The sequence below is a fragment of the Equus asinus genome, chromosome 11, assembly GCF_041296235.1.
Source record: "Equus asinus isolate D_3611 breed Donkey chromosome 11, EquAss-T2T_v2, whole genome shotgun sequence".
NCBI lineage: Eukaryota > Metazoa > Chordata > Mammalia > Perissodactyla > Equidae > Equus > Equus asinus.
Genome location: NC_091800.1, coordinates 3,482,329 through 3,982,726, shown reverse-complemented (window position 1 = coordinate 3,982,726; position 500,398 = coordinate 3,482,329). Strand labels below are relative to the sequence as shown.

Sequence of the window (500,398 nt, the reverse complement as noted above, 5' to 3'; positions counted from 1 at the left end):
CAGAGATTAGGGTGGGATGGCCGTGGCAGGTGAGCATGAGCATAAGAGAGAGATCTCTGGGGTGCTGGAACTGTCCCGTGTCTTGATTGTGCATTGGTTACACAAATCTACACGTGACAGCATTCCATAGAACTGAATACACACCCACTGATGAGTGCCTGTGAAACTGGGGAGCTCTGCGTGAGGTCTGCCCCAGTGTCCGTTTCCCCGCTGTGACAGTGCACCATGGTTGTGTAAGATGTCACCATTGGGGCAGCTCGGTAAAGGAGACACGAGACCTCTCTCTAGTATTTTTGCAATTCCCTGTGAATCCACCATCATTTCAAAATAAAAACTTGTAAAATATTAACCGCCTCTCTCTGGGAAAGGCTTTTACTTCCCCACCTGGTATGACTTGCTTCGGCTAACAAAACAGGAAAGGAAGTGACACTCGGCACTTCTATCAGAGCTTTATTTTCCCTCTGAGTCTGTAATCTGCAGTGTTCCAGACAAGCTGCTTTGGCCGTCCAGGTCCCAGCTTGGAGCAGGGCCACAGCCGACCTGCCGCGGACGTGGAGGAGGAGGGGAGCAAACCTCAGAGGGGGGCTGTTGCGCCCTGCGCAGACCCCGAGGGCCCCAGGGGCGCACACTCCAGCTGGTGCTCAGGAGGCGCCTGGGGCTTGCGCGTGTTTGTTCTTCCTCAGACCTCAGTTGTCATCCTTAGGGATAATTTTTAATTTAATTAAAAAGTCACTCTATTTTTATGAGACATTTATATTCTTATCAGTGTACCAGCACCTGGCACATTAAGTATTCAATAAATGTTTGTTCTGTTAAAAATAACCCCCACCATATTATTTCCTTATGAATCAGTTTGCTAAGAATTACCTAGGGCAGTAATAAATTTTAGTAACAAATCATGCATAGAAATGTAATGTGTAACTTAGGAATTGTGGGCCGTAGCAGCCTAGAAATAACATAATTTCAGTTGTCCTTAAAATCTAGCCTTTAGATGAGAGAAACTTTGTTTCTTCATGGAGATGAGGGAGGAAAGGGGCAAAGCTTGACTCAATTAAAAATTTAATTACAGGGGCCAGCCGGTGGCCCAGTGGTTCCAGTTCCCTGCGCTGGCTGTGCTGGCCCAGGGTGGTGGCTGGATCCTGGTTGCAGACTTACTTTGCTTATCAGTCATGCTGTGGTGACATCCCACATACAAAAAATAGAGGAAGATTGGCACAGATGTTAGCCCGGGGCAAATCTTCCTCACCAAAAAAAAAAAAAAAAAAAAAAAAAAAAAAAAATTGTTTAATAAGCAGCCAATAGGTGTTCTATAACTTTGGACCCCCATACATGATTTCAGTTTTAGCAAACCTATATTCAGCTGTGATCCACTTCTGGATTTCAGAAAAGATCTGCAGCTACACCTCTGCCACCTTCAAAAACACAAATTAGGCCTGGCGTGTTCCCCAGTGTCTGTCTCAGCAGCAGAAGGCACAGCGAGCACCCTGCCAGCTCGGGCGGAGGAAGGCTGGGGCGGTGCTCTCCAGTCGGCAGGTCTGTGCACAGTGAATGGTGGATTAAAATAAGCTTCATGGATTCTGACGAGGCACCTCACCTCTTACACTTTACCTAAGAACCTCAGTAGCCAAAAAGGATATGTTAGTAGACATCTTTGTAAGCCCTTCCTATTTTGAAGGTCTGCACTGAGAGACGAGACAACCAAGATCTGAGTGGAGAGGAAGATGATAATTCTAGTTTTACTGACAGTTCAAAATTTCCTGCTTAGCTCCTCAGCTGTGTGTTTGGGGGTGATGGCGCGCCTGGACAGCAAGAACAAGTGAAATGCATGGGTGACTTTAAAACCCCATTCCAGGTAGGAATTTCATGCTCTTTCCCCTTCCGCTCCTTTCTAAGATCAGAGCTGGAACCACTTACTAAAGCAGCCCCTTTCTCCCCTTTGCCTTGCCAAAAGAGAGGCAGTAAAATGAGAAGTTTGGTAATTGGCCCCTGAATGGGGAGCTGTGTGTGCGAATGTTTTTTGATCCGTTTTTATGAAACAAGCATGCAATAAAAATACTGTAGTCAGTTGGTTGGAAAAAATCTTCAATAACCAGCAAGGTACCTCCATTCCAAGGGTTGTGCCATAAGCCTCGAGATAGAATTCCTGAAGGAAACACGTGCCCCGTGGCACTTTTTTGAGAGGCGTGGAAGAAGCTATCAAATTTACCGTAATAAAGTGTTGCTACTCTGCAAAGCTTAGGAATTTTAGTGCCCGGGTCAATGGGCTGCCACTATGTTAAGTGCCACTGAACTTTGGCTGGCATCCTTTCTCCCCTATTTGTTTGATAAAACGTAATACTGACCCCGTCCTCCTCTAGAAAAAACTTTAGTTGTTTTAACAAGAGGACAAAATTCTGTCCCATAAATTGTTAGTCACTGACATAGTATCTCTGGATCACCACCCTCTAATTTGCCTAGTCGTATTTAATTTTAAACTTATCTTTTGTACAAACAGTCACTTTTAAGTGATATACACTTGCTAAAGCAATAAACATACCATGAAGAAAGAATAGCTTGATCTTTATTTTAAACGTAGCGTGTAGATCACTGGGGCCAGTATGTCGTGGTGCCTCCCGGGCCGGGCGCTGGGCGGGGCCCTCTACGCCACACACACACACACACACACCCCCGTGCTACCTTTTAACAAAGTTCGGTTAAACTAATAATACAATCAATCATGGTACTTCCCCCATGCCAATAGTTTACTCTTCTTATTCTCCTCTGATGTTTGCACTATTTATATTTGAGGAGTGACTGGAAAATGTTACACAACAGTGGCGATGATTGAAACCATGATCCAAATCACTGGTTTGAAAGGCAACTTTAATTTATGGACTTGCTGTTGAGGTGAAGGCAGCAAAAGGTAGCTGTGAGCCTTCTGTTGTCTGGACGGAGGTATTCCACAGACCTTCCTGACCTTCCTTCCCCCACAGGTTGAACGGAGAACCAAAATCTCCCAAACTGTACAGAATGACGCACAGCCATGATTTCAATTTTGAATTTATTTAGAAAATCCGGATTTTGCTCAGTGATGTTTCTTCACGCACAGCGTCTGTCAGTATCTGGCAGAAGTTTCGAGTTCCCTCGGCGAGCCCCCCGCCCAGCACAGCAAGGCCGGGTCTGTCCCAGCGCGGCTCACGGCAGCTGGAGCCGGACGGACGGACGGACGTGCAGAAAGGCGGCTTCCTGGCTGCGCCGGGCGTCTCACGAGCACAGACACTGCCTTCGCACGACTAGCTGCTCTTTCTAAAACCAAATCAAATCTTAGTTTAGACTTCAACCGTAAAATCACGATAAAGGGAACTCGGTTGACATAGCTTCCTGTCACAGTCAGGCCATCAAGACCCAGCGCGCAGCGGCGTGGGCCGGCCCCTTCCCCGCACGTTCTAATCCGTTAGGGGGAACTTCTCGCTTCCACAAACGGCCGTGTTCAGGGCCAGACCGACCTCACCCTGCTGTGAGCAGGAAAAGAGGCCCCGGGCACTCATCTCCGCACGCCGGGAGCTGGCCTCGTCTCACACTGGGCTCCCTCCTGAAGCTCTGGACACTGGGCCAGACTCGGATGCTTCCTGGGAACTGGCAGAGGTCGCGTGCCTCGCCTTGCCTTATAGCACCACCTCTTACCCACAAATTGGCCCACTGCCTCTCAGAAGTAAAAAAAACTTAATTGTGTAAATCTGCAGCCATTTACATCCTCATGAATCCAGCCCGCGTGAGCGTCCAGGAAGCCCGACGCCGCCCTTTGACTCCCGGCGCCTCTGGCGAGCTCGGCGGAGGGGGCAGGTCCCACTCAGCCCGGGCCGTTTGTCATCGCCAGCAATTAGCAACGGGCTGCGTTCAGAGGCCCAGGCCGCAGCGCCAGCGACAAAGACCTTATCTAGCCCCCCACCCTCCCCAGTGGTTGAGTCCGGCCCCGCTGCAGCGGCCCAGGGTTTCGCTGGTTCGGATCCTGGGCACAGACACGGCGCCGGACGTCAGGCCACGCTGAGGCGGCGTCCCACATGCCACAGCCAGAAGGACCCACAACTAGGATACGCAGCTATGTACTGGGGGGCTTTGGGGGGAAGGAGGAAAAAATTTTAAAAACCAAGTTTCTCTGAGGGGCTGACCGGGCGGGCAGAGGCGGAGCGGCCCGCTCTCCGGTGGCTGCTCCGCTCCCCGCGGGCGCCGCCCCTGCCCCGCCGGCAGCCGCTGTGGGGGCGGCCCGCACACAAAACGCAGGCGGGGCGCGGGGTCGGCTCGGCCAAGCCTTCTCCCCAAAAAGACAAAGCTAACACGTTTCCGATCGTGCTTCTACAACATCCTACCGGAGGAGGGGAAACCGAGTGTTTATACAGCAAGCACAACTTTTAAATTGCTAATACAAAAAGTTGCTGCCCCTACTGAAAACAGTTGAGTAAAAAAGTAGGCATATACTGTACTCTTAAAGCTCTGGGCTGTTTAAAGCATCCATCAGTCACCTGGCGGAGGCTCCGCCCCTCCGGGCTGTCCCCACGCCGGCGGCCCCGGGCAGCCCCCGGCCGGGCAGGGCGGGCGGCAGAGCCCCGAGCGCGGTGCCGAGCGGCTGCAGCCCCGGGTGGCCGCCCTCGCCGCCCGCCCCGACAGCTCTGCGCCAAGCGCCGCCGCCGGGAGCCCGGCTCGACGGCCGCCCCGTCGTGCCGGCGCCTCAGGGCCGGCGCGGCTCGGCGGCGCGGGCGCGGACGCAGGTGCAGCCCACGGCGACGCTGACGTACTCCTCGGCGTAGACGGCGCGGCCCCCCGCGCAGGCCGGCGTGCGGCGCAGCACCACGGCGGGCACGTAGACCGGCGCGCTGCGGAAGCGCAGCTCCTCGGCGCCGCGGGGCCCGGTGAGGCAGCCCGCGCACAGGCAGTAGGCTTCGGGCAGGTAGCGCGGGTAGCGCGCCGGGTCGTAGGAGATCCTGCGGGGAGAGAGACAGGCTTAGCCCCGCGAGGCGCGCCGCCGGCCCGCCCACAGCCGGGCCGGTCCACCCGGCGAGCCGCGGCACCTCGTCACAGTTCAGGTGGCCAGGACAGCGTTGACAGCCACGTCCAGGCCATTCTCTAAAAAGGCTTCCCGAATCTGCGCTGATGGACGCGGAAGGGGGCACTCGCTAGTTCTGCAGGGGCACGGAGAGCGCGCGGCGGGCGCCTCTGCGCCTGGGCCGCAGCGCCTGCTCCCAGGGCCACCTCGGCCACCAGCCCAGAGCAGTGGCTCCCGAGGCCTCAGAACTGCCTCCCCTCCAGCCCACCAGGCTCTGCAGCCCCAGACCGGGGCCACATCCACCAGGGCGGCTACCCACCCTGGTCCCCAGGACAGGGCCACCGCCCCACGGAGCCCTGCATGAGGCTAGCTGGCCTTGGTGCCAGCCGGTGCGGACCCTGGCCACCCGGCCGCTGACAGAGCCACAAGCAAAGGAAGCTTCGAGGCACCTGTCCAGAAGGCCGCGAGGTAGGCCTTGTGTCCCGTCTGTCTGTCAGGGTCCATGTGTCCTCCTCTGTGAAGGGAACGAAGCCACACCAGGGTAGGGCAGGACTGGCCAGGCTGGGACGTTTGAAAACTGAGTGATGGTTTAAACCTGATCGTTTTCATCCTCCTCCACGTCCCCCTATTGTCTGGTCTGATGCCAGGAACCGAGTGTCGCACCTACACAACAGCCTGTGGCCGCCGGTGCAGGAACAAAAGCACCCCCGGGCCGGCTCTGCCCTCCACCACCCCTCGCCCCAAAGCAAAGAGGTCAAAGCTGTGTCTGGGCATGAATGGGGACCCAGGACTCCTCCCTGACGTCCCCTTGCAGAGGGAAGGATGGTCCCCGTTTCTCATGGGATTGCCATGACCTCAAATTCCCATGTCTGTTAATCTGCCCATTTAAAACACATACAATCCTCTTAGGAATGTTTCTCTTTCTTCTAGAGCTGAATCCTCGGGACCCCAAATCTCAGAATCACAGCCATGACTTCTCTAACCTCTCAAGAAACAAGCATATCTGTACACCCACGACATGCCAAGCCCAGGAAGGCCCCCAAAGTGCTGATCCAATGGGAGCCTATGATATAAATGAAAAAAATGAGATGGGCTTAACGCCTTTTAAACCTTACAACTTGGGGTGTGTACAGTTTCTCATCTGGGTTCCTGTTAACAAGCACTCTTGACAATAGTGTGGCTACAGCAAAGACAGCTCCGTGGGAGAGACGCTGGCCTGGTTAGCCTTACCCCTCCTGGCTTGCAGAAGTTTGACGTCCTCCAGACAGACTAGTTCTGTGGACTAGTTCTCTTGTAGGTCCTCACTAATAATGGCTAAAATTCATCAACCAAGTTAAGAGATTTCCAGTTAAGAAGTATGTTCAAACCACCCAGTTAGAGAATGGGCAGAGGCAGTAGGGGGCCTAGGAGAGGTAAGGGGAGGGTGAGCCAGCAGCCCAGTGTCCTAGGAACAGAGCTGAGGGTTTCTTGCAGAAAGGGGGAGCTAGAAGGTGGACGATGCTGATGGGCCAGTTGTAGGCGTGTTGGGCGCAGGGAAACAGAAGCCTGAATGAATTTCAAGCATGAGTGTAACAAGATAAAAAAGCTATGTTGGATTGGCTAAGAGGTTTCTCCACTGAGGAGATCATGTCAATGAGGCAAGTGTTAACTCTCAGTGGCCAGATGAGAGTGGGTGGCCCCAGACATGTAAGGAAGCTACATGGGTTTCTTCCATTTGGGTCCAACATCTTTAAACACTGATGTATTAGATGATTGGGCAGGCAAGAGTCTAGAAATGGTGTCTTCGCGCAACAACAAATTTACTCACATGGTGCCAACTGTGTGCCATTTACACAGTAGGAAAGAACTAAGATGGTTTCGCCTGAAGGGAGGACCTGTGTGGGAGCGCATGTATCCCAGGGGGCTGGGCACCGCAGTGGGTGAGCCAGGTAACACCTGCCACATGTGGAAGGAAAAGAAGCTAGTGAGGCCAGGAGCTGGCAGAATCCCATAAAGAGAGTGGCGACAGTTAAACTAGAGGGCCACACCCAACCTGCCATTTGAGCATTCTAAAGCTGAAAGGACATTTCCAAGTACTTGGCCACTGTCTGAATGTGGGGGATGAGGTCAGAGGAGAAGTCAGCAGTGATTCCAAGGCTTGCAGTCGGGGTGACCAGAAGGATGGGAGTGGCAATGGGGGGAACAAGGAGGCCTCAGGCACAGGCAGCCCTGCTGGTGGTGAGTGCTCAGGCGTGGACCCCTTCAACTTCCTTCTCATGGCTGTACTACAAGGAGAGAGGGAGAGTCAAGACTCAGGAGTGAAGGCTAATAAATCCGTGATGTGCGAACAGGAGGAGCATGGGGTGGGGACTGTCTACAAAATGCAAGCTGTCTCTGCCGCCAGAACACTTACACACTGATCCCAGCCATTCCTCTTTCCCCCAACATGCACACAAATAGTTGAAAATATATTTTTTAAGCTTCTCATGACTACTTTCCCTTAGTTCTGTCATCAGGGCCTTTGTAGCATAATGAGGTTTGTCCTTGCAAGGACGGATAAAGCCGTCCACCCTGGCCTTTCTGACTTGTCCGCCCTCCTCGGGAACGCCTCACTCCTCCCCCCAGCGGGGTCTGCTGAGGCACAGGTCCCCCCAGCGCCCCTCTCATGCTGTGGGGGTTCATGTCAGGAAAAATCCAAACTTCTTCGCTCTGCCTTCACAGACCGCCCCCCCCCCACCCCGGGCTTGGTCTTTCCCTACGCACCCTTCCAGCGCTCCTCCACTGTCTTCTCCTGCATGCATCCTACACTCCAGTCAGCCCACAGGAATGCTCCTTGCATGTGTCACAGCTAAGCTTTTCCTCAAGATGTTCTCTTCCGAAAAACAGTATCAACTCAATGAAGACTTGCCATATTTTAAGGTCCAACTCATTATCTTAAGTTTTCAAATTTCCTTAGTCAAATTTAACCTCTCCTTTCCCTATATTCTCATAACACTTTGTGCCTGTCAGATAGAACTGTACTTTTTCCACATCTTTCCCTGGAAGGGAAGAGTAAGGACTGTATTTTTATTCTTTATGCCCTAACATGCCCAGCACAGTGCTTTACACAGAATAAGAGTTCAGTAGATGGTGAGCTGGTGGGATGTGTTGGTGAGTCTGGCCTGCATCAGCTTCCTGTCCTTCATACTCTGTCAATATAAGACCCTAACTCAAAAGTTGAAGGAAAGAGAATTTATAATATCGCCAGTCACTTTCAACATTTATTCAACAAACATCTGAGTGCCAGTGATGTTTCTGGCAATGGGGATATAGAAGAAACACATATCTGCTATCCAAGGACTCACCACCATCTGGGGGGTTAAATGTACAAATAATCACGTAGAGAGTTAGCCCAGCCGTGGCAGCTAGGGAAAGCTTCCTGGCAAAGGTTGTTCCTGGGTGGATTCATCCAGACGAAGAAGGGAGAAAGGGCACGTAGGCCAGAGGTCAGAGCCTAGAGTTGAGGGACCATGTCAGAGTTAGGAACTGCAGCACCGGAGAACTACAGGACGGGCTGGAGCCATCTGTGGAGGCTGACCGTGAAGGGTCTCCAGAGTAGACAAGGCAATAGGAGGGATGTTAAAGAGGGAAGTGACCCAGTCAAATGCAGTTTCAGACAGATTCCTCAGACTATGGGTGGGAGATAGTCTGGAGCCCAAGAGAGAGATCTTGGTAGAGACTTTTAATTATTAGCATATAGATGGTGGTTAAATAAGATCATTCAGGGGAGTGTATGGAGAGATACCAAATAAAAGGCAAGGAAAACCAACTTTTTAAGGGAGAAGATGTCTAATTGTGGAGATGGCCAGAAGCAGGGGTGGCATCCCCAGAGCCTAGAAGGGCAGAGGCTTGAGAAGTGGCTGGTAAAAAACTAAATATATCTGACTGAGCAAGTTTACTGGAAATATAGGGATGGAAGAACATGTTAAATGGCACCATGAGGATATGACCAACGACATATAGAATGTAGGAAACTCAGTAAAAGTTTCATCCCAAGGGGAAGAAAGTGGGAGAGAAACCTACATCTTAAAAGAGGCTTAAGAAACCATCAACAAAATGAAAAGGCAACCTCCAGAATGGGAGAAAATATTTGGAAATCATATGTCTCATAAGGGGTTAATATACAAAATATATAAAGAACTCATACAACTCAATGGCAAAAAGCCAAACAATCCTACTAAAAAATGGGCAGAGAATCTGAGTAGACATTTTTCCAAAGAAGACATACAGATGGCCAACAGGCACATGAAAAGGTGCTTGACATCACTAATCATCAGGGAAATGCAAATCAAAACCACAATGAGATAGCACCTCACAACTTAGAATCAAAAAGACAAGAAATAGCAAGTGTTAGCGAAAGAGAACCCTTGTGCGCTGTTGGTGGGGATATAAAGTGGTATAGCAAATAGTATGGAGGCTCCTCAAAACAATTAAAAATAGAATTATCATATGATCCAGCAATGCCACTTCTAGGTCTATATCCAAAGAAAATGAAAACACTAACTTGAAAAGGTCTCTGCACCACCCTGTTCATACAGCACTATTTACAATAGTGAAAACACGGAAACAACCTAAATGTCCATCAACAGATGAATGGATAAAGAAAATGTGGTGCATATATACATATATATATACACACACACACACAGTATTATTCAGCCATAAAAAAGAAGCAAATCCTGCCATTTGTGACAACACGGGTGGATCTCGAGGGCATTATGCTAAGTGAGCTAAGTCAGACAGAGAAAGACAAATACTGTATAATCTCACTTATATGTAGAATCTAAAAAAACAAAAAACAAAACCTAAACTCAAGGATACAGAAAACAGGCTGGTAGTTGCCAGAGGAAGGGGATGAGGGGTGGGCGAAATGGATGAAAGGGGACAAAAGTACAAACTTCCAGTTATAAAATAAATCCTGGGAATGTAACATATATATAATGACATATATAATGACTATAGTTAATAATACTGTATTGCATATTTGAAAGTTGGTAAGCAAGTTGATCATAAAAGTTTTCGTCACAAGAAAAAGAATTTGTAACTGTGTGGTGGTGGATGTTAATTAAGACTTAGTGTAGCGATCATTTTGCAATATAAACAAATATCAAATCATCATGTTGTACACCTGAAACTAATATAATGTTACAGGTCAATTATACCTCAATAAAAAAAAGAAAGAGCCTTGAGTGACAGAAGTCCCAGGGCATCGCTGACCTGGCTTATACCCGCTGTCGGGGGCAGTTATGAACTGAGCTCCTTTTTACTCCCAAGTGTTTCCATTTGGATGAGAAATTATATGGTTGCTTAAAAAACATATCAAACCCAAACTGAGGGACATTCCACAAAATGACTGACCAGTCCTCTTCAAATGTGTCACAGTCAGGCAAGATAAAGAACTGAGAGACTGTCACAGATTGAAGGCGACTACAGAGCCCCACCTGCCAGAGGCAATGTGTGAGGCCAGCTGGATCCTAGAGCAGAAAAGGGCGTTAGTGGGTCACTTTGAATAAGGTCCGGGGGTTAGATAACAGTATTGTATCAATGTGCATTTCCTAAGCTTGATAATTTTGTGAGTTAGGATGTTGACATTTGGGCAATCGGGGTAAGGGGTACAGGGAATTCTTGGTACTAATTTCACATTTTTTTTGTTCGTTTAAAATTATTTCAAAATTAAGAGTTAAATAAAACAAAAAATAAAGAGGATTTTTTTTTTAAGTTTTAAAAAACCGCTTATGAGACAATCAGGGAAATTTGAACCTGAGTGAATATTTGAAGATATTAAGGAAGTATTAACTCTTAGGCATGCTAATGGTATTCTGTGGTTTTGTTTAACACAGAGTCCTTGTCCTTTAGTGATACAGACCAAACACGTGAGCGTGCACACACACACTGTGACAGTGCTGGATGCTAGTGAAGTCACAAAGTGCCCTCTGAATGTGCTAAATAGCAGAACAGTAGTGACCATTCATTCAGCGGACTGTTCAAGCTCCAGAGGTGGGTGCTGGATGAGGGTACAGCCTTTCCACAAACGCACAAGCCAGTGGTCAGGACAAACCAGCGCACAGTGCACAGCCTGTTGTGAACACCTGTGGGTGGCCAAGGCTAAGGCCCAGGGAGGTCTGAGGTGAAGCGAGGGCGCAAGGGGGGCCGAGCTAAGCAGAGAAGAGGGCGAGGGGTGTGAGGCGAAGGAGCCACACCCAGCCAGCCTGGAAGGCAGAGCACCGCGCAGCGGGACCACCAAGAGGTCACTGCAGCTGGAGGTCTCTGTGCACAGGCATGTGGTGGGCACAGGTTCGCTAAGAAATGGGAGAGGTGGACAGGAGCCTTGAAGATCAGAACAAAAAGTCTGGATTTTACCCTGCAGATCATGGGAGGCCACGAAAGGGCGGAAAGCAGCAGAGACATGATGAGGTTGACATTTGAAAGATCTTTCTGATAGGTGTAGACTCAACTACAGGCCAAAACGAAGTGGGGGTAGGAAGGTCAGGCACAGCCTCTTCAGACTCAGTTTCCTCGTCTGTCACATGAGTTTGACTTGAGGGCATCAAAGATCCTTTTCAATTCTGAACACCTGGGATCTACCTTTCTGTGCGCCACAGGATGCAGGTAATGATCCCCGGGTCATCTGTTAGTTTTATAGGTAGGACTGACAGTCGTTTGGACATTGTGATGAGTCAGAAGGCTCATCTGACTAAAAATATCCACCCGATCCCCCCCAGTCGGCCCCCTGAAACTGAAATTCCCACCGTCTCAGTGACACCTCTAGGCTAAGGCGTTGCGACAAAGAGACAGCGCCTGCCCCCTGCCTGTGCCTGGGATGTGGGACATCATAAGACAGCCTAAGTACTTGTTTTCAAATTGTGGTTTTGTGACCGGGAGGTTTCTCTTAAAATAGAAATGTGCTACCAAGGGAGGGAATACAACACATACATCACACCCCTGACACCCTGTATTGTGGGTCTCGAGGCCAGCGGTTACCACAGAAAACAGAAAGCACAACACAGACACATTCTGAAGGACACTAGTTGGGGGATGGAAAAGAGGTCGGGGGAAAAGTCGGGAAGCCTCAGGGCAGCCAGGGGACAGTCACAAAGTTAAAGCCCGTCACCCCAAGCTCCTGCCTCAAGATTCTGGGAAAATTATCAGGCAGGAGTGCTTTTTGGTAGAGAAAGCTGCCATGAAAACGAAACATCAAGAAGCTCCAACAGGGGTCCCTCTCTCTCACCAAACACGGAAATGCGAGTAAGAAGCCCACACAGCTGTCTCGCCTCCATGTGAGCAATAATTCTTTTGTCTCGACATTTTCTGCATGCTGCTCTGCAGAAGCTTGGCACAGGAACACACTTGACACAAATCAAGTTTTCCTCTCTGATGGGATCCCAGAAGTGTCCCTGGGGCCACGTGTGAAGCTTGGCTTGAGTGAGTGACAGCTGGCCCGGCTTAATCCAAGAACAAAGGACAAGTCCTCCAGGGATGATTAGAGGTGATGGAAATTGAGCTTGGAGAGGAATGTGGGTGACAGCAGAGACAGAAAAAGAGCACTGCCCCTGGGCCCCTGAACTTGGTAGGAAACAATTTGAAGCCGTTCCGGGAGGACTGCCACTCGCAGAACAATGAGCACATTCCGGCAGACAGAGTCGCAGCCACCTGATGTGCTCTCTATCTGATGCCCAAGGATAGCTGTGGTGTTTATTGGCACAAACTCATTCATGTGGCTCACCCTCCTGCTTTCCAAAACAGAAAATTATTCTAGTTTTAAAACAGCAGAGGCTAAGTATGACTGTTTCTTTCACAGCAATCCCAAGACCCCAAACCCAAGATCGAAATGGGGGAAATGCCTTCTCTGGTCTAGGCTGGAAACCCCTAAGTACTGAAACATGTTAAGTGGAAACAAAATTGCCTCAGTAGTCATGGTTGGCCAGATCTCAAGGTCAATGAGTTCAACCCAATAGACTTTCTTAAAAGGGCAGGATGGAGTCTCTAAGAGTCCTGAACCTAAAATTTTGGTCCGATTTAGTTACCAACCCGTGACGATGGACGAATCATTGCCCCCAGCTTTGCAAAGTGAAGGGGATGGATTTGACCACCAGGCTACTTCCCCCAGCTTCTTGATGGCAGGACTGATAATGCAATATTTCATCAATGTTTTCTGCTTAGAAATGACACCTATAATCCACTGAATCTAAAAGATATTGGAGAATTCCCAAAATTAATCTATGAAGTCAGTGCAATTCTAACCAAAAGCCCAGTAGATTTCTCTTAGAATTTGGCAAGCTGATCCTAAAATTCCTATAGAGAGAAAAGGGCCAAGAATAGTCAAGACAGTTTTGAAGAATAAGGAGGGGACTCACTCTGCCAGGTATCAAGATGTTATAAAATTAGGGTCATATGAAGACAGCTGGCAGCCCTCTGCAAGAGCTGAGGGATAACCAATTTCCCTTTCCAAGAGCTAAGATTCCTCTGAAGAAACCCTGTCATCACCCAGGATGTGGGCAATAAAGAGAAGTCATAATGTTTCCAAAATGTGATTTTCAGACCACCCGTATCAGAACCACGTGAGGCTCTGTTAAAAATGCAGTCTCATACTTCGCCCCACACCCACTGAATCAGGAGGCCTGTGAGTTAACAAGCTGCCCTAGAGACTTGTCTTGCTCATTTAAACTGGGGACCCTCTGACAGCCAGCAGAAGCCCCTTCCTAGTCACACAGTCAGCAGCAAAGTTAGGTGACATCTCTAAAAGGTGGTGAGCCACACATACATTGATTGCAGCTGACAGCAAACAAGTGGACGATTGTGTTTTCCCAAATAAGCTAGAATTTCATGATCCTACCAGCTCAGGACTCCCTACCCTGAGGAGTCTAATTAATGCAGAAGGTCAACGTTAATCCAGCAAGTGACTGGTGTCACAGATGGGACGGCGTTGAGATCTGTTATTCTTCACAGGAGGCACACGAATGAGCTTTAAAACTCGTGGTTACTGTTCCCCTGCCCCAGAGATTCAGAATTCATGGCTCTGGAGTGGGGCCAGGGGGCCGGTATTTTTACCAGCTCCTCAGATAATTCTAACATACAGCCCCGGTGGAGGCTGTTTGGCGTCCAGTTGTAAGAGAGAATGAGTCACTGAGACAGGGGTTTGTGTCAACCTTCCCGTCTCTCTTTTTCCCCTTGGAACAAGCCCCGAGGATGGGGGGGAATGGTTATGAGACTATGGGGAAGCAGGCGAGGGGCGAGGCTCCGAGCTGCAGGGCCGGTCGTGGGAGGACTCTGTTTGCTGTCCAGGGAGTAATTGGGGACATGAAGACCACAAACAGTTTCCCTCTGTTAGAAAGCTGCAGCCAACAGTGCCATCAGCTCCACCCTCTCTCCATTCGCTGAGGCCTGAGAGAGCCAAAGATCTTCAATATGTGCTGCCAAAAAGCTCTGAAAAATGCTCTTCTGGCCCCTAGCAGAAAACATCAGTTGTGCATTTCTCATGAAAGAGGACACGGAAAAATCAGCCTTGGAGGGCAGCAAAGTCTGACCTGGCATAGATGCCCTGGAGTCAGATCCCCAGTGGGCCTCACCTGGCCCTCTGCACTGGCCAAGGAGAGCTAGGGGTCAATCCTACCCCCATGTGGGGACGGAGGCTGACTTTGGTGTGATCCTGAACTTGGCATCAAGGTCAGCCCTGAAGCTCAGCCAGTGAGGCAGGCTCCAGAACTAAGCCAGCTCCTCTGCCAAGTGCATTGGCTCTGAGCTACTAGGAGCCTGGAAGGGCTCAGCCTGTCCGCCCTCTCCCTTTACTCATGAGGAAACTGAGTTACCGAGAGGCTGAGGGGTCTGTCCAAAGCCTTCCAGCTCACCTGGCTTAGCATGATCAGCTGCCCTGCCCTGCACAGTGGGGCTGCGTGTGTCTACTCTGCACTTCGTGGACATTTAGCAATTCATCACAGGCCTGGTAAGTGGCAAAGCTACAGCCAGGCTATCCACTGAGTCCATGTAAAATCTGTTCATCTGGGAGATCAGGGAAGAGCAAAGAGAGACTAATGGCTTGGAAAAGAATTTGGAAGATAACTCAGAAAAAAAGGCTTTATGGAGAGAAAGAGGGAAAGAGAAATGAGAATGAGAGCCAGAATTTCTCAAAGGGTTTTATTCTTTGGTCATGGCAGATGCCACACATTCAGTGCAGCTGGGAAATATCTCTTCAAAGGAAAACACAGCTCATGCCCACGGGATGGCTTAACTATCTGTCCAGTGGAAGCCGCAGAATTTGGCTTCAGAGCCATCTGATGTGTCCGTCCTTGGGGCAGGCGGGTGAAGTGCCTGGATCAGGGGGAGCCCACCTGATCCAAAATGAATCAGCTGCTGCCATACATTGGTTACAAGGAATAGTTAATATCAAAACATTAGCCTAGACTCTATTTAATTCCAGAAGAGTTCTTGGTGGACTCTTTTCTCTTTGACTTCATTAACTTAGTGAGCAATGTACTCATTGCCCTCCTTCAAAATCTTCACGTGTCATTTTTGGAACACAGACCCCGTAAGGGATCCATAAGGAATTTCACTTCGTGGTCTGTGTGCTCCTGCCTGGAGCTGCCCCAATCCTTCTGTTGGCATTAAGAGTACAATCATTTTATTCAGGTGAGGAAATTTGAAGGAGGTGATGATGGAATGAAATTTTATCATCATCCTCAGCCACTATAAGAATGCTAAAGTAAAACGCAGGCAGTTACAGAAAATAACCATCAAAGCAAAATGAACATATCTACTTTCAGGACGAGAGACTTTAATCCCATGACAATACTTTTATTTTTACTCTGTGAAAGTGATAGGTGCAGCAGAGCCGCTATATTTTGAGTAACTCAGAGAAGAAAACCTGTGCGGTACTTTGGCCAATTAAAGGTCACTTATCCATAAGAATAGTTTTTGGGGAAAATACCAACATTTCTTAAACAAGCTGCTTTAAATGATGATCATCTCCTTTTCTCCAACGAGATTTGGTGAGCCGCCCCCCGCCCCGCCGTGCCCCATGCTGGAAGCCAGGCAGGGGCACTGCTTCTGTTCCTTCCTCTCTCCTCCTGTCCTCGCCCAAGCCCGTCCTTTCTTAAAGAACAGCGTGACCTCAGCCCGGCAGAAAGGCCTGTACCTGCGCTGACACCACTTACGGCTATCCCCCGGAGGCAGGAAGGCTTTCTTAGTTTGTTTCTAAGTCATCAGAATAACGCACAGGTTTGAAGTAGGGACCCAGGAAAAAAGTGAACTTGCTAAGAACAAACATGATAAAAAAGAAAGGACTTCCCAAATTCAAAGATCCCACGGATGAGCATTCCCGGAGAAGCCAGGTCTCCCGGGGAAGGGGAGCTGGCGCGGTGCTGCCCCCTGTCGGTCACAGTCGACACGGCGACTCCTTCGACGTCCCGGGACGCGGCCACCTCCCTGAGGCTCTGGTCACAGCCCGCACGCATCCCCAAGGGGCTCTGTCCATGGGGGCTTCTGTTCTGAGAGCTAGGACACAAACTTGAAAGTGCATATAGGGGGCAGGGGGCACGTGAAATGGGAATATTAAAAAGGGGGTAAGTTCCTCCCACATTACACTAACTTTTCTAACTTCCTCTACCTAATGCTACAATCCTTTCACAATTTTAAAAACGAGATAAAGAAAAAGTGATGCGAGCCGTGCTCGGGGATCTCGGAGCAAGCGTCAGGGGGTGCGCTGGGCGCGGCCTGCCGGGCAGTATCTGCGCAGGGTCGCAGCTGCTGCAGGGGAGGCGGGCGTGTCAGCTAGACTTGAGGGTTCAGCAAAAATATCCCTTTTATTTCTACCTTTCCTGACGAAGACCTTTCTAAAATGCAGCGTTGCTAAACACGTGGTAACGGTTTTATGGGAACGCGAAGGTCATCCCTGTGATTGGGCGTCGCTGGCCCAGGAGACGGTGGTGGCCTCGCCTGACCCACACGAGCTGGAAGCTGCTACCATGCTGGGCCCCTCTTCCCAACAGACCCGCTGAAAGTTCTGGTAATAGAGAGTGGCGCCAACTTGGGCTCTCCCGGGAAAACGTCCGCTTTACTGACACTTACCAACGTTGATCGGCACCTCTGCTGGTCTGGACTCTCCTTCGGGGCCCCCTGCCGAGACACCCCTGCCGCAGGCTCACCTGCCGGGGAGGACTTGGCCAGCTGAGGGTGGTCCCACTGTCCCTTCAAACTCCCTGGTGGCCCGTATTTTTAAGTCACTCGACGTCCCTGTCCCCTGTCCTCTCTCCTCTCCTTTACTCCTTTTTCTTTCCATTTATTCCCTTGCTGTTGCTGCTATCCATGGAGTTGTTTATTGCAAAAATAAATTTAGGTGTAGTCTCTTAAAGTCCTTGGAGGAAAAGAGTTATACAGAAAAGTTAACAAAGCCTAAAAATAAATTGTTGTGCATTATTCATATCCTGGAGAAAAGTTATCTCTAGATTATTACCCCAAATTGAAAAATATAAACAATTAAAAATTAGAGTATTGGTAGGTGTTTATCTTTGGGGCTTCACATAAATGAGTGATGTGTATCTTTAAACCTTAATAAATCTCAGTGTTCTTACAATAAATGTCTTACTATGTCAGTTTGGCATAAAAAAAGCTTATTGAGAAATCATGTTAATTTTATGCTTGGCATTTTTGTTTTTAAAGCTTAAGAGAAACAAACATGATACCACAAAGCAAATGAGAAGACATTTTCACATTCTGGAAGCTGAATGTTGCTCTTCTAACAGCACGTTGGTCGGGAGCACAGGCTCCATGGAATCAGAGAGGTCTGGGGTTGGATCCCGGCTCTCTCATTTCGGCCCAGCGCCCTAACCCCTCCAGGCCAGTTCCTCCTCTGCAGACCACCCAGCTGGGGGCTCAGCAGGGCTCTGCAGACTCTGTGAGGCCCTCAGTGCCTCTGCTGTAGCCCTCCAGCCCACGAGATCAGACAGGGCATTCGCACCAGTGCCCTCCATACAACAAAGGCTGTCGATACTGCTGAAGCTTCATTTCTTCAGTATCTGCTTTTTCTTCATGGTTGGTGAACTTCCTTTTCTGCTATTTATTCATGAGGAAGATCATCCCCAAGCTAACATCTGTGCCACTCTTCCTCTATTTTGTATGTGGGACACCACCACAGCATGGCTGATGAGTGGTGTGGGTCCATGCCTGGGATCTGAAGCTGCGAATCCTAGGCCGCCGAAGCGGAGCATGCTGAACCCAACCACTACACCATGGAGCCAGCTCCCTGCTCTCAGTTTGAAAATTAAGATGTTTTTGAAATAAATAATAGATGCACATGGCAGAAAATTCAGAAGACATGAAAGAGTGAAAAGCAAGTCTCCTTCCCAGCCTCCCAGGCCCTCCGGAGGCACCCTAACAACCAGGTTCCAGAGATGCCCCAAAGTGTGGTGTGCAGACACTGAAAAGACCACTTAAGAGATGGGTAGGTTATGTCACTTCTCTCTGACCACACACGGCCACACCCACCTCGTCTCCCCTCATGTTGGTGGTGACGGCTCTACTCAAGCGCACTTAGAGCTGCCCCCTTCCTCTTTACGGCTGTTCTGAGAGCATTTTATCAAACCAACTGCCTACTGGTGGACGTTTAGATGCTTCCAGTCCCTTGCTATCACCACAATGAACACCCTTGTACACACATCACTTGGCACGTGGGCAAATGTGGAATTCCAGGTGGAAGCGTGGGGTCAGAGTGTGTGAACTGAAACTTTTGACAGTTAACACCAAATTGTCCTCCACAAAAGCTGTGCCGGTTCACACCCTCTCTACTGCAGGATGCCTTTTGCTCCCCCCTTGCCAACACAGCCTGATGAGTGCTGACAAAAAAAAAGGGTTTCTCTGTGGAGTTTCATTATGCATTTCACTCACGATGCCACAGTCGAGCATCTCTTCGAGTTTCAAGTGTTTCCGTCATCTGAGTGTCCCTCCCTGGGAACTAGGGGGCCTCTGCTCATATTTTCATTAGGCCTTTTCCTTACTGGTTTGAAGAAGCTCTTTAGGAAGAGAGCCTTTGTGACAGCAGTTGCAAGCATTCTTTCCCAGTTTGTCCTTGTATTTTTCTTATCTTATTTATCTTCCCAAGAAGAAATGGCACATAAGTATGTAATTGAATTTATCAGTGTCATCTTTTATGGCTTTGGGGGTCTGTGAGCTGCTGAATAGGCCTCTCCACTCCAAGATTATAAACATAATTGACCATGTTTTTATCTGTTTTTGTGGTTTTATTTTGACATTTAAATCTGTGAATCACCTGGAATTTATTTTGATATAGGGGTGAGATCCAATTGTATTTTTTCCCAGCTGGTAACTCAGCTGTCCCAACACCATTTACTGAAGGATCCATCTCTCACATAAAGAAACGAAAAGCCACCTTATAGTCCAAATTTCTATTTTAAAACCTCTTATCCACCTGAAGCGGTCCTCTCTGTGCCTTTCGGTATTTCTAACTTGCAGCCTATTTCCTTATTCATCTTTCTTAAGAGCTTCTCTGACTGTTTTTAGCCTTAAATACCACTTCTGAATCTGGGCTTAAGGTGGCACAGGTGAGCACCCTCTTCCACTCAGGTGACCAGGCCCCGCAGTGACTGCTAAGAAACCTTCCTGTCCTTCCACACACCTCTCTCAGAAGAGGCTCTGGGCTTCCATGTGTACTGCTTTTTCCAATCTTCACAATAACTCAGGAGGTGGTAAGGAGAAGTGACCACGGGTCAGAAGCACAGAGAGACAGGAAAGGCAGGGCCAACTTCAGCATCCAGCGACCTGGGACACTGGCCTGATGCCTGTCCCTAGAAGGCTGTCCTTCCTTCAGAGAGTGTAAGCCATCAGGCCTCCAGGTGCTCACCAAGGGAGCAATTTCATCAGTGTTGCTAAATAATACGAAAAATAATGCCGATGATACCGTAAGCCACCTGACACAGATGTGGCTACCGCTCGCAGGCTCCACACAGCACAAAGGCCCCAGGGGCAGGTCCAGCAGCCTAGTCCAGGAGCGCTCAACACTCTGTGTTCTTCTTGTCCCTATCAACCCTTAGGCATTCCCTCCTGCCTGCCACTCTTGGATCTTACGTGGGGAGACAACAGGCATTCAGTCCCCAGGAAAGGCAGCAAGGGCAACTCCACTTAAGTTACTATGTGCAGAATTCTAGGGCTGACAACTCCCAATCTGTACTCCAGTCCTGCCCTGTCTCCTGAGACCACACCTCCATGGCCAACTGGTCATTTATTTACACCTGTGTAGCTCTCAGGCACGTAAAACTCAACTAGAACTCAAAAGGTCTAGTACTGAACGCATTTCCCTCCCAAAACTTGCTTCTCATTCTGTTTCCCCATTTTGCTTAAACACCATCAAGCCAAGCCAGAACGTGGAAGACATGTCCAACGGGACTGCTGTATGTTACTCTTCTGCCTTCTGGCCCGAAGGGCCCTCAACATAGGGGGGGAGGGAGGGGGTATCTATTTGACTAGAGAGAGGAGGGTTTGTTACAGAAAATCGCAGAGGTGGCAGCTTCTGTCTGGAGGAGCCAAGCTACTGTCTTGAGAGATTTTCCAAGTTTCTTTAAAGCTATTTAGCATATCAAAGGTATAACATGAGGCTGGAGAAAGAAGGATAATATAATAGCTCACTCTTTGGGCCCTGGGAATGGTGGAAACAAAGAGGAAAAGCAAGAGAATGGAGCCACCAGGACGAATGGTTCCACATGTGTGTCCTTGAGGGCGGCAGAAAACCCAGAGGGGCAGGGCTGGCAGGAGGGGTCTGGGCCGGCCCTGCATGTGGGTGGGGGTGGGGTGGGGTTCAGTCACAAGTGAACTCGGTCTTCTGCAGAGAAGCCAGGAGGGGGAGGCCCACCAACTAGCAGGGAGAGGCTCAGGGAAGCCAGGATAGATTTTAAACAAAATCATGACATGTTCTCCGCACGTCTCCATAGTGGTGTGGACTGCAGCCTTGCCCCACGACACATTTCACAGCCTCTCCTTCTTCACTCCTACAACCATCACTCACTGAATCCTGTCACTTCCACTTCTTTAAGTCATTCTTTCAAACTGATCCTAGCCTCACCCCTTCCACGGCCACTGCCTGGGTAGTAATGGCCTGTTGCTGGAAGCGCTGCAGTGCGTTTGTCGAGCATCTGCCCTCCATTCCATCCCTCGTTAGGGACTCCTTCCTAAAACACACAGCGGCCATATGGTTTCCTTGATCGAAAAGCAACCCACAGGAAAAATGTCAAACTTGCAGCACTGCTTACAGGGCCGCAACCTGGCTCCTGCCCCCTCGCCAGCTCACCTCAGCCACTCCCGACCTCACGCGCACAGCCCCCTGCACTTTAGAGCTGCGGTGCTCGCGAGTCCTCACTCCCTTCCTCCCGCCCTGGCACTAAGCTCCTTCCCTCTGGGCCTCACTCGCTCCTCTCGCTCTTTCCCTGAAGCCTTTCTAGGAGGCCAGCGGCAGTGTGAGGGCCCCTCCAGGCGGTGACACTTGGCAGTAAGGGCAGGGAAGGGGGCAGGCACAAGTTGCGCTGAGGACCCTCTAGCCACACCGTTCCCTGCACACGCCCCAACCCCCTTTCTGCAGGCTGGTTCTTTCTTCCGCGACGACCTCTTCAACAGGCCAGACTCGGAACGACGCCTGCTCTCAAAGTGCAGTTCGAACGCCATCTGAACCCTCCAAGCCCCATTTCACATCGTCACACACTCACACTTTCCGCGTCAAACCACGTCCTGCCTCGCACTGTGGTTTCTTTCCCAATCGCCCCACCACTCCTCCCTCGGACTCTAAGCTCAGTGGGCTCAGAGCATATGCTTCTCAGGGTCCACGGCCCAGCAGCGTCGGAACCGCCACAGGCCCTCACGCAACGTCTGGAGGACGTCCACAGCCTTCTGCGCCAATTCTGGGAAAGTTCCTCGAGCATCGCCCGGCTCGGTCTCTGGCGGAACCCACCTGATTGCGCACCTGGCACGGAGGAGCCGCTCGAGAGGCCCCGCCGCACGCGCCGCGCGGTAACGAAAGGAAGCGGAGGGAAGCGGGGGCCTCGGGGCGGGCTGGGGGCCGCGGGGAGGAGCCGCCCCCGCCCGGGCGCCCACCTGCCCGCCGCCGCTCACCTGTAGGCCCACGGCGACACGCTGCGCAGGTTGGCGGGCGGCCGGAAGCGGCGGTCGGCGGGCCTGCCCCCTGCCGGGCAGCTCGCGTTGCGCGCCTGCTCGCGCGGCCCCAGCTGCAGCGCGTGGTGGAAGGCGCCCAACACGCCGGCCGCCAGCCGCCCGTACAGCTGCTCCAGGAGCTCCTCGGGCCGGTCCGCGCAGCCCCGCGGCCGCCCGCTCGCGCGCTGGGCGCCTGCGGCCCGGCCCCGCGCCAGCGCCAGCGCCAGCAGCACGCCGGCCACGAGCGTCCAGACCTGCGAGACAGGCCGCGTCAGCGTCCGCGCCGCGCCGCCCGCCCGCCGCCGCGGCCCGCAGCCGGCCCGAGGATGGGCGCCGAGCAGGCGGGCCCCCGCGCGCCCTCCCCGCCCGCGCGCCGCCCGCGGGCGCCCCGGGGCCCTGCCCTGCGCCGGCCCGCGCGCGCCGGCCCGCCGCCACCGCCGCCGCCCCGGGCCGGGGGGCGCGCGGGGGGCGGGTGCGGCGTGCGCGTGTGCGTGTGCCTGCCGGGCTGCTGCGCCGTGGGCTGCGAGTGTCTGTGAGCCCTCACCCGCGCGCGCGCCATCCCGCGCCGCCGCCCCCGGACTCGCGCCCCCGGCCCCGCCCCGGCCGGCCCGCCGCCCACGCCTGCGCCGCCCCGCCGCTGGAGAGCGCCGCGCCGCCCGCTCAGGTCGCCGCCCGCGTCCGCGGCCGAGCCGCGTCTGCGCCCTGTGCCTGCGGGCGCCGAGAGCCCCGGGGCAGCCTCGACGCGTCCTCGCCGGTGTCCCAGCGTCTCCGCCGAAAATATTCTCCGATGTGTTACGAGAAAGCCGCGCGAATTGAGGGCCCGCCAGCCACGTGGATTCGGAGCGGGCGATGTCGTGGGTTCCGACCTGGATGTCGCCGAGCCTGCTGTGACGGCGTGCTGTGCTGCGGACAAGGAGAGAGCTGGCGTGCTGTGCCCGTGGACTGGCGCCTGCGGCCTGGCTGAAGAAGGCCTAGAAGTCTCCAGAGCTTGGAAGTGGGCCAACTGTGTGAAGTTAGGGGACACAGATTTTGGCTCAGGGTAGAAAGACTTTTCTAGCAAGAAAAGCTTGTCCAAGAATAGAACAGGCCACCTGGAGAAAGAATGAGCTCAAAACCTAGAAGGATTCTCTTCTTTAGGACAACTTCTTCTTCTGAGAGTGCGTTTCAGAGAGATGTATACATCAGAGGTTTAAAAACTCTCTTTAATAGAGAGGAGGCCCTTTCTGCTTTCCCCTGAACATCCATAAAATCCTTCTGTGCCTCTGGATCAATTCTAACATCAAAGTACTAAATCTTTCTCCCAACTTGTATTTTTATGGCTGTAAGTGGGCATCACTTGGTCTGTTACAATGTTGGAGAATTTCTGCTCTATTAACTAAATTGTAAGTGCAGGCAGTCATGTAAAATATGCCTAATATTCTGTGAATAAATTAAAGGAAATATTCTGTTTGTTTGCTTGTTTTTAAAGGTTTTATTTTTCCTTTTTCTCCCCAAAGCCCCCTGGTACATAGTTGCGTATTTTTAGTTGTGGGTTCTTTGAGTTGTGGCATGTGGGATGCCACCTCAACATGGTCTGATGAGAGGTGCCATGTCAGGGCTCAGGATCTGAACCAGCAAAACCCTGGGCCTCTGAAGCGGAGCGCGCAAACTTAACCACTGGGCCACAGGGCCTGCCCCAGGAAATATTCTTAAATGAAGGAACTATATTATACTTCAAGAGCTCAAGAAAACTTGATTGATTTATTCTACAAATTAATGCTTTTTAGGTGGCATGCTAATGAATGTGGTCATTTCATAGCAGTCATACTTCAAAAATAAAAAGATTGATACCAACTGACAGGTTTTCGAAAGCGTAGATATTCGTAATTTATGGCTCCCTAAGTGGTTTGCAGCTTTGCTATTTGCCTTGTGAACCACTGGTTAAACTCCATTTTGGATATGCTGTGTAGGAAAAGAACACTTCTATATGCCTCGAATATTCTATAACTGACGAGTTTAGGAATTTATTTACTGCTAAAAATCCCACTGAAATCTCCAATTTAAGTGATTTAAGCAATTTATAGCTCTTGGTGAGGAAACATTTGAGGTTATAAAACACTTTTTTTCTGACTACTAGATAAATTGTTTGTGTTGTTTCCTTTCTGGTAAAATGGAAATAAAGATCAATACTCAAAAATACTGCTTATTTTTTCCTTGATTTAAAAAAAGTGTGGGAGTCCTTTAGGAGAGAGAGACTGTCATCACAGTATTTGCATAGGAATGCTCATTACAGGATCCTTTCATGTGTAAGGTGACACAGTGCCAGACTGTTAATTCTGTATATCATTCAACAAAATACCTTCCACTGTCTTATCAGACAATTTCTCTCTTCTCCTTGATTATCTTGGAAGTGGAAAAGGAAATAATCATTTTCCAACAGTTTCGTTCTGTGAAAGATCACGAACTACTGAAAATGCTCACCTATTTGATAGAACGTAAAATTCATCTTTGTGAGACTAAACAGAGTTGAGAAGATGTCTTATAAACAGGTACAAAACGTTTTAGTTGCCTAATTTGTAATCAATTCTCTTCAAATGTGAACATATTTATGAGCCTGTGAAATGAATGTTATAATTAAATCCAAATTTAAGACATACACGTGAGTAAAAGGCAACTAAATACCCCAAACCAAGCTTATCATGTTCCCTTAGACATTGATATGTCTCCAGTGTTCTCTGCTGAAGATGTTACTGTCCTTGAGGTCACAAAAGCTTGATTTTAAGTCATCTTCAGTTCCTCCCTCTCACCCCCTGGTTCACTCAGCCACCCAAATACTGGTCACAGCTGTAAGACTCCTTATTATGGACCAACTGTTCGAAAAATCTTTTAGGCACCATCACCCCAAAAGCTAATGTGTCGTTGGCTACTTTCAGACTTATCTTCTTGGGCTACCAATGTACACATCTACCCAAACCTCTCTCCCGCCTTTAAAGCACTGTCAGATTTTCCCACCAATAGTTCTCTTCATTGCTGTCATCTTGGTGGGCACCTGGATCCACCACTACTCCTGTTCATGATTCCCGGTGCCTTTAACCTCCACACACATGATTCTTCAATACCCTGGCCTCTAAATGACTGCCTTAGCTCCAACTGTCTTTTCTCCCATCACATGTGAATTATCAAGTCATCTGGTCATACCCGATACTATCGTTACTAGTAACTGCACCACCTCCAAACGTGAGGTTTCAAATACCTTCTTCCCTGACACAATCAATTCTATCCTTACCCACTCCTGTAATTCCCTAATCTTGTCAAGTCTTCTAATCTTACTACTTTTTTGTGGTGAGGAAGGCTGGCCCTGAGCTAACATCCATGCCCATCTGCCTCTACTTTATATGTGGGATGCCTGCCACAGCATGGCTTGATAAGCAGTGCGTAGGTCTGCACCTGGGATTGGAACCGGTGAACCCTGGGCCTCTGAAGTGGAGTGTGCAAACTTAACTGCTGCGCCACTGGGCTGGCCCCTATCTTCCTCTTTTTAATGTGGGACACCGCCACAGTGTGGCTTGAGGAGCTGTGCTAGGTGTGCGTCCAGGATCTGAACCTGCGACCCCCAGGCTGTTGAAGCAGAGTGCGCCAAGTTAACCACTATGCCACAGGGTGGCCTCTAATCCTACCACTTTTTAACTAACTATCCCACTCGAGTCCTTACTTCCTTTCTTGCCTAGTTTAGAGTTTATGGTTGAACACTATTACCACACCCTTGCCAACACCCTTAATCCCCTGTTCCTTTTTCCTCTGCATATTTGCCTGGAATAATCCCAGCTCTGTTAAAATCATACAACTGAGCTGACTAGACTCAATTCTAATTTGTGACCACGAATCTTGGATAAACATTCAACACACATATCTAGTATCTCTCTCAGTTATGTTCCCTTTTTCCAAGATCACTAGTGACATTTCCCCTCTCCTCAAATCTCTGCTCCCGTTTCCCTCCCCGCCTCCTGTTCCCCACGCACAGATGAGAGCCGTGACTTCTTTCTTTTTAACCACCTATCTGCATTCAATTTCCTATATCCGGCCTTCTTTCCTGATATATTTGATAAACCCTCTCTTGACTCCAGGTCCGACTTTATCTACCATCTAATTCCTCTGTCCCCTTTTATAGCAAAAGGTTATGTGTTGTCTTTATTCTCTGGCTCTAAAACCTCAATTCCCAGTCTCTGCTCAACCTATTCCAATTGGGTATTTACCCCAAACACTTCATTGCAATAACATAAAAGGTTGAAATTATGTAATTACTGCCAAAGTCAATCGTCTATCTTATTCGATTTTTATGTATCATTTGACACAGTTGATCACTCCCTTATTCCTTTTGATTAATGTTTGTATAGTGTATCTTTTCCCACCTTTTCATTTTTTCAACCTATCTGTGCCCTTATATTTAAATGTCTCTTGTAAGTAACATATTTAGTCTTACTTTTTAATACAGTCCGATAATCTTTGTCATTAAATTGGAATATTTAATCTTTTTATATTTACTCTATTTACTAATGTAGCATAATTACTAATATCATTAGTATTTACTACTTATGTAATTACTGATCTAATTCGGTTTACTTTTTTATAATTACTAATGTAGTATAATTACTAATATAACTGGGTTTAACTCCTACCATCCTGTTACTTGTTTTCTGTTTGTCCATCTGGTCTTTGTTCCTTTATCTGCCTTTCCTTGGATTAACCAAGTATTTTTTATCATATTTAATCTTCCATTAGCTTTTTTTTTTTTTTTAAGATTTTATTTTTCCTTTTTCTCCCCAAAGCCCCCTGGTACATAGTTGTATATATATATATATTTTTAGTTGTGGCATGTGGGATGCCACCTCAGCATGGCCTTATGAGCGTTGCCCTGTCTGCGCCCAGGATCCAAACTGGCGAAACCCTGGGCCCCCGAAGTGGAGTGCGTGAACTTAACCACTCGGCCATGGGGCGGGTCCCTCCATTAGCTTTTTAAAAAAATTTTAATTTTGAATCAATTTCAGACTTATGGAAAAGTTGTAAGAATAATACAGAGAACTCTATATACCCTTCACTCAGATCCATTAATTGTTAACATTTTTCAACATTTGCTTTATCATTGTATTTTTTCTTGAACTATTGAGTTGCAGACATCAGGACCCTTTGTCTCAAAATGCTTTAGTAAGGTATTTCCTAGGAACAAGGGCACTCACTTATGTAACCATAGTGCAATTAACAAAATTAGAAAATTTTATAGATATACTCCTACTATCTAATATACAGACCTGTTCACATTTAATCAGCTGTCCCCAGACTTTTATAAAGAGCAAATTTCCCCTGAGTCCAGGATCTGAGCCGGGATCCTGCATTGCATTTTGTTGACATGTCGCTTTAGTCTCCTTTAATCTGGAGCAGCTCCTCTTTGTCTTTTATGATCTTGACATTTTTGAAAAGTTCAGGCAAGTTATTTTGTAGGATGTTCCTCAGGTTGGGACGCTTCCTTTGAGTAGGTTCAGGTTAGATGTTTTTGGCAGGAATATCACCTAAGAAATTTTGTTCATCACATCAGAGGCACATGGTTTTGGTTTGTCCCATTATTGGTCATGTTAACTTCAATCACTTGTTATGGTGGTGTCCACCAAGTTTCTTCAATATAAAATTAGTATTGTTCCTCTTGTAATTAATAAGTAATTTGCAGGGAAACACTTTGAGGCTATGTAAACATACTGTTCTCATCAGACTTCCCCTGCTTGCTTTAGCCATCCACCGGTTCTTGCCTGAACCAATTACTACCGCGATGGTTGCAAGATGGGGATTTTCTAACTATCGTTTCTGTATGTATTAGTTGTTCTATTAGATTTTTAATCATATATTCCTTTATTTCAGTTGTTACTCTAGAGACTTCAATATGTATCCTTGACTTATTACATCTGCCACTATCTGAACAATACAACAACCTACAGCAGTTTAATACAGCCTCTCAATCTTTGGGCTAGTATTGTCATATGTTTTATTTCTATATATGTTAAAACCCCACAAGGAATTATTATTAGTTGTTGTTTTAAATAATCACTCTTCTATTATGTATCCCCCTACCTCTTTGGTGCTTTTCACTAATTCTGACATTCTATGCTTCTTTCTAGGATGACTGTGGTTTTTAACAACTTGAACATGTCTAGGCTGCAGTTTTCTTTGTATCTATTCTTGCTGGTGTTCACTGAGCTTCCTGAATCTGTGGGTTGATGTCTTTCATCAATTTGGGATAATTTGAGACACTATCTCTTCAAATGTTATTTCTACTCCATTCCTTTTCTTCTGAGATTCCTATTATACTTATTTAAACTCTTGACCATGTCCCAAATATCTATCTTCTTCTTTCTTTCCATTCTTATTTCTGTTTCAATTTTGATATTTTCTAATAACCTGTTCACTAATCGTGACTTCTTCTGTGTCCAGTACATTGTTAAATCGATCCTAATAAGTTAGTTTCAAATATTGTATCTTTTAGTTCTAGGTCATCCATTTGACTCTTGCTCATCATTGCAGCACTCTGTGGAAATTCTCTATCTTTTCATCCATTTTGTCCATCTTTTCTCTATTTTATTTAATATACTAATCATTGTTATTTTAAAGCCCTTGTCGGTTAGATCCATTATCTGAATTATCTAAGGGTCTGCTTCTATTTTTCTGCTGATTATTGGCCATTTTCTTGCCTCTTTTTTATTGTATGCCAGACTTCGCACATACAAGAACCAGAGGCTACAAGTGATATTGTTATCAGAGAAAGTACCTCTTTCTTCTGCTAGTCAGAGAAGATTTGGGACTAAGAACCTCAGTGCAATCAAGGATTGAGCTGGGTTGGGGCTGGGCTGTAGTTTTTTTAAGAGTCAATCCATACCTGGTTCATGTCTGTCCTTCCAAGCTTTTGATGGAGCAAGCCTGGCAGATCTGTCTCCTCAGCTCTGAAAGATGTCAAGAGAGCCAAGTTGGCCCCTGAAAGTTTTGAATTTACATCATTAGCTCCTGCCCCACCAGCCTCATGAAATAGCAAATGTCTTGAGGGTAGACTAATTGTATATTTGTGGAAAGTCCTTTCTCTACCAGGACTTTGTCTCCTAAGGAGATTTAACTTTAAATCTTCTTAGGCTTTTAAAACTTTAAAAGCCTGCAGCCCAATTCTCCAGCCTCCAGCACCATCTCTACCCTCAGCAAACACCCATGGTGGAAAAGCGATCAGAGGTTTGGGGCTTCTCTAAATTTCTGGTTTGTTGTGCCAACCCCACATGACCACCAAAAGCTCTGCTAGCTTTTCCTTTCTCTAAAAGAGACTTTTTCCCTGGGCCAAGCCCAATTCTCAGCCCACGCACAAAATTGGCAAATGTCTCCAGAGAGGAAAATAGGCAGGATCATCAGCTCACCTAGAAATAACTCTTTCCTCTGAGGAATTTTGGTCTTGTTGCTTCCACAGCTCTCTGGCCACTTTCAACGTATGGTTTTTGCAATAATTTATTTGTTGCGTTTTCCCCTAGTTGTTATAATAGGAGCATTGGCCTGACATGACCTTTTGCATCCTCCTTAGAACTGGAAATCTCACTCCCTCAAAATCTGAAACCTCCTACATCACTTGTTGCTCTTTTCAGTCTTTTTTTGCTAAGTTATCCTCTTTTTCTTGATCTCCAGGCTCACTGCTTAGACTCTCTTCTTCGTCCTAAGTGGTCTCATCCAATTCCACGGCATTAAATACTACACGCACACTGAGGTCTCAGATCTCCATCTCCAACCCTTACCTCTTATCTCCACATTTGTAACTCTAACTGCATTCTTTGGATCTCCAGTTGGATAGTGAAGAGATATCTGAAATTTTAATATGGCTAAACCACGACTGCTGATTTCCCCCCAAATCCACTCCTATCTCAGTAAAAGGCAACACTAGCCACTCAGTTCCTCATCCTTTCTTCTCTTTTCCTCACAATCTATATCCAATCCATTAGTAAATACTCTGAGCTTTACCTCCAGAATGTATGCTGAATCTGACCAATTCTCATAGCTTCCATTGCTAAAAAGCTGGTCTCAGTCACCTTCAACTCTTATCTAGGCTACTGCTAGCAGTTCCAACCCTTCCCCTCCCCTCAACCTGCCCACCTCAATCAATTCATCTTCATGGCAACCAGTGTGATCGCTGGTTTCTGAAGGTTAAATCAAATCATATCACTCACCTCTCTTGCATAAAACCTTCTAAGGGCTTTTCTATTTTCTTCTTTTTAAAGATTGGCACCTGTGCTAACATCTGTTGCTGATCTTCTTTCTTTCCCTTCTTCTCCCTGAAGCCCCCCAGCAAATAGCTGTATATTTCAGTTGTAGGTCCTTCTGGCTCTGCCATGTGGGATGCTGCCCCAGCATGGCCCAATGTGCGGTGCCATGTCCGCACCCAGGATCCGAACCAGTTAAACCCAGAGCCGCTGAAGCAGAGTGCATGAACTCAATCACTCGGCCACAGGGCCAGCCCCTCTAAGGGCTTTTCTATTGCTACTAGAATAAGACCCAAACTCTGTTTATATACTCTACATGATCTGGCCCCTGCCTACCTCTTGGACCTCACCTCCTTTCACTTTCCTGGATATATTGTACACTGCCACCCCCGCTAGACCCCAAACCCTCTAACTCATTATCACTCTAATTCAATAACACTCTAACCCATCCAGATCATTACCATTTTAGTGTGTTTACACTCGCTATTGCTTCTGCTTAGGACATTGTGTTCTTCATTTCATCATTCTGGTGTTAATACAAATGCCGCCTCCTGGAGAGATCTTCCCTGCCTCTCCTATCTAAGCTAAGCCCTTCCTCCACCACCATCACTCCCTATTACACTACTCCATTTTACTTTCTTAACTGCACTTAACAATATCTAAAGTCCTTTAAAACATATATTTATTGTCTGTCATCCCCACCAGAATTTAACCTCTTCGAGGACAAGCTCTTGTCCTGTCTTGCTCACTACTGTATCCGCAGAGCCTTGCACATACTAGATGATTAATGTCTTGGTTGAATGCCACCCCCATTAGGTCATTGCCTATCTTGGGAGGGGGGAATACGATCTAATTTTGGTTTTCCTCTTCCTGTGCCTAACAGTAGCATGTACTTTGTAGAGACAATGTTAAGTAAGATGGAGGGGCCTATCCTCTCTAGTGAACTGTTAACGATGAGCAACTTCTTTTGAGTGCCCCATCATTACAAATTCTCTGGACAGTGTTGATCAGCCAAACACAGTGCTGAAGAAACATGCAGGCAGTCCTGGCCTCCATTTCATACCCTAAGTTACAAATGGGAAAAACCTTCTTAGAGTTGTTACTGCTCAGTGCTACTGGAACACACCACCAGGCTGAAGGTAGAAAGGAACCACAGAAAAGAGCAATAGGGTTATAGTTTGGTATACACTATACTTTGTACTCACTACAGTACACTACACTACGTTGCACTACACTATACTATACTATGCTTTGCACTGCTTCCAAAACATAATTGTTTTAATGGTATTATAATCCCCATGAGACAAAACTTCTACAGACGTATAGGTTCCAAACTCCATGAGATTTAGCTTGAATAAAGATTCATCAAGGACATGTCCTAGCAAAGTATTTTCCAAGCTGCAAACAATGAAATTAATGTGGTGTTGTCATTACTAACACTTTGTTTTAATGAAAGTATAAAAAATATCAGCATGCACTGCAGCAATAAGGGTACATTTTTGTGAACACACACACTTATACGTGTATGTAGGTACTAGGTAGTGCTAAGAAAACATTTCTTATTGTGGGTCAATGTTTTCAAAAGGGTAAAGGAAGTCACGGGCCTAAAATATTAGTTTCACATGTTTTTATTCCAGTAAAAACAAAATAAAACTTAAACCCATACTCATAGAACAGAATACACTTACTTAAAGTTTTGACAGTGTACAAAATTAAAATTTGTATATTTAATCCAGAGTTTAACAATAAACAATACATTAAAGTGTATGTTATTCTGGAAGCAAATCATCTCCTAACTCTTCGTCAGCAAAATCATCTTCGTCGATCCTTTTTTTGGCTGCAGTTTTTGGTCTTTCTATTTGAGGGCCAAGTGGATCCACATAGGAGGCATCTACATTTTAAAACAGATTGTTACATTAGAGTAATACAGAAAAACAAAACAAATATGAAACCAATTAGTCCCATAATCAAAACCAGACAACTCAGAGTGAACAGAAATGCTCTTCCAAGTCATTCAAAACTGTGTCTGTATATGTAAAATTCTTCATAATGCCCAATTATACATTTTTGCCATCTCACCAATCTTCTTCAGACCTGTTCTGCCTGTAGGAACTGGGTGGGGAGTGCCAGCACTTGCCTATTTCTTTGTTGCTGCTACTTTCATAAGGCTCATTTGTCCCGGGTAAAGCTCTGAGTCTGGCACCTAGTCGTTCACCTTTACTACTGGCACTACAGTTCTGGCCACTGTCTGCAAACACAGAAACAAAAATGCATTTGTTTAACATGCTGAGAAAACATAACACTACATTATGAATCTTAAAGAATACTTAATTGCCAAGAAACAAGCAAGCTGTTTCATTGGGAAGCCAAAAATCCAAGGGATTTAATTCTTGTTTTCTGAAAGTTAAAAGAAATCTCTGGCTGAGAATCTATAATATACATAAAACATCACTTAGAGTAGTCTTTATACATATTCTTTCAAATGTGTGCTTAGGTACAGGCTTCAGTTTTATAGATTCACTTGCGAGAAGTTAGAGACCACTTTGATGAGCATAATCTAGCAAAGGACAAAGAGCAGCTGAAGAAAGAACAAACAGGAAGTCGTAAGATCAGTCTGAGCTGTATCATCCACCACGTATCAAGCCTGGGGAGGGGCGAGAAAACACATCAAATGAAGAACAGAAGAGGCTGGGTAAGTCTAGCTGAGGTGGCAGAGAACCTAGATCATACAACCAACTTTCTTCAAACATCTCAAGAATGTTCATACAGAAGAGGATTAGATTTACACGGTATAGTAGGATAGATTTTGGCTCAACTCAAGGAAAAACCTGAAAAGGATTATAGTGTTTAAATACAGAATGGCTGCCATGGGAAATAATGCAATGCATATCACTGAAGATTTTCAGATAGGGTTGAATATTCACATTAGTAGGAAACATTATTAGTGCATTTTAACCCTGAATTTCTATTATATTTTCTAAAGAACCACTCCTCTAGTCCCACAGTTTGTATTTCTTCCGCTTAAAATTCTTATAATGTTATATTTTTTTCTATTATGGAAGCTTCAATTTTAATGAAAGTAGTCCACCAATATATACTGACCATTTCTTTTCTTAGTATACTTTATATTTTAGTTTACTGATAATGTCTCTGGGAATAAGTCAAAACAAGATGGTCTTTAAAATCCCTACATTTTAAGTTGGTCAAGTGAATCAAAACTGTAAGTCTTCTCTGGGTTCTTATCAAAAACATTACGATTCCCTCCACTGTTGATATCATTGGAAAATAAAGTGCCTTAGTTTAATGTTTTGGATGTGTCTACACATTTTGGTATGTTTCTTATTATGTTGTTCCCCTCTAATTTTTTGTTACAGTTAAGTCAATTTTTTCCATCTACAAGTGTAAATAGGTGTCTGTCAAAGTGCCTAAGTAAGCTCAGGTCAAGAAAGTCTGAACACCATTGCTCTAGGCAATATTTATTTCACTTCACCTTTCACATAGCTACAAGTTCTCTATAGAGTCTAACAAAACCCTGACATCTCCCTCAGGCATCCAAAGCCCCCTAAAACTCCATGTACAATTCCCAGCCTGAAGGATTCCAATACCGTGGGAAGAGCAAACCTTTAAAAACTGAAAAGTGATCTCCTTAGAATACAGTTTTTAAACACTTTCTATTATAAAGACCAATGAGGGTATATTGTGAATATCTGCACTTCATCATTTTCAATCAACTTTCATGGAGTAACACTGCTATACGTGAACAGCTGCAAATGGATCAAGAAGCCTTTATAAGTCTGCAGGGGTTTAATGTCTACATAATGAAACAAATTATTATAATCACTTCACTATAGTTACAAACAACAATTGCTATTTCCTAGAGGGAAGTTAAATGACAAGTTCAGAGAATAAGAATCTGGAGATCAATTTATCTGACTTATCAATCAATTAACACTAAAACTTCCAAAAGATACTTATACTTTGTAAGAGAAAAATTTCAGAATCATAAATTTTAGAGTAAGAAAAAATCTTGAAACTTACCTATACCAGAAAAAAATAGAATACCCCTATAAAATGGACATTGTATACAAAGAGATAATTCCTAAAGTAAATAATGCAATAGGTCAATAAACACATAAAAAAATGTTTAGCCTTACTTAATCTTAGAAACATAATAAGTCAGAAAAAAACAAGTCAGAACACTACATACTGAATGATACCAGTTTTAGAAAGCTGAAAACGAAGCAAAATTAAATATATTGTTTGCATGTATGATAAAATTGTATATGAAAAGGCAAGAAACTGAAAAATATAAACCTGAATATATATAAAATATAAAACACAGTGGTTATATGTGGGGGAGGCAGGAGATGGAATGGGAAAAAGCACACAAGTAGGCGGGACAGTAATGTTCTTGTTCTAATATGTTATGATAGTTTAATTAATTTTAATTTTATTAATATGCTTCATAAGATAAGAATGCTACATAGGTTATTTTGTAGATATCAAATATTACATAAATTAAACAGTCACATAATTCTAAACGTAACATTCAACATTGCCTATTAAAATGGCCAAGATTTAAAAAATATCAGGTTAGCAAGTGAAATGAACAAATTTTCTGAGGGTAATTTGGTAGTATACATCAAAACACCTAAAATTTTGCATTCAGCAAGATAACAGAATAGGAAGCCCCAGACTTTGCTCCCTTACAAAAATACCAACTTACAAGAATATCTGGTTCAAAAGGTCTTCATAAGAACCCAGAAACCAGGTAGGTAGTCACAGTACCCCAGGCAAGCTCAAAACCAAGAACAATTGCATTGAAACAGGTGAGAAAAGCCATTTCATTTCAAATGTGTCTGCCCCTACCCAAAGTCAGCATAGCTCACAATTTGCAGAAAAAGCCCAACTTGCAGGTTCTCCTTCAGGAGGGAAAAGAGAGCAACATACATCCAATGTTTTGGTGTTTCAGGGAACTGTCTCAGAGACTGGTTTCTGTCTTGCCTAACTTGGAGTGCCGATGAGGAACCAGCATACTCTGGATGCCTGAAAGCTGCTGAGAACAAAGAGAACTCAGTGACTTGTTGCAGTGCCAGAGTACCTCCACCACTGCAGACAGAAGCTGGCACAGCTTGCTGTGATAAAGAGAAAGTGTCCAGCTTGTGGTTCTTCCATCAGCAGGAAAAGAGAGGGGAATGTACATCCAACACTCCAGCTTTTTGGGGAGCTGCCCAAGGGTCTGGTTTCTGTCTCACCTGACTCAGAGCACTGATGGGGAACTGGCATATCTTGGATGCTTGGGGACTGCAGAGAACAAAAGAGGGCTGAGGAGCTTGTTGCACTGCCAGAGATCCTGCAGTATGACAGACAGACACTAGAGGAAGCAAGAGATTACAAATTCTGAAAAAGAAACCATCAAACCTCTCTAATTAGGAAAGTACACATAGAAGCTGAGAAAAAACATGCCCCATAAAAACTCTGAGACACTGCCATAATCTCTTGGGGCTGACTGGTGATTTGGACTGGTACAAACCAGTCCAAAAAAGAAGTGGGAGAAGTGACTGTTTTTTCAAATGAAGAAAACACAACAAAAAGTAAGAAAACACACGAAGAAACAGGGAAACATGGCCCAAAGGAACAAAATAAATCTCCAGAAGTTGATCCTGAAGAAATGGAGCTCTATGTGTTACCTAACAAACAATCCAAAATAACTGTCTTAAATAAGACCAATGTGCCATAAGAGAACACAGATAGACAATAAATGAAATCAGGAAAATAAAGCATGAACAAAACAAGACTATCAACAAAGAGAAACTGTAAAAAATAACCAAATAGAAATTCTGGAGCTGAAGAACACAATAATACCATAACTGAATTGAAAAGTTCACTAGAATGGTTCAAAAACAGATAGGATCCAGCAGGATAAAGAATCTGAGAACTCAAAGATAGATCATATGAAATTATGAAGTCAGAGGAACAAAAAAATGAAGAATGAAAAATGAAGAAAAGCGAAGAAAGCCTAAGAAAATTATGGAACATCATATGCAGATCAATATACATATTATGGGAGTCCCAGAAAGAAAAGAGAGAATAGGACAGAAAGATTATTAGAAGAAACAACGGATGAAAACTTCCCAAATATGAGGAAGGAAATGAACATCCAAAGTCAAGAAGCTCAAAGAATCCCAACTAGGATGGACCCAAAGAGGCCCACACTGAGACACATTATAATCAAACTGTGAAAAGGAAAAGAGAAAGAGAGAATCTTAAAACCATCAAGAGAAAAGTGACTCAAGTGACATCAGCATCATGGCAGAGTGAGTGGTTCCCTTTGTCTCTCCTCTCTAAGTTACAAATAATCAGACACCCACTGAGCAACAGAGGATTCCCTACACAGCACAATAAGATGCATAAGAGATCCAGCATCTATACATCTGAAGGCAGCTGGACTGGACACATGGGAGGAAGTGGAATGAGGGCAGCAACTCCTTCTCCCTCCCTGGCAGCAGTGATCCAGGGTGCAGCTCCTCATGCTGGCATGAGCACCTGTGAGCAGTCATGGTGTTAGTAGAAAAATAGCTCGCTCTCTGCCCATCTCCCAGAAGATCCAGCACACACCCCCTAACCTTCCCCTGGCAGAGGACAGGTCTTTCCAATAGTGAGGTCAGTATGAAACACTCAGATTTTCCCAGCTGGGGCGGGGCACCCTGACCTGAGTTTTCAAAATACATCACTCAGTGCCGGAGATCAGAGGCTGAACGAACAAGCATCAACAACAACCTCTCCCTGCTCAGCTCCTGATCCCTGCCAGCAGTGGGAGGTGGAACCTGTAACATGAGGCTTCAGGAACCACAGCAGAACCAGTGACCCAGTCCCCGGTGGCAGTGCACCCAACAACTCCCATCAGCAGTGGGGAGTGCCTGCAAGTCCTCAGGTAGCCAGGCCACTAGCAGCAACTGTGACACCTGTGAACCTAGCACCCCTGGCAGCAGTGCAATCAGCATCCCCAGAAAACCTGGGAGCAGCAGCAACAAAGCCCATGAAGAACTCCTAGAGAGCCCAAGGAGGAAGACAAGGCCCAGGTGACCCCAGAAGCAGCACAAGTGCTCCCAGCCTGGTGACCCCAATGGCAACACCTGAGACTGAAGTGACATCATAAGCAGCAAGGCACCAGAAACCTCGGAGGCACAAGAGGCACAAGGAGGGCAGTGACAATGCCTGTAGCAGAGGCAGTGGAGGGTGGAAAGTGGAGGCTCTCAAATACAACCAGAAGCAGCTGAGAACCAAAGTAACCAAAGCCTTATCCAAATAAGAAACATGGATGCTACCACAAATGCGGCAGCAGAGGATGAGTTCTTAAAACACCACGAAGAACTATAGTAACACAGCAGAACAGATAGACAATGACAACTCTCCAGAAACCAAACTTAAAGTCACAGAGGATTACAATCTTACTGACAGAGAATTCAAAGTATCTGTCATAAAGAAACTCAAGCAGTGACACGAAAACTCAGAAAATGAGCTCATGAATAAAATTAATGAACAGAAGGAGTAATTCACCAAAGAGACTGAAACTCTAAAAAAAAAAAAAACCAAACAGAAATTTTGGAGATGGGAAACACAATTAATGAGATGAAAAATAATGTAGAAAGCATTAACGACAGGGCAGACCAGATGGAGGAGAAAATTAGTGAGCTCAAAGATAGAAATCTAGAAATGATTCAAGTGGAAGAGGAGAGAAAACTTAAGATTTTTTAAAAATGAAGAAATCCTTCAAGAAATATCCGACTCAATTAGGAAAAGAAACATAAAGACTATAGGCATCAAGAAGGAGAAGAGAGGGGCTGGCCCTGTGGCCAAGTGGTTAAGTTTGCGCACTCCACTGCAGGCAGCCCGGTGTTTCATCGGTTCGAATCCTGGGCGTGGACATGGCACTGCTCATCAAGCCACACTGAGGCGGCGTCCCACATGCCACAACTAGAAGGACCCAAAACTAAGAATATACAACTGTGTACTGGGGGACTTTGGGGAGAAAAAGGAAAAAAATAAAATATTTAAATAAAGAAAGAAAGGAGAAGAGAGAGGGAAAAGGAGCAGAGAGCTAATTCAAAGAAATAGCTGAAAACTTCCCAAACCAGGGGAAGGAACTGGACAAACAAGTGCATGAAGCTAACAGAATTCCTAATTACCTCAATGCAAAAAGACCTTCTCCAAGGCTTGTAATATTAAACTGCCAAAAGTCAACAACAAAGAAAAAATATTAAGGGCAGCAAGAGAGAAGAAAACAACCTACAAAGGTACCCCCATCAGGCTTTCAGCAAATTTATCAGCAGAAACTCTATAGGCTAGGCGAGAGTGGAATTATCTATTAAAGGACTGAAAGACAAAAACTATCAGCCAAGAATACTCTATCCAGCAAAGTTATCATTCAGATATGAAGGAGGAATAACAGCTTTCCCAGATAAACAATAGCTGAGGGATTTCATCACCACTAGACCTGCCTTACAAGAAATGCTGAAAGAATCTCTCCTACATGAAACAAAAGGAGAAAGGTTTACAAAGCTTTGAGCAAAGAGAGAAACAGACAACAGAATCAGAAAATTGCAGCTCTATATCAGAGTAGGTTAGTAAATAATTATAACATAAAGGATAAAGGGACAGAAAGTTTCAAAAATAATTATAACCACTTCAATTTGGTCACAAACTCACAACACATAAAAGAATAATTTGTGACAACAAAATCATAGACGGCGAAGAGAAAAAGGATGGAACCTGCATAGGCTAATGGAGCTAAGAGGCTATCAGAAAAACGACTATCTCATCTATGAGATCTTTTATACAAACCTCATGGTGACCACTAAACAAAAAATCAGAGAAGAGCCATAAAACATAAAAAAAGAGAAAACTGAGAAACATATCAGAGAAAACCATCAAATTTAAATGGCAAGGGGCCAACTCCATGGCTGAGTGGTTGGATTCATGCACTCTGCTTTGGTGGCCTGGGGTTCCACCAGTTTGGGTCCTGGGCACAGACATGGTGTCACTCGTTGGGCCATGTTGAAGTGACGTCCCATGTGCTGCAGCTGGAGGGACCCACAACTAAAAGAATATGCAACTATATACTGGGGGGATTTGGGGAGAAAAAAGCAAGAAAAAAAATGATTGGCAACAGTTGTTAGCTCAGGCATCAATCTAAAAAGAAAAAAAACAAAACTGAAATGGCAGACAGAAACATGAGAAAAAAGAAACAATGGAAATATATAACAACGAGAAAACAAAAGATAAAATGGCAATATTAACCCCTCATATATAAACAATCACTCTAAATATAACTGGATTGAACTCACCAACCAAAAGACACAGAGTTTCTGGATGGACTGAAAAACAAGACTCAACAATATGCTGCCTCCAGGAGACATATCTCAGCTGTAAAGACAAACGTAGGCTCACAGTGAAGGGATGGAAAATGATACTCCAAGCAAATGGCAAGCAAAAGAAAGCAGGTGTAGCCACACTTATACCAGACAAAATAGACTTTAAGACTAAAAAGATAGCAAGAGACAAAGATGGGCAGTATATAATGATAAAAGGGATATTCCACCAAGCAGACCTAACATTTGTTAGTATATAGGCAGCTAGCACAGGAGGACCAAAGTATATAAAGCAACTATTAGCAGACGTAAAGGGAGAAATCAACAGCAATACAATAATAGTAGTGGACCTTAACACCCCACTTATGTAATGGATAGATCATCTAGAAAGTCAACAAGGAAATATTGACCTTAAATGAAACACTAGACGAGATGGACTTAATAGATATATATAGAACATTCCATCCAAAAACAGCAGAGTATACATTTTTCTCAAGTGCACATGGAATATTCTCAAAGATAGACCATATTTTGGGAAACAAAGCAAGCCTCAATAAATTTAAGAAGACTGAAATAATGTCAAGCATATTTTCCAGCCACAATGGTATGAAACCATATATCAACTACAAGAAAAAAGCTATAAAAGTAAAAAATATGTGGAGACTAAACATGCTATTGAATAACTATTGGATCAATGAAGAAATCAAAGGAGAAATCAAAAAACACCTCGAGATAAATGAAAATGAAAACACAACATACCAAAACTTACGGGATGCAGCAAAAGCAGTACTAAGAGGGAAGTATACAGTAATATAGACCTGAAGGAGTAAGAAAAGTCTCAAATAAACAATCTAACACTATACCAAAAAGAACCAGAATAAGAAGAAAAAAATGAAGCCCAAAGTCAGTAGAAGGAAGGAAATAATAAAAATCAGAGTGGAAATAAATGAAAAAGAGACTAAAAAACAATAGAAAGGATCAATGAAACTAAGAGCTGGTTCTTTGAGAAGATAAACAAAATTGATAAACCCTAAACCAGATGCACTAAGGGAAAAACAGAGATGACTCAAATAATAAAATCAGAAATGAAAGAGGAGAAATTACAACAGTCGCCACAGAAATGCAAAGGATTATAAGAGAATACTCTGAAGAGCTATATGCCTCAAATTGGAAAATCTAGAACAAAAGGATAAATTCTTAGAATCATACAACCTCCCAAAACTGAATGAAGAAAGAGAATCTGAATAGACCGATCACAAGCAAAGAGATTGAAACAGTAATCATAAACCTCCCAAAACCAAAAGTCCAGGACCAGACAGCTTCTCTGGTGAATTGCACCCAACATTCAAAGAATATTTAATACCCATCCTTCTCAAACTCTTCCAAAAAACTGAAGAGGATGGGACACTTTCTAATTCATTTTGAGGCCAACATTACCCTGATATCAAAACCAGACAAGGACAACATAAAAAAGGTCAATTACGGGCCAATATCACTGATGAACACAGATGCAAAAATGCTCAACAAAATATTAGCAAATCGAATACAACAATATATTAAAAGGATCTTACACCATTATCAAGCGGGATTCATTCCAGGGATCTAGGGATGGTTCAATATCCACAAATCACTCAGTGTGATACACCACATTAACAAAGTGAAGAATAAAAATCACATGATCATCTCAATAGATGCAAAGAAAGCATGTGACAAGATCTAACATCCTTTTATGGTGAAAACTCTCAATGAAGTGGGTATAGAACAAAAGTACTTCAACATAATAAAGGCCATATGTTACAAATCCACAGCCAACATTACATTCAAGAGTGAAAAGCTGAAAGCTATTCCTCTGAGGGCAGGAATAAGACATGGGTGCCTACTTTTGCCACTCTTATTCAACATGGTACTGGAAGTTTTAGTCAGAGCAGTCAGGCAAGAAAAAGAAAGAAAAGGGATCCAAATTGGAAAGCAAGTAAAACGGTCACTATTTGTGGATGACATGATTCTCTATACAGAAAACCCGAAAGAATGCACCAAAAAACTATTAGAAATAATCAATGAATACAATAAAGTTGCAGCATAGAAAATCAACATACAAAATGAAGTTGCATTTCTATCCACTAATAACAACTGGTAGAAAGAGAAGTCAAGAATACAATCCCATTTACAATCACAACAAAAAGAATAAAATACTTAGGAATAAATTTAACCAAGAGGTGAAAGAGTTATACCCTGAAAACTATAAGATGTTATTGAAAGAAACTGAAGGAGACATAAAGAAATGGAAAGATAGTCCATCCTCATGGATTGGAAGAATAAACAAAGTTAGAATGTGCATATTACCTAAAGCAATCTACAGAGTCAATGCAATCTCAATCAGAATCCCAATGACATTCTTCACTGAAGTAGAACAAAGAATCCTAAAATTTATATGGAACAACAAAAGACTCTGAAAGCCAAAGCAATCCTGAGAAAAAAGAACAAAGTTGGAGGTATCACGTCCCTGATTTTAATACTACAAAGCTATAGTAATAAAAACAGCATGGTACTGGCAGAAAAACATACACAGATCAATGGAACAGAACTGAGAGCCCCAAAATAAAACTACATATCTACGGAGAGGTAATTTTCAACAAAGGACCCAAGTACATACAATGGAGACACCATACACAAAAATTAACTCAAAATGGATTAAACTCTTGAATGTAAGACCTGAAACCATAAAACTCCTAGAAGAAAACATAGGTAGTTTTGAATCAGTCTTAGCAGTATCTTTTTGAGTGCCATGTCTCCTCAGGCAAGGGAAATGAAAGAAAAAATAAACAAATGGGACAATATCAAACTAAAAAGCTTCTACATGGCGAAGGAAAGCATCAACAAAAGAAAACAAAAAGACAACCCACCAACTGAGAGAAAATATTTGCAAATCATATATTTGCTAAGGGGTTAATATCCAAAATATATAAAGAACTCATACAACTGAACAATAAAAAAACAAACAACCCTATCAAAAAATGGGCAGAGGATATGAACAGACATTTTTCTAAAGAAGAGATACAGATGGCTAACAGGCACATGAAAAGATGTTCAATATCACTAATCACTAGGGAAATGCAAATCAAAACTACAATGAGATATCACTTCATACCTGTCAGAATGGCTATTACTAAAAAGACGAGAAATAACAAGTGTTGGAGAAGATGTGGAGAGAAAGGAACCCTCATACACTGCTGGTGGGAATGTAAATTGGTACAGTCATTATGGAAAACAGTATGGAGATTCCTCAGAAAATTAAAAATAGAATTACCATATAATTCAGCTATCCCACTTCTGGGTATTTATCCAAGGAACATGAAAACACTAATTCGAAAAGATACGTGCACCCCTATGTTCACTGCAGCATTATTCATAATAGCCAAGACTTGGAAGCAACCTAAATGCCCATCAACAGATGAATGGATAAAGAAGATGTGGTGTATATATATATATATAGAGAGTGAGAGAGAGAGACAGATACACATACACATCCACACACCCACACACAATGGAATACTACTCAGCCATAAAAAATCCAAACATGCCATTTGTGACAACATGGATGGACCTTGAGAGTATACACTAAGTGAAGGAAGTCAGATGGAGAAAGACAATTATTGTATGATTTCACTCATATATGGAAGATACACAAACACATAGATACGGAGAACAGATTGGTGTTTACCAGGGGTAAGGGGGGAGAGGGTGAAAAGGTACATGTGTATGATGATGGACGGAAAGTTGACTTTTGGGGGTGAACATGATGCAGTCTATACAGGAGTCAAAATATAATGATGTACACCTAAAATTTACATAACATTATAAACCAATGTGACCACAATAAAATTTTTAAAAAATGCTTTTTGCATACTTATTTTCTTTCTTCTTTCCTCTTTTTTTTTTCCAATGTTCAATCCACCATTTTTAGGAGTGCCATACCTGGAGGAGTTTCCTTGAATATTCAGTCCATCTTACTGTCAGAAATAGAAGTTTGTAATAATTTCACAGTCAGCAGAAATACACAAAAATGTCATTAAGGTTAAGGTTAAAAATAAAAGGTTAAGTCTAGCCTTTTTATTTTTCAGATGAGAAAATAGGCCTAGGGAGGTAAAGTCACTTATTCGAGAACACAGAGTGGCGAGGCCAACACCAAAACCCAGGTTTCCTGATGGCCAGCCTGGTCCTTGCCAATTATCTAATAATGCCTCTTTCAGCAAAGAATCCATGTAAAGTGTGGCACTTTCATATGGATGTGAAAAGTTTATATGAATAAATGTGGCCTAGCATATAACATATTCCTATCATGTGCTATTCCAAGCTTGGCTGACTCCACGAAATGTGGCTGTCTATAACGACAGTTAAACACTAGCAAAGTAAAACACAATCTCTTCACAGTCCCTCCCATGTTTTAGCCCCTTCTTCTATCCCCAGAAGAGCCTAGAGCCTCTTCTTGCCTTATAAAGCAAGTTTGCAATCTTGGGACTTGAGAAAAGCTCTCCTGGGGGAGGCTACATCCTGCTGTGACCAATGTTTCTATGAGGCAACTCATACTAGGAAGGTGACCCATTTGTAACATTTTAGAATGTTAGTTTTTAAACAGGAGTTCTTTTTTTGTGAGAAAGTGAGGTTGATAACATAGGCTCCATTCACAAAACAAGAAGCAAACTACAAAAACTTTCACCGCATGTTCTCTTCAAATAAAATGAATTCAGTTTCCAAGAAAAGACAGTCGTTACTTATTTAGAAAGAATATGGTTAAGAGCATGAAAATCATTTACAGTTGTAGATAAACTGAAGGCAGGAAAAAAAACTGTAAAGAGAAAATAAAAAGCAATGTACTTCATTTTTGTTAATTCTTTAAACAGAATTAGATTATACCAGATTTTATCAGATTTAAATTCAATGATTTTACTGAGTACATAATATATTTACACTAGTAATGAATATAAGAAAAATACATAGATTTATCTTCAATACCATCAGGGATATTTTAAAATTCTGATGAGTACAGTACTAATTGTGCTCCAACTCAGTACCTTACGTTTTTCACACATGGCAGAGGAAAAGACGACATGGCCACTACCTTCAAGTCCTAGTCTATGGGTGACTTTTACCTTAAACCTTTACTATAAATAATTTCCATGATGCCTATAACACACCTATAAAAATCCAATAAAAATATCTGATTTTCCTGCCTTTTTATTTTACTGATTTCAGCATGCTTTTAAGTGAACATTACTTTGTTTACAGAAACATAAAAAGGGAACCATACCGTAGAATTACTATTATTCATTGTGCTTTACTTGCACATAAGATTGTTTCTCAGAAGTTATACCATCTCTAGGAGTTGTTGGTAAACGATCCAAGGCTTCGGGGCTCCCTATACCCTACACACCCCCTAAATCCCTGGAATCTGATTTTAACCTCCAACAGACTGCTTTCTTTAGGGCTACCAACACTATCGTAGTTGAAAAATCTAATGGCCTTTTTCAGTCTTCAAGGCCCAATTAGTCAATGCATATCTGACAATTCTCCAACAGCCCCCTTTCCTTGATTTAGGCAGCCTGTCAGCCCTATCAGTTTCTCTTCCTCCAAAGTGCTAATCAAAATGAAACCGTCTAACAAAGTCTTCCCACTCCTCTGAACGCCACAAACATACTGCCCTTGACTCTGTCAGATCTCTTCTTCAATGATTCTCTTTCAGTGAGCTATAAACTCCGATTTAACTATCCATTAGACATTGAAAAGAATACTTTTGGTCTACACTTAAAAAAATATTTTGGGTTTCTCTTTTCTATCCCCAAGATGATATTCAATTTAGCACCTACTTAGATGCAATCACTAAGGAAGATCTGCTTTCACTCCATAAGTATGAGGAAGTTTTTCACATCTAGAAATACTGAAGAACATCACACAGCATTTTTGAGACCTTTAGCATGAATCTATTGTCCAATTTACTTGTAGGTACTCTGTGGTCTGACTTGCAAATAACCGATCCTTTTGCTGTGAAGAAGCTCATCTTCCTTGCTCCTGCTCTTTTCCAAAGTTAAGGAGCAGCGTACCACAGCTATGGATCCAAGGCAGCCCCCCAGCCCCCATATGTAAGACAGCGATGGCGTCATCAGCTCAGATGGCATACTCATGTAACTTTACAAGCCCCATTGCTTGGACCTAATTTCAGCTCATTCTCACATTGTTACGGCTGTGATTATAAGTTCACTCCTTACTCCCTACTCCTATTGATCTAATTGTATTATTACTCAGCAAAACAGCTAACAGGCATATATCCAAATTGGAAAAGAAGACTCGGATAGCCACTGTTAATAGGCGACACTGTGAAGAGGGAGCCTGGGAAGGTAATTAGCGAAGGTGTAAGCAAGGCAGATAATTAATCTATTACACTGCTATTCGCATCCTAAAAGTACCTGGCATACAAAAAGGATCTGGGAAAAGGAGAAGCTGGAAGGGAGCTGGCATTTACCGAGTACTCACCATGGTCAGGAGTTCGATAAATGCTTATTTGTTGATAGACAGGCAGAAAGATTGGAAGGGAAAGAGGGAGGAAAAAAGAACTGATGGAATGTGTGTGTACGTATGCATGTGTGCACATGTATAGATAAAACATACATACATGTGTACACATATTTTATAGATATATGTAATATATCTACTTCACATATTTTATCAGATTTAAGTACATACATATATTTGTAAATGTTTAGACTGGATTTCTGTGCTTTTTTTGTAATTTGCTTCAGATAGAACTTCCAAAAGAGGGATTTCATGAACGTCTTGATTAACAGCAGTATTACTGGAATAAATATTCAGCTTTCCAAATTGGCAACTTTAAAAACCAACATTCATTTGTATATATAGTTTCCAGTATTTTTATTAAAAAAACCCAAAAACCTCTTTTATAAACTCTATAGTAAGACAGTGATGCATTTGTTGACATTTACCTTCATGCAAAGATAAATGTGATCCTGTAGTGGTGGGAAAAACACTGAGAATAACAAACTCAAAGGTCACACGTCAAGCAGAGGTAGGAACGTGGGCCCCACTGTACACAGACGCGGACACTAGAACTTCAGTGCCGCCCGAGTTCTCCTTTGTCAAATAGGAGTCACCTTTACGGAGTGCTCGCCTGTGTCCGGCACCGTTTTAAGTGCTTTCCATGTATTAACTCATCTCCGCCTCTCAACAACCCTATCAGGTAGGTCTTAGTTTCACTCCTATTTTATTGATGAGGAAACTGTGACAAGGAGATTAAGTAACTTGCCCAAGGTCACATAAGATGTGGTGACTTGAAAAAAGGGGTCAGTGGATGTTGAATGTACACTGGGACTGAGGAATTAATTTCAACAACCTCAAATGCAGGGCAATAGGCTAAGGGCCAGAGGAAAGGAGCATGGTCCGTTGAAGACAAAATCTCATATTCTGTTACTATGTATGTGACACATGCGGAGGTGGCTGAAATGTAAACAGCTAAGACAGCCTTAAAAGGAAGTTAGATTGATATAGAATCTTACTGTAGAAGCTCTATTTTTGGATTAGATAGCTGTAACCGGTGCTTTGATCAAAAGGGTAATTCCTAGGCCCCCACTTGTCATTACCAAGAATATCTACGGAGAGTTTGGCTTAGACTAGGAATTTGCACACTATAGTCTGTGGGCCAAACCTGGCCCATCCCTCTTCTTGTACATTTAGCAACATAAGAATGATTTATATATTCTTAAATGGTTGGGGGAAAAAAGCAAAAGAATATTTTGCGACACATGAAATTCATACGACATATAAATTTCAGTGTCCAAAGATGAAGCTTTAGAGAGCCCAGCCGCACCCATTCACTGACACACTGTCTGCCTTTGCAGCACAGTGGCAAGAGTGCATACGGCCCATACTATCTGGCCCTTTACCGAGGAAGTCTGCTGATTCCCCCCGCCACCCCCACCGGCTTAGAGAATCACTACACCAGAAAACAGGCAACACAATAGTGTTAGACCAGCAGGGTAGACTAACAGAGACAATTTTCTTCAGGATTTGTGACAAAGAGAATACTTCAGTGCTACAGCCAGTGCTGTTAACTATCTTCTAATATTTATGACTAATAAAGCTCCCTTTGTGGTATATACAAGCTTCAAAGTACTTAGACAGCTGAATATCCAGCACAATCACTCTCTAGATTTCTGGGATGAAGAGGGCGCTTCATTGGGACTGAAGCTGATAGGAGTGATACTTTTAAGAAATAGGAGACTTCAGTTCCTCTGGCTTCTCAAGGGTTTTTTTGCCCTATACACATTCACTCCCTTTCTCCCAGGAGATCAGCTACGTTTTGTTGATTTGATTCTTTGAGTTTAGGAGAATTCACACGTGCATTTTCTCCCTCACCTCCTTGGACAGCAGCCTTTTAACTCCTCCCATTTGGTGGGCACTAAGCAGGAGCTGTTCACTCGCTGCTTGTTACACCAGTGAGGCTCAGCAAAACTGGGAAAAGGCATTCTAGGCAAAGAAGTTGCTCACGCTTGGACCATTATCTTAAAATAAAACTTTGCTTTTTTAAAATAAAAGAAAATACGGTTACAATGTACTTTATAAAACACATGTTCCTCAAAAAGTTGACCTTAAAGTGAATTTCTGTTCACCGAGTCATATTGTCCTACTCATTTTCATTATAAAATTATTTTTAGTAGAGAATTAAGAGATATGTTTTCATAGGAAAATTTCACACCCAAGACATAATAAAAATTAAACTAGGGGCCAGCCCCGTCGTACAGCGGTTAAGTTTGCACACTCCGCTTTGGTGGCCAGGAGTTTGCAGGTTCAGATCCTAGGCTCAGACCTACACACCACTCATCAAGCTGTGCTGTGGCAGCATCCCACATACAAAATAGAGGAAGACTGGCACAGATGTCAGCTCAGGGCCAATCTCCCTCAGGAAAAAAAAAAAACAACTAAAAATGCAGCAAACCATTAAGTATCACATAGAGTAAACAAAATACAATTTTAAAATGAAATCTTAAAACACAGTACTCAAAATAAGTCACCAAATGCCACTATTCATGCTAAAAGAGAAGATGCTGTACAAGAAGGCATTCTTGTTTCTTGAGGACAGATACACATGAGAAGCAGATGTGTTCTGTAGATTTCCTGGCCTTTAAATGCAGCCAACACACTAGAAAGGAACATGGTTATTCCCCTTATCTAGTTTATCTACATGGACTATATAATGTTGACTATCAAGACTTTGAACTCGTAGAATATAGATCTAATCATGGAAGTTGATTTTCAGTGTGACTTGGTTTAATTTGTCTTCTGAATTGACTGACATTTTGGCACTGAGCTGCTAAAATCTTAACCCAAAATTTGCATTTAAAAAAGTAATGAGTTTTTACTTCAAGTGGTTAAGACAAGTTCATTTCATTTTAAATTAATTCTGTAAAAACAAAATAAATTACAGTCCTGCATCACTTAATGCTACGGATATGCTGAGAAACGCATCGTTAGGTGATTCCGTCGTGTGAACATCACAGAGTGCACTTAACAAATCCAGATGGTACAGCCTACTGCACACCTAGGCTGGATGTTACTAAACTTATGGGACCACCATTGTAGACGCTGTCCGTCATGGGCCAAAAAACATTGTTATGCGGTGCATGTGGTGCATGACTGTAGTGAAAATCCTGGAATGGCTATTCAAAATTCTAAACTAAGCACTATTGCTTTTTAATGTATTTTGTATTAAATAATAATAAAAACAGCTACCATTTACTCAGCATCCAGTGTGTGCCAGGCATTGTGCTGATCCCCTTCCGTGGGCTGTGCATGTAATGCTCAAACCACCTCTCAGAGTAACATACTTGGGAATCACAGAGCCAGGGCGTGAGGCAGGATGACTGCCACATACTGCGAATCTGAATGTGGCGGTAATAGCAGGGACATTTTTATATACACTATATCACATTTAACCTTGTATTTTCTCATTCAAGATACAGCAGAGGTCCTCAAAGTGTGGTCCCAGGACCAGCAGCACCAGCAACAGCTGGGACCTTATCAGAAATGCAAATCCATGGGCCCATCAGACTGATTCAGAAACGCTGAAGGTGGAGTTCGGCAGTCTGTTTTAACAAGCTTCAAGGTGATTCTGATACATGCTAAAATTTGAGAACCACTGAAGAGGAAGGGAGCTGAGGTTTATTAAATAAATTAAGAGCAAAACTAAGGCTGCAATGAGACTAGTCTGATCCACGAAAAAAGAACAATTTTCAAGGGCCCTCAAGCATTTCAAAAATACTTATTTTAAAGAAACTAATAATTCTGGGGCCAGCCCCATGGCCTAGTGGTTAAGTTCAGTGCACTTCACTTCAGCGGCCTGGGTTCAGTTCTCGGGCATGGACCTATACCACTTGTCAGCAGCCATGCTGTGGTGGTCACCCACATACAAAATAGAGGAATACTGGCAACAGGTGTTAGCTCAGGGCCAATCTTCCTCACCAAAAAAAAAAAAAAAAAGAAAAGAAAAAGAAACTCATAATTTTGGTGTATAAGTTCCCTATGGTCTTCTCTCTCAGGCAATATTTTAATATTATAGGCACTGCATTTATTTTAACACATTAAACTTAAACTAGCTTAAGGCTGGCCTCATTTGGATGCATACAAAAAACTGTCCCTTTCTCCTATCCTAGCTGTGAATCCAGACAGAAGGGCCAGATATCTCCATGTTGAGATGTAAATGTGCATCTCTAGCTTTTACAGGTTAGAGGGGAAGATGGATGAGACTGAGCTGCCTTTACATGTAGGTCTGTCTGGGGAGTTCCTGAGAGGGGCACGATGAATGGGTGAGTGACCACTGCCCACGACTGACTGGTGCTAGTGGTGTGTGGGGAGGGGAGCCGCTGGGTAAGGATGGGGTGCATCCACAGGGTGCTATAGGGTGCTCTGGGGAGGGTCCCACAAGGCAAAAGGAATGAGAAAGCAAGAGAGGTAGCCACAGCATACTTTATTTCTGACCTCAAGGCCAGGGACAGCCTTGCACCGTGGCCTGTGCCGAGAACTGGAGAAAGAAGGCAGAAAACACGGATCTTGACAAAGTGTCAGGCTAGGACCAGTGAGGTCACTGAAAGAGGCATTCAAACCCGGGCTTCAGGGCGAAACAAAGAAGTCTGGGATGCTATGTAACTCATGGTGTTAGGAAGCAAGGAACAAAGAGGCAAATGCTAGGGAAAAATCAAGCAAGCAAGTGCCCCGGCAAGGAACTGTGCACTGCTTTGAACCTGTGGCAAGAGAACTGAGCAACACGAAACCCAGCTTGTAAAAATGCTTCAATTGGGGCCGGCTCCGTGGCCGAGTGGTTAAGTTCGCGCGCTCCGCTGTGGCGGCCCAGGGTTCGGATCCTGGGCGCGGACATGGCACCACTTGTCAGGCCACGTTGAGGCGGTGTCCCACATCCCACAACTAGAAGGAGCTGCAACTAAGATATATAACTGTGTACAGGAGGGGTTTGGGGAGATAAAGCAGAAAAAAAAAAAAAGATTGGCAACAGTTGTTAGCCCAGGTGCCAATCTTTACAAAAAAAATGCTTCAATAATGCAGTTTCTACTCCAAAATTCCCTCGTGTGAGAATAAAGCTTATCTGTGCACTAGAATTGACTACTTGTGTTGGACTGAAACGGACTGGATCAGAGAAAGGAAAATTTATCAGAAAGGAAAAAGAAAAAGCAGCAGTGGGGGAAGGCCAGGACTAAGAGGGGAATTGTTAGCAGAAAGGCCTCTCCCTGCCTGCACACAGGTACCAGATCCAGGGCAGCCGCACCTTCTCCTCACCCACCAGCGTTCCTCTGTGGAGGAGGCCCGGCCCAGGGGGAGCGCCCCCGCTCTGGCCGCAGGCACACCTCGACCCTTCCTTCCGACGTTTCTGAGCAGCAGATGTTAGAGCCACCTGAGGAGACTTCCCGGGGTGGACTCTGGACACTGTCCTCCGGCTGTGGCTCGGCACCAACCTAGTTGACAGTTCTCTGGGCGCGCCCTAGCGTCTCATTAGGGGTCCTGACGCTTCTGCAGCACACTTCCAAAGTGAAGACATCCGGGTAACTCAGCTTCAGGCGTTAGTAAGCTCGGGTTTAGGGGTTAGCACTGGAGACATTCATCAGTTTATGAATTACCAGGGAAGGCTCTGAGGACTTAAGCTAAGGTTGTTGGTGTTTTGGGGAGGACCTGGTTGGTTACTCTGAAGTGTAGGATCCTTAGAGGATGGTGAATCTGGTTCTAGAATTTTAACAAATAATTAATACTTCCCTGGGGTTACTCAAGACAATTACTCCTTAAAGGGACACAATTTCAAGAGCTCATATCACAGACTGCCTGCCTCCTAAGAGTAAGGACCAGTAAGCAGCAGCAAGTCGGTCCGGTGAGACTTCCAGATTTTCTTTTAACTGGTGCACAATGCCTTGTCTGCTGACTTCTTGGCCATTAAGAATATTTTTGGTACATCCAGGTCCATGATCCCTCATCTACAATTCCAAATTCCAAAGAGCCCTGAAAGCCAAGTTTTCAGGTGGCAATGTGTACACTTCTTGAGCACAAAATCTGACTTGACCTAAAGCTATTTTTAGACATTATTTATCCCCAGTGTGAATAGTCATGCTTCACTGAATTAATACTCTTTGACGATGAGGTGTTCCCCATGGGTATTACGTGATATATGGCTAATGTACCATATGACTTTTCTAAACTCCAAAAAACCCTGAATTGCACAGCACACTGCCCCAGAGGCACTGGAGAAAGGCTGTGGCCTGTAGAGCTGGCTCTGGCTTACAGAGAATGCTGGGACAGACTCTCAGACTCAGGACCCAGCTAAATTCAACCCGACAATCAAATGCCTACAATAAAACAGGAGCTGGAGAGGGGAGGGCAGAAGTGGGGGCGATATCAAAGGGTTGCGGGACAACATGGAGACATCAGTGTCTATCACGACCATGGAAGGCTCATGAGATAGGAAATCTTGTCCTTGAAAACTCCTCAATGTGGCAGACTGCCCTTGGCACTCTTTAGACTCAGTCTCAATGCTTCTACTAATTTCTCAAGCTCTAGGTAATGGCTCCTGTGACATAAGGGTAAATAGTCCAGGATTGTGAGGTTCAGCTGGAGAAGCTGGACTGATCCTTGGAGAATCAAACCGTCTCATTAGAACTAGATGCCATTGATGATATTTAGCAAAGCAGAGCTCTGAATTCGAGAAAGCATCTTTGACCCAGTGAAAGTTTCTATCCCTAGGAAACTTAGAAAACACATGTGCAGTTCTCTATCATGGCAGTACTCTCGGCAGCATTAGAAACTTGTGTATCTTTCCAACTAGATTCTAATTTCCTTGATCACAGGGACACGTCCTTGGTACTTCACACAGTGTTTGCCTGGCACCTAGGATGCATCCAGTAAGTGTTTGTGAATGAATGAAAGCCCTACCTAAACTAAGGGTTACTTTTTTTTTTTGGTCCTGACTCCTAGATCACAGATGTAACAGAATGCAGCTGGGCAGTTACATGGACCAGGTCATATATGCATGACAGTGCTAAGTATGGAAGTGAGAGTATGTAGATGTATTTATAGATCTCAATTTAACATTTACTTTTCCAATCAATTGCTTTAAAAGCTCAAAATTTCTACTAAGTTTAACTTACACTACTCTCCTGAAGCAGAGAAAGAAGGCAGATTTTGTTGATGGGGAAAAAGGGAAGGAAAATTTAATAAACCTCCTTATTAAGTAATGACATCACAAGCAGTCACAGAGTCAAGAAATTTAGAGATGCAAAGAACTTTAGAAATCACCTAAAGCGTACAGCATTTATGTGTTGGTCCAAAGACATACGGTATCATGATCAAGCCTAGGACTAGAACCACGTCTCCGACTTCCCAGACTGGCACTATTTCTACACTAAAAGCGGGACTAAAGATTCAGAACTGTTAGCATTCTATAAGACCATCTTACTTCTCATGGTACTTCCTTAAAATGTAAATTTTTAAAACACATAGTAAAACCTCATTAGTATGGACATCAATGATAATTTATCCAACCTGAACTTGTTTATTAATCAATTATCAGAATTAGGTATGGTTATTTAAGAACTAAAATCTACTAACATTTACAAACACTCAATTTACATATCAGACCGACTGTTTACAAAATTAATTAGAATAAGTGAGGTTTTACTGTGTATAAAACAAACAAACAGATAAAGAACACCTCTGGATTATTTCAAGATGTTTCTAGAAGCCCATGTACTAGAACCTGTCACATCCAGCATTTCAAGGTAACAGGAAATACTTACCACTGCCAGCACTCCCCTCTCTTTTGCTGCGGGAACCCCCACTGCCATCTCTGCCAGATTTTATGCGCTAGAACAAGATGAGTTTAAAAGAATAAGTTATATTCCTTCAAAGCTGAATATAACTAAATGTTAATTTTTTAAATTAATGTTACTATGTAACTCTGAAGACTTACTGTTCCTACCTTCCTAAAAGCTTGGTTCAAACTGATTGCTACCTGAGAGTTGATTCAATAGGAAAGAAGACCAAGTTGTTTTGTAAGGACAGGGTTCAAAGCCTGCCCTCCAACACTTTGAGGAATCAGGCCTTCTCATGAAATACTCAAACAGCACTGACATTTACAAGTGCAGCATAACCTTTGCTTATACAAACAACTTAAAAACCAAATATTTTCTTTATGTGGAAGGTCAGGTCTTAAACATAAAAGTTTAACAGGGGTGGAAGAGGAGGAGAAGAGAATCTACAAAAAGGCTCTTTCCCACATTAGTCCTACTCTATAATGGTTGGACCTGAACTATTTCAGAGAAAAAAAGGTAAACTGGCTTTTTTTCAACTTCTATAATAAACGCACTATTAAAATCTCCCAAAATACCTAACATCTGTTCAATAGTCTACTTTCTTAGACACAAACTCACCCTTTAAAACAAAGAAATATCTCCAAGCTATGACATTCTTAGGTTTCTTTTTACATTTATTTTGTGTTTTGCCTAAGTGCTAGGGTTTTTGTATGAACACTGAGTCTGCGTTGAGTCCACTGCCAGCATATGCGTATGGCTCATTTAGATATACAGGGTAGTTAGCAAACACAGACAACTTTTGATAAAAATTTACCATACAACTGAATTAAAATTTCTTAACATAGGTTGATATCTTATTTATATCTTCAATAATATAAAATAACGTCATATTTAATTCAAAGAACAAAGTATTCATTCCCTCAAATATTCATCCTCTCACATACAACTCCCCAAGTATTTATAAATTACAGGTCATGGATGAGGTTATTGGCAATGTAGTCTGCTAGGAAGAAAAAACAATTTCTTTTCAATAATTCAAGACTTATTTCTGTAAAATGAAACACTCTCCTAAAGCTTAGGACTTTCAAACATATGTAAACACGCTCAAGTCTTTTCTATGAAAAAGAAAAGAAACCTCCCCTGAAACTCCTTCTCTCCCCTTGCTTTCACAAACAAAAGACAATCTAAAAGTGATGTAACGAAATAAAAATTTAAGCATATACAATCAGATTTTATTTCAAAACTTGGTTTTCATCTACCCATACATTAATAATCTCCAGCATATCTAAAAGACCTATACAATGCTAAAATAGTTAAACTCATAAAGACAAATGCCCATATAACTTGACATTTTTTTCAAATTAAATGTGAGAAAGTATCTTGCATCCTACTTAAGTAACCATAAGCTTAGAACAGAACAATTTAGGAAATTGAGCGCTTCCCATGGTCAATACATTCTTCACGTCCATTACACCTGTTCCTTGTTCTCATCAGAACTTTCCAATCCTTTGGCTCTCATCCCTCTTCTCCTAATTAATACCTTTAAATCTTTGCTTTTCTCCAGCCTAGAAGCAGCCTACCACTTTAAGCACATCCACATCAGGACTTCCAAGTCCCTGATGTGCCTTCTTGTCAGTTTGCTTCTTTCACCAAGAGAAACTTAAAACCTGGTTTGATTCAAGACTTTCCTTTTTCCTCTTCTCCTCCCAGGATGCTGTGCCCTGCTGGAGACAAATCATGTAAGCACATGGAATGCCAGCCTCCAGGGGCCTCCCCACTGCTGGCTCAGAGTCCTCGCCCACGCCCCACATGAGCAGTGCCTTTCTAACACACCACATTCTGTCCTCTTCACTGTGGCAACTGACTGCCCTGGTACTTTGTGAATGCAGGCAGCCTGCATCTCCTTGGATGTGCTAACCGCCTCTCTCCACAGAACTCCCTCTGTCTGCCACGCCCTTCCTCATCTTCTTCCCCGCTCTCACTTCTCCTTTAAGGCTCAGCTCCACTCATCTCCTCAGGGAGACTCCCCCGTGTGTCCCAGGTGGGTGCTTGTTGAGAGTGCTCACCAGCACCCACGCACTCCTCACACTCACGGCCCTGCCCTGCTTGCTTATCTTTCTCCTCCACCACTCTCCTTTAAGCAGAGAATGTGGGCTGTTATCCTCTTCCAACTGAATACCTATTTGCCATTGAAAATCAATCAATTCCACCAGAATGAATCTTGTGTACCAACAGCTATACTAGCTGTAGCAATGATTTCATGTGGAAGTTACAGAGACGGCAATTTCAAAAGTAAAACCAAATCATTAGTTTACAAGGTTCTAACTTCAAAGAAATATGAACAGTCAAGACTCAGTTTACTTTTCATCTCTCATATCATTTACTCTGCAGAGGTCTGATCATCAATGTTTTCAGTCATGATCTAATTTCTTCCTTAGCAGTAAAGCCCTCAAAGGACAGAGCCACTGCAAGTGGTGGTCCCACAAGGCAAAGGGCTGCCTGGTGGATAGATCAGACTCAGGTTCCATGACGTGCCTATGTATCCCACAGTTGGCCTGGGAGCTGGTGTTGTCTGTTAAGCGGGTGGTGAGAGGTAAATTGGGCCTGGGTGAAGCCCTGAAGAACTAAAGGAAACCAGGAGGTGGGGGGGGGGGGGGCGTCTGTTACAGAGGCCATAGACACGGAGTTGCTGTTAAGTCAGGCAAAGTGAAAATCAAAAAGGCCTCGTTATATTTATCAACATGGAGGTGATTAATCTTAGTGAGAGTAATTCTAGTAATGGAAAGAGTCAAGGTTACATTGATTTGAAGGGTGCCTGGGAGGTGAGAAAATAAAGATCAAGTATCGATAACTTATTGTAGATCTTTAGCCAGGAGGAAAGAGAATAATGACAGTGGGGCACATCCCACATTTTTGCAGGGCCTAAAGCTTATAGTTCAGGGGAAGAGCTGATAGGTTCAGATGAAAGAGAATATAAAACTATGAAAATAAAATGCGTGCAATAATAAAAATTTATTTACAAAGGGCCAATGCAAATGAGGGCCTGAAGCTTAAGCTCTACCCTCCACTGTAAATGCCCCGGGCCATGGCGGCTCCAGCTGTCCCCAGGGCACAGGCAGAGACCACTTTCTGTGGCTCTCTCGCCACTAGACCACAGACTCCTGGAGGACCCTGGGCCCTGTTTTACACTGACACATCTGACACACGATCCACCTCAGATCTATCACAATACCAAGAACATTTCAGGAGCACAATAAATGTTTGTCAAACACAGTCATACTGATGTTCTCATCATATGGTATATGAAGATTTTGAATAGGAGAAATACTTAATCCATCTTCTCAGAGTTTTAAGACTTAATTCATGGGAATATTACTCACTTTGGAGTGGTATGAGGTAAGGCTTGATGGAAGGTAAGAAAGGAAGCATTGAAATGAAACAATAATTGAGAAAAATGATTCTCATTACATCAACACTAAAACATAAAGGAAAGAGCCATATAATGGAATATGAAACAAAAAAATGACAGAAATCTGTATTTATTGACATGGAAAGCTGTTCATGTTATTTTGCTAAATGAGGAAGAGAAGCAGGTTCTAAGAGAGTATTTTTGCAAAAATTGCATTTTTCTAAGAAAAGTTCCATTTAAAAAATACTTGTATTGAGGTTTTGGCCAGAGCAATTCGGCAGGAAAAAGAAATAAAAGGAATCCAAATAGGTAATGAAGAAGTAAAACTCTCCCTGTTTGCAGACGACATGATCTTATATATAGAAAACCCCAAAGAATCCATAGAAAAACTATTAAAAACAATCAACAACTACAGCAAAGTAGCAGGGTATAAAATCAACATACATAAATCAGTAGCATTTCTATACATTAACAATGAACTAACAGAAAAAGAACTCAAGAACTCAATCCCATTCACAATCACAACGAAAAGAATAAAATACCTTGGGATAAACTTAACCAAGGAAGTGAAGGATTTATACAATGAAAACTACAAGACTTTCTTGAAAGAAATTGACGATGACATAAAGAGATGGAAAGACATTCCATGCACATGGATTGGAAGAATAAACATAGTTAAAATGTCCATACTACCTAAAGCAAGCTACAGATTCAATGCTATCCCAATCAGAATCCCAAGGGCATTCTTTTCAGAAATTGAACAAAGAATCCTAAAATTCACATGGGGCAACAAAAGACCGCGAATTGCTAAAGCAATCCTGAGCAAGAAAAACAAAGCCGGAGGAATCACAATCCCCGATTTCAAAGCATACTACAAAGCTACAGTGATCAAAACAGCATGGTACTGGTACAAAAACAGGTCCACAGATCAATGGAACAGCATTGAAAGCCCAGAGATAAAACCACACATCTATGGACAGCTAATTTTCGACAAAGGAGCGGAGGGCCTACAATGGAGAAAAGAAAGTCTCTTCAACAAATGGTGCTGGGAAAACTGGACAGCCACATGCAAAAGATTGAAAATTGACCATTCTTTTTCACCACACACCAAAATAAACTCAAAATGGATCAAAGACCTTAAGATTAGTCCTGAAACAATAAGTCTTCTAGAAGAAAATATAGGCAATACACTCTTTGACATCAGTTTCAAAAGAATCTTTTCGGACACTATAACTCCTCAGTTGAGGGAAACAATAGACAAAATAAACAAATGGGATTTCATCAGACTAAAGAGATTCTTCAAGGCAAGGGAAAATAGGATTGAAACAAAAAAACAGCCCACTAATTGGGAAAAAATATTTACAAGCCACTTATCCGACAAAGGCTTAATCTCCATAATATACAAAGAACTCACACAGCTTAACAACAAAAAAACAAACAACCCGATCAAAAAATGGGCAGAGGACATGAACAGACATTTCTCAAAAGAAGATATAAGTATGGCCAATAGACACATGAAAAGATGTTCATCATCACTAATCATCAGGGAAATGCAAATCAAAACTACACTAAGATATCACCTTACACCCGTCAGATTGGCAAAAACATCCAAAACCAAGAACGACAAATGTTGGAGAGGTTGTGGAGAAAAAGGAACCCTCATACACTCTTGGTGGGAATGCAAACTAGTACAGCCACTATGGAAAACAGTATGGAGATATCACAAAAAGTTAAAAATAGAAATACCTTATGACCCAGTCATCCCACTACTGGCTATCTATCCTAAGAACCTGAAATCAGAAATCCCAAGAGTCCTTTGCACCCCTATGTTCATCACAGCATTATTTACAATAGCCAAGACGTAGAACCAACCTAAATGCCCAGAAACTGATGATTGGATAAAGAAAATACGGTATATATACACAATGGAATACTACTCAGCCATAAAAAAGGACAAAATTGGTCCATTCGCAGCAACATGGATAGACCTCGAGGGTATTATGCTAAGCGAAACAAGCCAGACAGAGAAAGATGAACTATATATGACCCCACTCATAGGTGAAAGATAACATATTGACAAGGAGATCTGATCGGTGGTTACCAGGGAAAAGGGGGGGTGGGGGGAGGGCACAAAGGGGGAAGTGGTGTACCCACAACAAGACTAACAATAATGTACAACTGAAATCTCACAAGGCTGTAATCTATCATAATCTTAATAAAAAAAATACTTGTAGTAATATATGTTTCTATATATTTGTAAAAATGCCTAGGAAGATAGATACCAAAATGCTAATAGTGATCTCAAAATGATGGGATGGATGGATCATTATCACTTTTTTGTTTATATATTTTTATTTGAATTAAAATATTACTTATAAATGTAATCTACCTGAATTTTTAAAAGAACATTTTTTAATAATATCAAAAAAGATGGCATTTCTATTTTGAAAAAAATGATGCCATTCCCATTTTGGAAAAAAAAATGAGAGAAGAAGGGACATAGAAGAGCAAAGGAGATACAAATAAAATAATGAAACAAATAAGTAAGTGTGGGAGTGAGAACCATTTTTTCCCTTTACCTACTCCTCACTACGCACACACGACCATAGGTGTCATATACTCCTCTTTCGGAACTGGAGTAAACTCAGAGCCTTTGAAAGCTGGTGCATCCTTATAGATCACCTACAACAGTTCTCCTCAAGGTGTGGTCTGCAAACACGCCAGCCCACCAACAGCCACCTGCCCTGGACGAGGTGAACGCAGAACTCAAGGGCGAGAGCTTACAAACCTTCACAGCGATTTGAGATTTCTTACATCTAAGCACATGACCATTTTCCTAGAAATGTCAGTGACAGACTGAGAAAAAAAATACCTTCACCACAGACAGTTTGAGAAGCACTGATCAAGAACACTACCCTGACTTTACAGCTAATGAGGACAAGCTCCAGAAAGGAGAAGCGTCCGCCCAGGTCACAGAGCTGACCCACGGTCAAGTCAGGAGAAAAGCCAGGGCTCTGTCCACCATACCGCGCCTTGATTCCACAAGAATTAGATTTTTGTCAAACAGAACAAGGAGCAGTTACCTGTTGCCTGGTTAAGAATTCTTAAGAAAACTGGCTCTGAACTCAAGAGAAAACAGAATTTAAGACATTTCTTTGTGGCTTCCACTCCAAAGAATCCATGAACGTGGCTGCCATTTCCCGCCCTCAGACCTCTGCTCATACTTCTGCCTCTGCACACCAAACGCCAAGCATCCAGTCACACCTGCTCCGAACACCAGCTCCTCAGGAACTGCCTCTGACGCCCGCATCTTGAGCTGAACCCCTCCACCTTCCAGCCGCCATAGCTCTGGATGTTTTCCTCACATGCAAGGTTTTCTCTCTGTGCCGTGTGGCAGAGTAATTTATGTTCATCTTACTCTCCCACGTTGAGCACCTTGAGCACTGGCCAACTCTTACACATCACTGTGTCTTCCACGACGCACAGCAGATCGTAATAAATGCTTCCTGAATGGATGAACTAAGAAACTAACACAAGGCAATGCACGAAAGCACTGATACCAATGGGTTTTAACACAACAAGGGATTTGGTAATCTTGCAAAATGTAATCAATACTCAGATCAACACAAATTTGTTACAAAGATAGTCTCTTTTGTATTTTTGTTGAACTTTGTAAATGCGATAGTGCATAAAATGTGCAAGACATTCTTACAGTTTTCATTACATATATGAACTTTTAAAATTTGGCATTATTTTCTGTACAATTTTAAACTTCTGCCTTTATGAGGCTTTAATACTGAGTCTCCTTTAAAGAAATGGTTTCTGCTCAACTAGGTTGCATACTCATTTTCTTTGTTTTTTGGCAATAATTGGAAATTTGGCGATAAGTATCAACCACATTTTATATTAGTTTTGAATGTCACATGAGAGTTTGTCAATTTGGACAAAAGAAAGCATTTCTTGAAAGTGTTGATTTCTTTGGGGGAAAAACAGCAAATATTGGGACAGTATTCTTTCTTTTTTAATTGAGTTATTGATAGGTTACAATCTTGTGAAATTTCAGTTGTACATTAATGTTTGTCAGTCATGTTGTAGGTGCACCATTTCACCCTTTGTGCCCACCCCCCACCCCACCTTTCCCCTGGTGTCCACTAAACTGTTCTTAGTCCATAATTTTAAATTCCTCATATGAGTGGAGTCATACACAGATTGTCCTTCTCTCGCTGGCTTATTTCACTTAACATAATTCTCTCAAGGTCCATCCATGTTATTGCAAATGGAATGATTTTGTTCTGTTTTGCAGCTGAGTAGTATTCCATTGTATATATGTACCACATCTTCTTTATCCATTCGTCTGTTGATGAGCACTTAGGTTGCTTCCACGTCTTGGCTACTGTAAACAGTGCTGCAATAAACATTGGGGTGCATAGGACTTTTGGAATTGCTGACTTCAAGCTCTTTGGATAAATACCCAGTAGTGGGATGGCTGGATCGTATGGTAGTTCTATTTTTAATTTTTTGAGGAATCTCCATACTGTTTTCCATAGTGGCTGCACCAGTTTGCATTCCCACCAGCAGTGTATGAGGGTTCCTTTTTCTCCGCAACCTCTCCAACATTTGTTACTATTAGTCTTAGATATTTTTGTCATTCTAACGGGTGTAAGGTGATATCTTAGTGTAGTTTTGATTTGCATTTCCCTGATGATCAGCGATGATGAGCATCTTTTCATGTGCCTATTGGCCATCAATATATCTTCTTTGGAGAAATATCTGTTCATGTCTCCAGCCCATTTTTTGATTGGGTTGTTTGATGTTTTGTTGTTGAGTTGCGAGAGTTCTTTATATATTATGGATATTAAGCCTTTGTCAGATATATGACTTGCAAATATTTTTTCCCAGTTAGTGGATTGTTTTTTTGTTTCAATCCTGTTTTCATTTGCCTTGAAGAAGCTCTTTAATCTGATGAAGTCCCATTTGTTTATTCTTTCTATTGTTTCCCTTCGTCTGAGAAGGCATGGTGTCTGAAAAGATCCTTTTAGTACTGATGTCAAAGAGTGTACTGCCTACGTTTTCTTCCAGAAGCCTTATGGTTTCAGGTCTCACCTTTAGGTCTTTGATCCATTTTGAGTTTATTTCGGTGAATGGTGAAAAAGAATGGTCAATTTTCATTCTTTTATATGTGGCTTTCCAGTTTTCCCAGCACCATTTGTTGAAGAGACTTTCTTTTCTCCATTGTAGGCCCTCAGCTCCTTTGTCAAAGATAAGCTGTCCATAGATGTGTGGTTTTATTTCTGGGCTTTCAATTCTGTTCCATTGATCTGTGCACCTGCTTTTGTACCAGTACCATGCTGTTTTGATTACTGTAGCTTTGTAGTACGTTTTGAAGTCAGGGATTGTGATGCCTCCCGTTTTGTTCTTTTTTCTCAGGATTGCTTTAGAGATTTGGGGTCTTTTCTTGCCCCATATGAATTTTAGGATTCTTTGTTCTAATTCTGTAAAGAATGTCATTGGGATTCTGATTGGGATGGCCTTGAATCTGTAGATTGCTTTAGGTAGAACGGACATTTTAATTATGTTTATTCTTCCAATCCATGTACATGGAATGTCTTTCCATCTCCTTATGTCGTCATCCAATTCTCTCAGAAAGGCCTTGTAATTTTCATTATATAGGTCCTTCACTTCCTTGGTTAAATTTACCCCAAGGTATTTTATTCTTTTTGTTGCGATTGTGAATGGTATTGTATTCTTGAGTTCTTTTTCTGTTGGTTCATTACTGGAGTATAGAAATGCTACTGATTTATGCAAATTGATTTTATACCCTGCAACTTTGCTGTAGTTGTTGATTACTTCTAAAAGTTTTCCAATGGATTCTGTGGGGTTTTCTATATATAAGATCATGTCGTCTGCAAACATAGAGAGTTTCACTTCTTCCCTCCCTATTTGGATTCCTTTTATTCCTTTTTCTTGCCTGATTGCTCTGGCCAGGACCTCCAGTACTATGTTAAATAAGAGTGGGGATAGAGGGCATCCTTGTCTCATTCCTGTTTTCAGGGGGATGGCATTCAGTTTTTGCCCATTGAGTATGATGTTGGCTATGGGTTTGTCGTATATGGCCTTTATTATGTTGAGGTAGTTTCCTTCTATGCCCATTTTGTTCAGAGTTTTTATCATAAATGGCTGTTGGATCTTGTCAAATGCCTTCTCTGCATCTATTGAGATGATCATGTGGTTTTTATTCCTCAGTTTGTTGATGTGGTGTATCATGTTGATTGATTTGCGGATGTTGAACCATCCCTGTGTCCCTGGTATGAATCCCACCTGATCATGATGTATGATTCTTTTGATGAATTGCTGAATTCTGGTTGCCAAAATTTTGTTTAGAATTTTTGCATCTATGTTCATCAGTGATATTGGCCTGTAGTTCTCTTTTTTCGTGGTGTCCTTGTCAGGTTTTGGTATCAGCGTGATGTTGGCCTCATAGAATGTGTTAGGAAGTGTTCCATCTTCCCTAATTTTTTGGAATAGCTTGAAAAGGATAGGTATTAAATCCTCTCTGAAAGTTTGGTAGAATTCCCCAGGAAAGCCATCTGGTCCTGGGGTTTTATTCTTTGGGATGTTTTTGATTGCTGTTTCAATCTCTTTCCTTGTGATTGGTCTGTTCAAATTGTCTGCCTCTTCTTGAGTGAGTTTTGGGAGATTGTAGGAGTCCAAGAATTTATCCATTTCCTCTAGGTTATCCATTCTGTTGGCATATAGTTTTTGGTAGTATTCTCTTATAATCTGTTGTATTTCTGCAGAGTCTGTTGTTATTTCTCCTCGCTCATTTCTGATTTTGTTTATTTGAGCTTTCTCCCTTTTTTTCTTTGTAAGTCTGGCTAGTGGTTTGTCAATTTTATTTATCTTCTCAAAAAACCAGCTCTTTGTCTCATTGATCCTTTCTACTGCCTTTTTTGTTTCAACAGTATTTATTTCTGCTCTGATTTTTATTATTTCTCTCCTTCTGCTGACTTTGTTCTTCTTTCTCTAGTTCAGTTAGGTGTGCTTTAAGGTTGCTTATTTGGGATTTTTCTTGTTTGTTAAGATGTGCCTGTATTGCGATGAATTTTCCTCTTAATACAGCTTTTGCTGTATCCCATATGAGTTGGTATGGCATGCTATCATTTTCATTTGTTTCCAGGTATTTTTTTATTTCTTCTTTAATTTCTTCAATGATCCATTGCTTGTTCCATAGTGTGTTGTTTAGTCTCCACATCTTTGGGACTTTCTCAGCTTTTTTCTTGTAATTAATTTTTAGCCTTATAGCACTATCATCTGAGAAGATGCTTGTTATTCTTTCAATTTTTTTAAATTTGTAGAGGCTTGCCTTGTTTCCCAACATATGGTCTATCCTAGAGAATGTTCCATGTGCACTTGAGAAGAATGTGTATTCAGCTCTTTCAGGGTGAAGTGATCTATATATGTCTATTAAGTCCAATTGTTTTAGTTTTTCATTTAGCTCCACTATTTCCTTGTTGATTTTCTGTCTGGATGATCTGTCCATTGATGTGAGTGGGGTGTTGAGGTCCCCTACTATTATTGTGTTGTTTTTAACATCTTCCTTTAGGTCTGTTAATAGTTGCTTTATGAATCTTGGTGCTCCTGTGTTCGGTGCATAGATATTTATAAGCGTTATTTCTTCTTGATGAAGTGTCCCTTTGATCATTATATATTGTCCCTCTGTGTCTCTCTTTACCTGTCTTATTTTGAAATCCACTTGGTCTGATATGAGAATTGCAACACCTGCCTTTTTTTCCTTGCTATTTGCTTGAAGTATTGTCCTCCACCCCTTCACCCTGAATCTGTGTTTGTCCTTGGGGCTGAGGTGTGTTTCCTGGAGGCAACAAATTGTTGGATCATGTTCTTTAATCCATTTTGCCACTCTGTGTCTTTTTATTGGAGAGTTCAATCCATTCACATTGAGAGTGATTATTGATGCATGTGGACTTAGTGCTGTCAATCTGTCGCTCATTATCTTGTTTTCCTGCATTTCTTTTCCTGTTTGCTTTAGACTACCCATTTAATACTGCAATTTCTTATGCTGGGTTTCTTAGATTTTTCCTTATTTATGATTTGTGACTCTGTTCTGTACTTTATTTTAGTGTCTACCTTGAAGTTTGTATTTAGAATCTCATGTATAATATAGTCTATTCTCTGGTGGTCTCTTACTTACTTGACCAATACTGATTTAGACCCTTTGCTCTTCCCCTCCTAAATAATTATTTTCATTTTTCATTCCAACTTGTCTTATTAATTGGTAGTTAGAGTGCTAAGATCGTCCTTGTTTTGGTAATTTCCTTACCTTTACCCTAATGCTATAATTGAATATTTGCTATCCTGTTCTGGTTCTATCCATCAGTCTCCCTAGTCTGTGGATTGTGTCCCCTTTCTCCCTTTTTCCTTTTTTCAGGTATGAGAGCCTTCTTGAGGATTTCTTGTAGTGGAGGGCTTTTAGTTACAAATTCCCTAAACTTTTGTTTGTCTGGAAAAGATTTAATTTCTCCCTCATATCTGAAGGAAATTCTTGCTGGATAGAGTATTCTTGGCTGAAGATTTTTATCCTTTAAAGCTTTGAATATGTCACTCCATTCTCTCCTAGCTTGTAGGGTTTCTGTACAGAAATCCGCTGACAGTCTGATAGGGGCTCCTTTATAGGTTATTCTCTTTTTTTTCCTTACTTCCCTGAGTATTCTTTCCTTATTCCTTTTGGCCAACTTTACTACTATGTGCCTTGGGGTAGCTCTTTTTACATTGACAAAACTAGGAGATCTAAAACCCTCCTCTACACACATTTTTCCGTCGATCCCTAGATTTGGGAAGTTCTCTTCAATAATTTCGTTAAGCACGCTTTCTGCTCCATTTTCCTTTTCCATATTCTCGGGAATTCCTATGATCCTTATGTTCTTACTCCTCATTGAATCCATGATCTCTCGGAGATTTTCCTCATTTTTTTTAATTCTTAGTTCTCTTTCTTCCTCTGTCTGGTGCCATTCAGCCTGTCTATCTTCGATTATGCTAATTTTCTCCTCTATGTTGTCTACACGGGTATTCAGGGAATCCGTATTCTGTTTTATCTGGTCCATTGTGTTTTTCATTCTGTTTGATTTTTCTTTATGATTTCAATCTCTTTTGTGAAGTAACTCCAGAACTCGGCTTGTTTCTCTATCTTTCTCTCTACCTCATTGAGTTTTTTGATTATAGCTGCTCTGAACTCATTATCACTTAGTTTACCTAATTCCAAGTCCTCAGGACTTAATTCTATGTTTTTATTGTTTTCCTTCTGGTCTGGGGCTTTTATAAATTGCTGGATGGTAGAGGAGCGGTTTTTTCTCATGGTGGTAGAATTCAGTTGCAGTTACAGCCTGTCACCACTAGATGGGGGTCGAGAGCCGCGTGTTATGAGCTCTCCACCTTGGGGCAAGATGGCTGCGCCCACTGGCTTTGCCCGGGGGGAGGGGCTGTTACTCACACGCTCTGGTCTGGGTTCAGATCAGTTCTGATCTCTGGTTTCCCAAGGCCTTGATTTATGGGGTCCCCGTGGATGGAAGCTTCCCCCCCTGTCAGTGGGTCTTCACTGAATCAGCGACAGGAGTCCTGGATGATCCCCCGGTCACGCGGCCCCTCCCCAACTCCTTGCCGACCCGCGCCGCAGCAATCGCAGACTCTAGGGGAGTGAGCGATGTTCTCTCCTACTGTTCCAGCGCCTCCGAGGGTGTGAGCAAAGTTTATGATCTCCGCCTTCTTGGTATTGTAGGTCTCTAACGAGCTGGCATTATGTTTATTCTCTGAAATTCAGTTCTTCCAATCTTTTGTTGTATTTTGGAGGGGAGAGAATCCCAGGTCAGTTCACCCTGCCATTTTGCTCCACCCCTTCCCTCTGGGACAGCATTCTTTATTTGAGTATTTTGAAAATTTAGAAATTCAATTTTAAAAATGGTGTGAATTACTAATATACTTCTATTTTGGGACTAGCAACTAAAACTTTCTATATTTTGCAAATTATTTCTTTATCCATTTTCTTTTACCTCCTAATAGTTTCCTTTTGTCCTCTAATCATCTTTGGTATTTTGGCTAGTATTTTTCTCTTCCTCTTCATATTTAAAATACTCAGTCTGCAATTCCTGCTCTTCCCATTTTGCTCTTTTCCAGCCATACTATCAAGTTTGACAGAATTCCTTGCAGCTAATGTTTTTTGTGTTCAGTGAAGCAGAAATGCAAAATATCTCTTAAAAAACACCTTTGCTAAGGGGCTCACAGTGCCACCCAGGGACTAACTCACACTGCTCCGGGGCTCATAGTGTCCAGACATGGCAGAGTGACTCTTTCTTGCCTGGCCAAGAGCCCTGTACCTGGAACTGCTTACTGCTGGCACTAATAAATACACAATGTGCAAAGTTTTCTTTTTTTTTTTCCCTGCTTTTTCACCCCAAATTCCCCCAGTACATAGTTATGTATTTTAGTTGTGGGTCCTTCTAGTTGTGCTATGTGGGATGCCACCTGAACATGGCCTAATGAGCAGTGCCATGTCCACACCCAACCCTGGGCCATGCAAGTGGAGCACGTGAACTTAACCACTCAGCCATGGGGCCGGCTCCTGCAAAGTTTTCTAATTACTCAGGAATATAGGTCCCCTGAGCACAAAGGGGAGAACAGTATTTTTTCCCACAATAGCTCCAGAAAGAGTTTCTCTGAAAAATCTGTCCACATAAATAAACTTCCAGTTCTAATATCTTAAAATAGGAGTTAGGGGCTCAGGGAGATACATTATCCTGACCCACATAAACCTGAATTAATTTATCTTTCTTAGGTCTACACAAGTCCTTTTAAATTTTTAAACAATTTTTAAAAATCCATGGCCTGATTCATTTTACGTCTACTCCCCCACCCCCCACCCCCAACTTAAATCAGATCCCATATCCTGAGCTGGTATTTAATCATTTGCAAGGTGACTCTTCGGGAGCATAAACTCGAGTTCTTCTCAAAGTTAGTGAATATAAAAATTACCTAGAGGATTTGTTTAAAATAACAAACACAAAGGTTCTTGGACTCCATACCCAGAGATTTTAACACTAGGGGAGGGTTTGTGCAGGTCTGGAGTGTAAGTCTAAGAAGCACCAGGTGATTCTGAGGCTCCACTGGGCGACAAGCCACACTTGAATAGCACTCTTCTGACACCATAACTCCTAATCGAATCATGCTGAGCTGACGGCAAGGTCCATCTTAACCTAATTCATGGTATGAGTTACCAAGTTTTCTGGATGCAGAGTAAGTAAGGAATATACATCAACAGGTAATTATTAATTGCATCATCTTCTTTCTCTACTGTTCATAAGGTAGTATTCATAAGCACAGTAGTCAGGAGCCTGGACTTGGGAGCCAGCCTGCCTGGATCTGAATCCTAGGTCTTCTCCCAATAGCTGTGTGACTTGCAGAAAGTTACTTAGCAACTATGGGACTCAGTTTTCTCATCTGTAAAAAAGAGTAATAATAAAACCATATCCAAGACCACAGGATTCTTGCAATGATTAAATTAGTTAATTTGTGTAAAGTGCTTAGAATAGTGCCTGCACTTACCATGCAATCAATAAATGTTAGCTGTTATAATTATTAATGTCCAATTAAGCAGATGTAAGAAAGTAGAATTAATTGGAAAACTGTAACCAGAAACATGAAGACTGTCAACATCATTCAGGAACAGGTTATCCAGGCTCTTTATTTCTCCTTTTCCTTCCTGCTGTCAAACTTCTGCAATTATCAGCACTTTCAGGGGAAAGGAAGACATAAAGACTGGGGGTCGATTTTGTATTCTTTCTAATAGCTCCAGGTAAAGGCTGGATGTGATTCTCTATAAATAGCCCTCGTTTCAATAACATGGCTATTTCACAAAATGTCTCAAGTCAGCAATATGGAAGAGCTCTCCTACAAATAATCATAGAGGTCAATAGAGCTTTAGAAAGAAACACCTGCAAATTAGATCATAGAAAGTTACCAACTATAAAAAAGAAACATGACTGTCTAACAATTTGGAAATATTTAAAGAAATATACACATCTGTACAACACGGTATTATGCAGGCGTTAATGATTTTATGAGAAATTCTACTTACGTAGGAAAAATGTTAAGTTTTTTCATTGGGACAGATTCTAAACAAGAAACATACAGAAAAAGTAAGAAGTTTTAAGTTCAAATTTAGAAAAGGAGAGCATCCTTTATTCAGAAGTTTATTAATTATATTTTGTTTCATAACTAATAGTGTTTTAGGCACTACACAAGCCAGAAAACAGAATGCCCTGCCTCATGGCTTTACAATCTAAGACAGACAAACTGAAATGGGAGATGCAACAATTAACTGAGAAGTTAGCTCCCAGATATATTAGAATTCTTTCTCTTTAAGCGTCTTTTCTTCTTCTTAAGATCTTTCTTTTCCACTAACTTTTCCCCTCCACTTTGTGTTTACAAGCAAAACATAAGTGAGAAAACATCAAGAAAATGTTTCTTTGATGTAAGATTTAATGCGGAGTACTGAAGAGTAATAGAGAAATGAATTTCAATTGGAAATTGAATTGGAAAGAAAATGCTATGACTGTAAATCTAAAGAAAGATTATGGGCGCCAGCCCCATGGCCAACTGGTTGAGTCTGCTCGCTCTGCTTCTACGGCCCAGGGGTTCACTGGTGAGATCCTGGGCGCAGACATGGGACCACCAGCAATGCTGAGGCAGCATCCCACATAGAAGAACCAGACGGACCTACAACTAGAATATACAACTATGTACTGGGGGGTTTTGGGGAGAAGAAGAAAAAAAGAAAGATTAAGGAATAACAATGTTTGAGGGAAAGATATTAGGGAGAACCTAAAATAAGAAAAGATATCTAAATGACAGTGGGTTTTATACAGAGTACAATGAAAGCAGTGATAAAATATTACCAAAAGAGGCACTGCTCAAGCACAGTGAGACATTAATAACTTGGGTAAAGAGGTGAGATAAACATTGGATAATCTAAACACATCAATGGTAATTCATATGAGCTTCCTAAAGTATATCTAACCTAAGCCATCAGGGAGTTACTGTGGTGAGTACCACATAAGGATTAAAAGCAAGGTCTATGAGAGAAAGAGACAAAAGTTGACTATCTTGATGAATATATAAATATTTTAATGGAAGAGGAATTAAAAGACTGACTAGTGATTAGAAAGGAAAAGTAATCAATGACATTCATATATTCATTTATAATAGTTAAATTCATTATTCCATATGAATATTAGTCCATAGTAGTCAGATGAAAAAAAAAGAGTTTAACCATATATAGAGAGAATTTAATAAAGAAAAGAGGATAAGGAGAGCAAAATTCAAAAGGAGAGAGGAAGCAAATGTAAAAGTGAAGCCCTGTAAAGACCAAAAGGAGAGAACGATATCTGTAACGGTTCAACTAAGATACAACTTAGTAAATGGGAAAATTAAACAGTAAACTATAAGAAAAGTGTGTAAAAGTAATTCTGAATGTCTTTTAAGGGGGACTATTTTAGTCTTTAACCCTCAAGTTCATTTTCCAGGAATTCCTTGGACTCAATGTGTCCTAAAGCTTGAGTTAAGATCCCTTGTGAACTAGCTGCAAGGAAATTCCCAGGGAATCAGAAGGCCACTACTTATTGTTTAAAAGGGGTCAACCCTGGAAGTCTACCAAATCAGAGACAGTAATGCATATACCAATTTTTCTGTTTAGGGTTATAAGTTGCAAGCAGTATATTATGCATGATCCATAATTTGTATTCATTTTGTTCAGTATAAGTAACTCAAACTACTGATGCTTAAACTTATGAAGTCTTAAGAATTTAACTCTTTCCACGTGCATCCATGGTTCTATACTAGGTAACTTTACATAACTAATTTTGAGTTCCAAAGAATGTTCTTAGTTAGAAACATATACTTCTTTTTGATTCTTCTTAATGAAACAAATTTAATAGTGATTATGATGACACTTATGATAATTTAAACTACCATTTATACTAGTTTACATTTTACAAAGCTTTCACACAGGTTATCTAATTTAATTAGCAATTGGTACATGGTATTAAACTGGTCTTCACAGTAGGTTTTAACTACATGCCCTAGCGTGGTATTTAAATACCAACTTGACATTTTAAGAATTTTGAAAGTAAATATCTATGTTATATTCATAATCCTTTTATAACTGATACTTTGAAAAACAAAATCAGATCACATCTTCAAAGCAAAAGCAAGATAACCACATTTTGAAAGGAAATATGGAATTTATATTTAATTATCCAAGATAATTAAATTCTTGAAAAAGCCTAAGCTTAAAGAATATATTTTCTTTCTATGAAAGGCAGAAACTCAAAAATCATGTTTAATTTCTAAATATTCTAGGTTCAAAGTTAAGAGAAATTATTCTTTTAAAGAAGTAAAAATAAGAACATTGTTATTCTACATACTGCACAGAACACAGAAACATACTTAAAATGCCTCCAAGTATATTAATAGTATTCCCATAGCCAAGCTCTACTGTATACTGAAACAGCTTAAAGAAAAAAGTACTGTTGTTATATACAAGTAATTGCTTCTTAGGTTCCATGGGCCACAGGACTCTCCAATTAAAATCAAGTCTATAAGTTAATCTCTAAGTTATTTTGTATTGTGGAAAGTTACAATTGTTTGTCTATTAGTAACTATCCACTACAGACTATACAGAATCCATTGTGCTTCCTCCGACTGAGAACTTGTTTTTGACAGACTTTTGTCCTAAAGCTAGGATTTTAGTTATTCTTCCTTTTATGCCAGAGCAGAAAAAAATTTCAACTTTCCTTTACTGATAGAAACCCCCAACATCACTCAGTTGAACTACAGAAGGCTGACGTTTTGGAAAATAACAGACAGCAGTTTTCGGCCCATATAAGATACCTGTTCCCTTATTTCTTTCATTTTTTCCAATCTCTTGAGTTTTGTTGCATATTCTTGAACTTCTTTTAATCCAATATCTGTGCAGAGACGAACCAAGAAACGCAGACCTAAATTGTGAAAAAAATACTTAGAAAAGTATTTATGCGCAGTGTTGAAAGTACAACAAATCTATAAACTCAGTCTTTTGAGACACAGGTAGGAGTGATGCTCACAAACAGTGTTTCTCTCTTGAAAAATAACTATATTTTGTATTCTCTGCCCTGGGGGAACTGACTTCCTTGAAAGGGGCTCCACCTGCCCTGCCCTCAGGTGAGACCACACCATCTACAATCAGAGCCCTTCCCATATTCTTTATCTCCTTAACTGCTTTTCCTTTACAGCACTTATGACTACCGACATATTATATATTTGTTTATTGTCTTTCTCTTCCCACTGGAATTCAAGCTTTGTGAGACCGAGGGTTTTGTCTGTTTTGTTTTCTGCTACATCCGTAGTGCTGGAACAGTGCTGTGTACCAACACAGCAGCTGCTCTATAAGAATTTGTAAATTAATGACCAATTCATGACCATTAATGTACTGCAAAAGTAACAGTACTAAAATAATTTAAAATGTCACACATTACTATATAAATTGCCTATGTATACATCTGTCTTAATAATTCATAATAAGAAGGCAATTTATATCTTCTACAAATAATACAAAACTATTTCTCTTATATACCCATCCTTAGAAAGAGTGGCTTAGGAATATTTAATGTAAAATAAAAATCATTTTTTTCATAGATGTCCTCTGAAATTTAGCATGTCATCTGTAACTGGACAGTGCAGATCGATGTTTGATAAATGAAGAATATATTTTAAGACTAAAGTATCCTGTTGGGTTTGCCAGAAAACTACTCTGCTCAAAACCAGACATTCCACAGGTGCAAACGTTTTTTCCATGACTGTAGATTAGTCCCCTTTTATCCACAGTTTCACTTTCCACGGTTTCAGTTACCCATAGTCAACTGTGGTCAAAAATTATTAAATGGAAAATTCCAGAAATAAACAATTCATAAGTTTTAAATCGCACACTATTCTGAGTAGTGTGATGAAATCTCGCGCCATCCTACTCCATCCAACTTGAGACGTGAATCATCCCTCTGTCCAGTGATCCACGCTGTACACGCTCCCCACCCGGCAGTCATTTAGTAAGTGTCTCAGTTACCAGATCGACTGTCACGGTATCACAGTGCTTGTATTCAAGTCACCCTTACTTTACTTAATAATGGCCCCAAAGTGCAAGAGTAGTGATGCTGGCAATTCAGATATGCCAAAGAGAAGCCATAAAGTGCTTCCTTCAAGTAGAAAGGTGAAAGTTCTCAACTTAACAAGGAAAGAAAAAAATTGTACACTGAGGTTAAGATCTATGGTAAGTTTTACCAGAGTATATTGTTATAATTGTTCTATTTTATTATTAGTTATTGTTGTTAATCTGTTACTGTGCCTAATTTATAAATTAAACTTTATTATAGGTATGTATAGGAAAAAATATAGTCTATATAGGGTTCAGTACTATCCATTGTCTTAGGCATCCACTGGGGGTCTTGGAACATATCCCCCACAGATAAAGGGGGACTATTGTAGTTAATGTAGACTATTGATTACACTCATTGTGAAAATTATCCAGGCCAAAGTCATCTTAGACCTTCCTTGTGGCGTGGATTTTTAGAGAAAAATTCTCTTTAAATAAAGAAGGAAATTTGGCCTCGCTTGGAAATATTCCCTTTCCTGGTCCGATGCAGAGGAGATACGGCTACTGCAGTAGTTTCAACTGGCAGTAATTCTGGCCCCCAGGGGGCATTTGGCAATGTCTGAGGACTTTTCATAAGTGGGGAGCGGTATGCTCCCTGCATCTAGTGGGTGGAGGCCAAGGCTGCTGCTAAAACATTTTATGCACAGGATGGCCTCCCACAACGCAGAATTATCAATCCCAAATGTCAATGGTGCCGATGCCGAGAAACTTTTGCCTAGCAGACATCTGAGTTGCTTCTTTTGCAAAGAGACATATTACTGCCGTCTCTCATTTAACCTCTAAAGTACCAGTTCCCTAATGTGACCAAGATTAAGAATCACATAAAAAGCTTTTAAAAAAGAAATAGGAAATGCAAAAAGTTAGGCATCTGGGGGAAGTGCAAACCTAAATGAGATTCTCTGTAGGTAGGGCTAGAAATACGTACTTTTAAAAAAAATTGCATTCAGTGAAATGAATCGTTTTTTTTTTTTTTAAAGATTGGCACCTGAGCTAACATCTGTTGCCAATCTTCTTTTTTTGTTTTCTTTCTCCCAAAAGCCCCCTGACTACATAGGTGTATATTCTCATCGCAGGTCCTTCTGGCTGTGCTATATGGGATGCCAGCTCAGCATGGCCTGACGAGCAGTGCCATGTCCGCGCCCAGGGTCCGAACCAGCAAAACCCTGGGCAGCTGAAGTGGAGTGCGCGAACTTAACCATTCAGCCACAGGGCTGGCCCCCAAAATATGTACTTTTAAAAAGTTTTACAAGCAATTTCCAAGTAGCCTGTTCCCTGCCTGACTGGCCTTTGGAAACTACTGCTGTAAACTAACGGATCTACCTCTAATCCGCATGAGGAAACTCCTTGCTCCTAAGCTACTACCTAAGGCCATAACTCGGGGCTACCTGCTGTTGGGCTTCCACAAAAGCCAAACTGAGAAAATACCAATGAAGGACCGTGCAGCACCCCTCTAACCCCTGGACCAGGACCGTGCAGCACCCCTCTAACCCCGGGATCAGGACCATGCAGCACCCCTCTAACCCCTGGATCAGGACTGTGCAGCACCCCTCTAACCCCTGGACCAGGACCGTGCAGCACCCCTCTAACCCCTGGGCCAGGACCGTGCAGCACCCCTCTAACCCCTGGATCAGGACCATGCAGCACCCCTCTAACCCCGGGATCAGGACCATGCAGCACCCCTCTAACCCCTGGACCAGGACCGTGCAGCACCCCTCTAACCCCGGGATCAGGACCATGCAGCACCCCTCTAACCCCTGGATCAGGACTGTGCAGCACCCCTCTAACCCCTGGACCAGGACCGTGCAGCACCCCTCTAACCCCTGGGCCAGGACCGTGCAGCACCCCTCTAACCCCGGGATCAGGACCATGCAGCACCCTTCTAACCCCGGGATCAGGACCATGCAGCACCCCTCTAACCCCTGGACCAGGACCGTGCAGCACCCCTCTAACCCCAGGATCAGGACCGTGCAGCACCCCTCTAACCCTGGATCAGGCTGGGCCACTGGAAAACTTGGCTCAGAAAAAGATTATTTTTACTGAATTCAAATGTGTTGTTCTGTGTTCACTGTCACTGACGGACAAGATTAAAAACAGTCTTTTCGAATGTTATTTTATTTGCTGTAGGGATGTTTTAAAGCAAGTAGCTACTATATTTTTTAACAACCTTACCTACCATGTCTCTCAGTGTCTCAACATGAATGAATTAAAAGTTGGAAAAATTTTTCTTCTTCCCAAGGATTTTTGTTTTTTAAAGATTTTATTTTTCCTTTTTCTCCCCAAAGCCCCTGGTACATAGTTGTATATTTTTAGTTGTGGGTCCTTCTAGCTGTGGCATGTGGAATGTCACCTCAGCATTGCCTAATGAGCGGTGCCATGTCAGCATCCAGGAAACCCCCAGCAGAGCGCACGAACACAACCACTCTGCCACGGGGCTGGCCCCTGGAATTGCTTTTTATTTCTTCATAAATAGTAAAGATTATACAATGGATTGTACTTTATCTCTTTTCTTTAGCCACAAGGCTATTCAGGGCCAAATATATAGTTTAGTGGGAATATGCGACATATGAATATAGTTATTTTGTATTTTTCTTCATTCTGATTCTATTGTGGTTATTGCCATAATGCTGTATATTATAACTTTAAATTGCATCAAATTCATTGTACAAGAAGATGGGGAATAATTGAATATTTTCTACCAAGTTAACTTTACAAAAGGGAAATAAGTAACATATCAATATACTGTTTTAAAATTAAAGTAACATCAAAATTCATTTGCTATCAGTATCAGAAAGATTACTAGTATTCTATTTTCATAAACTCGAAAAGTATTTTTTCAACCTCAAAAAGTTGTATACTAAATATAGTTTAAAATGTCTTTTCTTGGGCCAGCCCGGGGGCATAGTGGTTAAGTTCAGTGCACTCTGCTTTGGTGGCCCAGGTTCACAGGTTTGGATCCAAGGCGTGGACCCATACCACTCATCAAGCCATGCTGTGGTGGCATCCTACATACTAAAGAGAGGAAGACTGACACAGCTGTTAGCTCAGGGCAAATCTTCCTCAGCAAAAAAATATAAAAAAATAAACATATGTACCACAAATTATAGGTTGGTATCTATGTATGCAATTACTGTAGCAGGGGTAATCATTATATATTAGGACATAAAATGTGAGAATCTATACCATCAAAGTTACAAAATGTAATCTCACTTACATTCAACATTTTCTGGAAATTTTCTGTGAATATCTTTGTAAGTATCTAATGCTTTTTGGTAGTTACCTATAAGTAAAAAAGAAAAAAAAAACACACTAGCAGATTATAGAATAATAAGATTCAGCAAAATATTAATTTTAATCCAAAATACTGGTACGATTTAATTGGTTTAATAGGAAGATTTTCATGTTTGCCACAAGCATATATAATCATTCTTAATACAACTTCCGGAAGAAAATGTACAGATAAAATAAATTTGAAAAGAGGTTAGAGCAGAAGAAAAGGGGTGATGGTTGAAACTTAGCTCCACTTCTTAAAATAAATATGGTAGCAGCAAAAAATTAAGATCGGTTCAATTTCCTAAAACTTAATGTTATTTCAGATGAACTGACAAATTTAAAAATTATTTAAGTGATAGACTAATATTAATTTGAATGTCATTCACTTAATTGGAACAGATAAAAAATAACTTTTTTGTAGTTTTCATTTTGAAACATTAAGAAAGTTTAAAGTGTTTTCTTTTGTAATAAAATAATTTAGCTTCACATACCAGCACAGAATAAGAAAAATGAAGTTTGGTTCAAAGATCTTTGCTAAAATCTCAGTAAACAAGTTATGAATCTCTTTGGGTCTTACTGTACAAGAGGGATGGCTATGCTAACCCTCTAAGAGTTGCTGTGAGAATTAAATGAAATAAAGATAGGAAGCATCTAGCACATAGCAGGTTCTCAATAAATGTTAGCTTCTCGTCTAACCTGCCCTTCAATAACTCAAGAAGGTTTATGTCTTTAAATTATTCAGAATATCTTGTATATATATGTACACTTTATATATGACATTGAAATGAACAGAGGCAATTCAGAACTCACACTGATGTAAATAAAATGTCTATGGTACAATTATGCTGCATATCCAGTAGGAAATACAGTAACATTACAGATCAACCCCTGAAGTGAGGACTACACTGAGTATGTATTCTGATGCCATTCTGAAGGAGCTCACAGAGGTAAAGAAACCTATAAAACTGCGTGGGAACATACTGTTAACACTTTCACAATTTGTGTTTCCTTTAGATGGAAGAATTTCTTTTCCTGGATCATTTATATGCTGTACAAGAAGGATAACAAATTTGTTAACATTTATCTCCCTGCTTTATCTCTATTTGAACAGTATCATTCATTTCACAGTCCAAAACTATTAACATCTCTATACTTAGGACAAGTGTCAGCAGTACAGGATGTAATAAAAGCAGCTATTGAAAACACAAACGAAGATATCTAATGACATTCGGTATAAAAAAAAATAGTCCCAGTTGCTCCAGTTCTGGGCTTCCACAGGCTTGTCAGGTCTGAGGTAGTCCCATGAATTTGGCAGAGCATGGAAGAACATTTAGAATTAGGTGAGCAGAAAATAGAAATATAAACCAATGTGTACAGAATGGCCATTCTTCTGTGGCTAACTTATGAAAATGACTAAATGTGAAAATGAATCTGTTTTTAACAGTGGTGTTGAAATACATAATTAAGACCTACTTTGTAAGCATAATTATTTTCTGTATGTAGTAACTATTATGTTTTTTCATACAATGCTTCAAATGTGTAGTTATAAAAAGTTAATGTTTTAATAAACAAATATGCAATTGAAACACATATGCATAATTATCTAAAAGACAGAAAGAAGCACAACATACTAAAAAACGAATAAAATTAAAGCATTTACCACTTCTTCTAAAACAACTAGCTACCATCAGCTGCCATTTAACTTGCGTAGGCCTATAAAGGAAATAAATTATATGAAATTAGAGATGAAACAAAAAAAACCCTGATAGTCAAACAGTTTTATAAAGCTATGTATCTGTACTGTCTTTCAATTACTTTTTGACCTTTGATTAGATCATCTTTATTACTGTAAATAGCACATATACAATTTCCTTCATTACTACCTGCCATATTTATATTAGGAAATTTAAATTTAAGAGTCCTTCAATCTAGTTCACGCCTTTATTTAGATGTTCTTATGACAAACACTTAAACTCTTTTGGTTGAAGACCACTGCATTCTATTTTAAACATTATCATTACTTTTGCCATAGTCTTATACTTAGGCTTAGTATCCATAGCTTAGAAATTTAGGCTCAGGCTTGCAAATTTAGTCCCAGGAGGCAATTTCTGACCTTGTGTTTGAACAATTAGGCTTCAGCTAAAGAGGGAGTAAAAAAGAATTCTATTCATCCCCCTCTTTTTCCCCCTAAAAAGACATGAATTTCTTATCTAAATAACCACAACCAAGACTTCTAAAGACTACTGTTAAAAATATCTAAGAAAGGGGGTCGGCCTGGTGGTGCAGTGGTTAACTTTGCACGTTCCGCTTCGGCAGCCCGGGGTTTGCCAGTTTGGATTCCGGGTGCAGACATGGCACCACTTGGCACGCCATGCTGTGGTAGGCGTCCCACATATAAAGTGGAGGAATATGGGCACGGATGTTAGCAGAGGGCCAGGGTTCCTCAGCAAAAAGAAGAGGATTGGCAGCAGTTAACTCAGGGCTAATCTTCCTCAAAAAAAAAAAATCTAAGAAAAATAAGATTTGAAGAAATAAGACTAGGAAATAATTTAACACTCTTTTCACTTCCTTTTAGAATCTCCTTTCAATTCACCTGATGGCTTCAAAGACAGATAGCCTTGGTTCCTACTCAGTTGGATGGCAAACTTACCAGCTTTGGAATCAGACGGACCTGGATTTAAATTCCAGCCCTGCTACTTGGGCAAGTTACTTAACCTCCAATCCACCGCCTACACAGCCAGCCACTGTGATCTAAATAAAATACATATCTAACCATATTAGTTTTCTCCTTAAAACCCATCGCCTCTCCCTCAACTACATGATAAATCTAAGATCCTAATCCAGCTCAACCACTGCAGTCATTTTCTGCCTCTCCAAGTTGTCTTCACCATGCTCTGCCTAACAGTTCACGCCATGGCAAATCCAAACAGGAGCACGGAGCTCCCTGCATTCACTACATTTTCTAGACTCCTGGTCTTTGCAGGCACCATCACTTCTACTAGGAGGCTCACTCCAACCTCTTGACACTCCACCTTGCCAGGCTGGACCAGACTGTTCTCTGTACTCTCCTAACACTCTCAATCTCTTTAGCACTGCATTTACTATACTGTATTATTATTTATGTTTCCGAAGGCCTTATTAAACTATAAATTCCCGAGAGCAGGATAGTCTTTGTACACTCAGGACCTGGCATGATGCCTGATACCTACTGGATGACTATTCATTTTTAATTCCCCTTCCTTGGTGTATTCAAATACACATCTTGATTATTTCCTTCAAGGTTGGGATTGTAATTTCTTTTTTTTTTTTTTTTGAGTAAGATTCATCCTGAGCTAACATCTGCTGACAATCCTCCTCTTTTTGCTGAGGAAGACTGGCCCTGAGCTAACCTCCATGCCCATCTTCCTCTACATTATATGTGGGACGCCTGCCACAACATGGCTTGCCAATCAGTGCTAAGTCCGCACCCGGGATCTGAACCAGCAAACCCTGGGCCACCAAAGCGGAACGTGAGAATTTAACCGCTGCGCCACCAGGCTGGCCCCAGGATTATAATTTTTAGTTTGCCAACCTATTAATTCTGTGAACCTCATAAATTACTTAAACTTATGCCTCTGTTTCCTCCTCTATAAAATGGGGATAATAATAGTGTCCACTTCAGAGGATTGTTGTGAGAATTAAATAACATGTAAACAATAAACATTAATTATTAAAACCACTTTTTTTTTCTTCAAGAAAGCCTTATTCATGAATGCCACCTATTGGGAAATTCAATAAATAGCTACTAGAGTAGTTGGTTAAGTAGTGTGCATGCATCCTTATGGTCTTTTCAATCACTAACGTAGCCCAGTGAAGAGAGGAAGAACAGAGCTCAGTGACTCAATGTTAACAAAGGGTCAGGTGACATTCTGGGTTATTAATTCTAGTTGATAATAACTACACATTATCTGTGACACTGCTTATTTCATTAGCACAGATAACTGGGCATTGATGTGATCTGTATGATCATAAAAAGATTTTATGCATTATAATAGTTGATAAACTTCCATGTATAATAAATGTAATGAAGGAACAATTTAGGACATGAGATAAATGTATTTTATTAAAGAATTAAACTGCCATGTCCCTATTGTTACATTCAGTAACTGGAGAGAGCCTAGGCATTATTAATATAGGACAAGAAAGTTCTACATCAAAGTAAATAAACAAGGCTAATTGTTTTGGATTGTCTCTTTCATTTCTGTTTTACCAACAGAATATAGTTTAGAAATAATAAACTAAATTTATTTCTTGATGGAATGCTTACTTCTCTCCTAAATTCTCACAATAAAGAAAAATACTATTTTACAGAGAGCACATTTAAGATACAGTGATTTAAAATAATGCAACAACAAAAAATTCCAGCAAATTGCTTATAAATTGCCTAGCACAGTATAACGAATACAGAACTGTACTAAAAGTTTTAAGTATTGTAAATCTGCAACTATTTAAGTTATAGAATTACGGAATTTTAGAAATAGAAGTGGCCTCAAGTAGCAATTCCTTCTACCCATTCAACTTAATGGAGAAGGAAACAAACCCAGGCAAGGTTAAGAGCTATGTCTAAGGTTATTCTCCCAACAGGATTTACTAGGGTAATATCCCGTTATAAATCCCTTATTTCACACTTCCAGAAACCAATGAAGGATGTGGTTTGAAAATTACCACAGGGAAGAATTGTTATCTCCATATGTGGAATAAGTAAGCACTAGAAAGAGAGTCATGATTTCTGGTTTTAAAATGGTAGAGTAAAGACCCCTTACCTCACAATGTCTTTTCTGGAAATTAACCCCCCAAAACCAAAAGGAATGGGACAGATAAACTCCATCTCAGATAAAACTCAAACCATATAAAACAACATACAAATGATGGATGATGAAGGAAGGAAATGGAAACTGACTTGAGCAGGGCAAAGAAAGGTGAGACTCAAGTGCTCACAAAGGGCAGACTGAAGAGAAGCACACAGATCTTCCTGAAAATCACCAGAAACGCCAAGAATCTGCATCCCCAGCAATGAGCACGGAGCGAGTAAGGCACAGAACCACACAAAGGAAGACAGACTGGGAATCCAACTGAGGAGCAGCTGGGCCCCTACTCTGTGCACCCTTGGCAGCTGCTCAGGCGCTCAGGCTGGTTCGAGGTGCTGGAATGAAAACTGAAGAACGAAATAGAGAGTCTGCTTCTGGAACAACAAGATCCTTGGCCCCAGCCCCTTCCAGCTACCAGAAACGGCAGCAGCCAGGTTGGTACTCCTGAGGCAGACCAAAAACTGCTTCCAGCCCCAGAGAAAAGACTTTAGAATTTTAAGATTAAATCTCAGTAATGAAATCATACTATTACAGTGTCCTAATGCAGCATTTGGTGGAAGGTACTATTGGCATTTTGGGTGACACAATTCACTGTACACGTCCTCTACACATTCCTGAACGCTTCCCATCCTTGGTGGCCGCCCCCCTGATGCTCATAGTGCTTCCCCATCATCATGACAATTAAAATGCCCCTCATCCTATTTTTCCAAATGGCTCCCCTCGGGGTGGGGCAGCTGCTTTTCTTTGTTCATATTGTCTTTTTCATTTAATTTTTAAATCTTTTATTGTGAAGTATAATATGTATGGAAAAGTACACAAAACATAACTATACAGCTCAACAAATTGTCATAAAGTGAACACTCGTGTAGCTACCCTGCAGTTCAAGAAACGGAACATTGCCAACCCCAGGAGCCTCCAGCACGCTCCCTTCCAACATCACCTCCTTCATCTACAAAGGCAACTACTTCCTGACTTCGAACACTGCCGATTTAGCCTGACTGTGAACTTTAATGAATGACACCATATAGCATGCATGCTTTTTTTAACAGCTTTATCGAGATATAATGTAAATAAAGAAATATTCATGTAAATAAAGAAAACATACAATTTACCTATTTAAAGTGTATAATTGAAAGGCTTTTGGTGTGTTACATTATTAATTTTTTAAAATTATGGTTAAAATAGATACAACAAAAAATTTGCCATTTTAACCATTTTTAGCTATACAATTCAGTGGCACTAATTACATTCACAATGTTGTGCAGTCATCACTGTTACCTATTTCAAAACTTTTTCATCAAGCCAAACAGAAATCCCACAACCATTAAACAATAACTCTTCACTCCCCCCAGCCCCTAGACCCTAGTAACCTCTAATATACTACCTGTCCCTTTGAATTTGCCCATTCTGGACTTTTCATATAAGTGAATCATATATTTTGTCCTTCTGTGTCTGGCCTCCTTCATTTAGCATAATGTTTTCAAGGTCTTTCTACGTTGTGGCCTGTGTCACACCGTCATTCCTTTTCATGGCTGAATAATATTCCACAGCACGTATATAACCACATTTGGCTTATCCACTCATCAGTGATAGGCACTTGGGTTGTTTCCATCTTCTGGCTGTCGTGAACAATGCTGCTATGAACACGCACGTACAAAGACCTGTTCGAGTCTCAGCTTTCAATTCCTTTGGATATATACGTAGGAGTACTACTACTGGATCATATGGTAATCCTAAGTCTAGCTTTCTGAGGAAACACCAAATGGTTTTCTGTAAAATATCACTTTACATTCCTCCCAGCAATGCACAAGGGTTACAATTTCTCCATGTACTCAATCACCACTTTGTTATTTTGTTTTAATATAACAGCTATCCTAAAAGGTGTGAAGTGGTATCTAATTGTGGTTTTGAATTGTATTTCCCTAATGACTAATGATATTGAGCATATTTCCATGGGCTTATTGATCATTCCTTTGGAGACACGTCTATTCAAAACCGTTGCCCATTTTTCAAATTCTCTTTATTGTTGTTGAGTTGCAGAAGTTCTTTATTTATTCTGGATATTAACCCCTTATCAGATATATGATTTGTAAATATTTTTCCCATTCTGTGGATTGTCTTTTCATTCTGTTGATAGAGTTCTTTCATGCCCAAAAGCTTTAAATTTTTATGAACTCTAATTTATCTACTTTTTTCTTTTATTGCTTGTGCTTTTGGTGTCATATCCAAGAAAGCACTGTCAAATCCAATGTAATGAAGGTCTCCCCCCATGTTTTCTTCTAAAAGTTTTATAGTTTTACGTCTTACAATTAGGTCTTTGATCCATTTTGAATTAATATTTGTATATGGTATAAGGTAAGGGTCCAACTTCATTCTTTTGCATGTGGATATCCAGTTTTCCAAGCACCTTTTGCTGAAAAGACTGTCCTTTCCCCATCAAATGGTCTTGGAACCTTTGCTGAAAATCAATTTACCACATACATGAGGGCTTATCTTTGAGTTCTAGATTGTATTCCATTGGTCTCTATGTTTGTCTTTATACCAGTTCCATAGTGTTTTGATTACTGTAGTTTTGTAGCAAATTTTGAAATCAGGAAGTGTGAGCCCTCCAACTTTCTTCCTCTTTGAATTGTTTTGGCTATTTGGGGTCCCTTGAGATTTCATACAAATATTAGGGTGGGTTTTTCTATTTCTGCAAAATGCCCATAGGACTTAGATAGGGATCACATTGAATTTGTAGATTTCTTTGGGTAGTATGGACATTTTAACAATATTGTCTTCCCATCTATGAACATGGGATGTCTATTTATTTGTGTTGTCTTTAATTTCTTTCAGCAATGTTGTTTTTTGTTTGTTTTGTGAAGAAGATTGGCCCTGAGCTAACATCTGTGCCAATCTTCCTCTATTTTGTATGTGGGATGCCACCACAGCATGGCTTTGGTGTGTAGGTCTGTGCCCAAGATTCGACCCTGCGAACCTGAGGCAGCTGAAGTGTAACATGCGAACTTAACCACTACACCACCAGGCTACTCCCTCAGCACTGTTTTGTAGTTTTCAACATATAAGACTCTCACTTCCTTGGTTATTTTTATTCCTAAGTATTTTATTCTTTTTGATGCTATTGTAAGTGGGACTGTTTTCTTAATATCATTTTCAGATAGTTCATCATTAGTGTATAGAAATGCAACTGATTTTTGTGTGTTGATTTTGTATCCTGTGATTTTGCCAAAGTTCTTAGTTCTGACAGTTTCTTTGTAGATTCTTTAGGGTTTTCTATAAACAAGATCATGTTATTTGTGAACAGAGATAATTTTAGTTCTTCCTTTCCTATTTGGTGGCTTTTCTTTCTTTTTCTTACCTAACTGCTCAGGCTAAAACCTCCAGTACTAGGTTGATTAGAAGTGGTAAAAGCAGGTATACTTGTCTTGTTCCTTATCTTAGGGGAAAAGTTTTCAGTATTTCACTATTAAGTACATTGTTAGCTGTGGGGTTTGCATATATGGCGTTTATCATGTTGAGGAAGATTCCTTCTATTCCTAGTTTGTTTGTTTTATCATGAAAGGGCACTGAATTTTGTCAAATGCCTTTTCTGTATTAATTGAGATGATCATATGGGTTTTGTTCCTTCATTCTATCAAATGCAAAATGCCCATAGGACTTAGATAGGGATCACATTGAATTTGTAGATTTCTTTGGGTAGTATGGACATTTTAACAATATTGTCTTCCCATCTATGAACATGGGATGTCTATTTATTTGTGTTGTCTTTAATTTCTTTGGGTAGTATGGACAGTTTAACAATATTGTATGTATTTAACAATATTGAATGTGGCATGTTATATTGATTGATACTCACATGTCAAACCAGCCTTGCATTCTGGGAATAAATCCCACTTGGTAATCCTTTTAACATGCTGCTGAATTTGGTTTGCTAGTATTCTGTTAAGGATTTTTGCATCTATATTCATCAGGGATATTGGTCTGTAGATTTCTTTTCTTGTAGTGTCTTTGCTTGGCTTTGGTATCACGATAAGGCTGGTCACATAGAATGAGAGAATGAGAGATTGATTGGCTTGTTATGACAAACTGGTTCGTGTGATTATGGAGGCTAAGAAGTCCCATAATCTGCTGTCCACAAGCTGGAGACCCCGTAAAGCTAGTGGTATAATTCAGTCCAAGTCTGAAGGCCTGATAACTAGGGGAGCTGATGGTGTAAATCCTAGTCCAAGGGCAGGAGAAGGTGAGATGAAACGTCCCAGCTCAACAGTGAGGCAGGAAAAAGGGACAAATTCCTCCTTGCTCTGCCTTTTGTTCTATCCAGTCCTTCAAGAGATGGGTGATGCCACTCACACTGGAGTGGGCAATCTACTGAGTCCACCAGACCAATTCAAATGCTCGTCTTATCAGGAAACACCCTCACAGATACACCTAGGAATAATGTTTAATGTGGGCACCCAGTGGACAGTCCAGTTGACACTAAAATTAAACATTACAGTAGAATTCACCAGTCAAGCCACTTGGTCCAGGGATCTTCTTTATTGGAATATTTTTGATTACTTAATTGAATCTCATTACTAGTTATAGGTCTATTCAGATTTTCTGTTTCTTCCTGAGTCAGTTTTGGTTGATTGTGTGTTTCAAGGAATTTGTCCACTTTATCCAGGTTATCTAATTTGTTGGCATACAACTACTCATAGTATTCTCATAATCTTTTTTATTTCTGTAAAATTGGTAGTAATGATCCTACTTCCATTTTTGATTTTAGTAATTTGTCTTTTCTCTTTTTTTCTTCATCAATCTAACAATCAAAGATTTGTCGATCTTTTCAAAGAATCAACTTTTGGTTTCATTGATTTTCCCTATTTGTTTTGCTATTCTCCATTTTATCTATCTTTACCCTAATCTTTATAATTTCCTTCCTTCTGCTAGCTGTGGGTTTAATTTGCTGTTTTTTTAAAAAATAATTCCTTAAGGAATTAGTTAGGTTATTAATGTGAGATCTTTCTTCTCTTTTAATGTGTGTATTTACAGCTATAAATTTTCCTCTTAGCACTGCTTTTGCTGCATCCCATAAGTTTTGGTATGTTATGTTCCATTTTCATTCATCTCAAGGTATTTTCTAATTTCCCTTCTGATTTCATCTCTGACCCACTGGTTAAGAGCGTCTTAATTTCCACATATTTGTGAATTTGCCAGTTTTCCTTCTTTTGTTGATTTATAGTTTCATTTCATTGTGACAGGAAAAGTTACTTTGCATGATTTCAGTCTTTTAAAATTTATTAAGACTTGTTTTGTGGCCTAATACATATAGTCTATCTTGGGGAATGTGCCATGTGCACTAGAGAAGAATGTGTGTTCTGCTCTTGTTGGGTTGAGTGTTCTGTACAAAACTGTTACATCTAATTAGTTCATAGTGCTGCTCAAGTTCTCTATTTCCCTACTGATCTTCTGTCTCACTTGTCTATCCATTATTGAAAGTAGGCTATTGAAGTCTCCAACTACTATTGTAGGACTATCTATTTCTCCCTTCAATTCTGTCCATTTTTGTTTCATATACTCTTGGTTTCCTCCTTTAGTTGTGTATCTGTTTATAATTGTTATATATTCTTGTAGTAATGAGCTTTTTATCAATATATAACATCCTTCTCTGCCTCTTATAATCTTTTGTAATTTAAAGTCCATTTCATCTGACAATAACATAGCTAGCCCAGCTCTCTTTTGGTTACTATTTGCATGGAACATCTTTTTCCACCTATCTACTTTCAACCTCTTTGTACCCTTATATCTAAAGTGAGTACCTAGTAGACAGCATACAGAAGGATCCTGATTTTCTATTCAATCTGCCAATCTGTCTTTTAATGGGAGAGTTTAATATATTTCCACTTAATGTTATTGCTGATATAAAACAATTGGCTTCTGCTATTTAGCTATTTGTTTTCTATGCCTATTACTGTTTTTTATTCCTCAATTCCCCCATTACTGCTCTTTTTTGGTATTTGGCTGATTTTTTGGTAGTGTACTATTTTGATTCACTTCATTCCTTTTCTGTGCATTCCTTTTTGTGCATTTGCCTTTAAATCATACAGGAAAAAGAGAAGTTATAAACCAAATCAAAACCACAATAATACTGGCTTTTACATTTACCTATGAAGTTATCTTTACAAGTGTTCTTTAATTGTTTCTTACATCTTAGACTTAGATTTACACTTAAAAACTTAAACATGTCTAAGTTTCTTGTAGGGTAGATGTACTAGTAATGAATTCCTCTAGCTTTTGTTTATCTGGAAATGTCTTAATTTCTCCTTCATTCTCGAAGGACAGTTTTGCTAGATATGGAATTCTTGGTTGACATTTTCTTTATTTTAGGACTTTAAATATGTTATCCCACTGCCTTCTGGCCTCCCAGGTTTCTGCTGAGAAATCTGCTGATAATCTTACTGAGGATCCCTTCTACATGATGTGTCACTTTTCTTTGCTTGCTTTCAGGATTCTCTTTGTCTTTCAGCAATTTTATTATAATGTGTCTTGTTGGGAGTCTCTTTGGGTTTTTCCTATTTGAAGTTCATTGAGCTTCTTGCATTTGTAGATCCATATCTTCCTCAAATTTGGAAAGTTTCAGTCATTATCTCTTCAAATAATCTCTCTGATCCATTCTCTTTCTTCTCCTTCCAGAACTCCTATAATGTATACATCGGTCTGCTTGATGGTATTCCATAATAATAATAATCATGATAAATACTAAAGAACATTTTCTAATGCAGCACCATAATAAAATTACATTAAATGGACCAGTTAGGACTAGGATTTCTTGAAGTTTTAAGGCATGATTTATGGATTTATGAAAACAGAAAATAACAGTAGAGGCTTAAACCAATTACCAAAATACCAGAATCATAAAGATTACTAAGAATACAGCAAGGTGAGGAGTTTCTATAGGAAAGAAACAGCAAAGATATGTAATGTAATTTAGTGCAACTATATGCCAACTATTCTGAAATATGTAAAGAACTATGTAACATAAGTACAGACCTCTGCACCACCTCCAAAGAGCTTACATTTTTATTGTAGAGGTAAAACTTACATGGCAAACAAAGACTGAGCATATAAAAAAAGGAGAAAAAGTGGAAATTAAGATGTATAGTACAGAAAATAAATGCTCAGGAGGGGTAATTAATGCATATTAAATGTCTCTGTCACTTAGGAAGAAGGAGGCAAAAACAGGTGCAAGTAAATTTATAGGAAAGCAGGAAGAGGGAAATGTTTAGGGGAGTTCCTAGGAAAGATTTCTATTTTCTGGGAAATTTAAGTGTAAAACAGGGAGAGAAGCTGAGGAGATCTGTGAGAGAAAAAGGAGGGAGAGATAATTAGAAACACTTAAGACTGATGAGCAGCGTTCACATGATACAAATGTGTATGTCATCAATTCATCTGGTCACATAATTTATGTCCAATACTGTTTCCCATTCTTGTATAAGAATGGAATGAATGGTTACATTAATTCATGAACTAAAATTTGGGGAGATGAAAGAGGCAACAAAGCAACAGAGAAAAAGTAACCAAGAGCAAGTAAGGGAATAGATATGATCAATCAAGTAGCCTAGAAAAGACAGACTCAGAACTAAAGCCAGGAGAGACTGAGACTGCAAGAGAAAGAAAGGTCAAGAAATTGGAGGTCTCAATTCTATCAAAGAAAGGCATACTGGAAAGTAGGGAGTATGGAAGCTGGAAGGAGAGAAGGTTATGTTCAGACAGCTGGATATTACAATGTAGGAATTTATTTGTATAAATGTGCTGGATGATAATCAAAATCACATAAGATCTAGGCGGCAGAATTGCAGAGGAGTAAAGATCAATAGTTAGGAAGGCCAAGATTTGTGACTACTGATAGGATAGAAAAAAACAGCATGATCTAGACTAGATAAGGGAAGGACTGTCAGGTCAACACAGGAAATTCACAAATGGGAAATTCACAAATGGGAGTCAAGGATGGAACAGTGGTGGATGAAGCCTCAAAGGAGAAAGTGTCTTACATCAGCTAACGGCTAAGGTTAGAGTTAATATTAAGCATAATAAAAAGTTTACAGTATATAACCTATCTAACTTCAGTCTCAAGCACATAAATAAACTATCCCTCTATGCTTGGTAGTCAGTTTTATAATTCACAAAATATTTACGTGAAGCAAGTGTCATAAAAACTAATTGCCTAATCTAAATTACACAGATCACTCAAATTATTAAGCATTTCTTTATCGTTTAAATGATTAAAAGTCATATTTAATGTTAAAATTCAGTTTGGCCAAACACAAAGCAAAATATGATATATTCTAGTTATTTTTGAGTCAGACATGTACAAAACATTCTGATGTAAAATTAAAGACATCTTTAAGAGTTTAATTTTTAATATACAACATGTATCACTTATAAATTGAAACCAACACAACTTCTATTAGAACGCTTTCAGAAATGAAACTTCGTCCTAGAACTGAGGTAGTCATTATTTGACGGATAAAGAAATAATATTTGTTTGCTGAGATGTGAATACATTAAAAAAAGGATCTTAAAGAAGGTATTTTTAAAACTTTTGCATATAAGGAAAATATATTTATCAAAATAAAAACAACTAAAATGGAACATAATACAAGAAAATGGAAATAATGCATAAATGTTCACTAATATTTGTTCATGAACTTAATATGTCTATAAGATTCTAATTCTAGGGATAAAATCAAATCTCAACACAAGATATTTAACTAAACATATCATCATAATAGTTACTTACTGTATAAGAGAAGCTCTTTCAAAGTACTGAATGGCTTTTTCACAAAACTGGGTGTCAATGTAATAGGCTCCAAGCCACTCAATGACTTCGATGTTAGAAGGGAAATACCTATACGACTGGAAAAAATAAGGAACATGACAATACAACTTCAGTGGCAATGTATAATTTAATTTTTGAACATTTTACCTATTGAATGGGTTAATTTACCCACTGTGAAATTTTTTAAAAAATTTTTTTTCTGCTTTCTCTCCCCAAATCCCCCCAGTATGTAGTTGTATATTTTAGTTGTGGGTCCTTCTAATTGTGGCATGTGGGACACCACCTCAACGTGGCCTGACCAGCAGTGCCATGTCTGTGCCCAGGATCTGAACCAGTGAAACCCTGGGCCGCCGAAGTGGAGCACACAAACTTAACCACTCGGCCACGAGGCTGGCCCCATATCCACTGTGAAATTTCTTAATAAAAAACTATGAGCTGTCATAAGCACTTTATGAATTTTGAAATTGTACAAGATTTAGAAAACAAAATTTGACACATTTTAAAACTATCTATATATATCTTTTTGATGTACTGATATATAATCTGAATCAAATTCAATATGTAATAGAATCAAAAAGGGATGAAAATCATGCTTCAAAAGAAAAAAAAACTGTACTTTTAATTTCAGTTTTTATTAATTTTAATCAAAACTAACTTTATATTCCACAAATGCTTTATTTTAAATCATTACTCATTTAAAAACTAATAAGCATTTCTAAATTTTAAAAATTAAAAGGCTGGTTTTTTTGGTGTGTGTGAGGAAGACTGGTCCTGAGCTTATATCTCTGCCAGTCATCCTCTATTTTGTATATGGGACACTGCCAAAGCATGGCTTGATGAATAGTGTATAGGTCCGCGCCCAGGATCCGAACCCGTGAACCCCGGGCGGCCGAAGTGGAGTACACAAATTTAATGACTACGCCACCAGGCCAGCCCCAGGAAGCTGTGTTTTTTGTTTTTTTTTTTTTTTTATAATAATTCATAAAAGCTAAAAAGTAGAAGGAAAGTAAGATTATATACCTACCTCATAATAATATTGAAATGCTTGAGATTTATCTCCTTCACTATCATATAATTCTCCTAGTTTAGATAAAGCTCTAGAATCAGTTGGAACAACACTGATCAGTTGCATTAACCATTCAATAGCTTGATTGGGATCTTCCATTAATTCATATCTTGGACAATTTCAGTTAAGGATAACACAATTTTTCTAAATTCATTGATCAATAGGGAAACCTAAAAACAACATTACAATAAAACTATCTCTTAGCCTATAGTAACGTGCTATTTAATAGTTTACTCTGTATTTCTCCAGGGATAAGGATGACAAATGGAGCAGTACTGTAAATAACGCCCTTGTATCATACATACACCTTGTTTTTCCTTTTGCTTTGTTACTGTCCACTAAGATCAACTCCCAAATTTCTAGGAGAATTAACAGTTTGCCATTTTATTCACAGCATTGTCCAAAATTTGTCCTTAATAAAAATGCCTGAATGTTGTGTTCAATTATTCTACCTCTCTTAACATGCTCAACATATTAAACATATTAAGGGAATAGTTTCCACGTGTTTTCCTATGAGTTTTCCCTAATTAGATTATAAGCCCAAAATACAGAGCTGTTTTTTTTGTAGCTTTTGTGCCTAGTAAGTCCTCTGCACATACTCAAATAATTTATTCACACCAATACTTATTGATTACTTACTATTTATTTTTATATTAGATGTTTCAATGAAATGAAAATACCCCAATCCAAAGTTTTATTGAAAAAGAGCCTTCTATTTTTAATGATGACAAATGTGATACCATAAGAAAACATAAAAACAAGGAAAGAAACTCAGCCTTAAATGTAGCAATTACTCGATTCGATCTAAAGTGATGATGAACTGGGTAGTATCAGTTCATGACACTGGCAATTTCAGAGAAATTAAATGGACAAAACAAAAAGGCTAAAAGAAATAACTACGAAGCCATCTGCCCCCAAACTAAAATTTTTAACAAAAGAATTTTTTTATCTACTCTACCCTAAGGACAGCAGATACTACTTACAATTATTAACGGTATGTCTCATAATATACTTTTTTCTAAACATATTTATATAAAATTTATATCAAGCCAATGGTAACTTAAAACCCTATATAAGATTTTAATCCTTCCCAATGTTGTTGTCAAAGTTTTTTTCTTAAATAAGGAGAGAAATTAAAGTGTTTTTCAAATAGTGTCAAAGGCATTAAAAACATTAACAAATTTATGTTTTTCCAAACAAGGGCAAGGGGGAAAAAAAACTAAAGAAAGCTAAGAGTTGTAGAAGAAACTGACACGAGAGCAGTATTTTATATTTCAACATTCCCCAGAGTTCTAAATATGATACTGGCACATATAGTACCCAGTCAATAAACGACTACTGAATGAACGAATGAGCGAATCCATACAAACTACTGTGTAATTTTGGAGGGTTAAGGCGTTCGGAGAGTTACATTCACCAAACCTACATGGTCAGCTAAAATACACAAGATAAATTATCCAAACTCAATCAGTAGTACTATCAGTAATAAACAATATTTTCCTTTTAATTAGTAAGTGACTGCTTCAAAAATACCCTGTAAGACTCAGAGCTAACACATTCTAAAGTATCTAATCCATATTCAATGAATAGCTTATGAGTATGCAACATGTCATACTCAATTGCTTCAATTATTTCCAAAATTTAATAAACAGTTTTAACCTTTAAATAATTCCTCTTATAAATGCAAACGATCTTTTAAAATAGGATCACTCAATACTTTCATCACACATTAACCTGATAGGTTTTAAAATATTATCCTCATCAATTACTTCCTTGGTTAAGCTTATTTAATAATTGGTATTCAATCACCAATTGAGTGAATTAATAACTGTCCTTAAGTTTTTCACGTAAGATACACATGTGCTATCTGGTACAGAACTTGGGCGCTGTTTCTCAGGATTGCGTGAAGTTTCAGGAAACAGTCCAAAGCTTCATCAAGCCGGTTTAGCTTCTTATAGGTAAGGCCTTAAAAAGAAGAGAAAGAAAAGCTATTAGCACTATTACTGGGAGTGAATTTTCTCAAAGTAACAGAATAAATCTTTAAATATACATAAATATTCATCCAGAAGAAAAAATAAAGATGAACAGAACTTTTTAAAGAAAAGAGCAACGTGGGTGGAGCGGGCTGGGCTTTTCACTAATGTTTGGTAGATACCAAAACATGCCATAAAGCTTTAGTGATTTTAGTGTCGTAGGGGAGCAGGAATGACAAACAGATTAACAGACAGAAAAATTGTTGAGAAACTGACTCAGTTACAGAACTCAGTTAATGGGCATTTAAAATCAATGAGGACTAAGGGACTAGGAATAAATGGTGCCAGGACAATTGACTATGATGAAGAAAAAAACATAGATTCCTATTGTGAATTTATTCACAATAGGAATAAATTCAAAATTTACTTTAAAGCTAAAAGGAAAAAACAAAGCTGTAAAAGAATGATACAAAAATATAAGAAAGTGATGTTGTAATCTTGGGGGAGGGAAGGGCTCTGCAAAGCAATAAACAAATGAAGGCACAAATTTTCAAAAAGCCAAATTTGACTATATAAAAAATCTTAAAATTCTGTTTGACAAAAGAAATTATAAAGTTAAAAGTCAAGCAATGGACTAGGGAAGGTATTTAAAACTTACAAAGAGAATAAATCGGTACGTATCTAAAGATTTTATTTTTTTCCTTTTTCTCCCCAAAGCCCCCTAGTACATAGTTGTATATTCTTCATTGTGAGTCCTTCTAGTTGTGGCATGTGGGACACTGCCTCAGCATGGTTTGATGAGTAGTGCCATGTCTGCACCCAGGATTCGAACCAATGAAACACTGGGCCGCCTGCAGCGGACCGCACAAACTTAACCACTCAGCCACGGGGCCAGCCCCAAGTACATATCTAGGCAAGCAATCTGCATTAAGGCCTTTGCTCTTCACCTCCCTCTGCCGGGAATGCTCTTTTCCCAGGTATCCAAATGGTCAGATCCTCCCTTCCTTCCAACATGACTTTAAACGTCACCTTCTCAGTGAAGCTCTCCTTGACTCCATCCAAAATTGCTAATTTCACCCTGCCTCCTCTCCTCCCAACCCAGACAGGTCTTCCTTTCTCCTCTGGCAGGAAATTAAAGAGTCTTCTCTGGAAGGAAAAGATCCAGTTGACTGACGGGCAGTGCCCCAACTAAACAGATCAGACAGATGGCCCTATGGCAGGGTGCCCGTCCACCAATCTCACTTGTGGCCCCAGAGATCCCACTCAGCTTTTAGCTGCAAACTCCTAAATATGAGGAGACAGGCCAGGACCATCAGACATCTGAGGATAAGTTGTAACATGACAGAGAGAGGATAAAACAAACAAGCAAACCAAAAAAAACCCAAAACAAACCTATGTAGGGAGAAGAAAACATCAAAAGAAACTTCATTAATAACCCAAGAGATAAGACACAGTATTGCATCAAGATGTGTCTGCAACACTGCAAACTCAGGAACAGGAAGGAATGACACTCATTTCAGGGAAGGGAAGAAAATGAGATAGTGGTGAGCCTTCAGGTTGTAGGTACATGGGTATTTATTTTTCTCGTGCAATTTTTTTATGTTTGGAACTGCTCATAATTAAAAAGGAAGAAAATGTGATTTTTTTCACCTCTCAGTTTGGCAAAAGTTGAATTATAATATTCAGTATTAGTAGGAATTTGGGAAATCAGTCATCTCATACACCACAGTGGAAACAGAAATTGGAAAAATTTTCTCAGAGGGCAATATGGCAACATCTATCCAAATTTTACATGTGTACAGCTTTTGAATCATGAATTCCATTAAAAAATAACCTATAATTGAATTTAAACATGTGGACAAAGAGGACAGACTAGTGGCTACCAGGGGAAAGGGGGGTTGTGGGGTGGCCACAAAGGGTGAAGGGTTGCACCGACAACACGACTGACAGACAATGTACAACTGAAATTTCACAAGATTGTAACCTATCATTAACTCAATAAAAAATTAAAAAAAAAATAACCTATGATCCAAGGATCTTCTTTTCAACTCTTCTCCTCCTCTTGAGTTAGAGCTCTTTGAAGGAAAAAAAAAAAGAATTGAAAAGCAAAAAGAACAAAAGAAAGCAATTCTCCCTGTTTTACTTACCAATATTATAAAGTGCTTCAGTACAAGAAGAATCATTTCTTAGAGCCTCTTTATAGAATTCAGCTGCCTTCTCATAATCACCATTTGCAAAAACTGTATTCCCTTTATTAGTAAGAGCTGATGGATTGTATCTATCAGAGTTCACAGCTAAATCTGCATAGCTGCTGGCTTGTGCAAATTCATTTTCCTAAATAAAGTACCAAACATATACAAATTATTCAAAGTTGATCAAATATCTTTTCTGTTTTGAAATTATTGATATGATAAACAGACTTTCTGAGACTACAGATAGGATGAACAGAAATATTTTACATATTTTGGTCTTGATAGGCTTATTCTACAAAAGATTTTTAATCATCAAGCTCTTTCAACTACCCAAGTTTCTTATAATTGGCTTCTCCACAGTCTCCTGGTTTGACTAACAACATTATTTATATGTAGGTAGCTCCATTTCGAGGGCCCAAATTTCATGTCATTATTACTGCAGTACTATGCTTCCCAAACCTAAAGCATTGAAATAGCTATGGAAGCATCACTATCCTTTCTGCTCCCCCCTCAAACTGGCTGCATCACTTACTAGGTCTTGCATTTCTAGCAATCATCTTCTCTTTGTCTCTGCTACCAAATGCTGGATCAGAACCTTGCCATTATTCATGCATGCCACGTGGACCTCTCAGTTCTTAAGTAGTGCAGCTGTTTGTGCCATATCAGCTTAGTTAAGCTGAGAGCCACACTTCCTAGAATCCTCTTCCCTGTATGGTTCTCTTCTAGACTTGGCCAAAAGGAACTTCTAGGACATGTAGATTGCAGACATGAAGCAGCAGCCTTTACTTTCTGAAGGTCTTTTGCTGGTCATCAGCTGCAGGACTGATGTCCATGGGTTCCAGTCTGTCCTCACTTACTTCCACTCCACGTCTGGCTCTTCTTCCTGACTGTGCTGTCTCTGCTGACCAGAGCAATCCAGATCCATGATGGTGCTTGGCTGTGGACCCACAGAGGAAGCAGCTGTACAGAGGCAATCACTTCCCATACACCTCTTCATGAAGTCCCCCGTTGGGTGGCTGCTGGACAAACCTGGCTACTTATGGGTGATCCCTTCTCAGTTCCCCAAGTCCTCCTTCCACACCTTTACCTGCATAGCTCCTCTACCACTGTATAAGTTCTAATTCCTACATCCCTTTTCCCGTAACATTCACAGTGACTGCTTCCCTGATTGAACTTTAAAAAAATTGAGAATATAATTCACATATCATTAAAAAACCCTTTAAAAACATACAATTCTGTGGCATTTAACACATTCACAAAGTCGTACAACCATCACCAGTATCCATAACATTACATTTCCCTAACATTTTTATCATCCTCGAAAGAAATCCTGCACCAATTAGCAGTCACTCCCCATTCTCCCTTCCCCCCAGCACCTGCCAACCACTAATCTGCTTTCTGTCTCCATGGATTTGTCCATTCTGGACATTTCATAATAAATATAATAATATGTGACTTTTTTTTTTTGAGGAAGATTAGCCCTGAGCTAACATCTGCTGCCAATCCTCCTCTTTTTGCTGAGGAAGCCTGGCCCTGAGCTAACGTTTGTGCCCATCTTCCTCCACTTTATATGTGGGATGCCTGCCACAGCATGGCTTGCCAAGTGGTGCCATGTCTGCACCTGGGATCTGAACAGGAGAACCCCCGTGCCGCTGAGAAGGAGAATGTGCAAACTTAACCACTGTGCCACCAGGCTGGCCCCCATATGTGACTTTTTTACGTCTGGCTTCTTTCACTTAGCATAATGTTTTTGATGTTTATTCATGTTGTACCACTTATCAGTACCTCACTCCTTTTTAGAACTGAATAATATCCCATTGTATGGATATGCCACATTTTGTTTATCCATTCATTGTTGAGACACTTGGGTTGTTTTCACCCACTTTTGGTTATTATAAATGATGCTGCTATGAACATTTATGTACAAGTATTTGTATGGACTCTGAACTTTGATATAAAAATTGGTACCTAAAAGTAGGGTGCTGCTGTCATAAAAACTAAATCATATAACATTGTCTTTTGGAGTAGGCAGCAGGTAAAATTTAGAAAAGCAGTGAAGGGTTGCTGATGGAGACTGGAGAGATGATGAACCATTAGTGGAGTTTGGAAAAGCAGTGAGCAATTGTTATTAGAGGCTTGATAAAGGGCAAGGCATGTTTTGTAGTCACGAGACAACTGTTCCTTGGCATCTACATTGACTTAGAAGATAGAAAATGTACTTAATGAACATGTACATGTGGCTAAGGAGGTTGCTGAAAGGGCCAACTAAGTTATTTTAACTGGGTGTGATAAGGTACAGTGAGAGAGAGGAGATAAGGAGAGAACTATTCAGAGTTTGCAGCTAGAATTGAGAAGAAATATGGAGGAACTAGGACTTGATGTGTTGGAAAATAAAATTATTTAATGTCTCCAGTTTCTCTTGGTGGCAAAAGATTCTCAAAGTAAGAAATGGTTGCATGGTAGAGATCAAATCAAGGGTATAGCTCTGACATCCTTTGCAAACAAGACTTAAGGCAGTGCCTAGCAGAGTAGAGCCTCTCTCTCAAGTAGAAAAAGCTTCTAAGCATCTTTAGGGCTCTATTCCACAGCATCCTTGTACACCTAAGAGAAAAAGGGGTCTGCTTTGAAAAGAATTATGGATTTGGCTTTTGGGACATGAAGGAAATCCTAATGAGATTTATAGAAATCTGCCAAGTTTTTAAGGGAGTTGTACTAACAAAAGTGTTCCCAGATTAGATTAAATTAGGGACAGACCCAGTCCAAAATGAAAAAAGGTCTCTGGGCCTAAAATTTTTCTGGGCAGAAGGCAGACTAACAAAGTTAATCAGCTGCAAACATAAGTTATTTTTTCTATAGAACAAAAGGGTTCTCAGAAGACAGAACCAAGCACTACAGAGACTAAAGGATTGGGGGATCACTCCAATCAGAGCTGGGCCCTAATCAAGGAATATTCCCTTCTCCCACATTAGGGGCACTGACACACGTGCTTAGCTGGATTTCAGAACTGTTAAGGACCAGTGACTGTTAGGTGCTTCCATTTCACCCCTTTTGAATGGGAGTGTTTATTACAGTTATCCCATTCTTATCTCACTACATCCTGTGAGATGTAGTGTATGGGGGCAGATGACATGTTTTTATTATTCCCAGAACTCTGGATCAAGAGGACCTGTGCCTGAGAAAGCCCCATCTCTATCCAGACCTGATGTAGATGACAGCCTTTGAGCCTGATACTGTAACTGCACGAGACCATGAGAGTCTTGGGAGAGGTTAAGTACATTTTGCATATGGAAAGGATGTGAATAATTTGGGCTTGAATGCAGGCAGTGATAGATTGTTAAAATAATGCCCCTAATAGATCACATCTCCCAGTATTCATGCCCTTGTATGGTTCTTTCCTATGTTTGTTTTTCCCAATATGATAACAACAAATTCAACGCACACAAAAGCCTGAGAAGCACCTGTGCACAGGGGTCTCCTCTTATGGACCCTATCCCATGTAAGAAGTCTGGGCTTGTGGCCAGCCCCATGGTCGAGTGGTTGGGTTCATGCACTCCACTTTGGCAGCCTGGGGTTTTGCTGGTTCAGATCCTGGGTACAGACATGGCACCTCTCATCAGGCCATGCTGAGGCAGTGTCCCACATGCCACAACCAGAGACACTCACAACTAGAATATACAACTATGTACTGGGGGGCTTTGGGGAGAAAAATAAAAAAAATTAAGAAAAGAAGATTGGCAACAGTTGTTAGCTCAGGTGCCAATCTTAAAAAAAAAATAAGAAATCTGGGCTCTTCCACCGGAGAAGCACTGTGAAAGAGGACTAAGACGCCTGGCCAACAGCTCAGCTAAGTGCCAGACATCAGGGAAGCATCTGAGACTCAGTCAAGCCTCAGATGATGGCAGCAGTATGAATGATCCCAGGCCGGAGCAGCATAAGGACCACTCAGGTAAACCCAGTCCCTTCAGGTAGAAGGTGAGCAAATACATAGTTATTTTAAGCCACTAAGTTTTGGGGTGGCTTATTACAGAGCAATAGAAAACTGATACAACTATATACTGGATACCAAAAACATATCTTCAACTATATATTAAATATAACTACATAAGAGACATCATTCTTCCTCAAAACAACCATTTTCCTCACAACCAGGCACAACAAATTATTGATCTGATGCTCCACTGGCTCTGCTCAGTTGACTAAATCTAACCAATCTCTTCCTTCTTTAAAAATGTTCTTGGTCTCCTCCCATACATTCACCAAGCTTGGTAAAGACTTGATCACTCATGAAACCATGTTCACAAAATTCACTCACAATTTCCTACATTCAACACGTAACGGCTGTAGTGGAGGCTGCGCCTCGCCCCGAGACCTGTCCTTCAGAGCTGCCGGGAATGGTGCTGGCCGCCAGCCTTGGCCGCCAGCCCTGTCTACGAATTACCCTGGGCCGAAGAGGCAGAGGCACCGTGCCTGAAGTCCTGCCCCTCCTGTGAGCAGGCCAGATATCCAGCGACTGGGTGACACAGGGCTACAGAGGCCCAGTCCCCTCACCCCAAGAGGGGAGAGTGCTGAGCTGCCGTCCCAGCTTCAAAGTGTCCTACGGGGTTGGCTCAGGCCTTGTGGTGACTACATCGCAGCCTCATGTCTCCCTCTGCGCAATGCTGCTTCCTACCTTTCTCCCTGCGGTGCTGATCCACAGAGCTCTCCCCAGCAAACTTCCTGCAGGTTAATCTCCATCTCGGAGTCTGCGTCTCACTGGGCGACAGCGGCCTTGTCTGAGCTTTCCTTTTCTTGTACTACCTCTCTGATTTCACTATTACATACTTCCTCTTCGTGCCTTCCTTTACTTCAAAGAAAGCATCCTATAGTTCTTCTGCTGTCTTCCCGATCTGATTCTTACTCTGGCCTCTTCAACGTATGCACACCCCAAAGTTAGTTCTCAGTTCTGTGCTATGCTCTCACCCTTGGAGATACCCTCTATTGTCTTAGCTCAGGCTGCTATAACAGAATACCACAGACTGTGTGACTTGAACAACAAATATTTATTTCTCACAGTTCTGGAGGCTGGGAGGTCCAAGATCAAGGTGTCAGCAAATTCGGGGTCTGGTGAGAGCCCAGTTCGTGGTTTGCAGATGGCCTCCTTGCTGCGTCCTCTTATGGCGGAGACAGCGCACTCTGGTCTCCTCTTCTATCAAGGGCACTAACCCCATCATGGGGGCTCCCTCCTTATGACCTCATCTAACATAACAGAGCCCCCACCTCCAAATATAGTCACACTGGGGACTAGGGCTTCAATATACGAATTTTGGGGGCACACAGACAATCAGTCCATAGCATCTATTATCAAAGGTTTAACCTTTACAGAGACGATCATCACATTTTATCTCTGACCCTGATGTCCTGTCTGAGATCAGCATCACATGCCTCCTGGACATTTCTATTTGAATGTATCACCAACAGTACAAACATTTTTAAAATATATTTAAAAACACACTCAGCATCTTTCCCCTGAACCTGAAACCTCCTCTGGACATGGACTTGGCACCACTCTCCTGCCAGTAGATTTAGAACACTGGAGTCACCTTCACCAGTGGTTTGACCTCTCTCCCATCCTAACACGTATGAGGGTGGAACACCTTCCCACCGTGATGTTAGTTCAGCAGGGCAGCAGTCCCCAATGGTGCACATGGGACTGGACATGTTCTAACTAAACACAGCAATCCTGAGGCTCATCTCCCTGCCCAGCGTTCTCGTCTCTGTGCTTTTGTTTACTCCTTTGGTCTCCCCACAAACGTTTCTTTCTCTCTTATCTATATTCTGACTTTCAAGATCCAACCTTAGGAAATCTTCCCTGAAAGTCATAAATTAAAAGGTTATTTGCCTCCTCTGAATGTCTCAAGTACTTGCTATCCACATTAATTTGTTTTCTGCCAACCTTCCTTTCTTCCTTCCTAGTCTACCCACCTGCCTTCTTTGTTCCAAATGAAGAAAGTTTCCTTTTAAACTTCTGGTATTCCCCATGACTGGCATCAGTAGATGCTCAAGTATGCTTGTTATCGATGACACTGTAACCATACATAAATCATTTCACCCAAGATGTCACTTTCTTTATTCCCAACATGGAGTTGAAATGTATCTCTAGCTCATCTCCCAGATCTACACTCTAATTCTATGATGTGATGCTTACCACCACAATTTTTTTCCCTCCTTCTCCTTCTGAAGATGGTCCTCTCACTCACTCCTGGCCCAGAACTTATCATGACCAGACCCTCTATATACTCCATTCTGCTGACATCTCCACCAGTCTTCTTTGGAGCTGCTCCTTAGGCATGCTCCTCAGGCAGAAATTTAGCAACATAAAAATATCACATTACCAAAACTCTTAATTGTGAAAAAAAAAACAGAACTTACCAAATAATACAGGAATGAGAGGTTGGTTGCAGCTGCACTTTTCACTCTACTGTCCTTTTTTTCAAACATTTTTAAGGTCTCTACAGCCTAGAAATGAAATATCTGAAAGTTATTACTACAGTAACATGACAGTATTCAGGCTTAAGATTGGGGAAAAGATCAGTCAGTGTATCTAGACTGGAAGACCAAGGAAGGGCAAAAGAGGGTAGGACTAATATCTTTAAGAAAACAAATAACAAGATGAGAATTTCATTTGAGAATTAAAATTTATAAAAAAGAATAAAATGAAACTAAAAATAAAATAACTAAAATTAAGAACACAATAGATGGGTTTAACAGCAGATTAGAAACAGCTGAAAAGAAGAGTAAATATCAAGCCTTGTGACACAGTTTAGTGTTTATCTTGCATAATGAGGTAGGGGGCAAGGTTTTATTTAAAATACATGATCAAATTTGCTATTTACAGAATAATTCTAGAATTTCCTCTTCTGGCTATCAGAGACTAGCCTATAGAAAACCATTCTCCTACAGAGAACAATTAGAAAAGCTTGATGAAGCACTAAAAATATTTTTTGAAGGCAATGGAGAGCTACTAAGGCAACCAGGATTTTAAGGTCAAGATCCCAGAAAATGTTCAGACTGAAATAAGCACTGCAAAAGAAAAGGTTAAAGCAGGGGACTGGCCCCATGGCCAAGCGGTTAAGTCTGCACACTCTGCGTCGGTGGCCCAGGGTTTCGCTGGTTTGGATCCTGGGCGTGGACCTAGCACCACTCATCAAGCCATGCTGAGGTGGCATCCCACATAGCAGAACCAGTAGGACCTACAACTAGAATACACAACTATGTACTGAAGGAGCTTTGGGGAGAAGAGGAAAAAAAGGAAAAGACTGGCAATGGATGTTAGCTCAGGTGCCAATCTTTAAAAAAAAAAAGTGAAAAAAAAAAGGTTAAAACACGTTCTTAGAAAAGAACATAAGAGGGGGCAGCCTATTGGCATAGCGGTTAAGTTCATGCGCTCGGCTTTGGTGGCCCAGGGTTCACAGGTTCAGATCCCAGGCACAGACCTAGCACCATTTGTAAAACCAAGCTGTGGTGGCATGCCACATAAAATAGAGGAAGAATGGCACAGATGTTGCTCAGTGACAATCTTCTCCAAGCAAACAGGAAGATCGGGGGCCAGCCCGGGGGCGTAGCAGTTAAGTTTGCGTGCTCTGCTTCAGCGGCCCAGGGTTTGCCAGTTCAGATCCCAGATGCAGATCTACACACTGGTTATCAAGCTGTGCCATGGCAGGTGGCCCACATATAAAACAGAGGAAGATGGGCATACAGATGTTAGCTCAGGACCCATTTTCCTAAAAAAGAAAAAGAGGAAGATTGGCAATAAATGCTAGCTCAGGGCTGATCTTTCTTACAAAAATAAAAAAAGAGGAACATAAGAGACAATATGGAAACACAGTGAAAAGGTCTAATACAAATGTAACTGGAGTTCCAAAAAGAAAAGAAAGATTAATGGCTGAGAATTTTCTAAAACTGATGACAGAATATAATTCTGGGAGTATATAAAAAAGATCTGAAATAAATCGAAATATAATTACATTTTCAAGCCATGAGAAATGAAGGTACATTTTTAACTACCTGCCAGGTCTAACCTTAAGCAAATACGACATTTGGGACAGGCAGACACCTTGCATGAAAGGCAAATGAGTACTCAACCTAGAAATTACTGAGAAATATGAGAGAAAAAAAAAGCAGAGAAAGGCAATGGGTTTCCTTCCTTTAAAATACATTTACTGGAGAGAGTGCTTGGCCTCTTGGTGCCTCCTGCTTCTGGGGAGAAGCTGCTCCAAGCAGAAATCCCACTCTAGCTTTTACAGCGGCATCAGCTATTGCTGATAGAATATGCCTGACAAATGGATACGGAAAACGCGTGAGAAGTCTTATCTTCGTGCTGTGCAAATTTCTGACCTCAAAAGAGGTACAACAAATGGAGTACCATTAAGCATGTTGACTCAGTTTTTTTACGGTAGAAGATTTTAAAACACTAGAATCGTATACCTTGGTTATAATATGAGTAAATTATTATTTTTTCAAAGGATTTTTTATTGTTTTAAAGAAAACCTTTGGAAGTTTCCAGGCCAGTAGTTTATAATTCCACAAAGTAAACTCTGGAAGAAAAACCTCCACATATCATACCCTCACATTAGAGATTCTTTTTCTCACTTATCTTGTGGAAGGATCTTCTCTAAAACTATCAAGAAGTTCCTAAAACTTACCGCAGACATTACTGCCACCTACATTGTTCATCCTGCAGAACCGACTTCATTGAATCTCATTGAATCTGTACACAACCTCCGCAGCTATCAATGCAAAAGCCACTGCTGTTTTGAATCTCTAAGCTTTATAAGCTGCATTTCACTTTGAATAAGAATTCAGATGTTTTAATCTTTACTCTTAGATTGTGTCATGATAAATGTACGTGTTAATTTAAAATATAAGGTACATGAACAGGTATAATTCACACAAACATTAAACTCTCTGAAGCCAAGTATAGAGGAAAGAAAGGCTCTTCTCTAACATTTATGTCGTCCACAAAGGACAATATCAAAAGCAGGGTAACAAACAACAACAATCACTTTTCTAAAAACAGAATGCTATAGTAGTTTATATCACTCCTTTTAGAAATAGCTATTCATATTATAGTCAAGGAAACGTATTGGATTTTTAACTTTTCATATGTGCTAATTTGTGGCTCATTAGTAACAATACTTTTAAGACTACATTTAACATGAAATTATTCTCCCCCAAAAAAGTTACTATAAATTCAAACAAGATGTAAAAAGCAATGCAATCCAAAGCTATTAAACGAAATAAAAGTATTTTGAACCTAAAACATCCATTTAAAAACATCTGAGAGAATAAAAACATACTTCATATTTTAAGTTTCTAAACTATACATTATTCTAAAAAGGCTAATTATTTGAATAAAAGGAACATTGTCAGGTATTTTTTAGCTTTGAAATAGGCTGTTTCACAACTGTTCTTTATATGTTCAATGAATGCATATCCAACATTTGTTTTTAAGAGTAAAACATAAATCAATTTATTTAAAAATAAAAGCGATAAAAGTACACAAAGTTAAATTTAGGTATAAATGGCAAAACAAATAATGACAATAAAACGTTGTGGGGCTGGTCTGGTGGCGCAGTGGTTAAGTTTGCACATTCCGCTTCTTGGCGGCCAGGGGTTTACTGGTTCGGATCCCAGGTGCGGACATGGCACCGCTTGGCAAAAGCCATGCTGTGGTAGGTGTCCCACATATAAAGTAGAGGAAGATGGGCACGGATCATAGCTCAGGGCCAGTCTTCCTCAGCAAAAAGAGGAGGATTGGCAGTAGTAACCTCAGGGCTAACCTTCCTCAAAAAAACAAAAAACAAAAAACAAAACGTTGCTTTGTTGTTTGGTTGCTTTTCCCCCCCCAAAAAACAAATAGGAAAATAGATATGTCACCATTTTAGTTTTCTTTCCTGGCTAACGCCATCTAGCTACTGGCTTCAGCATTCCATGGAGTCTGTCTGTATACTATCACTGGCCATTAGACCAAACTACTTCATTTCATCCACCTTTGGCTTTTTAGTGGAGTTCTTTCTCCATTACAAAAGTGACTACAAAATAACACTATCATGACAAGGAACCAAACTCAGATTTCAGCACCTTTTCTTTAAAAAGTATTTAGAGGGTCCGGCCCAGTGGTGCAGCGGTTAAGTTTGCATGTTCTGCTTTGGTGGCCCGGGGTTCACCAGCTCAGATCGTGGGTGCAGACCTAGGCACTGCTTGTCAAGCCATGCTGTGGCAGGCATCCCACATATAAAGCAGAGGAAGATGGGCACAGATGTTAGCTCAGGGCCAGTCTTCCTCAGCAAAAAGAGGAGGATTGGTGGCAGATATTAGCTCAGGGTTAATCTTCCTCCAAAAAAAAATTTTAAAAATACTTTTTTAAAGTATTTAAACTACCGAATTATATAAGAAAGGATATATTTTTCTTTTACCTTGAATTGTAAGTAAAGTAGTCCTCATCAAATGATCATTCTGAGTTATGTCAACCCAATCCTTTTTAACCTAATAGTGCTCTCTTCAAACTAAGATTGCATTATACCCATACTTACAATATGCAAACAAAAGAAACACAAAGTAAAAGCAGCAATGTTGAAAAGGAAGCAGAAATTACATTTTAAAAATATAGATAAGCTAATTGTTATTAAAATCTTGAAAACACAAATGGAACAAAAGATATGCTGAATGAGGATAGCTGAGAAAGCAGTAAACAATAAGATGTGGGTTAAATTAATTTTAATATGAAAAAATTAGAGAGTTTCTTCCTTAATGGGCACAGTTTTAAAACATGAACTATGGTAATACATTGTGAAATCTTTCAAACAAGACCATTTAAAAATAAAACATCAAGAGAAAATTGGCAAACATGGTTTTCTCTATTTTGTTACCTACAATAATATTTCTTACACACACAAAAATTACTCTTTTGGTCCATAGATGACTTCAGCAAGATAATAAAGACCAATTTGTCTCACTTCATTTCCACTGAAAGAGCATTACAACAGTATTAGAGAGTTATCAGTGGCATTTTTAATGACCAAGGGTGTGATAATCAAATGACAGAACAGATGTAAAGATACTTCGAAAAGTCTTTCAGTGCTTTACAAATGCTAAAATTTTTAAGCATACTAAATTCAACTACACAATGGAACAAGTCCATGGCACTCCATTATGTTAATCAATAATCACAACATGAACACTGGGGCTGCTTTATTCTACTCTCAAGTCTCAGGGTAGCTGGCGTTCTCCCCCAACTTCTAGAAAGGGGTTAGTCATTTCTATTGTCTCCTAGATAAAAGAAAGGTCCTTAAGTAGGAAGAAAAATTGAAAACAGGCTTGGGATAGGATGTAGGAAAGATATTGTGGCTTTCTCTGGCCCTGTTCTCTGAGTCTAAGCCAGGAGGAGCTAAGTTTTTTATTTGTGGGCACATATGACACTAACCATTGGCTTTATAAACTAGGATATCAAGTTTCATTCTGTTTATTCTCTTTTATTATTTTCCCCCTACCCCCACCCCTCAACGCTGTCTATTCTTATCACAACTATGTCTCATTTGAGACAGATTTCATATTGAAGGGGTATAACTGTTCCACCTCCACCCATGGTAGCAAGGTAGCAGTGGTACCAGTGAGAGATCCTGGAAGGTTCTGAAACTGCTTAGCAATGGGACCATTTTATGCCCAAAGCACCATTAATGCGTAAACTAAATATGTAAAACAGGTAACGGGAAAGCTGTTCTGGTGAAAACAGTAGATGAAGTGTCAAGCTACTATCCAGGCTCCTGGTCTTGCTTAGTCCCTACACATAATCCCTCATTCTGAAAAACCTCAGAGTTTCAGGGACAGTTCCCAAACCCCTAGGGAAAAGTTGATCTCTGGACTAGAATACGGTTCAGTAATTTAGCAACCATGCTTTACATGGAAAGTATTTATATTTTAAGAAACAAGACAAACAGGTCAAAGTTAAAATAAAGTAATACTATATTAATGGAAGTTATGTTAGGACAGAAATAAAAATATTACTCAACTTCAGAATAATCACAGATAAAAATTATTCTACAAAGGAGTTTCCCAATACTATGGCTTTGACCAATTAACATATGAAATTTCACCTAAAAATTTTTAAAACTTACTTGGTTAAAGTCCTTTTGTCTCAAGTACGTAATCGCTTTGTTTATTTCCAGATCATTTGCTAGCTCTACATATTGAGAAGCTTTCACAACTTCAACACACCTATAATGTAAAGCATAAAAACGTTACTTTATTTTGGTTTGATATATTTATGTTGTTTGTGGTTTTCTTAAATGTGACTTTCAAAAATTTTTTAAAGTGCCCCTCGGGTTTTATAAGGTTAAGCAAGCACTGATTTCTTCCAATACAGGCATTAAGTTACTGAACGCTTCAGTTTTAAACTAATTTTCTTACCCAATTTTTCATTAGCCTGTCATCACTTCTAATTATTTATGGCATTTTAAATAAAATTGGATTGAGTTCAACATTCTAATTTTTAATTAACTACTAAAACAATTTTAATTTATGACAGATAAAATTGTTTCTATTTTTTTTTTCAACTTAAATGCCCTGATGGTGAGAAAAATGTTACAGAGTTTGCAGAATATATTTAATTTTTTATGTCCAAACTTAGACTATCGTAGATCTGTTCCCCAAAGCACACAGAACATTTATTTTTAACTATTTATCAGGCACTGCACTAATTCCTTTATGAGCATTGTCACATTTAATCCTTACAACAAACCTTGAAACACAGGCATTATCTCTGTTTTTTATATAGGAAAATGGAAGATCTGAGATCACACAGGTAGAAAACGGTCAAGTGAGAGTCTGAACTGAATTTTAGTTGATATCAAATCCATTTGCACCAAGACAAATGTTTTTCAAATTGAGGTCAACTGAAATTAATTTAGTGGATCATGATTTGTATTTAAAAAAAAATTTAAAAATGTCAAAGGACATCATACATAATGAGGGCAAGGATTGTTTCATGAAACTTGTTTCAGTAAACAATGTAAAATACACTTTTTTTTCAAAGATTTTATTTTTCCTTTTTCTCCCCAAACTCCCCCCCCCCCCATACATAGTTGTGTATTTTCAGTTGTGGGTCCTTCTAGTTGTGGCATGTGGACGCCACCTCAGCACGGCCTGACGAGCATTGCCACGTCCGCGCCCAGGATCTAAACCGGCAAAACCCTGGGCCGCCAAAGCGGAGCGCGCAAACTTAACCACTCGGCCAGGGGGCTGGCCCTTAAAATACATTTCTTACTGAGGGTCTGGTTCAAAAATGTTTCAAAGCCACTGGCCTTGATCAATAATTTTAAAATATTACAGCAGGGCCAGGCCTGGTGGCCTAGTGGTTAAGTATGGCACGCTTTGCTTTGGCAGCCTGGGTTTGGTTCCTGGGCATGGACATATACCACTCATCTATCAGTGGCCAAGCTGTGGCGGCATCCTACATACGAAATAAAGGAAGACTGGCACAGATGTTAGCTCAGGGCAAATCTTCCTCAGCAGAAAGAGGAAGATTGACAACAGATGTTAGTTCAGGGTGAATCTACTTCAGGAAAATAAAAAAAAAAGCAGAAGATCCCTTTCTTCAAGCAAAATCTTTATTTTTTTAATCCCAATTTATTAAAGAGCCCCACTGCTTGAAGTGGGGAGAGAGGACTTGAAGCCCTGCCTGCTCAGTAGCCCTGTGAATGGCCCTCTGTCCCCATCCCCACCCCAGCAAAGCAGCCTGTAGACTTGTCTAACAAGACTTCAAGGACTCCAAGAAAATAATTTGAAAACTATTGATTCAGTAATACATTCAGCAAATATTTACTGAATGTCTAGTATATGTCAGACATTATGTTTGGTATAGGGACTATAAGGATAAATAAGATACAGTTCATGCCCTTGTGGAGGAAGTAGACCAGTAAATTAAGTCTTGTGTAAGAACTATTATAAAAGAATACGGGGGTGGAGACTCTAAACTAGACTGGGAAAGGTATTTCAGAAATGTCTGAGCTCAGTTTGAAGAATAAGTATGAACTGATTTGACAAAAAGGGAAAGTGCATTTCAGGAAGAGAGAATAGTATGTCCACAAATGTGGAAGACCAAGAATCAGGAAATATTTAAGAACCTGATTCATTCACCATGGTGCTGTTTAAAATCAAGTGCTTCAAAGACAAATACATCAGGCTCTCCTCTTTACCTTTCTCAAATGGGGTTCTGCGAAGGAATAACGCCCTGCAGAAAAGCATCTGAGTCACTTTTTCTCAATTTTCCTAAGGACAGTACACAGCTCTTATCATTCCAGATGCATAGGACGCCTTAGAACCTTAGGGCTTAATTACCTTGAGGAATCAATATTAGAAGGGCTGTCAATGTTTGGACCTGGGAGAACACTCTTCTCTCTACTTAGAACATCTTCCCTTCCTTCCTTCCCTTTTATCCTTGCTAATCCTTCAGGTCTCAACCCAAATGTCACTTCATCTGGGAAGCCTTCCACACAACACCAGACTACATCAGCAATTAGCAATTGCTGCTGAGCAATCTCACACCATACAATAAAACATAATTTGTTTTGTTAATATATCAGTAATAAAGTTTTGTTACTGCTAATATAATTATCTATTTAGCTCAATCATAAACTTCTTGAAGGCAGATACTTTTTTATCTTGACCTACCAAATGGCCTGCAGTAAACAAAGAATATTTATTTTTTTGTGTGGTTGTTGGCTTTCTAAGCATGATATTAAAGCAATAAACCATAAAGGAAAAGTTGATAAATTTCATTTCAGAAACTCTTGTCAACATACAAAAAATACACAGTAAGGCCTCGTTGAGATTTAAAATATTTTAGAATTTGAAATGCCTGACAAAAATTAAAAAGGTACGAGGTTGGAGGAAATGGAATTAAGGTATTCTAAAGTTCTAACACTATCAGTGAAATAGCAAAAATAATCATTTTTATCAGACTCTAATACACCAAGGATGCACGCTGTAAAACGGTGATTATACAGGGCCAGCCCCATGGCATAGTGGTTAAGTTTGGCATGTTCCACTTGGATGGCCCGGGTTCCTGCGTTTAGATCCCAGGCGCAGACCTACACCACTTATCAGCCATGCTGTGGCAGCAACCCACATACAAAATAGAGGAAGACTGGCGCAACATTAGCTCAGGGCCAGTCTTTCTCAAGCAAAAAAAGAGGAATATTGGCAAAGTATGTTAGATCAGGGCAAATCTTCCTCAGCAAAAAAAAAAAAAAAAAAAACCAAAAACAATGATTATAAGAATAGTAAAAGAACACATAATGAAGAAGTTAAGAGACAGAACTGGAATACTACTGGAATAATTTAAAATATTTAATTACCAAGAAAAGGCAAAGAAAGAGATTAAAGGAAACATATAACATGTGACAAAAAGAAAAGAAGTGAGACAGGAGAAAGGAATCTAAACATATAAGTAACTACTTTAAATGTAAAAGGACTAAATAACCCAATTAAAAGACTGAGATTTTTACAATGGATAAAACACAAAACTCAACTCTGTATTGCTTATAAGAGACACACCTTAAATTAATAACATAGAATGATCAAAAGTAAAGTGAAAAAGACAAGCCACAGACCAAAAGAAAGCAGACAAAGCAAACTTTAAGGCGAGAGACATTACTAGAAGCAATAAAGGATGTTCTGGATATGTGCCAAGCCTCAACAAATTTCAAGGGGTTTAAATAATTCAGTGTATATCCCCAGACCACAAGGAAATTCAACTAAATATCAGTAACAAGAAGATAATAGAAAATGCCCAACATTGTGGAAATTAAGCAATCTACTTCTAAATAATCCATGGTTCAAAGAAGAAATCATAGAAAAAATTGTAAAATACTTTAAAGTGAATGATAATGAAAATATGGTATATCAAAACCTGTATGAAAAGGGGGCAGAAAGCTTATTTAAAGAAATAATGGCTGAGAACTTTCCAAATCTGGGGAGAGATTTAGACATCCAAGTTCATGAGGCTAATAGGCAACTCCAAAATCTCAATGCAAAATAATCTTCTCCAACACACATTATAATAAAACTATCTCAAATCAAAGACAAAGAGAATTTTAAAATCAGCAAGAGAAAAAACTTCTCACATATAAGGAAACCCCTATACGACTATCAGCAGATTTCTTAGCAGAAAACTTGTAGGCCAGGAGAGAGTGAGATAATATATTTAAAGTGCTGAAAGAAAAAAGAAAAAACCGCCAACTGAGAATACTTTACCCAGCAAAGCTGTCTTTCAGAAATGAAAGAGAGATAGACTTTTCCAAATGAACAAAAGCTGAGGGAGTTCATCACCACTAAACCTGCCTTACAAGAAATGCTGAAAGGCGTTCTTCCAGATGAAATGAAAAGACACTAATTAGTAACAAGAAAATGTAAAAAATACTGGAAAAGGTAATTATATTGTCAAATTCAGAATACTCTAATATTATAATATGGTGGTATTTTAGTCACTTAACTATAGTATAAAGGTAAAAGGACAAAAGTATTAAAAATAACTATAGCTACAATAATTTTTTAATGGATATACAATATAAAAAGGTAAATTTTACCATCAAAAACATAAAATTATGGGGGGATAGACTTTTTGTATGCAATTAAAATTATGTTATTAGCTTAAAATAGACTGTTATAAGATGTTTTAAGTAAGCAAAAATGTACAGTAGATAAACAAAAGATAGAAAAAAGGGAATCAAAGCACATCATTATGGAAAAATCATCAATTCATAGAGAAAGACAGCAAAAGAAGAAGGAACAAGTGAACTACAAAACAGCCAAAAACAATAAGATGGCATTAGTACCAATCAAGAATTACTAATTAATAATTATCAATCAATATCCTTACCTATCAGTAATTACTTTAAATGTAAATGGATCAAATTCTCTAATCAAAAGGCACCATGTATCTGAATAAATTAAAAAACAAGTTCCAATTATATTCTGCCTACAAGAGACTCACTCCAGCTTTCAGGACATACATAGGTTCAAATGAAGGGATGGAAAACGATATTCCATGTAAATGAAAAAAACAAGAGAGAGCCAAGGTAGCTACACTTAGATCAGACAAAATAAGCCTTTAAGTCAAAAACTGTTACAAAAGACAAGAAAGATCATTATAATACAACGATAAAGAGGTCTATTCATCAAGAAAATATCACAATTGTAAATACATATGTATTCAATATCACAGCACCTATATATATCAAGCAAATACTAACAGATCTGAAAGGAAAAATACACAACAATACAATAAGAGTAGGGGATTTCAATACCCCACTTTCAACAATGGATAGACCATCCAGACAGAAAACCAATAAGGAAACATTGGACTTGAACTATACCTTAGACCAAATGGACCTAACAGAGATATACAGAACATTCCACTCAACAGCAGTAGAATACACAATCTTCTCAAGTGCACACAAAACATTCACCAAGACAGATCATATGTTAGGTCACAAAACAAACCTTAGCAAATGCAACAAGACTGAAATCATACCAAGTGTCTTTTCCTTCCACAATGGTATGAAACTAGAAACCAACAACAAGAGAAAAACAGGAAAATTCACAAATATGTAGAAATTAAAGATCACACTCTTGAACAACCAATGAGTCAGAAAGGAAATCAAAAGGGGAATCAAAAAATATCTCAAAACAAATGAAATGGAAACAAAACATACCAAAACTTACAGGATGCAGCAAAAGAAGTTCCAAGAAGGAAGTTCACAACAATAAATGCTTGTTAAGGAAAAAGAGAGATCATAAACAACTTACCTTTACAACTCAAAGAATTGAAAAAAGAACAAACTAAGCCAAAAGTTAGCAGAAAGAAGAAAATAACAAAGAGCAGAAAGAAATGAAGAGTAGAAAAACAATAGAAAAGATCAATGAAACTAAGAGCTGTTTTTTTGAAATGATAGACAAAAATGACAAATCTTTGGCTAGACTATGAAAAAAAGAGAAAACTCAAATAAATAAAATCAGAAATGAAAACCATAAAACTCCTAGAAGAAAACATACAGGAAAAGCTCCTTGACATAGGTCTTGGCAATGACTTTTTTGGATATGACACCTAAAGCACAAGCAGCAAAATAAAAAAGAAAAAAGTGGGAGTACATCAAACCAAAAAGCTTCTGCACAGCAAAAGAAATGATCAACAAAATGAAAAGACAACCTACGGAATAAGGAGAAAATATTTGCAAATCATGTATCAGGTAAGGGGTTAATATCCAAAATATATAAAGAACTCATAAAACTCAACACCAAAAAAGAAATAATACAATTAAAAAATGGGCAAAGGACCTAAATAGACACTTTCCCAAAAAAGATATTCTAATGCCCAACAGGCACTGAAAAGGTACTCAGCATCACTAATCACTAGGAAAATGCAAATCAAAACTACAATGAGATATCACTTCACATCTGTTAGAATGGCCATCATCAAAAAGACAAGAGAGAACAAATGTTGGTGAGGATATAAAGAAAGGGAACCCTTGTGCACTGTTGGGGAAAATATAAATTGGTACAGCCCCTATGGAAAACAGTATGGAGGTTCCTCAAAAAACTAAAAATAGAACTACCACATGGTCCAGCAATTCCACTTCTGGGTATACATCCAAAGGAAACAAAATCACTATGCAGAAGAGATATCCACACTCCCATATTCTTTACAGCGTTATTTAGATTTGCCAAGATAGGGAAACATCCCAAGTGTCCACTGACAGATGAATGGATAAGGAAAATGTGGTATGTGTGTATATATATAATGGAATACTATTTAGCTATAAACAAGAAGAAAATCCTGCTATTTGCAACAACATGGATGGACCTTGAGGGTATTATGCTAAGCAAAATAAGTCAGATAGAGAAAGACAAATACTGTATGATCTCACTTATATGCCGAATCTAAAAAAAATGCCAAACTCATAGAAAAAGAGATCAGATCTGTGGTTACCAGGGTTGGGGAGTTATTGGATGAAGGTGGTCACAAGGTACAGACTTTCAGTTATAACATAAATAAGTACTGGGGATGTAATATACGACATGGTAACTATAGTTAACACTGCCGTATGGTATATTTGTAAGTTGCTAAGAGAGTAAATCCTAAAAATTCTCATCACAAGGAAAAGAATTTTTTTTAACTATATGAGGTGATGCATGTTAACTAAACTTATTGCAGTAATCATTTAACAATATATGTATGTCAAGTCATAATGCTGTAAACTGTAAACTTATACATTGCTACATGTCAAGTATATCTCAATACAACTGAAAAAAAAAAGAAAAGAAAGGAGACATTACAACTGACACCACATCACAGAATAGAAAGGATTATAAGAGACTATCTGAACAATTATATGCCAAAAAATGGGACAACCTAAAAGAAATGGATAAACTCCTAGAAACACACCATACCAAGAATGAATTGTGAAGAAATATAAAATTTGAACTGACTGATAACAAGTAAAAAGAGTGAATCAGAAATCAAATACCTCCCAACAAAGAAAAGCCCAGTGTCATATGGTTTCGCTGGTGAATTCTAAGCAAATCCTTCACAAATTCTTCCAAAAAAGTGAAGCAGAAGGAACACTCCCAAACTCATTTTATGAAGCCAGCATTACCTGAACACCAAACCTAGATAAGGACACTAGAATAAAAAGAACTACAGGCCAATATCCCTGTAGAACACACACGCAAAAATTCTTAACAAAATACTAGCAAACTGAATTCAACAGCACAATAAAAGAACCACACACCATGATCAAATGGGATTTATACCTGGGATGCAAGGATGGTTCAATGTAAGCAAATCAATAAATCTGACACATCACATTAATAGAATGGAAGATAAAAATCATATGATCATCTCAAGAGACGCAAAATTCAACGTCCTTTCACGATAAAAACTCTCAAGAAACTGGGTATAGAAGGAACATACCTCAACATAATAAAGGCCATGTATGACAAACTCCCAACTAACTTCATAAGGTTGAAAACTTGAAAGTTTTCCTATTAAGACAAGGAACAAGACAGGAATGCCCACTCTCACCACTCCTATTCAACACAGTACCAGAAATCCTAGCCAGAGCAATAAGGCAAGAAAACAAAATAAAAGGCATCAAAATCAGAAAGGAAGAAGTAAAACTGTCTCTGTTTGCAGATGATATGATCTTATAGATAGAAAAACCTAAAGACTCCACCAAAAAACTATTAGAACCAATAAACAAATTCAGTAAAGTTGTAGGACACAAAATCATCATACAAAAACCAATGCATTTCTATATACTAACAATGAACTATCTGAAAAAGAAATTAAAAGAATAATCCCATTTACAATAGAATAAAAATAATAAAACACTTAGAAATAAATTTAACCCAGGAGCTAAAAGATCTGTACACTGAAAATTACAAGACACCGATGAAAGAAATTGAAGAAGACACAAATAAATGGAAAGATATCTTGTGTTCATGGATCAGAAGAACGAATATTGTTAGAATGTCCACACTACCCAAAGCCATCTATAGGTTCAAGGCAATCACTTTCAAAGTTCCAATGACATTTTCCACAAAAATAGAGAAAATTCCTATTGGAATTTTAAAATTCCTTTGGAACCACATAAGACCCCACATAGCCAAAGCAATCCTGAGAGGATGATCAAAGCTGGAAGCATCACTTTTCCTAATTTCAAACTTCATTACAAAGCTATAGTAATCAAAACTGCATGGTACTAACATAAAGGCAGACATAAAGACCAATGGAATAGAATTGAGAGGCCAGAAATGAACTCACTTATGAAGGGTCAACTAATATTTGACAAGGAAGCCAAGAATACTCAGTCTCTTCAATAAACAGTATTGGGAAAACAGGGTATTCACATGGAAAATAATGAAGTTGGACCTCTACCTTACACCACTCACAAAAATTAACATGAAATGGATTAAATACTTAACCTAAGTCCCTAATCTGTAAAACTCTTAGAAGAACATATAGGGAAAAAGTTCTTTGACACTGGTCTTGGCAAGGATCTTTTGCATATGATGCCAAAAGTGCAAGGAACAAAAGCAAAAATAAACAAGTGGTACCATATCAAACTAAAACGCTTCTGCACAGCAAAAAACACAATCAGCCAAATGAAAAGGCAACCTACAGGGAATGGGAGAAAATATCTGCAAGCCAGTTATTTAATAAGGGTTTCATATTCAAAATATATAAGGAACTCATACAACTCAATAGCAAAAAACCCACAAACAATCTGATAAAGAAAATGGGCAGAGGACTTGAATAGACATTTTTCCAAAAAAGACATAAAAATGGCCAACAGGTACATGAAAAAATACTCAACATCACTAGTCATCAGAGATGATCAAATCAAAACCACAATAAGATATCACCTCATATCTGTTAGAATGACCACTATCAAAAAACCCCCAGATAAATGTTGGAGAAAAGGGAACCCATGTGCACCGCAGGTGAGAATGTAAATTGGTGCAGCCACTATGGAAAACAGTATGAAGGTTCTTCAAAAAATTAAAAAGAAAACTACCATATGATCCAGCAATCCCACTTCTGGGTATATACTGTAGGAACTGAAATTACTAACTCAAAGAGATATTTCCACCTCCACATTCATTGCAGTATTATTCACAACAGCCAAGACACAGGAACAGTCTAAGTGTCCACTGACGGGTGAATGGATAAAGAAAATGTGAAATATATATATACACACACATAATGGAATATTATTCAGCCATAAAACAGAAAATCCTGCCTTTTGCAAAAATATAGACAGACCCTGAGGGCATTATGCTATGTGAAATAAGTCAGACAGAGAGAGACAAATACTGTATATTATCACGCTGATGTGGAATGTAAAATAGAAACAGAGTAGAATGGCAACTGCCAAGGGCTGTGACATGAAGGAAATAAGGAGATAAGAGTACAAACTTCCAGCTAAAAGATGAGTAAGATTTTGGATCTAATGTACAACATGGTGATTATAATTAACAATACTGTATTATTTACTTGAAAATGAAGAGAGGAAATCTTAAATCTTATTACCACAAAGAAAAAAAGGTAATTATGTGACGGAATGGAGGTGTTAACTAACCTTATTGTGGTAATCATTTCACAATATATATGATATCAAATCATCAACTTGTACACCTTAAACTGACATATATATCAATAATATCTCAATAAACCTGGAAAAAATAAATAAAGAGGAAAAAATGTTGAGCTGGGATAAAACAATATGTGAGGGTAAATATGGAACCCCAGTAAAAGGATGGTCTTCTACTTAGATTCCTTCTTTCATTATATCAGCATCCATACAAAAAATCTACTGAAATCTAACTTTTTAAATAAATGCTAATATGTTCATTTTCATATTTCGTAGTGGCTGTTTGTCAACATTTCCTAAGCAAACCTATCATTTTTTCAATACAAGGCTATCATTTTACAATAGAAATATATTCAAGTAAAAACATATACTTAGGTAAAAGTAAAATGATACATGAGTAGAATCATCTACTCTATCCTGATCTTGAGTCTAACATGACAAAAGCAATTAGTTTTGGCAAGTTAAAACAATAATTTAGTGGAAAATGTCAAAGTGGTTGGCATTTTGATAAATGCTCAAAATTTCCCTTACATTCCAACTGCTAGGTTGTAAAGACACAACTATAATCACATTTTTAAAAAGCTTAAAATATTTAAAAATTAAGGGCCGGCCCTGTGGCATACTGGTTGGGTTCGGCACACTCTGCTTCGGCAGCTGAGGTTCACAGGTTTGGATCCTGGGTGTGGACCTATACCACTTGTCAGCCATGCTGTGGCAGCAACCCACATATAAAATAGGGAAGACTGCCAACAGATATTAGCTCAGGGCAAATCTTCTTTAGCAAAATAAATAAATAAATATGTAAGCGCTAGTAAACATTAAGAGAATTCAGATTAGATTTAGTAATAATAAAACAAATAATACATACTACTCAACATAATTAAAGATGAACAGAGTTCATTTATCAAGGAGATCTTTGGTTACAACCAGTTTGGTATCCAGAAAAAAGGATATAATGATTCTGTTGTACTATGCATTGGTCAAAACACAAGTGGAGTAATTTGTACAGATACAGGGACAGATTTTAAGGGAATCATTCATAAACTAGGCATGCAACCAGTGAGGCAGAAAACCAGTTATTCCAGAAAAACACATCATATCTGAAATGGGTGAAGAAACTAGTTTCTAAAAAGACAAAAAACTTTGAAGAAAGCCCTTACATCACTATCAGCAGCAATAACTGGCAAAACTTCTGATTCAAAACAGTAGCACACATATACATGTCTCTCCCATTCCCTCCTCAGTGAGCAAACTAATTTCTGGAAGAATGAAAAGAGTGCTGGATTCGAAAGCAGGGACAAAGAATGCTACAACAGAGGAGGGAGTTTACTTCCGCACTGACTCGAGGTGAGACTGTGGATTCAGAGATGGCAAGTGTGAAGGGCTGAGTTGAGAAGTGGGCTGAAATCAGGGTGATTACAGGTCTGTCATGGAATCACTGACTGTTCCATCTCTGTGTGCAACAAAGCCTGCACTTCTCCTTATCCTCAACAGTGATAAAGGAACAACCAGAGAAGATCAAAGTGCTCTTGGAAATAAAAATGTAAAAATAAAATAATTAAATGGAAAAGTTGCATGAGAAAGTCAACAAAGTCTGCTAGAAAGCAAAGCAAAACTAGAGATATAATAGAAAGATAAGTGATAAGACAGTCCAAAATCTTACTGATAGATATTTATAACTAGATAAGAAGGTAAATTATCAAAAAATAATATAATAATATTTTCCCAAATTGAAAGGAAACATAAGACTACAAATTGAGGGGCCTATTGAGCACTTAGGAGGAACATAGAAAAAAAGAAACACATCACTATAAAATTTCAGAATAACAAACCAACAGAGAAAATTATAAAAATTATCAGAAAGAAAATGCAGGTCACTGACAAATAACAAGGGTGAGACTAGCATTAGACTTTTAATCAGCAACAATCCTAGTTAACAACGAAGGAATGCTTTTAAAGTTCTAAGAGAAAATAAGTTACAACTTAGAATTTTATACCTGATCAAATAAATGATCAATCAAGAATGATAATTAGATATTTACAGACATGCACAGAAAGATCTTAGGAAGTTAAATCAGGATGAAATAAAGGAAAAAATAAAGTGTCAAACAACAAGAGGATCCAAACTGGGAAAGAAATGAAGGTAAGCCCCAAACAACATTTAACACCAGGTCAAGACAGTAACCAGCTTACAGAAACTGGAGCAGGGAGAGATTCTGGGAGGGAGAACTCCAACAAAAACCTAAGTCTACAACAGAAGCAAAGCATGCAAAAAAAGATAGGCAACTAGAAATACCAGTAAAAACAATACATCATAACCAAATATGACGCCTCCAGGACAAATTAAACCAGGGAGACAACGGATTCTAAGGAATAAGAATGGGTAAGAATTTGAAAGATATTAAGGATATGGTAAAGATAGCATAAGTTACTTCTACCAAGAAGAAACATGAAAATTAGAAAACTAGAAAACAAAAAAACAAAAACAAAGAAACCCTGAGCTCACAGATACAGAGAAAAGGCTGGTGGCTGCCAACAGCGGGAGGGTGGGCAATATGGGTGAAGGGGCTGAAAAGATACAACTTCCAGTTATAAAATAAATAAGTCCTGGGGATGTAATGCACAGTATGGCGCCTGCAGTTAATAATAGTGTACTGTATATCTGAAAGTTGCTTAGAGAGTAGATCTTAAAAGTTCTCATCACAAGAAAAAAAATTTGTAATTATGTATAGTGATGGACGTTAACTAGACTTATTGTGATGATCATTTCACAATACATATGTATATCAAATCTTTATGTTATATAACTGAAACTAATATAATGCTGTATGTCAATTATATCTCATTAATAAAAAAAGAGAAAACTAGGACTGTAACTCTTTTTCTGTACTTACTTGATTTTCTAACCATGTACATGTATCTCAGATTTTAAAAATTCTAAGGTACCATATAGAAGAGATCATAGACTCACTCTATGTTTGCTTGAAGGATCACAGAAGAGTTCCACAAGGGGCAAATTTGGATTCAGGTCAAAGAAGAATTTTCTAACCCTTAAAGATGTTGAGAAATAAAACATATGATTTGAACACCAGAGGAATCCAAGCAGAGATTAAATAGCCACCTAACTAAATGGGATGTTAGATAGGGGATTCCCATACTGGGTGGAAGGAAGAAACAAATTCAACTAATCATTCAACAAATGGTCTAAGATTTTTCCAAGTTTAATACAACTCTTCACTCCTTTCTAGGAAACACATGACATCAGGAGACGAGAGCCTCCATAGGTGTGGGAGCTACTTCTCAGGACAGGAAATTTAGCACTACTGACAAACTTAAGGCAGAAAAAGGAGAAAATGAGAAAAAATTAAGCAAAATGAAAGAGGCCACAAGTTGGAATTTATACAATGGAAGCAATTATGTATCCTCATATCAAATGGTAGCACACTTGTCTTCGTACTTGATTTATGAAATGACATGAACAATAAGAAGAATACACTAGAACTTTTAGAATGGCCTACATTAATCTTACCATATAATATTTGCTTGATAAGTAGAAATTAATATTCATAATGATTTAGTCACTTTTCTAATAACATTTTTTTTTTGAGGAACATTAGCCCTGAGCTAACATCTGTGCCCATCTCCCTCTATTTTACATGTGGGACGCCACCACAGCACAACTTGATAAGCGGTGTGTAGGTTCATGCCCAGGATCTGAACTGGAAAACCCCAGGCCACCGAAGCAGAGCATGTGAACTTAACTGCTACACCACTGGGCCAGCCCCTCTAATAAAATTTCAAATCAATAAAAGTATAAATTTTGAAAAGAAAACACCATATCCATCCAGATATACTGAATTTCTCTCTTACCAATCATAACCCACAGCAAAAGATGTTTCAATTACAGGAGCAATGAGTTTTGCAGCTGTCATGATGTATTTTTCTGCCATGGCTTTCCTGTATCAAACAAACAAACAAAACTTATTTAGAAACACAGTATAAAAAGAGTATGGATTTTTCCTTAAAATTTAAGCATAAACATTATCTATTAAAGTTAACAAACCAAGTGGTGAGCAGCTACACTAGAAATCCGTTTACAAGTCAGGTTGAAAATCATGACTAGGAAAAGGGATTAGAAAGCCACGACTGCCTTCTGGGTTAACAGCTCATTTCTTTTTTTTTTTTTTAGGAAGATTAGCCCTGAGCTAACATCTGCTGCCAATCTTCCTCTTTTTGCTGAGGAAGACTGGCCCTGAGCTATTATCCATGCCCGTTTCCTCTACTTTATATGTGGGACGCCTAGCACAGCATGGCTTGCCAAGTGGTGCCATATCCGCACCCGGGATCTGAACCAGCGAACCCCGGGCCGCTGAAGCAGAACGTGCACACTTAACGGCTGCGCCACCGGGTCAGCCCCAACAGATCATTTCTTTTTGTTTTCTTGTTTTTTTTTAAAGATTTTATTTTTCCTTTTTGTCCCCAAACCACCCCCCCGGTACATAGTTGTGTATTTTTAGTTATGGGTCCTTCCAGTTGTGGCATGTGGGATGCTGCCTCAGCATGGCTTGATGAGCGGTACCATGTCTGCACCCAGGATTCGAACCAGCGAAACCCTGGACCACTGAAGCAGAGTGCGAGAACTTAACCACTTGGCCACGGAGCCGGCCCCTCTTTTTGTTTTTTGTTCTATGATACATACTGACAAACTGAAGTAAGAAATAAATACTGGAGAGACACAAGGCTCTGCAGCAGAAGTTACACAACCTGCACTGTCTGTGGACATGAAAGGAAAGCGTGAAGACGGCCATTAAAGAAATACTGTATGGTAAATAGTAAAACTGAATCACTACATGTTGCTATAGATTTGCCTAATCTGCACCTTCCATATAAATGGAATCACAGAATATGTGTTTTTTGTGACTGGTTTCTTTCACTTATCAAATGTTTTCAAGGGTCATGTGTATTGTAGGATATATCAGTACTTCATTCCTTTTCATGGCTAAATAATATTCCATTGTACGGACAGACTATACATTATTTATTCATTCTTCAGTTGTGGACATTTAGGTTGTTTCTACTTTTAAGATATTATGAATAATGCTGCTATGAACATTCATGTGTAAGTTATTGTGTGGACACATGGTCTAATTTCTTTTGGGTATATACCAAGGCAAGAAATTGCTGGGTCATATAGTAAGTCTATGTTTAATCTTTTGAGAAACTTTCAGACTGTTTTCCAAAGTGGCTGTACCATTTTACATTCCCACCATCAGCATATAAGATATAGATTTCTCCACGTCTTCACCAACACTTATTACTATCTATCTTTTTGATAATGGTTATACCAGTGGGTGTGAAGTTGTATCTCACTGCAGTTTTGAGTTGCATCTTCCTAATGAGTACTACAGAAGTTAAGCATCTTTTCGTATGCTTATTGGGCATTTGCATATCTATTTTGAAGAAATGTCTATACAGATCCTTTATACATTTTTATTTGAGTTACTGGCCTTTTTATTATTGAGTTGGAAGAGTTCTTTACATATTGTAGAAATAAGTCCCTTCTTGGATACATGGTTTGCAAATATTTTTTCCCATTTAGTGGATTATCTTTTCACTTTCTTGATGGTGCCCTTTGAAGAACAAAAGTTTTTAATTTTGATGAAGTTCAATCTACTCACTGTTTTCTTTTGATGTGTTTTTTTTCTTTCTTCTCCCCAAAGCCCCCCGGTACACAGTTGTGTATTTTTAGTTGTGGGTCCTTCTACTTGTGGCATGTGGCATGCCGCCTCAGCATGGCATGATGAGCAGTGCCATGTCTGTGCCCAGGATCCTGGGCTGCCGCAGGAGAGCATGTGAATTCAACCACTTGGCCATGGGGCCAGTTCCCTTGATATGCTTTTGGTGTCACATCTAAAAAGCCATTGCCTAACACAAGATCAATAATATTTACTTCTATGTTTTTCCCTAAGAATTCCATAGTTCTAGCTCTTACATTAGGTCTATGATCCACTTTGAAATAATTTTTGTGTATCGTGTCAGAGAGAGGTCCAACTTCATTCTTTTGCATAAGAATATCCAGTTGTCCCAGCACGATTTGTTGAAAAGACTATCTTTTCCCCACTGAATTGTCCTGACACCTTTCCTGACTATAAATTTACAGGTTTATTTCTGGACTCTCAATTCCATCCCAACGATTTATACTTCTATCTTCATGCTACTAGCATAAAGGACTAACCACACTGTCTTGATTGATGTAGCTTTGTGGTTTGAGTCCTCCAACTTTGCTCTTCTTCAACATTGTTTTGGCTATTTTGGATCCCTTATACTTCCGTATGAATTTTAGGATCAACTTGTTACTTTCTGTGAAAATAGTGCTTGGATTTTGATAGGGATTACACTGAATCTATAAAGTAATTTGAGGAGCACTGTCATCTTAATATTAAGAGCCTATCCATAAACATGTGATGTCTTCCCACTTATTCAGCATTTCTTTCAATGTCTTACAGTGTTCAGGGTATAAGTTTTACATTTCATTTGTGAAACTTATTTCTAATAATTTATTTTTTATGCTATTATAAATGCAATTGTTAATTTCATTTTTGGACAGTTCATTGATACTGTATAGTACATTTCTATAGTATACTATTGGTTCTTGTATACTGATCTTTTACTCTGCAAACTTGCTGAACTCCATTATTGCCTATAATCATTTTCTAGTGGATTCTAAAATTTTAGGAAGGATATTCTAGAGATAACATCATGTGATCTGTAAACAGAAATAGTTTTACTTATTCCTTTCCAACCTGGATGTCTCTGCCCTCCTTTTCTTGCCTAATTTCCATAGCTGGAATCTCCAGCACAGTGCTGAACAAAATTGGTGAGAGTTTGAAATCCTTCCTCCTGAACTTGGGGGGACAGCATTCAGTCTTTCACCATTAAGTATGAGTCAGACTGCATGTTTTTCATAGATATCTTTATCAGATTGAGAAACTTCCCATCTACTCCTAGCTTGAAGTGTTTTGTTTTTATCATGAAAGCATACTGGATTTTGTCCAAAAGATTTTTTATTTATACTGAGATGATCATGTGGTTTTTGTCCTTCAGTCTATTGACATCCTGTATTATATTAATTGATTTTTAGATGGTAAACCAACCTTGCATTTCTAGGATAAATCCCACTTGGTCACAGTGCATAATTCTCTTAATATTTTGTTAGTAATTTTTGGTGTGCTAGTATTTTCTTAAGAATTTCTGCATCTATATTCCTAAGATATTGGTCAACATTTTCCCTTTTTTTTTTTTTTTTACTGTCTTTGTCATATTTTGGTATCAGGGTAATACTAGCTTCATAAAAGGAACTATTTTCTGGAAGAAAATATAGTGTACAACTGATGTTAATTCTTCAAACATTTCCTAGAATTCTCTAGTAAAACCATATGGGCCTGGAGATTTCTCTTTTGGGAGTTTTTAAATTATAAATTCAATTTCTTTAATACTTATAGTGCTATTCAAATGATCTATTTCATGTTAGGTGAGTTGTGGTAGTTTTTTTTCAAGAAAGTGGTCCATTTTGTCTAAGTTGCCAAATTTATGTGTATAGGGTTGTTGTAGTCATGATCCTTTTGATGTTTGCAGGGTCTGTAGTGATAGCCCCTGTTTGTTCCTGATATTGGTAATTTGTGTCTTCTCTCTTTTTTGTCAGTTTTGTTAGAAGTTTGTCAATTTTATTGATCTAGTCAAAGAATCAGCTCTGTGTTTCATTGATGTTCTCTATTGTTTCCTTCTTTTCAATGTCAATGATTTCTGTTCTTTTATTATTTCTTTCCTTCTGCTTCCTTTGGATTGACTGCTCCTTTCTCTAGGTTTTTGAGCTAGAAGCTTAGGTTACTGATTTAAGACTTTTCAACTGTCATTCTAATTGCTTTTCCCTTACGTGTTGTTTTTTGCTGCCTCCTTTCAAGACTTCTTATTTGTCTTTAATTTTCAGAAATTAATCATGATATATCTTGCTTGGGTTTATCCTCTTTGGGGTTTGTTCCATTTCTTGTACTGTAGGTTTATTTTTCCTGCCAAATTTGGGAAGTTATCAGCCATTATCTCTTTAGCCCAATCTCTTTCTCCTCTCCTTCCCAGACAGTGATGACACAAATGTTAGATTTTTTTGTTATAGTCCCAGAGGTCCCTGAGACTCTGTTCACTCTTGTTTTTTAGTCTATTTTCTCTCTGTTGTTCAGATTGGGTAATTTCCATTTTCTATCTTCCAGTTCACTGAATCTTTCCCCTCTCCCCTTCATTTTCCTGTTGAGCCCATCCCCTCAGCTTTTATTTCAGTTATTATATTTTTCAGTTCTAAACTTTCCACTTGGTTCTTCCTTATAGCTTCTATTTCTTTGCTGAGATGCTATTTCTTTTCTGATGGTTTTTATTTTTCATTTTAAGCTTATTCATAATTGCTTGTTGAAGCATTTTTATCACAGTTGCTTTAAAATTTGTCAGATAATTCTAACATCTCTGTCGTCTCAATGTTGGCATCTCTTGATTAGCTTTTTTCACTCATTTTGAGATCTTCCTGGTTCTTGGTATGATGAGTGAATCTTGACTGAAACTTGGACCTTTTTGCATTATAGACTCTGAATTTTATTTAAATCTTCTGTTTTAGCTGGCTTTCTGACACCACTCCAGCAGGGAAAAAAGAGACACCACCTCATCACTGCCAGATAAAAGAAGTCCAGGTTCTCCACATGGACTCCTCTGACACCCAAAGTGGGAGGGAGTCCTTGTTCCTACTGGGTGGAGTAAGAGTTCCTACTTCCACCATGGTCCCTACTGACACCACAGTGGGGTGGCCTTGTTACTGCTGAGTGATGATAAAAATCCTGACTCTCCGCTGGTCTCCCCTGACACCACCCCAGGAAAGGGGGGCAGGAGTAGCTCATTACTGCTGGGTGGGGTGAAATTCCAGGCTTCCCAGGTGCTATCTGCTGACAGCACAGAGTGGGGGACTCATTAAAGGCCTTGGAGATTAAAGTCCTTGCTCCCTACTTGATCTTTTAGGGTAGAGGGTGTCTAGGCTCCCACTTGGCTTTTGCTGGCATAAGCAGGGGTGGGGATACAGTTTTTCTCTGTGGTTTTTGTCTAAAACTTTCCTGTCTTGCTAGCCTACCCCTTTCCTTGTCCTTTGGCTAAAGAAAGCAGGCTTTTTGGGTTTTTCTTTTTTTTTCTTAAATGTACTCATCAGCATTTTCTGACTGCCAGCTTCTTCAGCTGCAACTCTGGGAAACGTGAGGGGAACTCAGTGCTATGTGGTTCCTCAGGTCCGGAGGTTCCTCGCTGATCCACCCTCTTCTCTCCATCTTTCTTCTTATATTTGTTTTATATATAATTTCCAGGGTTTTTATTTATACATTTATATATTACATTATATAATAATTGCATTTTTGGGGGGAAAAACAGGGAAAAGTACGTCTACTCCATCCTCCAAGAATTACAAGTATCTTGTTTTATTTTTAATGTTAGACTAATTCCTAAAGATTAAGGGCCCTCCAAACATAGAATACTATTCAGCCTTAAAAAGGAAGCAAATTCTGTCACATGCTACAACATGGACGATCCTGAAGGACATTATGCTAAATGCAATAAGCCAGGCACAGACAAAGTACTATGACTTCATTTATATAAGGTAACTAGAACAGTCAAATTCACAGTGACAAAAGTAGAAGGGTGGTTGCCAGGGGCTGGGGGCAGGGGGCTAGAGAGCTGTTGTTCAATGGGTACAGAGTTGTAGTTTGAAGGGATGAAAAGAGTTCTGGAGACTGGTTACAACCAATGTGAATGCACTTAACACTACCAAACCATAAAGAATTATGCACCATGGTTAAGATGGTAAATTTTACATTCTGTGTATTTTATCACAATTAAAAAAAAATTAAAGGTCCTCTATCATGTGATATACTATTATACTTGTTGCATATTCAATAAACATTAGAACTTTCAAACTATACTTGCCAGAGACTAGGTACCATATCGGAGGAAGGAAGAAATGAAATAAATACAAAGAATTTTGTCTTTGGGAGTTGAAATTTAATTGGGAGGCTGGACAAAAATACATAAAGATATAATTTTTTAAAATAAAGGTAATACAAAACAAAATTCCAATATTGCACCAAATGAAGAGGGAAAGTGAATTATAAAGCAATAGTAAGAGTAACTGAGTAAGAATCATTGGGATCAGCATGAGAACTGAGGTTATTTGAAGGAGGAAAGAGAACCCAGTGAAGTATAGAAATGGTGAAACAACAGCACTATTCAAGACATACGGTGAATCTAGTAAGTTTTGAAAGAAATCATCAAAATGCACATTTAACTCTTTTATAAAAATGAAACCTACATTACTAAGTTCTAATTAAGTGCCCAAAATATTACCTTTCACGTTCCATTTGCCTTAAATGATCATTTTTTATAGCTTCAATCACTAAGTTAGTATGTGGATCATCCTGGGAAAATAAAATTGTAAAGAAAAATGAATAATTCAGAAGTAAACACCAGGAACTTGGATTTCTAGTCAACCTCACCACTAATTAGCTGTATAAAATGTAGAGTAAATTCGTCTTTCTAATTATTTTTCCTTACACAAAGTAGATCTTTTTTCTTATTTCTCCACTGAACTAACATAAATTCTAAGCAGCTGGTAAAAGGTCAGGCCGGAAAGAATATGATCAAGTACACAGAAGCTGTGTGACATTACACATTCTAAACTCAAATATAAATGCTTTAATGATCACCAATTACCTAGTATGAGCCATATCTCTACTCCCACAGATGATTTTTTCACAATATATATAATTTTTTTCTCAGCATGAAAGTAATATATAATAGTTAACATCTACCCAGCACTTACTATATTCCAGGAACTGTTTTAAGTATTTCACATGTATTACCTCATTTAATCCTCATAACTCTATAAGGTAGGTTATTATAATTAGTCCTATTTTATATATAAAGGAACTGAGGCACAAGGAGAGTCAGTACTGAGTGATGGAGTCAGCCACTATGCTGCAACACCCTTATAATCTGTGAAAAAAATCTATGAAGTTTATCTTAGGAAATTGACATTGTTACACCATTTTGATCTATAAATACGGGCAATTTCATAGGGTTTGACTTAATATAAAATAATATAGTAGTATACCAATAATGTATGTGTAAAAATATGGAAAATATTTTAAAAGCATTAAAAAAAATAATCTCATTGCCCAGAAATTACTGTTTCAATTTTGGTGTATTTTCTTCTAGTTTTGTTCATGAATGGGTGTATATCTGTGTTTTCTCACTTAACATAACATATTTCCTCAGGTCTTTGAAAGTATGACTTTTGTATTATGCTCCATTCTACGAATAAAGATAAGGAATTACTTCTTTCCATTCTTGATATATTTAGTATATTTTAGTTCCCTCTGCTCAACAACGACTGAAGAAATAGTCAAAAAAGGCTTTAGGATTACTTGGTCAAGATATTACTCTTAAAGAATGACATGCAACCTTATTTTTCATAACATTCTTCCCCCCTTTTTTTTTTTACTAAAATTGTCTGTTTTAACCATAATCCCTAGCTCTATTTCAATAGAGTCCCATTCTCAACCTAATTTAATAACAAATGAAAATTATAAAATGCATTAATTAATTAAAACATATTAACATAGGGCTGGGAGAAACCTAAGAAGTCATCCATTCCAACTTTTCATTTCTGGAAACAAAAAAGCATGGATAACTAAGATCTGACTACATAACAGTCTTCTTCATACTCACATTTGGTGAAATATATTTATCATCTTCATCAATTTCTAATGGAACAGCAATCAATTTTTGGAATGCCTTCTTCATTTTTTCTTGATCTCCAACAGCAAAGTAACTAAGAATTAGGTTGAAGCCTGCCTTCAGATTTGGTGCCATACTCATTATGTGCTCAAATGAATTAATAGCATCTGAATACTGACCAGTTTTAATAAATGTAACTCCAATGTTCTGCATAATTTTAATTCTAAAGAAAAATAAACACAGATTAGCTTTAAAAGTCTGGACTCTTTAATTGGTAGTCAAGACATTCCACAAATAGTTTCCTCCTTTTCTTTCCCACTTTATTCTTTTGTTTTGTTTTATTAAAGCTTTACTGAGGTTTAATTTACATATCATGAAATTCACTTGTTCTAAGTATATGATTCAGTGATTACTGCTGTATTTACACAGTTGTGGGACTATAACTACATTCTTACTCTAAGTCATTTCCATCACCCTAGAAAGAAAACCTGTGCCGATTAGCAGTCACTCCCCATTCTCATGTCCAGCCCTAGGCAACTGCTAATCTACTTTCTGACTCCCTGGATTTGCCTTTCCTAGACATTGCATATAATGGAGTCACACAATATGTGACATTTTGTGCTGGCTTCTTTTTATTCGGTGAGGAAGACTAGCCCTGAGCTAACATCTGTTGCCAATCTTCCTCTTTTTGCTTGAGGAGGATCATCCCTGAGCTAACATCCGTGCCAACCTTCCTCTATTTAGTATATGAGACACGGCCACAGCATGGCTTGATGAGCGGTGTGTAGGTCCTCACCCAGGATCTGAACCTGCGAACCCCAGGCCACTGAAGCAGAGCACGTGAATTTAACCACTACACCAACGGGCCAGCTCCAACTGTCTAGCTTCTTTTAATTAGCATAATCTTTTGAAGGTTCCTCCATACTGTAGCATGTGTCAGTACTTCATTCGTTTTATATAGCCAAATAATGCTCCATAGTATGAATATACCACATTTATTTATCCGTTGCCTACTTGATGGACATTTGATTGTTTCCACTTTTTGGCTATTATGAATAATGCTGCTATGAACATATGCAAACAATCCCTTGTTTTCATTTCTCTTGGGAATATATGTAGGAATGGAATTGCTGGGCGTATGGCAAATTTGTATTTAACTTTTTAAGAAACTGCCTAATTATTTTCCAAAGTGGTTGTACCATTTTATATCCCCAATGTACGAGGTTTCCAAATTTTCTACATCTTCTTCAATACCTGTTATTATCTTTTGATTAGAGTCATTCTAACGGATGTGATCTCATCTTATTTGTAACCACTCCTCAACAAAATGCCTCTGTTTCAACTAAATCTGTCTATTCATAATTGTCTGATCAGATCATAAACACTGCTATTTCCCCGACTCGTCTCGTGGCGTCCCATGTCTGGAATGTTACCCCTTCTCTCCTCTCACTTAGACTGCCTTCACAAAATCTTTCCTGACCATTCTTGTTCTCAAAAATTATTCCCTCAACTGAATTACCACAGCAACCCTTAAGTATTGATTATTAAGCACTTAACCTACACTATCTAATATTATCATCTTTGTCTAAAATGTTCAAATTCTTGGCCTCACCTGGGTTCAAAGTACCTCAACAACATTGTGTTCATAAGCTAGATATTTACTGATGATAATGAGATATCATGCATAATTCAAAAATAAATGATCACTAAAGGTGGCATTTACAAATAAATTAACTTTCACAGAGGAACTGTACTGTGTCTACGGGAAATTATGACCAGTAAACATCCTGGAAACCTTCTATGTTCCCAAGGTTATTACCAGACCATAAGGTAATTTACTGTTTCTGCTCTTTAAATATTATAGGAATAGAAAATATCTCAGCTTCACTCACCTCCCCATCCTCTAAGATTCAAAAGCAATCGCTTCCTTTCGCTATTTTTTTTTCCTCTTTTAAGGAAGATTAGCCCTGAGCTAACATCTGCTGCCAATTTTCCTCTTTTTACTGAGGAAGACTGTCCCTGAGCTAACATCCGTGCCCATCTTCCCCTACTTTATATGTGGGATGCCTACCACAGCATGGCTTGCCAAGCGGTGCCATGTCTGCACCCGGGATCCAAACCAGGGAACCTTCGGCCGCCGAAGTGGAACATGTGCACTTAACTGCTGAGCCACTGGGCTGGCCCCTCCTTTCACTATTTTACTCTCAATCTATAACAAGAACGAGGGTCTTAATTTCTAGCCTTGCTTTCCAGATTCTGGTATGTTCTAAAGGACTGTTGTTTTGATTTTGTGTTGGCAATAAGTTGTATTTGGTGTTAATGGCCTGCAGGGTTATACCCTACATAGGCCAATTAGCTTAGTTTTATGTTAACTGATCAGTTATTATGTTTTTAACCCTTAACTTGTCATTAAACAAATGTGTGCAAGCAGTTATAAGGAAAATAGACCAAAACACTACAGATATAACATAAATCTAACACTTCTCACGTACAAACACCTCAAAACGTTCAATCTCCTAACAACAGGTCAGAAGAGTTATCTTGTTTCTGAAAAATAACACAAATTTTACAAAGTTATCATTATGTAAACTTACCTCATTTCTTTATGGACACTTGGAATTTGATCTAATGCCATTCGGTAGAATTTAATGGCTTTGGAATAATTTCTTTGCTTTAAATAAATATTTCCCATATTCACTTTCAATCTTCCTAATGAAAGAAATTAATGAATTTAACATTCTATTTTTTCACTTTTTCTATATATTTTAGATGACCTTAATTCATATTCTTTGAAGCTTTTTTCCAAGTTTGAAGCTTCAGATACTACCTAAAATTCTCACTTTAAAACAGTTATACTGTTTTCATGTATCTGCACACTAATCTTCTGTGAGGAAATGTAACAAGATAGACGGATTCCTGAAAATATGGCTAGAAAACAACTAATTCACAATTTAAACAATTTTAATTAATTTACGATTTTAAACAATTTATAAAACTGGAGCTGTGTTCTTCTAAGAAAAACAAGGGATTTTAAAATTAGACTCAATAATGCCACACACATTTTAATATGACATCAAAGAAAATATTCTGATAAACTTTAATACTGCTACCAAAAAACTACACAGTATAAATGCTAAATATAAACTATGGTCTCTTGGGGATAAATTACAGAGGGGAAAGCATGTTCAAAGGGGTTCCCATGGCTCATTTCACTTGTGATGACAGAATACATTTTTTGTTCACTATTAGGCAATATACCTCACATCAACCATATTTCTTCATTAGTATTTGCATGAATTTTCATATAAATAGTATCTTTAAGCAGGACACATCTATATAAATACAAATTTGTTTAAAGAATAGATCATTTCAGGGGCCGGCCCTGTGGCCGAGTGGATAAGTTCTTGCACTCCACTTCGGCAGCCCAGGGTTTCGCCGGTTCGGATCCTGGGCGCAGACGTGACACCGCTCATCAGGCCATGCTGAGGCGGGGTCCCAAATGCCACAACTAGAAGCACGCATAACTAGAATACACATAACTATATACTGGGGGGCTTTGGGGAGAAGAAGGAAAAATAAAAATTAGAAAATTTTTTTTTAAAAAGTAGATCATTTCATTATAAGGAAGCATAAGGTGGGGAAATGTAAATTAACACTACAAAAGAACTAGACTTATTGGAAAAACTGACTATACACACATACCTGCATTGCTAAACATCTTATTTTTCACTATAACTTGATACGTGTTTAGTGCTTCAGCATACATTTCATTAGCTGAATATTGACTGGCCAAGTTGAAAAGAACCTAAGGAGAAAAATATTGCAAAAAGACAAAAAATGACCATTTTAGGCCCCTTATACCTATAATCTTTCTAGAGATTAAAATCCTACAACAAAGTTAGCTGCTTATATCAAGACACCAAGCCACTTAGGAAATGAAGTATACAGAGAAATGTCTTGCATTCCAAATGCAAGAGCACTGAGCCAAGTAGAGCTGTCCTCTAAATTTCACCTTAATTTTCTATGTGTTCTTTCTAATTTAGGCAGTATTTGCCATCCGTTAATCTAGGAAGACCTACAAAGAATAAATGTGTATTGTTAATGTTGCTAGTGATAAAAGGAATAAGCAAGACAGTGGACCAAATTCTCTTCATAAATTAAACATCATGTGGAAATATCTTAAACTTTAATTTGTATAGTATTTCTCTATATGCAAAAATATAATTTAAGTCATTAAGGTACAGTAAATTATCTTCTTCAAGGTAAAAAAATGATCATAAATTATTCCCTAATCTAAAGAGTCCATGGAATTTAAAAATATTAGTTATAAATAGTAAACATCTAAAAATTCTTATTAATCAAGTCTCAAATATCCTTTTTTCCATTTGTTTGGCATATGAAGACTTTGCCCACTGAAAATACACCCTTTTAACAGCAGTATAAGCATCAAGGAAGTGTCTTTTAAGAAGTAAAAAAATTTTCTTAGAAATTAGTTAGCTTTTTTCCCCCTACCCTCACAGAAAACTGCTTTTTTTGCCTAGTGTGAAGTTCTTGAAAATCACAGACGAGAAAGTCCACATTAGAATCTCATTAAAGTAACCACACAGAACAGAGCATAAATATTAGCAATCTTCAAGAAATAAGAGTCACTGGATGGTGGGTTTGTGAGTACTTAGTAAGTGATTAAAAACAACTTAACTAAATAAAACAAAAAACAAAAAAACTTTGCACGGACCAAAGAAGAGAGTGTCTCATGAACTCAAGATTATTATTAATCTAATTCAGGCACCTGAGGTCCAATGAGATTTAAAAAATAAACGAAAAAAGAAAAAAGACTTCTGGAATCTACAAATCCTAGCCAAAACAATTTTAGCCAACAGCATTTTCATACTTACTGAATAAGTTAAATCCAAATTGATATTTTCTGGAGTTGTAACTTGTTCTCGTTGTCTCACCAAGACTCTTTCTTTTCTTCCTGCATCTTTTGCCTTTTCTAAGGCCTGAAATCAAGTTTATACTTGGTAAACTCCTTGAGCATTACTTATGAGCACGTTATGCATTTGGAAGCTATCTGCATGATGCTTGGTTGGATACGTTATCCACCCTTGGATTCCTAGGATACCCTGCAGGACTCTTACCATCAACTCCCCTTGAACACAAAAGAGCCCAGAGTATTTGTTTAAACTGGAGCTCACCATCATAAAAACCTCATGTGTTTTCCTGGGAAAGGAGAGAAAGTACAAGGAAGAAACTGTCCAGTATATTGCCCCAAGTCAAGTTTCTTCATCACCAGACCTTCCACCACCTTTTAGGACTGACCATGCCTATTTACTTCTTTTTTCCTTGTAACTCCTGAATCTTTAGGTATTTTAATTCCTTTTCGTGAGACAGAAACCTGATGGATTTGTTTGGTTTCTGGGATGCTCAAAGGATAACTGCTACACTGTCTTATAACCGATGCTTAGTTTGGTCTCACATCCTAGTCAGAATGCCAAGAACCTTTTGTTCATTTCCACTGAGAAACTAATCAGTTTTACAGACTGATTAATTCAACATGGGATTTTTTTTTTTTAGGACAAGATAAAAAAGCGCCAGTTCTATGAGATATAAAAGTAGCTTTTTATACTGAATAATTCATTCTAATGGTATTCATTAATCTGACAATTATGTCACAGAAATTATATTTATATGGTATGACAAAGTAACATGAACAAAGAAAATTAAGAAAAAAGATTTAATAATAATAATAACAAAACAAAGTTGGATTCCTAAAAAGCAAACAACGACTCTACAGTTTACTTAAGAAAATATATTTTAGGGTAGTGAGGCTTAAATAAGAAAACAGCCCTTGGTACTGTGTGGATCAAGGAAGCTATGCCTCTCAGCAGGCTCTGAGTCTCATCCATAGCCCACCAGGCTGCACAATTCAATCAACCACGACATTAGAATCTTCTTCCCTACTGAAACGTCCAACATCAAACAGTGTAAAAGCAGCCAAATGTTTTGACATCAGAGCTTATGAAACACAGTTACAATTGCAGGTTCTCAAAATAATTGCTTCAGTGAAAACATATGGCCAGTCAATAGCAAAACAAAAATATTTAACTATACATATGCTTGTAAGTGTGCATATATTAAGGCAGAAACACACATATAACACACACTTCATAACCTTGAATTCTATTAGTTTATGAACTTACCAATTTTAAGTCTCCACAACCGTTGGCAACACAGCTTTCTTCTACCAACTCATTTACTTTCTTCTCTAACTGTCTAATCTTTTCTTCTGGGCTATTAAAGAAAAAAAGTAAGTGTACTTTGAATCATTCAACCACTAAGAATTATACCACAATCTAACTTACTTTTAGCATCACCCATTATGTGCTTTTAAACTTTAAGAATAGGTCACAGATAAGATAAATGTATAAATGGCATTAAACAGCAAACGTACTACTGTTTTTAATAATTACATTAAATAATTATTCATAATAATAGTAAAAATAGCTAAAATTTATTTAGCCCAAGTATCATTTAATACTGATCTAAATGCTTTACCTTAATTATGGCATTTAATCCTCATAATAACAACTGATACAAGTGCTATCATCATTCTCATTTTACTGATAGGGAAACAGGTTTAGGAAGTGAAGGATTATGCTCGGGATTATACAGCTAGTAAGGTACAGAGCCAGGATCTAAATCCCAGTCAGGTAGCTCTAGGATCCACACTGTTATATTTATCATCCCCAAAAGAAAGCAGATCCTTTTTTCAGATCCTATGGCAAAGGAAAACTTAATCCTATGGTTTAGGAAAACTGAAGTCCCTCCAAAAAGAGATAAGACATTATTATTTACTACCAGATAGGTACTCTAGAGAAGATTCCTAACAAGACAAAGAAGTTTAAAAATCCTGATTCCATTAGTAACAAATGGAGTATTCCCAAATCAGTCTCATATCAAAAATAACACTAATGTTATTTTGTTACCACATTCTTCCAGCAAAATACCACAGTACTCTGAATGTACATCGGTGCCTAAATAAAATTTTACTACAAACGTATCAGAATACACAGTTCTCTTAATTCTCTATAAATGGATTTTTAAAAATACTTTTATTTAATTTTTAAAAATTTTTTATTTTTCCTTCTTCTCCCCAAAGCCCCCCAGTACATAGTTGTATACTTTAGTTGTGGGTCCTTCTAGTTGTGGCATGTGGGATGCCGCCTCAGCATGGCCTGATGAGTGGTGCCATGTCCGTGCCCAGGATCCGAACTGGTGAAACTCTGGGCCACTGAAGCAGAGGGCAGAAACCTAACCACTTGGCCATGGGGATGGCCTCTATAAATGGATTTTTTAAAAGAATACAGGAATAAATGTAATAGTATAGATTTGTCTATAGAATCATATTCTTTGGTGGAACCTGACTACCAATTTAGTCAGATGGGATACAAATTTTATTAGCTTATAAAAATCCACAAAATTCTAACTGAGCAATGAGCATAATAATAGATGGTAGTTTTATAAAGGTTACAACGAAGTACAGAATTCTGTTTTCTAGTTATCTGAAACACTCTAATAAATGTCTTTAAATGTTGCTTACAGATTGTTATTATTAAACCTAAAATATAAAATTTTAAAGATAAAAATCTGTAAGGAAACTCTATGAAGATACTCAAAGTAACTATCTTGTCCCTACCAAATGCCAGAAAAATGAACTCTATATGAAAACACTGTTGGATACCTACCTATTCTTCTTCCTTGCATGCAAAATCTAAGATAGTCAAGAGTCTCATTCTCTTGCCAAATGTTTGGTTCAGTCATAGGATTGTGAAGCATTTCTGGCCAATGAGGAAAGAAGACACACCTGCTCGGGGTAGAAGGTACCTGGAAAGATTTTCTTGACTTTTTAAAAGCAACCTAGGAGAGGGGCCAGCCCAGTGGTGCAGCGGTTAAGTGCATACATTCTGCTTTGGCGGCCTGGGGTTCACCAGATCAGATCCTGGGTGAGGACATGGCACTGCTTGGCAAGCCATGCTGTGGTAGGCGTCCCACATATAAAGTAGAGGAAGATGGGCATGGATGTTAGCTCAGGGCCAGTCTTCCCCAAAAATAAATAAATAAATAAATAAAAGTAAAATAAAAGGGACCTAGGTAAGCTGCCGGTGGAGCAGTGGTTAAGTTGACGTGCTCCGCTTTGGCAGCCTGGGAGCCTGGGGTTCACTGGTTCAAATCCTGGGTGCAGACCTACACCCTGCTCATCAAGCCATGCTGTGGCAGCATACCACATACAAAATAGAGGAAGACTGGCACAGATGTTCGCTCAGGGCCAATCTTCCTCACCAAAAAAATTAAAAATAAATAAAAATAAAAGGGACCTCAGACTGAGAACTTTCTGACTCTAGGTTTTATCAACTACTTAGAGGTTTTGAACTCTCATGGCTCCCTTGGGAGCATAAGGATGGGGCAGCTTTCGAGAAAAACCAAGAGAATCAAAGAGAAGCTGAACCAGGGATGATGTTACTGAGCAGTTAAATTAACCATCCCTAGAACAGCCCTTCCTTCAGATTTCCCATTATATAATATAATAAATGTTCTTATTGTGTGTCTGTTTTTCTGATGAGTCTTGTGTTGTTAGCAAGTGAAATGATCCTAAATGACATAATATTTAAGTAAAATAACATACTTTTATTAGCAAACATGCTGCCATTAACTAGGATACAAAGTAATCTGATTTTCTATAGAAGTTCCTTGTTGGCAAAAAAGGGAAACTATGTAATTTATACAACAGCCCAAATACTGGGTTTTAAGAATTACAATTTTAAAAACATCTATTATATAGAAGCAAAATAAAACATACTGGTTAATAGCATAAGCTCTGGAAGAGACAACCTGGGTCAAATCTTAGTCCTGCCATTTATTGTGTTACCAAGATCTCCGTGCTTTACTTTCTCTCGCTATGAACTAATGATAAAAACAGCTCAGTCTTCATTTATTTACAGCACTTGCATAGTGCTTGGCACACAGCGAGTACTTGGAAACACTGGCTTCTATTACTATTTGTAAAATGTGTACATCAGTGGTACTCAGGTATCAGTACATGTATACAGCTGAATTTATACCACAGCTTTTTGGCTACTCTGTAGCCACTTGCACAAAAGTAAGTTAATTCTATAAAAAAATTAAATTTCTCAGTATTTTTCTTTTTAAAGATTTTATTTTTTTCCTTTTTTTCCCCAAAGTCCCCTGGTATATAGTTGTGTATTTTTAGTTGTGGGTCCTTCTAGTTGTGGCATGTGGGACGCCGCCTCAACATGGCCTGATGAGCAGTGCCATGTCCACACCCAGGACTCAAACCGGTGAAACCCTGGGCCATCAAAGCAGAGCATGTGAACCTAACCACTCGGGCATGGGGTCAGCCCCCCTCAATATTGATAAGATAACTAACCTTTTATTTGTTCTCTTAAATCTTTTCTTTGAAATGTCCTTTTAAAATAAGCACATCTTACTCCATTTACAATCCCATTTGGCCTTCAAGAGAATACTGGTGCTCATAAAAATTAGACATATCTTCAAGCCAAATAATATTACAATAAAACTTTACAGAACACACATAGCTGTTTTTCTTAGACTTGATTCTTTTGCTAGTTTCAAGAACTAAGGATGATGTTTTGATTACTATCCTGCTGACACAAACTTTTAAAATACTTAAGAATTATATATTTGTAAAATAAAAATACAAAACATGCAACAACAACAACAAAACAACAGCCTCAGGACTTGCATACCTATCTTCGTTTTTGGCTTCCAGAGGAGGAGCAGGGCCTCTTGACTGACCAAGGGGGTCAAACGCAGAGCCTGAGACACAATTCAAGAGTGCGCATTTAATTTGCGATGCAGCATAATTGAAGAAAAACGAAACCTTGCACAACTTACTTAATTTACCTATTTATAAAATGGCTTAGATTCCTTATTTATAAAATGGGAAGGACATTTATTATATCTAGACAAAAATTTCATATATCAAGAAATTAGTAAGATTTTTAACATACATAAATCTATGTAAACAAAACTCATGTGTTAACATGTAAAAACAAAAATGAGATACTGTCTACTAGTATTTACTTCCTCCCACGGTAATCTATCCCTATTATGAACTCTAAATTATCAATCACGTCAGTAATAACCTGGTACTGGCTTTTTAATTTTCCTTATTGGTTTAATAAACATTAATTTTTGTCATAATTTTATTTTAAAACTATTATATGTAAAATTTACATATATGTAATTTACATATATGTAAACTTATATATGTAAATATTATTTTCACCTTTAATTTTTTAAATTGAGCCATAATTATATAAAATAAAATGCACACATTTTTAATGTACAAGTCAGTACATTTTGAGAGATTGCATGCCCGTACAACTATCACCCCAACTGAGATGCAGATCATTTTCATCACCCCTTTCCTTTCTTAATGTACCTAAAATAATGGCACATCTTATAATCAATGGCATGTTAGATTTTATTTTAACTGGTAATAATATTTACACATACAAAAACAGTAAAAAGATGAAAAGATCTGAAAGAAATTACTAGTAATGATAACAAACCTCTCAAAGCTGCTTTCGTAAAACCAGCTGCTCTCACTGCTGTCATAGGTCTAGCAACTCCATCCTTAAAAGAATAAGAATCATTTAAAAAGTGTTCTTAAATAACATCTACCTCTTATTTACAGTTCTGTAGATGACACATATCTTAATACAGCTCTAATTTTTAGCGCTTATTTTTAATCACTATCTGCTTATTCCTTACTTCTGCCTCCTCCTATGTCAATCCTGTCTCTACTTTCCCTTTCCCCTATAAAATTTCAGTTCCTTGATCTAACTGGGCTTACTGTCAGTTTGAAAAAAAAAACTAATGGATTTTTATATATAGCTTGTTAGCTAGCTGCTTTCCTACTTTCCGTTGGTCTCCTATGTGCCTACGAGAGAACCCACAGAAATTTCTGTAAATGATAGCACAGGAAAAATGGGCCCCAGAGTACACCATACAAGCAAAGTGTCAGCCCCATGTCCACTACTCAATGGGATTTCATTTGAGACCCGAGTAAACAAATCCAAAGAGACTCTGCCTCCAAATATTTAGAACAATCCAACCTGTAGCCCATGACTTAAAGAATGAGGGTCATTATGTAAGTAATATGTTCAACGTTTTAAGATAATATAATAAAGAAAAAAAAACTTTGGTAATATTCGAAGTCACAAGAGAGAGCCAACATGAACAACCCCATGACAGAGATACCTGAAGAGCCCCTGTCATTGGTCTTCCCATTGATGATGCCAGGGATGTCTTGGACTAGTAAACAGAAAACTAAGTTAAAATGATTCTAAAAAACATCCACATTTAATTTTATAAACCAAGTTACAAAAGTTTTCTTCAAAACTTTTTTTCTTCATTCTACTGGCAAGTAAACCTAACATAATTGTTTCCATTTATCCCCTCAGCATATAGGATCAAACTATAAAACTCTAAAAGAGGTGTCAGCAAACCACAACCCTCAGCCTTTGTAAATAAAGTCGTATTGAAACACAGCCACACCTCATTTGTCTGCACACTGTCTCCGGCTGACTGCACTGCAAATGCAGGGTTGGGCAGCTGCAGCAGGGACTATCTGACCTGCAATCCCTAAACTGTCTGGCCCTTCACAGAAAAAGTCTGCTGTCTCCTATTCTGAAACATCACCAAAAATCAAACCCATGAGTAATACACGCTTGGGCTGATTAATAACAGCATGTTTCACAAGACACACAGTTAGATTACATATAAGGCTACTTTCTTCATTCACATATGGGGTGAGCATGAAGGCAAGTGCCCTGGACCTCCAGGTTCTGAAACCATTTTTCCGACCCCTAAGAAATATTATCATAAGGACTAGAAAAAGCTATTCTACTTCATTCTTCCATCTTTCTCCCATTCTTCTATTATTTCATGTAAGTTAAAACATCCAAATTTGAGCAAAGTTTAGAAGATTTTCCTCTATGGATTTTTATATAGCATCTTTCCTCCAATGATCTCAAATAAAAGACCCAAATACATGCCTCTGAAATTTTTCTTAAATTTTATTTTTTCATGTATTAGTTAGTAACTTTTAAAATTATACACATTGTTACATTTATATAACATATAACTTCACACAAAATATATGAATGGAATACACATGAGACTTGGTTATATTATACAGAAAATGAAAAGAAGTCAATTAACAAACACGAGATTTACCAATAAAGGGGTAATATTTTCTGATATATTTACAATCAAAATGACTAGAATATTCAAAGTTATTAATCAAATTACACTTTTATAATGTTCATAACTACCCAAAATAGAAAATATATCTGGGTCATGGACTGAAAGACAGCCAAAGTTATGTAGAATTGCCTAAAGTGAACTCATGTATGAGAAAAAGCATCTTAATATCTTCAGCTTAAGAAAACCTACCCCATATCCAGTAGCTACAGGTCTAGTAACTGCTGTGCTTGGTATTTTAGCAGTTATCTTGGGGAGGAAAAAAAACATAGTTAATAGAATCCAGATTAAGCTATATAATAGAAAAGTAGAAAAGAAATAGAAAAGAGAGACATATTTATATAATATTTAGGATAATTTCTTTTACGTTATCCTAAATATTAAGGAGCTCAGATATTTTAAGTATTGAGAAAAGGATTTATTCTAGAATTAATTTTAAAGTAGAAAAGGGACTTCAGAATGACCTGAGATGCCAATAAGAAAGATTAGCTTTTCATGGTTGCATCTATCCTTCATTACGCGTATTTATTACTGCCATCCACTAGGATCTGGAGTCAGAGAATCTGGGTTTGAATCTCAGTGCGCCCTCTACTAGCTGTGTTTCTTTTATCTCTTTGACCCTAAATTTTCTCATCTTTGAAATAAGGATACAAAGTATGCTGATCACATATTTGTAGTTAGAATCAAACAGGACCATGTAGATGAAAATGTCCTAAACATGTTAGTTATTAGGCATATTTGTTTGAAATATTTAATTAAAACATCATTAGTAGAAGAGTTCTACTTCTGGCTATGATAGACTACTATTTTAAACAACTTTATCACTAAGAACCACTAAAAAAGCTAGGGACAAAATTATTTTTGTAAAAACTCAGTCTGGTCACATGAGAGAACCATGCAGGCAGTGAAGAATTACAAGGTCTCAAGATAAGGAAAAGGGAAGGCTAGAGAGGTGATCCTGCATTTGGGCCTGCTTTTCTCCTAGAGACATCTGTTAATCCCAAAGGCATGGCTGAGAAGCTGAACATAGCTTTTTACAGACTCACAGGTCTTAAGAGAGAAACACTGGAGTTGGGGACCTGCCAAGGTGGCAGCACTGGTAATCCTCCAGGCTTTGGATTGTGATCTCAAAAGGCTACACTCTAAGACTGAAAAGTAAAGTAGAGGTAAACCAGTCCTCATAAGGACTGAAGTCCAATTTACAATCAACTCAAACTCAACTGGATCAAGGTGGTCCAGGATTCCCAGTGCCTCTAGGGCCACAAGCAAAAGTAAATTCTCTCTAGTAAAAGATGAAATCCCCTAGAGCTGTGCTATCCAATAGAACTTTTCTGCAGCTGCCCTGTCTGATAAGATAGCTGCTAGCCACATGTGGCTGCTGAGCATTTGAAATGTGGCTGGTGTAACAAGGATCTGAATATTCAAATTTTATTTAATTTTAAATAATTTAAATGTAAATACCTACAGGTGATTAGTGGTTATCATACTGGACAGCAGAGAGATATAGCCTTAAATTATCTCTAAAATTTTTCATTTACAATGTCTAGCTTTCAATAAAAAACAACCAGACAAATAGGAGGCAAGACTACCTAACCAAAAGCCAAAAGAAATAAAAGAATGGAAAGAAACCCAGAAGGGGATAACACAATGGAAATATCAGACACCGACTTTAACATAACTATGCTTAATATGTTCAATGAATTAAAAGACAAGATTGACAGTTTCAGCAGAGAACTGGAGACTATAAAAAAGGAATAGAAATGTTAGAAGTAAAAAATCGTTGAAGATAATGCAAAATTTGGCATTGTCCAAGACGTAGTAAAATACTAATATATATACTAGATTCTAATAAGTTAAAGATGAGTATCGTAATCTTTAGGAAAACATTAAAAAATAGTTAAAGAATGTAAACTCCCAAGATAACAGTGGGAGTAAATGGAATAATAAAAACAATCAAACGAAAGAAGACAAGAATAAACAGAAAATGAAACATAAAAGAGGCAGGAATAAACAAAAAGCAAATAGTAAGACAATAAATGTAGACCAAATCAGTAATTTCATTAAACGTAAATGGACTAAAATACTTCACTAAAAGAATAAGGTTATCAGACCGTATTTAAAAAACAGAACTCAATTACATGCTGTTAATAAGAAACACATCTTAAATATATGGATATGGAAAAGTTGGAAGTAAAAAGATGGGAAAGACATATCACACAAACACTACACAGAAGAGAGCTTGAATAGCTCTATCAATATACTAACATCTGACAAAATAGACAAACTATTACTAGAGATATAAGGACATTTCATAACAATGAAAAGCTCAATTTACCATGAAAATGTAACAATTTTAAATATTTTTGCTCCAAATATATAAAGCAAAAATCTAAAGAAAAGAAATAAACCCACAATCATAGTGTAAAATTTGACCATAACTGTCTCATTAATAATAGAACTAGTAGGCCCCCCAAAAAAGATAAGTAAAAATATCAAACACTTGAACAAAACCATAACAAAGTTGACCTAAGTGACAAATAACAGGTCTTAGAAAAAGCTAAAAAGAAAGGATATAGATCTCAGCAATTTTTTCCATGAAAACAAACACAAGGAAAGAGACCATTATTCTTTTTAAATACTTACTAATGACTTAATCTGTTTCTTTTGGGTCTTTTTATTCTTAGCATTGGATTGCTCTCTTCAGAAAGACTGGATACTACACTGTCTCTTCTTTCATTCACCTTACACTCTCACCCGCAATGCCTTTCCTCTCATATCTCAAGGTCAGTCTTAACTGCACACATCCTTTAACATTTAACTGTAAATTTATCTTCTAAGGCAGCCTCTTCTGATTGTTCTAACTAGTGATAAATAACCTCTCTTTGTGGTCCCATACCAATTTACACTCTTTTTTATGACAATATTACATGACGCTTTATAATATCTGTGTCCATTTTATTTTCCTTCCTAAGATTAGAAGGTCCTTTGGAGCTAGCTAGAATTTTATCCCGCTTAAGTGAGCCTAGTACCTTTCATATAAAAGCTATACAATTTTTCCCCATTTAATATAAGTAGAGTGTGATGAAAATATCATTCAACAGGGGGCCAAGAGACCTAAGCTCTAGCCCAGTACAGACAGCTGTGAGACTTCTGGCCTCTCGTGGCTTCAGTTCCCTCATCTGTAAAATGAGGATCTCGAAGTCACTTCTAAAGATCACTGAAGGGCCAGCCTGGTGAAACTTTATCACCTGATGTCTGATAACTCAAATCACTGTTAACTCAAACTGTTCACTTATTTACTAAGTCATGCAATAAAGATTTATGAAGCACCAACAGTAGTCAAAGAAAAGAACAATGAATAAAACAGTCTGCCTCTTCAAAAAGCTTATAGTCTAGTCATTAGCCTAGCAGAAGAACTCAACCTAGGATTTTTCTTTCCATAATAAAGGTAACCTTAAAATTCAAAAATGGGTTGTGGAACGTGTAGTCAAGAATTAACTTTACCTAAAGAGAGTCTGGCTTTGCCCTTGGCTACTAGGAGGTGATCTCTAAGCCCCGGAAGTGTTCTGGCTGATATATTTTTGTTTGTCCAGGGGCTTTGGCCACCAGGTAATCTAACAACATGATTTATAATGTGAGCTTTGGGACACATAATATCAGTTCCAACTTCCAGAGGTACCAGCCCAAACCTCCATGAGGTGCTGGCGACTAAGGGTCAGCCATGCAGACAATACGTGATGGAGCTCCAGTGAAAACTCTAGATACCAAAGTCATAGGTGGGCTTCTCTGGCTGGCAACCCTCTCTAAGTATTGTCATCACATAATTGCCAAGAGGAGTTAATGCCATCCAGGAATCCACAGGGAAAGGACAACCAGAAGTTACATATTTGGACCCCCTCCCCCGACTCTGCCCTATATGTGTCTTCCTTTGGTGGCTTTTAACCTGTATCCTTCCCTTGTGAATGAACCATTGAGTGTAACTGCTTTCAGTGAGATCTGTGAGCCCTTTCAGAGTATTAAACCTGAAGGTGGTTTTGGGAACCCCCTGAACTTGCAGTTGGTGTCAGAAGTGATGACAGTCTTGTGGAGAACTATGTCCTCTAACTGTTTAGTTGGCTAAACTCATTGCAGGGAACCACACTAAATTAACTTATATAAATGTGCTGGGCAAACTACTCACAAGATCCTTTCCATCTTAAGTGCTTTAATACTGATGATTTATTTTTGCTAAATACTGTGTACAGCAGGGAGGAAAGGGAGAAAGTGACAAAGTGAGGGAAGGACAGGAGGACATTTCATCCAAAGCAGAGGAGTTGCTTATATCAGAGTTTCTCAACATTGGCACCATTGACCTTTTGCTGAAAAATTCTTTATTGAGGGGGTGGGGGTTGTCCTGTGCATTCTATGATGTTTAGATTCACCCAAGTTGTGACAACCAAAAATATCTCCAGGCTAAAGGTCCCCTGGGGCGAGTGTCGGGGAGGACTGAGAACCACTGTTATACAGTAGTGGGCACCTGTGGAGAGGCAGTTTTAAAAACAGAACATTAGGAATAGACTTGCAGTACCTAGTACTAACCTTGTTTATTTTCAACTACAAAAGAAGCTTGGCATGTTTCATGCACTGTGGAAGGCAGATGTTCATGCTTTGCATGACATATACAAAAATTTATTTATTTTTCATTGACGTCACATTGGTTTATAACATTACATAGATTTCAGCTGTACATCATCATATTTCAACTTCTGTATAGACCACATCGTATTCACCACCAAAAGTCTAGTTGCCATCCATCACTGTACGTGCATCCTTTTACCCCTTTTGCCCTCCTCTCGCTCCCCTTTCCCTAGGGTAACCACCAATCTATTCTTTGTATCTATATGTGTGTTTGTTTGTTGTTGTTGTTGTTTAATCTTCCACATGCGTGAAATCATATGGTATTTGGCTTTCTCTGACTGACTGACTTCACTTAGTATAATACTTTCAAGGTCCATCCAGGCTGTTGCAAATGGTAAGTTTTCATCTTTTTTATGGCTGAGTAGTATTCCATTGATCTATTCTTGATCTATTCATCCATTGATGGGCACGTAGGTTCCTTCCAAGTCTTGGCTATTGTGAATAATGCCACAATGAACATAGGCGTGTATTTACCTTTTAAAATTAGTGTTTCCATGTTCTTTGGATAAATACCCAGGAATGGAATAGGCAGATCATATGGTAGTTCTATATTTCATTTTTTGAGGAATCTCCATATTGTTTTCCAGTACATGACATAAACAAAAATTTTAACAATACTGAGAAGAATCACTCTATCAATTTATTTACTGGTGGAAGATGAATTAATGAAGGGTCATTAATCAAGGAAGGAGTAATTTGTAAATTAAGCCCTAACATTTTGAAGTATCAATATTTATGTAACTTTAAAATTAGAAATATTTTTTTAAACAATTAGTACTTTAGATAAATATATTCCAATGCTTTACATAAATGATATTTATATTCTCGAAAGAATAAAAAAATCCTCTTATCTAAAATACTTTAAAATTCATTTACTGGATATACTAAAAACTACAAAATATTGCTGAAAGAAATTAAGGAAGACACAAATAAATGGAAAGATATCCATGTTCATGGATTGGAAAATGTAATACTGCTAAGATGCCCATACTACCTAAGGCGATCTACAGATTCAGTGCAATCCTTACCAAAATCCCAATGGCATTTTTTTAAGAAATAGAAAAATTCATCCTAAATTTTATTTGGAATCTCAAGGGACTCGGAATAGCCAAAACAACTCTGAAAATGAAGAACAAAATTGGGGGACTCACATTTCTTGATTTCAAAGCTTATTACAAAGCTACAGTAATCAAAACATTGTGGTACTGGCATAAAGACAGATTAAATAGACCAACAGACTAAAGAACACAGAAAAAACTCTCGTGTATATGGTCAAATGACCTTCAACGAGGGTGCTAAGACCACACAATGGGGAAAGGTCAGTCTCTCCAACAAATGGTGCTGGGAAAACTGGATATCCACATGCAAAAAAAATGAAGTTAGATCCTTATCTTATACTCAAAATGGATTAAAGGTCCAAACCTAAAATCTAAAACTATAAAATTCTTAGAAGAAAACAGAGAGGAAAAGTTTCATGACACTGGACTTAGCAGTGATTCTTGGATGTGACACCAAAAGCCCAGGCAACAAAAGGAAAAACTGACAAATGGGACTACATCAAACTTAAAAACTTTTGTGCATAAATCAACATAAGGGTATAATCAACAGAGTGAAAACGCAACCTATGGAATGGGAGAAAATATTTGCAAATCATATATCTGATAAGGGGTTAAAATCCAGAATTTATAAAGAACACCTACAACTCAACAAAAAAAAAATCAAATAATCCAGTTAAAAAATGGGCAAAGAACTTTAATAGACATTTCTTCAAAGATGATATACAAATGGCCGAGAAGTGTGTGAAAAGATACTCAATGTCACTAATCATCAGAGAAATGCAAATCAAAACCACAATGAGAATCACTTCATACCAATTAAAATTGCTACTACCAAAAAAAAAAAAGAAAATAACAAGTGCGCTAGTGAGGATACAGAGAAACTTGAACTCTTGTGCATCCTTAGTGAGATTGTAAAATGGTACAATCACTATAAAAACAGTATGGAGAACTTGCTGTTTGCAGACTACATGATCTTCTATATAGAAAACCCCAAAGAAACCATAGGAAAACTATTAGAAATAATCAACAGCTACAGTAAAGTAGCAGGGTATAAAATCAACATACATAAATCAGTAGCATTTCTACACTCTAACAACGAACTAACAGAAAAAGAACTCAAGAACTCAATCCCATTCACAATCGCAACAAAAAAGAATAAAATACCTTGGGGTAAATTTAACCAAGGAAGTGAAAGACCTATACAATAAAAACTACATGACTTTCCTGAAAGAAACTGATGACGACATAAAGAGATGGAAAGACATTCCATGCACATGGATTGGAACAATAAACATAGTTAAAATGTCCATACTACTACCTAAAGCAATCTACAGATTCAACGCTATCTCGATCAGAATCCCAATGACATTCTTTACAGAAATAGAACAAAGAATCCTAAAATTCATATGGGGCAAGAAAAGACCCAGAATTGCTAAAGCAATCCTGAGAAAAAAGAACAAAGCTGGAGGCATCTCAATCCCTGACCTCAAAGCATACTACAAAGCTACAGTAATCAAAACAGCATGGTACTGGTACAAAAACAGGTCCACAGATCAATGGAACAGAATTGAAAGCCCAGAGATAAAACAACACATCTATGGACAACTAATCTTGACAAAGGAGCTGAGGGCCTACAATGGAGAAAAGAAAGTCTCTTCAACAAATGGTGCTGGGAAAACTGGAAAGCCATATGTAAGAGAATGAAAATTGACCATTCTTTTTCACCATTCACCAAAATAGACTCAAAATGGATCAAAGACCTAAAGATTAGACCTGAAACAATAAGTCTTCAAGAAGAGAATATAGGCAGTACACTCTTCGACATCAGTATCAAAAGGATCTTTTCAGACACCATAACTCCTCAGTTGAGGGAAACAATAGAAAGAATAAACAAATGGGACTTCATCAGACTAAAGAGCTTCTTCAAGGCAAGGGAAAACAGGATGGAAACAAAAACCAACCCACTAGTTGGGAAAAAAATTTATAAGTTATTTATCTGACAAAGGGTTAATCTCCATAATATACAAAGAACTCACACAGCTCAACAACAAAAAATCAAACAACCTGATCAAAAAATGGGCAGGGGACATGAACAGACATTTCTCCAAAGAAGATATACGATGGCCAATAGACACATGAAAAGATGCTCATCATCACTAATCATCAGGGAAATGCAAATCAAAACTACACTAAGATGTCACCTTATACCGGTTAGAATGGCAAAGATATCCAAAACAAAAAGTGAGAAATGTTGGAGAGGTTGTGGAGAAAAAGGAACCCTCATACACTGTTGGTAGGAATGCAAACTGGTGCAGCCACTATGGAAAACAGTATGGAGATTTCCCAAAAAATTAAAAATAGAAATACCTTATGACCCAACCATCCCACTACTTGGTATCTATCCAAAGAACTTGAAATCAGCAATTCCAAAAGTCCCAAGCACCCCTATGTTCATCGCAGCATTATTTACAATAGCTAAGATGTGGAAGCAACCTAAGTGCCCATCAAATGATGACTGGATAAAGAAGATACGGTATATATATACAATGGAATACTACTCAGCCGTAAAAAAGGATAAAATTGCTCCATTTACAACAACATGGATAGACCGTGAGGGTATTATGTTAAGTGAAATAAGCCAGATAGAGAAAGATGAACTCTGTATGACTCCACTCATAGGTGGAAGTTAAACATATAGACAAAGAGAACTGATTGGTGGTTACCAGAGGAAAGGGGGGAGCACAAAGGGTGAAGTGGTGCACCTACAACATGACTAACAATAATGTATAACTGAAATTTCACAAGGTTGTAAACTATCACAATCTTAATAAAAAGTTTAAAGAAAAAAAAAACAGTATGGAGGTTCCTCAAAAAATTAAAAATAGAAATACCACAGGATGCAGCAATCCCACTTCTGGGTCCAAAGAATTGAAAACCAGGTCTTGAAGAGATATTTGCATACCCATGTTCATAGTAGCACTGTTCACAACAGCCAAGAGGTGGAAGCAACCCAAAGGTCATGAAACAAAATGTGACATACGCATCCTACGGAATATTATTCAGCCTTAAAAAGGAAGGAAATCCTGTCACGTGCTACAACATGGATGAACCTTGAGAACATTATCCTAAGTGAAATAAACCAGTCACAAAAAAAAAAACAAATAGTGTATGATTCCACTTACATGAGGTATCTAAATTAGTCAAATTCATAGAGACAGAAAGTAGAAGGGTGGCTGCCAGGGGCTGGAGGGAGGGGAGTGGGGATTCGTTGTTTAATGGGTACAGAGTTTCAGTTTGGGAAGATGAAAAAGTTCCGAAGATCTGTTTCACAACGAGAATATATTTAACACTAAGTGAAGGATACATTTAAAAATGGTTAAGATGGTAAATTTTATGTTGTGTTTTTTACCACAATAAAAAAATTTCACTTACTGGAGGTCTTCTACCATGGCTAGTTCTCACAGCTTGCTGAAAAGCTGTGTCATTCTCCAATTCCTAAAATAAAAATGCAAATTTAACATTCAACAAGAAGTGAGAATTTTTTTTTAAATGTTTAACCTCTCCTGTTTGGTATTCATGATCCTCTATAACTCATCTTACCCCATCTGTTGATTTCCAGGTCGGGGGCTCAAGGACTCCTGTCCTCAAATATACCCCCTTCACACTATCCAAAATATCAAGGCTCCTCCCTCCCCTAGGAAGAGGAGTACTGACAATGTCAGTCAATTTGTAGGACATTAGCCACTGTTTAAATGGGCACTATATTATGCCTGGTTAAAAGATCAAGTACACAAGGATATGGCCTTTCTTCTGTTTCTGTCTTCCAAGCAGCTAGAGCAGTAAGAACAAAGAAGCAAATCTCTTTCTCTCTCTCTCCTTCTTTCTGTCCATTCTCTCTCCCTCTCCTCTCTTCTTCCATACGCTGGGACCATGACTACTAGCCCTACCTGAGAAAGCCTTAGCACAGAAAAGGCCATATGTTCTCTAAGCAACGGGCAAACACTTTTCCTCTCACTGGAGAGGTAAAGTCTGAGATTCAGATTGGAGCTAACCTAGGCAAACTGAGGGCTCCACAGAGCCTAGCCTACAATGCCATTTGGAACCAAAGCCTCGGTTGAAATAAAATGTTATTATGCTTTGCTGATGCCTGACCTGTACTCATATTCTCCCTCAGGAAATCTAAGGAAAGTAACATCAGTCAAGGGCAAGATACAAGTGTTCCTGGGTTTCCTGGACAAATGTCATTTTTAAAAAGACTCTCTCGGGGCAGCCCGGTGGTGCAGCGGTTAAGTGCGCACGTTTCGCTTTGCTGGCCCGGGGTTTGCTGGTTCGGATCCCTGATGTGGGCATGGCATCGCTTGTCAAGCCATGCTGTGGCAGGCATCCCACGTATAAAATGGAGGAAGATGGGCACGGATGTTAGCTCAGGGCCAATCTTCCTGAGCAAAAAGAGGAGGATTGGCAGCAGATGTTAGCTCCGGGCTAATCTTCCTCAAAAAATAAATTAATTAAATAAATAAAAAGACTCTCTCAAAAGGACTCAGTCTTACCAACCACCAATCTAACCAGCCTTTATTTCTTACTCCTTCACCAACACAAACTCTGGCTCTAACCCCTCATAAATGTTATGCGCAATTCTCATACTTGACTCTGATTTATTTCAGTCTACTTCCCACAAAAATATACTTACTGATTATTAAAAAATAAGTACAAACAATAGATAAGAGTCAATATCAATTAACTTTTGAAACTGCAAAGTAAAATGTTTATATAACCAGGATGTTAATAACTGCACTTTAAACATTTTATTATGTACAAATGTTCTTCTTTAACTTGTGTGTGTGTGTGTGAGAGGAAGATTGGTCCTGAACTAACATCTGTTGCCAATCTTCCTCTTTTTTGCTGAGGAAGATTGTTGCTGAGCTAACATTTGTGCCAATCTTCCTCTATTTCATGTGAGATGCTGCCACAGCATGGCTTGACAAGCTGTGTTAGGTCCACGCCCACAATCCAAACCTGCGAACCCTGGGCCACCAAAGTGGAGTGCACAAATTTAACCACTACGCCACTGGGCCAGCCCCAATCTTATTTAATTTTTACTTTAAATAACCTTTCATATCAACTACATAAAATTAAATAAGTACACAATCTCAGCCATAGAAACTAGGCAATTTTCATATGAAATATAAAGCCAAAGGCAACTTTCAGCATAATTAATTATACTACTTTGGCAGATGTTTTAGGAAAAGGAAATCCTCCAATATTCCTAAACTATTAGCAAAATTTGATTAACCAGCTCAATGAATTCTAACAAACTAAAAATTGTCAACAAATTCTCCAATTACAAATACCAAACTAACACCTTTTGTAATTTTTTCTTTGTTCATAATTTAACAATTTGCCTAATCTATGCAACATCTTAGCAACTTTTCAAGTAATTCAGTTATATATTAAACTTTTTATTATTCCAATTAATTACGATAAAAGAAACCATGGGCAAACCAAATATCATTTTTATTTTACTGTATAACTTATTTTTGCATCTGATACTTTGAATGTTCACTTCAAATTAAATATGAAGCCACACTATGATGACCTGAGGGGTTAGGAAGTTTCTCTGGTGCTTTAAAAATGATCATATTCATGATCTATTAATTTCACTTCCGGGACTCTGTCCAAGGAAATGTTTGAACAAAATACCTAAAGTTATTTATGCATAAAATTGTTCATTACATTGTTATTATTTACAACATCAGAAAACTGGATGTAAATATCCTATGTTTGGAAAATAGTTATAATCAACTGTATACCTTCAGTATTATGCACTCATTAAAATTGCATTTGTTTAAATTTTTAGTATCGTGAAACTTTGCTTATGAAGTAGTTAATGTAAAAAAAGCAAACAGAAAAGTATATGGTAGTTCAATTCCAAACCCGCTAAAAGAAAACTGTAGGTATGCATGAAGGCAAGACAGCAACAAAATGTCAACAGTAGTTAATCCTGTGTGATGGGATTATGGGTAATTTTTTCAACAATGAGCATGTATATTCTTTATATACATAACTTTTATAACTAGGAGAAGGGGGACATTTCAATGGTTTTCATAATTTATACTAACTTAGGAAAATGCTTACGTTTTAATACAAATTTTTTAAAAGGGGTCTATATAATCATATTTGTGTGTGCGCGCACACACGTTTTTGTATACAGGGAGGGAAACACCTGTGTATATTAAAGACAAGGGAACACAACAAAACATCAGGTGATAATATCTAATAAAGGGGATCTTTGAGTGACAGGATTTATGTCATTTTGTTTCTACAATGATCAGCATCTCCTAGATTTTTTTTCATGTAGAATCAGTGAATGGTATCTGGTTTCTTTCCTTGTTTTCTTTCTAGGTCTCAAACTCACAGACTACCATTTTTCTCCAGAGGAAAAAACAATTCAAAAATGACTAAAAGTTATATGAAAAACTCTAGAATAGTATGAGATTTCCTAAATTAGTTTAAAGTGATATAAATGCCAATATTTGATTCTTATATACTAGCAAGTAAATTAATGCTCATAAGCCTCATCTTTACTTTTTTTCACACATGCATTCAAGATGAGTTTATAAAGAGGTTTTTTTTTTCTTGTTTGGTTTACAATTCAGAAACTATAACTCTCACAATGATGTAAAAAGACTTAAAATATTCAATTTGGTAACAATTTCATCTTTTAAATTACTATACCACTAAATATTACGCAGATATAGATTTGTCGACATAACTGGATAATTATAAAAGAGAAAAAGCAGGTTACAAAACAGTACACACAGTGTGATACCATTTTATCCAAAACATACAGATACATGTGTATATACATAGGTAATGTTTGGCACTATCAGTTAATTAACAGTTATATCTGGGTGGTAACAGTTTCTATGATTTTAATTTTCTTTATACTTATTTCTATTTCATAATTTTTCTATAAAATACTTATACAATTTGAAAGAAGAAAAATAACTCTACACATTTCAAATTTAGAGCACTGAAATAACAAAACTGACTTTAGGTACTTCAAGTGATGTAAGTATTTCAACTTACACATTCAGATAACTAGTGCTGAAGAACGCAAGTCTATAATTGATACTTATTTGTTGCCATAACTTTTCTCATGATTTTCCCTTCTGTTGCTATTATTATCATTGGTAGAAGTTAGTAGAGTCTTCAGTAGCAGCACTTTTCTAGGCTTTTAATCAGCTTACTTAATTTAAAGCATAATAAAGCAGAATCCTCAAATCCAAAGTTTTCATGAACCAGCTTTACCACAAAGGCAAACATAAAAAACAATGAGATTTTATTTATTTATTTATTTTTTTACCTCAGTATCATAGGTTGGATTGTAGTCATTATATCCAGAATAAAGATCATCTTCATCTGTCTCTGGGGCCAGGTGTACATTTTGCATCATTTGTACCTATGAAAAATTGGCAGTGTAAATATGTTCTTGAGATGAGAAATAATTCTTAATTGAAATAAAGTATAACTAAACCTTTCTGGTCAAATTTTCTCTACATATTTTTATGGCTTAAAATTTTTTTCGTGACAAATTCTCAAAAATAGGTGTCAAAATATTCACTCATTGCCCTCATTTCACATTTATTCCACACCTACTACCTTCAAGGACAGTGACAGGCACTAGACCGGGTTACAGTTGTAGCCGCCCCTGACACAGGAAGGGTTAATAATCACTGGAAAAAGCTTGCCAACAAACTGTGACCCGGAGGTGAGAAGGCCAGTTAGCCAATGAGGGGTAAGACCTCCAGGGGTAGGCAACCTAAGACAGGCATCGGCTGCCAGGGGGCACAGATGGAGACACGATATCGGGAGCAGGAGGGGCCGTTGCCTAGGAGGCCTTGCATGCTCTGAGAGAAAGTATACGAGCACAGCAATAGCATGATAATATCAAAACGGAGGCCAAGGGAGGGCTCCTTGAGAAATCACTAAGAATTCTTGGCATTCGCTAATTACTTCATCCAGAACACCTGTGTATGTTTAACAGATGTAAGCTATGTATATATTGAAATGCTGGTTATAATAAACTCAGAGTGGCCATCAGCCCTCTCCGCATCTATCCTGATGTGTAGATTGGATTGTGACACCGACAACAGTTGATTGTACTGATTTTCAAGGAACGTAGCGTCAAGTGCAGAAAAAAGGTATGTAATAGTCAATTACAATGCAAGGCAGAAAGCACTACACACCTATCGGAATGGCTAAATTAAACAGACCAACACCATAAAATGTCAGCAAGGATATGGAAAAACTGGAATCACATATATTGTTCATAATAGTGTTAAATGGTACAATTTTGGGAAAAAGTCAGGCAGTTTCACAAAATTGACATGTATCGTATGACCCAGGAATTCAACTCCAAACTATTTACCGAAGAGAAATGAAAACATATGTCTACAAAAAGATTTGTCTAAGAATGGTTTTGGAGCTTTATTTATAATAGCCAAAAACTAGAAGCAGACTAGGTGCCCATCAATAGAATGGATAAGCAAAATGCAGCATATTTATGCACTGAAGTACTATTGGGCAATAAAAAATAATGCATTGATGACACATATAACAACATGGAAGAGTCTCAATTATGCTGAGTGAAAAAAGTCCCATACAAAAACATTATGTATTGTTTCATTGATCTGAAGTTCTAGAACAGGCAAAACTATGGTAGAAACAATCAGAACAGTGGTTGCTTCTTAGGGGCTAGGGGTAGGGAATGAATGGAGAAGGGAATGATGGGATTTTTCTGGGGTGATAAATGTTCTGTATCTTGATAGCAGTTTAGGTTACACAGGAGTATGCATGTGAAAATTCAGCAAACACATATCAGCGATATCTGCTTTTCATTATTTGTAAATTTCTTCTTGAAAGAAAAAACTGTAAGCAAAAATGAACTTTAATTAATATGCATACTTAACTATTTCAAGTAAAGCTGAGTATCTGTAATTCAGTTTCAAATGTACAAAAATAAGATGGATAAATGGATATGTGGTAAAGCAAGCACAGAAGAATGTTAATGGTAGAATCTATGTAGCAGGTATGATGTTCACTGTAAAATTCTTTAAACTCTGCTATACATTTGAAAACTTTCATAATAAAATGTTGAGACAAAATGCAAGACAGAATAAAACAGATGTCAAAGAAAGTAAAGCAGAAGCATGGAAGAAACGTAATTATTGATTCCACACACTGTAAATGTAATAGTTACTAGAGAATCTGAGACGAATTCCCGGAAGAAGAATCAATCAAATTCAGTCAATATTTTTAGGCAACTAGGGAGGAGGTGGGGGCAGCTAGTTACTTAAGAAATGCAGTATTGAACTACTTTGTCCATCTTAAAATACGTATTTTCTTTAAAGCTTGTACAATTTTAAGCATGCCAGTAAATTCTTACAAACATTTCAGCTTAATCTTATTACTCAGTACATTGCCAAATATATGTGGCTGATACCAAGCAAGGGCTCGATCTGCTTGCCACAAGACAAAAGGCAATCAGTTAAGAAGCAAGGTGGTAGAGAGAAAGAATTTTATTAAGTGATGAGCTAGCTGATCAGAAGATGGCAGACTATGGTCCTTAAAAAAAACATCTTAAAGGGGAACTGATTTGGAAACAACTCACATAGGCAAACAGGGTTCAGGAATGTCAGGTGATGGATGACCAGAGACCAGTGGATGCCTCTCCACAGACAAAAAGTTTCGGATCTGCTGAATGTGACATTCCTGAGGAATCTAATAAAACATCAGGTACTTCGTTACCTGGGACAGAAAGAACAGCTTTGGGCAGAGGACGTAAGTTTTCTGCTAACAAGTTATTCTTTCTACCGGTTACTGATTATCCTTGCCTATGTGCAGTTCTAAGCATTTTTCCAAAGCACATTGTGAGAATAAGACGGGGAAAGGGAGCATGTGGCCTTAGGGGCTGAAGTTTTAAGGGTCCTCTGTATGGCTGCCACTAACTTTCATATTTCTTTATGCATCACATGTGCTAACTCAAGGCGGCTCTATGTGTTGCATGCGGTGGATTTTTAATCTGTGACATCTAAAGTTTACAATTAGTCATTTTAGTTTCCCAGTGCTGCTGCGAGATGCTTAGTCAGGCTGGGGGGAGGGCTGTCAGCAAGCTACTCTCTTATCAGCTATTGTCCTGCTATTCTGCAAAGCAAGCTTAGAAAATTTGATTACTTTATTTCTCACGTCAACCTTGTGGGTACAGGCATGGTTTCATCCTAATCCAGGGAAATTTTAACTCCTTCATCCTTGGTTTCAATGGCTATTCATAACCTTTAAAAAATTATTTTTACATAAAATAACTTTTTGAGATATAATTCACATACCATAAAATTTACCATTTTACCAAACAGAAATACTGGAAATGAAGAACACAATAGAGGAGATTTAAAAAAATCTAGATGCACTGAACAGTAGGGCCGATGATATGGAGGAAAGAATTAGCAATTTGGAAGATGGGAATATAGAAATGCTGCAGGCAGAGGAGGAGAGAGAAGTAAGACTAAAAAGAAATGAAGAAACTCTCCGCGAATTATCAGACACAATTAGAAGATGCAACATAAGGATTATAGGTATACCAGAGGGAGAAGAGAAGGAGAAAGGGGCAGAAAGCCTATTCAAAGAAATAATGGCTGAGAACTTCCCAAATCTGGTGAGAGAGATGGATCTTCAGGTGACAGAAGCCAATAGATCTCCAAACTTTATCAATGCAAGAAGACCAACCCCACGGCATATAGTAGTGAAGCTAGCAAAAGTCAACGACAAGGAGAAAATACTAAGGACAGCCAGGCAGAAGAAACTAACCCACAAAGGAACCCCCATCAGGCTATCAGCAGATTTCTCAGCAGAAACTTCACAGGCTAGAAGAGAGTGGAATGATATATTCAAAAATCTGAAGGACAAAAACCTACAGCCGAGAATTCTCTACCCAGTGAAAATATCCTTCAAATACGATGGAGAAATAAAAACTTTCCCAGATAAACAAAAATTAAGGGAGTTCATTGCCATAAAACCTCCTCTTCAGGAAATCCTCAGGAAAACCCTCATTCCTGAAAAATCAAAAAAGGAAAGGGGCTACAAAACCAAGAGCAGAGGAGATATGTAGAAGGACAACAACAGAGAGTAGCAGCTCTTCATCAGAACAGATTAAACCATGGGACGAGAAACAAAGGAAATTGAAGAAAACCGGAAAACAAGACATAAAATGGCAGTGGTAGGCCCCCACATCTCCATAATCACTCTAAATGTAAATGGATTGAACTCCCCAATCAAAAGACACAGAGTGGCAGGATGGATCAAAGAACAAGACCCAACAATATGCTGCCTCCAGGAAACACACCTCAGCCCCAAAGACAAAGACAGACTCAGAGTGAAGGGATGGAGAACAATACTCCAAGCTAATAATGAACAAAAGAAAGCAGGTGTCGCTATACTAATATCAGACAACGTAGACTTCAAAGCAAAACAGATAAAGAAAGACAAAGAGGGACAGTATATAATGATAAAAGGGACGCTCCACCAAGAAGACATAACACTTATAAATATATACACACACAACACAGGAGCACCAAAATTTGTAAAGCAACTCTTAACAGAACTAAAAGAAGACATCAACAACGATACAAAAATAGTAGGGGACCTCAACACCCCATTAACACCAATGGACAGAACATCCAGACAGAAAATCAACAAGGAAATAATAGAATTAAATGAAAAATTAGACCAGATGGACTTAATAGATATATATAGAACACTTCATCCAAAAACAGCAGGTTACACATTCTTCTCAAGTGCACATGGAACATTCTCAAGGATTGACCATATTTTGGGAAACAAAGCAAGCATCAATAAATACAAGAGAGATGAAATAATATCAAGCATCTTTTCTGATCATAATGCTATGAAACTAGAAATCAACTACAAGAAAAAAGCAGAGAAAGGTGCAAAAATGTGGAGACTAAACAACACGCTTCTGAACAAACAATGGATCCTTGAAGAAATTAAAGAAGAAATCAAATATTATCTGGAGACAAATGAAAATGAGAACACGACATACCAAATCATTTGGGATGCAGCAAAAGCAGTCCTAAGAGGGAAATTCATCGCAATACAGGCTCACCTCACTAAACAAGAAAAAGCTCACATAAGCAACCTCAAACGACACCTAACAGAACTAGAAAAAGAAGAAGAAAGCCCAGAGTCAGTAGAAGGAGGGAAATAATAAAAATAAGAGCAGAAATAAACGATATTGAAACAAAAAAGACAGTAGAAAGGATCAATGAAACAAAGAGTTGGTTCCTCGAAAAAATTAACAAAATCGACAAACCTTTAGCCAGACTCACCAAGAAAAGAAGAGAGAAATCTCAAATAAATAAAATTAGGAATGAGAAAGGAGAAATCACAACAGATACCAATGAAATACCAGGGATCATAAGAGAATACTATGAAAAACTATATGCCAACAAATTGAACAACCTAGAAGAAATGGACAACTTCCTAGACTCCTACAACCTCCCCAAACTGAATCAGGAAGAAATGGAGAATCTGAATAGGCCAATCACAAGTAAGGAAATAGAAACGGTAATCAAAAACCTCCCCAAAAATAAGAGTCCAGGACCAGACGGCTTCACTGGAGAATTCTACCAAACATTCAAAGAAGACTTAATACCTATTCTTCTCAAACTATTCCAGAAAATTGAGGAAGATGGAGTACTCCCTAACACATTCTATGAAGCCAACATCACTCTGATCCCCAAACCTGATAAGGACAACACAAAGAAGGAGAACTACAGGCTGATATCACTGATGAACATAGATGCAAAAATCCTCAACAAAATTCTGGCAAACCAAATACAGCAAGACATCAAAAAGATTATATACCATGATCGAGTGGGATTTATACCAGGGACACAGGGATGGTTCAACATCCGCAAGTCAATCAATGTGATACACTACATCAACAAAATGAAAAACAAAAACCACATGATCATCTCAATAGATGCAGAGAAAGCATTCGACAAGATCCAACACCCATTTATGATAAAAACCCTCAATAAAATGGATATAGAAGGAAAGTACCTCAACATAATAAAGGCCATATATGACAAACCCACAGCCAACATCTTACTCAATGGACAAAAACTGAAAGCCATTCCTCTGAGGACAGGAACAAGACAAGGGTGCCCACTTTCACCACTCCTATTCAACATAGTACTGGAGGTGTTGGCCAGAGCAATTCAGCAGGAAAAAGAAATAAAAGGAATCCAAATAGGTAATGAAGAAGTAAAACTCTCCCTGTTTGCAGACGACATGATCTTATATATAGAAAACCCCAAAGAATCCATAGAAAAACTATTAGAAATAATCAACAACTACAGCAAAGTAGCAGGGTATAAAATCAACATACATAAATCAGTAGCATTTCTATACACTAACAATGAACTAACAGAAAAAGAACTCAAGAACTCAATCTCATTCACAATCGCAACAAAAAGAATAAAATACCTTGGGATAAACTTAACCAAGGAAGTGAAGGATCTATACAACAAAAACTACAAGACTTTCTTGAAAGAAACTGACAACGACATAAAGAGATGGAAAGACATACCATGCACATGGATTGGAAGAATAAACATAGTTAAAATGTCCATACTACCTAAAGCAATCTACAGATTCAACGCTATCCCAATCAGAATCCCAAGAACATTCTTTACAGAAATTGAACAAAGAATCCTAAAATTCACATGGGGCAAGAAAAGACCGAGAATTGCTAAAGCAATCCTGAGCAAGAAAACAAAGCCGGAGGAATCACAATCCCCGATTTCAAAACATACTACAAAGCTACAGTGATCAAAACAGCATGGTACTGGTACAAAAACAGGTGCACAGATCAATGGAACAGAATTGAAAGCCCAGAGATAAAACAACACATCTATGGACAACTAATCTTTGACAAAGGAGCAGAGGGCCTACAATGGAGAAAAGAAAGTCTCTTCAACAAATGGTGCTGGGAAAACTGGACAGCCACATGCAAAAGATTGAAAATTGACCATTCTTTTTCACCACACACCAAAATAAACTCAAAATGGATCAAAGACCTAAAGATTAGGCCTGAAACAATAAGTCTTCTAGAAGAGAATATAGGCAGTACACTCTTTGGCATCAGTTTCAAAAGAATCTTTTCGGACACTATAACTCCTCAGTTGAGGGAAACAATAGAAAGAATAAACAAATGGGACTTCATCAGACTAAAGAGCTTCTTCAAGGCAAGGGAAAACAGGATTGAAACAAAAAAACAGCTCACTAATTGGGAAAAAATATTTACAAGCCACTTATCCGACAAAGGATTAATCTCCATAATATACAAAGAACTCACACAGCTTAACAACAAAAAAACAAACAACCTGATCAAAAAATGGGCAGAGGACATGAACAGACATTTCTCAAAAGAAGATATAAATACGGCCAATAGACACATGAAAAGATGTTCATCATCGCTAATCATCAGGGAAATGCAAATCTAAACTACACTAAGATGTCACCTTATACCGGTTAGATTGGCAAAAACATCCAAAACCAAGAGCGACAAATGTTGGAGAGGTTGTGGAGAAAAAGGAACCCTCATACACTGTTGGTGGGAATGCAAACTGGTATAGCCACTATGGAAAACAGTATGGAGATTTCTCAAAAAGTTAAAAATAGAAATACCCTATGACCCAGCCATCCCATTACTAGGTGTCTACCCTAAGAACCTGAAATCAGAAATCCCAAAAGTCCCTTGCACCCCTATGTTCATCGCAGCATTATTTACAATAGCCAAGACGTGGAACCAACCTACATGCCCAGAAACTGATGATTGGATAAAGAAGATATGGTATATATACACAATGGAATACTACTCAGCCATAAAAAAAGACAAAATTGGCCCATTCACAGCAACGTGGATGGACCTCGAGGGTACTATGTTAAGTGAAATAAGCCAGACAGAGAAAGACGAACTCTATATGACTCCACTCATAGGTGGAAGTTAACATATTGACAAGGAGATCTGATCGGTGGTTACCAGGGAAAAGGGGGGGTGGGGGGAGGGCACAAAGGGGGAAGAGGTGTACCCACAACATGACTAACAAAAATGTACAACTGAAATCTCACAAGGTTGTAATCTATCATAACATTAATAAAAACAATAAAAAATAAAATAAATAAAATTTACCATTTTAAGGTATACAATTCAGTGGTTTTTAGTATATTTACAAGGCTGTGTAACCATCACCACTAATTCCAGGATGTTTTCATCACCCCATAAAGAAACCTGGGGCCTTTTAGCAGTCACTCTCCATTCCTCCCTCTTCCCAGGCCATGGCACTAACCCACTTTCTATCTCTACGTATTTGCCAACTGTGGACATTTCATATAAAAAGAATCACCCAATATGTGACCTTTTGTGTCTGGCTTCTTTCACTTAGCATAATGTTTCCAAGGTTCATCATGTTGCAGCATGTATCCATACTTCATTCCTTTTTATGGCTGAATGATATTCCATAGTATGGATATACATTTTATCTATTCATTAATTAATGGACGCTTGAATTATTTCCACTTTCTGGATATTACGAATAATGCTGCTATGAACATTTGTGTACACGTTTTAGCATGGACATGTATTTTGATTCTATTGAGCACACACCTAGGAATGGAAGTACTATGTCATATGGAAATTCTATGTTTAACTTTTGGAGGACTGCTAAGACTGCTTTCCAAAGTGGCTGCACCGTATTACATCCCACCAGGAATGTATGAAGGTTTCAGTTTCTCCATGTCCTAGCCAACACTTCTTATTGTCCCTCTTTTTGAGTATAGTCATTCTAGTGCGTGTGAAATGCTATCTCATTATGGGTTTTTTTTCTTCTTCTCCCCAAACCCCCCTGGTACATAGTTATATATTCTACTTGTAGATCCCTCTGGGTGTGCTCACTATGGGTTTTTTTTCTTTTTTTTGAGGAAGATTAGCCTTGAGCTACCATCTGCTGCCAATCCTCCTCTTTTTGCTGAGGAAGACTGGCCCTGGGCTAACATCCATGCCCATCTTCCTCCATTTTATATGTGGGATGCCGACCACAGCATGGCTTGGTAAGTTGTGCCACGTCCACACCCGGGATCCGAACCAGCGAACCCCGGGACGCCAAAGTAGAACGTGAGCACTTAACCACTGCACCACCGGGCTGGCCCCGTGCTCATTATGGTTTTGATTTACATTTTCCTGATGACTTACGATGTTGGGCATCTTTTCATATGCTTATTAACCATTGTATATCTTTTTGCAGAAATGCCTATTCAGATGCTTTGCCCATTTAAAAAAACTGGGTTATCTGTCTTACCTGAATTATTAAGAATTCTCTAATATATTCTGGAATCTAAACCTTACCAGACATACGATTTGTAAATATTTTCTCCCATTCTGTGCACTAGCCTTTCATTTTCTTGAGTGTCTTTTAAAGCACAAACGCTTTTAATTTTGATGATGTACAATTTATCCATTTTTTTTTTCCTTTGGTTGCTGGTGCTGTTGGTGTCACATCTAAGAAACCACTGCCTAATCCAAGGTCAAGAAGATTTACACCTATGTTTTCTTTTAAGAGTTTGTGGTTTTAGCTCTTACAATTAGGTTTTTTGAATTTCTCATTACTTTTTAGAGATGAAAATTCACTACTATGAGGGCAGTGTCATTCAGATAGAAACGTTTATTCCAAAATACCTCCAAATGGTATTAAAAGTCATTGGTAGAAAATAACTGAAACATTTTAACTTAAAAGCTTTAGCTCAGATAAGGCTAACCAGTGGTTCTCAAACATTAGCATGCCTCAGAAACCTAAGGGCTTGTTAAAATATGGATTCCTACTCTGCCCCGCCAGTTTCTGATTCAGGAAGTCTTTGGGGGTGCCAGCGCCGCTCTCTCCATCCCTTAGAATGTGCATTTCTAACACGTTCCCAAGTATTGTTGATGCTGCTGGTCTGGGGACTACCCTTGAGGACTGCTGTGCTGAACAAGAACTTCCTGATTATGAGCCCTATTTTTTTTTTCTTTTTTGAGGAAGATTAGCCCTGAGCTAACTACTGCCAGTCCTCCTCTTTTTGCTGAGGAAGCCTGGCCCTGAGCTAACATCTGTGCCCATCTTCCTCTACTTTATATGTGGGACGCCTACCACAGCATGGCGTGCCAAGCAGTGCCATGTCTGCACCTGGGATCCAAACCAGTGAACCCCGGGCCGCGGAGAGGCTGAATGTGCGAACTTAACTGCTGCGCCACCGGGCCGGCCCCTATGAGCCCTATTTAAGTCAGTTTGGCTTACACTTAACGTCAGAAAAACAAGCACCTTTTAGAATTAGAGATCCTTTCTGCTGATTGCAACCAAAATGAAAACAGTTTATATCTTGGAGAGACTTTAGCTGAACAGACATCTAGTAAACACACTAACTTTAAAGACGTGGAGAGCCAGGCCAGGAAAGGTGAAGTGAAGTCCCCATTGCTAATAGCTATGAGTGGCAGCACAACTCAGGCCTTCTGGATTCTCCAGGCTATTTCAAAAGCAGTTTATACACATAATAAGCCTCTCATGTTGAAATTTTCTGAGGATGATGACACCTCAACATAAATTAAATGCCAACTATTGGTGGTGACCACGATTCAGTCTACATAGAAACTGATGTATAATGTACACCTGAAATTACACAATGTTGTAAACCAATATGACCTCAATAAAATTTTTAAAAATATACATATAAATTAAACGCCAGTAAAACGTTTTTCGAAATGATAAAGTTACTATTCTGGTACTCTTCTGCTGACTATGCTGGACAGTCTACATGCAAGATGCCTACTGTAGTTCCTCAAAAGCTCACAACCAAATTCCACCTGGGAAAAGAAAAAGTGGAATTCGAGGCCTAGAAAAAATCTTCGAAAAACAGTATTTCAAATCTTTGATTTTTTCCATCTCTGTGAGAGTATGTGCTTTACATACTCTGTTGTGTACTCTTACATGTCACTCATTAAACCCTTTATTAGACCATTTCAAAAGCTTTACGTAACACAAAAACTGAAGATGAACGATCCACGAGTCTACCGTGAAATTGAAGAGCTGGCGAAAGGGTCTAACCAGGTTTCCAACTCCCCGCGTAAGGTGTGACTACGATTGGGAGAGCATCCCACGTGGGGCAACAGTGCCCAGCCCCGGGAAGGGGAGCGACACAAACTGGCGGACGCTGGAAACCAACGTCTGAGAACGAGCGCCACGTCTCAGGAAGGGCAGGCGCGGCACCTGAGGCAGCCCTCGGCCGGGATGGAGAGAAGGAGAGGCAGGCCGGCAGGGTCCCTCCGGGGCGCCTCACTACCCACGCCCAGCCCTGCGGGCGGCGAGGGCGGAGACCGGCGAAGGGCGGCGGAGACATGGGGTAGGGCGGCGCAGAGGGAGGGCGGGCGGCCCGCGGCGGGGAGGGAGGACAGAGAGGGAGGACAGGGAGGGAGGACTAGGAGGGAGGGAAGACGGGGACGGAGGGCGGCCCAGGACGGGGAGGGAGGGCGGAGAGGGAAGACGGACAGGGAGGGCGGAGAGGCAGGGCGGGCGGCCCCCGGCGGAGAGAGGGCGGGCGGGCGGCCCGCCCCTCGGGACAGCCACCAGCCTCAGGCCCTGCACCTCGCCGCCCGCGCCAGCCCGAGGCGCCCCTCGTCCCGGGCCCTCCTCGTACCTCGCGGCGAGGGAACAGGGCGACGGTCCCGAGAATCCCCTCGGAGCCTCCGTAGGCCAGAGCGCGGCGCCCGGGTCGTTGCCACGCGCGGAAACCAAGGAAGCCGCTCCCACAGTCCTCCGCGTCAGGGGCGGGGCGCGGGCGGCGTCCCGGCGGGCGGCCACTAGGCGGCGTGGGAAGGAAGAGAACGAAGATCTTTTACATCCTGATGGAATCAGCCAGACCGCAGATTGCCAAAGGATGACGCCAGGTCCCCATAAAATACCTCCTGTAGCTCTCCGCTACGCTAATCTTGGGAGTCTTTGAGTGCCGTTTTCCGTGCATTCACCGACTCCCTTAGTCACCCGATAAGATCACTCTCCCAGGAGGTGCCTGTCTGGGCGGCCGCAGCGCCTCTCCCTCCCTCCCGTCTGCAGTCGCGTTCCCACAGGCCCTGGGCAGGGCTTTGTCAGAGCTCTTCATGTGTTGTCTGGTGAGGGCCTCAAAGGGCAGGGACTGAAACTCTGTCCCAGACGTCTAGAAGCAGCCTCGCAGTAAAGCTTAATACATGCAATATGAATGAGGAATTAAATTCATAATTAACATTATTAAAGTTTGTTTTAAATTTTAAAGATAAATGGGGAGCACGGGAAGTCTAAAGACACCAGTATTTAATGAGTTTAAAACATTAAGTACATGTTGGGATACAATTCTTATGAGTTGCTTGCTTTTGTTCTGGACTATTGTGGTTAATTTACTGTGTCAGCTGGACTAGTCCACGGTGCCTAGTTTTTTGTCAAACGTCAGTCTAGATATTGCTGTGAAGATTTTTTTTCAGGTGTTTTTTCAGCAGTCAAAACAGACTTTGGGTGGGGCCGGCCCGTGGCACAGTGGTTAAATTCCTGCGCTCCACTTTGTTGGCACAGGGTTTCTCTGGCTGGTTCCTGGGTGCTGAGAAGCACTGCTCATCAGGCCATGCTGTGGTGGCGTCCCACATGGTGGAGCTAGAGGGACTTACAAATGGAATGTGCAGCTATGTGCTGCGGGCGGGCTTTCGGGAGTAGAAGAAGAAAAAGATTGGCAACAGTTAGCTCAGGTGCCAATCTTTAAAAAACAAACAAAACAGCCTTTGGGTAAAGCAGGTTAGCCTCCGTAATATGGGTGTTCCTCATCGAATCAGTTGAAGGACTTAAAAGACTGATGTCCCCTGAGGAGGAGGGAATTCTGGCTCTAGACTGAACTGTAAATTCAGCTCTTCCCTGGGTCTCCAGTCTGTTGGCCTGCCCTGCAGATTTTGGATTTGCCAGCTCTCATCAATTGCATGAGCCAATTCATTACAATCAGTCTCTCTGTATAGATAGATAGAGAGATAGAGATATATACATATATATGAATCCTTTTGATTCTGTCTCTTTCGAGAACCCTGACTAATACAACAATTTTTTCAAAGGTGTTTGTCTAGGGAACAGCATTGGAAGATTGAGATCATCGTCCCCTTACAGTGCACAAGGCAGGTTGGCTGCTGTCCAGTATATTAATGATAATGTCTCCCTCTGGGGCAAATGCTGGGCACTTTGGCTTGAAGTCTGTTGTAAAAGATTGAGGTTCCCTAAGTTTAGGGTTCCTCAGCTGTGACACAAACATGTTGCATGTGCAGCATCCACCTGGGCTACCCCCGTGGGACTTGGGAGGCAAGGTGAACTGAAGGGAATGTGAAGCTCACTCTGCTTGCTGAACTGTGACTAGTCATGTGCTGCATAACGACATTTTGGTCAATGACGGACCGCATATATGACCGTGGTCCCATAAGGTTAGCACCATAAAGTCTAGGTGTATACTAGGCTATACCATTTAGGTTTGTGTAAGTACGCTCTATGATGTTCGCATAACAAGAAAATCACCTAACTGCATTTCTCTGAATGTATCCCTGTCGTTAATGATGCATGACTGTAATAAAAACCTTTGTCCCTGACGCAGGTACTTTCTGCCAGCGTTAACGACACCGTCAGCTTGTTAGCTCAGAGAGGGGGTAAGATGGTACGGAATTCTTGATAGTGTCTAGCTGCAGTGCCTAGCTCAAAGCAGATGTTCACTACATATTTGTTGAGTTAATTAGTGAACACTGCACAGTGCTTCTTTCAAGTCACTACACTTCAATATATAAGACAATTTTAATTATTTCTTTAGGTCTCCAGGCTATGCTCCCGCAATTTTTTTTGTGTGAGGGAAAATTGAAAACAAATTCAAGTTCCTTTAAACTTAGTTACTCATTAAGCATGATACAGTTATTTGCGTAGGGAGTGGTTAATCATCTCCTTCATTTTATTTTTCTAAATTTATTTTATTTTTTTAAAGATTGGCACCTGAGCTAACATCTGTTGCCAATCTTTTTTAAAATTTTTTTATTTTATTTTTTCTTCTTCTCCCCTAAGCTTTCCACTACCTAGTTGTATATTCTACTTGTAGGTCCTTCTGGTTGTATTACGTGGGATGCTGCCTCAGCATGGCCTGATGAGCGGTGCCATGTCCACGCCCAGGATCTGAACTGGCGAAACCCTGGGCTGCTGAAGCAGAACGCGTGAACTTAACCATTTGGCCACTGGGCCAGCTCCAATCGTCTCTTTCATTTTAAATATTGTAATGCAGCTGCTGTTTACTGAGCACACACCTATATTGCCAGACAAAATGTTAGGGCCACATAACTTGGATTACTAAAATATAAGTTCCACAGGGAACAGAGGTTTTTGTCTTTTTTGTTCTCGGCTATATCCCCAGTGCCTAAAAAAGTGCCTGAAAATAGTTGGTTCTCAATAATATTTATTGAGTAAATTGTCAGGGCTTGTAATTAATCACGTATAGAGGTGGGAGTGAATGAAAAGTAAGCAACAAGTATGAATCCCAAGTTTGGCATAAGCAGTGGAATAAAAGCTAGTGCCGTTTATTAATATGGAGAATACTAGAGGAGAAGCAGGTTTGAGAGAGAAAATAAATTTAGTTTTGAACATGTTGCGTTTCAGATGCCTGGGAAATACGGAAATAGAGATGTTGAGTAGACAATTGTATATAGTAAAGCTCGGAGAAGAGATTCCATCTGGAGATATACATTTCAGATTCGCTGGCTCCTAAAATCAGTGGACTTGAAGCCTGGGAGTGAATGAGATTGCTGTAGGAGAGGAGGGTGTCGAGGGACAAGAAAAGAGAGCTTAGAACTGAGCCTGAGAAAGCCAGTGGGCTTTGGGAAGGGTTGGCCCAGGATATGGCTGCTGACCACAATGACGTGTTCTGGGTGGTGTCCAAGGAAAACAGGGATGTGAGAAGAGGTGGCTTTAGACCTGACAGTTTCTGAGAGGGTCTGAGCACATAGGTCTAAAAGAATTCTGCTAGAGCGTGAAAGGGAGGCTCAGTGGCTCTGGTAAGAGGTACAATGTTCCCTTTATTCACACTCAACTGTTGATGGCAACTGCAGATCATCTGTAGTGGCCAGCAGCCAGGAAGAAGTAAGCAGCAGCCTTGTGGACGTTTATTTAGTGTAAGATGGTGGAGGATGGGCATGTTCAGTCTGGTTTTCTATGTTGAGTTCATGCTTTCATGGTTTCAGGGTCAGTGTTCTTAAAGGTCTTGGTTGTCTGTCATTCATCAATAATTCTATTTAGCCTGCTACATTTCCCTCCAACCATTGCACCTCTCTCCATCCCCCTACCACCTGGAGGGTCTAGGCAGCCATCTCCTCTTGTCTGACTGGTTACCATAACTTCCTAACTTTTCTCACTGCTTCCTTTTTACTCTTCCTTCTTGTTCTCATCCGGTCTGTTCTCCACACTCTAGCCAAAGTAATCATCCTTAAGTGAAAAGCTGATCACATTATTCTCTGCTCAAAACCTTTTGACGCCCCCTCTCCCTACTCTGCCTGGACCTCTGGACAAGGTCTAAACTCCATAATGTGGCTTTTAAGGCCCTTCACAGTCTCAGTACTCAGGATTCTTTGTTGCAGCCAAGAAAAACCAGTTCTTGCTAACTTAAGGAGAAAAGGAATTTTTTGAAAGATATCAAGTAACTCATTGAGTTATCAGAGAAGCTAAAGAACAAGGCTTGGAAAAACAACAGAAGCTCAGGGAGGTGAGGCACAGCCGAAATTGTACCACAGGAACTGTCTGCCTGAGTTATGGAGACCAACCCTCCCGGTTTGGTCAGGCCTGAGGGATTTCCCAGGATGTGAGATTTTCTGTTGTAAAACCAGGAAAATCCTGGGCAAACCAGGACAAATGGGTCACCCTACTTAGTCTACTGCTGTAGGTACCTGCCATCTTGATACCTCCCATCTTGCCATTGGAAACGTTGTCATACAGCTGTACTCTGTTGCTTCTGGCACTTTCTGCCTTACCACTAGACCCTAGGTACCACCATGGGCAGCATGAACCACTTCTAACCATCCTACCCTTCATCTCCCTCTCTCTTCCTGAGTCACAGTCCCAGAAAGGAACATGAGCTGGCTGTATTTAGGTCAAATGCCATGTCCTGGCTTCCAGGGAGCTCAGAGAAAGGGTATCTGTTCCCCTTAAGCTTCTTCCCACCTATTTTGAGATTCTCCTCAAGCACAAAAGGTATTCGGATGTTGAATAGCCAAAAATGACAGATGTCCATGACACCTCCCATCCTTTTACCCTCCTCTTGCACATTATGCCCCAGCCATACTTAACTTCTTTCAAGTCACTGGAAGGTATCATGATCTCTCTCACCTCTAGGCCTTCACACATGCTATTCTCTTTCCCTAAAATGATCTTTCCTACAGTCCGCTTAGCCTAGCCACCCCTTTCTCCAGCAGGCCTTCCCTAATTCTGGTGTATTAATCTGCTAGGGCTGCCATAACAAAATACCGGACTGAGGGGCTTCAACAACAGAAATTAATTTCCTCACTGTTCTGGGAGCTAGAATTCCCAGATCAAGGTGTCAGCAGGTTTGGTTTCTTCTGAGGCCTCTCTCCTTGCCTTGCAGGTGGTCCCTCTCATGCTGCCTCTTCACATGATGGTCTCTCTGTGCAGCTACCCCTTGTGTCTCTCGTGTGTCTTAATCTTCTCTTCTTACAAGGTCACCAGTTAAACTGGATTAAGACCCATCCTAAGGGTCTCATTTTAACTTAATCACCTCTTTAAGGGCCCTATCTCTGGGTGGCCTGGTGGCTCAGCGGTTAAGTGCGCACATTCTGCTATGGTGGCCTGGGGTTTGCTGGTTCAGATCCCGGGTGCAGACATGGCACCACTTGGCACATCATGCTGTGGTGGGTGTGCCACATATAAAGTAGAGGAAAATGGGCATGGATGTTAGCTCAGGGCCAGTCTTCCTCGGTGAAAAGAGGAGGATTGGCAGCAGATGTTAGCTCAGGGCTAATCTTTTCAAAAAAAATAAAATAAAATAAAAATTTTAAAAAATAATAAAAAATAAAATAAAATAAATAAAGGCTCTATCTCCAAATATAGTCACATTCTGAGGTTCTATATGTTATGGCTTCAACATATGAATTTGGGGGGACATGATTCAGGCCATAACACCTGGTTTGTGTTAAGTCCTGTATGCCTATAGCATGTTGACCTTCTGCTATCAGAGCATGTAACACAGTTTTATAATTGCTATTTATTCATAGAAGTTTACCCAAGTCAACCACATGTTACTGCTCACCACTGGATTACCACCCTGGCGCGGCAAAACTTTGTTGATCTAACAAGTAATTTATTAGGCACTATGAAAACCTTTCACCTGTTCTGCCCAGACAAATACCATGAAATGCCGTGATTGCCTGTTAAATATTTAAAATTATCGTGACATTTTTTTACCCTAAAAGTTAAAAGCAAATTAGCCTGAAAATGCAGAATGAAATTTTTTTTTCTCCTTTTTCAAACAACTGAGACCAGTTCTTTCCTGGGGCTAATAACATGACCAGTAAAACTTACAATACATTTTATACTTATTGGGAGGATAATCACCACTTGGTGTTCTGAAAATATGATCACTGGGGCTGGCATAGTGGCGCAGTGGTTAAGTTCGCACGTTCTGCTTCAACGGCCTGGGGTTCACTGGTTCGGATCCCGTGTGTGGATGTGGCACCACTTGGCAAGCCATGCTGTGGTAGGCGTACCATATATAAAGTAGAGGAAGATGGGCACGGATATTGTTACCGAACCTGAAGTGAGTTTGCTCACCCGTTGCTCAGCAAGCCAATCTCTGACACTGGGTGTGGTGGAAGAAGGTAGGAATTTTATTTTTGCACAGTGCTGAGCAAGGAGAGAGGGCAGCTAACACTCAAATCCCAAACTCCCTGAAAAGCTAAAAGGAAGGGTTTTTATTTGGGGTTTTAGGTAGGGGAAGGGGAGCATATGGCCTTGCTGGTCGGAGCTTTCCCACCAGCCTGTCTTTGGCCTTGAGACACTTGCAGAGAGGAGGGAGCCCGTGACCTTGGTGGTCAGCAGCTTTCCCACCAGCCCGGATCTCTTTGCGGGAGGAGATAGTCCAGGTGCTTGTCCTTGGCGGTGTTTGTCTCCATGGAGGACAGTGGATTCCGGAGCCAGGAAGCCAGAGAGTAAGCAGAGAATGAGTGTTTTGGTTTTAACCCCATATATGCTGGGTTTAATGTGGGGAAACTGATATCAGGGTCGATATCAATATTAGCTCAGGGCCAGTCTTCCTCAGCAAAAAGGGGAGGATTGGCAGCAGGTGTTAGCTCAGGGCTAATCTTCCTCAAAAAAAAATAAATAAATTAAAATTAAAAAAAATGAAAATATGATCACTGAAGTTCCAGACCCCTTTTTCTTTTACTGTTTACGTGACAAAGCAGAAAAAGATACTCCTACCTGGGTGTTTTATCAGGGTTTCTCTTCGTGTTGAAATGTGCAAAAACTAGGCTTAATTTTGCATATTCTACATCAAATGTTCTGTCCTCTCTTCCTTCAGAGCCATCTAAGTGAGATTCATATTTCTTAATGTGAAAAACACTGTTTTCCAACTGGCACCAATCAAGCCCAGAGAAATCCTCTTCATGGCCCTCGGGCAGGATCTTTAGATCCTAAATTGTGGACAGAGTACCCACAGTGTAACCAAAGTATCACAATTTGTGCTCAGGCTTGCAAGATTTCTTACTTGCAAGTTACAAAATAACTTTAGCTTGCCAATAATTTCAATCTGCTCTAAAATAAATGGACATTGGACTGTAAATTACCCCAGTGAAACGTCCTATGTCCATTTACACCACAAAACCCACAGGCATTAACAAGTTGAAATTAATGTGTAACATACGAGGAGGCTGGAGGGGTTTTAAGTTGTACCCACACTATCACATGCCCCAATGGTAGCATGTGAAATAAAGAAGGCAGAGTTTAAGGAATTCTAATTTATAACTAGGAAGTACTTACTAAAGTCCAGCCTCTAATCTAACAGTGTATTGCTTGCCAGAGAGGAATTAGTCAAGGTAGATAATGACTAAGCATTATCATAACTTTTGAAGGATGAAAAAGGCAAGCTCTTGACCTTCTAGTGATAAAGTAACCCAGCTCAAAGGTACACACAAAAATAAAATCAATGACATTGGCTACAAAACCACTCAAGTATGCTAGTCATTCAGTCAGTACAAGACACTCAGTTAGGGGCCAGCCTGGTGGCATAGTAGTTAAGTTCACGTACTCTGCTGTGGCAGCCTAGGGTTCATGGGTTTGGATCCTGGGCACGGACCTACACAGCACTCATCAAACCACACATTTTGCATCCCACATGCAAAATGGAGGAAGATCGGCACAGATGTTAGCTCAGGGCCAAACTTCCTCACCGAAAAAAAAAAAAAAGACAGTTGCTTTTGCCTCTTCTTTCTCTTTTGAATCCATTTTCTTGTCCTGGATCATTCTTTCCACTTTAGTTCTAAAATGCCGTAATCATGCTCTTAACCTTGGTAGCTCCTAACTTTTGGTACTCCTACCAAAAACTCTTAATGTATACAACAAAGAAGAGCCTAACTATTGATTTGTGTAAACGTCTACAATTGTTCACATATTTATCATAACTCTTCAATTTTCCATCCCCAAATGATAGTTTTTCAGTTGAAAAAAAGCCTCAGTTAACTGGAGATTTCAGACAATTGTGTTATGTTTACCACTTTCTAGGTATAAGCAAAACTTCAGTTTCTATTCCTATCAGTTTTGCCATGATTTTGTTTGTGAGGGATTGCAGACTTCAATAAAATTTTTGGACTTGCACATTCTTTCTATCCAACCCATAAAGTTTGCCAGACTGAGTGAAAACTACATTTAATAATTCAAGTTCACTTATATTGAGAATAATTAGCAATAACAACATTAGTGATTAATAATTATTACATAATAATAGATAAGAATATAATTATATATAATTACATAACCACATAGAATAGTTACATAATTATAATATTAATGATTAATATCATATACTTCTTGTGCATAGCAACCAATTTAATAATTAAAGCACATTTATGCTTAGTCTAAATTACACTTAATAATTCAACTTTTTCTCTCCAAGTTCATCTCCATCTTACGAGAAAGTTTACAAATCAAGGAACCTTTGGCTTTCAGCATAAAATTGTGCCGTCTTCCTCTCACTGGGTTAAGAAAACAGAAGCTAAAGATGGCAGTAAACAAAGACTATGACTTCCTCCCACAAGCAAAAATGCTATTTTTAAGCTTAATTTGGATAGGCGCTATCAAGAAAAGGTAGCGATAATTCAATATTTTTTTCAGCCTATGGCCTGATTTCTGCAAAGTTTCATGGACTGCTGTACTTCTCAAATATGCCTGGGGATTTGTGGCATTATGCCAGAGGTATGAAAGAAAGTGATGAATTTTTCTGAAACATCAGTTTTACTCAAATGTGTTTTGGGAGAAAAATTTAGGTAATTTAAATTGGTAAAGAATTTCAAATATTACTTTATATTAACACAAATATGGATGTACTTTAGAGTAGAATGTAAATTATTATAGATTCTTAAGAAAGCACTCTAAACTGCAATGAAATATTAAGTTTGGGAGAGGTGTCTCCTGTGCCCTGAGGAGGGAAGCGTGTTCATTCTCCTCTGCCACTGGAGTTCCTTGCTGGGAGAAACTGAGAAGCATTGGCCATGGAAAGCTTACCTTCCAAGAGTCAGAGACTCTGGCTTCTACCTCGAGCATTGCCACTGAATTGTTGTGTCACTTTGGACAAGTCCCTGCCTTCTCTAGGACTGTGTCTTGTCACAGTAAGGGTTGGCCTTGGCCTCTGGCAGCTCTAGCTGCTTCTGAGGCTTTTATCCCTCCTGACTTCTCCTCACTTGTCAGAGGGAGTACTCCACCCCAGCACTCCATTGCTTGCTCATTTGACTGTTGCCCACAATGAAAGGAATTTTAACTATTGTTAAGGGGAATTTCCTTAGTATTAATGTATATTTTAGTTCATATTCAAAAGTTACGATTCCCTTTTCCACAAATCTCTCACCTTTAAAAATCAGTAGAATGCCCACATTTAAGGTAATAAATCTGCATTCAAGCGTGAAAGGAGATTGCCGATTAAAACACGAGAGCGGGGCAGAGGAGAAAAACGAAAAGTGGAAAAATACTGAAAAATGTTCAAACAACTTTTATGGATGGAAACTAGTAAAAGGCGGCCTGTAGTCCTCTAATTGCTGCCCATGTCATCCTCCTGTGCTTGGAGCAAAGCAGGGACCTTGTGAAAGGGTTTCTTCAAAAAGCAGCACGCTCTGGCCCTTTCATGAACCTCACACGCTGTGCTGCTGTTGCGGCTGTGGCCTTCATGCCGCACCGAAGCTGATTTCTGAAAAGGGCAGTTTATGCAATATATGTGCAAAGTAAATTTCCATCACTTTGCCTTTCTTTTTTCTTCTTTCCGAAGAGCATTCTTATAAAAAGTCTTATTCCCCAATATAACATGTCAATTTTTTCTACTTGCTCGAATCGGTAGTTAATTCAGTTTCATAATAATAGATGTGAATTTAGCTTTTCAACTTGAAAATAGGATCAGTGAAGGCTGAAATGTGGTTTGAAAAAACCCCAATAACTCTTATCCAATCCAAAGTAAACTCCCAGCTGTTCATCATCCAAAAATCACCAAAAAGCAAGAATGCTCAAATAACCAAAACTTTTTTAGAATATTGTACAAAGATATTTGATGACACAAAACAGTGCAGTTAAGTGTGTTGTACTGTTTGCATTAAATATTTTTATTGATCTGCATCAGCTATATACGGTGTCTAACATAGCATGTTCATTCATTCATTCATTCATTCATAGGAGTTTCAGAAATGGATAAGCCAGAAAAAAGGCATTCCTGGCAGAGGGAAGAACATATAATAAACTGCACTGTCTAATATGGTAACCATTAGCCACAGCTGACTATTTAAAATGAAACAAATGAATTTAAATTAAATTCAGTTCCCTAGTCTCATTAGCCACATTCCAAGTGCTCAATAGCCACACGTGGCTAGTGACTACTGCATTGGAACATACACATGTACAACGTTTCCATCATCACAGGACATTCTGTTGGACAATGCTAGGAGGATAGACAGGATATTAAAGTCACCTGACTGCACCATTTAAAAGCAATTTTGAATAAGCTATGTTTGTTTGTAAGCCGCAAAGCATGGTCCAAAGAATCATTAGTGAGCTGATAGTATTTTTTAAAGATGTGTGAGATAAATTCTTCTAAATGTCTATGAAAATACAATACAGAATGTTGGGAAATGAATTAGTGTTATCTTTATGTGTGCTCTTCAAAATTCTCCTTAGGAAGAACTAGGGTCACTTCACTGAAACATTGCTAGTCTTCCCATTCATTTGGTTCATAATTGGGTGAGTATGTTTAATGCTATGGGAAAGTGGGACTGGTTTGGGAAGATGATAGCTTTTTGTCTTTTTTGAGGTGGTTTGTATATAAATTGTTGAACTGTGCTAAAAGGCAAGGAGAATCGTTCTTTTTCATTGCAAATATGTCTCTACCCAGTAATGACTTTGAAAGGGGCATCTAAGTACTTTCTCTAAAACCCCAGTAAAGAAAATCAAGGGTTACTTGAGGTAAAGATCTTCATTGTCCTATTTGTTGAAGTAAGACTACATGCTTGTTGATTTAGACTCTCATCTTCTATCTTTGCAGGTTTTTTAAATCAAGGATCTCCATCACCCATTCTCTTGCTCATCCTCCTATTACCTTGTTACTGAACCAGGTTCATTTTGTCCACTGCACGATATGCCAATCACCGAGATGACGAGTTTGCAGCAGAGAGAGGGTTTATTCTCGACTCAGCCAAGTGAGGAGACAGGAGAACAAATCTCAAATCCGCCTCCCTGAATGCAGATATGGGATATTTGTGGGACAAGGGGGCAGGCTGGGAATAGATGATTGGAGGTGAGGAGAAGTGAGGTAACGGATGATCTGTGCAAGCTTAGTCAAACCTCACATCTCTTCATAGGACACATGTTCACAAAATGGTGACATTACCATGATCTGAGGGTAGAGTTTCCAACCCCCTGACATCAGAAGGTCACCTATTGGTCATTCAAGCAGGCACTGTTGATGAGCTAGTTGTCTTAATCGGCCTGAATTGGACAAGGAGTTGCTTTCAGTTCCTGGAAAACTTAAGCACCTGTTACCATGGTGACCAAGCATCCGATGTTATCTATAGGGTGGGCTTCAGTAATGGGTTATCTAACTACTTTTTCAAACAGACAACTGAGTACAGTTAAAGCAAGTTGTGCCCTGGTTTCTACCTCCAGAATCCTGAGTCTAGACAAAGATGAAGCCCATGAATGACATCTTCTGTGAGTGAATTCAGAAACTATTTGGAAAGGAGCCACTGTAATTATAATAGTCATGAAATCTTAAGTTTCTGACAAGAGGCTACCATCTTTCTGGACATAGTTATATTCAACCACATAAATTTCCCTAGACAATATGATACTTATCACAGCCTCTGTTACATATGGTTGTATAGGTTGTGTCCTGCACAAAGGGGACACACCTAAGGAGATATTCCTCACATTACAGATATCATAGATTTGGTACTTATAACAATAATCAAAACAACTTTCCAGAAGATGGCAGTAAAATATCTTGTCCTAAAAATTCAATATAGCATGACAATCTTCTTCAGATGAGACTACAGTGTCTTGAAGAAGAGCATTTTTCTTATTTACACAAAGGCATGAAATGGCTTCTCACTTGCTCTAGGTAGTCTTTAAAATCAAAGCACTTATATTAGTGAAAGTGAATCAGTGAAGTTTAATAGGTAAAAAAAAGGAAAAAGAATTGTCAAGGATATGGATTAAAATTCTATCTTCATATGCTGACTCTGTTAAAATAATAATATCAATATATTATATGTGTTATGTAGCATAAATAATATAGTATAATGCAAGCTTCCCTAGGCCTCATGGGACCATGGGTACAAATGTGATTAATATAAATAGAGAGGAATACTTCAGTTTTGAGATACACCTTTCTATATCCCCCAAAATCTCCCCAATACATACAAACTATCTTCCGTCTTTGGTTCCCCCTAAAGAAACTATCAAAACTACTGTGATGTTAAGGAGGAAAGAATTGTACAGAAAAACAGTTCTTGGTTCGCTTGATGACATGTTTAAATCATTTTGTCTCCCTTCAGGACGATAGTCTCTCCGGCTGGGCGACTCTGTGAGTGATAGTGCATTCAGCACACTGTTTTGTGGAGCAGTTTTATTATGCTAACATTTCTCTTGTTTCACTCACTTCAGAAATTGTCATCTTACTTCCCTTTTTCTTTCCTCTCTCTCTCCCTCCCTTTCCTTTCTTTAGCAGAATAAACATAGGCAGGGAACGGATGACGAGAAAACATTTTGTGAAGTGCTGTATTAACGTACGGTGTTACTCGTGATATTTTAAAGAACGTGAAGAAGGGGAATGGAGGCTGAGGGCTGTGACCAGGGTGTTCAGACGGGCAGGAGGAGCTGTAGGGAGCGATGTGTGCACTGCTCTGTGAAACAGTTTGCTAGGAGCCGGCAGTGCCTGTGGACGCTCCTGGAGACTGTTCCTGAGGTTTAAACTACAAAACTGAAATTCAATTACAAATCTTTTGAGAACATTCTTTAAGCTTAGGATAAATATAAAATTCAGGGCATTTTAACTGAAAAGAAATTTCTGATCGGAGGTTTACTGGCCAACTGGCTGTCATGAGAACGTGGATTTTGTTTCTCTGGACACAGATGCAGCCCACGTCGGGAGGCAGAGCTGTTGGAGCCATCGGACTTGAGAGTGAGAGGACGCCCAGGCCGGGGCTCCCACAGCGAGTGGCTCTCCTTCAGTGTACCCGACATGTGCTGTACAGAGTGTTTATAGAACATGAAACAGTTAATTTCCATAAATGAATTCTGTAGTTTACAGAAAATGCTTATTGTGGGGCCTGCCCTGTGGTGCAGTGGTTAAGCGCGCACGGTCCACTTCAGCAGCCTGGCTTCGCTAGTTCGGATCCCGGGTGCGGACATGGCACCGCTTGGCACACGATGCTGTGGTGGGCATCCCACATATGGGGTAGAGGAGGATGGGTGCAGATGTTGGCTCAGGGCCCGTCTTCCTCAGCAGAAGGAGGAAGGATTGGCAGCAGATGTTAGCTCAGGGCTAATCTTCCTCAAAAAAAAAAAAAAAAGAAAAAGAAAAAGCGCTGAAAAGAAAATGCTTATTGTTATGAAAAACATCCATTTTTACAAACTTTGAGATTTCTTTTACAATAACATACCCTACATCTAAATTTTATCCAATGTAAATAATTTTTCTAATCATTTTTATATGCTGTGGTACATTAAAGTGGTATAATGTTTTGCTGATATGACTTACTTTTTGTCCCTAGGACTTTGAAGCTGGCTATACGATTTCTAAACAACTTATTCAGAAGCAACTCCTTCCTCCACATTTGAGTAGGGCTCTGAAAGACAAGTTACTGTTCACTATTTTGAATTTGATTTCTTCTCAGCTTGCGTTGGAATACAACTTTCTTTGCTCTTTTTCTGTCTTCCATCTTTCTGTTCTATATTCTACTCAGGTTTGTTGATTTGTTTTTGTATTCTGTGGGGGGGTGGGGGTACAAACGAATCTAACACTTTCAGTTGAAGCTGGAATCCATGTGCTATATTCCACTGCATATCAAACTGAAAAAACAAACAAAAGAAAACGGGAAGAAGGATGTGCTTTTTCCCTCGCTTTTGGAGATAAACAGAAGAAAGCTTTCAGAAGCATCGTTAAAGACCTATTATGTGCTTAGTAAGGAAAAATGAGGCATAGACCTTAAACTTCAGAAGTTGACTATATAGTTGAAGACTAAACATTAAGCATTTCTTAACATAGTGACTCGTACAATAAAAAACTGAGTGAATGATAATGGAATGTACCAAGTAGTGCTTACAGTAAGCTCGGGAGCTCGGAGAAAAGAGTGGTCCTCCATCACGGGGTGAAGTAGTCATAGCTTCCAAGAGGAAGTAGGGCTTGGCTATTGAAAAGACGAGGACAATTTTGGATCATTTGTGGTGAACAAAGCAAAGGATTTAGGGTTTTATTATAAATCCGTATAATTATTTGAACATTCAAAACTTCGCTTCTAGGAGAGGCCTTTCCTAACCGTTGATTTAAAAAAGCATCTCCCTCACCCACATTCATTCTTAATTTCCTTAACCTGCTTTATTTCCTACATAGCACTTATCATGACCTCAATTTTTATTTCCTTATATATTATGCCATTTATTTTTTGTCTACTTTTTATTTTCTGTGTCTTTTACTAGAATATAAATTCTATGAGACCGGAGGTCTTTATCTGTCTTGTTCATCACTCTGCCCCAGCGTCTAAAACTGAATTATCAGATACGATGGCAACTAGCTACCTGTGGCTATTTAATGTAAATTAGAATTAATTAAAATAAAATAAAATAAAAATTGAGATCCTCAGCCATGTTAGCCATATTTCAAGTATCAGTGGCTATGGGTGACTAGTGGCTACCATATCGGAAAGCACAGATATAGAACATTTCCGGGGCCGGCCCAGTGGCGCAGTGGTTAAGGGCACAGATTCCGCTTCTTGGTGGCCTGGGGTTCACTGGTTCGGATCCCGGGTGCGGACATGGCACTGCTTGGCAAGCCAGGCTGTGGTAGGCGTCTCATATGTAAAGTAGAGGAAGATGGGCTTGCATGTTAGCTCAGGGCCAGTCTTCCTCAGCAAAAAGAGGAGGATTGGTAGCAGTTAGCTCAGGGCTAATCTTTCTCAAAAAAAAAAAAAAAGAATCAGAACCTTCCCACCACCGCAGAAAGTTCTGTTGGACAGTGCTGATTCAGAATATTGATTGGTACATAAGAAATGCCCAATAAATATTTAATGAATGAGGTTAAGCAAATGAAAGTTGCTGAACTTGCCTATTTGAACGTCCTGTTTTCTCACATCTAAGATGAGGAAAACAACGATTAAAAGATTGTGAGGATCATGGGGCTGGCCCCCTGGCATAGTGGTTAAGTTCAGTGCACTCCACTTAGGCAGCTGGGGTTTGTGGGCAGTGACCCACATATAAAGTGGAGGAAGATTAGCACAGATGTTAGCTCAGGGCTAATCTTTCTTGGCAAAAAAACCCCACAAAAAAACAACAAGATTGTGAGGATCAAATGGGCTAATGAAGTGAAATAATTTCATATACTAGAAGAATGACACTAATATGAATTATTATTATTGTAATTCAAGCTTCCCTAGGCCTCCAGGAGCCATGGGTACAAGTGTGATTACGTAAATAGGGAGAACTCAAAGTTCACTGGCTCTTGTCCTTACCTACATAATACACATGGATCCTGTCATGAGGGCCCTCTTTATGTCTGCCCCTTGAGGGCAGGAGAGCCCTTTGCTGGCCACTCCTGCCAGCAACTAGCTTGACAACATTGATAACTGTGCCATGGACCTGTCTCCAGAAGTATTCAGATTCACAATTAAAAGAAATAAATCTGGGGCTGGCCCCGTGGCCTAGTGGTTAAATTCAATGCACTCTGCTTTGGTGGCCGAGGTTCGGTTCCTGGGTGCTGACCTACACCACTTGTCAGTGGCTGTGCTGTGGTGGCGTTCTACATACAAAACAGAGGAAGACTGGCATGGCTGTTAGCTCAGGGCAAATCTTCCTCAGCAGGAAAAAAAAAATCATATTCTCATAGAGGATTTCTATTCAATCTAAATCAGCACCTCTACAGCCTCCCACTGGACAGTCAGTATCTCATTACCTCTTTTTAGTTACTCAATAGTAACCACCGTTCTCTGAAATTATCTTATCCATTTACCTATTTCTTGCCAACTTCCAAATATAAGCTCTATGGGAGCAGGGCCTTGTCAATCTATTCCTTCTCTCCTAGCAAAGTGTTTAGCCTAAGGTGGGGGCGCAGTGTAAGTATTTGTTGGCTGAATGAATGAATATACAGATAGAACCACCTCACAACCTCTGTATTATTGAGTTCCAAGATTTCTTTGTGCAGTTTGAACACAAGCTTTCAACCTAATATGTGTTTTGCCGATGGTTTCTCCCAGTGTGTGGCTGGTATTTTCGTTTTTCTTAACAGTGTCTTTTGAAGAGCAGAAGTTTATAGTTTTGATGAAGTCTAATTCGTCAATTTTTGCTTTTATGAATTCATTTCTGTGTCTTATCTAAAAAACCTTTCCCTAATCAAAGGTCACAAAGGTGGTCTTTCTTCTGTTTTCTTATTCTATAAGTTTCATTGTTTTAGCTCTTATACATATGTCTAAGATTGATTTCAAGTTAATTTTTATATATGGTATGAAGTAAATTTTTTTTTGCATATGAATGTCTAGTTGTTCCAGCACTGTCTTTCAAAAAGGCTATCCTTTCTTCTTTGAATTACTTTGGCATCTTTATCAAAATCAATTGACATATATGCATGGGTCTATTTCTGGATTCTCTCTCCTGCCATACTGTCTTAATAACTGTAACTTTAGAGTAAATCTTCCAAATTCTGGGTCATTAGCATTTCCACATATAAAGTTTAAAATCAACATTTTAATTTCTATAAATAAAAACCTTATAACGGGGCCAGCTCAGTGGCATAGCAGTTGAATTCGTGTGTTCACTGTTTCACACCCCGGGCACAGACCTACGTACCGCTTATCAACCCATGCTGTGGCAGGCATCCCTTATAGTGGAGGAAGATGGGCATGGATATTAGCTCAGGGCCAATCTTCCTCAGCAAAAAAGAGGATGATTGGCAGCAGATGTTAGCTCAGGGCTAGTCTTCCTCAAAAAAGAAAGAAAAGTAAAAAAAAACACCTTATGAAAATTTGTTCAAGAATGCATTGACTCTATAGATCATTTTGAGGAGAACTGAAATCTTAATATTGAGTTTTTTGTTCTATGATGATTATATCTCTCCATTTGTTTACAACTTCTTTAATTTCTTTCAGCAAAGTTCTATAGATTTTGGATAGGTATTAGCTAAATTTTGTTAAATTTATTCATAAGCATTTAATGTTTCCTATGCTATTGTAAATTACATTGTTTTTAAATTTTGATTTCTAATTGTTCGTTGCTCTTAAGTATAATTACAATTGATTTTGGGGTATTGACTTTGTATCTACAAATGTGTTAAACTCATTTATGAGTTCTATTAGGTTTTCTAAAGATTTCCTAGCAGTTCCTAAGTATACAACCATGTCATCTGCAATTAAACAGTTTTATCTCTTCCTATTCAATCTTTATGCTATTTATTTCTTTTTCTTGCATTATTGTATTGGATAGAACTTTTAATACGATGATGAAAAGAAATGGTGAAAGTGAATATTCTTGCTTTATTCCCAATATTGAGGGACAGCATCCAGTCTTTCACTATTAAGAATGATACTAGCTATAGGTTTTCTGTAGATGCTCTTTATTAGGTTGAGGAAGTCCCCTTTCAATCCTCATTTTTTATAGTTCATTTCACATATGGACAACGAATTTTGACAGATGCTTGTTCTACAACTATTGAAATGATCATACTTTTTTCTTTTTAAGTCTGTTTATATGGCGAATTACATTTTGAATGTTTGGACAAACTTATGTTCCTAAGATAAACTTCACTTGGTTATGATGTTTTACCCTTTACCCTTTATATATATTGCTAGACTTAATCTGCTAATTTATTTATTTATTTCTTGAGGAAGATTGGCCCTGAGCTAACACTCATGCCCATCGTCCTCTACTGTATATGTGTGACGCCTGCCACAGCACATCTAGATAAGTAGTGTGGACCTCTAAGTCCATGTCCAGGATCTAAACCAGTGAACCCAGGGCTCTGAAGTGGAGTGCAAAAACTTAACTGTTATGCCACTGGACCAGCACCAATCTACTAATATTTTTAAAAGAATGTTTGCATTGTGTTCACGAGGGATATCTGTAGTTTTCTTTTCTTTTACTGTTTTTGTCAGGTTTTGATATCAGGGTAATGCTGGCCTCATAAAATAAGTTGGAAATGTTTCCCCCTCTTATACTTTCTAGAAGAGTTTGCGTACAGTTGGTGTTATTTAATCTTTAAATTCTTGGGAGAATTTACCCTTGAAGACATCTGAGCCTAGAGTTTTCTTTAGGGGAGGTCCTAAACTCCAGATTGAATTTCTCTCCTAGAGGTTATCTGCTTCTTCTGGAGCGAGGCTTGGTTGTTTGCTTCCTTCAAGGAATTTGTCCATTTCAAAAAAAAAAAGTCATATTTATTGACATAAAATTGTTCACAAATTTCTCATATTATCCTTTTATTTTCTGTAGGATCTGTAATGATGTACCTGTTTTCATTCCTGATATTGGCAATTTCTGTATTCTCTTGCTCTCCCTGTCCAATGTGGCTAAGAATTTATCTATTTTATCAATCTTTTCAAAGAACCAGCTTTTGGTTTCATTGGTTTTCTCTATTACTAACTTCCTCTATTGTTATTCAGTTTTCCATTTCATAGATTTCTATACTTTTCTATCTGATAACTTTGAGATTTATTTACTTTTCCTTTTCCAGTTTCTTAAGATGAAAGTTTCGATCATAGATTTGAGATCTTATTTAAAAATTTACATACAATTCTAAGAGTTTTGCCAAATGCATAGAGTAACTATGCACCATAATCAAGATACAAAATGGTTATATCTCCCCCACATTTTGTATTATCTCTCTTTTTTTTCCTTGAGGAAGATTCACCCTGAGCTAACATCTGTGCCAATCTTCCTCTATTTTGTATGTGGGTCACCACCACAGCATGGCTGCTGACAAGTGGTGTAGGTCTGTGCCCAGGAACCAAACCTGGGCTGCCAAAGAGGAGTGCACTGAAATTAACCACTAGGCCACAGGGCCAGCCCCCTTGTATTCTCTCTTGCTGTTCCTTTGTATTCAACCCCTCACCAAACCCCCAACTCTTGGCAACTGCTGATCTGTTCTATACCCCAATCATTTTGCCATTTACAGAATTTCATATAAATGGAATTATATAGTATATATTCTTTCAAGTCTGGCTTCTATCATCTAGCATACTTCATTTGGATTCATCCATATTGAGTGCTTCAGTAGTTCGTTCTTTCTTATTGCAGAGTTCATTCCGTTTATTGTCTGTTCTATGGATGTACCACAGATTGGTTTTCCATTTGCTGGTTGTTGGGTTGTTTCCAATCTTGGGAATGTGAGCAAGCAGACATAAACATTTACCTACAGGTTTTTAGTGTGAACTTAGTTTTCATTTGGTGTGAACTAAGTTTTCATTTCATTTGGGTAAACACTTCAGAACAGAAATTCTGGCATTTTGTGGAAGCTGATAGAAATTCTATATAGGAATTTACATACATCTTTATATATGTTTAAGGAATATTTATAGGAATTTACATATACTATATTTACGTTTAAGTTTATAACAAACAGTCAAACTGTTTTCCAAAGGGACTATACTATTTTGCATTCCCACTAGCAATGTGTGAGAGTTTCAGTTGCTCCATACCCATGCTAACACCTGGAATTGTCAGGGTTTTTAAAAAAATTTTAACCATGCTATTAGATATGTGATGATATCTCGTTATGGATTTGATTAGCATTTCCCTAATGACTAGGATGTTTGCATCTTTTCATATGCTTATTTTCTAGTCATATATCTTCTTTAAGAAATGTCTGTTTAAATCTTTTGGCCATTTTTAAAAAGTTGGGTAAAGTATATAGAATATAAAATGTATCATTTTAACCACTTTTGAGTGTACATTCAGTAGTACATTCATACTGTTGTGCAACCAATCTCTAGAACTCTTTTCATCTTGCACAACTGAAACTTTATTTCCATCAAACAACAAAAAAGTTTAAAAGCAAAAATTTTTTTACTGTGGTAAAATATACGTAACATAAAATTTACCCCACCATTTTAAAGTGTACATTTCTGTAGCATTAAGTACACTCACATTGTTGTGCAACCATCACTGCCATCTGTCTCCAAAACTTTTTCATTTTTCCAAACTGAAACTTCATACCCATTAAACCACAGTTCTCCATTCCCCACCTCCCCTCAGCCCCTGGTACCCACCATTCTACCTTCTGTCTCTAGGAATTAGTCTACTCTAGGTATCTCATATAAGTGGAATCATACAACATTTGTTCTTTTCTGACTGACATTTCACTTAGCATAATGGCTTCAAGGTTCATCCATTTTGTAGTATGTGTCAGAATTTTCTTCCATTTTAAGGCTGAACAATATTCCATCATGTGTAGATACCACATTTTGTTCACCCATTGATCTGTTGATGGACACTTGAATTACTTCCACTTTTGGCTGTGGTGAATAATACTGCTATGAACATGGGTGTACAAATATGTCTTTAAGACCTACTTTCAATCCTTTTGTGAATATACCCAGAAGTGGGATTGCTGGATCATATGATAATTCTATTTTTAAGTTTTTGAGGAACTGCCACACTGTTTTCTATAGTGGCTGCACCATTTTACATTCCCACCAGCAATGCATAAGGATTTCAATTTCTTCAGTCCTCACCAATACTTGCTATTTTCTTTTTTTTGTTATAGTAGCCATTTTAATGGGTGTGAGGTGGTATCTCATCATGCTTTTGGATTGAACTTTCCTAATGATTAGTGATATTGAGCAAGTTTTCATATGTTTGTTGGCCATTTGTATATCTTCTTTGAAGAAATGTCTAAATGTCTTGCCCATTTTTTACTTGGCTTCTTTGTTTTAGTTTTGCATATTTTTATACTGTTTTTAAAAATTATTGAGTTTGAGAATTCTTAATATATTTTGTAAACAAGTCCTGTAACAGAGTTGTAATTTGTAAATATTTTCCCCCAGTTTGTGGCTTATCTTTTCATTCTCTTAAGATTGTCTTTGAGGGGCTGGCCCAGCTGTGTAGTGGTTAAGTTCACATGCTCCGCTTTGGTGGCCTGGGATATGTGGGTTTAGATCCCAGGCGTGGACCCATGCGCTGCTCATCAAGCTATGCTGTGGTGGCATCCTATGTACAAAACAGAGGAAGACTGGCAATGGATGTTAGCTCAGGGCCAATCTTCCTCACCAAAAAAAAAAAAAAAAAAAGATTGTCTTTGAAAACCTATAAGTTCTTAATTTTGATGAAGTCTAATTTATCAACTTTTTCTTTTGCATTTTAAGCTTTTGGTGTCACATCTAAGAAATCTTTGCCCAACTCAAGGTCACAAAGATTTCTGCTATGTTTTCTTTTAGATGTTCTATGGTTTTAAGTTTTGCACTTAGGTCTATGATACATTTTGAGTTACTTTTTGTATATGATAAGAGGCTACCATTATTATTAACTGTGCATATCCAACTGTTCCAGCACCATTTGTTGGGAAGACTGTCCTTTTTCCATTGAATTGCCTTTATACCTTTGCTGAAAATCAGTAGACTGTGTATATTTATGGACTCAGGGATCACAATCCTTGGCTCCCTCTTTTCCAATATCTGAGACCATTTTTTACTCTATTTTGGGGGGTCTTCTATTTGTTTAAGGCAGGAACTTAAGTTTGATCCTGTTACTCCATCTTGGCAAGAAGCAGAAATTCCCTGTACCATAATCCTTAAAACTGTTTCTTATTGATAGATATTCATTGTGTTTTCAACATTTTTCTATTTTAATATTGCATTAATATCCTATCTAATATTTCAATTTTTTCTATTCTACTTCTATGCTGAAATAAACAACTTTGTCTACCTTTGTGTCCACTTGTGAGTATTTCTGTACAGCACATCTCTAGGATTGGAATTGCAAAGCCAACAGGCAGATACACATTACATTTTGACACGTCAAGAACTGTGAGGGGTTTGAGATTTTCACCTTATTGCATACTAACAGGTTAGCTTGCCACAGTTTTGTGGAAGCTGACAGAAGACATGAGACTCCTGGCTTAGTGATAAAAGATTACTCACAGCAAAAGCAATAGCTAGCGTGTCAGCATATTTACACCAGTTGTTGCAGCCCAGTTCTCCCAGGGTTACACAGAGGGCCAGATGACCCTGGCATTTGCAATGGGCCAAGGGACCAGCACTTTTTTAGCAAAGAACAAACATTGTAGCTACCAGCAAACAAGCCAGTCCCCCTTCCACTCTTGGAGTGTGCAGTTACAGAGTTCTCTGTGCGTGCCTTGACCTGTGTGGCTGTCTGTGTGGGCAGCTACAGAAACTGCTCAGCATCAGGAGATGGACAAACTTTACAGTCTGGTACACGCAGCAAGAACGTGCAGGAACGCTCACGGCTCATGGCTGACTGCTCTCTCAACAATATCCTGTAACGTTTCTCTCCAGAAAGGCTGTGTCAATTTAAGCCTGCCTTCAACTGTGTAGGAAAGAGTCGTATGTCTGAAAGACTTCATTGCCAGTATGGGAATAGTATCAATCTTTGTAATTTTAGCTAATTTGATTGGTGAAAGATGACTTATCTTTGTGGTGTTACTTTTCATTTCTCTTCTCTTGAGTTGAGCATCTTTTCAAGCATTTGTTGATAATTTGTGAAATCGTTCTTTAAAGCTTACCCCCCTCTGACATTCCTCTTTCCATGCTCCTCACTCAGGGGAAAGTAAAGGAAGAGCTCCATGTGTCATCTGAGTCCGTCCGCGTCCGACATGTTTTCTGCTTGAGTATTGTCTCGTCGTCTTGAAGCGCATGACTGTAGCACTTCCCTTCAGTTTGTGCTGTGTGGACCCAGACTGTCGTCATGCGATGTATGATCCCCTTTCCTCTCTGTTTATTTGTTCTTGAGCTCCAAAAAGAGCCAGGAGTCGGGTACGGGGACATTTCCTTTTTCTTATACAGAAACCGACTGTGCCTCTCTAAGGAGGACGTAAAGTTCAAGAGGCTCTTCCCTCAGTCTCCTTAGCATAATATAGTGGAATTCAAGTAAGTCCTCCAGTTTCACGGATTGATACTTTCGGAGCTTTCCTTCTCTGCTGTCCCAAAGTTCCTGAGCCTCAATCTCATCTGTGGAAAAAGGCTGCAGGTATCTTTCTAGAAACGTATTGTGGGCGTAAACTCAGCAATAACCGTCCTTAGTTTCAAGGCCTGAGCTGGCCTGTATTGAAGAGGTGCTGATATCTTCAAAAGGGAAATTCTGGTGACAGCGAGAGCGGTGGGCCGAGCCTTGCGCCCGCCTGGAGGGGCATCCTCCTATGTACGGTTTTTAGGGTGCACGGTTGAAAGCTGAAAAGGAAAAAAAGAATGACCGGACTCCGCAGCGGCCGGGCTTCGCGCTTCCCGCCCGGCGCCGCCTGGACCGTCTCTGCTCGCCGCCAGCTCCGCGCGCTCCTCCCACCCGTGGCGCCGCGGCGGCGGGGAGGCGGCTCCTCCCCCCCCGGCGCGCGCCCAATGGGGGCCGAGGCGGCGGGCCCGCCCCCGGCCCTGCCCGCAGCCTATCCGGGCCAGCGCGCCCGACGCGGCTCGAGGGGCGGCCAATGGGCGCGGGGGACGCCCGCCGGCGCGGGGACCCGGCTCAGCCCGAGGGCCCGAGGGCCGCCGCGCCGCAGCTCTCCGCGCTGGCACTGCAGTTCCTGGGCAGCCAGGCGCCGTGGCCATGGCGTCCTCAGCGGCCGGCGTGGTGGCCATCGTTGGCAGGTAAACAGCCCCGAGCCGCCGCACTCTTGCCACCGGCGCCAGGGGAGGCGTGGGGCCCGCGCGTCGAGCTTTGGGGTGGGCGCGCAGGTCGCTGTCACCTTCGGGAGAGGAAGCGGCGTGGCGGTGCGCCAGCCGCCGGCCCTCCGAGGGCTACCCTCGCCCTGGCACCCTCCACAGACCAGGGCAGACTGGGAAAAGCGCCTGTCGCGGCGTGGCTTTGCGGTTGAAGCACACTGTAGAGTGCTGTTTTGTTTCACTTCGTGTTGACCTACCAGCAGGTTCGGAGAGCCGGCCGCTCAGGCTGCGGTGGAAATGCGATTTATGGAATTAGTTGAAAGTTGCCAGACCTCCCAGCAAGTGCAAACAGATGTGCTGGGCAGTACGTATTAAGGAAATGAGATCTGGCAACCATTCTGCAGAACTGTCTTCCTTTTTTTGGTCACTTTTCTTTTTTGAGGAAGATGAGCCCTGAGCTAACATCTGCCGCCAGTCCTCCTGTTTTTGCTGAGCAGGACTGGCTCTGAGCTAACGTCCGTGCCCATCTTCCTCTACATGATAGGTGGGACTTGCGGCAGCAGGGGTAGATAAGTGGTGCTAGGCCCGGCCCGGCAAACCCCAGGCTGCTCAAACAAACGTGGAAACTTAACCGTTTTGCCACTGGGCCAGCGCATGCAGAACTGTATTGTTAACCATTTCCATTTTACGAGTGAGAAAACAGATTAAGCAGTTTACCCCAGGGCACAGTCAGTAGGTGACCGAGATGGGACTAGCCAGCAGGGAGGATCTGATGCACGCCCTCTACTAGGCTGCCTGCAGGGCGTGGGAGTGCGCCCTTCTTGAACCCAAGAGTGTAGCTGGGGGAGGGAATAGGGACACACAGGACATTCCTAATTCAGGGGAAAGGCCCAGTTTCCAGAGGGGAACTCTGGAGTCCAAACAACTTGCTGGGATGTGTCACTTTAGCAGCCTAAATTCCGTCCAAATTTTTCTGGTTTGTCCTCCCACCACCCCTTTCAAAACTCCTTCTGTTTTCATTAAAAAAAAAAAGGCATTTATGTGTACCTTTCCATTGGTAGCTATCATAGCAATCTAACGACATGTTCATACTTGCTATTGATAGAAGCACCTTTTTGGGGGTGGTTCTGTCCCTTTATGTCACTGAGGTGTTGATGAAAATAATCTATAACCAATCTATAAATGAAAATTTGGGTGAATTTATTCTGAGCCAAAATGTGAGGACCACGGTCCGGGGCCTTCCTTCTCTAAGGAGGGAAAGGCACCAAAGATGTGGGGTGTACAGAGTGGTTATATACCCTCAAAGAGGATGTTTCACGTATCATTGGAATGTCCCTTTTACATTAGTCATGAGACTGCTCTGTCGGCACAGCGATTGATGGACACAGCAGGCAGGTCTGCTGTCTGGGTGGACACAGTGGTGGATCTGTTGTCTCAAGCTGAGTGGTCACAGGTGAGCACAGCAATCAATTCCTAGCCTAGGGAGAGATGCTTATCCTTAAGGAGATGTCAATGTGGGGGACGTTGCATCTTTATCTTAAGGGCATTTTTTTCTTGTCTTTGTGACATAGCAGATGTTTAAAGCAGAGAGACAATGCGTGCTCAACGGCCACGTCAGGCCGTTTTGGAAAAACAAAGTCAGGTCGAATTAGGTTTACACCCAATGGCTTCCTGATATACTCCAATATATCCTGTTGCTTGCCATTTCTGTTTGTCAGAGGTGTTGGCCTGCGCCCCACTCCTCAGTTTACAGCCCTGTCTGGAGAGCAATTTCAATGTCAGGGTTTTGCCTTTAGAATCCACTGAAGGAAGGAATCATGATGCTCTTTTTCAGCTTTCGTTTGCTCTCAGAGCAGTGGAATGAACTGTGCTTTTGTCCTGTCCAGGCATGTGGGTGTGTATGGTTGCCCAGTGAAGGAATATAAAAATATATACAGTTGCCTCCCCTGTATGTGCGCGGGGCTACATTGCAAAATCCTCAGTGGAGGCCTGAAACAGGATAGCGCTGAACCCTCTATATAGTATGTTTTTTCTCATGTGTACATACCTATGATAAAATTTAACTTATAAATTATGCACGGTAAGAGATTAACAACAATAATAAAATAGAACAATTATAACAATATAGTGTAATAAAAGTTACCGTACATCTTAACCTCAGTATACAGTTTTTTTTCTTTCCTTAAGTCAAGAACTTTCACCTTTTCGCTTAAAGGAAGCACTTTATGGCTTCTCTTTGGCATATCTGAATTGCCAGCATCACTAGTCTTACACTTTGGGGCCGTTATTAAATAAAATAAGGGTGGCTTGAACACAAGCACTGCGATACCGGGACAGTCCTTGAGAAGGCTAGTAAGTGACTAAGGGGCGGATAGTGTATACAGTGGATATGCTGAGCAAGGGGTGGTTCACATCTCGGCTGGGATGGATTGGGACTGCCTGAGATTTCATCATGCTGCTCGGAATGGTTCATGATTTAAAACTTATGAATTGTTTATTTTTGGAATTTTCTATTTAATATTTTCGGATCTCAGTTGACCACGGGTCAGTGAAACCGCGGATGAGGAGGGACTGTGTGTGGAAGCGTACTTTGTACTGGGCATGGCGACTATGCTTGCCTTGCGTTATGTTATCCAGGGTCAAGGGCTAGAGTTTTGTATGTCTCCCACCATGCCTTGGGTGTTTTGCCTGACCTCATAAATGTTAAGTGAAGCTTTGAGTTGGCTGTACCCTTATCTGGCTCTGGTTCTTGTGGGAAGGAGCACAGTCTCTCAGGAAAGGAGCTGGCATTGGCGAGTCGGTTTCTTTCTGATTCCCTGTTGACAAGGAATTAGATGGAGCTGGCAGACTTTAATGACCACAGGAATTAGCATGGGATAGAAAGTCCTGTCCATCCCGACACTCTCAGCACCCCGGCAGACACCCATCTCTGCTTCTGGGGTGGTGCTGCTTCCATTCCTTTCGTCCCCCTCTCTCTCCTCTCCACCCTTCTTTCTCTCTTTCTCCTGGCCCCATAGGTGATTCCAAGGAACATCCATTTAAATTCGCTGAAACCTGGTTGAGTTTCATTCTTGGATTTGAACAGACCAAAAAATAACACATTTCAGTTTCAGGAACGTATTGGACCATTGTTTTTCCATCTTTTCGATTGCCAGACTCCTTCTTAAAAGTACTTGCTCTATTTAATTCTTTTCCCTTAATCTTTTCGTAAAGGCCACTCTTCCTCAGGGCCACTTAGTGTTCCTGTGAGCAACCTGTAGGGCGCACTGGTTGCTTCTTGAGTTGGCTCCAGCACTGCGTGTGGTCTGCCTGGGAAATGTCTGATAGCTTTGCCGGCAAATAACTGCATTGCCTCCTTAGATCCGGAGCGTGAGAACAGTCTTACTTCAACTTTTACCCGGTAAATAAGTAACTGTAGAATGGAAAGATAGTTTAAAAAGTCTCTAGAGTGGATTTATTCAAAGCTAAGTGTCATTAATGATAAAATTAGAATTGAACCCATTTACTTAACTTTTCTCCCCTGCTGCTTTGCTGCTGTCTAACAAAATAAATGTTCACTTGCAGCAGCCTTTTGAAGCACCAATTCAGATTTATGACTTTATACGCTTTAAAGCATAGCAGAATGGTCAGAATGGTGAAGGCCCATTTTATGGCCCCCAGGCAGCTAGGGGTTCAGAACGACTTACTGTGATGTCACAAGCTCTAAGGACAGGAAGCTAGTTGTATTTGGGCCTGAGGTAAAGTGGTACTGAGGACAGGAAGGCTGACGGAGACCAAGGCAGTGAGGCGGCGCACTGGGCTGTGCATCTGCCCTCCGCACTGGTGTGCTCCGCAGATTACCCCTGCACTTGCTTGCTTTTCCTCTCTCCCCTGCCTCTTTATTTTGCGTATTGCTGCAACCCTGATGTTATGATCTTTCAAGTCCAGTGCCTGTTACTGATTTATAATTTCCCTATTTTAGGTCTGATTTTCAGGAGAGGAAAGCTGATTGGCTGAGCTCCTCTATGCAGCCAGGCTGCAGACATCATGGGGGCTGGGAAGCCAATCGATGGCTGCTTTGCATCAGGTGTCCTCTTCAAGTCCTAGCCTCAGCGACTGCAGATTTGTGTGGGGGAAGGGATGCCAGGGGTTCCCATGGGTTTGCTTTCTGCTCATGGTCTTGCAGAGGAATATGGGCAATACAGACCATGAAACCTACACTAAAAACAAATGTTGTCTTTAATGCCTGTTTCGTGGGATATAACTATTTTCTTCCCAACATTTTGTTGTAAAAATTCTCAAACACACAGAAAAGTTGAAAATAGAGAAAAAAGATTACCCACATGCCACCTCTGTATTCAACAGTTATTAAAAATTTGCTACGGGGCTGGCCCCGTGGCCGAGTGGTTAGGTTCGCGCGCTCCGCTGCAGGCGGCCCAGTGTTTCGTTAGTTCGGATCCTGGGCGCGGACATGGCACTGCTCATCAGACCACGCTGAGGCAGCGTCCCACATGCCACAACTAGAAGAACCCACAACGAAGAATACACAACTATGTACCAGGGGGCTTTGGGGAGAAAAAGGAAAAAGTAAAATCTTTAATTAAAAAAAAAAAAAAATTTGCTATATTTGCTTCATCTGTATATAACTTATTTAGCCAATTCTGAATACTAGATGGTTAGTTTTTGCTAATATAAATTCTACTGTGAATGCATCTCTTTGTGCATTGTCCATATGAACCTCAGATAAATTCTAGAGGTAGAATTCCTGGGTGAAATGGTACAAACACTGACAGTTTTTTTTTTGAGGAAGATTAGTCCTGCCAATCCTCCTCTTTTCTCTGAGGAAGACTGGCCATGAGCTAACATCCACGCCCATCTTCCTCCACTTTATATGTGGGATGCCTACCACAGCATGGCTTGCCAGGCGGTGCCATGTCTGCACCTGGGATCCAAACTGGTGAACCCCAGGCCGCCAAAGCGGAATGTACGAACTTAACCGCTGTGCCACTGGGCTCGCCGCGGTCTCACACTTTTAAATACCATATCTGTGCAGTAAGGCCCAAATTCGTATCCTCAGACCAGAGCTTGCCCATGAATCTTAAGAGTTGTATCCAGTTGTTTACTAGATGTGCCAATTAGACATCTCAAACTTAAAGCATCCTGTATTGAACTCTGGATCTTCTCTCCCAAAATCTACTCCATTTAAAGTTTTCCCCATCAGAATTAATGACATGTCTTTCTTTCCTATTGCTGTCCAAAAGACACTTGGAGTCATCTTCAGTTCTTTTTCTCACACTCTACATGCAGCCCACCAGCAATTCTTGTTGGCTCTTCCTCAAAAATATTGTGTATTCAGAACTCAACTGACTACTTCTCATCACCACCTCTGCTTCCATTCCAGTTCAACCTACCGTCATATCTTGGAGTAGCCTCCTGACTCCTTACTGGTCTCCTTAATTCCATCTTTGCTTGTCTTTGGTATATTCTTTTTTATTTTTATTTAAAAGCATTTTGTGTGTGTGTGTGAGGAAGATTGGCCCTGAGCTAATATCTGTTGCCAATTTTCCTCGTTTTGCTTGAGGAAGATTGTCGCTGAGCTAACATCTGTGTCACTCTTCCTCTGTTTTATGTGGAATGCCACCACAGAGTGGCTTGATGAGCGGTGCTAGGATCTGAACCTGTGAACCCCAGGCCACCGAAGCAGAGCACGGGAACTCAATCACTATGCTAGTGGGCCAGTCCCCTGTTTTTGGTGTATTCTTTTTTTTTTTTTTAAAGATTTTATTTTTCCTTTTGCTCCCCAAAGCCCCCTGGTACATAGTTGTGTATTTTTAGTTGTGGGTCCTTCTAGTTGTGGTATGTGGGACGCCGCCTCAGCATGGCTCCATGAGTGGTGCCATGTCCCCACACACCAGGATTCGAACTGGCAAAACCCCTGGCTGCTGAAGCGGAGTGTGCAAACTTAACCACTTGGCCACAGGGCCGGCCCTGGTGTATTCTTAATAAACCAACTAGAACATTCATTTTAAAACTGAAATCAGATCACATCTTTCTTCTAAAACCTTGTGGCTACCCATCTCATTCAGAGTAAAAGCCAAAATGTCTATATGGCCTCTGAGGTGCCTCCCCTGCCCTCTCTGACCTCATGCCAACCATCCTCTTCCTCCATTCGAGCTGCACCAGCCTTGTTGATCTGGAACGTGCAACACTCTTTCATCTCGGGCTTTTCACCTACAGTTCCCTCTGCTGGGGACTCTCCTCTCCCAGGTATCCTCAGGGCTTGCCCCTCACCTCCTTCAACTCTTTACTAAAATGTCATCTTCCCAATGAGACAGTCTTTGGCGGTGATTTAAGATTTCTCTGCTTCCCAGTCCCCACTCCCCTACTTGCTGTCCCTCTCCCCTTCTCTGTCTTTCCCCCAGCACTTTTTACTTTTTAGTGTGCTATCTGCTTTACTTTTGTAGTTTATTGTCTTCCTGCCTGCTGTATGCTCCATGGGACAGGAATTTTTGTTTTGTTGCTGCTGCATCCCCAGTGCCTGGAACCATGCCTGGCACATAGTAGGGACTCTATTTCTTCAGTGAATGATTGTGGCCTTCATATTAACCCCATGGGAAGAAGGTTGTTGGCCGTCATCTAGTTTTTATCACTAGATAATGGAGCTTTCTTTGTTGCCAACAACTAACGTTTGTCAAGCCTCTGCAATGTGCCAGGGAGACAAAGGTGAGCAGGAGAGTTCCTGACACGTAGAGTTTGCCCGGTTGAACAAGCAAACAAGAGCAGATACGTACTGCTGATTAAGCATTGCTTTTTTTAAGCTTCACTGTACAAAATTCACTGTGTCTTTTATTCGTGTACTTAGATCTCAATGACTAAAGATCTAACAGTTTGCAGAAAACAAACGAGAAATGTAACCCCCCTAGCCCTAGCCCTCGAGATCCAGGTGTGTGTCATGTGCTTCCCTCCAGCTTCCCTCACACCCGAGTCCGTGCAGACTCGAGACTGGTGCCCGAGGGAGAGCTTTCCAGCCTTGGTCCCAGAGGAAAGACTGTCTTGAGAAGATAGAGCTTGGGTGGGCCAAGGTTACCTTTTGATATGCAGTCCCCAGGAGAACAAAGGGACAGGTGGCGAGGCTTGCAGACGCAGGGACCACTGGAGCTGAGATTGGAAGAATGTTAAAACATAAGGTGTCTTCTAGGCCCGTGAGGAAGCACCCAGTTGCTCTCTGGTGGGGTAGACAAGTCTTGCCCAAACTCAGAATCAGCCCTGCAGGATAATTTAGTGTTCATTTAAAATAATTTTTAAAAAAATTGCAGTAAGATGCCCGTGACAAATTTTGCCATCTTAACCATTTTTAAGTGTGCAGTTCAGTAGGGTTAAGTACATTCACATTGTTGTGCAACCAACCTCTAGAACTTTATCATCTTGCAAAACTGAAACTCTGTCCCCATTAAACAATTCCCCATTCCCCCCCCTCCCCTCAGCCCCTGGCAACCACCATTCTACTGTCTATCTCTGAATTTGACTACTCTAGGGACCTCATATAAATGGAATCATACCATATTTGCATTTTTGTGACTGATTTATTCCATGTAGCATAATGTCCTGAAAGTTTATCCCTGTTTTAGCATGCATCAGAATTTCCTTCCTTTTAAGCCTGAATAAGTTAGTGTTCATTTTTAAAAATGTAAGATGATGGGGCCGGCCTGGTGGCGCAGCAGTTAAGTGCACACGTTCTGCTTCGGTGGCCTGGGGTTGGATTCCGGTGTGGACATGGCACCGCTTGGCAAGCCATGCTGTGGTAGGCGTCCCACATATAAAGTAGAGGAAGACGGGCGTGGATGTTAGCTCTGGGCCAATCTTCCTCAGCAAAAAGAGGAGGATTGGCAGCAGTTAGCTCAGGGCTAACCTTCCTCAAGCAAATCAAAACAAAACAAAACGTAAGATGCTGAATGTAGATAGCTATTCTTTGCATCCAGAGTTGGGTTACTCAGAAGGCTGGGTAAATTCTCACTGGCCCAGCCACTAGTTCTGTCCCTGTGGAGAGTTATCCTTAGGGCCCCAAGAGGAGATATGTGGTAAACCCTTTGAGATTGGCCAGCTTGGAAGCTGGAGTTTGGAGTGGGAGACAGACAGGTTTGAAGAGGTTTTGTTGCATTTTACCCACGTGAACTACCTTCCTATAGCCACCTCCTCTGCAAAAATCCCTTGATAACCTGGGCCCCAGATGTGTTGTGAGAAGAGATGCCTTCCTCCCTCTCACCCCTGGCTGAACGCTCACGTACTAGTGTTACCTCCCAAGGGGGGCCGTCTGCCCCCTGCAAGACATGCTAGTAGTCAAGAGGCAAGGTGGTGGGAGAGAAAGGACTTTATTACAGCTTGCCAACAAGGGGGAAGATGGCTGACTAAGGTCCGAAAGAACCATCTTACAGAACAAAGACTACAGGCAAGTTATGTAGGGGGCTGGTCTCTGGGTGGGGGCCGACATCTGGTCTAGTTCCTGATAATCTTTTGTTTTACTGGATGTGCATCAGAGACCGGAGCAGGAGCAGCGCCCTCTACACTGACCTTTCAGTTGTCGTTGATGATGGTTTATCAGCATGGACTCTGCCCGGGGGTCGTCACATTCCCAAGGAACTTGAAAGAACAAAGTTATTGACTTATTGCAGCTGAGAGGGGCCATAGGATCTGCAGAGCATGCATACCCTGGAGAGTGCATATCCAGTTAGGTTAGTTAGTCAGAGATCATTCACAGTTATGATCGGTTTCTTTTCTACAGTGTGGCTTCCCTTATCTCTACCTTGTGCTGAGCTGGTATTGCTAGGCAAGTACCTTTTGGGAAAGAATTCTAATCATGCTTGTAGGTAACCCTCTACATTCCACCAAATATTCTGTTTGTTTCTTCTTTGCCGTTCTACTCAACCAAACTTGAGAACTTACTGAGTTATTGTTTACCTTTGTGTCGCAGAAGTTGGTTTTCAAAGCATGTTCACATACATTCATTTTTTAATAACAGATTTATTGAGATGTAATTCATATACCGTACAATTCACCCATTTAAAATGTGCAATTTAAGGGGCTGGCCCCGTGGTTTAGTGGTTAAGTTCGGCATGCTCCACTTTGGTGGCCCAGTTTTGTGGGTTTGGATCCCAGGTGTGGACCTGCTTCATTCATCAGCCATGCTGTGGCGGTGTCCAACATACAAAGTGGAGGGAGAATGGCACAGATGTTAGCTCAAGGCTCATCTTCCTCAAGCAAAAAAAGGAGGAAGATTGGCAACGGATGTTAGCTCAGGGCTAATCTTCCTTAGTGAAAAAATAAAATAAAATGTACAATTTAGTGGTTTTTAGTATATTCACAGAGTTGTACAGCCATCACCACAATATATTTTAGAATATTCTTACCAGCCCGAAAAGAAACCTTGAACCCATTATCTAACCACTCCTGTCTTTCTTCCCCTAGCCCTGGGCGATGACAAATCTACTTTCTGTCTCCATAGATTTGCCTATTCTGGACACTTTACGTAAATACTGTATGTAAACCTTTCTGACTGGCTCTCATCCATGTAGCATGTATCAGTACTTCATTCCTTTTTATGGCTGAATAACTCTGTTGTGTGGGTATACCACATTTTATTTATTCATTAGTTGATGGACTTTTGGATTGTTTCCATTTAGTTGTTATGAATAATGTTGATATAAACTTTTTTTTTTTAAAGATTTTATTTTTCCTTTTTCTCCCAAAGCCCCCCAGTACATAGTTGTGTATTTTTAGTTGTGGGTCCTTCTAGTTGTGGCATGTGGGATGCTGCCTCAACATGGCTTGATGAGCGGTGCCATGTCCGCGCCCAGGATTTGAACTGGTGAAACCCTGGGCTGCCGAAGCAGAGTGTGCGAACTTAAGTGCTTGGCCGCGGGGCCGGCCCCTGATATAAACATTTATGTAGAAGTTTTTTTTCTGACATTTGTTTTCATTCCTGTTGGGTACATACCTAGGAGTGGAATTGCTATTATACATTCTTGTTTTCTTTTTTTTTGGTGAGGAAGACGAACCCTGAGCTAACATCTGTGCCAGTCTTCTTCTCTTTTATATGTGGGACACCATCACAGCATGACTTGATAAGCCGTGTGTAGGTCTGTGCCTGGGATCTGAACTCATGAACCCTGGGCCGCCAAAGTGGAGTGCAAACTTAACTACTGTGTCATTGGGCTGGCCCCTACATTCATTTTTTAAAAAATAGCCTCTATTTTTGACAGTTCTTTTTTTTTGAGGAAGATTAGCCCTGAGCTAACTACTGCCAATCCTCCTCTTTTTGCTGAGGAAGACTGGTCCTGAGCTAACATCCATGCCCATCTTCCTCTACTTTATACGTGGGACACCTACCACAGCATGGTGTGCCAAGCGATGCCATGTCCACACCCGGGATCCAAACCAGTGAACCCCAAGCTGCTGAGAAGCAGAACATGTGAAATTAACCACTGCACTACTGGGCCAGCCCCTATTTTTGATGGTTTTGAGGAGTACTGGCCAGGTCATTTGTAGAACGTTCCTTTGTTGGGATTTGTGTGGTGTTTTTCTCACTATTAGACTGGGCGATGGGTGTTTGGGAGGAAGACCCAGAGGTGAAGTACCCTTCTTCTCACATCATATCAAGGGTACATATGCTCAACATTCTTTATCACAGTTGACATTAACATCGTTCACCTGGCTGAGGTAATGTTTGTCGGTTTTCTCTGCTGTAAAGTTAGGCTAGTTTTCCCCCTTTTCCATACGGTACTCTTTGGAAGGAAGTCACTATGCACAGCTCATGCTTCCAGGGTGGGGAGTTCGGTTACAAGGCCCTGAGGGCAGAGTATTGTAGGGGAGGTGGACATTTCCTCTCCCCAAATGGGGGTTTGTCTGGCTGGAGAACGAATTAAATTCACATGAGACAGAATAGCAAGAGAAAATTAAACAAAGCTTTATGAGGAACCATGGCCCGGGGCCTTTCTTCCCAAAGGAAGAAAGGGCACCGAAGAAGTGGGGTGCACAGAGTGGTTATATAGCCCCCAAACGGGGTGTTTCACATATGATTGAAAAGTCCCTTTTACAATAGTCACGAGGCTGCTCTGTCAGCACAGCGCTTGATGGAAACGACAGATAGGTCTGCTGTCCCAGTGAACGCCGCGGGGTGGCAGGTGTATTGCCTCAGGCTGGGGGGGGTCACTGATGAGCGCTGCAATCGGTTCCCAGCCTAAGGAAAGATGCTTAATCCTTAAGAAATGCCAACATTGGGAGGGGGAGGGAAGTCAGTTACAGGAGGTTACCAGACAGGCACAATAAAATGCAGATTTTAAGTCCTTGCCTTTGGTATTGATTAAGAGTTTTTAGAGAGAAGGTCATCTCTTTTCTTCTTCCTGGTACAGAGAGGGAGGCACCTTTTACAGATAGAGATTCACCTTACAAACGTAAATGTGTCCTAACAAAGGGCAATTTCCATTCCTCAGAGCCTCCTTGCCTGTCCCAGTTTATCAAAAGCAATCAGCCTCAAATAATCCTGATGCCAAAGAGACATATCTTGGGGTGGCCAATTTCAGGTCTCCATAGTATCTACACAAATTGTCTGGAATTCTTCTGCAAGGGAGATTTGGCTTCTCTCCCATTTGTTTATTTCTTTACTCTATTTATTTATGTCAGTATGGACTCGGATATTTATTTTATACTTTGGGTTATAATCTAGTGTGACTTTACTTTTTTGCTGACTTGCTCCAGCTGTGGCCATTGGGAGCTCTTTCAGTTAGCTCCTGTATCCGTTTGATATGCCTCATCAATAGAGGTTTTTTTCCTTTGGAGCACTTCCTTGCTTTCTGGACTACAAGTATCTCCAGGTCCAGCTTGTGTATTTCCTGGCTCAGGCCTAGAGTCAACCATTTCTCTGAGGAGCCTTGCTTCCTTTTACTGGAGAATGGTATTAGAAACCAAGTTTTGGGCTCTAGATGTGCTCCCTACATTTATTTTAACCTTTTGAACAGCTCTGTATGAGTTCTCCATGTCTTTTTTATCTTTTCCTTTTCCAATAAATAAAATAAATAATAAATCAATAAAATAAAATAAATCTGAAGCAGTGTGCAGAATGTAGTGGTAAGGACTCAAGAGTCAGTCTGTTTGGGTTCATCTCAGAGCTCCAGCACTTACAGCATGTGTAGTCTTAACCCTCTGTGCCTCAATTTTCCCATGTATAAAATGGAAATAATAATACACCTCCTTTGTAGGTTTGTTGTAACGATTAATAGAGGTAAGACACATGAAATGTTTAATGTTGCCTGGCACTGAATACATGCTGAAATGCTGGTGGTGGTAGCAGTAATTATTTATTTGAAGAGGACAGGGAAAATAACTGTTCTTCAAGTTAAGTGACTTGCCTAAGACAGTAGTCAAATGGAGGTTCCCATAGAGGTCCTTCACCTCCATGACACCCTGCCACCTCCCTACTGTTAATTTTTTGTTGCAGTGTGCGAGTGTATATTAGCTACCTGGTGTCTAGTGGGGCTCCATTCAGAATATTAACACTGGCACTAGAGTCGGGGACTCGGGAGCTCCTGTATGGAAACAGATAACATTTTAAATAAATATAGCTATCAAAATGTGTAATTTTAAGATACTAAATATTTTAAGACTAGAATGGTGTATAATTTTAAATATTTCATTCTGGGTTAGGAATGAAAAACTGTTCTATTATTAACTGGAAGCCTTTCTAATTTGCTTTCCTTTCAGTGGACTCATTGGGCAAAGCTGGGGTATGCTTTTTGCCAGTGGAGGCTTCAAAGTGAAACTCTATGATATCGAGCAACAGCAGGTCACAAAAGCCCTGGAAAACATCAGGTAAGTTGGCTGGCACCTTTGGGATGAATTGAAATAACTGTTGCTCCCATTTCATCTTGTTTATCGTGTTTCAAGGCTGTGAATGTCTGTGACTTCACTCTCTCATTTGATGGCTATTACAGCACCACTGAGCTGTTAAAAGGCCAGGGCTGCAGCATTTGAAACGTGAACTAAGACTGAAAAAGGGGCTCAAATTGTAAGGAAAGGACCCTTAGGGTTGTAAAGATGTGTGATGGGAGAGGAACTGAACGTAAATCTTAGGCTTCAAGCCTGAGGGAGTTTGTAGACTTCCCTTGCTGTGTCACACAGGGCTAGAGGTCTGGATTTCCGGCCTTCTCTCTGGGCCAATGAGCCTGTGACAGCCAGAGCTGCATGGGCATTCCATTTGAGCAGTAGAGGTCCTGAGGTTTGTTTTGACCTACTGATCTAATGATGGCAGGACCCAAACTACCTGATAACTGTAATAGTTAAGGCATGAGAGGAGATGAACTTGGCCAATGCTGAGGGCTGATCACATGGAGGGCTTATTTTAGGCAGAATCATGGGGAAGAAGAAGAATAGGAACCAAAGGGAAAAGGCCAGAAATAGGGAGGCCAAAGACAGAAGAACCAAACTAATGCGAGGCGTGCTAATTCGTGTCCACCTGAGGCGACTCTCGCTGGCCACTGTTCTGAGCATCTCAGACAGGCTTTTGTGTAGGTGGTTCTCATCCTTCCTCAGTGGCATACACATGAACATGTAACCTGAATTTGCGTTTTTGTGTAACAAAAATGTTTTATCATCTACTCTTTGAATAGACATATATAAAGGGTAAGATTTCAAACTAATAGGCATCAAGAAATATTATATATCTTAGTACCTTAAGAACCTGAAACCCAGAGCAGTCAAGTTACTTCTTACATACAGCAACATATAGCCAACCCCAAGATAAGATGTCAATCTAAAAAACATAAACAAAACAAACAAAAAGCAAAAAATGAAACAACCACTATAAAACTAAACACATCCACCTCTAATGCTTTATTTTGTACTGTAACAGACGGAAGAGGAATTGGCATAATTACCTACCATGTTCCAGGCACGTGCTGTTCACTAAGGATACAAAGATGAACAAGACATATATATAGTCTTATCCACTATGGAGCTTATAGTCTAGTAATGTTACCACATTAATTCTCATAGTAAACCTTATGAGGCAGATATGGTTGCCAGAATTTTATGAGAAAACTTGGATCTATGAATGGTCAGTACCCCCTCAAAGACACAGTAAGACACAAGATTCTAGCCCTGGTCTAACTGACATGTTAAGGGTGGGTCTGAGCATCTTTAGCATCCATGTGTACTATTTGTTTTATAGAGATGCTGCAACTATTACTTATAATATTTGATATATACAAAAGAACAAATAATTTGTACCAGTTTATGAAGAATATCATAAAATAAACATTCATGAACCTACTAGTCAACTTCAGATCTAGAACATTATCCGTATGTACACCTTTTGGATCTGATTCCCTTGCCTTCTCACCAGAAGTAACAAATATCCTTTATTTTGTATTTACCACTACCTTGCCTAAAAAATAGTTTTATCGTATATATATATATATATGTATCCCTAAACAATATGTGGATTTAGTTTTGCTTTTTTTGTGCTTTATAAAAATATTTTTGAGATTCGTCTATGTTATTGCTTGTGATTGTAGTACATCTGTTTTCATTGCTATATGATAGTCTACTGTGTGACTGCTATAATTTCTCTTTTATCCTTTTGATGAACATTATAGCTGTTTCCAGTTTGGGGCTATTGTAAACAATGCTGCCATTAATATCCTTGTGTGCATCTCCCAGTGCATAAGTGCAAGAGCGTCTACAGGGTACATTCCTAGGAGTGAGATTGCTGGTCTATTTTTCCATCTGGGATTCTGATTATAACTCATTCTAGCCTTCATATGTTTTAACTTCTCTTTCTATTTTCTGTCTGCCTGTCTCTTTGGAATACTTTCTGGAAACACTTTTTAGATCTTCCAGTTTACTAATTCTAGTTTTGGCTGTGTCTAATCTGCTACTTAAACCATCTATTGAGTTTATTTTAATAATTAAATGTTCATTTTAAAAGTTCTATTTGCTTCTTTTCCAAATAGATCTGTTCATTTCTAAGAGTTTCTCATTGTTTACTCATTCTTTATGGTTCCATTTTTCAAATCTTTGAGCATTTAATACATAATATTTTATATTGCATATCTTTTTTTTGGCTGTGTCTTTTTTTCTTGAGGAATATTAACCCTGAGCTAACATCCACTGCCAACCCTCCTCTTTTTTGCTGAGGAAGACTGGCCCTGAGCTAACATCTGTTGCCATCTTCTTCTATTTTATATGTGGGACGCCTGCCACAGCATGGCTTGACAAGTGGTGCATAGGTCCATGCCTGGGATCTGAACTGGCAACCCGGGCCACCGAAGTGGAACGTGCAAACTTAACCGCTGTGCCACCAGGCTGGCCCTATATTGTATATCTGATAATTCCAATACTTGAGGTTCCTCCGAATCAGATCCTGAGGTGAGGATTTCTTGGCCAGTGATTTATGAGACTGACATGCTGCCGACTGCACTAAGAAGGTGATTCTGGGCCAATGATTTATTAAGGAAGTACTCCCGGAACAAAGCAGTGGAGGGAGTGAGGTGACAGGATAGGAAGATGAAGCAGCCAAGTAAGGGCGTGATTTCAGGAAAAGTGCCCAGTTCAACAAGAGTCCATGGAGTTGTGGATCATAAAATAGTCTGCAGAGTTTGTCTCCTTTTAAGGCAAGAGAGCTGAGCTTTCACATTCCTGCCTCAGTCACTGACTGGGGGCCTTCCTGGTTGGAGGTGAACTCCAGGCACTTCCAGGTCTGTGGTCTGGGTAGGGCAGTACTCTGAGGAAGAGGGTAGGTGTGAACCTTTAGCGACAAAGAATTCAAAAAGTGGAGTGGGCACCCAGTGCTGGTAAAAGGGATTCAGAGAGAGCTGGGTGGAGCAACAATGGCCTCCACTATAGGAGTCGTTGAGGGGCTTTAAATAAAACAATTTTTTTTCCTGATTGACTTATTCTACTTTCATTCATTAATTACTACTGATTGAGCACCTTGTATGTGCTGGGCACACTTCAGCACGGGGGATTAAGTAGGGAACACACAAGACTAAGGTCTCTGACCTCGAGGAACTCACGTTCTACAGGGAGAGGGAAGAGTAGGGACGTAGATAATCCAAAGTGAATTGCTGAAATATACGGTCTGTCCCGGTGGGAGCTGCAAACCACCACCAGCTGGCCCAGTCCCGTCTGCAGCCTGCTTTTTTTATCCGATGAGCTAAGATTGGTTTTTACATTTTTAAGGATTATATAATTAAAAAAAAGAAGACTGTAACAGAGAATTTACGTGGCCACAAAGCCTAAAATATTACTATGTGGCCCTTTACAGAAAAAGTTTCTCAATCACTATGTTAAATAGAAGAGATTCTGATTCCAGTTCTGATGTGTGGGTTTTTCCCTCACACCGCCAGTTCTCCGACACAGGTGGGTGTCATCAACGCAAAATAACCAATAACCCTTCTATACGTGAAAAATAAGGTGAGTTTTACTTGAGCCAAAATTATAACCCTGGGAGGCCTTTGCCAGGTTGGAAGAAAGCATTCCGGAGTAACACGGTTTTCAGTACAGTCTTAAACTTTTTTAGAAAAAAACAGCTTTTTAGAACAAAGAACATACATTAAACACGACCAGGAAACATATTTATCAAAGGTTCAAAGAGGTATTTAGTTGCAAATTAGCAGGTGGTGGTGACCTTGATAACGATAACGATGGAAAGGGACCAATTCCCCCCTTATCAATAGGGCGTAGGAGGGGAGGTATGCATTCTTATCTTTTTTTTTTTTAGAGATTGGCACCTGAGCTAAAACCTGTTGGCAGTCTTCTGTTTTTTGTTTTTTTCTTCTTCTCCCTGAAGCCCCAAGTACATAGTTGTATATTCTAGTTGCAGGTTCCTCTAGTTCTGCTATGTGGGACGCCACCTCAGCATGGCCTGATGAGCAGTGCTAGGTCCGCGCCCAGAATCCGAACCAGTGAAACCTTGGGCCACCAAAGCTGAGCATCTGAACTTAACCACTAGGCCACAGGGTGGCCCCTACATTCTTAACAGAGTGCATTATTTAATGCTTAAAGCAGATGTGCAATGTGTGTTTGATAGGCCTTAAGTCAGGCTTCTTTAGTTCAAGCTGAATCAGTTTTGAACCTGTGTAGTTACTACATATACCTCAATATGTGAAGATCTCTTGTCAGTGTCCTACAATTCAACTCAATTCTGACACTCTCTACCTGGAGATACCATCAGATTCCCCAGGTTAAGGGCTCGGTTCCACAAGACTGCCCTCCTCTTCAGATACTGCTTGCAAGTCCAGGTTATTACCTGTACTTCTGACCCACTGGCTGTAAATCATAGGATCCCACAACCCCCTCCTTCAGTTCCATTAATTTGCTAGAAGGGCTCATAGGACCCAGGTAGCCAGCTTACCCACTAGATCACCAGTTTATTACAAAGGATGTAAATCAACAGCCAAACGAAGAGATATACAGGGCAAAGTGTGCTGGGGAGGCTGGGAGCTTCCCTGCTGTCTCGGCCCCACCCTCCACAAACCTCCACCCTCCACAAACCTCCACCTACTCACCAGCCTGGACACGCTCTGAACCCTGTGCTTTGGGTTTTTATGGAGGCGTCATTACACAGGCATGATTGATTAAATCATTGTCCATTGGTGATGGAGCTCAATCTCCAGGTCTTCTCCTCTTTCCTGGGGTGGGGGTGGGGGTGGGGTCCTAAGCCTCTGATCACCTGGTTGGCTCCCCTGGCAACCAGCCCCCATCCTTGGGTGCTTTCCCAAAGTCACCTAATTAACATAACAAAAGACACCTTTATTCTTCTCACTGGACATTCCAAGGGTTTTAGCTCTGTGCCAGGAATGTGGACAAAGAAGACCAAATACATATCTCATTATAAATCATAGTACCGGAATGGTGATAGGTGCTAAAAAGAAAAATAAATTTTGCAGTGGATTGTTACCTTGTGTGTTTGGTGATGTTTGTGAGCTTGTATTTGGTTGATCCTAATCTGGGGCCTAAATTGGATATGGTTTTCTCCACTGTAGGTTTTCTTTACCACCCAGTTAATTTTCTTCCTAGGTCTGGGGGTTAACTAGATATCTGACTTCACATCAGCAGTCTCCTTCACACCTGGTCCAGAGAGTCTGCAGGCACAGAGTTGCTCATGGCATTTATCCTTAGGGGATAAAGGCAGGAAACTCTGGCTTTTGCTGGTTTCAGTTCTTTTTTTTTACTTGATAAAGTTTTGTTAAAGAAACAGCTCCTTCTTTTTTAATTCCTAGGTTTTCTTTTTTTAAATAGATTTTATTTTTTAGAGCAGTTTGAGGCTCACAGCAAAATTGAGGAGAGGTATAGAAATTTCTCATTTACCCCCGTCCCCATTCTCAGCACCCCCCACCAGAGGGACACATTTGTTAAAGTTAATGAACCTACACTGACACATCGTTATCACCCGGAGTCCATAGTTTACATTATGGTTGTCTCTGTATTGTACATTCTGTGGGTTTGGACAAATGTATAATGACGTGTATCCATCATAATGATATCAGAGTAGTTTCACTGCCCTAAAAATCCCCTGTTCTCTGCTTGTTCCTCCCTCACTGACCTCTAGTGCCTGGCAACACTGATCTTTTCACTGTCTCCATAGTCCTGCCTTTTCCACAATGTGATACAGTTGTCATACAGTGTGTGGACTTTTCAGATTGGCTTCTTTTGCTTAGTGATATGCCTTTAAGATTCCTTCATATCTTTTTGTAAGTTGATAGTGCATTTCTTTTTAAAACTGAATAGTATTCCATTGTCTGGACGTACCACAGTTTGTTTATTCATTCACCTACAGAAGGATATCTTGAGTGCTTCCAAGTTTTGGCAGTTATGAATAAAACTTCTGTAAAGATCCGTGTGCAGGTTTTTGTGTGAACATAAGTTTCAGTTCTTTTGGCCAAATACCAAGGAGCTTGAATCCTGGATGATATGGTAATAGTGTGTTTAGTTTTGTAAGAAACTGCCAAACTGTGTTCCAAAGTGGCTGTACCATTTTGCATCCCCAGTGTTACCTAACCAGGTTCGTTTTTGCCCGTCGCCCAGTAAGCCAAACCACCGAGACAACGAGATTGCAGCAGAGGGAGGGTTTAATCACAAGGCAGCCACGTGAGGAAGCGAGAGCATGAGCCTCAAATTTGCTTCCCCGAAAATAGAGACTCAGGGATATTTATGCGATGGGGGCAAGGTGGTCTGAAACATGGAGCAAGGTGATTGGAGGTGAGGAGAGGTGAGGTAATTGATGATCTTCGCAAGCGTAGTCAGACTTCATGCCTCTTCATAGGACCCATGTTCACAAAATGGCGGCATTAGCACGATCTGAGGGGTGGAGTTTTTAGCCTCTTGACGTCATAAGGTCGCCTGTCGGACATCTCTGTGGACCCAGTTGATGAGTTGGTGGTCTCAACCGCCCTGAAGTGGACTAGGAGTTCTAATTCCTGAAAAACAGCTCACACCCATTACCAGGTGACCCAGCTTCCAGGGAGATCTTATCTATAGGAGCCTAGTGGGAGTCAGATAGCATATTGCCTCAGCAGCACAGTTAACAATGGGTGGGTTAAACAGCTGAAAGCTATAATGAGTAATTGTAAAAAGGTAAAAGACTTTAGTACCTAGCTACTTAATCATCAATGGCTGTTTGCCGGTTTCACCACCCGCAGTGAATGAGGCTTCCTGTTGCTCAGCATCCTCACTAGCATTTGGTATTGTCAATCTTCTGATTTTTGGCCATTCTTATAGGTGTAGAGTGGTATCTCATTGTTTTAATTTGCATTTCCTTGATGACATATGATGTAGAGCATCTTTCTGTATGCTTATTTGCCATGTTTATCTTTTTTTGAGTTCTTCTATTTTTGATTAAAAGGGGAGCCTTGAAAAATTTCCTTACTTGCTGTACTTGTTGTGACTCCCTGATGCATAAAAATTATTCTTATGCAGTATCCCATGATTTTGTAAACAGAGGCCCTTCAGAGACTCTGATCTACCATGGTGTTGGAAGTGGAAGTCTTCAAAAGTCTTTAAATAAATTTTAAGTCTCAATAAAAACAGCTCAAAAGCCATATGTTCAGGAGACGGCCTGGTTGTGTTTGAGCTACACTTCAGCAGCTTGGGGTTCGCAGGTTTGCATCCTGGGCTTGGACCTACACACCGCTCATCAAGCCATGCTGTGGCAGCATCCCACACACAAAATAGAAGATGGGCACAGATATTAGCTCAGTGACAAGCTTCCTCAAGCAAAAAGAGGAAGATTGCCAACAGATGTTAGCTCAGGGCCAATCTTCCACACACACACACACAAGCCACATGTTCTTTCATTGTAATGCAGAAGAAAGTACACCTCTTGAGAGAACATTGACTAACGATAAAGAAGGAACTGAGAGGTAAAAGAATTTCCTCAGATTGAGTCAGAGTGTTTTTAAAAGGTATGGAAATGTGGAAAATGATAGCACAAAGTACTTAATATTTGATTTAATGGAGGTGATGTAGGGAGCAATAGGAAGAAATTTACTGATAGTGAAAAACCATTCAAAGGAATACCTACCACTGTAAAGAACTTTAAGGAATTTATGATATTCCTAAATAAGTACAATTACATATACTTTGTTAGTTTATCTTTTATTTCCACATTAGGTGGTTTGTAAGGGCATAACAAGTCCCATTTTGGAAATGGTGGTCGATAATGAAGGGACAGAAAAAATTTCCCTTCTAGGTTCTTTGGCTGGCCTATTAATTAAACTGATATAAGACAGTAATAGGAGAAAGACAGACAAATTTCATATATGTAGGAGCCCCATAAAAATACGAGCCCTAAAGGGCAGCCAGGTAACTGAGGCTTCTGTACCATCCTGAGCTAAGGAGAGGGCCTGGGGGCTGGGAGTACAAAGGGGAGGAGGCCATTCACAGGAAGGCAGAGGAGATGTGTGGAAAACAGAGGCTGCCCTGTTAGGCAGATCAGTTTCTTAGGTAAAAAGGTGTCTCTGGTGGTTGCTCTCCTCCTGGTGCAGCCCCCTTCCAGTGTACGTTCAGGCAGCTGATGGGGAGGTAGAGAGCTTTTCCTGACTCTGCTGGGTTTTGATTGCCTTTAATTCAAAGTAATCCTTATGGGGCTGGCCCCGTGGCCGAGTGGTTAAGTTCGTGCGCTCCGCTGCAGGCGGCCCAGTGTTTCATTGGTTCGAGTCCTGGGTGCGGACATGGCACTGCTCATCAGGCCATGCTGAGGTAGCGTCCCACATGCCACAACTAGAAGGACCCACAATGAAGAATATACAACTATGTACTGGGGGGTGTTGGGGAGAAAAAGGAAAAAGAATAAAATCTTTAAAAAAACAAAGTAATCCTTATGCCAAAGACACATATTTTGGGAAAGCAAAATCTGCTTCCCTTCAATAGTAACAATGGCCCTCAATGATAATGCTGGCCCTCAGCAATAATGCTGGCCCTCAATGCTGGCCCTCAGTAATAATGCTGGCCCTCAATAATGCTGGCCCTCAATAATAATGCTGGCCCTCAATAATAATGCTGGCCCTCAATAATAATGTTGGCCCTCAATAATGCTGGCCCTCAATCATAATGCTGGCCCTCAATCATAATGCTGGCCCTCATACAGGTGGGATACTGACTGTTCCCAGAGATAGTGTTGGTGGTCGGTGGCTTTGGAGCTGAGAGAGATTAGCTCAGTAACTAGCCACTATTGGAGGAGAGCATGGCCTGGAGAAGAGGAGACCCTTGACCCTCTGTTTAGGTTGTGCTTCAAGCCAGCATGCCTTGGGCTGCAGCCTAGGGGTTGGCAGATTTTTTCTGTAAAGGACAGATAGTAAAGGCTTTAGGCTGCTCAGGTCATATGGTCTCCATAGCAACTACTCCTTATGGAGTGAAAGCAGCTGTAGACAATATGTAAACAAATAAGCATGGCTGTGAGCTAATAAAACTTAATGGATTAGCACTGAACTTGGGAATTCATACAGCTTTTGCACATCACAAAGTGTTATTAGCCTTTTGATTTTTTTTCAACCATATAAAAATGTAAAAACCGTTTTTATCTCACAGGCCATATAAAAACAGGTGGTGGAGCAGATTTACCCAGTGGGCTGTGGTTTACCAACCTCTACTCTCCACTTTTCAATTCTATCATCATTCCATCTTTTATTTTATAAAGCCAGTTCCAACTCAGTTGAACCAGGAAAAAACTCTAAGATTCCTAACTGAAAAGTTCTTTATTCTTTTTCTTGGGGTATTTGTATTTTAGGCCTTATTTTTTTAGGTGTATCATTAAAGGTTTTGGTCACTTTTAAAGTCCTTTCTGGCATAAGGGAGTACATGGGGAAATTGTGAGAGCGTTTTTTTTCCTCCTTCTTCTTTTAGGCCAAATTAAAGGTGTTCCTTTTATCCTACTACTTTGCTTAATTAAAAGCTACTATTTCTTAATATTATTGGTGCCCAGTTAGATTAAACTTTTAGATATCAGTCTGTAAGAGTTTTGAACCCAAAACACAATAATTTGTTACTATTAGAAGGCTTATTATAGAAAAGACAAATGTACTGAATTCTTATGTATCTAAAACTTAAAAGAGTCCACACAAACCCTTCCTCAGTAGCAGTGCCTTTATTTTTATAACACACATCCCTTGAAACTGAGTTAACTTAAACGTGCAGAACTGGTTGTGCTTCTTTGGCAGGAAGTAGGGATCTTAGGGTGCCTTGTGACTGACTACCTCTTTCTTTGCGGGTTGTTGCTAGCAAATAGCTTTGGGAAAATCAGGTTGAGTCGTGTCATGTTGCCCTCCTGGGGAGCACTGAATTTTTCATCTGTGACTTAAGTGAAGCCACCTGTTTCCATTTCTTGAATCACAAGATTTTCAAATGTGCCGTCCTGTACAGAGAGGCCAAGTTAAGCAGGATTCAGAGGAAACCTTATTTTTGTAAATAGTTTGGTTAGTGAGATGAGTTCTGAGTTTCAAAATGTTTTTAGCCAGGAAAGAATTATTACAGCTTCTTTCAGTAAGGAAACCGTGTCAACCTGAAGGTTAACAGTGTCTGTTCGCTCATGTCAACTGTAGTCCCTAGATGGTCAGGATCCCAAGATTAAAATGTCCCTGACCCCGAGTTAGGCATGAGGTGGACAGAGAGCCAACTTTATCCTTTTGCCAAGAAGTATAGACAATGTGTCTTTCTGATTGGGGTGAGTTGACTGTTGGGTCAAAATAGTTTGTGCCCAGTGGGCATCCTTTTATGACACTGTGGATTTTAAAAAATTTATTTATTTTTTTAACAATGGCATCTGATCTAACATCTGTTGCCAATCATTTTTTTTTTCTTCTTCTTCTTCTCCCCAAAGCCCACCAATACGTAGTTGTATATTCCAGTTGCAGGTCCTTCTGGCTCTGCTGTGTGGGACGCTGTCTCAGCATGGCTTGATGAGCCGTGCTATGTCCATGCCCAGGATCTGAACCGGCGAGACCCCGGGCCGTCAAAGTGGAGCACACAAACTTAACCACTCGGCCACGGGGCTGGCCCCGAGACTCTGTTTTGTGGTCTTTTTTTTTTAATCACACTAGGTTGTGAGCTTCGTGAGGACAGAGGCTGTGCGTTATACTCTCAATGCCCCTCATTATTCAAATGTTATGTGATCTCTGTGCTAGCCATCATAGGCACAGAAATAAGTAGCATGCATGTTTCTTGTCCCCAGAGCCTGGAACATAATAAGCACTTGCTCAATAATTATTTTAAGTGAGTCATGGGAAGTTTTTCTAGAATCTCAAAAGGTAGTTCTTCTGGCCGTGTTTTTCATAGATGGTGTCCTGCCACCTGTACCACCCTTGCAGTTTGGCTCACTTACCGTATTTGGTTTCTTCTGAACATTCTACAGTAGAAAATAAAATGTTGAAATTTATTACTTCTGCATGAAAACTCTATGTATGTTAGAAATATTAAACTCTAATCTTCCTAAATGGGTAGAAATGGTTCATCTTGATTCTGAACTTGTAAAAATGAACTTCAACTGGGTGAGGTTGACATTTTAAAATATTAAAACAGAAGATTAAAGAAATTATTATCACAACTCATACCATGCCAAGAGATCTTAGTGAATTAAAAAAAAAAATAAAAAAACTGTCATCCAAGACTAATCTTTTTCTATCCGGGTGGCAAAATGAGTAATTTAAAACTTAACATCTTTAAACCTCAGAAAGAGAGCTTGACCTTGGAAAATCTTATTACCAGGTGCTTCACTGCCTGGTTTCTGTTCTCCATTAGGTCTCAAGTAAGAATTTGAGAGGATGAAGGTATTTTTAAGAAGAAAAATAAAAATCAGGTAAACAAAGCTGTAATATGGACCTATAGATCAGAACTGTTTTACTGGTTGTGATTTGGATCCAATCTCATTTCCACCTAGTGAGAGGGCTGTTCTAGCCCTCACAGGACCACGACTCCCTGGCGTGGGCCATATTGACATCTCAGGGACCACCCCTACTCTGGGCAGTGAACAAGCTGTCTTGTCCAGCTGGAGTCCCAGTGTGAAATCACTGTCTTTGGGTAAACCTACTCTTCTCAGTCTCAGATCTCTCTGCCATCTGAAAATGGTCATATGTGGTACTCAAATCCACCTAAAAATGAATCTGCTTTCTAAATAGATATGGATTTAATAAACCACCAGAAGCAATCTCTGAAACTAGGTAGCTGCCCTATACTCCGTTCCCTAAGTAACTGAACTTCGGGTCCCTGAACTCAGGCATTTCTAATACCTGGGTCTCTGGACTTGTTTTTAACTTGCTGCTGACATCTCTGCACTTGCTTAAACATCTTGAACTCAGTTTTGATCTTTGTATTGGTCTGTTCTGGTTTGAAACTGATTTTTAGTTTTCCTACATACCTTTGGCTAGAATAACGGAGTATAATAGGTCACAAAATAGCCACAAATTGCTCCCATCCCTGTCTGCACAACCCTTTGCAATGTGACTTTGCTGCTCCCATCCCCTGACTCTGGGCTTGGCCACGGACTTGCACGGGTCAGTGGGACATTAGCAAACGTGCCGCAAGCAGAGGCTTGGAAAGTCCCTGTGCATGGAGAACTTGCCCTCGCTTTAGCGAGCTAGAGGCATGTGGCCCAACTGTCAGGAGCACTAGCCAACACTAGCACTAGCTCCTAGACAGATGAGTGAAGCCATCGGACTGCAGCCACATGAGTGAGCCCAGCTGAGCCTAGCCAAAATTACTAACCCCTAGGATTGAGACAATAGATGGTAGATAACTGATACACTGGGCCTTGGTCCTTGGCTGCCTGTGGTTAGAGTGCTCTCCTCTACCAATTCTAGGTTCTGGGGCTTTCTGGTTTTGTCTTTGACAGCTGTCCATGGGAATTCCACTCCTGGAGGAAGTGATGCAGAGCTGTCAGCCTGAATCCCGGTGTTAAAGGAACATACCATAAATAAAGTTTTATTGGCACACAGCCACGCTATTTGTTTGCATATTGTCTATGGCTGCTTTCCCTCTACAGCAAGCAGTTGCCACAGAGACCATATGACCTGTGAAACCTAAAATCCTTACTATTTGCCCCCACCACCCAGAAATAGATCAGTAATGTATGAGTAATAATTAACATGCCATTTGATTTTAGGAGAAGTTGAGTAGTAGCTAAGCTGATAGTGAATGCTTTACTACCAGGGGAAATTTGAAAGGGGGAAATTTGAACATAGACTGTTGGTAAAATTCCAGAGCTGGGGAAAATACATGTCATGTGGGAAAAAAGTACATGTCATGTGGAAGAAATTGTATTTCTATACTGTGACAACCCACAGTTAGAAAACACAATAAAAAATTTGCTACAATTACGAAAAAATGTATGCAATGTAGGTGTAAATATAAGGCAAGTGTAAGACATTCACGGAGAAAGTTTTTCACTTTTATTGAAAGACTATAGGGGCGGGCCTGGTGCTGCAGCAGTTAAGTGTGCACGTTCCGCTTCGGCTGCCCAGGGTTTGCTGGTTTGGATCCCGGGTGCGGACATGGCACTGATTGGCAAGCCATGCTGTGGCAGGCATCCCACATATAAAGGAGAGGAAGATGGGCACAGATGTTAGCTCAGGGCCAGTCTTCCTCAGCAAAAAGAGGAGGATTGGCAGCAGATGTTAGCTCAAGGCTAATCTTCCTCAAAAAAAAAGAGAAGACAAATAAATGGAGAGACATCCCCTATTCCTGGCAGGAACCTGTCCTGATTAGTTTAATTGAAGCTCCCCCAGAAGCAGGGTGCAGGGCAGCAGGTTGACTAAAGACAACTGGACTGAAAAATTCAGAAGTGACCTGAAGTCCTGTTGCCAAAAGTTTCCCAGTGGGTCCTGGGTTCAGCGGGTCCTTCAATCTGGCTTATCTCTGTGCTCACAGATCACGCGGTGGAGGGTGGGGCATCTTAGCTGCCAGGTTGTACTGACTGTCAGTACTCTCAGCTCCTACTCCTCGCTCAGGCCGGCTGTCCTATCTGTTGTCTGCAGAGTCTGACCTTTGCCAGGGCTTTTGGGAGACACTTTGACTTGCTTCTCATTGGCATTTTCCTTTCCCCATACTTAAATCTCAGGTTTTTCCACTCCAGAGTCATTTACCTCACCACTTTTCCATTATTTTCCATCTTCCCCAAAATTAGATCTTTTGTCCATTGTATCTTCTGATATCTCTCACTTTGTGGGCATATATATATATATATTTTTTTTTTTAACACACTCACAAACACACACATTTATATATTTTTTTTTGAGGAAGATTAGCCCTGAGCTAACTACTGCCAGTCCTCCTCTTTTTGCTGAGGAAGACTGGCCCTGAGCTAACATCCATGCCCATCTTCCTCTACTTTATTTGTGGGACACCTACCACAGTATGGCGTGCCAAGAGGTGCCATGTCCATGCCCGGGATCCAAACCCGTGAACCCCGGGCCGCAGAAGCAGAACGTGCGAACTTAACTGCTGTGCCACTGGGCTGGCCCCAATGTGGGCATATATTTTAACTTAAAAATTTTTTTTATTGCAGTATAATTGACATATAACATTATATTAGTTTCAGGTGTACAATATAATGATTCAATATTTGTATATATTGTGAAATTATCACCACAATAAGTCTAGTTAAGAAGATTCCTTTAGTCTGGTTTTGTTGAGGTTTCTGGAGGGAGCAGAGATAAATATGTTTTATCCACTATGTGGAATTGGAAGTCCAAGGCTTAGATCATTACATGAATCAATTGGAATGATAGTAGCTAAAATGATTTTCTCACTCGTTCTGCAAAATCTACAAGCAGGGCCCTAAATCAGTTTATTCCTGAACTCCAGTTCATACGGAGTTTTGTTCTTGCTTGACTTCTACCCTCTTTTACCTTCTAGATGAGTCAAGTTTAAATAAAATTTAAATGGCACTTAAGGCAACCATTCCTTTAAAAAAGAACATAGCTTGTCTTTTTTAATCTGTTATTATGGTGAAAAGCACATAACATAAAATTTACCTTGTTTAGCATTTTTAACTGCACAGTTCAATAGTGTTAAGTATATTCACACTGTTGCGCAACCGTCACCACCATCCATCTCCAGAACTTTTTCATCTTCCCAAACTAAAACCCCGTGCCCGTTGAACAGCTCCCCGTTCTCCCCTCCCCCCAGCCCCTGCACCCACCGTTCTGCTTTCTGTGTCTGTGAGTTTGTCTACTCCTGGTACCTCATATAAGTGAAATCATATAGATTTGTCTTTTGTGACTGGCTTTTTCACTTAGCATAGTGTTCTTAGCACTCATCCATGTTGTAGTGTGTGACAGGATTTCCTTCCTTTTTAAGGCTGAATACTATTCCATTGTATCTATATCCCACATTGTGTCTATCCAGTCATCCGTTGATGGACATTTGAGTTGCTTCCACGTTTGGCTATTGTGAATAATGCTGCTGTGAACACGAAGGTACAAATGCCTCTGGGAGTCCCTGCTTTCATTTCTTTTGGATATATACCAAGAAGTGGGATTGCTGGATCATATAGTGATTCTATTTATAATTTTCTGAGGAAGTGCCATATTGTTTTCCACAGTAGCTGCACCATTTTATGATCCCACCAATAGTGCACCAGGTTTCCACTTTCTCCATTGTCTTTATCTTTTTAAATTAATAAGTGCTCCTTTTGAATAAAACTTCAAAAACAGAAATAGAAAAAAAATCAGCCATATCCTACCATACACTGAAATTGTTAAGATTTCCTTTTTTCCAGTTTTAAATAAAAATTTACCTTCTCTGAATTTAGGGGGCAGGTATCTGGAGCCGTAGTGCGGGGGTGACCTCTGGAGGTAGACTGGCGTGTTGCAGCCCTGCCCACGTGCTGTAAGCTGAGTGCATTCTGACGCCCCTTCTTAGTGCGGCAACATTCTGGCTTGTGGGAGGCCACTGAGAAGCTGCTGGAGACTCATATCTTGTCCAGGTAGTTATGTGCATCTTCTGCAAAGTCTGAGGCAGAGGTTCTTCCAGAATACTTAATGAAAACGTTGCCAAATGGCTGGGTTTGGTTGTGGCAGGTAGATTTGTTGAAGAGAACATGAGGGATCTGTCTGCGTGGTCTGAGCTCCTCCAGACCTTTCGGGTAGTTTCCCCCACCCGGGCTGCCCGCACGCGGAGCCGGAGCTGGCAGCCGCCCCGCAGGCTGATGTGTCCCAAGCCTCTGCCCTCGCGCCGCGTGCTGCCAGGGGCGAAGGGCCTGGAGGCCGAATCGCTTATGTGGGTTCTTCATCCTGAGTCTCACCCGCCAGAGGCCGTGGTTGTGGCTCTGCTCCTCCCCTGCTGCGTGGCGGTGCCCTGGGGGGTTCCAGGACAGGCCTTGGCTGAGGGGCGTGGGGCTGGCTTGCGCTCCCGTGTTTCATCTGATCTGACTCGGGATGTTTGCAAGAAAGTTGAGACATTTGCTTTGGCTGCTGAAGCTGAAAGCAGGTGCTTTTGAGCACGTCAGCTACTCAGACGTGATTTCCTGGAGGACAAATGGCTAATCGTGATGTCACGAGGCTTTAGCATTTAAAACTCCATCTGAGTTCAGTAGAAAATGGTTGTGTGAGGTTGGTGGCTAGAGGAACGTTAACTTTAATTTTTTTTTTTTTTAAATGACAAGCAGCAAGTATGTCAGGATTGGTGGTGGTTAATTCTTGATGGTAGAAATATGGGGATGTTCATTATTCTTTCTATGTTTTTTGTCAAAATAAGTTAAGAAAAGAAAATAGTTCTAGAAAAGGAACCACGGGCACTATATTAAATTTCCTACTTGTTCTTCTTTGACAGCAAATACTTTTAATTGAACTGAAGTGATTTTTTGTTACCTACCAACAGCTCTTCAAGATATGAACATTTTTATTCTGCTTATATTTATGGGCGAGGTAGTTAACTTTTACCAATGTTATTGACTCCTTGGATCAGCCATTGCTGCAGATCTAGTTGCTGCAGATCTAGTTGATAGAGATCGTACAGTTCAAAACCGAGCAGTTCAGATGTAATTTCCTTCAGCCACTAGGCCCATCTAATCTCTGGACAAATGAGGCCATTTCAGGTGTAAAGGATGCAGGTACTCAGATCACACCTGTCGATGGGGAGTTATTGTGAGACTTGGGAGGGAGCGAGGAATGCAGGAAGCCATCTCTGCAGCTGTATTGTTGTTGCAGAAACGGGACATTATTCAGGGGACACCGGAGCCTCTGAGAGTCGGACAGCAGCTCTGGTAACGCACAGCAGTTCTCGGGGGGGTTGTTTCAGAGCAGGTCCTGGGCTAAGGTCCTGCCTTTCTAAGTCCACCGCTGTGGTGACTACCACTGGCCAGACGTCTGTTGCTCCTCCTGCCTTGACTGATCCACTGTGTGGGTCTTCATTTCAAATTGCCTGAGAGGGATGAGCTGAGTGACTGGCCCTGTACCATTTAGCATAGGCTCCCATTCACTTGACCTCTGGAGCCAGGCGGTAGGTCAGCCTGGGCACATCTGCCTTTGGTTCAGCCTCCCATCTAGGGTGTGGTCCATGGAAGCCACGGTATTTGGCTCACATGGGACCCAGCCTAGCACACCTATTGGTAATGAATTCCTGAAAGGAGATAGTGGATTGCCAGGTACACTGGGGCTCCCTGAGGGAAATGGGGGCCCTGTAGCCCAAGTGCAAGCTCAGCAGGCTGGGACCGGGGTGTTCACAGCAATTGTGACAAGGAAATGGATGGAAGGTCCTCTTTCTATTCTCTTCAGTGTATTGAGTACCTCGAATCTTCAGATTTTTTTTTGATTTTTCATTCTTTTTTTATTGTGGTAACAGTGATTTATACCATATAAATTTCAGGTGAACATCGTTATATATTTTGATTTCTGTGCATATTACATCATGTTCACCACCCAAAGACTAATTACAATCCACCACCACACACCTATGCCTAATCACTCCTTTTGCCCTTGTCCCTCCCCCTTCTCCTCATGTAACCACTGATCCAATCTCTGCCTCTGTGTTTATTTGTCGTTGTTTTTATCTCTGCTTTTAAGCGAGATCATATGGTATTTGACTTTCTCCCTCTGACTTATTTCACTTGGCATAATGCCCTCAACATCCATCCATGTTGTCACAAATGGCTGGATTTCATTGGTTCTTATGGCTGAGTAGTATTCCATTGTGTATAAATACCACATCTTCTTTATCCATTCTTCCCTTGATGGACATCTAGGTTGCTTCCAAGTCTTGGTTGTTGTGAATAATGCTGTGATGACATAGGAGTGCATATATCTTTATGCATTTGTATTTTCATGTTCTTTGGATAAATACCCAGCAGTGGAATAGCTGGATCATATGGTAATCTATTCTTAATTTTTTGAGGAATCTCCATACTGTTTTCCATAGTGGCTGCACCAGTTTGCACTCTCACCAGCAGTGTATGAGGGTTCCCTTCTCTCCACATCCTCTCCAACACTTGTTTCCTGTCTTGTTAATTATAGCCATTCTGACCGGAGTGAGGTGATACCTCATTGTAGTTTGACTTGCATTTCTCTGATAGTGATGTTGAACATCTTTTCGTGTGCCTGTTGGCCGTCTGTATATCTTCTTTGGAGAAATGTCTGTTCAATATTTTGCCCACTTTTTAGTTGTGTTGTTAGTTTTTTTGTTGTTGAGATATATGAGTTCTTCGTATATTCTGGATATTAACCCCTTATCAGATATATTGGTTTGCAAATATCTTCTTCCAATTGTTGGGTTGTCTTTTCGTTTTGTTGATGGTTTCCTTTGCTGTGCAGAGGCTTTGTATTTTGATGTAGTTTCATTTGTTTATTTTTTCTATTGTTTCCCTTGCCTACTTAGAGGTGGTACTTGAAAATATGCTGCTAAGACAGATGTTGAAGAGCGTACTGCTTATGTTTTCTTCTAGAAGTTTCATAGTTTCAGGTCTTAGATTCAAGTCTTTAATCCATTTTTGAGTTAATTTTTGTGTATGGTGTAAGATAGTGGCCTAGTTTCATTCTTTTGCACGTGGCTGTCCAGTTTTCCCAACACTATTTATTGAAGAGATTTACCTTTCTCCGTTGTATGTTCTTGTCTCCCTTGTGGAATATTAGCTGTCCATAGATGTGTGGGTTTGTTTCTGGGCTCTCAATTCTGTTCCGTTGATTTGTGTGTCTGTTTTTGTGCCAGTACCAGTTTTAGTTACTATAGCTTTGTAGTATATTTTTGAAGTCAGGGAGTGTAATACCTCCAGCTTTGTTCTTTTTTCTAAGGATTCCTTTGGCTAGTCACAGTCTTTTGTCGGTTCATATAAATTTTAGGATTCTTTGTTCTGTTTCTGTGAAAAATGTTGGAACTTCGATAGGGATTGCATTGAATCTGTAGATTGCTTTAGGAAGTATGGACATTTTAATTCCGTTAATTCTTCCAATCCAAGAGCAGGGAACATCTTTCCATTTCTTTGTACCTTCTTCAGTTTCTTTCAACAATGTTTTATAGTTTTCACTGTACAGATCTTTCACCTGTTTGGTTAGGTTTGTTCCTAGATATTTTATTCTTTTTGTTGCAATTGTAAATGGAATTGTAGTCTTAATTTCTCTTTCTGCTACTTGGTTGTTAGTGTATAGAAGTGCCACTGATGTGTTTTTTTTTTTGAGGAAGATTAGCCCTGAGCTAACTACTGCCAGCCCTCCTCTTTTTGCTGAGGAAGCCTGGCCCTGAGCTAACATCCGTGCCCATCTTCCTTTACTTTCTATGTGCGACGCCTACCACAGCATGGTTTTTGCCCAGCAGTGTCATGTCTGCACCCAGGATCTGAACCGGCAAACCCTGGGCCGCCGAGAAGCGGAGCATGCAAACTTAACCGCTGCACCTCTGGGCCAGCCCCTGATTTTTATATGCTGGTTTGTATCCTGAAACTTGGCCATATTCATTTATTATTTCTAAAAGTTTTTTAGTGGATTCTTTAGGGTTTTCTATATGTAAAATCATGTCATCTGCAAATAGTGACAGTTTGATTTCTTGCTTTCTAATTTGGATCCCTTTTATTTCTTTTTCTTGTGTGGTTGCTCTGGCTAGGACTTCTAATACTATGTTAAATAAGAGTGGTGAAAGTGGGCGTCCTTGTCTGTTCCTGTTCTTAGAGGGATAGCTTTCAGCTTTTCTCCATTGAGAATGGTATTAGATGTGGGTTTGTCATATATGACCTTTGTTCTGTTGAGGTACTTTTCTTCTATACCCATTTTATTTCAGTGTTTTTATCATAAATGGATGCTATATCTTCTCAAATGCTTTCTCTGCATCTATTGAGATGATCATGTGATTTTTATTCTTCATTTTGTTAATGTGGTGTATCACATTGATTGATTTTCAGATGTTTAACCATCCCTGCCTCCCTGGAATAAATCCCACTTGATCATGGTGTGTGATCCTTTTAATGTATTTTTGTATTCGATTTGCTAGTATTTTGTTGAGGATTTTTGCATCTATGCTCATCAGTCATATTGGCCTGTAATTTTCTTTTTTTGTGTTGTCCTTGTCTGGTTTTGAAATCAGTAATGTTGGCTTCGTAGAATGAGTTAGGAAGCTTCCCCTCCTCTTTACTTTTTTCGAAGAATTTGAGAAGGATAAGTATTAGGTCTTCTTTGAATGTTTGGTAGAATTCACCAGGGAAGCCATCTGGTCCTGGATTTTTATTTTTTGGGAGGTTTTTGATCTCATTACTGGTGATTGGTCTATTCAAATTCTCTATTTCTTCTTGATCCAGTTTTGGAAGGTTGTATGATTCTAAGAATTTATCCATTTCTTCTAGATTATTCAGTTTGTTGGTATATAGCTTTTTGTAGTATTCTCTTATAATCTTCTGTGTTTCTGAGGTGTCTGTTATAATTCCTCCTCTTTCATTTCTGATTTTATTTATTTGAACCTTCTCTCTTGTTTTCTTGGTGTGTCTAGCTAAAGGTTTGTCAATTTTATCTTTTCAAAGAACCAGCTCTTGGTTTCATTGATTGTTTTCTATTTTCTTTTTAGTCTCTATTTCAGTTATTTCTGGTCAGATTTATATTATTTCCTTCCATCTACTGATTTTGGGCTTGCATTGTTTTTCTTTTTCCACCTCCTTTAGGTCCACTGTTAGATTGTTTATTTGGGATTTTTCTTGTTTGTTGAGGTAGGCCTGTATTGCTATAACTTCCCTGTTAGAACCGGTTGTATTGTATCCCGTAGATTTTGGCATGTCGTATTTTCATTTTCATTTGTCTCGAGCTGTTTTTGATTTCTCCTTTGATTTCTTCATTGACCCAATAGTTGTTCAGTAGTATGTTGTTTAATCTCCACATATTTGTGGCTTTTCTGATATTCTTCCTGTAGTTGATTTCAAGTTTCATCCCTTTGTGGTCAGAAAAGATGCTTGGTATTATTTCAGTATTCTTAAATAGTCTGACTGAGACGTTGTGTGGCCTAATATGTGATCAAACTGGAAAAATGTTCCATGTGCATTGGCAAAGAATGTATATTCTGCAGTTTTTGGATGGAATGTTCTATATATATTTACTGAGGCCATCTGGTCTAATGTGTCGTTTAAGACCAATGTTTTTGTATTGATCTTCTGTTTGGTTGATCTATCCCTTGGTGTAAGTGGAGTGTTAAAGTTCCCTACTATTATTGTGTTGCTATTTCTCCTTTTATGTCTGTTAATAATTGCTTTATATATTTAGGTGCTCCTATGTTGGGTGCATAGATATTTACAAGTGTTAGATCCTCTTGTTGGATTCTTCCCTTTGTCATTAGGTAGTGCCCTTCTTTGTCTCTCTTACCGTTGTTGTTTTAAAGTGTATTTTATCTGATATAAGTATTGCTACCCCAGCTTTCTTTTCTTTGCTGTTTGTGTGGAATATCTTTTCCCATCCCTTCACTTTCAGTTTGTGACTGTCTTTTGGTCTGAAGTGTGTCACTTCTTTGCAGCATATATATGGGGCTTGTTTTTTGATCCAGTTGGCCACCCTATGCCTTTTGATTGGAGCATTTAGTCCATTGACATTTAAAATAGCTATTGATAAGTATGTACTTATTTCCATTTTGTTACTTTTTTTCTGGGTGTTTTAGTAGTTCTTCTCTGTTCCTTTCTTCTCCTTCTTCCTCTTCTTTTTTTTTTTTTGCTGAGGATGACTGGCCCTCAGCTAACATCCATGCCCATCTTCTTCTACTTTATTTGTGGGACGCCTACCACAGCATGGCTTGCTGAGTGGTGCCATGTCCACACCCGGGATCCAAACCGGCGAACCTCAGGCCGCCGAAGTGGAACGTGTGCACTTAACTGCTGCACCACTGGCCGGCTCCATGTTCTTTTCTTCTTCTCTTGCTCTCTTCTCTTGTGGTTTGATGGTTTGCTTTAGTATTATGTTTGGGTTCCTTTCTCTTAATTTGTGTATTTCTTATAGGTTTCTGGTTTGTGATTACCATGAGGTTCGTTTATAATAATGTACATATATAGCAATGTATATTGAGTTCATGGTCTCTTTAGTTTGACTTCTTTCCAAAAGCTCTACTCTTTTACTCCTCTCCTCTCACATTTTAAGGTTTTGATATCATATCTAACCTCTTATTTTGTGTATGTGTATCTGTTATCCTCTTATCATTGAAATAGGTAATTTTAGTACTTTTGTCTTTTGACCTTCACCTTATCTTCGTAGGTGGTTGATCTGCTACCTTTCCTGTATCTTTGTCTTTAGCAGTAATTTTATTGCTTGTTTGTTTTGATAATTTTCTTATTCCTATTTGTGCTCTTTTCTTTCCCACTTAAGCAAATCCCTTTAGCATTTCTTGTAAGGCTGGTTTCTTGGTGATAAGCTCATTTAGTTTTTGCTCATCTGGGAAACTCTTTATCTCTTCTTCCATTCTGAATGATAACTTGCCAGGTAGAGTATTCTTGGCTATAGGTGTTTTCCTTTCAGCTCTTTAAGTATATCATGCCACTCCCTTCTAGCCTGTAAGGTTTCTGCTGAGAAGTCAGCCGGTAGCCTTACTGGGTTTCCTTTGTATGTCCCTTGCTGCCTTTTTCTTGTCGCTTTTAGGATTCTCTCTTTATCTTTAATTTTGCACATTTTAATTATAATGTGTCTTGGTGTGGGCCTCTTTGGCTTTATCTTGTTTGGTGCTCTCTGTGTTTCCTCTACTTGGATGTCTGTTTCTTTCCTTAGGTTAGGAAAATTTTCAGCTTTGACTTCTTCAAATAGGTTCTCTGCCCCTATGTCTCTCTCTTCTGCTTTTGGGGCACCTACAATATGAATGTTAGTGCACTTGATGTTGTCCTAGAGTTCCCTTAGACTGTGCTTGTTCTTTTTAATTCTTTTTTCTTTTATTTGTTCACCTTGAGTGATTTCCTTTAGTCTTTCTTCCAGCTCGCTGGTCCGTTCTTCTGTTTCATCTTCTCTGCTGTTGAGTCTCTCTAGTCAGTTTTTCCTTTCCAGTATTGTATTCTTCACTTCCGATTTTTTAAAAATATTTTCCAGTGTTTGTTGACATTCTCACTGTGTTCATTTATTCTTCTCCCAAGATCAGTGAGCATTGTTATCACTTTTTGCTTGAACTCTTTGTCGGGTAGATTGTTTATTTCTGTTTCATTTAGTTCTTTTCCTGGGGTTTTGTCCTGTTCCCTTGCTCCGCACATATTCCTTTGCCTTCTCATTTTGCCTCTTTGTGCTTATATTTATGCATTAGGAGAGTCGGCTATGTCTCCGGATCTTGGAGAAGTGGCCTTATGTAGGAAATACCTGTTTTCAATTTTATTTTTACTTTAATTTTTTTAATTTAAATTTCCTTTTCTTTTCTTTTTCTTTTTGAGGAAGATTAACCCTGAGCCAACATTTGCCACCAAAAGAGGAGGCTCTTTTGGCTGAGGAAGACTGGCCCTGAGCTAACATCCATGCCCATCTTCCTCTCCTTTATATGTGAGACGCCTACCACAGCATGGCTTGCCAAGCAGTGCCGTATCCACATCCAGGATCCAAACTGGCAAACCCTGGGCCGCTGAAGCGGAACGTGCACACTTAACTGCTGTGCCACCAGGCCGGCCCCAGGAGATACCTTTTGAGGCCCAGTAGTGTGTTTCCCTCTAGTTCCAAATGTTCCAGGAGTGTCTCCTGTATGGGCTGTGTGTGTTCTTCTGTTGGGCAGGGTTGCTCTTGCTGCAGGTGCCCGGGGAGGCTAGACTGTCCCCCTGGCTGGCTGGTTGTGATGTTCAGCTGTATGTGGCTGCTATGGACCTTTCAGTCACTTTGTCTGGCATGAGGAGCCCCAGCACAGTTGGTTGCAAGGTCTAACAGCACATTCTTGTTGCATTTTTTCTGTTAAGTGTGTAGGCCCCTGGCGTGGCTGGCTGCCTTTTTCAGGGGCTTACACTTGCTGTAGGCCTCCAGCCTGCAAGGCTCTTGTCACCTCTCAGGATTGCTGCTGAGTGGGGCTGGCCCCAGGCTTGGGAGCACCCAATTATTTCAGGCTTTGGAAGGCAGGGCCAATCCCCTATGTGGCTGTTTGAGAAGCACACGTCTTCTGCCACTGATATGCCTCATGGCCCACAGGTCCACACACACCCACTATCAACACAGTCCTGGCCCATGCACACTTTTCGACCCTCTGGGGCAGACTCAGTCCCCTCACTACAGAGGCCCCCACCCACTCCACCAATGCCCCACACTCTCCACCCACTCCTCACATATGCCCTGCCCCACAGAGGGGGACCACTCACCTGCCTGCAGAGGATCCAGACCCCCAGTCTATGCAGGTTGAAAAGTTGCCTGAGGGCTTGCTGTTCACTGGGACAAGTCCCTAGGGTGGGCTACCTGCCTTGGCTGAGCTGGATTAAATCAGTGCTCTGGTGGGTGGGGCAGACCCTGTGCTAACAGGCCAGTAGAAGAACTCCAATGGCTTCTGCCAGTGTCTGTGTCAGCAAGTCTGTGCTGGGTCACAATAATGGCTGCCGCCAATGTCTCAGTACCTGGAGGGATCTCACCTCTCACCGAGATGCCCCCAGAGCCTATCAGGTGAGTCTCTTTTCACCAAAAGACTGTGCACCTTTCTTGTAATTCTAGGTTGCTTTCCCAAGCGGGTGAATTTGTGCTTGGGTCCTTTAAGAGCTGACTTTTTTCCGCTTATGTCCCACAGCTCTTCTGGGGGTATTCCCCGTTGTTGTTAGTATCCAGCCAAGCTGGATATTATGACACTCATCTCAGTTGTGCTGAGTCCTGAAGCTGCTCATTGTGGTAACACTGCCTCGCTCAGGCCCCCACTCCTCCAGGAGGGCTGTGTACCTTAGGATTGCTCCTGGCTGGCTGTGACACTTTGTGGCATCCCAAGGTGGCTTTTTTCTCTCCAGAAAGGAATTCTGCCTCTTCCATCTCAGTCAGGACTGTCCCTTGTTGCGCTGGTTCTTTTTATCCACTTTTCAGTTCTTTCTCAGGGGTGATTGTTCCAAAAATTGTTGTATCTTGGTTGTGTTCATGGGAGGAGATGAGTTCAGAGTCTGCCTACGCTTCCATCTTCACCCAGAGTCCTCAAATCTTCAGATTTTAAGCCAGTAAATTGTGCCAATTAATCCTATACACAAAGCCCCCGACAGAATTTTTCTTTTAATGAGATAGCATTGTGGCTTAGCAGGAAGCATAAAGAAGAGGAAGTGGTTCCTAGTAAGCATGTTTAAGAGCAAGAGTCAGAGGACTGGCTTCAGCCCCATTGTGCTGGATTCCACCAGCTTTACTTCCTTGGATGGGTTTATAACCAAGTTGGGCCTCAATTTCTGGCCCAAATTTCTTCTATTTGTATCACCAAAATGAACATGCTGGGATAAATAAAAAAGAAACATTCTTTGTGTTTTGATGCATTTCACTGAAGTATTTCTAGTTGCTTTTAAGACTGAGTTTATTGGATTCAGATATTATTTATATATCTTTTTTTTTCCCCACGTGGACAAAACTGGGAAACAAAGAGTAGGCCTTAGCAGTGATACCCCTGAAAATCAGTACTATTTCTCTTTTCTGTACGTAGAATAAGAGCCAGGATGTAATCAGTTAGTGACTGTGCGTTATGGATTTATCAGTATAGTAGAGCTCATATTCACGTTGAATAACTTATCATTACTAAATGAAGATGATGACTATTTCCCTTTTCTCATGAAATATAAAGTAATATAGTGTCTAGAAATGTTAGACTTTAAAGAAACAGTCTATAGTATAGTTTCTGGCAATAGGGCAAAGTAAGTATGCTGAAAATCCTTTTCACTTCAAATACTTAACAATATTGAGTAAATGTATATAGTTTAGAGTTTCTTTATAATGCATAGCTGAGGTAGCAACAAGTAATGTAAGTTCTCAGAGAACAAATTTGGGATCATAAATCCCAAGAGAGATGTGAAAGCTGCAGGTGCCCTAAGGGTATTGCCAGTCTTGCTGATGTGGAGCTGTGGTTCTGAGAGCCAAGCTTAGTCTGCGCAAGATGGGCATAAATCGGAGGTCCCTGTAGGAGGCCACTGCTCAAAGGGCTACATGTTTGGTGAAAAGGAGAACTAGGAACAAACTAACTAACCCATATGTGGAGGCTCCTCTGTCTCAGCCGTGACTCTGGGTAAAGGGGAGAAAGCTCTTTTCTCAGAATTTATACCCATAACCCAGCCCTCTTAAGGTTTGGAGCCCAAATTCATACTACCTGTGTGGTCTTAAAAACTCCAAGCCAAGGATTCAGATAGGTCCCTTGGTTAGTAGTGCCTCCAAGTGCCTGTCAGAAGCAAAATGCGTATCACCTCCTGAATGATGTACCTTAAACCCAAGGCTCAAAGAATTCCCACAGAGAGCCTTCAGTGAACGTCTGCTCACAACCCAAAATCACACAACACTGGAGAGACAAAGTATTATGAACATAGTGAACTGGAGGTCAGATTTGAAGATAGGATTTAGCATGTAATTCAGAAAATGAAGTGATTGAAAATGTGAAAAAGTAGTTAAGAAATATGGAGGTTAGAGAGAGAATGCCTAACACACATCTTATTAGAGGTCTGAAAGATTTAGAGAGAATAGGGAAAGAAGCAATTCATGAATATATAATGATCAAGTTCATATCAATTGAAGACATGAATCCTCATTCTGGTCTCAAGCAGGATAAATAGAAAGGATATCTACACCTGAATGCATCATAGTGAAGCCATAAAACACCAAGTAACACAAGAAAAGTCTTAAAAGCAGCCAGAGAGAGAAAAGACAGACTACCTACAAAGGAATGACAGATTGACAACAAATTTCTCAACAGGCAGTAGAATTCCAAATATGGTACAATAATATCTGCAGAACACAAAGAGCCAGTCGTAATCTAATCACTTCATTTGAAGTGGCTTTAATAGGCAAGTCCTCTCTGTTCTGTAAGCATAATTTTGAGCAGTAATTTTACAGGAGTTCTATATATATTACATATTCTATTTATTCTAAAAGTTTTTTTTAACAGATGTGGTAGGCAGAAAAATGGCTCCCCAAAGATGTCCGTGTCCTAATGCCTGGGACCTGTGAAAGTGTTACCTTATATGGCAGAGACTTTACAGAGGCGATTAAGTCAAGGATATAAAAATGGGAGAAGATCCGAATTGGCCCAATATAATGACAACGGTCCTTTGAAGGGAAAGAGAGAGAGGCAGGAGAATCAAAGGAGACACGGTGACAGAAGCAGAGGTCAGAGTGGTGAGAGTGCCGGCTCCAAAGACGGAAGAGGACCAGGGAGCCGGGGAAGGTGGTGGCCTCTAGAAGCTGGGAAGGGCAGGGAACAGATCCGCCTTTGGAGCCTCCACAAGGAACGCAGCCCTGCAGACGCTTTGATGTTGGTCTAGTTGAGATTTGCGACCTCCAGAATGTAAGATAATAAATTTGTATGGTTTAAGTCACTCAGTTTGTGGTAATTTGTCACAGAAGCAATAAGAAACAAATGTGACAGCTTTATTGTGATAGAATTTGTGTACCATCCCTTTGACTTGGTTAAAGGGTACAATTGACTGCTTTTTAGTATACTTACAGAGTTGTGTAACTCCAAACATTTTTGAAAGATGGATCAAAAACATGTGAAATGAGAAAGAAATGCTCTTCACATCAGTGGTGCTGTCCTCCCCGTGGTAACGCAAATGAGGACGCAGGCCGTGTTTGGGAGGTGGCTGGCCTACTGACGCGTGACCACAGGACCTCTAGGACTAGTAAACTTTTGTTTTTCATTTTTATCTTAGTAGAGTAGCCTTTCTTGTGACCCTTTTTGTTGTATTTCCCTTGATGGGATATAAAATATCCATTTGCTGGCACTTAACTTAAGTCAGTTCTTTCTTGATTTTAGCTCTTAAACTTATAAATCTTAAATTTCTCATCTCTTGCTAAGACACCATACGACACTCTATACAACTAACATAAACTCCTTGAGGAACTGGCGAAGAAGCAGACTTTGTTTTGTACATCGTCAGTTAACTACCTTTATAAACCTCTGCTTGAGCTCAAGGACTGTCTGTGCAGACCTCTCTGTAATGCCTGCGCATTGTGGGGTCGGGGGCATTTGGGGCCCAGCATGGAGCTGTTCTGTGTGCGGGGAGAGCTGAGGAGGAGCTTCTGTGTGTTTGTCCTTATGATCCTCCAAAATAAAGTAGCCATTTTCTGGCCCTATTTTATAGTGGTTTTTTTTAAGCTAATACATTTACAGATCTTTCAAATTATCTATATGACAAAAATCTCCCAGATTCTCCCTCTCCTTAAAAAAAAATGTAAGCCCAGGTCTCGTGTGCTGATGACCTATAATGGCTTCTTTATCCTTGCCGTCCCCGAAGCAGGAGAGGCTTTGCATCTGCCTGATCATTTGTGGACTCATTATCTTTGCCACGAAGCTTCTTTTCATTAGAAATAAAGAAATCTATTTGTGTTTCAGCATATCTCTGTATTTTTCTTTTTTTTTTACAGTAACAACAGCAAGATAGTTTATCTTCCTCAGTTTGTAGCTAAAACAACACACGAAATGCACGGCTTTAAGAAAGAGAGGACGCAGAAACCAAACCAAAGAGCAGCTCTGACCTAGAGCTGGCCTGGCGCTTGCCACTGGTCACAGTGCTCTCCAGTTGGACATAAGCAGTCTCAGGAACACCCACCTCAGACAACATCCCTCTCAGACCATGACAAAATGAGACAAAACAGGACCGTGTCATGTGTTATAAATTTCTGTAAGCGTAGACAAAAACAGGATCACTGTGCAACCTAGAAATGCTGAGCACCCCTCTCCCGGCTGAAGAGAAGGACTGCGACTTCCTTGCCCGTTCCAGCTTTGTGTTCAGTCTGGTCTCCCCTCCGTGCATGCGTGTTTACTGAGATGCCCAGTCTTCAGGTTGCCCTTGCTTTCTGACAGCATCCAAACTAGGGAACTTCAACCCTCCTCCAAACCACCCAACTAAAGCTCAAGTCCTATGGTAACAGATTCTCTCCGATGCCCTCTTACTGGCACCCGCGGTTCCTCTGGTGTGTGTTCCCCCTCCCTGTAGTAAGTAACAAACCCGACATTCCACTGCAGGTATCTTCTTTGGCTGAAGGACATTGACAGCTTGAAGATAAAAACCATGATGTGAAATGATGTAAAAGTTATTTGACTCGCTGGCAGAAAATAACAGACTTATTTGGAAATGCTCTTTGGGCAACTGTGTGTGTTTGTATATGTACTCTGCCTTGTTTATTTAATGTGTCATGAATTCTAAGCAGGACTGACCATGTAGTTTCTGAGGCTACGTGCAAATGAAAATGTGGGGCCCTTGCTCAGTATTGATTAAGAATTTTAAGACAGCGACAGCAGAGCATTAAACTTAGCACGGGCCTTCTGACACGGGGCCCTGTGCGACTGCCCAGGCCACGCACCGTGAAGCTGCTGCTCCTGCTTATAAGACGCCTTCTTTCAGCCCTTCTCCTCAGGGACTGACTGAAGGATGAAGAGGAAGACCACTGCTGTCCAATTTTTCCCCCCATGGGCCTTTTTTTAATCCTTTTTTTCAAAAAAAGTTAAAATTTTTAATTGTGGTATCATACACATAACATAAAATTTACTATCAATAATTTTTAAGTATTCAGTTCAGTGGTTTTAAGTACATTCACATTATTTTACAACTGTCCATCTTTATAACTCTCTTCATTTTGCAAAACTGAAACTATTCGCATTAAACACTTAACTCCCCATTCTCCCCTCCCCCAGCCCTGAAACCACCATTCTTCTTTCTATCTCTATGAATTTGACCACTCTAGATGACTCATATAAGTGGAATTCTGCAGTATTTGCCTTTTTGTGACTGGCTTATTTCACCTCCAGGTTCATCCATGTTGTAGCATGTCTCAGAATTTCTTTTCTTTTTAAAGCTGAATAACATTCTGTTGTATGTACATACTGTATTTTGTTTATCCATTGATCCATATACGGACATTTGGGTTGTTTACACTTTTTGGCTATTGATGAATAATGCTGCTATGAACGTGGACGTACAGACATCTGTCCGAGTCCCTGCTTTCACTTTTTTAGGGTGCATACCGAGAAGTGGGATTGCTGGATCATGTGGTAGTTCTATTTTTAACTTTTTGAGTTAAAAGCCACAGTGGCTGCATTTTTACATTCCCACCAACATTGCATAAGGGCTCCAATTTCGCCGCCTCCTCACCAACACTTGGTTTGTTTTCTCTTCTTTCGATGGTTGCCATCTTAGTGGGTGTGAAGCGGTATATCATTGTGGTTTTAGGTCTGCATTTCCCTACTGATTATTGATATTGACCTTTGCTTTTGAATACTCACAGTGATCACTCTGCTTCTTCCTAGAAAAGAGATGAAGTTGCTGGAGCAGGCAGGTTCTCTGAAAGGCTCTCTGAGTGCTGAAGAGCAGCTGTCACTCATCCGCGGTTGTGCAAGTGTTGAAGAAGCAGTAGAGGGCGCCATGCACATTCAGGTGAGCCAAGAACTTTGTACTCAAGTCTGTAGGGGCTTGAAGAGCTGTCTTCTGACCACCATGGAAGAACAGGGGAAGGTAAAGGCAGTGGGAAGGTGTGGACGTCTTGTACCCTCAAGGTCAGAAGGATGTTTTATGTGATGGGAGACATGGCCTCAAAACATCTCCTATATGGGCTCTCATGAGACTAATATGATAATGTTCTCTTTCAAAGGTGTTAGAATTTTGAGTAAAAATTGATTTTCTGGACAGCTAACACTTTTAGTTTATCTTCCTATTGGATGAGAGATTATATTCTTGTTCCCAACTATAATTGAGCAGAAGCTTAAAGAAATCACCTAAAAGAAACCCTTTCAGTTCTTGTAGCATTTGCATTTAGCTTTTCCAACAACTTCACTTAAAAAAGAGAAGCCCTCCAGGGCACTGTTTCCACAGCTGAGTGAGCTCCAGGCAGAGCTGAGGGGCAGCCTCGGGCCGCGGGCACAGCTCGATGCTCTCTGCAGGATCCGTGCTTCCTGGGGCTCCTGGCGCACCGGCAGTCCTGCCCCCAGTTAAGAACCCTGAGGTAGAAAGTTGTCTTCTAAAGTGTCACACTTACTGCCGTTGGGTTTAAGCAGATTTTAAAAGAAGCATCATTCCTGGGAGCCCTCCGTGATAGTTTGTGTTTTCTGAGACTTGTGCATTTCTGTTTATTCAGTGTTGCACATTTCATTTGGTTACTGTGATGATATTCTAGCTGAGAATTTGGGAGCAAACCAAAAAAGACTGAGTGTGTTTTGTGTTTAGGTCAGCTGCTGCTCTGAGATTCAAGCCAAATAGAGGAAGTCTAAGTTCTTGTCTTTGTAGCTCTAAAATTTCTCTGATTCATTTAACAACTGTGTGTTGGATAGAACGTAAGAAGAGGACTGTTTTTCAATTCCTTATCTCTTTCTAGCGTTTTCCTCTCTATCTGTTGTATGGGAAGGTTGTGTAAAATTGAGGAGTCTTAAAAGGGATCCCAGTGCTCCTTTAATTAGCTGTCGGATGCCGTCTGTTTAAACACTTACTGAAGTGGTGGCGGGTGCTGTTGGAGCACTTGCTTCTGAAGATCATGGAAGCTTTCCTGCCTGGTCTCAGCAGAGAGGGTTAGTTTTTGAGGAAAGTGTGTGCTTCTTATGCTGAGCCTGCTGGAGGAGGAAATACAGTTTCGATTGTGTTGCTCCTGACACTAGCAAGGACAAGTGGGATCTTCCTGCCATGGAGGCAGTGGTTGAGAACACAGATGTTAAGTCAGGCAGACTTTGCACTGAGCAGCTGTGTCACTTTGGCAAGTTTTCTTAATTTCTGAGCTCTACTTTCTCATCTGTAAAATGGGCATAATACCCACAGCACCGGGTGATTGTGAAGAGAACCATCAGTGCTCAATCTAAGATGACCCTAATGTAAGGCACGTCTCTCAATGAGAAGATTAAAAAAAAAAGTCCCTTTTTGGGGTCAGTTTGGTATATAATATTTACTTGATGGAAATTAAATATTATAATTACCTATGTGATCTGAAATATGAATATGCAGTATAGTGTTGTAATACTTCTGCTTTCACATTTCACAAAACGCTTTTGTTCAAACTCTTAACAGATAGACTCCAGTGTCTTTGTCTTCCTGGGAGTGACTTTTTGAGACTCTTTTCGGAACAGTTTTCCAGAGCGCATCATCTCTGCTTGCCTTGGAGATGTTTCTCTGCAGAGTTGTTTTAATCCATGTATGAGGACGGCATTGGAAGTTTTCTTTCCAGCCTCAACTACTCATTCTCAAACCTTTAGCTGTTTTTTTTCTCCCTGCAGTAGTATGCGTGTGGTTCCACAACTTAACAGCTTGCTGTGTTAATTTTTTTAAAGGGATCTTGATAAAGCTTATTTACAAATTTCCCAGCACTAGCAATTGTAAAGTCATGCCCCGGAATAATTAATATGTTTGTGTTAAATTTCTCTGTCTCCTGGTTCCATTTTAAACAATAGATTCTGTCAGATGATTTCTATACTAGCATGATTGATTGAATTAGTTCAGGCTAATATTTCTTCCCTGAACAGTGTATCATTTTTCAAAAAATAGAAAGCTGTCCATAATGTGAGAACTTTATAATGACTTGACTATGAGGTGAGTTCTTCTTTTATGGGATAATTTCTGGGGATTATTCTAACTCATAATGCATGTAAAGTGCTTAGCATAGTACTCAGCACATAGAAAATGCTTCATAAATTTATAAAATGTATTATTTTATAATGTGGCCATTTGTATACAGTTTTGGTAATAAATATTATGGGGCAGTATATGTTGTTCTATGTGTAGTAGGTGCTAAAAACTGCTCTTTAAGGTCTGTCTTTATTTTATTGACTAAATGAATATATTTACATGATATTTGCATGTTGAGCAGCATCTGTCATGCAGAACAACACAGAGTTAGGCAGTGTGGGGAGAGGAGAATGAGAAAGATGATGGAAGCTCTACCAGGTTTAATTTATGTAAGAGATTAAGTTCTTCAGAAACCGTTTGTACTGCTAGTATCACAAAGAGTGTGGGGAGGGGGATGGTTCTGACCCGGAGGACTTGGGCAAGTTTAGTAAAGTTAGGATTTGAGCCTGCCTTGGCCTTTGACAGTGCATTTTAGAGGACAGGGTGGGGGCAGAGCGGGGTACAGTGTCTCAGAAAGAGACGAGCAGAGGACGAGAGGTGCCTGTGTGTGTGCTCTAGGCCCCAGGCGTGGAATGGCCATGCTGAGCTGAGGGCGATTGGAGAGGTGGGAAGAGGCTGGAAGTGAAGTGGAAGCCAAGTTGGGAATGCTTTGATGCCAACATGAAAGTTACTTAGATGAAATGAATTAATATTTATAAAGTGCTTAGAGTAGTGCATGGCACTTAAGTAGTGCATTCCTTAAGTGTTCTCTTAAGGAAATAAAGGGTTTGGGTTTCATTCTGTTTCCTGATGAGACTCCTCCAAGGAAGGTGTTTAGCAGGACAGAGAAACTAATCAGAAGGAAAAATGGATAAGAAAAAAACCTTAGGCTCCATTTTTGTTTGTTGCCTTGACTGATTTTCTTGGACATGTTTACATATTTCTTGAATGACATGGGGCAAATTTGATTTTCCAAATTTTGTAACTAATGCGTATTAATTTTACCTCATGTTTACCAAACAATAAGTTAATAAAACCCCCAAATCAAAACCTACCTGATGTTGTACCTTGTGTTTGTTACATTGTATTAGGTTTCTAACAATCCAGGAATTTTAAAAATATATTTTAAAGAATAAAGAGTAAAGTTTAGGAAAATCCTGCTTAGGTCTATTATTCTAAGAATGTTGTAATATTTTTGTGTATTTGTATTTCTTTTCATTTCTCCTCTTTATTTTCTCTTTCTCTAACATACTTGACATTATACTATAAATAGAGTTTTGTATCTTGGTTTTTAATTAAAACTTAGAATATTTCTTGTTGTGATTTGCCCAGGACTCTATCAGATAGAAAAGTTTAATTCTTAGACTTAAAGAAAATTATGTTTCTCCTGTGTTGTCTAGCATGGAAGAACCTTTCATCCAAGAGTGACATTAAAGCTGAAGATGCAGAAGGCCACAGTGGTCTGTAAGGCATCTCCTCCTCACCAGGCCTCAGCGCACTTCCTTGTCTCAGTGCCCGTGACTTCCTGCTAGCTCAGCCCTCTGGTCAACTCTTATAACTCCTTTTTCTGGTTAATAAAAGGAAAAGTTGTCATTGTAGAAAAATTAATCCAGGCTATTTTGAGACATTTTTCTTATAAAAAGAAAATTATCATTACTTTAGGGAATTGTTCAAAAGCAGGAGACAGAACTTGTGAATTAAACACAACCACATTGCTTGCCAGAGCTCCTGATCTGCCCACAACGTAACTGTAGGATTTACTGACTCCCCACGGGCCCAAGGCCCAGAAAGCTGTGTGAGTCTCTGAGGTGGATTTGTCTTCTAGCCAAAGCCCAGGAGGTGGGTGCCTGGGGCAGAAAGTCTTCTAATACTCTGCTGAAAATGTGGGAGCAGACAAGGAAGGAACCCAAATTTCCAGAACTTAGTGCAATTTTGAAATCAAATCTTGCCTGGCAAGAAAATCTACTCTACTGGAAAAATAAGTTTATTCTGAAAAGCCTGTCTCCAGTGTTGACTCTTAAAGAGCATTAAGGCCCATTAGCTGTGCTGCGGAGGCTGTGTGTAATCGCTGGAGTTTAGGCCCGGAGATGCCAGGTGCTGGTTGGAGCCGTGGCAATGGTTTATAGAATTATGAAGTTTAAATGGAGTTTCCTTGCACAAAATCAGGACAACAGCTGAAATCTTCAAGTAAAAATTATATTATCCGTGTAGATGATCAGAATTTGCGTCTGAACTTTGCCTTTAAAATTTAGAAAATGCTAGTTGTTTTGATAAGGGCTTTTAGACTGTCAGTAGTTACAGGAAGCAGTGTTCATGAATACTAACACTTTTAAAATTTATACGTTTTCTTAAAGGCTGGAAGCTTCTTGAACTTATGGTCTTGGTTCACTGAGGCTCAGAATAATCCTTCCTTTGGAAGGGAGGGGGATGGGAGTGAGGATGGGGGTGGAGGTGAGGAGTGTTCAAGTAACAAAGGGCATATGGGATGGCCAGCACTGAGAACGTGCAGGAAGGCACATTGAAACTTGGATTTTGTTTTTCCTGTTCCATGTGTTTTTTTTTTTTTAATTTGTAAAATCAGGTTTACTAAGGTATAATTTACATTAAAAAAATTCACCAGTTTTTTTGTTCAGTTCTGTGTGTTTTGACACATGCATATAATCATATAACCACCACCATGTTCAAGCTTTAGAACATTTCCATCACCCGCCTAGAGTTCTCTCCTCCTCCTCTGCAGTCAGCCTCCACTCCCCTTCCCCAGGCCCTGGAAACCACTGAGCTGTTCTTTGTGCCTATAGTTTTGTCTTTTCCAGATGTTAGGTAAAATGGAATCATGTAATATGCAGCCTTTTGGGTTTGACTTCTTTCACAGAGTAAAATGAACTTTTGATTCTTATATGTTGTTGTGTTTATCAGTAATTTGTTTCTTTTTACTGATAAGTAATATTCCATAGTCTGTCTTTCTGTTTACCAGTTGAAAAACATTTGGATTGTTTTCAGTTTTTAGCAGTTGTGAATAAAGCTGGTGTAAACATTTGTGTACAGGTTTTTGTATGAACATTTGTTTTTATTTCTCTTGGGTAAATGCCTAGGAGTGGAATTGCTAGGTGTATGGTAAGTATATGTTTTTATCTTTGCAAGAAACTACAAAACTTTCCAGAGTGGCTCTACCAGTGAAACTGTCTAGGCTTCAAATTTTCTTAGTTGGAAGATTTTAAACAGGCCTTCAATTTCTTTGGTAGATATAGAACTATTAGGGTTATCTATAGGGTTAATTATAGGGTTATCCATTAGGGTTATAATTTATCCTCTTTCATTTCTAATTTCATTTGAGCCTTCTCTTTTTTTTCTTAGTGAATCTGACTAAGGGTTTGTCAATTTTGTGTATCTTCTCAAAGAACCAGCTCTTTGTTTCATTGATCCTTTTTACTGTCTTTTTTGTTTTCAATTTCATTTATTTCTGCTCTGATTTTTATTGTTTCCCTCCTGCTGCTGCCTTTGGCTTTGTTTGTTCTTCTTTTTCTAGTTGTCTTAGTATAGTTTGAGATTGCTAATTTGAGATTTTTCTTGTTTGTTAATGTGGGCCTGTATTGAAATGAATTTCCCTCATAGGACTGCTTTTGCTGCATCCCATATGAGTTGCTATGGTGTGTTTTCATTTTTGTTCCAGATATTTTTTCATTTCTCCTTTAATTTCTTCAGTGATCCATTGGTTGTTCAGTAGCATGTTGTTGGTCTCCACATATTTGTCACTTTCCCAGCTTTTTTCTTGTAGTTGATTTCTAGTTTCATAGCATTATGGTTGGTAAAGATGCTTGTTATGATTTCAGTCTTCTTAAATTTATTGAGGCTTGCCTTGTTCCCCAACATATGGTCTATCCTTGAGAACGTTCCATGTGCACTTGAGAGGAATGTGTCTTCTGTTTTTGGATGGAGTGTTCTATCTATATGTATTAAGTCCATCTGGTCTAGTTCTTCATTTAATTCCACTGTTTCCTTGTTGTCTTTCTTCTGGATGATCTATCCATTGGTGTAAATGTGGTGTTGTGGTCCCTTACTATTATTGTGTTGTTGTTAATATCTCCTTTTTGGTTTCTTTTTTCTTTTTTTTTGAGGAAGATTAGCCCTGAGCTAACATCTGCTGCCAATCCTCTTCATTTTGCTGAGGAGGACTGGCCCTGAGCTAACATCCATGCCCATCTTCCTCTATTTTATATGTGGGGTGCCCATCTTCCTCTATTTTATATGTGGATGCCTGTCACAGCATGGCTTGACAAGCGGTGCGTAGGTCCACACCCAGGATCTGAACTGGTGAACCCTGGGCTGCCAAAGTGGAGCATGTGAACCTAACCGCTGTGCCACAGGGCTGGCCCCTCCTTCTAGGTTTGTTAATAGTTGCTTTATGTACTTTGGTGCTCCAGTGTTGGGTGCATAGATATTTATAAGTGTTATTTCCTCTTGGTGGAGTGTCCCTCCGATCATTATATACCGCCCCTCTTTGTCTCTCTTTACCTGTCTTATCTTGAAGTCTGCTTTGTCTGATATAAGGATGGCAACACCTGCTTTCTTTTGTTTGCCCTTAGCTTGGAGTATCATCTTCCATCCCTTCACTCTGAGCCTGTGTTTGTGTTTAGAGCTGAGATGTGTTTCCTGGAGGCAGCACACTGTTGGGTCTTGTTCTTTAATCCATCTCTCCACTCTGTCTTTTCCTCACGGAATTCAATCCATTTACATTTAGCATGATTATTGATACATGAGGGCTTAACACTGCCATTTTATTGCTTGTTTTCTGATTTTTCTGCATTTCCTTTGTTTCTCGTCCCATGTATTTCAGACCACCAATTCAGTTAGGTAGTTTTCTATGCTGGTTTTCATAGTTTTCTTCTTTTTTATCATTTGTGTCTCTCTTCTAATTATTTGTTTAATGGTTATCATGGGGTTTGTATAAAAAATCTCATAGCTGAGATAGTCCATTTTGTGATAGTCTCTTGTTTCCTTTGACTAAGCTGATTCCATCCCTTACCTCTTCCCCTTCTGCGTTGTCATTGTCACATCTTATTCCATCTTGTATTGTGAGTTTTTGGTTAAAATGACAAGTTTATATTTATTTTTGGTGTTTTCCTTCCCTTTAATATTATAATTGTTTGCTAACCTGTTCTGATAGAGAGTTGCAATTTTTTGGTTTTGTCTTTCTATTTATCTCCTTGCTCAGAGTTTTGTAACTGCTTTCTTTTTTTTTCGGGTATGGGGGCCTTCTTGAGGATTTCTTGTAGCAGGTGTTTTGTGGTGATGAACTCCTTTAGCTTTTGTTTATCTGGAAAGTTTTTATTTCTCCATCATATATGAAGGATATTTTTGCTGATAGAGTATTCTTGTTGAAAGTTTTTGTCCTTCAGAATTTTGAATATATTATTCCATTCTCTCCCAGTCTGTAAGGTTTCTACTGAGAAGTCCACTGAAAGACTGATAAAGGTTCCTTTGTAAGTTATTTTCTTCTGCCTTGCTGCCCTTAGTATTTTTTGTTTGTCATTGACTTTTTCCAGCTTCACTACTGTATGCCTTGGAGAAGGTCTTTTTACGTTGACAAAGTTAGGAGATCTGGTGGCCTCCTTCACATGAATTTCCATCTCCTTCTCTAGGTTTGGGAAGTTCTCTGCTGTTACTTCTTTGAACAAGCTTTCTGCTCCATTCTCCTTCTCTTTTCCCTCTGGGATACCTATAATCTTTTTGTTGCGTTTCCTAATTGAGTCAGCTATTTCTTGGAGAATTTCTTCATTTCATTTTAGTCTTAGTTCTCACTCCTCCTCTATCTGGAGCATTTCAACATGTCTACCTTTGATTATGCTCATACGCTCCTCTATGATGTCCGCTCGACCCTTAAGGGAATCCATATTTGGTTTTATTTCTTCCATTGTGTCTCTTATCTCTGATATTTCTGATAGATTCTGCTTTATAGTTTCAATCTCTTTTATGAAGTAGCTCCTGAACTCGATTGTTTCTCTACATCCTTTTAACTCGTTGAGTTTTTTGATAATAGCTATTTTGAATTCTTTGTCATTTAGATTATGTATTTCTGTGTCCTCAGGACTGATTTCTGGTTGCTTGTCATTTTCTCTCTGGTCTGGAGATCTAATTTAACGTTTGATATTGCTAGAGGGAGTGGCTCTGTCTTTTTCACATCCTGGTGTTATTTGGTTGCAGTTACTGCCTATTGCCACTTGGCGGGGGTCAAGAGCTGCGTATTCTGAGCCCTCTGCCTTCAGCCGAGATCCCATGTCCTGGAGCCCTGCTGGGCAGTTTAGGGGAAGGGTGCTTTCTCCTGGGTGCTGTTGGAGTTTTCTCGCTCTGCTCTTGCCATCTGCTCTCCTGGGGTGTTGGCTTGATGAGCTCAACCCTCGTGAGAGCTTTCCCCCAAGTAGAGGGCTTCCCTCTAGGCTGCCAGGGCCCTCGGTGATCCTTGATGTTTCTGTGAACCAACGTCCCCTCTCCCCTTCCTTCCCTCTTGAAGGCCTTCTGCTGTCCCGGATCACAGTCTTTAGGGGAGGGAGTGAAGTTTTCTCTTACCCCATTCCACCTCCTCTGAGGGGGGCTCCAGGCTTTCTGCCCTCCATCATATGGCTGTGTGGGTCTCTCCAACGTTTTTTGTGTTGTGTGGACGTCCTCTTTGGGAGTATGAATGTCCTTTTCATTGTATGGTGGAGGGGAGAGATTCCTGGGGAAGCTCACTCCACCATGATGCTCTTATTTCTTGTTTTTTTTAAATCTGTGTTTATTTTTATTTATTTGCTTGTTTGTTTTGTGGTATGGGTAGCTTCAAAGGTATGATATGAGCAAGGAATGAACTATGTTATCATAAATATTTGAGGGTCAGGCAAGTTTTAATCCTTTTTTTTTTGGTGAGTAAGATTCACCCTGAGCTAACATCCATTGCCAATCTTCCTCTTTTTTCTGTTTTTTCGCTTGAGGAAGATCAGCTCTGAGCTAACATCTGTGCCAGTCTTCCTTTACTTTTCATGTGGGATACCTCCACAACATGGCTGATGAGTGGGGTAGGTCTGTACAGGGGATCCAAACCTGCAAACCTGGGCTGCTGAAGCAGAGTCCACAGAACTTTAACCACTTGGCCACAGGGCCAGCCCCAGGCAAGTTTTAATCTTAATTGAGGATTATATATTTAGCTTCTTCCTATTTACCAAATAGGACTTGAGAAAGTGATTAGTCACAACCTAAGAAGAAGACTAAAATAAAGAAACAGAAGGGGAGGCATCTTCACTGCACTTAGTCTGCTGTAGGAAAGAGTACAAGTGACCAGCCTGTTGGCCCCCACAGTGTGTGTAAAACCTCATGTGCAGGCACTGTTAATAGCTCCTCTGTCCCTATGGGGATGAGTGAGGCGGTGGCCTCAGCTGTGTCCCAGACATCGTGGGGCCTGTGAGATCCTTAGGAACATATTCCACGTGAGCTATTGTCTTGGGCTTTTAATTTCTGGGCTTGAGTATGAAGTTAAATGTGCTGGGGCAGAATGTTAAAGGTGGCAGACTTTGATCTTATCCAGGAAGTGTGGCCTAAGGTTAGTGTCAGTCTGAATTTCTGCTTTACCTTTCAATTTGGGCAGTTCAGTGTAGGAAGATGCACTTCTTGGTGACAGACTTTGGTGCCTATGACTTGTTGATGAGCAAGGTGACAATGGAAAGCATGTGGCTTAGCATTACCCAGAACTGCATCTGGGAGCAGCCCCAGCATGCCTGTCTCACTTCTGATTGCAGTACCGTAAGGGAGGGGCAGGCTGATGCTGGGAGGGACCTGGTAGGGGCCAGGCTGCCAGTGGTGTGGGCCAAAAGTTCCGTGAGAGAGCATTTGGTGAGGAGGCTGACAAACCCTCTGGAAGCTGTGGTCTGTCCCCAAGGCTGTGCAGGCCAGAGTTTTCGTTCCAGGGTGCTTTACTACAGAAGCCATCCCTTTAAAAAGTGTTAATTATAAATATTAACAATGTTTGAATACTAGAAAGGGGAAAACGTGCCCAATTTGAATATCCCAATACCCATTTGTTACATTTGTCTATATTTCCCTCCAGTCTTCTTTCATGTGTAATTTCTGTAGTGTAATTGTAGTGTGTCTTTATCTATTCATTTTCATATGCTGCTTATGTGAAACAACATCTAACATTTTTCTGCTTATTAGAGTCTGCAGTTCTTCAGGTGGCTGCATAAGAGGCTGTTGAGTGGAGGCACCAACTAAATCAAATGGTATTAATCCATTTCATTTAAAGTAACTAATGATAGGGAAGGCCTTACTATTCTTACTATTGCCATTTTGTTGTTTTCTGTATGTCCTCTAGTTGTTTTGTCTCTCTTTTGTCTTCTTGCTGCCTTCCTTTGTGTTTCATTGTTTTTTGCAGTGACATACTTTGATTCCTGTCTCATTTTCTTATGTGCATCTTCTATGTAGGTATTTTCTTGGAGTTACCATGGGGATTACATAAAATATCTTAAAGAAATCTATTTTAGACGTAACAGCTTACTTTAATCACATACAAAAAGTCTAGTGCCTTACACCTCCCTCCTACTTTATGTTATTGATGTCACAAATTACGTATTTTTGTGTTTTGTTTCTATGTAACATAGTTTTGCAGTTGTACTTATTTTTATGCTTTCATCTTTTAAATTCTATACCAGAAATAAAAATGGTGTGCACACACCCATTATAGTATTACAGGATTCTGTATTTGTTTTTATGTTTACCAGAGAGCTTTATATTTTCACGTGTTCATGTTTCTGACTAGCATTTCAACTTGAAGAGCTCCCTTCAGCAGTTCTTGTAAGACAGGTCTAGTGGTGATGGAGTCCCTCAGCTTTGGTTTCTCTTGGAAGGTCTTTATTTCCCCTTCATTTTTGAAGAGATGTAGTATTTTTGCTTGGCAGCTTTTCCTTTCAGCACTTTGAATATATCATCCCACTGCTTTCTGGCCTGTAATGTTTTTGCTGAGAAATCTGCTGATAATCTTATAAGAGCCCCCTTGTCCGTGACAGATATTTTCTCTTGCTGCTTTCAAGATTCTTTCTTCGTCTTCAACTTTTGACAGTTTGATTTCAATGTGTCTTGGTGTGGGCCTATATAGATTTATCCTGGTTGGAGTCTTTGAGCTTCTTCAATGTGGATGTACATTTCTCTCCTCAGATTTGGGAAGTTTCTGGCCATTATTTCTTCATAAGTTCTCTGCCTCATTCCCTCTTCTCCTTCTGGAGTTCCCATAATACTTATATTGGTTTGTGTAGTAGTCTCGTATAATTTCCTTAGCTGTCTTCACTTTTCTTCATTCTCTTGTTCTTTTTATTCCTCTGAGTTGATGCTTTCAAATGACTTGCCTTTGACCTCATTGATTCTTTCTTTTGCTAAGTCAAGTCTGTTGCTGATCACCTCTAGTGAATTTTTCAATTTTGTTATATTCTCCAGCTCAAGAATTTGTTTCTGTCTGTGTTAATGTTCTCATTTTGTTGATGTGTTGTTTTCCCTGATTTGTTTAGTTGTCTGTCTGTGATCTCTTAGAGCACATTGAACTTCTTAAGATGATTATTTTGAATTCTTCGTGAGATAATTCATAGATCTGTTTCTTAAAAGTTGGTTTTGAAAATTTATTTTGTTCTTTTAATTGGGTCATATTTCCTTGTTTCTTTATGTGCCTTATTATTATTATTATCTTTTCTTAGGAAGATTGGCCCTGAGCTAACATCTGTTGCCAATCTTCCTCTTTTTTTTTTTTTCTCCCCAAAGCCGCAGTACATAGCTGCATATCCTAGTTGTAAGTCATTCTAGTTCTGCTATGTGGGATGCCTCCACAGCATGGCTTGATGAGCGGTGTGTTGATCCACACCCAGGATCCAAACTGGCAAACCCCAGGCTGTGGAAGTGGAGCACACGAATTTAACCACTTGGCTACAGGGCTGGCTTCCTTTTTTTCTTTTTTTTTTTAAAAATAATTACAGAGACAAAGACTTTTTTTTTTGGTAAGGAAGATTGGCCCTGAGCTAACATCTGTTGCCAATCTTCCTCCTTTTTTTCTTCTCCCTGAAGTCCCCGTATATAGTTGTATATCCTAGTTGTAGGTCATTCTAGTTCTTCTGTGTGGGATGCTGCCACAGCATGGCTCTGTCAGCAGTGCATAGGTCCACACCCAGGATCTGAAGTGGTGAACCCCGGGCCACCAAAGTGGAGTGTGCAAAACTTAACCACTCACCCACTTGGCCAGCCCCTGCCTTATTATTTTTTATGTGTGATTTGTGCATTTCAAAAACCAGCCACCTCTCCTGGGCTTTATGGACTGGCTTCATACAGGGAAAGACTTTCACCAATCAGCCTGGCTAGAGGTTCTGAGAGCCTTTCAATCCTTTTCTGGGGACATGTCTTCTCTGGGCTTGTGCATGTAATTTCTCAGTTAGAGAGGTTTGCCGATTCTTTTCCAGGAGCTCGTCATCTCCTGCCTCCTTTGGGGTCTGAGTGGCACCACAGGTCCTCTGGCATCACAGTAAGCTGCTGAGCTCCCTTGTTCTCAGTGGCCTCCAGGCATCCAAGGTATGCCACTTCCCCGTCAGTGCTCTGAGTCACATCAGACAGAAACCATCCCTCAGACTGTCCCCCAAAGAACTGGAGTGTTAATGGACATCCCCCTCTTCTCTTTCACTCCCAGGGAAGACGCTGTGAGTTGAGCTTTTCTACCAGATTGCACTGAGCTGTGCTGGCTTGGGGGAAGGGCCGTCTCAGAGGAAATGCAGTGGCTTTTCTCACCCATTTCAATGGGTCTTCTGTGATTTCCTAACTGGTTTCTGGAGTTGTCAAAAAGGCTTTTGGACCATATACTGTTGTTAAGTTTTTGTCTCTGTGGGAGAATGAGGTCTGGGACTTCCTATTCCACCATCTTCTGATGTCACTCTAGAAAAGCTTTATAACAAAAGGACCAGATTTAGATATCAGAGTGTGTCCTTTTCTGCAGCCTAAATGAATCCGTTTTTCCATGTCCATCTCTCCTGCTCTTTCTCTCCAGAGGCTCCTGCACTGATGGAATTCAGTCAGCCTAAGCCAAATGTCATTTAGAAAACAGTGATCTTTGCTACTTCCAGCACTTTGCTATTATAAGTGAAACTTGATTGATCATCCCTGTATATCATTCTTCCATATTATGAGTTACCTTTTTAAGGGCAAGATCAATCAAAGTGGAATTACTGGGTATAAAGCCCCTTTCTGGCTCTCGATAACATATTATTGATTGGCATTGTAAACTCCCCTTACCCTTTAATTAAGAGCAAACTATGGGCCAGCCCTGTGGCCTAGTGGTTAAGTTCAGTGTGCTCTGCTTCAGTGGCTTGGGTTTAGTTCCTGGGTGTGGACCTACACCACTTTCAGCAGCCATGCTATGGTGGCAACCCACATAGAAAATAGAGGAAGGTTGGCACAGATGTTAGCTCAGGGTGAATCTTCCTCAAGCAAAAAGAAGAAGATTGACAATAGATGTTAGTTTGGAGTGAGTCTTCCTCAGCAAAAAAAAAAGAGCAACCTGTTAAGACTGTTCGATTTTAAGCTTGCAAGTATTGGGTATATTGATCTTTAAAATGCTTATTAAATTGATAAATGAAAACAGATACTTCATTATCCAAATTTGTCATAATAAACATGTCATCCCAACATTGACATTCTTAGTTTGGTTTCTAAAATAACTGTAAACTGAATGAGTGACCCTACTTTCCTCTAAAGTTAAAAAAAATAGAAACTCAAATCTGTGTTTAGAAGGATACTGCTGAGCTTTTTTTTTTTTTTAAAGATTTTATTTTTTCCTTTTTCTCCCCAAAGCCCCCCGGTACATAGTTGTGTATTCTTCGTTGTGGGTTCTTCTAGTTGTGGCATGTGGGACGCTGCCTCAGCGTGGTCTGATGAGCAGTGCCATGTCCGCGCCCAGGATTCGAACTGACGAAACACTGGGCCGCCTGCAGCGGAGCGTGTGAACTTAACCACTCGGCCACGGGGCCAGCCCCTACTTCTGAGCTTTTTTGAAAAGATGGAATGATGATATTGTAACAGAAACCTTGGAGAGTTGACGTAATATTGATTATATGTAATATAGATATAGGTAGAAACCTATATATCTATCTATGTCTAAACCTATCTTTCTATAGATAGAAACTTAATTGTCCCTTATGTCTTAGAAGTTTTAGGTTACATTAATGCCCAAAGTCAAAATAAGCAAGTGTCTAATATAAAGATTTTTATTTTATGAAATCTGTTAAATGGAATATATAAATATCAACTAAAGAAATAATTTTTTGATCTTATCACTCAGTTAAAAGCACGATCAGTCCATTTGAAAGTAGCTATGGCATGTGTACTTAATGCTTGGAAAACAAATACTTCAGCACTTACGATATTAGCCTCTAGTTATTTTCCCCAGACTGCTTTCACCTTTTGCTGTTGGTGAGTGGTCATTAGTTGCTAAGCATATTAGATATCATGCACTATACGGACACATCACGGAGTCTTGCCTTTTTAAGAAGTATATTATAAGGCATAAGAGGGAATCTGTCTGAGAATTTAATATTAATAAAAAACAAGGAACACCTGGAGTGAAACTCCATGCTGGTGAGAGTCCAGGGGACCCCAGTGTTCAGGAGTGGACGCTGTGGAGAGCATCCCACGATTGTTTGTTTGTTTTTCCTCCAGTTCTTGGGCTTCCTACTGCTCGCCTAGTGGCGTCGACCCCCTGAGATTCTTATCTGCTTACTCTGAACCGCCTTGTTTGTGTTTATTTTCATTTGAAAGTCAATATTCAGACTTGTTGCCCATATCTGTTTGAACAACTGGGGGAAAAAAATCAAAAGATTTCTTTCAAGTTGGTGACTTTTACCTTTTAGGAGTGGGATTGTGCTGTGTCAGTCCCTATCACCCACAGGAGATCCTCCTGTCCTTCAGAAGCCCTGGTCATTAGAAGCATTGGACTACACGTCTGTGTGAGGGGAAGCATCTGGGCGCTTGCGCTGGTGCTGTCCCTCTGACTAATCGCATCTGCCAGGACCCAGGGTGGGGAGGTCGTGCCCTCTGCTGCCCCGCTTCAGCACCTGTGGTGTGTCTGCTACAGGGGGCCCTGCCAGGGTGAGCTGGAGCCGCCTTCCTTGAGAATGCCTGCTTTGTTTACACCTTTCACAGTGAGAAAATTTACACGAGCCTTCCCTTTATAGGGTCTCTTCCGGCTCTTTGTTTAAGATGTTACATGGACTTGTCCTTTTACATTTTCTTGCTTAACTTACAAGTTCAAATGAATTTCTACCTATCTTGCCATGTAAGTTGGAGGGTTTGGGGGGTGGGACTTTTCGCCCTCCAAGGGTCCTGGGTTTCTCCCTGAACATTGCCAGAGCAAGCCCTCCAACATTGAGTGACCCCCCACTGGGTACCCAGGACCCCCAAGGCCAGCATGGCTCATCTTTCCACTTGGTCAATGACCCACCGCCAGCACCAAGTACCATATGTTAGTCCCTTCCCATTACCAGGTTCTGTGCCATGTGCTTCACACACGATGATCCAATTCATCCTCACAGCACCCTGTGGGGTGAGTGCTAATAGTTACTCTGCACCTTGTCTCCTCTCCCCCCTATTATTGTAACCTCCATACCTCTGGGATAATTTTGGTGGTTTTGTTTTCTGCTGATCCCCAGCACCTAAAACAGTGCCTGGCATATGGTAGGAACTTACTGGTAACATTTGCTGATGACTGAATGGAGTATCTGTTTACAAGTGAGACATTCAAGACCTTCCCCAAGAGCCCCCGGATGGTGAGGGTCGAGACAGTATTTGGATTCAGGTTCCTTGTGACCCTCCTGCTCTGCCACCCCTCCCAGGGAAGGAGGGAGCGAGGGAGTGCAGGGGCCTGGGAGGACGTGGAGAGCCTTTTCCCAGCATTCCTGGACATTTCCTTCTCGCCTCTCCCTCTTCTTGTCTGGGTCTCTGCCCTCTCTCCAGTCTCCGCCCAATGCCAGGCATCCTGGCGCCTAGACAGAACTTTCCAGAACTTTCCGCTTTGCTCCCCTGGGAAGCATTCGCAGTGAGACTTTGCTGCCTCCTGACTCTTTTATTCTGTGCATTGGAGAAGCAACAGTGAGCTCCAGGGTGAAGGAGCAGTCTCACTACCTGGCTGGTTGCACAGGCGTCCAGACGCTTGGCTGTTAAAGCTAGAGAAGACAGACCAGGAGTTCTGAGCTGGCTTGACCCTGAGGCAAGATGGCCTTATCCCTGATCCTTTCGGACCTGAATAACAAAACCCCAAAGTTCAGAGGACCAAGGTTGCCACGTTGCCTCCTTCCCTTTACTAGAAGTAAAGGACGTCGAGGCAGGCCCAGGCAGGAAGCTGTTGGTTGAGGGTGAAAGTCAGGAAAGGATTTCTCCAGAAAGTCTTTCTCGGCTGGGATATTGGCTATGAGTGGCTTGGGATGGGAGAGGAAAGTTCCATGTGTCCCCTCTGGGCACAGCTGACCAGCTACTCCTGGGTTAGGCAGTGTGGAGACCCAGCAGCCTGGGCCAGCCACATCTGAAGGGCCAGGAGCACTTGACTTCTGCCCAAGGTTTCCTCTCGGTCTTTCCTCAAGCGGACCCTTGAAATATTTGGTTTGGCTATGATAAAATATTACCAGTTACAATCACTTACATGAATGGAGTTCCATGCAATAATTATGCATATCATCAAATATGGACTGGGCTAGCTTTTGGTAAGTCTTTTGATTGTAACAGAGAAGTTTTCATGTGTGTTCAGCGTTATTAATTCATTGCTTGTGGAATATGGCCCTCTCTTCCTGACTTGGAAATTAGAGGGAAGATTACATCCCATCTGCTGTGCAGCCTGGGGAGCGGGAGTGGGGCTGTGGGCGCTGGGAGGCACTTGATGCCAAACCAGCGTGGGGCTTGAGGTGTGCTCCGAGATAACGCGTGAGAACTTCAGAGCCCGCTGTTGTGACTGAAAGTGGAAGGAAATATGAAAAATATATTGTCACTGTCTTGAAACTCTGACTATTGTCTGCCTTTAAATGGAGCAATTTTCAGGAGCTACAAGTTGAGATCCAACTGCTGTTCTTAATAGAATTCAGGACCGTGTACTCATGCTTTTCTCTTCGTGCCCAGGTATTTTTATTAAATGTCTGCTTTCTCTGTACCTGTAAATAGGGAATCCCCTTCTTTAGAGCTTGAGAAATGAAAACTGATGCCTTTCATTAATAGCTTTGTGGGTAATGCACAACTAAGTTCTCTCTTACTTAAACCCAATTAACTTGAGATGTTTTTGGTACTTTCCTGAGACGTTATTCCTGAGGTGTTAAATCAGGTGAGAGTCATTTTATTGTATAAGCACTGATAACAATGAGAAATGAAAAGTAAGTTACCTTGAGTCCTACTACCCTCACAAATTACCCATTTTGGTTTTTCCTTTTTTCTTTTGGTCCTTACGGAATTTTATGTACAATTTTATATGGTGCTTCCCCACCCCGACCTTAACCGATAGTATTGTTCTATGTTATGTTCATCCTTCTGTGATAAGAGACCGTGTTATTTCTGACAGCTGGGCAGGTGGGCGTGTGGGTCCTGGGGTGGGGACCTTGGGATTGGGTTTGGTGGTCCCCCACCCACTTTCACAGTGGGGTCCTGTGAGGTAACAAGGACTCCTCCACTCTTCTAGCTTAAGGCCAGTTCAGAGGCCTAGGCTGGGACCCAAGGGCTGAAACTTGGCCACATGCAGTTTTAAAAACAAATTTTTTGTGGGGCCGGCCTGGTGGCACAGCGGTTAAGTGCTCACGTTCTGTTTTGGTGGCCCAGGGTTCACCGGTTCGGATCCCGGGTGCGGACATGGCACCACTTGGCATGCCATGCTGTGGTAGGCATCCCACATATAAAGTAGAGGAAGATGGGCACGGATGTTAGCTCAGGGCCAGTCTTCCTCAGCAAAAAGAGGAGGGTTGGCGGCAGATGTTAGCTCAGGGCTAATCTTCCTTAAAAAAATAAAATAAAATAAATTTTTTTGTTTGAATGACTCACTGATGTTTAAAAGTCAGGAAATTTCCATATAAAATGGATTTCTAGCAGCTCGTTAGAGTTGGATTCTCTGGCCACAGTGAACTGGGTAACTGAGATGCTGCCCATGCTCCCATCACTCTCTTGTGTGGCCTTAATACTGAGGCCAAGTGGCTCTTGCCACATATCACAGTTAGTGCACTGTCTTTTTTAGAATGGAGAGGAAAGTGAAGTGTTTCTTGTATATGTATCTTAACCAACAGTGGGAAAACAAAAATGAGATTGAAAACACTCAAGTTTCCACCACCTCGCTAACTCACTTGTTACCTGTCTGAGTGGTGATGGCTCTTGAGTTTGCTCCCCCTTTCCCGCCCCTCCAGGCCTAGATCTTGGCACTGCAAATCCTAACATCCTGATGGCAAGAGGAGGCACAGCAGTGAGTCCAAAGAGATGTTCCACCTCCCAGATGCTGAGAGCATAGCTGGCTTCCACTCCTTGCCCACTTTCCGCCACCCTGCCCTCCTCTGCCTGGCCCCACCGAAGCCCTAAGATTTCCTAGGATACCTTCTTTCCCCTCAGCAACTCAAGATCCATGGCTGGTACTGGCTGTTTGGGAATGGGGAGATGTGGAAAGCGTTCCAGTTGAGAGTCCCAGGGAAGACCTCCACGTCCATCCGCTCACTGCGAGCCTGTTGTAGTGATGCCACGCCCTGCACTGGAGGACGCCCCCTCTGTCACTGGCCCCATCAGAATTCCCTCTTTTTAGAGGTGAAGGCAGTGGTAGGAGAAGCTTTGACACTAGCTAGCCACCCCCTTGCTCCCACTAAGGAGGTACAACATGGCCAACAATTTTATAGGAAGTTTAGAAAATAAAAGTTTTCTAATCTGTAAAAGGGAGATAATAATGGAAACTACCTGATTATCTCTAGTGAGGAGGAAGTAAGTTAATACCCTTAACGTGCTTAAAAGAGTACCTTGCGTGTAGTGTTAGGTATGATTATCATTATTATCAATAAGGGGGTGGGAGGGAGCGCCTTTGACCTAGCTTCCTAAAATAAGCATTCCTGTCAGTTTTGAGTCTTTTCTTTTTCATGCATGGTTTTGTTTGGTTTCATCCACAGTTACCGTTGGAATGAGCGGGTTATTCCCTGTGACCGTTCCACGTTGTGCTGTAACTCTCAGGCCAGCCTTGTACCGGCTGCATCCTGTTCTGGCGCTTGTGCCCCCCTGCTGCACGCAGCCATCCCCGGGCTGCTGTGCCTCCGGTTTGTGTTATTTCCCTGTGAGGACACCTCTCTGATGCCTGAGACAGCTTCTGTGTAGACAATTTTGTTTAGGATCTTTTCCCTAAAGTGAGACTGTTGGACTAGATAATATGTGCTCTTATCTTTTTACCGAAGACTTTCTATCTTGTTTGCTTTCTGAATGGTTGTGCGGATAGTGGTTTTATCGTTGTCTGGAGTCCCTGGAAGGAATGGCATTTGGATTTGTGCAGACACTCACAGTGCTCTTCTCCTTCCTTTCCCTTCTACCGGTTGTTAGTGAGAACAGTGCATTTTTTGCCACTCTCCTGGAGAAATGGAAACTCCCCCAAGCCAGCAGCGCGGCCTCCCCAGCTCGAGCTCGCAGCAGCCTTGCCTGCGGGGCACCCCGGCCGTCCGGGGTGCATGAGGGGCTGGGCTGGCCGGCCGCTGCTGCTGAAGCCTTTCCTCTTCTCCAGGCTGCTCCTTTGGTGTTAGAGACGATGGGCTCCTGAAGGGACTTCTGTTCTTGGGATATTTGAGTGAGAAAGCAGCCCTGTTATGCGCGAAAGATGGGTTCAGCTTTACACTCTGGGCCGTCACACCATTGATAGACTTCTCGAGAACCATTAGGTGTCCAAGGCTGAATTCAGCCTTAAACTTCTGGGATGTGTAAAGCACATCGTACTTGTCCCCTGAAATCCATTCGTTTCTCTTTCGTTACATCCCATTGGGCATAAAGGAGTGGTCTCTGCTGTAGGAGTGGCCTTGACTGTGTAAGTCATCCGGGGCATCCCACCGCCTTGCCAGCCAGAGACTTTGCCCCCTGGCCTGGCTGTGGCAGCACAGCTCTCCTTTGGGGCCTGGCATTGCTGCAAGAATGAGAGAATGGCCCAACTAAGGCCTGAAGAAGTTTCCTGGGACTCTGGGGCTCTTTCTCCTGCGAGAGCCATAGGGAGAAATTAAACATTGTCATGCTTGGCTGCAGGGCAAGGAGTAGTGCAGCCATCCTGCCACCAGCCTGAGGATGAAACAGATAAAAGGAAGAATGCACAGCTAAGAGGATTCTAGGGAAAGAAAAGTCTCCGCCACTGTGTTAACTGAACCCTGAGTCCCTCTCTGCCTTTGGACCTTCTGTAATGTGAGCCAATCGGTGTCTCTATTGTTTAGGGCATTTTGAATTAGGTTTTCAATTACTTGTAGCTGAAAACACCTTGAACTAGTAAATATGATAAATTACTTGCTGACCCAGCCTTGAGCTTCTGAAAGGCTTCCTGTTAGTTTTTCAGTCTTTTTGTGTGTGTGAGGAGGATTGGCCCTGAGCTAACATCCCTTCCCAATCTTCCTGTTTCTGCTTGAGGAAGATTGTTGCTGAACTAACATCTGTGCCCATCTGCCTCTGTTTTATGTGGGACGCTGCCACAGCATGGCTTGATGAGCAGTGCTAGGTCCATGCCCGGGATCTGAACCAGTGAAGCCTGGACTGCCAAAGCAGTGTGTGTGAATTTAACCACTACACCACCAGGCTGGCCCCTCATTTTCATTGCCTATGTTTACTATAAATATTCCACAATTTATGTATTCATTCCCCTGTTGATGGATCTATAAATGTTGTAAACAATGTTGAATTATAAATAATGCTGCAGTGAATATTCTTGTACATCTCTTCTTATATTTATGTGTGTAATTGGCATATAGACTTAAGACTAGACCTTGTGTCTCATATAGCAGGTGCAGCATCAATTTTACACACACACACTCACACGTAGCAGGTGCAGCATCAATTTTACACACACACTCACATGTAGCAGGTGCAGCATCAATTTTACTCACACACACACTCACACGTAGCAGGTGCAGCATCAATTTTACACACACACACTCACACGTAGCAGGTGCAGCATCAATTTTACTCACACACACTCACACATAGCAGGTGCAGCATCAATTTTACTCACACACACACTCACACGTAGCAGGTGCAGCATCAATTTTACACACACACACTCACACATAGCAGGTGCAGCATCAATTTTACACACACACACTCACACATAGCAGGTGCAGCATCAATTTTACACACACACACTCACACATAGCAGGTGCAGCATCAATTTTACACACACACTCACACGTAGCAGGTGCAGCATCAATTTTACACACACACACTCACACGTAGCAGGTGCAGCATCAATTTTACTCACACACACACTCACACGTAGCAGGTGCAGCATCAATTTTACTCACACACACTCACACGTAGCAGGTGCAGCATCAATTTTACACACACACACTCACACATAGCAGGTGCAGCATCAATTTTACACACACACACTCACACGTAGCAGGTGCAGCATCAATTTTACACACACACTCACACGTAGCAGGTGCAGCATCAATTTTACACACACACACTCAAACGTAGCAGGTGCAGCATCAATTTTACTCACACACACACTCACACGTAGCAGGTGCAGCATCAATTTTACTCACACACACTCACACGTAGCAGGTGCAGCATCAATTTTACACACACACTCACACGTAGCAGGTGCAGCATCAATTTTACTCACACACACACTCACACGTAGCAGGTGCAGCATCAATTTTACTCACACACACTCACACGTAGCAGGTGCAGCATCAATTTTACACACACACTCACACGTAGCAGGTGCAGCATCAATTTTACTCACACACACACTCACACGTAGCAGGTGCAGCATCAATTTTACACACACACACTCACACGTAGCAGGTGCAGCATCAATTTTACACACACACACACTCACACGTAGCAGGTGCAGCATCAATTTTACACACACACACTCACACGTAGCAGGTGCAGCATCAATTTTACACACACACACACTCACACGTAGCAGGTGCAGCATCAATTTTACACACACACACTCACACGTAGCAGGTGCAGCATCAATTTTACACACACACACACTCACACGTAGCAGGTGCAGCATCAATTTTACACACACACACTCACACGTAGCAGGTGCAGCATCAATTTTACACACACACACACTCACACGTAGCAGGTGCAGCATCAATTTTACACACACACACTCACACGTAGCAGGTGCAGCATCAATTTTACACACACACACACTCACACGTAGCAGGTGCAGCATCAATTTTACACACACACACTCACACGTAGCAGGTGCAGCATCAATTTTACACACACACACTCACACGTAGCAGGTGCAGCATCAATTTTACACACACACACTCACACGTAGCAGGTGCAGCATCAATTTTACACACACACACACTCACATATAGCAGGTGCAGCATCAATTTTACACACACACACACTCACACGTAGCAGGTGCAGCATCAATTTTACACACACACACTCACACGTAGCAGGTGCAGCATCAATTTTACACACACACACTCACACGTAGCAGGTGCAGCATCAATTTTACACACACACTCACACGTAGCAGGTGCAGCATCAATTTTACACACACACACTCACACATAGCAGGTGCAGCATCAATTTTACACACACACTCACACGTAGCAGGTGCAGCATCAATTTTACACACACACTCACACGTAGCAGGTGCAGCATCAATTTTACACACACACACTCACACATAGCAGGTGCAGCATCAATTTTACACACACACTCACACGTAGCAGGTGCAGCATCAATTTTACACACACACACTCACACGTAGCAGGTGCAGCATCAATTTTACACACACACACTCACACGTAGCAGGTGCAGCATCAATTTTACACACACACACACTCACATATAGCAGGTGCAGCATCAATTTTACACACACACACACTCACACGTAGCAGGTGCAGCATCAATTTTACACACACACACTCACACGTAGCAGGTGCAGCATCAATTTTACACACACACACTCACACATAGCAGGTGCAGCATCAATTTTACACACACACTCACACGTAGCAGGTGCAGCATCAATTTTACACACACACACTCACACATAGCAGGTGCAGCATCAATTTTACACACACACTCACACGTAGCAGGTGCAGCATCAATTTTACACACACACTCACACGTAGCAGGTGCAGCATCAATTTTACACACACACACACTCACACATACAGATACAGTTTGCCAAAGTATACCAATTTATTTTTTCATCAGGAACATCTGAGAACACTTTGACTTTTTGCCAGTGTGGTATGTGTGCACTGTGTTAATTTCCACTTCCCTAATCACTTGATAGGTTGGATATTTGAGCCTTTTCTCCTCCACCCCCCTGTCCCCTCATTTTTTGGTGAAGTGCCTGTGTATACTTTTCTCATTCAAACACAAACCTTTAACTTTTCTTTACTGAGCTGTAGCAATTATTTTTGAATCTCAGGCACAAAAGCCTTTGTTTTAATATTTAGTCATAGTTTGCAGGCTGTCTTGCTTTGTTTATCATGTCTTTAAATGAATGCAGATTTTTTTCTGTTTCCGTGCAAATTTACCAGTCTTTTTCTCTGTATCTTAAGCTTTTTAAGTTTTGTTTAGGAGTTCCTCGTCCCCCAGTTTGCAGAGTGGGGCATCTGGAAGGCTGCTAGGCCATGTCTGGGGGCAGGCATGTTGTTTCACTGCTGTCAGGATTCTCGTAAACCCTGTAGGTCAGGGCCAGGCCTTTGCTGAGAGAGGGATCTTCACAATCATATCCAAGGTGGGGGGGTGCGAGCCCCCTGTTGGAAACTGCGGAGCCCCGGCGCGGACGCTGCCTGCCTGTTTCCTCCTGCTCTTGCTCAAGGAATGGATTACCGAGTCTTCTCTAAGATCCAGCCGTGGTGCAGTCAGCTGTTTGCTTATGCCTTTGCCCCTTCGTGGGGGAGAAGCTAAGGCCCAAGCTCCAGACTGCTCCTGAGGAGCGCCTAGGAAGCCTCTGACCTCTGTGCGTTGTGGTTCGTTGCGTCAGTAGCCCTGTGTTTGCTTCTCCACCTGCAGAGGCGCGTGGAGGTAAGTGACTTGGCCGGGACCCTGAGCGCAGCGTGTCAGTTGGGGAGTGAGGACTAGTTACACGTGTCTGTGACTCCCAGTTTAGTTTTTCATTTAGTCCCAAGCTATTTCCTGCAGTGAAGCTGTGTTTCTCTGGCCTTTGGGTCACTTCTGGATGTGTTTAGTGAATAGCTGAGATATTGAAAAGTCTGGCATCCCCTAAGCTATAGATACTGTCCAGCTTCAAAACGTTTGTAAAGGACTGCCGAAGAAATGACTCTGCTCCTCTGCATAAACCATGGCATTGTTGGTATGTATTTTCTAAAAATAAGAGCAAATTGAATGTGAAATAAACATTTCAAATCTTTTTAATTGCCTAAAGGATTCCTGTCAAGGGACTTCCTGATTGGAAGCATTACCAAAGTTGCTTTGAAAAAGGTGAAGAGGCTTTCTTTCAGGGCTACGGTGAAGGTGGCTGTGTGTAGGACACTTTTATCTTGAAGGAACATATGGGACATTTTGTCCTGAAGAGGTGTTTTTTATTCTTGAAAGTTGTAAAGTCTTTCCTAAGCATGAGATGGAATCTGAAGTGAAAATGACAAATCTACCTTAGATTAAAATACTTCCATGAGGCAGACAGTGAACAAAATCAGACAGCAAATGGCAGACGGCAGTAGTAAAAAAATGTTTTGAAAAGGCTAATATACAAAGAGCTGCCACAAATCAAGAAAGATACACTGGGGCCAGCCCCATGGCCGAGTGGTTAAGTTCACGTGCTCTGCTTTGGCGGCCCAGGGTTTCCCCGGTTTGGATCCCGGGTGCGGACATGGCACCGCTTGTCAGGTCATGTTGAGGTGACGTCCCACGTGCCACAACTAGAAGGACCTACAACTAAAATATACAACCGTGTACTGGGGTCTTTGGGAAGAAAGAAAAAGAAAGAAAGAAAGATATAAAACCCTGTGTTAAAATGGTCAAATTTCTGAATTGCTGATTCACACACAAAAATATATACAAAGGCAAAAGCAGTATGAAAATCTGTAGGTCTTCTTTTCCCTGGAAGAAAATCAGAGATTGAGAAAGCCCTTTTGGTGAGTGTATGCTTATCCACTCTTGGTGCATTTGGGGGAGTTAGGGGTGATTTTGTAGGGCTGCTGTAACAAGTTACCACAAACTTGGTGACTTAAGACAACAGATGTATTTTCTCAAGTTCTGGAGGCTGGAAGCCTGAACGTCAGGCACTGGCAGGACCACGCTCTCTCTGACAGTCCCAGGAGAGCATCTGTCCTTAGCTCTTCCAGCTTCTGGGGTGGCCAGCAGTCCTTGGTGCTCCTCGGCTTACAGCGCATCACCCTAGCTTCTGCCTCCATCATCACGTGGCCATGGCCTTCTTCCCTGCGTGACTCCTCTGTGTCTCTGTGTCCAAATCTCCTTTTCCTTTCTCTTATAAAGACATCAGTCATTGGATTTAGGGTCTACACTAATCCAGTATTACTGTTTTTTTTTTTTTTTTTGGTGACGAAGATTGGCCCTGAGCTAACATCTGTGCCAGTCTTCCTCTATTTTGTATGTGGGACGCCACCACAGCATGGCTTGATGAGTGGTGTAGGTCTGTGCCCAGGATCCAAACCAGTGAACCCCAGGCTGCGGAAGCAGAGTGTGTGAACTTAACCACTATGCACTGGGCCAGCCCTCCAATTACCTCTTTTTAACTTCATTACCTCTGTAAAGGCCCTATTTCCAAAGAAGGTCACACAGGTGCTAGGGGTAAGTACTTTGGCTTATCTTTCTGGGGGGCACAGTTCAACCCACAGCACCCCTTTTGTTTTAAATGGGCACATGCTCTAATCTCATCCCTGGGATCCTGCCCTGTGGAAATGGCCTCCGTCTGCACAAACGTACGCATTCAGGGTTGTTTATCACAGCATGGTTTGTAATAAAAGAAAACTACAAACAACCTACATGTCTTTCAAAAGGAGAGTAGAAAACCATGAGATATTTATGTACTGGCACGTTATACAGCTTTTAAGGAGGAGGTAACCCATCTGTACTGACTGAGAAAGATGCCTGTGTCAGTCCACAGATCAGCTTACAGAGCTCCAGTTCCATCTCTGTCTTTTTTTTAAAGATTGGCACCTAAGCTAACATCTGTTGCCAACCTTCTTTTTTTTTCCTTTCTCCCCAAATCCCCCCAGTACACAGTTGTATGTTTTAGTTGTGGGTCCTTCTAGTTGTGTATGTGGGATGCTACCTCAGCATGGCCTGATGAGCGGTGCCATGTCCGCGCCCAGGATCCGAACTGGCGAAACCCTGGGGCTTTGAAGAGGAGTGCATGAACTTAACCACTCGGCCGAGGGGCCAGCCCCTCCATCTGTCTTTATATCTGTCTACGTGGCCTGTTACTGCTTTTATTTTACTTTAATTTTTTTATTGAGGTATAATTGACATATATTAGTTTCGGGCATATAACATCATGCTTCGATATTTGTGTATGTTGGAGAATGATGGCCTGTTACTGTTTTTAAGGGTGGACTAACTGCACGTACATGTGTATGTGACGTGTCTGTGTTATGTTTAAGCATAGAAAAAATTCTGGCAAAATGCCACCCACACTGTTGGCAGTAGTTGTCTGAAGATAGGTTGAGAGCTGAGGGGCGTCTGTTTCCGTGGTGTGCACAGCATTTTCTAGTGATGTCCTTTACAGGCTGTGCCTCGGTTAGCTTCCTTTGTAGAATACATAGAGAAGGTTTCTGCTTTTCTTTCTCTGCTCTGAACTGTTGGTCTGATGTGGGATTATATGTTCTGGAAGGTATGTTAGCACTCAGGCTAGACACTCTGCTGGCGTATTTTTTTCATCAATTATGACAAAAAGTTAAAAAACAGAAAAGTGTGGAGAATAATACAACTTCTACTCACCCACCACCTGGAACTAACAAATGCCCCGCATTGTCTTCTTTGCTCATTAATCTTTCCTTTATTTCTTTGAAACAAAGCACTGTGAATATATTTGAAGTTCCCTCTGAGCTCCGCCCCAAAACCCTTTCTCCTCCTTCCTTCCTGAAAGGCAACCATTGCCATGAGTCTGATGGATTTCCTTTCTGTCCATACTTTTGTACTGTGAGTGCACGTTTCTGACAATAAATAAGTTTTGTGTGCTTTAAAGTTTTATTTGAATGTTATATGTAATTTGCATAATGTGTATATTCATATATACAAAAATGTGTATTTTTAAAACGTATTTTTTCACTCAGTTTTATTCTTTTTGAGATCTATTCTTGACATGTTAACTCCTTTTTATTCATTTTAATCTTTTTCATTTTAATTTCAGTTAATATGAATATGCCACAATTTGTATAATCTCTGTTTGATGGACACTTAGATTGCTTTAGCTTCTTGCTGTTAGATACAGTGGTGCCGCTTACAGCTTTGTGTGGTCTCCGTGTGGACATGTAAGAGAGTTCTTTGCATATATACTCAGAGGTAACATTTCTGGCTTGTAGGATTTGTGCATTTTTAGCTCTACTGGATATTGTCCAATATCATATGTCATATTGTCATAATGTCCAGAATGGTTATATCATTGTCTGTGTTTTCCAACTGTATTGAGTTTTGAATTCTCTAAATCCTCTTTATCCTTTAACATCATCACCCTGTTTAGTTTTTGCCAGTCTGTTGAGTGTGAAATGATGTCATGGTTTTAATTCGCATTTCCGTAGGTAAGACTAAGATGACGCACCTTTCAATATGTTGTTGGTCCGCTGGGCTTCCTCTGCTGTAGCTGCTGTTCATATCCTATGCTCCTTTCTTCACGGAGTGGTCAGTCCTTTTCTGATTGATGAGTGCTTTTCAGAGATTGATCTTAGTTTCTTTTCCATTATCCCTTCTCATCAGTGGCTGTGGTACTTTTGGCAACATGTTCTTTTAGTTTATTTTGGATATATTTTTAAATTATTGGCTTACAGTTACACAGTACAAAACAAATGTTCTATTCTGTAGTCACATTTTTTTTCTCATCTCCTGTTGCCAACAATATGGAGTCTGTTTGCTCCACTGTGCTCCTCGCTGTCTCCCTTCTCTGCATTTTCATTCACAGAGTGAGGATTATGCACACCGGGGCACCTAGAGATCGTTGCATGCAGTGTCCTTGTGGGGTGAGAGGGGTGCCCCAGGATGCAGGGAAGCTTGTCTCCATTCGGTTGGATAGGATGCAGTTAGCTATTGAGTATCCATGAACCTTTCAATGAAAACCAAATTTTTTATTTTGGGGGCAGTAGCTCTCATATTAGGAAAAGTATGGCAAAGTCACTCTGGAAACTTCCCTATCTGAGCTAAATGATTTGGGACACGGAGAGACAGCACATCTGCTAGGTTGTTCGTGGAAAGGGATCAGAAAGGCTCTCAATTTGGCAAGGACATGGGTCACTTTTGCCTTGAAGAAGCCTCCACCTTCTTTGGGAATAACTGGGATTTTAAGCAAACTTTACACATCGCTCATAAAGGGCATGGCAGAATTCCTCCAGCCTGTTGGAGGGTGAGGGAAAGAGCTCCTAAGACGGTTATCGAGAGCTCAGTACAGTCGACTTCCTCAGTGACGTGCAGGAAGGAGGAGTCTTGTATATTTTCTTCTTGAGTAAAACCCGGCAAGATGTGTCTTAACCACACTCCCTGGGTGTGAGCTCTTCATGCTAAAATGGTGGCAAAGTAGCAGATTGCAAACCAGTTTGTACAGAGATCTCATTTTTCAGGGAAAACACTGTGAAAGACACAGGTGTCAAAAATGATTCTCTCTTGGAGGTGGAGAAACAGATTTCTTGTTTACAAAAATGGGTAATATAAATATGTGAGTATTCTGAGAATTAAATAAAGAGGTTTATAAAGTGCTTACTGTGGACCAGGTGTACTGTTTGAGAAGCTCAGTAAATGTTAGTATGATAATGATTTGCTTTTAGAGCTTCTTATGTCAACAGTTTTACTTATGCTTTTTTGATGTTTAAGTTCAATTTAGGCAACTTTGGCTGTATTTCTGATTATGAAGGCTGTGTGAATGTGTATTTCCTGCAAGTTTTAGAAAAACTACATCCTATGCCTATTGCTTTAGGAAGGAATAAACTCAGTAGCCTCCCGCCCCATAGTTGACCAGAATTAAGTGAACTGCCAAACCTGAGGCTCCACCCAGACTTCCTTTGCAATGAGAGCCTTGGGTCTAGACAGTAGCTGAAGGCCTGTACAAAGCCAAGTGGGTGAAACTGGTGATCTCTCCTTGAAAATATGGCCAAGAGTGAAAGAACTACTTAGTTATTATTTTAAATGTAGGCCGAAAATTGGCTTATGTTGGTATGTAATGACATCCCTGGTAATGGAGGTGCCAAGATAATATTCACATTGCCAAGTCAATGAAAACGTCTTTCTCTTCCTAAGAGGCCTGGCTGGATTCCAGCTCCCTCTTTAGGCCAGTGTTCAAACTTGTCATAGTTTATTTTGTTGCTCTGTTTTCAGGCAACAGATTTGGTCATTGCTTTTGTTGTATGAGTGCTGAAAGGGTGTCCTAAATATCCACCTACTCAATAGATAGTCATCTGAATCATGATTCTCTGGAGATTACCGCTGGCACAACCGTCTGCCAGTTCACCGAAGCCAGAGCCTGGGAGCCATCTCAACTCATCCTCTTCCTGACCTCCCACATCCAACAAACGATTCTGCTTCTTGAAATGGTTCTGAAATCCATCACTTCTTCTTTTTCTATTTTCCATTGCTTTAGATTCTTTCTAAGTGGTCATTCTGATCAATACTCCACAGTTTCAGACCCTTCAATCATTTCCTACTGTCGACAGGATATAAACTGAGCTCCTTGGCCCGATCTGCAAGCATTCTGTGATGTGTTCCCTGCCTACCTCTCGCCTCATCTCTTCCACCCTCTCCTCCTACCAAACTGAGCTCTTCAAAGGTCTACGAGCACACCTGTGCTTTGGGAAAAGTCCTGTTCCTCTTTGCAACCCATCTCAAGGCTTTCTGTGAGGGCTTCTTAAGTGACTCCTTTCTCTCCCCTCCTCCCCTGCTCTGGGAATCAATCAGGTTTTATCCCACCACTGAACCATTTACGTAGTCTTATTCTGGGATGAATCATGCTGCATTGTGGGAGGTTGTTTATCTGGGGGTTTCTGTACTTGGTTAGGAGCTGCTCGAAGGCAAGACCATGTCAGCTTGAGGTTTGTGATGCAAGTCATTTGCCCAGTGCTCAAGCCCATTGTCTAGAGAAGGATTGCTGTCTGGAACCACCATCTTTTTAATAAGGGTTAACAAAATTTACTATATTAGTGTATGTAAAAATAGACAAAAAATATAAACACGAGATGGATTAAATAAATGAGTATTTTTAAAAGTGCTAAAATGCTGTAGAAGATAGCATAGGTCCTATAACATTGACATAGGAGGGCCTTACAATGTGAGATACAGAACCTGTGGACCTAATGAAACAAATGCTGCATTTGTAAAAATTAAACCTCTGTAGGCAAGAGATACTGTGACCAAAATAAAAGATAAGCAGCAGACCTGAAAAAACTATTTTCGATGTTCAAATCACATTAAAAAATATGAAATTCAGTGGGAAAAGACAAAGAATTCAATAGGAAAATGGCAAAGGATAGGAAGAGTCAGTTCCCAAAGAGGCAAACCAAATAGTCAGTAAAGGTGTGAAAAGGTGGTAACCCTTGTGAATATTCAGGGAAGTGATAGGTGAAACAGTTGGCTGTGGCAGTCAAGGCGGTGACTGCCCTCGGGGAGGCCGCCTGCAGCGAAGCCGCGCGCAGCTTCTGGGCTGCCGGGGAGGGTTGGTGTGCTGGTGACACAGTGTGCTCACTTGTGCAGTCTCATGTGTATATTTCCTGTGTGTATGTTACTCTTTGATGGATTATTTAATTACTGAACTCTTATAAAAGAAAAAAAATAACTGCCTATTCTTTTTGCCTCTGAGATTGGCATAGATGAAGAAGATAGCATCCAGTGTCATGAGAATGTGGTGAAATGGCTGTTCTTCTCCATTGTCCATAGGAGTGGAGCTGTCACTCTCTTGGTGCCACCTTTTGGGAAGGATCATTTGGCAATTTGTAATTAAAAATAAACTATTAATTTCTCTGCTTTAGTTATCACAGCATTGTTAGTGGTAATGAACAATAGGAAACACCCTAATTACAGTCATCCCTCGGTATTGGTGGGGGACTGGTTTCAGAACACCCTGCGGATACCACAGTCTGTGGGTGCTCAAGTCCCTGCAGTTGGCCTGAGTATCCAGATTCAACCGACCACGGATCGAAAATATCTCTATACTGTATCTTTGATCCATGGTTGGTTGAATTCATAGATGCAGAACCTGCACATACAGAGGCCCAGCTGTCTCTGCAGGTAGAGAAATGGTAAAGATTTGGAGCATCCATCCGTGGGGACTCATGTGGCTGTTCAAAGTGTTTATGAGATATTAAGAGAGGGAGAATTGCTAAACAATGTATAAAGTAGGAACCAATTTTGTTAAAAGAAAAAATCCAAATCATTGGTGTACGTTTGTATAAACTAAAAAAAATCTAAAGTATTTTAACAGTGAAGGTTAGATTGGAAGGGGAAAGGCGCGTGGACCCTCACTTTCTCCTTCGGATTTTGTTGCAGTGTCTGTATTCTTTAATATTTTTTAAAAGGACGAGATTGAACAAAGTTTTTATGTCATGTTTTTGGTTGTAACTTCTGGTGAAATGGGTCCTGGTGACTACTTTGGCATCAGATTTGCACTGGACATAGGGCTGCTCAGGAACTGGCCTAGAGCTGCACTGTCTAGTAGGGCAACCACCAGCTCCATGTGGCTCTTAAGCACTTGAAACATGCTCATCAAAATTGAGATCTGTTGGGGCCGGCCCAGTGGTACAGTAGTTAAGTTCGCATGTTCCACTTCGGCGGCCCATGGTTCGCTGGTTTGGATCCCAGGTGTGGACCTACACACCGCTTGTTCAGCCATGCTGTGGCAGCATCCCACATATGAAGTAGAGGAAGATGGACATGGATGTTAGCTCAGGGCCAGTCTTCCTTATCAAAAAGAGGAGGATTGGCAGCAGATGTTAGCTCAGGGCTAATCTTCCTCAAAAAAAAATTGAGATGTGTTGTCAAGTGCAAAATTCCCACTGGATTTCAAAGACTTACTATGGAAAAAAGAAAGGAATGTAAAATATCTCAGTAATTTTTAGTATTGATTACATGTTGAAATGACAATATTTGGGTATATTGAGTTAAATAAAATATGTGTTAAAATTAAGTTCACCTGTCTTTTTACTCTTTTAATGTGGCTACTAGAAAATTTAGAGTTGCATAGGTAACTCACATTATAATTGGATAGTTGGTCTGGAATGTAAGACCCCAGCAAGCCCCCTGGCCTGTGAAATGCGTCGAGGTCCCGTGTTGTTCCCCTTGGGCCAGGCCTGCCCTTTTGGTTATTGTTTAAAGGGAGATAACCACTCATGTAACTTACCTTTGTACATTTGACCAGCTCTCTGCCCAGAGCAGAGTATTGTGGTTCTGCTAACACACTTGTTTTCAAACTTCTGGGGATATATTTGAGTGAATTATCTACGAATGTGCTGTATTTCATCATATTGAAGATGATGTTGATTGTAAGACATCTTTTGATTTCAGAAGCATTGAGAAACAAAGTGCAAATTAGAATAGATGACATAGAGTATTATCTAACCCTGGACCTATTTGGTGCTATGGGTTTCTTCCTCTGTTAATTTGTAAATGAATAAACCGAATTTTTCTGGGACCTTTAGGATTGCTGGAATCAGTGTCCATAGAGTTGAAGAGTCTGGCTTTGGAGCAGCCTGCCTGGGCTCAGCTTATGCTTCTGCCCCTTGTTTTCTGGTAGCCTGTGTAGCTCGTTAAACTTCTTTGTGCTTCAGTCTCATCCTTTGTAAAAAGGATCACAAGTGTACCTACGACCATCCAGTTGTCATGAGAGTGAAGTGAGTGAATGGATGGTAAAGGAGCTCATGTGTGTGCAGCACTTGGAGCAGTGCCTGGGACAGCCCAAGCCCAGCATGGTGGGTCTTGTCTGTCAGCCCTTCGAGGTGGGCATGCCATCCCCATTTTGTAGATGAGGGAACTGAATTGACTGCTGTTCTGCTTTTAGTAAGCAGACTTTATCTTCTGTTATCATATTGTTTTTCTGAGCTAAAAGTAAATTTAAGATTTCTAGTTAAGTAAGTGCCATAGGCCTGGTGATGTATTGTGTATCATTAACCTGGAATTGGACGAATGTTGCATTTCATCTGAACTCATTTCCACATCAGTTATTCTCACAGATTTAGAGAGAACATGCAGAATAACCTGGAAGTATATTGTGGTGGATTGGAATTGTCCACCCCAAGATATGTCTCTTTGGCATGAGGATTATTTTGGGCTGTTACTTTTAAAAACTGCAGATAGGAAAGAAACTCTGAAAAGTAGAATTTACTTACCCTTTGTTAAGAGACATTTTCATTTGTATTTACTAGTGTTGGGGGATTAACATCTAAGGAGAGGATCAAAGAGGACACTAAAGAGCACCCTGAGGGTGGGGGAGAATACCCCTGCTGAATCAAACTTGAGAGGAGTCCCCAGTCCAGGGCGAGTCCAGACCTTGCTGAAGAAGGTGTGGCTGTGGCTCAGTGGATGGAGGACACCTCTCATTCTCCAGGTTACTTAAATTGGATGCTTGGCTTATTAATATTTTAGGGTTTCTTTTCTTTAAAAAAATTTTGAAAAATAAATCTCTTTAATAACTGTTTTAGTCATACCCCACAGATTTTGATATGCAGTATTTCATTGCTTCTCAGTTCTAAGTATATTTTAAATTCCATTGGGATTTCATTTTTTCCCATGAACTATTTAGAATTTTATTTCCATTTTCTAGGTCTATAGGGTAATTTTTTGTTTGTGATTTCTGTCTACTTGCATTGCAGTTAGAAAAAATGGCTTATGTGGGATGAGTCTTTTGGAATTACTGAAATCTGTGTTAGAATTTAGTAAATAGGCACCTTTTATAAATGTTTTGTGTGTGCTTGAAAAGAACGTGTATTTTTCAGTAGTTGGACGCAGGGTTCTCTGTATGTCTAGTAGATCAAACTTATTAATTGTGTTGCTCATTTCTTCCATGTGCTTACTGAATTTTTGCATCACTAATTGAGAGAGGGATGTTAACATGTTATATCACAATGGTAGGTTTGTCTGATTCCCCTTTTTGACTGTCAATTTTTGTTTTAGATTTTGTCTAATTTCCTTAATACTGTCTTCTAGTTCATTAATTTTCTCTTCACCTGTATTTATCTCATTGCTTAACATATTTGCTAATTTTATTTTTAATTCCAATTTCTAGATGTTCTAGTTAGTGCTTTTTCAAATCTACCTGGTCTTTCTGGTTTGATTCCTTTCTTATACTTTTAATTAATTTAAATGTACTTATTTTACTAGATTCTCCTATTTTTTAGTTATGTGAAGTTCTGGTCTTTGTTCTGTCTAGATGGTTTCACATATTTCATAATTTGGGGTTGTTAGTTTTCTTCAGTGGTGCTCTTTATTTGTGAATCCCAAGAAAGGTGAGGCCTCTTTCAGCAAGTGTCTCTCCAGAGTTCTTTTGAGTTTGTGTCTACCGACCTTATTGCTAGCCCGGGAGCAATTTTTATGTTACTTTCTTAGCTTAGGAGTGTGCAGACAACATGTATAACATAATTTTGAACCCCAAACCTGGGTGAAAGTCAGGCTTATGAAAATGGATTCACATATTAGTTTACCTCCCCCTCTACCCCGTAACTTTCCCAATTAGAGCCCAGATCAAGACAAGCTTTCCTGTCTTCTGCCTCAGCAGATGGCCTATTTTTTTGTTTAAACTAGTTCACTAGTTCACTGAAAATATAGCCTTTTGAGAGTCTCAGCTTTATCACAGGGGTCTTGATTCTAACTCCCTGAATCCTGAGGGCATTTGAACCCTCTCCCCAGCTCACTGAAATCTACTCCCTAACCCAGATGGTCACAGCATCATTCTAATGGGGGCTGCTTTGACTTTCAGCTTCCTTGTTTATTTTACCTGATGATTTTCCTTACTTTTTTGAGATCTCAGCTATTCATTTAAAAAGATGATTTGTTTTATACAGAATTATCCAATATTTGTGAAGGGAAGACTTTTAGGTGTCCTAGTCCATTATATTGCCAGAACCAGAAGTCTCTATCGGTTTTATGGAAGAAATTTTTATTAACATACACACTCTCTTTTTCAACTTTTTAAGAATTTGGCATGAATTTTCCTATCCACCTTTGTTTTCAGGGTTATATACATTTTCTTTTTTTGATAGCTGTGTGGTACCTGTTGGGGAAATCTAATGAGGGGTTATTTTTAGCTGAATTCTATTGTAGGTCAAAGGTCAGTTTTCAGTAAACACACAGACAAACCAATAAATAAACAAACAAATACATATATACATTTATGTTAACTTCTTTCTAAATCCATCTCTTGTCTTTTCTGAGTGAGATGTAAAATATCAGGACTGCTGTTAACCAGAGCCGTGTCTGAGCCCCTCAGTTTTGTGTGGCCTGGTAATACAGGTCATTGAAGTAGTCATCCCACCATCACTTCCGTGACTCTGATACTTCCAGGAAACTTCCTGCTCTTGGAGTGGGGAGGACTCATAGTTAAGGATGTAGGGGTGACAGGACGTGCCTCTTTATACAGTGTCTGGCAAGGAACACACTGCTTAGTGGCTTCTGAATGTTTAGCAGAATAAGAATGGGAGTCATAATACCCCCAGTAATTCATGGATGACCCCATGTGTGTATATCATCCTATCTTACCATGGACCAGAGTTACTATCGAAACTGAGAGATAAGTTACTACACATGTTTGTATTAAGTAACTGCTGACACACAGAAAAGATCAAATAAGGACCATAAAAGAAAAAGATTCCGTTTTTAAAAAGACGAGTTTAAAATGAAATGAAACAAATGTTGATTATTACAGATAAAATTATAAATCTCTTTTTAAAAAAGCAAGGTGTTGGTTCTGTTCAGTGACATAGACAAGGAAGCGAGATTGAGTGGATAAGAAAGGAATCAGAACAGGGGATGAAGATCAGATCTGATTGTCACAGCTGAATAAAACCAGTGCTGTTGAAAAAGATAATCATTTGTATGTTTAAAATAATAAAAATAGCCTGAATTTCTTCTAAAGCAGTTATAAAATTCCTACCTGAAATTTATAATCCCAGCTAATCTTGAAACCTCTATTATTAGTTAAAATATTTTTCTTCACTGCAAATGTCTTGTCCCAGCAACTAGAGAGAGTGTATTACTTAAAGAAGAGGAAAACTGCCTTTTAGAGTACTTAACACAAACTTTTTAAAGCAAATGTTGTGCTTATGCAACTGTTAGCATAACTGCTTTCACTTTTTGGTTTTTCCTCTGGACAGATGGAGCCAAGACACAAGTAGCTAGTGCTTTGATGATGCTATTCCTGTTGAAAATGCTATAAAATTATTTTATAGTCAATTGTATACATATACATGGTTACAAGTGAAACTACTTGTGTGATACTGTAAGACAAAGTTTTCAAAAATGAGAATGTTTTCATGAAACAGTGATTGTCATCCTAACAAAATATATTGAATGTAAATTATTGTTTTACTTATAACAATCACAGAGTGTTTTGGCCAAAAACATCTAGCTAAGTTATTCTCAACAAGAGGGGAGTGTATTTTAATTTCCATGGTTCCCCCCCCCCCAACTTTATAAGTAGCCTTTCCCCACCTACCAGTTCTCTGCTGCCTTGAGAATTGCTGCTGCATAAACAGAGACGTCGCTGATGGGAATGCATTACACGTGTCCAATATGGAGCTTCAGTTAGTTACATAAAAAATTAACTGATGGAGTCCTCTCAAAGTCTCATTTGTCACCTGGAATTTAAGATACTCCTCCCTAATATTAAATGGCCTTAGCATTGATGTGATGTTCTTCACATCAACTTTTTATTTTCCATTTTTCTTCTTAAAAATTTATTCTTTGTGCCTTACTTAAAGAATCCTTCTCCAGTTTTGAGTTTCATGCTATTCCCAGCACTTTGTTAAATAAAAAATTGTATTTAAAAATCTCACTTCTTTCTCATGAGAAATATTATTTAGAAATGTAGTAAAACTATATGCTAATTTCAGGCTTAAATGAAATATTGAAAAAATTTTTTTATGTCAGGCATTTAACCCAATCCTAAATAAATAATTCCATAAAAGGTACCCCCCCAAAAATCACTGGAATGAAGATGGGCATAGACGCATCATCAAGCAGCAGTTGGTCTGGGTGCTTCTTCAGCCTCTTCCCCTTTTCCTGTGGTTCCCGGGGAAGGACTTCTATTTAAAGCAAACAGCAATAATCCTGGTCATCTTAACACCTAATCCCCCGGAAGTAACTTGCTAAAAATATGATCTACACTGAGTTTTACTTTGTAACAATCTCTCTTGATTGGGTATAATTTGTCCTAGATTATTGTAGACCTCTGTTTAGGGTCTGTAATATGTTTAAAAAAAAAAAACCAAAAAACTTTATTTTGATTTTTAAGGGAAAAAATGAGCCTCTGGTAAAAAATGAGCCTCTGGTTAGGGCGCAGTAGTTTGTTGCTTGTGATATTGAAAACTTGTACTCTTTCCCTTTCTTTTCTCTTAACACATACTTCTAGAGCAAGAGGATTTTGTTTGTTTGTTTGCAAATGATGTCCATCTCCTAAGAAGTCTAGTCATAGCAATCTATTAATCTGATCGATTTTTAAGATTGTGCTCTTGGAAGAAATAGTGAAGAGAAATGGGTGGTGATGATTAGACAGAGTGAAGCAAGAGATTTAATTAGTGCTAACAGATGGACTGTAGAATGTAAATCATGTCCATCTTCAATTTGAGAATGAATTCCTTCTGCCATGATTGCAGTAAGATTTTAAGATTTTTTTTTTCCTTTTTCTTCCCAAAGCCCCCCAGTACATAGTTGTGTATTCTTCGTTGTGGGTCCTTCTAGTTGTGGCATGTGGGACGCTGCCTCAGCGTGGTTTGATGAGCAGTGCCATGTCCGCATCCAGGATTCAAACCAACGAAACACTGGGCCGCCTGCAGTGGAGCATGCGAACCGAACCACTCGGCCACGGGGCCAGCCCCTGCAGTAGGATTTTAGCTCTTCGTTCTTTTCTTGTCATGTCTTTCCCTCCAAAATTGGCTAATAGAACTTCTTTGCATGTAAAATACCTTATGTACTGAAGTCTGTTGTTTTTTTTTTTTGAGGAAGATTAGCCCTGAGCTAACACCTCCCGCCAATCCTCCTCTTTTTGCTGAGGAAGACTGGCCCTGAGCTAACATCTGTGCCCATCTTCCTCTACTTTATATGTGGGATGCCTACCACAGCATGGCTTGCCAAGCGTGCCATGTCTGCACCTGGGATCTGAACCAGCGAACCCCGGGCTGCCGAAGCAGAATGTGTACACTTAATTGCTGCGCCACTGGGCCGGCCTCTGAAGTCTTCTAATTTAGTTTTTCACTCTTTCTCGAAAGTGCATTGAAAATTGTTTCTAGATATTTTGCATTAACAAATGTAGATTTTCTAGCAACAGGATGCCTATCTAATATGCCTGAACTGATTTTTTTAAAGTCAATGAAATTTCGTTTTCCCCCATGAAAATATTTGTTTTGAAAAATGTACGCTGTTGCACAGCAGGTGGGGAAATTTCAGCCCTGAGTTCTTATCTAGCAGCCTTTGGCCTGGGTATCCTCCAGGACACCGACTGCTGCTTTTCTAAGACAGTCCTAATGAGTTGAATGCTGTCACAGGGAACTTAGCAATAATAAAACACAGAAGTTTGTAAATGATTTACTTTTTAACATATGAGTGAGTTAGAGAGAATTAAAAGTGATACCCACAATACCATCATTCAGTTTCTTCCGTTCAAGAAGGGAAAGGAAAAGGAGTGTTTTACATGTCACCCTACTTTTAACTCTGATACTGCCTGCGATGAGGACACTCCTTTTCATGTACTAGTAATAGTGGTGATGCTTGGGAAGTTACATGGCGCTTTACTGGTCCCCAGAGTTTTGTTTTGTTTGTCAAATCTGAGCATGCTGCTGTGGTGGTTGTGCGTGAGAATATCACGTATTGTGTTGTGTCTCCCTCTTACCTCAAAACAAATAAAACACAAACAAACAAGAGTCATTGCTTTGAAAATGCTGTCAGAGTTTAATTAAGCAAAGCCAAGCTAATTACCTTCAGTAATGATAGCATTTTTGCTTCAGTTTTGGTGGCTTTCTCTAGAAAGGACCCCTGAAAGACTCCTGTGAGCTGAGAGAGCTGGGGGTGCATTCCCAGCTGGTCACATTGCTGTGGGTTAGAGAGAGAATCTGCTGTGCAGCTGGGTTCTCAGTTGTCTCATTGTTTGGTGTTCTTCACTGCCTTTCTTCCCAGCCCCTCTGGAGCAAAGAGAATGACTGTGGTCTCTCAGCCTGGTAATCAGCCGCAAGGGATTGAGGTCTGGATTGGTGGTGCTTCAGACTCCCTTTCTCAGAGAAGGGGTGACAGCTCCTGAATGAACAGCAAGGAAGTGAACTCAAGGCTTGACATGGGCGGGGGCATTATAACCCTGGCCTAGCAAGTCAAACACACTTGGGTTACTTTGAAAAACAACAGCAGCAGCAAAAATTCAAGCAAATGTGCCATTAAAAACCCTTACATAATTGTAGCAGGTTTGGGTTTCCTCTGGTTCAAGTTTTCTTGCCTCTTTGATAATCAAACGATCTGAAGAAAGGCATAGAGTTTCAGGGGAGAATCTGCATGACAGGCTCACAATACGGCTATTCACGAGGACTCTTTTATTAGCTTAAACAGTATCTGCATCGTTCTTAGTCTCTGGCTTTACTACAAGGCTCCATTTAAACTTAACCCAGCTTGCAGACTTAACTGATCCAGGAATCACTCAGTACAGCCAGCCAGCTACTGTAGCTTTTTCCTCCTTTTGATAAGGGTGTTTAACACAATGGGGTTCACAGTTCTTAAATGACTCCGTTTTTTTTTTCTGTCTTTGAGATGTGGTGCTTATATGACCTTTTGTTCTTAATAAAATTCCACATAGTTTGATTATATTTTTAAAAAGCATAAACAAACACAATATTGACTCCTTACCCTTAGAGTAAAACTTTGAAAATCTCATAGATGATATAGAAATGGAATTCATATCAAAATATGAACACAGCTGACTTTAATATATTACTTATTATTATTAACTATTAGATATTATGAAATCAAACTTGAAAATATTTTCTTTATTTTTGAGGGGTGATTCTGCTATCAGGACACGCTTAACTGGTCCCTGATTAGCCGGTGGCGGGGGTCAGTGGGGGGAAGCCCTGACATCAGAGTGGAGAGAGCCCTGAGGGTGTATTTTGTAGCACACCACACTGAGAGTACTGATGACCCACACTTGGGGTCCACCCCTCAGAATAGTGGGGTCTCAAACTTTGGTAAGCACAGAAGTCATCAGAATGTTTGATGAAAATGCAGATGCCTTGACCCTGCCCCCAGAGGCTCTGATTCAGTATGTCTGGGATTGGGGCTGAGGGTTTGCATTTTTAACAAGCATCCACTTGATTCTGATGCTGATGGTCATTGGACCATACTGAGAACCATTATCCTAAATTCACCAGGGAATGTTGGGAGTTCACGATGCCTCCTCCCTGAAGGGCCTCTTGCCTCCAAGTAAGTGGGGACCCGTCTTGGGTAGGAGTGACCCCTGCTGTGATTTCCCAGAGGTGTTGGTGGCCAGAGGGGAAGGACGCCTCTCGTGTTTCCAGTGTTGGGGCAGCTTGTGTATCCTCCCTTTGGGCTTCCATCCACAACAGGGCAGTACCCACCAAGCGTATCACATTCCCAGAAGCACGCCTCACCTAGGGGCCAGCACTTGGGTGTTTGAGAATGTCGTCTCACTCCCACCCCAGCTTTGCATGTGATTAGAATTTCACAGCAGTTGTTATCTACGGTATTTAATCCAAATTTGCTTCTCTATCCTCCTCCTCTACCCCTATTAAAGTAATTTTAGATGTCGGGAAACAAAGGCCTTTTTCAAAAGGATTTCCAATTAGAAATGGATTCTCAAGAAGCCTTTTGGGAATTATGGATGTAACAGGTTTTTTCATTTCACGAAGGTAAGATTTTTCCTTGGAGATGAGTTGATCTGATGGTCAGAACAGATAGGGAAAATAGACGGTACTGACTACTGCTGACGTTGAGGGCACTTTGCCTGAGGTGCTGCTGTGTGTCCTGTTTGTACAATCCACCCCCATATAGCCGTGGACTTCTTTATTATGAGAATTCTCAGGCATACACAAAACTACAAAGTACAACTGCTATATGTGCATCGCTGTTTCCAGAGTTATCAAAATATGTCATTTTTTCAGCAGCTTTTTGTTTTGTTCTTAAATTTTGCTGGTGGTTCTCTAATGGGCTCATTTAGGAGTGAATGCAACATGAAATGCTTTGCTTGGGCTGGTGGCGCAGTGACTTTGAGTAGTGACGTGGACGTGTCTTTTCAGGAATGTGTTCCAGAAAACCTGGAGCTGAAGAGGAAGATCTTCGCTCAGTTGGACCGAGCCGTCGACGACACGATTGTCTTGAGCAGCTCCACCTCGTGCCTCCTGCCCTCCCAGCTGTTTGCCGGTTTGGCACATGTGAAGCAGTGCATTGTGGCCCATCCTGTTAGTATGTCACACCTCGAGCTTTGATTGGGTCTCATTCTGTTCTTCATGAGTAATATGTTTTGACTAATTTGCTAGTATTCTTTAATTGCTTTATCGAGATATAATGCACATACTGCACAATTTAACAGTTGAAATTGTACAATTCAATGGTTTTTAGTTTATTTAGAGAGTTGTGCAATACCAGCATTTTTTAAAAGAATTTTATCCCAGAATTCCTTGGATTGTCTCTGTGTAGCTGATACATAATGGGATAGAATGAGCAACACTCACAGACTTTCACCCTCGTGTAATTCCTGTCTAGCTAAGGAGACAGACTACTAAATAAATAATTCCACCACCCAGGAAAAAGTGCTACGTTAAAAAAAAATGTATACACCAAGCAGGATTTTGTAGATATGTCACTTGTACTATGTAGTTTACTGAACACAATTCAGAGTGTCAGACTTGCTAAAATACAAATTCTAGGTCCTATTCCCAGGGTTCTGATTCAAGAAGTCTGACTTTACTCACCTCCTTTTTCTTGTTGTTCCTGTCCACTCATCTGTTGTAATTAACGCTGCAAACTTACTAGGAGTGCGTTAGGAGGTGTGATGGCCAGAGAGGGATTTCAAGGGTCACTTGTGGACGTTTGAGTGCTGTGAGGTCAGCGTGCCCTTGGAGAACTGGGACAGCCTGTTAGAACAGAAGAGCTAACTTAGCTCAAGCCCTGATAATATGACAGTATATGGTGACAACCACACCCTTAGCACCACCAGGCTGTCAGAGGTTAAGGCTGGGGAGAGGTTAGACTGGATAGGATCTGGTTGGCTTGATGATGGAGGAGAGAGTATGAGGCTGGGAAAGACCCTCTGCCAAGAACAAGCATGGGGCATGCAGAATCGAGAGGAGACCAGCTTGCCTGAAAGAGCAGGACTCTGGAGAACCGTGGGAGTTACTTGGAAGAATCGGGGCTGAATTGGGAAGAGACAGAGCAGCATGGAGATGTGGTAGAAAGGCTGCCTCTGGAGGGAAATATAAAGGCCCCTTCTGTGTTGGAGGAGGCTCGGAGAAGGCAGCCGCTGCTTCACAGGACTCGGGCAGCATTCCACGTGGGAGGGACCAGGGCCTGGCTGAGGCGAGGTGCCCTGGGAGAGCAGGCAAATTCTTCCTTCTGAGCAAGAGTAGTTTAGAGTGGGGAAGTAACAGGTTTGCTCAGGGAGGTGAAGAAGAAGGGTGAGTCGGAGATGCCTGCTAGACTTCATATGCTGAGAAGAGGGGCATCCTGGACCACCGTTCCTGTAACTGTGGTTCTGGATTGCCTCTTACTGAAGTATAGTGGAAATGTGAAGAATGCTTATAAAATAAGGAGACTTAGACCCATAGAACATGGACGAAAACCAGTCACCTTCAGTTACCACCCAAATAGAAGTGGAATTAGCACCAAGATGGACCTTAATTGAAGCATCCAAATGCCCCGTCCTGTGAACTGTCATGCCTTTGCTCCTGTGACATTTACGTGTCAGTGCAAAGGGCTCGCAGGCCATAACCACTTACTAGATCGTTACTCGATCGCTTCAGTGAAAGATGTAGGCCTCCTGCTTGAAAGCTTCCAATTTCTCACCAGTGCTTTTACTTGTAAGTCAATTTAAAAACACAACTAAATCAACTTGTTCAGAAAATACTTCCTAAGTTCCTAAGACTTTTACCACATCTCTTCAGTTTTAAACCTCCTGATGGGCGAGACCACACCTTGCTCGCTTTCGTTGTCACAGCTGGCACAGCCCCTCTGACTAGTAGTTCAGTCAGTAACTGTTGAGTAATGACATTTCTCTCCCTCACACAATCCAGTATTGCTCACTGTTACTTATTTAATCAAAGCCAAGCAGCATAAAGTCCAAATCTTATTTTAAAAATTAACCTCTCATTACTTTCATAAATTATTTTTAACCAAAATTGATGTTAACTAAAGCAAATCCAATCACCGAAGTTGACTGTCTTTGGAATTTTGTCCCTTCTCTCTTCTATGCTTGTGCTGCTCACCTTTTCATCATTCCACTGACCTCTAGGAGAGTGGGAAAAAACGTCTGTAATAATTCAGTCTAAACTGATGGGCAGTCCCTAAATAATCCCAAACCATTTATAATCTTTGGGGAGCTGCAGAGTTTTCCATTCAGCCCTCCAGGCCATATAAGGGAGGCTTGGCCCGTCAGCTCCATGCAATGGCCTTTGGCTTCCTGCGTCGGTCATCCCGAATTCTTGGCCCAGACAGGAGACAGAATAAAGGAGAAGGAAGTCTGGTCATGCCTCTGAAAGACCCTGGCAAAAGTGGATATTCAGCAACTGAAAGGTTCCTGTGTCCACAGCCAATAAGCCTCAACCCTGCCCGTGTTCTCTTGGGCACCTTTTCCAGTGGAGGAGGGGGCTTTTCAGGTGCTCTCAGTGCTGGGGGCAGGGAAGGCGCTAACGGTGGGCATGGGCTCCCAGCACCAGGTCGTCAGATCGTCAGACGGGAGTTTAGAGTGGGCTTTGTAGACTCAAGCCAGGAAAAGTGACAGGCTCAGGAAGAGGGGCCTCAAGACAGCTTCCCTGTGTCTCTGACGTTCTTCCTCTCAAATGCTGTTTGCGTTGCCTTTCCTGTCTGCCTCGTCTCCCGTGGTGTGTAGAAGGGTTGGGCATGACCATTGGTGGTCGGGTGTTGGCTGATGACTGTCTGAAGGTTGTTTGCTTGCAGTTTCTCTTGGTGCTTAGAATCTATGTTAGCAGTCAATCAGAACAGCAGTTTCCTACTGATATTTTCAGCCACACTTTACAGAGGCTTTTCTCTTTTTTCTTCTTTATTTCACTGGGGATGTGGTAGTGGTCTGATGGAGCTGGTGGGGCTTCTTGGGCCCATTATGTGCTCTTGATTCTGCTCCTGCCTCTTACGGATGCCCCGTAGGTGAGGCTGCCTGGGCAGGATGTGTTGGCTCACAGGAGATAGAGTCTTAGGCAGAAGTAGCTGCGACACACAGGTCTGTTGCAGTCACTCGTTAGCCACGGAGCTGAATCAGGCCTTCTTGCATAAGGTGCCCAGAATGTTCCCGTCTGGGCACTTCTTGCCTATGCTTGCACTTTTCTGACTCACTCTCTTACCTGAACCGTTTGCACTCGTGTCGGTGGTAATTTGAATGTTCCATTTGTGGGTTTGATTTATAGAGAGTGTATGTGTCTACGTGTCCCTTGTACACTGCATAGCACTGCCTGTTCCAGATTGTCGGGTCTCTCAGTTTAGGGCAAGTTCAGGAAGGGGGCGGGGTTGTCACTGATGTAAATTATCAAAATACTAAGGGATTAAATCCTCTCAACCAGCTGTAAACAAGAAGCCCCTTCATTTTTGGCCCCTATTGTAAAGAGGAGGAGGAATTCACCTGGAGAGAGTGCGGCCCCATCGGTGTATGTGAATGAATCGCACGTCACTGAGCTGTCCTCTGGGAGAAGGGACAGGCTGCCTCTTCTCTGCGTTGACTTGGGTTAGTCCGCTGTGGAGAACAGACGGAGCCTCTGTGCTGGGCGCCCTGTGCTATCGCTGCGATCACATGCCTGCCAGGCTGCTCCAGATTCTGGGCAGGCTTTTCACCGAGCTGAATGGAGAGTGGCGCCTGGGGCCATCCTCAACCTGCGCTCTCACAGAGCCTCCTGTCCGCAGGCCTCTCTTGTGCCTCCAGCAAAGCGCAGAGCCCAGGGGCCATCTCCTGTGCCCTTTAGGGAAATTGCCTCCTTTTCTCGTTTGTTGTTCTCATTCCTGAGGGTGTGCTTCCCAGCCTTCCTCCTAGGCCACAGCAGAAGGCCCGCACTGCAGCCCTTAGGAGGAGAGGGACTCTGCAGGAACCAGCCTGGGCCTGATCCTTCCGGCAGACTCACTGCTTTGGCTCTCTCTTCTCCTCGTCCTTCCTCCCGTCATCTCCACCCTGTTAAAGTTAAGGGGCATCTGTCACTATTGTCAGGATCCTTCTCTGAGCCTGAGAGAAGGGTTGATGTCCTTGTCCAAGGACCAAGGTGCTGGGGCAGGAACAACCCCACCCAAGCCCTGAGAGGTCCTTTCCCAATAGCTTACCAGCCTGAGCATGTGGACACAGAAGCAAGGAAACTGTTTTCGGAAGTACAAAAGGCCCCATCACAAAGGGCCCTAACTGCATTTAGTCTGCTGTATGCCTTTTACAGCGGCTCATGCGAATCTCTGTAGGGTTTTGAGCTGGAGGGGGTGTGATCAGGGTCCTGTTTTTAATTTTTTTTTCAATTGTGGTAAAATGCACATAACATTTACCATCTTAACCATTTTTAATTGTACCGCTCGGTGCTATTAAGTACAGTCACGTAGTTCTGCAGCTGTCACCATTGTCCATCTCCCGAACTTGTTTCATCTTGCAAAACTGAAACTCTGTCCTCATTAAACAGCTTCCCTTTCCCCTCCCCCAGCCCCTGGCAGCCACCATTCTCCTTCCTGTCTCTGCAGATTTGACGGGCTCCTGCCTGACAAGGCTCACCTGGCAGTGACAGGAAAGATGAGCCTGGAGGGGAGGCCGGTGGGGAGACCCCAGAGTCTAAGTGGAGTGGTGGCCTGAACTAAGTGTGTGGCAGCAGGAATGGTTTTTTTGAGGGATATGGATAGAATTGACAGCACTTTTGTCACTGATCGGAAGTGGAGGAGGCAAGGGAGATGCAGGGACCAAGGATACTCCTCATGGTAGTAACCTGGGTGTTGGGGATATGATGGTGTTCTCTAGGAAGAGGATGGAGAGACGTGAATTTAACTGACAACAGGTTAAGTGTATGCTTGTGGTGTGTCTGAGGGAAAGTGTCCGGTGCAGTTGTCAGCATAGGCCTACAGTGGGAGCTGAGCTGCGTGTGAGGCCTCTGCACCTTGGCAGTGGTGAGGCCCTGGGAGCTGAGGAGCTCTCCCAAGGGTCTGAGAGGGAGGCCATTGGTGGTGGCCTGGGTGCACCTTCAGTTAAAGAAAGTTTGGGCAGCAGGAGAACCTGCAAGGAAGACCGAGATGAGGGAACTGGCAAGCTGTATGTAAAAATGCTTTTTAATTGTTTGTCTCAGTCTGTGTTTTTGCTACCCACAAGGCTTAGAACATTGAATAGACACTAAGCCCAACATCCCTGCTTTATAGTAAGGTAAAGTTCTTTGGAGATAGCTGTTCTTCCAGTTCTTATAATTCTGCTTTTTAAAAAGGTCAGAGGTTAAATATTTTTGTAAGAATTCATTGGTTATAGGCAGGAGAGAAGTGATTCAGTTGAGGCATTAGTTTATCATTTATTTATCTGAAAACAGATGCCATCCTCTCCTGCTTTCTAAGAGGATGAGACAGTGTGACCAGGACAGCTGAGGAGGAGGGGACCTCTGAAGTGAGGCTGCCTCTCCAAGGTGGTGTCCTAGGAGAAGAAAACTTTTCTTTCCGTCTTCTGTCAAAGTCATTGGAAAATGGTTGCTTCTCGTAGTTACTCAGTGACTGTGAGATTCTGCCAGTTTTCATCTGTCTCTGGGGAAGAACCATTTACATGTGTCATCTGGGGCCAGTTTACTGCAGTGCATTTGGGTCAGTGAGGCTCACCAGCTTCTACCCAGCACCGTTTTCTTCCAACATTTGATACTCCTCTGTGGGAATCTTCAAGAATGGTTTCTCAAAGTTAACCAAGAAGACCAGAGCCAAAAGTTTAAATGCTGTGCTAGGCAAGCATTTCCATCAGGACCCACTTGCCACGGACAGACCTTCCTGCCTCAGACCATAGCACCACGTGGAGGCTGCTGAGGGGCCTACTGCCATGTGATTTCTCCATGAGGTTCAACTGGGGAAGTGGATCCTTGAGGCTTGACATGGAGAAGTTAAGGAAATACCATGTTTTGCGAAGATGCTGTCACTAATTTTTAACACTGACATGTAGAATGGCGGGAAGCTGCAGTGACTAGGGTGGGAAGAAGTGGCTGGGGGGTGGCCGGAGGGTGGGTGGCTGCCTCTGAAGTCTGGATGTCTGGGAGCAGAGGAATGCTGTGGTGGTTGGGGGGGGGGGGTGGAGATGAGCTGGAAATGTATAGGGTGGTAATGTGTGCCTCCAGACATCAGCCTCATGTGTTGCTTATGACTTTTCTTTGAACAAAACCACACAGTTCTGTACTTAAATTCTCTCTTTTTCTCTCTGCTTCATGAATTACTTTACTTCTCAAATTTCTTGCCATTGGATGCCAAAAATAAAGAGGCCTTTACAAAGATGAATCCTCCCCATCTGACCATTCCTGATAGGTCAACAAAGTTGGCCAGAACAGCAGCGCAAACTCCAGAGCCATCTTCTTGACACTCTCTCCTTCTGTCTCCCTCTCATAAGGTAAATCCACCATATTATGTCCCGTTGGTTGAGCTGGTCCCACACCCGGAGACGTCCCCTGCCACAGTGGACAGAACCCATGCCCTGATGCAGAAGATCGGACAGTCCCCGATCAGGGTCCTGAAGGAGATCGACGGCTTCGCTCTGAATCGCCTCCAGTTCGCGATCATCAGCGAGGCCTGGAGGCTCGTGCAGGTGCGTGGCTGCTCTCTGTCCTCTGGCCATCTGAGCTGAAGAGGGGGAGGAGCTCCTGGGGCGCTGGCATCGGAAAGTCAGATAACGCTTGATCCTACCTGCCCTATTCTGGAGACTGAGGGCAAACTTTGCTCTCAGGTTCAGTCAAAAGGCAGCGAAGATAAAATGTAGCAACTCATTGTCTATTTCAGGGATTCCTGTGTTAGAGTAAGCCATTTGATACTCAGATGTGATGGCACGTCTCTGCTTCCTGTCTTTCCATGTCATTACCACATGATCATCTCTGTGTGACAGGCTGCATTCTCCCACAGTCTCAGACCCCCCCCCCAGTGTTAGAATTTTTCCTAAAAAATTATATTTTGAGTAAAGTAAACTTGTATCCTCTCAAGGAATCCAGTTTATTTCAAGAGCTTGAGAAAGAAACAATGGAAACATTTAGACTTGTTAGTAATATTCTTGTTTTACATATAAATAGGAAATTATCTATATACATATTTAACCCCATCCTTCAATTAAAAGATTTTACATGTGACTTAAAAAATTGCCTAGCTTTGGGGCCGACCCGGTGGCGCAGCAATTAAGTGCACACGTTCCGCTTCGGCGGCCCGGGGTTCACCAGTTTGGATCCCGGGTGCGGACGTGGCACCGTTTGGCACGCCATGCTGTGGCAGGCGTCCCACGTGTAAAGTAGAGGAAGATGGGCATGGATGTTAGCTCAGGGCCAGTCTTCCTCAGAAAAAAGAGGAGGATTGGCAGCAGATGTTAGCTCAGGGCTAATCATCCTCCAAAAAAAAAAAAAAATTTCCTAGCTGCATCCATTCCTGTCTCTGTATGAGGGACCTGGTGCCTGGCAGGATAGACGTCAGGGCAGGACCTGGAGTGGAGAGTTGGGGCCTCTGGTCTCTGTCACTCCCTTCCTGACGCTTCCCCAGCTTCTGCATGGGCAGCCCTGCTCTCTGCCCACACTCATATGCAGAAACATGGTGGGGCGAGTGAGAGTCCCTCCAGGTCCAGGAGGTGAGGGGCTCAGCTGAATCCCCTTTCCCTGGAATGGGCCCATGGCTCCCTGTCTTGACTTCTGTGGCCACCTGAGACAGGAACAAGGAAGCTGGCCGTGGGCATTGTATTTTAGCTTCCCGGGGCAGGATGCAGGGACCTGCTCACCTCCCAGTCCTGGCGTTTGGGCAGATCCCCGTTAGGTTCAGCAACTGACCTGACTGCCACGTGCGTTTGCCGCCCAATAGCTGCAAGTCTGTGTCCTCACTGTTTAAATACACTTAATGCACCTGTGTCTGCAAGAGACTGTGCTGCCATTGCCGCAGTTAAGTCTGCAGTCTTGATTTCTTAGTCATTGTAGAATGTTTTTGAATATCAGTTAGTGGTAGAGTACTCTAAAGAAACACTGAACTAAAGCACCCCTTGGGAGATCTACTTAAAATATTTTTACTGGTCTAGGGAGGGAACAATGTAATAGGCCACAAGAAGAGTTCAATGTTGCAGTAAAACACTGTGGGAGGTTTTAAGGCAATTTTGTCTCCTATTTGTAAGGTATGTTAGCACCCCAAAGAGAAAAAGAAAAGCCCTGAGTCCAAGCTGAAAGATGTGGGCCAACTCAAGGAAAAAGTTGGAGATTCTGTGTCAGGGAATTGGGTGGGAGTCATGTACAAAGCTTTCTGTTTTGACCTCAAAGTGGAACTGGCTGCCGTCTGGAAGCTCAAGCTGGGAAGAGCAATGAGGATTCCTGTCTCCCTTCACTGCTTGGAAGAGGAGGGAAGGCTGAAGGCTTGTTGCGTGTGGTTGCCCTGGGAGTTCTTACTGCCTCGCTTTGGGTACCCTTCTTTCCGTCGTCCTGTCTCCAGGGCTAATGGCACACTGAGTGTAGTCCTGTTACTGGCTGGTGGGAGTGTTCTCACTCCCGGTCTTCAGGGCTGACACACCTTCTGAGAGAGTGAACCCTGCGTATGTCTCTACATCGGCTGCTGTGGGACTTGTGTGGCTCAAGTTCCCATAGGAACCAAGTGCTCAAATCCAGCAGGATACAGTTTGAATGTGACAAAATGAGAAGAGGCTGCAGAAATGAGAAGATTCAAGAGTGTGAATAGAACCCAGAGAATTGCATTTGGTGAAAGTCTAGAAGATAATTCACTTTAAAAAACAAAGATCATCTCCAGACAGTGAGAATAAGGCAGATGTAGAAACTGTGGGTCCCTCTCTCCAGGCTGGGGTGAGGGTGGGCTGGGAAGAGACTGTGGGGCCTCCCTGAGCCCTGCCGTGGAGCCTTACGGGGACGGCTGAGTGCTCAGCTCTGGGGCTGGGGCTCGCAGAGGGGAGCAGGGAAGGGGGGCGGGGTTGCCAGTGTTGCGCCTGCTTTCAGCATCCATGTGCAGGGGCAGCCCCTTTCTTGGCTGCCCAGGCCCGGGAGGGTGGCGAGCACATCAGACATGCACCTGCTCCCAGAGTAGTTGCTTCTCAGGGCAGAGAAGGCTGTGGTGTGGGTTTCTGAACGTCCACACAGAGGCCCTGCTTTTCTGAGGCTCCAGGGCAGCCATGCTCTGAGAGGAATCTCCCCCACGTTCACTGTACCAGCCACAGGATGCCTCCCACTGAGCACCCAGCCCAGCTCTTGGCCCTGTACCCAGCAGAGACACGAAAGGCACGTTTGTCTTACCACCCCCACCTCCTCCTCATGGGAACAGTGGATCAATATTTCTGCCCATTCGGAGGATGGGTTTAAGGATTCTTGACTTTATTGCATGAATTTCTTAAAAGAAAACCGAGGCTGCTTGTGATCTGTTTGCACTTGAGATACTGAGAGTCCGGAAGGGTTTGAACGCCTCCCCAGGGCCCCGCCTTTACCTGTGCCAGTCCACAGTCAGTGCTGGGCTTATCCACACTCCTGGACTCTCAGTTTCAGAGCCAGTTGAACTCGAATTTAGATTTTGGAGTGTTCCAAGTTTACCTCAAAACATTTAAGGGCAACTTTAATATAAAAAGCTGAATTGGGGAAGTTTTACAGTAAAAACTGAAAATTTTATATACTTTAACTTCAAAAGATGCAAAAATTTTGCAGTTTCTCTTTCCAAGGCATCCGCTTTCTGGGGTGGGTTTCACGTGTGGGCTGAAGCCCCCGAGGGTGAGCCTGATGCGGTGAGCAGGAGCCCCTGCTCGAGGGCTCACCAGGGGTGCTGCTGGTTCCTTCCTTTCAGGAAAGTTGAAATTTGGCAGAGCCCTTTGTCTTTGACCCAGGCTAGGGCTGGGTGCTTTCAGGGAGGGAAATGTCCAGGGTGAGTAGGTTCCAGAGCACTGGGGGTCTTGTGGACCCACGGCCTCTGTCCTGGCTTCTGGAGTGCTGGGTCAGTGCGCAGGTCGAGGCATGCCGTGCCCTGCTGTCTGTGTGTACGCTGCTCTGCACAAGTCTGATCCCAGTGTGTGTGTCCAGGGGTCTTACCCCTAAGTTAGGGCTTGAGGTGGTGTGCGACGGACAGGGCACCTGGCCAGAAGGACCGCTTGTGTTTCCACCCAGCTATGGCGGTGTCTTGATGCGGGGGGCCAGAGAGCAGAAGGAGCTACTTTGCCACTTGCCGACTCTGCTGATAGGGTGGGTTACGTTGGTTGGTTTTCTCGTGTTGAACCAGCCTTGCATATCTGGAATAAATCCCACTTGGTTGTGGTGTGTAATTCTTTTTAGACATTGCTGGATTCAATTTGCTTATGTTTTGTTGAAAATTTTTTGTGTCTAAGTTCAGAAGAAATATTGGTCCTGTAGTTTTCTTTTTCTTTCTCTCTTTTTTTTTTACTATCTTTGTTTGACATATCAAGGTAATACTGCATTGATATCAAGCAAATAATACATCAGATGAGTTGGAAAGTTTTCCCTCCTCGTCTGTTTTCTGGAAGAGATGGTACAACCGTTGTTAATTCTTCTTTAAATGTTTGGTAGAATTCTCCAGTGAAACCACTTGAGCCTGTAGAGTTCTTTTTCTGGAGGTTTTTAATCACAAATTCAACTTCTTTGGTGGTTATAGCACCGTTCAGGTGGTCTGTTTGATCTTGGTTGAGGTTTGGTGGTGTGTGGTTTTTGAGGAGTTGGTCCGTTTCTTCTGGGTTGTCGAGTTGATGGGCGCAAAGCTGTCTGCAGTGCTCCCTTACTCTCTCGTGGCTGCAGGGTCTGTAGTGAGAGCCCTGGTTTCACTCCAGGTAGGGTAATTTGTGTCTGCTCTCTTTTTGTCTTTGTCAGTCTTACTAGAGGTTTATCACTCTTACTGATTTTTTTGAAGAAGCAACTTTTTGTTTCATTGATTCTTCTCTGTAGTTTTCCTGTTTTCAGTTTCACTCACATCTCTGGAGGGCATATGTTTTAACACTTGGAGCCAAGCATAAAAGAGAAATTCTAAGAAAGGTAGGACAGGGAGTGGTGGGGAGGCTCCTGTCCAGGCCTGTCAGCTGTCGGGGCTCGAGAAGGGGGAGCCACGCCACAGGCATCATTTCTAGGTCAGAAAGAGAAAGTGGTGGGAATAGGATGCGTCTTGTCTTCACTGCCTACTAGGCCACCAACACACAGTCTTGTCATTGCCTGTGACCTTGTCTGTCCCCACACAGCCCTGTAAGCTCTGTAAGGGCAAAGACTGGAGCAAGATGGGCACCCAGATGCAGAGGGAACGAGGGAGCTGGGTTCTATTTTATTGTCTCCCAGGCGCTCACTCCATTTTTTCCCTTCCAGTTTGGCTTCAGACTTGGGACAGAGCAGCCTCATAGGCTTGGAAATCCCAGATGGATGAGTCTGGCTGCGGTCTTGAAGCCTGAGATTAGGTCACCAGGTGACAGGATCCTGTTGGCCAGGAATGTTATTTTAAGTTGATATCCTTAAGCTAATGAGCACAATAAGGGAAGTCGTATTGTGATGATAAACTCATGCCCCGACAATAGCTGAGCTTGTACTGCCCTACCAAGGCAGGGGAGGGGAGGGGTGGAGGGGAGCAGGAGTGAGTCATGGAGCCGCCCGCAGACTCCCGCCCTGTGGAAGTGCGTTGGTGGGAGTGAGCTTGGAAACCGCTGACCTCAGGTTTTTCGTCTTCCCAGCAGTGTAATGGCTAAGCTGGATTTCTCTTCCTTGGGCCCTAAGCTGCAGAAATTCCATTGTTGACTCTTTTCGTGGAGGGTGTGGCCTATGGAATCTGGACAGGACCCTTTGAGACGCCAGAGCTTTGTTGCTGAGCTTTGTTTCATACACGAATGCCAACTGTTCTGAGGAATTGTTTCAGTTAATAAAGTGTATCTCAAAGATCATGGAGTAAAATTAACAGAGGAAGCTTTTTGTGGTAAACTCATTCAAGGGTTTCTGTTGAATGTGATTTATGAGTCTAACAGGAATTAGGAGCCAGCACAGGAACCACCTCGAATCGTTTCCTCATCAGTAACTTCAGTTTGTATAAGCTTTCAAAGTTTATAAAGTACTTTCCTTTACATGTCTCATGATTCGCAGATATTTTCAGATCATCCAGTCTTAAAACCATGAGAGGCACATTGTTATTTTTGCCTTTACAAGTTAAGACACTTGCCGGAGAGTTTCAGTGGTGGGATCCATGTCCTGCAGTCCGGTGGGACTCACACCTGGGCCGCCCCTGTACTTCAGCATCTGCATTCGTCAGTGGAGGTGATGGAGGACCTCTTTCTCATCGAAGTATGATGAGGATTGGATGGGGTTGTGAATGTAAAGGGCTTAGAACATGCCTGGCATATAGTAATGCATTAGTAAATGTTATGGATTATAATGATGATAGTGACAGTGATGTTTTCTGGATCTCTGAAACCAGTGTTCTTTTTTGTGATGTGGCAGTTGTCACCAGTGAGTTAGCTCTGAACTGAAATGCTCATGTTCTGTCTACACGGGTGAAACCCAAAGCCGTGGACCGCAGCAGGGGCCTCACCGGATAGCTTGGTAGACATGCAGCATCTCAGGTCCCTCCAGACCTGCAGAAGCAGGCTCTACATTTTAACCCCCAGGAGATTCATATGCACATTATAGTTGGAGAAGTCCTAGCTTATATAACTCCCTGGTGAAGCCTTGGCCTCAAAGTTTTGATGTATTGTATTTCATCTGTTCTAAGATAAACTTTTTTGTTGTTGTTGTTTTTTACAGTTTAACATCTTAGTTTTATTGGCAGCATGTTTTCTTCCTTAATGGAGCATTAAATACTAGTTTAACTTTCAATTGATGGAGTCTTAATTCCAATGAGATGCAGTATATTCTACTGTCTTTTTTATTTGGCTTTTCTCCTTCCGTGTTCTTCTGTCCCTTGTGTGTATGTCTCTTGCTTCTGACTCTTTGTTTCTGACTCAGGCTCATGATAGAAAGTGTGCAGCTCCAGCCAGCTTCTGCTTAGTGGAAAGACTCTCACATGGTCACTCTATGGCCGTAATTTCCAGTCCTACTTTTATGACACTGAATACCTTTGGTTATCCCCAAAAAGATGTGAAAATTGATCAATAAATGATTTAATTCACTTTTAATGAAAACACAAACACATCAGAATAAACGCATGTGAGGTTGTCACTGCCCCGACGGTGAGTCGCTAATCCAAGTCAAAGCTGGCCTCACCTGTGTCCCCCTGGACTTGTGTGGAGATGGACACCCAGACAGTGTCTTCCTTGTCATGCTGGCCACTTAGCATTGGCCATCCTCATCTAGACGTTTCATTCCTGGACCAGGAATGCAAGTTGTGATCAGGTTTTCCTCTTATTAGTCATGGGCCTATGTGAACAGAAGTGGGCCCCACCAGGGGGAACAGCCAGAAACAAGCAAGCTCGTTGTACTTGAGCGGCTGTGTGTGTGTCCCCCTGCCTGCAGCACTGTGGACCACGTGCTTTTGTGCAACATGCTCTTGGTCTTGTGTTGTCGCGTAGGCGAACGAGCCACCTGCCGCATCATGAATTGCTGCACTCAGATTAGAATGTACAGCAAGCGCCTTTACAGGATGGGAGGTGCAAAGGGGAACCGATCGGGTGAACGTATTTTAGGGGGGAAAGATAGCCTAAAATGTTAAAATTCACTACTGTGACTACCTCTTAAATTTCGCCCACATGTGCTGTGGTCACATGGAGGCTGGCGGTTATTTGACTACTTCTCTCCTTTCATAAACCAGTATTAGCAGGGATCCAGTTCTCCAAGTTCACATTAATCTCCAGGAAGTTTCCTTCTCGCGCATCCAGTGTTCTGAGAAGGAGGCGTCTCAGACGGTAAGCTGCCTGCGTGGCCCGTCCTTTTCTAATAGTCTGGGGAGGCCCTGTCATTTCACTGATGGCGTTTTCCGTGAATGTCACCCTGAGTAGGTTCCCGGTGGCTGAGTAAGTACATCATCTGCCAAATACTCAGACTTCCACTGGAAGAAAACAGTGCAAAATGGGCAGTGAGGATGAAAAGAAGCCAATAGAGAAAAGCAGGCTAAGTCACCAGTCTTGCCGGCTTTAGGGTCAAGGAAAGCAACAGCAGTCTGTGGCTTGAGAGGCTTGACAAGAGAAAGCATGTTGAAAGTACTTGCTTACAAGGCAGCTGGAAGGTGGGGTTACTTTAGAAGTTTAGAGAGAAGATGTTGGAAACACCATCGACTGCTTCAGGCTATGGCTAACCTGGAATGTGTCGCAGAGAAAAAAGCTGAGGCTTGAGTAAAATATTACGGTACAGACACTGGCGACATCTGTGTACTTGGCAAGAAGAGTCATGTAGAACGATGGGCCAGGACGTACAGGGAGGTTAAAGGAGCCAAGTAAGCCCCAGGCTCTTGCACTCCACACCTCACCCTCAGCTGTAGGATTTTCTACATTTTGTGTATTTTAAAATTTAAACTTTGAAGTTTAGATTTTTCTTTTAGTTAAAGAAATAATGTATAGAGCGTCCGAGTGAATCTCCTCGTGATTGGAAAGAACTAGCCTGCAGCAGCGCTGCTCACTGAGCTCTGCGAATCCCTGAGCCTCACATCCTCCCAGAAATGATGGCTTCGTCTTCCATTCCAGGCCTGGGCCTCACTCTAGGGTCCAGCCAAGGGTGGTTCTCCCTGCTTCTCACGGCACTGCAGGAGGCCTGTTTCCTCTCGCTCCCCTCCAGGGTCCCTCCAGGCCCTTGCCTGCCTTGCGGTCTGTCTTTCCTTCTTTTGTGTTCATCTGCTCCCGTTCCAGGTACAGTGGACAGGGAGTCTCCCTACTTCCCATCTCCAGTGTGCCCTAGGCTATGATGCCCTTCTCTTTCCTTTCTCATCAGGTCAAAATTCACCCAGCAAAACTTTTTTTAAAACATTTTTCTGCCATTTCTGCGTTATTTATGCTACCTTCTGTAAATAAAACCCAGATGCTGGTGTTGGTGAGTTTGAGGGAATTGTCTCCCACGCCTCCGGCGCCCACAGCCCGTTCCTCTTTCTGCCTCACCCACACCCCCGGGCCCATTGTCCCAGCGTCCGCCTCACCTCTCTCTTTGTTGCCTTCCAAAGCCTGAGTTTGTCTGTGGCAGCAAGTTCATCACCAGAGGACATCAGAGAGTTCTCTTGGCTCTAACTCCTCTCGCCTTTTCACCCCATGAAGTTTACCAAAGACTGTCATGGATCCATTGTGACCACCATTTTCCTTAGCTCCATCCTACTCCTCAGTGCAGCGACTGAGCTAGCACATCTGGGGACTGCAGGGCCTTTGGAACGGATGTGGCACCTCCTTCACCAGGGCCATCCTCCAGAGTAATTGAGGCCTGTTTTCTTGTTGGCTTTAAATTCAGAGAGCTTCTTATCAATGGCCTTCTGTTCAGAGGTGCCAGGAGAGGGTGATGCTTTTCATCTACAGGGCAGTGCTGAAAGGACACTAAGGGTCTTGGCATTTGAAGAAGTCCCAGAACTATATCAGAACCCATAGCCATGACTCAGCAAGTGTTTAAGGTCTAGACTGACCACTGGGGGAGGATCGAATTGAGTAGAGGCCATTTATAGGCAACATATAGTCGGCTGTCTGGTTGGGAAGACTCAGTCTGGTTGTGACTTGAGATACGTTATGATGCGCGTGGCCCACTGTGGGGATGTGGGTTAGAGCAGTGTATGGCTCTTCCAGAAAGGCTGGTGGCTTTGTGCAAAAACAGTGTCTGAGCGTGTTTACATAGCTCTCCCTACTTCACGCCAGAACCGAGAGGCGCGTGCCTCCTGTGCTTGGAGCTTCGCCCCTCGCGGCTCTGCTGAGGCTGCCTTTCCCTTGACGGGCAGCTTGGGCCCGGCTGCAGCGCACACTGTAGAAGCCTCATTCGTTGTGCTGGTTTCTCTCCAGAGCAGTCCAGTGAAGCGGAAGCCACTGCAGAAACTGGAGTTCTCTTCTTTCTGAAAACTTTATTTGCTGGCTGGGAATTATTGTTAATTAGAACTCCTTCTAGTAGCGATTGTCTCTAAGAAGTAGACCCTTTTTATAATAGTACTTATTATTTTATGGGAGTTTACTTTCTGAGGAGCGACACTGTTGAACAACAAAACCCTACTGAAAGGAGAAATGCTGCTGATTTCTATTTCAGAGACACCTCCAGCCCCATTAACAGACAAGAGTAATGAAAACATCAACCATATACTCAACTGGAAGAAACCTGTTTGGCATGCCTGGGATCACTTCAATGGTGTTTAAAGTAAAAGCTTCTATCGCTGGTATTCTAATAACTCCAAAAAAAACTAAACAAAAATGCTATTATCCAACACCTGACTACTAATCGTCACCAACAGGTAATCCATCAGTGAGTGTAAGTGATAGATTTCAGTCTGCTCGTGTGAGTTGAAGAGCTAACAGGGAGGGGCAGTGGGCCCCTGAAACAGAGGATAGAAGGAGGGAAGGGTGCCCCTGGGAAGAGGCAGAGAGGGAGGCTGCAGGTGCCAGCTCATACTGTGCAGCCTGTTGCCTGGCCTTCTCTGCCTTCCATGAGGTGCAGGCAGAAGCTGGGCGTGAGCCGGCGTGTGACCCGGGGCCACAGAGGCATGAAGCTCCGCCGGTGGGGCGGGCAGAGATGGGGCTGTGCTGTGCTTCTGTTTTGGAGTAGTGATTTATACGCTTTGGTTCAAACCTCTTTGTAAGAAACTATTCCCAGAGGACCTCCTCACCCCCCAACCCTGGCCCCAGTTAAGGTATCACCGCCCTTGCTGAATAATAGTACACATATTCACATTTGCACAGAAGGGTAGGTTCTTTTTGCTTTGTTTGTTTTTAAGGTCAAGCCCTTTCCTTTTCTCCAGACTCTATGATACTGTTGCTTTTCTCCCCGAAAGCATTGTCTTAAACACAGCATCCTAAGAAAAAAACATACCAGTGTGTTACCACTCGGGCCTAAAGAGCTCTGGACCATCCCTCATATTAGGACACAGTCTTTCCTTTGCCTTTTTTGTTTGTTAAAAGCTTTATTCTAAGGGATATCCAGGGCCAGCCTGGTGGCGCAGCAGTTAAGTTTGCATGCCCCGCTTCAGCGGCACGGGCTTCACAGGTTCGGATCCCGGGTGCAGACCTGTGCACCACTTATCAAGCCATGCTGTGGTGGCATCCTGCATACAAAACAGAGCAAGACTGGCACAGACGTTAGCTCAGTGACAATCTTCCTTACCCCACAAAGAAAAAAATATCCAAAGGGAAAAATACTAGTTATGTTTCCCCTACCCTAAGTCAAACTGCTTTTATTTTTCTGTGTTCCTGTCTGATCTCCAGTAACAATACTTTCCTCAAATGTTTACTCATTTTTAATGGCTTCATGATATTTGATTTAGTTGATCTTTTTTAAAAAATCGAATCTTTCCATATTGTGGATTGTTTTAAGGTGGTTTCAAGTTTTCTGCCATTATAATGCCTCAGTGAGCCTCTTTGCACATTAGTCTCTTCTTCTGGAGTCTTTTCATGGACGAGTTCCTGGCAGTGGGATTGCTGTGTCAGAGAGGGGGGACATTTTTACGACTTGATAGTTGTAGCCAGAATACCTTCAAGAATGCCTTCAGAGGAGTCGACCACATCTCTTGCCATCAGTGGTGTGCGTGGGCTTTTTTCCCAGCTGCCTCAGTGGTGCCGTCCCCCTCACACTTCTCATTTCCTTCCCCCTGAGCGTCCTCTCAGGAGACTCTGGCAGTAGGTGTTTTATGGGTATGATTCAGTGTCCTGTTGCATCAGTTAAATGTGTTCAATAGCTCTTCTACGAGTTAGCAAGATTTGCTCAAGTCATTCTGCAGGAATGTTTGTACCCCGCTTCCAAGAAAGCTTGTCAGTGTTGGCGAGAGGCCGAGCAGCTCACAGACCTGACCACAAGTCTTTGAGTGATGCTGGGCAGCTTTAGCAGTCTTTTCTTTTTTACTTATTGAAGTCTTGTGTTTGCCTCACCTTTTCCCTGGAAGGAAGCATGGGTGGGGGTAGTCGGATCAGGTCTTTCTCACTCTTGCTTTGGAGCCAGTTTCATAGTGTATGTAGGAGAAGTGACGCTTGGTGAGGAGCATAGAAAACAAGAACATATAAGTATATATAAATATATAAATGGAGGAAGCTCACTCATGGTGCAAGTTAGTTCTTGTGAGAAAGACCATGAATCATCACCATAGCTCCTAATTCAAACTTCAGTGTCTGTAACTCTGTTACTCTCTGTACCATGCATAAGGGCTCCAAGGTTGGATGTTTCTAAAAGGCCAGTACCCTCACTTGTACTTGAGTTATTTATACACCAGTGATTATTCTCATCAAGTCCATCCTTGACACATCTTTGGAGATGAGGAACTCGCTGAAATTTAAGTTTATTCCATCCTTGCCCTAACCAGAGCCCGAGGTGCACTCTCTTTCGGTAACCCCTTCTCCTTGGCCTGACTGGAGTGATACCAAACACGTCCAGGGTCTCCTTCATGCCCTTGGATGTTGCATTTCATTCTCTGACTTTTACCTAAGATGAAACTTTTTCTGGCCCCCTTTTCTCAGTTAAGATGATAGATTGATGCCCAAGCCCCTCTGGTTGGGGGTGCAGAAGGATTTGATGTGACCGAGTCCAGATTCCTGGGGAGCAAGTCTGCGTTCCTGGTGGTGATGGCAGTGACAAAATTAAAGCAGGATTTGTGCAAGGAAAACTTGAAAATTCAGAACCAAGTGTGGTGAAAAGTAGAGCAAAACAACATAGAAGAAGATCAAAATCTGGAGATTAGTAAAAAAGGAACTAGACAAGGAGAGATGCGTGAAGAAAAATGAGAAAAGTAAATGAAAATGAAAGCATGCAAAAAATACATGAATTGAATAAGAAAGCTTAATATGAGAATGGGATGATTAGAGAGAAGAAAAAATAATTCTATATGGCAGGTAATCAGTAGAGGAAATAGTCACAGAGTTTCATTCAACAAATACTGCATCCCCAAACTATGTGAGACACTCCTCCCCAGCGCCCCCACTGCCTCTCCCTGTCTGTGTCTCTCCAAAGGACCAGATCAAGTACCACTGCATCCACTGATTTTTTGCCTATTGTCAATCATTCCATGTATCCTCTTTCCTTCCCTTCCTCCTGCACAAGGCGCCGGATCCAGGATACCTGAGGGTCAAGACCACGCTTTGGACTTCTGCTCTATCCCCTATGAGAGCTGCCTTGGCTAGGCTAGAGCGCCCAGTCATTCAGGCAAACACAGGCTAGATGTTGCTGTAAAGGTATTTCATAGATGTGATTAGTACCAATAATCAGTTGACGTTAAGTAAAGGAAGTTATTCTTAATAATCGATTCAAAGGCTGTAAGAGCAGAACTGAGGTTTCAAACTGCCATCAGCTCCTGCCCTGGATTTCAGTCTTGCCAGAGCCCACAATCACTAGGCCAATTCCTTCATATACGTCTGTTTACGTATATATAACCTACTGGTGCTGTCTCTCCCTAGGAGCCTGACTGATATATCCTCAAAGCTTTAATTGTGCTTAAAAGTTTGTATCACCGTCATTGAATACTTTATTACTGTCTTGCATTTGCTCCTTACTCATGGATGGCACTCTTATGCAACCCCCTCCCCAGACTGGGCGTTTACTCCTGGCATGGCAGGTGCAGGGCGTATGCCCAGGCCATGAGTGTGTGTTGGTTGATTGTGGTAAGTCTTAGATTTTAACTAAAGGAAGTAGAGGCAAGAAGTTTTCAGTAAAGGCGATTCCTTCCCACTCTAGCGGGGCTCTCCTCACCCAGTGATTTTTCAGGACATGATGCAAACCAGGTTTTGAACTAATAGTGGTCGTAGTATCTGCTGCTTTTTATAGGTTTTAGGAATCTTTTAACCACTTGGGGCTTTTCTTTGTATGTGTGACTTGAGAATTTTACCACAAGATAGAGGAAGTCCTGATAGCTTTACTGACTAATGTTCATTGAACCACAGACACGCTGGAGTGGGTTAGGCTTTCAGTCTTCAAACAAGTGTGCAGAGAACTGTCTATTTCTGAGGAATCATTTATCAGATCAGTGTATTCAACTCAAGCACTCGTTTCTGCTTTGTACGCCGCCTTGGTTATTTATTCTAATTATTATTGATAATATCAACAGTTAGGCCATCGATGTCCCTCAAGCTCTGTGTGGAGTGGAGCTCAATAGCAAAATTAAGCAACTTGAGCTTCACAATATCCTACACATGAATCTTCAGTTCAGTGCTGAGTGCATGAGGGACAAACTCAAGTGTTTGCCTCAGTGACGTGAAATCAGTGAGCCTCAGCTCAGTTGCTTAGGGCCATTTCTATTCTCCAGACTTAGCTTCTGGGTAACAACTCAAGCTTAGAGAAATCTACGTCAGAAAATCTAAATGGTGCAGAAAGAAGGAGTTAGGCAGAGAGGATATTAAAACTTTTTCCCTGGGGCCGGCCCCGTGACCAAGTGGTTAAGTTCGCACGCTCTGCCTCAGCAGCCCAGGGTTTCGCAGGTTCAGATCCTGGGCGTAGACATGGCGCTGCTCATCAGGCCACGCTGAGGCAGCATCCCACATGCCACAACTAGAAGGACCCATGACTAAAATATACAACTATGTACTGTGGGGATTTGGGGAGAAAAAGCAAAAGAAAAAAAAAAGATTGGCAACAGTTGTTAGCTCAGGTACCAATCTTTAAAAAAAAAAACTTTTTCCCTTTCCCAACTTGTTCAATGAATGAATAGTAACTGATAAAAATAGACAGCCTTTCTAGGGGTGAAATAGGAAAGAGAAAACGGCATTGGAGAATTGGGAGAAAGTGTGCTCCTCTCCTACATGATGACGTGGTGTGGAGAATCTCCCTAAGGCTTTGGGTAGTTGGGGGTCAGTGGAAGGTCACGTGATACTTACAATCAAAGATTAACTCCTCTTGGGGGTATTTTGAAATCCTTTTGAAGTCAGCTCTAAAAGTGCTGAACACAATTAGAGAAGAGAAGAGCCCAGGCAAACAGCACTGTAGGTACAGGCTGGCTTCCACGTTTGCGTCCTTCACAGCTTGAACTCTGTAATGAAAACCGCAGGCTGTTTGGAATGTTGACCTGGAGACCAAGGATAAGGGAGAGTCTGCAGGGCCTGCCTGGCTGCCTTTCACAGCATTCCGGAGCCCACAGGGTGCAGGAATGCCACAGCTAATGCCTTTCGACCGCTTGGAGAGAGGACCAGAAGCCACCCTTCCTGTCCCAAGAGCTTGGTGAGGAGAGAGAGGAAGGCAGGAATGCCCTGTGGTTTAATCGTCGGTTTGTTGATAGTTCTGGGCATTACTGTGGACTTTCTGTATACAGTCACGTGTTGCTTAACAATGGGGATGGGTTCTGAGAAATGTGTCAGAGATTTTGTGGTTGTGCGAACGTCGTTTGTGCAGTACACAAACCTAGATGGTATAGCCTACTACATACCTATGCTATATAGTACCAATCATACGGGACCACCATTGCATATGTGGTCTGTTATTGACCAAAATATCGTTATATAGTGCATGGTTGTATTATTTTCTCCTTGTTGCTGCCTGCCTCCATTACAGCTATGCTATCAGAAGTGAAGGGAGGTGAAACTTGTCAGCATTTGAGTAAATTGAATAAATTGACTTGCTCTTGGTCCAAATGAACTCTTGGTAGGATGATTTAGAACTAATAGGAGACCCAGGGAGATACCATGATGGCCTACCAGATTAGCAAAACTTTGCAAGCGTGACACCATCAAGTGCTGGAGAGGATGTGGAGCGAGGGGAGCTCATACACTGCTGGAGGCAGTGAACCTGGGTACCTCCACTTTGGAAAGCAGCTTAGCATTGTCTAATGAAGTTGAAGACGTAGGTGCTCCAGCACAACATTTCCACCCTTGGACACGTGCCCCAGGAGCCATGAACAAGAATGTTCTGGCAGTCCGGTTTATAGTAGCTGCAAACTAGAAACAACCCAAATGTTCATGAACAGTAAGATGGATAAATGAACTGTGATTTTTATACCTCAACGAGGATGGACAAACTACAGCTACACGCAACATAGGTAAAAGCATACGGTCACAAAAGAATGCACAGTGTGGGGCCAGCTCACTGGTGCAGTGGTTAAGTGCGCATGTTCTGCTTTGGCGTCCCAGGGTTTGCCGGTTCGGATCCCGGGTTGGGAGATGGCACTGCTTGGCAAGCCACGCTGTGGTGGGCCTCCCACATATAAAGAAGAGGAAGATGGGCACGGATGTTAGCTCAGGGCCAATCTTCCTCAGCAAAAAGAGGAGGATTTGTGGTACATGTTAGCTCAGGGCTAATCTTCCTTTAAAAAAAAAAAAGAATGCACAGTGTGATTCCATTTCGAAGAATAAAAACAGGCAAAAAGCAAACTCCCTTGTTTAGGAATGTAAATCCTAAATGTAAATAAGTGGATGGCAAATCCAAAAGTAAAGAAATGGTGATTATAAAAGTCAGGATGTTTTGCCTCTAGGAAGGAGGGGAGTATACAGGGGGGAGGTGGGCACGTTGGCGGTTTAGGGGAGGGGGTTGCCTTGTAATTATTCTCTAAACCGTGTGGGTATGCTTAGTACACATCATTGTTTCTCTCTCACACACACAAACAAAACTAGATGGAAAATGGTTCTTTTAAACAAAGTTTCTCAGTCATGCTAAATCGTACTAGCCCTTTGGAGGTGACTCTGTTTTCTTGGTTCTTTGGCTCCATCCCCTTCCTGGTCTCTCACCCCCAGGTCACCATGGGGTGGTCCAAACACCCACATGGACCTCAGAAGACTGGTGTTTCTCCCTCAGCAGCTAGGTTGCAGGTGGCGGTTGGGTTAGAAATCCTCCTTCTCCCTCAGCCTTGATGACTGAAGTCTGAAGTAGAGAAGTCACAGTGGCCCTGGAGGAGGAGGTATACCAGGGGGCGCTCTAGTCTCCAGTTCCTCAGCATGGAGGGCCTGGTGCAGACCTCCCAGGGCCACCTGGAGGGCAGAGGGGCTCCTCCCTGTTGGCCACGGGGCCACAGTGAAGCACTCTGATGAGAGATTTCCTACCTCACACAGCTGTCTTCTCAACTAGGACCACAGACAGCCCTTTCAAGGAGAGGGAGAGGATCTGCCCTGTAACCCAGAGTGAAAGAGGCCGTGTAGGGGTAGCTGCCTGTTGGGGCCTGTTCATGGGAGCTGGGTGGATGCACAGCGTGTGGAGGTGCCCTTGCGGGTAGGGACAGATCTGAGATTTCCACAGCAGAGCACTTCGTCTTCCGCCACAGGACTCCGGTCACCTGGGGCCTACTGCTGAGGGCTGGCAGGGGCCACCAAGGCCACCAGTGGAAGAGGTGTCAGCCATGGCAGCCATACTTAGTGGCTTCTCATGGAAGGCGGCGGCCTGGCTGCCGGGCAGGAGCCAGCTCTCTCCCCACAGCACTCTATTTGTGAAAGAAGCCACTCAGGAAATGAGAACTGGAGAGTTCACAGTAAATCTACCAGTCTGACCAGTGACGACTTAGGGAAGATATGGTGTGGGTTTCCCCTGTGTCTGCCTTCCTGACGGTTGAAAAGCCCAAGGTGAAAATATCCCCAGGTGGAGAGTGAGCTGGCAGTGAAGTGCCAGATTATGCAAATATTTACTGGTGCGTCCCTGCTCATCTCAAAAGCTAGAGGCTGTATAAGAAACAGGTTCTGTGACACGCATGGCCAATTTGACATCTAACCTAAATGCATAACAGCTTGCCTCTTGCTTTGCAGTTCACGGAAGATTCTAGGGCCCCACCTTTGCAAACAAACACACAGTTCTAAGCTGCATTTCATCAAAGAATATCATTTTTTACAAACTCATTAAAAGCTGAACAAGGCTGGGCTTGCAGGCAGGCAAAGCCTGGAGAGCAACTTTCCACTTCTTTTGATGGCTCCAGTCTTATTGCCCCAGATCTTAGGCAAATATGTAGAAAAATCCTTCCTGCCCTTTTCCTCCATGCCCCATTCTTACTTCTTCTCCCTCCCTTTATCCTCTCCCTTTCTCCAAAGCTGTGAGTGATACGTAGGTTGTAGGGTAGAGAAGGGAAGCCAGTGGAGGTGGGCACAGCAGGTAGAGGGAATTCACTTCAAGCCCATGTTGATTACAGCCCAGGTGGAAAAAGTGAATAGGTGTTTGGCCGTTTCATAAAATGTTCTTTTTTCAGGATCCATTTATATTATTATAGTTTTGTCATGCAAAATTAGATGACAGTACTATTATAGTGCTTTAGAGAGTGTTTTGGGATCCTGCTCTAAGGAAGTTAGGATGAAAGAGATGGTAATGAAATTGTCTTTCCAGAGAATTCATCTATGTGCTGCCCCATTTTCTCCATTTAGGAAGGAATAGTGTCTCCGAGCGACCTTGACCTTGTCATGTCAGATGGCCTGGGCATGCGGTATGCATTCATCGGACCCCTGGAAACAATGCATCTCAATGCCGAAGGTATGCTTTGGTTCCATCGGGGCTAAGATGGGAATTCTGTGCTGTTTAGTGTTTTCACGGGTTTTATAAACGGTCAGTTTTTGCCTTTTCTTACAACTGAGTAGAAACAGTATCATATGTAGGAGACAGTGGCCAGCCCTGTAATTCACAGAGAGGGGCTGGGATGGGTCACTGTGTCCTGAGATGTAAATCCATGAACATGAGGGCTCCGTGTGGCAAAGAGCACTCAGGTCAGAAGGAAAAGAAAGAGATGGGTGATGTTACGGAGACTTTGCCACATATCATCCAGCCCGATAGGAGATAAAGTTGCATTTTCCTGAGAAAGGTGGTAAAATTATGTAGAGGCAAGAAAAGAAAGATAGGGAAGTAACCATATGAACCTCTGCTGGACGTATCTTCTGCCTAAACTTGAGCAACTTCTGAGTGTGATTTACTGAGCTTGGGTTTTCTTCCAGAAGGCTAGGGAGCCATGAGGGAGGTACTTCCACAGGAGGAGGGCCTGGTGGTTAGTGCGGACCAGGAAGCCAGCTTCAGAGGGCCTGGGGGAGGTGGGTATGAGCCCAGGATCTGGTACTTCTTAAAGGACGATAACTTGAGAAGCTCGAGAAGCTTTCAAGAATGAAACTGTCAGCCAGATTTTAAGTGATTCAAAAAGAAGATGTCATTTGAAAAACAAGCAATAAAACCTACATCAAATCAAAACAAAGTAAATTTTAAAAACTATTTATAAAAAGCTGGGAAAATGTCACCTAAATGTGATTACTACTGGCTATCTCTTGTTGTTGAAATTACAAGTAACTTTTATTATCTTTTGTTTTTCTGTATTGTCATAAATTTCTACAATTATTTTATATTATTTTAATAGTTATATTATTAACTTGTAAAATGTATTGTGGAAAGAGAAAACAAATATTGTATTCAACTCCACAGTCTACATTTAACAAAAATATTGAGCACCTGGAGCTTGTCCAGAAGAAGGTGACCAGAGTAGTGTGTGTATGTGTGTGTGTCTATCCTTGTCTTTTGTGAGGGTAGAACCAGAATGAAAGACTGGAAATGGGAGGCAGACAGATTTGGGCTCAGTACATGGCCGGAGGAACTTTCTAGTAAGTGGAACTGATGTCCAGGGAGAGGGCCATGCTGTGGGTGGGTGAGGTGAGCACTGGAGGCTGGTTGCCCACCTGTCAGGATGTTTAGAGGTTCAGGGGAGACTCCTGCCGTGAGATTGGAAGTCGGAGTCTGTTTGACTTAAATTTTATAATTCCACAATGTTTTGGTAATAGTTCAGTAGATTTTCACCACAGTAATTAATGAAATATAATTTCCAACAAATTCATGGCAGTTTTACTTGACATATTCTTGCACACAGCAGGTGCACACATGATGTCTTGATTGGATTGGTCGTGTGTGTCATGCAAATATAATTCAACAACCAACTTGAGTCTCCCTTAAAACCAGGCATTGCTGAGTGGCTGAAGGAAGAGGGGAATTTCTCCTAGCACAACATATTACTTTTGTGGAAGGATAACAGTTGAACGCAGGAGGATAATGTAAAGAAACAGGCCCTCATAACAGTGAAACATGAGTTTTGAAGTATCATAACATAAAGTCTTGGATAATTTCAAATGTTTTTTCAACCAGAACTTTACGGGGCCAGCCCAGTGGCCTAGTGCTCTGCTTCATGTGCTCTGTTCATGTGCTCTGCTTTGGTGGCCTGGGGTTCAAGGGTTCGGATGCTGGGCACAGACCTACGCACTGCTCATCAAGCCATGCTGTGGTGGTGTCCCACGTAGAAATAGAGGAAGATTGACTCAGCTATTAGCTCAGGGCCCATCTTCTTCACCAAAAAGAAAAAAAAAAAAGGTCATGTACATATTTAAGCATTTGAAATGTATGTAGACACTATTTGATAACCACCGTGTTTTTCCTTTTCTTTCTTTTTTTTTTTTCCTTGAGAAAGATAAGATAATTCAGGTGTCCTGAGAAATCGATAGGGAGAGAACTGAGAACAGCTTTGGCTCTCAAACAAATAGAAACAGAAGCCAATGAAACCAGAAACTCAAGAACCAAACAGTGTGGCAGACAGGGAAGGAGGCCCATAGCAATTTTTCAAACAAAGCAGATATGATAAGAAAACCTAATTTGCTTCATATGATAATGGTGGACGGATGTAGTTTTCAACTTCAGAGCATTCCAAAGCCCAGAGTTAGACAGTTACGAGATCTGGCTTGGAACCAATGGAAATGTTCATTATTCCTCACAGTGTCACCCAGAATATATCAAGATTGGAGCTGGGAGAATTCTTTTTTTCTGATGTTGTTTTCATAAAGCCAACATCTCAGGTGTAAGCTAGTTATTCCTCTTAAAAGCTACAGTTTATCTAGAAGTGGTAAAAATATTTTAGGATTTATTTTTAATCTAATAAAATAGCACCTGGAAAACAGGAGGCCAGCATGCTTACTTTCCCTTTTAGCTCCTTTTTAAAAGCAACACTGGTGAAGGGCAAGCTCTCAGAACAATGGATCTGGTCAGTGGGGCCAGTCAGCCTGAGTCCCTACCTGATTACAAGCTGGATAACCTTGTGCGAGGTAGTTCAGTGCATCTCGGTTTCTGTGCCTGTGAAATGGGTATGGCACCAGAACTACCTCACAAGAGTCGGGTGAGAATTTAAACCAGACAGAAACACTTAGCAGGATGGCTAACACATATTCATCTTAATAAATGTCGTATTCACACAGAGTTTGTCTTGTTTGTTTGATTCATTACTCTTCCAGTTTTGTCTTGTTTTTATTCTCCCCAAAAGATTCGCAAGTGCATGAGAGAGAAGTACAGAATAAATACAGATTAGGACGTTTTTGCTGTGGAATAGTGAAACCTCGAGAGTTTGTGTGGTTTGCTTCTTTGCTGAGCTTTTGGACTAGTGGGTCAGCACAGAGAACTGCTCCGTCTGACTCCTGGCAGCTCTTTGGGCACCTCCTGAGTTTAGCTCTCCCTGGGAAGTTCTGTGTCTGAGAATCCGGCAGCCCCTGGAATGACCTCCAGGTAAAGTGAGTGCGTGCCACATTGCCTCACCAGCTTCCTCCTGTGTGTGGGTGCCTGTCTTTTTTAATCGAGATGCCTACTTGCTGGGGTGGTTCATTTATGTGGAGTGTTACTGGCAGAAACAGGTGAGCTGATATGGCTGGGACTTTGTGAGTTAAGGAGCCCCAGGTTGGTTTCTGTCTCCACCTGCCTTCTGACCTCAGGCGAGGTCTCACTCAGGTGGGAATTAGATAATGTCACTCTATGCTTTGGGTTCTTTTTAATCTTCCTTAATAGGTTCTGTGAAACCCTGGCTCTTAAAGCAGGTGAATTCATGTGGGTGTGGGGTTCATAGCTGTGTGCAAACTAGACTCTTCTGGTGTGGGTGCAATTAGAGCTCTCCAGGAAAGAACTCCCAGAGCACGGTAGGCAGCCGCTTCCAGGGCTGACAGTGGGGCCCCATGCCGGCCGGTGCCTACTCTGTAAATACAGACAGACGGGAAGGCTCCCTGCCTGCCCACCCACCTCGGGTTATGCTGAAGGTTCCAGAAAGCATGCTGTCTCACCTTCAGGCTCACAACTAAAGAATTCCAAGTTAGAAAGCAGCAAGATAGGCTAAATCTAATCTCATGAGAATCAGTTCTTTTTCTCATTCCGTAAAAGCATCTCTTAAGAAATTAGGTTCAACGTCTTCTAAAAAGCTAAGCTCTGCAAGAATTGGTGAACAGAACAGAGGACCTGGAAGTGCAGAAGGAAAAATGTGAGGGAAGACTAAATTTCAGAGTAATACAGGGGAGGACAGACTAGTGGGATAGAAGAAGTGGTGTTTTCCCTTCCGTTTCCAATGAAATTGTTATTCTAGAATAATTCCCACTCAGTTCTCCTTTCTTGCTGTAGAAGCCAAATTATTGTTGGAAATACGGTAAAATTCTCCTTTTATACTTTTCTAATGGAAGGGGAGGTGTTGCAAATAACAGTAACAGTAATAAGTTTACTGGGACATTGTAAATGATATGGCACAATGCAGGTCTTGGCTGTCGGTCACCATGAGCTGCTGTGTGTGAGCAGGTGGGAGAGCGCCCTTCAGGGCGCCCGGCTCCCTGCAGCTGCTGCCAGAGGGTCTGCACACCCCTGCAGCGCCCGCCGCGGCTGCGCCGTTAGCAAAAGGGCTCTTATCCCAAGAGCCTGAGTGTGTGTTATAGAAAGTGTTTTTATATTAGCAAGAGTGAAGTTTTAATTGGTTTCCTGAACAAGTTGGGGGGAAATTAGGAATGTACTATAAAGAGTTTCACCATATTTTGTTCTATTCTGAAGAAATAAATGCCTTCAAATTTTATAAAAGATAGTAGGGGGAAAAGTTCTAGAAAGCCCATGGGAGATTCAGATGACTTCACAGGGACAGTAGAAGACGAACACTCGCTCAGAAAATGTGGAGTAATCCAGAGGTGAAAGGGGCAGGGGAGTTGAACCGTGTGGCTGGTGTTGCTGGCATGGAGGAGAGGCGGACTGGGCTCCTGAGAGCGGCGCGGGGCTTTGTTTTCCCACAAGGTTGGGATGAAGACGCAGCTACAGCGACTCTTCCTCTTTCTTCTCATGTGTACCTTTCCAACTTCGTTGATTCTTGTGTCTCTGATCCCAAAAAGGAATAAACTGTATTTGTGTCTAGACTTTATCACCTTTAGTTTGAATAAATAAACAAATAGTGAAGTAAATATTTAATTCCCACAAGGAAATAAATGTGTATGTTTTCTATGTTCCAGAAATGCTAAGCCATCTAAGGGAAGCCAATGCTGGCATATTTAGGGAGCCTTCCAGAATTCAGAATTGTCAAGTTATCTTAAATGAAATGAAACATCTTATTTTAAAAAGAGACTTAATTGTAGGTTCTGTCAGAAAGGTTTGTATGTTTGAATTTTTTACCCTTCAAAACAATTTCTAAGAGCAAATTGCATATAATTGTAGCACACCGAAAGAGAAGGAGAACTGTCTGAGGCAAATGAAGTTGAAACCCAGTGAATTCAGGCTTCTCCAGCAGTTTAGTCCCCCAACACTAAACCCAGAGAAGTGTTTTGTCTTTGTTTCCAAAGACTGTGCAGTGGTGCTCATTTCTATATGGATGAGTCAGTCACGCCCAGTTTCTGTGCGGCAGGTGACAGCCAAGCTCCCGTGTCTGCGAATTGTGCAGCCTCATTTGTCCCTTGTTGGCTCTTTAGCCTGACTGACCAACTGCCGAGTCTTTCTGGTGTGGAAAGCTGTTGGAAATGGGCCACGGGCGCAACAGCGGGCAGCTCAGCCCCGTGTCCTGTGTCCCCCGGGCCCAGCCCTGGTGCTGACCCGACTTGTGTCCGAGCGCACGCCCTCGCCGGCCCGGCCTCGCTGCCCCGTGGGCCGGGGAGCCCTGCGGCCGCAGAGCAGGCCAGGTCGGGGCGGGCCTGCCGCCCCGTGCCGAGGCGGGCAGCTGACTCTTTGCCTCTCGGCACGTCCGATTCTGCACACCGTCTTAGCCACAGCCTTAGGTCACCATGCTTCACCCTCCCCTCGCCCTTCAGGATAAGCCTCTTCTTCCTGTGCGTCTCCATCAAATTCCTAGGGCCCTATCCTAGAACCCAAGAAATGGATTGGATCCCCGAGGGCCGCAGAAGCCGTAGGAAAGCAGTGCAGCCCGGGTGGGAGGACTGGGCTCGGTCCCCGTGTGAGCTCCCAGCCTGCCTCCCGGATAAACATGGTCCCTTTAAAGAGCCTAAAGTGGTAACTAGAATTCACGGAATAAGGGTAAAATGGGAAACAGATTTAATTGAACTTTGACAACTTTGGTTCTTAGAAAATGCATTCAAGCCATTTACACAAGTAACCTTATAGAGACATTGTTGAAGGAGACGTTTTTGGTGAAAGTAGAACTTAACGTGACGTTTAACACATCAATGCGGGAATGTAGGCCGACTGGAGTGTCCCGTGACATGCGCTGACAGAGGTGGAACAGTAGGCCCGAGGGTTCCGTCGCTTTTCAGGATTTTAGGATCTGAGAGAGAGCTTGACTAGGGACTAATGGTGAGGACCTTCACTCCCCAGGGCCAGCTGAGCAAGGAGCACTTCCCACCTCCACCTTTCCTCCATCTGCAGGAAGAAAAGGATGTAGTTCATCGACCCCAGGACAACACCCTGCACAGATTTCTTAGTTTGGAGTTATGTAGTATTCTTGCCAATATGTGAGTTCTTGTTTTCATATGATTTCAGGTATGTTAAGCTACTGTGACAGATACAGAGAAGGCATGAAACGTGTCCTCAAGAGTTTTGGACCTGTTCCAGAGTTTTCCGGGCCCACTGTTGAAAAAGTTAACCAGGTATGTCGGCCCTTACAGAGAACTGTGCTGGCCGAGTGGAAGCCCTGGGCTGCAGGTGGAGCATTGTTTGTAGCTGAGTCTTTGATTTTGATGGCTCCTCACTCCTAACTTTGTCCACAGTTCTGTCATGGCCGTGGGAGACCTTAAGAGCAATGTGGCCAGTGAACTCCTAGCCCATTTTGACTTGTCTCTGAGGAAGTGTAGCTTATGTTAATTGGGGGTTTATCATCCTTCTTTTGTCTTTGAAAGCAAATTCCCAATCAGCGTAAATAGGAAGAATTATACTCCTGATAAATGAGTGCCTCTTGATGCTTTTTTTTTTTTTTTTTTTCTTTTTTTCCTGTTTCCAGGCCATGTGTGTGAAAATTCCAGATGATCCGGAGCACTTAGCTGCCCGAAGGAAGTGGAGGGATGAATGCCTTATGAGTCTTGCCAGATTGAAAAGGCAGATGCAGTCCCAGTAGTTTCTTGTAATGCTCCTGTCAGTCCTCTCATTGGGAGTCCTATTTGGTGGAATTATAAGCAGTTAATCAAATCGCTCTGTGACAATGGGAAGCCACAGGGGTGCTTGGCATGCAGATCCTGAGCCTGCTCTCCTGGCTGGGCAGGCATCCAGCGGTGGCGGCTGAGTGGCTTACAGTTCCTTCTGATCTGCCCCCAACTGGGTGTCCAGCAGCACTTGCTGCCTGCCCCCGGACAAGCAAGAGAGCAAATCGTCTGAGGAGTTTCACTTTTTATTTTTAATGTGATTACACATGGCTATATTTATAGCCAATGATTGTAGTTTCGGGTTATTTTAATCTGTAGCAAAATATTTGTATAATTGTTTTCCAATCCCTTTCTGAAGACTCTATGGCGCTGCATTTATGAGGCAGCTGCTTTCATTTTGCTAATGCTTATTCTGAATAGAAGGTTTTGATTCCATGAAGACATGCTTTTTCCTCTGATCTTTCTGAGAAAGCCTGTTTGATCCTGATGATCGACATATTTTAGAGTGACCACAATGAACGAGAAATAAACAGATACTTTGTTCTGAGTCCTTCGTTTGTCATTCACCAGTTTGGGCCAGTGTTTCCCAAAGTAGCTTCCGCGGTGCCCTGTGGCTCTGGGGTCATGTGTGTCTGGGAAGCTCCATTGACTGCCCGCCCTTGGGCACTGGCATGTCCGCAGGAAGTTGAAGCGCCTAAGTCCTGCAGGAAAGATCCCTGTTCGGCTTTAACCCAACGAGCCGTTATCTTCTCTGAGCTCTTTCTCTAGCACTAGTTCCCCAAATACTCTGGGAAATAGCAATACAAGTCCCTCCACCCCATAAGGCCAACATGTCACAGTAACTTTGATCGCTGGATCCACTGTGGGGTTCCCCGACAGCTCCCAGCCCAAATGGTGCTCTAGCCTTCTGCTTTCAGGTAAGCAGCTTCCCAGCTTCACCCTGTAGGGAGATGCCTTTCCTCGGGGGCCAAGGCTGTGGTGTGGGAGCCAGCACCACAGCACCCCTGATTAGGGACCATGTGGAAGTGGTAGTTCCAGCTGAGTGTGCACATATACTGTCCATCACATTCATTTATGCTACAGCATCAGTTACGCCGCTGAGATGCAGGCGTCACTCGTGTGGTCCGTGCCTTTCAGAAGTTTACTGCAAGACAACAAAATGTTAGAAGAAAATATGGTAGCTGCTCTAAAGGCTCATATCTGCAGGCAGTCATGACTAACTGCCCTGGATGTGCCCTGGAAGGCCTCACAGGAGGCAGCCTTTGGGCAGGGTCTTGAGTAGCAGGTAAGAGTCAGCCAGCCTCCCCAGCAGAGGGAGCAGAGTGGGGAAGCGGGCTGGGTGCCCCAGCAGGGGGAAGCTCTGTGGAGGGGAGGCAGAGCTGGGGCCAGATCCAGATGGCAAAGAGCTTTGGGACCGTGCCAGTGGTTAGACCTTGCCTATGGCAACGGAGAGCCTGCATGGTCTGTAGACTGTGAGTGGCCTGTTCAGATCAGGATTTCAGAAAGTTCCTTCTGACAACAGAAGGGTCTGAGCTGGAGCTGGAGACTGTGTGGTCCAGGTGGGGGCAGATAAGGCAGTGAATTCAGAAAGCATCCTGGGGTAGACCTGACAGTCACGGGGGACCGCAGAGCCTCCCGAGTTATCAGCTTGGGCGCCTGCCCAGATGCTGATGCCCTTTTACAAGATGAGGAAGTGCGGAGGAGGGCAGGGAATGCAGGTCCCAGATGTGAAACGTCACTGAGAAGATAACACAAGAAGACGTGAAGGAAGTTTTCAACCCTGCGAAGCATCCTTCTCTTCATCTGATTAAGTTTTAGATGCTCCTTAAACTCTGGTGACTCAATCCTCACTCCTATGGACTCCTAACTGCTCACTCCCTCTGACCTATTGAGAGGGCTCTTGCACTGGGCAACAGCCCAGCCCTTGCTTTTCCCTCCAGCTTCCAGCTCTTCCTCCTTTTCCTTAAACGTACTCCACCCTCTTGTCTTGTCAAAGTCACTGAACTCTTCTCAGTGCCTGCCTGAGTCTTTCTCTTGTGAGCCTATGCAGGCTGCCCACAGTCCCTGGACCCAGGTTTGGGGTCACTGATCTGAGGATGACCCAGCTGAGGGAGGTGGGGTGCTGGTAAATGTCCCCTGTGACCTGTTGGTTTCACGGCATCAGTGAGCCACAGGAGTTGCAGAAAGAGTGGCAAGTGCAGCCGTCCAGCCCAGTGCTGCAGGCCAGCAGAAGAGCAAGGCAGGAGCGTCCTGGTGTCCCCTCTGGTGGTGTGGGCGTGGAAGACAGAAGTGGGGACAGTTTGGGAGCACATTCATTTATATGTTTAAATTGTATTTTCCTACTTTTGCTGTACAGTATTTTGTGCTGATGTCAGGTCTGTTCTACGCTATGTGCAACAGAAGTGGTCATTGGTTTTGCTCGTAGCTGTCACGATGTCTAATGAGGAAGAGTCAGCAAAAGTGATAAGCTGTGAGAATGCTGAGGCCAGTGTTTTGACTCTCATCTAAGGGCTGAAAAAATTACTTTTCAAGCTTCAGAACAGCAGAGAGCAGATTTGTGGGTCTGGACCCAGCTGCAGGGAAACAGCTGCATACAGCTGGGAGCTGGTGTGTCTGGGGTCAAGGAGGGCCAGGTGTGTGAGCATCGCCTCACACAAAACTCAAGCAACCAAGTCTTTTACAGATAAGTTGTAAAACTTAACAATGAGCAGCTTCCACTTGTGGGGAGGCTTTCTGCTTTTCAGTGTGTCGTCCCTGGGGGCCGGCTGGCGTTAGTTTAGCACCTGTATAATTTCATGTACCGGGTTTCCCATGAACGTCCTCTTTCTGTTCCAGAATCCCATCCGAGACACCCCTCTGCATTTCATTGCCGTGTCTCCTCTGGTCTGTGGCAGTTTCTCAGTCCTGCCTGCCTTTTCATGACCCTGACGGTCATAGCAGCTCCAGCCAGCTATCCTGTAGGATGTCCTGTCTGGGTTTGTCTGGTGTTTTTCTCAGGGTTAGACTGAGATTAGAGGTTAGGGGTTAGGGATTAGGTTTGGGAAAGAATGCCCCAGGGGTGAAGTGCCCTTCTCATCAGATCCTATCGGGCTACATGATAGCCATGTGACATCGCTGGGGATGTTAGCCTTCATCAAATGTGTTTGCCAGGTTTCTCCACTGAGTTATCATCAGAAAATAGGAAATTAATGAGAAGGATGAGCCCAGCAGATATTGTCCTGCCTGGTTTCTGAGTCATTTTCTCAGCACTGCAAAGCTGTCACCTCCATCCACAGTGTAATGCTGACACAGTTCCTCTCACGTGGGTCCCTGCTTCCAAATGTCTTCTTTCCCAAAGCCCCAGTTACGCATCATGTGCACAAGGAGCCAAACACTCCCCCTGTTCCACATGCTTTGGCTTAGCAGCTTAGTGCGCCTGCGGGACTGGAGGAAGTGCCAGCTGCCGAAGGGACAGCTTTTACGTTGTTTCATGGAAGTCAGAGGCAAAGGTCAAAGATGGAGCTAACAGTGGAGTCCCTACAATTCATGTCTGTTCTTGCTTGGTTTGGAGGTGCAGAAACTACTTTGTTGGTGCACGTGCAGTTGATGAATTGTAAGGTGCTGTCTCTCATGCTAATCAAACTTGCAAGACTGAAGTAAAAACCAGAATGGCAGTTTTATTCATTTTCAATTGATTCGTCTATCAAACATTTATTGAGCAGCTACTATGTGCCAGGCACTCTTCCAGCTGTTGGGGATACACTAATAAACAAAAGAGGCACAAACTACCTGCCCATATGGAGCTTATACTGCCATTCTGGAGAGACAGAACAAAACATAAGCCAATCAATAGGCAAAATATACAATATACCAGAAGGTGATCAGTTGTGTGGCTGAAAATAAAGCAGGGGAGAGTGATAGGGAGGATAGGCAGTGTGTGTGTGTGGCATGTGTGCGCAGCTTTAGAGCAGTAATCAAGGAAGGCTTGTTGAGAGAGCATTTTTTTCTAAATTGTGGTAAGAATACTTAATATCTTAACATGAGATCTGCCTTCTTGAATTTTTTAAGGAAGATTAGCCCTGAGCTAACATTTGCCACCAATCCTCCTCTTTTTTTTGCTGAGGAAGACTGCCCTGAGCTAACATCCATGCCTATCTTCTTCTGCTTTATATGTGGGATGCCTCCACAGCATGGCTTGACAAGCAGTGCATAGGTCTGCACCCAGGATCCAAACTGGCAAACCCTGGCCCACTGAAGTGGAATGTGCAAGTTTAACTGCTGTACCACAGGGCTGGCCCACACCTTCTTAAACTTTTAAGTGTATAATACAGTCTTGTTAACTATAGGCACAGTGTTGTATAGATCCCTAGAATTTATTCATCTTGCATAACTGAAACTTTGTACCCACTGGACAGCAGCTCCCCATTTCGCCCTCCTGCAGCTGCTGGAAACCACCATTTTTTCTGCTTCTGTGGGTTTGATTATTTTAGATACCTCATATAAGTGGAATTATGACATATTTGTCTTTTTGTGACTGGCTTATTTCACTTAGCAAAATGTCCCCAAGGTTCGTCCACATTGTAGCCTATTGCTATGATTTCCTTCTTTTTAAGGCTGAATAATGTTCCATTGTATGTATATACCACATTTTCTTTATCCATCATCTGTCGATGGACATTTGGGTTGTCTCTACATCTTTGCTATTGAGAATGATGCTGCATGAACATGGAAGGGCAAATATCTCTTCGAGATCCTATTTCAATTCTTTTAGGTAGATACCCAGAAGTGGGATAGCTGGGTCATACTGTAGTTCTAGTTTTAATTTTTTGAGGACCATTGGTGCTGTTTTTCATAGTGGCTTCACCATTTTACATTCCTCCCAACAGTGTACAAAAGTTGCAGTTTCTCTTGAAATGGAGAGAGAAACATGGAGAGAAACTTGTCAATACTTGTCATCTTTTGTTTTTTTTGATGATAGCCACTCTAATAGGTGTGAGGTGATGTCTCATTGTGGTTTTGATTTGCATCTCCCTGATGATTAGTGATGTTGAGCACCTTTTCATGTACCTGTTGGCCATCTGTATATCTTTGGAGACATATCTATTCAGTTCCTTTGCCCATTTTTTAATTGGATTGTTTTTTTGCTATTGAGTTGTATGAGTTCCTTATATATTTTGGATATTAATTCCTTATCAGATATGTGGTTTGCAAGTATTTTCTTCCATTCCACTGGTTGCTGTTTTGCTCTGTTGATTGTTTCCTTTGCTGTGCAGAAGCTTTTTAGTTTGATATAGTCCCACTTGTCTATTTTTGCTTTTGTTGCCTGTGCTTTTGGTGTCAAATCCATTAAGTCATTGCCAAGGCCTATGTTATGACATTTCCCCTTATATCTTCTTCTAGGAGTTTTATAGTTTCAGGTCTTACATTTAAGTCCTGAATCCATTTTGAGTTGATTTTTGTGTTTATGATGTAAGATAAGGGTCCAGTTTCATCCTTTTGCGTGGGGATATCCAGTTTTCCCAACACCATTTGTTGAAGAGACTGTTCTTTCCCCATTGTGTGGTCTTGATACCACACAATTGGATAACCTAGAATAAATGGGTCTTGTTGAAGATCAGTTAACCGTATATGTGTGGGTTTATTTCTGGGCTCTTCATTCCATTCCATTGGTCTATATGTCTGTCTTTATGCCCGTACCATACTGTTTTAAATACTCTAGCTTTGTAATATTTTGAAATCAGGAATTGTGATCTTTTGTTCTTTTTGTGATGTTTTGTTCAGTTTTGTTCTTCTTTCTCGGCATTATTTTGGCTATTCAGGGTGGGTTTTTTTGTGGTTCCATATTAATTTTAGGATTGTTTTTGCTATTTCTGTAAAAAATTCCATTGAGATTTTGATAGGGATTACATTGAATCTGTATATTGCTTTGGGTAGAATAGACATTTTAACAATATTAACTCTCCCAATTCATGAACACAGGAGGCTGTCTTTCTATTTATTTGTGTCTTCTTAAATTTTCTTTCATCATTGTTTTGGAGTTTTCAGTACACAAGTCTTTCGCTTCCTTGGTTAAGTTTATTCCTAAGTATATTATTCTTTTTGATGCTATTGTAAATGAGATTGTTATCTAAATTTCCATTTTGGATAGTTCATTGTTAGTGTATGGAAGCACAATTGATTTTTGTATGTTGATTTTGTATCCTGCAACTTTTCCGAATTTGTTTATTAGTTCTAATAGGTTTTTTATTTTGGAATCTTTAGGGTTTTCTACACATAAGATCATATCATCTGCAAAACTTATGAGATACAGTAAAAGCAGTACTAAGAAGGAAGTTTATAGCAATAAGTGCCTCCAATCTCAAACAACCTTACACCTCGAGGAACTCAAAAAAGAACAAATTAAGCCCAAAGTTAGCAGAAGTAAGGAAATAATAAAGATAAGAGTAGAAATCAATGTAATAGAGAATAGAAAAACAACAGAAAAAATCAACAAAACTAAGAGTTTGGGTTTTTTGGGAAAAGATTAACAAAATTGACAATTAGGTAGACTGAGAAAAAAGAGAGAAAACTCAAAATCAGAAATGAAAGAGGAGACATTAAAACTGATATCACAGGTGATATTGGTGAATTGAAGTAATACCCATTCTGCAGTGCATGTAGAGAAGTGTTTAAGAACACTTGTAATAAAAATGTTTCAAAGAGCCCAACTTGCTTGCTGAGTTATATATCAGTTATATCAGTGAATGAAAGTTATACGCATTCTGTAATACATGGAGAGAAGCATTTAAAAACACTTGCAATAAAGATGTTTCTAAGAAAAAACAAAACAAAGGAAAAAAACAACTGTCATAGAAATACAGAGAATCACAAGAGACTGCTGTGAAGAATTATTCACCAACAATTGGATAACCTAGAATAAATGGGTAAATTCCTAGAAACGTACAACTGTTAAAAAAGAAATAATAGGCCCCAAATGGACTCATTTGTCCCCACAACAGCAAACCAAGACAATTACAGTTACAACCTATTCCAGGAATGTGACTTTTTTTTTTAAAGATTTTATTTTTTTCATTTCTCTCCCCAAAGCCCCCCCAGTACATAGTTGTATATTCTACGTTGTGGGTCCTTCTAGTTGTGGCATGTGGGACGCTGCCTCAGCATGGCTTGATGAGCGGTGCCATGTCTGCACCCAGGATTCGAACCAACGAAACACTGGGCCACCTGCAGCGGAGCACGCCAACTCAACCACTCAGCCATGGGGCCAGCCCCTAGGAATGTGACTTTTGAACAGTCAATCTGAAATTTCCTGATTAGCATTAGTAAGGTAATCCTCATGATAAAATCCCTGCCGTTCCCTTCTCCCCAAAAGATGTCCTGGCCTGAAACAATGCTTTTCTTGTCTTTTGTTGGTAACTTCCTTGCCCCACCCTCCTTCTGCCTATAAGAACCTTCCATTTCGTACAGCTCGTTGGGGTATCTCTCTACTTGCTGGATGGGATGCTGCCTGATTCACGAATCATTGAATTAAGCCAATAGATCTTCAAATTTACTCAGTTGAATTTTGCTTTTTAACAAATTTGGTGGCAGTGACAGGATCCAAAGTAAACTTCTGATGGTGTTTGGGGAACAGGAAACAGGCGTGGAGCCCTGCGAACCCTTTTGAGTTCACTGTCTTTCTCACAGTTTCCAAAGGCCATTGTTAAATTCCTATCAGTTTGAGCTCCACTGTCTTTTTGTGTCAAACTCATGATCTAACTGTCCTTTCAGACCACAATTTACAGGTTATTTGAGTGGAAAACCTCATCCCTTGGTTCCATCTGCAGATTCCACCTTGGGAATAACAGAATTCCCCATTTATTTGGAGTCCTTACCCGCTTTCCACATGCGGAACTTTTGGTAGCAGCTGCGGTTCTCCATTTGTTTGGAATTAGTTCACAGTCCCCGTTCTTTGTGGGCTGCTGTTTCCATCTTTTCCCCCAGTCCAAAGTTGCACGGGAATTGTTGGTGCTTGCCGGCTGGAACTGGACTGGGTCTGGGACCAGACTAGGTCTGAGATCAGCCTGCGTCCGATTCAGACGACAGTAACATCTAAACCCAGCCCTTGTACTGTCCCTGGATTCCGTGTTGGGAACTGCTGATGGTTTGGTCTGCAGTTCCCTGTTGGTTTGGAATCCTTCCCGTCATTCTACATTGGGAACTACTGGTCACAGCTGCAGTTCCCCATTTGTTTGGGATCAATCCTCAGTCCCCATTCTTTAGGGCCTGCTGGTTCAATCCTTTCCCCAGTCACTAGTTCATGGGTCACTGCTGTTATATTAATGTGCACATGAGGTAGAGACCATCACTAATGGGAATCTCAGAAACCAAGAAAGCCCCCAAATTGGTGGGTATGGGTCGAACACTTAAAAGCTGTTAGAGTGCTTGCCAGCTAACCCAAAGACTCTCATGTTAGGATAAGTTGATCATGGAATGGGTTAGATTGACACTAGGTCACCCATCAACATCAAGAAAATTTCCATACAACAAAGTACACCGTAAAACACGCTACAGCTTCCAACCCCAAGACACATCCCTCTTAAGTATTTGTTTGGCTCAGAAACCCAAAGGCCTAGCTAGAAGAAATGAGATTCCTTATATTCGGAGTTGAGTTGAGCATGCCACCTTCCTGCATACCTGCTTGTTTTATGTTTAAGAACTATAGTCTCAGGAGCTGCAGCTATTTAACAAAATGGCAGGGCTTTACTAAAAACAGCCTGGAATTACAATGGCCGTTATGGGGAACGTTTCAGTTAGTCGAGAGCACTCATTTAAGAGATGCACTTGAGAGCAAGGGATCCCAGGTTGAACAAACAGAATGGGACACCTATTTTAAATGGTATGTAGAAGCTTCCGAAAGGCTTCAGGATTCTGAAATAGCTTCAGTGAAAGATTTGTTCCAAAAGGCTAATGGAAAATTAAAGACACAGCATCTAAAACAACACCTAGGCCTCCTCCATTTCACCCTCCTAGAAGTCCATTATCAAAACACTGGCCCAGAAATTTATGTCTCAATTGTATAAATTGGGACACTAGAAAAGAGACTGTTCTCAAAGGCCCTATGCAAATTCTTTAACATCAACTTAAACGCCTCATATGGGCCCCTCCCAGAGTTGACAAAACTCTGAAGGATTCTTTTTTTTTTTTTTTATAAACTGCTATGTTATTCCCTTAAACAGTCAAGGGAAAACTAAAATTAAAATTAATGGGGTTATTCAGTACTGCCAAAAATATTTATGGTTTGTCCCAGCTGGAAGCTGACAAAATATTTGAAAGGATTTAATAACTTAATGATCAGAAATTTGGCCAAATTGGAATCTGATATGCAGAGCCTAATAGGAATTTTTTTCTTAGGACTTCTCTCCTAAACTATGTACCCAGAGGGAAAGAAACAAACTGGAGAAAATGTAGTTGGAAGGGCAGATCAGCCTCTCTAGTATTCAGACTGCAAGTCAGTCCTTTGGGGAACTAGAAACAACTGAATTTGTCTTGCAAAACTCTGCAGGGCTAAAGACAGTGATCTAGAGAGCAGTTCAAAGTTCACCTTTTTTTGCCAATCCAAAAACCTCCCCTATTCATCTCAAAATGCTTATAGATATTGTAAAAAATGCAGACATTAGAAACAGAATTTAGGGCCGGCCCCATGGCTGAGTGGTTAAATTCACATGCTCTGCTTTGGCAGCCCAGGGTTTCGCTGGTTTGGATTCTGGGTGTGGACATGGCACCGCTTATCAGGCCATGTTGAGGTGGCATCCCACATGCCACAACTAGAAGGACCTACAATTAAAAATTTACAACTATGTACTGGGGGGATTTGGGGAGAAAAAGCAGGAAAAAAAAGAAGATTGGCAACAGCTGTTAGCTCAGGTGCCAATCTTTAAAAAAAAAGAAACAGAATTTTCCTGCACTTAAAAATTTAAATTACCCTAGATCTCTGATAATAGGCAAATATCCCCCAACTCCATCTTGGAGAAAACTTGAATACTTTTCTCCATGCCTTTGTGATTAGATTTTCTACCCCCATCTTCTCTAGGAACAAAGAGCCATTTTTTGAAATGCAAACTTTAGGGAGAAATTTCTCATCAGGAAAAGAAAAGAAAGAAAAGAGAGTTATTTGGGAATTGAGCAAATGAAAAATCTTTGTCTTTTCCACAAATATTAGTAACTATAAGGTCTTTCTTTGCGTCTTTCTATATGTTGTGTGCATTTATATATGTGTGTTGTAGATGTGTGATGTTTTTCCACCTCTGAATGGTATTGCCAAAATTAATTTGTAAAAGAGCTCTATTTAATTGGCTTAAAGTTAAATGCTTAAACTCTCAGGAAGATAATAAAAAATAACCTCAATTTTTTTCAAGTTCACATGATCTCAGGTCAATCTTTAGTAAATTAACCCTGGTTCAAGTTTGTGGATTTAATTAGAACAGGTATGTCTTTAGAGTTATCAATATTGCATAAAATTCAAACACACCACTTTTATTCTACTTAGGTTTACTAAAAATCAAGTAAATTCATGTTATCTCTGTCACACAATTTGTCAGCAGGAAAATTTAGTTAGAATGGTGGCTAATTTTGTAAAATGTCTCATGAAGTATTCACAGGTAATCCAAACATATAGTTGGGAGCAATTGATTTAGATAGATATAAGTGGGATAAGAGTTTATAGATAAACTTTTTAGCAACAATTATATTTTATGGTTTGTCTACTTAAAAATAGTTTCCCCAAATCTTTTTGGTAACCTGAAACCTTAGAATTTTGCTAAGTTAAATTAAATTATGAGAAACATGATGATCTAGATCATTTCTAAATAAAATACTGAAACATTAATTACTGAACATAGGTTTATCCACTTTTTGCTTCCTTTTACAGAGGAATTAAGATATTTGGGGCTGTCAGTAAACATGTTTTACGCCATGATGGATAGTATACATTTCTAGAACTTATAAAAAATACTTATAAACTTGACAAGCCAGAGAATGCTAATATAAAAGACAGTTCATAATTGTTTACTTCTTTATTTTTCACTAGAAATTAAGGTTTTTAAAGGTTAAAAATGCTAATGTATGTAATTGAAGCTGCTAAAGATAACAAGGGAAGCAATTCTGTATGCAAGGAAAGTAGGATTTTTTTTTCATTGGCTAAGAAAAGGTGTAAAATGCCTAGAAAACAAGGATTCTGTATTTTGCCAAAATAATTTCCCTAGCTGAGTTTCATGCAAAGGCAGCAGCAACAGAATCTATAAAGACTGTGGATGGTTCATGTGGATGAAGTCCATTCTGCTTCTGCTAAAAATGACCCCTCATTGCCGGATTTTTCCATCCTGATGTCCTTGTAACATGATAACAGTCTGCTCCTGAGTCAGAGACATTAAGTTGGGTAAACAGTGACTGTAAATTAAACAAACAGGCAGGGCTATGGGAAACGCAACACAGCTGCTTGGTTCTTTCCAGTTCCCTGGCAAATCCCATTTTTCATTTTTTTGCATTCCCTCACCCACCATAGTGCATTTTAAAAAACTGCTCTTGTCCCCAGAGACCTCTGGACCCTTTGAACACTTGCATCTCGACTTCATTCAACTGCCACTTAGCATGAGTTATCAGTGTTCTTGTTATTGTAAGTATGTTTTCTGCAGAGGTTGAAACCTCTGCCACAAGGCTGATGCTCTCACAGTGACAAAAAAACTGTTAGAAAATGTGTTTCCCAATCTTCCAGGGATCAAGGCATCCAGTTCACTGGACAAATCATACCAACCGTAACAAAAACCTTGCAAACTCCTTGGAATTATGACTGTCCTTGTCACCCTCAATCATCAGGCAAGGTTGAGGAAACTATTTAATAGGACCCTCAAACTTAAAATTTCTAACCTGGTCGCTGCTGGCCACTTGTTGTCTCATGCTACTGTGACCAGCTCCTGTTCATCTCTAATGTCTATGCTCAAGCCTACCACCAACAGGTTGAAGAAGCTATCCTGGATCCCAGTTCAAAGGATCCTGTTGGTCACAGAGCAGAGCCTGGTGACTGGGTATTCTGGAAACATCATCAGAGGAAAACAGCCTTTGAGCCCCATTGGAAGGGACCTTACCAAGTGGTCCTGACCACTGACACTGCTGCAGAAACTAGAAGGCATTGAGCCTTGGATACACATCTCACAGCTGAAGAAAACTCTATCTGACATCTGATCCTGTACAGACGCTGGTGACCTCTGAATCGTACTGATGAGGAGGAGAAGCAGCTGACACTGATGTGGACTGCTTCCACCCAAGATGACAGATCAAGACTTCATACTTTAACTAAATAGAAAACCTTTTCTTCTTTTCTTTCTTTCTTTCCTTTACTTCAGCATTGTCCTGGAAAGATAAGGCCAACATCTGTATCTCCCAGGCCATTGCTTAGCAGTGGTAACCTCTGGAATTTAAAACAACTTTTTGTTTTAGGCGAGGAGAAAACCTAAGTGACCCTGGCTTGAACAGGCAAATGCAACAATTCCTATGAATGAATCCATTAACAGTGTCACCTTAGTGGAAATGGTTAGTGTCCCAACAGGATTTATCTTTGTGGCAATTATCATTCTCCCTGAACCTATAAATGCCTAGGTGGCTGGCACACAGTTGGGCAATACCTCTTAGGTTATCTAACTGTGCCCCTAACTGTTCTAGAAAGGACCTATCAGGAGGTATTCTTGATTCAGAATTCACTTCCTTTAGCAGAGTGCTACTTCCCTGCTTAGGAGCAAATGTAAAGGAGGCTATGATCAGAACCTCTCCTTAACTCTTGAAGATATTGCAGAATCCTCTGCTAAGGCAATAGTTGCCCAACAAAGATCCTTAGCCTCTCTGGCCAAAGCTGTCCTTGATAATAGGATAGCCCTTGATTATCCTTTAGCTGAGCAAGGAGGTGCCTGTGCTCTAGCCAACACCACCTGCTGTACCTGGGTTAGGTAGAGAGCAATTAAGCAAGAAAAAAAAAAGGCACTAAAATTGCAGAGGGACATTTTGAGCAGAGGAGTGACACCATCTGACTTAGGTTTTTCAAGGCTCCCTCTGGCCTGTGTGGAGAAAAGACTGTCTGGACACGAGAGTGCAAGCAGGAAGGGCAGTCTGGGTGTTTGTCAGGGTCTGTCCCCGTGGCACCTTGTTGTGGTGTTTAAGTGAGATGACACAAATCATCTTTACTGCAGAGTGTGGGGGCAAGATCGGAACAGTGTACCTGTGAGCTGCAGATAGTAGGAGAACCACAGAAGCAGAGGTCCTGGAGTGCTCGTGGAGCATGAGGGTTCTCCCCAACAACTCTGCATGGACAGAGAGCATGGGCATTTACTCGCCTTGATCAATGCCCTACAAGTGCTCATCGCACACACGTGCCCCGGCTCCCTGGACTGTTTTCCTGCTGGTGGGGGCGAGGAGCATGTGACGCCTTGCGTCCCTCATAACTCAGTGAATGGTGCTGGAGACTGAGTGTGGTTCCAGGGCAAGGAATGCCGTCAGAGTTCTCCAGAGAAACAGATCCAGTGGGATATATAGCGATATGTAAAAAGGGGTTTATTATAGGAATTGGGCCACATGACTACGGTGGCCGAGAAGTCTTTGGATCTGTTACCTGTAAGCTGGAGGTCCAGGAAAGTTGATGGTGTAATTCAGTTTGAGTCTGAAGGCCTGAGAACCAGGTGAGCCAATGGCTAAGGGCAGGGGAAATTAGACGTCCCAGCTCAACTTGAGCAAACTTGCTCTTCCTCTGCCTTTCTGTTCTATTCAGGCCCTCAAGGGATCCCAGGATGCCTGCCTGCATTGATGAGAGCATCTCACGCTGCTTGTTCAAGTGCTAATCTCTTCCTGAAACACCTCACAGACACACCCAGAAGTAGTGTTTTACCAGCTCTCTGAGCATCCCTTAGACCAGTTAAATTGATGCATAAAATTCACCATGGCAGGCACCCACCAGGCTCTCTCAGTGTCACCTGTAGAGAGCCCAACTCAGGGACAAGGGTAATCAAAAGGAAAAGAAACTCTGATTGCTACTTTCACCCATTAGTCTGCTCGGGCTGCCATAATATCACACTGGGTGGCTTGAACAATAGATGTTTCTTTCTTGGTTCTGGAGGCCACGAGTCTGAGGTCTGGGTGCCAGCATGGTCAGGTTCTGGTAAGGGCTCTCTTCCTGGCTTGCAGATGGCCACTTCTCACTGTGTCCTCACAAGGCCTTTCCTTGACGTCCCTGGGGAGAGAGAAAGAGAGAGCGTGAGTTCTCTCTTCCTCTTCTTATAAGGCCACCAATCCTCTTGGGTTCGGACCCCACCCTTATGACCTCACTTAACCTTGATTAGCTCCTCAAAGTCCCTTTCTCCAATTACAGTCCTATTGGAGGTTAGGGCTTCAAATATGAATTTAAGGGGCAACACAATTCAGTCCATAGTACCTATCAAAGAACATTAAGGGGAACCCTGCTGATAACCCACAGCAACATTTCTCAGACCTCTGTCCTGCCTGGTCACAGTGCCTGGCCTTGCTTACTTACCAGCCCCCAGGAGTCTCTTCCTAAAGCTTCTCCCAGTTCTACCTTATTTACTTCTAGTCATGTTCTCTCAGGAGGGCAGGAAAGGAAGGCTCTGATTGGCTAGAGATTCCATCCTCCCAGGTGAGTGGGGCTGGGGGAAAGGAGGGCGGGAAGGTAGAACACATTCCTACGCTAACAATCCTTTGTCTTTGAGCTGGCATTGTTCAACGGAATCCTATACAGGGCCTTGTCTTAGAGCTTTCTGTTTACCATCTCATTTAATCCTCACATAGGCCAGGAAGTAAGAGACTGAGGCGCTCATGGAGCCAGGAAAGGTGGAGATAGAATTTGAATTCAAGCTATATACATCCAGAGGCCACATTCCTTCATGAAAAATCCAGACAAGATTACAGGCCAGGAGATCTCTGGGTCCCAGAAGTTTCTCCCTGATGATACTGTGGGGATTCAGATGGGACATGACTGGAAGCCCACATTGGCCATGGTTTGCACTTGAGTTGGAAGAGGATCAGAACTCTCGGGAAAGTTTTGGGTTGAAAGCACGTGAGGAGAGAGGCGGGTTAATAAAGGACATGGAGCTACGTGGAAAGTTCCAGAGCAATGGAGTTCTGTGTGGGCACGTTTGTCAAGGTTTGAGTGTGTGTGCGTTCAGCAGGGCTTGAATGTTCTCGTTCTACAAGCGTTTGTGGGCAGCTCACCATGTGCTGGCTCTTGTGGAATGTGCAGATGAAACTGGCAGACAGTTAGCCATTGATGATTAAGTAGCTAGGAACTAAAGGGTTTTTTTCCCTTTTGCAATTACTGATTATAGCTTTTAGCTGTTTAACCCATCCATTGTTAACTGTGCTCCTTAGGCAATATGCTCTCTGATTCCCACTAGGCTCCTATAGATAAGATCTCGCTGGAACCTGGGTCACCTGGTAATGGGTATGTGAGCTGTTCTTCAGGAATTAGAACCCCTTTGTCCACTTTAGGGTGGTTGAGACCACCAACCCATCAATTGAGCCCACGCAGATGTCTGATAGTGACCTTTTGACCTCAAGAGGCTAAAAACTCCACCCTTAGATCGTGCTAATGCCGCCATTTTGTGAACATGGGTCCTATGAAGAGGCATGGAGTCTGACTACGCTTGCGCAGATCATCAATTACCTCACCTCTCCTCACCGCCAATCACCTTGCTCCACGTTGCAGACCACCTTGCCCCCCATTTCATAAATATCCCTGAGTCCCTATTTTCAAGGGAGCGAATTTGAAACTCATGCTGTTGTTTCCTCACGTGGCTGCTTTGTGAGTAAACTCTCTCTCTGCAGCAATCTCGTCGTCTCGGTGTTTGGCTTTCTGGGTGGTGGGCAAAAATGAACCTGGTTAGGTAACACAGACATCCATTGGAAATCACCCACTGTGTGAGCAGTGTGGTGGAGGGAAAATGTGCTGTGACAGCTTGTGTCACAGATGTCTTCATTTAGGGTCCACGTGTGCATATGGGGGTACCGTTGAAGATGGTTTCCCCGAAGAGGTGCTGTTAGAAGAATAACTAGAAGTTTCCTAGGCTAATGGACTAAGGCTGAGAAGTTGGGGAGAGAATGTTCCAGTTTCCTCATTTGTAAAATGGAGCTAGAAGGATCTCAGATAACTTCTGTGAGAGGACTAAATAATATAGGGACACTTACATAGGGCCTGACTGTGGCAGGCCTGTGCGTGTCCTGCCCAGATCCCCTGGGAATTCGCCTCCCTGTGTGAAAACTGCTCACTGTGACCATGTGTGAGTCCCTGAGGGATTGTTCCTCTGGCTGTGGGAGCATGTTCAACCGTGTATAAGGCAGGCTGGAGAGCGGATGCCTCCAGAAGCAGGTCTCACAATGACAGACAGGAAGCTGGCAGGTAGGTATCCCGCTTCCTCCCCTCCTAACTGAGCTGAGCTCTACTCGTCTCTCAGAGTCCCCGCTGGATTAAGCTCCATTTGCCCACAGTGGTCTAGCAGAGTTCAGTGGAGTTCCGTAAATGCTGGCTTTGTGATGGAGATGGACACTGAGGCGGCATATTTGAGAAATATATGCGAGGTAAAGTCAACAGAACTTAGCGATGGGTTTGGTATGGGGACGGTGAGAAGTGGAGACGGCTGGCAATTTCAGGCTTGCGTGGCAGGAGGGACAGGGGGTGGAGTCCTGCCCTGACTGGGGACCTGGAGAAGGCTGTCGGGGAGGAGATGGTGTGAGTTCAATGAGTTTGTATCTGGCTGCACTGAGTCTGAGATGTCCACGAGACATTTGAGTGAGGCCTCTGTAGGCGGCGAGATGGATGAGGGTGGAACTCAGAAAGGAAGTCTGGGTCGGAAACACAAACTTGGAAGTCGTGAGGATGTAGCTGAGAAGAGAAGCCACGGCCACGGCTGAAACTGTAGGGAGGCAGCATCACGTACAAAGACGAGAGGCTGCGAGGTGAGCCTCAGAGTCCAGGAGAGGAGGAGGAACCAGCGAGGGGCACAGAGAAGAAACAGGCGGGGAGGAAGGAGAAAAATCACAGGGTGGGAGTCGCTGAAGCCTGGGAAAGAGGGGCCCCCAGAGGCACCGGACGTCCGTTGTGTGCAGCCTTTTCTTCAAGGCTGCTCGCAGTGTGGGGCAGTTGAACTGTCCAGGTGATTATGTTGGTGATTCTGCCGCCTCCCTTTCCTCCATTTCCCGAGCCAATCCCAACCAAGGAGGAGGGTGGAGACCCCCTTCTCCCTGGAGGGGTCAGGGATGAGCCTGTGACTACACACCAGGCAGCTGTGGCCTCTGCTGTGCCCCCTTAGCTTCAGCTTCCCCTTAACTCTCCTCAGGTCTGCCCAGCCAGAGGCTTTCACCTCAGTTTCCTCGACTAGCCCCACGGGACCCTCCCCAGACCTGGACTCCATTCAGTCTGGCACCTACCTTTTGCCCACCTTCCTTCCCTCCACCTTAGGTCTTTCTGTCATCTGTTCATCCCACCAGGAACACAGCTCAGCCTCTAGAAGAAGCCCTCCGTGTTGTCAGTTCCTACACTGTTTCCGGGAGCACTGGACTCCTCTCTTGCACCGCTTCAAATTCTTGTAGTCCTGCTGTCATGCTGGCCACCACCAGGGCCACCTGTTCCTCACTGTGGCCAGCTTGGCACAGTGCAGCCTGACAGTGACCCTGCCCTGCCAGCTCTGCACGCCCTCTTCCTGCTCTGAGCCTGCTGGCCACAGCGGGAGATGCCCCCAGGGACCCTTCAGCACCTGTGCACACCCAGCCCTTGTGGAGCCTCCCTTGGTCAAAGGAGGGCCCGGACAGATGGGTGTCCACTTCCCCTTCTCTTCCCCACAATTCTGAGACACTTCACTCCACTCTGAGGGTGGAGCATGGGCACCGGTGATGCTGCGTCCACCTCCTTGGTCTTTCACGCTTCAGGCTCCCATTCCCGCATGGGAACCTCCCCAACAAATGTCCTGCAGGAAAGCTTGGGCCCCACTGCGGGGACGCAGACACAACTGACAGCCTTCTGACTGTTGCCCCTTCTCATCTATGACTTCTCTACACGGCAGCAACAGTGACCTTTAATAATGCCCATCAAATACCACTCTGCTTACAATCTTCCAGCACCTTCCCCTTGGCTCTGAAAAGAAAACCCAGGCTCCTTCTCTTGGCCCTTGAGACCCTGCAGATCTGTCCCTGCTCACTCCCCTCTCCTGGCCACTCAGGCTCTGTGCTAGTCTCTCTCTGACTGGAACATTCTTTTCCTGCTCCTCATGTGGCTGGTTCCCTCTTATGCGTCATGTCTCTGCTCGAGTGTTGTCTCTGGAGAGGCCTCTCCTGGTCCCTGGAGCTCCAGTGGGCTCACTGCATTCTTTGTCTTGAATCCTGTTTATTTTCTTCCTGGTGCTTATGAAACTCTGCAGGGTGTGGTTCATGCATTCACTTTCTTTCCTGACCCTCCTTGTAGAAGACCAGCTCCCTGAGGGTTCGAGCCTCAGCTGTGTTGTTGCCGTGGTGTGCCCTTGCACATATTAACATCAGATCACGTTATGAAGTCTCTCAGCTGCACTAGCCACGTTTCAAGTGCTCAGCCAAATGTGGATAGTGCATATGTACCGGATAGCGCAGACACAGATGTTTATATCACGGCAGAAATGTCTATTGCTGACATGGCTCAGATTCTTGAATGAATCAACAACTCGACAAGTAAACCCAACGTCCTGGCACCACGCACTAACGTACACCTGCTTGATTCATATTGGACCTGGGCCAGGGATCCCAGGAGGTTTTCTAGGGTTAAATTTATCCAACAAATTTGCAAATGCTACACCCATCTAAAGTGAATGGAGAACTTACACATCCTTTACCTTTAAACATTCATACGTCCAGGTGGCTCTGGACAGGTAGGACTCCTAGTATCACAAGACACCTGGCCCTCTGCCTGAAAGTCCCTCCTGTCCCTTAAAAGGCTTAGTGTCACCAGTCCAGTGCCCAGGGTAGAGCTAGAGGGGAGGGGAGGGAGGCGGACCTGCGGTTCCCAAGGCATCCTTCAAGTTGGAGGGGGTGTCCTTTTGTTTCCTTCTTTGGGACAAGTCTGGCCCCCTGAGGGAAAGGTCATTTGCATTCGGCTGAGGTAAGAGCTTTTTCTGCTCCCTTTCCTGTGGTCCTGGCGTTTCTGCATTTTTCAGATCTCTTGGCCTAAGAGTTTTGGGTCACTGGCCCCTCCCCTGGCTTACCCACTCAGAATTCTGGCTCCTTCTGCCCCCTCAGCACCTTCTGGTCCTGCAGCTCCCTAATGAGCTCGGAAGGCTCTGGAAGACGGCTGAGCAAAGTCAGCCTCGCCTCTCCTTGGGCCTCCGGGCTCTGGGCTCAGCCAGCGCAGCCCAGCGGGATGCTGGGGTTTCTGCCAGCCCCACGCTCTGCACTGACCTTCTCCTTGCTTTTTTCTGAAAGGATCTGAAATGATCCTTTTAGCTTTTGGGAAAAATTGCCTTTTAATTTTGTGTTCTTAGATACACTGTGCTACTTTGTCCTTTTGGGGGAGTTTGGTTTTGTTTTAACCTGAATAATTCCCAGAATCGCTTCCACTCTCTCTCACCCCGGGAGCCGGCTATAGAAAGATGGATATTAGATCAGACTGTCTCCTGACCCTCAGGCCTCTTGTGAGGATTAAGTACGAGGCTCCACAGAGCGTTCATTGTGGACATGAAGTCTTTCCTGTGTCGGACTTTGTACTCCTATGCACAAGCTGGGTTAATTCTGAAATTGTAGAGCCACAGGCCGCCAGGCGAGGCCCCGAGGCCCTTCTTGGAGGCAGCCTCAGCTCGCAGGGCCTCGGGAGTGCACCAGGATGGGTCTAGCTGAGTGTGAGGAGCGGCCGTCTGTCAGCTCTGAAAGTCCCTGTGGCCTCTGCTGAGTTGATGTATCAGCTGCAATGAAAAGGTGAGGACGGTAATACCTTCCCCATTTCAGCATGTCCAGTCCTCTCAAGCTCCCAGGTGCCGCTTCCTCCTTGAAGCCCTCCCTGTCTCTCTGCCCATCCCCTTGAAGTTCTGTTTGAACCTGCAGGCGTCCCTCCTTCATTCCGCCCAGCAGCCTGGGTGCTCACACTTTTGAGTTGCCAGCCAACTGCAAATTCTTTGAGGGTGGCGGTGTGTCTGGTTCATCTTCTTAGATTCTTATTCTCCCCATAGCATCTAGCGCAGAGTAGGTTCTCAGCAAATACTTGTTAAATAGACAAATGAACCTGCTATCTAGACTTCCGGCCACTTCTGGTAATGACTATCTAGGTAATTTGGAACAAGACTCTACCGAGGACAAATAAAAAATGAATATATCAAAATCTTCCTAACAGCAGAGAAGAGATGAGACAAGATTGTGAGGAAGTCCTGGGCCACGATGTGACGAGCCCCAGGAGGGGCACATGTACCATGGAGCGAGGAAGCTCCCCGAGCCGCGGGGCGGCACTGAAATGACTCCAGAGGTTCGCACGGGAGCAGCAATAAGAAAGTGACTGCAGCACGGCAAAGCACAACTGATAGGCGCCAATCCAGGAGTTTACGATGATACCAGCGAATAAAAGCCCCACCGGCCGCCTGTGGAGCTGTTACAGACTAACTTGTTATTTTGAAAAACAGCAAATAAAGGAAAGGACTCAGACATTTAACCTGCTTTTCTTACATGAATGTGCCTCAGGGTCACCAGATAGCTGAGGAGGGTACATTTTTCTCTATGTATTCAGCTAACAACTTAAGAATGATGCAATCGTGAAACTACCATTCTCCAAAAACCTCTAATGAAAAGATACTCTGGGCGATGAGCACGAGGGGCCCCTAGCATCTCAGAGAGAAAGCCACTGGCTACCGAGTCTGCAGTCATTCAAAAGATGATGGGACAACATACAAACAACTTGCACGTGCCAACAAAATGGAAAATTCGGAAAAAGGGACAGTTTCCCAGAAAATATAATTTATCAAAATTCACTCTAGAAGACAAAAGAAAACAGCTTGAATGTTTCTATAACCATTAAAAAAAATTGACTCAATCCTCAAAAGCCTTCTGCAAAGGAAAACACCAGCCCAGGTGGCTTCTCAGGAATTACAGCAACATTCATGAAAGGACTAGTGTCAATCTTATGTACATTATTCTGGAGAGAGTTTATAAGACTAGAGAACCTTGATACCAAAAGCTGATAAGGACAGTATGAGAAATTAAAATTTTCTAACAATCTCAGTACAAAAATATTAGCAAACCAAGCCAGTGCTCCATGAACGGGATAATACATTGTCATCAAGCTGACCTTACACCACAGATGCAAGGTTGGTTTCACACTAGAAAATCAATATAGATCATTTACCACATTAGCAGATCAAAGGGGACAAAGATCATCTCCATTGTTGCAGAAAATATGTCAGATAAAATTCTCTTAGCAAGCAAGGTGTAGAGAGGAAATTCCATAAGGAGATTGACAAAAACCTAGAGCAAATACCATACTGGAAGCTGATGAGGTGACAGCGTTCCCTTTGAGATTTACAATAAGACGAGGATACCACATCTGTTCCATTTTCCTGGAGATCCTAACAAATGCAGTTACTCAAGAAGAAGAAATAAAAGATACAAGACTTGGAAAAGAAGGGGGAAAGCTGTCATTATTCACAGATGATGTGATTGTGTATATAGACGATCCAAAGAATTTGTAGAAATAATGTGAGAGTTTATCAAGTTTGCTGGATATAAAATCCATATACAAAAATCAATTGTACTTACATAAATAGCCAAAAATGGAAAATTGTGAGAAGAGGTATTATTTGTCATAGAATCAAAAATGTGAAGTTCCTAGGAAAAGGCAAGCAAAATGTACGGAAAACCTCTATTGTTAAAATTATAGAACATTATTGACAGATATTAAAGAGGACTTTAATGCTATATGGAGACGTATTTAATGGTATATGGAGATATATACCACGTTCATGAAAAGAAAACTCAATATTGTAATAACGTCAATCCTCCCCAAATAGATTTTATAGATTTTGTGTCACCCCAATGTTTGTGTGTGAGGATGTGTGCATGTGTGTGTGTGCGCGTGTAATTGATATGCTGTTTCAAATTTTATTTGGAGATGCAAAGGGCAAGAAAAGCCAAGTCACTCTCATAAAAGAAAATGAGGCAGGATTTGCTTTACCAATCAAAAGTTATTATAAAACTTTATTAATTGACAATGTAATTCTTGCAGAAAAATAGGCAGATCACTGTGAGAAAATAAGGAAACTAGAAACAGATTCAAGTAGACATAGACACTTGGTTTATAGTAAAGATGGCAAAAAGGAATAGTGAGGGAATGAGAGAATGGCTATATATTCTGTGGAAGTAAACGTGAAAGCAAAACAAGCAAGTGTTTAGAAGGTAATATAGAATATTCTTATCTTCACGATCTTAAGGATAGAAATGTTTCTTAAACAAGACACCAAAAATGTTAACAATACAGAAAAAGATTCATGAGCTTGATTACATTAACATTATGAAATTCTATTCATCAAAAGACACCATAAAGGGAGTGAAAAGACAAGCCACCCCAAGATGGGAGAAGATATTTCAAATCAAGCAACTGACAAAGGACTTATGCTCAGAATTAGATAAGTAACTTCTGTAAGTCATTAAAAAAGAAGAAGAATGGGGAGAAGGCGTCTGGCACTGTCAGTGTGTTTCCTGACATGGGCGGTGCCCACACTGAGTGTTTACCTTTTAGTTATTTATTATACTAAATATGTATTTGTGTTTTATGAAATTTTCTCTATTGGGTTGTATTTCACAAAAAAAGATTTTAAGAGTATGTCTATGGGATTAAAAACACTTTACTCTGGAAAATTTCAAATATACACAAAGATAGAAATAATAATGTAATGGGCCACATGTACCGCTCATTCTAACTTCAATGATTATGTCCTCGATTCTGTTCCATCCATTCCCCCCCTTCTCTGTTTCTTCCTGATGTATTCTGCTATCAGGACCCACTTGCTCAGCTTTGCCCCTCTTCTCTTCCCACCCTACTTCTAAGACTTGGTTCCATCAATCATCTCTCTGCCTCTTGATTCTTTCATCTCTTCCTTGATTTTCTTACTTTGAGACTACAGATACACGTCTCTCTTCCGTCCTTAAAAAAATTCCGTGTCTTCACTTTTCTGTCAACAGCCCCACCCTTATCTCAGTTCTAAATTTCACAGTCAAGTATGTTAGTAACCTATACCTACTACCCTTGAATACACACACATGGCATCACGAGCCCACCTGGGAGCTAGGGTGCTCCAAGTGGTGGTACTCCTGAACACCCAGCTCCTGCCTCTCATCTCAGTACCCTTCCCTAGATGAATGGTAGGTCCCGGGACTCTCCCACTCACCTCTGGGCAGCTATGCTAGCTCAACAGTGGGCTGGAGCCAGCCCATCCTGGCCCATGTGAGCTGATTGTAGGCATCTCTTTCCAGCTCTGTGTTCAGTGATGTCAAATTGATAGCTTGAAATTGGCCATGATGTACACTTCAATGTGCGTACATGTACGGACACTCAAGAATTTGGCAAGGCTAAAAAATCAGGACTTTTTCCCTTTTTTTTTTTCTTTAGTGGTGGTGGGTAAACGTTCACTAGCCCACCACAGCCCAGCACCGACCTGATGAGTCATGCCCTGTTTCCTGGTCTCACTGATCCCTCAGCCAGATGACACTTGCACCTTTGAGACTGGCCTGGTTGCTCATCCCCACCAGTTACTAATCACCTGATCCAACCTTCATCTCTCTCCAAACCTTTCTGCTGCTGGCAACAGTGGAGAAGAAGTGTACAAACCAAGTGCTGAAACTACCACCCAGGGTGAACTGGATCTACCAGGGCCTTGTTGAAAATACAGATTCCCTATCTCCCAGACCTCCTAAGTCGGAATCTCTGGGGGCAGGGCCAGGAATCTGTATTTTAAAGAGGAACCCCAGGTAATTTTTGTGAGCAGCCAGCAGTCACTCTAGTCTGCCCACCTGCCAGATATGGCTCCTGAAATGTCTTCAAAGAGGTAAGTTCTTTTGTTTTTTTTTTTTAAAGATTTTATTTTTTCCTTTTTCTCCCCAAAGCCCCCCCGGTACATAGTTGTATATTCTTCGTTGTGGGTCCTTCTAGTTGTGGTATGTGGGACGCTGCCTCAGCGTGGTTGATGAGCAGTGTCATGTCCGCGCCCAGGATTCGAACCAATGAAACACTGGGCCGCCTGCAGCGGAGCGCGCGAACTTAACCACTCGGCCACGGGGCCAGCCCCAAGAGGTAAGTTCTTACCAGCTCCCAGGGTGCCTATTAGATCTTTGAATAACCTTGACTTAGGAAGTTCTGTCTTATGTTGAGTCAAATCTCTTTCCTGGAGCCTCTTGTCTCGGTTCCGGAGTCAGCCTTTAACTACTTTCTTGTCCTGCTAAGTCTTGTCTTCTCTAGTCCTTTACAGCTTCCTTGTACAACAGACTTGAGAGTTTTCCTTTATCACAATTTTGTGATTTTTCTTATCCAATTGGAAGGGCGACTGTGTCTCAAGAAAATGATGCTTTCTATGAGGAAGAAAAAGAGAATTCTCCAAATATGTGGGATGCTAGTAAATTGAGCTCTTTTGCTCTTTCGAAAACCTTTGAGTCATGTCATGTTAAACTTGCCGTGAAAGCCTTAGGCAAGTGGATCCCGTTCAAAATTTGATAGTTCAGAGACCTGCCACTCAGGCAACATGACCTTAGAAGGAAATAGTGTAAAGAAGTATTTCTTTATTAATTTAGGATCTGGAAACCAGTGTCCACATCCATGCTAAGAAAATGGCCTTGACAAAATGAGAAAGTTCACCTTTCATAAGAAAAGCTCACATTTGATATTAGTTAAGCTTCAAAAACTGAACCAATAATTCTTCTATAATACTAGGAATTGGGAAAACTGTTTTTGACATGATGTAGGAAAATCCAAGCACCTAAACTAGGCATCCTTCCAAGTACTAGGGCCACTGTTATTACTGTGCTTAATACAATAAATCCCTTAGAAAAATGCTTATTCAAATACTCTCTACAGCTGAGTAAACTACTCCTTGTTGAGTTCTTTGGGAAGATGCTTAACTCCTTCAGGCAGATGTGACATTTAATTCAGTTTTACCAACAGTTGAAGATCTTCTCATAATATATATACAAAATGTATTCTCCCTGTCTCTCTATATACACATATAACTATCTATATGATATATTATATATAACTATGTACAGCATTCTCTCTATATTTTACATATTATATATAACTATATATATAACATTATCTCTGTGTGTGTGTGTGCACACGTGTGTGTTTATCACATCCTCTTTCTTTTCAACAGCTTCAGAAGTAATTAGATCAGTAGAAATCACTTCATCTTATTTTTAACCCATAATGGAAAAAGTTGCCTGCTTGTAATGAGAGAGTGTCCGGTTGAAAAAGCACAATATTTTGATGATGCTTGACATTTTCTACAAGAAAATTTGGGGTTTTCAATATATACAAATAGAGTGTATTTGGATCATATTCCAAAAATCCATGATAAATACTAGTTTTTCTGGCTTAACAGAGTCTTAGTTCCACTATAGTGCTAGCTTTGATCCTAAAATACAGCTTTGTCTTATGTCTTTACAATCAGAATGTCATAGAAGATATGTATCTCAACATTAAGTTCTTACTTTGAAAATAATATCTGAACTTGCTTTGACAGCTGAGCTCCATTCGTTGGTAAACCTTCTTATCTCATTCTGTACCATAGTAGAAGCGAGATCACCGCCTTATCAGATCGTAGATTACAGACTGCTGGAGTCAGGTGAAACTTCAAAGGTCAGAATAATACCCTAAGATGTATAGCACTTTCCAGTTTTATCATCTATGATCGAATTTGTCTTTACCATTATTATTCCCACTTTACAGACGGAGCTGAGATATTGGATCGCAGAGCTAGCGTGAGGTAGCACTGGGTCTAATCTCTGGCTTCCCTGCTTCCACATAATAACATCTGTTGTTTTATTGAGCACCTACGTGTTCCCAACACTGTGATGAGCACTTTATATGTGTTGTCTTTGATCCATAAAACAACCCTGGATGGCAACACTTTCATTATCAATTTTGCAAAGGAGATCAGAACTCAGATCTGTCTGGCTTCAAAGCCCGTTTTTTTCCTCTCTATGATTTCCTCGCTTTTCCGCCACTTTTAGGAAAAGTATAAATGTGTTTTCATTATGTATCCCCAGGCATCCTAGGAGAAGGTTAACAGCAAAGAGGTGGAGGACCCCAAAAATGCTGTCCAATATTTCTAAGTTGTCTTCCATTTGCAAATGAGCTAATCATAAGATGGCTTCTCCTTTCTATCAGCCCAGGCCTGCACTCTTGTCAGTGAATTACTCTGTAGGAGCAGAGACTATCAGAGCCTAAGTCCCAGGAATTACTCTCAGAAATTCAGCATCTCTTTTTCTGTAGGTGCGACATTCCTTCCCAGATTCCTAAAATCAAGCTTGTTAAGTACAGGAGAGTGAAGAGGGGAAAGACTGAGTAAGGTGGCACAAGAATACGTTCCACTGTGGCTACTTCAGAGCTGACTTCTTGTTGATTTGAGTCTTGGCTGTAGAACTTATAAAGAATCTCCTCAGGGATACGTGTTTGGAGCCCTGTTCCTGCTCCGAGACTGCCTGCCCCTTGTTTTACTCCCATCCTACCCTGCAGTTCCACCTGGCACAGAGATTAGTGCAAAGCACCACAGGGATCATGGTAGGAAAGATGGGTTTGATCACAGATTACAGAGCTGGAAAGCACTGTCCATCGTAAGATTACTAGGATCAGAGCTTTCTTGGGGCCTGGGGCATCACTGGGACAGTAAGGATCAACAGTGTGACTTCCTGGGCAGAGCTGCAGAGAAGATCCCTGTGGGTGGGCCTGTTTGCCTCTTACCGCAGACAAAGTGTTTCTGGCAGATTCTGCAGCTTACACGGTCCTCGGTATAACTCCACAGACTTGGTGCTCAACCAGGTGGCAGTTTGGTAGGAACTGAGCTTGGTAGGACAGTTCCCTCTTCAAATTGAGGTCTTCCAGGGAGAAATGCGTAACACTGGACGTGCCCTGGCTGTGAAGGCAGAGACGATGAGTGGTCTAATTCCAATAACTCCGTGTTTCGGGAAAGAGAGCATCAGATGAACTCCTTGATGGTTGGGTGAGGGGATCGGGAGGAGAAAGTGGTGGGTTTGAGCCCAAGGGCTTTGGTATCTGCATTAGCTCCCCAGGGTTGCTGCTGTGACAAATTACCACAAAGTAGGTGCCTTAAAACAGAGACGTCTTCTCCCACAGTTTTGGAAGACAGAAGTCCAAAATCAAGACGTTGACAGGACCACACACTCTCCAAATGCCCTAGGGAGCAGCCCTCCATGCCTCTTCCAGCTTCTGGCGGTTCCAGGCTTTCCTTGGCTTGTGGCAGCTTCCCTCCAGTCTCCGCCTCTGTCTTCAGAAGGCCGTCTCCCCTGTGCCTCTGTGTGTCTTCATGTCTCTCTAATCTCCTTCTGCTTCACTCTTACACCTGCCATTGAATTTAGGGCCCGCCAGCTAATCCAGGATGACCTCATCTTGAGCTTTTTAAGGTAACGACATCTGCAAAGACTCTTTTTTTCAAGTGAGGCACACTCCTGGGTTCCAGTGCTTAGGACATGTGCGTGTCTTTTGGGGGCCACTACTCACCCCACTAAGGTACCAGACAGACCTGAGTTCAGGTTCTATTTTGCTGTTTACTAAATTGCGTAACAACTAATTTACTAAGTGTTATTACCCTCTCTACAGCTCAGTTTCCTGATGCGTAAAATGGAGCTACAAATAGTATCTGTCTCAGAGAGCTGTGTGAAGAGCCATGGGTGATGCACACAAGGCATCTGGCACAGTGGCTAGCAGGTATTTTAGCAATTATTATTATTATTATTCCACAGTTTTTGTGTTATTTTCATGTAAAAACATTTTATTTTAAAATTCATAGTCAGTGGAATACACTGATGGAGTATTAATTGCCAGGCATCTATGTGCATTTTTCTCTAATTGCCCTATCAACCTGTCAGAGTAGGTAGCCTTCGTCTGTTTTTTTGACTGGGAAGGTGAAGCTCTGAGAGACTGGGTAACTGTCAAAGACCAGAAGGACAATACCTTGGTATGTTCACTTTCAAGTCACTAGTGACTTGAAGCCACTGAGGAGGCAAAGTTGGGAAAAAAATTCTGAGGCTAACTCACCCAGACTCCCCTCTCCAACATGCCAGTGCTGGGGCTAGGAGCACCCTCCAAAGGACCACAGTGAGAGGAACGTCTCCTCTGCCTCTGGAGCACCCCATCCAGATGCCCTACGATGACCACCAGGCGATCCCAGCACAAGTCTGGGGCATTGAGTCTGCTCCAGATGATCAAGGGTCCAATGTGGGTGAGGGAGTCTTTGCATGAATGATAAACAGGGCCCAGGGACTTCAATCCTAGGCTGGATCAGGTCAAGACTGGCCTGTGGGCATCAAAAGAGGACTTTGTGGGGCCTCGGACCTCATGCTGTTGTGAATGAAACTGGGACCCCTCTCCCTGGTCTAATAGGCAAATCTAGTAAGTGAGCTGCGTAGGCTTAAAGTCAGTACCATAAACATCCATCTGTACTGTGAAGCAGCCACGCTGGCCTCATGAGCCTGTGTCTAAATGACCTTGAAACCCCTCATCTCCTGACTGAAGGCGCCAGCAGAGGGAGTCAGCAACAGGAAGAGATAATGGGCACCTCACTCTCACATTTCCCAACTACATTCCTTAGAGACTGAGGGAAAAAGCGATGAGCCTGGTCCTTGCCTCCCTCCACCCATGGATCACACCAACACTACCAGCCTTGTTTGATGTATAACCCAAAAGTTCTTGTTATCCTCGAAGTCTATGAATATGAGCTGTGTGAGCCCTTTCCTACACGCACACTGCTCTGTTAAAAGGTATATAGACTGCACTCAGACCTGTAGACCTTGCAGCATTTCCTCAGAACACCCTGCTGGACTGTTTCCTGGGACTTGAATTCCTCACTTTGATTACCAAATAAACTTCTTTAATTAACCTTTGCCCAGACTCTTTATTTCAGTTGACAAATTGGCAATCACCAAGGGACCCAGAGAGACTACCTGAGACCACCTGGAGCATTGAGAGGACCTGGGGTCAGAGTCCAGCAGGGCTCTTTGAGCCTGTCTGGCTCCCCAGCTCCAGCTGCAACAGGATAAGTCTTTCCTGGGTTTTGGATCTCCTGATTAATGGTTGAAGGTCCTTAAGTGTATGCAATAATTGTTTTTGTGTTTGTCTGGGTGGGACAAGTTGTCCTCTGAGTTCACAGAGAACGGAATTCTAAACTTGGTGCTCACGTTTTCGGCCTTTTGAGCCAAGAAAAATAAGGAGAATAGCTGGTGGTCTGAGTCAGGGTTTTTCCCCGTTTGCCTCTTGACAACTGACAACTGGTTCAGCTAGCACTGAACGAGAATGAGAAATAAAACATCAAGATATAGAAACCATGGGACGTCTGACAGCCAGCCACCTACTAGCACTCTGGCAAGTTTTATGGAGCACATGCTTGCAAGTAGCTCCCTAAATAGGAGGATATTACTAAAGGCGATCTCACTTTATTTTTTATTTTTTTGAGGAAGATTAGTCCTGAGCTAACATCTGCCAATCCTCCTCATTTTGCTGAGGAAGACTGGCCTTGAGCTAACATCTGTGCCCATCTTCCTCTACTTGGGACGCCTACCACAGCACGGCTTGACAAGCGATGCCATGTCCGCACCCGGGATCCGAACCGGTGAACCCCAGGCTGCTGAAGCAGAACGTGCGCACTTAACCGCTGCGCCACCAGGCTGGCCCCGTGATCTCACTTTAAAATGGCCCAAATGGGGCAATTTTAATTTAATTAAACTGGTATATTTGTGTACACAATTGGAGAAAGCTAGTTATAAAATTAAACAACCAATGGGAAACTTATTTCAATTTTTTGAGACCTCTAAATAAGATCAGGAATGCCTTATTCCTTGCTTAAAAGAAAATAATTAAATGAGAGACATGCCGGATTAAAGAATGACAGCTGCACCGGCAACCATGCTAATGACAAGGAGACCAAACCTGCCACCCCTCTCTCCTCTCTCGCTGAGCTCTCCCACTTCAGCTCCCCTGAGATTCCAGATCCCAAACTAAGCAAACGGAAAGATGTAAACTTTGGGGATGACTTGAAATTACAGTGGCCATTCTGAGGAAACTGTCTTTCAGAGAAGTCCACCTTAAGGCTCACCCTTAAAAGAGAGGATTCAAAACCCCTCAAAGGAACGCATTCTTTGATTGGTGTGCAGAAGCTTCTAAAGGACAAAATGACTTCAAACACAGCTCTAAACAGAACCTTTACAGCAAAAACAAAAGAATCTGCAGTAAAAATCTTTAGCCATCTGAGCAGGTCCATCTGCCAGAGACACAATTTGAAACCAACTATTCTTTTGAGTTTTGTACCTGAGATATGGCTAAAATTTTTAAAGATCGCTGTTTGTGTCTTTCTGTATGTCTATGCGTGTGTGTCTCTTTCTATACATATTTGCCTGCTTCCCAATCGTATAACTTCCATAAGAGCTTTACTTAATTGATTCTGGTAAAAGCTTATATAAGTTATTTCTAAATGTAACAGAAACTAACCTAAATGTCTTTCAAGTTAACATGATATAAAATAATCTTTGGTAAATAAAAGCTTATTTAAGTTTGTTGGTTGGAATAAACTCGTTTTCAGAGTTATCAGCATTGGATATAATACAGACGTTATATCTGTTACAAAATTGTCAGCAAAAAATAGTAACTTAGAATAATAGCTGATTTTGTCTAATGTCTCATGAAGTTTTTGTAGTAATCTAATTATAATTATTGGGAACAAGTAAACTAAAAAGATGTCAAAAAAAAAGTTTTGGGGTGAACTTTTTAACAATAATTATGTGTTATGGCATATGTACTTAACTTCAAAACCTTTTGATAACTTGAAACCTTAGAGTTTTGCTAAATTAAGTTAAATGATAAAAATTCATTGCGTATCTAGGTCATTTCCACATAAGATAAAATATTAGAATTAATTATGGAACATAAATTTATCTACCTTTGGCTTCTTATTTCAGAAAAACTGGAAAATATTTGGGCTTATTAATGAACATGTTTTATGCCACATTGAGAAATTTTCTAAGAGAGAGCACATGTTTCTAGACAGTCTGAATAAAAAGAAAGATGTATGTTTTCAGTAAAGAAGATATAAGAAATAGAGATATTTTTGTTTGTTTTGTTAAGAAAGATAAATTTGTCCTAAAGCATGGAAGAAAAAAATGCATGGCACAAATTCTGACTGTAAAAAGATAATGATAAAAGGTTTGTGGAAGTAAACCCTGAGGAAAGAGTTCTGTGCGTGGTCAAGTTAGCTTAAGATTGAAATGAATTTAATTAAGTGAATAAGTTTTAATATCGAAAGTAAGCTGGGACAAAAATTAGAATTTGGTCTCCTTTCTCTTAAAAGGATAATTTTCTTGGACTTTCAGTCTGCTCTTCCTAAAGAGATTATGAAAGGTTCTTCGTCGCCTTTGATTTCAAGGGGATGTTTGAACCAACTTTCCTCAAGGGGAATATGTTACATTATTGTCAGGGTCTTATTGAGGCGCTGAAAAGAAATGACAGGTTGGTAGCTGATTCCTTTCACAGTGAGCTCTTGGGAGACAAAGACCTTAAGGATCATGGACTACAACCTGGAGATTTTATGTATTGGAAGAGACACCAAATTAAAGACTATTTGCAGCCTCGTTGGAAGGGACTATACCAGGTACTCTTAACCAATTCATGCACTGCAAAATTAAAAGACATAAACTCATGGATTTGCATTTCTCATTTAAAAAGGCTCCTCCTCCTGAGTAGACTTCAACTTCAACTGACTAAGACAAGTACTACCAAACCAGCATGAAAAGAAGCTGACATCTGATGTGAACAGCTCTCCCAAGGGTCCAGACCAAGCCAGTAATTAAGGGAGGATATAAATTAGCTTTGTTTCTTACTGGACTCACCTACTCTTGTCACCACATTTCTCTTTACAAGCCATCCCCAATTCTTAGATACTAACTATTGGTCTTGGGAAAAGGTTACCACTTTGAGTCCAACAAACAGTGAGCCCATAAGTCAAAAACTCATGTATAACTCTAAAACCTAGAGTCTAAGATCTATCTTTCATGATTCTGTTCTAAATCTTCCTATTAATTCTGACTTCACAGGATACATGTATTATATAGGGCATGCCCTGGGGAAAACCTCCAGGGAAATTCTGCCAGGCAACATTTTTGGAAAAGAAATTATAAAAACTGTATTCACAATTGCAATTTTGATTGTATTAATTATCAAGTTATTCTGATGTTGTGCTAGGTGTCAAAGGAGGCAACAACAGGATAAGGCCCAAATCATGTTAGCCAGCAAGGTAGAAGTGACCTGGAATACATCTTTAATGAATGGCTTGTAAGATAGGTAAGGGAATGAGAGGTACCTCGCCATGTTAGAGGGAAACCAGAGGAGCACATCATAAGTCATGAATGCTACTGTGAGTTGAAGATGACCAAAAGGGGGGATTGAGAATGAAACTAGGACCCCTCTCCCTGGTCTAACACAACAATCTCACAAGTGAGATGCATAGGCTTAAAGTCAGTACAATAAAAATCCATCTGTACTGTGAAGCAGCCATGCTGGCCTCATGAGCCTGTGTCTGAATGACCTTGAAACCCTCCATGTCCTGACTGAAGGCACCATCAGGGTGAGTCAGCAACAGGAAGAGATAATGGGCACCTCACTCTCACATTTCCCAACTACATTCCTTAGAGACTGAGGGAAAAAGCGATGAGCCTGGTCCTTGCCTCCCTCCACCCATGGATCACACCAACACTACCAGCCTTGTTTGATGTATAACCCAAAAGTTCTTGTTATCCTCGAAGTCTATGAATATGAGCTGTGTGAGCCCTTTCCTACACGCACACTGCTCTGTTAAAAGGTATATAGACTGCACTCAGACCTGTAGACCTTGCAGCATTTCCTCAGAACACCCTGCTGGACTGTTTCCTGGGACTTGAATTCCTCACTTTGATTACCAAATAAACTTCTTTAATTAACCTTTGCCCAGACTCTTTATTTCAGTGGACACTATTCAGACATCACGTGAGTGCTCTACAGGCAATTAGGAATTGTTAGTTGCATAAAAGTTGATGTTAATATTAATTTTCTCTGATTCTATCCTACTTGTTCATCATAGATAATTTTGAATTTTTTCTCATATAAGGAAGTATGAAATTTGTAAAGGAAAGTGTAAATGAAAAAAGAACCATTTATGATCTCAGCACACCAAAATAACCAGTGTTTATATGGTGTGTTTCTTTCTGGTCTTTGTGTGTGTGTAATACAAATACATATATATTATTCTTTTAGAAACTGAAATAATGCTCTATGTAAAATTTTTATTTTTGTGTTCTTTTTGTAACTTAACATTATATTTGAGCATATTCTTTGGCTTATCTACTCATTCACTCAATCATTCATTTATTCAACAAATAGACATGACATGACTCTTCTTCTATAAAGCTTCTCTGCAGACACAGAGAAAGGTGAGCACAAACACACTGGAGAGCAGGCCTGTTCACGGGGACAGACTATGAGGTCAGGGGGTAAACAAGAGGCCGTGAGTTCATCAGCCTCAGGCATCAGCAGAAGATGCCACAGAACGCACCGGGATGGGACCAGGCCAGGCACACCCCAGGACAGCACAAGGCCACGGCCCCTTTCCCTACAAGGACACAGGTTTCTCAGCTCCTGCTCCACACTCCACATAACATACCTGGAGAGGAACAGAAATCTAACAGATGAATCTACTTAACTGAGTCATCCAAGCAGAGACTGAGTTATCTAAGGAGATGGTTTAAATTATGGGCTTGGGGTGGAGTTACCAGATGGACAAAAGTAAAGTCCTCTCTCTAAACTACTCTTCCCATAGTCACCCAGCAGGCAGGGCTTGTGAGGAAGACCAGCTCAATTATAAACAAGCCAAATGCATTTTCTCTTCATGTCTGAATTTGTGATCTTCAGTACACATTCATTCATTCAAATAAATATTGAATAAGGGCTACTTAAATAAATATTTAAAATTGCTGTGTGGGAGTCTGAAGGATAATAAAACAGACACAGCCCGTGCCCTCCCGCAGCTTGCCCTGCAGTGTTGGCGATAGATATTAATTAAGCAATCACACAAATAAGGACATGATTACAAACTGACGAGTGCTTTGAAAGAAAAGGACGGGACACTGAAAGAATACATGCTGGGGGATTCACTCAACCTGGGCAAGTCAGGAAAGATTTCCCTGAAGAAATGAATTTGAACAAAGATCTTAGAAATGAGGAAGCTGTGTGATGGGGTGGGAAGGGGACGAATGGTCCAGGCATAGAAACAGCGTTAATGACGCCTTAGGTGGAGGAAGTGAGGGAGGGGAGAGTGGAGGTGGAGACAAGACTGAAGAGCTAGGCAGATGGAGCACAGGCACAGCTTTGTGGCTGTGCTAAGGATCGACACTTCAACCTCAGGACCATGGAAGTGGTTGACAGACTATAAGCCAAGGTCAAATACGCATTTCTAAAAGTCCATCTTGTCTGCTGGGGTCAAGAAGAGATTGGTGTGGGTGAGAATTCTGGGAGCAGGGAGGCTAGGAAGGGTTCTAATGCAGGGGTCAGGAGAGAGCACATGGTGGCTTGGACTTAGGGTGGTGGGGGGGTTGGAGAGAAGTGGAAAGAAGTGGAAAGATACTTAGAAGAATAATTAATGGGATTTGGTTATGGATGAGATGGAGAGGGAGATGTCAAAGACGATGTCCATGTGTCTGCTGAGGGTAGTTCTCAAGCTTCTTGTATTGTAGAATCATTCGGGAGATGTTTTTTAAAATGCATTTGGAACCGCCCAGAAATGGGTTCAAATTTTTCTGCCGTTGATCAGAGGTGTGATCTTGCTTAAATGACATTTTCTTCTGAGTTAGTTTAGTTATCTATAAGAGAGAGATATTAATCCCTACTTCCCCAAATACTCCCTAAATAAATCCCTCGTATTTGTAGTTGAGGCGTATTTTATATACATACAGTAAAAGGCGCACATCTTAAGTGTTCAGTTACGTGAGTTTTGAAAAATGTGTGCAGCCTTCTAACTATAACCCAAATCAATATACAGAACATTTATATTGATGCGGGCTTGGCGAGCCGAGGAGGCGAAAGAAAGATTTCTTGGACTCTCAAAGTCTGGTAGTAGTGCTCTTTTATTCAGAGAACAGCATGGGGACAGGACCCAAGGGCAGTGAAGAGCTGCAACAGGTTGAGGGTAGGGCTAAATTTACAAGGCATAGGTATGCGAGTTATTTCTTTACAAGACAAAGGAAAGATCATGTTAAAAAAAAGTCGTTAAAATGATATCAGTGCAGGTGGGGTCTGGTTATCATGTGGTCGTATTAACTTCAGATACGAGTCCTGTCAGGACGTCCTGTACTTCCCGGAGGGTGGTATAGATGGGCATGTAGGCCGGGATGCCTTGGGCTTCTCTCCCTGGGGCAGCCTGGATCCACATCGATATCACCCCTGAAAGCTCCCTCGAGACCCTTCCCAGTCAATGCCATGCTCTCACCAGAGGCAACCATAGTTATGATTTCTGTCACTGTAGATTAATTCTATGTTCTTGAACTTCTTATAAATGTAATCATACACTATGTATTCTTTTATGTCTGGCTTCTTTTTCTCAATACAATGTCTTAGAGATTTGTCCCTATTGTCGCATGTATTGGTAGTTTGTTTCTTTTTATTGTGAGTAGTATTCTACTATATAAATATATTATAACATATCCATTCACCCATTGATAGACATTTGGTTTGTTTCCACTTTTAAGAATAAAGCTTCTATGAATATTCTTGTATGGACAAATATTTTCATTTTGCTTGAGTAAATACCCAGGAGTAGGATTTTTGGGTCATATGGTAAGTGTATGTTTAACTTTTTAAGATACCTCAAAACCATTTTCCAAAGTGGCCATATCAGTTTCCATTCCCACCAGTAATGTTTGCAAGTTCCAGTTGCTTTACCTCCTCAGCCACACTTGGTATTGACAGTCTTTAATTTTAGTCATTCTACTTAGTGCATAGTGGTAACTCATTATGGTTTTCATATGTATTTCCCTAATAACTAGTGATCTTATCGCATTTTCAGGTGCTTATTGGCCATTTATGTATCTTCCTTGTGAAGTGTCTGTTTTTTATTGAATTTTGCAAAATTGGTTTGTAGAAGTTCTTTACATATTCTGGACAAGAGTTTTTGTTTTCTTTTTTGGTCAAATATATGTATTGTGAATATTTCCTTCTAATCTGTGGCTTGCATTTTCATTCTCTTAGCAGAGTCTCTTCCACATTTACGAAAAGGTGGTCTCTGAATAAAGATTGTTTTGCTTCCTCCATTCCAATCTGGATGGCTTTTTTTTTTCTTTTTCCTGCCTTATTGCACAGGCTGGAACCTCCAGTAAAATGTTGAATAGTGGTGGTGATAGCAGACATCCTTGTCTTGTACCTGACTTCAGAGGAAAAGCATCCAGTCTCTTACCATTAAGTGTGATGTTAACTCTGGGGTTTTATAGATCCCTTTTATCAGATTGTGAAAGATCTCTTGTATTCCTGGTTTGCTGAGAGTTTTTATCAAAAATGGATGTTGGATTTTGTCAAATGCTTTTTCTATGACTATCTGTTGTTTTTTTAAAATTCTGGTTATATGAGGTTTGTTTTTTTTTTTTTGTAATATGTTGTTAATATGGTGAATTACACTGCATTCCTAGGGAAAAACTAATGATATATTATCATGGGTAATGAACTATTATATTATTCTTTTTGTGTATTATTGGATTTAATTTGTTAAATTTTTTTTTTTATTAGAGTTATTGCTTCTATGTCCATGAGGATATTGGTATGTAGTGAGGTTTTTTTTTTGTTTTTTTTTTCCTTTCTTGCAGTGTCTTTATCTGCTTTTACTATCAGAGTAATGCTGACCTCATAGAATGATTTGGGAAATAGTTGCATGGAATTAGTATTATTTCTACCTTAAACATTTAGCAGAATCTGCTAGTGAAGCCACAGAGGCCTGGAGTTTTCTCAGTGAGAAGGTTTTTAATGAAAAGTTCAATTTCTTTAATAGGAAAATGGCTATTCATGCTGTTCATTTCTTTCTGAGTCAGCTTTAATAGTTTGTCTTTTATGGGATTTATCCATTTCAACTGAGTTCTCTAATTTATTGACATAAAATTGTTCATAATATTTTCTTATTATCCTAGAAAGATCTTTAGAAGCTATATTAATATCACCCACTTCTTGCTATTATAATTTATATCTTCTGTCTCTTTTTCTGGATTATTTTAGCAAGATATTTATTGATTTTATTAAATAACTAGCTTTTGGTTTCACTGATTTTTCTCTCTAGTTTTTCTGGGTTTTTTATTTCATTAATTTCCTGTCTGAGTTCTATTATTTCCTTTCTCCCACTTACTTTGAGTTTAACTTTTTTTCTTTTTTAGTTTCCAGAGGTAGAGGTCATTTTTAAAGATTGCAACACGCTATATGAGGGTCTCTCCCCAGGTGGTCAGAACTCGAATATCTCCCAACCCTGCATGAGGTCTGAGAATTGTTTAGATTACAGCTCCCTGTTAGTTCTTTCTCTGGTAACTTCTCTCTGCTTGGCCTCGTGGAGTCTCACTCAATGCGTGTTCAGTTGAGCATTCAGCCCAGTACCTGAGGTCTGCTCTATGCTGGTGTCTCGACCTTTTTCTCTGAGTGCCTTCCTCATCTCCACTGTGCTGCCCTGCGATGTACCTCTGAACTCCAGTTTCTGTCTTCTTCTGTGAAGACCACCACACTCCTCTTGGCCCTTCCTGTCCACACTTTAAATGTGCTTTCAAGCAGAAAGCTGCTGCAATCTTGTTTGTTTCTTTTTTTCCTGGAGATCACAGTTGTGTACTGTCATTTGATGTATAAAAACAGTTGTATATGATTTGTCCAGTTTTCTCACTGTTTGTGCCAGAAAGGAAAGTTGGAAAAGTTACTGCATCATAGCTGGAAGCAGGAGTTCAGATCGTTTACATTTAATATAATTAAGGCTGAATTTAAGTCTACTTTCCTTCTATTTGTTCCCTGTTTGTCTTAGCTGTTTGTCCCCCCTTTCCTGCCTTCTTTTGGTTTACTTGAGAAGTAACTTTCAGCATCTATTTCATCTCCTTAATTGACCTTAAAGCTAAATCTTTTTCTTTAACATATTTTTAACATATTTTAGTGGTTGCTCTAGAGATTGCACTATACCTTCTCAATTTATCAGGAACTTTAAATGAACACTACGCCACTTCACATACAATGCAAGAACCTTATAACGTTATAATTCCATTTACACTCCTAACATTCTATGCCATATTGTCATACATTTTACTTCTACTTACATACAAATCATACAGTAGACACATTTTGATTATTTTTGCGTTTGGCAGACAATATACTTTTAAAGAACTTAAGAAAAATAGCCTTTTATATGTACCCATAGGCTTACCCTTTGTGGTGATTTTCACTCTTTCTTGCAGGTTCAGGTTTACATCTGGGATCATGCCCTTCAGCCTGAAGAACTTCCTTCAGCACTGCACGTAATGAGGATTTGCTAGCAGTTAACTCTCTGAGTTTTTGTCTGAAAATGTCTTTCTCTTGCCTGTGTTTTTGAAGGCGATCTTTGCCCCACACAGTCTGTGGGTTGGCATGGTTTCTCAGCACTTTGAAGGTGTTTCAACGTCGGCTAACTTCTGCTCCTCTGCTGAAGATGTCAGCCATCATTATTTTTGTTGTTCCCCTGAATGTAATGCATCTTTTTTCTGGTTAGTTTTTTTCAAAGATTTTCTCTTCATTTTCATTTTTCAAAAGTTTGACTATGATATGTCCTTTGTATTTACCATACTTGGGAGTTGCTAAACTTCTTGTATCTGTGGATTGTCTTATATCAATTTTGGGGAAAAAATGGCCACCATCTCATTAAATATTTCTTCCCCCCATTCTTTCTGTCCTCTCCTTCTGGGATCCAATTGCATATATGTTAGACCAATCATTTGCTATTCTTCCTCAGGGCTCTTCCTCTTTGTGCTTCAGAAAGTGGATAATTTCTATTGACTTGTTTTCAAGTTCATGATCCTTTCTTGAGCTGTGTAGAGTCTTTAGTGAAGACTATCCTATGGATTTTTAATTTCACCACTGTATTTTTTAATTCTAGAATTTCCTTTTGTTTTCTTTTTAAAGGTTGTATTTCTCCTCTGAGATTCTCTGTCTCTTTGCTCATTCTTTCCATCTTTCTTGTAAATCCTTTAACATGCTTATAATAGTTGTTTTAAATTGCTCATCTGCTAAGTTCAGCATGTAAGTTATCTATAGGTCTATTTCTATTTCTTGATTGTGAGTCACATTTTCTGTTTTTGTTTTTTTGCTTGTCTTGTGTCTTTTAAAAAAACTATTACTGTTTTGGGAATTCTGGATGATGTGTTGTAGAGAAATATGTTGTAGAGAAATATCACATTCCTCTCAAATGTGTTGAGTTTTGTTTGAAAGGCATTTAAATTACTGTGGATCATCTCGATCCTGTGAAAGCTTGATTTCTGGGTTTGTCATTATCCTAGGGCATAGCCTGTAGTCTTAGGATGTGGCTCTCACTCCTAAGGTGTGGTTTTTCTAGTTTTTCAGGGAAAGCCTGTAGGGTTTACTAAACCCTAGTTAACTAAGTAGAACTTGAACTTCGACTCTCAGCATCAGTGCCTGCTCAGAGACGGCTCTTTGACCTCCAGGTTGCTGCTTTCTGCTGGGCTCCTGGGCATCTGCTCATGCACGTGCTCAGTTTATAAGTAATCAAGAATTCGAGGAGAACTTTACGCTGATTTTGTACCCCCTCCCTCCCCATTCATCCTGCTTTCTGGGACGTTTCTCTTCAATTTCCAGCTGCTATGGAAGCTCTGAACTTCAACTTCTGTCTCTTTAGCCCAAAGCTATTGCCGCTTTCTGCTTGACTGCTTATTTTGCAGTCATTTAGGCAACTGGACAGAATCCTCAAGGGAAAAGCTGGTTACATGTGGGACTCACTTGTGTGCTTCTCTTTTCAAGGAAGAAGTTTCTGCCTGCTCTTGGTTGATTCTTGCTCCTGTGCCTTCAAACTCTTGGTGTTTATATTCTGACCAGAGTCTGTAACTGTTATTAGCAAGATGGTTAGTCCAATACAAGCTATTCTCTCATGCCTAGAATCAGAACCCACCTGAGGAACTTTGAAAAATGTGGACCTATGTCCTGGACCAATTACATCAGAATTTCTGAGCGTGGAACCCAAGCATGAGTGCTATTTAAAGCATCCCAGGTGACTTCTGTGTGTAACCAAACTGCCAACACGCATACAAAGTTCCCAGGAACATTTATTGAAGCCTTGTTATGCATCAGCACTTTTCATTAATTATTTTTCTTAATTCTGTGGTAGCCTTATTATTTACATACAAGAAAACTGAGGCTTAGGTCAATAAATGTTCCAAGGTCACACAGAATGTTCCAAAGCCAGGATTGGAATGTAGCCGGTCTGACTCCAGACCTACAGCGTAAACACCACACTTTCCTGCAGCACACGGGGGAGCACAGGTTTAGAGGGCAAGGCCACAAGTTTAGTTTTGAATGATTAATATTCCATCATACTGCCATAATTTATTTTAGAATTTCTCCTGTTGTAGGATAGTTGTCAATATTTTTACTATTATAAATTAGTCTGCATAGAATATTTTCTACACAAAACTAAGTCAGTCTCTGTTTATTTAGAATAAATTATTAGAAGAGGAATTAGGTGGTCCACAAATAGAACTTTTAGAAATCTTGGCAACACTGCCGAAGATCTCCAGCAATATCCAGGAATGCTGGGGATACCACACTGTGGGTAAATTTTTCACTGGGAAATAAACAATAGGATTGTTTCTGTTTTAACTCGGCCATCTGGACTCGGACATTTGATTTCTACTATATCTTTCTTGTCACTGACATTAAGTTTATTGAGCCTCATATCTGTCCATCAGAATGTGCGTGGTCCATTTGTCCAATGGGCTGCCTGGTAAGACGGCAGTGGCTGGAAGAGAGTGGAAAGGGGAGGTCCCTGTCCACAGTGCACAGACACATCTGTCGTGGAGCCAAGCAGGTACTTCTATAACCAAGGCTGAGTCACAGCCACAGACACCTAAGAATTGTCCCTTAAGCCGCCTGAGAATTTCCTTGCCATGGTTACCTTTTCATAATTAACTTTTCCATAATTCCTAGCCATATTTATCTTGGGAGTGATTTGTGAGGGTTGATGAAGTAATAAGATGAAATTTTTACAAAAACGTGTTACACCCTTTCTGGATTGACTAGCTTCTTGCTTAGTGATGAAAGGGCAGGAAAAGAAAGGAGCACAGATGGCAGGACGTGCCTGAGTCTGATTTGACGAGGGCGTGATCAAGAGATTTGATTGATATTCTTAGTTCTTTCTTTTAAAAAACATGTTTATGACAGCCTGTTAACAGGCATTTGTAGATATTTTCAAAGCATTGTTTCAATTTGAAAATACAAAGTAAATTGAGGCAAAAGTGACAATGCACACAAACTCTAGAATGTGAAGTCCTGAATTTTTCTTTTTTTTCCTTTTTAGAATACCCTTTTAACATTTTAAAATGCCCATAACACAGAATCAACAGTTCCTCAGAGGCATAGCAGTGCTACATGGAAACTTTAAAATCATGCTTAAAAATGCTTCTAAAGTTAAATCTGGAATCTGTTGAAAAATCAAAATAAGTTCCTGACTTGCAATATAAGTACATTAAAACCAGATAAAAATGGCTCCTGTTCAAGATTTTCATGATAGTTACTAAATCTCAGAACACATTTCTGTCACGCCCACATGAAAACCTGCCAACTTGAAAGAGACAGACCATTTCACAGACTAATTTCGAAGAAGTCTTTTTTGTTGTTGTTACTCAACTTTGTGGAAGGATAATTTACGTACAGAAAAATGCATATGTTTTAAGTACACACTTTGGTGAGTCTTGACAAATGTGTGCCCTTGTAGCCACATCCCAATCAAAACATAGAACATTCCCCTGTCACAGAAAGCTCCCCGTGCCCTTCGCTGTTGATCCTCTGGCTAACCTCCTGCCCTGGGCAGCCGCTCATGAGATTTCTGTCACTGGAGGTTAGTTCTGCCAGTTCTGGAACTTCCTGTAAATGCATTCAAACAGTGTGAGCTCTTTGTGTCGAGCTTCTTTTGCTCTCAGCATAATGGTTTTGAGAATCATCCCTGCTTTTGTGTGTGTCAGGAGTTCATTCTTTTATTGCTGAGCAGTAGATAAAGTTTCCACCATATGGACACCTGCTTGTCCATCAACAAAAACAAAAAATACTTCTTTTTTTTTTCTGCTATGTTTTGGCTTTTTTGAGTAAAGCTTCTATGAACGTTTGTGTGCAAGTCTTTTTGTGAGAATATGTTTTTATTTCTATTTTTCAAAAAGGAATTGTTGAGTCATATTGTAAGGTTGTGTGTAACTTTATAAGAAATAGCCAATCTGCGGCAGCCCAGGGTTTCGCCAGTTCAGATCCTGGGCACAGACATGGCACCGCTCATCAGGCCATACTGAGGCGGCGTCCCACATGCCACAACTAGAAGGACCTGCAACTAAGATAGACAACTATGTACCGGGGGTATTTGGGGATATAAAGCAGAAAAAAAGAAAGAAAGAAATAGCCAATCTGTTTTCCGATGTGATTATACCAGTTGCTATTTCTGCCAGCAGTATATGAGAGCTTTAGTCGCTCTACATCTTGGCCAATACTTCACATAGTTGGTCTTTTAATCTGAGCCATTTTAATGGATGTGAAGCTACCTGAATGTGATTTCATTTCAACGTTTCTGATGATGATGTTAAGATCTGTTCTTGTGCTTTTTGGTGATACATATATCTTAAGTGAAATTCTGTTCAAGTCATTCATTCTATTTTTAATGGATTGCTTGTTATCATGGATTTATAGGAGTTTTTTATGTATTTTGGATAGAAGTCCTTTGGAAGATAATGTGTACTAAAAATATTTTCTCCCAGTCCATGGCTAATCTCATCATTTTCTTAACAGTTCCTGGAAGAGTCTTTCCTCTTCTCTTTCACACTAATTTATGCTTAGATTTCATTTTTCCTACACTTGTCAACTATGCAACTTCAGCACTTTTAGGAAATATTACTCTTTCTACAAAAGATATGCTATTCAGGAAATCTTGGCCATTTTTTCCATCACATCTTGTCATTTAAAATAAGTCAGTAGGGCTTCAGTTGTTCAACACTGGGCTGTGGATCATCTAGTTCAATATGTGCAGGTCAGGGAAACAACTCCTTTCATGCTTTAAGGCAGCTGAAGATTTATACCAAATCTATGCCTTAAACCTTGTGTCTTATCTGCAACTGCTTTGCAAGGACCAACACTGAAAAGTGTAAAAACTACCTATAGGGGTGAGAGTTGAGTTGGGGAGGCAAAAAAGGATATGACCCAGATGAAAAGTAAAAATGCCCTTCAACGGAAAGCTATCAACTTTCTCCTTCATACCAAACTCTCAAGACAGTAGAGAAGGCTGAAACTGCCGTGTGACCGTTTCATGACTCAGTAGTAATCCTTTCTAGTACACAAATGCCTGCACTGGGTGCTGTATGTCTTAAAGTTCTATAAGCATCCACAGGCCAAAGTTTTTGGTATGGAATATTTTTTAGAACTACTGTAACTGAGCAAAAAGGGGCTCGTTCTGCTTGCGGCAATCCAGTGCCAATCCATTGCAAACGAGCCGGTGGTGGAGAAAGGAAAGTTTATACGATTAGCCAGCAGAACTGGAAGATGGTGGACTCGTGTCCCAAAGAACCAGCATGCAGAATCTTGAGGCAGTTATACGGGGAAACGGGCAGGGAGGGAGGGGGGTTAGGGATGTTGACCATCCTGTGTGATAAACTTCAAGGTGCCACATTACCTCTTTCTTCTGTCATTTTTGATGGACACCAAAGCAGAATTTTCTTTATGGAGGTCGTCATGTTCCTGGGGAACTCAGAGAACAAAGTTATTGTCTTATCACAGTTAGGAAATATAAGTAAGCAAGAGTCACAGGACTAGCAGATCATGTATTTTGTCAAAGTAAGAGGTGCTTAATCATTGGGGCTACGTGCAGGCTAGAATGTATCCACAGACACCAGTGAGTCAGAGGCAGAGTTACAATGTTGCTTCTTTCTCTAAGATGGCCTCCCTCTTGCTAACTTCGGATCTAGCTGTTATACCACCAAAACCTGTGTCGCCTCAAGGATCACTCTTCTACCCCAAACACTAAAACTGAGTGGACCATGAAGACTCCCTTATCATTTCTGTAAAAAAATGTCATCTCCTGAGCCAGAGTTGTTTCTTGGGACAGCTGTTCAAACATTATTGACAATAGCTTTCTGGTCACTGCCTGTCCTTCGCATTTTGATACTCAGAGCCACTGATATGGTGGTTCATAACATTTTGCTGCAATTAATCACACAAGGGGTGGGAAAAACCGTGATGTTATTTACTACAAATAAGAATTTGCATAGAAAAGTCAGGAATGACCAATTAATAGAAAGATTTAAGAAAGCTTGGCTGTTCTAGCTCAAATTCATGAGGAGTCACAATTTTGTCCTCATAAATGTAAATCAGTGATGAGAGAAATGGAAAAAGGGCTTGTGGTTGGGGTACCTGACTTGTCAGCAGTAAGAACCCAGACTGAGATGCAATGTCATCTCAGTTGTCTTACCCGACATGCTCTCAACGTTAACCGTGAACTTTCATTCTGTGTATTTCAGTTGTACTTTCTTAAGCAACTTCGCATCAACTTCTCTGGGGAAAATATTTTCCGTTGAAAATGCAGAGCAGATTTAAAAGATTTTGAGTGAATTGGGGTTTATGTTGGAGATAGATACACAAAACTCATCAAAACTCAGTTTGTCTTCTTTTTCTTTTCTCAGGAGTGAGGAGAGTGATCTAGGGGAAATATTGAATACCTCCTAATGTTTTCTTTTCTCTCTTGCTTGAAGCCACCATTCACCCCCCTCACATATGGCTGAACTATATATGCAACTAGCCTGGAGAGTAACTGAGAGGACCAAAGCCCATCGGATCCTTTGGCTTTTGTGAGCAGTCAGGACCGTTTCCACCAAGACTAACCACCTTTGTGGCTGCTGCGCAACCCTTCTCAGACGGGGAGAACTCAGCTTCAAAGTCTTCAGGGATGGTCTGCTTACCCAACTCTGTTTGTTTTGGAGAAGGGTGGAAGCGAGAAGTTTGCATTTGAGTCGACTGTAATTAATTCCTGCAGTAAAGCCCAAACCACATGTTAGGTATCTCATCTTCTGTCTTCTGTTTTCATGCTTCACTTTAGCTACTTACCTGAGATGGGCAGACTGGTTGTGTCTCCACAGGGCAGAGGAGCCCTGAAGGGAAGACCCAAGGCCCGAGCTTTGTCGGCCACGTTCTTAGGCTCATTTGCAGGGTGATTTGGTAATAAGAGCAGATTCTGTTCAGTAGCAGTAACAGGAAAGACCACAGTGCCTTTTCTGTACATTAACCTTTCTGATCTTGAGTCCAACCACACACACACACACACACAGGGAAGCAGGGCTGGCATCATCATCCCCTCTTATGATGTAGGAAACAGACTTTTCTGAGCCTAGGAATTGAACGGCTTTTCTGCTTTCAGCACTGAGCTATGAAACTGTTAGGAATATAAGAAGAGCAGGCGACCTGGTCCCAGCTCTTCCCACAGGAGCTCTCCATCTAATTGGAGAGTCAGGATCATTATTCAGAAAGCACTTTCCGGGTGATCAACGGCCTGACACACGAGGTTACATACATGTTAAGTGGTTTGGAGGAGACCGTAAGGGACAGTGCCCAGGGAGAGAGACTGCACGAGGACAGAGTAGCTGAAGTCTTCACTGAAGACCTGAACTGTGTTTTGAAGGCTGGGCAAGACTTTCATGAGTAGAGGAAGTGGGAGGGAACGCAGCCGGGTGCCTGATAGGACAGAAGACAGATGTCCCATTACACACCCTGCGTGAGATGGAGAGAGGACCAGATTGTCCAGACCAAATGCTGGGGAAGGAATCATGGCAAGACAGGACGTCCTTGGTTCTTAAGTCTGGGAACAGGTCTGAGCGTCTTATTCTCTCCCCATCTCACGGTGGACTGTGTGGGGACACGGCCGGGTGTGCGGCACTGTCCTGCCAGCACTGCGGAACCTGAATGTGAGATTTTCCATTTGCAGCCTCGTTGCAGTTAGGGACCTGAGTCTAGTTTCTATTCAGCTGATTGACACCCTTGGGTGGGCTCTGGAACCTAAGCGAGGTGTGGGCTCCGCCTGGCTGCTCTGGCAGGCACAGTTGTGGGGGGTGTCTGTTCGTCAGAGGGCCCAAGACTAACCAGTGGCTGGGAGAGAGTGACTACGTGGGCTCTAGGGCATCTGTTTACTGCAGCGGACTGCAACAGTGTGGTTCAGGTACGGAACCAGGAGAGAAGTTATGGTCTCAGGGCTGATGGAGGCAGAAAAGAGGTCAGATCCAGGCCACCACGGAAGCTTCCAAGTCGGAGGAGAGGCCGCAGCTTCCTCGGTGGCCCAGCTCTGAGGTGTGGCTTTAGGAGTCATTGCTGAACCTCGAGTGTGTTTCCTCACCTCTTACATCATGCTGTAAGCTGCTGAAAATCTTGTAATAAATCTCTTCCTGCTAAAACTAAGCTACAGTGGATTTGTTCTCTGCAGCTGAACCCTGCTGAGGCAGCCTAACCCTTGTCTTACACATGAGGAGCAGTAGTGAGTATTTTCAGCAGCTGGGGACAAAAAGAGTCATACACGAAGCCTGTTCTCCCCTTGGAAAAGAGAGGCTAGTTTTACTACGAGAGCTTCTAACTGAATTCATTACAGGAGCCGAGGCCCACCAAGGCATGGCCAGAACCCCAGCTCGCCAGGCGGCCTGTGGGGCATACAGCCAGGAGCTGCTGTGGCATCTGCTCTGCAACTCTCCCGCTCTTGGGTTCTCAGAGCTGCCTTAGTGCCAGGATAATTCCATACTTCCCAGAAGGCAATCTCTTCGGAGAGAGGGAAAATGAATCTCCAACTGATAATTAATCATATCTTTTGCATCTAATTTAATCACCAAAGAAGTAAAGTTCTCCCCTCTTTCATGACCGAAGCATAGGTTGCTCTGTCTGGGTTTCTGTGGGGTGTAGACAGAAGGCGGATGTCTGGTGTCCTTCCTCCATGAGACCCAGCAAATGAGCCTCCAGCCCCGTGAAGAAGAGAAGAGAAGAGAACCCCAGGGCAGGCAAGTTTGTCCTCTCTTGTCCCCACTGGCCTTGGGCATGTGCATGCCGTTTTCACACACATGCCCTGGCCCATGGTATTACTAAATGTGTGAGCAATGGGTCTGACGAGGAAACCACGCCACTCAACAGTCCGCAGTGTGGGGAGCACGATCGGGTCTTCCAGCGTTTGCTGGGCGGCTCCACGATGGCTCTCCCTTTCTGCACAGTGGTTCTCAGCTTTTGCAGAACTCACAACACGTTCAGCTCTCCTTGCCACAGACACTGCCCTAGTGGCGACCTCATTAGCTCTCCTGGCCTGGACTATTGCCATGGTCCCTCACTCTCTCCAGCCTCCTGGCTGGCCCTGTGTCAAGCACAGGGTTAATCACGCCACTCCTCTGCCGATGGTCTTCAGAGCCTCGGCGCCGCCTGCGAGGTGCTCCTCCATACGACCCCAGCCTGTCATCTCCATCTTCCCTCCACTATGCCCTCCACCCGTGTGAACACCTGTTCACCCTACTTGGGCTGCTAACATGCCTTGCTGACGTGCCTGCCCTCCGCCTGCCTACCGGAAGGCTCCCCACAGTCACCTCTTCAAGACCCAACTCAAATATTCCCGCTTTTCCAAAGCCTCGAGACCTCCCCAGACAGACTCCATTTTCTCCTCCCTCTGCTCCATAGCACCTTGTTCCTACCTCCATTATAATGGATTTTCGCTGCTTTGAAGAGCTGTCCCCTGTGAGGGGTCTCCGCGCTCAGGCTGTAAGCTCGTGGAGTCAGAGCACTTGTCTGCCTTCGGGTCTCTTGCAAAGTGCCTCCCAAGAAATAAGGGTGTTGATAGAAGTGATCGGCAAAAGAGAGAAACCACAACAAGCCAAAGCAAACCAAAACAGAAAACTCTAGTCAGCAGTCAGGAGCAAGGAGAAAAAGTTGGGGGCAACTTTCATCTTAATTTTTTAAAACTAATTTTTTGTCCTGTTTTTGTTTGTTTGTTTGTTTTTCAAACAGTGGCATTCCATAATGGAAAAATCTACCTCACCTCACCAAATAGTGATTTCTTAGTTTTAGGGTTTGAGTCGTGATTGCCAGCCTGTCTGTTCTCCACACTATGACAGGAGCCCTCAGCTGCAATGTCGCAGTCGCTCTGTGCTCTTTGGGGCCCACACATTGGGAAATGGGCAACCTCCAGAGCTGCTCTTTGCTCTGTGAGCTTGGCTCCCAGGGTTTCCAATCTTTGCTAAGCATTAAATAAAAGCCCTGTGGAGCTTTAAAAACCCTTGAAGTTGCAGGGGTGGGAGCCAGACACCAGTATTTTTAAGACCTCCAGGTAATTCTATTGTGCAGCAAAGCTCAGGGCCACTGGGGCCTTGGCCTGATGGCAGAAACTTGACTGGGGTCGCCTGTATGAAATCAGAAGTGTGAACAGTGGACTCGGACCCAGGCCCTCCTCTTGGGAGCTGGCTTTTCCAGAGGTCAGAGAGCCCTGCAGGGGCCCTGGCACCTGTCGCTGGGAGGGCCGAGGGCCAAGCTGCCCATGTGCACTTTGGTCAGCGCTGGCAGGAGGCTCCGGGGCTCACGTGGGGGGAGGGGACCCCGTGAGAACAGACCCGCTGTGGGGAGAGGGGCACTGAGCTCAGCCGCAGGTATCCTCGGGCACAGGCTCCTTCTCTGCGTGCTGGGATCATCCCACGCGCTGCTAGGAAAACATCAAGCTGTCCAGTGTCGCGTGGTTTCCGGATCTTTGCGTCTCGGGTAATTAAGATAAGCAGAAGGTAAATCCATGAATATTTTCAAGTAACGTGCCAAGAATGAGGGATTCCAAAGTTAATAATAAATAGTTACTGCCCTTGAGAATTTCCTAGATTAACAGGGCAGTAGGAACATGCAAATAAGTAGTAACACAATGTGATAATTCCATTGGAAAAACTGGTACGTTACAAGCTCAAGTAGCGGTAAGAGGAAGCTCTGGCGTAGTAACGGCTCCCTGAGATGAACCCAGAAGGCACCGAGCTCCTCACGCGGGTGCGTTCCCGGCCCCGCGCCCCTGCTCACCCTGCCGCGAGGGAGTTGCAGTTAAGGGTTCCAGGACTCGCTGAAGTCTCCCAGTGAGAGCCAGGCCGAGCCCCACCGGCTCCCCCAACAGGGCTCCCCGCTGCCCTCCCTGCAGCGCTGGCTCGGAGCTGAGAGGGAGCGAGTCAGCTGAGGGCTCGCGGGGAGTTCTGGGAGGCGAGCCTGGGTGGGGTAAAGGAGCCCCTGGGAGAAGGACGGTCTCGGGAAGAAAGGCAGTGAGGGTGGGGATTGCGTCTGTCTCATTCACTGCTGAGTCCACTGCAGTGGGCGGTGGACGTGCAGTGGGCGATTAAATGGACAGGATCCACGGATCCATGAGGCAGTGAGGAGGTGTTAAAAAATGCAAGTAGCTCTGTGTAGCTGGGGTTCAAGCTCAGGGGATGCCTGGTTCCAGATGCAGCTGGAGAAGCAGGTAAGGCCCTCATCGTTGCTGGCCTGTGTGGACCTTAAACAGTGCTGGCTTGGGGGCCAGCCCTGTGGTGGTGTAATGGTTAAGTTTGTGCCCTCTGCTTCAGTGGCCTGGGATTGGCAGGTTCAGATCCCGGGCATGGACCTAACAATGCTCACCAAACCACACTATGGCAGCATCCCGCATAAAATAGGGGAAGATTGGCATAGATGTTAACTCAGCAACAATCTTCCTTGAGCAAAAAGAGGAAGATCGGCAACAAATGTTAGCTAAGGGCCAATCTTCCTCACAGAAATAATTTTTTAAAAAAGTGTTGGCTTTGTCCTATAGGTGACTGACTCCACTGAGGGGTTTAAAGTAGAGGGTGACATGGCCATTTCAGCTAGCTTTATGGATAGATCACCTTGATATCTGGATGGACTTAAGGAAAGCAAAATAGGGGACAGGTGACTAGCAGGAAGACTCCTGGAGTGCTGTGGGCCTGAACTGAGGCAGGCACGGGGCCTGAGCCGGGGGACACTCCTGTCAGTTGAAGGAAGGGGCTTTGTCTTGCCGATTGTTGGGCCTTTAATCCGGCACATGGAAGGGGAGTGCTTTGGAGGTAAAATGACAGGACTGATGACTAGAAGTGGAAGAATGAAGAAAAAATGAGAACCAAGGACGACTCAGATTCTTGGCTTGAACAACTCGGTGGATGGTGAAAGTATTTACCCAGATGAGGAAGGCTGAGGTGGAGGAAACTTAGGCAACATGCTTAGGGGAAGGAATTAAAACTTCTGTTTTGACCATGTTAAGTTTGAGACGCCTGTTATTCTTCTAAAAGGAGACGTTCAGTAGGAACCTGGACATGGATGTTTGTTACACAGCACTGAAATCAGGGCTGGAGCCATGAATGTTAAAGTGGTTGAGTACTTGTGGTAGCTGTATAGACTTAGAATCTCAGTTTTTAACTGGTGAGTTTAGTCCATTTATATTTATTGCCGTTTCTGATACATTTGGATTTATTTGTACCCACTCATTTTGAGCCATTTTTTGTTTCTTTGTTTTTGTGAGGAAGATTGTCACTGAGCTAACATCTGTGCCAATCTTACTCTATGTTCTTTTTTTTTTTTGAGGAAGATTAGCCCTGAGCTAACTACAGCCAATCCTCCTCTTTTTTGCTGAGGAAGACTGGCCTTGAGCTCACATCCATGCCTATCTTCCTCCACTTTATATGTGGGACGCCTTCCACAGCATGGCTTGCCATGCTGTGCCATGTCTGTACCCGGGATCCGAACCGGCAAACCCCGGACCACTGAGAATGTACAAACTTAACTGCTGCGCCACTGGGCCAGCTGCACCCCCCCACACCTTTTTTTTCTATGTGGGATGCTACTACAGCATGGCCTGATGAGCAGTGCTAGGTCTGTGGCCGGGATCTGAACCCCTGAACCCTGGGCCACTGAAGTGGATCACGCTAACTTAACCACTATGCCATCAGGCTGGCCCCTTGGTTTTACTGTACCCTTTCTTTACTCCCTTTTTCTCTTTTTTTCTGTAGGGTTCATTTTATTCCCCCCTTGCCCTGTTACTGGCTGTATAATCATGTTTTATTATTTTATTTTTATACTTTTAATGATTACCTCTAAACTTTTATTGTGGCAGAATATACAAGACATAAATTTACCATTTTAGCCATTTTTAAGTGTACAGTTCAGCAGCATTAAGTATATTCACATAGTTGTGCAGCCATCACCCCTATCTATTTCCAGAACTTCTTCGTCATCCCAAACAGAAACTGCAGCCATTAAGCAATAACTCCCCACGCCCTCCGCCTGTCAGCCCCTGGTGACCACTATTCTGTTTTCTGTCTTTATGAATTTGATGATTCTAGATACCTCATATAAGTGGAATCATACAATACTTGTGTTTTTCTGTCTGGCGTATTTTGCTTAACATAATGTTTTCAAGGTTTATCCATGTTAAACCATATATCAGAATTTCATTCCTTCTTATAGCTGAATATATATATACGACATTTTGTTTATCCATTCATCTGTGGTTGGAAACTTGGGTGATTTCCGCCTTTTGACTGTTATGAATAGTGCTGCAATGAACATTGGTGTACAAGTATCTGTCCAAGGCCTGCTTTCAATTCTTTTGAGTATATACCTGGAATGGAATGGCTAGATATATGGTAATTCTATTTTTAATTTTTTGAGGAATCATCAATCTGTTTTTTGCAGTAGCTGCACCATATTACGTTCTTAACAACCATGCACAAAGGTTCCAATCTTTCCACATTCTCACCAACATTCATAGTTTTGTTTTTTTGATAATAGCCAGCTTAATGGATGTGAAGTGGTATCTCATTGCAATTTTGCTTTGCATTTCCCTAACCGCTAGTGATATTGAACATCTTTTCATGTGTTTATTGGCCGTTTGTATATCTTCTTTGGAGAAATATCTATTCAAGTTCTTTGCACATTTTTGAACTGGATTATTATTATTTTTTATTGTTGAGTTGTATGTATTCTTTATATATCCTGGATATTAATCCCTTATCAGATATACCATTTGAAAATATTTCCTCCCGTTCTGTGGGTTTTCTTTTCACTCTCTTGATAGTGTTCTTTAGTGTACAAAAATTTTTTTATTTTGATGAAATACATTTTGTCTATTTTTTCTTTTGTTGCTTGTGCTTTCAGTGTCATATACAATAAATCATTGCTAAATCCAATATCATGAAGATTTCCCCCTATATTTTTTCTAAGAATTTTATATGTTTACCTTTTATATTTAGGTCTTTGATCCATTTTGAGTTAATTTTTATATATGGTATAAGGTAAGTGATTAGTCTTAAATTTTAACATGAATTGTTGACAAAGCAAAATCTAAATAATTATTTCTAAAGAAATTAAATTGCTACTTAGAATGTTTTAATCATGCCATTTTATCTTATTTTTGTCCAATATGTTAGCTCCACCTTGGTTTTACACATCTGAATTAGAACTTATAATTGTTTTCTATATTGTCATCATTTCTTACATTACTCAACCTTATCAACTTCTTTGTTCTCTATTGCTTGCTGAAGCAAATTACTCTTTCCTCTTGGGTTCAGTTAATTATAATTCCAGAATTATAATTTTAAATAGTTCCCTCAGAGAGGCTTAATAATGGTAAACTCCTATAAATTTACTTACGTTGTCCTTACTCTTGAATGATATTTAAGCTAGATATACAATTTTAGATTGATATTTTTCCTCAGCTCATTGAAACTGTTTTTCTATTGCCTTCTGGCTTCTATTGCTGCTTTCGTGAAGTCATTCTAATTGACATTCCTTTGTAGGTGATGCGTCTTTTTCTATAGCTGCTTTTAGGATCTTCTTTTTCTCTTTGGTGATCTGAAGTTTCACTATGATGTGTCTAATTGTGGATTTATTTTTATTTATCTTACTTGGAACTTGTGATTTCTGAATCTGAGAATTCATGTCTTTAATTACTTCGGGAAAGTTTTGAGACCTTCTTAGTCTACCCTCCATGCTTCTTAGCCCCTCTTTCCTATTTTCCAGCTCTTTATCTCTCAGTGCTACTTTCTGAGTAATTTCCTTTGATTTATCTTCCAGTTCAGTAATTATCTCTTCAACTGTACCCAATTCAGTTGAGAGGTTTTCATTTTATTTCATTTCATTTTAATGACATGGTTTTAATTTCTAGAAGTTCTATTTCAGTCTTTTTCAAATATATCCATTTTTTTATTGAGAAGAGTCTTGTTTATTTTTTTCAGTTTCAGTTTCTGTACTCATATTCTTTTACTCATATTGAGGTTATAATAGTTTATAACATTGTGAAATTTCAGTTGTACATTATTGTTTGTCAGTCAGCATGTATACATGCCCCTTATGCCCACCCCGCAACCCCCTTCCCCTCTGGTAACCACCAATCTGTTCTCTGTATCTATGCATTTCTTTATCTTCCACATATGAGTGAAATCATACAGTGTTTGTCTTTCTCTATCTGGCTTATTTCACTTAAAATAATACACTCAAGGTAGATCCATGTTGTTGCAAATGGGACAATTTTGTCTTTTTATGGCTGAATAGTATTCCATTGTGTGTGTGTATATATATATATATATGCATGCCACATCTTCTTTATCCATTCATCGGTTGGTGGGCACTTGTGTTGCTTTCACATCTTGGCTGTTGTGAATAGCGCTGCAATGGACATAGGAGTGAATATGTCTCTTTGAATTGTTGATTTCAAGTTCTGGGGATAAATACCCAGTAGTGGGATAACTGGATTGTATGGTATTTCTACTTTTAGCTTTTTGAGAAATCTCCATACTGTTTTCCATAGTGACTGAATCAATTTGCATTCCCACCAACAGTGTATGAAGGTTCTCTTTTCTCCACACCCTCTCCAACATTTGTTATTTTTGTCTTGGTGATTATAGCCATTCTAACAGGTGTAAGGTGACATCTCATTGTAGTTTTGATTTGCATTTCCCTGATGATTAGTGATAGTGAACATCTTTTCATGTGCCTGTTGGCCATCGGTATGTCTTCTTTGGGAAAATGTCTTTTCATATCCTCTGCCCATTTTTTGATCAGGTTGTTTGTTTTTCTGTTGTTGAGTTGTGTGTGTTCTTTATATATTTTGGAGATTAATCCCTTGTCAGATATATGATTTGCAAGTATTTTCTCCAAGTTTTTGGGTTGTCTTCTCATTTTGTTCCTGGTTTCCTTTACCTTGCAGAAGCTCTTTAGTCTGATGAAGTCCTATTTGTTCACTTTTTGTTTTGTTTCCCTTGACCGAGTAGACATGGTATTTGAAAAGATCCTTTTAAGGCTGATGTCAAAGAGTGTACTGCCTATATTTTCTTCTAGGAGTTTTATGGTTTCAGGTCTTTCTTCGAGTCTTTAATCCATTTTGAGTCTATTTTTGTATATGGAGAAGGATAATGATCTACTTTCATTCTTTGTACGTGGCTGTCCAGTTTTCCTAAACCCATTTACTGAAGAGGCTGTCTTTTCTCCATTGTATGTTCTTGGCTCTTTTGTCAAAGATTAGCTGTCCATAGATGTGTGGTTTTATTTCTGGGCTGTCAATTCTGTTCCATTGATCTACATGTCTGTTTTTGTACCGGTACCATGCTGTTTTGATTACTATAGCTTTGTAGTATATTTTAAAGTCAGGGATTGTGATGCCTCCAGCTTTGTTCTTATTTCTCAGGATTGCTTTAGCTATTCAGGGTCTTTTGTTGCCCCATATGAATTTTAGGATTCTTTTTTCTATTTCTGTGAAGAACGGTTTTGGGATTCCGATTGGGATTGCATTGAATCTGTAGATTGCTTTAGGTAGTATGGACATTTTAACTATGTTTATTGTTCCCATCCATATGCATGGAATATCATTCCATTTCTTTATGTCATCATTGATTTCTTTCAATAATTTCTTATAGTTTTCATTGTATAGGTCTTTCACCTCCTTGGTTAAATTTACTCCTAGATATTTTATTCTTTTTGTTGTGAATGTAAATAGGATTGTATTCTTGGTTCTCTTTCTGTTAGTTCATTATTAGAATATAAAAATGCAACCGATTTTTGTAAGTTGATTTTGTACCCTGCCACTTTGCTGTAGTTGTTGATTATTTCTAATAGTTTTTTGATGGATTATTTAGGGTTTTCTATATATAGAATCATGTCATCTGCAAACAATGAGACTTTCACTTCTCCCTTTCCAATTTGGATAGCTTTTATTTCTTTTTCTTGCTTAATTGCTCTGGCCAAAACCTCCGGTACTATGTTGAATAAGAGTGGTGACAGTGAGCACGCTTGTCTTGTCTTGTTCCCGTTCTCAGAGGGATGGCTTTCAGTTTTTCCCCACTGAGTATGATGTTGGCTGTGAGTTTGTCATATATGGCCTTTACTGTATTGAGGTATTTTCCTTCTATACCCATGTTTTTTTTTAATCACAAATGGATGTTTGATCCTGTCAAATGCTTTCTCTCTGTCTATTGAGATGATCATGTGGTTTTTGTTCCTCATTTTGTTAATGTGGAATATCACATTGATTTATTTGTGGATGTTGAACTATCCCTGCATCCCTGGTATGAATCCCAATTGATCATGGTGTATGATCCTTTTAATGTATTGCTGTATTCAGTTTGCTAATATTTTGTGGAGGATTTTTGCATCAATGTTCATCAGCCATATTGACCTGTAATTTTCCTTCTTTGTATTATCCTTGTCTAGCTTTGGGATCAGGGTGATGTTGGCCTCATTAAATGTGTTAGGAAGTGTCCCATCTTCAACATTTTGGAATAGTTTGATAAGGATAGGTATTAAATCTTCTTTGAGTGTTTGGTAGAATTCTCCAGAGAAACCATCTGGTCCTGGACTTTTATTTTTGGGGAGATTTTGATGACTGTTTCAATCTCTTTGCTTGTGATTGGTCTATTCAGATTCTCTATTTCTTCTTGATTCAGTTTTGGGAGGTTGTATGAATCTAAGAATTTATCCTTTTCTTCTAGATTGTCCAATTTGTTGGCATATAGTTTTTCATAGTATTCTCTTATAATCCTTTGTATCTGTGTGGTATCCATTGTAAATTCTCCTCTTTCATTTCTAATTTTATTTATTTGAGCCTTCTCTCTTTTTTTCTTAGTGAGTCTGGCTAAGGGTTTGTCACTTTTGTTTATCTTCTCAAAGAACCAGCTCTTTGTTTCATTGATCCTTTCTACTGTTTTTTTTGTTGTTGTTGTTGTTTCTATTTCATTTATTTCTGCTCTAATTTTAATTATATCCCTCCTCCTGCTAACTCTGGGCTTTGCTTGTTCTTCTGTGAGTTGGTATGGAGTATTTTCATTCTCATTTGTCTCCAGGTGTTTTTTGATTGCTCCTTTAATTTCATTCATCCATTGGTTGTTCAGTAGCATATTGTCTAGTCTCCACATATTTGTCACTTTGCCAGCTTTTTTCTTGTAGTTGATTTCTAGTTTCATAGCACTGTGGTTGGAAAAGATGCTTCATATGATTTCAGTCTTCTTAAATTTATTGAGACTTGCCTTGTTTCCCAACATATGATCTATCTTTGAGAATGTTCCCTGTGAGCTTGAGAAGAATGTGTATTCCTCTGTCTTTGGATGGAGTATTCTATATATATCTATTAAGTCCATCTGGCCTAGTTTTCCATTTAATTCCACTATTTCCTTGTTGGCTTTCTATCTGGATGATCTATCCATTGGTGTAGGTAGGGTGTTGAGGTCCCCTACTATTATTGTTATTAGTATTGTATTATTTTTAACATCTCCATTTAGCTCTGTTAATAGTTGCTTTATATCCTTTGATGCTTCTGTGTTAAGTACATAGATGTTTATAAGTGTCATGTATTCTTGGTGGAGTGTCCCTCTAATCATTATATACTGGCCCTCTTTGTCTCTCCTTGCCTCTTTTATCTTGAAGTCTACTTTGTGTGAAATAAGTATGGCAACACCTGCTTTCTTTTGTTTGCCATTAGCTTGGAGTATCATCTTCCATCCGTTCAGTCTGAACCTGTGTTTGTTTTTAGAGCTGAGATCTCTTTCCTGGAGGCAGCATATTGTTGGACCTTGTTTTTCAACCCATCCTGCCACTCTGTGTCTTTTGATTGGAGGATGCAATCTATTTGCATTTAGAGTGATTATTGATTTATGAGGGCTTAATACTGCCATTTTATCAGTTCTTTTTCAGTTGTTCTGCATTTGCCTTGTTTCTTTTCCCATGTATTTCTTTTTTTTTTTTTAAGTAGGCTTTCTGGTGAGGAAGATTGGCCCTGAGCTAACATCTGTTGCCAATCTTCCTCTTTTTTCCCCCCAAAGCCCCAGTACATAGTTGGTTATCCAAGCTGTAGGTCATTCTAGTTTTTCTATGTGGGATGCCACCATAGCATGGCTTGATGAGCAGTGTGTAGGTCTGCACCCAGGACCTGAACCTGCGAACCCTGGGCTGCAGAAGTGGAATGCATGAAGTTAACCACTTGGCCACGGGGCTGGCCCCTTGTCCCATGTATGTCTGACTGCCAGTTCAGTTTGGTGATTCTCCATGATGGTTTTCTCAGTTCTTTCTTTCTTTATCATTTGTGTTTCTGTTCTGACTTTTTCTTTAGTGGTTACTTGTGAGGTTTGTATAAAAGATCTTGTAGATGAGATAGTCCATTTTCTGATAGCGTCTTATCTCCTTAGTCTAAGCAGGTTCCATCTCTTTCCTCTTCCCTAAGTTATTATTGTCACAACTTATTCCCTTTTGCATTGTGAGTTTGTGATTAAAATGAAATGATTATAGTTATTTTTGGTACTTTCCTTCCCTTTATCCTTAATGTTATAATTAAATGTTTGGTAACCTGTTCTGATAGAGAGCTACAGTTTTCTGATTTTGTCTGTCTATTTCTCTCCTTGCTCAAGGCTTTGTAAACCCTTTCTTTCTTTCTTTCTTTTTTTGGATGTGAGGGCCTTCTTGATCATTTCTTGTGGGGGAGGGGGTCTTGTGGCAATAAACTCCCTCAGCTTTTGTTTATCTGGGAAAGTTTTTCTTTCTCCATCATATCTAAAGGATAGTTCACTGGATAGAGTATTCTTGGCTGAACGTTTTCGTCTTTCAGTATTTTGAATATATCATTCCATACTCTCCTAGCCTGTAAGGTTTTTGCCGAGAGATCCACTGAAAGCCTGATAGGGATTCCTTTGTAGGTTATTTTCTTCTGCCTTGCTGCCTTTAATATTTTTGTCATTGGCTTTTGCCAGTTTTACTAATATATCCCTTGGAGAAGATCTTTTCACATTGATATAATTGGGAGTTCTGTTAGTATCATTTACACAGAATTCCAGTTCCTTCCACAGGTTTTGGAAGTTCTCAGCTGTTATTTCTTTGAACCAGCTCTCTGCTCCTTTCCCACACTCTTCTCCCTCTTGAATATCTATAATTCTTATGTTGCATTTCCTAGTTGAGTTGGATATTTCTCAGAGAATTTCTTCATTTCTTTTTAGTCTTATTTCTCTGTCTTCCACCTGAAGCATTTCTACATTTTTGTCCTCTAAATTACTAATTCTGTCCTCCAGAATATGAGCTCTGTTTTTTAAGGATTCTGGATTTTTCTTTATCTCATTCATTGTGTTTTTCATCTCCAATGTTGCTAATTGTTTTTGTTCTATAGTTTTAATCTCTTTTGTGAAGACTTCCCTCTGATCACTAATTTTATTCCTGAGGTTATTAAACTGTCTTTCTGAGTTTTCTTGTAACTCATTGAGTTTCCTTATGGTAACTATTTTGAATTCTCTATCATTTAGATTGTAAATTTCTTTGACTTCAGGATTGATTTCTGAGTACTTGTCATTTTTCTTCTGGTCTAGAGTGTTAATATATTTCTTCATGCTATTTGACAGGGTGGACTTGTGCTGTTGCTTAGTGGTAATTCTGGTCGCAGATTCCACCTGCCACCACTTAGAGTAGGGGCAGCAGCTGTGTTTTCTGAGCTCACTGCAACCCCTGGCAGATGTGCCTGTCTGTTGGAAGCTGTATCAACAAGGCCTGTCTGCATTCGCCCACTGGCTGCTGCTGCTTTACACAGATAAGTACAGTTGCTCTGGCAGGGATCCCCTGCTCTGGCTGACAGGCTAAGCTGATGCTCCAAGTTGGAGGTGGGAGGGGCGCTGTCTTTCGTGTGTGCAATCTCATGGGCTCCCACTCTGCACTCACTGTCTGCCTGCCTGGGCTGCTTGGCTTGGGGTGGATGCCCCCATAATTGCTTAGCCTCTTTGGTGTAGAGTGTTCCTGCAGGCTGGGAAGCAACTCTCAGAGTGCAAGCATTCCTGCCTTCTCCCCCTTCTCCTCTCACAGTCATGTGCCAACTGCCACATGAGGTCCTGTGCCCTAGAGGGGTGCCACTTGGGAGGGAGAGGAAATCTACTTACCTCCTTCCACTGCCTCCCAGTGGGGTCAAACACTCCCACCTTCAGACGTTTGGCTGTGTGGATCTCTCAGACATCTATTGTGTTGTGTGAATGTCCTCTGTTGGTTTATGAATGTCCTTTCATTGTATCTTAGGGAAGAGAAAGTAAGGGAAGAGCTCACTCTGCCATGATGCTGACGTCACTCTTTACTTATTGTTAATCATTTAAAACACACTTATTTTGAAATCTTTCAGACTCCCAGAGCAAGAAAGCTTCTTTGTCTTCCTTTGTATACTTTGCTAATCGACTTTTTCACTGAAGATATAGCCCTTTGAACATTCTCAGGTTTACTCACACAAAATTTTAACATTCTGTCTTATTTGGGTCTGGTGCCTCTTAGCCTGTCCACATATGAGTACTAAAATTTCAGCCCCTAGATTACCAAGAAACTTCACCCAGCTCCCAACCTCATCCAGATTAACAGTGAGAGTAGAAATCATGAAGCCTTAGGGAGGGCCCAGGACCAAACCCAGAGGTATGCCAGCATTTAGAGGTCAGACTCAGAAAGGGAAGAAAACAAAAGAGGCCAAGAAGGTGTGGTAAGTAGGAAGAAAAGAAAACCAGAAGAGTGTTATAGCACAGAAACAAAGAGAAAAGAGTGTGTCAAGAAAGAGGGAGTGGCTAACTGTGCCAAATACTGCTACGAGGTCAAATAAATTGAGGACAGAGAAGTGATGACTGGATGTGGCAAGAATGGGAGGGGAGGAAATGGAAGCAGTGATTATGGACTTTTGAGACTATCTGTGAAGGGGACAGAAAAATAAGGTAGAGGAGATGGTGGATTGGGATCAAGGGAGAGCTTAAAAATAAAGGAGGTACTATATACTAGAGTGTATTTATGTGCTATTAGGAATAATTTAGAGGAGATAGAATATTAGAATACAGAAGAGAGAGATGGGTAAGTTTTCTGCAATGTCCTTGAGAATGTGGGAGGGATGCATTCTCTGACTGGAGCCAGGATATGCCATCCACTGTAACAGAAAGAATGAAGAGTAGGGGGCCAACAGAGGATGATCAACAGATTGGAGGTGGGGAAACAGGGAGTTCCAGTCAAAGAATGTAAGTTAAGGTCATTGGCTGAGAGTAAGGGCAGGGATGGAAGTCTTGGAAGTGCGAGGAAAGGCTATGTCTGAAAAGGTCATTTGTAAAGTGGGTAATATTAGTGATCTTTAGTGACTTGCAGTGTGAAATTAAAATTCTCTTTGCTTCCAGATTCCCAGATCTTAAAGAAGAGTTACTGGGGCTGGCCAGGTGGCACAGCGGTTAAGTGTGCACATTCTGCTTTGGCGACCTAGGGTCTGCTGGTTCAGATCCCGGGTGTGGACATGGCACCACTATCAAGCCATGCTGTAGTAGGCGTCCCACATATAAAGTAGAGGAAGATGGGCATGGATGTTAGCTCAGGGCCAGTCTTCCTCAGCAAAAAAAGAGGAGGATTGGCAGCAGCTGTTAGCTCAGGGCTGATCTTCCTGAAAAAAAAAGAAGAGTTACTGTGTTTGAGTACATTGGCTTTTCCGAGGAGTATAAGCTATGGGCACTCAAGAGCCTGTTATAGCCCAGAATGTCAGTGCTCACTGGTGTAGCCCAGAGGCTTGTGGGCAGGACATGAAAGAACTGAGGTGAGGGCATCCCTATGCTTGGTGTGAAGGCCATTGGCCCTTCTCACTTGTGCTCCTTTGGCCCTCTGAGGAAAGAAATATAATGGTGTGAAGTTCTGGGATCCTACACCCTTGACTATGTCTAACATCCCGACTTCTGACCAAGTGACCTGAGATATAATGGTAAGATATTTACTTTTCTACAAAGTGAAAACAAAAGAGTTCATTTAAAAAGGTACCCCTTGATTACATTAAATGGGATTGTTTTAAGTGGGTTTTATATACAACAAAAACTGTACAGTATTTTTTTAAACAACTTTATTGAGACATAGTTCACGTACCATACAATTCACTCATTTAAAGTGTAAAATTCAGGGATTCTTAATGTATTCACAAAGTTGGGCAACCATCACCACAATAAATTTTAGAACATTTTTACCACTCCATAAAAAAACCCCAAATCTTCGCTATTGGATGAAGAAAATGTGGTATACAGTGGAATACTACTTAGCCATAAAAAAGACAAAATAGTGCCTTTTATGACAACATGGATGGACCTTGAGGGTATTATGCTAAGCAAAATAAGTCAGACAGAAAAAGACAAATACTGTATGATTTCACTCATATGTGGAGGATAAACAAACACATAGATACAGAGAACAGATTGGTGGTTACCAGCGGGGAAGGGGATAGGGGGAGAGTGAAAGGGATAAAGGGTGCATGTGTGTGGTGACAGATGGCAACTAGAGTTTTGGTGGTGAACACAATACAGTCTACACAGATGCTGCAATATAATAATGTACACTTGAAATTTATACAATGTCATAAACCAATGTGGCCTCAATAAAATAATTTAAAAAAAAAGAAACCCCATAGCCATTACACATGTAGCCTTCCGTGCCTGACTTCTTTCACTTAGCGTGATGTTTCCCAGGTTCACCCGTGTTGCAGCATGTATGAGTACTTCACTCCCTTTTGTAGCCAAATAATATTCTATTGTGTGGATATGTCACATTTGATTTGTTCATTCATCAGTTGATGGTCGTTTGGATTATTTCCACTTTTAGATTACAGATGTTTTTAAAACAACTCAAAACACAGTTTCTTGACTCACTGTTCCAGTGGGGAAATGCACACCAGACTCACTTTGGTTAAAACCTGGGTTTGTGGCTAGTGCTGACAGGGGCCTACCACACCTGCCCCTCCCTGTGACATCATGCCACAGAGATGCCCATCATGATGAATAATGTTCAATTAAGACTACACGCTGAATTGAATATGAGTCTAACTTTTCTTGACATACTTGTCAATTTGGCTTTAAAATCTATCCTGAGAAAACGACAATCAAACCTGACAGGCCACAGTCTAGCTTCGGTTGAGTCTAGTTTTTAAAAACTCCATGACTCAATGTTGCCCCATTGTGCAACATTTTTCTAATTTGATAAATTGACCTTCATTGTATGATCAGATAACGAGATGAAAAATATTGATTTTGCAACAGGTTATAGTTGTATCTTGGAATCATCTTAATACCAGGTGCAGGAGGTAAAACTTGTTTATTTGACATCAGTTTAGGGCAAGTTTCCCCCAAAGACATGATGAACAATGGGTGGATCCCAGTCCCTGGAAGTTCACAGCCTCCAGGGGTCCCTGTGCGCCCTCACGGCATCCTCCTGTTTCTCTGGTTTATCTCTTGCTGTTGGGAGCCCGGGCAGAGAAGACCAATGGGAAGCGGACGTTGCCTGAAGATCAGCAGGCCTAAACCCTGACTTTCCAAATCTTGGGCAATGTGAAGATAATGTTACAGCAAGTGTCAAGCCTCAATCCACTGGAAAAAGAAAAACAGAAGTGATTGTGTTCTCTGGAAGGCAAGGCTCTGAGTGCAGAGTCTCATGTTTTCGAACTAGGAAAGTGTCCACAGCTAATATTTGGATGGGCCCACATCACACAGCTTTCTCATTGAAGCCTGGGTCTGTCCCATCAGAGACAAAGGGCCCTTGCTGTGCACCTGTGGAGAGGGGAATTTAGCTAAAGGAAGGCAGGGCCAGCCTCTTAATGCTCTTCTTGTTTGAAGCAGAGTTTTGCAAAGGGAGCGGCTCTGGAAGTAAAGCAGAGCATGGAGTGTCTGAGCCTGGAGTGTTTTGAAATGCATCTGCTCTAGAAACCCTCTGTCACTGGGCCTTCCATGTAGGCTCATTCCCCATTCCTCCACCCAGGACTGCTGACTCTTCCATAGGCTGCCAAGGACAACACTGGCCAGTGGAAATGAAGTGTTTGCTGACCCACGAGCCTGGGGTGACATGGAGCTTTCACTAGTAGAGAAGGTAAGGGGAAAACGCAAAGAAAACACTGTGTTGTAGCCTCCTTGAGAGTTTCTTCTGAAGGCTGTAGCCCAGCACAGTAAACACTCACAAATGCATCAGGACTGTGCTAAGCACTGGGCATCTCTCAGAGAGCGCGAAGACAACAGCGGGGTCAGAACACGTGAAAATGTGCAGCAGAGGAAAGACAGCCGAGCGCACGAATAGAACTGAGCAAGGGGTGATGAACTGGGTGAGGGGAAGGAGGGAAGCAAAAGGGATGACAGTGGTAGGTTTTTAAGGGATCAGAAATCACGCTGTAGATAACATAGGGGCAAGAGGATTGTGGGATGAAGGTCAGCATTCCAGACAGAGGCCGGGGCAGGCAACGGCATGCCGTCTGTGAGCGTGTGGGTGTGTGAGCGTGAGCAAGCGTGCTTACTGATGTTTTTGTGATTATACAGGTGATTTGGTGAGCTGATCTGCAGAGTCTTGTGGATATTTAAACACTTCCTCTATCAACATTTGTCACTTCTTATTAAAATTAGTCGTTAATTGTCAGTCTTCTCAGTAGGTTATAAAAATCATGTCTATCTTGATTAACCTTAAAAAGATTTGAGTAAATGGAGAGACATATTCCATGTCCCTAGATGAAAAAAACTTAATGTTGCAAAAACATAAACCTTCCAAATTAACCTGTACATTTTTAATGTGGTCCCAATCAAAATCCCAGTGGGATGTTTTTGTAATGTGATTCTAGACTTAAATTCCATCTGTACAAGTAAATATAAGAATATTCGGGCCAGAATTTTAAATGAAGAATAATATTTCAATAATATTATAAAACTGGAATAATAAAACAGTTGGTGCTCAGATAGGAAAGGCTAGATCAACAGACCAGAGTAGGAAATTTAGAAACAAAATTAGGTGTGAATGGTAATTCAGTTATTATAATAGATTACTAAATGATGTTGGAATAACTCACCTGTGATTTGGAAAACAATTCACCCAAATGGCTTGCCAAGTGTTCAAGTCACAGTCAATTGTTAGTACAAACAGCAAATGCATCTGTGAGCTCATCCACGAGCACAGTGGTCTTTCAGGGCCAAGGGCACATTAGTGTACAAGAGGGAGTAAAGTGTGTTTTCTGGATGTTGGCCCACTCACCTGCTCATTTAATATGCCCAAGAGTCTTGTGTCTCATCAAGGAAGTCTTGTTGTGTCTGCGTGGGAGTTGTGTTATCTGAGAGCCTCTTTTTTGAGCACATAGGGTATGGTGGCTAAATGTTCGGTCTAACAGCTGAGTTTGCATTTGGGGAGAGGCTGGTCCTTCTCCCAGGGGAGAAAAAAAGTCAACCAAGGACAAGATGAAAGTGAAAAGCAATTTACAATGAATTCACTGGTAGGTTTTTTGGAAAGGATTCAAAATGAAAGATTGTGCAGAATTTTACTCAGTATGTTCAACAATAAAATTTAAACAAATTCCATTGTGATTAGTTGAGCGCCTAGAAAGGAGAAAGGAAAGGACAGGAGGAGCTTTGTAAAAGGAGCTGATGAGAAGTTCTGGAGATGGACGGTGGTGATGGTTGCACAATGGTGTGAATGTACTTAATGCCACCGAACTGTACACTTAAAACGGTAAATTTTATGTTTGCCACAATGGGAAAAAAACAGAGCCAGGAGGAGAGAAAGCCGGAAGAGAGTGCAATGGTGGGGAGAGGCCCCCTCCTCTCTCCCGGGACTCGCTCCCATGCCCTGTGACGCCCTGGGCTGCCAAGGCTCATGATCTCCATTCCACATGCCCTCCTCCTGGACTGGCAGGGCACTTTCTCACCTGTTCCACGTGCCAGGAACTCAGCTTAGTACACTCTGTTTTCTTCTTTCTCTTAGGGTGCTACCTCCAAGTGACTTGTTTGGGTCTCTGGAAAAGTGTTCTTAGGTGTGGGACATCATCATCGCCCAGATGTTTGCGCAATTGCCTTGGTTGTCATCTCTACACTTGTTGGTGGCGGCGGTGGTGTAGCGTGGCAGGGAGGGGAGACACAGACTTGAGAGATCACACCAGGTGTCCCTTGGCTGCTCTGTCCCCATCACTCTCCGCTGCCCTCTTACAGCACATGCTGTTGCCTCTCCTGGACCGCTCTGACTTGTCCCGCTCCCAGCCCAGCCTGGGTTAGACAGCTCTGTTCTGTGCTCAGGTTGGCGGTTTACAGCTAGTCAGTGTGCATCACATGCCTGAAAGTGCCTGAGTTGTGACTCTCTCCTATCATACCTGAAGCTCTTTGAGAGCAGAGACCAATTTGTATTCAAGCTGGTTCTCTCATCCCTGTTGATGCCTCACATGGAGAATCTACTCGAATTCTTGCTGAAAGCATGAAGCCTGAACCTCTTCCTTGTAAACTCGCAGCCTCTGAGGCACAAGCCCTTCTGTAGCCCGCCCGATCACGGTAAGGAGTGGTGGAAGGGGGCAGACACACACCTGCTGCCCTGAGCCCGCGCCTTCCCCTGAGGCCCAGCGCCGCGAGCTCCCGCGAGCGCAAATCCGGGCGGGCGCTGGAGGGCGGACACGTGTGGGGAGGCTCCTCGGCGCCGCGGGAGCTGAGGTTCTAGCTGTCCCCGTGAGGCCCCTGCTCACACCTCTGCTGGAATCCTGATAAGGCTTCAGAAAGGACGGAGGCTGCCACGGGGTCTACACACAGGAATCATTTTCACTCACTCAATAAGTACAAAGTATAATGTAAATATATACATCCGCCAGACTCAAGTGTTTGCATTTCCCTGAAGTTTATGGATATAGAAACATATGTATAATATAATCTTAGTGAAAATTGTAAATGGAAGATGCAGAGAAAATGAAGAATTTGCATAGTAATTCACATTAATGAATTTTTTCTTACAAATCATACAACATTATTATTCCTGTTAGCAGTGGGCAAACTGAAGCTTACTTATAAAACAGGGTAAGGCTACATGCCTTGGGTCTCACAGTTGTACGTGAAACCGCTGATTCAGACTCAAGTGTCTGACTCCAAGCTACATATTTCTTTTTCAGAGGAAGCATTGCAGCGAGAATAAATCAATCAGGAATGATCCATATCAGCAAAGGAATGCAGTGTATTTGAAATAATGCAATTATTACTTCTACACCCATTCCTGCCAAAACTCACTAAAAATATGATTAGAGGTTTGGGGTGGGGCAGAAACCTCTGGCATGTGGTCTTATCTTGCATAAGCTTTCTGTGTCAGAGTATTTGAGAAAAACAAGATACACTCTCTTTCAAACACAAATTTTATATGGGTTTAAGAAACCAGCAACGTATAGTTGAGAAAGACTAACACTAATTTTAATTTTTATCATTCCATAAGCAATATATGTGCAGGATAGAAAATTAAAAAAATAAAGATGTATAAAGAAAATGGTAAAATCCTATTTAATCCTGCTACCAGTACTAACTACAGACAGCATGCTGGCACATTGGACGACGAGCGTGTGTTGAAGGAGAGAAGGCACTTCCTTCCAGTCTCTTTTCTAGTGTGTGCATGTATGTCGTTGACGTAACTGAACCTGTATCACGTCATATCTCTTTTCCATGTAACATTTTGTCACAAATGTGGCAAATACGAATTGCCCCCCAGAACTCAGGAAAGCAAGGAATACAACTTTCTTTTCCTTACTGCACTTCTTTCTATTTTGGGCCCCCATCTGACAGTGGAAGGTTAATTTCTGTCAGCTGGCTCTTTCTCCCTTGGCTCCAAGTCGCCCCTTGGTTCCTGAAGACTGTCTAATGCCACGGCATGGGGTGGGTGCAGGCAATCCCCACCATCAGTGTTCCAGGAACGCTGCTCAGATGGCACCAGGGCCTCAGGGCTCCCTCCACCCTGGGGAGGGGCCCGGGGTCCATCTGGTGTCACTGTGAGTGTCTCTCCCTGGAGTTGCATGCAAAGACCAGGGCGCTGGGGCGCTTAGCTCTCTCAGATCTCGCTGGGGACTCAGGACACAGGGCCCTCTGGTGAGACCCACTGATGTACACTAAGAAACAATACTACTGCAATGAGCCTTTCTGTAAAATCTTTGTCAAAAGTTCCATTATTTCCTATGATAGCTTCAGAAGGTGGAATCACTGAGACAAAGAGTAGGAGGATGTTACCCTCTTGACAGGCTTGATCAGATTGTCTCCAGAGAACACCAACCTAATTCCCACCATCACGCTGTGGAGGCCTCTGCCCGGAGCACCCTGGCGGGCAGGGGCACTCAGTATAGCCTTCCTCAGACAAAGAGGTGATTTTGTCTGTTTGCCCACTGAGCTTCATTTCTTTCAGTTACAAGGGCAGCTTTTATTGAGAACCCATTCAATGCAAAGCATGAATCTTCGGTACTTAAGGATGCTGAGCCTCAGTTTCTTTATCTTCAAAAGAGGGCAAAGAGACCAGGCGCACCCTGCAGAAATGAGAGCAGAGGCAGGCAGCAGGACCTGCAAAGTTCTCTCTGCAAAGAGCTTGGTCCCTAAGCAGGTGGGGGTGTGGAAGCCCACAGAACCTTCATGCAGCAGGGTCTTAAAGTTCCCCTAGTCTAAGCCTTGCCTCTATGTGAGGAAACGGCGTAGAGAGACACAGGGGCTGTGCAGCCTGGACTGAGCCCCTTCCTCTGCCGAGGCCAGTGTTCTTTCCATCTGTCTCACGGGAGGTCGGCCTCACCCCCAGACCCAGAGGGGCTGGGTGCGCTGTGCCCTCTGTCCTCAGACAGGGCTCCTGGGGTCACTTGCTCACACTGTGTACTCTAGGTGACACACCGCTCAGGTGAACCCCCTTTCCTAGGACAGCAGGCCCTCAGCTGTGTACTGGACAGACAGGCCGACACCAGACAGGCAGCATGACTCTTCGGAACGGTCCCTTTGCTGGGCTCAGGTGGCCGCCCCAACCTAGGGCCTCCCTTCTGTCATCCTGCTCCCAGTTACAACGTTCTCTGCTTTCCACTGAGGACGACTCAGCGGAGCAGGGAGCAATCGAGGAGTCTCGGCACCACTCCTGCTTCCACATTGGTTCATGTTTATGGCAGTCTACTTAGGATGGGCTTTCCTCATTAATTTCTCTTTTGCCTAATTTCTTGGCAAGCTCCAAAGGGCTCTGGAGGCCTGTTCATCACCCCACTACAACCTGAACTGCTAAACAACAACACACACACACAATCATGAGTACTCCAAGCGTTCTTAACTTTGGGATTTTGGGGGGTGTGACATTTTGAAGTTATTATTTCAAGAGATGATTTTCTTCTTTTAATGGAGGAGGAAACCAGCGCTCACCGGATCCCTGTGTGCACAGGCGCTGAAACATGTACTTTATATAATTCTGCCCTCTCTTTCTCACAACCATCCTTGGTATTCCCATTTTACTGATCAGGAAATCAGTCAGAGAGCCAACAAAAAGTAAAACGAAGATTGAAATTCAGATCAAACTCTGTTTTCTGCTATGTGCTGTTGCTACTTCCAGGAATGTTATCTTAAAGGATTTGCACATTCTGAAGTGTGGTTCTGTTACAAGTGACAGTTCGCTCCCCGGGAACCAGAGCATCACTTTGACATTTACAGTGGCTCATGAGAATTGATTAGCAACTTAATAGCCATTTCCTCACAAGTCCTGGAATAAAGGAACATAGAGAAGAGAGAGTCAGGAGGTTGTTGGGTTTGATCCGCTAAAGCTAGTAAGCAGAAACGAGTCTCGATGGGGTGAGAGTCATGGGTTGGTGACAAGGAATAAACAAGGAAGCAACAGCAAGTCCATCACCAGGCCCAGGATGAAGGGTCCATAGGGAGAGTGACAAGAGTGACTCTGGCCAGGTACTGAGGCAGGGCTCGTAAGTGTACTGAATTATCTAGAACTCATTTTACTAGGAAAGAAAGCACCAGCGAGTTAAGTGACCCGAATATACACCTAGACCCACAAATGACCTGAGGCAGATAATTCTACCTCTATGACTCAAATACTCTCTCTGTAAAATGGGAGAAATAACCTGTACTCAGTAATGCGCTCCCACTACTTCCTAGAGATGTTGGGAGAGCTTCCGGAGGCCCTTCTTAACCCGTAAACCTGATTATGCCCCAGTATACAGCTCTCTAGTTCTTTATTTCTTGCATCCCAGAACCACAGGAAAAGAAGCTTTCCGACATAAAACACAGAAATTACACAGAGCTACCTGAGTTAATTCTATAATTCAGTTTCTACCAAATCCACTACCCTTGTTCGTTATAGATTCATAAAACTAAAAGGTCTTCGAGATGACTCAGTCTAGTGGTGGCAAATGGGCAGCGTGCAGGCCTTGCCCACAGTGTCCAGCACCCAGGTGGACATTATCATTCCACGTGGGCACTCTTCCTGGAGCCTGACAACAGCACCTCCACCAGCCACTGCCGACTGACTGCGGCTAGCATCTGAATGGAAACCAAGTTGCCCCTCTGATCTAGTCCAACCCTTTCCTTTCGTAGAATAAGAACCAGAAGTCTAGAGAGAGTAAATGCTGAAACCAGGGTCTCACAGGTAGTAAGCAGCAGAGCCAGGACCGAAATCTAGGCCTCTGGCTTCTTGCTCCACATCCATGTCTTTTTTATGCCTTTAAGGCTAGTGAGACCCAGCTTGGCTAAATAATTCATTTATTCAGTAAGTAATTACTGAGAACCATCTATGTAGCAGGCATTATGCCAGATGAATGACTGATCCCCTTGATCCAGCGAGGGAGGAATTTCATAAACCACAGGCCTTTTTACACTCAGCATGGGCTGGATCAAAATTCGACTAGACAGATAGACAGATGGACAGATATCATGGCATCACTGGTTCTGGGGACTTCAGAAATATCTCTGAAAAAGAGGTTTACAAAGTGAATGCTAGTAAGATAGCCAGGGACTACCGCCCACCGCAGCGGCCTTGCTTATGTGTCTTTTGTGTCCTCTGGCCTTTCCTGGGCATCGCGCCATAAGAATTTATACAGAACGTGAGTTTACACAGTTTCGATGGAAAAACTATTATGGAAGGAAATTGGGTACCTTGTTCCAAGTCTTATCTCAAGGTTTAGGAGAGAAAAAAGATCTAATCATCATAGCTCTTGGTTACATTTAAATTATCAACCATGAACAAAATGTCAGTTGAAGGTCAGCTGCCTTCTCTTCCCCCTGGTTATATTATAGGGAAAATAGCACTGAACCGGGTACCAGAAGACCTGGGTTCCACTTTTGTTCCTCCCCCAGGCAGCTGGTGACACCAGATGAATCACTTCAGTATCGCTGAGCCTCTGACTTTGTGCCCCGACTGCCTGGCAAGGTTGTTATTAGGATTAATAATAATAATAAAAGCTCCCACTGCTATTGTGATTTGCCATTTGCAACACTCTTTCACAACAACCCTGAGAGGTGGGTAGGGAAGTTTTAATTACCCTCAATTAAAGATGAGAAATCCACATCTCAAAGAAGTTAAGTAACTTGCTCAAGGTCGGTCACCCAGCTAGAAAGTGGTGGCTGTGGGAGCAAGCTTTCTGCTGTCTTGTGTGGGACACACTCCCCCACGTGCTTCTCCAAGGGAGGTGGCCATGATTAGAAACCCCTTCCACACTCCGTAGTGTCATGGATGCACAGGGACCTGATGGTGTGCTAGTGCTCTAGGAGAGGACTGGAAATATTTGAGTGGCTCTTGGCAGGTTTTCTAGGCATGGAAATGAGGACAGTCTGTTTTCAGTGAGAAGTTTCTCTGCTGTGCTTACAGACTCCTCGTTTGTTTGCTCCAGTCTGCTCCGCTTCTTTACCACGTTAGTAACTGTCTTCACATGTGTCCTTACAGTTTTCCTCTAAAAGGCACAACACACACACACATGCACACACACACACACACACACACACACACGAGCCACTTGATCACAAACGTACATTGCAGTGGAATGACCCTATATCAAAATCCTTAGACAGTAAATTAAGTCATGTCTTAGACATAGGTTATTGCAGCACAATGCCTAGGAAAAGATGAGAAAAAGAAATAGAAAATACACGCCACGTGGGTTAGCAGTCTCTTTCTGTGCCTGCCTGGCTCTGTGGTGCTGGTAGACATGTTAGATTTGGCAAGGAGGCAGCAGGGACCACAACCGCCATCTCCCCAACCCTCTGGGAGTCTATACCCCCAGCACACCTTTCCCAAATGTAGACCATCTTATCCTGTGCATAAAGAAGTCACTGTGTGCTCACCACCTCCTGCAGTGGGCCAGAGGGAGGGGCTGCCAACAGCCCCAACACATGGCAGTGGTCTCTCCTCTTGGCTTTATCAGTAGACAATAACTCTAAAGCAGTGGCTTGCAAACTGTTAAATATGTGTGTGTGTGGGCATGCGTGTGTATGAGAGGACCAAAAACCAATATGCTACATGTCATGTAATTTGAGATTTCCTAGCCTATTCTATTTCACATAAATGAAATGCTGGTTGCAACTTAATGTATTGATCTTTTAACCCTCCAATGGGTCATGACCCACACCACCAAGTGGCATCTTTCAAAGGTCAAGCTCATCGCCCCCGCATAGCAGAGAGCAAACCCCTGCTGCACGGGAGGGGAGACCGGGCTCAGGGCAGTGACACAGTCAGTCCAAACCCCACTCTGCAGCTCAAGGTCCCTTGCACCTCACATTTTCTTCCCAGAGCCTTCTTCCTACTCACTCCCACCAGGCCTGGCCTCCCAGCAAATCTCCCTGCCTCCAGGGGGGGCCCTCTGCGTCTCATCCTCCCCTGAGCCCCAGAACGATGCTTTGAACTAGAAATCTGCCCCTTCACACCCTTCCAGAAACCGTTGCATGACCATCCCCCAGCTCCATCATCTAAAGGAGGAAGGCTAAGCTCCTCCGATGGCTCCCGAGGCCCCTACCTCCTTGGTCAGACCTCCCTGCAGTCTCCAGCCCTCTGCTCCCTTCCTCTTCCTTTACACTCCACTGCGCCCAGTGATTGCAGCTGCCCCCCAGCACATGCCGTTCCATGCCTCCGTGCCTCCATTTGTGCATGTCCCTGCTCTTCACCGGCTGGCATCTATTCAACCTGGCACTAGATCGAATAGCACCTCCTCCAGGAAGTAGACTCTGACCCATCCAGGTTGCCCAGGCCCTACTTTGCATGATCTGTGATCCTCTGGGCACACCCAGTGTGAGTACTAGCTCTGGTATTGCCTTTCCCGGACAGGTGTGTGGGAAGTGGGAGGACAGAGAAGGCAGTTGCTTGCTCGTGGGCTGTAGTGTGGAGTTGAGGGAAGTGACTTAACAGGAGAAAAAGAAATCAAAGCCAGAGAGACTGTCCAGCTGAGTCATCAATGGAACAGGGCTGGCTGACAGGAAGAGTCCAGGTACAGGGCAATGCGCTAAACATCAAGAAACCCCAGTGACCAAAGAAAGCTGACTATAGAAAGTGAGCAGCTGAGCCCAGATCTGGCTACTCAAAGTGTGGGCCACAGACCAGCATCACCAGCAGCTTGTTACAGATGCCCTGGCCTAAGTGGAGAAGCACGGTCTGGAGGAGCTTCCCCAGAGCCCAGAGCCCCAGCTCTTTATAGGAGTCTTTACCCGGTACCTGGCTACCCTGAGCGCTCCCGGGGCTGTGCTGAAATTTTCTGTCTGCAGGTCTGTCAGCTCCCAAGAGCAGGGGCTGCCTCTTGTGTGACTTTGTGCCCTCAGTGCCCCCTTGTCCTCATCACGGCACGTGGGCACATGAGCATTCCTGCGCACTCTAGGCCAGAAATACTTCCCACAGCTCTTTCAAATTGGCTTCTAATGGAAGAAACAGCTTGGTCAACCTGGATCCATCTCTGCTACTTAAAATTGTTGTAGAATCAGGACATGCTCATTGTGGATGTCTTAGAAAATAAAGAAAAGATTTAAAAAATCCAGATTCTCACAATCCAGAGACAAACGCTACTACATTTTTACAGCATTGCTTATTAAAAAAAATCTCAATGGATGTTTATTTTTCCTTCTAAGTAGTTCACATAACATTCATGTAATGGGTTGAAATGTATCAGTGGTGACAGTGGCTCTAAGACAGTGGCTTTCAAATTCCCATGGTCCATAGTAAGAAACATGTTCTGTGGCAACTCCATACATACATATAACAGAAATAAAAGTTCCGTTAAGCAATACTCATCTTTATTAAATACCATGCACTTTGGTATTTCCTACCCTAATTAGATTCCATTCCATTAAATGAAATGAAAATCCTGATCGCAATACACAGAAACTGAACTCAACTTACCCATGCACCATCATTTCCACTCCACTGCAGAAGAATACTTCATCTTAAGGTAACTTGGCCTCTTCTGATTTTACAGTTTGTCTTAAGAATTTATTTTATTGTGATAAAATATACATAACATAAAATTTACCATTTTAAACTTTTTTTTTTTTTTTTTGCTGAGGAAGATTCTCCTTGAGCTAACACCTGTTGCTGATCTTCCTGTATTTTGTATGTGAGCCATCATCACAGCATGGCCACTGAAAGACAAGGGGTGTAGATCCATGTCCTGGAACTTAACCTGGGCTGCCAAAGCAGGTGTGCTGAACGTAACCACTAGGCCACGGAGGCTGGCCCCATTTTAACCATTTTTAAGTGTACAGTTCTGTGGCATCAAGTACATTCACATTGTTGTGCAACTATCATCACCATCCATCTCCAGAACATTTTTATCTTCCCCAACTGAAAGTCTATACCCATTAAACAACAACTCCCCATTCTCCCCTCCCCTCAGCCCTTGGCAGCTGTCATTCTACCTTCTGCTTCCATGAATTTAACTATGCTAAGAAACCTACTCCATTGTGTGTATATATCCCATTTTGTTCATCCATTCATCTGTCAGTGGACTCTTATATTGCTTCCACATTTTGGCTACTGTGAATAACACGGTTATGAACACAAGTGTACAAATATCTGATCCAGTCCCTGTTTTCACTTCTTTTGAGTCTATACCCAGAATTGGAATTGCTGGATCACATGGTAATTTTATGCTTAACTTTTTGAGGAATTGCCATACCGTTTTCCACAGCGGTTGTACCCTTTCACATCCCCAGCAGCAATGCATAATTGCTCCAGTTTCTCCACATCTTCATCGATATGTTATTTTCTGATTTTTTAAATAATAGCCATAATGTGTGTGAGGTGGTATCTCATTGTGGTTTTGATTTGCATTTTCCTAATGATTATTGATATTGAGCATCTCTTCATGTAATTAATGGCCATTTGTGTGTCTTCTCTGGAGAAATATATTTTCAAGGCCTTTGCCCACTTTTTAATTGGGTTGTTTGTTTTTTTGTTGTTGAGTTGTGGCTCAGGAATTTACTCAGTGAAGTCAGGATTTATTCTCACTCCATTATAAATTTCAGATTCTGTAGCCCCGGCCCCTGCTGTCGTGAAGAAGCAGGAGGCAATGCAAGAAGGTGGTCAATCCCCTGTTTGAGAAAAGGCCCAGCATCTTGGCATTGGATGGGACATCTAGCCCAAAAGGGACCTCATTCACTTTGTCAAGTGGCCTCACCACATCTGGGTGCAGTGGCAAAGGGCTATCCTCTAGAAGCAGCTGAAAGTGCCCCCCTGTGATTAAGCAGTTCCCCAGGGCTTGGGCCACCAAACAGCTACTCAACTGCTTAGCTGTCCCCAAAGCACAGACCAGAGACAAAGTGAGAGAGGTGGCATAGATTGTTGGCCCAGGCTGAGAAGAAAGCTACTAGCAAAGGAGATGTTCCCCTAAGGGGCCACCTGTCCTTCAAGCAGGGGTTAATACTGTCACCTCCTTGGTGGAGAACAAGAAGACTCAGTTGCTGGTGACTGTGCAGGATGTGGATCCCATTGAGCCGGTTCTCTCCTTGCCTGCCCGGTGTCGTAAGATGGGGGTTTTCTACTGCATTAGGAAGAGGAAGGGCAGGCTGGGACATCTCGTCCGCAAGAAGACCTGTCCTGCCGTCGCCTTCACAGGTTAACTTGGAAGACAAAGGAGCTGGTTAAGCTGGCAGGAGCTACCAGGCCCAATCACAGTGACAGATATGATGAGGTCCCCCATCACTGGGGAGGCGATGTCCTGGTCCAAAATCTGGGGCTCGCATTGCCAAGCTGGAAAAGGCAAAAGCAAAAGAACTTGCCACCAAAATGGGTTCAATGTTGAGTTTTCTATACATAAAAATAATAAACATTTTCCTTCAAAAGAAAAGTTTCAAGTTCTCTCAATTTTTCTGTCTTCGCCTTCTCCTTCTCCCTGGGGTAATATCTGGGTGCGGATTTAGGCTGAGGCAAGCAGCTGTGATAAATATCCCCCTATATATACGTAGGACAGTTTATTTCTCTCTCATGTCAAGTCCTAAACATGCATTCCAGGTTGGCAGGTGATATTTTCCGTAAGATAATCCCGGGAACCGGCTCCTTCTGGCTCGTAGTGCTGCCATTCTCCAGACCTCCTTATCATCTATATTCAACTGCCTGTGGGCAGAACATGTGTGTGGAGGGGCACACCTACTTCTAAAAAGCCCTGACCCAGAAATGCAGACTGCACTTGTGCTCATATTCTATGATGCAGAACCCTGTCACCTGGCAGCCACACCTAACTGGAAGGAAACCTGGGAGATCTCGTCCCCTCCGGAAGAAGAGAAAATGATTTTCGGTAAACAGCTCCAATCCCCCCCTGATCACGGAAACCGGGAGGAGACTCCCACAATGTGCTGCCCTCAGCCGTTTCTGGCCTTGTCGAGATGTCTCCTTCCACTTGTCCCTGCCGATGTCTGTCTCTGCACCAGCCATTTCTGATGCAACTGGCCTGGCCTGGCCTTTCGGCACCTGCCACTCAGATTAGCCCCAGCACGGGCTCAGCCCTGGAGCCATTACTCTGCGCTCATTTCTCACATACCCAGGACACATCTCTCACTAGGCACGGGGGGACTTCAGCTCTCCCCAAACCCAGTGCAGGCTGTGAGGAACTAGCGGGCACTGTCTCAAACTCCCCTCTGCCTGGAGATACACCTTAGTGACCACCCCACATTGACGAGGGGCCTCACAAGACAGTGCGATTCCGGAAAATATTGTGCAAATGACACCCAAGGCTTTCTCGGGGTATTTGCATTCCTGCTTCCCCACGGTTTTCCCTCAAGGAGGAGGCGAGAGTGAGCAGGCCTTGAGGTTATTTACAAACCCAAAGCACAAAAAACACCTCTCTCTTCTCTCCACAGTTCTCTCCTGGATCTGGCAAATAAAAAGCTCTTTGATTTTAGACAGCCGTGCTCATTATTAGTTTAAAAAATCCACTCAGTGCTTCAAAGGCTTTTTTGTTTTTCGGGGCAGTATGTTTTTCCCTTCCTCCAAAACTTGAATGTTGTTGAATCAATGGGCAGGGACCTCAGGGACAGAAGAACAATTGTGAGAGAAAATTCTATTTTAAAAATCTCCTGATATCATGTGACCACATTCAGCTTTGAATCTGGCCTTTTCCACCCAACAATTTTGCCATGAAAATTTTCCCATTCCCTTGGATAATTATTTGAAAACACAATTTTGTCACAACAAGAAACGAGCTGAACAGACTGAAAATCATATGTCTTAGATCAGTCAGAGACCTGCGATCACATGCTCACTACTGGCCTGAGAATTAGAGACGGATCCAGAGCATCCCGCCGGAGCGCGCGGAGCCGCCGCTGGAGCCGGAACTGGTAGGAGCGCTGCCACTGAAACTGACCAATCGCTGGAGGTCAGCGCGTGAGGCTTGAGAGCTGAAAACTCTGGGTCCAATCTTAGTGGACCCTCCACACTTTTGTGAGGTTTACCCCCAGGAGCTCTACCAGGTTCTCAGGGTGTATATCAAAGAGAAATCCCCTCAGACTTCCAAAAGGGGGAGGAGAAAAGTAGCCATTTTGAAATACAACTGCCTTTCAAGGGAAACTTTCCCCAGGGCCTAACTTGGCTATACTACAGCCTAGCCAAGGTGAGAGAAGGGAAACACCCAGCTCCAGCCCCGCCAGCCTTCTTGTCTTTCCTAAGGGAGGAGGCGGAAAGCTGAGAAGCACTCGTGCAGGCCACAGCCCAGGGACAGGGCTCACTGACACACTGAGGTCTAACCATAGGCCTGTGGAACACTCCCCCTCCCCCTGCACCCCACCCCCCCCATTGATAGGGCTTCTGTAGGATAACAGAGGCCTTCAGCTGAAAGAGCAGCAAAGCTCAGATCTTATTTAAGAAGGGGTCTCTATGGAAATCGAAAGATAACAGAGGACACAAAAACAAGAACATGAGAGGAAATCGAAGCCTCTGACGCCACAGCCTAACTCCTAGCCAGATACACATACAACCTCACACAAAAGACCTATTTACCTCACTTCCGATTACCTAAAACATCATGTCCAGCTTTCAACAAAAAATCACAAGGCATACTAAAAGAAAAAACCCCGCATAGTTCAAAGAGACAAACAGGCAGCAGAACCAGACTCAGCTATGGCAGAGATGTTGGAATTATCAGATTGGGAATTTAAAACAGCCAAAATTAATATGCTAAGGATTCTAACGGGAAAAGTGGACAGCATGTGAGAACAAATGGGTAATGTGAACAGAGAGCTGAAAACTCTAAGAAAGAATCAAAAGGAAATGCTAGGAATAAAAAGCACCATAACAGGAATGAAGAATGCCTTTGAGGGGCTCATCAGCAGACTGGACACAGCTGAGGGTAGAATCAGTGAGCTTGAAGATATGTCAAAACACAATTTCAATTGCTTTTTACTTTGCGTTAGCTGTTTGTAGTTCCTATTCTGTAAATTATCTGCTTTTTCCTGCTAACTTTAGCTCTGTGTCAAACCAGAGTTTGAGTCAACATATGATGGTAAGAGAAAAACTTCATTAAAATGTATGAGTATTGGAGGCAGGTAAACAAACACACAGAAAAGAATAATATAAGAAAACACTAAAAGGAGATAGATAGAAAAAATAATTAGAAATTAGATTAATAAAGTGTAAGAAGATATGGAGACTAATCACTGAAATAGGAAAAAATATCAGAAATATAAATCCACAAGTAGATCAAGGGGCAGGAATGATATTGATAAAACAACAGAGTAAGAGTCCCCATAAGTGATATAAATCAAGTAAAAAATCAAATTGTTAGAACTGACATTCAAGGATGCAGGGAAGTACAGGTAAACACGCAGAGCAGGGCTGATAAAAAGGGCACCTGGGACTATGATGCAGGTGTGTAGACGGGCAGTAGAATGTTGTGATAAGAACATGGCCCCTTGTCAGACTGTGGTTGGGAGCTCAAATCCCAACTGTGTGTCTCACTGCATGCACGAACTTGGTTAAGTTTGCCTGTTTTCCCAGCTCTCCAACGGGGGTGATAGTGGTACCTGTCTCAAACCACCGCTGAGAATTAGATGAGTCGGAGCATATAAAATACTTAAAAGAGTACCTGGCATTTAACATTTTAGCCATTATTATTACTACAATACTATTTTTCAGACAGCAAGATTCTGGAAAACAGGGACCATACCTTGGTCCTTTTTGTATCCCACCTAGTCTCCAGCCTGGCCCACAGTAAGTACTCATCGAATGCACACTACTGATGAGGGAGAAACACCATCCTATGACCCTCATTGACGCCTGGTGGCCTTGAACTCAATAGCGGAGTAAGAGCTACCTTTCTTAAAGACATGATTATAACCTTGGAGAAAACGTTCATGTAATTTTAGAATTTCCATTGTTAAGGCAAAGCAGGGAAGACTAAGCAGTTTGACATATGGTCTAGACTCTAGAAAGGCAGACTAATTTGATTTCAACACCTGAGATACTAAAAGATGAGATATTCCAAGATGGTGCAAAAATACTAAAACATATGGCTCTTGCTGCAATTGCAATTTATACAATTGAGGATAAAAAGGAGAGAGCATCTGAAGAAAATACAACTATACACGACTCTCTTTGATGAGGTGAGATTTTATAAGTGAGAGTGATGTGGAGTGGTAAGAACGGCATCAAGTGGGTGAAATTGAAAATGATGGCTGCAGATACTAGTTAAAATCCAATACAGTGGACACTAAAGAGATCAGTCTTTTGCTTCTTGCTTATCGCTGCTTGCGGCTGTTAGTAAAGTGTTGACAGAAAACAAAGAGAAAGTGAAACATTACCTTCCAGCTGGAGTCTGTCTGCTATATTAAGGAGGAACGTTTTTAGACTAAAAAGTGTAGAGAGAACTTGTGTAAGGAAAATTGAAACCCAATGTCAGTAAAGAGATTAGAGGAGATTTCCCAACATCTCAGGAGAGAAATGAGAGCTCAGGGCTTCCTCCAGGCCTTTGTAGCACGGCTGAGCTCTCTGCCCGGGCTCCCCCCGCCTCAGCAGGAACGAGCGCAAAACCCCCGAACCTCAGAAGGAACAAGCACCTGGAAGGAAGGTAGGAAGTCACTCCCACTGTATCAGGAATGCAGGTATGAATAAGCTGGTAAGGACTGACAGGTCATCTCTGCCAACATGCAAATATATTTCAGCAAACAAGGAAAAAAAGCTGGGAGACAGGAAGAGAGGGCGAAGTAAAGGAAGAGACGGAGACCAACCCAGGAGAACGCAACTTCAGGAACAGAAGTAAATTCCGCACAGTTGTTTCACTCTAAAAAAATCGTTTAATAAAAGTATGAAGTCAACAAAACAGCCAAATGGAAAAAAAAAATAAAATTACAGAAAGAGATTAAAAGGGAAGTTGCAGACATAAGGAAATACACGGAGGACCAAAATCTCACTGTTAATAAATAGATTAAGAAAGCAAGGGGCAGAATTAGATGTGGATGGAAATGGAATTACCAGCAAAGTTGGAAAGGTTTGGCATAATCCTGGAGCATGCCAGTGAAAAAGACACGAAAATCACACTGGAAAGAAGGAAATAGATGTCAGTCACAAGACAACACAGGGATTGAGGTGGAGAGCGTGCAATGGAACAGAAGAGGCATTTAAAGACGTAGCACAAGACCATTTTCCTGAAAAAGAAAACGAACAGAACTTGTACCAAGAGAGCACACAGTATTTCAGGAAATTTTGATATAGAACACTCGAGTATAGTTAAGCTACTGGATTTCAAGGTAAAGAACGGATTCTTAAGACATCAGGCAGAAAAAAACAAAACATCTACGAGGCCAAAACCAAAATCAGTCTGATCTGCAACTTCCCCACAGCGACATTCAGTGCCAGGGACACTGGAACGGCGCCTCCACGTTCTGAAGCAAGTTTGACCCCAGGGCACTGTGCCAGCCCAAAGGCCACAGACGAAAGGCAGCAGGCAGCCATTCTCAACGTGGAGGATATGGGATGGAGGAGCTATGCTTCAAGGTCGGCTCGTGAGCTGATACAGAACTATTCTGGGTACCAAAGAATATAAAAGTTACAACCCTGCACAAAGTACAATAAGAAAACAGGGAGGTATGGGTGGGGGGAGGGCAGAAATATGAAAGGACTTGCTGTCATCTCTCAAAACCAAGAGTCAGCAAACACTGTCAAAAATTGAAATACATATGGGGCTGGCCCCGTGGCCGAGTGGTTAAGTTCGCGCGCTCCGCTGCAGGCGGCCCAGTGTTTCGTTAGTTCGAATCCTGGGCGCGGACATGGCACTGCTCATCAGACCACGCTGAGGCAGCGTCCCACATGCCACAGCTAGAAGGACCCACAACGAAGAATACACAACTATGTACCGGGGGGCTTTGGGGAGAAAAAGGAAAAAATAAAATCTTAAAAAAAAAAAAAAAAAATTGAAATACATACGTTGAAAGACCAACAATATATTTTTTTTAAAGCTTGGCACCTGAGCTAACAATTGTTGCCAATCTTCTGGCTGTGGAATTAGGGGGTGATTAAAAATGGCTACCTTTCTATTTATTGCATTTTTTTGGACTTTATATCATAAACTTTTTTTAATAACACATTTTTATAAAAACAGTGGAGTAATTTTTCTTTTAAAAAAAACCTGGAAGCAAAATATGCCAAGATGGTAATAGTGGTTAAATCTGATGGGAATGTAGAATGTTAGGGTTTTATTTTTTCTTTCTCATTAAAAAAGTTTTAAAGAGGAGCCAGCCCTGATTGCCTAGTGGTTAAAGTTCTGTGCACTCCACTTCAGCAGCCTGGGTTTGGTTCCCGTTGCAGAACCGCATCACTTCTGTCAGTAGCCATGCTGTGGCGGCAGCTCACATAGAAGAACTTACAACTCTGCACAACTATGTATGTACTGGGGCCCCTGGTGGGGAAAAGGAAGAAAAAAGGGGGGAGATTGGCAACATATGTTAGCTTAGGGCGAATCTTCCCCAGCCAAAAAAAAAAAAAATTTTAAGGAGATTCTAACAGAGTTTAAAGCTGCTCTAAAACAATTAAAGTGTCCTGATTTGGACAAGTTGCAGCCTGGGGAGTCAGTGTAGCCAAGATAGCTCCATCAATATGAATTTTTAGAGACAATCGTAGAAAATAGGGAATAGCTGGAAAGGCCATATTTTGGAAAATGTGGATCTGATTTTCAAAAAGAGGGAGAAAATGGATTTTTCAAGTCATGCTCTGTGAGCTGACATTTATCTGGAAAGATTCTATAATGAATTTTTTTTTAAAGATTTTATTTTTCCTTTTTCTTCCCAAAGCCCCCTGGTACATAGTTGTATATTTTTAGCTGAGGGTCCTTCCAGTTGAGGCATGTGGGATGCCGCCACAGGATGGCCTGATGAATGGTGCCATGTCTGCGCCCAGGATCAGAACCCACAAAAGCCCGGGCCACCAAAGTGGAGCGTGAGAACTTAAACACTCAGCCTTGGGGCCGGCCACTACAATGAATTTTTAATGAGACACTTTATGAATACAAGTAGCCAGCATGCATCCAGTTAAAAAAAAAAAAAAGGCATGTCAATCTCATTCATTTTTAATTTTTGATAGGCTTGCTAGCAAAACCAGAGAAGTGTGTAAATATTCTATATCAGGACTTCAGCATGATGCCCTTGAGAACCACACAGCCAGGGAATAGCACAGGCGGAGTAATAACTGCTTAAAAACACTGCACTCGTGGGACGGAGATTACAGATTTGATGGCGTCCGCAAAGGCATTTGGAGTGGTGCCCCATGGGGCTCTGTCCTTAGCTTGCTCCTGTTCAGCTCCAGTTTTCACAAACCTGAAGAGCTATCCAACAAGAGGATGGATGGGCGTCAGGACCCAATGGAGGAATCGAGAGACCCATATCCACTCGATCTAACAGCTAACTTCCTAGGGAAACAGCAGTGCAGGGTGTTGGTGAAGAGCACGGCCTCAGACTCCAACACACCTGGCTTTTAATCCCAGATTCACCCCTGATTGCAAGTGCTGCAGCGTCTCATCACCTGTGGAAGGTGATGCCAACTGCATCTCCTCTAGGATTCCAAAGGATTAGATGAGAAGTGGATTTAAGGTGCTTGGTGCGACACCAGACAGAGAAAGTGCTCAATAAGTATCAGCTACTGTTTTGTTATTATTTCTCTTCTTTTCTTAGATCCACATTTTACCCTTTATAATACACCCACATTTATACACAAAGTCCGTGTTCGCAAGTACAAAAGGCGAAGAACCTCAAAGCATCGCGGCAGCCGCATCATCAACTCTATTTAACAGAGTTGATACTGTTGTTTGCATTCTCCATTTTCTAAATCCAGAAGGAAATTGTAAATGCTGTCCTACACGTGGGCTGAGGTTTTAGAAGTTGGAGACTGTGCAGTTCCCCGCACATCTGCTCTCCACAGAGCTGAACTGAGGTTCCATGTTCCGGCCGAATTAGTCAGACGAAAGCCATCCATTACTGTTTGAGTTCCCTAGGGTTTCAAAGCCAGAATTCACAGCCTGTGTTTCTATACTGTTCAGCTGAACTTGCTTTCTAGAACAGGTATGTTTTTAGCAGTAGAAATTCCTTTGGTTTGGGTCTCGGTGTCAGACGAGTCAGTACTCATGGAAAAGTTGGAGTGTTTCCATGTACTTCCCAGAGGCGGACGAGGGCTACTGTCTAAAAAGAAGTTGAAGTCCGTCTGTGCACACGTGTCAAACATTTCAAGGCCTCGGAAGTTAGAGTTCCTCCCCCAACACTGTTAGGACCAGGCAGAGGCGTCTGCCAGTGAGCACCCAGTTGGGTCTCTATGTTCGGTAATTCCGAGACAGGCTCAGTGGTCGTGTGCTAAGCTCACTCTCTTCAGGTTCAGTCTGGATATTTGAGGCTGAAAACAACTCTTTGATATCAAAATGGATTGTGAGGCTGGGTTGGGCCAGCTGGGAGCTGGGTGTCGGGTGTTACGGTACTCTTTCTCATCTTTAGAACAGCCCAAGGAAGCAATGGAGAGGTACATGACTACTTTTCCAAGAAGTCTTCCAAAGTTGAGGCCCTCCATTTCTAGCCGAAGACCTAATTTAGGAAGATATGCACAACTGAAAACACCACATAAAACATGTTAACAGGACCCTATCAACTTCAGTTCTGGATTGCCAAGTGCATGTTGGCCTCAGAAATATTTTTGAATTGATTATTAGCAAAATACTGAATTAGGGGAGAAGACGCCATCTATACTTTTCCTGGGTTGCCTTTGGGGGCACGATGTGACGCAGGGCATCTCTGAATCCACCTTACTACAGAGTCCTACTGAGTTCCCAGTGTGTGATGGTGGCTGTCGATTCAACATTTTCAGTTGTCACTTTCTGTGGTCATTTGTGTGAAATGGGGCCTAAGTGTTTAGTTTTCCTGCTTGAAAACTTGTCAGCGGACTGTGGTAGCTATGCCATTTACTTTTTCTTAGAATGATGGTGAGAAAGGAAAAATTGTGACAACAAACAACATTAATAAATGAGCATTAACTTAATTTGCATTCTAAAGTATAGAGAGGTAAGAGGAAAAAAAGGAGTTATTGTTTAATAAAATGCTGTTACATGCCTCTCTGAGGTGGTGTGGTGTTTTGCTTTTCTTTTGGTTTATTTCTTTGTTTTTAGTATTTTTGTTTGGTTCTAGGAGTTAAAAATATGAATCACGGAGTAGCTGTCTCAGAGGAACTGAAAGTCTTCGGCCTTTTAATTTGGTGGGCTTGTTTTAATAATCACGGACTCAACTCGGAAACGGCTGCTTACATTTCCTTCACAAATAATGAGCAGTGTGAAAGCAATGTCGTATGTGACTTGAACACACTTTTCTTAATGGGATTCCTTCTCTTGAGGGTGTAAAGTGTTTCCCAGGGAAAGAATGTCACCCACATGGAGTAATCTCATGTCCTGAAAGGGCAAACAAAACGTCACAGCAAACACCTTCCTGCAGAGACAAGCATTATCAGCTCCTTTAAAGATGAGGAAAATGATAGTGTCAAGAAGGGAAATATTTGCACACTCTGGGGGCACAAACAGCATCCAAGGAGTTCGAATCTTTTGACTGTTGAAATAGTTTTCATTAATCCAAGTGATGTGAGTACACGAAGTTCCTTTTAGTGGCTTTCCTATTCAGGTAATTAATTATTCATTTAGAAAGGCCTCCTATCTCAGAGGAAAGATAGGAAGAACGCTGAGTTTAGTCAACACCTGTTTTGGGGAATGGGTTGGGTCTAGGTCATTTTGATTCAAATCTGACTCAACCTTCGGAGTACAGTTTAGGTATCACTTTCTCAGGACTCTTTCCTGAATCCTCAACACTGTGTTCAATACCCCTCCCTCCCCAACCCAAGGGCTCTGATGGCACCCGATCCGCCCGCATGCCGTTCTGGCACGGTTTCCTCGTCTGTACCCACTGGCTCAGATCTGCTTATTTAGCCTTGAATACTTGGTACTTAACTGGTACGTAGAAGGCACTGATATATTTGTTGAGTAGGTGAGTTTTTAAAGGACATTCATAAACATGAAATTGTGAACAGTCAGGAGGCACCAAGATGATGCACAAATTCACATTGCAGGGGAACTTCCACTGGGAGGTGCAGCACCCAGAGAGGAGAATCAGAAGAGGTTTACAGAAACTTGCCAGGTCTAGAATTCAGGCAGATTTGCCCTTCCTGTGGCGACACCTCCTTTCTTTAAAGCAGGCATTTCTATTAAAGTGTAGTCATCCTTGAAAAGGGGGCAGTGGGGACTTCACACCAAATAGTCACCTGAGCATGTCACTCCTGCAGCATTTATTTCTAGCAAGGCTGCTCTCTTTCACCACATGTTTGAAACAAACCCTCTTTTTAAAAAATGACTGAGAAATACCATTTCAGAGACTGTACAATAAGGCCCGGAAAGGGGATGGTGTACACAGGAAGAGGTTCCCCAGGGCAAGAGTGGGAGGGATGCAGTAAGACCTACTCAGCTGCCGTCTCTGCTGAAAATGGAGCTGCCGACAGTCAGAAAGGCCCAGAGCCGGCAGTGCGCTGCGGGGTGCACCCTCAGCTGGGCTGCTCTCTGTTCAGCCCTGATTTAGCATCTAGCAGACCTGTTCTAAGCATGGGGGACCGAACCAAATCCTTAGTCAGACTGTTAAAATAGTGTGAGGGCATCCCAGGGCTGGCATTAAGGAAGGGTAAGGCCTGAAGCTGGAGCTGTTTTGGGCGCAAGGTCAGGTCAAGAACACAGTTGGTCCCAGCCCAGGAAAACCTGGGCATGGTGGGATTTCAGACTCCTCCAGTTGATCAGGAACCAGGAGCCACTGAGCATGCACAAGACAGGTGAGAACGGAGGGGCATCACAGCAAGGGGTCATCATGGCAGAAGTTATTACTTCTAGTGGAGACTTGCAATGTCACTCCATCAAGTCACTGACTTTACAGCCAAGCCTGCAACCTCTTAGAGTAGATGGAAAGCAAAAGCATGCACACCAGTGTTCTCAACTGTGCTTAAAAATCAACGGGGTGCTGGTTAGAACTCCTGACGTCAGCCCCAGAACGACAAGCATCTGGGGAATTCTGCTGCAGGTGATACGTAAACCACATTCTGATAAAGGGGATAACTCTTCGCATCAGGGCCAGGATGCGTCCCCAACCCATGTAGGGGTGGCACTGACTTTGACATCAACACATCACAGATACACAGTCTCTTGCCCTTGGAGAAACTTGCTTTTCTTTTGGGCATCTAAAGCACTTCTTTTATGGAAGAGGAGGTAATGTGGGACCTGCATTGCTTTCTATAAAAAAAAAAAAAATTGGAAAATAATCCTGTTTTGCTTTGAAGTGAAATGAAGAGTGGTGACTGGACCTTTTGTTTTCTTTGTCTTGATTGTCCATTTTTGCAAGAAAGTGAATACCAAGCAAAATACGAATGGATGTAGAAAATTCTGCCTAACTCAGCAGTATCTTTAGAAGTAAATATCGATGTAGAACTGGAAAAATCCCCAGGGACACACACCATCTGCTTTGCACAGTGGGGCCAACATGCAGCCACCGCCCCGACCTCAGAACCCTCCCTCCCAGGTAAAACAGGACGCATGTGACAAAGCCCAGCAAGAGCAAACCTTTATTTTACCCAATCTCTGCTTTCACATGTTTTTTAAAAAACAGCTTTATTGAAATATAATTTACATACAGAACAATTTACCCATTAAAAGTGTACAGTTTAGTGGTTTGGGGAATATTATGTTATAAATTTAAAAAATAGTGGTAAATATATATAACATAAAATTTGTTATTTTAACTATTTTCTGGTGTACAAGTCAGTGAGTGGCATTGAGTACATTCACAATATTGTACAACCATCACCACTATTTCCAAAAGATTTTCATCCCCCAAATGGAAACTCTATGACCATTAAGCACTAACTCCCCATGCTCCCCTCCCCGCAGCCCCTGGCAGCCGCCATTCTACTCTCTGTCTCTAGGAAATTGCCCATTCTAGGGACCTCATATATGTGGAATCATGCAATATTTGTCTTTTTGTGTCTGGATTATTTCACTGAGCATAATATTTTCAAGGTTTATTCCTGTTGTAGCATGCGTCTGACCTTCATTCCTTGTAATGGCTGAATAATATATCGTTGTATCTATATACCACAGTTTGTGTATTGATTCATCTGTAAATGGACGCCTTGGTTTTTTCAACCTTTTGGTTATAGTGATCAGTGCTGCTATGAACATCCATGTACAAGCATCTGTTTGAGTTCCTGCTTTCAATGATTTTAGGTGTATCCCTAGGAGCAGAATTGCTGGATGATATGGTAAGTTTCTGTTCAATTGAGGAAACACCAAACTGTTTACCACTGTGAGTGCACCAAATTATATTCACACCAGCGATGTACAAAGGTTCTAAATTTACCATACCCTTGTCAACACATTTTCCTTTTTTTTAAAAAAATTATAACTATCTTAGTGGGTGTGAACTGGTATCTCATTGTGGTTTTGATTTGCATTTCCCTAATGACTGGTGATATTGAGCATCTTTCCATGTGCTTATTGAGCATTCATGTATCTTCTTTGGAGAAGTATCTATTCAAGTCCTCTGCCCACTTTTTAATTGGTTTGTTTGTCTTTTATTGTTGAGTTATAGGAGTTCTGCATATATTCTCTGTAGTAAGCCCTTATTAGATATATGTTTTCCTAATATTTTCTCCCATCCAGAAGGCTTTTCACTTTCTTGATAGTGTCCTTTGATGCGTTTTAAATTCTGTCAGTCAGTGGCTCAGTCAATTCTTTATCAGCACCATAGCCATCACAGAGTCAGGACAAAAGGGCATATAGGACCCTTGAGATTTTGCTCTCTCTGAAGTTTCTGATGAATTTCACGAACCCCTCAGTGGCCGAGAAGCCTTGGAAGGACTGTTTACGTTTCTTCTCAGCCTACTGCTTTGATGATAGTGTTCCAACATCAGAATACAAAAGGCTTTTCCTCGTCCCAAATCTACTTCTCAACCGTCAAGCTAGCCTTATGGGGGCCCCATGATAAAGGGAGAAATTTTTTGATGTTTTAAAATGATAATTTAAAAGGAGAAAGTGTTCTGAATCCTGTCTTTCTCTTGTATTGTTTTCTCCTGCTCTTTGCACCTACACTCTTCCTCTCCCCTTGCTGGTGGCTTTTTTCAGCTTTAATCCTTAATATTAAACCTGATGTTTTTCTTCTTTCCTTATTTTCTCTTTCTTTCTTTTTTCCCCCCACTGGATTGTCCACTAAAACTTATAAAGGCGATACTGCATAAGAAGATATATTCTTACCAGGAGAACCCAGAAGAGAAATTGTTTTCAGGTGACTTCTGGCATTTGATAACAAAAGGCGTTTGTAAACCACATTAATTGTTTCAGTTCACATTGGGAAAAGCTCCAGTGAACTTCCTTCAGATTGATAATATGGCAGTAATGTGGTGTCTTTGCTCTGTGGAACGACTTTCATATTATATTCTCAAATATACCTTAGGTATTTTCACAACCTGTAGGAGACGAAGGCCAACATCCATATGTTTTAACTGCAGAGGATAAATCTCTGCAAATCATTTGCCTCGCGGGGGTCACATGGCCAACTGTTGTTGTTGTTAGTGCCACTGAGTCAGTTCCAACTCCTAGGGACCCTGTGGACAGCAGAGTGGAACCCTGTCCTGTGTTTTTGTGCCATCCTCTCCCCTTCCGATGCTCTATCAGACAATCCTCACTGCTATTCACAGGGTTTTCTTGGCCAGTTTTTCAGAAGTGGGTAGCCAGCTTCTTCTTCCTAGTCCATCTCAGTCTGGAAGCTCCACTGAAACCTGTCCATCACGGGTGACCCTGCTGGTATTTGAAATACCAGTGGCATGGCTTTAAGCATCACAGCAACACGCAAGTGCCACAGTATGACAACCCCCAGAGGGGTGGTGTCATTCGCTGAATCTTAACACCAGAACACCAAATGCCGAGTGGCCCAGAGATAAACATGAAACCTGGGATTTAGAACGCCTCATCCTGTAATCACTGCTGCCCCTGCTTATTACAGTAATTAGGCCACAAGCAGGTCTTCAACCGTTGAAACAGAATCCTCCTATCTTGGCTAACATCAAAATTGACTTCATCCCGAAGTCAGCAGCCGGGCGTCAGGGTGGGGGCAGAGGAGGATGCGTGGGAGCTAATGGCTGGGATATAACGACTGTTTGAGGGCTTTCTACCTCTTATGGAAGGTACGCAGATTGTTCCCTGACAAATAAGACGTTCTCAGCCCCTTGAGCTCTTCAGCAGGTGCGACAAGCCATCCACCTTTGCACCACTCCCACTTCACTCTTATTGAGTATGCTTAGTTAACATGGAGGCACTGCTTAACCCTTGACCCCTCATTCCTTTCTTCTGGGGCAGATTCAGATCATGCTTGGAAAAAAAGAAGGGCAGGAGGGAACATGCAACTTCATAAAACTGGTATCCTGAAAGCGGCAAAGTCTGACACTCTGGGCCTGACAGTCTTCAGTCATCTCCTGTTAGTGTGGCCTTCTCCTGCACTGTTTTCCAGCTTTCTGAACTAGGACATTTAGTAAGAAATATCTTTATATTGTGATCTACTATACACACTCATGCACAGGTATCTAGAACAGAAAGTATACACAACAATACCTCGAAACCTGTCATGCACTCTGATACTTTAACTCTGTTCTATTCTAATTATCTAACTACTGTGAGTACTTTGGAAATCACGAGGCTACCCTCCCCAAGGCAATGAATGTGAGGGCTCCCCTCTCCCTGCTTAATTCCTCAGTCTCCATTTTGGGCTATCTCTTGGAAATCATTTCACTTCCTAGACTTCTGCATCGTTTCTCGTAGGCTGTGGATCAGAATGTGGAGTCCATTCACACGCGTCCAGTGAAGTTTCCCCAGTCTCCTTAGCTCAGGATACTAAGAGTTTTCAGAGCCCAGGTGGCTGACGGAGCAGGAGAGGTGCAGAGATATTCCCAGGGAAGTCTCCGTGAGTGGCCGGCACCACTGTGCAGGGTGAAGCCTTGCGGGACCCGAGAGGCTTGGCTCACGCTGGCCCTCTTATTCTGGGGCTGACAAATTTTCTTTAATAGACTTTCTTTTTTAGAGCAGCTTTAGGTTCACAGCAAAACTAAGCAAAAGGTACAGAGATTTCCCATATACCCTTTGCCGCCACACGTAACAGTCTCCCCAGTTATCAACATCCCTCATCAGAGGGGTACATTTATTACTATTGACGAACCTACATTGAGATATCAGTATCACCCAAAGTCTATAGTTTATACTACAGTTCACTCTTGGTGTTGTACATTCTATCTGTTTGGACAAACGTATAATGACACATGTATCCACCATTATAGTATCATACAGAAGAGCTTCACTGCCCTAAAAATCTGCTGTGCTCCACATTATGAATTCCTCCCTTCCCCCATCTCCTGGCAACCACTAATCTTTTTACTGTCTCCATAGTTTTGCCTTTTCCAGAAAGTCATATGGTTGGAATCCTATGGTATGTAGCCTTCTCAGATTGGCTTTCTTCACTTATGAACATGCATTTAAGATTCCTCAATGCCTTTTCATGGCTTGATAGCTCATTCCTTTCAGCATTAAATAATATTCCATTGTTTGGATGTACCACAGTTTATTCATCCATTCACCTACTGAAGGACATCTTGGTTACTAACACGTTTTGGCAGTTAGGAATAAACATCCATGTGCAGGATTTTGTGTGGACATAAATTTTCTACTCCTCTGGGTAAATACCAAGGAGCACAACTGCTGGATCGTATGGTGGGAGTATGCTTAGTTTTGTTAAGAAACTGACAAACTGTCTTCCAAAGTTGGCTGTACCATTTTGCATCCCCACAGCAATGAATGAGAGTTCTGTGGCCCCACATGCTCCCCAGCATTTGGTGTTGTCAGTGTTCCAGATTTTGGTCATTTCAATAGTTGTGTAGCGGTATCTCATCGTTGTTTTAATTTGCATTTGCCAGATGACATATGATGTGAAGTGTCTTTTCATATGCTTATTTGCCATTTGTATATCTTCTTTGATGAGGTATCTGTTAAGGTCTCTGGTGCATTTTTTAAGAAGGTTGTTTGTTTTCTTATTGTTGAGTTTTAAGAGTTCTTTGTGTAATTTGGATAGCTGTCCTTTATCAGATGTGTCTTGCAAATATTTTCTTCTAGTCTGTGGCTTCTCTTTTTATTGTCTTGACGGTGTCTTTCACAGAGCAGAATTTTTTAATTTTAATGAAGTCCAGCTTATCTACTATTTCTCTCATAGTTTGTGCCTTTGGTGTTGTATCTAAAAATTCATCACCAAACCCTAAGTCATCTAGATTTTCTCCTACGTTTTCTTCTAGGAAGTTTATAGTTTTGCATTATACATTTAGGTCTGTGATCCATTTCAAGTTAATTTTTGTGAAAGGTGTAAATTCTGTATCTGGATTCATTTTCTTGCATGTAGAAGTTCACTCGTTCCAGTATTACTTGTTGAAAAGACGACCTTTTCTCCATTGTATTACCTTTGCTGCTTTGTCAAAGATCAACTGACTATGTTTATGTGAGTCTATTTCTAGGCTCTCTATTTTGTTCCATTGATCTGTCTATTCTTTCAGCAATACCACATTGTCTTGATTACTGTAGCTTTACAGTAAGTCTTGGAATTGCGTAGCATGATTCTTCCAACTTTATTCTCCTTTAACACTGTGTTGGCTATTTTAGGTCTTTCGCCTCTCCATATAAACTTTAGAATCAGTTTGATGATATCCACAAAATAACTGGGGGCAATTTTGATTGGGATTACATTGATCAAGTTGAGAAGAACCAACATCTTGACAATATTAAGTCTTTTAACTAGGAACATGGAATCCTCCTGCATTTATTTAGTTCTTCTTTGATTTCTCTCATCAGGATTTTATTGTTTTCCTTGTATAGCTCTTGTACGTATTTTGTTAGATTTATACCTAAATACGTCATTTCTGGCTGCTAATATAAATGGTATTGTGTTTTTAACTTCAAATTCCACTTGTTCACTGCTGGTATATAGGAGAGAGGTTGACTTTTGTATATTAACTTTGTATCCTGCATTCTTGCTATAATCATTGATTAATTTCAGGAATTTTTTGTCGATTATTTTGCATTTTCTACATGGATGATCATCTCATTTGCAAATAAAGTTTTATTTCTTCCTTCCCCATCTGTATACCTCTTATTTACTTTTCTTGTCTTATTGAATTAGTTAGGACTTCCAGTATGATGTTGAAAAGCAGTGGTGAGAGGGGATATCCTTGCCTCGTTCCTGATGTTAGTGGGAAAGCTTCAAGTTTCCCACCTGTAAGTATGATATTAGCTGTAGGTTTCTTTGTAGATGTTCTTTATCAAGTTGAGGAAATTCCCCTCTAGTCCTAGTTTACTGAGGGTTTTTATCACGAAGGTGTTGGATTTTGGCAAATGCCTTTTCTGCATCCTTTGACATGATCATGTGGCTTTTCTTCTTTAGTCTATTGATGTAATGAATTACATTAACTGACTTTGAATGTTAAACCAGCCTTGCATACCTGGGATAAAGCCCTCTTGGTCATAGTCTATTATTCTTTTTATACATTGTTGGATTTGATGTGCTAATATTTTGTTGAGGATTTTGACATCTATGTTCATAAGAGATATTGGTCTGTAGTTTTTTCTTTTAGTGTCTGTCTGGTTTTGTTATTTCATCTAGATTATCAAATTTAGGGGCATAGACTTGTTCATAGTATTCCTTGATTATCTTTTAAATGTTCTCTGGATCTTTAGTGATGTCCTCCCTTTCATTTCTGATATTAGTAATTTGTGTCCTCTCCTTTTTTCTTAGTTAGCCTAGCTAGAGGCTTATTGATTTTATCAGTCTTTTCAAAGAATCAGCGTTTGGTTTCATTGATTTCCTCTACTGATTACCTGTTTTCCATTTCATTGATTTCTGCTCTAATTCTTATTATTTCTTTTCTTCTGCCTACTTGGAATTTAATTGCTCGTCTTTTTCTAGTTTCCTAAGGTGGAAGCTTAGATGATTGATTTTAGATCTTTCTCCTTTTATAGTATATGCATTCAAGGCTATACTGCTTTCACTGCATCCCACAGATTTTTGATAAGTTGTGTTTTCATTTTCATTTAGTTCAAAATATTTTTTTATTTCTCTTGACCCATGTATTATTTACAAGTGTGTTATTAATCTCCAAGTGTTGTGGGATTTTCCAGCTATCTTTCTGTTATTGATTTCCAGTTTAACTCCACTGTGGTCTGAAAGCAGACATTGTATAATTTCTATTCTTTTAAATTATTTATGCTGTATTTTACAGCCTAGAATGTAGTCTATCTTGGTGAATGTGCCATGTGAGTTTGAGAAGAATGTGTATTCTGCCATTGTTGGATGAAGTATTCTATAGATGTCCATTATATCCAGTTGATTGATGACATCATCAATGCTGAGTTCAACTAGGTCCTTACTGATTTTCTGCCTGCTGGATCTGTTCATTTCTGATAGAAGGATGTTGAAGTCTCTAACTATAACAGTGGATTCATATGTTCCTTTTGCAGTTTAGTTCAATCTCTTTTTACCTCACCTATTTTGATACTCTGTTGTTAGGCACATACGCATATAAGATTGTTATGTCTTCTTGGAGAATTGACTCCTTTGCCGTTGTGTAATGCCCCTCTTTATCTATGATAACTTTCCTTGCTATGAAGTCTGCTCTGTCTGAAATTAATATAGCTATTTCTGCTTTCTTTTGATTAACGTTAGCTTGTTAGTGTATCTTTCTTCATCCATTTACTTTGAATCTATATGTGTCTTATATTTAAAGTGGGTTTCTTGTAGACAACATCTAGTTGAGTCTTGTTTTTGATGCACTCTGACAATCTCTGAATTTTAGTTAACGCATTTAGGCCATTGAAATTCAAAGTGATTACTTATGTAAATTAATATCTACCATATTTGTTACTGTTTTCTATTTCTTGCCCTTGTTCTTTGCTTCTATTTTTGTATTCCACTCTTTATCTGCTGTGAGCATTTTTGTATGATTACATTTTCTCCCCTCTCTTAGCATATCATTTATACTTCTTTTTTTTCCTCTTTGTAGTGGTTGCCCTAGAATTTGCAGTATACATTTACAACTAATCCAAGTCCACTTTCAAATAACACTGTACGGCTTCATGAGTAGTGCAAGTACCTTATTATAAGAAAATAACCCTAACTCTTCCCTCCTGTACCTTGCATCATTGTTGTCATTCATTTCACTTCACTTATACATAAGCAAATAGATATATATACATAAAATCAGATACATGCTTGCTGTTGTGATTTTAAACAAACTGTTATCTGTCAGCTCAATTAAGAATATGACACATAATAGTTTTTATTTACCTTGACTTATTCCTTCTTCAAGGCTCTTCCTTTCTTTATATACATCTGTGTTTCTGATCTATATCATTTTTCTTTTCTCTAAAGAACTTCTTTTAACATTTCTTGCAAGGAAGGTTAACTGGCGACAAATTCCCTCAATTTTTGTTTGTCTGAGAAAGTCTTTATTTCTCCTTTACTTTTGAAGAATAATTTCACAGGGTAGAGAATTCTAGGTTGGTGAGTGTTTTCTCTTAACGCTTTACATATTTCATTCCATTCTCTTCTTGCTTACATGATTTCTGAAAAGAAATTGAATGTGATTTTCATCTTTGCTATTTTACAGGTAAGGTTTTCCCCCTCTGGCTTCTTTCAGGATTTTTTCTTTATTGTTGATTTTCTGTAGTTTGAAAGTGATATGCCTAAGTATAGTTCTTCTGGCATTTATCCTGCTTGGTGTTCTCTGAATTTCCTAGATCTGCGGTTTGGTGTCTGACATTAATTTGGGGAGATTCTCATTGTTGTTTCAAATATTTCTTTTGTTCCTTTCTCTCTTTCTTCTTCTATTCTGTATAAAATATTCCTATTACATGTATGTTACACTTTTTGAGTTGTCCCACAGTTCTTGGATATTTTGTCCTGTTCTTTTTTTCTAGTCTTTCTTCTCTTTACCTGTCACTTTTTGAGGTTTCTATGAGATATTCTCAAGTTCAGAGATTCTTTCCTAAGCCACGTTCAGTCTACTAATAAGCACATCAAAGGCATTTTTTATTTCTGTTACATGTTTTTGATGTTTGACATTTCTTTTTGGTATTTTCTTAGGATTCCCATCTCTCTGCTTACATTACCCATCTGTTCTTGCATGCTGTCTGCTTCATCCACTAGAGTCCTTAGCGTATTTACCATAGTTGTTTTATGTTCCCAGAGTCCCTGTTATATCAGAGTCTTGTTTTGATGCTTGTTCTGTCTCTTCAAAATGTGTTTTTTGCCTTTGGTATGTCCTGCGTTTTTTTCTTGATAGCTGGGCATGATGTACTGAGTAAAAGGAATTGCTGTCAATGAGCCTTTAGTGATGTGGTGAGGTATGAGGGGAGGCACAGCATTCCACAGGCCTATGGTTAGATGTCAGTCTTTCAGTGAGCCTGTGCCTCTGGGTCACAATCTTTACACATGCTTCTCGATTCCCTCCCCCTTTAGTTGGGACAGGATGGCAAGAGTCAGCTGAAGCTGGTTATTTCCCTTCGCCCAGGTCAGTTAGGCTCTGCTTAAATAGTTTCTTCCAACGGCAGGCCTTGTTAAGAAGAATGAAATGCTCTGACATGTTTCAAAATTGTTCCTTTCTTTCTTTCCCTGCTGGAAGCAGTAGGGGATTTTTCTGATATTCACTATGAGGGCCTAACAGAGTTCCTGGAGGTAAAACTCACAAAAGTACGATGGTTACCCCTATGACTAGGTTCCCCGGTAGTTTTTAACTCTGAGGGTTGTCCATGCTGAAATCCAGCAATTCATCAATTACAGTTCAGGAACCTTGTGGTTCCCACAAAGGTTGCTATTTGTGGGTTTCTGCTCTGGTAGGTTGTGATTCTCTGTATTCTCTTGTTAGTCTCTCCTATTTTAGGGGTAGTGATTTTCCCTATGAACTCATTTCTATTAAGGATCTAAAAAGAGTTGTTGATTTTTTCAATTTTTTTCAGCTTTTCACCTGTTGTTAACATGCAGTGGTGACTTCAAAGCTTCTCACATGCAGAACCAGCACCAGAAGGCGTTTACCTCCTTTTCAGGAAGAATTTATATGAACTATCTTGGTGTTTAATGCTTCCGATTAAGGGAATGCTTACAAGCATTGGACTTTCCAAGTTCTTGGATCAGGCCCAGCTCTGACAAGGCTCATCCTGCCGGGGGGAAGCAGAGTCAGTAGCGAGGAAGCCATGAGCAGACCCTCAGGGCTCTAGTTACCTAGCCTCCTGCAAACCCAGATCTCCAAAGTTTCTCATCTGTAAAGCAAGCTTACTTAGAAAATCAAGGATACGTAGTTAGGAAATTGAGTTAAAAATATTCCTCTGTGTGTATGCAATAAGTCCACCAGTTTTTAAATAGTAGAGATGAAAGTGCTTTGAAATATGCATGGTGCTATAGAGAGGTAAATGTATGTGATTGTCATGCAAGCTCCACAAGGATAGCAAGTCTCTTCCATGCATAGATCCCAGTTCCCACAGCACTGGATACAGATGTGATGTGCCCAACCATTACTGCATAAATCTGCACCATAAATCTGTGGCCAGGGGCCGGCCCGGTGATGCAGTGGTTAAGTTCGCACATTCCGCTTCGGCAGCCCAGGGTTTGCCGGTTGGGATCCCGGGTGCAGACATGGCACTGCTTGGCACGCCATGCTGTGGTAGGCATCCCATGTATAAAGTAGAGGAAGATGGGCACGGATGTTAGCTCAGGGCCAGTCTTCCTCAGCAAAAAGAGGAGGATTGGCAGCAGATGTTAACTCAGGGCTAATCTTCCTCAAAAAAAAAAAAAAAAAGTCTGTGGCCATAAATCATGACCACAGACAACTAGCTTCAGGTGCTCTTTTTTCTAGCACAAAAAAACAGTTTGGCTTCTGATATTTGGGGATCAGAAGAAATATGTATGTAAGTGATGTCTACAGTTCAGTAAGATTGTAGAAAGGTGGTGTTCTTGTTTGCTATGATAAACCCCGTCATTTTGGCTGTACTTTATTCCCACTACCTTTGGGATTCTTTGGATTCTGTGAAGCTGAGAGTTCCCTTGGGGTGCTGATCAGATGAGACACTGATTCAACTTACTCTCTTCAGTGAACTGGGCCCAGGTATTAGAAAGCGAATTGGTCTCCGTCCTAGGCATCGAAAAAAGTTAGAGCTGTGTTTGCTCCCAAGCTGAGTGCAGACAGCATTTGTATTCTATTGTCTAGTGGTCCTAATCTTGTTTTAATTTTATATAACTAAACCAATTCCTCATAATTATTCATGCTAAAACAATCAGGATACATGTGAAGCATTTACAAATCTAGAACTAAACAAGAATGAATTAAAAGAAATAAGATAGCAATCTCCAGGCGAGAGTTTAGGGGAATATATTAGTCAGGATTTTCCAGAGAGAAAGAACCAATAGGATGTGCATATATAGGAAGATATTTATTTTAAGGAACTGACTCACTTGATTATGGAGGCTGGCAAGTCCAAAATCTCCAGGGTGGGTCGGCAGGCTGGAGACTCAGAGAAGAGCTGATGTTGCAGTTCAAGTCCAAAGTCTGTCTGCTGCAGAATTCCCTCTTACTCGGTGAAGACCAATCTTTTTGTTCTCTTCAGGCTTTCAACTGGTTGGGTGAGTCCCACTCGATGATGGAGGGCAATCTGCTTACTCAAAGTCCACCTATTTAAATGTTAATCTCATCCACAGAAACATCCAGAATGTCTGACCAAATATCTGGGCACCACAACCCAGACAAGTTGACACATGAAGTTAACCATCACAAGCCTGCCCCTTGTCAATTTGGCACCCATACACATCTCCTTGAAGCACACTTAATCTCTGAATAAAGACATTAACAAGGGCATACTTCCACCTAACATGATACAACCATCCTTTGTACAACCGAAAACATACTAACTCTTTCCCAGAAAAGGATGTAAAGTCCTTGGATGATGTTCACTCTTCTCCTTCATATCATAACTTAAATACAATGGTGTAAAGTTAACAATACAGAAATATGATATAAAGTCAATACATCTTCTGTTACATGATAAGGGGATAAGAGAGAGAATAAAACAAAGATATTTGCTTAATATTTATACACAAACAGATTCACAAAAAAATAAGGAAGAAGTATTCATGATAAATACAGTCCTTACTTCTGTAACTGGTCATGTAGTAGTAGCTAGTATTTATAACTACCTGCTTCTACTACCCATTCTGCATTCCCTTTTCTCTCAGCAGGTACCTCGTCTGGTTGTGGTTCTTTACCTGGTGGGATGACCTACACCTTCATTCTTTAAGGGTCTAAGCTATTAGTAGTCTTGCCTGAATTGGGTTATTGTAGTTTTTCATTGATCTTAATCACAGGGCATGGTAATACTAACAGATGCCCTAAGGGATCACATGTATTCCAGACATATTCTTCCTTACCTCCATTGTGGAGGAATAGTCCAACTTTCCCTTAATAGTAGGATCGATCACCCCAGCCAGCACAGTAACTCCCCTCTTTGACTGTTGATTGGGAAGTATGAGGAGCCCAAGGTGGCCAAGTGGTAGTCTTAACTTCCAGTTCAGTGAAATCATTATATCTCCTGGTGGAAGCATTTCTCCCTTTGGAACTAAGACCTGCATGCCAGTAGAGCATAAATTTATGGGAACAGAAAGCAAAAATTTTGCTAATGGGTCACTATGGGTAATAGTGATTGGTGCCACTCCCATTTTCACTCCTTGATTCCTGGACTTATGAATACCCACTCCTGAGAGAAACAGCACCATATACTGGATGCTGATTCAGAGCCTACAGCCTCCTGGAGAACCTTGCCCAGGATCTGCAGGGTATTGCCAACTAGCTGGCACTGTAACTAAGTCTTCAAAAGGCCACTTCACCGTTCTATCAAATCAGCTGCTTTAGGATGGTGGGACACATGGTATGAGTGGTGAATTCCATGTGCAGGGGTTCATTGCTGCACTTCATTTGCTGTGAAGTGATTTCTTTAATCCAAAGCAATGTTGTGTGGAATACTGTGATGGTGGATAAGGCGTTCTATAAGTCTATGGATCATAGTTTGGGCAGAAGTATTGCAGGCAGTGAAGGCAAATCCACATCCAGAATAAGTGTCTATTCCAGTAAGGACAAAACATTGCCCCTTCCATGATAAAAGTGGTTCAATGTAGTCAACCTGCCATTAAGTAGCGGGGGAATGGTGCCATATTGGGCAATCAGTGCTGGTCTCTGCTGCTGGCAGATTGGGCACTCAATAGTGGCCAAAGCCAGGTCAGCCTTGATGAGTGGAAGTCCATGTTGCTGAGTCCATGCATAACCTCATCACTGCTAGCATGGCCACTTTGTTCATGAGTCCACTGGGGTCAAGGGGAAGAGGCTGACTGGCATCCACAGAAAAAATCATTCCCTCCACTTGATTATTAAAATCCTCCTTTGCTGAGGTCACCCTCTGGTAAGCATTCACATGGAATATAAATATCTTCATGCTTTTGCCCATTCAGAGAGGTCTATCCACATACCTCTTCCCCAGACTTCCTTGTCAGCAATTTTCTACTCATGTCCCTTCCAAGTCCCTGACCATTGAGCCAAATCATTGACCACAGTACATAATTACACATCTGGACATTTCTCCGTCCCAGCAAAGTGCACTGCATGCAGTTAACCATCACAGGGAACTTAAAACATTGGAGCGTCGCATTACTGGGGCACCTGCCAAGAGTACTGAATTATGTATCAAACCATCTTATAACACTTAGCTGTGTTGAAGTCTTTGGTATTTTAACAACTCAGTAATTATCAAGGCCTATTCCAATGTGGACCTAGAACACTGAATTCCTCTCCAGAAGAAATAGTATTACTGATATATATGTGAATCTAAAAATACAAATAAAGAGAAGTGAGAAAATCTTAAAGTCACGGAACTACAGGGGGCAAGCATTTTTCTTGACTAAACAGACATCATGAACATGGTAATCACATTGAGATGAAAAATACAAATAGGGAAGAAGTTTTACTGAATCTTGTTAGATTCAAAAAGCTCTAGAATGGAAATACGGGAAGAGCTGGAAAACAAAGGTATTCATTACACAATGTTGCTTGCATTTGCTTTTTAAAGAGTCATGTTTGTTTTATAGCCCATTATGCATAAGCTAAATGGAGGGAAATTCAAACTTTTACAAATGAAAAAGCAATAGTCATGCATCACTTAACGATGGGGATATGTTCTGATAAATGCATCGTTAGGTGATTCCGTCGTTGTGCGAGCATAATAGAGTGCACTTACACAAACCTAGGTGGTACAGCCTACTGAACACTTAGGCTGTGCGGTACTAATCTTATGATACCACTGTCATATATGCAGTCCATCGTTGACCAAAACGTCATTATGCAGTGCCTTACCGTATAAGCAGAAGTCCACATAAAGCCCTTCCAGTCATAATATTTAGGAACAAAGGCCTAAAAACCACCAGAATCAAGAAACTGATATTTTTACTGATAATTTATAACTTATACCTCACCTGTTTGCAAAAAGCATTTGGTGTAATTCAAAGCATTGAAAAGCATAACAAAAGATAGTTAACAATTAAAAGGGAGATAATTTGTTAGGGGAGAAGAGAAATCATTGTTCCAGGGAGCTTGGGTCTACAGGGGTTTTTACTTATGCTTCTAATCCAAGGGCGGAGTTATTAATTACTTCTTAGACTTCTAACAAAATTTCCCACTTTCTTTCTGAAGCTCTTCTTTATCAACCCTCCTACTTTTCCTCGTTCTAAATGCTCTTCCTTGAAACTTCCCATCCACATCCATGAAATCATCAACCAGCTGTATACTATCACCTCTTAAAACTATTTCCTCAGTCGAGGCCTACATATATAGGAACCCCAAACTCAGTACTGCCAAGGCCAAATTTATCATCTCCCTCTCCAGCCCCTCTACTTCCTTCATCCCTATCTGAGATGTCACCACCATCTACCCAGGTGCCCGACAACCTGAATCGTACTTCTATTATCTCCACAACTAATCAGTCAGCGAGTTTTGTTCTAATAGCACCCACATAAATGCACATCCTCTTCCACATTCTCTCTCTACTCCCCAGTTCAAGTGCTCATTCTCTCACCTAGAATATCACAAAAGCCTCCTAATTGGCCTCCACAGCACCAGGGCTCTCCTCCCTTCCCCCATCCTCGTCACTATTCCACATGGATTGCCTGAAAATGCAGATCTAATCATCTCATTCATCAGCTCAGAATTCTCCAACAACTCCTGATCATTAACAGGATAATATAACCTCCTTAACATGGCATATGATGTCCTTCATGATGTGGCTCTATCTCAACAGCTAACCTCACTAAAGAAGTAGCTGTTCCACCTAAGCAAATTTCCAAGAGGTTTTTCCATAAGTATAACGAAAATAACTATATTCACATAGTTTAAAATATTGGTAATATGTATTTACGAATCATGTCTTTCAAACAGATAGCTCTAAACATAATTTCACATCTGATGGGACATGGTCACCATTATGGACTCCAATTCCTGGGCTGTGTTGTGATAGAGTGAGGTCCTTGAGGGTTCTAAGGCATGCCAGACTATTCATCTCTTCACTCAAGTCCCAGGATTATAACTGGCTGATCGGCTGCTTTCACCGGCTCTGTTTTCACAGCTGAGCCATTAAAGTCCAGCAACGCCTCCTGCACGTCTACCCTTCCCACACTGTGCTCTACAGATTAAATCACTTGTGTGAAATCAGTAATCCTATTTTTGTGTGTAATTTTAAATCAGCAGGCTCAAATCTGAGGACTTTTCCTCTGAATTAAAGTGCATGAGAGGTTAGTGTCAAGATAGCAGCATAGGTGGACTCTGAACTCACCTCCTCTCATGGACACAACAAATTTACAGCTACTCTTGGAACAATTACCCCTGAGAGAGAACTGAAAACTAGATAAAAAGAACCCCCGCAACAAGGGAGAGTTCTGACTGATGTGGAAGAGGCAGAATTCCTTCCTGGGGAGAAAAAAGCCACCTTCAGAAGCCACAAAGTGTCACAGCCAGCCAGGAGCAATCCTAAGGTACACAGCATTCCCTAGAGGAGTGAGGGACCTGAGCAGGAGCACGTTACCGCTATAGGCATCCTTTAGACTCAGCACAACTGAGACGAGTGTCACAATATTGGCTTTGCTGGCTATTAACTACAATGGGGAATACCCCTAGAAAAGCTATCAAACATAAGCAGAAAAAAGCCAGCTCTTAAAGGACCCATGCAAAAATTCACTCATTTCAAAAAGCAACCTAAAATCACCAGAAAGAAAGGTGTGCAGTCCTTTGCTGAAAAGAGATACCTGATAGGCTCTGCATGAATCTCAATGAGAAGTGTGCCCTTTCCAGGGACTGAGACATTGGTAGTAGCCATTCTTGTGACCTAGTACAGGTGTGCTGACACAGACACTGACAGACACCATTGGAGTTTTTCTCCTGGCCTGTAGCACAGGGGTCTACTTTTCCCACTAGAGCACTGATTTAATCCAGCTCAGCCAGGGAAGGCAGCTTGCCCTAGGGACTGGCCCCACCTAACAGCAAGCCCTTGGGAAAATTGTGGGTCTGCATAGGCTGGGTGCCTTCATCCTCTGAGTCCAGGTGAGTGGGTTGGGCCTCTGCAGTGTGGTGACTGTGTCCACTTTAGGGGGTCGGGGTGTGTGCATGGGGCAGAACTCTGTTGACAGTGTGTGTGGTCCTGCGGGCACTGGGGCTGTGTCAGCTGCAGCAGACTTGTGTTTCTCAAACAGCCACATAGGGATCGGACCCACCTTCCAAAGCCTGAAACAATTGGGTGCTCCCATGCCTGGGGCCAGCCCCACTCAGCTGCAATCCTGAGAGAGCTGACAAGAGCCTTGCAGACCAGAGGCCTACAGCAATCATAAGGCCCTGAGCCTGGAGCCTACTCACTTAAGAGAAAATCTGCAACAGGAATGTGCTATTAGACCTTGCAGCCAACAGTGCTGGTGGTCCCCACACCCAATAAAGTGACTGAAGTGTCCATAGCAGCCACACACAGCTGAGTATTACAACCAGCCGGCCAGTGGGACAGCCTAGCCTCCCCAGGCACCTGCAGCAAAAGCAACCCAGTCACAACCTAAGGACACACGTAGCCCACACAGGGGACACTCCTGGAACATATGGAACTGGTGACAAGAGGGAAGCACACTGTTGGGCTTCATAAGGCATCTGTTACATAGGCCACCTCTCCAAGATCAGGAGAGGTAGTTGACCTACCTAATACATAGGTATAAGCACAGAGAAAGAGGGGAAATGAGGAGGGAAAGGAAAACATTCCATGTAAGGGAACAGGACAAAACTCCAGAAAAAGAACTAAATGAAAAAGAAATAAACAGTCTACCTGACAAAGAGTTCAAACAAAAAGTCATAAGGATGCTCACTAATCTTGGGAGAAGAATGGATGAACTCAGTGAGAACTTCAACAAAGAATTGGAAAATATAAAAAAGAACCAATCAAAAATGAAGAATACAATACTGGAAATAAAAAATTCACCATAGGGACTCAGTAGCAGAGTAGATGATACAGAAAAATGGATCAGTGAGCTGGATGAAAGACTAGAGGAAATCACCCAAGATGGACAGATAAAAGAAAAAAGAATTAAAAAGTATGGGAACAATCTAAGGGAACTCTTGGACAATATCAAGTGCACTAACATTTGTATTATACCTGTCCCAGAAGGAGAAAAGAAAGACAAGGGGGCAGAGAATCTATTTGAAAAAATAATAGATGAAAACTTTCCTAACCTATGGAAGGAAACAGACATGCAGGTGCAGGAAGCACAGAGAGCACCGAACAAGATAAAACCAAAGAGGCCCAGACCAAGACACATTATAATTAAAATGTCAAGAATTAAAGGTAAAGAGAGAATCCTAAAAGCCATAAGAGAAAGGCAACAAGTTAGGTACAAAGGAAACCCCATCAGGCTATCACCTGACTTCTCAGCAGAAACCTTACAGGCTAGAGGGGAGTGGCATGAAATATTTAAAGTGCTGAAAGGAAAAAACCTACAGCCAAGAATACTCTACCTGGCAAGATTATCATTCAGAATGGAAGGAGAGAGAAAGAGTTTCCCAGACAAGCAAAAATTAAAGGAGTTTATCACCAAGAAACCAGTCTTATTTAAGTGGGAAAGAGAAGATCACAAATAGAAATAAGAAAATTATCCAAAAAAAGGCAATAAAATCACTGATAAAGGCAAAAATACAGGAAAGCTAGCAGATCAACCACCTATGAAAATAAGATGAAGGCCAAAAGACAAAAGCACTAAAATTACCTATTTCCATTAGAGGGTAATGGATACACACACATACACAAAAAGAGGTTATATATGACATCAGAAACATAAAATGTGGAAGGAGGGGAGTAAAAGAGTAGAGCTTTTAGAAAGAGGTCAAACTAAATAGACCATCAATTTAATATAGATTGCTATATACATGTTACTATATATGAACCTTATCAAAATCACAAACCAGAAACCTATAATAAATACACAAAAAATTAAGAGAAAGTTATCTAACCACAAGGGAAGAGGGCAAAATAAAAAGAAGGCAACAGAGAAGAACTACTAAAACACCTAGAAAAAAGTAACAAAATGGAAATAAATACATACTTATCAATAGCTACTTTAAACGTCAATGGACTAAATGCTCCAAATAAAATACACAGAGTGGCCGATTGGATCAAAAAACATGACCCATATATATGCTGCAAACAAGAGACACACTTCAGACCTAAAGACACTCACAAACTGAAAGTGAAGGGATGGGAAAAGATACTCCACGCAAATGGCAAAGAAAAGAAAGCTGGGGTAGAAATATCAGGCAAAATAGACTTTAAAACAAAAACTGTAACAGAAGACAAAGAAGGGCCCTACATAATGATGAAGCGAACCATCCAACAAGAGGATATAACACTTGTAAATATCTATGCTCCCAACACAGGAACATCTAAATATATAAAGCAATTATTAACAAACATAAAAGGAGAAATAGTAACACAAAAATAGTAGGGGACTTCAGCACTCCACTCACACCAACGGGTGGGTCATCCAAACAGAAGATCAATACAGAAACATTGGCCTTAAATGACACATGAGACCAGATGGACTTAGTAGATATATATTGAACATTCCATCCAAAAACTGCAGAATACACATTCTTTTCCAATTCACATGGAACATTCTCCCAGATTGATCACATCTTAGGCCACAAAACAAGTCTCAATCAATTTAAGAAGACTGAAATAATACCAAGCATCTTTTCTGACCACAACACTATGAAACTAGAAATCAACTACAGGAAGAAAATCAGAAAAGCCACAAATATGTGGAGATTAAACAAAGTGCTACTGATCAACGATTGAGTCAATGAAGAAATCAAAGGAAAAATAAAAAAAATCTGGAGACAAATGAAAATGAAAATACAACATGCCAAAATTTATGGGCTACAGCAAACGCGGTTCTAAGAAGGAAGTTTATAGCAATACAGGCCTAACTCAACAAACACAAAAAATCTCAAAGAAACAACCTAACAGTGCACCTAAAGGAACTGGAAAAAGAAAAACAAAGCCCAAAATCAGTAGAAGGAAGGAAATAATAAAAATCAGAGTAGAAATAAATGAAATAGAGACTAAAAACAATAGGAAAAAAAGCAATGAAATCAAGAGCTGGTTCTTTGAAAAGATAAGTAAAACTGACAAACCTTTAGCTAGACTCACCAAGAAAAAAAGAGAGAAGGCTCAAATAAGTAAAACTATAAATGAAAGAGGAGAGGGGCCAGCCCAGTGGCACAGTGGTTAAGTTTGTACTTTCCACTTCAGTGGCCCAGGGTTCGCTGGTTCGGATCCTGGGTGCGGATCTACACGCTGCTTACCAAGCCATGCTGTGGCAGGCGTCCCACATATAAAGTAGAGGAAGATGGGCATGGATGTTAGTTCAGGGCCAATCTTCCTCAGCATAAAGAGAAGGATTGGTGGCAGATGTTAGATCAGGGCTAGTCTTCCTCAAAAGACAAACAAAACAAAATCAAAAGAAATGAAAGAGGAGAAATTACAATGTACACCTCAGAAATACAAAAGATTATGAGAATACTACAAAAAGCTATACACCAACAAATTGGATAACCTAGAAGAAACGGATAAATTCTTAGAATCATACAACCTTCCAAAACTGAATCAGGAAGAAACAGAGAATTTGAATAGACCAATCACCAGTAAGGAGATCAAAACAGTAATCAAAAACCTCCCAAAACAGAAAAGTCTAGTCCAGACGGCTTCCCTGGTGAATTCTACCAAACATTCAAAGAAGACTTAATACCTCTCCTTCTCAAACTCTTCCAAAAAGTTAAGAGGAGATAAAGCTTCTTAACTCATTGTATGAAGCCAATATTATCCTGATACCAAAACCAGGCAAGGACAACATAAAAAAAGAAAATTATGATCCAGTATCACTGATGAACATTGATGAAAAGTCCTCAGCAAAGTACTAGCAAATCAAATACACCAACATATTACAAAGATCATACACCATGACCAAGTGGGATTTATTCCAGGGACACAGGGATGGTTCAACATATACAAATCAATCAATGTGATACACCACATTAACAAAATGAAGAATAAAAATCCCATGATCATCTCAATAGATGCAGAGAAAGTATTTGACAACATACAGCATCCATTTATGATAAAAACTGAATAAAATGGGTAAAGAAGGAAAGTACCTCAACATAATAAAGGCCATATATGACAAACCCACAGCTAATATCATTCTCAATGGAGAAAAACTGAAAGCTATCCCTCTGAGAACAAGAACCAGACAAGGATGCCCACTTTCAACACTCTTATTTAACATAGTGTTGGAAATCTGAGCCAGAACAATCAGGTAAGAAAAGTAAATAAAAGGGATAAATTGGAAAGGAAGAAGTGAAATTGTCACTTTTTGCAGATGACACGATTTTATATATAGAAAACCCTAAAGAATCCACTAAAAAACTTTTAGAAATAATAAATGAATGTGGCCAAGTATTCAAACAAAAATGCAGCATACAAAACCAACGTACAAAAATCAGTTGCATGTCTATACACTAACAACCAAGTAGCAGAAAGAAAAATTAAGAATACAATCCTATTTATAATTGCAACAAAAAGAATAAAATATCTAGGAATAAACTTAACCAAAGAAGTGAAGGATCTGTGCACTGAAACCTATAAAACATTGTTGAAAGAAATTGAAGACGACACAAAGAAATGGAGATATTTCATGCTCTTGGATTGGAAGAATTAACATAGTTAAAATGTCCATACTTCCTAAAGCAATCTACAGATTCAATGCAATCCCTATCAAAGTTCCAACAACATATTTCACAGAAATAGAACAAAGAATCCTAAAATTTATATGAAATGACAAAAGACCATGAATAGCCAAAGGAATCCTCAGAAAAGAGAACAAAGCTGGAGGTATCACATTTCCTGATTTCAAAATGTACCACAAAGCTACAGTAACCAAAACAGCATGGTACTGGCACAAAGACAGACACACAGATCAATGGAAGAGAATCGAGTAGTTAAGTTCTCACGTGCCACTTTAGTGGTCCAGGGTTTCACTGGTTTGGATCCTGGGCGTGGACATGGCATTGCTTATCAAACCATGCTGAAGCAGCATCCCACATAGCACAATCAGAAGGACTTACAACTAGAATGTACAACTGCCGGGAGCCATGGCTACATCATTTGATCGGCTGTTTGACAGGGTCCAGCCGATTAACGCCGAGGGGTGCAGGGTCGCCCCTTGGTGAAGAATAACTGGCCAGCCCCTCACATAGTTCTGAAACCTGTGCTGCTTCTAATTGCCCTTCATTCCTTTTCCTTTCTTAACCTCCAGTTTTCACTCCTTTGGGTGGCTGCTTGGGAGGCACTACCTCCCGGGAAAATTAAATATAGTAAGAGAATGTGACCACCCGCAGGTAACTTTCAAGATATTTTTCAGTTAATTAACGGAGGAGCACACAGTCCCATTTGAGACAAGCAGAAAGGAATCCTGCCCAGATAAGATGTCGAATTAGGTTTATGGCCTCCATCTGGTTAATGTTTCCTTCTCCCTCCAGTTCTTTGTCTAAATATATATATGCATCGTCCTTCTAAGTTTGCTGGTTAATTGGATGATCAAGAAGTATCTATATATTATTCTTGACCTTCTGCTTTCTGTTAAAATGTTATAGAGGTTTTCTCCTAAAAGCAATAAATAATAAATAATTGATGAGTAGAAGGGCCGAGGGGTGCAGGGATGCCCCTCAGTGAAGAATGGCCGGCCGACACCCCTGATATTTTCTGAATTATATGCATGCTTTCTATCAAGGTTATGTCTTTACTTATTTCTGTTTTTTATTCTTGAAGATATATAGTTTAGCTTAGCTTTTCAGCCCTTTACTTTACTAACAAAATGATACTTTCTCTGGCAGTGTGCTTAAGGGACTGTTAGCTCTACACTCTAAAAGACAAAGGAATGCTTCCACGCCCTAAAGGGCTCGAAAATGTAAAGATGTTTAACTGCCCGCTGAGAATGCAGATAGCCCTGGGGATAAGACACCCTGGAGTCGCCTTTTGTTCCCATTAACCATCTACACTAATGGAGTAAATGATTGAGGGAGGCAGGGATGGCTCCACCAGGATGTAACCAGACGGACTGCTGTCCTGTCCGGAGGCCTGGACCTTCTCTCTTTGATTTAACTTTACCATGAATTACAACAGATGCCTAGGTATCTATCTCCTTTAGCTTAGAGACAACAAACACTAGTTATTTGCGGAGAAGACTACCGTTAACCTTATGCTCTATAGAATAGAATGCTAATAAATATTCTTGTGCTCTTTTTTTACTTCCTTATCTCTCTGAGAATATTTGTAGAACTATTTCTGTACTAATCCTGAAAAATATATAAACGACACTGGTGCACAGTAAAGTCAGACTTGCTAACACCAACCCAAGTCTCACGTCCTCTTTATTTTCCCCTCCCTCAGTTTTTTGCCGATGCCATCTCTCCCGCGGGAACCTGGACTCTGCCGAGGCTAGACCCCGGCATACAACTATGTACTGGAGGGCTTTGGGGAGAAGAAGAAGAAGAAAAAAAAAAGAGAAGAAGATTTGAAACAGATATTAGCTCATGTGCCAATCTTTAAAATAAAAAAATAAGAGAACCCAGAAGTAAACCCACACATCTATGAACAGCTAATTTTCGACAAGGGAGCCAAGAACATACAACAGAGAAAGGAAAGTCTCTTCAGTAAATGGTGTTGGGAAAACTGGACAGCCGCATGCAAAAGAATGAAAAAGAACCATTATCTTACATCATACACAAAAATAACTCAAAATGGATTAAAGACTTGAATCTAAGACCAGAAACCATGAAACTTCTAGAAGGAAACATAGGCAGTACGCTCTTCAACATTGGTCTTTGCATCATATTTTCAAGTACCATGTCTGACCAGGCAAGGGAAACAATAGAAAAAATAAACATATGGGACTACATCAAACTAAAAAGCTTCTGCACAGCAAAGGAAACCATCAACAAAACGAAAAGACAACATAACAATTGGGAGAAGATATTTGCAAACCATATATCTGATAAGGGATTAATATCCAAAATATACAAAAAATTCATACATCTCAATGACAAGAAAACTAACAACCCAATTAAAAAATGGGCAAAAGATCTGAACAGAAATATTTCTCCAAAGAAGATATACAGATTGCCAACAGGCACATGAATATATATTCAACATCATTAACTATTGGAGAAATGCAAATCAAAACCACAATGAGGTACCGCCTCACTCCTATCAGAATGGCTATAATTAACAAGACGGGAAACAGTAAGTGTTGGAGAGGATGTGGAGAGAAGGGAACCCTTGTACACTGCTGGTGGGAGGGCAAGCTGGTGCAACCACTATGGAAACAGTATGGAGTATCCTCAGAAAATTAAGAACAGATCTACCATATGATCCAGCTATAGCATTGCTGGGTATTTATCCAAAGAACTTGAAAATATGAATGCATAAAGATATATGCACCCTATGCTCATTGCAACAATACGCACAATAGCCAAGACTTGGAAGCAACCTAGGTGCCCATCAAGGGATGAATGGATAAAGAACATGTGGTATATGTACACAATGGAATACTACTCAGCCACAAGAACCAATGAAATCTGGCCATTTGTACAACATGGATGGACCCTGAGGGTATTGTGCTAAGCGAAATAAGTCAGAGGGAAAAACTCAAATACCGTATGATCTCACTCATAAGTAGAAGATAAAAACAACAACAAACAATTACATAGAGACAGAGATTGAACTGGTGGTTACCAGAGGGGAAGGGGAGACGGAGGATGGAAGGGGTGATTAGGCACATGTGTGTGGTGATGGATGGTAATTAGTCTTTGGATGGTGAACATGATGTAATCTACACAGAATTCGAAATATAATGATGAACACCTGAAATTTACGTGTTATAAACCAATGTTACTGCAATAATAAATAAATAAATACAATGCATGAGCTTCTAACAGCCTTGTTTCCCTCTCTGCTTGCTCTTCTGCTCACTGCCATGTTTGTGATGGTGTTCTCAGGGGTTGAGGTGATTGACTTACTAGCTTGGGTGGCGGTGGTCTATTGCACATAGAGGCTTAGTGAACTGACACAGGAATGTATCTGTGTGTTCATAAAAGAACAAGGAATAAGCCCAGAAACCCCAATCCGTGGCCTTGTTGCTCCCCTCTTAACCTCTGTACTCCCTCTGAAGGAGTTCTCCTCAAACAAACTTGAGGACCTTTCCCCCAGTGCACCCAGATGACCCAGCCCAGGCACTCGGTGGTCACCACAGTGATGCACTGCTTGATGCCAGCACCAATATGGACAAATTGTATTGATCCTAATTCCTTGAGGGATTGCCCCTGATCCCAAAGGATACAGAAGGGCTCACACATTAGGGATTGCTGTAAAGAAATCAAAACATCTCTCAGAAGAGCTGGGTTAGGTGTGGAGAAAACTAGCTCAGTGTTGGCAGAAATACCTGAGAGCATAGTACTTAGCATTTAGTTCTCCAGGTTTGTCACTATTGAAATTGATTTTTTTTCCCTAGGTGAGTGAACAAAAAGGAAGATCTTTTTGACAGTTTATAACTGTAGGAAGAAGCCAACGAACCACTCTGATTGAGAACATTTGTCACATAGTCCATGTGCTCTGATGTATGAATATCTGTATATGTATATTTGTATCTTCCATCTCCTAAACTAAACCCTTTAAAGGTTTGGATCATCTTATAGCTCCTAATATTATGTTCTGAATGTAAGACATTAACTAGATTTTTATTAACTATTTCCCCAAGTATCCAAGTGGTTTAAGTTATATCTGATAAAATGAACGATTTGATGTGAAACATTCTCTTGATGGTTTTATATGTGATAATTAGAAGCATACGGTATTCTCCCAGAAAATAAAGTATACATCAGGGCTGCTGGGGAAAGGCTGAAGTCCTTTAGCAAGCCAGGTAGTTTTGCTTTTCATGTGAATTCTGGCTTCAGAGTTGACTCAGAAGGCATCATCACCCCACTTGCTGTGTCACACACACACATCTTGCAATACCTGCATTTTCCCAGTCACAATCTTCCCAAACCAGATCTTTCTATGAGTATTAAAAGCTAGTAATAAAGAAAATTTTTTTAATCAGGGGCATCAGAGCTGTATGGAGTGTAAACACCAGGCCCTGATGGCAGACGACAGAAACGTAGGAGAGGCCAGGACTTGGTGATGAGAGAGGGCATGGAGGTTAATGTAGAAGGTTAGCGTTAGTCCTCTAGGGAGGGGCCGTTCAGAGTCTGAGAGCTCCAAAGCTGTCCAAGGGACCAGACAGGAAGAGAATTCTTCCTGTATGCAAAGAGGGTCAGTGACTCAACCCAGAGCGCAGGAGACATGAAGAACAAGGAGGCCAGGGCTCCTCCCTGATGACGTGGTCTGTACAGGTGGAAAATGCTACTATGGCCACTGATCCAAGGAGGGAGGTATCATCCTCTCTGCCCAGGTCTTCTGGATTCAGCTGCATACGAGCAGACAGACATGTGGAGACAGGAGAGGCTTCTAAGAGGCTGTTAGCAAGAGGCAGGAAGTTTCATGCTTTTTCCCCAAATCTTTCATTTTGTCTCTTGAATTGCTACCCTTTTCCATCTATGCCCCATTATAGATTCATCTTAATTCTGATGATTCTTAAAACTATATTTTCAGTCTAGCTCTCATCCTGGGATTTCACAATGTCTTACCAGACGTTTCTGCTTATACATATTGCTGTTAAGTCAAGTAGTAAATATACATAACAGAACTCGTCATTCTCTTTTCCCCACAAAAATAATTCCTTCTTCCACGCCAATTCCTCATTTCAGTCACAGAACTGTGATTCCTCCATACTTTCAGGCCAGAACCCTTGGAACCAGTTTAACTCATGTCTCATCTTCATCCTCCAGCCAGGATCCTATCTCCTTCATCCCGTCCAGGGACTAAGTCCTCTTGGTTCTTCCTCTAAAATCTCTCTGCCTTCTCTTCATTCCATCAGTTTTACCTAAGCATTTTCTAACCCCTCAGGCCCAGATCACTCAGCCTTCTAGCTAATGACCCTGATTCCCATCTCGCTCTACTTTGTTTCATCCTGTATGCTCCTTTCCAGCTATCCTTCCTAAAGTTCTACTTTTGTAGAACTCTTTCTTTGTCCAAGAACTCCAAGTGGTTTCACACTGCTTACTACAAGTCCAATCTTGACATTAGACTCTTAATGTGCTCCACAGTCTGGCTCACTGTCTTACTTCCCAAAGCTCCCTAATGGGTATCCTCTGACTCTCCAGTTTGGCCCGCTCTGTCCATTGCAAGAGAACTTCATGTACCCAAATAGAGTCAGTGAGTGTGCCCATAATCCATCTCCATGCTTTGGTCAAGTTCTGTCAAGTGCCTGTCCTCTGATCTTTCCCTGCTCATCTTTCAAATCTAAGTCTTGCTCCTTGCCTAAAGTCGACCATGTTGGTCTGGGTTCTCTAAGAAGCAGATACCAAGATGGGATTATACATACAAGGATTTTATTAGGGAAAACGTCTGTGAGAGAAGATGCGGAGGGAGCCCAGGGACACAGGGAGAACCTGCAAGTCTGACTCTGAGTGAAGGAGAGAGGGAAGAAGGTTGGGTAGAGGTGTCCTAGACATCTCTAGAGATCATAGAGATGTCCTGAGACATTGCTCAGTTATTGGCTCAGAGTAGCCAGTGAGCAGCCTTGGCCTTGTTATAAACTTCTCTGGATTTCAGAGCACAGCAGCTGGGGCATTCGGTCAATGATGCACTTGTAGTTGGAGATCTGCAAGGTGCATTATCAAGGTCACCACACCTGGTTTAATGCCTTGGGCCCACATGGATCTCTTCATTCTGTGAATTCATACTGCACATAGAATTATTACCACCTCATCTGGAACTTACTTATTTTTACCTCAATTGTTTGTTTTGTCTCCCCAAACTCCTTGAATCAGGTACCACGCCTTATACTTTTTTTGGTAGGCCACCTATCGTCTTGGAATTATTAATTGCTTTGTAGATAGGTGCTAAATAAATACTTTTTAATTTTGAGTCAATCACTCATCATTCATTATGAAAAGGCACTATTACTACGGAGACTGGAAAAATCTCTTCTACCTATTTTGTGAAAAACGTGTTTACAGATCAACAGCAGCAAAAGGAGGGATAGTAATGAAAATAGCCCTTTGGGGAACAAGAGGAACTCAGAAATGGGGGAATTTCATTGTGCAGACTGTGGATAAACTGGAAAGAAAAAAAGACAATGAAGAAGGAGGAGAAAGAAGAAGGAACCCAATGAGAGAATGCTTCTTTGTTCCATTATTATGGCTATGAATATAAAAATGAATCCAGTCAAGATTCTATTACTAAGGCAAGATGTTAAAGTGTTGAAATTACCAACCATGTTTTGCTCTAAAGAGGGATCCACAGAAATGATTCTGTAGCAACGCTGAAAAGTGACAACCAGACTGGCCAGCTGGAGGGAAAACAGCTTTCTGAAGGACCTAAATTCTAAATTCAAAAAAAGGCAAGAAAAGAAAAAAAACACCAGGTTTTTAAACTATTGTTTTGAATAAGCTGGTTAGAGTAACACTGAAAAGCTCTGGGAGAAATAGGAAGAGTAGTTTCTACTTTAACCCAAGAGCGAAGATTTCCATTACCCGCCTAAGTTTCCAGCAATGATAAAGCACATTTGGTATATTTTCTGTACGTTTTATATAGTCTTGCTTCTTTATCTCTCAGTTTCAAGCTGTTAGAGCAAGGGCATGGACTCACACAGATTTTCTGAGGGTTAAAGAATAGGATTTCAAAATCTCTACGTTTCGGACTTCAGATTTCACTTTGCTCACATTATTTTGGTAAAACTTTCCGATTTTTCTTGCTTACAGCCAAGGGTTAGTCATTTATTGATTACATTTCAAAATATAGATTGTTTTGACCCTACAATTTCTGGGATTTAAATAGTCTATTAAAAACATTAGCATCAAGATTGAATTTTATAGATTGATGAGTGCAATTAGCTAGTATTTGCTGAGGATTTTTGCAGCTATGTTCACGAGGAACTATAATTTTCTTTTCTTGTGATTTTTTTCAGCTGGTTTTGATATCAGTATAATAATGCTGATCTCATAAAACAATTTGGAGATTGTTCTCTGTTCCTTTATTTTCTTAAAGAGTTTGTGTAAGATTGGTAATATTTCTTCCTTAGAGGTATGATACAATTCTGTACCATTCTATGGGGAATACGGATTACATCATCTTTTATTAAAGCGTGTTGAGGATTGTTCTGGCAGGCAGTTACTAACTCAATTTCTTTGATAGATATAGGGTCATTCGCTTTGTTACAATTTTCGAAAGTTATTTTTTAGTTATTTATGCATTTCTCATAATTATATTGGCATAAAGTTATACTTTATGCCAATTACACTAGCATAAAGTTGATTGTAATATTGCCTTATTTTTCTTTAAATGTCTGTAGGATCTATAATAATGTCCCATCTTTCATTCCTGTTATTGGTAGTTTGCGTTTTCTCTCATTTTATCTTGATCAGTCTTGCTAGTGGTTTAATCATTCTTCTGTAGTTTGTTGTTTTATAGTTTATTTCCCTATCTTTATCCTTTCCTCCCTTTTATATACTTTGGATTTAATTTGCTCTTCTTTTCCTAATTTCTTAAGATTGAAACTTAGATCAGTTAATTAATCCTTTCTTCTTTTCTAATGTAAATATTAAGGTTCCAATTTTCCCTCTAAGCATTGTGTTAGCTGTATCTTATAAATTTTCATATGCTGTGTTTTCATTATCACTTCTTTGAAATATTTTATAATTTCCCCTGTCATCCCTTCTTTGACTCACAGGTTATTTAGAAGTGCATTGTTTAATTTCCAAATATTTGGGAATTTTTCTAGATGTCTTATTGTTATTGATTTCTAATTTAATTCCATTGTGGTCAGAGAACATAATCTGTAAGATTTCAATATTTTGAAATTTATAGAGACGTATTTTTCTGCAAAACATGTAGTCTATCCCAAGGACTGTTCCATGTACACTTGAACAGACAGTGTATTCTTTCTTTGGTATTAGTGTTTTTTATAAATGTCAGTTACTTCAGGTGGTTGACGGTGTGCCTGATGCCTTCTTCATCCTTACAGATTTTTTTGCTTAGCTGTTCTACCATTTTTACTGAGAGCCATTTAAAATCTCCAGCTATGATTTTGGATTTGTCTACACCCCCCTTTAATTCTGTCAGGTTTTGTTTCATGTTTTTGAAGCTCTATTTTGAGGGATTGCAAAGTTAGGGTTGTTATATCTGCCCGATGAAATGCCACCATCTCTAGTACTCTGTTTCTTGAAGTCTACTTCGTCTTGTATTAAAATAGTCATATCAAGTGCTTTGTGCTTACTGTTTTCATGATATATCTTTTTTCCTTCACTTTACTGCCTACCTGGCTCTGTCTTTGTACTTAAAATGCGTATTTTCTAGACAGCTTATATTTGGATTTTCCTTTTTAACAGCTTGACAATCTCTGCCTTTTAATTCGTGTTTAGTCCATTAACATTAATGCAATTTTTTTACATGGTTGTGTTTAAGTCTACCATTTTGTTATCAGTTTTCTGGTTATCTCATCTGATTTTGTTCCTCCGTTCTTTCTTTTCTGCCTTCTTTTGGGTTAGTAAAATACTTTTTTATTCTACTTTAATTCCTTGATTGCAATTTTTGGTGGTTACTCTAGAGATTACAATATGCATCTACTTAGAATTAATATTGTACCATTTTACATAAAACATAAGTAAATTTTACAGCAGTAAAATTGCATTTACTCCATCTTTTGTGCTAACCTTATCATGTGTTTTATATCTACATAAGGGAAAAACCCTGGAATGTAAAATTATTTTACCATGAACAGTTGTTTTTCAAAGAAATTAAGAAAAAAGGATATTCTTTTATCTTTGCACACATACATAACCTTTCTGTTATTCTTTATTCCTTTCTGAGAATCCAAATTTCTGTCTGCTGTCATTTCCCTTTGACCTGAAGAATTTTCTTTAGCATTTCTTGTAGCAGAGGTCTGGTTGTTATGAATTCTATCAGCTTTTAAAAAAAAACTTTCTTTCACCCTTAGTTTTGAAGGATATTCTCACTGAATATAGAATTCTAGATTGGCAGCGGTTTTCTCCCTTCACCATTTAAAAATGCCTTTCTATTTGATGGAGAGCATGCTGTGCAAGGCATGGCTTCGGTGCAAACGCAGGAATAGATTTCAAGGTACAGCAGCTGAGGCCCACAGGCGGGAGATACGGAAGTGCCATCTCATGGATGCCACATCCATCCAGTGAATTTTTAATTTTTGCTGCTGCATTGTCCCAGTCTATATTTTTCTATGTCTGTTTATAGTTCCTAGTTATTTGGTGGGATTGTACATCTATTAGCTCATTTGTACCATTTTTCCATATATATATATGTATGTGTATATATATATATATATATATACACTTTAAATTTTTGTCTGCTTATTCCAATATCTGGATCATCTTGAAGTCCCTTTCTACTGACTGATATTTTTTTTGATTTTGGGTCACAGTTTCCTGCTTTATTCACTAGTCTAGTAATTTTTTTATCATATGTTTGATGTTGAGACAACATTCTGTAGGAAAGATGAATTATGTCATCTTTCATTAAAGCATGTTGAGGATTGTTCTGGCAGGCAGTTAAGTAACTGGCAGATCTTTATGGTCCTGTCAGGAGTGGTTTTATTCTTGGTTAGGGTGGTTCTATTTTGGTTTTGAACTTAATCATGGAGTGTTTCTTTTATTCTAAGTTGTAGTCTCTCTCACAAGCCATGATCTTTCCGGGGTCTCAACTGAGCACAAGGTGTTCAGTGAGTTATCTCCACTCAGGTGGGCCAGAACTCCAACTTCTGCCAACACTGCTCAACCTCAGATATCATTTTTCATGTCTCAGCTCCACACAAGTAATCTTTGCTAGACCAGTAGAGCCTTGTCCTGCACAGACCGGCCCTCAGCCAAGAAATAGGAGAATTTCCCTACAGACTCCTGGACAGCAACCCCCATACTGGAGCTCCCTGTCTTCTAGTAGCCTGCCCACACCTTCTAGCTGCTTCACCCATCCCCAGTCTGGTTCCTGACTGCTCAGCTGACCTCCTGTACTGCCGCAGCACCTCCATGTAGAAGGCCGAGTCAGTGATGGAGCCCACCTCATGTGCTTCTCTTCTCTCGAAGATCACAGTCCTTCACTGCTGGTTTCTTAATCTATTGTGTCCAGTTTATAGCTGCTTTTGCCCAGGATAGCATGCCCTGCGCTGGTTACTTTGCCACGGCCAGAAATGGAAGTACAATTCCCCATCTTTAAAATATTTTGTTGGGGAAAAAGTGCTTCTAGGAGCTGGCATAATTTTTTACTGACCACTTCAAAGCTTTCTAGTGCAAGAGGTGGTTAGCGGTTTTGTAATGTAAATCCCAAACTTCTCTGGTTGCTCATCTCTATCAATCATTGAGTTATCACAATGGTTGACATTTAAGCATAATTGTTATATTTTAATATAATATATAATTATATAATATTGCTACATTGTATTCTTTGTATTCTTTTGTTTGGTCAGGTGTCACATATGATTGTTTAATACGTGTCATCACGATGACCAAGGAAATTTTTGGAGAATACAGTTTTATGACTGTGATATCCACTAATATATTTAACAAATATTATCTTTTTACTCAATGGCAGAAAATAAAATCCTTACATAGGATAATAAAAGTTTAAAATGAAACAGTTATTTCCCCAACAGGAGAATCAAGGCCTGATTATAGCTTGATAAGTGGCCAAACATTTCTTTATTATTTTAATTTGAATTAACTTTTTTCTCATTTAGATTGAACATCTGTCCATATATTTTAAATGTTTATGCTTCTTTTCTGAATAGCTTATTTTTGGACTTTTCGCATTTTTCTATTGGGTTGGTAGTCTTTACCTTTTTAATTTGTCAACATATTTAAATATCAAGGACATTAACTGTACACCTGCTACAGATAATGGCAAATATTCTTCTCTTGATTCTCACATGGATTTTAGCTTTATTTATGGTGTTGTGCATAGAGAACTTTACACTGTTGTGTGGTTAAATCACGTCCTATTCACTCTCATGGTTTCTGGCCTCCTTACTGTGCTTAAAGAAGCCTCTGCTTCCCAAAATTGCATACCTTTGCCCCAAGTGTTCCCCTGGACTTTTTATAGCTGTATTTTACTCAGAAATTTTTAATCTATATGCAATTTTCAATTGAGATATAATTGACATATAGCATCATAGTATTAGCTAAGGTGTACAACATAATTTGATATATGGGTATATTATGAAATGATTACCACAACAAGTTTAGTTAACTTAGTTAACCATCACCACACATAGTTACAAAATTTTTTCTTGTGATGAGAACTTTTAAGATCTACTGTCTTAGCAGCTTTCAAATATACACTGCAGTCTTGTTAACTACAGCCACTATGCTGTACATTACAACCTCAGGACTTGCTCATCTCGCAACTGGAAGTCTGTACCTTTTAACCACCTTCTCCCACTTCCCTCACCCTCCACCCTCTGCCTCTGGCAACCACCAATCTGTTCTCCGTATCTGTGAGTTTGGTTTTTCTTTAGATTCCACAGATAAGAGAGATCATTTGCATTTGTCTCTGTCTGACTTATGTCAATTAGCATAATGCCCTCCAGGTCCACCCAAGTTGTCGCAAATGACAAGATTTCCTCCATTTTTGTGGCTGGATAATATTCCATTGTATATATATTTTTATATACCACAACTTCTTTATCCATTCATCCATGGACATGTAGTTTGCTTCCATGTCTTCACTGTTGTAAATAGCGCTGCTATGAACAGGAGATGCAAGTATCTTTTTGAGTTAGTGTTTTCCTTTCCTTTGGATCTGTTCCCAGCAGTGGGATTGCTGGATCATATGGTAGATCTATTTTTAATTTTTTGAGGATCCTCCAGACTGTTTTCCGTACTGGCTGTACCAGTTTACATTCCCACCAACAGTGCACAAGGGTTCCCTTTTCTCCACAGCTTTGCTAACACTTATGTCTCATCTTTTCTTTTTATTGAGATAAATGTGACGTATAACATTTTATTAGTTTCAGATGTACAACATGATGATTCAGTATTCGTGATGGGGCCGGCCCGGTGGCATAGTGGTTAAGTTCACTTGCTCCACTTCAGCGTCCCTGGATTTGAATCCTGGGCGCAGACCTGCACACCACTCAGCAAGCCATGCTGTGGCAGCATCCCACATACAAAATAGAGGAAGATTGTCATTGATGTTAGCTCAGGGACAATCTTCCTCAAGCAAAAAGAGGAAGATTGGCAACAGATGTTAGCTCAGGACCAATGTTCCTCACCAAAAAAAAGAAAAAAAGAAAAAGAAACCCAACAAAATTTGCATATATTGTAAAATGGTCACCACAATAAGTCTAGTTAACATCCACCATCACAAGTAGTTACAACTTTTTCTTGTGATGAGAACTTTTAAGATCTACTTTCTTGGTAACTATCAAATGTACAATAGAGTATTGTTAACTACAGTTACCATGCTATACCTTACATCTCCAGGACTTATTTATTTTATAACTGAAGTTTGATCACCATTTTTTGTCTTTTTGATAATAGCCATACTAACAGCTGTGAGATGATATCTCATTGTGGTTTCGATTTGCATTTTCCTCATGATTAGTGATGTTGAGCATATTTTCATGTACCTGGTGGCCATCTTATGTCTTCTTTGGAAAAAATGTCTATCCAGATCCTCTGCTCATTTTTAAATCAGATTGTTTGGGATTTTTTTGCTACTGAGTTGTGAAAGTTCTTTATGTGTTTTATTAATCCCTTGTCAGATACATGATTTACAAATATCTTCTCCCATTTCGTAGGTAGTCTTTTCATTTTGCTGTTGGTTTTCTTTGCTTTACAGAAGATTTTCACTTTGTTATAGTCCCACTTGCTTATTTTTGCTTTTGCTTTTGTCATAAAATCCAAAAAATCATTGGCAAGACTGATGTCAGGAGCTTACTCCCTGTGTTTTCTTCTAGGAGTTTTATGATCTTAGGTCTTATTTTCAAGTCTTTAATCCATTTGAGTTGATTTTTGTGTGTGGTGTAAGATAGTGGTCCAGTTTCATTCTTTAGCATGTGGCTGTCCAGTTTTCCCAGCACCATCTATTGAAGAGACTGTCCTTTCCCCATTGCATATTCTTGGTTCCCGTGCCATAAATTAACTGACCACATAAGTGTGCATTATTTCTTGGCTCTATATTCTGTTCCATTGATCTATGTATCTGTTCTATGCCAATATCATCCTGTTTTTATTACTATAGCTTTGTAATATAGTTTGAAATCAAGAAGTGTGATGCTTCCAGCTTTGTTCTTTCTCAAGATTGCTTTGCCTATTCAGTGTCTTGTGGTTCCATACAAATTTTAGGATTGTTTGTTCTTTTTTTTTGCGAAAAATGCCATTGGAATTCTGATAGGGATTGCACAGAATCTGTAGATTACTTTGGGGAGTACGGACATTTTAACAATATTAATTCTTTTAATCCACAAGCACAGAATATCTTTCCAATTATTTGTGTCTTCTTCAATTTCTTTCATCAATGTCTTACAATTTTCAGTGAACATGTCTTTTCCCTCCTTGGTTAAATTTATTCCTAGGTATTTTATTCCTTTTGCTGCAATTGTAAATGGAACTGTTTTCTTAATATCTCTTTCTGATACTTCCTTATTAGTATATAGAAATGCAATTGTTTTTTTTTTTTTTTGCTTAGACTTATTTTTTGAGGTATAATTGATATACAACAATATATTAGTTTCAGGTGTACAACATGATGATTCAATATTTGTACATATATATATTGTGAAATGGTCACGATAGTAAGTCTAGTTAACATCCATTACCATACATAGCTAGAGAATTTTTTTCTTGTGATAACTTTCAAGATCTACTCTCTAAGTAACTTTCAAATACGCAGTACAGTATTAACTAAAGTTGCCATGCTATGTATTACATCCTCATGACTTATTTATTTTATAAATGGAAGTTTGTACCTTTTAATTCCCTTTACCCATTTCACCACCCATCCCCCACCCCTTGCTTCTGCCAGCCACCAATCTTTTCTGTATCTATGAGCTTGATTTTTCTTATTTTAGATTCTACACATAAGTGAGATCATATAGTATTTGTCTTTCTATGTCTGACTTATTTCACTTAGCATAATGACCTCAAGATCCACCCGTGTTGTCACAAATGGCAAGATTTCATTCTTTTTTATGGCCGAGTTAATATTCCATTATATATACCACATTGTCTTTATCCATTAATCCGTTGATGGACTCTTAGGTTGTCTCCATATCTTGTCTATTGTAAATAATACTGTAATGAACATGGGGGAGGGTGCATATATCTTTTCGAATTAGTTTTCATTTTTTTTCAGATAAATACCCAGAAGTGGAATTGCTGGATCATTGGTAGTTCTATTTCTTCTATTTTTAGGATCCTCCATACTGTTTTCCATAGTGGCCACCAATTTACATTCCCACCAATAGCGTATAAGGTTTCCCTTTTCTCCACATTTTCACCAACACTTGTTATTGCTTGTCTTTTTGATAATAGCAATACTAACAGGTGTGAGATGATATCTCATTGTGGTTTTGATTTGCATTTCCCTGATGATTAGTGATGTTGAGCATCTTTTCATGTACCCGGTGGCCATCTGTAGGTCTCCTTTGGAAAAAAAATCTATCCAGATCCTCTGCTCATTTTTAAATCAGATTGTTTGTGGTTTTTTGCTATTGAATTGTATGAGTTTGTTATATATTTTGGATATTAACTTTTATTTAGATATATGATTTGCAAATACTTTCTCCCATTCAGTAGATTGCCTTTTTATTTTGTTAATGGTTTACTTTGCTGTGCAGAAGCTTTTTAGTTTAATGTAGTTACATTTGTTTATTTTTGCCTTTATTGCCTTTGCTTTTATTATCAAATCCAAAAATCATTGCCAAGACTGATGTCAAAGAGCTCAGGATCTATGTTTTCTTCTAGGAGTTTTATGGTTTCAGGTCTTAAATTCAAATCTTTAATCCATTTTGAGTTAATTTTGTGTTTGGTGCAAGATAGTGGTCCAGTTTCATTCTTTTGCATGTGGCTGTCCGGTTTTCCCAACACCATTTATTGAAGAGACTGTCCTTTCCCCACTGTATATTCTTGGTTCCTTTGTCATTGGTTAATTGATCATACATGAAAATGCAATTTGTCTTTGTATATTGATTTTTGTATTCTGAAACTTTACTGCATTCATTTATTCTAACAATTTTTATATGGAGTCTTTAGGGTTTACTATATGTAATATCATGTCATCTGCAAATAGCCAGTCCTGGTGGTCTAGTGGTTAGGATCTATGCTCTCACCACTATGGCCCAGGTTCGTTTCCCAGTCAAGGAACCACACCACACATCTGTTGGTTGTCATACTGTGGCAGCTCCGTGTTGCTGTGATGCTGAAAGCTATGCCACCAGGATTACAAATACCAGCAGGGTCACCCATGGTGGACAGGTTTCAGCAGAGCTTCCAGACGACGACAGACTAGGAAGACGGACCTGGCCATCCACTTCTGAAAAGAAATTGGCCATGAAAATCCCATTAACAGCAGCCAAGCATTGTCTGACATAGCACTGGAAGACGACAGGATGGCACAAAAAGACCAAGCAGTGTTCCACTGTACTGTACATAGGGTGACTAGGAGTTGGAATTGACTCAATGACACTAACAACAATATCTGCAAATATACACATTATTACTTCTTGCTTTCCAATTTGGATGCCTTTTATTTCTTTTTCTTGCCTTATTGCTCTGGCTGGGACTTTCAACACTACGTTAAACAAAAGTGGTAAGAATATGCATCATTGTATTCTTCCTGATCTTAAAGGAAAAGCTTTCAGCTTTTCACCACTGAGTCTGTTAGCTAAGGGCTTGTCATATACAGCCTTTATTATGCTGAGGTACATTCTATTTATATCTACTTTGTTGAGAGTTTATATCATGAATGGACATTGAAATTTTTTTTAAAGATTTTATTTTTCCATTTTCTCCCCAAAGCCCCCCAGTACATAGTTGTATATTTTTAGTTGTGGGTCCTTCTAGTTGTGGCACGTGGGATGCCGCCTCAGCACAGCTTGATGAGCAGGTGCCATGTCTGCGCCCAGGATCCGAACTGGTGAAACCCTGGGCTGCTGAAGCAGAGCATACAAACTCAACCACTCGACCATGGGGCCAGGTCCTGGGTGTTGAATTTTGTTAATTGCATTTTCTGCATCTATTGAGATGATCATATGACTTTTATTCTTCACTTTGTTAATGTGGTGTATCACATTGATTGATTTGTGGATGTTGAAGCATCCCTGCCTCCCTGGAATAAATCCAACTTGATCATGGTGTTACGATCCTTTTTATGTAGTGTTGAATTCAATTTGCTAATATTTTGTTGAGGATATTTGCATCTGAGTTCATCAGGGACACTTGCCTGTAATTTTCTTTTCTAGTAGTGTTCTTGTCTAGTTTCGGTATCAGGGTAATGCTGGCCTCATATAATGAGTTTGGAAGTGTTCTCTCTTCTTTATTTTAGAAGAGTTTGAGAAGGATTTGTATTAATTTGTCTTTAAACGTTTGGTAGAATTCACCAGTGAAGCCCTCTGGTCCTGGACTTTTGTTTGTTGGGTTTTTAATTACTGATTCAATCTCCTTACTAGTAATTGGTCTGTTCAAATTTTCACTCTCTTCATGATTAGGTCTTTGTTGGTTGTATATTCTAGAAATTTATCCATTTCTTCTAGGTTGTTCAATTTGTTGGTATATAATTGTTCATAGTAGTCTCTCATGATCCTTTGTATTTCTGTGGTATCAGTTGTACATCTCCTCTTTCATTTCTAATTTTATTTATTTGAGTCCTCTCTCTTTTTTTCTTTATGAGTGTAGCTAAAGGTCGTCTATGTTGTTTATCTTTAAAAAAAAAAGCAGCTCTTAGTTTCATTGATTATTTATAGATTAATTATTTATAGATATGAACTTACTGCCAATTTGTTAATCTATTGTCTTTTTAGTCTTTATTTAATTTATTTCTGCTCTGATATTTGTTATTTCCTTCCATCTACTAACTATTCCTATAGCCATAGTTGGTTCTTTTTTCTAATTCCTTGAGGTGTAAAGTTAGGTTGTTTATTTGAAATCTTTCTTGTTTCTTCACATAGGCATTTATCACTATGAACTTACCTCTTAGAACTGCTCTTGCTGCATCCCATAAATTCTAGTATGTTGTATTTCCACTTTCATTTGCCTCAAGATATTTTTTATTTCTCTTTTTATTTCTTCTTTGACCCATTGGTTGTTCAGTAGCATGTTGTTTAATCTCCAAATATTTGTGAATTTCACAGTTTTCTTCTTGCAGTTGATTTCTAGTTTCATACCACTGTGGTCAGAAGAGATGCTTGATATGATTTCAATCTTCCTAAATTTATTAACACTTGTTTTCTGGCCTAACATATGATTTATCCTGGAGAATGTTCCCTCTGAACTTAAGAAGAATGTATATTCTGTTGCTTTTGGATGAAATGTTCTGTAAATGTCTGTTAAGTCCATCTGTCTAACATGTCATTTAAATCCATGATTCTTTACTGATTTTCTGTCTGGATGATCTGTCCATTGATGAAAGTGGGGTACTGAAGTCCCCTATTATTATCACATTGCTGTCTATTTCTCCGTTTAGGTTTATTATATTTGCTTTATATATTTAGGTGCTCTTATGCTGAGGCATAATTATTTACAAATGTTACGTCCTTTTGTTGAATTGGTCTCTTTTATTGTTTTATTACCTTCTTGGTCTCATTACAGCCTTTGTCTTAAAGTCTATTTTGTGTGATATAAGTATAGTTACCCCAGCTTTCTTTTGGTTTCCATTTGCATAGGATATCTTTTTCCATCCCCTCACTTTTAGTCTGTGTGTGTCCTTATAACTGAAGTGAGTCTCTTGTAGGCAACACCTAGTTGGGTCTTGTTTTTTTATCCATTCATCCACTCTGTCTTTTTATTGGAGAATTTGGTCCATTTATATTTAAAGTAATTATTTATAGATGTGAACTTACTGCCAATTTGTTAATTTTCTGGCTGTTTTGTAAATCTTTTGTTCCTTTCTTCTTCTCTTGCTCTCTTCATTGTGGTTTGATGATTTTCTGTATTAATATGCTTAGTTTCTCTTTCTCTTTTGTATATCTACTACAGGTCCTTGCTTTGTGGTTATCATGAAGCTTACATAAAACATCTTAGAGTTATAACAGTCTATTTTAAGCTAATAACAACTTAAGTTCAAATGCATTCTAAAGCTCTGCATTCTTACTCTCTCCCCACCCTCATAGTTTATGTTTTTGATGTCACAATTAACATATTTTTATCTTGTGTATCTGTTAACAAATTATTGTAGTTATAGTTATTTTTACTACTTTTTCTTCTCACCTTTATATTGTACTTATAAGTGATTAACCCACCACCATTACAACCTTATTCTGAATTTACTATATATTTACCTTTACCAGTGAGATAGACTTTCATCTGTTTTCCTGTTACCAATTAGTGACCTTTTGTTAGTCCCTTTAACATTTCTTGTAAGGCCAGTCTAGTGGTGATGAACTCCTTCACCTTTGCTTGTCTGGAAAACTCTTGTAGCACATTCTTGAAATTACACAAACTTTTTTATTATGGAAAAATTCAAATATGTTTATACAAAAGTAGAGTGAAAAGTATAGTAAGCCTCTCTGTTAATTTGCTTTAACAACTATGAGCTTATGAATAATCTAATATTCTCTACCTCCACCACCTCTTCCTAAAATATTTTGAAGGAAATCTCAAACATTGTATTATTTTATTTGTACATATTTCTGAAGACAGATTCCCCTTCTTAAATAAAAATGCAATATGATCTCTCTTTAAGATTTCCTCAACATCACTAAATATCCACTGAGTGTTTACATTTACCTAATTATAGTATATTTTTAACATTTTATTTATTTGAATAAGCCTCATACAAGGCCCATAAACTGTGATTTGTTAATATGCCTCTTAAGTCTCTTTTATCTACAGGTTTCCTCCAACATTTATTTTTTGCTTTTTTCCTTTTATCCTTCGTAGTTTCACATAGTTTGTGTTTTGCTGATTGCATCTCCAACTGTATACCTGTGGTGTCATTTAACACATTCCTCTGTTATCTAAATTTAATAAACTAATATCTAATAAACTAGTATTAGATCTAGAAGTTTAATCGATTCAAGTTCAAACTTTTTGGCAAGATTATTTCATAGGTAGTGTTGGTTCTTCTATTCGGCTCATGATGTCTGGTTTCTCTCTTTGTCTAAGAAAGGCAGGTTACATGCTTGACTCTTCCTTTATTCATCATTTATCAAAATAATGAATTAGCTCCCTCTCCTCTGAAGATAATCAGGGATTTTTTAGTATCACTATGAATTTGTGGATTTAAACCTGTTTGGTGTGTTTCAGTCTGTTGTAGTCAGTGTCCTCATTGATGTTCATTTTGTCCCATCATTGTGAGGACAGGTTGCTTCTTGAGTCCTTTTGACTCAGCCCTAGTTGTCTTTGTTGGCTTGTTTTCTGATATGACAAGACTTTGAAGACCCACCTTTTACATACCCTGCCCTAGACCTGGAACCAGCCGTTTCTCTGGGAAGCCCTATTTCATTTTGTTGGGAAATGCTATTGAGAGGCCACCATCCAAGCACTAGAATAACTTGTTTCTACTGGTTTGATCATCATTTTGGGGACTTATCAATGGACAGACCTAGGATTTTTTTTTTAAGATAAAATACATCATGAATTCATCCTAGATGTCCTATTTACATTCAGGACAATGGATTCAAGACAATGGAGTTTTTATTTAACCACATAAATCTTACATCCACATCTCTCACCATAAAAAATCCTGGTTCTCAGTGGTCAAAATAAGTACTTATTTGCTTTATCTCACATTGTACATACAACAGTCTCAAAATAACGATACTAACATTAACATAAACAATATGATTATTGACAATATGAGTTTTCTTTGTTGTTGTTTGGTTTGTGTTTTGAAGTTATTGGAGTAAACCCCATAGTCAAGTTATTATGGTTAAACGTTGCTTGGAATGGTTCTTCTCTGTGTGGTTGTGCCACCAACTGAATACTCAGGTTTATTTGTTTCTTTTTATGTTCCATTTTTAGAGGTTGTTTTTAATATTTAAATTTTGTTTTATAATTAAGTAAAATATTTATGTGGCTCCACAGTCCAATCTACAAAAGAAGGCTAATTCAAAGAAACATAGCTTTTAGCCCAGGCCTCTCCACCCTATTCCCTCCATACCCGTTTAGGTAATAATTTTTGAATTTTTATGGTTTATCCTTCATTGTTTTCTTTAAGTATATATACACATTACTTAATGTATACTTTATATATTATAGGTGTTAATATATATTTATGTATGATTTATATAAAATGTACCTTATATATACTTTAATATGAGATATATATATATGTTCTCATACTTCCCCCTTTCTTAGATAAATGATAGCATTCCACATATGATTTCTTCCACCTTGCTTTTTTACATTAACAATGTATCTTAGAGATATAGTAGTATGTAATATATGCGTATGTGTGTATATATTCATATGAATGTGCATTTATATGTACATATATAATTTAAGTTTACAACTTTTCTTCTAAAGGGCGTGATCTTGGTTAGGGTTGCTTCCTAAGCATTCTATTAAAGTTCTACTATTATTTACCACTTGAAGAAATGAATAAATTCCTTAAATTCTGTGCCATTAAAAATTGGTATAGTTTGATTGAATGTAATACTTCATTTCATAATTGAGAGATTGAGATAAGATAGGAATATCTGGTATAGAAAGTTATTTGACTTTTTCATGCCTCAGTTTCCTGATCTGTAAAGGAGGGGGGGTGGACAGATGATGTGCTGGTGCAGCTGAGATCTCTCCCTGTCACACACTCCCATGGGGCCCTGCACTCTCCTTTCAGGCTGTCTTTCATAGTTGTAGTTAAATGATTACTTTCATGAAATCCATCTTGCCTGCAGCAGGAAGTGAGGAGCACACCTGTCATGTTCTACACTGTATATTTAGTGTCTGCCACAGGACCTGGTACATCTACATAAAAAATAGTTGTTAGGGGCCGGCTCCGTGGCTGAGTGGTTAAGTTTGCATGCTCCGCTGCGGTGGCCCAGGGTTCGGATCCTGGGCACGGACATGGCACTGCTCTTCAGGCCACGTTGAGGCGGCATCCCACATCCCACAACTAGAAGGACCTGCAACTAGGATATACAGCTGTGTACAGAGGGGATTTGGGGAGATAAAGCAGAAAAAAAAAATTGGCAACAGTTGTTAGCCCAGGTGCCAATCCCTAAAAAAAAAAAAAAAAGTTGTTAAATGAATGAACGAATAATCCCGGCTCTAAAACATTGGATGAGTGCCATTTAAAATAAACAGTTGTCTTTATAGCTACTATTAATCAAGATATTAGTTGAAAAAGAATTTTTTTAAAAATGTAGGCAACACACCAAAGGAAGTTTGCCACATACATTCCATTCTCTATTTCTTGCTGGAAATCTGCATTCATGTGGTGACATCCCTTCTTTCCATTACTGATGTTAAGACAGACTGTACGGGGCAGGGACAATTCTGTAGGCAAACCGTACTCTGATGGACCACATTGTTTCTGAGAAATATTATAAGAGTATTAACATTTTGAAGCCTCATAATAGTCAACTATTCATTCTAAAACTTATACATGGATCTTCTCTGACATAAAGCCCATCAAAGGAGCTAGAAAAAGCACCGAATGTTAGAAGTCACATTGCAGGGTGGACCCTGGCAAGATCTCTGACTGCGGTCAGCACTAAACAAAACCGACATGGAGTATGCCCTCTGAGAAAGCAGGTGGGGTCAATACTCTCCAGGGCAACTATCAATTTTAAATGCACGTCTTTTCATTTTCTTCTCACCAGCATCCAATCCACTCAGATACTGGCTGGATTCTTCCTTAAGGACTATTTCCATTTGATGGATCAAATATAGAGACTATAAATAAGAAAATGTGGGTAAAAAGACAAAAGAGCACCCAAATTTGATAAGCAGGAGAGGTTCACATTTTGTATTTGAAATAATTACGGCCTGGCCAAGGCCTTGGGGAGAATTGAACCACATTGGAAACACCTTTCTCTTTTGTGTTTTTGAGCGTTAACAAAGTGGGAAAGAGGTGACCCATCATTATGCTGAAGACATAACACCCTAATTTGGAAATTGCTCGTTTGTCATAGGAGAACAGTTCGGTGCAGCAGAAAGATTATGGGCTTTGGAGCCAGACAGACCTCAATTCAAAGACTGACACGAGCAGTTGGGACCTACACAGGTAATGTACACCTCTTTTCTCAGTTTCCTCATCTATAAAATGGGGGTACCACCACCTGCTCTGAATGGTTATTTTGAGGATTTGAAGAAATACATGTAAAATGCCTAGCACAATTTCTGGTCCATGCTTAGCACTCAACAAGTGATACTTATATGGTTTCATTCTATCTCTGGGGTCATGGCCTTTTTACCATATTTTAATATTGCTATATCGGATTAGCTTATGGGGCAAATCAAAGGAGACGTGACTACTCTCCACCACCTTTTCTCTAGAGAGAGGTGGGCAGCCTATATCCCACACCCAAAAGGCAATTTTCAAGATAGTTTCAACTGGCACAGGCTGGCGTTGGCTCAAAATCTGCTTTTCGTAGAATGGGGTGCTGGAAAGGGCACTGGGGTTTGGCTCTTTGTTCCCACTAGTCATTTAGCCTCCCTGAGCCTCATTTCTTTCATCTATAAAGGAGACATAACAACATCTGTGCGGCCTATGTCACGGAGTTGTCATGAGGCACAAGTGAGAGAATGCAGGTAGCGTGCTCTGCACCTGCAGGGTTGCCTACAAATGGGAGTAAGAACTTGTCTCCGTCAATCTCCCCTTTCTTCTCTTCTGGTGGCCCAAGTGCTCAGCCTGCTGGACCAATCCCGACTAAAGCATTAACCAGTCATTAAAGTGTTAGTGAGTGCTAGCCTAGCGTCACCCCTCCCAGGGGTGTGTGAGTGTAAGCCACACACAAGAGGGGACCTCCCACTGTCCCACCCTGCTCTAACTGGGCCGTGTCCTCTGGGATGACTCCAGCTCACCCACAGAGATTGGTTCATATGCCCAGTGACTCCTGGGGTATTAGGGTGACCTCTCGGCTGGCCCTACACGCTCCCTCTGCTCCTATAAGGTACCACTCACTGTTCTAGGTGCTAGGGATGTTGCAGCAAACAAAAAATCCCTGCCCTTATGGAGTTCACATTCTGGTGGAGGAAATCAGAGGAAAAGCAAGTCAATAAAGCCCACAGTAGAGGGTATGGTGCTAAGCGCTATGCAGAAGCACAATGCAGGGAAACAGGCTAGCGGAGCTGGAGGGGCCCAGATGAGGTGTGTGTTTTGGTGACTGGGAGAGGGATGACTTGCCATTGTAAGTGGGTGGCCAGGGAAGGCCCCCTGAGAAGGTGGTATTGGAGCAGAGATCTGACGGAGGTGAAGGAACGGGTGAGCAGTATCTGGGGGAACAATTCCACAATAATAGTATAAGACTTCAACCCTCCCCATGACACACTTTCAACAATGGACAGAACATGTAGACAGAAGATCAGGAAGGAAATAGAGCATTTACACAACATTACAAACCAATTAGATCTAACAGACATGTTTAGAACACTCCACTCAACAACAGTAGGACACATATTCCTCTCAGGTGCACCTGGAACATTCTCTAGGATAGACCATATGTTAAGCCTCAAAAAAAAAATCACAATAAATTTTAAAAGATTGAGATAATACATAGTATTTTTTGGACCACAATGGAATTAAAGCTAGAAATCAATTACAGAAGAAAAACTGGTAAATTCACAAATATGTGGAAATCAAACAGCACATGGATTATTGACTACTAACACAATTATCCATTAAGAAGGATATGCGCTACAAAGGACTCTGAAAAGAGGTGATTAAGTGCCTGCTGGCTAATGAAGGAGTTTCAGGAGTTGGCTGAAGACTATATTCGCATGACAAATCTCCAGAGAACCATCCAAACTAATGGCAGTTTCCAGAACATGGCAGAAATTCGAGAAAGCAGGACAAGAATGGATTCTAACCAAGAATAGGATCAAATGCCAAAGAAAATGACCTAATTAAAGAATACCCCAGAAGAACTGAATCTTGAAGAAGTTCCCACATCAAGGATGGACATGGACCGCATTTGCCACGCTACCTAAGGCAGTGCTGCTCCAACTTTTATTTTTAAGCAGTAGACTCTTTCTTCCAATTGAAAGAAAAGCAGAGCTCTGATTCAAACTGAGGTCAGGGGTCTGGAGGCCCATTACCCAGTCCCACTGACGTTGGAGGTGATTCCAGAGGCCCCCTTTAGAACCGTAAAGACGGGCAACAGTTTGAACACTAGCCTGGGAAATTCAACTTCTCCTAACCCAACCACCACTGGTTACTACCAGAACTGGCTGTCAAACACAAGAATATTTATTGAAATATTTGCACTGGACTACCTGAATGTGTATGTGGAGTTAGAATAACAAAAACATATTGGAATCTGTACATATCTTTCTATTTGTGTTTTTTTCTAGGAAACTTTCTCAAATTCTTGTATTTCAAAGTCACCATATACTGTTGCTTTTATTTTTTCTTAACTTCAGTTCCCAAGGTTAGGAACTTAATGTTACCCTCTTTAGCATCTCTCTTAAATATTCATCTATTCATTAAATATTTAATAAGTAATTACTAGTTATACATACTACAAAAATATGTATATTTATATATGTATTATGATGGGCAATTGGGAAACAAATTTGAATAAGGCATAGTCTCTGCCCGCCGCCCCCCGAGAAGCTTGGAGTCTAACGGAGGAGATTACAATCACTAGGTTAAAATTATGCACAGGATATTACGGGAGCCCAGAGAAAGGGCATCTAAATTAGCCTGATGACAGTGAGCAGAGATCAAGGGACACTTCCCAGAGAAATGACATTTGATCTGAGTTTTGAAGGAAAAATAGGATTAAGATAAAATCAAATGATTTGCTAGAGAGATGGGCAAAGTCCACACTGTGAAAAACTGCTTTTTCTTCTTGCATTTATATGACATTCTCAGACAGACAAAACTATAGTAATGGAGAACACATGAATAATTGCTGGGGGGTCAGGGCTAGAGTGACTCTGAGGGGATAGTACACACAATTTTATCGGGATGCTAGAGCTGTTCTGTTCCTGCTGTGGTGGTGGTCACACCAATATATTCACGTGTCAAACTCATAGGACTGTGCAGCCCCTCAAAGATCAAACTCACTGTATGATCAAAAATGTATAACCGCCTCTCAAAAATCGTAACTGACTCATCCTAGGTCAACCGTTTAAGACACTGGGGAAAAAACATTTGAAAGTCTTCCTCAGGGTGTTTTAATTTTAGTTTTAGTTTTGCTACAATTGTCAGTTTTCTAAACTAGTCATTATATCATTAATTTATAAAATATTGCCCCATTTAGTATTTCCATTCCTTTTTAATTGGTCCCACAATAATGATGTATTAGAAAGTTTGACTCTCATTTAAAAATAAGACTGATAAATTTTTATCTTTCTAAACCTTGTATTGTTTTGCAAAATAATATTGTAAAACATTCAGATTTTTAACGGAATAATTATAAATACTTCAAATTTTCTAGAATTGTTATAGACTTACTTATCAGTAACTTTCAAATGTAATTACTTAGCCGAATATTTTTAATAAACCATATTACAGTTATGAAAAAAATTAATTGGATTTCTTAATACCAGTAACAAATATTTTAAACTGAAAATTTCAAAAGATAACATTTACAGAAGTATAAAAAATATCCAATAGTCAATTCTCATTATTTGCAGTAGTTACGTTCTATAAAATCATTGCAAACCCTGAATTAGTGAGTACTGAACCCTTGCTCCTGGGAAACAAAGCTTAGGCTCCTGTGAGCCTCTGTCAAACTTTCATCAACAAATCAGCACATAACTTTGTTCGATGTGTGTTTCTGTTTAAAGATACCTAATTAAAAAATACTGCTCATTCATTGACATTGAACTCACAGCCAACAACACTACAACTCATACCTGAACAAAGGACATCTGACACATGTATTTTCTCCATAAAGCACGGCACTCCCTTCCTGTACTCAGGAACACCAGACGGCAGTGTAGTGCAGCACTTTTGGGCCACTGTAAGTGGCAAAATTACTTCCTGTGCCCCGCAAAAAAACCCCCAAAATGTAACACTACATAGACTTCAAAATGGATACTTGTTTATAGTACAAGAGCTGAAACAAGAAGGCAGCACGTCACCTTGTTTGACCTCAGCTGGGAATGCACACCGGGCGACTCAAATTTGTTGCCACTCTGTGTATGGCCACAAATGACCATGAAAGCACAAGTATTGATTGTAGAATTAGAAATAAATTTTAGCAAGTAGGCAAATTTGTAAATACGGAATCCATAAACACTAAGAATTGATCATTCCTGGGAATAGACCTAACAAAAGATGTTCAAGACCTCTATACAGACAGGGAAAACATTGAGAAAAAGTGCAGAAAAAATCTAAACAAATAGAAGGATACACCATGTTCTTGATTAGAAGACCAAATATTATGAAAATGTCAGCTTTCCTCAAAGGAACATAATGCAATCCCAACACATTTGATTTGTTTAATTAATTTTTTTTTGCCAAGGCAGATTAGCCCTGAGCTAACATCTGTGCCAATCTTCCTCCACTTTATACGTGGGCGGCCACCACAGCATGGCTGATGAGTGGTGTAGGTCCACGCCTGGGATCTGGACCCGTGAACTCCGGCCACCAAAGCAGAGCACACTGAACTTAACCACTATGCAATGGAGCTGGCCCCCAACATATTTTTTAATGGAAATTGAAAAACTGATTCTAAAGTTCACGTGGAAATATAAAGGGCCAAGAATAACCAAGAACCTCTGGAAGAATAATAACTTGGGAGGACTTGCTCTACCCACTATGATATTGGCACAAGAGTAGGTAAACCGCACAACAGAATACAGTATAGACAGAAAGAGGTCAGTCACATGAGGATGCTGGATTTATGACCAAGGCAAAATTGCAAATAAACAAAGCAGTGAGGACAGGATTTCTTTTTGATAAATGGTACTCAATCAATTAGCTGTCCATATGGAAAAAAAATGAACCTTGACTCTTGCTTTGCACCATAAGCAAAAATCATTCCAGTTTAATTGCAGTCCTAAATGTGAAATGCAAGAGGACACAAAAAGTATTAACCATAAAGGAAAAAAATTGATAAATTGGACTATTTTAATACTTAATTATTTACTTAATACTTAAATTACTTCATTTAAGTAATTTACTCAATTTAATATTTAAATTAAGACTTCGGTTCCTCAAAAGACACTATTAAGAGATTTTTTGGACATGACATCTAAAACACAAGAAACAAAATCAAAAATAAACAAGTAGGCGGCTGGCCCTGTGGCCGAGTGGTTAAGTTCACATGCTGTGCTTCGGCAGCCCAGGATTTCACTGTTTCGAATCTTGGGCCTGGACATGGCACCACTCGTCAAGCCATGCTGGCTTGGCGTCCCACATGCCACAACTAGAAGGACCTACAACTGAAAATACACAACTATGTACTGGTGGGCTTTGGGAGAAAAAGGAAAAATAAAATCTTAAAAAAATAATAATAAAATAAATAATAAACAAGTGGGACTACATCAAACTAAAAAGCTTCTGCACAGGAAAAGAAAATCAACAAAGTGAAAAGACAACCTATGGAATGAAAAAAAAATATTTGCAAACCATATATCTGATAAGGAGTTAACATCCAAAATGTATTAAGAACTCATACAACTCAATAGCAAAAAACAAAATAACCCAATTAAAAAATGGGCAAAGGACCTGAATAGATACTTTTCCAAAGAAGATATACAAAAGGCCAAGTGGTACACGAAAAGATGCTCAACATGACTAGTGAACAGGGAAACGCAAATTAAAATCACAATGAGATATCACCTCACACCTCTTAGAATGGCCATCGTCAACAAGACAAGAGATAACAAATGCTTGCATGGATTTGGAGAAAAGGAAACCCGTGTGCCCTGTTGGTGGGAATGTAAATTGGTACAGCCACTATGGAAAACAGTATGGAAGATTTTCAAAAAGGAAACAGTAGAACTACCATATGATCCAGCAATTCCCCTTCTGGGAATAGATACAAAGGAAATGAAAACACTAACTTGAAAAGGTACCTGCACCCCACGTTCATAGCAGCATTATGTACAATAGTGAAGACATGGAAACAATCTAAGTGTCCATTGGTGGATGAAAGGATAAAGAATTTGTGGTGTATATACATACACGCAACAGAACATCATTCAGCCACAAAAAATGAGGAAATCTTAACACTTGTGACAACATGAATGGGCCTTGAAGGTATTATGCTAAGCGAAATAAGTTAGAGAAAGACAAATACTGTATGATATCACTTACGTGTGGAATCTAAAAAACAAACAAAACAAAACAAACAAAAAACAGAAAAAGAGATCAGACTTGTGGTTACCCGAGGTGGAAGGTGGGGGCAGGAGGAATTGGAGGAAGGTGTCAAAAGGTACAAGGTTCCAGGTGAGCTGTCAGATAAATAAGTAATAGGGATGTAACGTGCAACATGATGACCACAGTTAACACTGCTGTGTGATGTAAAGGAAAGTTGTTAAGAGAGTAGATCCTCAGAGTTCTCATCACAAGGAGAATTTTTTTTCTTTTTTCTTCTTTCTTTTCCTTTCATTGTATCATGAGAAGATGGCTCTTAGCAGAACCTATTGTGGTCATCATTTCACGATATATGTAAATCAACCATCATGCTGCATGCCTTAAATTTATGCAGTGATGTATGTCAATTATTTCTCAATAAAACTGGAAAAGAAGAGACACCATTAAGAGAATGAGAAAGCAAGCCACAGAGTGAGAGAAGATATTTGTCACACTAATAACTTACAAAGAACTCCTATCCAGAATATATATAGTAAAAAAAAAAAAAAAAAAAACTCCTATAACTAAATAAGAAAACTGACAATCCAATTTAAAAATGTACAAGAAACTTGAAGAGACACTTCAAGAAAGAAGATATCCAAATGCTCATAAATGTATGTGAGGGAACTCAACCACATTAATAAATAGGTGAATGCAAATTAAAACCATAATGAAACAACACTTCATACCCAAAAGAATGGCTAAAACAAGAAACAACGGACAATACCAGGATGGAAGGCAAGAGGAACTTTCATATATGGCTGGTGAAAGAGTAAATTGGTACAACCATTTTGGAAAATTGTTGGGTGCCATCTACAAATGTTACAAATACAAATATTCTATATTAGACTGCAAAGGCCACCATACAAAATGCCACATACGAGGTGGCTTAAATGACAGAAATCTATTTTCTAAATAAAAGTTCAGGATCAAGGTGGCAGCAGGTCTGGTTCCTCCAAGGCCTCGCTCCTTGTCTTGCAGATGCTGCCTTCTAGCTGTGTCCTCACTTGGTCTTTCCTCTGTGCATACACATCCCTGGTACCCCTTTTGGGCATCCGAATTTCCTCTTCTTATGAGGACACCCGTCGGATCGGATTAGGGCCCACCCTAACGCCCTCGTTTTAACTGAATCGCCTCTTTAAAGGCCCTATGTCCAAATATAGTGACACTCTGATATACTGGGGGTTAGAGCTTCAACCTATAATTTACAGTGGACGTAATTCAGTCCATAACACTCCACCCTCTGGACTCCCAAACTCACGCCTGTCTCACATGCAAAATACGTTCACTCCGTCCCAACAGCCCCGACAGCCTGAACCAGTCCCAAGTTGACTCCAAGTCCAAAGTCTCATTTAAGTATCACCTAGACCAGTACGGGCGAGACTTGAGGAATGACTCCTCCTGAGGCAAACTCCTCCCTGGCTGCGAACCTGTGAGACCAGACAAGCTATGTGCTTCCAAAAATGACGGGCCAGGCACAGGCTAGACATTGCCACCCCAAAAGGGAGAAGTCAGGAAGAAGAAAGGGGTGACAGGTCCCATGCTGCGGTGGCAGCCTTGCCTTCCGGGCCCACCAAGGCAGCCGTGTTGCCCCCTTGGCCTTGGGTGGCAGGAGCCTGTTCTGTTGAAAGTGAGGAGAAGACAGCCTCGCCTTCCAGACCTGTACCTTCAGGTCCCACGGTGGGAGTGGCAGCCCTGCCGATCTCTGAATTTCCCTCAGGGTCTTTTTCCCTCTTCTTGAAGGACAATCATGTTTGCAGCCAGATAGCTCTAACGTTATGTTCTGTAGAACCCTAGAAGTCTGTCAGCCTTCCTTCATTCTGTCCTGTTTCCCACCCCTTTAGTCTCAGCTGGCAGTGCTTCTGCTGGTAAAACCTCATCTCCATTCCTGGCTTCTGCTGAGATGGCTGATTAGATCCACGGGTCACATCTCTAATCTCTTTTTTTTAAAAAAAGATTTTTATTTTTCCTTTTTCTCCCCAAAGCCCCCCGGTACATGGTTGTATATTTTTAGTTGTGGGTCCCTCTAGTTGTGGCAGGTGGGATGCTGCCCCAGCATGGCCTGATGAGCGGTGCCACGTCCGTGCCCAGGATCCGAACCGGTGACACCCCAGGCCACGGAGGCAGAGCGTGCAAACTCATCCACTCGGCCACGGGCTGGCCCCTGTAATCTCTTTATCAAATGATTTTCCAGCCATGCCCTTGGTGTTCACTCCAAAGGTACTTTCTCACTTTGTGCAATATGGATAGGCTGAGAATTTTCCAAATCTTTAAGTTCTGGTTCCCTTTCATTTAACAATTCCTTCAATTTATCACTCTTCTCTTGCATTTTATAAGCAGCAAGGAGAAACCACGATGCACTTTCAACACTTTGCTTAGAAATCTCCTCGGCTAAACATCCAAGTTTATCATTTCCAATTCTACTTCCCATAAAACACTAGAACTCAATTTGGCCAAGTTCTTTGCCACTTTATAACAAGGACCGCTTTCCCTCCAGTTTCCAATAACACATTCCTCATTTCCATCTGAGACCTCACCAGAATTGCCTTTAACATCCATATTTCTACCAATTCTTCCTTCAAGTCAATCTAGGCTTTTTCTAACATGCACATTAAAATTCTTCCAGCCTCTACCCATTACCTAGTTCCAAGGCCACTTCCACATTCTCAGGTACTTGTTACAACAGTAGCTTACCTTTTGGTACCAAAATCTGCATTAGTCAAGATTTTCCAGAGAAATAGAGAACAGAACCAATAGGGTGAGTGTCTGTGTGTGTGTGTGTGTGTGTGTGTGTATATATATAGATATATATATAGATAGAGAGAGAGAGAGAGACATTGATTGATTTGAAGGAACTGGCTCACATGATTATGGTCACTGGCAAATCCAAAATCTGGAGTTTGGGCCAGCAGACAGAGACTGCGCACAGAAGAAAGACCAAGTGAGGATATGAGGAGAAAGCGGCCATCCGCAAGCCAGGAGAGAGGCCGCCAAAGAAACCAAACCTGCCTATACGCTGGTTTTGGACTTCTAACCTCCAGAACTATGAGAAAATAAATTTCCGTTGTTTAAGTCACCCAGTCTATGGAAATAACCCAAATGATTATCAACCAAAGATAGTACCGGATACATTAAAAATTGACTTCCTTTTATACGAAGTCTAATAAGCAGGCAAAATTAAGGCTTTTTGTTCCGGGACACATGCTTAGGTGCATGAGTTATAAAGAAAAGCAAGAAAGCGGCTACCGTTAGCGTCAGGACGCGAGTACTTTTCGGAGGAGGGACTTGGTCATGAGGGGACGGGAATGGGGGTTGGGAGCTTCTGAGGCGGCGCTGGGAACGGTTTGTTTCTTTACTGCTGGCTACATGGACGTTTGCCTTTATTTATACATCTTTGGTTTGTACACTTTTCTGTATGTATGTTATATATTTAAATTTTTTTAAAGATTAAAAAATAATGCTAGGACTGGAGTTATACTTTTCTTTTCCTTGTTTCTCGTTTTAAGAGAAATGATTCTCGATTAAGAAAAAAATTTACTGTCCCTTTGGAGGCAAAAGGAAACTAGACTTTCAACTCAAACCATCTACTGAAACAAATTATAGTCTACTAATGTGCTAAATATAAAAATAAACAATAAAAACCCAAATCGTAAATTTATTAAAAATAGGAATATGGTTTTTTAACTCTTCGATTTTAAATAGCTTTCTTAGCTTAACACCAAGGCCAAAAACCCATAAAGGAAAAGATAGATTTGATTGCATTAAAGTTAAAAACTTTTGGATCAAAAAAACTCCCCCTAACATATGAACTCACAATGCACTTGGGGCAAAGAAAAACCATTTGTTCCATATATGTCATTTAATATCTTAATAAAGAGTTTCCACAAATAAAAAAGAAAAGAATGAAAATTAAAAGTAATGAAGGACACAAATAGACAATACTAACGGTCAATAAACACTTGGAAAAGGGTTAATCTCATTAAAATTCAAAAATACAAATTAAAACAAAATATTGTTTTTCATTTATCATATTAGCCTAGATAAAAACAACCCAATAATAATAACCAGGTTAAGCTCTGAGGAAAAGAACTAATAATGATCAGTTTAGAGGAGAGTTTGAGAAAATAGAAAATTAGTACTTCCACTTAGAAGAACAGTTTAAAATATTCATGAATATTTCCACTTCTGCATATTTATCATTTGGAAATACAAATTCTTGCAAAACTGCATGTGGACAGATATGTACATATGTGTGTGTTTGGATAGTTATTGATGCATTGTCTGCAATGGAAAAAAATTAGAAACAACCTAAATGCTTATTAATATGGAATTATTTCCAAAATGTTGATACATCCACAAATGACAAATTATGTAGCTATAAAAAAAGAGGCATGTTCACATCCAGTAGCATGGAAAAATGACAATAATCTAGTATGTAATCAAGTAAGTTATAGTAAGTATAAGTACGTATAATGTGATCTCAGTATTAAAAAACAAAACAAGAAACAAAAGAATAGATTAGTATAAGTACAGAAGAAAATTCTGGAAGAGTACACATCAGTCAAGCACGGTTGTCTTCTGGGGGTTGAGATTATAGGGCACGTTTACTTTTCAGCTCATTTGTGTAACGGATTGTTTAATTTTTAATATAATGTGTATGTATTATTTCTACCATAGAAATATTTTCCAAAATTAAAATTTTTAAAATGCCTATGCTTAAATTTTTTCTAACTTTGAGAAAAAAAAGTCAAACTAGTATCATTAAGGTATTAAAATCATCCAAAGAAGTCTTAATTGCTCCAAAGCAGGAACAGCCCAGCAGAAGCACAGTGAGAGAGCAGAGTTCACGGTTCCAGGCCCCGCTCACAGCCACACCCCAAACGTGATGGGACAAATGCAGCCGAGGCAGAATCGAGGACAGTCACTAACGGGAGACAGGAGGGAGCTAAAAGGCCAAAAATCAGGGAGCCAGATTAATAATTCAAAAGTATTTTTCCCAACTGAAACCAACATGGCAAAGATTTTTCAAGGGGACAGAATTTTCCCTCGGGAACATCCCCAAAGAACCCCTAAGTGTTCAGCTGTCGATGTTTCAAACTGTAAAGACAGGCCCCTGCAAGCCGTGGGCGCCAGCAGCCGGAGGGGGCGCCGGCAGGAGAGGGCCCGGCCGCCCGCAGACGCGCCCCTCTCCCGAGGGCAGAGGGAAACAGTCTAAAGCCGAGCCCCTGGATGATTTCTCCACAAATCCCACAGCTGCGAAAGCGGCCAAGTTCTAAGAGCAGGTGACACACGGAAGAGGCAAATAGATTAAGACAGTTTCCTGAAGAAAACGAGGGGCAGAAATTCACCCAGCGAGTTAAGCAAAACACTGTGAGGGAGGCAAAGTGAGCATGGAGATCCCTGGGTGTCACAACACCCACTGTCACAGAGGAAGTGCTCCGGGGTTTGGGTACGAGAGTTAAATCTAATGACATCCGTAGATGAAAACAGCTGGGTTAAAATACATCAGTGTTGGGGGGCTGGCCCTGTGGCTGAGTGGTTAAGTTCGCGCGCTCTGCTGCAGGCAGCCCAGTGTTTCGTTGGTTCGAGTCCTGGGCGCGGACATGGCACTGCTCATCAGGCCAAGCTGAGGCGGCGTCCCACATGCCACAACTAGAAGGACCCACAACAAAGAATACAGAACTATGTACTGGGGGGCTTTGGGGAGAAAAAGGGAAAAAAAAAATCGGTGTTAAAAGCAGAAAGACCCGTCACTTGGCTAAGAGTGTCTTCAGTCCGGTTTCCAGCAGTGGGTCCCAGCCTGGGGCCACGTGAGAGCCACCTGAGGAGCTTCTAAAAATTCTACAGACATCGCTGCCCTGTGACACTTGGCCAATTAACTCTGAATTTAATTCAAGGTCAGGACAGAAACGCCGTAAAACAAAAGATAAAAAGAGTGGCTACTATAAAGAGTAACGTAACAAGTGATTGTATTGGGCATGTTTATAACATTAAGCAAAATGGATGAAAAAGCTACAAAACAATAAAAATAAATGACAGCTAGAATGTTTGTGTTATGTATTACAAGGGGTTGCTATTATTAATTTATAAAATCTTACACCCAGATTTCCAGATTTCAAAATAAGCAAAGGATAGCAACAGCAATTTGCAAAAGAACAAGGCAAAAGGCCAATAAAAATGGAAAGAAAAAAGTGCAACTCGGTGAGAAAAGCAAGACAAGTCAAAACGAGCGACCATTTTAACGTTTAAAATTGGCAACGATTTTTAAAAATTATCATTCTCGGGGTTGGCAAGGGATTAATGACACAGAAATTCCTCAACATGTAAGAAAAAGTGTTATGATAGTCATGTCTATTGACTTGGCAAATCTGTTTTTAGATTTCCACACTAGAGAAATAATCAGAGATGAGCCTAAATGCATCTGTACCAGGAAAATTACTCAACTATTTACAATAGCAAGAGTGGAAAACACTCAATGTACCTAGAATCGGGGGAACCGCTAAACGAGTCATGCTACAGTCAGAAAGTCGAGCACCATTCAGTCACTAAAAATTGTATCTTAAAAGTATTTCACAATATAAAAATATGCTCACATTATAATGTTAACTTCAAAACGTAAGGTTGGAGAACTGGAAATAGAGTGTAAGTCCTGATATGAACAGAAAAAACACTGGGAGGAAATACAGTGCCAACAGGGACCAGCTCAAGGACAGTGTACATCCACAGGCCTGCACACAAGTGACGTTCCCATAAAAAGAAGATGACAAAGGGATGCAACAAAGAAACAAGATCCAACGAGATCTCGCCGTTGTCCAGTAGAGAGCCGTCTGCTTGCCAGCTGTGTCCCTGGGAACCTCTCTGGACCTCAATTTTCTCACACATAAAAAACAGAATAACCCTCTGGTCATAAGGATTAAAAGAGAGAACATGTGTAAAGCAATTCATAATGTCTTACAATGTAGCTCTAAATGACACATTTAAAATAATAATAATAGTGATGCTAGTAATTGACATTTATTAAGTACTTATTCAGGTTCAGACACTGTGTTTTGAATATTATTTCACTCAATCTTCAAAACCACTATGGAGTTAGGAATTGTTATCTCCATTTTACAGAAACTGAAGGGCAGAGAAGTTAAAGTAACCAGACCAAGCCCAAAAAGTACATAACAAATCTAGCAGACGTGTAGGAGGGGGCAGAGAGAAAATTCTAGTTGCACACCTCCCTGTTACATTTGCAGATCTTGATGGCTCTGGAAGACCCACTGAACAAGGACACTGAACAAGGACACTGAACAAGGCTGGCGTCTCAGACCTGCCACGAGCTTGTGCCACAAGGTTGGCAGAACCGTCCCGTCCCTTAGCTCACTTGACTAAAGTGGAGTTCAAGTGCCAGGGCTGCAAGCTGGCGCCTACCTCCCCTCCCCTCCCCCTCCCCTTTATGCACATGTGTGCACACGCGTGTGTGCACGTCCCTGTGTGTTAGCCGCCTAGTCCTCACATTCTAGGGTTCTGAGGTTCAATTAGCTAACGTATGAAGGAAGTATCCAAGAAGGGAAAGGTAAGAGATTTGATCCCCAAGGACGCACAGTTAAGACCAAAGGCTACTTACTCCCAGGGCCCTCACTGAAGAATGTTTTTTTTTTCAATTGTGGTAAAAAATGCATAAAATTACCACCTTAACCATCTTAAAGCACACAGTTCAGTAATGTTAAGTATATTCACGTTGTTGTGCAACCAGTCTCCAGAACTTTTTCAGCTTGAAAAACTGACACTCTGTGCCCGTTAAACAAGAGCTCATTCGCTCCCACCCCCGCCCTGGCAGCCACCAGTCTACTTCAGTTACTAGGAATTTCACGACTTTAGACAGGTCATAGAAACAGAATCAAAAAGACAGTATTTGTCTTATTGTGGCTGCCTCACTTCGCTGAGCATAACGTCCTCCAGGTTCCTCCATACAATAGCATGGGTCAAAACTTCCCTCCTTTTTAAGATTGAATAATATTCCACTGTATGTTTTTCCTTTTATCTGTCAATGGACGTTTGGGTTATTCCCACCTTTTTTCTATTGTGAATAGTGCTGCTATGAATATGAGTGTGCAAATATCTCCTAGAAATACTGCTTTCAATTCTTTTGGACATATAACCAGAAGTGGGATTGCTAGATCACACAGTAATTCTCTTTTTAATTTTTTGAGGAACCACCATACTGCTCTTCATAGTGGTCGCGTCATTTTACAATCCTATCAACAGAGCACAAGGGTTTTCTGAGTTTTTAAAAGAACAGAAATTCCCTCTGTTATATAAACTATTTCAAAGTATATACATAAAAAGAAGATATAGTGTGACATTTCTTTCACAAGGCACATATAGCTTGATGTTCAGAGTTGTCAGTACCCAAATAAGCCAATTTCCTTAAAGGACAAAATTTTAAATCAAATATCAATTCACTAGAATATAAGAACACAATAAAATATCGGTTTGTTCTAGAAATGAAAAGCTACTATAACACTGAGAAAGTAAAACATAACTTATTAATAAAGAAAAATTATTAAGATATCAATGACTACTATTATTTCAAAATCTATTCTCAATTGGTATATTTTAAAACAAAGATACAACCTTACAGGTAATGGTGGTTCATTTCCCCTAAAATCAGATGGCAAGGATAATTACCTATTTTTAATAGAAATTTTAAAATCAGTTTTTTTATTACCCACCTTTTCTATTTTTCAGAGTTCTAGAAATGCTGTGAGGTTTTTCTTAATTTAAAAACATGTAGTCCTATTTTTTTTCTTACTACTTGTGCGTTAGATGGTTGTATGGAAAGAAAATCCAAGGGCATTAACCAAAAATATCCTGGATGTAATAAATGTATTCAGTAAACGGCAGAGACAGTCAGACTGTGAACACGGGGTCCTTGAGGGCCTTAACCAGAAAACACAGTAACAGCCTCTCTGTGTGATGATTCGAAACAACAACAATAACCCACTACATACCTGGGTATTCATTTACGTGGGGAGACAAGCAGTACACACCTTAGGGCTCAGTTAATTCAGGCCTTTAGAAAACCGTGGCCCATTGCAGAATGGTGCACAGCTTGGGATCCTAATATATATACATATTTAAAATAGATCAGATGGTTCCCTGCACAGCGGGAATGTGAGTGCAGAGCCAGGCGGAGCAAAGGCCGTCTGCAGCTGGCAGAGTCCTCTCCAGGGAGGAGGTGTGATTGGGAGTGGCGCTGCAGGAACTGTCACTTACTACTTATACACTTCTCTACTATTTGAATTTTTACTAAAATGTATTCATGTGTTGTCTATGTAACTTTTTTAAACAATAAAGAGAAGAAAACTATTGCCCAGGCAGTAAGTCACTTCCCAGAAGTCAGCAGCAGATGGTACCTAGGCCTAACACCTGATGGCCAGGTACGCCTGTGGCCACTTGGAAGAACAGGAAGAACAGAGGCTGGGGTGAGAGGACAGAGCAGCTCTCTGCTGTGCTGGGGCTGTGGGAGCAGTGTGCAGCCTCACATCCAGCAGGAGGACCGCAGCTCAGGCGGCCAATCAAGGCAGGCCCCCTGGAGGAGGCAGCACTCCCATTAAGGGCAGCAAAAATTTCACTGCATTTAACATCCAAGAGGAGATGAGTTACCCTAGCAAGAGCAGTTTTATTGAGTTATGGGGTGGAAGTCAGATTGCAATGGGTCAAAAAGTGAGCGAGAATCATCAGGGAAATGCAAATCAAAACTACACTAAGCTACCACCTTGTGCCTGTTAAAATGACTATAATCACTAAGACTAAAAATAACAAACATTGGAGAGGGTGTGGAGAGAAGGGCACCCTCATACACTGCTGGTGAATGCAAACTGGTGCAGCCACTACGGAAAACAGTATGGAAATTTCTCAAAAAACTAAAAATAGAACTACCATATGACCCAGCTATCCCACTACTGGGTATCTACCCAAACGACTTGAAATCAACAATCCAAAGTAACACATGCACCTCTATGTTCATTACAGCACTATTCACAATAGCCAAGACTTGGAAACAATCCACGTGCCCATCAACTGATGATTGGATAAAGAAGATGTGGTATACATATACAATGGAATACTACTCAGGCAGAAAAAAGGACAAAGTCATCACATTTGCAACAACATGGAAGGACCTAGAGGGAATTATGCTAAGTGAAATAAGCTAGACTGAGAAAGACAAACACCAGGTGATTTCACTCATTTGTGGAATATGAACAAACACATGAACAAAGAAAACAGTTCAGTGGTTACCAGGGGAAGGGGGTGGGGGGTGGGCACAGCGGGTGAAGGGGACCGCTTATGTGGTGACAGTCAAGAAGTAATGTACAACTGAAACCTCACAATGATGTAAACTATTATGAACTCAATTTTTTAAAAAAGTGAGTGAGAAGCGAGAAAAAAGAAAATAATGCAAAATACTCTTTCAAGAGAAGCAAGACTGCGGGAGGAAAGAGGCCGAGTCGCCAGCGGACGTGGATATGGGATAAATGGGGTTCCAGTCAGAGGAGATAAAAGTTGGAGGGAAGAGCCACGAGAGCTGTCGGAGGAGAGAAGGGCTAACTGGAGAGCAGGGGGTCCCTTCACACCGAAAGGCAAGACGGCGCCTTTTTCCCCAGCCCAGGGGCGGGCAGTCCGGGCAGGGAGGCATGCGCTGAGGGGGCAAAGAAGCCAGAGCTGCTGTTGGGTGAGGCTGCAGGCAGTCGGTCACTGGCCTGAGGACGGTTGTGAGGGTTTAAGGCGAGGATGGGAGCCAAACCTGACGAAGCACATGAGAAAGGGCTTGCAGGGAGCATCCACGAGGTTGCATTACACTGCAGGGTGGGCCGAATGTTTTCTCCTATCGTCCTCGGTAGCCTGTGCGTGGGATGAGAAATGGGAGGTGACTAAACTAGCCCAAGGCTTAAATTCATCAGGGAGGTGCGGCAAGTAGGACAGCGGGGTGGAAGGAGTGGCTGGTGCTGGTCAGAAAGAGCTGCTAAAATGGAGACTCACACGACCCGAAATGAAGGGAGAAAAGGGAGGCTGGGGGGCCCCCGGACAGGAGAGGTGGAGCAGTGGAAGAGCATGCTCAGCAGAGTTCGGGGGTGGGGGTGGATAAGGGATATGGAAAATAGAGCATTAAAGCTAAATAGAGGTCTGTAAGACAAATTGGTGTCAGAGGCTGAATTAATTAAAATCCGTTTCAGCTGCATACAACAGAACCCCCCCAAAATAAAAAGTTGACTTTTTTCTCACTTAAAAAAAAGTCCAGAAGAAGGTAATCCAGAATTCTCATGGCTCCACAGTCATGACTGGCCCAGGCTCCAACTACTTTTTGCCCTACCATCCTAGTACATGGCTTCCAGCATCAAGGTTACCTCATAACCTAAAATGGCTGCTGTGCACCAGTCATCACATTCATATTTCAAGCAACAGCACAAAGGAAGAAGGAAAGAGTGAAAAGGGTATACCCGCCAGCTGAATCAGCCTTTTTAAAAAGCCTTCCAGGAAGCCCAATCCAATACATTCACTTTCATGTTTTTGGTCAGAATTTAGCCACCACACCCAGCAGCAAGGTAGGCTGGGAAAAGTCATTTTTCACTCAAAGTGGCAATGACTCAGGCTACAATCAGAGCTCTGTCAGCAAGCAAGAAGGGTATACTGGATAGCAGTAGGTAGCCTGCAGTCTGTGGCCCAGGGACCCAAGCCAATTCCGACACAAAGGCACGCCATTGCCTGCCGAGGTTTTCGGGAAAACAGAATCTGCTGTCCCTGAGTGTCGCCTGGAAGCCACTGTCCCAGGTTCGAAGTGACTTTGCTAAGCCCAGAGAGCTCCCACTCGTGAGTTAGGGGCGGAGTTAGGGAGTTAGTCTTCCTCAGCGTCCAAACCGGGTCCTTCTTGTGCGTTCCCACCCGGAGGATGCGCTTTCTTCAGCACAAGTGCTTGACTCAGAAAAGCAGTCATCCACCCCTGAACCTTCCAGCGTGGTCAGCGACTTCTACCGCTCACAAAATGGAGCAACTAAAACGCTGATCCTCTAATAAATTAATAACATTTATCACATAACATTTGTTAAATGACATTTTAAAAAATGGATAAATTGAAAAACTGGACTCTCATTGTCCCGTTGTGGCAGTTAATAAAAATCACTTTGTGCTACAGCTATTTTGTATCTATCTTACCTTTCTACTTGATTTTACACTCTGAATAAAGACCATGTTTCATTCCTATTTATATGAATTAATTTACATGAGGCTATATAAATTAATTAATCTATGCGACTAGGAATTATGGGAATTAGCTGTGCTGCTGGTCCCTGTTGAATGAATGAATGACCCGTTCCTGGGCAGGGCGATTTAGACCACAGCGCCTTGAGGCCTCAAAGGCACGCCCACATCCTTGAGAGATTTCAGTTGTTTACAGACTCGAGGTGAATTCATGCTTCTCCAACCTGCAGAGAAGCCTGTATGTGAGCTGGAGTGGTCGAGCTTCGTGAGCACAGCTTAGACCGCCGCGCAGCCACTGTGGCCCTGCGGGGCTTGTGGCCCGGCGTGGTTCCTGGTCATTCTCAGACTCCTACTTTGTGTTACTGTATGGAAACAGTTGAGATGAGGCAGATTAGAACGTGAGCATGAATACATTTAGTGAGAGCCCAGAAGTAAACCCACACATTTATGGACAGCTAATGTTCGAATACATTTAGGAAAACGTCTTTAAGTGTGGCTGACAATCAATGAGGATTTTCATCTCAAGGCGGGAGAGGAGCACTAAATGCCCTAACCTTCTTGGTATTCCCCTTGTGGCATGCAGCTCCAGGAGCGCACTGCACTGGGCCACCCAGGTCGCCTGGAGTGTTGCAATTCCCCACCCAAGCAGAACACCTGAGAGAAGCTGGCAGAAGCAGCCCTGAGCTGCTGTTGACGTCTGCTCTGCAGATCGCGTTAGCGGGTAACAAGTTGAACGCTGTTTCCTTAGTATTGGAAACAAACGGGACTGACTATGGAAAGGCCGGGTCAGTGAAGCCCAAATTAACACAAACTCACTGAAGGGCAATGCTCCTTTGGCTTCTCGATGCTCAAAGCCACCCTTGCTTTCTAAAACAGTTGACTTTTCTAACTGTGGACTTGGTGCTTGATAGCCTGAATAACCTGGGCAGCTCTGTCCAGTGGAACTTTCTACGAGGATGGAAATGTTCTATGTCTGTGCGTCCAATACGGTAGCCACTAGCCACCCTTGGGTGTTGGGCAACTGCAATGTGGATGGTGGGACTGAGCAAATGAGTTTTAAGTTTTATTTAATTTTCATTAATTAAAATTTAAACTTAAATAGCCACATGTGCCAAGTGGCCACCGAATTAGAGCAGATCTAGAAAATCAAAAGAAGTTTTTGCTCAACTAAGGAAATATGACTGTTTTCCTCGGCAGCTCCTAGAAGCTGCCTTCCTCATCAGTGCTGCCGCAGAACCATGAGTGCAGACAAGGGACAGGGCCTGTGGCCTCCTAGGTTCCACCAAACAAGAGGTTTGTCCTGCAGTTCACTGGAGTGTCCTGCCGATTCAAAGCTTTTCTGAGTGAAACAGTCACTCAAAAAGTTTGGAAAAGCGTAAAACAGGAAAGAGATCCATGTGAAATACTAAGGCAGGACAGCATTTGTCAGTAACTGAATGGAACCACGCACCCTCCTAAAGAAACGTCTTAGAGTTTTTATATGTAAGCTGCGAGAATGATATCTTTTTTCATCAAGCTATACATAAAATGAGTGGTACAATAGGAATCCATAGACGTGTGTCTTACCAGGAAGGCTGTATATTATAATGGTTAAAAATGCAGGCTTAGTTAGAATTTTATTTAAATAACGTCTCCCAAACTTCTGGTCATCTGACCTCGAGCAAGTTATTTAAGCTCTCTAATCCTCAGATTATCTGTAAAATGGGGATAATGACAGTATCTACTTCACAAGACTGTTGTGAGAATTAAATAATATAATGATTAACAAGGCTTCAGCCCACACGCAGCAAGCATTCAATAAATGGTAGCTGTCGTGATTTGCTATCCCCTCTGTAAAGTGAAGACTAACAATCACGCAGAGGGGTCAGAGGGGTTTTCCATGTATCAATGTACACTGATAGTCTCAGTTTGGCCATTTGGAGGCGGCTCAGCCGGCCTTGCTAGTCCTTCCCGCTGCCGGCTCACCAGGTCTGGTCTGCATTCGGCGCGCCCCGGAAGAGCCTTAGTGCATGTGGGGCAGCCTGTTGTTCAGCAGACAGAGTCCCTCACTTGGCTGCAAAGAATCCCAGAGCTTAACGAGTAGATTAATAGATAAAGGACTAATGATTTCCTAAAGCCAAGGCCTGTGGGGATCTGTCTGTCTTTACCTTACAAAAATAGAGTGAATACTACGCACTCTGTTTTAAGGACAATACCAAGAGCTGAACTTTTATCTACTAGAATACAAAATCTCAAACTTGTTTTTTAAAGACTAAGTCAGAGCTTACTCAGGTTTTTCTGTTGGAACCATGGTGTAACGATTATGTGTAAAGGGACAGTCTGCTCATAAAAGTGCATTAAACATATCTTGGGACACGTCGTTAACATCTGTATTTCGTAGGAAGAACTCTCATCCTGACTTGGCAATTTAAAAATACTTGTGCATGTGCACACACACACCCAGGTGTCCCCCTGTGCCACCCCTCTGAATGTCGTAGGTGGGGAATAAGGGAGAGATGGTAAGTATAACTGCATCCAACTACGAAACTTTAATGGAAAAATTTAAACCTAATTTTTATCAGAACTATCAGTTTTCAATAATTTCTTGCTTCCTAAATAAAATCTTCTTTTGAAAGGCCTCTCACAAGGCATCCACGAGCCAGTCACATGAGCACTGCCATCTGCTGTGATTCTGCCCCTCTGTGACCCTCTGTCAGTAAACAATGGAAAACATTGAAATAGATTTTTAGAATTGTCTTATACTGTTTTTTAGCATTAGGCTGTAAAAGTTGGGAAAAGGAACAACCTGCTTTCCAACACAGTGAAATGCAAACGCTCTGCCGTCTTCCACTCTGAAGAGCCGCTGAGGCTCCAGCTGGGTTCTCGGTGCACAGGGGCAAGCCGAGCATCTTCCCTCTGGGGCTCCTGCCCATGAGCCGCTCACTGCGGACGCCCTGGGAACCTGGAGAGAACCACTGAGGGCCAGTGGGAGCTCAGATCTTGTCTCCGAGGACTGAAGATCCAGAAACCCCCAGATCAAGCCCCCGCCGCAGAGGAGAGACTTTTTCAAGCACCCAGCCCCTGCCCCTCCCCCTGCCTATGTCCTTCCCTCCCCTCCTCAGCTCAGTTGCCACTTGCTGACCACCCACTAGATGTCGGGGTAGAAAAATGACTGAGACGGGGAGGCTGCCCTTCAGGACATCTCTCAGCCTGATGAGGGATTGAGCACGGCTCCCCACACGCCCAACCAGAAGAAAAAGCCGCTTGTAGTGGCCCTGTTGTGCGACATATGAGCCTCCGGGTAGTAGAGAGGGGCCGCAGCTCCCTGGGCTCCCAGAGCGGGTGCTTCTCCACTTCTCTCCCCAGAATGTCGGCTGCTGCATGTTCCTCCTGGATGGTCAGCGGACGGCCTGGTACCGCTGGTGCTCGCCCCATCTTTCACAAACTCCAGGCTCCTGCGGGGCATCAGCCCTTGCTGGGCGCAGCCTCCTAAGGCTGAAGAGCACACGACCCTACCCCCAAACAGCCCACCGCTTGCTGGAAGACAGACGATCACAAATCACCAATAAGCACAATAACAGAGGCAAGGGCAAGGCGCTCTGAAAGCAAAGAGAAGATGAGGCTGAACCGCGGGCAGAGAGCGTGGGGAAATGACGTGCCCATCAGACCTCCGGAAAACAACCTCGATGAAAGGAAACCCCAGTGTGTTTACTGTAATTCGGATCCCTCGTTCAAGGAGAGCAGCACGTCAACAAGAGCAAAGATGATCAGATCAATTCCATGTTTACTTTACTGTTGAAGTTTTGACATTTTAGATACAATTGAATGGTGACCAGAAGCTGCTTGCTTCTCGGGAGCCAACACAGAAAAGCGGCCGGCTTGTTCCTGGGCTTTGTTTTGGTTTTGGAGTTGGTTTTGGAGGGATAGCTTTTGCTTGTTTGATTTTTTTAGAATAATAAATGACAGTTGGCGCAGAAAATATCAGTACTACTCTGCCACGACAATCAAGTTCTCAAACAATCTTGAGTAGTCCTTGAAAACTGAAGACAAAAAGTAGCTTCATCGGGGAAAAGAAGAGATAAAAAAAGAACCACCACCACCTACTCGACATTTTTGCAGACGCTCCGCGTTCAGGAGGAGCTTGTGCCTGGCCTACCTCTGCTGGTGTGTAATTTGCGATTGAGGTTAAAAACACAACAGAAGCGGGCATTGTTCTGATGCTTGCCCTGATAGCATCCCAAGAAACTCGGGAGCTGGCAAGAGAGAAAAGCAGATAATGGTCAATGCTGTCATTTGAGTTTAAAAAGCACCATGATTTTTCTTTTAAAGGAACATCTTCAGTTTCCAAGACCACGTGCAAGGCTTCTAACTGCAGCTCAAAATTTTCCACTCGGCTCCCTCCTGAGAGCAAACACTGCTCAGTGGAGTGCAAGGGGCACCACTGCGTTTGCCAGCTCCCTGGGGACCCTCCACAGAACGACCGCCACTGACCCCGCACTGGCGGGCTAGACCCGAGCCGGTGGAGGTTTGCTTCATCCCCTTGGACAGCCACCCCCCATGAGAATTATTTTGTTTCTCCTTTGCCTGTAAAAATAAGAAGAATTCCTCAGACTGGGATTCCAGTTTTTTTCAATAATCACAACTGATCCTTCTAGGGTGATAAGGATAATGCTTTAAAGTTAAAATGTACATTTTGCATATAACATATTCTTTAATCCTCCAGATAGTGCTTTGAAGACGCTGTTACCATCCCCACCTCACAAAGAAGCCAGTTCTTGGAGAAGGAACTTGCCCGAGGTCACCTAGGAAACAGTGGGGGAGCTCGCCCACAGCAGCCTGGCCTGTCACCCAGCCTGGCCTGTCACCCAGCCTCCCTTCCTCTTGCAGCCTCGGCTCCCACAGAAGTGCTCCCCTTCACCTGCTGTTTCTCGGCGTTGCTGGACCTTCTGCCTGCTCCCCTGAATCACTCACTCTACCTGGAATTACACTTCCCACTAACCTTTGCCATCCTGCCCTTTCTTGAAGCCCGTTCCCGTCCCCCGGCAGCCATGGTATCTTCTAGTGCTAGTCCATACACGGCAACGTGCGGCCCTTGTCTCTTGGGCCGCGGTTATCAGCTTGGTATGGCGGAAAGGGAGTCGCCTTTGATTCAGACTTGGTTTCAAGTCCCACTTCTTCCAATCATTAACTGCGTGGCCTTGGGAAAGTTACTTAACTTCCATGATTCTCAGTTTCATCATCTCTCGGAGGAGCGCTGTAAGGCTGATCTCACAGGGCCGGGCCAGCACAGAGATGGGCTTACTCTGCAAACCCTGCAGTACTTCGCACAAATACTCAATAAAAACCGTGGAACTGAGATAACAAGTTCGTTAAACACACACTCACACATTGAGGCTTCTGGTTAATACGAGCCTAATGTGTATTTATCTCCACTCCCATCTTAAATGATAATTCAATGACGGTGAAGAGAAAAAGGTATAAACTCATAAGGATGAAGAAAATGGGAAAGGAGGGGACAGTGGAGGATGGCAAGACAGATCAAGTATGAGATAATAGGAAGACTTTTTTTTACACAGAAGGACACAACATTTTACCCCTACATTCCCTTTCTTAGGACCCTTCTGGAAGATGTGCTTCTGCAAAGTGAGGGTATAAACCAAGAAAGAAGACACAGACTCCAGCAGGCAGAAGCTCTACCCCAGGAAAGAGGCAGAGGGAGCCAGGCTGGCAGCGGGCAGCAGGCAGCAGGCCGGCGGGGCCCAGGCAGAGGGGAGCCGCGGAAAGCTGCAAGACAGCAAGAAACAAATGGAAAAGATAGCGCGTTCAGAACTATGTCTGGGAGTTTGAAAAAATTATTTCTGGGCATGTGACAGATTTGTTGGAAGAGTAGGAGAAAACTGAACAATAGACACATAGAAAACTAAGTGAATGGACACACAGGCATTCTTTACTCCATAAGTGGGGAAAGTTGTGAGAGAAAGAAAATGTAAACAGAGAGCACAAGTTGGTCCAGAAGTGATTGTGTACATAGTTAAAATAATGTAAATAACCAACATTTATTTAACCAAGGTATGAGACGTGATTGCATCAGGAGGCTGGAGGGAAGCGATGTGCTTGCTGGGTGGGAGGAAAGGAACTTAAATAAAAGTTAACCCTTCAAATACCATAATAAAAATGTTAATAAGTCTAAAATCCATAAATTGGTAAATAGCATAATAAGCATATTGCTTAGAAATATAGAGGTAAATATCAGAGGAGCTATGAGAAATAAAAGGTGTTGGCTGGCTGTGGGGCGAAGTATTGGGATAAGCAGAGGGGTTGGGTAGAGGACTCAAATGTTTCCTTGAAAGCCTTTTGGTTCTACTTGAATTTTATACTGTGTAAACATTATTTTGATAAAGATTTTTAAATAGTTAATATTTTAGTTAATATTTAGTTAGTTATATAGTTTGAAATACAGTTAAAACCTGTATTTTACAAATTTAAGTAACGGAATGTAGTTTTACCGTTATAATCAGCAAGTTTTTGATCTTCAATGAGACAGAACTGGTAAAGAGAACCTTCCAGCTAGAAGGGCCCGTGGGCATCACTATGACGATCCCAGGGACTTCTTATTACTGCTGACAGCATCTTCTGGCACCTGTTGAACATGGAGATTTAATAATGGATTTGAAATGCAAGACCTCTGAAGATTTAAAAATTTAGCTATTAATGCTGTTTTCATGATAGAGAAAAATTTAGGAAAACTTAAGAAGGAAAGGTTTGTAAGCTGAAATACTTAGGTAAACCGTCTACATTAATCCAGGCCATATGCTCCCTTTTCCCTTTCACGTGCTCTTATAAACCATGTGGCTTTGAGAAAGTCAGGAAAGTTTCTGTACTAAGTTCTGTTCATTTATAAAATTAGGATAATCAACTTCTCTATGATTGCAATATTCATGTCCTTATAAACACATTGTCACGTGTTCCATACTCACATAGAATTGAATGAGAGTTAAGACTTTGAATCCCATCCAAGAGCATGTGGCTATTACGAATATCTCCAAAGGACCTTCCCTATGGGCGATTTTGGTTGTATAAGACAATTCTATAGACAATTTCATCTATCCCAAGGATTGATGAAATCCTGGATCAAATGAAAGCCAGATGACAGTCAGACATTGTTATAGGCATTGAGTGGAGAGATGTGTAGAAGGAAGAATTTTTGTCTGTAAAGAACTTATAATCAAATTAAGAATCTGTAAAGGATCAAACTAACTGCAGAATGGGCAGTTGAGCTAAGTGCCTTATGAGTAATGCGAAGCACCGTAGGAGCTGGAAGGGCGAGGTGATGAGCGATCAGGTGAAAACCCCAGGAGTAGACTGGCTGGCACCTCCATGGGCGGCTCACCCCAAGATGGAGCAAAGACTCCAGTCACCCTATGGGCGCTGACTGTCTCCTCCCTGTCCGATCACCAGCTGACACTCTGCCATCAGTCTGTTGCACAAGTAGAAGAGAGAACATCTAGGTTGAAGTGGAGGTCATGATAAAGCATTTACTGAGCGTTCACTTAAAACGCTGTAGTTTAACGAAACTGCTGAATCTTAAACCTGCTGGCCCTTCATTACACCCCCACCCCTGGCATTCCTAGCGATTTGTTACATTTGGTTGCCTAAAACTGTGTCATTCTTGGTTGTGGCTCCCAAGCAAAATGAATAGCAGCTGTCAACCAAGTCTTCACTATTGTCAGAAAACTCTGAGAAACCACAAGATCTCAGGAAATGGCTCCTTGCTGTTTCAGAATACAAAATCCTAAGTTCCACGGGACTGCACCTATCTTGTCACCACTATACCCTCAGTGCTTAAGACACGGGAGGAACTTGATAAATCTTTGTTGAGTGAATAAATGAATGACTGGTTAGCACACATTAAAAAACTCTCCACTTTCACTTCTGGGTACCTACCCAATGAAAACGAAAACACTAACTTGAAGACATATATGCACCCCCATGTTCATTGCAGAATGATTTACAATAGCCAGGGTACGGAAGCAACCTAAGTGCCCATCAACGGATGGATAGATAAAGAAAAAAATATACACACACACACAAACACACTCAATGGAATATTATTCAGCCATTAAAAAGAAGGAAATCTTGCCATTTGCGAAAACATGAAGGGACCTTGAGGGCATTATGCTACGTGAAGTCAGTCAGACAGAGAAGGAGAAATACTTATGGTCTCACTTATATGTGGAAACCAAAAAAAAACAAAACAGCAAAAACCAAGCTCATAGACACAGAGAACAATTGGTGGTTGCCAGGGGTGGGTGAAGGGGGTCAAAAGGTACAAACTTCCAGTTACAAAATAAATGAGTCCTGGGGACGTAATATACAGCTAATGACTGTAGTTAATAATATTGTATTGCATGCTTGAAAGTTGCTAAGAGAGTAAATCTTAAAAGTTCTCATCACAAGAAAAACTTCTGTAACTGTACAGTGACAAGAGGTTCCCCAGCTTATCGTGGGGATCATTTCACAATACTACCAAATAGCGAACCATTATGAATCACCCGAAACTAATAAAATGTTATATGTCAATTATACCTCAATAAAAACAAAACAAAAGCAAAATTCTCCACAGTAAGTGACAGATGACAAACTATCTAATCATAGAATAACTTCTATGCTGTGAAAAATGCACAAACACTTTGAGGTTCCAAGGAAATGTTTACAATAACTGACCTTATGAAAATGAGAGGCTGCAATCAGTCACATGAAGGAACTGTGATCACAAGATTGACGGTAACACTACGTGCATGAAATGAGGGAGGGAGATAATGGGGACAACCACGGTGACAGGAGCACTGCAGAGCTGTGGAAGCGATAGAGATGGAAATGACCAGTGAGTGGATCCCATGTGAGGAAGTGACCTGCATCTGCTGTGGAGACAGAGGGCGATTGAGGAGAGCCAGGCACGGGGAGGAGGGGCACGAGGGAGATGAAAGAAAAACAGGGGAGACTTGTTCAGGCAGAAAAAGTAAAAAGATAAAAGGTTTTCATTTCAAAGCTTCCCTCTTTCCCAGCATTTTTCTGAAGCAGAGTTTGAAAAGCAAAATGACTGAAAGCAATACAGCAGCAAGAGGGTTTAGCAAGGCAGAGCTGGAGGCCGCTCCAGAGACCCCTCAGCTCCTCAACAGTCCCAGAGAGCCACGGCACAAACCTCCAAGCAAGTTTGCTCACAAGGGGTGACATAGGGCCAGCACAAAGGGACTGTACAGCCCCTTGGGGACCACACTCACACCCCGAGGATACTCAGGAGTCATTTATGAGCCATGCAGGAAAATCAGTAGCATGGTCTCATTTCATACTTGACCAAAGCCGTGTTTACAGTTCAGCTGCCCATTTTTTTAACCAGCCTTGATACAGAGTGACTTTCAGATGTCTCCAAAAATCAGATCCACTCCCTCTGGATGAAGCTGCATCCGAGAGCAGCTTCTGTAGCACGTGGAGCCCAGGGGTCAGGAGACAACAGTTCTGGCTCCACCTCTCACGACGCTAGGACATAGGGCTTGGCCCCTTCGTGGTGTGAGATGTGGTTTTCTTAGGTGTAAGGGTTATAATTGCTCCGAAGATCACATTGAATAATTGTGTGAAGGTGTTTCACAAACCGTCAGCATGCATCAACTCGTGTTCTGAAAATAGAGAACCGTGACAGACTGAAGACAGAGGCGTGTGCCTGGGCTGGCACGTGGGCTTGCTTGGACCCTCACAGCACAGAAGAACTTATGCTATGGCAGTTCGCGGTCGACTCCTTGGGTCCAGCTGCCACGTAAGAAACTCAGGCTAAACTACCAAGCACGGAGAGGCCTCGAGGAGAGAGGCCTGCAGGAAGGGAGGCCATCCTGGACATTCCGGCCCCAGCCCAGCTCCCGATGAACGAGGCTGCACGAGACACCCCGCATGAGGTGCCCACAATTCACAGAATCATGAGAAATAATAAAGCACTGGCTTTTCAAATCATAAATTTTGGAGCAGCTTGTTATGCAGCAGCTGATAACTTAATAACTCTGAAAGAAAAGTTCTAAAACAGTTTCCATTGTTGACAAAACTCTGCCTCCTCTACACCGGCCGCTCTGAAGAGGACAGCCATATTTGAGCGTCTAAGCACTCCTTTGGTTTATGTTGATTAACAAATCGGTCTTTTCTAGAAAGAGGGAAAGGAAGGGAACTAACAACTGATCACTACTAGGCACCAGGGAATTACTCAGATCCACCAGCTTAACCCCCTTCTCCCAATCCTCCCCTCAAGTTCCACAGACATTTGACTCATAAATGCAAACACATTATTACTCTTTTCTATTTCTCTCTTTTTTATTCATATTACCCACTGAAATAGTCACTCAACATACTACAGAAAAGAAGGGAGAATAGCTCTTGAAATTTGAACTAAGCCTGTTTTGACCCCAAAGAAGCCAGTGACTTCTTGTGTCCAGATACCACTTCCCCTTGCTCTGCCTGGGGCAGCAATCACACTCTGCCTGTATTACAACCTGGCTTAGAAAGGATAAGCTCCTTGTTTCTGTCATTCCTCTGCCCTAAGTCATCCTCAGACTTTCTACGAACCTGTCGTTCTTCCACAGTTGGCCACTCACCTCGTGTTTTCTGCCGATCTCAGGTAATCAGCCCCTAGAGCTTGTCTGCCATGGCTTAGTTCTACTGATACGACACTAAGGAAATTACACTTGTGCCATGGAATGTCAGGATATTCTTCAAGCTCTTGTTTCCCAGACAGGGGCAAGGCACAGCTGGGTCACCGTGAATAGTAAAGGATGGCTGCAGATGACGGCCGCCTCAAGGAGACCTGGTCAGAGAGACGATGTGCCCTTACTGTGCTTTGCTCACTTTAGGAAGTATAACAAAGTATCAACTTTCCAAATAGAGGAACTTCTATTTCCAAGTATAAAAATACTGCAAGAAGTACAGCCTTTATGATTACAATCCTCCTTCTCACACTTTATGCTCCCTTCACGTGTGTCTGGGTCCACACTCTATCACAGATGACAGAGGATAAAAGGACCTTAATCAGAAACACTTTATAATCAGCATCGTAGAAATCAATTGTTTGGGCTGAGTCAGCCACATGATAAATGGAACCTGACACTGGATTTCAGAGACATCAAAAAGGCCAGAAGTTTAGACCAGAAAGAGTTGGCCTTCTCCAGGAGTACAATGCCTGGAGAAGACACAGCAGTGAAATATAGAGGTGGGCATCAATACAGATGTCGAACAGAAGTGAAATATAATGGTGGGCATCATTGTGTCTCTCTGGAGCCATGGATCTCTTAGAGAATCTAATTAATGCTACAGACACTTTCCCTAGAAAAATGCACAAGTACATAGACACGAACTTTTGTGTACAATTTCATGAGGCTCATGAACCAGAAGTCCATCCTTGTACCTTTGCTGGCAGATTATGGAATCTAGATTCTGAATTCTTCACATGATGACTGGGGTACTGGCCCTGAGACCAGGAGATGGGAGTTAAGTCCTAACTAACTCTACCATTTACTAGCTGTGCATCTTGGGGATACCATTTAACGCATGCACTTCAGTCAGCCTCAACTGTAGGATGAGCATCACAACACTTATATTTCAAGGATTGCTATGAAGCTTAGAATCAAACTGAGAAGATACACTTGATATCAAGTTATTTGCACACAAACAAATGCAAAAATGCTGGCTGAATATATGGGTGAAATTTGTCTGCAAGTCCTAAGAAAGCATTGACAGCAGCTAAAAGAGTATAGACAATATTTCTGACTATTAACCACAGGTCATCACATCTGTAAGCAAATCAAACAGAGACAAATCCAATACCTGGAAGAACCAGCGTCTAAGAGACCACCCCAGCAGCTCCCCCCAATTCTGCTGGGATGGTTGTGAAGGACAGAATTGAAAGGCGATAAGTGGCCTTGCTGTCCTTTCAGGCAACTCTTGCCTGTGAGAGTAAAATGAAACAATATCATTGGTAAGTTGGACCAACAAGAAAGATGCCAAAGATAACCTGATTTTGTGAAAAACTGGGAAAAGGGGCTAGGCCCATAAAACTGGGGTATCTCACAGGGGCTTTTGTACGGTGGCTGTGCAAGCGATATTCAGTATGCCTGTGTTCTTTCCTCCATCCTCTATAAACACCCTCTCTCACCTCCAGTTTATTGCGTAACATTCTTTTACATTTCATCTCCTCCAGGAAGCCATAGCTTACTATTTACTCCATATCTTCCTACTGCGTAATGCCATTACATTCCATCTAATGACTTTTGCTGACACATATGCTGCTTGTTTTGATATTCCTGGCTTCCCAAATTAAAACAGAATTCGCTTGAGGGTGGAAACTGTGTCTAATCTTTAATACATACCCCTAAGCACTGTGTCCAGTGGCAGTGGCAGACTGTCTCTGTACACAACTGGTACTCGTGGCATCTTTATCTCCAAATGCTGTAATTATAGTTACGTAAGAAGCTGCTCCAGGACAGCTGCCTGCTCCCACCTCAAAAAGCATAAAGACCTGAATTACACTTCAGTCATAGATACCAGCACCAGAATAAACAACTCAATTGGCCATAAAAACTCAAAGCCAGGGGCCGGCCCCGTGGCCGAGTGGATAAGTTTGCACGCTCCGCTTTGGCGGCCCAGGGTTTTGCTGGTTCAGATCCTGGGCGCGGACATGGCACGGCTCATCAGGCCATGCTGAGGCAGCGTCCCACATCCCACAACTAGAAGGACCCACAACTAAGAATACACAACTATGTACCGGGGGGTTTTGGGGAAAAAAGGGGAATAAATAGAATCTAAAAAGAAAAATCTCAAAGCCACAATACAGTCATTAGCATGTTCCCAACTGATCACTAAAAGTTAAAGAAGGAACTAAATTGGTAAAATCAATGTGACATGAGGAAGGCACCTGGTCCGCCTCTTAATCCTGAGGGCCCATTCAGACTGTTCTCCTTGTCTACCAAAGTGCCCTGTGGTTTGAGAGCCTCAAAGCGGTCCTCGCTTCTTGCTTCTTCCTGTTTCACTCTGCCACTAAGCCCGATGAAAACAGTGTGCTCTTCATATCCTCTGCCCTGAAAACCCGCAGGATTTTGTTTGTATCTCCCTTTTGACATTTTTCGTTCTCTTCATCATATTATAATCACAGACCTTCTCTTCTATCCCACCCCTTTCTCCACAGCATCATTCCTCCCTCCACAACACCACTCGGAGCAGATATTTCCCCAGAAGTGTGAGGAAACAGAGAAGGGCGGTGTGCAGGCCCTCCATCCGCTTAAAGAATGACCCTGGGACTTACTGCCTCTCTGTCCACACGTCAGCTATGTGACTTGCAGCTGTCACATTTCACCAGGCCCTGTGCTGACTCATCCTGAAGGTTCCTGGTACCAGCAATGAGGCCATGATGCCCAGACCTTCAGACCCATTTCAAGCCAGCTTTTGGAGAACAGAATGGATTGAAACAGTTAAAAGATCACATAGATTAGGTGAAACAGAGGCCGAAGAAATCTACAGTTTGAATGGATCTATGAAATCAAAGCTCCATCACATTTGTGCCAAAATGTAGCTCCACAGACTGTAACCCCAATTTAACCTATTTTTTTTAAGAAGAAAGAAGATCGATAAGAGCTATGTCACTTGATAGAGAGGGAGCATCGTCTACACTCCCTGTCATACTTCCCCATTTGCTCTTCAAACCACTTCATCCCCACCATCCGGCTGAAACTACCATCACCAAGGCCACTAGTGGTCTTCCCATTGTCTCCATAATACTAATGGAGTGCTTACTGTAGTTTTTCTCAAACTGGCCCACAGATACTCAGCATGAGAATGACCTAGAGTGCCTGTGAAAAATGAAGATTTCTGAGTCCTAGACCCAGAAAAAAACCTCATCAATCTCGAATTCTATATACAGAAAAAGTTTCTTTTAAATATCCTCTAAAAATGAAGGCAGAGCAAAAACATTTTCACGTCAGCAAAAACTGAGAGAATTCATTGTAATCAGACGTGCTTTTCAAGAAATGCTACGGCAAGTTCTTCTGGTTGAGAAGAAATGACACCAGAGGATAAACAGGATCTCCAGGAAGAATAAACATCACAGGGAGTGGTAAAAATGTGGGTGAATATATGAGACAATATATATTATTTTTTCTTCTCTTAATTTCATTAAAAAGCATGTGACCATTTAGTACAAAAAGCAAAACAATGTATTCTGGGTTTTCTAAAATATGTAGATGTGATAAATATGACAAGAGCAGTGCAAAGCATTAGGGTGGTAGGCAAATGAAACTGTATTCTTGCAAGTTTCCTATAGTCTATATTTCGTGTGAGGCAGGCCAATATTAACCCTAATTAGATTGTAAAAATTTAAAGATGCAGATCTTAATTCCCAGAGCAGTGTTCTCAAAGGACCAGCAGCATTGGCATCACCTGGGACCTTGTTAGAAATGCATGTTCTGGAGCTCTATCCCTAACCTACTGAACCAGAAATTCTGGGGTGGAGCCCAGTGATCTGTGTTCTAACACGATCTCCAGATGATTCAGATGCACGTAAAGTTTGAGAATCACTTCCCTACAGCAACCTGTTAAAAAATAATGCAGAAAGATATAGCAAAAAAAAAAAAAAAAAAAAAAAACCAATGGAATAATTAAAATGGAATACTAAAAAATAATTTACTGGCCCTCCCCTGTGGCTGAGTGGTTAAAGTTCCACATGCTACGGTGGGGCAGGCCAGGTTCACAGGTTCGGATCCTGGGTGCGAAACTACTCCACTTATCAGCCATACTGTGGAGGTGACCCACATGCAAAAAAATAGAGGAGGACTGGCACAGATGTGAGCTCAGGGCAAATCTTCCTCAGGAAAAAAAGAAAAGAAAAAAGAATGATTTACTCCAAAGAAGGTAAGAAAGGAAGAACAGGGAAAAAGTAGGGAACAGAAAAGAAAAATAAGAGAACATAGCAAAATGGGAGAACTAAACCCAATCATATTAACAATTTTATTAAGTGTAATTCAACTAGAAGTTTCAATTAAAGGCAAAGATTAGCATACTGGGGGGATAAAGTAAGACCCCAACTACATTCTACTTAAAAAGACTTACTTTAAGGGCCAGTCCTGTGTCCCAGTGGTTCGGTTCGTGTGCCCTGCTTTGGTGGCTCCAGGTTTCCCGGGTTTGGATCCTGGGCACTGACATGGCACTGCTCATGAGGCCATGCTGAGGCGGCATCCTACATGTCACAACCATAAGGACCACAGCTAGAATATACAACTATGTACTGGGGGGCTTTGGGGAGAAGAAGAAGGAAAAAAAAAAAGAAGATTGGCAACAGATGTTAGCTCAGGTGCTAATCCTTAAAAAATAAAATAAAAAGACTTACTTTAAATACAAAGGTGAAAATAGGTTGAAAGTAAAAGGATAGAAAAATACATACGATGCAAACGCTACGTATGTAGAAGCTGGAGTGGCTGTATCAGTATATGACAAAATAACTTCAAGAGGAGTTGGCCAGAAATAAAGAGATCTATTTTATAATGATGGAGGGTCAAACATCACAAATACTTAACAATTACATGTGTATGTGCCTAATAATAGTTTGAAAACACATGAAGCAAAAACTGTTAGAACTAAAGACAAAAATAGACAAAACCACAATCATGGTTAGATATTAACACTCTTCTCTCATTAATTGACAGAACAACTAGACCAAAAAAAAAAAAATCAGTAAGGAAATGGAAGATCTGAATGACACCACTAACCTCATTGCCCTAATTAACAGCTGTGGAAAGATACACCAGACAATTGTAGGATACGTGTTTTTTCAGGAGCACATGAAATATTTCCCAGGGCAGACCATGTCCTGGGCTATACGACAAGTCTCAATAAATTTCAAAAGGTTAAAATCTTACAGAGTGTCTTCAACAAACGGCGCTTGAACAATGGGACATCCACATGCAAAAAAATGAATCTAGACACAGACCCTACGCCCTTCACAAAAATCAACTCAAAGTGGATCACAGACCTAAATGTAAAATGCAAAACTATAAAACTCCTAGAAGGTGACATAGGAGAAAATCTAGATGGCCTTGGGTATAGTGATGCTTTTTTACATACAATACCAAAGACATGATCCGAGAAAGAAAAAATTGCTAAGCTGAACTTCATGAAAATTAAAAACTGCTCTGCAAAGACAACACCAAGAAAATTAGAAGACAAATTACAGACTGGGAGAAAATATTTGTAACGGAATATCTGATAAAGGATATCGCTATCCAAAATATACAAAGAACTCTGAAAACTCAACAATAAGAAAACAACCCAATTAAAAAATGGGCCAGAGGCCAGCCTGGTGGTGCAGCAGTCAAGCTCACGTGTTCCGCTTCAGTGGCCCGGGATTCACCAGTTCAGATCCTAGTTGCAGACCTACGCACTGCTTGTCAAGCCATGCTGTGCGGTAGGCGTCCCACATATAAAGTAGAGGAAGATGGTCATGGATGTGAGCTCAGGGCCAGTCTTCCTCAGCAAAAAGAGGAGGATTGGCAGCAGATGTTAGCTCAGGGCTAATCTTCCTCAAAAAAAAGAAAAGGGCCAAAGACCTTAACAGACACCTCACCAAAGACACACAGATGGCAAATAAGCATATGAAAAGATGCTCCACATCATATGTCATCAGGGAAATGCAAATTAAAAGAATGAGGTACCACGGCACATGAACAGAATGGCCAAAATCTGGAACACTGACAACACCAAATGCTAGGGAGGATATGAAACAACAGGAACGCTCATTCATTGCTGGTGGGAAGGCAAAATAGGATAGCCACTTTGGAAGACGGTTTGGCAGTTTCCTGCAAAGCTAAACATACTTTTACCATATGATCCAACAATCACTCTTCTTGGTATTTACTCAAATGAACTGAAAACTTATGTCCACACAAAAACCTGCACACGAGTCTTTATAGCACTTTTATTCATAATTGCCAAAACTGGGAAGCAACCAAGATGTCCTTTAGTAGGTGGATGGGTAAACAAATTTGGTACATCCAGACAAGGGAATATTATTCAGTGCTGAAATGAAATGAGCTATCAAGCCTTGAAAAGCCGTGAAGGAATTTTAAATGTGTATCACTAAGGGAAGGAAGCCGATCTGAAAGGGCTACGTACTGTGTGACTCCAACTACGTGACGATGTGGAAAAGGCGAAACTGTGGAGACAGTAAAAAGACGCGGGGTTGCCCAGGGCTGAGTTGTAGGGGAAAGAGGAGATGAACAGGGAGAGACTGAAGATTTTTAGGGCAGTGCAAATACTCTATACGATACTGTAATGATGGATACATGGCATTATACATTTGTCAAAACCTATGGAACGAACACCACCAAGAGGGAAGCCCGAGGTAAACTATGGACTTTGGGTGATTACGGTGTGTCAATGTAGGTCCATTTTTAGTAAAAAAACATACCATTCTGGTGGGTGATGTTGATAACAGGGGAAGCTGTGCATGTGTGGGAACAGGGGGTATAAGGGAAATCTCCTTTCCTCTCAATTTTCTTGTCAACCTAAAATTGCTCAAGAGAAAATAAAGCTTAAAAAAAAATCTTATAGAGTTTGTTCTCTGACCAAAACTGAATTAAATTAGAAATCAATTAACAATAAAATAAGTAGAAAAGCCCCATATATGAATAATTAAACAATAAACACAACTAGTTAACTCATGGGCCAAAGAAGACGTTACCAGATAAATTAGAAAAGAATTTTAACCTGAGATCAAAATTTGTGGGATGTAACTAAAACAGCACTTGGAGAGAAATTGATAGTTTCGAATACGTCTCCGTAGAAAGGCCAACTGCTTAAAGATGAAGCACGTACAGGGCAGCAGCACCGCCACCTCACCTGCGCTGGAAGCGGAAACACCCAGCAGAGTTCTCTGCTTCAAAACAGCTCCTTCAGCATCTTTCAGAACACCTGAAAACGTTTCTAGAGAGTCATTGCAATTTAAATGCTTTGAAGAAACAGATTCTTAAGGTTTTATGTCTTCACTTCTTAGAAGAAATATGTCAAAAGATTAAGATCTAGCGGCAATGGAACACAGGTTAAGTGTCCCTGAAAACAGCAAAGATACAAAGGTGGAGAAACGAATATCAAAGATGCAGATGGCAGAGGAGTAGGAACATGAATGATAACCCTTAAATTCTTCATGGTTTTGCCCACACGGAGGTGTAAAAATACTCATATTCCAGATAGGGAAGGTAAGCTCAAAACTCAAACAGAATGTCCAAGAAGAAGGCAAAAAGCCTTGATTTCCTGTCTCTTGATAGTAAATTCTACAATCTGAGTAAACAAAAAGATAATGTATGAGTTGTTTCTAATACTACTACTTAATACTAAATGATAAAAATCTGAAAACATGTCTGTATGTGTCTGGCTGGAAAGGGACCAAACTATAAGAGGGACAAACAGGAGGAATCTCAGACTGCTGTCAAGAAGATGAGCGCAGTGCTACGATGGGGAAGTCAGGGAACAGCATGGCGCCTGCGGGAGGTGCTTGAGTGGGAGAAGCCACATACAAACACTTTGTGAACTAGAGTTTGCTCTACAAAGCTGTGGGGCTTTCGGCCTTTCTTCCATTCTTCTCCTCTCTGGTAAGACACCTCCCAAAGAATGGTGTTACAGTTCCTGGACTCTGCGCTTTAGAAGGATGTGGGTAACAGGAAACCAAGCATCTGTACAACCCTGCCGTAGCCATCTGGAAACTCCTGGAATCCCCTAGGGGCCATTACTAACACCTGCCCCCAGTCCCCACTCTACCCCACCGTCAAGACCACATCTTCTGTCTTTTCTGTCACTTATTGAGGTAAAGGTGACTGACTGGTCGTGGACACAAGGAGCCACAGTCCGGCAGATGAGCAAGTCATCCTACTCAGGAGCAAACAGGTGAGCACAGACTGGAAGAAATGTAGAAGTGGATAAGATGGGGCAGTGGGTCACAAACAGGACATTAGGTGAAGTACATACGGCCAGATCCGCTGACCCACTCTCCCAGCCAGTGCTGATCAAGGACGTCACCGCTACCCTACTGGGGAGAGTGGACAGCGCCAGGAGGGCAATTGTGCCTGTATGTTACTGACAACTTACAGTGTTCATTTATGCTGCAGGCAACTGTCTCATAACCACACGGGTCTGTTCTTCCTGTTGATCCTTATAGAGACCCTGAGTTATACTCAGGCATTGCTAAAGAACATACCTGAACAGGGTAAGCCCAGTTGGGGTTTGTAGTCCCTACGTGGGTGCTGAACTTGAGTGAGAACAGGTGAGCAGCACCTTTTACAGGATAGCTCTGGGCCAGGGGCTGTGTTTCTGGGTATGCCCCTCTAACACAGGCACGCCATCATCAAACTGATCAGCAATCTGCATTTTCTGCTGACTCTGCAGAACTCCCTATGTGCTCTTGCAAGACAGGTGTGCGGGCCAATAGCAGAAACCAGGAGCTCAGGAATGACGGACAGCTCTGTCAGTGAAAACACAACAGAGAGGGGGCCAGCCCCGTGGCCAAGTGATTAAAGTTCCATGTGCTCTGCTTCGGCAGCCTGGGTTCGTGGGTTCTGATCCCAGGTGCGGATCTACTCCACTCATCAGTCATGCTGTGTTGGCAATCCACATACAAAGTAGAGGAATATTGGCCCACACGTTAGCTCACGGCGAATCCTCCTCAAGCAAAAAACAAACAAACAACACAGTAGAGAGTCCTGTGTCGTGATACAGCATCTCTGTGTCATCAAGCACTGCTGCTCACATCACTTTGAAGACAACAGGGTGTGCCAAGTGACATCAGGGATACAGGTGATACATCCTAACTCTAACTGAAGCAATATTTGAATGATAAAATCAGAGCATTATCCTAAACTTTCCTTTTAAACATTTCAAATGCCTTAATATGTGTTCATGATATTGTGGAGATCTAAAGAAAAGGTAACTGTCAATGTCCAGCTCTTGATGGGGATGTGGGTAAAGGATTAACAAAATTTCTCTCTTCTGTGTAAGAATTTGACCTGTGATTAATTTCTGAGCTCTGTTCTCCTGGAAACAGACAAAGATGGAATATGTAGCAATGTCACCAAGCAGCATCACTGATGATGGAAACTACCTGATTGGTAACTGCATCAGGACCAGGAGCACAGGGACACCTGACAGGAAGCCGCGTTCTTGGGCTTCCCTCAGTGTGATGATCTTGGAGTGTGTGCCTTGGGGCGACCCTGAAAGCAACATGGCTCCTGTGGGGAAAGAGGTTCCTGAGTCAGGGCAGCCCCCACACCTGCCAATGAGGCTCCTCTCTTTGCACTTGAACTGTCACCTGGGGCAGAGAGACCAGCTCCTGACAGCTGGTGGGCGGACCTGTAGACTCCCACCAAGAGAAGGCCTGACATGGCCCGGCCAGCAGGCTCTGGCTCATTCGCTGTTCACGTCTGAGCAGGCTGATGCCAAGACAGCCTATGAAAGCCTTGTGAATCTTAGGGTTTATTTGGCTCCACAAAGACACCCTGGTGGATGTTGTATGGGGAAATGTCTTGTATCAAGGTATTAAACTGTCCAGTTTGTATCAAGCAGGAACTCACATACCACTCTAAGTAGTCTATGCATTAAAAAGGAAAAAAAGCAATTGTCCAGTAAACACAGACCAAAAACATCCACGCAACTAAGCTCTCAAGTAGCTCAAACTAGTGGCTGTACCTGAACACACAAAAAAATTCAACTCAGAAATATTCCAAGGGCTAGTGCTGAAGATTCAGCACGTGCCAGGAGCTTCAAAGAATACGAAAAGGCACGAGAGCCAGCCTCTTTATTCAGAGCTAAACTTTCAATCTAAGTGGAGGGGCAAGGTACGAAGAGGATTCCGCATATGTCATCTCCAACACCTAAAAATCACAGAATTGAGTTATTCTTGCCTCCTCCCTACATTTCATTTCTGCTGAGGTTTCATTTCAGTCACATGAAGTGGTGGAAAGAGCCTAGGTGAGAAATCAGAAGACCGGGCTCAAAAACACTTCCTTGCCTGGGCAAGAGCCTTATTTTATGTGTCTGGCACAGCCACATCCAATAAATATTTGTTAAACAAAGAAATGAGTGAATCTTTCTGAATCCTTACCTTCTTCCTCTGTACAATGAAAATATCTACCTCATCTACTTTTGAGAATGGTTTTCAAATGAGATAATGGATGTTAAAGCTCTTCATAAACTGTACAGCACAGAATAATTAATAGCATAAAGATGTTGTTAACTGCCTCCTCCTTGCATTACTGAGTAATATGAGAAAGGGACATGTTGAGACAGGCCTCATGACTAACAACCCACATGGTTCTCCAGCAGAGAAGGGTCACTGTCAATGTAACTGCAATGGGGACCTGGGCTCAGTAAAAATGGAGTCTTGGGCTCAATGTCATTTTTGCCTATTGAGTACATGAAGCTTGCATGGTACACTTTTCAACTTCATATTCCTAATTACATCTATAATACCTCTGCAGGCCTTAACCTCATTCACTCAGCACAAGTCTCGAAAATATTTCAATGTCATCCTTACACCATGCTAAATTACATGGACTTGGGTGTTAGCTATTATAGGATATTAATTTTTAATTACATGAAAAATATTTACAGCAATATCTCGTCCACAGAGTTGTAATTTTGCAGAGATGATTTCTTGATAAAGGCAGAGTCTTCTTTAAAATCGTTAATTGGGTTAAGGAAGTGAGTGCTCATTCAATTTCACAAAAATTCACTGAAAACCTGCTGTGTACAAGGCACTTGACTGGGTGCTGGGTGCTGGTGCTGGTGCTAAGTGCTTGTGGTAGGTACTGGGTGCTAGTGCTGGTATTGTGCTGGGTGCTTGTAGTGGGTGGTAGGTGCTGGTGCTAAGTATTGTGGTGCTGGTATTGGTATTGGTGCTCAATGCTGATACTGGTGCTGGTACTGGTGCTGGGTGCTGGTGCTGGGTACTGGAAGAGGCAATGATGATGTTTCTATCCTCAAGGTCTTTTATCCTAAAAACAGGCAAGTAAACTATTAATATAATATGTGGTAGAATGGTCTTGGTACTAAGTAATTGTATGAATGACACACCAGAACTTTAGGGGGGAAAATTACTATTATTAGTGAGAATCAAGAGAAGAAACTTCTAAGCTGACGCCTGAAGAACAAGAGTGAACTTTCAAGATGGAGAAAGTAAAATCCATATCAAAGGAACAGCACACACAAAGACGTGAGGATATAAGACTGCAGAGTGTGTGATTGGAGCATAAACTATGAATTGGACTGTACGGGAGGCAAAGGTAGAAAGTGAGTTTGAAGTTTGAGTAACACGCTAAGAGGTGTGAGTTGTTCTGTTGACAACAGAGGCACTAGGTGATGTCAGGAGCCGGGGCACAAGATTACTTTAGAAACGAAACTCCCGCAGCTGCAAGGGAGAGAATGGGAAGCTACCGCCAGAGTTGGCTCATCAGATCTTTCTGACTAAAATCTTTTGCCATCCACAGCCCTCCCTTTCAGCTTTAACTGAAGTGTCACAGCCTCTGGGTGCTCTCCCTGAACACCACACCTGGTTCACTCACCTTCATCCACTTCCAGAGCACCCGGACCCAACTTTTTGAAAAATTTGCCATACTCGTGACCGTGTGCACCGTGTCTCTTCTCGGTCAGGGGCCCATGCAGGTCCCCTGACAGCCCGGTCTAGGTCTGTTATGCACACTTGTGTCTCCAGGGCCCCCACGCATGTAGATTCTCAACAAATATTTGTTGAATGAATGAAATGAATGAAGGAATTGTCCACTGAAAAGGTGACAAGGCCATGAATAAAGTCATGGAAAAGATAGAGAAGTTCAAGAGAAATCAGAAGATGGACTAAATGTGGTGGCTCACTGATCGGTGGCGACCACATGGGTGGCAGCTGAGCATAATGAAGTTTGGAGCCAGTGACTGGGAGACGGCCAAGGCCATTACCCAGACAGAGAACTCAAAAGGAAAGGTGGATTTGGGGAAATTCTCAAACAACTTTTCTTATAGTATTTACTCATCACCATGCTTTTCTTTTCCTCTTTCCTTCCTTTCCTTGTAATAAAATTTATGTAATAAATATAATAACATTTACTATTATAAATAATAGTACATTTTTAAAGTCTTTACTCCCTTGCCTTCCCATTCCCTAGCTCTATTAGAAAACTGGCCCACAAGGGACGAACTAAATCAAACACTCCACTATCCATTCGTCACAGGATATTACTTGCCCTGTTCAAGAAGACAAACGATGGCTCCAAACTTTGTAATGACCTGTTGGAAGGAATATTACAGTTCCGTGTCACTCAAGTAAAAGGGTGTGAGTTATGGAACGATGGAAGGGAAGCTGCTTTTCTGACACCAGCTGAGACGGAAACAGGTCAAAGACAAAATCTGTATCTTTAAGACAGATGTGGATCCTTCCAGCTGTTGAAGTAAGATTACACAGTTGATTCTCCCCGTAGCTGTGACAAATTTTTTGTTAAAGATTAAAAAGAGAAACGGTGTGACCCACTCTTGTTTCATCAGTTAAGAGGAAGAAGTCCATCTTCCTGGATTATTTCAGCCATGGAGCTTTGGCAGAGGCACCTAAGAAGATAAAATAGCTTAGACTCTATTCTGTTTCATTAATCTGTATTTCTATTCTTTTGTCGATACGACACTGTCGTGATTACAGTAGCTTTATACTAAGTCTTGAAGGTGGATAGTGTCAGTTTTCTAACTTTTTCTTCTTCAGTATCGTGTTGTCTGTTATAGGTCTTTCACCTCTCATCTTTCTTCTCTTTGTCCTGTTTAGAACCCTCCTGTTGATATATCCATGAAATAACTTGCTGAGATTTTGATTGAGATAGCTTTAAATCTAGAGACCAAGTTGGAAAAAATTGACATCTTAACAATATTGAGTCTTCCATCCAAGAATATTGTTGTGGGTGGAATTGGGTCCCCCAAAAGGATATGTTGAAGTCCTAACCCCCGGTACTTGTGAATGTGATCTATTTGGAAATAATGACTCGCAGATATAATTCATTAAGATGAGGTCACACTGGATTGAGATGGACTCTAAATCCAATATGACTGATGTCCCTTTAAAAAAGAGGACAGAACAACAATCACAGAGAAGAAAGAGACACACAGGGAAGAAGACCACATGATGACAGAGGCTGAGATTGGGGTGATATAGCTACAAGCTGAGGAATGCCAAAAATCGTGAGCAACCGCTAGAAGCTAGAAAGAGGCAAGGAAGAATTCTTACCTAGAGCTTCCAGAGGGCGCATAGCCCTGCCAAAAGCTTAATTTTGAACTTCTAGCCTCCAGAACAAAATGGATGTTTTTTTACCAACTCAGTTTGTGGTAATTTGTCATAGCAGACGTAAAAAACTAATTCAAACATGAAATAGCTCTCCATTTATTTAGATCTTATGTGAATTCTTTCATCAAGATTTTGTAGTTTTTCTCATATAGATCTTGCACATATTTTGCTAGATTTATAGCTAAGTATTTAATTTTTTGGTGCTAATATAAGTGGAGTTGTGTTTTAAATTTCAAATTCGAATTGTTCATTATCGGCATAAAGGAAAACAATTGACTTTTGCATATTAACCATGTATTGTACAACCTTGCTATAATCGCTTATTAGTTCCAGGAGAATTTTTGTTGATTCTTTTGGATTTTATACCTAAACAGTCATGTCATATACAAACTAAGACAGTTTTATTTCTTCTTTCCCAATCTGTATATCTTTTATTTCCTTTTCTTGTCTTATGACGTTAGCTAGGCCTTCCAATACAATGTTGATAGGAGTGGTGAGAGGGGACATCCTTGCCGTGTTCCTGATCTTAGGGGGAAAGCACTTATTTTCTCACCATTAAGTATGATTTCAACTGTAGGTTTCTTGTAGATGTTCTTTATCAAGTTGAGGAAGCTCATCTCTATTCTTGGTTGCTAAGAGTTTTTATCTTGCCTGGGTGTTGGATTTTGGCAAATGCTTTTTCTGCGACTGTTGATATGGTCATATAATTTTTCCTCTTAGCCTGTTGATGTGATGGATTACATTAATTGACTTTTGAATGTTGAACCAGTCTTGCCTACCTGGGACAAATCTCACTTTGTCGTGATGTACAGTCCTTTTCGTATATTGTTGGATTTGATTTGCTAGTATTTGTGGAAGATTTGCACTGTGCACATGAGAGATGTTGATCCATAGTTTTCCTTTCTTGTAATATCTTTGTCTGGTTTGGTATTAAGGTAGTGCTGCTCTCATAGAGTGAGTTAGGAGGTATTCCCTGCTTCTGGAAGAGATTGTAGAGAATGGGTATCATTTCTTCTGTAAATATTTGGTAGAATTCACCAGTAAAACCATTTGGGCCTGGTGCTTTCTGTTTTGGAAGCCTCTTAATTATACTGATCCAATTTCTTTAATAGATATAGGCCTATTCAAATTAACTATTTCTCCTCGTGTAAGTTTCAGTAGACTGTGTCTTTCAAGGAATTGGTCCACTTCATCTAAATTATCAAATTTGTGGGCATAGAGTTGTTCACAATATATTTTTATCTTTCTAATGTTTACAGGATCAGTAGTGATAGCCTCTATTTCTTGTGTAATTTGTGTCTTCTCTCTCTTTTTTAAAATTTTCTTTTTTTTTTCTGGAAAAGATTCACCCTGAGCTAACATCTGTTGCCGATTGTCCTTTCTTCTTTTTTTCCTCCTGAAAGCCCCAGTACATAGTTGTACATTCTAGTCATACGTCCTTCTAGTTCTTCTATGTGAGCTGCTGCCACAGCATGGCTACTGACAGATGAGTGGTCTGGTTGCACACCCAGGAACTGAACCTAGGCCACTGACGTGGAGCACGCCAAACTTTAACCACTAGGCCATCAGGGCTGGCTCTGTGTCTTTTCTCTTTTTCCTTAGTTATTTCTTTTCTTCTGTTTGCTTTAGGTTTATGTTGCTTTTTTTTCTAGTTTCCTAAGGTAGAAGCATGGATTATTGATTTTAGATCTTTCTTCTTTTCTAATATATGCATTCAATGCTATAAATTTCCCTCTAAGCAGTGCTTTCACTGCATCCCACAAATCTTGATAAGTTGTGCTTTCATTTTCATTTATTTCAGAATATTTTAAAATTTCTCTTGAAACTTCTTTGACCCATGTATTATTTAGATGTGTTGCTTAATCTACAAATATTTTGGCACTTGCCAGATATTTTTCTGTTATGATTTCTAATTTAATTCCATTGCAGCTTGAGAGCATACTTTGTACTATTTTTATTCTTTTCAATTTGTTAAGGTGTATTTTATGGCCCAGAATGTGATCTATTTTGGTGAATGTTCCATGTGAGCTTGAGAAGAATGCGTATTCTGCATTGTTGGATGAAGTAGTCTATAGATGTCAATTAGATCCAGTTGATTGATGGTGTCATAGAATTCAACAATGTCCTTACTGATTTTCTGCCTGCTGGATCTGCCCATTCCTGATAGATGGGTGATGAAGTCGCGAGCTATGATAGTGGATTCATTTATTTCTCCTTGCAGTTCCATTAGTTTTTGCTTCACATAGTTTGACGCCCTTAATGTGCATACACATTAAGAATTATGTCTCCTTGGAGAATTGACCCCTTTGTCACTATGCAATGCCTGTCTTTATCCTGATAATTTTCCCCTGCTCCGAAGTCTTCTTTGTCTGAAATTAATATAGCTATTTCAGCTTTCTTTTGATTAGTGTTAGCATGGTATATCTTTCTCCATGCCTTTACTTTTAAAACCAAAAGTAAATATCTGTGTCTGTACGATTATAGTGCATTTCTTGTAGACAACTTGTTTTTTGATCCACTCTGATAGTCTCTGCCTTTTAATTGGTATATTTAGAGCATTCATACTTAAATTGATTATTTATATAGTTGATTTAATATCTACCATATCTGTAACTATTCTACTTATTGTCCTTGTTTTTGTTTTTGATCTTCCACTCTTTCTCTGTCTTTTCTGGTTTTAATTGACCATTTTATATTATTTCATTTTTCTCCTCTTTTTGCATATCAATTATACCTCTTTTTTTACTTTTTTTAGTGGTTGCCCTTAAGTTTGCAAAATTCATTTTCGACTAATTTAAGCCCACTTTCAAATAACCCTATACCAGTTCATGGGTGACACATATAACAGAGTATTACTGATTCCCCACCCCCTGTCCCTTATAGTATTTCTATCATACATTTCATTTATCCATAAGCTAAAGCAGACGAATATGTTGTTGCAATTATTATTTTGAGCAAATTATTTCTGTTAGATCAATTAAGAATGAGAAAAATAAAAGATTTATTTTACCCTCATTTATGCCTTCTCTAAAGCTTTTCCATTCTCTATGTAGATCCAAGTTTCTGACCTATATAATTTTCCTTCTCTGTGAAAAATTTCTTTTAACATTTCTTGCAAGGCAGGTCTACTGGTGACAAATCACCTCAATTTTTGTCTGAGGAATTTTTATGTATTTTTCACTTTTTTGTTCTTTTTTCCTCCATTTTTAAAATTTTTATTTTTCATTGTGGTAAAATATACATGACACAAAGTTTATAATTTTAACCATTTTTTAAGTGTGCATTTTAATAGCATTCAGTACATTCATATTGGTATTCAACCATTCTCCCCACCCCTACCATCTGTCTCCAGAACATTTTCATCTTCCCAAACTGAAAGTCTGTACCCGTTAAACAATAGCTCTCCAATCTTCCCCCTTGCAACCACCATTCTACTTTCTGTCTTTGTTGATTTGAGTAGTCAAGATTCCTCATGTAAATGGAATTATACAGTACTTGTATTTTTCCTTCACTTTTGAAGAATAATTTCACTGATACAGAATTCCAGATTGGTAGGTTTTTTTCTTTTGACACTTTAAATATTTCATTCCATTCTCTTCTTGCTTGCATAGTTTCTGAAGAGATGTCTGGTTTAATTCTTCGCCTTGTTTCTTTATAAATAAGGTGGTTATTCTTCCTCGGTCTTCAATAAAGACTTTCTCTTTGATTTTCTTGAGTTTGAATATGTATGCCTAGGAGTATATTTTTTATTTATCCTGTTTTGTGTTCTCTAAGTTTCCTGGGTCTCTGGTTTAACGTCTGTCATTAATTTTGGGAACTTCTTGGTCATTATTGCTTCAAATGTTTTTTCTATTCGTTTCTCTCCTTCTCCTTCTGGTACTCCCATTATATGTATGGTACAATTTTTGTAATTCCTGTAAATTCTGTTCTTTTCTTTAATTTTTTCTCTATGTTTTTTGGTTTAGGAAGTTTCTATTGCCACAGCTTTAAGCTTACTGATTCTTTCCTCTGCCAAGGCCGTCTATGGGTGAGACCATTGAAGGGGTTCTCCACTTCTGTTACAGTGCTTTTCATCTCTAGAATTTTCTCTTATTTCTTTCTTAGAGTTTCCATTTCTCTGCTTACATTACTCATCTGTTCTTACATGTTGTCTACTGTTTCTATTAGAGCCCTTGGCATATTAATCAGTTATGTTAAATTCTCAGTCTGATAATTCCAAAATCTCTGCCATATCTGAGCCTGGTTCTGATGCTTGCTTTATATCTCAGCCTGTGTTTTGTGCCTTTAAGCATGCCTTGTAATTTTTTGTTGAAAACCAGACATGACGTATTGGGTAAAAGAAACAGTACTGGCTCCAGAAGCAAGCTTCTGCTCTTAGTAAGCTGTAATTCTCTGTGTCTCCTTCTCTGTCCAGTTTTGGAGCAGTGCTTTCCCTGTGACTTCAATTCTCTGAGAGACCTAAGAAGAGTGTTGATTTTCAGGGTTTTTTAATGTTTTTCTTGTTGCCAGAACAAGAGTGATGACTTCCAAGATCTCTACATATTGGACCAGAAACCAGAAGCCCCTGAAGAGCTTTTAGAATGCCATCAAAGCTTTCATATATTTCATACATTTCATGAACAGTTATGAAGTACTACTGGGTCCCCAACCTGCCTCCCTATACCTAAATGTCCAGCCTCTTCTGGACCCCCAGGACACCTACCCATGTGAGACCTCCAGTTTCCAGAGACTGTATGCATGGAGTTTGTAGAGAAGGAGAAAACAAAAGAAAGGAGAGTCTTTAGGAAGAAACAGAATCAACCCTACTTTTACCAACTTTCATAAAATTATAACCAACCTCTTAGGTCGTGGAAAACTGGCTATGCAACAATAAACCTTTTCCAGTTTCCTCTTACCTTATTCTTCCCAAAGTTTGTTTTTCCCAACTGTAACACAGAGAGAGCTGCAACAGCAGATGAGTCTGTACTTGTTTCAAATATTCTAATATCAAGTCAGTTGGAAGCTTTTCTTCCCTGGTAATTGCAGCTGAGAAGAAAGAGATGAGCGGCTGACTGGCTCCGAGAACAACCGGAATCCCACAGTCTAGGTTGCACAGGCAGTTCAATGTTGCCCAAGGCCAGACACAGAAACATTGCCACCTCTCAGTAGTTGGCATTAATGGAAGAACATATACATTAGAACATAACAGAAGGCAAAAACATGGTCATCCAGTACACACATGGAACACAAGCCTCTGGGTAAACCTCATTAGTTCTACCCGGCACTAATTAAAAATCATTTAACTAATAGAGATTCCAGACAGATAAAAAATTTACATTTTCACCACTTACAGAGAAAGAATTTCCTAAGCAAATTAACAATGTAAACCTCCTATTTGGGGAAGTATTAAACTAGAGAAAAAACTTAAAATCCTTTAGAAGCATCTATTTGCATAAAAACAATTGCTATAGAAATGTTTGCATCAATTTCCCAAGAACTTCTATTAGGCAGTACATTTTTGTCTTGTCCTATTTGTCAGTATAATCTTAAAAGCAATTGCTGTATCTCTTTTAAATACTTTAGAAACTTTTGACTAACTCAGAACGGATAGGAAGAAGGAGGAAGGGCCCGGTTAAATTGAAGAGGCTTTCTATATGTTTACATCAGGAGATAAGGGTCGTTTATGATCACTGATGATACTTCAAAACAAATAAAGTGACACAAGACCCAACCAAACAAGCATAGGCCAACGTCCTATCTTACTTCCACGAAGGAGTTGCCTCATTATTCTTTATTTTCCCTAAATACTGCTTTATTCTTTTCTGGGTTCATTTCTCAAATTGAATTATCCTTTTATCCTAAGTAGTAAAAGTAACTAGTAACAAAACAGCGTGAGTTGGGCAAGATTAACTATGTAAAAGAGAAGTTAAGCCACCTAAACACTAAACCACGTAAATCATTAAACTGACAGATACACAGTTTTAAGTCAGCCAGATCTCAAAGAATAGAAGGAAGGAAGAGATTCGGAAAAATATGTTTCAACAAATGAAAGCAAAAGAAACCGATGCGACAGCCTTGAACCACAAGGCCTGGCCTACACACGGCTTCGCCCAGCTGCAGCCCAGCTTCTCCTCAGCTGGGCCCTCAAAGGAGCCTTGGGACCTTGTAAAGTCTCCCTGCACTGTCTTGAGGCTCTAACAGACCCCTGCGGCACACGAGAGAACAGGAGGCTGGAGCAGTCCAGGAAGCGGTTCCAAGGGGCCCGGCGCTGCCTGGTGCAGTAGAGAGCCCAGGGACAAGGCGGCCGCCAAACCTCCAACAAGCACCATCCACACTGAGATTAGACACCATTTCCCGAAACTCGCATTGCGACAGCCCCATCCAATTACAACCTAGCGAGACAAGAGAGAACGGGCAAGGGAGAGGAACGGTGACGCGAACACAGATTGTCATTTGCTGATTTTTCTGTTGAGTGAGAAATGTCCTCTGGGAATGGAGGAGGGCAAGGATTGAGACTATATTGCATTCCAGACGCTGTGCCTTGCCTTTCAGATTCATGGCCTCGTTTAAGATCCCAACGATTCTGTGAGATGCTTAAACATCCCCACTTTACCCAGGAGGAAGCTGAGGAGAAAGGATTATGAGAAGGAGAAAGAGAAGCAAAGGGAGGGGTGAGCCTTCACTGGGCACCTGCAAAGGTGCCACCTCCTGATAGGAACTTTGACGTCTGGTCACATTTCATCTTCTCATTTTCAAGGTGGCAAGTTAACTTGTCCAGGATTCTTTAACAATACAAGTGGGGGCCGTGTTGTAGTTAGGTCTTCTGAAGCCGGGATCGTAGCAAGAGCACTCAGAATCCTGGCCGACCAGCTGACAGCATATACCACAGCTACACACTGAAGAGCAGGGTGAAAGTGAAAACCGACATCCGAGACGTGATTAAAGGCAGCACTGAGTGAGAGGGGCAGATAGAGGGAGAGAGCCGATGAGTGGAGGCTGAGGGATTGGCTTCCGGGAGGAGCCTTCAAAGGTGGTAGCCTGCAGGGAAAGATGATAAAGTTGGGAATTGAACCAAACTCAGTCTGAATCTTAGCTCTGGCACCGACCAGCTGGGAGGCCTCTTAAGTCACAACTGCCTCCCTGTGAAAGGGGGACGGAAGCACCTGCCGCGTGGGGCTGTTGGAAGGTAGAGATAAGGCCTGACTCATGGCATTTATTAATAGACCATAAGAACATTATTATTATGGTGGGTGTAAGGAGTTAAAAGGTGCAAACTTGCAGTTGTAAAATGAATAAATCTTGAGGATGTAATGTATAGCATCGTGACCATAGTTAATTATACTGTATTGCATATTTGAAAGTTGCTAAGAAAGTAAATCTTAAAAGTTCTCATCACAAGGAAAAATTTATATAACTGTGTATGGTAACTAGATTTACTGTGGTGATCATTTTGCAATATATACAAACATCAAATTATTATGTTGTACACCTGAAACTAATATAACGTGTTATGTCAATTATACCTCAATTAAAAAAAGAACATTATTATAATTCCATCCTTGGAATATGGTTGGATTTGTCTAGGAAGCAGAGAGAGAGAAGGCATTCCTGTTGCTGGACCTTTTTTTATTGAGGTAACGTTGATTCACAGCATAAATTTCAGCTGTACATCATTATATTTCGACTTCTGTATAGACTACATCGTGTTCACCACCAAAAGGCTAGCTGCCATCCATTGCTGTACGAATGTGCCCTTTTGCCCTCCCCCAACCCCCTTCCTCTATAGTTACCACCAATCTGTTCTCTGTATCTATGTTTGTTTGCTTATCTTCTACATATGAGTGAAATCATGGTATTTGTCTTTCTTTGTCTGACTTATTTCATGTAGCATAACATTCTCAACGTCCATCCACGTTGTTGCAAATGTCAGAATTTCATCTTGTTTATGGCTGAGTAGTATTCCATGTGAATATATACCTCATCTTCTTTGTCCATTCATCCATCAGTGGGCACTTAGACCATTTCTGTATCTTGGCTATTGTGAATAACGCTGCAATGAACATAGGTGTGTATATAGCTTTTCAAATTAGTGTTTTCAGGGCCAACCCCATGGTGTAGTGGTTAAGTTTGGTGCACTCCGCTTCGGTGGCCAGGGTTCATGGGTTTTGATCCCAGGTGTAGACCTACACCACTTGTCAGCTGTTCTGTGGCTGCAACCCACATACAAAGTAGAAGAAGATTGGCACAGATGTTAGTTCAGGGTAAATCTTCCTCAAGCAAGAAAAAGAGGAAGATTGACAACATATGTTAGCTCAGGGCTAATCTTCCTCAAGCAAAAAAAAGGGGAAGATTGGCAACAGATGTTACCTCAAGGCTAATCTTCCTCAGCAAAAGTAAATAAATAAATAAATAAATAAAAAGTTGTTGAAAAATTAGCATGTTCATGTTTCTTGGACAAATACCCAGAAGTGTAATAGCTGGATCATATGGTAGTTCTCTTTTTAACTTTTTTTTTTTTTTTGGTGAGGAAGATTGGCCCTGAGCTAACATCTGTGCCAATCTTCCTCTGTTTGTATGTGGGATGCTGCTGCAGCGTGGCTTGATGAGCAGTGTGTGGGTCTGTGCCCGGGATCTGAACCCTCAGACCTCTGGCCGCTGAAGCAGAGCACGTGAACTTAACCACTACACCACTGGGCTGGCCCCTATTTGTAACTTTTTAAGGACTCTTCATACTGTTTTCCACAGTGGCTGCACCAATTTACATCTCCACCAACAATGTACAAGTGTTCCCTTTTCTCCACATCTTCTCCAACACTTGTTATTTCTTGTCTTATTAATAATAGCCACTTTGATGGACATGAGATGATAGTTCATAGTGGTTTTGATTTGCATTTTCCTAATAGTCATGCTGAACATCTTCTCATGTGCCTGCTGGCCATCTGTATATCTTCTTTGGAAAAATGGCTGTTCCGATCCTCTGCCCATTTTTTAATTGAGCTGTTTGGTTTTTGTTGTTGAGTTGTATGAATTCTTTATATATTTTGGATATATTAATCCCTTATCAAATATGTGATTTGAAAATATCTTCTCCCAATTGTTAGGCTGTCTTTTCATTTTGTTGATGGTTTCCTTTGCTGTGCAGAAGGTTTTTAGTTTGGTGTAGTCCCATTTGTTTATTTTTTCTTTTGTTTTCCCTGCTTGAGGAAACGTGTTCAAAAAGATACTGCTAAGACCGATGTCAAAGAGCATATTGCCTGTGTTTTCTTCTGGAGTTTTATGGTTTCAGTCTTACATTCAAGTATAATCCATTAGACTGGAATCCATGAGGTTAATTTTTTTTTTTTTTTGGCACCTGAGCTAACAACTGTTGCCAATCTTCTTTTTTTTTTTTTCTGCTCCATCTTCCCAACCCCCCCGTACATAGTTGTATATCTTAGTTGCAGGTCCTTCTAGTTGTGGGATGTGGGACGCCGCCTCAACATGGCCTGACGAGCGGTGCCATGTCCGTGCCCAGGATCCGAACCCTGGGCCGCCACAGTGGAGTGCACGAACTTAACCACTCGGCGACGGAGCCAGCTCCCTTGAGGTTAATTTTTGTGCATGGTATAAGATAGCAGTCTAATTTCATTCTTCTTTATGTGGCTGTTCAGTTTTCCCAACACTGTTTATTGAAGAGACTTTCCTTCCTCCATTGTAGGTTCTTGGCTCCCTGGTCGACAATTAACTGTCCATAGATGCGCGGGTTTATTTCTGGTCTCTCAGTTTTGTTCCATTGATCTGTGTGTCTGTTTTTCTGCCAATACCATGTTGTTTGATTATTGTAGCTTCATAGCATATGTTGAAATCAGAGAGTGTGATACCTCCAGCTTTGTTCTTTTTTGTCAGAATTGCTTTGGCTATACATGATCTTTTGTTGTTCTATATAAATTTTAGGATTGTTTGTTCTATTTCTTTGAGAAATATTATTAGGATTTTGATAGGGATTGCATTGAATCTATAGATTGCGTTAGGAAGTATGGACATTTTAACAATGTTTATTCTTCCAATCCATGAGCATGGAATATCGTTCCCTTTCTTTGTGCTCTCTTCAGTTTCTTTCAACAATGTCTCATTGTCATCAGCGTAGAGGTCTTTCACACTCTTGGTTAAATTTATTCCCAGGTATTTTATCCTTTTTGTTGCAATCCTAAATGGAATTGTACTCTTGATTTCTCTTTCTGCTAGTTCCTTCTTAGAGTATAGAAATGTAACTGATTTTTGTATGTTGGTTTTGTACCCTGCAACTTTACCGTACTCATTTATTATTTCTAATAGTTTCCCAATGCATTTTTTAGGGTTTTCTATATATAAGATCATGTCATCTACGAATAGTGACAGTTTTACTACTTCCTTCCCAATTTGGATAACTTTCATTTCTTTTTTCTTGCTTAATTGCTCTGGCTAGGACTTCCAATATTATGTTGAATAAGACTGTCAAGAGTGGGCATCCTTTTCTTGTTCCTCCTCTTAGAGGAACAGCTTTCAGTTTTTCACTGTTGAGTATGATGTTAGCTGTGGGTTTGTTGAATGTGGCCTTTATTCTGTTAAGGTAATTTCCTTCTATATCCATTTTATTCAGAGTTTTTATCATAAATGGATGCTGAATCTCGTCAAATGCTTTCTCTGCATCTTTTGAGATGGTTTTCATTCTTCCTTTTGTTAGTATGGTGTATCACATTGAATTGCTGGCATTGAACCCTCCTTACATCCCTGGAACAAATCCCACTTGATCATGAATGATCCTTTTAATGTATTACTGTATTTTATTTCCTAATATTTTGTTGAGGGTTTTTGCATCTATGCTCATCAGAATTTTTGTTTTGTGGTTACCGTGAGGTTTGTATAAAAGATCTCATAGATGAGGGGCTGGCCCCGTGGCCGAGTGGTTAAGTTCACGCGCTCCGCTGCAGGCGGCCCAGTGTTTCGTCGGTTCGAATCCTGGGTGCGGACATGGCACTGCTCGTCAGACCACGCTGAGGCAGCGTCCCACATGCCACAACTAGAGGAACCCACAACGAAGAATACACAACTATGTACCGGGGGGCTTTGGGGAGAAAAAGGAAAAAATAAAATCTTTAAAAAAAATCTCATAGATGAGATAATCCCTTTTCTGCTAATAGCATCTTATTTTCATTTTCTTGTGAAGGTTCTGTCCTTTTCCTCTTCCCCTTCTATTTTTTTGTTGTCTCAAATTATCTTCTTATGTTGTGAGTTCATTACTAAGTTGAAATGGTTATAGTTATTTTTAATGCTTTCTTTCCCTTTAAGCTTTATGTTATAATTAAGTGTCTACTAACATATTCTGATATACAGTTGCAATTTTGTGATTCTGTCCATCTATTTATCACCTTGCTTAAAGTTTGTATGCCTCTGCCTTTTCATTTCAGATAGGAGAGCTCTTTTCACCATTTCTTATAAGGGAGACGGAGTGTGATGAACCCCCTCAGCTTTGTTTGTCTGAGAAATCATATTTGATTCTCCTTCATATTTGAAAGTTAACTGCCGTATAGAATATTCTTGGCTGACAGTTTTTGTCTTTCAATATACTGAATATATCATTTCACTCTCTCCTGGCCTGTAGAATTTCTGCTGAGAAATCTGCTGATAGCCTAATTGGGGCTCCCTTGTAAGTTATTGTTTTTTCTCCCTGGCTGCCTTTAATAGTCTTTCTTTGCCATTGGCTTTTGACAGTTTAAATATAATGTGTCTAAGAGATGGTCTTTCTGCACTAAGATAATTAGGTGTTATATTCATGTACTTGTCTATCCAGTTCCTTCCCTAGGTTTGGGAAGTTTTCAGCTATTATTTCTTTAAATAAACTCTCTGATCCCTTCTCCCTCTCTTCTCCTCCTGGGATATCCATTGTCTTTACATTGCTTTTCCTAATTGAGTCAGATATTTATCATAGAATTTCTTCTTTTTTTTTTTTTTGTCTTAGTTCTCTCTCCTCTTCCACTTGAATCATTTCTAGATTTCTATCTTCAACCTTGCTAATTCTCTCTTCTATATGGTCTCCTCTATTTCCAATGCTTTCTACTTTATTCTTCATCTCATTTATTGAGTTCTTCAGCTCCAGAATTTCTGTTTGGTTCTTTTTTAGAGTTTTAATCTCTTTGGCTAAGTACTCCTTCTGTTCATTCATTTTTTCCTGAGCTAATTGAACTGTCCTTCTGAGTTTTCTTGTAGCCCATTGATTTTCTTCATAACAGCTATTTTGAAGACTTCCAGCTTGTTTTATGGAGAATTGTCATTTTCTTTTTGTGATAGATACCATGTTACCATAATTTTTCATGGTGCTTGATGAGTTGTTTCTTTGCCAGCACATCTGTAGTAGTGATCACCTTTCTTATTTAGGTAAGGCTTTGTTTACTTTGATTCTGAGCTGGTTCTGGTTGTATTTGAGAGCCAGTCAGTGCTTTCCATCCTCCACTGCCGCTGCCAGAGGTGTCATCAGTGCCCTCATTGTGCTGCTTATGACTCCAAGCTTGCTGATGCCTTGCTGCTTCCGGTGTTGCTGCAGTCATGGGTGCTGCCACTGGCATCACTGGGCTGGCAAGCACCTCTGCTGCTTCCTGGGTCTCCTGGGTCACAGATTCCCCCATCATGGCAGGCTGGAGATGATGGAGAGGCTAGGGTGGGAACCAGGGTCACAGGTACCTCCACCACATCTGGGGTTGTTGGCTCCACAGGCACCACTGTCATGGGTGTGGGTACCAGGATTGGGGCAGTGCTGCAGGTGGGGGGAGGCCTGTGGTCATGGCTCCACTGTCACTACTATTGGGCTCTTCATGTCCTTGGGCACTGCTGTGGCTGGGAGCTGCTGCCCCAAACGCCACCTCTACTGCTGTTCCCAGGTTTTCTTGAGGGTGCTGGCACTGCTGCTGCAGGGGGCACTGGGTTCTTAGGTGTCACTACTGCTTCCAGGCAGGTCAGGATCATGGGTGCTACTGCCAGTGCCACAGGGGAAGGAGTACCTGGGTCACGGGCACCACTGCGGTTCCTGGAACCTCTGGTCTTCAGCACCAACACGGTTTCTGGAGCCTCAGGTCTGGGGCACCTCCACAGTTCCTAGAACCTCAGGTCACAGGCATCGCTGCTGCTGCCAGGGGCATCAGAGGCTTGGATGCAGCCCCAGCTGCTGGGAGGACCAGGGTCACAGACACCACCACCAGGGGAGAGGTAGGAGACTGGGTCATGGGTGCTGCAGAGGCTCCTGGAGCCTCCAGTCGCGTGTGCCACCTCAGTTCCTAGGTCCTCCAGTCAAGGGCATTGACACACTTCCTGGAGCCTCCTGTCTCAGGAGCCACTGCCACTGCTCCCCTTGTTCCACTGCCTCCACGAGGCCCAGTCCACAGCCCTTCAGATGCATAGATGTGTGGATCTCTCAGCCAGTTGGGTGTGCCATGAGAGAATTCTTTGTTGGTCTATGGGTATCCTACTGGTTGTAACTTAGCGGGGAGAGACAAAGGGAGCAAATCACTCTGCCGTGATGCTGATGTCACTCTGCTGGACAGTTTAAGGAAGCAAGAAAGCAGAAGAATCTGAAGGCTCCGTACTCACTCAGCTCCTCCCTCCCTCTCCCCAGGTGGGGCCTTCTTTCCCATCACCTTGCATTTCCTCTAATCCCACCCAGCACTTAGAGTGTCATCTCTGAAATAATACCCAAAATCAGCTGAAAATGTGTTCCAGACTCAGTGCAAGCTGAGTTAGGGACCTAGAGCCAGGTACTGCTATCCCCAGATGAACTGAACCTGTGTAGAAGAAACACTGTGAAGAGTTTTAAAGAAATCTCAAGTGCCTTTAACAGGGAAGGACCCTGACCTTGATCATTGTCAAGAGAAGGTAGAAAGTAAGTTATTGGAAAAGTTCACCTGGAAACCAATAGGGAGAGTCAGGAGCAGACCTAAAATAGTCTGTTTTTAACTTACTATCACAATTAACGTCATCTTACTCATGTTGCAATCTAATATCCTATGCTCACTTCCTCAACTTCTGTCTTCATTCCCTCAACTCAAAAAAATGACAGTGTTCTGCATTCACCTCCAACCCTAGTCCAAAAAACTTTAATTGGTAATACACTTAGACTAAAACTGTCATATCATGATGCTTACATTTTGAGAATGGTCAAGGAAAAAAAGTAAACAGCAAAACTCAATATGAGAAGTTCATTGCTCTAAAAGAATGCATTTGTAGTTAATTTAACACCTTACCAGTGGGTGATTTCTTCTTTTTCAGAGGGCGCACTCATAGACAAATGTCTCCAATTTGGTCTTCGTTATTTTTAAACAAAGGAGGAAGAAAGTCATACCCTCAATGTTCCTAGTCTCTTCTAGTTTATTTTTCTTACAATAAATGTATCACATATTCATTGTGGGGGAAAAAATTAAAATTAAAATTACCTATTAAATCACCTAAAACAGATTACAGATAGTTGTTAACATTTTGTGGTAATTCCTTTTCATTTGCATACCACACATAAAATTAGGATCTTAACAAGTCTCCTCATCTTTATTAAGAAATCTTTGCTTTTCTCTTAGATTCTTGGCCTATCTATGGTGCTTGCTGCCCTTACCATCCATATCACAGCCCTTGTCACTGTACTGCACTTGCATGTGTACCGACAGGCTCCTCAGCTCCACTGTAGCCCCCTGAAGAAGTGACCTTGTCCACTGTGGTGTCCCAAAGCTTGCAGCTGGTAGGAATCATCAGCTAGGAAGAAGAATGAACCCACCTGTCATGGTTAATTTTTTGTGACAACTTGGCTAGGCTATGGCACCCAGATGTTTGACCAAACACAAGTCTAGTCGTTGCTGTGAAGGTATTTTTCAGATGTGATTAATGGCTAAAACAGTACACTTTGAGTAAAGCAGATTACCGTCCGTAATGTGGGTGGGCCGTATCCAATCAGTTAAAAACATTAAGAGAAAAGACTGATATTCCCAAGGGAAGAGGGAATTTTGCTTCCAGTCTGCCCTCAGACTCAAGCTGCAAATTCATCTCTTCCTGGGTCTCCAGCCTGCCGGTCTGCCTTGCAGATTTTGAACTTGCCAGCCTGCACAGCTCCAATAGCTTGAAATCAATTTCTCCGAGTGTGTGTGTGTGTGTGTGTGTGTGTGTGTGTGTGTGTGTCTGTGTGCATGTACACACATCCTATTGGTTCTGTTTTCCTGGAGAGCCCTGACTAATACAACCCCGTTCCAGATACTCTGTCCCCACCAGTCAGCTGCATCACCACATGCTGCCTCTCTTCTGAGCTAGCCTTCTCCCTCTCTATTTCCTTCTTTTCTTTCCCATTGCTGGTTCCCATTCCTCCTTTCTGCAAGGAAGTTTAGACTTCCACCTTCTCTCCCACCCAAGTCCTTCTTAGAGAATGCAGTCTTTCAGCCAGAAACTGAATTTCACTTTAACTCGATTGATTTACTCCAGCAGAATGGAAGCAAGGGACGTGGCTGTGCATTAGATGACTGGTACTAGCGGTGGGGAAGGGGTGAGAATACAAAGATAAGTAAGGTGTGTGTTTGCCTTGAAATATCTTAACAATTAAGGAAATAATTGCAAGAGAGGTAAAGCAAGCGCATGTACAACTGTAACAGAGGGAGGGCCAAGCATGGAGCAGGAGAGCAGGGCAGAGGGACCGGGAGAGTGATGAGGGAAAGATCCTCCTCTGGGAGCAGGTAGGGAGGGACCAGGATCAAGGAAGGATCATGGAAAAGCAAGTCCATGAAACACGGATAGGATTTGGAGCACAGCTGGGAAAAGTGCAGGATGAGTTGGAAATGGGCACAGTCAGAAACAAGACTGGATTTCCAGACCTAGAGTTCAAGAGACATTCGATCACATTTCACCTAGAAGGTTTCCGCAACATCCCATGGTCACCATGACTCATTCCCAAGTCGGCTTCCTTTACCAACATCTCTTTGGCAGTGGAAGAAAAATGTGATTCTTTAGATCATTCAGGCTCAAATCCAAATCCCAGATTCAACTTTTCCCCTCCCAATGGTGACTGCATCGTAGGTGTTTTGCAGGGTTTGAAAGCCACTTCGCAGTCCTTTAGTCTGACCTCCATCCAGCCAGCACCTGGTTGAGGGTCATTTGGCCTCTTGTAGACTCCTTTCATGACAGAAACTCACTGCTCATTCTGTTCATATATGTAAATGTCTCCTGTAAAGAAATGTGGCACCAGAGTTGTCAGCTCACACAAGGTGTGACCTGGAAGCTTAGAAAGGAGAGAAGAAGCAGCCACCTCATTGAGACACCAAACTCCTATTGATGGAGCCCAAAATTACAATGGTTGTTGGGCAGTCACATCATATCAACTCATAATGAACGCAGACTTCATTAAAATTTGAGATTCAGCGCACACCTACTGGTGTCATGCTCCCTCTTTCTCATTTCATAGCTAATCTAAATTCCTCCCCCTGATTGACAGTGCCCCACTCTGACCTTGCCTGACCACCATGTCCATCTATTCCCCAACGCAAGCCCTCTACTCCAGTCAGGCCAGCCAGTCTGCCGTCACGTGAACACACCACATTCATCCCAGCTGCCACACGCACATGCCTCCCTCAGGCTATGCCAGGCATCCTCTCCCCTCCGTCCAGGCCGTGCAGCTCTTCACAGATCTTCCCACCCCCTTGAGCTCTCTTTCCTCTGATCCCCTGCAGAAAAGAATTTGCCTTTTGTATGTCTTATATTGTGAAATAATAGTCTCTGTGTTAATATATTATACTCTATGTGATAATTAGTATATATTTATAACGTGTTCTTCTGTGGCCGGAACGAAGAGCATTATAGTAAGTCACCCCAGGATACGAATTTAAGGGCATGAAAATGTCACCCAAAAAATTCATACTGATCTGCTACAGAAATATCCTTATCTAGGAAATTACTAATGTTACTAAAGAAAGCCTGGAAATTCTAAAGTCCATTAGAAACAAACAGACAAAGAAAATAAAAGAAGGAAAACAGTCTAGATAAATGTATTAGAAGAAAATTGTCACCCAGCTAGGTGTATTTTGACGTGGCCCAAGAAGCAAAGAGGTGTTTTAGCAAGAGCTATGCTCTGCATGAAGTTTAGAAAGCAAGGAGCCAAAAACCAAGAATCCAGCACTTCTTTGGGAAGTCATCCTGTCTCTAGATGGCAGACCAGATACTTTACAGAGAAGGTCAATTCATCAGGCTACCATGCTTCATGGAAATAACCTACCATCCTTGATGGAAAGCATCCACCTCTTCTGATCCTAATTCTAGGGCACCAGAAGGCAGCATGTGGGAATGTATTGGTCTTCCAACCAGACCTTGCCATCGAGTGCCCCTTGAGCCAGAATGCATCTCCAACAGAAAATAGTTACATTGGCATTGTGGCCTATGATCCCATCCCTTTCGAGTTCGGTGACTTTGCAGCATCATTTCTGGGCCTGCAGAGCTGTGCTCTGGAGATTCTCTTCACTGATGACACCTGTAGCCCCCAACTGGACGAAGGGAAGCTTCCATATTTGACAGCCCCCTTTCCCTCCAGCAGCACGGTCTCACCTCCCTGTTAGAGTCAGCACAGGGCCCCATTCTTCCTCCAGGGCTCTCTCTCAAGTACACAGACACCTGACTGACTCTAAGATATCTTGGAACTACTCTTTTCCCCCATATTTTCACCTACCATGCTCTTCTAGTATCTTCAATTAATCCACTCAACAAATACTTCTCGAATTTACTCATTCATTTAACAAACACTTGTTGAGCCTCCGGAATACATCAAGCACAGCACTAGTGCTTGCACAGGGTCACAGAGAGGTGAACAACATAGCCACGATTCCTGCCCTGAAGGAGCCCACAGATGAGTGAGGAGGCAGATAACAAATAAGCAAGCAGAGTCACAGACAGTGAGCTCTCCAACAACCAAAAAGAAAAAAAAAGCCACATACACACACACCATGATGGATGGATATCAAAAGGGAAACAGGAACCAAACGAAAGAGTTCCCAATGGCCAAAGCTGAAACAATTTGAACAACAAAATAAATAAAGTAGTATTTATTAGATTATAAACCAATGTATAAAATAAACATCCATGAGTCCATTCTGATATACAATAGTCCCCCTTATCTGCAGGGGATACGTCCCAAGATCCCCATGGGTGCCTGAAACCATGCATAGTACCAAACTCTATATATGCTATGTTTCTTCCTACACTACATACCTATGATAAAGTTTAATTTATAAATTATGCACAGTAAGAGGCGAACAACAATAACTAATAATAAATAGAAGAGTTATAACAATATACTGTAATAAATGTTACCATAGATCTTAGCAACCTCAGTGTATGACTTTTTTCTTTCCTTATTAAGTTGAGAACTTTCACCTTTTCACTTAAAGGAAGCACTTTATGGCTTCTCTTTGGCATGTCCGAATTGCCAGCATCACTACTCTTGCATTTTGGGGGCCATTATTAAGCAAAACGAGGGTGACTTGAACACAAGCACTGTGATAGCACTCAACAGTCGATCAGATAACCAAGATGGCTACTGAGTGACTAATGGGCGGGGAGCCTATACATGGCGGATCCACTGGACAAAGGGATGACTCACGTCCAGGGAAGGACAGAGCAGGAGGGGGTGGGACTTCATCACACTACTCAGAACAGCACACAATTTAAAACTTATGAATTATTTGTTTCTGGAATTTTCCATTTAATATTTTCAGATGGTGGTTGACTGTAGGTAACTGAAACCACAGTGACAAGGAGAGACTATTGTAAACAA

At 41.3% G+C, this 500,398-nt stretch overlaps 3 protein-coding genes and 1 pseudogene across 12 annotated transcripts; 2 read left to right on the top strand and 2 right to left on the bottom strand.

The window, feature by feature from the left end:
• Nucleotides 1-3,026: 3,026 nt before the first annotated feature.
• Nucleotides 3,027-24,665, bottom strand: IL17D (interleukin 17D). Its single transcript, XM_070520258.1, has 5 exons — nt 24,641-24,665; nt 22,725-23,287; nt 22,142-22,434; nt 4,773-4,958; nt 3,027-3,285 (listed from the first exon to the last, which is right to left on the bottom strand). Exons 1-5 carry the CDS (start codon nt 24,663-24,665, stop codon nt 3,273-3,275), a joined length of 1,080 nt encoding a protein of 359 aa, XP_070376359.1. The 3' UTR covers nt 3,027-3,272.
• Nucleotides 24,666-32,041: 7,376 nt separating this feature from the next.
• Nucleotides 32,042-167,262, bottom strand: IFT88 (intraflagellar transport 88). 9 transcript variants are annotated; one of them, XR_006532511.2, is made up of 27 exons: nt 166,849-167,262; nt 155,411-155,506; nt 151,477-151,539; nt 142,502-142,558; nt 141,305-141,358; nt 140,614-140,677; nt 139,786-139,855; nt 136,201-136,291; nt 134,896-135,000; nt 133,703-133,805; nt 132,595-132,709; nt 129,992-130,223; nt 128,609-128,679; nt 122,057-122,143; nt 108,149-108,248; nt 102,405-102,491; nt 95,952-96,138; nt 93,688-93,796; nt 91,790-91,940; nt 90,727-90,842; nt 78,761-78,813; nt 77,042-77,107; nt 72,537-72,643; nt 54,158-54,224; nt 43,776-43,810; nt 32,567-32,677; nt 32,042-32,320 (listed from the first exon to the last, which is right to left on the bottom strand). XR_006532511.2 is itself a non-coding variant. In XM_014837166.3 (26 exons), the coding sequence occupies exons 2-26, from the start codon at nt 155,498-155,500 to the stop codon at nt 32,199-32,201; spliced, it is 2,478 nt and encodes an 825-aa protein (XP_014692652.1). In that variant the 5' UTR covers nt 155,501-155,506; nt 166,849-167,262; the 3' UTR covers nt 32,042-32,198. The 9 variants fall into 9 exon arrangements, 7 of the variants coding, with proteins under 7 accessions (XP_014692652.1, XP_070376466.1, XP_070376464.1 ...); XM_014837166.3 differs by lacking the exon at nt 43,776-43,810; XM_070520365.1 differs by lacking the exon at nt 43,776-43,810 and having other exon boundaries at nt 142,502-146,825; nt 166,849-166,969.
• CRYL1 (crystallin lambda 1) lies at nt 166,341-308,335 on the top strand. Of its 2 annotated transcripts, none has more exons than XM_070520370.1 (8): nt 166,341-166,554; nt 203,696-203,803; nt 234,278-234,404; nt 276,389-276,550; nt 282,898-283,092; nt 300,832-300,937; nt 307,193-307,299; nt 307,650-308,335. In XM_070520370.1, exons 1-8 carry the CDS (start codon nt 166,550-166,552, stop codon nt 307,761-307,763), a joined length of 924 nt encoding a protein of 307 aa, XP_070376471.1. In that variant the 5' UTR covers nt 166,341-166,549; the 3' UTR covers nt 307,764-308,335. The 2 variants fall into 2 exon arrangements, with proteins under 2 accessions (XP_070376471.1, XP_014692655.1); XM_014837169.3 differs by lacking the exon at nt 166,341-166,554 and adding an exon at nt 190,749-190,948.
• A 70,093-nt stretch (nt 308,336-378,428) lies between these two features.
• LOC106841428 (large ribosomal subunit protein eL8 pseudogene) lies at nt 378,429-499,184 on the top strand (annotated as a pseudogene).
• Nucleotides 499,185-500,398: the final 1,214 nt, after the last annotated feature.

Bases quoted from the DNA above. Each gene is read 5' to 3' on its own strand.
- CRYL1 (XM_014837169.3), top strand. From the start codon at position 190,908: ATGGCGTCCTCAGCGGCCGGCGTGGTGGCCATCGTTGGCAG. The intron at 283,093-300,831 runs GTGCGTGGCTGC...TTCTCCATTTAG, and splicing joins AGGCCTGGAGGCTCGTGCAG to GAAGGAATAGTGTCTCCGAG. The intron at 300,938-307,192 runs GTATGCTTTGGT...ATATGATTTCAG, and splicing joins AATGCATCTCAATGCCGAAG to GTATGTTAAGCTACTGTGAC.
- IFT88 (XM_014837166.3), bottom strand. From the start codon at position 155,500: ATGATGCAAAATGTACACCTGGCCCCAGAGACAGATGAAGATGATCTT. The intron at 135,001-136,200 runs GTAAGTTCATAA...ACTTGATTTCAG, and splicing joins GTTGTGGAGACTTAAAATTG to GCCTTAGAAAAGGCAAAAGA. The intron at 132,710-133,702 runs GTATGTGTGTAT...TTCTTTCATTAG, and splicing joins TAAGATGTTTAGCAATGCAG to GAAGATTGAAAGTGAATATG.
- IL17D (XM_070520258.1), bottom strand. From the start codon at position 24,665: ATGAATTTTACGTTCTATCAAATAG. The intron at 23,288-24,640 runs GTGAGCATTTTC...CTAGGTTTTGAG, and splicing joins TTTTACGTTCTATCAAATAG to CTCATTCTTTCTCCAGGTGG. The intron at 22,435-22,724 runs GTGAGGGCTCAC...CCTGTCTCGCAG, and splicing joins GCGGGATGGCGCGCGCGCGG to GTCTGGACGCTCGTGGCCGG.